The 472,500-nt window shown below is 49.9% G+C and overlaps 9 protein-coding genes, 1 long non-coding RNA gene, 1 other non-coding gene and 1 pseudogene across 17 annotated transcripts; 5 read left to right on the plus strand and 7 right to left on the minus strand.

Annotated features, from left to right (window-relative positions):
* Window positions 1-4,214: 4,214 nt before the first annotated feature.
* MANEAL (mannosidase endo-alpha like) lies at window positions 4,215-9,673 on the plus strand. Of its 2 annotated transcripts, XM_041738310.1 has the most exons (4): window positions 4,215-4,852; window positions 6,020-6,129; window positions 6,990-7,066; window positions 8,142-9,673. In XM_041738310.1, exons 1-4 carry the CDS (start codon window positions 4,330-4,332, stop codon window positions 8,776-8,778), a joined length of 1,347 nt encoding a protein of 448 aa, XP_041594244.1. In that variant the 5' UTR covers window positions 4,215-4,329; the 3' UTR covers window positions 8,779-9,673. The 2 variants fall into 2 exon arrangements, with proteins under 2 accessions (XP_041594244.1, XP_041594245.1); XM_041738311.1 differs by lacking the exons at window positions 4,215-4,852; window positions 6,990-7,066 and having other exon boundaries at window positions 6,059-6,129.
* An 821-nt stretch (window positions 9,674-10,494) lies between these two features.
* YRDC (yrdC N6-threonylcarbamoyltransferase domain containing) lies at window positions 10,495-14,903 on the minus strand. Its single transcript, XM_041738312.1, has 5 exons — window positions 14,536-14,903; window positions 13,910-14,024; window positions 13,624-13,743; window positions 11,588-11,730; window positions 10,495-11,265 (listed from the first exon to the last, which is right to left on the minus strand). The coding sequence occupies exons 1-5, from the start codon at window positions 14,901-14,903 to the stop codon at window positions 11,193-11,195; spliced, it is 819 nt and encodes a 272-aa protein (XP_041594246.1). The 3' UTR covers window positions 10,495-11,192.
* Window positions 14,897-16,142, plus strand: C23H1orf122 (chromosome 23 C1orf122 homolog). Of its 2 annotated transcripts, none has more exons than XM_041738314.1 (3): window positions 14,897-15,029; window positions 15,260-15,461; window positions 15,674-16,142. In XM_041738314.1, exons 2-3 carry the CDS (start codon window positions 15,414-15,416, stop codon window positions 15,767-15,769), a joined length of 144 nt encoding a protein of 47 aa, XP_041594248.1. In that variant the 5' UTR covers window positions 14,897-15,029; window positions 15,260-15,413; the 3' UTR covers window positions 15,770-16,142. The 2 variants fall into 2 exon arrangements, with proteins under 2 accessions (XP_041594248.1, XP_041594247.1); XM_041738313.1 differs by having other exon boundaries at window positions 15,029-15,162.
* Window positions 16,143-16,259: 117 nt separating this feature from the next.
* MTF1 (metal regulatory transcription factor 1) lies at window positions 16,260-58,678 on the minus strand. Of its 2 annotated transcripts, none has more exons than XM_041738309.1 (11): window positions 58,570-58,678; window positions 56,157-56,615; window positions 42,047-42,285; window positions 40,840-40,971; window positions 38,563-38,636; window positions 37,765-37,901; window positions 34,056-34,130; window positions 27,504-27,600; window positions 26,203-26,786; window positions 23,475-23,535; window positions 16,260-22,216 (listed from the first exon to the last, which is right to left on the minus strand). In XM_041738309.1, exons 2-11 carry the CDS (start codon window positions 56,562-56,564, stop codon window positions 21,789-21,791), a joined length of 2,235 nt encoding a protein of 744 aa, XP_041594243.1. In that variant the 5' UTR covers window positions 56,565-56,615; window positions 58,570-58,678; the 3' UTR covers window positions 16,260-21,788. The 2 variants fall into 2 exon arrangements, with proteins under 2 accessions (XP_041594243.1, XP_041594242.1); XM_041738308.1 differs by having other exon boundaries at window positions 23,475-23,538.
* Window positions 58,679-60,577: 1,899 nt separating this feature from the next.
* INPP5B (inositol polyphosphate-5-phosphatase B) lies at window positions 60,578-112,105 on the minus strand. The gene is given in 26 exon segments (XM_041738507.1): window positions 60,578-61,428; window positions 61,699-61,810; window positions 62,874-63,001; window positions 63,373-63,457; window positions 64,883-64,996; window positions 66,124-66,359; window positions 67,193-67,355; window positions 68,286-68,396; window positions 70,301-70,436; window positions 71,450-71,559; window positions 73,779-73,890; window positions 75,409-75,596; window positions 76,405-76,521; window positions 76,877-76,991; window positions 78,579-78,680; window positions 79,773-79,940; window positions 81,537-81,636; window positions 101,976-102,075; window positions 102,078-102,151; window positions 102,154-102,366; window positions 107,390-107,500; window positions 108,778-108,807; window positions 108,922-109,019; window positions 110,848-110,942; window positions 111,308-111,384; window positions 111,998-112,105. Coding segments are annotated over 25 exon segments (2,991 nt in total). The 5' UTR covers window positions 111,365-111,384; window positions 111,998-112,105; the 3' UTR covers window positions 60,578-61,312.
* LOC121481745 lies at window positions 64,028-64,135 on the plus strand. Its single transcript, XR_005985402.1, has one exon. It is a non-coding gene; the product is annotated as a U6 spliceosomal RNA (small nuclear RNA).
* Window positions 112,106-119,156: 7,051 nt separating the features above from the next.
* SF3A3 (splicing factor 3a subunit 3) lies at window positions 119,157-144,195 on the minus strand. Its single transcript, XM_041739175.1, has 17 exons — window positions 144,020-144,195; window positions 143,785-143,832; window positions 141,721-141,773; window positions 141,510-141,615; window positions 138,657-138,729; window positions 138,223-138,314; window positions 136,274-136,356; window positions 135,526-135,664; window positions 134,935-135,003; window positions 134,472-134,539; window positions 134,207-134,314; window positions 132,630-132,699; window positions 129,876-130,040; window positions 129,669-129,779; window positions 128,407-128,497; window positions 120,425-120,480; window positions 119,157-119,446 (listed from the first exon to the last, which is right to left on the minus strand). The coding sequence occupies exons 1-17, from the start codon at window positions 144,113-144,115 to the stop codon at window positions 119,369-119,371; spliced, it is 1,506 nt and encodes a 501-aa protein (XP_041595109.1). The 5' UTR covers window positions 144,116-144,195; the 3' UTR covers window positions 119,157-119,368.
* A 4,572-nt stretch (window positions 144,196-148,767) lies between these two features.
* On the minus strand, window positions 148,768-156,397 carry FHL3 (four and a half LIM domains 3). 3 transcript variants are annotated; one of them, XM_041739124.1, is made up of 6 exons: window positions 156,242-156,397; window positions 151,411-151,584; window positions 151,150-151,324; window positions 149,981-150,150; window positions 149,700-149,886; window positions 148,768-149,573 (listed from the first exon to the last, which is right to left on the minus strand). In XM_041739124.1, the coding sequence occupies exons 2-6, from the start codon at window positions 151,564-151,566 to the stop codon at window positions 149,419-149,421; spliced, it is 843 nt and encodes a 280-aa protein (XP_041595058.1). In that variant the 5' UTR covers window positions 151,567-151,584; window positions 156,242-156,397; the 3' UTR covers window positions 148,768-149,418. The 3 variants fall into 3 exon arrangements, with proteins under 3 accessions (XP_041595058.1, XP_041595059.1, XP_041595060.1); XM_041739125.1 differs by having other exon boundaries at window positions 151,411-151,651; window positions 156,242-156,395; XM_041739126.1 differs by having other exon boundaries at window positions 156,300-156,385.
* Window positions 156,398-160,684: 4,287 nt separating this feature from the next.
* Window positions 160,685-170,449, plus strand: UTP11 (UTP11 small subunit processome component). Its single transcript, XM_041739137.1, has 8 exons — window positions 160,685-160,839; window positions 164,262-164,323; window positions 165,595-165,697; window positions 166,097-166,210; window positions 166,691-166,784; window positions 166,876-167,006; window positions 169,009-169,119; window positions 169,808-170,449. The coding sequence occupies exons 1-8, from the start codon at window positions 160,777-160,779 to the stop codon at window positions 169,889-169,891; spliced, it is 762 nt and encodes a 253-aa protein (XP_041595071.1). The 5' UTR covers window positions 160,685-160,776; the 3' UTR covers window positions 169,892-170,449.
* A 19,376-nt stretch (window positions 170,450-189,825) lies between these two features.
* Window positions 189,826-191,241, minus strand: POU3F1 (POU class 3 homeobox 1). The gene has a single exon (XM_041739069.1). The coding sequence runs from the start codon at window positions 191,239-191,241 to the stop codon at window positions 189,826-189,828; it is 1,416 nt and encodes a 471-aa protein (XP_041595003.1).
* A 724-nt stretch (window positions 191,242-191,965) lies between these two features.
* Window positions 191,966-256,744, plus strand: LOC121481371. 2 transcript variants are annotated; one of them, XR_005985267.1, is made up of 6 exons: window positions 191,966-192,038; window positions 248,902-249,057; window positions 250,730-250,969; window positions 254,381-254,710; window positions 255,849-256,012; window positions 256,118-256,744. It is a non-coding gene; the product is annotated as an uncharacterized LOC121481371 (long non-coding RNA). The 2 variants fall into 2 exon arrangements; XR_005985266.1 differs by lacking the exon at window positions 191,966-192,038 and adding an exon at window positions 239,856-239,980.
* A 163,340-nt stretch (window positions 256,745-420,084) lies between these two features.
* LOC121481055 lies at window positions 420,085-424,142 on the minus strand (annotated as a pseudogene).
* Between the last annotated feature and the right edge of the window lie 48,358 nt (window positions 424,143-472,500).

The raw sequence follows: 472,500 nt of genomic DNA on the forward strand, positions 1-472,500 counted from the left end.
GCATGGCTTTTAGCCATATTTAACTACACCCCGGGCAGCCCCGGGGGCGCAGCGGTTTAGCGCCGCCTGCAGCCCAGGGCGTGATCCTGGAGACCCGGGACCCACGTCGGGCTCCCTGCATGGAGCCTGCTTCTCCCTCTGCCTGTGTCTCTGCCTCTCTCTCTCTCTCTCTCTCTCTGTCTCTATGAATAAAAAAATTAAAAAAACTTTTAAAATAAATAAATAATAAATAAATAAAATCTTTAAAAAATAATAACTACCTCCCTTCTTATTTACAGCCGAACACGTTGTAACTGATGGAGTGGGTGCAGCCGACAACTTGGAAGCCGCAAGTCACAACCCCTTGGCTCACTTTGATTCCAGCAATGGTCTCCAAGGTAAGAATTCTGAAGATGCTTCTGCCTCTGAAATTCTTGTCCTTGGGCTATTCCTCCAAATATTAATATAGTTCCTGCTTTGAAGGGACTTGGCATTTGGGATTAAGGTTACTAATCAGTTGGCCTTAAAACAGAGAAATTATCCCGGCACATCCAATGGGGGCCTAATGTAGCACATGAGCTTTTAAGAGTAGAAGAGGAAGGCAGAGAGATTCACTGTGTGAGGGCTGGGCCTGACGTCGCTGGCTTTGAAAATGGAGGAAGGGAGCCACAAACTAAGAAATGCAGGCAGCCTCTGGAAGGTGAGAAAGACCCTGACCTGACAGCCAGCAAGGAAGTAGGAGCTTCAGTTCTACAATGACATAGAACTGAGGTTCTACGCCAACCATCTGGGACGTGGGTCCATTCCTAAAGCCTCCACAAAGGAGCAGAGTCCTGCCAACACTTTGATTTTGGTCTTGTGGGACTAGGCAAAAAAAACAGCTGAGTCACACCGTGCCTGGACTTCTGACTTACAGAAATTGTGAGATAGTACACTTCCCTGCCGCCTTAAGCTGCTAAGTCTGTAGTAAGTTTTCAGACTTACCTCTCATTGGCAGCATCCCGCTTCAAACATCCGATGTGTCCTTCTGTCTGTAGGTCGGCCTCGGGATCTTCTCTGATACCAGGGGAGCTTACTTGGCACAAAGGAGACCAGAAGGGTGAGGAAGTGAACAGCCCTAGGAAAACACTCAACCAGTGGATGATGGGGGCCAGGAGAGAATTGCCTTGTCTTTTAGCCTTTTAATTCTGGGAGGCATTTGTACACTTCTTAGAAGGTGGACTCGAAGCCCCATTAGCTATAGCAGCAACCTCCGTAATGTTACCTTTCATTAGTTTGGCTCTTCTTCCTTTTTTTTGTCCCATACTCCTCGATTCCTTGCTCTAGCTTCCTAGGTTACCTTCCAAATGGCCTCCCTGTTCCCAAGTCCCTTTATGAGTCTCTGCTTGACATTGATAGGCAACCAGTAAAGTCTACTCCATGAACTCATCTTGCTTGGAATGAACGGTTCATTTACTGGAAGAGTATTTCAGTGTTTCACACCAAAACCAGGCCTCAAGGAAAACTGAAACCAGGGATCCAATACCACTAAGCTCCCTCCTGTTCCTTGTAACTTCTCTAATTACTTTTAGAGAGAAAGATGGCATCTACTACCCTCAGCACCAGAGAGAAAAATCCCAGGGAAGGATTGTAATCGATGACCTTGGGTTGGTGTCCGTGACGGGTACGATGGGAAACAGGGCACTCTCATGGGTTCCTCGTGGATCCGGGTTCTAGACCTGGATCAAACCATTATGGGTGTGTGGTAGTGTCAGGGACTCCAGGCGTGGCTAGGGAAAGCCACCGTTAGATTGCAGGGCATTCCTAGGAATAGGGGAATGACGGAGGGGTGGCAGGAAGCATCCACTAGTTTTCTAAAACCATTACCGTCCACTCTCACTTCTCCTACTGATGTGGGAAACAAAGGCAGAAGAAAATGTGGATAAAATTAAATCTCCTTCTAACCTGAAGCCCATTGACAAATACTTGAGATAGACAGATTATAGAATTCCTCCAGGATCCTGAGTCCTTAGCATACGAAAGTCCTTCTGAACTTTCCCTTATCTTCACTTCCCCCCAACCCCAAGGTATGTAATCAGCTGCTCCTCACAATCCTGGGGAGGCAGGCAGGAGCTCAGCAGCTCTTTCTGCCCACAGGTCCTGTCCCCATCCTTTAATAAAACCACCATTTGGCATCAAAGACATCTCAAGCAGTCTTTCTTGGCCACTGGCTCTGGACCCCACCAACACACACACAACATTCCAAAACAAAACAAAACAAACTACATCATTACTTCCTCTTTCATGATTCTTTCTCAGCTTCCCTCACATGCTCTCTTTCCCCTGCCCAATGCATAAATGTTGGTGTTCCTGAAAAGTACATCCTTTTTTTTTCCCCCCTCTTCCCATTCTTACTCATTTCCAGAGTTATCTAATTCCATGGTAGACATCATGGTCTTCCCCTCAACATTTAATCCTCTCTAAACATTTAATCTAATCTAGTTGTGGTAGTTCCATCCCCCTTGGTAGCAATTTGTTTGGGATGAACAGGCCTTAATCAGATTAGACTTATGAGATTTAAGGAGAAGCTTGCTTAGGACTTCTAGGAAAGAGAAATCAGTCTTACTGTTGCCTGTTGGATGGGAAAAGGGAGTGGGCTGGCTCCGTTACCCCCGGTAGTCATTCTGTGATAGGAGGGGAGCCAGCTTTGGGGTGAAGTCAATGGTGGGCCCAGCAGAGTGGTGAGACGGAAACATCTCAGGTCCCTAAGGATGTCGTTGAACCAGGGAATCTACTCACTCAGCCCTACCATTGGATTTCCTGCATTGTGGGATGATACATTTCCATATTGCATAAGCCAGTCTGAATCAGGTGTCTGCTACTTCGAGCCGAAGGCATCCTACTTAATTCACACTTACTACTATGAATTCTCTCAAACTCACTTTCCTGGGCTCCAGACCTACCCACATTTGTCAACTTTGCTCCTCCTCTTCCTGGGTTTCCTACAATTCTTTCACTTAAGAAAGAAGAGTCAGGTGCCGACAATGATGCCAAGCTCTGTCTTAGACACTGCAGTTCAAGCAGTTAGTGACACAAGACTGCTGTCCTCGGGGACCATTGAAGGAGGCAGACGATAAATAAAACTATTTTCTGAATAAATGAAATAATACATATGCAGAGTAGGAACTTGGTCAGTGCTGAGTAAAAAAATCTAGCATTGCCTATAGAATATCAGACCAGAGACCGGAGACTGGCATTCATGAGGCAGACAGCCCTGGAACGGGGTGTCGGAGGAGCTGTCACAGCCCACCTGGGAATCTAGAAGGGTGACCAGGACCCAGGGCCTGCCCTCTGGAGCGGAGTCCAGAAAGAATGTACACGTGGACTGAGTGCTAACTTTGTTAGACCCTGTATCAAGTGCCTTTTGTTAACTATCTCATCCAGTCCGCAGTGATTCTGGGAGTTTGTCCGAGGACAAACAGCTCTGGACAACAGGCCCAATACCCAGCGGTCTGGCCAGTGACAGGGGCCTCTGTGGAGCAGGTCCTGACCCTGTGGTTTGGGCGGGGTCCATGTGACTTTGTGCAAGTCACGGTCTCCCTCGTCCTTCCACGCTCTAGGCCGCAGCCGTAGTGGTGGCGGATTCCCAGGGTTTTCCCAGGCTGCCTGGCATGTGGAGAGGGAGGGGGCCCAGGGACCCAGGTGGGGGGCCCCTGAGATCAGTATGGAGGGTGCAAAGAAGTGAAAAAGGGGGCCCCTGAGATCAGTACAGAGGGTGCAAAGAAGGCCCCCCCCCGAGATCAGTATGGAGGGTGCAAAGAAGTGCAAAGAAGGGGGTCCCCCAGATCAGTACGGAGGGTGCAAAGAAGTGCAAAGAAGGGGGTCCCCCAGATCAGTACGGAGGGTGCAAAGAAGTGCAAAGAAGGGGGTCCCCCAGATCAGTACGGAGGGTGCAAAGAAGTGCAAAGAAGGGGGTCCCCCAGATCAGTACGGAGGGTGACACTGAAGTCAGCGGAGGGGGGGAGGTAAGGGGATCCTTGGACACCTTGGCGCTCGTCCCCACCCTGCCCCCTGCGGCCCTCCCACTCCCCCTGGGCTCCGGAAGGGGGGCATGCCCTGCGGCCGCCCCAGGCCCTGCGCCGCGGCCCGGGAACGCGCGCCCCGCCCCCGCCCCCGCCCCCGCCTCCCCGCCGCCGCGCGTTCTGCGCCGCCCGCGCCCCGTGTGCCGAGCCCGCCCGCACTGCGGGGGAGAGGCCGGGAGCCGCCCACGCCGCGCTCTGCGCGCTCGGCGCCGCCGTCTCCCTGGGACGCGGGCGGCCATGGCGCGGCGCGCGGGGCGGTAGGGCGGGCGCGGGGAGCGCAGGGGCCGCCATGGCCCGGCGGCGGCGCCGCGCCTGCATCGCGCTGTTCCTGGTGCTGCTGTTCGCCTTCGGCACCCTCATGGGCCTGCGCACGCTCAAGGCCCCGGACGGGCTCCCGGCGCTGGGCCCCGGCCTGGAGCTGGCGCCCTTCGAGCGGCGCCCGGAGGGGGCCCCCGCCGCGCCCCCGCCGCCGCCGCCGCCGCCGCCCCGCACGGCCGGCCCCGCCAGCGCCCCCGGCCCGGCCCCCGCGGAGGCCGCGCCCGCCCCCGGGCCGGGCCCGCGCGTCTACTCGGACCTGCACGCCTTCTACTACTCGTGGTACGGGAGCCCGCGGCGCGAGGGCCGCTACGTGCACTGGGACCACGTCATGGTGCCGCACTGGGACCCCAAGATCTCGGCCAGCTACCCCCGCGGCCGCCACAGCCCTCCCGACGACCTGGGCTCCAGCTTCTACCCGGAGCTGGGGCCCTACAGCTCCCGGGACCCCGACGTGCTGCGGGAGCACATGACCCAGCTCCGGGAAGCCGCCATCGGTGAGTCCCTCCCGCCCGGGGTCCTGGCCCCGGCCCCCGCGCCCCCCCGCCCCCCCGCGCCCCCGCGCCCCCGCGCCCCGCGCCGCCCCCGCGCCCGGCTTCCTGCGCCCTCCGCTCCGCGGCCGTGCAGCTTCCCACGCGGCGCCGCCCCGCCCCGCCCCGCCCCCGCCCCGGGGGCCCGGCCTCCGCGAGGCCCGGGGAAGAAGGCGTTTGTCCCGAGCTGTCCCGAGTGGGGACAGCAGGGGGAGGAGCAAGAGCAAGTCTTCATGGTCTCTCGGCCTGGCCTTCGGGCCGGCCGGTGAGGACTGGGCGTCCTGGTCCTGCAGCCGCGGGGCCAGAGCAGCCCCGCTCCAGGCCCGGGGCAGGGCACAGCCCTTGCTGCCTTTGCTGGCTGCGGAAAGGAAAGTTGGCCCCCGCTGCCCGGCGGACCTGCACGGCGGCCGGGCTGCTGGCATGGGGGGGCGGGGGGGCAGGAGCTTTTCGTCAAGTTCTCTGCTGGAAAAGAAGTCCCTGGGAGCCTCTGTGTGCAGGCAGGCCCCGGGGAGGGGAGGGGGGAGGCTCACTCCTTTCCGACTGTGCCCCTGGACTCTGCTGGGTGTCAGAACACATTTCCAGGTATCTAGAGTTGGCTACTGAAGGGGGGGGGCGAATGGCAGGGACAATGGTGGGAGGTGTTCACAGATGAATAGCACGGAGGCTACCTGTCCCTCCCGGCTTTACAGTCCAAAGAGGCCGATGGTTGAGACGAAGGTTATTTCCGAAAGGAAGCAAAACATGACCTGTGCTTGGCGCTCTTCTCCCTGCGGGACCTCAGCGGGGCGCCTCTTCTCTAGAGCTAGGACTGTGGCGGCCAGATGGGTGTGGCATCATCCACTCGTTTCCTTTTGTTCTACTTCTTGCGGAGGCAAGCGGAAGCCCCATCCTGCCGGCCCCCCTCGGGCTCCCTGCCGGCCCGGGGCGCTTCAGCACCGCGGGCGTGGACAGCTCCGGGACGCGGGGCTCTGATCCTACCTGCGGGGGAGGGGGGGCGCCGGGGGGACCCGGCAGGAGCCTCGCCCAAGGTTTCACTCAGAAACCATTTTGCAGGTGCAGACGGTTTGTGAGGAAACACAGCTCTGTTGCGGGGGTACTGTGCGTCTCTGAAGTAGCCTCTGTGTTGTGTCTCAGGCGTCCTGGTCCTGTCCTGGTACCCGCCTGGCATGGCTGATGATAACGGGGAGCCCTCAGACGACCTGGTACCCGCCATCCTCGACACCGCCCATCAGTACAACATCCAGGTGAGTCCCCAACAGCATACGTGCTCTTTGGCCCGTTCTGGAGATTTCTCCTCCTCTGCCCACAAGGTTGGCTCTCCACGGTAGCCCAGGTACGGCGCAAATACGCAGCAGGTATGGTGTTGCGGGTGGGGTTCTAACCAGTCGCACCTGTCACTCTTCTTTTCTTGAATTCTGGGGGGTAGGGGGGAAGAATTGGGGAAACTAAATAGAGGAGAAATGGGAGACTGCATAAATACCACTGTGATAGAGGTTAGGTTGGAGACTCTCAGTCCAGATAGAGGGCAGGCAAGGGCCAAATGGGCCCAGAAACTGAACTCCAGCCTCAGATCCCCAGTGGGAGGCCGCCCTGGGCCTCCAGGAGTAGAGTACAGGCCACATTCAAGAGGAATGATGGAGCTGAGCTAAGCATGTCCAGTTAATTTCCCCAAATGAACCAAATAACTCATTCCCCTCTCATGTGGAGATGAGAAACAGCAGAGAGGAGCCCCACTGGTGTTCCTGAGCCCATCACCGACACGTTTAACAGATCAGGGCACCTTTGCCCATCAACACAGACAGCTTCAGCACACCTCTTCCCATCGTTTCAGACAGCTAGTGCCAATCATGTGGGACCAGCACCTAAGCTTAAACATATTCACCACCCAGGGACATCCCAGAAGGACTCCCAGATGCCCTCCTGTGGGAAGTGGCCAGGCTTCTTGCCCATTTTTTTTGGCCCTGAGGGCAGTGGCTGCTTCTATCTCTGTTATGCCCACCGTTGCCAGTCCTTCTCCCCAAAACCCTAGTGGAGCATGAGCCTTAATAAGTTGTGGCCCCTCGGCAGGGACTCACCTGACCAGTCCCTCCTCTGTTTGTGGCAGGTGGCCTTCCATATCCAACCCTACAAGGGCCGGGATGACATCACGCTGCATGACAACATCAAGTACATCATTGACACGTAAGGCTGCTGTGGGACCTGGATTTTGATAGGGATCAAAAAGGGGGCGGGGATAGATTTCGAGGGGTAGGTCAAGAGACACTGGGGCAGAATGCCTGTGTCCCCAGCAGCTGCTTCATAGTAACAGAGCGTGAGGCTTGGAGGCGGCAACCTGGGTGTGAATGCCAGGTCTGCTGTCTCCAACCTGTCACGTGATGCCAGCCTGTTAACCTGAGTCTTGTGAGAGTTCCACGGGTTAATATATGTGAAAGGGGCTGGGACAGTGCTCGCAGGTCTCATCCGTTCATTCAAAAAATATCTGAGGGCCCTCGGGTGCCCAGGCACTGTCCTAAGCCCCAGTCGTTCAGGATTGGGGAGGGCTAGCAAAAATTTGCGTTCTAGGGTGTGGATGCAGTGAAGCAGTCGTTCCACGTGAAAAATCAAATAGTTGGCCCACACTGTGAGAAAGTAATAATAAAGAGTAGAGCAGGGTATTGTTAGAGCATGCCTGAGAATGGGGGCTAGACATCTCTGAGATGACCTGTGAGCTAACACCTGAAGGAAGGCTCAGCTCTGCCTCATCTGGGGCAGGCAGAAAATTCCAGACCAAGGGCTGTCGATCCAAAGGCCCATGATGGGGCAGGTTTGGCAGCAGAACAAAAGGCGAGTGTAGCTGGTGTGGGGAGACGGGGAGCTAGGAGGGATGGAGGTGGGCTGGGCCAGACCAAGTAGGAGGGGCCTTGCAGGCCTCGGTAGGGAGCCTTCGGACCTGGTTCAGGACCCGGTTCATGCCTTAGAAAGAGTGGATTATAGGGAATCAGAAACGGGAGCCTGGAGACCGATTAGGTGGCTGCTGCGTCCCAGTGGAAGGGGGAGGTGGCGTGCTGCGGCTCGCTCGAGTGAAGGCAGCTGTGAGAGGAGGGTGGGCGCTAGCTTCTAGCTCAGAGGCAGGAGTCGTCCAACGCGGGGACTGGCTGGATCCACAATCACCTTGGGCGTTGGGAAAGATCTGATTGGGGGCTCGTCCTGCACCTGTGCCCGCTGCCCCCACCCCCACCAGGCCTTGGCTCATGTTCTCCTCCCTCCCGCTCCTCAGGTATGGCTCCCACAGTGCATTTTACCGCTATAAGAACAGCATGGGTAAGAGCCTCCCACTCTTTTATATCTACGACTCATACCTGACATCCCCGGAGGCCTGGGCCCACCTCCTGACACCCAACGGGCCCCACTCCATCCGCAACACCCCCTACGACGGGGTCTTCATCGCGCTGCTGGTGGAGGAGGGCCACACTCACGACATCCTGGCTGCCGGGTTTGACGGCATGTACACCTACTTCGCCTCCAACGGTTTCTCCTTCGGCTCCTCCCACCAGAACTGGAAAGCCGTGAAGAACTTCTGCGATGCCAACAACCTCCTGTTCATCCCCAGCGTGGGACCTGGCTACATTGACACCAGCATCCGGCCTTGGAACAACCACAACACTCGGAACAGGGTCAACGGCAAATACTATGAGACGGCCCTGCAGGCGGCTCTGATGGTGAGGCCCGAGATCGTCTCCATCACCTCGTTCAACGAATGGCACGAGGGCACCCAGATCGAGAAGGCCGTTCCCAAGAAGACACCAACGCGTCTGTATCTGGACTACCTGCCTCACCAGCCCAGCCTATACCTGGAGCTGACCCGCCGCTGGGCAGAGCACTTCATCAAAGAGAAAGAGCAATGGCTAATGTGAGGAGCCAACGTCCTGGCCTCGCCGGAGGGGGTCACCGCGTGGGGCTCGGCCGAGGTTGTAGGCACTCGCCTGTCTCCAGGTCAGCGGCAGGGCACCTCTGGGTGGGCCATCAGGCCCGGGCCCGTGTGGAACGGAGCTGGTTTCTCGGCAAGCGGGTGCTGGGATGCTCTGCAGTGATGGGAAATGAGGTGGGGTCCCAGAGGCTGGCAGGTGACTGGCCCCAGCCCAGGGCAGCTCCACATCCTGTCCTTAACACTTTAAGATAATCCCTTGGAGCTTGGACCTCAGCAGGTGGGCGTTGGGTAGCCGTCACCAGGTCACTGCTCTCGGGAGGTCGGGGCTCTGAGGTCGGGGCTCTGGGCTCACGCGCGCCCTGCTCCCTCGTCAGCCTTCTTCCCCTGGCGTCCGTCTTCTCCAAGTGACAGAACCCTTATCTGAGACTTCCAAGAGGGAAACTGAGCCCTTCCCAGTAGCCTCCTGAACACAATGATCAGGAAATAATCCTGAGCGCTCGTACATTCATTAAACACATACTAACGGAGCACCTTACTATGTGCTAGGCACTAGGGAGAAACTTGACCTGGGAAGGTTCCTTTCTTCCAGAAGCTTACAGGATCCAGCTTTCCTTATTTGGCGTGGCCTTGTAGCTAGTACCTGAGCACAGTCTTTCCTCTTCGCAGTTATGCCCAGTGCTGGGAGTTCAGTTCTTGTTCCTCTGAGAAAATACCTCTGTGCCCCAGAGCCCACATTTCCCCAGATGACCATTTAGCTCCAGGGAGAGGACTAGGACATCCTCCCTCCCTTTAGCTGCCTAAACTGAATGAGGCCCACTAAGTAGAGCCATTTTCAGTGCTACTGTGATTTGTATTAATTAAATATGATGTGGTATTCTCAAGTAAGCATTCCTTTTGCTCTCTTCAATCCTTCCTCTCCCTCAAATGCTGTGACAAACTGACACGTGAGATGAGCTGGCCAGGGGCAGCACACAAAGAGTGAGTTCGCTTAAGAAATGAGAAGCGTAAGCAAGATTTTTAGAGGGGAGGCTTAACAAACCAGTGCTTATTTACAAATACACTAATATACTCATTGCAGGGGCCCTTGAAACAGGCCCTGGGATACCTTCTTGGCAAGATTTAGGAGCTACTTGGAAAAAAAAAAAAAGGAGCTACTTGGAAATATGTGCATTACTTTAAGGGCTCCAGCCTGAATCCTAGTTGTGGGACCAGGGTGCCAGGCAGGAGGGGAGGAAGTGGGGCCTACGGATTACCACGGGACCCCCAGCTCCAGTTAGGTAATGGGCACTGAATGCCACGGATGACAGGGCAGATCGGGGCAGGAGCACAGTGCTGGACCGTGGCCTGCAGAACCTTCCAGGATGGAGAAACACTGGGGCTTCAGTTCACACATACATGGTTTGGAAAATACTAAACTTATGGCAAGTTCAGAGCCAGGAACAGCAATTCTCATTCACTGCAGCTTGATCAGTTCTTTCCAAAGCTAATCTGTAGCAAGAGCCATAGAGACATTCTTACACTTTGACCCTGTAATCCTGCCCTAGAGAAATAATTCAAAAGAAGAAAAATAGACTATTTACAGAACATTTTCTATCAAGGAGAAATAAGGCTCAAATAGCCAAGAATCATTATGTTTAACACTTGGTACACATGTGAATGGAGATACAGGCTTCTGAGTACATACCGGATTCAAATAAAGGTGTTGCAGGCATAACTCATTAATTTATTTTATGAATAAATAAGAAAAAAAGCCACTGGCTGGAAAGAATAGTAGAGATTTGTTTTCTAGCATTCTTTGATTTGGACTTCCCCACCCCCACACCGTTATAACTGAGCTCACTTCCCACCCATAGTCCGAAGTGATGACTCTTTCCACCAGGCCTTACCGCTGCCTTTCCAGTTCAGAGGAAATCGTGTCGGGCCTGCGGCTCAACAGTCTTTATCCTACTCTGGTTCCAGCTTCAGGTACCCAAACATATGCCTTTGGTCACTGGAGGCTCTTACACAGCACCAGCTGGTGCTCTGGCGGATTTGGACCTTAAAAGCCACCACCACCCCTGAGGGGGGGCTCTGACTGGACTTTGAATCTGTGCCTCAAATTATCCTTCAAAAAGTTTCCAAAAAAAGAAACTTATTAAAACAAGGCCATCCTAGGAATGTTCTCAAATACAGTCTCTAGTAAGCTTGTGGCTGATACAAGAAATTACAGATAATAAATATGACCTCCCCCACCAGGCGTGAAAGCCTGGTCTACAGCGTTCAGAAAGATAAGTTGCTTTTAAGAGTCAGACTAGTAACATTGTAGCCCCAGTGGCCTCTGTCAATGAGACCTTGCCAGTCCCCAGTGGACAGACACATAGTGTCCAGCACCAGTCCTCCGGCCCTCCCTCTTCCTGAGGTTCACGAGCAGGATCCGTGTGAAGGGAGCAGCCCGTACTTCTGTCGGAGGATGGCTGTAGTACTTTCTAAGGCACTGAGGAAGAAACGGAGGGCAGTTAAAATCTGACTTCCCAAAGCCCTGAGCCCACCAGAGTCTGGCGATCAGCGACCTCTAAATCCTCTGGTCTTGACTATGCTCTCTTCCCCAAACCCTTGATGAATCCTTTGAATCCTCAAAAAGCCAGCAAACAGCAGCAAACTTAGTCCCCTCCATCCACCACTTCTCCAAACCTGCCCACCCCGCTCCAGACAAGGCAGGAGTGCCAACCTTTATTTTGTTAAGTTTTCCTCCCCACTCCACCCCCCACGCCCCAACCTTCCTGAAATTCTATCCCCATGCCACAGCAGAGACTTACCAGCCTGGACGAATAATGCCAAACTTTCCAGGTACGGACAAGTCAACCACAGTTGAGCCCAGACGATACTCAGGGCTCTGACCATCACCAATGGGTCCCCCGTCAATGACCAGGGATAACTGAGGCCAGAGGTCCTGGAACTCCTGAGAAGAGGAAGAGGAAGAACATGGACACTACCCCTGGTGTCTGTAGTGATGTAATAGGACACACAGTGTTCATAGGAAGATGGAGGCCGCACACTTCTAAATGAGGAGGCATTTCCCTCTAAGCAGGGGAAGGAACCTCATTCAGTTAAGGTCAGCTGTGCCAAGGACACAGCCTGAGCACCGAGGACACGGCATCCTATGAGGTTTGGAGCCCTCCCAGGTTACTACCTCAAGTAACACCTATCTAGAGTTTAACAAAAATTCTGTTGTGCCAAGAGTAAACTCCACATGGCGCTCCTGTCAGAGACGTAGAAGTACAGTGACCGGAGTCCTGGGCAGGTGTCCAAAGATGGAGGCTCTACCCTGAACTTTCACCCAAATTTCTGTGTCATTGCATGCAAGTTACTTCATCCAGGACACTATGATCCTAGATCTCACAAGAACCCTGGATAAGGGTAGGGAGAGGAAGACACGGAGGACGGACTCTTCCACGTGCATGGCACCAGCACTCAATCTTTAGGCTACAGGAAGGATACCCTCCCCAAAAACCATGGACTGAATTGTTAACTGTGTGAGAGCATCGCCCACTCTCCCCAGCACCACCACTCATGGAAACCTGCAGCCGCGGCTGGGCCTGGGCATTTGGAATGAAAGATCATAACCACCAGTTCCTGCGTTGGGACAGGTCAACTGTTTGCTGACAAGCGAAGAACACCCCCACCCCAACCCCACTGCCTCGGGCATAACCACGGGGCCCAGGTAAAGCCTGTGGGCCCAGGACAGGATAGGGTGCTGGGCTCTCACTTTCTAAGGCCCCTGAAGCTGCTCTCTAGGTCCAGGCATGGAGAACCCCATCACTGTGCTATATTTTACATTCAAGTTCAGGAAGAAGAAAAATGCGTGGTGGGTGACATTTCTTTGTGTTCTCATTTTTGTTTTTTTTTTCCCTCCCCACAAGCTATGAGTTCAAGACTGAATTAGGATGATCCTTTCTCCGACTAGACTGGTAGCCAGGGAAGAGAACGGGGTCGGGAGTCCCTGGGTCAAGCGATTTAACATTTCAGAGCCGGAACTTTCTTTACAGCACTGTTGTCAAGACTTCTTGCCTAACTATTTTTTCAAACAGCTATCACCACAAAAGGGGGGGGGGGGGGGGCGGTGGTGGAAAAAATTACACTTACCATGATGTTTTGTTTTTTTTTTTTTTTTAATTATTAAAAAGACAGTAGGGGGCAGCCTGGGTGGTTCAGCGGTTTAGCGCTGCCTTCCGCTCAGGGCATGATCCTGGAGTCCCGGGATCGAGTCCTGCATGGGGCTCCCTGCACGGAGCCTGCTTCTCCCTCTGCCTGTGTCTCTGCCTCTCTCTCTGCGTCTCTCATGAATAAATAAATAAAATCTTAAAAAAAAAAAAAGACAGTAGGAAAAAAAAAATTCTCCCTGTCACCTCTCAAACACTTTCTTTTTTTTTTTTTTTTTTTTAAAGGTTTATTTATTTATTTTTGATAGACATAGAGAGAGAGAGAGAGAGGCAGAGACACAGGCAGAGGGAGAAGCAGGCTCCATGCACCGGGAGCCTGACGTGGGATTCGATCCCGGGTCTCCAGGATCACGCCCTGGGCCAAAGGCAGGCGCCAAACCGCTGCGCCACCCAGGGATCCCAACCTCTCAAACACTTTAATGAAACCTTTCCAAGTTCAATTTGGATTCCCCCACCCTGTGCCAACCGTACAGACTTCCCACCATCGGACCAAATGGGTAGAGCCTCCTGCGAGGCACCCCAGTGAACCATCAACCCGGCTGGTTCAGAGGAAACTGTGTGTGTGCGTGTGTGTGTGTGTGTGTGTGGCCTGGTGATGCTTTGGCGGAGGCAGGGAGGACCGGGTGACTCACCTCCACGGTCAGAGAACTGGCCTGGGAGCTAAGGTTGGCGCTGGTGAGAGCGAGTGGTTCCCCGAACATCTGGGCCAGATCCTGGATGAAGGCGTGGTCCGGGATGCGGACGCCGACAAGCTGGGACACACAAGAGCGGCCCAGAGGGTCAGGAGGGTCAGGAGAGGCGGTAAGGGGTGGGGAAACGGCTCTGGCAGGCGCGTGTGGATGCATGTGGACGTTGGCAGGCGTCTCAAGGCGGGGGGGGGGGGGGGGGGGGGGTGCAAGAGCTCAAGATGCGACTCACAGGAGTGCAGGGGTTCAGGTCCCGATTGAGCTCCTGCGAGCGCTCCAACACCAGGGTCACGGGGCCCGGCAGCAGGTCTCTCAGGAGTCCATCGGGGACGCTCACGCGGCAGTACCTGGAAACACAGATCGGGGGATGAAGGGTCAGTGCCGGTCCTCGTCCAGGGCCATGCGGGACCCGTCTCCGCTCTCCAGCTCCCCGGAGGGTTTGACACGCAGGGCTCCCAGGGTCAGCGAGCCCACGCCTCCGTGTCCTGGCTCCCACCGCGGCCGGGTCGCACGCTGCGAGGGTCCTGCACGGCGCCGCGGCGCCCCGGGGCGTGCTCTGCATCCTCGGCCGAGCGTGTGCGTGCGCGTGCGCGTGCGCGTGTCTAAGGCCGTGGGAGCCCCGCCCCGCCGAGCCCCGCCCCGCCGCGCGCGCGGTGGCAGAGGCGCCCAGGGAGGGGCTGGAGGGGCTGGAGGGGCTGGAGGGCGCGCATCTCCGGTTCCGGGTCCCGCCCCCCTCCGCCCCCCCGGGGGAGCCCGGCCGAGCCCCTCCCGCTCCCCGCGCCTCGGTCTCCCGGGCCTGTCACCGGAAGCCCCTCCCGCGGGGCCGCCCCCAGCGGGGCCGGGTCGGGGCGGCCTCACCTGTAGACGTCGGCCACGCGGCCCAGGCAGACGGCCAGCGGCTTGGCGTGGCTGCGGCCCTTGAGGCGGTACACGGCGTCCAGCGCCGCCGAGCAGCTCGCCGCGCAGGCCAGGCCGTACAGCGTGTCGGTGGGCACGGCCACCACGGCGCCGGCGCGCAGCTCGGCCACGGCGGCCCGCAGCGCCTCGGTCCAGCCGGCGCGCTCCGGGCTTGCGGCCCGCACGGCCCCGCCCCCCGGGAGCCGCAGCAGCCGGCTCGGCGCGCGCAGGAGGCGGCCCCTCCGCGCGGAGCCCGCCGGCCCCTCGCTCAGCCCCGCGCCGGCAGCCACCGCGGCCCTCAGCGCCCCGCACCGGCGCGCCGGAGACATCCGCCCGGGCCCGCTTCCGGGAGGAAGTGACGCGCCCAGCCAGCTTCCGGCCGCGGCGGCCCGGCCCCACCCCCGCGCCGGGCCGCTTAAAGGGACCGCGACCCCCAGGAGGCTTGAAGGAGACCGGTGGGGACGGGGCGGGGCGCGGCTGTGCGGAGCCCGAGCGCGGCGCTGGGGAGGGGGGCGGCCGAGAGGGGGGCGGTGGTCGGGCCGCGCAGGCGGAGATGGAATGGGGCGCGGGCTCAGACTGGTCGCGGGGGTGAGAGCGGGCCCGTCGGGGCGGGGGGACGGGGCCCGGGCCCCGCGCGAGCGCGAGCGCGGCGCTGACCGTGCGTGTGTCGCTCTCTCCCGGGCAGGGAGGCTGCCGGCGTGGACCGCGCGAAGGCGGGGCTGGGGCTCGGCGGGAGGCCGCCCCCGCAGCCGCCCCGGGATGAGCGCGCGCAGCAGCTGCTGGACGCCGTGGAGCAGCGGCAGCGGCAGCTCCTGGACACCATCGCCGCCTGCGAGGAGATGCTGCGGCAGCTGGGCCGCCGGCGCCCGGAGCCGGCTGGCGGCGGGGTCAGTGCCCACCCGGGCCGGGCCTGGGAGGCGGGGGCCGCGGCGGGGCTGGGCCGCCCGGGGTGGGTGTGGAAGGGCGCCCCCCGCGGCCCCCCCCCGCCGCCTCCCTTCGTCTGCGCGACCGCCTTTGGAGAAGTTCAGTCCTGCGTCCTGGCGGGGCCTAAGCCAAGGCCTTGCCTCCCAGCCTCACTTTTCCTTTCTGCTCCCACCAGAACGTGTCGGCCAAGCCCGGAGCGCCTCCGCAGCCCGCCGTCTCCGCCCGCGGCGGCTTTCCAAAGGATGCAGGCGACGGAGCTGCGGAGCCCTGACCGTCCCTGACGGGCGTCCTGACCTCTCTCTCCCTCCCGGGGCTGGCGGCTGGACTCCGGACAACCCCCCCCATGAAGGGGCCAGTCTTCACTGGCAGCGGCTGGTACTTGGCGCTCGGCCTGGGGTGGCAGCTCTGCTGGCGGCTGGGTTCACTCCCACTTCATCCTGGCTGAAGGCAGTGCTGAGCTTTGGATGTAGCCAGCGAACACCCAGGCTGGTCACCCGGGTTTGGGCAGACCAGCAGCGCTCTCCAGAGTGGCCTGGCCTGCTTTGGGGGATCCAAGTGGTGTTACATGTCCATTTCATGCTTTGGGGGCTCCCGGCCCCACAAAACACTTTTAGCAGAGCCTTGATTAAAAGGAAACCTGCAGACTCTCCTGGTCATGGGCCTTTCCTTTCTGTCCCCTAAGACTCACCTGGGGGGGGGGGGGGGGTTGAAATTGTCAACCATGGGAGGGTTTGGGAAGAAATGCCACAGATACTACCAGATTTAAATAAGCATTTAATTAGGATTTCATTAGTATTTAATATTGCTTTTTCAATTCCAAAAAGTTAAATTTTCACTTCTTAGCAGATATTTTAAAGTACAATATTAAGTTTATACAAAATGAGCAATTAAGCAAACACCATTATTTCACATTCTTCAAAAATACAAATTCATATTTACTCTTTTTTTGGGTTTGGAGGTTTCTTCCTTTGGAAGTACTGAACCTGTAACGTTTTCATATCGCTCAGTGGAAGTCCGTTGTTCCCATGTTTCACACTTAAATAAACTTGATAGGCTTTTACATAATCCAACTAAAACAATTTGAGATTTTAAAACACTGTCACCAAGACCTCCGGCCAATGACTACTAGTGTGTGTCAAAAAAAAAAAAAAAAGAAGAAGGCTGTCTGTGGGTCTTGCCTTTCCTGGCCAGAAGATGTGAGCCAGAAATTCAGCAAAAACCTGTTTCCAGCCACCTTCCCCCAAAAGGGTCTAGGAGGAGTTGACAGGGAAAGGTAACAGCCACCTTGAACTCTGACCCCCCCCTCCACCCTCACATTCTCCAAAACACAACAAAGGCTGTAGACTGTTGAATCAAAGGCGCCCTGGGGAGGCCTAAGGACATGGGAGAAGGGCAAGAGAGGCCTCTGACTTGGCACCACTACGAGGATAACAAGGATATTACAAAAAACACCCCTGGGTTTTGGTGAAAAAAAGTTCTATGAAAAATTTTCCCATAAGAAAAAGAGTAGAAACTGCATTGAGCTGAGAAAGTGACACTACATTATCACCCAATTTTTGGCCCAGCAGGAACACCACCAAAAGGGCAGTGTGTGGTTTTAAACTTTGCTTCCAGTAAAAAAAGCTTGTACTATGTACACATTGACATGAGATCCAGTTTAATTTGCATTTTTCAGTGCAGACTGAGAAGCCCTCCGGAACAGGGTAACAGTGAGAAACGCCCCAACAGTGATCATCAGCTTCCCCCAAGGGCGTGAGAGGAGACACAGGACCCTCTCCCTGTCCCCCAAAAACATGCAAGAGGAAACAGGCTAAACTGACTACCAACCAGAGCTAGGCAAAATTCAGTTTTGTCGCCTCCCCCCACCCCCAACCCCAATATTAGGGAATGGACAATTTCCCATCGATATCACAGCAGGACCGTTTGCATATTGATCTGTGGAAATCTTTTCTGCTTTGGCTGAAGTGTTATTTCAAAACTTCTCTATTCTATAGTAGCCTGAGAATTGAAGATAGAATGGGGAGAGGGGGCCCCCCACCCCAGACAAAAGAGGAGTACGGGGGAAGGAAGAAAGTCGATAAAGCAGATTACTAACAGCTTTGTTTACTGGATTTAATGAAGGCTGGAGACCTTTTTGCTTAAAGAGCCAACACGGGTGGTGAGGGGAGCAGTAGGGAAATGGCTCATGCTGCCCGCTCCCCTCCTACCACCACCATCTCCCAAACAGATTTCTGACTGGTGGTGGAGGAAAATGTAAACTCTGGCAATACTGTTGCAGTTCCACAAATCAATGGTTTCGGTGACTCTGGGGGAAGTCTCTAATGTTAAGGACAAAGAACGTGATTACAAATACAAAAGTCTAGAAGGTGCCAGGTTTCTACCTAGGAACAACCTGTTCCTTCCTTCCAGGCATCACTTTGTAATGGTGAGGGCGGGGCAAGATGGCAAGGGACCACGAAGTGATGGGAAAGGGCCTCAACAGTCCGCAGAAGAAAACAGGACCCGCAGCAGTTCTTCAGAGAGCCTGAGGGGCGCCCTCGGGCACACAGGGAAGGCTTGCATAGATTGAGCAGTTGCTGAGAATGCATAATAGTGTTTCCCTATAGACAGCCTCACAGCACGGGGCTCTGATTGAGCGTAAAAAACGTGGCCAGGCCAGGGCCACATGGGACAACGACCATCAAGCTACACATATTGCACCAAGGTAAGTGCTTTTCTTTTCACACCTCAATTTAACTTTTTATTCTGAGCAAAAAATAAAACTTTGTGGAAAGTATATATATGTACGTATATATATATATATATATATATATATACACACACACACACACAAAAGAAATTGCAGCAATTGGGTTAAAGATAAAATAACCTAAAGTGCTTTTTTATTTTATTATTTCTTTAATATACCAATATGAGGTTCTGCAAACTCATCCCTCTGGACACATTCAGCGTTATACAAAGTCTCTCAGGAAAACCCACCCACCCTCCACGATCCACATCAGTCCACTCACTGCCTTGACCCTGAAGGTAAAACTCTAATCAACTGACTTTCCCAGAGGTGGTGGAGAGAAGTCCCTGGCTTCTACCCAGAAAGGTCTTCACACCTTAAGGCCCCTCCTGGGCTTTGTACCATGATCTCCTTCTAAGGGGAAAGGGGTGGAATTTAATAAAGGACACCAACGCCTGTCACCAAACTGGTGATGCCCCCACGAGGCTGGCCAGACCTCCCCCAGGAGAGGCAGGGCCATCCTCCCTCCATGTCTCACCCGCCTGCTGGGAAGGGCCCAAATCGCTAAGGCAGTTGGTGCCAGCCCGTGCCCTACCCCTCCTGAGTCTGTGAACTCCAGTCCCTGGTGCTGACGACACCATGTAGAGGGGTGGTGTGGAACTGGAGATGCCAGTGGGAGCTGGAAGTAGACATCTACCGGGTGGAAATGGCTAAGGTTACCATGGGAAGAAAAAAGGCTTGGTTTCACCTTGCCCGAAGTCTGCAGCCCTTCCCTAACCTCACCACAGGTTCGTTCCTGGGCTTGGGAAAGCGCTCTCCGGGATGGCTCATTCCACTTTAGCCAGTGGCCCGCTCTTCCCCAGCGTCCCTGGCACCAGCGGCCAGGCTTTGCAGGAGCTGATGGGAGGGAAAGAGCACCGGAAGAGGAAGGAAAGACTGCCTGCACTGTGGAAAAAAACCTGCTCTTCACAACCACTCGCTAGCATTTTAAGCACATTCCTGATTTTTCAAAAGCTAATTGGCCCTGATAGTCCCCCTTATAATTTTGAGTCACCCTCAAGAGGCAGATACTTCAACTAGAAAAACCTGTCAGCCTAAATACTGTTTTAAGAGGCTTCTTCATCACTGCCAATCTTTGGAGAGCACAAAAGCCACTGACCTAGCAAGGCCCAGCAGGAGCACAGCCCTGGCTAACCGGAAAGAAGCGATAATGAAACCACCGCCACGTCCAATGGCCCTGGGTTTCTGTTCCCACCTCGGCTCCCAGGAAACTGAGTCCCAGGTACCCCTAAGATGGGTATGTGGGAGGTCATTCACGCCCTCCGCTACGAGCTACCTCTGGGACTCCAGCGTGTTGCTCTGCCCTTTCAAATTAATTTAGAAATTAAGCGAGGTTCCTGCCTCAGAGCTTCCCATGGGTGCAAGACCCAGAGACAGCCAAGGACAGCCCACGCTCAGCAACTGGTTGTGCAGGAAGACTAAGCCACCGTGGTAACAGAAGTTTCCTTCCGCCTTATAGACTTCTGCTGTGGTCAGGTGGGCACCAGAAGCCACCAGCCTTTCGGGGAGGGGAGTGCAGGAGGTCTAAAAAGAAAGGGACTCCCGACTAGACTCCCAGAAGGAGAAGCTCCCACCAGCTGCCTGCAGGGAAAGCCCTTTTCTCCTCGTGGCAGGCACAATGTTTACTACCTCTGCCCTCTGGTCCAACTCCGTCCCTGAAATTCTGTCCAAGGCAGGGCCTCTGGCTCCCAGATAAATGATCAGCTCTGGATACGGTCTTGGCTGGCCCTGAGTGATAGCTCAGAGAACAGAAGAGTGACACATGCAGATCTCTCTACATTAGGGAATGGAAAAAGAAGCCAAAATTATGGCTGCTTTCTGCCTGACCTTGCTGACTCAGAAGAGCAGTCCTGTCTGTGGACCCCTGTTCCTCGCTCAAGGCAGGGAAGGAAGGGGTTCTTGGAGGCAGAGGCCTAGTCTACACCCTGGGCCAGGCCTCAGGCCTCATTTCTGGGCTCCGTGAGCCTGCTGAGCACTCATGACTATGGTAATATAGCCGGTTGAGAGAAACTTTTCATTTTAGTGTGAACTGTATTTTAGGTTTTATTTTAAAGAGGCAATGACTTGGAGCCAAAGGCAGACAGATGGATATCATTCTACACACAAATTAAAAAAAAAAAATTTCCTATAACACAACTTAATGAAACATTCCAAATGAGATAACTTATTGCAACATTTCAGGCTTTTTGGTGGAAGGGGGATTTTTTTTGTTTTGTTTTGTTTTACCCTGAGTAGAAGATCATCGTTTTTGTGGTTTTTGTTTTTTGTGTTTTTTTTTTTGTTTTTGTTTTTTGTTTAGAAATCACATGACTAAGCTGAGCAAGTCACATCCTTCTTTGCACTGTACTAGACTGTATGCAAAATCCAGAGGGGTGGGAGGCGGGGATGGGAGGGGCAACCAAAAGCCTGGCTGGAACCTGGAACCTGGATACCTGGCCTGCCAATTACATGCCGCCTTAGAAAGAAAACAACAACAACAAAAAACCCCAAAAAACAAACAAACAAAAAACTCCCTTAAAGCTGCACCTTCTCCTGATAAGCAAAATGCAGCTCTTCTGCTCTGAAGAAGAAAATACCATTAAAGGCAGGCAGACCACCACCCAGCAACTGGCCATAAGCCACATGTCCACTCTAGAACAACACAGGGACATTCCCCCCAAAAATTCACTGCAATCTGCCGGCCCTGGCCAGACCAAAAGAGACAGAAAGAACTTAGGAAGGCAAAGACTGTGATAATGTTGCTAGAGCCTGCTCTGCACACACATGGATCAACAGCAGTCAACGGCTCGCCTAGGGCCCCCCACGCCCCCCCAGAACCTGATCGTCCACACAGCCTCAGGCCAGGCTTTCAGCTACCCACTGTGCTGCAGCTGGCTGCAGGATAACACCTGCCAGAGTCCCAGAGTCCCCCTGAGCTCCACCGACAGCAAAAGCAAACAAAACCACCAAAACCAATCCCTGTCCAGCTCACAGCTGTCTGGCCTGCCTTTGCCACAGCCCACTCTGGTGGAGTGAGGGTCTAGCCTCCGGTGCCCGCTTCCGCCTCAGCCTTAGACTCAAAAGTCGCACAGGGCAGAGGGACAGCCGACCCACTGAGCTCTGCTGCCCAAACCACAAAGACCCCAGTGCAAGTGATGGGCAGCATCAGACTGATGGAATCCACACCCTTTCGTTTCGAATGTTTATGCATACGAGTAACCTTAATTTCCAAGTTCACATGACAATAAGCAAAAGTGACATACAGTGCAGCCAAACAGTTCATTTATAACTTAGCTTTTTTGTTTTGTTTTTTTTTGTTGTTGGTTTTTTTTTTCTCCAAAGATCAGTTCCTTAAAATGGATGCTCCTGGGATATGACTAAAGAAAATACGTCTGAAAGGTGAGGATTTCAAACAGTAGATTTCTTCATCCTTCGAATTGCTGACCCCCCTTGATGGCAGGCACCACACTTTCTGCTTCCCGTTCGGCCGCCTCTGCTGGAGGTGAGTGCAGGCAGCCCCCTTTCACTTAGAGAAGCTGGTCAGGCCCATCTCCTCCTCCCCCTGCAGTAGTGCTTCAATGGGAATCAGATTGGACGGGGTGTCCAGGCTCTGGAGGGACAAAAACTCTGACACATCCATGGCACTTAACGTTTCTGTCTGAGGGTCTGAAGGAGTCTCTGCTTGTCTGCTTTGCTCACAGGAAGAGGGTACAGCAGAGGAGGACGACAGGGGGCCAGGGGGCGAGGAAAAAGTCTGCGGTGGTAGCTTCCGGCTGGACCTGTCAGGAGGCTGGGGGCCCGGCTCTGCAGGGGGTGGGGAAGAACAGCCCTTCCTCCTGCCTGCCGCCCGCTCCTTGGCAGAGTCCCGGCACGCGCACTGACACTGACACGCCTCCTCTTGTTTGATGATGATCACAGGAACACTGAGGCCAATCTGCTGTACAGAGCTCCCTGCGAGAGAGGCAAGAGACACTGCTCCTCAAGTAGCCGCAGGCAGGGGCATGAGGGACGGGGGTATGGACTAGGGGAGCGCCGAGTGCCTCAGGATGGAATGGTGGCAAGGAAGAATGCCATGCTCCAGGCTTTGTGTTGCCTGACACTCCCCATCCCCTCCACGCCAAGGTCCCTTGTCCTTAGAGAGCCAGGCACACCACCTAGATGACCCTGTATTTCCAGCTTCGTTTCCAGCCTTTCTGCCCTGTCCCCTCCATGCCAGCCACAGCATATGCCTCCCTTTCCCTGACATCTGTTCTTCATACCTCTGGGCCTATGAGCTCTTGCTTCTGCCTAAACTCCCCAGACAGGGCTGTTTCTCCGGAGAACTTCCTCTTCTTTTCTCTGAAGACCCAGCTCATCCCCTCCTCTCCTGATGCTGCTTCCAGCAGGCTAACACCTAGGGCTGCCCATGGGCCCATGAGCTTCCCAACCATATGCATGGAGCTACTGCCTCCCTTCGCACCTCTCTCCACACAGGGTAGGACTTGGGGCTTATGTCTCGCCTGCCTGAGACCAAGCTCCTCCAGAGCCTCATGCTCCCATCCCCAGGCTCAGACACATGGTTGGTGGGGGGAATCCCCCTGTACACGGTCAGCCTTGCGCTCATGCACATTCTCCTGCCCTTTTGTGCGTGTGTGTGTGCTCTGCATAGTCCCACTGTGAAATCAGACAGGCTTTGTGTGTCTCAAAAAAAGCTAGAGACCAGAGAACAGGAGAACAGAGTGGGAGTCAGGAGACCTGAGAACTAGTGCTTTGTCTCTGCCACAAACTCACTGACAATTTTGGACGAGTCATTTAAGTCTTCAGGGCCCCATTTCTTAATCTATAAAATAGTTTGAAAAAAAAGGCACATTTCACTCTATGAGTCTCTGACCCACATGCTATTTCTTCATTACTGTAATTAGAAAAGAGTCCAATGAATTAACAGCTGCCCTCTTTGGCATTAACTGCGAGTCAAACTTCCTTCTGGTTACATTTAAAAGCTATATCTGAGAAGAAAAGAACCATTGCTCCTTAAGGAATGTTAAATATAGCATTTATGCCATAGATATGCTAACTTCCAATAGTTGTGAATATGTGAAATACTCTAATAAATAAACAATACAATCTGACAAATTAGAGTTTTTTAAATCTGGGGCAAAGCAACCATTAACTGTGCCCTAAGGGGCCCAGAGAGTTCACTTTCTTTGAAGGCTAACACACAATTACATACCTGTGCTACTGGCTACTGGTACTGCAGTGGTAAAGAACACCTTCTCAACTTTAGATGCTTGCTGCTGGGGGAAAGAAAGAGGAATCACAATTTATAGCCACTCAAGTATGGCAGATCTCCAAGGACCTGAAGCCTGTCCGATTGTACTAGTCATCCAAGAGGACAGAAAACCCTCAGTGTTCAAGGATTTTTGCACTGAGTGATGTTTTGTTTGTGCTCTGACATGAGGTCACTGCACTGTTTGACATTCAGTGCTGACGATGCAGCCGGTTTTGTCTCCTACTACTTGGCTGTCTCCCAGCTGCCCATTCCAGTAGGTTCTGACTGCCCAAAGGCTCCGCCAAGGTTGCCTTGCTCAAGCTGTGGTCTTCTCCCAGGGATCCCCAGGGCTAGCTTCCCTAAAAGCCCTCCAGTGCTGCCACACCCCAATACTTCCACGAGGCTGGAAAGTTCTTCGGTCTCTTCAAGGATCCAGTGGCACACTAAGGACTGGCTAAGACTTCCTCTCACTGGCACAAGAGTCCCATGAAGGCCCCAGGCGGTGTGTTTTAAGCCACACAGGGTAGTGGCTGCAGGGTGGGCCCTGGACTCAAGTCCACACCCTGCCACCTCTTAGTTGTTAAGGCCAGGCAAATGATTTGACTTCTTCAGAGTTTCAGTGTCCTCATTGGTAAAATGGGGATGATAACCAAAGGACCTCCTAGAGGACCCTGTGAGGGTGGATGAGAGGATGCCTGTAGAACCTGCGGCATGCGGTGAGCCTCTTGCCCTATTTATGTTATTATGAGGTGGACCGTAGCGTCAGGCCCAGAGATCATCCCTTTTCACTGTGGTAACACCTCCTATTACACTGGCTACAGAATTTCTGCTTTCTTCAAGTATTTTCTTAAAAAGGCTTTGTCTTTTATCCCTTTAAGAGGGAGAAAAGTCATCTCTAGGCTGAGTGTAGAAAGAATATGAAAGCTTCTGGCTAAGTTACAGGAGCTGACACGACAAAATAATGGTGGAGAAATGAGACCCCTATTTAAATACACAAAATGAATTATATGGAAAAGGAAAGACACCTGCTCTATGCAGCTCCCCAGGGCAGGTCCAAGAAAAAAATTATTAAAATGGCACAGAGAAGTTTGGATTAGAACACCAAAAAGGCCTTTCCAGTGACTCTGGCTATCTAAACATGGAACCAGGTGGCCTCCAGAGGTGGCTGGCACCTGATCTATGGAACCTAAATGCTCTACTTAGCCCTAAACTACTTTCCAGTTTGACAGCGTCATACACTCACCCAGACATTCTCCTACTTAATATGTTCTTTTCTCTTCCTATATCGTCCTCATACCTCAAGGCTCACCTGACCTGTATGGCCACCCAACAAGCCTCGACTCTGCACCTCTCATCTGGTAATACGAGGTAGCAGTCAGTAGCCTAGGCTCTGGGACCAGTCTGTCTATGCTCAAATCCCAGCTCTGCCACCTATGAGCTGCATGACCTTGATCTAGTCACTTAACTTCTCTGGGCCTCACCTCTCCACTGGTAAAATCACACCCACCTCCTAGGATTCTTGTGATTAAATAAACAATGCACTTAAAAGTGCTTAGTTAGCACAGTAGTGGGTGACATTCACACATAAATGTAAAAGTAAAAATATCACTGGTTGCTAAGGGCAAGGGGGAGGGAGGAAGGGATGAATAAGTGAAGAACAGGGATTTTTAGGGTGGTGAATCTACTCTGAATACTGTAATGGGAGACACATGACATCACTCATTTGTCAAAACCCACAGAATGGTGCACACAAAGAGTAAGCCCTAATGTAAACTATGGGCTTTAGTTAGTAATAATATATCAATACTGATTCATCAGTTGTAACAAATTTGCCAGACTAATGCAAGATGTTACTAATAGGGCAAACTGACTGGGGGTGGGGTGGGGTGGGCGGTGGCCAGGAAGTGTATGGGAATTCTCTGTACTACCCCTTCAAAAAAAAAAATCTAAAAAAAAAAAAAGGTAATCTAAAAATAATGTATGAAAGGTAATGATTTTCAAAAAGTGCTTAATCAGCACAGTGAGCCCTTACACATACTAAGGGTTCAATAAATCACTGCTGTTATTTTTTTTATTACCATTTTTGTTATTTGGCACTTTCCCTACTGGTAATGTTAACTTTCTCTGAGGCATTTTAGTGTCTTTAACTAGAATGTAAGTTTTTATGAAAAAGATATCATTGTTTCCACTTTTTTGTATCCCCAAGAGTATATCATGCATGGCATCTGGTGAACACCAGACCCTCAAAATATATTTAATTAAATGACCAAGTCATTTCCTTCATCATCGAGACCAAACACTTGCATAGAAACTGACTCTAGAGGTGGCCCTGGGGGCAATGATTCTCTCTCTGTCATGGCCACTGCTGTGTCGGGTTCCACCATGCCCTCACAACGGTCTAGCCTTAGAGAAGAACCCTCTCTCTTAAACTGTTCTTGGACCTCCGCAGTCTAGTGACTGCTCTGCTGTCCTAGCTGGTGCTGGGCTGCTTTACTGCTTCCTTATATAAGTATGCAGCACACCATTCCCTGGATTTCTAGCACTCAATCACAGGGACAACGACAAGAGGCCAAATCACAGGTTTCAGGGCAGATACGGTAAACATTTTCCTTTACGAAACAAAGCTCGGGACGTGTCACCTACATAATTATACTTCACCCCGGTGGATCCATTTAGACAGAATACTTACAATTTGTTCCTGGTTTTGCGGTGAACTGGTGGCACCATTTAATATCCATTGTAGGTTCTGTTCTCCCATGACTAGGCTGGATTGCAGGATGGCCGTGCTGGGCGTCGGGGTGATGGTGATGGTGGGATTATGAGTCAGGACAGAGTTGGCGCCCAGGGGCAGAGTCTGGACCATGGCTGGCAGGGGCTCAGTAGTACTTTGTGATTGGGGCGCTGCTGCTGCGGCTGGGGCCGCCGCCGAAGCCCCGGTGACGACAGAAAGTCCTGGTACGATGGGCTGCGGGGCCTGGGGGTGCGGAAGAAACTCTTGATGATTAGCAGCAAACTGTGTGCTGTGGGGAACAGGCACTTCTGGAGGTTGTAAGAGAGCAGAGGGGTTGCCAAATGCAGCTTGCTGGGAACCAGGTCCTAGGGAGGGAGCTGGCGGAGGAGCAGACGGTGCTGAGGCTGGTAGTAGAGGCTGGGGTGGCTCGGAGATGCCAGGCTGCAGTACAAGTGGAAGAGATAAAGATGCTGAATTTCCTGTGGATGGCGGAACATCACTGACTGACTCTGCATCACCATTAAAACTTTCAATCAAGGCAGCTGGCAAGAAAAAGAAATAGAAATATATATACATATCCCAAGCCTTACATGAGCCACAAAACACAGTCATCATGGCTATAGCAAAGACAGCTGAAGACCGTTAAAGCCAATACCTTCATCCCAGAAGGCTGGCTCTCTGCTTTCCAACTAACGACCACTCTGGTTGAAGCACTCAGGCTTCATGAGTGACCCCACTTTACAAATGTGAAGAGCTACCATAGGTTTCACCATTTAAAAAAATGTATTCTAAGGCCTTTCTGGAAAAGAGACTAGACATCCTTTTTTGGCATGACCAGTGAACATACTTTCTGACTGCTGTGAAGCTTCAGGGACAGATTTTCATTCAAACACAGAAGGATCTATGCATCCAACGCCGTTCGCAGATCCTGCCCACTCACAAGCACGGTATCGCATTAGAAGAAGAGAGAGCTCACAGCTCCTCTCATTTTTGAAAGCCAACAAAAGCTCTTCAAGAAGGAGACCCTCTTCTTTTGAAGGGCTAGGGAAAACAGGCCCTCAAGCAGACTCTCGCTGAGGGAAGGAGAGGAAAAAAATAGAATCGAACAAGAGGCCCGCACTTGCCGGACCCCTCACCACGCATACTTCTTTCAAAGGAACTGAAATGCTACTTCACCGTGTCTGCATCGGTGTGTCAACAAAGGGAGCGCCCTTGCCCAGTGCAGAGATGTGAGCAGGAAGAGAGTCTGTGGCACAAACCTGTCTGTTGAGGATCTTCCGGAATTGCCGTATCATCGGCATTCTGGAACATTGATTCAAAGATGATTGCTGGTGAAATTGTGCTGAGGTCTTGGCCCTGTGATTGACAGACAAAGACGTGAGACTTGTCATCCTGAGGCAATGCTTCACTGGGAGAGAACACAAAGCAGCAGAACTAGAATGATCTTCTTTGATCATTTTGAAATGATAGCACAGTGGGTGACATTCACACATAAATGTAAAAATGCTTGTTTCTAATCTCTCCCTTTCCAAGGGGACATCTATTTCCTAAACCTTGGACACTTTAGATTTGGGTCCTCAGGGATCCCTGGATGGCGCAGCGGTTTAGTGCCTGCCTTTGGCCCAGGGCGCGATCCTGGAGACCCGGGATCGAATCCCACGTCGGGCTCCCAGTGCATGGAGCCTGCTTCTCCCTCTGCCTATGTCTCTGCCTCTCTCTCTCCCTCTCTCTGTGACTATCATAAATAAATAAAAATTAAAAAATTAAAAAAAAAACAAAGTGTTTAGATTTGGGTCCTCAGATACTCTAAAACAGGAGCCTGCAAACTATGACTTGTAGACGACCTGCCTGCTTTTGGAAGTAAAGTTCTACTGGAACAGATGCATGCTCGTTCATTTACTGTCTATGCTGCTTTTATGCTCTGACGACAGAGCTGAGTTGTGTCAGAGACTCTACCGTCTGCAAAGCCAAAAATATTTACTATCTGGCTCTTTCCAAAAAACAAACAAACAAACAAAAAACACAGCTTCCTGACCCCTGACCTAAAAGAAGACCAAATCCTTCCTAAAAATGGGATTGTATTATATCCATTACCTGAAACCTGCTTTTCTCCTGTAATAATAATATATTGTGAATACCCTTCAGGGTCATTACATAACATCTACAATAGTCTAACATAGATGCATGGTAGTGAATCAAACAATATAAAGAAACTTTTCATGAGAGGCAACAGTTATTGCCTTATACTCGCTATTGTTTGCCACTGCAAGTTTCTTTGTTATTAAGAATTAAAAAAATGTCAGAGGCATTTTAAATAAGATAAAATGTGGGGGGGGGACCCCTCAAAAATACAATGCCTAGGGTCTGACTCCTGACAGGCACCAAATAAAATGGCCATCTCCAGGCTTGTCTTTTTTTGTTTGTTTGTTGTTTTAAGATTTTACTTATTTATTCGTGAGAGACACAGAGAGAGGCAGAGACACAGGCAGAGGGAGAAGCAGGCTCCCTGTGGGAAGCCTGATGCAGGATCCGATTGCAGGACCCCAGGATCACGACCCGAGCCAAAGACACATGTTCACCACTGAGCCACCCAGGCACCCCGGGCTTGTCTTTGGTTTTGTTTTTGTTTTTGTTTTTCTTTGGTTGTTAAGGGGAAGGGACAGCAATTGTTTTTACCTCCAGTCTGCCTCCCCCCGCCATTTCATAGGGCAGGAGTGACAGAGGTGAGCACACCTCCAGGAGTACAGGCAGCTAACAGAAGTAAAGCAAGGGTGCAGGGACCCAGGCTGTGGCAAGCTGGAGGGCCTGAGCTCTAGTCACCTACAGTGCTTCTGAGGATTGTGGCCCTGTCATATGCACAGTGGGGACTTCAGAGCTCAAGAATGGTCTGAAATTTGGATTTTTATGTGAAATCTACTGATTTGTAATTAAAAGCAAATAACTGAAAACAAAGCACTGTATAGACCAACCAAAACCCATCTTCAGGCCGTATTCTGCATCAGTGCCAACTTGTGCTTACAGGTCATTTTCCAACAACTCTGCTGCTGGGAGGGGAAAGAATCACTCTGGGCCTGGGCAAGTGTGGTGAGTGCAACTGTGCAGCAACCTAGAGGTCTGAAATGAAACTGCCCCTTTGAATCAAAAGAGGCTAATTATTCTAAGCATGATTCCACTGACTGGAAGATGAGTGAATCTGATTGCCAGCATGACACATGCTGAAGACACAAATCTACACCAGGACTTCTGCTTCCAGTGCAGAGGGAGTTAAGAATCACAGGGCAAGGGGAGCCTGGGTGACTCAGTGGTTGAGAGTCTGCCTTTGGCTCAGATTGTGATCCCAGGGTCCTGGGATCGAGTCCTGCATCGGGCTCCCTGCAGGGAGTCTGCTTCTCCATCTGCCTATGTCACTGCCTCTCTTTCTGTCTCTCATGAATAAATAAAATATTAAAAAAAAAAAATCACAGGCCAACATAGCAGCCTTCAAACTTTTCATCACGATGCAAAGTAAGAATTACATTTTTCATATACCCACAAACAATTTATATGTGCACACATACATCCCTCACATTACATAACTATCCGTACTATAACTATAACAAAAGTCTATGAAACGAGGCTTCTCCTTACTACATGCCAGGTCTTCTGATACTCTCTATTGTGCTGATGTCCTTAAAACGTAGACCTTACCCCCTACTTTATAATTCAGTTTGAAAAGTAGTGAGCTAACGACCCCACTACACTGTCAGCTCAACAACTTCCTCATGGTAGTTATTTTTGTTTTACCGGTTTACAAATTATCAGCAATAACACTGTTAAAAAGGAATAAGCCTGTGTGACTCCAAGAGATCACCATGAGAATGTTCCCAGCAGCATTATCCTAAGAGCTCCACACTAGAAACTATCCACATACCCAAGGGAACATTCACTTAATGTACTACTACTCACCAAGGAGAACCAATGATCTACAGCTATGCAACAATATGGATTCATTTCTTTTTTTTTTAAAGACTTTATTTATTCATGAGAGGCAGAGAGAGAGAGAGAGAGAGAGAGAGAAAGAGAGAGAGAGAGAGAGAGAGAGAGAGAGAGAGAGGCAGAAACACAGGCAGAGGGAGAAGCAGGCTCCATGCAGGGAGCCCGATGTGGGACTTGATCCCAGGACTCCAGGATCCCAATGGATTCATTTCTTAAACATGACGTTGCAAGAAAGAAGCCAGCACAAACCAGTACAACTGGCACAATTCCAATTGCACAAAGCACAAGAACAGGCAAATCCATCTTACGTTGCTATAAGTTGGGAGAGTGGTTATCCCTAAGGAGAGGTAATAGATGTTAGTGGGCATGAAGGGTGGAGGGCTTCTGGGATACTGGGAATGTTCTATTTCTTGATTTGGGTGCTGGTTACATGGATGTGATGAATTGTGATCATTCATTAAGCTGTATATTTGTGATAGGTGTACTTTTCTGTATGTATATTATACTTCAATAAAAAGTATTTTACACACTAAAAAAAAATGTACTGAGGGGACTAGGACTCAGTCACTGCCAGGCTTCAGGGCACAAACCTGGAGGCAGAGCAAGTTCGAGCAGCTCCCCACAGTAAAGAAGACGAGAACAGGCTGAGCCTCTAGGGCCTGGAGCAGAGAGACCAAGAACCCTGGGAGTTGTCTAGGACCAGGATGGATCCTGAAGCTCAGGAGCCATGAGGCCCAGAGGCCTATTCCTAGCTGCTCCAACCCTCCATTAACGAAAGATCTGAACAAACTGAAGCTCACTTCCAGGACACACATACATATGCAGCTGCCCAGAAACCTAGAAAAAGATGATGTCCTCAAAATGTATTTGATATTAACAATTCATCTTTTTTTTTTATGTAGAACAAAGCAAAATTAATTCTATTACTTCAAGGAATTGTGGCCTTAAGAATGAAAGACTAAAAACTAGAGTATTGCCAATTCTGGAGTAACTGTTGGGTGGTGAGGGCACACTATGTAATTTGACCCCAAGGGACAGAGCCTCTCTCTTCCTGATGTACATTGTGGTTTTGTTTTTTTTTTTAAAAAAAGGCTTTCCTTCTTCTTCTTCTTTTCTTTTTTTTAAAGTACTTAATGTCCCTCCAAACCAGGATTCCTCATCTGATGACCCGAGGGCTCCAGAAAGCTCTTTAGTCCTAGGTCATGGCCCTGGCCAGGAGTGGACTCTTGAACCATTTAATACACCTCTGAGATTAAAGAGATATTACACTCAGAAATCTTAGGTTCCAGAACTCAGAGGGCATTGAGGCCATCCAGTATAGAAATTTCACTTTAAACTATGAGCTCTAAAACGTGAATAGGCATAAAAATCATATGAGGTGCTTATTTAATGTTTCTTTGTTCATTTGGTACATTTCTATTTCTCCGTCTTCAATTTTTTTTTTAAAAAGATTTTACTTATTTATTAATGAGAGACACAGAGAGAGAGAGAGAGAGAGGCAGAGACACAGGCAGAGGGAGAAGCAGGCTCCATGCAGGGAGCCAGATGCGGGACTCAATCTCTGGTCTTCAGGATCACACCCCGGGCTGAAGGCGGTGCTAAACTGCTGAGCCACCCGGGCTGCCCTCCGTCTTCAATTTAACTGGTTCTCTTGTCTGTCCTTTCCAATCTGCTGTTAAACCCATCCGGTACATTTTTTACTTCAGATACAGTTTTAGTTCCAGAATTTCCATGTGGTACACTTTTTATAGTTTCTATTTCTCTGATGAGATTTCATATTTATTCAATTACAAGCATATTCCTTTAGGTCCTTGAGCATAAAAGAGCTACTCCTTGTTTACTGCAGTGCCTGGCTGGCTCAGTCAGTGGTTCTTAATCTCAGGATCATGAGCTTAAGCCCCATGTTGGGGGCTTTTTTTTTTTTTTTAATTCTTATGTATTTATTCATGAGAGACACACAGAGAGAGGCAGAGACATAGGCAGAGGGAGAAGCAGGCTCCCTGCGGGGAGCCCAATTCAGAACTCGATCTCAGGACCCTGGGATCATGACCTGAGCTGAAGGCAGATGCTCAACCACTGAGCCACCCAAGTGCCCCAGGTATAAAGATTCCTTAAAAAAAATAAACTTAAAAAAAAAAAAAACCTTAAAAACAAAAATCCTTGTCTGCTAATTCTAACATCTCACTCATCTTGGGATTCATCTCCACAGATTACCATTGCTCTTGAGTAGGATTAATGTTTTCCTCTTTCTTCTTATGTTTACTAACTTTGGATCATCCTGGACATTGTAAATGATATGCTGTTGAGACTCCGGATTCTGTTATACTTCTGGAAGAGACAGTGTCCGTTTGTCTGCTTGAATAGTCTGTTGGTCTGGCTGTGTCCCAACTGCAAACTTGGTCTTCCCTGTGAGGGACAACAGCTGTCTCTTTGTTCAGTTCTTCAGCCTCAGCTGGGCTGCTAAGGGCCTGTCTCACACACATACAGTTCTAGGGCCAACTAGAGATGAGAACAGTTATACACAGAGCTTGGGGCTCCCACTATGTTGGCTCTTCACTTTCCAGGTGCTGCTGTGGTAGCTCTGAACTCTGTCCTCTGGTTATTCAAGCCGGTGTGCCTGAAAGTTTACTGAGTTTTAGCCTCTTATTTGGTGTCAACTGGGGCTTGCCCTGAGGCTGACAAGCTCTAATACTCGAAAGCCTATCTAGTGCCTTTGACATTGTCCACATGGCTCCTTCTTCCGAGCTTTACCTCTGCCTGTTTGGGGGTTGCTCTTTGGTGCCTTCAAGTAGTTGTTCTTGATCGTTTGCCTAGCATTGGTAGTTGTTTTCTACGGGAGGGTTGGTCTGATACCAGTAACTCTGCCATTACTGAAGAACCCAAGCCTTGGGGTGTTTATGTAAAAAGACAGTGTCAGAAGCCATTCCCAGGGGATACTGATGAAGCAGGCTTGTGATGAGGCCCAAGCAGCTACGTCACCAGAAGTGCTGCAGATGACTCCATTGATCACACTTTGAGAAACAGCACACATTTCATGGCATTTCCGAGTCTTTCCATCTCTGCTCAAATACTTCCTACCACGTTGATTCCTTTCTACTTATGCACATACTCATAGAAAATCTAACTCAAGCTATGTTTACTTACCACAGAAAAACTACAAACAATTTACAACAACCAGCGTTGGTGACACAGTAAAGCACGGATCCTCAGGAAGGAGTATAACCTCAGGCTTCATGCAGTGGCCTGCAAGGCACATCATAGAGCCACAGGAGTGGCAGGGAAATTCCAAAGACAGTGAACTGAAGCCATCCAATCAAGAGACAGTAGGATTGTCCTTAAGAAGGCGGCTTATAGAGAAGGTTCCATTTGGGATGCCAATGCAGTGAGCTCCAAGACAGACTCTAGTCAGATTGGCAGGGCTTGAGAAAGTCTGCAAACTGGAATTCTGGGTGAATTCTGGCTCCCCCTTATAGTAGACTAATTTTAAGCTCAAGGACAGACCACACCTACTTTTTTACCACTACAAGCTCAGTACCAACACACTGCCCAATGGACTAGGCACTCAATAAATATTTGCTAGGTGAACAAAAGAATGAAACTTCTGGGGCCAGAGGTTATCAGGTGAGTAAAGGCATCAGGCATTAGAGAGAACAAGCTCTCCCATGGAGGCTCTATGAGGAAGTAAAACCAAAACCAAAACAGCCCTAACGGGTCAGTAATTGGACACAACCAAGTCTGGAAGACTGCAAAGGCTGGCCTTCCTCAATTTTCCCACCAAAGGGAGTGCTCAATTCTTGAACTTATTTTTCTCACACTTGTATCAGAGGTACACTTACTGTAGAATTTTCTCGAAGTTCAGAATCTGTGGACAGAAGGCTCAAGTCACTCAGACAAAGTGAATGATTTGTATCCTGTGAAGGAGAAAAATTTCTAACTGAGTAACAAAAAAATCAGGATTTATAGTAGCATAGCAAGTAATAAAACAGTTGATCACAATGTCCCTACAGTTCCAAATGTCTAGATTTATTACTTGGAGAGGTAAAAACCATCCAAAGCAAGGGCTGTGTGAATTATTTTAATTTTTAAAATCCTGAGATTCTTAAAAGAATGTCTTATGTTTTTTTAAAGAATGTCATATTTCTTAAAGATGATTAATAAAGAGTTTAAGAATTATCTCATGACTCAGGCTCCAGATTAACAAAAGCTGTAATAATAGCAAATTAATAATATTTGTATAATCAGTCTTACCATTTACAAAGCAATTTCACATGATCTCATCTGCTATTCATATAAACCTGAAGTATTATTTTATATTCCCTTTTTAAATATGAGAAAGTTAATGCTAAGACTGGTAGTGAACTGTCCAAAATCACACAGCTAATTAGCAGAACACAAACCCAGTGCTTCTGATGAGAAGTCCATCTTCCATTGCATCACTGTGTCCCCAGCACCTCAGGGATCCTTACTCAGAGCAGAATTGAGGCTTTATACTTTCCCACTATGACTGCCTAGACTAACTCTGAACTTTGGATTCCTAGGATGCCAGCTGCAATTTACCACACACTTTAAGTGGTAACTCTGCTTACCTCATGGGTCAGATGTTCCCATTCATACATGCGTTCAACAAATATTCACTGAGCGTCTACTATGTATTAGGCACTGTTCTAGGCCCAAGGATACAATAATGAACAAAACAAGGTCCCTGCCACCACAGAGCTTACATGGGAGGGGTGAGGGGGGATGGAGAGGGTGACAAAATCCCCAAAGAATACAAGATGATGCTAAGTGCTATGGAGGGTAAAGGAAATAGAGATGGCTGGGGCAGGAGATGCCCTTTTATTAGACCAGGGAAGGCTTCTTAGATAAGCTGGCTTTTGGGCAGATACTGAAGAGAAGAGAGCATGGGTCATGCACATATCTGGGAAAAGTGTTCCAAGCAGGGGGCACAGCAAATACAAAGGCCCGGGGGCAGGGATTGGCTTCCCTTGTTCCAGGCACCACAAGGAGGACAGTACAGCTAAAGTGAGAGGAAGAGAAGTAAATGAGGCCAGAGACCAGAGTCTATAGGGCCTTGTGGGCCACTGTACAGATTCTGACTTTTGCTGTAAGTGATGGAAGAAGCTACCGGAGAGTTATGAACAGAGGACAGAAATTATTTGCCTTATGGTTTAGAAAGATTGCTCTGGGTGAAATATGTAGACCAGTCTGTGTCAGGGCAGGGTGGGAGTGAGGAGAAGGGGGAGGTTCGAGGAAGACCACCTAGTGGTTACTGCAGTAATCCAGACAAAAGCTGACACCAGCCTGAACAAAGTATCAGAAGTGATCAGATTCCACATCTATTCTCATGGTAGAGCTGAGACTTTGTTGACAGCCGTAGGGTATGAGGGGGAAAAAAGACGTATCAAGAATGACTCCAAGATTTTTGGCCTGTGCCACTGAAGACACAGAGGTGCCATTTACTAAGGTAGGGACCCACATCCAAGGTGGTTTCCACATATCACATTAGAAAAGACTGAGGATTTCTGGGTTGAAAAAGGAGGTTGAAAATATATCATCTTCCTCAACTTACAGTGCAGCTATGTCCTGATAAACCCATCCTAAGTCAAAAAATACATCGAACACCTCCTTTTCCAAACTTCACAGCTCAGCCCAACCTACCTGAAACGCGCTTAGAACACTTACATTAGCCTATAGTTGGGCAAAATGATTTAACACAAAGATGATTTTATAACAAAATGCTGACTAGCTCATGTAATTAATTGAACACTGTACTGAAAGGGGAAAAAACAGACCAACAGTTGAATGGGTCTGTTGTGTATCAGTTGTTTACCCTTGCTATTGCAGGGCTGATGGGGGGTTATGACTCGTTCCCACTGCCCAGCATCACAAGAGAGGATCATACATATCACATCTCAGCCTTTTGGCTAAGATCAAATGAAGAGAGGATCATACCACCTGCTGTTAGACCGGGAAAAGATTCAAATCAAAATTCAAAGTATGGTTTCTAGTGAATGCATATCATTTTCGCACCCATAAAATCAAATCATTCTAAGTGGGGACTGTCTGTACAAGTGTAGAGTTCAGGAAGAGATCCAGGCTGGAGATCTTTATTTAGGATTCAGAGGCAATCTAGATGGCACTGAAAGCCTGAGACAGGAGAAGCTTCCCACCACTGGGGACTGAGCTGTGAGCTGTGAGAAGACAAGACCTGAGCACCATGCACTGGGCATCCCAGTGCTTAAGGGGCTGTCACCAATTAAAGTGTCCTTGGCTTGTCACATGAATAAGAAGACTGATCATGACTTAATACATGCAGCTTAGTAAGCAAAGACTCTCAGATCTTAGTATTTTTATCTGGCTTTCCAGAAGAAGAAACCAAGGTGCAAAAAAAGCCATCTGCCTAAAGGCATCCATCTGATCGGCAGCGGAGCTCCAGAGGCCACAGCCTTCACAGCTCATGTTATTTTGCCTCTCACAACATAGGGGTCAAGAACCAGGCTCTGGAATCAGACTGCCCTGCCTAAATTAGACTAATTACAAACTCTGGATACTCAGGCAGGTAATTTAATTTCTCCCTATCTCAAAAGTTTCTTTATTGGTAATATGAGGCTAATAATAGCACTGACCTTACATAGCTCTTCTGAGTGAGACAGTCCATATAAAAGCACTTAACATCAAATTTGGCACAAGGTAAACACTCAGTAAGTGTTAGTTATTATTACTAATAATATACATGGGCAGAAATCTGTTGGAAGGGATCTTCTGCTGTTTAAAAATTGGAAACCACAGAATTTAAATACGCTGTCTCTCCCAAAATCGAAATCAGTATTACCTAATGATTCAAAAGGGGGACAGTGAGCTTCAGTTTCTTTATCTTTGAAATAGTAAGATAATAATACTCACTTCCTAGGTTTAAGAAACATACATAAGTGCCCACCACCACAATAGAAGTAAAACCAGTAAATTTCTCCCAGGACCTCTCCAGAACAGAGCTGCAGAGGAGAGGGAGATATGGTGGAGGGACTTGGCAAAGAACAAACTGTCCAAAACTCTGCAGAGGCATGTTCTGTGGTTCAGCACTTCCCACCAGTGCCTCTCAAACCTTCTGGCCTATGGATAATTCAAAAGGGCAAGAAACCTTCCAGACTCTACCTGGTTCTCCAATGACAGATTAAACAGACATGAGAGGCAAAACATTAATCTGTGTTCCAAATGCAACCACAGATGTACATTTCATAAACACAAATGAGAAAATGAGACCCATTTAGAGCATCTGGTTGACCCTCTGGAAACATGTGAGACCTTTGGTTTCAAGGCATACCTGATGGGAAGGAGGCAGAGCTGAATCAAAAGCTGAAGCACAGGGCACGGGCTGAAATTTCTGCTTGCACCACCCCATCACAAAGATACAGATCTTGACCCTGATTTCTTCCCTCTCACTGACAGACACATAGAGAAGACATTTTGCCCTTTTATTTTGATATACAAACAACTGTTGCTGTTCTGTGCTGCCTAGATCAAAACAAGAGACAAAACACTGCGCACCTCTGATCCATTGTGATTTGGAAGTGCATTGTATGAGTGTCCTTTGTTGTCATGACCTTTCATGTGACTTTTGAGACTGTATTGAGTGCTAAATGTTTTCTCACAGCCATTACTGGGGCAGAAGAAGGGTCTTTCACCTGCAAGAATGACAAGTAGTATTAGTATTTCCATAACATTATTTCACTGGATTTAGACACCTACTCTTCCCTAATAGGGGAAGTAAATATTCCTACGAGGGTTCAGGTAATAGTTGTTAAAAGTTGGAAAAATTACATGTTAACTATCTCCATCCTAAACCTTAATGTAGAGCAAAATGGCCTGCTCCTGGCAAGTTTAAAGACAAGAGTAGTTTTTTTTTCCCTCACAGGTTCTTTGAGAATCTCTGTACTGGTTTCATTTCTTTTTTTTTTCTTTCTTTCTTTCTTTCTTTCTTTTTTTTTTTTTTTAAGATTTTATTTATTTATTCATGAGAGACACACAGAGAGAGGCAGAGACATAGGCAGAGGGAGAAGCAGGCTCCCTGAGGAGAGTCTGATGTAGGACTCAATCCCGGGACTCCAGGATCACAACCTAAGCCAAAAGCAGACTCTCAACCACTGAGCCACCCAGGTGCCCCACTGGCTTCATTTCTTAAGGCTGGATTCCTGAGTCCAACTTTTACATCCTTTTACCTCTGAAAGAAACAAATATTATAGGTGAAGGCTACACTGATTTAGGCTTGCTCTCTCCATGAAGCTCTACAGTTCTCCAAAGAAACATAGCTTGATGAAGGTTAAAAAAAAATCAGCTTAAACTCACCAGTATGTGTACGGACGTGAGTTTTAAGGTGGTGGCTTGCTGCAAATGCTTTCCCACAGCCATCATGATCACACCTAAGTAAGTTGTTTAAGCAAAGAGAAACAGCAGTCATTAGGTAAATAGGCCTTTATCTTCAACATCTCTTATAAATACAAGCTCAAACTAAAACAAATGTTCAGAACACTGAGATCTGATTGAGGAAATTGGTTTTAGAGATGGAAAATGAAGACAGGTCATTGAAAAAAGTGACAAATCTGGGAACAGAGGGAACTGATGGTCCAGGATAAATATTTCTTCTCCTACAAGTAAGTCACATGTTGAGAGCTCTGACAATAAGAGCTTAAAAAAAATAAAAAGCTTTTTGATGAATTACTTAACAGAATTCTATTGACAATCAGAGCTGATACAGAAAATCTACTGCCAGTGGAAAACTAGGAATGTCAATAGTGGGTAGAGAAGCTCTCACAAATGCAGGAAGCCTAAATATAACACCAAAACAAAATCACTCCCAACTACATTGGCCATATGATATATAATATATAATGGTTGTAATGACTTATTTATAACCTTCAGTGTCAAGACCCACGTCTCTCTCTTTTACTTTCTTGATAACCAGAGCTGGAAGAAATCTTTCCCTCCTGAGAACTCCTGAGCCATTTATCTAAGTTCTTCTTTTATGGCACCTGTAATTTCCAATATTATTTTATCTCTATGTGTATACATTTGTTATCTGTTCTCCTAGATTATAAACTCTGAAGGGCAGGGTCCATGTAGTCCTTTATATCTGCCGTAGTTCTTGCACATAGCAGGCTTGTAGTTCTTGCATATAGCAGGCTTTCAATAACTATTTATATGAATGAATGCATTTTCTTGTAAACCAAAGTATTTTATTTCTTTAAGTAGAAAGCTTCTCTGGAGCATTTTACTTCTTAATAATACATAATCATTGTGTCTAAAGTCCCATCTAATATTTAAGAAAAATTAGCAGTTTTAATCATCACAAAAATGCATGTGACTGAATAGAAATTAGAGTCCCCTCGACAGCCTTATGGGGTAAAAAGTAACCCAAGCTTCACAGAATCTGGAGAGTAACTAACTAGAATCTAAATACTCTCGCTTTTAGGGATGCCTGGCTGGCTCAACCTGTAGAGCATGCAACTCTTAATCCAGGGTTGTGAATTCAAACCTCATGTTGGGCATACAGCTTACTCACTCATGTACTAATTAATCAAATAAGTAAATACTCTTGCTGTTAGAGGGATTACAATTCAGGAATGAAACTTTAATTTTAGAACACCATTCCATTTAATTGGTATTTAAGAGTGGACTGTCCCTGAAGACAGGGGCACCATCAAAGGATCCTGATAAGGAGATGAGAGACTTGAGAGGGGAAAGGTAGCCCATGTGATGCCATGTATGTAACAGCAGTCTCTTCTGCCACAATTTGGAGACAAGGTTTATGGGCAATTTTTAGTAATACATCTGTATTATATTTAGGGGGAATCCTTACAAACTGATAATCTTATTAAGAAAATGTCATATTAAAAAAGAAAAGAAAATGTCATATAATCATCCCAAACTTGTTTTTGAACCTCTACTGAATGCCCAGAACCATGCCACAAGCTATAAGCAGAGAAGAAGGTAGATTATACAAGTCCTTCCTTGAAAGTTACACATTTATGTGTGGGTACATTCAATATACATATGTGCACACATATGTAGAGACTGAAATATACAGACAAAAATGGATGCTCCTATATGTGTGTGTATACACACGTATTACAAGACAACAACAAGCAACAAAATACCTGCATTCTTATCCCCTCATTTCCCCTCTCATCTCCTCCACTCCCCACCTAGATTTTTAGATTGCTCTCCCTTTTGCTGTGCTCAAAGCTGTGTGGGCACCTCGGTCTCATATACTGTCTGGTTACTTGTGGTTCTTTCTCACTAGACGATGTTCCCGAGAGAAGAGCGTGTCTTAGTATTTCTCTAGCACTGATAAGTGCCTCCCACGTTGAGTTTCAACAAATGCTCATTGAAAAGGGGAAACCCTGCGGCAGAAAGGCCATCATCACAGTCCAAAAGAAGGATGCTCTTAGAATCCGTCATTACTCCTGTGTGGAGTAGTTGGTTGTAGCTATGTTGGGGAGAGCCAACGCTGCCAAAGAACTGACAGGGGCAGTTTTCTTTCTGCTCTGAAAAATGTCAGGGCACATGAAGAGACCCAGCCACACCTGGTCAGTGACAAAGGGAAGGGAAAATTGTGAGACTTACCGAAATGGCTTTTCTCCTGTATGGGTTCGAATGTGCTTCCTCAGATCACTGAGTGTGGTGAAGTACTTGCTGCAGCCTTCAGATTCACAGTTAAACGTTTTCCCTGTGTGAAGCCTCTGATGTGCTTTCAGCCTGCAAGATGTTACACAGAGAAAGTCCCTTTGTCATTTGCATAATGTACTACAGAGCCTCCCCACTCATGTCAGCTTAACGTGCTTCAGGATCCAGGGCATAAGAATTCCATATCCATTATACAGCAGCATCCAAAATTGTTTACTTGAAGAGAAATTCAGAAAAGTGTGTAGCTTAGCAGTAGGAGTGTGACTCTGCAGCCAGACTGCCTGGGACTCAAATCCCGGACCCATTTCCTACTGGATGGGGGGGCCCTGAGCCAGTTACAAAACCTCTCTGTGCTTCCACTTACTTGTCAGCTGCTGTGAGGATTAACACCCAGAATAGTGCTTCACACACAGTAAGAGCTTCTTAAGTGTTAGCTATTGCCGTGTTTGTTACTTTGGACCCAAAGCTGAAGAAGACATGGTTTCCTGATACAAATGGTGTAAAAGGGAACTGGCTAACAAGTGGTAGAAAAAAGTTATCTTCAAAGCGAGAAAGGACCAAAAGTTGACAGAAGCCTCAGTACAGGCCCTGAGCCAAGAGGAGTCAACAGGCCAAGTATTAAAATCCCCAGGCCCATAAAAGCGGTGGTTGCCGTCAAAAAAAAAATAATAATAAAAATAAAATAAAATAAAATAAAATAAAATAAAATAAAATAAAATAAAATAAAATAAAATAAAATAAAATAAATAAAATAAAATAAAATAAAATAAAATAAAATAAAATAAAATAAAATCCCCAGGCTGGTATTTGAACACAAATATATTATAATTTTTAATTAACCCCTTTTATGTCAATTTTTAAGTAATAAGTTCCTCCAGCGAATGTTAAACAGTTGAGCACCGCTGTGCTCTTCATTTATTTAATTATTTTTTATTATTTTTTTAGGTAGGCTCCATGCCCAGCATGGAACCCAGCAGGGGGCTTGAACTCATGGCTCTGAGACCAAGAGGCTCAAGCAACTGAGCCTCCCAGGCGCCCCCTTGCTGTGCCGTTTAAAACCCTGGCAGTACAAATCTGCACAGGGCTAGGGGAGGGCTCTGCAATCACAAGGCCAGGGTCAAAAGCTGGAGAAGAGGCCTGTACACACCTGTACAGAGTGTTGAATGCCTTCTCACAGCCCTGCACGTCGCACTCAAATGGCTTCTCCTTCGTGTGCACTCGCACATGGATCCTGAGGCTGTAGGAGGTGAGGAAGGCCTTGCCGCAGCCCTCCTGATTACAGACAAAGGTGTACTCTCCTCGGTGAGTCTTCTGGTGGGTGCGCAGGTTGCCTGCTGTGCTGTAGGTGCGGGGACAGCCCTCAAAGGTGCACTGGTACCGCTTTACCTGGCAGACAAAGAACACCTCATCAATAGGACAAAAGAGCTGCAGAGCCTGGCTCCCAGGAAATGTACACAACACACAGAGGTTTGTATCATAAACACAAAAAACCACCTCGAACACCAAAGCGGGGAAATCTTCCCATGGATCAAATCATGCCACAACAACAAATAATAAGTCATGGGGATGAGATAAGCTTGTACGCAGATGAATATTCTAAATTAATATAAAAAGGGGTTTTTCAGACTCTGGTATACATCTAGCCTCTAAAGGTGGGCCGCTCATAGTTACCTATACTGAAATAACATTTTGGCTTGTTTTGGGTTTCTTTCTTTTTTTAAAGATTTACTTATTTATTTAAGAAAGAGAGAGACAGACAGACAGTGTATGCGGGGTTGGGAGTGCAGAGTCTTTTTTTTTTTTTTTAATTTTTTTTTTATTATTTATTTATGATAGTCATAGAGAGAGAGAGAGAGGCAGAGACATAGGCAGAGGGAGAAGCAGGCTCCATGCACCGGGAGCCCGACGTGGGATTTGATCCCGGGTCTCCAGGATCGCGCCCTGGGCCAAAGGCAGGCGCCAAACCGCTGCGCCACCCAGGGATCCCAGGGAGTGCAGAGTCTTAAGCAGACTCTGTGATGACTAGAGCCCGATGAGAGGCTCGATCTCATGACCCTGAGATCACCACCTGAACTGAAACCAAGAGTCGGACGCTTAACCAACTACACCACCCAGGCATCCGTTGGCTTTATTTTTTTTTTAATTATTTATTTATTTATTTATTTATTTATTTATTTATTTATTTATGATAGAGAGAGAGAGAGAGAGAGAGGCAGAGACACAGGCAGAGGGAGAAGCAGGCTCCATGCACCGGGAGCCCGATGTGGGATTCGATCCCGGGTCTCCAGGATCGCGCCCTGGGCCAAAGGCAGGCACCAAACTGCTGCGCCACCCAGGGATCCCGGCATCCGTTGGCTTTAAAGCTTGATTAAACACCCTGCCTTGTGGCACCCCACCTTGACTGGAACTGGCCAATGTTAAACTGAGTCTAAAGCATCCTGACATTGATACGCTCGGTCATCATGCAGTATATCCCTAGCATAGTTTCAAGTCTATGAAATAAAAACACTGTATCATGAATTTCTTGGAGTATTTACTAGTATAACAGTTCCCAAAATGCCAGCCTCTTGGTTTCACTTTCACTGCCAAACTTCTTGAGAGGGTAGCATACATGTGTGCCTCCATCTCCTTTGATGCCCACATACTCCTTAACAACTTGGCAAGTGGGTTTCACTGCAGGAAATGATTCTCCTGCACTTCCTGGTGGCCAACCCTTCCATCCTTCTCCATTTGCCTTCACTTGCAAAACTCTCTCATCAGTGATGTACCCCGCCCCCACCGCCAAAAAAAAAAAAAACAAAAAAAAACTTGGCCTTCACAACACAGCAATTCCACAGGGCTCTCTTTATCTTCTTCTCCAAGCTACTCCTTTCCCTTCAATTGATATGTAGGTGTATCCTGGAACTTACCTCCCATCTCTCAACCCCTCCCCTACCTGCCCCAGTGCAGGGGAAGCAGCCTTAGACATAGCAGGAGGAGAATGAATTTCTGGCATTTATGTTCAAGACCTTCCATAAGTCATTTTGCTTCCTTGAACCTCAGTTCTTTACTTCTCAAAGGAGTATTAATAAAGCCTGCCCTGCCTGTCTCAGTGCTGCAGAGTGGAACAAAATGAGATCAAACATTCATGAAAATACGCTTGTAAATGATCTGATACTGTACACACCAGGGCGCTAGTACTGTCTACTCTTCAGCTTTCATGGAACATCTTCATCCTTTGACCCCGACCTTGCTCCAAAGCCTCAGTCCACAACTCCAACTACACTATTAGTGTTCATTCCACATTTACTGAACTATCGGGTCCCAGGCAACAAGCTAGATACCACATCAGATAAACAAGTGAACAAGACAAAAATCTCTGCTTTGGGGGCACCTGGGTGGCTCAGTGGTTGAGCATCTGCCTTCGGCTCAGATCGTGATCCCGGGATTCCGGGATCGAGTCCCACATCGGCTTCCTGCATGGAGCCTGCTTCTTCCTCTGCCTCTGTCTCTGCCTCTCTCTCTGTGCTCTCATGAATAAATTTTAAAAACCTTAAAAAAAAATCTCTGCTTTTAAAAAATGCCAATTTTAAGGAGGTGGATGTGCACAAATTATTATAAACTGTGCTGAGCCTGACAACACATACATGCCCCAGGAGCCTGGGGATATAAAAAAGGGAAATCTAACCCTCCTAGTGAAGGCTCAGAAGCCGAGGTGTTCTCTCTCTCTCTCTCTCTCTCTCTCTTGTTTTTTCACTTGCCTGTTGTTTTAGGGATAAACTGAAAATGTGTTCCTCAGATAAACCAGTGAACCACAAACATACCTGCAGCATGTAAGAGACTAGATGCAGAAGGATCTAGAAAAATAAGGTGAAGCCTCCTTACTCAAGCTATGGAGCAGAGGAATAAGACAACGGAGACTCACCCAATGGGTTTTAACCAAGAGAGCAACATATCAGATCAGCAGTTGAGGAGAGATCCTTCAGGTAGCCTACTAGAGAATGGACTGGAAAGGTAAGAGAACAGAAGAAGGGGTAGAGAGACTAAGAGAAGAGGAACAACAGTCCAGCAGGGACAGGAGAAGAACCTGAACAGGGAAGTGAGAGTGAACTATGAGAGATGAATTCCAGAGAGTGTGGGGATGGGCTAGGGAAACAGGAAGAGAAGCCAAAGAGAATGATGACATAGAAGCCTACAGAAAAAGGATCTCAAGGAAAATGAATGATCAGAATATGAAATGTACAAGAAAACAAGGAACTTGTTTCAGGAGACTCCTGGATTCCCAGCAGCTGGGAACTATTAATGGCTTAGCAAAGCTGGTTTTAATGAACTGCTGGGGCCTGAAGTCTGGATGAAGGTGAATAAACCAAAGGTGAAGTAGAGGCAAAAATGAGAGATGGACAGCAGGAGCAAGAGTGGGCTTCTGAGTTGATGCTTTTTTGAGTAGGGTTTGGCTGAGCATATTTGTAAAGAGAAAGGACCCAGAAAAAAGATTCATTCCAAGAGGAATATAAAGAAAAGGGTGGGCAGCCTGGGTGGCTCAGCGGTTTAGCGCCGCCTGCAGTCCAGGGCCTGATCCTGGGGACCAGGGATCGAGTCCCGTGTCGGGCCCCCTGCATGAAGCCTGCTTCTCCCTCTGCCTGTGTCTCTGCCTCTCTCTCTTTCTCTGTGTCTCTCATAAATAAGTAAATAAAATCTTAAAAAAAATAAAGGGTATTTAAAAAGCTGGTGGAGGGAAAAGCCTCAGGTGGGAAGGGGGACAGGCAGCCTGAGAGCAGAGAGGGACTGAGGTAAGAATGGGTCTACAAGGTTTCTATAACGGGCCAAATTGTGCATATTTAAGGCTTTGTGGGCCATGTAGACTGTTACAACCACTTGACCCTGAAAGTAGCCATCAACAAATATATAAACGGATAAGCCAGGCTGTGCTCCAGAAAAACTATTTATGGACAGGAGGATTTGAATGTCATATCATTTTCATCTATCACGAAATACTATTCTTCTGATTTAAAACAAATCATTTAAAAATGGAAAAACCATTCTACAAATACAGGTATTTGCATGGATTTGACCTGTGGGCCCCAATTTGCCAAACCCTAAAACCTGTGGGTGTGGGGAAGGGAGGAGCCCTAACTCCTCCCATCTCCCCTCCCACTCCTTGTCTCATCTGTCCAACCCCCAGCACAATCTTGCACAAGTGCTCTCTCACTGTTCATTCCGCAGCCTTCCCACTGCTACACAGGAGGTGCTCTGTAAACATCTGCTGCACTGAATTACTACCCATCACTCCAGGCGTTCTCATGTCTCAGGGCCTAGGTCTGAAGCCAATCATTGCCAGATTTGTTCTAAAACAGTATTCTAGGGGAACCTGGGTGGCTCAGTGGCTGCGTGTCTGCCTTTGGCTCAGGGCGTGATCCCAGGGTCCTGGGACTGAGTCTCGCCTCTGCCTATGTCTCTGCCTTTCTCATGAATAAACAAAATCTTTAAAAACAAACAAGCAAATAAATAAAACAGTGTTCTCCACATGCTACCTCTATGCTCAGATGCTAACATCCCTTCGCCTGATACTCAAGATCCCCCCGTAGGTCCTCTTCCACCTTCTACGCTGTTACTCCATCACCAGCCCAACAGCAGGCTCTGCTAAGCCTACAGGCAACAGGACTCCTTCCCTAATTGCCACACTGAATCCCTACTTGCCTGCCTCTGCTCTTTCCATTCTTTCTGCTGGAAATGCCTGATTCCTTCTCTGCTTTTCTGAGTCTCTCTCTCTTCCTTCCACTCAAGCCTCACTACCTCCCCAAGGCACTCCACAATCAACACACATCTAAGTGACAGTGCCCTTCTCTGAATTCCAATATTTAACTCTACCACTCATTTGGCACTTAGCCTATGTTGTTAATTATCCTCTCGTGCATATATCCTGGTTTCCTATCAAGACTAAAAACCTCTTTGGTTAGGGCAGGCAGAGATTTCAACACAGTCACTGACCAGGAAAGAGAAGCGGGACTGTGGCTGCTGCAATAGAGCAGCAGCATGTCTCAATCAGAGCGCTTCAACAATGGCAGCTGATAAGAGCAGACTCTCATTCTTAAGATGAGACAGCAGTTGATACCTTTATAAGGAACAGTGCAATCAATCATTAACTACCCCTTCCTGTCTCCTTGCCCGACCAACCTCTACCCCACCCCACCTCCCACCCCCCCACCCCCGCCCCATCCAGGTTTTTCACTTAGCCAACTCAAGCTTCCATTTAAAAGCTCCTTCCTTGAGGAACTGTTTTATATCATTACCTCTTTAGTTGGTAGGCACAGTGGTAGCCAGAAAACACAAAGCACTAAATGAATACTTGTTGAGCTAAATGAATGAATGGCTGCTCTCCTGGTAGACTGTAGGCTCCATAAGAACAGGGCCCATGTCTGTCTTGGTCACAGCTCAGAGGCTAGCCTCGTGGAAGAGTGGCAGCACATTCATATTTGCTGAAGGAATGATTGTACAAACAAAACCAAGCCAGCAGGACTTAATGCTGAGGAACACAGTGACAAGGGTGACAAGCGACAAAGGAAGGATGGTCAATTAGGTCAAATGTAGCAGAGATAACTACTGAAGCATTTCTTGGGTTTGGCTGATTCATCAGATCATAAGCCTCCCAGCAAGATTAGCTTCACTGGAAGGGTAAGAACAGAAGCCAGAATATAACAGGCTGAGAAGTTGGAGAAAAGCAAGGAACTGAAGACCACTCTTTCAAGGAACTTGGCTGAGAAGAGGGAGAGAGGAGAGAAAGTTAGGAGAGGATACAAACTGGGGAAGGTATTTGTGTTTAAAATGGGGGGAGAAAAATAATAACAAAATAAAGGTGGGGGAGACAGTGGGGGTGCCTAGATGGCTCAGTTGGTTGAGTGTCTGCCTTCAGCTTAGGTCATAATTCCAGGGTCCTAGGGTCCAGCAGATTCAGGCTCCCTGCTCAGCAGGGAGCCGGCTTCTCCCTCTCCCTCTGCCCATCCTCTCCACTTGTGAGGTCTCTCTCTCAAATAAATAAATAGATTTTTTTTTAATGTTTTAAAAAGGTGGAGGAGACAGGTTGACTGTCAGAGTCAATGCCTGCCCCCCAATAATGTACTGAATAGACAAGTAATCTCTCACCCCATCAAGAGGGAAGCAGTAAATGGAAGTCATCATTCTGAATCTTTCAGAATCGTTTTTAAATAGCACCAAATCTCACAAAAGGGAAAACTAAACCTCCTCAAACTGGATCCGAACAGGAAGTTGCAAAAAACACATAAGTTTTCATGGTTACAGAGAAGAGGTATTGCAACACGTGGTACATTTAAATACAAGTAAGGTTTATCATGCTTTCAAAAAATTATGTCGCAGGGATTATATTGTCCAAGGTGCTAGGCAGAGGGAAAAAATAGTCCCTGCTCTTTAGAAGCCCAACGTGAAGAGGAGAATCAAACAAAGAGACAGAAAAGACCCAAAATGAGAAGTTGTGCTGATAATGGAGGTGAGAATAGAAGTACAGGGAAAAAGCATCTAATTTAGATGTGGGGACCATTGAGAAAGACTTCTCAAAGGAGGTTATGCTCAAGCTGAATCTAAAGAACCTGTGAAAGAGGTGACACATAATTCGCCTCTCAAAATTAACTAACTAACGTTATGTATAATATGAACATAATTCACTGCCGATTCCACTGGATAATAAAGTATGCATTTCTCTAAAAGAGCTTCAGAATCGCATTCCTTTAACTTTCCTGTGCAGCAGATAGGTGGCCTCTAACACTTGTCGATTCCCAGGGTAAGGAGCACGGAGGGGGTGCAGGGTAGGCTCACTGAGGATGGAGTGTAATAATGGTCAAGAAGCATGAGCTTTCAGAGAACTGCTATTGGTTTGCAAGGTGTTCTGGGTAATTCTAGAGTAGAGAAATCGTTAACAAAGATGACTGCCTGGTTAAGCCAACAGAGTCAGAGAAGGAAAGGTAAACGAGACAAGCAAAAATGAGAAAACTAAACACTGGGCTGCAGGAGATAAAAGCTCAAAAAAATTTTCAGGGAAGAGAAAAGGCTGGGTTTCTGCTGGAGGAAAAAGACAATGAGAGACCAAGAGAACTAGATTTGACCCTCCTCACTGGCCCTATACTCAGTGAGGAAAGGAAGTCTCTGGTCCTGAGGATCCGGCACAGGAACGAACATTCTCACAAGTCAAGCACTGGCCAAGCCAAGAGAGCTGTGGGAGTTGCCCATTCCTGCCCAACACTGGGGACCTCCTCCCCGATCCCAGCTCTGTTCCCAGGCTTGCACGGATCTCACTTCTACTCTACAATGTGCAACCACAGGACTCAAAGTGGACGTTTAAGAGCTCTGCATGACTTCATTCCTTCATCGGGCCTCCCACTGCCCACCACCGGAGCTGGAGTCACACAGTGCTACCCACACCTCAGCCTTTTACCCTCGCAGAACTGACGCCGTCCTGCTGCCCCTCTCCACAGCTCACAGGCGTGCCGGGTGAGTCTCCCCTCTGTCTTTACAAAGGTGGCGTGTTACGTTAGAACAGCATAGGCTTTGGCATCCAGAACATCCTCGGTTCAAACCTCATTTCTACCACGTACTGATTGTATGTATGTTTCTAAGCCTGTTTTCTTCATCTGTAAAATGAGGGCTAAGAGTACCTGTTTCATGGATTGTTACGAAGATTAAACACACAGCTACATTGAAGCCCTTGACACAGTGACCAGTACGCAGCAGGCGCTCAGCAGATGCTACCGGCCTTGCCCTCTCACCACTCAGCATATCTGGAGTCCTCATTCTTTAGCTCTAAGGGCCCTCAAGCTCTTAAAATAAGTCATGGGGATGCAGCCTCAGCATGGTGACTACAGTTAACTGTGTCATACTACATATCTGGCAACTGCTAAGAGAGTAGGTCTTAAAACATCTCATCATAAGAAAAAAAAACTGCAACTATGTGTCTTGATTATGTTAACTAGACTTACTGTGGTGATGATTTCACAATGTACACAAATACTGAATCATTATGTTGTAAGTCTGAAACTAATATAATGCTACATGTTGATTATCTCTCAGTAAGAGAGGTGGTTTTTTTTTTAAACGCATCCTCAGCTTTGCTGGCTGTTCCAGCTGCCCACCCATGGAAGTAACTTTCAGTGGCCAGGTGCTAAGGAAGTCAAAGGGAGCAGATAACCCGTGGCAAGGGCTGGTGTTCACAGAACCCCACAGAAGGACTACAAACATGCTGTCCTGATTACAAAGGGTGGTTCACATTCCATAGTGATATGAATACAACAGCTCAGCTACCTAGGGGTTACTGGGGCTTCTGCAGGCTGTCCTGGAATCCAACCACAATTTAGAACCATGTTCTAAGGAGAAAATGCTTCCCAAAGAGTTCCTAACAAAGGCCATTTTAACCTCTTCTTAAACAAATTACCCCAAACCTCCTTCAAGAACCATGTGGGCCGAGGAGGTACAGAAAGGAAATGAGCATTCACTGAACCACCATGATGAACCAGACACTGTGCTAAATGTTTTATGCACATACTGTTGTATATTTATGTCTGAATAAATTTCATTTAATCTTCGCAAAATGCAATGGGATATTTTTATTTCAATTTCACAAAAGAGGAAACAGAGCAGCTTGCCCAAGGCCACACAGAACAAAGATGGAACCTAGGTCTAAATTATCCCTTTGCACATCACAGAAGAAACAATTTCAAGAATAGGCTTGATTTAAATAAGAGAAAAACATTAAAATTTTGGCTTTTTCTCCAATATCCCACACTACCAAAATGTTAACAATATCCAACAGGTACAGCTTATACAGAATGTAAATTTGAGACCTGTTATTCCTGCAATACCATGCTGTAAAACCAGTATGTTCACAAAACCACTCCGTCCTTTTTCCAGGCCAGGGAGCCTTCATGATGGAAGTGCTGACGGCTACGGAGAGGTACTAACACACATGCAGGCAGGCAGAGAAGTGCATAAATGGCTTCTCCCAGTGGTAAATGGAAAATGCTTCCTGCCCTGGGTTCCTACAGACCCTGCACATACAGCCTCTTGCAGTCTCCCTGCTGGAGTCCCAGCCCATCAGGGAAGAGACTATTTCTTTGTCCTTTCTGAGAGCTACAAAAGTAGATACTCGGTAAGTAAAAGCTTGTGGAAAAAGAGTGAATGGATCCTCAACACTAGAATTTCAAACAGCAACAGTCCTAGTTCTGAATGGCAATTCCGTGGGAGTTCAGAAGGGAGCCTGGGAAGAAATGTAATCACAGTATGCAAAGGCTAAAAGCAAGTAGTTCCCCTCTGGGAGACTCAGCAATATCCAGGTTTGTCGAGAGTGGATCATTCCACTGCCTGAGGGGCTGATAACGAGGAACGAAATTGGAACGAGGTCTCCCAAAGTAAAGGATGTACTGCAAAACACTAGAGTCAAATTTTTCCCTTTATTCTTATACTTCAAATTTGTTACACAAGGGGGAAAACCCCCCACAAAACTCCTCTTGGAGTGTCACTGACTAATATAGCAAGCTGCCTAATTCACAAAGCATCTCTATAACTGTGCTTCTTGGGTGAAAAAAAAAAGATTCTTTTCCAATCAACGCACCAGAATACTATGGCACATCATGAAGAACACATCTGGCATGGGGTTCCTGGCTTTCTTCATACTCCTTGGCCAACTACTGAGCGGAGAAGTGGCAGGGTCAGTTAGTCACAAGGGGTACATTACGTTCACCAGTGTGGTTCGTACAGAGGTGGATAGACAGGTAACTAGACAGACCCAGCAGGTTCTCAGGAAGGTATGGATGCAGGAAAGCTTGGGAAACCATGGACTACGTGAACTGACTAAAGGAAACACAGCTGCTCAGAAACCCAGAGTAGGACATTAAAGGAGCAACCCTCTTTAGACTGCTGATCTTGCAAAGAATGGCACATATTTTGACTGGCGATTTCTCAAAGCTACCAGCAGCTGGATGGTGGTAAGACAGCAAGTGTGAGAATCAGATACATGAAATTAGAGTCAGAATCACCAGTCGCTCTGTGGGAGGAGAAGACAGTATCTGTAGCAAGATTCTGGTTGGTTAATTTTTACGCAAGACAAGCAACAAAGGAAAAAAGTGAAGTAATAAGTAAGCCAACTACACGCTATAGGAAACAATAGAACGATCTAGGGTAAACAGGAAAATCAGGCTAAAATCTGACTCAGAAAATAAGCTGCTTGGGAAGCCAAGAAGACTAACTAGTTATCAAATGATTTAATTTCTCAAGAGTAACATCTGGACATGGAGATGGAGGAAAAAGACTAAGTCTTTTTTTTTTTTTTTAAGGGGAAAAAAGGGGGACACAGGAATCATGAAAGGTATTATCAAACAGTCATAAACATTGGCCTCTTCAGGCCAATTAAAGTGCTTCCCTCCACCCCAATCACTGTCAAAGCAAAAGCTAAGGTAAGATGGTGCCTCAGGAAGGCAAGTCTCCTGAATGCTTGGTCACTAAGCAACATGTTCAAAGATCTGAAGACATGAATAGTAAACCAGGCTTGCAAGTACAGTCCCCAACTTACGATGGTTCAACTGTATGGTGGTAAAGAAAAGAAGTAATACACATCCAGGAGAGACTAGACTTCAAATTTTGAATTTGGATCTCTCTCTGGACTGGCAACATGACGTAGGGTACTTTCTCATGATGCTGGGCAGTAGCAGCAAGCCACAGCTCCCAGGCATCCCCGTGTCACCACGAAGGTAAACAAGTGATACACTTCCAGCCATTCTGTACCAATACAGCCATTCTGTTTGTCACTTTCAGCACAATATCCAATCAATTACATAAGCTGGTCAACACTTTATTATAAAACTGGCTTTGTGTCAGATGATTTTGCCCAACTACTGGCTAATGTAAGAGTTCTGAGTATGTTTAAGGCAGGCTTGGCTAAGCTACGAGATCTGGAGGTTAGGGATCTTTGACGTACTTCCCATGTTTTCAACTTCTAATGGGTTTATCAGGACATAACCACATCATGAGTCAAGGAAGATCCGGAGCACAGAGTGGCAAAGTGACAGCTCATATAGGTGATTGCATAATCATTCCCTCCCTACCATCTCCTCCTTTCCTGCCTAGATCAGCATTTCCCAAAATGTGTTCCACAAAATACCAACCCTGGAAATGAGACCTGAAAATGGTTTCCCAAGTTCAAAATATTTGGAGAAGTCTGCATCTCCTTACTTCGAAGGTATCAGCACATCAAAAGCTCTGAGAAATTCTGTAATAAACCTCTATCTCCATTCAACTTAATGTTTCCCCAACATTTGCTTTCAAAACACTTTCACATAGTAATCATTAACTGAAGATGGCCTTAAGTTTAGGCTCTAAGCCATATTCACATTTTCTGTGCTAAAGAAATGATTCAACCCTCTTGAGCTGCTACTACATCATTACTCTTCTTCCTCCAAACACCATAGTAGAAACACACACACAACTTGACACTTCCTGCCTCTGGTTTCCTCACCACCCACTCACTTCTCCACCACTGGAAATCTGGCTTTGGCCCTCAGTGCTCTACAGAAAGTCTTCTCACAGTGTGATCAAAGGCACAGATAGTAAAACCAATGGCTTCCTTCGGGGTCCTCAATCCGTCTACAGGATCACAGAGGAACAGTCATGCTTTTGACACACTTCCCTTGCCTTCCACAACACCACATTCCACACATCTCTTTGACTATGTGATCTTTGGTTCTTCTTTCTCTTTTTAGCGTTTATATTCTCAGACCAACTCTGACCCCTTGAGTAAGCTGCCCATGGTTTGAACCTTTCAGGAATCCTGAACCATTTCCTTGACTGAATTCAGATCCACATTTCCAAATGGGTTTCTCAACCTGTTCACTTTACTTTCCCTCCAGGGCTACACATTCACTATTTTCCAAACAAGCTCACCAGTTGCCCCACCAAACTTTCTCCTCATCCTGATTCCTCCTATGGACTCACCGTTCCTAAATGGTGGGGTGGACAGCAGGCCGCCACTTTCTCCTCAGCTTGACAGGCACCCTGAACAGGCCTCTGTTAAAGTACCCATCACAGTGTACTCTAACTACTCAAAATGCTTCCTGGTCTTGAAGCTCTATCAATCATCTGTGTGGCCCCTGAGCTAAGAGAGAGAAGAAACCCGACATACTCGGAAAAATGGATGAATTCTTTGAATCATACTAAATCCATGGCTCATTCTTCAGATGCCAGTAATATACAAAGTTCTCTTATACCTTCACAAAAGCTCTGGATTCTATTTACAAGGCCATTATCCTTCTTCGGACTCAAATGAAACCCCAAATCTAAACTACAACTACCTCCTAACTGGGCAATCAAGCTACCACTGTTACCAGAGCAGTATTTCTAAAATGCTACTCGAACCACATCACTCCTTGGCTTAGACACTTTCAACGGTTTCCCACTATTTCCAGAAAATAGTCCAAACCCCTTAGCACATTATCACTGCCTTCCACATCTGGATCTCCTCTGCCTTTCCATCCTTATTTTCAACTACTCCTTAAGCTCCCTCTGTTCTAGTCTAGGGCTAGGCACACTCCGGCCAGTGGGTCAAATCTAGCCCATTGCCTGTTTTGTAAATAAAGTTTTACTGGAAAACGGCCAGTCAACATTTTGGGCCAGATAATTCTTTGTTGCAGGTGGCTGTCCTGTGCCTTGCTGAATGTTTAATAGGATCACTGGCCTCTACCCCCTGGATTCCAGTAGCATTTCCCCAGTGACAACCAAAAATGGCTCTATACATTACCGTCTTATGGGGAACAAAACTGCCCCCAGTTAAGAATCACTATTCTAGAGGTTTCCAAGTACAAGATCAGAGTAAGTATGATGTCATTGCTAACAAAATACAAACTATACGGCAATTGTAGTATAGTGTCTAGATTAAGAGATAAGATTTGCACAGTGTTCAGTGCTGGCTGCCTCACACTTGGGAGACTGTGCTCAACTGTAAATTTTAAGAAGACTTTGGATAACTGGAATTCATATAATCCAAGGTGGCCAGACAGATGAGAAACTGGTGAAGAAAAAAAAAAGGAAACCGGTGAAGAATGTCACAGAGAAACACTTATGTAAATCAAGGTGTTCAGCCTATACAAGAGAAGATAAAGAAAGCTGTGATCTTTAAATATCTGTTGGTCTATCCTCCTGTGAGAAGAAGGTTTAACTTGCTCAGGGAGGCAGAACTAGAGCCGATGGGCAGCAGCTACAGGAAAGCAGGTTTCTGGCTCTATACAAGTAAAAGCTTTCTAACAATCAGAGCGGGCCAACAAATGCACGAGGCTGAGCAGTGAAACCCTGTGCTCTCATCATTTTGCAAGCGTTCAAGCAGAGACCACATGACCTGATGTCAGAGATGCTGTAGAGAAATTCCTGCCTGAGGTGAGAGGTAGGACGAGATGGTTTCTCTCAGGTTGCTTCCAGCTCTGAGAGTCTATGGCTAGCAGTGGAAAAGCCATATGGTATGAATAATAAAAGTCTCCAATTCCAAGCCCTTAATTACAGCATAAGAGAAAAATATCTTGCTAAATGATTTACCCTATGTCTGTTTGGTAACGTTTTTACGTTTAGTTCCTGACACAGCAACTACCAGTGATCTGTCTTTTCTAATTGACCTATAATTGGTTCCTAGATAATGTCTATCACTACCTTTAAACCATATCTTTCATTCTGCTAACGATCATCACAAGTACAATTTGTACAATGCTTTACAGTGTTCCAACCATCGTGACATACATTACCTTCCTCACAGTAGCTAATATGAGCATGAAAACTTATTTTAGATAACCTACTCTCATTTACTGTCTCTTGCCTGAGTTTCTTACAAAAGCGAAGCCTTATTATCCATCAAATATTCACCACAAAAATAAAGCATATTCTAGCAGATACTCATCTCCAAAACAAATCATTTATACACACCCCAGAGATAAGCCAAATCTAGTTCTTTCAGCATCTGAAACATGGACTTACCTCAGTGACATTTCTATTTTATTTCTGATTTGGGGAGGAAAATTTGAAACCTTATCATTTATCTTTCCCAAATTTCAATGTGGCCATACAAACTAAAAGCTCCAGGAAGCAGTCACAACAAAACGTGAAGCATACATGTTGTTGACACACAAAGCCACTGCAGGTCCCCATTCCAGGGATCCTTCATCCCCCAGCTACAAGTGCCAACACGAGTTGTGCAAGGATTTTTCTCCAAAGCGAACTGGGCCCCCACCCATTGCTTTACTTACTTCTTTACGTTTTGTTTCTGGACATTCCGACTGCAGAGTGAGAGTTGCACCTTCAATATTTCTTGGCATCGGTGTGGAACCAGGGTTTATTGTTAAGTGAATCTGATCTGGTGAGATAATGTGTTGCACATAACCCTGGGACATTGCTTCATGATCTATTAGGTGAAAGGCCTCTTCACCCCCTACTAGAAAAGGCAAGTGTTCTCCACACTGTCCATCATCATCTTCATCCTCCAAAGTGCCGGGGTCCTGCTCAATGAGAACAGTGGTCCTATCATAAACAGTTCCAGATGAGGAAGGCACCAGTCCGTTTTTATCCACAAACCTGAGCATCTTGTCATCGGGGCTCAGCTCATCTTCCTCTGCCTCAAAGTAGATGATGTTGTTGTCTGGACTGTGTTCCCCCATGGTTCGATCGTGCTCAGCCCAATTGTGAGAAATGGAAAGGTAATGACCTGTCTGCAACAGGACAAAGCTAGAGTTAGAGCCAAACTCAGGGACGTCCTCGGTGACCACAGGGCTCATTTTCCCCCTTGCCTGAAGGACAAAATTAATGAAAATCCTCTTCCCTGGGAATAATTTCTTTTTTTTTAAGTTTAATTTTGAAACCATCAAGTCATTTTAAAATAAAAGCAATACCTTTTAAAAACAAAAAACAAAACTGGCACCGAAGAAATAAGTAGCAGTTCTTAAGACCTTCCAAATATGCCTTATTACCAAACAACACCTAAAGGGGATAAAAGGGCAAACTCCTTCAAGGTCATTTTAAAGTCTTAAAGCTTAAACATCAAAGTTGTTTTAAGTCATAAAAGTAAGAAAACCCCACTCAAATATCCCCCAAATCAGACCATGGGACAGAGTAATCTATTGTGCAAGCAGAATTTTGGAGGCAGGGTCACCTACCCACAGATCCCGGCTTTGCCACTGAATAGTTGGGTAACTTTCCTGTGCTCCGTTTTTGTTTTTGTTCTTGTTTTTTTATGGGTAAGGTGAGACTGGTAGTTCCTTCTCTCAAAAGTTGTTACAGAGTAAAAGAGATAATGTACATTAAAGCACAGTGTCTCATTATAATTGGGAAAACAAGAGTGAATTCATTCCCTCCTTCCTAAAACAAATGTTTCAGTTTGAAGGGGGGAGGGAGGGCGCTGATCCCCACTCAGAGGTATCCAATGAAGAACATTTCATCTATTTCTCTTATAAAGCAACGTGGTGCCCCCTAAGTACCTGTGCTTGGGGCAGCCCTGGCGGCTCAGAGATTGAGTGTCTGCCTTTGGCCCAGGGCGTGATCCTGGAGTCCCAGGATCGAGTCCCCCATCGGGGTCCCTGCATGGAGCCTGCTTCTCCCTCTGTCTGTGTCTCTGCGTCTCTCTCTCTCTGATGAATAAATAAATAAAATCTTTAAAAAAAAAAAAAAAAGAAAGAAAGAAAGAAAAAAAGAACCTGTGCTTGTATGGTGCGCTCTCTGCGGCGAGGGAACGGTGACTCTTGGGTTTGTTTCTCCTGCCCCCCTAGCACAGTACAATGACACCAAGAGTTCAGGAGATGTCAGCTAAATGAATGAAAAGACTGGCAAATACATCCTCTTGGGAAGATACACTCTCTGCCAAAGATACTTTCTCTTGGGGAAGAAGAAAAAAATAAAAATAAAATAAAAATAAAAAGCACCAAATTTTAAGCTTTCCTGTTCTGGATTAGTTCTTCTTCCCCTAGCTGCAAAACACACAGGTTCCAAAAAATCCGGGTCTGGCCGGCAGAAAAGCACTTAAAAAAATAATAATAACACATCACTTTTTAGCGTTCGGTCTGGCTTTTGCACTTTTCTTTCTCTTCTGCCCCTGGGTTAGGACGTAGTGGAGCGGCCACCCAGAGAGGCAGCCGCGGTGAGAGACAGGCCGAGGGATCAGATCCGGGAGGAACCGGCCCGACCCCTGGCTCTGGCTTACGCAACCCGGCAGATGCACATTTCGCTGCATCTGAGGAGCGATAAGAGCGCCGGGGGCCCCGCAGGGCTTCCCCGGCACCACCGGCGGCTAAGCGGAGACCAAGTGTCCGGAACAAACAAGACCAGGAGGCTTGAGGGTGGCACGGGAGGAGCACAAACGGAGCACCCTTGAGAGAAGGCTGGGAGAAGGAACCCGGCTGGGAGAGCGCCCAGCCCGGGGGGACACGGAAACCTCTGCGGACAGGCTGAGGGGGCTCCAAGCCGGGTGAAGAGGGGCAGGGTCCGGGTCTCCATGGAAACAGGGAAGGGGGGCTGGATACCCATCCCCATGGAAACGGAGGAGGGGTGGGGTCCCTATGGTGACCAGACTGGGGTCTCTCCTGGGAAATGCTTCAGGAGGGAGCCTAAGTCCCGCGCCCCGCCCCCCACGAAAAGCCCCCAGCCCAAGCCGCGTCTAGTTTCGCCTTTTACCTCCGCGGCTCCCGGCAACGGCGGCAGCGGCAGCTTCTCCCCTCCCCAGCGGCACCATGATTGCCCCCACCTTCCTCGAACGTCACTTCCGCTTCCGCTTTCCGGAGGAAGGAGGAGATACAGGCCCCGCCTTTCCCTGGCGCTCCTGGTTGGTCCAGGCGGCGAGGGGGCGGAGTTCGAGCCTCCAATCGGCGAGCAGGAGGGGCGGGGCGGGGCCGCGGGGCCGTCCCGCACGGAGGAGCGGCGGCCGGGGGTGCAGCCCGCGGGGCTCGGGGTGTCGGTTTGGGGCGGCCGGCGAGAGCCGCGGGTCCGAGCCCCCCTCCCCCCTCCCCCATCACCCATCACCCCCGTCAACGACTGGCGGGGGGGCGGCCGCAGCCGCAGCCGCAGCCGCAGCAGCCCGCTAGCCGTGCGCGGGCTCCGCGCTGCAGGGAGAGCCTGCGGGGCTGTGACCTTCCCCGCTCTGCTGCCGCGGCGGGCGGGGCGGGGCGGAGGCGGAGGGCGGGCTGCTCCCCGCGCCCGGGGCCGCCGCTTCCCGCGCTCGCTCGCCCGCTCTTCTGCCCGGGCCGTCGGCCCCAGCGGCCCCCTGCAGGGCTCCCGCGGGGCTCCCGCCGGCCGGTCGGCGCCACCTACTTGCCTTCCCCTGACCGTTCGCGCCGTCACCCTGCGGCCCCGCTTCCGAGTCCCGGTCCAGGCTGCCGGGGGCGCGGGGGGCGCGGGGGGCTCGGTGCCCCAGCGCCCGAGAAGCGACTTCGCGCGCGCTTTCCTTACTCTTTTTTTTTTTTTTTTAATGATTTGAGAGAATGCGACGGGGGGAGGGGCAGAGGGAAAGAATCTGGAGCCGACTCCGCGCCGACCCGACGGGAGCCCCTATAGGTCATGACCTGAGTGAGCCGAGACTCGGGGCCCAACCAACCGAGCCCCCCGGGCGCCCCCTCCTATCTTTTTAAAATACCTGTTATATCTGTTAGAACCTTCCAGCGGCTACCGCCTGACTTTCCCATAAGCTACTTAAAAAAAAAAAAAAAAAAAAGTTGGGGCAGCCCGGGTGGCTCAGGGGTTTATAGCATCTGTCTTCAGCCCAGGGCGTGACCCTGGAGACCTGGGATCGAGTCCCCCGTCGGGCTCCCTGCATGGAGCCTGCTTCTCCCTCTGCCTGTGTCTCTGTCTCTCTCTCTGTCTTTCATAAATGGATGAATAAAATCTTAAAAATAAATAAATTTTTAAATATTGCATTTATTTGGGAGAGGCACGAACAGGGGGAGGGGCAGGCTCCCCACTGAGCAGGGAGCCTGGTGTAGGGCTTGATCTCAGGACCCTGGGATCATGACCTGAGTTGCAGGCACAGGCCTAACCCACTGAGCCACCCCTCCCCCCCACCAAGAGCTCCACCATAAGCTACCTAAGAGTATCTATCCAGTGGGACAACTCCCAGAGACTACATCAGGGTCAGGCCTTTCAGGCCATGCCTATACATCTCTTGCTTGAAAACTCTGAATAGGGATGCCTGGGTGGCTCAGCGGTTAAGTATCTACCTTCCTGGCCCAGGAGGTGATGCTGGAGACCGGGGATCGAGTCCCATGTCTGGCTCCCTGCATGGAGCCTACTTCTCCCTCTGCCTGTGTCCCTGCCTCTCTCTCCCTCTGTCTCTCATGAATAAATAAATAAAATCTTTTAAAAGATTTAAAAGAAGGGCAGCCCAGGTGGCTCAGCAGTTTAGCACCTGCCTTCAGCCCGCAGTGTGATCCTGGAGATCCAGGATCGAGTTCCACGTCAGGCTCCCAGCATGGAGGCTGCTTCTCCCTCTGCCTTGTGTCTCTGACTCTCTCCCTCTCTCAAGAATAAATAAATAAAACCTTAAAAAAAAATAGAAAAGAAAAAGAAAACTGAATAGTGATTGTTACCCACCAAACTGCCAAGCAACTACCTCTACAGTCCCTGACCAGCTGCCCCAACACCACAAAAGGTCCAGCTGCCACCTCTTAAGACATAAAGACATGCAAATAACCAGTGTTAAAAATACATTTATCATTAAAATATATTACACATATGAGAGAGGGGATGCATCCTATACAGTTCGGAGGATTTGCTGATCCAGAAAAACCCACTTGTTTCACCAGAACACCACTTTCCTCAGTACCTTCGTTTTCAAGCCACAGTATTACTCTCTGAGGCTGAGTGGCCAGCTCCAGAGTTGTTGAGCCACCTCTGAGTAGGACGGGGGGTAGGGTTTGTATATACATATACATATGTCCTTAGAGCACTGGAAGCATCTAGGGTGGCTGTGACCTGTTTATCCAGCAGATTCTGCTTGCATCTTCTTGCTGTCCAGTTCATTCTCCCTTCAAGGCCCCAAAGTTTGTTCAAATATCTGGTCATGGGGAGCTCAGCCCAGGCTACAGGGAAGGCACTGACTATGCCCTGGAGGCAGGCTGAGTAAGCACAGGAAGTATTTATTTAAGCATCTTTAAAATTTAAAAAAATAGATCTGTGTTAAATAGCTAAAGTTGAACATTGACTGTCAGTTTTATTATGGTAGATTTCCCCCACGGCTTCCCAACTCAGAGTAGCAGGGATGTGACAGCCACAGTCAGGGGGTGGGGGATGTCTGGGCTCAGGAAACAGGCAGCTGCCACTTTTGCTTCCAAGGGGCCTCACGTCGTCTTATGGTAGTTCTTGATCTTAAACAGGTGGGGCTGGCAATTGGCTGCCTTGAGTAAAACAGGACAGGAGATAGAATGGCTCAGGGTGAGTTGCAGAGGAATAAGTGAATAAATTCTTGAGCCTTCTTCTTCTCTGCCATGTCAAGCTTTTGGTGACCAGCTGGGTTTCGAAGCAGTAAGCTGCCAAATATGCTGGCTGCAAGAAAAACACAGAAGACAAATGATTCAGCAAAAGCAGCACTACTTATTTTTGTGTTGAGTTGGGAGGAGTGCCCCAAAGCATTATTTTCTGCTTGAAAAAAACAAAAAAAACAAAACAAAACAAAAAAACATGTGAGGGTAAATTTGGCCCAGGACCGCAGATTTTAGTTCCACTTCAGTGGTCTTGGGACCTTCTTCAAGCACATTTCTCATAATGAGTCTCTCAGTTTGCAGAGATGCTTTCCACGGACGCTTGACTGCTTACCTAGAATATTCTCATCCAAATGATTTTTTGCTGATTTTTTCAGCAGTTCTCGCAAAAACGCCATCAAGTAATTGAAGACATTTTGGTGGAAAGTGGGGAGGGTAGAAATGACCTGAAAGAAGGAGAATCGGGATTTGTCTTTTCATTCATTCAGTCATTTGTCAGACATTTGCTATATTCCAGGAACTGAGTACATGATTCAAGGGTATGAGTAAGACTGTGCACAGGGAACCCTGAACACTCACCCCTTGGCACGAGTGTCAAAAGAGAAGCACAGATCAAGCACTATGTGAATTTAGATGGCAATATTCTAACCATGTGCTCTCAAAAGGTTTGTGGGAATAGAAGACACTTTAAGCCAGGTCTTGAATATAAGACAAGACTGGACTTGCCGAAGTAAGGACTAGGGTATTCAGAGCAAAAAGAAAGTATAAAAAAGGCAAGAGAAGGAAAACTGAGATAAGGGGAGAGATTGAGAAGTCAATTTTAGCAGAAGCACCACTGTTTGAACAGGTACTAAGCCTGGAGAGGTCGATCAGGCTAGAATTCAAGTACTCCAGCTCTCTGCATATCATCATTGCCACTTGGGAAACTTGTAGGAGATCTATTCCAAAAGAGATTCCGACTCAGTGGATGGGTGGTGAGGCTCTGGCACCTGTATTATTTACAAGCTTTCTAGATTATTCTGCTATATATGTGTGAACCACTAGACCAGACGGTTAAAAGTCTTGAATATTTGTTTAAGAAAATCATTAATTGGCAATAGAGAGCCGAGTGTGGCTTTTGACCAACAGTGACCGGACGAGAGCTTTAGAGCACGTGGTATGATGGCAGTATACAAAACAAATGAGCAGAGGGAGAGCCTGAGTGCGGGGCTTGGAACCAGGGTCAGTGGACGAGAGTGGAAAGAGAGTGAAAGATCAAGGGAACTGGGCATGCGGGAGGCAAGCAGAGGCCGACTCAGAAATGACTCAGGTTTCTGGGTTCAGTCACTGGAATTAAAGATGAAGCCATTAAAAGAAAAGAGGACATGAGAGGAAGAACAGGTTCGGGAAGGAAGGCTATGGAGTTGCTAGGACACTGTGTTTGAGGGACTGCGCCCACTTTGTTCCCTCAGGCCCCACAAGGCCCGAGGCTGCAACATGTGTAAATTAATGCTCAACGCTTCCCCTCACCTGTTTACTCGCTGTGTAGTTGCCAGAACACTCCAAGCAGTTATGGTAGGTGCTATAGCAGATGACAGGCTCTGGCAGGCTCTCCAGGAAAAGCAGCAAGGCTTCAGCTACGGAATGATTGCTGGCGGCTTTTGGCCCATCGTTAAGGAACTGGCGATGCCGAGCCATGGTTAGGAAAAGGCCCAGGAGCGAGCACATGCCAGAAGTGCCCTCTGCTCAGAGCCAGGATGCCAGCCTGACATGGTGAAGGGGCCAAGCTGTTTGTCAGCTTAGCTGGGCCCTCCTGAGTTCCTGCTACAGTGGCTGCTTAAAGTTGTAAAGTCTTCTCTATGCAAACTTTAAGTAAGAAAAATATGGTAGCTGAGGACACAAGATCTGATTTTGAGCCTTAAAATATTCTTTCTTTTCTCTCACCTCTTAATCATATTCACATGCATGCACATGCACACACACACACACACACACACACGTGCACATGCGCACAAACGTCTAAGGATACAGAGGGTTTCAATCATTCCAGTATCCAAACAGTCCCTGATATGCTCAAATTCCGACCTCAGGCCTGGCTGCTGAAACAGATCTTCCTGCAAAAAGAAAGAAAGTCACCAAATAGTTACATTCTCAGAAAATTAGCCATGATTTCCTGACCTAGAAATATGACCACCACCAAGGTGCAAATAGGGAGCAGCGTAGTGAGGCCTTGGAATCAACCTGGTAAACGATGTGATAGATGTAGGGCTGATGCAGCTAACTCACCTGGCAGGCCTTCCCAAGCATGCTCCCACGACAGGTCTTTCAAGTGATAAAACTGATTATAAAGCTACAGGTAGGGCCTACTGCTCATAACAATAAGGTAAACTTATAGCTATGTTTCCTGCAGTGTTATGGAGAGATTAACCAGGAAAAAAGCATGAGGAAAATACATCATTTATAAGATGGAGAAAGTTAAAAAGGCACCACCTTGCTTTGTGAAAACAAGGTTACAGCACTACAGGTATTTCCTTTGGTCCTAGCCTGCCTTATATTCGTTTGTTTTGTTAAATGACTTAACACCACATAACTGAATAATAATATTCTGTGTATTGCTCGTTACACTCGGGAGGAGCTCCACAGAGAAGGCTGATCATGGCATGGTACCTAAGAACGTGACCTCTGTGCTCACTTTGGTAGCACATGCATTAAAGTGAGAACGATACAGAGAAGATTAGCATGGCCCCTGAACAAGAATGTGACTTCTACAGCCAGACTCCCTGGGTTCTAATCCCCATCCTGCCCATTTATCAGCTTTGGGATCGTGACCAAGTTACTTGGCCTTCTGGACCTCGGGTTCTTCTTCATCTGAGGGCTATCGTGAGAACTAACTGAGGCAATGCTGCTAAACACTTAGAATAGTGTTTGATCCACTGTAGTAATACATGTAAGGGGGGGGGGGTTAGTAAAAAGAGACTGTCCTAAGAACGTACGTTGCTCCCAAGTGGTGGACTATAGTTTGTATTAGTCTCCCTACATGAATGAGTCAGTGAAGCAGACCAATCTGATCTCATGGAACTTGCCCAAATCACTCTAGAAATCAGGCCTCCTGACTCATGCCCTGGGGGCTCCATCTGGTCTCAGGCCTCAGTCTGGCTTATCAACAAGTTAGCCCCTCCCATTCCCAGAAACTGGCAAGAACTCCTCAAAAGGATAGCAGGCTGACATCCTGAGAGGAATCCGGATGTCTTTCTACTTGGGAGGACCCCAGGGGACAAGGGAGGGAACACGCTGTGCCACGAAGGCCATCCTCTGCAAGGCTGCTTCCCTTGCGGGTAATCAAGCACTGTATGTACCAGCAAGGTCTCATGGGGCTATGAAACTATGAACCTACCCCACACTCACTCCTTAGGGAAGAGATAGATTTCCATAGATTCCTTGAGGTTAAAGCTTCTTACTCCAAAAGTTCTTGAGGCTGATGCTCTTTCCCAAGGCAGCCTGGCATCAATCAAGTCTGACTGCTTTTAATCACCACCTACCTGCTGGACAGCATTCTGGTACAGGTAATCAACCATCATCCAGAGCTCTTTGGGGATTCCCAAGGGGTTCTCCAACTGGATCCCATCATCTTCAGTCTGTAGTGGCATCAGAGTCTGAAAAGCAATAAAAAGGATAGGAGCGCCTGGGTGGCTCAGCCGGTTAAGTGTCTGCCTTCCGCTCAGGTCATGGTCTCAGGGTCCTGGGATCGAGCTCTGAGCCTGCTGCTCCCTCTGCTCATGTTCATTCTCTCTCTATGTCAAGTAAATAAAATCTTAATTTAAAAAATAAAATTAAAAAATAAAAAGCATAACACAAAGGTCCACCGATGGAACTTCCAACAGGCTAGTTCCAGGAGAATACATGATAATGGGGGCAGCAAACCCATGGAGGAAGAGAAGCATTTCAAACCCCTAAGCAAACATTCCATAGGCAAAAAAATGAAATCAGGTGATTTCACAATCAAGGCACAAAAGGTGATTTTTGAGAATGAGGAATGGGTTATGGCAAGCAGTTTCAATAAATCAGATGAAATATGCATCATCTTCTTTGAAAAAATATCCTGCCAAGAGCAGAACCAGGGAGGGATGCCAAACTGGCTCAGCGGTTGAGCATCTGCCTTCAGCTCAGGGTATGATCCCAGGGTCCTGGGATCGAGTCCCAAATCGGGCTCCCCACAGGGAGCCTGCTTCTCCCTCTGCCTATGTCTCTGATGAATAAATAAATAAAATATTAAAAAAAAGAAAAGAGCAGAAACAGGGAGACAGTATGGACTAGTGGGGTAAGGACAGAGACTTGGGAGTCTTAGGAGTTCAAAAATCTGAATGCAGGCACCAGGTCCACTGTTAACTTACCATGTGACCTGTGACTAATCACACTCCTTACTGGGCCTCTGTTTTCATCTTATGTAATGGAGAGGGTAGAAATTAAGTCCCCAAATTAAAAAATGCATTGGAACGGGGAGAAATGCATGTTACGATAAATCTGCTCTAAAGTAGTCCTCTTGTATTCAAATTGTCTCTATAGGAGTCTTTTACATCTCAGAAAGTTTAGTTCAGGATGACAGATGCCCACGTGATGATTAAAACAAAAAAAGGAATAAAATCACGGGCCAGGGCAACTTCATATCTTAGTATCCATGGCTGAGTTTCTCTAATATACTATGTATGAAAGACTGAGAATATCTTGTTTCACTTGGTCGGCTGCTACCATTCTAGAAGCTTCCTTGTGGCATGTAACTCACCAGCTCTCTAATTGTTTCCAGGGGCAGGTCCAAGATCGGCTCCCTCATGTAGCACAATGTATGTATGGGAGATCCGAAACAGCTGGGCAGGTAATTCCCAGACACAGACAGAAAGTAATCCTTTCCCCTGTCCAGGTGCAAAACCAGAATGTCTTCAATTTTGTCTTCACCTGAGTTGAGCTTTGTAGCCGTGGTCTTATTTACAAATAGCTCCAATTCAATCTCAATGGCAGAGTCTGAAGAAAAACATTAAAAGTTAACATTGGCTGGTTGGAAGCCCAAGAGGAAAGAGGGAAAGAGGACAGCGGGAATGCGGAGCAGCCACGAAGGGCTGGGGAAGGGCATCAGAGGTGTCAGCCAACCAACACGTATGTATGTGCTCAGCACTCAGAGGACACACGAACAAGTTTCTAGTCCACGTGGAGATATGAAAACAACAAACAAAAACATGTGATGAGGCAACTGCTATGAAAATCAGGTACAAAGGAGCACAGCTCAAGTTACAATTATTAATACAATCAGAAGGCAGGGATCAAAGAGCTTGCCCTGGGCCAGGTCAGATAAAGACACCTGATCCAGGAGAAAATATAATGCAAGTGTCAGCCTATAAATTGTCCACAAAACAGGCTTCATCCCTCTGCCACACAGCACGACGCAGAGTGCAAAGGAGAAGTTAGGGGAAAGACATGAATGGTACATTCCAGGGCCGGATATAATCTCTGGATTACCACCCCGTTATCTTTCCCTATAAGAGCAGATGCGGGGACCTGATTATAGTGAGGCAGACAGTGAAAATGGGTCCTTCAAGAGCAGCACCTGCTTCCCAGTGGTCTTCCGTCTTCTCTTTCTGTGAAATTATGGAACATACACATGGCTGAGAAAGCTTTTCAAGCTGAACTCGTACCCTTTCCTGTTATATCTTAGTTGCGGACAGTTCGTCCAGAGGACTTTTAGAAGTTTCAATCAGACAACAAACAGTCAAACAAAAAAGCTTACTTTAGGAAAACAAGCAGTCAGGGTAGAGTGTTCCCCAAACCAGCAACCAGGGACCTGGAAACAGAGGCCTCACCTGGCAGGAGGAAGCCTCTGCTGGGGTTGGCATTCAGCCACTTCTTACAGTAAGACGCTTCATCAGGCTTGTTGATGAATTCAAACTGACAGGGTACTTGTCCATTATGGATAGTAAAGGACTGTACTTGCAACTGCATGTACTTCACATTCTGAAAACAGAACTGGGAACAAGCCCGGGACCAGTCAGACCAGTGCCCTCTTCTCGGCAACCCGCTCAGCCACCCCAACTGGGCAATCTTTGCCCTTTCCGGAAAGAAAATCAAGGACCACCTCTTTCAAATCATGATTCTGCTTTACGTATTTACCTGGGAGGCCACAGCTCCACTAAAGACCAGTGGTCTGTGTGGGTCTGTCTGGGTCTGTGTTTAACCCAGAAACCCAAAAACTTACATTGTTTTATAAATAAATTTCCTGAAGGATTCAAAATTCGAACCTTCTGTCTTCTATACACAAAGACCACTTCCAAAATACCCTTTACAAATTCCAGCCCCAAACATGAAGATGGAGCACATTAGGGCATTAAACAATACCCTCACCAGAAATCTCCGTTCTGACTTCTTGGAACTGTCCGTTCTAAGTGCTCCACGCTGTAGCTCTTCCACAAAAAGTCTTCAGCCCTAACTAGACTTCCCCCACCTGTGACCCATCCCTTTTCTACACCACCTTCCCTCCCACCAACACCTGTGTACCCACAAAATTCTAACTCAACTTCATCTTGGTCAAAGCAAAACATCCATAGGAAGACAAACCCCTGCAAGAATACATACCAGCTACACTGAAATCAAACAAAGCACTTTTTGGCTCATCTGTGCCATCATTTAAATCATGAATGGCCCACGTGTGGGTAAAACCTATGAGTCATACAGGTTAAAGGCTTCTGATTCAGACGATCAGAAGAACAGAATCCAAACCAGCCCCCTCCTGTCAGCTAACACAGCAGCCTCATTGTAACTAGAAGCGTCTGCCCGTCAAGAAGCCTGGAGTCCAGGGGTCAGACAGGTGGCTCCTGGATTTCTGAGGCCTCGCAGATGAGATCTGAGTTCTACAAATAGAAGAGCCTGTTGCTGATATCCTTAACATGTCCTTCCTACCTCTCGCTTAGAAAGGGACACAGAAGGAATGTTGGCATTTTCCATCTTGTCCAGGGAGCGAACAATCTCTTCCAGAGTCTTCCGGTAACGTTCTTCGTTGACCACCTTCACCTGGGAGGGAAACAGCAGAGCCTGAGTGCCTTCTGCCCATTTCCTCCTTTTCAGGAAAGAGGACATGCACAGGACGGGGCAAGAGCAGCTGATGGCAACACGGAAAGTGAAGACTAGATGGATTTAATTAGTCAACAAAGAACCCAGTTCACAACAGACCCAGAAGGGTCTCCAGAAGCAGAGTTTGTGATGAGGTTAACTGCAGAGAGAAGACGCAGGAGTGGAAGCCTGGCTGGCAGGTGTGGCAGGTCGCAGACCTAGGGCAGAATGATGCTCAGTGACAAGGTCTACTTTGCTTGCTGCTGTCAACGGGCCTGCAGCAAGAAACTTCTCTAGGGTTTGATTGAAAGTGGCATTTCTCAAGGTTTTGTAACCTGTGCTCCACTGGCCAAGATTTTTGTCAGGCTTTCCCTTATGTGTTGTGAATTATAAACACAATTTTTGTCACTTTCCAGTAATAAAACTCTGTAACACACATCAGGCTTTTGTCAAGCTATCCACAGCCTCACAGATTCTGATATGCCTTTACCTGAACCCTCGAGAATAGATAATATAAAGAAGCAGAAGTCACAGGGGAAGAGATAATAAAAAGATGTTCAACTTCACTAGCAAGCAGAGAAATGTTATCTAAAATAATGCAAGATCTCTTTCTTTTGGCTCACTGGGTTGGCAGAAATTTAAGACTAATAAAATCCAACATCAGCCAGGGTGTGGGAAATAAGCTCATATGGATTTGATAGAAGGAGGAAGAGGAGGGAGCTCTATCTTTACTGACATGGAAAGATCTCCTAAGACATAGTCAGTAGGGGGAAACAAAAGATGTTCTCTCAGAACACTATGCATAACATGATCTTTTACAAAAAGGGAAAATATCCTCTATGTTGTATACAGAATACGGACATGTTTATAAATGCAAAGAAAAAGTTGTGGAAAAGTTTTGGAAAGTTACAGTCCAAAAAGCAAAGGGGAACTTCCAAGGACACAGAAATATATCATAGAAGTACACCAAAATAATTATGAATTAAATTTAAGTTATAATGACTTTTTTGTTTTATCATTAAGAAACCTCCATGTCCAATGTGGGGCTCGAACTCACAACCTTAACATCAAGTCACATGCTCTACGGACTGAGCCAGCTGAGTGCCCCTAAAAACAATTTTTTTTAAAGATTGATGGACTGATTTGACAGAAAGAGAGAGAGAGCACAGGCAGGCGGAGCAGCAGACAGGAATGGAAGAGGCAGGCTCCCCACTAAGCAGACAGCCCAATGCAGGGCCCAATCCAGGACCTGAGCCAAAGCAGACACTTAACCAACTGAGCCACTCAAGCACCCCACCTAAAAACAATTTTTTTTAAGATTTTATTTATTTATTCATGACAGACATAGAGAGAGGCAGAGACAGAGGCAGAGGGAGAAGCAGGCTCCCTGCAGGTAGCCTGATGTGGGACTTGACCCTAGGACCCCGGGATCACACCCTGAGCGGAAGGTAGACACTCAACCGCTGAGCCACCCAGGCGTCCCTAAAAACAATTTTTAGGGCAGCCCGGATGGCTCAGTGGTTTAGCGCCGCCTTCGGCCCAGGGCCTGATCCTGGAGACCCAGGATCAAGTCCCACGTCGGGCTCCCTACATGGAGCCTGCCTCTCCCTCTGCCTGTGTCTCTGCCTCTCTTTCTCTCTCACTCTGTGTGTTTCATGAATAAATAATAAAATCCTTTAAGAAAATAAAAAAAAAACAATTTTTATTTATTTTTTTTTTATTTTTATTTTTTTTAAAAAAAACAATTTTTAAAAGCTTTCTCATATTCAGGTCAGAAGGAGGAGCTAAGAATGACAAGAGTGGTCTTGGTTATGAGAACCCTTTCTCCATAGAGTGCTCCTGATGGGTATCAGCTGCACACCTACCCCGATGTCAAACACTGAGCTGACAGGCTTGTGATCACTGGTCTTCAGGCCCATGTGGCTCTGGTAACTCAGCTGAGTGATGTTCTTCCCTTTCCAGAGAACCCGGTCACACCAGGCAGGAGCACGACACTTCTCGCTGAAATGCAAAGTCCACACTGGGGGCCTGCATAGGCATAGCAGAGCCCCCTGCCTGGCCAGCACCCTGGCTCAGCTGGAGAATGACAGGGGAGGGCCTTCAAGTCCATGCAGCCCCAGGGATCTGAGAAAGCACAGCAATTCGGGCCCACCAGGGGATAGCATGTGCTCTGTGGGTATCACCCAAAACAGCTGCATGGGCCCCAAGCCAAACACCGTTCAGAATGACTCTCTGCTCTTTACCCTCCTATGGGGATGAGACAAAAAAGGCAATCTGGGAGTAAGTACTCTGCAGTCCTTAAAAGATGGTGCTTGAAACAGGCTCTGAATTCCTACTGCTTCAGTTATAAGCTTGGTTTTATACTAGCCTGTTTGGGGGCCCTTTATCTTATTTTTTAATTTTATTTTTTAAGATTTTTTATTTTTAAATAATCTCTACCCTCAAATGTGGTGCTTGGAACTCACAACACCAAGGTCAAGAGTTGCATGGTCCACCTACTGAGCCAGCCAGGCACCCCTCGGAAGGCTCTTTAATTTTTGTGTGCCTTAGTTCCCCGATCTAAAAACTGAGGATAATAAATCATACCTCCAAAAATAAATTACAAAATAAATAAATAAATCATACCTCCTTCAGCTGGCTGCTGAGAAGATTTAGTGAGGTAACAGAAGTAAAGTGTATGAAATAACGTGAGGCCTACCACAAGCATTAATGAAACTGATAAACTCCTACGCGATGACCAAGTACAAGCTAAGCGGGTTGGAATCATCCTATCACCCTAAGCATAGCTGAAAAGTAAATTATTATAGAACAAAGGCTAAGGCAATAAAAAAAGAGACCACGTAGGAAGGCAGAGCTGATCAATGAGCAGATACTGACGGGAAATGTTTGACTAGAGTGCAAAACACGGGAAGTCACAGGAATCAAATCTCCTTCTTTAGGCCCGTGGGGACGAGTGCTTCCCTAAATTTCAGGGTTTCCATTTGCTCAGCTCCCTGAAGCAATCGCCTACCTACCTGGTATCCCAGTCATCGGAGCCAGTATCATACTTATAGGTTGGCTGGAACGTGAGCTCGCCTTCGGTGAAGCCTTCAAACACCGCCTTGGCAGCCACCTGGGTTTTCAGCTATACAAAAGGATGGAAGGAAGAGGGGGAAAAAAACTCACTTCAGAATAAAAAAGTCAAACCTGGAATTAGCAGAGGAAAGGAAATCAATCTGGAATCTGAACCCTAACCCAAAAAGAAAGGCCCATGAGAAAGCTATCCTGCAAGATCTTGAGAACTAAATCCTAGGAAGGGGAGCAAGTTGACCATCCTTTGGCCTGTTGTACAGTTTTTGGGGCTTTTATGAGGGCCTACCTACATCCAGGGGGCCTGAGTACCAACCTACTGAGATGTCCCTCAGAGGATCACGAACCGAAAGGCATAGACTTTTCCCTTCCAAGTATCAGATATTTCATCTGTGTAACACAGTTGTTCTCATTGTACGGAGAGAGAACTATACAGAAAAAGGTCTGGAAAGATACAGTCCAAAAAGCCAAGGGGAATTTCCGTGTATATAAAAATAAATACTAGAAGTGTACCCAAATGAGTATGAATTAAACAATTTTTTTACAAGATTTTATTTATTCATTCATGAGAGGCAGAGACACAGGCAGAAGGAGAAGCGGGCTGCCTGCGAGGAGCCAGATGCGGGACTTGATCCCAGGACCCGGAGATCACGACCTGAGCCGAAGGCAGATAGATGCTCGCCCACTGAGCCACCCGGTCATCCCTAAACAACTTTTCTAAAGGAGTTTGTCAAAAATAGGTAGATAGATAGATAGATAGATAGATAGATAGATAGATAGATAAATAAATAAATAAATAAGGAGTTTGTCAAATAAGTTATATGAACTATGGGAAGTTCTGTGCCTTGATTTCCCCCACTGGCAAATATTGTATTTGTAACAGAATCTGTCTCTCAAGACTGCTGGGAAGAACTGTCAACTTAGAATGGTGCCTGGCACATTCTGAGAATAGCCAGGATTCTTCCCACTGCACTCATTTGAGGAGTTCCTTTAAGATCACACTTGCGGCGAGATGAACAACCACAGGTGTTCCTGCCTCCTCCCTGGGGACCAAGCTTTGCCCTGCGTGGACTGATGAAGAACCATCAGCTAACCCCGGAGACAGGGAGTAGCCACTCAGGGCACAATAGTTGCCAAATTCCCCAAAATATGAATTCCTAAAGAAAAAAAACACTATTAAGGAAAAAGCCACAGAAATAGTAAAAATGTAGATGTTACTGTAGGATGATTCTTTTTTTTTTTTTTTTAATTTTTATTTATTTATGATAGTCACAGAGAGAGAGAGAGAGAGAGAGGCAGAGACACAGGCAGAGGGAGAAGCAGGCTCCATGCACCGGGAGCCTGATGTGGGATTCGATCCCGGGTCTCCAGGATCGCGCCCTGGGCCAAAGGCAGGCGCCAAACCACTGCGCCACCCAGGGATCCCCCCTGTAGGATGATTCTTAAATCGGTATAGGTAGACCTTAAAAGCATCTGAGAAGTAGAGAACACACGAAACCTCTACTGTTACTTGAAGACAGAGCAGAAAAGAAGGCAAGAGGAGGTGGGTATGACAGGGAAGGGGAGTTAGGTCGCCTTACTCTGGAATACCGATGCAATAAACAGATGGTTAGAGAGCAGCCTGGCTTAATCCTGAAATGGGGATCAAAGAGAAAAAAAAGGTAATTTACCAAGGGAAGGAACTAGGAAGAAAAATGAGTCACAAAAAGAGATTATTCCATAAGGAAAGACATAAGAAAGTTGATATTTGTTTTCCCCCTTTGATTGATGTGCACTGCAGGATAAAAAGGTTAGCAGGATCATTCAGACTGATGACAATAAGAAGGGGGCTACAGGGTAAAAAGAAAAGGGACTTTAAGGTGAGAGCAGGAGGGGGCGAGGCAGGCTCACTCAGAAAACAAGGAGCAAGGCATCTTAAACACACCAAGTGCCTTTATGAGAAGCTTCGTACCCTTTCAGCTCCGACTTGGATGAAATGAATGAATGAATGAGCACTGGGGATAAGGAGTGAGAGAGAGAGAGAGAGAGAGAGAGACTGAGACAGAGAACACGCACGCTCTTGTCCCCCAGGGGTACGAGGTGCCTCGAGGGAAGAGCCAGTGGCGGGGGGGACAGCCGTGGACGAGGGAAGGCAGCTGAGAGGAGGAACGGCTGGCCACCCGCTCCTCAGGGAAACCCACCCAGCCGAGGAGGAAGAGGCTGGGACGCCAGGCCTTCCTGTGCCCTCACAGTGTGGGGACAGCTGCCTTCGAACGCACAGGCGGCCATCTGTACCTGGTCGTATGCATACAGGGTCTGAAAGGCCTTCTCCTCGATGAGCTTTTTCACTGTCTCCACATCCAGTTCTTCTATCCTGTAGTTGAGGTCCCCCAGCCACAAGATCACACTGTGAGGAGAGAGCACAGAGGTCACAGGTTCAGGAGGCACTCCACCCACCCTCGCCAGCGCTCATCTGACAGAAGCCCCCCGAGGCTCAGCTTCTCGGGAGCTGAGAGGGAAGTGACTCTGCTGTTCGGGACATCTTTTCTCAGGCCGCCCCATTTCATGTCACGGCCAACATGCTGCTTACTCAGTGACCTTCTGCTCCAGGTTCATCAGAAACAGCCTTGAGTTGTCCTGGACTGTTTTACTCTTGTGTGGTTGGAAAGATAGTCTAATAAGATCTAAAAGCAAGACAACCATTTACCTCGTTCAAGGGAAGAGGCACAAAAGATTAAGTATCGGGAATCATGTCAATCACTTGGGGGCCCCAAACCAGATGATGCCATGATGTCGCCTCCATGCACATGACAGTCCATAGAACACACTCTCAGCCTTTGTTTCCGAGCTGAGTTCCTCCGAAACAAAGCTCAACCTGTACAGTGGAGTCTGGGCCTCACCCCCACTGTATCATCGGTTGGCTCTTTTCTGCAGAGTGTGATGGGTGTTTTATCACACCTGCTGCTTTCAGAGAAGGGCTACTGAGCATTCCCAGATGACAGCGCACAGCCCACAGACTCCAGCACTGCTCTGTCTGAAGCCAGCAGCCAGGTCTTTAGAGAACCCGCACAGCAGTACACACGCACCAAAATAAATGCATCCACAAGCTAAAAGCGGACAAGCTGACGTGCAAGCGGCAACCTCCCCAACTAGGATGCTGGAGGTTCAGAAGAACGGAGGACACACTCCCTGCTAAGTTCCCTGGAGAAGGAAAGCCATCCTGTCAGCTTCCAGAGCACCAGCGAGCTCAAGACAGTTCCACCACCACAGCAGGCGGGATGAGGGCTTGCATCTGTGTACTCCCTGGCAGACACCATGGCCTCAGGGGCTTCTTCCTTTTTCTAAAAGAGGTGGCACAAGCTTCAAGTGTTATCGTGAAGTCTGAAATTCTAATATGCCTTGAATTGAGACATACTGAACGTTTTAGAGATAAATGAAACAAAGAAAACAGATATTAGCACAAGATGCTCCAAGCAGCTGTAATTCCGGCTTTGTGACGCTGAATCAAGAGGTACAAAAGACTAAGTGAGGGGAGACTACTCTGTCCGGACCTCAGTGATATGTTTCTGGAAAGAACAGACATGTAATATCCTAAAACATAGTTCTAAAGCCTGGACTTGAGAAGCTCGCTCTTTGGTTGCTTTCCTTATGATGTTTTATCAAGATGGGCCCACATTAAAAATAAATGTTATACGTTTTCTGGAGGCAAATGATGTGTGAGAGAGACTCTAGAGGGCTGCCTGATGGTTAAGTTAGGAAACGGAACGTTTCCACAGGACGTCCTATCGGCGTGTAAGCGAGGGTGGGCTAGAGTTCCCACTCCGGCAGCGGGAGGCCTCCTCCAGTCACCTCCCTGACAAAGCAGAGAGGCCCCAATCTGCATGGCAAGAACAGCCAACTGCTCGGGCTCCAGGCCCAGACTCACTCATGCTTGCTGATGGTGAGAGGGGGAAGGCTTGGGTCAACCTGACAAAACTGCATTCGAGAACAAATGTCTTTATAGTCCTGGTTCCTCCTCTCATACTCCTCCGTGTGGGCTGCCAAGTGAGAGTTCACAACGCAGATGCTGGTGTTGTGGAACTGGAACCTGATGGCCACTCCTCCTTTGTTACCCTATGGAAAAGAGCCCAAGAGTATCCAATTCACCACTTCAATGGGTCAGTCATTTAAATCTGCACACTTTCAACATGTTTTCTCTTCAAAGTAATCCTGACTGCTAAGGGAGGCAGTGTTATTGTCTGTATTTTATTTTATTTTTGAATTTTTTTTTTTTTTAGAGAGGGAGAGAGACAAATTCTGGCAGATTCCCCACTGAGCGTGGAGCCCGACGCAGGGTTGGATCTCACCTCCCTGAGATCATAACCTGAGCCGAAATCAAGAGTGGGACGCTCAGCTGCTTAACGGACTGAGCCAGCCAGGCGCCCCTACTGTCTGTATTTTAACAGGTAAGAAAACAAATCCAAGAAAGCAGAGTGACTAGCCAGTCAGTGGCGAAGCCGAGTCCACTTTTCCCTAAATCACAGGCAAACCACATGCTTGCCCTTTTGCACAGGAGGCTAAGTTCTTGCAGTCAGACCCAAAAGCAGGACTGTAGGAGCCTCAAGAAGAGGAAATTACAAACCTATTATTGTCAGCATTCTTTCTTTATCTTGGTTTCCCAACAGTTTCTGCAACTGATTTCAGGGGTGAAATGGGCAGATCAACTAGAGGCTTTGGTGTGGAGTGGACACAGGGATATGTGCTATGTCAGCCAACAGCTCACTAAAACACGACTTCTAAGTAGTCCACTCAATCTGGCCTTGCTTGAGGGCACCATTCACCATGTCACACCAGCACCCTCACTCTGGGACTCACGCAATCACGGTATCCTGAGAGGCAGGGTCAAAACTGTAGGGATCAAGCATACCGACCAGAAACTCACCATCCTCCCCATGATTCCTGTCCCCACAGTCTCAGCTTCCACCTCGGAGATGTGCGCTGCATGCTCCTGTTTGACATACAACAGCAGCATAATCCCCACCAGTCGGATAAGCTTCACCTAGACAACAGAGCCATAACGTTCCAGTCACGGCATTAAATAGAAATCGAAAACAGGAATAAACACCCCAGAGGAAAAGTGGTCTTGAAGTGGTCTTGAAGCTGAGGATGCCAGTGTGTTTCCTTCTCCACAGTAGGACACAGGGTAGTCACCTGTGCAGCTCACCACGCGCACATGCAACGTGATAACCCCAACAGCCCACCAGGGCCCAGACCTGCATCTTTCTGATCCAGAGGCACCTCTTCTGGAGGACTTGAAATTGAAATAATTAGAACTGGCTTCTGATAAAGGTCACGGGTCTTAGAATTTCCCTGTGTGGCAGCATAAAATTAAGGGTCACTGACCCCGCTCTTACCTTTGCATACTTGGCGTCTGGATGAAGACCTTCTGATACAGCTTTAAACCACTCTTCCTCCTTGGGGGTATCATGGAAGAAGAAGGCTTCTTTGCTCAGATCGAGCTCCTGGAACCTGTAATAAGCAGCAAGCAGTCAGAAAGTAGAGAAGAGTAATGTGCAGAACATGTCTTCGGGTTGGGTTGGGTGCGTGTACAAGTCTAGCTTCCCAGTGAAACTGCAGGGCACTCAGGAGGGAGAAAAATAAATACGTGGAGCCGAGCGACTAAATGTTAAGGAACTACCAGCGCTCTCCTGAGCAGCCCCCACTTCCTCTCCATAACCAGCCTGCGAACCAGTTACAAGTGTCTCCGTTTTACACCCAGGACCGCTACTTCACACAAGGACCAATGGCAAACCAGGCACCAAGCCTAGGTCTATATAAATTCCAGATTCTAGGCCCTTCCCACTTTGCCACACAGGCTTCTTGGCTGCCTCCTCCCCATGGTGCCCAGCACAGTGGTAGAAAGATAACATGCACGGAAGAAAAAAACAGGGACGCCTGGGTGTCTCAGTGGTTGAGGAATAAATGACATCTTTTAAAAAAATAAATAAAATAAAAAATAAGAAAAGCCCCATTGGTCAGTTTTGTTTTTTTTAAAGATGTTATTTATTTATTCCTGAGAGACAGAGAGAGAGAGAGAGAAAGGCAGAGACACAGGTAGAGGGAGAAGCCGGCTCCATGCAGGGAGCCTGAGGCAGGACTTGATCCTGGGACTCCAGGATCACCCCCCGAGCCAAAGGCAGACGCTCAACCACTGAGCCACCCAGGCGCCACTTATTTTTTATTTACTTTTAATTTTTTAAAAAGATTTTATTTATTTATTCATGAGAGGCACAGAGAGACAGAGAGAGAGGCAGAGACACAGGCAGAGGGAGAAGCAGGATCCATGCAGGCAGCCCGATGTGGGACTCAATCCCGGGTGTCCAGGATCAGGCCCTGGGCTGAAGGCGGCGCTAAACGGCTGAGCCATCCAGGCTGCCCCTACCACTTATTTTTTAAATCTAGCCTTCCTGGGGCACCTAGGTGGCTCAGTCGATTAAGTGTACGACTCTTGTTTTCAGCTCAGATCGTGATCCTGAGATCAAGCCCCAAGTCAGGCTCCATGTTGGGAAAGGAGCCTGCTTGTGTCCTCTCTCTCCCTCTCCCTCTGCCCCTCCCTGCTCATGCATGTGCATGTTCTCTCCCTCTCTCTAAAAAAAAATAAAATATCAAAAAAAAATAAATAAATAAAAATAAAATAAAATAAATAGTTTTAAATTAAATAAATAAATAACTTTTAAAATCAATTACATAAATTTAAAAAAATAAAATAAAGCTAGCCTTCCTTCCCTGGCAAAAGATATTTTTGCTTTGTGACACAACAAATGTTGAATGTCTAAGTGATAAAAGTCAGTTCAAGGTGTAGTGATTTTAACAGAAGGTTGCACTAAAAATGAAATAATAGCATTTAAATGCCAGGCACATCACTTTAATGGTGCCAGAAATTTGTTTACTATGAGGAAGAGCATCAAACAGAGAAGCAGCTGTTATTAAGCACATGCTCAGTTTTCGCTTCCTTCACCTGCTGTGAAGACTCAGTGATACATTCATGTCCCTATCCTTCCCATGCCAGCTATACTTTCCTGAGATGCAGAGGCAACGGAGGAGAGAAGCACTCACCCTACGCAGTACACATCTGGGGCCTGGATGCCATGGCTTAACCAGGGCTGGAGGCCTTCTTTGGGGGATTGGCCGTTCACATTGTATGTTCCCACAAAAAACCTGTCAACAAAGAGAATTGATCAGTCACTTGGGAGGACTACAGGGATGACAGGGGAAAGAAAGCATCCTGTGCTGACTTTGCCCAGTTTCGGTCTCCCTGCAGCAGAATTTTAAGACGTAAGAAATGTCACACCTGGCCTCAACTGAGGACTGTGGCACCAAAGGGTGACTTGCAGTCTGCCATGATATCTGTTGCTTTTGTGATAACTTCAGACACCATATGCCTACTGTGAACATTCCCACTTAGCTTTGACAGCCATTACAGAGCCATCACCCAAAAATGATTCCTTACCCTGTGTGTGCTAGGGAAATGAAAGAAAAATATAGGAAGTACCTTAGTAATTATCTTCGGAAGCAAAGCAAAAGCAGTGTTCACCATAACTGACTATTTATATACCTGAAAGCAATGTCATTTTTTGTCACTGATTTAAAAAGACCTAGCCGGGGGTCCCAGGGTGGCTCAGTCAGTTAAGCGTCTGTCTTCGGCTCAGGTCAGGATCCCAGGGAGCGGGGAACCTGCTTCTCTCTCTCTCTCTCTCCCTCTGCCTGCAGCTCTCCCTGCTTGTTCTCACTCTCTCTGTGTCAAATAAACTCTTAAAAAAATTTTTTTAATTAAAAATTTAATTAAATAATTTAAAAAATAATTTAAAAATTGAAGGATTCTAGAAGAATCCTGTAGCATCTATTCATTTAACTTCCAGTAATCTTGTCTGGAAAGATTACCAAACACTAACTTCATTGCACTAGCTTCAGTTTAAATGACTTTCTTCAGAGACCCAGAATGACCAAGAGATACACAAATTCCAGGATATCATTCCTTCTCCTGTCCCATATATCTCTTCAGATGTTGCTGTAACTATTTGCAAGTTGTATGACTCTCACTATATCATGCCTACCCCTGTGCCTGGCCTGCAAACGCACAGAATAAATAGCTGCTCATGAAGAAGTGAAATGAAAGGATCATTTAGAGAATGACAGGAGAGATTCTATAGAAGGATTTGCTTCCAAATCCAGGGTATGCAGGGGGAGTGCTTATATTTCAGAGAGCTGAACAATCATTTTGCTTTGAAAACAGTCTGCCCAGTTAGCTACCTGAAGTTCTGGATATACGTATAATCCTCTTCTTCCTGCACTAGACGTGATTTCACGATTGTATCTCGCAGCCCGAACTTCTGCATGGATAAAATATGTGCCTTGTCTGTTACTGTGATAGTGGAGGAGCGAACCATGTCGGTGATTTCAGACTTGGATTTATTCTGTCTAGAAAAACAAACAGATACAAATTTATCATCTTCTGATGAGTCCCCCATGACAAAATACATGAGCATGAAGCTGGAAGTTTCCAAACAGAAGTGTCTGAGTCACAGAAGACTAACGGAGGCCAAAGTCAAATGTATTTACTAAAAAAAAACACTATTTCTTTGTGCAATTAAGTAAACTTCTGTGTTGTTGATTGTATAGCACATTGGTCCAGAGATTTTTCTGATAGAGATCTCAGATCAGAGGGGACCCTCACATTCTGACCTAATCCCTTCCTTTTCCAAATAAGAAAAATGAGACCAAACATCATCAATGATCCACCCAGTTGGATGGTGGCAGAGTATGGATTAGAATAGATTTGACAATACTCTTTTCAGACTCTACTGCCTCATGTATCGAGACTATAAACTACCCAGATCCTTTGAATTGACAACTCTACTATATCTCTATTCCATAGGAGTAATCTGAAATAAAAGAAGAGCAATGAAAATTTGTATTTCATTATTATTTGTGTAGTTTTAATCGTCAAATTAAAAATTATTCAAATGCCAACATTTAAATTTAAACAAAATTTAAAATTTCACACAGTTATATAACAGAATCTTAATAATAGTGCAAGAAACTTTTGTTGAAGGTTACTTAATGAATTAAGATATATAAAGCACTTGCAACAACTTCTGGCACTGAATAAAGACCACATAAGTATCTGATAGTATATCATCAAGCACATACTAATTACAACTATGTAAACATGTATCTAAGTCTACCAAGAAGGCTGAAGGGAACTGAGAGCCATAGATCTAGTTACATTTAAAGTTCAGGGCTTGTTCCTTGCTGCTTAAGTGCATAATTAAAATATTGACACAAACAAGCAAGTTTTTGTCTTGACCAGATGATTCTGGCTATGAGCAGTAGGGGGCACTGGTGTACAGACTAAATATAATAGCATGTGGGGGATGGGAGTAAATAAAAACAAAAAAGAAGTTATCTTCAGAGTTAGGAAGCTCCTAAAAGAATGGGAGGGAGAAATAAAAATGTTTCTAATCTACATTTCTAAGGTAGAGTCAGACTGCCAGTTTCAAATCCTAAATGGGCTACTTGTTAGTTCTGGATCTTGGGTAAATCATATAAAGTCTCTTCTTTATCTGTTTCTGTAGCTATAAACCAGAGAAGGTAATGGTACCCATCTCTTAGGTTAAAATAAGATAATTCTGGGGGATCCCTGGATGGCTCAGTGGTTTAGTGCCTGCCTTCAGCCCAGGGTGTGGTCCTGGGGTCCCGGGATCAAGTCCCACATCGAGCTCAAGTCCCACATCGGGCTCACTGCGTGGAGCCTGTTTCTCTCTCTGCCTGTGTCTCTGCCTCTGTGTGTGTGTCTCATGAATAAAAAAATAAAATATTAAAAAAAAAAAGAGAGAGAGATTATCCAGGTAAGATCATGGTACCTGGAACACACAGCAAATGCTCAGTAAGTGTCCAACATTTCTTGTACCACCTACCCTGGGGCAACTTACATCATGCACAGTAATGGTCTCAGCTCTATACTGAAGAAAACTTCAGCCCTAAGAAGTACAAATGAAGGGAGGGCTGCATTACCTTGTGAACAAACTGTCTGGTGTATCCTGACCCCAAGAGCTGGCAGGGTCCCCAAGCAGGCCTTTCTTATCCGATCTGGAATCATCAAAGTCAGAAACACCTAAGGGGAGGGGAAAGGAATGAAAACATGCTTACAAAGACTTTAACATACAGACCACAGCTTCTCCAGTTGTCTGGGAATCACTGGTTGTGCACATCGTGCTTGAAAGCATAGGAAAGGCTGATGGTGGTGTGTGGGTGAAGCTCCCAGAGCACTGAGAGAGGGCAGAAAAAAACAAGCATTTCATCCAGAGGTCTACACTTGATCTTAGCCAAAAGGCCGAGAAGCGATCATCCAGAGGTCTTTACTTCTGAAAACCCAACCATCCCAGCTGATCGATTCCCTTTCCTTAAAGACAGAGTGCACTGCAGAAAGAATAAAACTATGCAATCTGCAGACCTAAGTTCCATCACCAGCTCTACTATTTATTGACCTTCTGACGCCAGATGAGTCATCCAACCTCTCTCCATCTTGGTGACTTGCCCTATCTTGCCCTTCTCACAGGTTTATTGCAGGGATCAAATAGTTGATATGTGAGTAAAGCACTTTGGAAGCCACACAGCATATTATGAAATATAAGATAGGGATCTCATTCCCATTTACTCCAAGTGGCACTTCATGTTCAAGGAGGAAAGAAAGAGGCAGGGGTCAGAGATCTGACGCTGGAAAGGGTATAAGTGCTCTAGAGAATGGGAAGCGCTTGTCATGGTCAACAAATCGCCTCAAAAACCAAACAGCAGACCAAGGACTTTCAAATAAATAAATACTTCGGGACAGTTGTGAAACCAAGATAAACCTGGAAAGGAAAATTAATCTGCCAATAGCGTCTCTGCTGCTTGAAAGCCAAATCTCTTGTCCACGGAAAACAGCATGGAGAGGCCATGGAAAGGGGCTGCTTCAATGTACGCATTACGGGGAGCACTGGAGGCATGAGCCATCACGAAAGAATTCTGCCCTGAAGACTATTACTAAACATGGATTTTTCAACCATGCATTCACAGAAACCAGAAAACACACACACACGCTAATCTGATACATGAAAATAATTTCATTTCGATACCTCCAACCAATCACCCAAGGCCTTTCAATTTTGATTCCTGAATGCCTCTTAAGTCAGTATATCCCATCCAGTGTGACCCTACTAGCCCACGTTACCAACGTCTCCTTGGAATGACTTGGAAAACCTGAACTAATCACCTGGCCTCCTTTCAGAATTAATCTTCTGACCCGGGATCCCTGGGTGGCGCAGCGGTTTGGCGCCTGCCTTTGGCCCAGGGCGCGATCCTGGAGACCCGGGATCGAAACCCACGTCGGGCTCCCGGTGCATGGAGCCTGCTTCTCCCTCTGCCTATGTCTCTGCCTCTCTCTCTCTCTCGCTCTGTGACTATCATAAATAAATAAAAAATTTAAAAAAAAAATCTTCTGACCCCACCATCTCTGACCCAATTTCTACACTATGGCTGGAGGATTTTTTGAAAAAGGAACGCTAATCCCATCACTTAAAACCTTTCGAAAGCTTCCCATTGAATAAACCCAAACCTCCTGGTATGGCTGTCAAGTCTCCCTCCAGTCCACCCCACGTGTCCAACAGCAACTCTCACCACAGGCCTCTGTCTCCCCACTCCCTTAAATGCCATAGTAAGTATATTAAAGTTACTGAAGCTATACTGTGATCCCATCAGAAACTCACTTCCTCCTTTTTCATTTTGCTTTACAGGGCTAACTCCTCCCCATCCCAGGGCCAGGGGTCAGCAAACCTTTCTGCAAAGGGCCAAAGCAATAATGTCAGAGGCTGTGCAGGCCATACAGTCTCCATCACAGCAATTTGACTCCACTGTCATAGTGTCAAAGGAGCCATGAGTGTGGCTGTGTTCCAGTAAAACTTTATTTATGGACATTGAAATCTGAAGATTACAACATTTTTACATGTCACAAAATATGAATCTCTTTTAATTCTTTTCAAACATTTAAAACTATAAAAACTATTCTTAGCTCACAGGCTATAAAAGCAGGCAGTGAGCTGGATTTGGCCCATGGACTGACTGTACTTAGCCAAGCCCTGCTGTAGACCATCTCAGAGGTCACTTCTTCCAAAATGCCTTCTCTAACTCCCCCCAGATCAGGTTAGACGCCCTACCACTGGTGTTCCCACAGCTCCCTGTACGTCTCTTATTATAGTCTCAATTGCTGTGTATTGTAATGCTTGTCCCCCAGTTAGACTCTAAGCTTACTGAGGGCAAGACTATGTCTGATTTATTCATCACTGCACCCCCAACATCCAGCACACCAGCCAGCACATGATAAGCAGTTCAATCACTCAAAAATTCAGCAGAAAATACTGAATGAACACCGATTCCTTATGTGTCACATATAAATATGTAACATCTAAGCTCAAGCCTGTTAACATTCTTTTGAAATGTTGCAGGTCATCTTTCCATTGTCTTCAGCATACAACAGAAATAAGAAAGTCAGAACTAGGAACGCCTGGGTGGCTCAATGGTTGAGCGTCTGCCTTCAGTCCAGAGCATGATCTTGGGGTCTTGGGATTGAGTCCCACGTCGGGCTGCCTGCATGGAGCCTGCTTCTCTCTCTGCCTGTGTCTCCGCCTCTCTCTGTGTGTCTCTCATGAATAAATAAAATCTTGAAAAAGAAAGAAGAAAGAAAGAAAGAAAGAAAGAAAGAAAGAAAGAAAGAAAGAAAGAAAGAAAAGAAAGAAAGAAAGAAAGAAAGAAAGAAAGAAAGAAAGAAAGAAAGAAAGAAAGAAGGATCCCTGGGTGGCTCAGTGGTTTAGAGCCTGCCTTTGGCCCAGGGCATGATCCTGGAGTCCCAGGATTGAGTCCTGCATCGGGCTCCCTGCATGGAGCCTGTTTCTCCTTCTGCTTGTGTCTCTGCCTCTCTCTGTGTGTCTTGTGAATAAATAAATAAAATATTAAAGAAAGAAAGAAAGAAAGAAAGAAAGAAAGAAAGAAAGAAAGAAAGAAGAAAAGAAAAAAGAAAAAGAAAGAAAAGAAAGAAAAAAGAAAAGAAAAGAAGAAAAGAAAAGAAAGAAAAGAAAAGAAAAGAAAAGAAAAGAAAAGAAAAGAAAAGAAAAGAAAAGAAAAGAAAAGGGGGATCCCTGGGTGGCTCAGCAGTTTAGCGCCTGCCTTTGGGGCAGGGCGTGATCCTGGAGTCCCGGGATCAAGTCCCATGTCAGGCTCCCTGCATGGAGCCTGCTTCTCCCTCTGCCTGTGTCTCTGCCTCTCTCTCTCTCATGAATAAATAAATAAAATCTTTAAAAAAAAAAAAAAAAAGAAAGGCAGAACTAGAATAGGTTGTTTCTAGAATTCTACAACTCCGTGGTTAGCTAAATTCTTTCTAAGAACCAAATCCCCAATTGCTTGTTTACTCCCACTGAACTCTAAAGCTTTAGAGAACCAACATACCTGAGTTAGTGAATGGTATACGGGGACACCTGTTAGAATGGCTAAAATCCAAAAAGCCGACAATACCAATTGCTGGCAAGGATGTGGAGCAAAAGTTAACTCTCATTCATTGATTATAAGAATGGAAAATGGTACAGATACCAAACTGCAAACAGTTTGGTAGTTTCTTATGAAGCTTAAAGCATAAGCTTACCATATATGATCCAGCAATCACATTCCTAGATATTTATTGATTTGAAATTTTATATCCATATAAAAACCTGCACATAACTCTATTAATCTGAAGATTAATAAATCTTTTTATAAAAAGATTTATTCATTTGCGAGAAAAAGAAAAAGACAGAAAGACAGAGAGAGGGCAGCCCAGGTGGCTCAGCGGTTTAGTGCCGCCTTCAGCTCAGGGCGTGATCCTGGAGACCCGGGATTGAGTCCCACGTCGGGCTCCCTGCATGAGCCTGCTTCTCCCTCTGCTTGTGTCTCTGCCTCTCTCTCTCTCTCCCCTCTCTGTGTTTCTCATGAATAAATAAAATCTTAAAAAAAAAAAAAAAAAAAGCACAAGCAGGAGGAGAGGTAGAGGGACAAGCAGGTTCCCAACTGAGCACAGAGCCCGATGTGGGGCTTGATCCCAGGACCTGAGATCATGACCTGAGCTAAAGTCAGATGCTTAACAGACTCAGCTAACCTAGGCGCCCCTACAGCAGCTTTATTAATACTCATTAAAAACTGAAAGCAACAATACATATTGCTAAGTAAAAGAAGTCATTGTGAAAAGGCTCCATGCTGTAGGATTCGGAATATATAACATTATGGTTGAAGCAAAACTCTAGAGATGGTAAACGGACCAGTGGTTGCCAGGTGTCCAGTGGGTGGGTAAGGATTAAGTTAAGTGAAACACAGGGGACTTACTAGGGCAGTGAAACTATTCGGTGAGAAGCTGTAGTGGTGGATACATGACACTATCTATAGGCTTCAAAACCCATAGAACTTTATAGCCCAGAGCAAGGCATGCAAATAAAAAAAAAATCATTTTGGGGGTCAGGGGATCCTGCAGTGAAATCCAGAAAATGACAAAAGAATCTAACTATATTACAAATGTATGAAACAGCCTCACTGAGGGGGAATAGAAGAAAAAGGTGCTGACCTAAGGAAATTTGAAAATGCATGGAATCTGTAAGATTAAAGGCAAAATGAACTGTACGCAAGCACTATACTCTAGCTGATAATACTGCTTAGCACAGGGATGTGGATTAACAAATCTGAAGCTGCTATTCAGGGATCCTGGAATTTAACACTTCAAGAAAATGGATAGTGGATTGTAGGGGCCAGGTTTCTCATTGTTGGAATGGGAGATTCCAGATAAACAAGGGGAAGAGGCTAGGATGATCCATGTGGTAATGGATTAGAGTTGGAGATATCAGCATGAGTTCATGTTTACTTAATATGGATACATACAGTTACATAGAGAAATATAGAGATACACACATTTAAGTAGACACACTTACATCTCCTTGCTCCATAGGCTAACAGGGCCTAGAAGCAAGGACACACCAGTAGCAAGGACCACTCATTAATGCCCAATCTTGGTTTCCAATACCATTCTCCAATAAAAAGAACCAGGGCTCCTTGAGATATGGTTATTTTAGGACTGGGGTAGGAAATATAGAAGATAGAATATTTTCTAGTGCCAGAAAACAAGTACTAAAAAAAAAAAAATCTCCCAAAATAAAAATACAATGATGGGGTACATCATATGGACACAGGAGCCAACCAAAAAGGCTCCAATGGGTACAGCGGTAACAATTTCTGCAAAGAAATAAAGCAATAGTGGATTAGAATTCAAAATATAGGGATCCCTGGGTGGCGCAGCGGTTTGGCGCCTGCCTTTGGCCCAGGGCGCGATCCTGGAGACCCGGGATCGAATCCCACGTCGGGCTCCCGGTGCATGGAGCCTGCTTCTCCCTCTGCCTGTGTCTCTGCCTCTCTCTCTATCTCTCTGTGACTATCATAAATAAATAAAAAAAAATTAAAAAAAAAAAAAAAAAAAAGAATTCAAAATATAAAAGAGAAAAAAAAAAAAAAAGGAAAAAAAAAAAAGAAAGAAAGAAAATATATATAAAAGAAATATCCTTGAGGATCCCTGGGTGGCTCAGTGGTTTAGCGCCTGCCTTGGGCTCAGGTCGTGATCCCGGGGTCCTGGGATCAAGTCCCGCATTGGGCTCCCTGCATGGAACCTGCTTCTCCCTCTGCCTGTATCTCTGCCTCTTGCTCTCTCTGTGTCTCTCACGAACAAATAAATAAAATCTTTAAAAGAAAGAAAGAGGGATCCCTGGGTGGCGCAGCGGTTTGGCGCCTGCCTTTGGCCCAGGGCGCGATCCTGGAGACCCGGGATCGAATCCCACGTCGGGCTCCCGGTGCATGGAGCCTGCTTCTCCCTCTGCCTGTGTCTCTGTCTCTCTCTCTCTCTGTGACTATCATAAAAAAAAAAAAAAAAAAAAAATTAAAAAAATTAAAAAAAATAAATAAAAGAAAGAAAGAAATATCCATCCATACAGCTATAAATAACTGAATAAAAAAATGGAATAGACAAATTTCCAAATTTCAAATTTCCAAAGACAAGGAGCCTAACTCCCCATTATTCTACTCCAACTGCTGTGTGTTAAGGATACCGACCACCTTCATGTTGCCAAATGCAGCAGTCAGTTCCCAGTTTTCAGCTTAGTCCACTCCAACCTCTTCAGCAACACTTGATTTATAGACACCACGCTCTTCCCCTGTAAACGCTTCCCTTAGTTCTTGAAGGCTCCTTTTTATCTCCATGCACCCCATGCCCCACCCCCAGGAATGAGTCTGGGCCAAGGCCTGGCACTAGGCTGCTTCTCCACTACACTCTTTCCCAGCTAGGTGATCTCACTTGCTCTCACAGTTTTAAAAACCACCTACCCCATGCTGACTAATCCCAATCCCCATGCTCCAACCTTTCACCTGAGCTCCAGATTCCTATATGCTGCTTCCCCCGCTTAGGCTTCTTCAACTCAGTAAATAGCACCACCACTGGACCAGCTGCTCAGGATAGAAACCTGAGACTCACTTGTGACTCCTCTTTCTCCCGCTTACACCCACACCTAATTTATCAGCAATTCAGCCAAGGCCTACCTTCAGAAATACACCTGGAATTTCTCACCGGATCACAACACCAGCTTTCCAACTGTTCTGGACTTCCACACTTACATGCTCCTGTCAATCCTCTACCTCGGTCTGCTCTGGCCACACTTCCTTTTCTGCTCTTCCTGGAGCATGTCAAGCTCATTCCCAACTCAAGGACTTCACTCTTGCTGGCCCCTCTCCTGGAACACCCTTCCTTCAGGTCTCCACATTACTCACTCCACGTCATTCAGGCCTCGGCTCAGACATCAGAGGCTCTGACACCCTATCTAAACAGCTCCCCATCACCCCACATCAGTCTATCCCCTCACTCCATCAAGAGCTTTCTAAATTCCTCTGTTCACAGCATCCTTACTGTCTCAGTGACTTTTGTCAAAGAGCCTCTAGGCCCATGGAAATACCCACCAGTGCTGTCCACCTAGTTAGGACCAAAATAAATCTGAAGTAAATAAGTCCTACCGACTTAAGTAGCAGTTTGAAAAGGTATACACATAAACAGAAGGGGAAAATACTATTTCTATTTAATTTTAAATAACTATCATTACCGACTAAATGAGATGTGTGTGCCTGTTGGGTACTGCACACCCCCTCAAACCTTGGAATCCTACAGGACACCACGTAAAATGTGCCACACTCAGATAACCTGGGTGGCTCAGTCGGTTAAGCATCTGCCTCGGGTTTGGGTCATGATCCCAGGGTCCTGGGATCGAGCCCAGCATCAGGTTCCCTCATCAGTAGGGAGCCTGCTTCTCCCTCTCCCTCTGCCTGCAGCTCTGCCTATTTATGGGCTCTCTCTCTGTCAAATAAATACATAAAACCTTAAAAAAAAAAGTGCCACATTAGTTTTTGCATGGTACTTGTTTTTTGATCACAACCACCACCCAAAACCCAGAACTTATCTTCACAAAGATACCATGTCCTCAAAAGGAATGCAGCACCATCTAATGTGGAAACAGTGAACTACCTCGACTGAGAAGTTGGGTTCGGCAGGTGGCAAAGTGTTTCCGTATTTCAAGCTTTTAAATGTCCCAGAGTGCCCCTGTGAATTCCTTGCACGGCCCTGGGGAGCCACAGCACACAATCTGGGAACCATAATCTTGTTATATTTTTCCTCTTAGTACTGATATCATTTGATATCATAGCTTACAAGCATTCTTCAGCTCCCGGGTGCTATGTCCACTGAAACATAAGCCCTGGACAGCAGGGCCTGTGTCTTCATGCTCTTTCCCAGGGACCCAGAGCAGCACCTGGCTTACAGCAAGTACTCGACGTGCTAAATGCGTGCAAGTATCAGGAGACTTATACTGAAGCCTAGTGGCACCATTATCCTATATGACATGCTCCTCTTCCCTTTGGGTCTTAGTTTCTTCATCTTCAAAGTAGAGACTTCAGTATAAATATCTCATGGGCTTTACGACGAGCAAAGGCAAATTAAGGACTAAGGACCAGAGCTCCATCCCTGCATCAGTGCTAAGGATTTTGCTTGGTGGGGAGCGGGGCGGGGGGGGGGGGGCAGTTCCTACTAACAGCCAGACCAAAAGGATGTCTCCTGGGGACAGGTGTCTGTCCCTGTGGACTCAGCTTCTGTCCTCAAGTGGATGGGAAAACCGCCCTGCAGACCCACATTGCCACGTCTCTTCTGCCTCAGGACCCAGTCCAGCCGGGACTAGAACATCTTCATTCCTTGCTCTGGGCATGGAAACTTTAAGGTATGACGTAGGGGATTTCCAGCCACAGGGCAGTCTTCTCGGAATCTCTTCTCCCCTGAATGTAGCACGGAAGCTGGCTGCCAACAGCTCTTTACCAAATTTACCATCACCCCATGGTTTCGTCCTGACCACAGCTTCCTGTCCTTCCTCCTCTCCTGCTTCCCTGATCCCGCTCTCCCCTTTGCCAGCCTCAGACCCACATTCCTTCATCACCCAAGCTAACAGGTAACATCTGGGTTTTCCCTTTATTCCCATGTTCGTCCACTAAGTCCTATAAATCCTCTCTCCTACATGCTTTCACCCTAACCCTCTTCCCTGTCCCCACTGCCTTGCCTGAGGTTAGGCTCTATTTCTGGAAAGCACATTTCGTGATCTCCCTGCCTCCCTGATCTTCCCCTCCAGGCCCTTCTGCCACCATCTAGAAGGAAACACAAATCTGAGCACGTCATTCCTGAGCTTCAAATCCCACGATAGCTTCTATCAACCCATGAAAGAACCTGCCCCAAACCTGAGTATCACACACAAGGACCTGGATAATTAGCCCAGACTCCCTTCCCAGCCCCATCTCTCGCCTCCCCTCTGACCCACAGCAAAAACGATTTCTCTCTTTAGATGCGGCCTCCTCACCGCCCCACACACTCTGACCCTAAGCACCCCTCAATCCCACCTTCATGTGGTGAACTGCCGTCATCCCTGCAGACTCCGCTCAGGATTCACCTCCTTTAAAAGGTCTCCTGGGGCCCTCTTTTCAAAGCCCTCTTTGACAGGGCTTGCCTCTGTCAAGGCATTTATCATACGGGAACCGTAACTGTGTTTAACTCTTTTTTTGTCTTCCTTCTTTAGCTAGACTGCAAGCTTCTTGGGAGCAGGGGCTGATGCTTTTTTTTCTCTGTGGCCCTCCACTTACCGCAATTTACACAACACATCAGACAGCCAGTAGACACACACTGAACAAACAACCACAGGGCAGAGATCAGGCTCAGTGTCATTGCTGGGCGCTTTCTAGATGGCCTTTCACACCTGCAAGTGAAACTATGTCCCTGTAAGAGCCTACCTCGTAAGCTGGTCAACCATACAACAGCTTGGTCTGGATGTCTAGAACTGCACAAGTGTTTTGCGCTTCTTGCAAATTCTGTGCACTGCACTGTACAGCTTACAGAAGCAAAACCCCTGTCCCATGCCTGACTAAATAGACAACACTGCCCCAGGAGACTCCTTCCTTAGCCTAAGCAGCAGGAGAGCCTAAGACAGATCCAGCAATTCCTGATCTGAAACCTTGAGGCCAAGTGTACTTTGGAATTCAGAATTGGGGGGCAGGGGGGATTTCAGAAAGCTTACCTATGCTGTCTATAATACAACACCCCAGCAGAGTCTGAGGCGACACCAAGGAATCAAATACTTTAATATTTCCACAGGAGTAGTAATATGTGGTGGGATAAATAAAGCCTGTAAATAGCCTCATGTCAGTTCAAGTGAGTCTTACTGCCAAACTGAGCTTGGGCCAAATTTACAAAAAAAAATTTTTTTTCAGTCTTCAGAGCTTTTAGGACTTCAGAATTGCTGATGAGGAATTGAAGATGACAGTTGGGCAGCCCGGGAGGCTCAGCGGTTTAGCACCGCCTTCAGCCCAGAGCGTGACCCCAGAGACTCAGGATCGAGTCCCACATCGGGCTCCCTGCGAGGAGCCTACTTCTCCTTCTGCCTATGTATCTGCCTCTCTTTCTCTCTGTGTCTCTCATGAATAAATAAATAAAATCTTTAAAAAAAAAAAAAAAGATGATGACAGTTAAGGGCATGGCCTGACACAGTGACATATCAGAAAGGACTATAGCGCGTGTCTGGGTACATATATAGCATATTTATAAATACACCTACGTACTTTTTTAAAAAATATTTTTATTTATTGATTTATTCATGAGAGACAGAGAAAGAGGCAGAGACACACAGGCAGAGGGAGAAGCAGTTTCCCCATAGGGAGCCCGACAGGGGGCTCGATCCCAGGACCTCAGGATCACGCCCTGAGCCAAAGGCAGATGCTCAACCACTTAGCCACCCAGGCGCCCCACTTACGTCAATTTTATAGACACACTCATACACTCATTGCAAAGTCTGGAAGGGGAGAACCCAAAAGGTCAACAGTGGTCATTGCTCCATGGGAGGACTTCTTTTGCTTTTTGCTTATAGGCACTTTCAAAGTTAGCTACAACGTGTATTTTATTTGGATACATCTATCACAGGCTTCGAAATCAAAGACCCAGGTTCCATTTTTTACTCTGCTACTCACTAGTTCTATGACTTTGGGCAAGTTTCCTAACTTCTCTAAGCTTGGGCTCCTCCAGAGATAACAGTGTATCTGCCTTATATGGTTGCTATCTTCTTTTCCTATGGCGAGCTGGAGCCTCTCCCTCACTGCAAGGCCAAAAGGTGCTCTAGAAGCCAAACCAGACGCGCTAAAGGCCCAGATCTACAAAACAAAGACAGGAGGCTGGCTCTCATCTTGTAACCAGGCCTATCACTGACTTGGGATTGGGGCTTTTTTCTCAAACATGACCTCACACAAGGAAAAAAAAAAGTAAATTCAAATCCAAGTCCCCTACTTCTTTGAAGAATTGTCCGAGAGGCAGCAACATTCTTTCTTTCCTTTTTTTCCAGCAACATTATTTCTTAATTCAGTTGCTCCCTCTGTCCTCTCTTGCTCCATTTTCCCCTGCAGGTCCCCTAGTTGTCTGTAGGTACTCCCCAAGATCTAGACCAGTGCTGTCCAACAACTTTCTGTAGCCACTGGCCACGCTGAAATGCTTGAAGTGTTTCTTGAGCGCACCAGAACCTGGATTTTAAAATTTTTATTTACGTGAATTCAATGTAAACAGCCACGTGCAGTTACCACAGTGAGCAGTGCAGACCTAGGCCGTGCTCCCTCTCTCCTACGAGAATCATCGGTCATCACAGTCCGCTCCAAACGGAGCTGGCCATCCCTGCCTGGGCTCAGTCCTGCCACTGCCTATTACCTACATTTCCACCAGATATTCTGTGTTTATCCGTTTCCAGGTAAAGCTGTGCTTTGACTTCTGGGCCCTCTCCCTGAGCTCTCCCTTTGTCACCTGCACCCACCGTGCCCCTGCCAGCCTGGTGTGCAAACCTGCCATCTGCTCACCCCTCTCGCTGGGCCCCCAGAGCCGCAGGCCATCGTCTCCTCACTTGTCACCACAAGAATCTCGGGCTATGGGATCCTCCCACTTCTCCGTCCCCAACTCTGTCTCTGGACATGGTCAGACCGAGCTTTGATTTCCTCCTTCCCCTAAACCTCTCAGCACTGCACTGCTGCCTGCAGGTTAAGATGCAAACTGGTCAAACTGGCAGATGAGGCCCTTTGCAAACTGACCCTCCTCACCCAGTTCACACCTTCACCACCTAAAAACAGCCCGATCAAAACAGACAGCTTCACAGTGACACATGTGTGTGTGCCACCCTCACTAGTGCCTCGAGGGGAAGCCCCTCCTACTCACCGGCCTCCTCCTCGGCAAAGCCCAGGCTCTTCTCCTATGCCCTGGTGGCTCTTCTCCTATGGCTCTTCTCCATGCCCTCCTATGCCCTTCATGAAGCCCCACTACCACTGCCCCACTAGTCCTCGGTCGTCATTTCTCTGACTTCTGAAGGCCTTCTTGTCCTTATCACTTGTGCGGCACTTTAAGAGAAATCAGAATGTTTTGGGAAAGAAGCCTTGGGCTTTGGAATAAAATAGGTCTGGCTCTTTTACTGGCTCCATTCTTTACCTAGTATGAAACCTCAAGCAAATTACTTCATTTGTTTCCTCATTTGTAAAATGCGGACACCACCAAACTTACAGAGAAGCCAAAAGAATAACCAAATGAAATCTAAATGGGTCAAAAGCCCAGCACAATGCCTGGTACACAGGACATGTGGAAGGACCTATTAGTTCTTCGGCCTCCACTGCGTCTTCCCTCAGCTCTCACACTCCGAACCCCCACTGCTTGGATTATAAAGATCTGCCATTTATCAAGTACCCTCCAGTCACTAGGGATTCTCCTGTGTTATTGCTGAATATTGGCTTCATTTTCTAAATAAGGACACTGAGGCCCGCAGCAGAGAGCAGACCTAGAGAGGACAACGGAGCCACAGCCAGTACACGGCCCAAGTGACATTAAAACCCAAATCTGCTTGACTCCACAGTCTCTCCCTCTGAAGCTGGAGCAAATCTTCAATGAAGCTATCAACTCATCGTGGGTAAGTTCTCTATAAGCCTGGGTTTGGGTAACAAAGCAAAAGTACTGCCATGGTGTCCGCAGGGTGTGTGGCTGTGTGGCTGTCATTGCTGGGTGGAGAGCACGTCCTGCCCTGGCTGAGCATCTACTAGACAGGTCTAGGAGGACCTTCCCTACCTTCTTAGCCACTGGCTTTTGCATTCCATTTCCAGCACACTGGAAGAACCAGCAAAACCAAGCGAGCAAAATACCTGATGGTTCAAACTGGCAGCAGCAAGTGAATTGGTTCAATGCTTCTCAGTGACACTGTGCTGTGCACACAGAGGGGGCCACGCCATGGGCTTTTGCAGCCCAAGACAGGGCAACACACATACCAGCAAGGGATATACTCAATTCACGGGGAGATAAACAGACTCAGATCCAACTACCCAGAATCCAAGTCCCAGGCTGTGTAAATGACGGCATTGATACTACTACTACCACCATGAATCATATGAATAGCAAATACTGAAGGCTTACTACATGCCAGGCATGGTTTTAAACACTCCACATTTACTTAATCTCCACAACTACTCCATCAAGTAAGTGCTATTATCTGCACTTTACAGACCAGAAGATAAATACAAAGAGGTTAAGTAACTTGCCCCAGAACACGCAGATAATAAATGGCACAGCCAAGATTCAAACCCAAGGAATCTACGTCCAGAGTTTGTGCTCTTAACCAGCAAACTATATTAACTATCAGGAAAATGTGAAGCTCAGAAAGCATTTCTGGCAGAAGAAACAATTTCAGTGCAAAGACATGGCACTACGGTATCCTCAGAAAAAAAGAATAGTAAGTAGCATAAACAAGTAGAAAGGAAAACTTTTGTTTGCGAAGCATTAGGGGATGCGAAAGGATCAGGGCTCAAGCATTAGATTCAGACCACTTGGGTTGTATTCTCAACTGTCACTGACCAGTGAGTGATCACAGGCATGTGACCTATTCTGAGCCTCAATCTCTCCGTCTGAGAAATGGACATCCTCTTACAGAACTTTTATGGCACAGGGTGAGCCCCACAACCCATAGTTAATAAATGGTAACTGCTAATAATAGTAATAGTTTACAGTAACACATTTTTATTTTAAAAAATTTATTTTAGGGGCAGCCCTGGTGGCTCAGCAGTTTAGTGCCTCCTTCAGTCCAAGGCATGATCCTGGAGACCCGAGATCGAGTCCCATGTCAGGCTCCCTGCATGGAGCCCGCTCCTTCCTCTGCCTGTGTCTCTGCCTCTCTCTCTCTCTCTCTCTCATGAATGAATAAATAAAATCTTTAAAATTTTTTTATTTTAAAGGATTTGTTATGGGCCAGCCCAGGTGGCTCAGCAGTTTAGCGCTGCCTTCAGTCCAGGGCCTGATCCTGGAGACCTGGGATCGAGTCCCATGTCAGGCTCCCTGCATGGAGCCTGCTTCTCCCTCTGCCTGTGTCTCTGCCTCTCTCTCTCTCTTTCTGTGTCTCTCATGAATAAATGAATAAATTCTTTTAAAAATAAAAAATAAAAAAAATAAAGGATTTGTTATGGAACACCTGGGTGGCTCAGTGGTTGAGCATCTACCTTCTGCTCAGGTCGTGATCCAGGGGTCCTGGGATCAAGTCCTGCATCAGGCTCCCCACAGCCTGCTTCTCCCTCTGGCTCTCTCTCTCTGTGTCTCTCATGAATAAACAAATTTTTTTTTAAAAAAAGGATTTGTTAGTAATACATAAAGAGTGGTAATAATATGGCCAAAATGTAAGACTTTGAATGCCATATAGAGTTTGGATTTTACACTATGATAAAGGGGGGCTAGGGGCACCTGGCTGGGTCAGTTGGAAGAGCAGGCAACTCTTGATCTTAGGGTCATGAGTTTGAACCCCATGATGGGCGTGGAGTCTATTTAAAAAAAAAAAAAGGCAGGGGGAGCTAAGTAAATAGAGCACAATGCAGGCAACTCTGGAGAGAAGCCCAAAACACAGGGCACCTAGCATTATGAACAATGGAAAGAATCAATTTTTCCTACTTCAGCCTGGCCACCACCCAAATAGTTCTGTTCCTTTCTTAAAACCACTTCACAGCAACAGGTTGTAGTGGTGACAGGCTCTTGGATTGAGGACTTGGTTTCTTCCCTCCGAGCTCTCCCTTCACTAGACCTTCTGTGAACTGTCTGTGGTCTGGTGATAACGCTGAAAGAGAAGTGTGCAAGAGCAAACCAGGAAGGGAGGGGAGAGGAATTCACAGCATACTCAAAGAGGAAGGGGGCAGGAGCTGTTCACATGGCTGAGGTCTTCAGGGGATGAACTGCATGAGCCTCTACAGCTCAAAGCCACAGACATGTTTTCAGTACCTACTGATGTGCAAGGCATTCAGGCTGGCATTTGGGGGTTGGGGGGAGAGAGGATGCAAAAACGCTAACAGCAGCAAGTTCAAGCTTGTAAAAATGTAGCTGAATGAGGAGTCGACAAAGATGAAAAAGCAAAGGGCTTTATCCAAAAATTACAAGCAGTCAAGTGTGAAGTAAGAGGAAATGAAGGTGAGTTGGGGCAGATAAGACTAGAAAAGATAAAAGAGGGCTGAAGCCAGGCTGTGCAGCACTTGAACTGCCATGCAAAAGAATCGGGAACTTAATTCTGTGGACACCGGGAAGTGGTAGACATTCAAGTTCACATACAAAACAGCAGGGCGTGATAAAAGTTAGAGTCTAAGGAGATGCCTAGGGAGAGAGAGCTTTAAGGTTAGGAAGGCTTATAAGGAAGCCACTGGGTTCACTCTTAGCTAAGAGGCTACTTATATGAACTTTGGGACTTTAAAAAACTTTTTTTCATTGTCCAAAATTTTTTAAATTGCAGAAAATGGACAGAATGTGGTTATTAGGAGAGGAGAGGGAAGAGTCCGGGATAAGCAAGGTTTTCAGTGACTGTATTAACAGCAACTGGAGGGAGGGTGGAAGGAAGATGATGAACAGTTACCTAGAAGAAACCGGCCAGGGATAGGCCCCGAAGAGGAGGACCAGTTTCTAAGCCCTGGGGAGGGGGCACACACAATTCCGGAATGCATTTCCCACAAGAAAGCACCTCTAGGGATCCCTGAGTGGCTCAGAGGTTTAGCGCCTGCCTTCGGCCCAGGGCATGATCCTAGAGACCCAGGATTGAATCCCACATCGGGCTCCCTGCATGGAGCCTGCTTCTCCTTCTGCCTGTGTCTCTGCCTCTCTGTGTCTCTCATGAGTAAATAAATAAAATCTTTAAAAAAAAGAAGAAAAAAAAAGAAAGCACCTCTAAATAATTCTTCCCCTCCTCCCCTGCCCCTCCCCTCAAATAAAATGAATCTTTGAAAGCAAATAAATAAAGGGGCGCCTGAGCGGCTCAGTTGGTTAAGCATCTGACTTTGGCTCAGTCGCGATCTCGGGGTCCTGGAGATGGAGCTCAGTGAGAAGTCTGGTTCTCCCTCTCCCTCAAAAATCTTTAAATAGGGCAGCCCGGGTGGCTCAGTGGTTCAGCGCAGCCTTCAGCCCAAGGCTTCAGTCCAGGGCTTCAGCCCAGGGCGTGACCCTGGAGACCGGGGATCGAGTCCCACGTCGGGCTCCCTGCATGGAGCCTGCTTCTCCCTCTGCCTGTGTCTGCCTCTCTCTGCATGTGTCTCTCATGAATAAATAAATAAATAATCTTTAAAAAAAAAAACTTTAAATAAACACACAAACAAATAAATAATTCAGAGGTGACCTGTTAGGAGGCAAACATTCACTCCTGTTGTATACATGGAGAAGAGGAAAAAGGCACATCTCGTATTATACCAAGCTGCAATAAGGAAAATAAAAATAAAAACATTGAGGTCACTTAGCTACACACTATGCAAATCCTCATCATTCATCGGTGTCAGCTTGCCCAGGCATCATCAGTGGTAAAGTCTACAAATCTGTTACAGTATATTTTTTTAATTTTTTTTACAGTATATTTTAAGTAGCAAAGAAAACATGCAAGTCAGTGAGCTTCTATGTTCCAACACTGTCTTCCCTCTAATAAATATTGATGCCTCTCTTCCTGAACCTTCCGTCCCTAAGGATTTTTCTGTGCAGAGCTCTACTTCTAAATGAATGTTTGTAGGTCACCTCTCCTGCTCTGGACTCCTACTGTAGAATTCCAACACAAACTAGTCTTGGGGGGTGAGGGGGTGCTCTCCTGTTCTAGAAACAAACACAAGTTAAATGGGACAAAGAGGGAAAATGGAGAAGGGAACAACAAAAGGAGGAAGAAAAGGGAGCACAGTTCTCTTTTGTTTAAAGAAACAAAGTGATTCAAACTCATTTGCTTAGGAGCCTCCAGAGCTTCCCATAAAGGTAGAGAGAGGGAGAGGATGGGCCATATTCCTACCTGCAGGATAACCATCTAGAATTCCTTTTTCTCCATGCTACAAGACTATGTTGGTCACACAGATCTTACTTCTTGAAAGAGAGAGAGAGGTACTGACCATCCCAGGGGCTATTTTTCCTACATTCTCTCTGGCTTCTACCCTGGTGATCTAGGTTACCCTTTAGGCTGCCCTGAGATATAAATAGCATTCATTTCCTTTCTCAGGCCTGACAGACTTTAATGCTTTGTTTCCTGGGTCCAGGGGGAAAAAAAATACTCACAGCACATCTCATTTGAAATTTGAGTTACTACAAAGCTGCCTCACTTTGAATCAAGCATGGAAATAAGAAAGCCACTTCAAAAGACCAAAAATTTGTTTGTTATCACCACTTTGTTAAATCAGCCCCAAAGAGCCCCAATGGGACTTCTGAGTAGTTCTTTCCCTTTCTAGTGCATACCTCAGAATCTTCCAGAACACAGCTCTGGGCCTTTGCATGCGCCAAGGATGAAGTGCAGGTGAGTTATACACAAGCACAGGGGTGAGTAAGGAGGCCTATGCAGGATCCCCCGAGGGGCTTTCTGGATAAGATCACCTTCACTTGCTGGATAGGAATAAGGAGGCATTTGTCCTTATTTCTTTTCTTTTACTTTTCTTTTACGCTTTTCTTTTTTTTTTTTTAAACTTTTATTTATTTATGATAGTCACACAGAGAGAGAGAGAGAGAGAGAGAGAGAGGCACAGGCAAAGGCAGGCTCCAAGCACCGGGAGCCCGACGTGGGATTCGATACTGGGTCTCCAGGATCGCGCCCTGGGCCAAAGGCAGGCGCCAAACCGCTGCGCCACCCAGGGATCCCTGTCCTTATTTCATTTCAAAGAAATAAAAAGCTTCATAGAAAAGTACAAATAAGAAGCAGAAAAGCCGCCCACTTGCAATAGCTACTTGTCTGAGACCAGTGCAATGTCTTAGCGGGAGAACCCAAGAGAATCAGACAAACAGGCTGCCACTCCGCCAGCAGCCTGTCTCTTTTCTTTCTTTTCTTTTCTTTTCTTTTCTTTTCTTTTCTTTTCTTTTCTTTTCTTTTCTTTTCTTTCTTTTCTTTTCTTCTTTTCTTTTCTTTTCTTTTCTTTCTTTCCTTTCCTTTCCTCTTTTCTTTTCTTTTCTTTTCTTTTCTTTTCTTTTCTTTTCTTTTTTATGATAGTCACAGAGAGAGAGAGAGAGAGGCAGAGACACAGGCAGAGGGAGAAGCAGGCTCCATGCACCGGGAGCCCAACGTGGGATTCGATCCCGGGTCTCCAGGATCACGCCAAAAGGCAGGCCAAAGGCAGGCGCCAAACCGCTGCGCCACCCAGGGATCCCGCCTGTCTCTTTTCAACATCACAACGTAGCTCCAAGACACCAAGCTGGACCCAAACATGTGGACTCCAATCTACAGTCCCTACCAAACTTGGCCTGACAGCCCTGAATTCAGCAGAGGCAAATCAAAGCATTTGGGCATGCTTTGTTGGACATCTCAACAAAGTGAGATCTTTCCTTTCTCTACCAAGACAAAGGCAAGGAGTGAAGCCCAGATTCGCCTTGCCCCCAAAATACTAGGCTTTTGAGGTGCTCTTAGCCCCGAGACACCGTCCTGCTGGGCTAACCCTACACTCTCTGGCCTCTACTTGCAGACTGTCAGACCCCTCCTCTGTTAGATTGTCAGCTCCTTAAGGGAGCCTTGTTTCTCCTGAGTGGCATTTTAAAGCAGCCTTCTGCCTCTGGGTTGGTTCCTCAAGCTATCAGGAAGTGGGCATTGTGATCATAAACATATAGGAAGAACTAAATCCACTACCTGTTTCCCTTGGGGCCTGGACTATCCAACACACCCAGAGGAGGCCCAAAGAGTGATTCTCCTCAAAGGCCACAGTCACTTTGGAAACAGGTGAGAGGCAGCACTGGGGGCTCGGTGCCATCTCTTGGCAATTTTAACAAGAGCAACTTAGCAATTAATGGCATAACCCCACTTACCGTAGGTCCTATGATGGGGCCAAATGGGTTTAAACTAAAAATAAAACCAAAACCTTAACAACAATTCCTCACTAACATGTGACTAGGTTTTGGTTTTGGAAAGAAAAGGAAAGATTCGGAGATGCCCTGCGCACGTATCATCCAGGGGCAGATAACTAACTGGCTTCAGAGCTGTCCTGACTTCTCTGGAAGCCCTCGCTCCACTTAGGGATTGAAGCACTCCAGCACGCCGGCTCTGGCCTGCTGGCCCAGGAAACACAACCCATCTCTTTCATTGCCACTGGGCCTGTTCTCAGTCATGGGCTCTCACCTGTCCCAGCACCACAGCCCAGGACGTCATGGGGGCTGAAGCAACAGCTGTCTCAAGATCAGTACTTCAAGTTAGCTGAGATAAGCCCAAGAAAGATGCAAACTATCAGCACCGCCAGGCGCTTCATTGCATCTTGTGGCAGCTGCAACGAAGGAAAAGCATAAGCCCCAAGGAAGTCCTTCGCTCACCCAATTTCCTCTCATTTTACAAACTTTGTGCAACACGCTATCCCCCTCCCTTGCCCCAGCCCCTCATAGTTTCCAAGCCTTATAAGAGCAAGTGGAGGGCTGGGCCACACACTTACGCAGCTACTTGAGACTCTTCATCTCTCGCAGATGGCTGAGAAAAGGGGGCGCGCGTGGGTACCAGCAGTCATGCCAAAGCTCGCACGTAACTGGAGCCGCATGGGCACACCCAGGGGGAAAGCATACCAGAGAGTCCTTGCAGAAAATCCAGGAGCTGGACAGAAAATACAGGTCTGCAGGTCCTCTCAGAGCACCAGACTGACGCAAACTTCAGCCCTGGGCCTCTCGCTTTCCAAAAGACAAACCTCCTGGCTCAACAATTGGCCTTTTGTGCTACATGACATTACCCATTAAGGGCTCGGTAGTGTGTGTGTGTGTGGGGGGGGGGGGGGCAGGGAGTAGTCCTTTTCACCTGTAACAAAGTGGACAGGGATGTCCTTTTCACCTGTGACCTCACCCCGGCCTCCAGCCCCAAAGCGGACAGGGATCTTGCAGGCTCCAGCTCTGTGCACAGCCTCTCTAGCACGCGGGCCGAGGACCCGCAGGAGGGCGAGGCAGCGCCAACACACGCAGCACTCCTCGCCAAGGGAGGCTCTGTCGTGGCGAGCACCCCCGCCCCCAACACAAGCCAAGCACGGAGGGGCGGGATGGGGAAACTGAGGCTCAGAGAGGCGCCTCGACCGGCCCCGGGGCACACAGCGGTGGGGCAGGGACGCACGAGGCCCGGGCGCCGGATCCGCTGGGCCCTCCGCCTGCCCCCCACGCCGACCGAGAGCATCCCCACGGAACTTCAGCCCCAGGTCCCCGTCTCCGGAGGGCCAGGTCCTCGGTCTCTGCCCCGGGCATCGCCGGCCACACCGCAGCCCGCGCCCCCCGCCCGCTCCCCCGCTCCGCGGCCTGGGTCCGCCGCTGCCCCCGCCCCAGAGCCCCGGCCCAGCCGCCCACAGCCCGCCGCAGACCTGCACAGTCGCGCTCCCGAGAGCCGGCGGCGGCGGACATTTCCCTGCCTGCTTCTCGGAGCTCTTCATGCCGCCGCCCGCACCGCCCCGCATCGCCCCGCCCCGCCCCCAGGGCGCCCCGCCCCCCCGCGCCACCTCCGCCAATCGGAGGCCGAGCCTCTCCGTGGCCCCGCCCCTAAACAGACATGAGCCCGCCCCCGCGGCCGCGCCTCCTCCAATCGCCACCGCCCGCTTCGAGACGGATACCTGCCTCCGCCAATGCCGGAGCGCCGCGGCCCGGTCTCCGGGGCCGCGTCCCAACCGAGTGGCTGCGGCGGCTCGGGCTCCGGCCCGGTGCACCTGTACCGAGAGAGCCACAGGAACTCGGGATCCGGGGTCGCGGGGTCGAAACCTGCGGTGCGAGCAGAGAGGGAATGCTGAGCCGCGCCGTAAGGAGCCGGTTCCACCCTTGCCTGTCTGCAGGCGGGTGAGCACATCGCTCAGCCTCCCGGGAGAGCCTCAAAGCCTGTGGCCCTGCGCCCTGGGCGCGCTTGACATTCAAATGCAAAAATAAATGTGCAAATAATAAAATATTTAAAATAAAATAAAATAAATAAAATATAAAATAAATAAATAAAATATAAAATAAAATAAATAAATAAAATAATAAAATAAATAAAATAAAATAAAATAAAATTTAAAAATGTGCAAACAAGAGCTAGACCTGAGCCACTCCTCCGTGGTAACTATGTGCCAAGGTCTGTGCTTCATATTTGCACGACTCCTGAATGCTCACAACGAACTTTTTTTTTTATCCTTTTTTTAAAATTTATTTATTTATGATAGACAGAGAGAGAGAGAGAGAGGCAGAGAGAGAAGCAGGCTCCATGCCAGGACCCCGATGTGGGACTCAATCCCAGGTCTCCGGGATCACGCCCTGGGCCAAAGGCAGGCGCCAAACCGCTGAGCCACCCAGGGATCCCCCACAATGAACTTTAAGAGCTAGGGAGCTATCATCCTATGGCAGCAGGGTGAGAAGCAGGGTGCAAGCTCAGATAGCTGTCCGTACTAGGGAGTGCGCTGGGTGCTTTCATTGCCCATAATCTCCGTCAGCAACTTGTAAACCACTCCGAATAAACACACACTCTAAAAGCACTGTGCTTGCTATGAGATATGCCTTCAACACAAGTCCTCTGGTTAATCCTTAACCAGATTGCCACTCCTTCCTAGAAATTCTTTTTTCTTTTTTTAAGATTTATTGACTTATTCAGGAGAGAGACACAGGCAGAGGGAGAAGCAGGCTCCCTGCAAGGGGCCTGATGTGGAGACTCAATCCTGGAACTCCAGGATCACTCCCTGAGCTGAACGCAGACACTCAACCACTAAGCCACCCAGGCATCCCTCCTTCCTAGAAATTCTTGATTGGTTGTGCCTCTCCCTCAAATCCAGGTCTGTCTGAGCCCCAAATGATTTTGGTCTCCTATGCCATCTTGACCGAACTGAATTGGATTTGCAAGGGCATCCTAAATGAAGAAATTTGGGTTCCACGCCCCAGTGTGGCTTCACTGGACACAGCTTTTAAGTTCTTTCCAGCATTAACATACTGTTAACCCATCCTGGGCCTCATCTGATCCTCACAAAACTCTTGAAGGAGTAGGGAAGGTAGGTTCATATCCCCATGGTACAAATGATAAAGCCAAGGCCTAAAGAAATGAAATATATTGTTCACATTTACAACTAGGAAATGGTGGAGCTGGGATCTGAACTGAAGCCTCTGGGCCCCGTGGGCAAGAGTTAGAACATGGGGTTCAGGGGGATCCCTGGGTGGTTCAGCGGTTTGGAGCCTGCCTTCAGCCAAGGGCCTGATCCTGGAGACCCGGATCGAGTCCCGCATCGGACTGCTTCTCTCTCTGCCTCTCTCTGTCTCTCTCTCTCTCTCTGCATCTATCATGAATGAATAAATAAATCTTAAAAAAAAAAAAAAAAAAGAACCTGGGGTTCCAAACCTCCATATTACGTCAATTGATGAATGACCTTGGGTAAGTTACTCACCTTCTCTATGTCAGTTTGCTCATCTATAAAACAGGATATCTACTCTTTAGTATTGCTCAAGAGACAGAACAGGAGAACATGGTTGGTGTGCACTGTCTAGATGTCTAGAAAAATGTCTGGGACATAGTATGTGCTCATTTCGGGTTAGCTACTTCTTTTCTCTAACTGGGATCTCTTGACCAAGGTACTTCAACTATTACTTTTGTGCTGCACATTATCCACCAAGGACTGGGTGGAGAAAACCTATTTCCTTTCACCTTTCACCTCATCCTGGACTCCAGACCCTTTATCTGTAAAGTGCAAGGGTTGGGCTGGTAGACAGACACCAAGAGCCTGCAGCAGTGAGAGTCCCCTCTTATCCGGGCCCCTCCCTGAGGAAGTCCATATCATGACAACTGCTCACTGCAGGTCCCTGCAGGTCATCCCAAGTGTGGGCCCCAGAAGGCGGAGCAGGGAAGACGACCAATAGACACATACTTAAGCCTAAAAGAGGGAATTCACCTTGACTCCCCCGTCTCCATCCTCACAGCTGGGCACCAAGCTCTGTTCTTCCATTCAACACATATCCATAAAGTACCTACTAAGTGCCAGGCACTGTTCTAACCACTGGGGTTAAGTTCTGACACAACCCAGGCTCACTGCCACTGTGGCACCTTCATTCTCTTCAGTTGGATCACTCCAATATACTGTCTCCTCCCCATCCCCACCACCAGGCCCTAGCCTGAGCCTCAGGTTTTTATTTTATTTTATTTTAGGGATGTCTGGGTGGCTCAATGGTTGAGAATCTGACTTCAGCTCAAGGTGTGACCCTGGAGTCCCGGAATCGAGTCCCACGTCGGGCTCCCTGCATGGAGCCTGTTTCTCGCTCTGCCTGTGCCTCTGCCTCTCTCTCTCTCTCTGTGTGTGTCTTTCATGAATAAATAAATAACAGTAAAAAAAATCTTTAAAAAAAGATTCATTTATTTTAGAGAGGAGAGGAGGGACAGAGAAAAAGGGGGAATCTTTTTAAGATTTTGTTTATTTATCAGAGAGAGAGAGAGAGCAAGAACAGGGGGAGGGGCAGAGGAAGAAGCAAACCCTCCACCGAGAAGGGGGCCTGACACAGGGCTTGATCAAGGAGCCCAAGATCATGATCTGAGCTGAAGGCTGACACAACCTCCTGAGCCACCCAGACTCTGAACTGAGCATGGAGCCTGACCTGGGGCTCGATCCTATGACCCTGAGACCATGACCTGAGCCAAAATCAAGGGTCAGAGCTTAACTGACTGAGCCAACAGGCGCCCATCCAAGCCTGTTTTTAGGCCTGAACCCTTGCAATACACTTCCGTTGACTTCTTCCCTCTAGCCTCTCCCCTTTGGCACCAGTTGCCAGAGGAACTTTTCCTACATGCAAATCCTACCTTGTTATTCCTCTGTTTAAAACTCCTACAGCTCCCCACAAGCTGTAGGGCAAAGTCCAAGGTCTTGGTTGGTTGTTTAAAACCCTTCCTGAGCTGTCTGCTGGCCTCTCTGGCTCAGCTCTCTCCATACCCTCCTACCCCACGTTCAATACCACCTGACAACCTGCTCTTCCCTCCAACAGCCTTTTCCCCCTTGTTGCCTGCCCGGAAAAAACCTCATTCATCCTTCAGCTCTCCGCTTACATATCACCTCCTCCATGAAGTCTTAATTTGCTGAGCCGTCTATATGGGATAGGGTGGCATGAGCTTGGGAAGCCCTTGTAGAATATTCTAAAACACAAGAGCTCTGGGGGCCTGGGTGGCTCAGTGGGTTAAGCCTCTGACTTGGGCTCAGGTCCCAACCTCAGGGTCATGGGCTCGAGCCCCGCCATCAGGCTCCATGCTCATCAGGGAGTCGGCTCGACCCTCTCCCTCTGGCCCTCCCCTCCCTGCACCCCTGGCTCGTATTCTCTCTGAATCTCTCTCTCTCAAATAAATAAATAATGTAAAACAGACAAGCAAACAAAACCCACAAGAGCTCAAGCTCTGGAGGAAACTCTCCAGCCCTGTCTAATCCTGGCTCCATGGTTTACCAGCTGGGACCTCAGGCAAGACCCTTACCCTCTCTGAGCCTTAGGTTCCTCATGTTCTGGGAAATGGAGATGTTACGAATGCCTTAGCTTGTAAGGCTGTGGTAAGGAAAATGAGACAAGATGTGAAAAGTTCCTAGAACGTGGTCGAACACACCGATGAATGTTAGCTGAGTTATGCACCCTCTTGTACAGAAGGAGGAAACCGTTCCTGAGCTCTGACTGTGTGCTGGGCGTTCTCACACATGTTGTGTTATCCCATTTAATTCTCACAACTCCACTAGGAACATATTCTTTACATACACAAGCCTACAAACCAAGAATCAGCAAGGTAAGGGGTTTGGCCCAAGTCACACAGAGTTAGGGATGGGCCAAGATAGGGTTCAAAGGCAAGGGGCTATGTAGCTTCAAGGTCCATGCTCTTTGCTGGTTACTCTTACTACCCTTCCTACATCTACTACTAATAATCATAAAATGAGTTATCCTTATTCATTGAAGCTTTGGAGACAAATATCCCCCTGCATGTAGAGTAAACTTTGCGCACCTTAACCGGGCATTCAAGTCTCTGTAATCTTGTTTCTAATTCCTTCCCCAGGTTGCACCCAAAGCCAGTCTCCTTCCTGGCACACTGGGTAAACTAAGTTAGAGCCCCTGGACGTTCAGTCTCTATGGTGAGACCATGATGGAAGCGGAGCACCCTCACATCCCACCCCATTCCCATGGAGACAAGAGATTGGCTGGAAAAGATTTAACTAATAGTGTTGGGTAAACACCTAAAAGCCCCGCACCTGGTGGCTCGGATTTGCATGTCCTGTGGCTAATCCTCTGTTCTATGCAAACTCTCGCTTACCTGCCTGGCTGAAATCCTGATCTAAACAAATTCTGCCCCGGAAGCCCTGAACCTCTCATAGCTAAGCCAAAGCTAGACTCTTTCCTCGGCTGCAGTGAGAGACAGAGCGGGGTCCAAGGGCAGGAGAGCCCATGTGCCAGGCTTCTCCTGGTTCCACCTGTGGTTGCCAGAGAGAGGGAAGGTGGGCCTCTAGAAGCTGCTGACCCTGCTCACTTGTAAAACATTCTGTGGCAGAATCACAGCGTCCTGCCCTGTGCAGCTCGGCCCAGTAACCAGGAAGACAAAGAGGGCTCTGGGGGGACTTAAAACTCTGGTCTGGAAATGGGAAACCACAAATGCAAATACATGATTGGCTCGTGGCCTGAGGGCACTGTGGCCTCAAGCCAACCGCTGAGAGAGGGCACAGAAACCAGGAGCGTGAGGCCAAACGGTGGAAAGTCAGCAGTAGGTCAGTGCCCAGCCAACGCCCCCACCCCACCCCACAGAGCCTGGGGTCTCACCCACCTGGACAGGCCCTGGCAACTTCGTGGAGGAACATCCTGGTGTGTGAACCGAAGGGAAGCTGCAACACGAGGCTGAGCTCCGCTGTGTCCAGTTGGACGGTCACATCCGAGCCTGCATAGAGGAGGTGGGAATTGAGCCACTGGCCTCCAGAACCCCAGGGCTAAGGCTGGGAGCCCCAGAATGGACAGTCAGCAGCTCAAGATCCCAAAGCTCCCCGGGCCTTTTCGCAGTTTCACCAAAGGCAGCTCCTGGGCCGTAAGGAAATCTCTGCACCGGGAGCTCCAAATTCCCATCGTCCTGGCTCCACGGAGGGGGCGGCCCAGGGCTCTACTAGTCAGGAAGGCCCGCCACGGGAGCGCTAGACAGATGGGCTGGAAGAGGGGTTCTCTGACCTGCAGTGCCTCTCCCCGAGTGGAAGGAAATCACATGGAGGCAGACAAGAGGAGCTGTCTGTCCATCCATCTCCCCGATGGGGCCGGGCACGAGCTGGGGCCCTGGAATACCATGGGGCAAAGACAAGGGGCACAGCCTGTCCGCGGGGGGCCACACGGTGGATGGTGCTGCTCCCATAGCACAACCTCAGCATCCTGCAGGCTCATGGTGAGGACCCACAGATGTGCTGAGCTGGTGGGTGAAGTAGGAGCAATCTGGCACAGGGATCAAGAGCCTTAGCTCCAGAGGCCAGATTCTGGGTTCGAAGCCTGGTTCTGCTGCTTCCTAAGTTAACTTAATTTCTCTGGGCCTCAGTTGCCTCGACCATAAAATAGGGATGAGAACAGTGATCACCTCACCGAGCTGGGCCCAAAGCAGCCAGTGATGTATGTCTAGCTCTTCGGAAAGTAATTAAATATTCATTTCTGTTGTTACTACTACTACTACTACTACTACAACTACTACTACTACTATGGTCTAGCAGAGAACACAAGCATTAAATAGATCACCACAAATCATTAAGTCGACGTGAGTGACAGAGACCTGGCGAGGATGAGAAAAAGGAATGTGGATCAGTGAGAGGCTCAGACAATTGCAAGGAGTTGAACAAAAAACAAAAGCTTCCTGGAAGAAGTAAAGTGTGAACCGAAGCTCTGAAGGATGGGTTGGCTCAGGGAAAAGAGGTGTGGGGGCTTTCAGGAAGAGGGAAGAGCACGTGGAGGGGTTTGGTGGTGGGAACATGTCATGTTTGAGGTGAGGGAAGCAATCCAGAGGATTCCAAGCACAGCAAGAATGATGGAACCTGGGCCAGAGAGGTGGGCGGGCCTGGTCCCGTAGTATCATCGTTCCTTCCACAGTAAGGACATCAGAGAGCGCTCCTACTTCACACCATTCTTCTCTCTATGGGTCCCTAACCTCCTGCCCCAACTGGGACTGGCGCTGAAAGGACCACTCACCAAGAATGTACAGTTCACCGTCTGGGGACACTGTGGGGAGGGAAATGAAAAGGCCATTAGCCATTGAGCACCCTAGCCCCTGCAAAGGCAAAATGCCCTGGGGACCCAGAGGAGAGGGATTCATACCACCCAGCCCCGTGGCACCTTCTTCCAGCGTAAAATCCCGCGAGACAGGCACTATCTGGTCCAAAGAGACATCGTCCCCCGTAATGGCCATCCTCCGGTGCGTGTACAGGAAGAGACTGAGGGCAGGAAGCAGCAGTGAAGACGGGGCCCCCTGGCCCGTCGTGGAGTCCTTGGGTGCTCACGTTCCATCCTTGGTCCCTAGGGTCCTGCTGGTGGTACCTGGCTATGCACAATCGTCATGCCCTCTCTGTCCATGGTGCCCATCAGAGACTGCAAGTCTACAGATGGGTCATGGAAGCTGAACTTGTCCCATTTTGGGGTGTGCCTGCTTTGCTACTGAAACATGTGCATGATCAATCCCTTGTGTGTGACAGCAGCAGCACAACCTCAGCCACTCCCTTCCCTCTCTGACCACAGTTTTGCTATCTGTGAAGTGAGGGTGGTAGATTAGAAAATGTCTAATGACCCTCCCTCCCAGCTCCGAGATCATGAGGCCCAATTTCTGTCTCTGAGAACTTGGACAAGTAGTTTTCATCCTCACTCTGCTTCGGTGTAATACGTAGGCATTACTAGCAACATTTATCAGGTACTTTTTTTTTTTTTAAGATTTTATTTATTTATTTGATATATATATAGAGAGAGCACAAGCAGGGGGAGAGGCCGGCAGAGGGAGAGGGGGAAGCAGACTCCCCACTGATGAGGAAGCCCAATGTGGGGCTCAGTCCCAGGACCCCGGGATTATGACCTGAGCCGAAGGGAGACACTTAACCAACTGGGCCACCCAGGCGCCCCTACTGGGTACTTTCTATGTCCTTCACAGCGTTTGAAACATTTTACAAGTAATAACGCCCTCTAACCTTGAATCTGGACAAATTGAAGTACAGAGGAGTAAAACAGCTCGTTCAAGATCATGTGGCTAAGGGGGCGCCTGGGTGGCTCAGTCAGTGAAGCATTGGACTCTTGATTTTGTCTTAGGTCATGATCTCCACGCCGTGGAGCCTGCTTCAGATTCTCTCTCTCCCTCTGCCCCTTCCCCTTGCTTGCTCTCATGCTCTCTCCCTAAAAAAAAAAAAAAAAAAAAAAAAAAATCATGTGGCTCAGAAGTAATAAAACCTGGATTTGAACCCAGGCAGACAGGCTACCTAATTCAAGATCTAGACAAAGACATTGGGCAGCCCGAGTGGCTCAGCAGTTTAGTACCACCTTCAGCCCAGGGCCTGATCCTGGAGTCCCGGGATCGAGTCCTGCATTGGGCTCCCTGCGTGGAGCCTGCTTCTCCCTCTGCCTGTGTCTCTGCCTCTCTCTCTGTCTCTCTCTCTGTGTCTCTCATGAATAAATGAAATCTTAAAAAAAATAAATAAACAAAGACATTAAACCATCGGTGTGTAAGGAGCTTCTTTGTCAGATTTTGAGGATTATATGAGCTAATACACATGAAGGGCTTAGAATATAATGTTCAAAAGATATTAAGTATCTGGGACGCCTGGGTGGCTCAGTGGTTGAGCGTCTGCCTTGGACCCAGGGCGAGATCCCGGGGTCCTGGGATCTAGTCCCACGTCAGGCTCCCTGCATGGAGACTGCTTCTCCCTCTGTCTGGGTCTCTGCCTCTCTCTGTGTGCATCTCTCATGAATAAATAAAATCTTTTTCTAAGTTTATTTATTCATGAGAGACAGGCAGAGGGAGAAGCAGGCTCCATGCAGGGAGCCTGATATGGGACTAGATCCCGGGTCTCCAGGATCACACCTTGGGCCAAAGGCGATGCTAAACCACTGAGCCACCGGGGCTGCTCAATACAATCTTTTACAAAAAATATTAAGTATCATTATTATACTGAATCTAGAAGACTTAGACTCTGCCCTAGAGGGGTGGCTGACGCCCAGCTGGAGGGTGCAGTGAAGAATAACCCCATGGCCCGACAGGCAGGGACCAATGCCTTCACTCACGCGTGTTCCTGGCCACCGTGTCGGGGGCGGTGGCGCACGAGTCCCAGGAGGCGGCTCTGCCTGCTGTCTCCCTCACACAGCACACCTTGTACCGCCTGCTGCATATGGTCAAGGGAAACCAAAACGAAACCTGGGGCCAGGCCAGCCCAGCCCACCACCCTGCCCGTCGGCTGCTCGCCCGCATTCGCCATGTGACCTTGGGCCGGTCACTTCTCCCCTCTGACTCCCTCTCGTCTGCGAAGTGGGGATGGTAGTGTCCAGCTTCACAGGGGATCCGGAGGACGGTGGAGTGTTTAGAGCAGTGGGCAGAAGCCAGTACTGAGCCTGTAAACACGGATTTCCTTCTCCGCCACGGGCCCCAAGAGAGGGAGGGGAGCAGAGAGACACATAGACGCGTCCATTCCCCTTCCCAGGGCCCGGGCAGCCGCCAGGGCTGGGAGCTCAGTGCCAGGAAGGATATGAGGACGCAGTACTCCCCCTCAGCGAGGGTCTCCTGGATCGCCACGGACTGGTCCATGTGGGTGAAGCTGACGCACCCTGGGAAGACGGCAGGGAGGAGCCGCGTCGGTGAACGAGTTAGTTGGAGGGCAGGGGGCAGGACCCTAGTACCCCGAGAGGCTGCGGAGGCCTCCCAGCCCTCTTCCTCCTCTCTAGATGGGAGGGAGGGGGCCGTCCCTTTGCCCCTTGAGGGATGTACGATGTACCGATGTACCCTACCACCCTTTGGAAGAGCATCGGGCGCTTTCTGAGTGGGGTCCCGTCCATGTAGGGGCTCCCCTCCTGGAGAAGCAGACATGGTCCCGCTTTCCCTGGGATAGGGCTCTGCCTCCCTTGGTGGGGAGCAGTAGCAGTGCTGCTGGCTCCTCTCTGGGAGGTGTCAGTGCTCTGTCTGCACAGGTCTGGGGGGAGACGTCCTGTTCTCAGGGAGGGAGGTGTCTCATTCCGCACAAGGACCCCAGTTCTGTTCCTCTTTCCTTGGAGACAGGAGACAACACCCCATTGCTCCTTGCCCCCCGCCGCCCAGCAGGCCTTGTTGCATCAGCCATGGGCCAGGGGGTGCCCGGTCTTGCCAGCAGCAGGACAAGGCTCCCAGCCCTCCGCCCGCCCTCTCCCCCCACCCCAGCCCCACCCTGGCTTCCCGGCTGCGCACCTGCTGCAGCCCCTGCCGCCGCCGCCGACCTCCTGAGCTGTCACCGCTGGGTAGGGTACGGGACACCCTCGCCCTGGCTGGCTGGGGACTACATTTCCCAGCAGCCCCTGCACCACAGGCTGGCTAGCCAGCCTGCAAGTCCCAGCATGCCCGCATCGATCATACCAATCAGGGGGCGCTGGTGGAGGGTGGGGGGGCCCTTCCCCACCCCCATTAACTCTTTAGGTCCTGGGCGACCCTGGGCTCAGTTCCAGGAAGGGTTTCAGGACTGCTCCATCCTCCACCCCGGCCCCCCAGTCCTGGGGCCAGGACGCCCCGCCCAGCGCCCCAAGGTGGACGGCCACATCTGCCTTAAGGGGAAAAAGAATGCATTTTCGTTTTCTCCTCCATCCCATCCTCAACTCCTCCCGTCCCCGCTGGCCCACTCTGGCCTCTCCTGGAGCCCTTCCTCCCCCACAGGACTATCTTAAGGGAGAACAGCACCTTGAAGAACCACCGCCTGGGTTTCCCAGGTGGAGAAACTGAGGATCGGAGAGGTTAAACCCGGAGGCCGAGGCCCTGCAGCTAGCGGGTGGCAAAACGGGGCTCAGCTGCTCCAGCTTCCGTGCACTGACCCCTTGCCGCACACCTGCCGCCCTTCCTGCCTTCCCTGGGTGTGTGTGACGTGTGTGTGCACAGGACATGCACCTGATGGGGGCACCTGTCCTGCTCGCTCCTCTGGGAGGGGGGTGCCCCTTGGCTCTCAAGCCCCCTCCTCTGATTTACCCAGGCACATGCACTTTCTCCTTTGGGGCCTCCATTTCTGCATCTAAGATAAGGAGTTGGGTCCAGATGGACAAGAGGGGCCCGCTGGGATCTGGGAGTCCAGGACCCATCTCTTGCCCTATGGGCTACGTCGCTGTGAGCTGTAAGCTCCCTGAGGACAGCGCTGTGTCTCTTCCACATGGCCCAGCACAGCGTCTGGCACAGGCAACCCTCAGGATGTGTTTACTGAATTAGCGAAGTAATGAATTGACTTCATGAATACACCTTCTCTCAAGCTATGACCCAAACTAAAGTGTCAGGGCTGGGGAAGGAGTGGCCACTGTGACCTCAAACCTGTGCCACCTTCTGTTACACTAAGAGTTGGGAGTTGCTGTCCCAAGGGCCAGTCCAGCTCTACATGAGTGAACACCTTCCAGAAACAGGTGGCACCTTCTTCCCCATCTTCCAGAAATCTGCAGCTCAAAGGGAGCTCAAGTTTATTTGAGTTTGGTTTCAGAGTTATGTGGGGAGAGATAAAGGACGGTAGGGTCCCTAGGAAAGCAGGGGAACCCCAATTCCAGCCCCACTTTTAATGACAAAGCCTGGGGAGGAAGGTGTGGGAGAAGTAGACGGGGACAGACTTTGGAGTCCTCCCATTTGATGGGGGTCAGGAGGGAGGTTCTGTTTTTCCAGGCGAACTCCAGCCTCTCTTTGGGATTGGGGATGAGGCCCTGCCCCCCTTGGAGCACACCAAGCTCAGGCCCAGGAGGGAGAAGTGAGGATCCTGGAAGCTGGGCTGTGGACTTGGTAAATGCCTTTCACTAAAGATGCAGCTGCAGGAATCAGAGCTGGGGTGGGGACTGGGGGCTTGCAGGGCCTACAGGGTCTTCTTAGCTGCTGCTCCCCAGCTCTGGGTTGTACTGGGCCCAGCTAGGAGAGTGGGAAGGGAGCTGGGCAGAGTGGCTCCAGCCATAACCCAGCTCAGGGGGCTCCTAATGAAGATTCCCATCCAGCTGGAGGCAGTTGCCTGAGGCTGAGGCTTGGCAGCGCCCCTGATGGTGACACCTGGGGGTCCCTCCCATGCAGGTCTGGCTGCAGCCCACAGGATAGCCTGAGCTGGGCCAGTTCAGCTGCAGGAAGAGATGGGAACATTCATACTCTGCTTGTCCCTACCCCTTACTCACCGAGGCAGAAAGTGTTAAGTGGGCCATGGGCTGAGCTAAACCTCCCTGGACCCCCAGCTCCCTCCCCATGAGGTCAACTGGCCAGTCCCCAGAGAACACACAGGGGGACCAGAAACAAGGAAGCATGTCATGGAGACTTGGAAAATCCCAGCTGTTGCCCTGGGTTTGGTCTAGTGCAGAGCTGAGAGGGTCAAGCATGCTGGCCCCGGGCAGCCTGGCTCCCAGCAGGCCTAGCTCCAGCCAGATTTGGCCACTGACCTGCTTTGTACGGGCTGGCAGGAGGGAGGAGAACGGCGGGCGAGGAAGGACAGCATCTCAGTCTTTGGAGCACTCCAAGGGCTCACCTCACCCAAGCCCAAGCCCTCAGGGCACATGGTCACAGCTTTCTGCCCTTCGAAGCAGTCACCATGTGGGCAGGAGAAGATGACACAGATTTTCCCCTGCAAGAGAAAGTGGGGGGAAGGCTGAGGGTGGGGGGACTGAATGACTGAACAGGGAGTGAATGCTGGCCAGGAGTGAGCCTGGGGCCTCCTGTGTGGGTCCTGTTGGCCCTACCCTAGTCCCCGCGTGCACTTGATTCGTGTCTGCCTCCCAGAGCCCGTGCATGTGAAGGAGACGTGTTTCTCCTGAGGGCTGGCAGGGTGGCGGTCACCAAGAGGGTAGTGGGAAGCAGCTTGTCCTCTGGGATGGTCGGGGCCTAGGCCTGGGAACACAACAGGGCTGCCCAGGGGAGTGCTGCAGGGGGAGTGGGGTGGGATGGGGGGGGTGGGGAACCAAAAAACCAGGAGTAGGGTTCAGAGTTGGTGGTCAGTGGGTGAGCAGGGCTTAGGGCCTGGAGCGGTGGGGTGGGAGTCGGAGCTTCCTGGAGGAGGGCAGCCCCATGCGCGGGCAGGAGGGGGCCGGGCTGGCTGTCGGGCCCAGGCAAGGGCTGATGGGGCTTGCCTTTCTGCTGTCCTAACGGTGGGCCAAGCCCAGGCCCCCAGTCCCCCCAACGGGCTTGGCTCCCCCTGGCTCAGCCTCTCTCTGCCCCCCCCGCACCTGCACCTCACCTGGTGGAGGGGCTCCCGGTGCTCTGCCTCCTGGGAGCACATCTCCCCTTAGCAGGAGAAGCTGGGGCGTATCTGAGGGGCAGGTTTGGATGGGGTGGCTCCATTCCCTTAGGGCAGGAGCATCAAGAGACCCCTCCCTCCCCTGTTCCTGTGCTCTTTGCCTGGACAGGAACAAGGGCAGTGGACTCCTCACCAGGTTCTGGGGTACCCCAGCAGGAGAGGAGGTAGAGGAGAGAGGGGACCCCTGCTGGGAGCAACCAGGGTCAAGGAAAGGTCAGGTGAAAGAGGTCATGAGGTCAGGGAAAAGACGGGGTGGTCCCAGGGTCCAGCAAGAGTCAGGAGTTAGGGGTGGTGGCAGGGTCTAGGAGGGGCTGGCGTCCCTGGGCTGAGCGGACAGGGACCTCGGAGCAAAGCAGCCCCGTGGCTACCACTGGGCAGGCCACGGAGGTCTTCTGTTGAGGTGCTGCAGGGGCTAGGGAGGGAAGGACCCAGCGGAGGGCAGTAGGGGCCACTTCTGTCTCTACCTTCACCCCTTCTAATTTCATTTTCCTTTTGTAAATAATCTCTACTCCCGACATGGGGCTTGAACTCAGGACCTTGAGATCGAGAGCCACATGCTCTAGGTACTGAGCCAGCCAGGCACCCCTACCTCCACCTCTCCTTACTACCAGGTGTTTCAGCCCTTCTGTGGCTCCCTCCCCTCCAACACCCATCAGCACCTCTCCAAGGGGACCTGTTTCCAAGGGTAAGTAGGTCAAGAGAAGAGCCTAGAGGCTCTGCAGACATCTGTGGCCAAGAGAAAAGAAGGGCCTCCCCACCTAAGCCTCTTTTCCTCCTCCCTGGTTTGGGTAGATGAGGCCGGAGGGGCAGCTCAGGAGTGTGTGTGTGTGGGGGGGCCAGACAGTCGGCAGAATCAGAAAACCTGGCTGGTTACCTCCTAATTTGCATTACTTCCGGCTCCTTGCCCATTTCCTTTAGTGTGTGAGTCTCTCCATGGCTGGAGAGAACAATCCCAATAGTCCCGTGCCCCCCCTCTCCCAGCTGTAGACCGCCCTGCACACCTGAAGCCATGGAGGGTGTGCATGTGAGCATGTGTCGGGAGGCAGCCCCCAGAATCAGTCCGTCAGCTTGGGGAATTCCTGCTGACATTGCTCCTGCAGGGCCAAAGGATGTCGGGACTGTAGCCAGACGGAGAGATTAAAGCCAGTGGCAGTGTGGGCAGATTGAAGGACCTCCATCCTAAGGTCCCCCTGGGATGTGCCTGTTTGTGTAGGTCACACACCTGGCAGGTAGAAGGGCCTCTCAGGAGCGACAGGAGGGAGGGGGGCTGGGTCCTTCTAGAACCCACCTGGATTGGGAGAACTCTGGCTGGCTGGCAGGACAAAGGGTGGTGCACGGGGAGAGGCTACAGGTGCATTCCCACCTTGAGAACTCGGAGGTGAGTCTGCTGGCAGGACCTGAACAATGAGGGGTAGCCACTGTCCCAAGGAGAAGATAAATGATGCGGAGGGAGGAGAAAAATCCCCCATCTGCTCCTCACTCCCCCAACATACTGGTTCCATCGAGGGTACCTTCTACGCGAAGCCTTCCAGCTCAAGTTGACCCCAGGGAGGGGAACAGAAGGAAAGAGTTAGAAAGGGTTGGCCAGCTGGGGCTGGACACAAATCAATGGGCTCTCCTCTTACAGGTGGGACTGAGGAGACTCCCCGTTTCTGGGAGCTTCCTCCCCGGATCAGCCTCTGGGTTCCCCAGGACCAGTCTGGAGGCCAAGCCCAGGAGTGACTCCCTGGCAGCTTCCTGCCTGGCCTGCCTTCTCTGATGAGCAGCCTTCCTCCTGGGGAAGGCAGCGAGTCACCTGTTCTCAGCAGGAAGTGCCCGGGGCTCCACCAAGAGGTGGAGGTTCAGACTCCATGTCTAAGGGAGAGATTCTTAGAAGACTCATGAGCCAAGAATGGGCTTCTGGGCATTCACAAACCCTTAAAGTGGGGTGCAGATACATCTATGCACAGGTATTTTCCTGAGGACAAAGTCCACAATTTTTATCTTTTTATTTCCAAAGGAATTTAGGATCCTGGGAAGACTGAGTACTGCTGTAAGCAGAGATCTCAAGGAGTCACCTCTGGGGGAACCGGTCACCAGTCTGCCCCTACCGCCGCCGATGGTCCCTCACGGGTGGGGTTGGCCATAGGGGTTTCTCCCCATCTGGGTTGTTACTGAGCCTCTGTACCTCTGGTTCTGCTCCCACTCACCATCTCATCTCCACCCAATCCTCAAGGTTTATGAACCTAGCTGGGACATGGAGGGCACCAAAAAAAAAAAAAAAAAAAAAAAAAAAAAACCTATTTGGATGAATATAACAGAAGAAGAAAAGAATCCTTCGCTATGACAGGGAAGCCCCAGGATTCCTCCAAGGCTGCTGTGGTGCACGACTCCTCAGAACCTGAGAACCTGGTCCCACCTCCCCTCCACACAGTAAAATACACATTGTTGGGCTGAGCCTGGAATCCAGGTACCCGCTCCTACTAAAGAGGGGGTGCTGGGGGATGGGACAGTTGGAACGCAGCAGGTACATCCCTTCGGAGCCCCAGTGCTGCTACTGCTCCAACAGGAAGGCTGGAGGGACGCGCCCTCCCCACGTTTCCCACTTTCAAGGCTTTGTTCAACTCTCCTCCCAAGTGGCAGGGTCTCCTTGCACTCTGGGCCAGTTTCTGGTACTCAATGTTTCTAGTTGCTCAGTTAGATTGAATTATCTGCTCACTGGAGTAGATCTCATGTTAAATGTTCATAAATAAATTCGTAAACAAATGAGGTAATTAAATAAATGTACAATGTCCATCGATATACATACGTATGTGAAAATAGAAGTATCAACAGCAATGTGCATATATCTCTAGAAGGAAATTATATAAACTAAATATATAAACATATATATTTAGTGGTTTTTCGTGGTTTAAGTGTTTTTTTGTGTGTGGAGTAGGAATAAAAACAATTATTTTTTATTAAAAAAAAATTATTCGCTCACTGTTCTTCACAAGCTCAGTCCCTGGAGAGGGGACTTTAAGCAGCAGGAGTCGTCAAAGCACGTGTGAAGAGCTGGCCCAAGGGATGGTTAAACCAGGAAGGGAAACACCAATCCAGAGTGACGTGCCACAAGGGCAGGGGTGGCGAGATCTGACTGCCGTGGACATGACTGGGGCAAGAGAGGAGTGTGAGGGACAGTGCCAGTTCTGGAGTTGGGATTTTGACAAGAGGATGTATTATAGACAAACTGAGGGTCTGAGTGCTGCGGGCCAGAGGAGGCCTCCGGGAAAATCCTGTTCTGGAGCAGGCTCTGGCCTTCAGATGTTCCTGTGGGCAGATCACGGTCTCCTTGGCTCCCCTAGGTCTACTAGGCTCCCCTAGGCTACTCAACACCACCCAAATCTTGGCCACCTGAGTTTGGAGTGCGTAAGAATATTGATTAATCACTTCTTAGTCAAGTAGGGATCCTGAGGAAGAAGCAGACAGGTAGGATTACCAAGGACTTGTTCCGAAGGGGCAGGCAGGTGAGGTCACAGCTGGTCGCAGAGCCACTGTCTGTCAGGCTGCTGAGGCGTCGTGGGGCAGGAGCAGGGCTGCAGGCCCATTCCAGAACAGCCCAACTCCTTCCTTTACGCAAATGAAGAAGGCGAATCTTGGTGTCTCAGTCATGTCCGCAGCAGAGGCCCTGGCTCACCCTCCCCATCTTTGTCTCCCTACGTGTATACCTGGCCGACTCAAGTAAGGGCAGGGCTTATCCGGGGGTGCTGCACACTTGGGGTCACTGCTGCAAACAGGTCTGGGGAAAGGTGTCAGGTCAGATCTAACATAATAAATATAACATAACTAGTGCTCATCAAACCTTAACTGCTATTTAAGCTGATGAGAAAGAGATGGGGGGGCACCTGGGTGGCTGAGTGGTTGAGCACCTGCCTTCGGCTCAGGGTGTGACCCTGGGGTCCCGGGATCGATGGGGGAGCCTGCTTCTCCCTCTGCCTGTGTCTCTGCCTCTCTCTCTGTGTCTCTCATGAATAAATAAATATTAAAAAAAAAAAAAAAAAAAGAAAGAAAGAAAAGGAGGAGGTGGGTAAGTGTTAAGAACTAAAGGACTTGAGTCCATAATCCTGGGCTTTCGAACAAGACACATTCAGAAGAAGGACTGGGTTTATTTTCTGACAGAATCTTTTAATATAAAACAAAGATAAAACACATCTCAGCCCTGCAACCTGCCAGCATGCCTTGGTTTTCACAAGACGCACGCTAGACTTTAAGACTAAGTAGGAGAGTCTTTAAGGAGCATTTGGTTGGGAGAAATAGAAAAAGGAGACTTCAGGTAAGCCTGGGCAAGCCCAGAAGCTGAGGTACATCCCTGAACACTAGAGCAGTCCTTGTCTCTTCAGGTCCTCATAGGTCTTCTTATTCACCACGTTCCCGCTGGAGTCTTCATATTCTTCCTGAAAGGAGAGGGTTACATTATTAGCTATACCTCCTGGGAGAAATGTTTGGAACCAGCCTCTGGGTACCTGAGCTCACCCTGGCTTGATTTCATGGTATTCATCTCAGACAAGACAGCCTTTCTTTCTTTCTTTTTTTTTTTTAAAGACAGCCTTTCTTAACTAGGGTTCTGCAAGAGAATCAAACCCGACTGCTCTAAGGCACCCCTGTGTGTCACGAACAAACACATCCCAGGCATCTAGGATGATACTATTTATGACCTCTCCTTGGGATAACCTGAGAAAAGAGTCCATTCAAATCACTCTGTGTCTAAGATGATGAATGCTGGTTGAGAAAGTGTGACTGAAGACAATAGCTCTCAAATGATTCCCAAGAACCCTAGGTTCCTGCCCAAGAGGCCTCTCAGGGGTTGAAAGGGAGGTCAAGAAGGCTGAGCTTCCTCATTTCCAATGTAATTCCCCTTTATTTTATTTAATATACTGGAATTTTATATTACAGTTTGTAAACAGCTTTGCTGCTTAAAAAAAAAAAAAAAAAGGAACAGCTACCACCCCTCATATACATGTCATTCCTCATCTCTGAAGTCTGCCCTTTGAGATAGCTATCTCAAGATCAACAAGGATGCCTCCCTGCCTTGAGAGAGACAAGATCACCTCATTAGATGCTTTCCTCAACGGAGACCTAACCTATAACATGGATTCACAACTTCTTAGCCTATGAATCCTCACGGCAGGGTAAGACATTGGATAGTCCTGCTTGCCACTTCAAAATTTCAATACAACCTGTGTTAAGACACATTTAAAGTCTGACACATTTAATATCACAAATAATTCTGGCTTACACATCAAGAGCCAATTTATAGATGTTGGCACATAATACTCGCTACTACAGTGAACCGGGGACCACCTCTCACCTCCCTTCTACAGCGTGAGGGAGCAGTCACTTGACACTCTCCCCAACAGTATGTTAGCACCCACCTCGGTGTCAGGCTGCCATCGCTCTGATGCCTTCTGCAGTTTCAGCTTGGCCCACACTGCAGGACGAGAAATGAGCAGCAATCAAGATTGGCTTGGGTATCCATCAGGCAAACAAGTGTTACAACATCCCTGGTCCCCATTAAGATCCCCTGGATGACCCTGCCCTTGAGACTTTTGCCTGCCCCAGACTAGGATTTCAGTTCTACAGACTAAACGCTTTCCATGGCAAAACTTACCATAATCTTTGCTTTGCTGTAAAAGAAAAGTTGGACTAAATATAACCAAAGACTTCTTACAGAACTGATATACCCTCAAAGAAAGAAGTTAATTTGGTTCGACCTACGGGAATTATGGAAAAAAGTGACCTTAGGATTTTAAAGTTCAATACAGAAGAGAAGGGGAACATTAGGCATGGTCAAGTATGTTTATTTAAAGCCTGGTGTGCAGATTTCAAAAGCTTCAGAGGAAAAAAAAAAAAAGGTGAAATATCATGGCCAAAGAATCTGAAAGATAAGATGTTGAGCAAACACTGGAGATATTAAAACAAGAATTCTGAGAGTTCAGTAAAAGTATCCTGGGAAAGATGAAAAGGAGCAGATGCCTCCAGAAATGACCACAGCTTCAGAGGGGGCAAGCACACAAACACAAGGCAGGACAGGCACTAATCCAGAAAAGAGACCCAACTCTGTAACACTGGCATTGGAAGGTACACTCTTAGCACAGAGATCCACACAGAACAGCTAGGATAGGTCCACTGAGGGACAGAGGATAAAATACTACATTAGGAATACTGATTCCTATATGCATCTATATTTCCCACTAAATAGAGCAACTCTAAACTTGAGAAGATTATATTATGATGAGCACTAGGTGTTGTACATAAGAGATGAACCACTAAATTCTACTCCTAAAACTACTTTTACACTGTGTTAGTGAACTAAAATTTAAATAAAAACTTGATATATTAAAAAAAAAAATACTTGGCAGGAACAGAAGAAATTCCATAGAGAGCAAGTTGAATCCTAACAGGGACGAAATAGGGGAGACAACAATATGAGAAAATGCTTAGCTCTGTGCCTGGTGTACAGATGCTGGTCTCATCGGCTTTTCCTTCCTTGTTGATTGCTTCCAATTAGCTGATGCCTTCAGGCCCAGACAATATGCACATCACCAACGAACAGGAAATTTATCGTGTGCTACAAGGAGTCAGAGCAGAGTCTTGCCACTTTCTATGTCCAGTCACTCAGGAATCCAATCCAGAGTGGTATTGGAGATTAGAAACACTGTAGTGATTGTTTTTTTCTTTTTCTTTTGGATGTCTTGACTTTTTTTTTTAAGGAAAAAAAAAATGGTTATAGGCAACTATGGAGCACTAAGGGGGATATTATTCTTCAGAAGGATCTGAAAATAATTAGAAAAGAATGGGATCACCTCTGGGCACCAATGTGGATTCCTTAAGAGTAAGTGAAGTGAAGAATTGAATTTCCTGTTTTTGATGAGCTAGCTGACCCAATAAAAAGCCAGAGACACAGGATATCATATTTTAGCAAAGCCACTGCTCTCACAGGCAATGTCCACAGAGTTCGTTAAAATGTTTAAATTTCTTGGGGATCCATGGGTGGCTCAGAGGTTTAGCTCTTGCCTTCGGCACAGGGAGTGATCCTGGAGTCCCTGCATCGAGTCCCACGTCGGGCTTCCTGCATGGAGCCTGCTTCTCCCTCTGCCTGTGTCTCTGCCTCTCTCTCTCTCTGTGTGACTATCATAAATAAATAAAATTTTTAAAAAAAAATTATTTATTTATTCATGAGAGACACAGAAAGAGAGAGAGGCAGAGACACAGGCCGAGGGAGAAGCAGGCTCCATGCACCGGGAGCCCGACGTGGGATTCGATCCCGGGTCTCCAGGATCGCGCCCTGGGCCAAAGGCAGGTGCCAAACTGCTGCACCACCCAGGAATCCCAAATAAATAAAATCTTAAAAAAAAAAAAAAAAAAAAAGTTTAAATTTCTTATGCTATTATTCTAGACAACATGGTGGTAACTGAACTTGATGCTATTAGCTTATCAGTTAGCTAAATTTATACCTAGTGAACACTGGCTAATGGTGACCATCCACCTAAATCATGGAGTTCTCAGGTGGCAACTTCACAGGGCTCTTTCTTAGCTGTTTTCTCTTCAACTTAAGAAAAACAAAAATAGGGGTGTCCAGCTCTTGATTTCAGCTCAGGTCATGATCTCAGGATTTTGAGATCAAGCCCTGCATCAGGCTCCACATATGGAGCCTCCTTCAGATTCTTTCTCCCTCTTCCTCTGCCCCCACCGTGCCCACTTGCACGCACTCTCTAAAATAAATTAATTAATTAAATTTAAAAGTTAGGTTTAAAAAATTACTATAGTTTAAATGACAGCGCTGAATCCCTCCCTCCTGGCTAAAAACCCCAAAAGAAAAACTTCAACAGAATGATCTAAAACAGGGATGCCTGGGTGGCTCAGTGGTTGAGCATCTGCCTTCGGCCCAGGGCATGATCCCGGGGGTCCAGGGATCCAGTCCCACATCAGGCTCCCTGCACAAAGCCTGCTTTTCGCTCTGCCTATGTCTCTGCCTCTCTGTCTCTCTCAAGAATAAATAAATAAAATCTTAAAAAAAAAAAAAAAGAAAAAGATCTAAAACAAAGACCACTAAGTAAATCCAGCATAAAAGCTATGCCAATGGTTACTTCCGTATCCACCCCCTTATGAGGGAACACATCTTCTCCAGGTGTTCTGGAAGGAACAGTTGTATCTAACAAGCAACTCTTTATCCTGACACTACTGGAGACCCAGGTGACTAGACTACAGATGGCAGTGGACCCAGCTGCACCTACCTACCACCTCTCCTTAGTACTACATGCAGGGACACTAAGACACTGATGGAGCTGGATGACAGTCGGCTCTGAAGACTGAGGAGGGGCATCACAGCAGAGCTGGGGCTGCCCTCATGAGAACGCAGGTGAAAAGATACAAGAAAGTAGAGAAGGTGTATGTATGGAGAAAAGCACAACTGAATAAGCATATTCTTGGAATGAAGGTAGATGGCATGCACAGTTAATTTTAATAGGCTTTCTTCCTGGTAACCCAAAATTCCTAAGATGTCTACTCCTGAATCTTTTTTTTTTTTTTCAGATTTATTTATTCATGAGAGACACACAGAGAGAGGCAGAGATATAGGCAGAGGGAGAAGCAAGCTCCCTGCAGGGACTTGATCCTAGGACCCCAGGATCACAACCTGAGCCAAAGGCAGACACTCAACCACTGAGCCATCCAGGTGCCCCTACCTCAGAATCTTAAAAAAAAAAAAAAAAAAAAAAAAAAAAAAAGAGAGAGAGAGAAGAATCCAGGTTTATTTTATTTTATTCAAGATTTTATGTATTTGTTCATGAGAGACACACAGAGAGAGGCAGAGACACAGGTAGAGGGAGAAGCAGGCTCCGTGCAGGGAGCACGATGTGGGACTCAATCCCAGGGCCTCCAGGATTATGCCCTGGGCCAAAGGCAGGCACTAAACCGCTGAGCCACCCGGACTGCCCCGAGAATCCAGGTTTAATAAAAAAAATTATACCACCAACAGGAAATGAAAAATTACAAAAACTTGACACCGTAATAGAACTAACCTCCATTCAGTAATTAATTGCTTACTACTAGTGAGACACCTGGGATAAAGTCTGTCAAAATCTAGTGGGAGCCAGTTTGTATACAACCACTGATCTGCTATGAAAGTTTGAAAGGAAACCAGAGAGTTTCTTGGCTGAGGTCATGATCTCAGGGTTGGGAGATCAAACCCTGCATCAGGATGGACATAGTCTGATTAGGATTCTCTCTCCTTCTGCCCCTCTCCCAGCCCCCAGCTTGTACTCCGAGAAAAAGAAAAGAAAAAAAAAAGAGGGATCCCTGGGTGGCGCAGCGGTTTAGCGCCTGCCTTTGGCCCAGGGCGGGATCCTGGAGACCTGGGATCGAATCCCACGTCGGGCTCCCGGTGCATGGAGTCTGCTTCTCCCTCTGCATATGTCTCTGCTTCTCTCTCTCTCTCTGTGTGACTATCATAAATAAATAAATAAATAAAAAGAAAAAAAGAAAGAAAAGAAAGAAAAGAAAAAAGAGAGAGATTCTGAAAATAATTTGGTAATGAAAGAATGATGAACCTGCCAACAACGTTCTGGAAAAAAGTAAGTTTTTTTTTAAAGTCTCAGTACGGCCAAGGAGAGCCTCCATGACATCAACTTCCTGAAATCAACTTAATGATCAACTCTTTATTTCTATTTTTTTAAAAATTTATTTATTTAAGTAATCTCTACACCCAACATGGGGCTCAAACTCACAACCTCGAGATCAAGAGTCCACATGCTCTTTCAACTGAGCCAGTCAGGTGCCCCGATGAGAACTCTTTAAAAAAATCTATGTGGTGAGGGTGTTTGAAAGGCAGTAGAGAAAAGATGCTGATCACCTCCTATATATAATTCGACCAAATAATATATATTTATAACTAATAAAAATTAGTAACAGAAATAAACTATTAGTTAAACCCTCAAAGTTAGAAATTTTAGAAAAAACATCTACCAAAAAGGAACAGATACAAGTTTTCTCTTTAATCCATGTAAATGAGAAACCTAACAAAAAACAAGGTTACTTTTCCAGCAAAGGAGTTAGATACAAATAAATCAAATACAATGAAGTGTAAAAGGTTTAAGAGGCCTATACAATGGTGAATACTGATGACTAGGGCAAAAAGTGGCCCACAGTTGCTGCCAAAATTTTGATAATGGGGAAATGGTCTAAGTCCATCACAACAGAAAAGCTATCAGATAAAGGGAATTTTAAAAAGAAAATGGGAGTAGCCAATAAGACTATAATACAATATTGAGTTTATATGACTGAAACACCACAAAATAAATACAAACCTGGTAGAAATGCGATAGGTGCATTTAATTATAACCAAGAATGTCAACATATCCCTATCACAATGTGAAACAATGTAAGTATCAAGCTAAGGACCTGAACACTGTAAAAAGATTATATATATATACACATATATATATATATATTTTCATTCTTAGGTGTTAGAAAATCTTTGTCAATCAGGCTATATGCTTGGACACAAAGATACAATATACTGTAAAGGTAGAAAGTCTGTATTTAATGGGCCAAAAAACAAACCAGGAATAAATAAAATAGAGTTAAAAGGTGCTCAATCAGGGGCACCTGGGTGGCTCAGTGGTCAAGCGTCTGCCTTCAGCTCAGGGCAAGATCGCGGGGTTCTGGGATCAAGTCCCACCATCAGGCTCCTTGCAGGGAGCCCTCCCACCTCTCCCTTTGCCTATGTCTCTGCCTCACTCGGTCTTTCATGAATAAATAAAATCTTAAAAAAAAGTATGCTCAACCAACTATAATTAAAAGTACTCTTCAATCTCTTAAAAACCAGAAATAACATCTTTAATTAAGCTTTAGATATAACGTATCAATAATGGATATTCCTTTTTCCAAAAAAACATTTATTTGAGAGACAGAGGGGGAGAGAGCATAAGGAGGTGGGAGGAGCAGATGGAGAAGGAGACTCTGCTGAGCAGGGAGCCTGACATGGGGTTCGATCCCAGGATCATGACCTAAGCTGAAGGCAGCCACTTAACCGACTGAGCCACACAGGCATCCTGATAATGGATATTCTTTTTTTTTTTTTTTAAGGATTTATTTATTTATTCATGAGACACACAAAGAGAGGCAGAGACATAGGCAGAGGGAGGAGAAGGAGGTTCCATGCAAGGAGCCTGATGTGGGACTCGATCCTGGGAATCCGGGATCAGGCCCTGAGCCAAAGGCAGATGCTCAACCACTGAGCCACCCAGGCATCCCAATAATGGATATTCTTAATATATTTCTAAAAGAATACCTAGTTTTAAATGCCTGTATTAAAAATAATAAAGAAACAAAGAGAAGAATGTTTTCATCTAAACACTTAAGAAAGGATTAAAAAAAGATTATAGGAAGTATTAGCAGGAAAAAGTTTAATAAAACAGAAGAGAAATGAAGCACTTGGCTTCCACTTTGTCATAATAAATCAAGGAACTGTATGGGTTATTAACTGGAGAATCTTTTCAGCCTGGTCCCTTTGTATAAAGAAGTAATCTCTATTTAAATATAAACAGTTTCAAATGACAGAAAAGAATGTAGCATGTAATCCCATCTGTTTTATGTCATAAATACGGTTTTGATCCTTAAACCTGACAAGTGATTCAAAGGTAAACAAGAAGTGCAGCTTTTATTTACGAACATAAACCTAAGACTTCTGAATAGAATTCTAATAGGATAAATAACTGCATTAAAAGCATTATGTACCATCCGTATGAAAGAATCCAGGAATGCTGCTTAATCCAATGCTCAATTAAAAAAAAAAAAAAGGTGGTAAAAACGCAATCTTTCTCTGGTGGGATGTGAGAGTAAAACCATGAGCCAATCTTAAAATCAATGTAGATACACAAGCATCATTTCCTTTGAAAACAGCAACAAGGTTAAGGATGACCTATCGCCTACTTCTATTTACTTTAACATAAGACTTGGGGACAATACTTAGGATACTAACCATGAAACAAACATCGAACAAAAAAGTATCACTTTTCTTTTAGCAGTTGCCATGACTGTAAGCTTAAAATGATGTCAACATCAATCTAAGGTATCAGAAGTAATAAATTAACTCAGGTAAATTGCAGGATGTAAAATAATACACACAAAAACTGGACTATGACCTACTTACTGGTGGGACACATCTGGAAAAAATATTTTAAAATAAGACTACATTCAAAACACACTGTTATGGTTATAGACATTTCATTATCATCTTCTTTTCCCAACAAAGTGAAGGGCAAAAATGAAAAGTAAATTAGAAACTAACTGGATGAATCGATAATGAAACACTGTAATTCTGACTGGAGATACTAGACGATCCTGACTTGTAAGTGAGTAAGGAAAGAAGAAAGTGGGAAGTTCCCAAAGCTGACTACACACAAAAAACTCAATAAAAAAGTCCCCAGAATCCAAAGGCTAAATCAGGATCAGGGATCAGGGAGGCTTTTTTGGTACTACTGCAGTGTAACTGTATAATGACATACAGCATTCTATTAGTTTCAGGCATAAAATATACAGACTTGACGATTCTGTGTCACTCAATGCTCACCATGAGTAAACGCAGTCACCACCGTTTAGAAGCTCATTTCTAATTTGGCTCTGCAATGGACGTGAACAGCCCAGGAGAAGGGGCCTAAGGAACGGAGTCAGCTGGCCAAGCAGCTGAGTAGTGTGGTATGAACCCAAGGGGGGCTGCCTGAAATTTCACAAAGCAGAGGGGTAGGACTCCTTTCTTTTCAGTCTAGCCAGCTGGAATTGAAAACACGACAGAGAAAAGAAACTAGAGAGAACAGAAAGCCTTCGAAGGTGATGCGAATGGCCGGAAGAACTACCAGAGCCAGCCTGACAGGAGCGTGACTGAGGTCCCCAAGTGCTTTAACAATAAACACATTTCCCGACATGTGCTCCACACTCCGCTCTTCCTGCAAAAGGTATCCTGCTACCTCCATTTCTGTGTATCTGCCCTGTCACCTCAGAAGTAAGCTTATTGGGATCATTTCTATTTTTCCCTTTAATGGCCGCTGTTCTAAACCGTTAACGGCAATTCAGAAAAACATATATATCCATTCACTCAAAATCCTGCACACTGAGGAGTTCAAAGGCCCAGCTCAAAGGCCTGTTTTATACAGCACAGGGCTCTCCTCAATAGGGAAACAATCAGTAGAGTGACCAACCCATGCCCTGAAAAATGTAGTTCTTGTCTGACTAGACACTTTTATATATCCACAAGCTGCTACCCCTAGACCTGGGTACAGCAGGCATTGGGAGCAGTGAGTTGTAGGAGTGGCCACTTGATCTGGCGCCTAGGGCACGGTAAATAAAACATACTTACAGGAGACAGCATCTTCGATCTGTGTCACATTAGCAAAGTGGGCAGTGTTTGGGATGCCCAAACACCTCATGCCGTGGGCATGACGCCACTCCTGCGAGGAGAGAGAAGCAAAAAAAAAAAAACAGGTGAAATGGGAGCAACTGAATACAGGGCACAAACTCCATTCCATTCATAAACCTTAACCTGACCCTTCACAAAAGACTCCACCTAATGGCAGCATTCCTTCTGTGGCTCACGTTCGTAAACAGTTGGCCACGACTGATAGATAAGAGGCAGTTATTTCAAAGCAGCATGGACGGTTTTCCTCACTGGGCTAGTTTCTCAAACCAAGATTCTAGGTCCAGATCCAGTAATAGTCCAGACAAAACCTGCGTCTAGACCACAGAAAGACACCACAACTCTAATTAACCAGTGACTTCCCACGCAGCCCCCACCACCAGTGTGAGTAAGCGTTACTGATGGCAGGTTAGCATCACCTCTGGAAGTAAAGGAGACGAATGCGTACCAGGTATGAGCAAGGAGACTGACAGTTTGGGCTCGGGATGGCAAAGGGCATGGGCGTTAGCGTGGATGCCAATCCCAATGCACTGGAAGGAATCCTGAGAAAAATTCAGAGACTACTCAGGGGCTCAACAGAAGAGGCCCAGGATCAGTTACTGCTACGGATATCTGAGAAAGGACTTCATATACGATTTCTATCCTCGGTCTAGCAAATCTTTTCCATTTGTAAAATTCCCAATTTGTAAAAGTACTAAGAACTAAAGGCAGAAACAAAACAAGGGTGAATGCACTTACTGAAGTACCGCCCAGATAATGCCTGGTCTCAAGAACTGCTTGCGAAATGTTACCCTGTGAGTTCCTATTTTTCAAATAGGAAGAGGCAAAGGCCCCTTCAAGACACAAAGGAGGAGGCAGTCAGGGCTTTGTTAGGTCCTGCGTACTAGCAGCGGGCAGAGAGCGACCAGGGAGGCAGAGGATGGTCTAAGGAGCTGGCGGAAAGGTAAAATGGGAGCAGAACAAGCATGAGCAAACAGAAGCTAGCAGAGGGCAGCTAGCAGAGGGCAGAGTGCCTCCAGAAACCATCTCAGGCATCATTCGCTGCTAGCATGGTGCCAAAGGCCACATGCTTGACTTTAGATCCGCTCCTTCCTGCTTCTCTTAAGCTCTGGATGCCAGTGCTCCTCCTGGGTTGTCCCTATCCTCTCTGAAAGTTGCACGTTTCATACTTCAATTTCCAGGAGAAATGGGTCTGAATTCCTTACAGCAAAGTGCCGCTGGAAGGCCTTGGGACCTCGGTACGTGTAATTTCCACAAATCTCACAGTTATAGTTGATGTTTAGACCATGAAGCTTGTACAGCCAGTAGGGAATAGGCTAAAAGAAATCAGACAGGAAACAGCATTAGATTAGTGTCTGCATCTGCCCTCCAATATGGGCGGTGGGAAGGAAGGCAGTAGTGCTGGAACGTACTTTGCCATCCCAGCCGAGGGGCAGGTTTTTGGGGTTGTAAATGATCTCATTCTCCTCATCTTCACTTTCACTCTCACTGATCTGCTCTTCCTCTTCTTCTTCTCGTTCCTCCCCGGTCCTCGCCTGCTTGCGTTGTACATTTTCATGTGTGAGATGCCGCTGTTCCTAGGTCAGGTCCAGAAATGAAAAGGGAAGTCAGAGAAAAGTAGTGCAGAACAAGAAGGGCAATTTCCTACAAGCCCTGCTGCCCCTTCACTTCCAAGAACACGGTTCTCTTACTTGTACAATAAGGGAAAATCCTGTCTTCATATCAAAATTCCCTGATCAATAGGCTCTCCTTAATCATGGAGGAAAAACTCAAAGGTTTTATGTCACTTGCCTAAGATACTCATCTGAGGCCGTGGACTATCGCAGAACAGTGAACAAAGGCTTTTCTGTCTAAGTATGTCCTTACCTAGTCCTTTCTTCTCCTTCCTCACCAACATGACAACCTTCTAACTTGCCTGGAGTCCCTCCTCATTCCAGTCCAACTTTTTGTTCCCAGATTTAAGTGCTTAAGAAAAAACCCCAAACCCCAATCAAATGGTAAACTACGCTTAAAAAACTTTGTCTTTCTACTGTTTAAAGAACAAAGTGCAGAAACGCCTGGGTGGCTAAGAGGTTGAGCGTCTGCCTTTGGCTCAAGGCATGATCTGGGAGTCCTGGGATCGAGTCTCACATCGGGTTCCTTGGTGGAAGCCTGCTTCTCCCTCTGCCTGTGTCTCTGCCTCTCTGTGTCTATCATGAATAAATAAATAAAATGTTAAAAAAAAAAAAAAAGAACAAAGTGCAAATTTCCAACGTAATTCTCCAAATTATTCTCTAACCACTCCCTCCATTATAAGGCACACTACACACACACTGATTTTCTTCTCATTATTGCCTAATATCTAATTTCTCTCCATGATGTTTTACCTCCACACTTCCTTTTTTTTTTTTTTTTTTAAGATTTTATTTATTTATTCATAGAAACACAGAGAGAGAATGAGAGGCAGAGACACGGGCAGAGGGAGAAGCAGGCTCCATGCAGAGAGCCTGACGTGGGACTTGATCCAGGATCTCCAGGATCATGCCCTGGGCTGCAGGCGGCGCTAAACCGCTGTGCCACCAGGGCTGCCCTACCTCCACACTTCCTGTTTTCTCTCTTCCTAGGACATTCCTTCTCCTTCTTTCTACTTAGAAAACTCAGTCTCAATGTGTTGCAGCACGTATCATATTGTGCTGAGGTCATTTATCTCCCCCAACCACAAAGTGGCCTTTTCAAGGTCAAGAGGCAGGTCATATTCACTACTGTATCCAAGGACTTAGCACAATGTCTGGAAACCAACAGATACTGATAAATGATGAGGTAATAGTAAATATCCTATCAGTATATAATAAGAGCAACTTCTGAAAACCATTCTGGCCAGAATTCTAGAGTGGTGCCACCTCCTGGCAGGGATAGCAAAGTGCTCTCGAAGGAGGGAGAAAGTAGCGGGCCCATCTTATGTCACCTCTCAATCATCCTCAGAGGACTAGCAAATCAGATTGCTGCCATACTAGCAGAGCTGAGGTTCACTGTGGAGAGTATCAGTGCTCCCAAGGTCCAACATCTAGCAAGCCCTTTACTGAAAACAGTTGGGAACCAACAGGTGACTAGTTTTATAGCAATTTATAGCTATTATATGCATGGTTCTTAAACAAGGGCAGAATGCAAACATCCATGGCAACTGACAAAGACACTTAAACAAGCTATCTGAGCCAGAGCCATCTGCCCAAAATGCCATCTGAGCATCTGTAAAGGAAAAGGCTCTCAGCAGTTGAAAACTGTACAAAGCAGACACTCTCTGAAGGCTGGTCTTCTGTAGACCGTCTTCTCTGGCTGGTGCCCTCTCTTCTACCTTCTCTTCCCTGAAAGAGTGATTTCCCTTGTCCTCCTCCTCCTTTCTCTCTGAGATAAGCATCCTGTTCTGGTGAGGTCTTTTTCCACTCCCAACCCACCCTTTAGCTCTTTCTTGAAAGAATACTCACGAAGCAGCCATAGCCAGCTCTGTACCACTAACACTCTAGTCCTAGCAAATTCCTCATTATCTTCTAAATATGTAGGTAATGCCTTTTCTTTCTTTTTTTAAAAAACATTTTTATTTTATTATTTATTCATGAGAGAGAGACAGAGAGGCAGAGACACAGGCAGAGGGAGAAGCAGGCTCCATGCAGGGAGCCCGATGTGGGACTCGATCCCGGGACTCCAGGATCATGCCCTGGGCCAAAGGCAGACGCTCAACCACAGAGCCACCCAGGGATCCCCAAGTAGATCCCCAACTTTTCATAATTTATACCTGAAAAGCCTGCTGTGAGTAGACTCTTTCCTACTTGCCTTGAATGTCTGCTTCCTAGGTCATCTCCTAGGTATATTTGGGAACTTCTAGGTATATTCTGAATGCAGGCACAGAACCTGCATCATTCTGGATACTACAATGAGAGGGGAGTTTATTCTCTATGCTGGGCTTCATGGAAATTGGGCAACCTTGGGACAACAGGCATCTTTGAATAGAACGCAGCCTCACTGAACAGTCAAGTACCCTGAGACAACCTTATTTTCTTCTCACCTAGTTTAACACCTACCCTTCCACTTTTGATCCTGAAAAAAACAAACAAAAAAACCCCACAAGTTCACATTCGTCTGATTCCCGTACCTTGCAGCATTGACAGCTCTCAGCAAAGTCCATTACTTACCCCAAGAATCTCTACATATTCATAGATCTGGGCTTCTAGGAAGGCAATGTCTTTGTTCCTCTCAGTGTCTCTGGAAACAAGAAACAAGCTGTATCACTCAAGGATTCTTTTACCCGATACCTTATCTGTGTCTGGGAATGCTTATTCCAAGAGTCCATTAAAAACTATAAGCATGTGACAAATGACATGCTGTGAAAGCAAATGCTCTATTCAGCTCAGGATTCACTGATGGAATTATTAAGGCTATTTCTTGGAACGCATGGAAAATTCCTCTTTGACCTCATTCTAGAAGATATAAAATATATCAAGATGTTTACATTTCTAGCATCATAACCTACAAAAGAATTGTGGTATAGGAGACAAGCTCTGGGATAGGCAGACTTGGGCCCAAATCCTGACCCTGCTACTTAATTATGAGATAGTGGGCACATTTCATAACTTCTCTGAGTCTTGAACAACTACTTTTCAGAGTTGTTGCAAGAATTACAAAAGCACTCAGGGATCCCTGGGTGGCTCAGTGCTTTGGTGCCTGCTTTCGGCCCGGGGCGTGATCCTGGAGTCCTGTGTGGAGCCTGCTTCTCCCTTTGCCTGTGTCTCTGCCTCTCTCTCTCTCATGAATGAATAAATAAAATCTTAAAAAAAAAAAAAAAAAAAGAATTACAAAAGCATATGAAAAATATCTTGTACAAGCATGTGGCTCAACAACAGATTCAGCTGCAGGGATGAAAGGTACAGCACAGGCAATATAGTCAATGGTACTGTAATAGGTTTTATATGGTGATCTATAGTAGGTCTGCTTGTGGTGAGCACAGTATAATGTACAGAGTTGTCAAATCACTACATTGTACACTTCAAACTAATGTAGCATTGTGTGGCAACTATACTTCAATTAAAAAAAAAAGATTCGGGATCCCTGGGTGGCGCAGCAGTTTGGCACCTGCCTTTGGCCCAGGGCGTGATCCTGGAGACCCGGGATCGAATCCCACATCGGGCTCCCGGTGCATGGAGCCTGCTTCTCCCTCTGCCTGTGTCTCTGCCTCTCTCTCTCTCTGTGACTATCATAAAAAATAAATAAATAAATAAATAAAACCAAATTAAAAAAAAAAGATTCGGGATCCCTGGGTGGCGCAGTGGTTTGGCGCCTGCCTTTGGCCCAGGGCGCGATCCTGGAGACCCAGGATCGAATCCCACGTCGGGCTCCCGGTGCATGGAGCCTGCTTCTCCCTCTGTCTGTGTCTCTGCCTCTCTCTCTCTCTCTTTATCATAAAAAAGATTCAATTGTCATTAGTAAAAATAAACTTAGAAAAATATTTTTTTAATCTATTTAGCCCCCCTGACCTACTGAATAAGAACAAGTACCCAGAGCAGTTTCAACATTAGACTTCATCTGCTCTCAATCACTGGAGCACAGACTGTCCTTGGTTTCTAACAATGATGGCACACTCTAAATTTGCAGAGAAGAAGGACAAAGTGAATTGCTCTGAATCAGTAACAGCAATAAAACAGGCTATTGTAAGAATTCTGCATGGGAATAAAAACTTAAAACTGTCCACAAAGGTGGCACCCCAGTTACTCACCGCTTGGTGCCTTTTGACTTGGGATTTTTGGCAAACAGGGAGGTGTCAAGTGACTCCAGGGACTTTCCTTTGGTGCTGAAGAGCCTCTGGGCTCGCTCTTCTAGGGTCCTAAGGAGACAGGAGTGGCAAAGGATTTCAGTTACTCTACCATATAGGCCTGCATATTTCTGCACTGCGAAGCAATGGAAAGAATGGAATCAGGGTCGGTTATTGTGCGAACGCATCACAAAATGGGACAATTCTGATAGAAAAAGCAGTCTCTTACCCACCACACTTCAAGCCTAGAGCTAAGAGTGCAGATTTCAATCTGTCCAGACCCAGGGAGGCCAACTCCTATATAAAAAATAGCCAAGTTACAATTTCATCCATTTAAGATTTTGAGAAACAACAAATGCCTTAAGCTTAGGTCTTTGCAGGCTGGTGTGTGGGTGTTCTTGAAGCTGTGGCAAAACCATACATTCCAAAGCCAAAACCTAGCAATAAGCTTAAACTCTCCAAGAACTGACTCTGTGGTCAAGCTCATATGTAATCATACTGGTAGTCATTATCTCCACTATATTTTAAAATAGTTTGAATTACTTTACAGTTTTCAAAGTAGTGGGGTAAGTTTTTTTTGTTCTTGTTGTTTTTGTCTGTTTGTTTTTTAATCTTTCCACATTCTTTGTAGATGCTTAGTTCCTCTGAGGAATGAACAGGTGAGACCAGTACAGGTGCTAAAGAAAACATACCTCCCAAGAAGAGAATGCAGACAGGTCAAGATGGGCTCCAGCATGGGTCAGGGCACTGCTTGTCTCTTTCTGGCAAGAACAGTAAGACCCAGGTTTAGAATGAAGGCAAGAGAGCCATCTATCTACATTACCAGGTGGTGGCTAGCCTTTTTCTTATACACATATGTGACTATGAATCAAATTCCTGTTATGAGCAGAGCCAAAGACAAGATGGTTCATTCTCTCCCTGAGATTTCAGGAAAACTCAAATTTTATCACCAGGAGTGAAAACACATGGTAGAGATTTCTAGCATATAATCTTTTCAGTTTCTGATCAACAGAAACCACACAGCAGTAATGACACAGTTGGTGAAAATCCGGGGTCAGCCAATGGCAAGGAGGCCCTGAAAAATCTCATTCCAAAATCTCATTCCAAAGTATGCATGGGAAGAAAACCTGACATACTTGGCAGGGGACACCTCGTTGTCACAACTGATCCCAAGGGATCAGCATCTAATAACCCTAAGGTGGAGGCTCAATATCAAGGTAAGATACTTAATTCAATTCCCCTATTCCCCTGCGTGTCCTCTCCCTAACTCCACGGATGCTCACCGGCCATCCAGGAAAGGTACCATTCTCCCACTTCTTCTCAAATTCATTCTGAATCTTCCCAAAAAGTTCGTTCTGATCTTGGAGGGGCTTGACTCGATCTGTGTAATCTTGAAGGTACTCAAGCAGCATCTCCAGGTATCTACAGAGGAACAAGCAATATAGAGAAAGCAGAGTTTGTGTTTTTTATATATTGTTATGCCCTGTAAAACATAATCCCAGTGATATGTTTTTAAAATAATACTAATTTTTAGAATAAGCTTGCAATTGACTTTTTGCCTAATATGTCATTTTGCTTCTGAACTTTCTGATCTCGTTTTATTCTCATGATACAATTTCAAATACTAAAATCTTAATTATCTCACATACAAGATTTCAGGTAAAAAGAAAATGAGAAAAAAAGAAGTCAGGAGTACATACACATCACTCACTTCAAGCAAAATGAGAAATTCTAATCTTTTTCTTGTTAAACTCCAAAGACACAGACCCCTGAATGAGACTTCCTTATACAATGAGACAAGTTTAAGGACAGCATGGGCATAAGATCACAGATGCACCAACAGATGCACATTCTTCCAGAGCCAGAGTATTACAAATGTTTAAAACTATGGCATTCAAAATCCATATCCTTCAAAAAACGTGGAAGTCATTTGTGTCCTTTTAGGCAATAAAATTCAGAACTCTGACATCAAATCTTTACCTTAACCTTCTAAGCAAATCCAGTAGAGGCCCAGAAGCTAGCAATGCCTACCTCTTATATTCAGCATTTTTCCTCTCTTTAGGAATGTCAAATAACTGGTCGAAGATGGACAGATAGGTAATATAATCCAGTTTCTGAAAAGAGAAATGAAAAGAGATTCAGGGGATCCCTGGGTGGCGCAGCGGTTTGGCGCCTGCCTTTGGCCCAGGGCGCGATCCTGGAGACCCGGGATCGAATCCCACGTCGGGCTCCCGGTGCATGGAGCCTGCTTCTCCCTCTGCCTATGTCTCTGCCTCTCTCTCTCTCTCTCTCTCTCTCTCTGTGTGACTATCATAAATAAATAAAAAATAAAAAAAAAATTATTAAAAAAAAAAAAAAAAAAAGAAAAGAGATTCAGTTAGGGGTGTGCACCAAGTTAAACTACAGTATCCAATAAATGAGATAAAAATTGAGTATTGTTTTTAACAAAGTAACAAGACCTGGCTCATCTTAGTCTTTTTCTTGCCTGTCATTTAATTCCTACACTACCTGGAGTGTTAATTTCACTGCACTGAGTAGACTATTAGACTAATAATAAACTCTGCAAAATAAAAATCTATAAACAGTAAACTACAGAAACACCTGTCAAACACTAACTACATGTGAGGTACTTAGTTGAAGACTCTGACACCCACTATATCCTACACTAAGGTCCTGAAAGTGACATTTGTTCACTCATGTCCTCACTTACTGAGCATCTTTGGACTAAGTACATGGATACGGATGAGAACAGATACAGGACCTGCCCTCATAGAGCTTAAAGTACAATCACCGAACTTCTGGGAGATTTCCTCACAACTCTGTGAGGGACTTAATCATACACCTCCTGTGACCTTTCTGGGATTGTCACATTCAATTGCAACTCCTTTGATAAAAGACACTAAGTAGCCCATTGCTGGCAGATACTGTTTTCATATTTTTCACATACCTAGTACTATGTGTGCCCAACAAAGGGGTTCAATATGTATTTGTGAGTTTAAAAAAAAAATCCTGTTTACAAAAGCAAAATATGCTTGTACTAATAATCAATAAAATTCGCTAAAAACATATGCTTGGGGCACCTGGTTGGCTGAGTTGGTAGATCTCAGGGTTGTGTTTTCTGTTTTCTTTTTTTAAGACTCTTATTTATTCATGAGAGACACAGAGAAAGGCAGAGACACAGGCAGAGGGAGAAGCAGGCTGCATGCAGGGAGCCTGACGTGGGACTCGATCCCAGGACCCCGGGATCACACTCAGAGCCCAAGGCAGACGCTCAACCACTGAGCCACCCAGGCATCCCTCAGAGTTGTGAGTTTAAGGCCCATGTTGGGTATAGAGTTTACTTAAAAAAATATAAATAAATAGGGGTGCCTGGGTAGGTCAGTAGGTTGAGCGTTCAACTCTTGGTTTTGGCTTAGGTCATGATCTCAGGGCCGTAAAACTGAGCCCTGTAACAGGCTCTGCACTCAGCCGGAAGTCTGTTTGAGATTGTCTCCCTCTCCCTCTACCCCATGCATACACACGTGAGTTCACTGCTCTCTCTCTGAATAAATAAATCTTTAGAAATACTTAAAAATTAAAAATAGGACTGTTGTATTCACTATAAAAAACTTTTTTTTTTTTTTAAAGATTTTATTTATTCATGAGAAAGAGAGACAGAGAGAGACAAAGACACGGCTCCATGCAGGGAGCCCAATGTGGGAGTCAATCCCAGGTCTCCAGGATCACACCCTGGGCTGAAGGCAGCACTAAACCGTCGAGCCACCCGGGCTGTCCTTTTTTTTTTCTTTAACTTTCATTTTGTATACTGTTTCATTCCAAGAAAGCCCATTACGTCTTTTATATTTACAGAACAGTTACAAAACACAAGGAAGATAGTCTAATTGCTTTCTGTGCAGAAACCCCAGCCTGATGTCCTGACCTACCCTTAGAATCAGAACCACTCTCCCCACTCCCCCGCCACCTCCCCCAACCAGCCCTACCTCTGAGGCCTTGAGATTAATGTATTTGAGGTAACAGTCATGGAGGTCGAGGTAACGACCATATCCCTCTTCATCTGTGAACTCCACCAAGTCTGAAAGAATCAAAGATTTCAGTGATTCAGACATTAAAGACCACTTTCTTGGATGCGCTAATTCTTTGTTTCATGACATAGTCCTTCCCCCAAATGTCCTCCCTATGATGTGAAGTGAACAGACCTCAGTTTTCCAGGCCAGTGAATTTGAGCGAGGGTAGTACAAAACGAGTATTTTGTTCAAGGCCAATTTAGGATGTTAATCCACCCCAGAAATCAGCAACGAGAAAACCAGCAAGAGAACCTGGCTATGAATTTCTCTGGGGCTCTGTGGGAAAATCTGAGCTCTGTCATTAACCTGCACTTTGTAAGTATTAGAGAGAAATATTGAATGCTACTTACTTTGTGCCTCTTCACTTGGATTCTCTCTAGCTTTCAGAAGCTCCTCAAATTCCACTGACATTGGCACACAGATCTGAGAAAAAAAGAAAAATTCAGGTGGATTTTTATTTATTTATTTATTTTTTTATTTTTTTAAATTTTTTTTTAAATTTTTTATTTATTTATGATAGTCACAGAGAGAGAGAGAGGCAGAGACACAGGCAGAGGGAGAAGCAGGCTCCATGCACCGGGAGCCTGATGTGGGATTCGATCCCGGGTCTCCAGGATCGCGCCCTGGGCCAAAGGCAGGCGCTAAACTGCTGCGCCACCCAGGGATCCCTCAGGTGGATTTTTAACAAGAGTTGCAATGTTGCAAAAATGGACCGTATACTAAGTTAGATTTCTGACATTTTAGACTTGATTTTTCATTAGGAGCCTACTACTATTATCCAATTATTACCTTGCTTTTTTCTCCCTTTTCCTTTCTTTGTACTGTTTGATTAAAAACTCCTAAAGTAACACATGCTCACAAAAACTCAAAAACACAAAATGAAAAACCAAAGTCCCCCTTTATTAATTCTGCTGCAAATAGGTAAGTGCTGTTAAGAGACCTGTTTATACCAGCTTCTAAATTTTGTTCAACAGTAGGATCCTGGGAGCGTTTTAAAAAATCTCAATGATACCAATTAAATAAGGGGGGGGGGGGAGATAGCAAATACTTTTTAAAGATACCCAGAGGAGGGGCGCCGGGTGGCAGGATTGGTTGAACGGCCAGCTCTTGGTTTAGGCTCAGGTGGTGATTTCATGGGTTGTGGGATAGAGCCCATCTGCCTCAGAGTCTGCTGAGTTTCTCTTTCCCTCTGTTCCTACCACCTGCACACAGCACTCTCTCTCTGAAATAAATCTTTAAGAATTAAAAAAAGGAAAAAAAAAAAGATCCCCAGAGGATTCAAATATAATCAGCAAAATTTGCAAACCACTGTTCTATGTAAATACACGCACGTACAAGCACATACAGGCACATGCAAGGTGTTTGTTTTTCACATAACTAGACATCTTTTTTTTTTCTTAGTTTATCTTTGGCATCCTTCCAATCTTTTTTTAAAACCATCTATTCCTCCATCACCTTCCTACCAAGGCCAGAATAAGGTTAACACATCAGAATGGTACTCATGTCTTCTCTCTCGGTTGGTAAAAAGACTTCACACTCGATGCTTCAAAGCGGTGGGAAGACTCCTGCTTGCGTGAGAAAGCACTCTTATCTCCTTTTCCCTAACTTCAAGGTCTTCTTCCTGGTATTCCTAGTCTCCTTTCTCTACCTGTGTCCTTAAACATGTACATATTCCTTAGCTCCCTTATGATCCTCTTGTTTCTCCTTTTTTCCTGCCAGTGTTTTAAATGCCTATTCCCTCTTCTAGGTTTCTGCTTCCTCATGGCCCACTTTTGTCCCTGTGACCACATTTCCATTCCCACTACTGTGGTGAGGTAGGAATCCTGGCACTAATCAGTCAACCACAGCTGATGCCAGTGTTTTGCTTAGCTTCAGTAAGACATTACCTAGAGCTGTCGTTTGACCTCTGTGATAGAAGTATTCCCAGGCTCCTTGGCACTTAGTACCTTATCGTCATCAATACACCCGCCGTGGCATGTGGAGAAGCTCTGAGTCTACCTCTGCATTCTCTTTTCCAGAACTCCACTATTCATAGCTTCAACATCAAATCTATAATTCTTAGATCTAAATCCCAAGCTTTTTTATCTCTTGCCTGACCTGAGTCACCTAACTTCTACTACTCACAGGATACTACCACCTATATATAACAGCACCTGAAAAGCTACATGTATAAAAACTCATTCCCAGGGTGCCTGGGTGGCTCAGTCGGTTATGCATCTGCCTTCAGCTTGGGTCATGGTCTCAGGGTCCTGGGATCATGCCCCATGTTGGGCTCTCCGTTAGCAAGGTGTCTGCTTCTCCCTCTCACTTTCTCTCCTCTCTCTCTCTCTTCCAAATAAATAAAAAATAAATCTTAAAAAGAATAAAAATAAAAATTCATTCCCACTCCAAATGGATGACCTCTTTGTTTCTCCCAAGGGAACAAGTAACCTTCCAGTTACATAGTCATGAAAGTTCAGAATAATCTATGACCCATCCCTCTCCACATCTGCTACAGCCATAGCCTTGCTCCCTTTTCCCCCTAGAACTCCTCTGGTCAGCTATTCAAGATGTTCAAAGGCTTCTAGATAATTGAGATATAATCTCTGCTTCTTATACCATTACAATATAGTGAGGCACATATTCATTGTCATAAAAATATAATCAAATCATAAAGATTAATTGGAAGGGTAGACTAGGAAAGATATTTCATGAAAGAGTTGGCCTATTAGCTAAACCCTGACAGTGTAATGATCATTGCAAGTGAGTAAAGTGTCTTTGTGTTAGTTGGATCTCCTAGGTAGATTTCAAGGCAGCGTTAGGAGTGCAAGGGGTTCATAGGGGTAATGCTTGTGAAAGATAAAAACAGGAGAGAGCATGATTGGGTAGGGAGAGCCTACACTGTGATTTAGACAAAGTCTTTATCCTCCTAACAGGGAGCTGTGGAGCAAAGACTACTCATTACAAGAGTCTTGCACCGGATGGAAAAAGTCAGTCTACAGTACCCTCACTTGTGCTCAGTCACTGGCTGGGGCTACTCAGGAAGAGTATGGCCTTGGCCTAAAGATGAGGCAGAAACTGAAAGCACTTGAGTTGTAGGATGTCAGCTAAATGGCAGGTTCTTTTGAAGGGACATCTGAATGGTGTGTCTCCATTCTCCTTACACCTTTCCTTTAGTACGCTCTCCAGGCAGGTTTGGAAAAAATACTTTCTGAGTACCATACCTCATTTGGGTGTTTCCGATGGAATTCTTTTATTTGCTTGAGTCTATTATAAAATTCAGCAAATTCATTGGGTCCTGAAATGGCATTGAGTTCCTCCTTTCGTAACCTGCAGTTTCAGGAAAAATCCAAAGAACACAGTGCACAAAATCAGTCCTCTAATCGTGGCTCCTCAGGGGCACTAAGTCCTGGACTAGAAGTGACTATCACTTACCCATCCTTATCATCATACAAATCCCGCAGGTTCCCACTCACTTCCATATACCTCTGAAAGGCAAACACAAAACCCATCAGAACAAAGTAATCTCTACAACTATAGGCTAAGCAACCAACAGCTTTCACTAGTCAAAGCCCAGGGAAACCTTGAGAGATGTGGTATTAAAAGTCCTGTGCTTTTGGGCAGCCCGGGTGGCTCAGCAGTTTAGCGCTGCCTTCAGCTCGGCCTGATTCTGGAGACCTGGGATTGAGTCCCACATCAGGCTCCCTGCATGGAGCCTGCTTCTCCCTCTGCCTGTGTCTCTGCCTCTCTCTCTCTGTCATGAATGAATAAATAAATAAATAAATAAATAAATAAATAAATAAATATTTTAAAAGATTTTATTTATTCACTCATGAGAGACACACAGAGAGAGGCAGAAACATAGGCAGAGGGAGAAGCAGGCTCCAAGCAGGGAGCCTGACGTGGGACTCTGATTCGATCCTGGGACTCCAGGATCAACCCTGAGCCAAAGACAGAGGCTCAACCGCTGAGCCACCCAGGCACCCAATAAAAAAAAAAGTCCTGTGCTTTCTAGAGCACCTAGGTGGCTCAGTCAGTTAAGTGACCTCTTGATTCCAGCACAGGTCATGATTTCAGGGTCGTGAGACTGAACCCCATGTTGGGCTTCCTGCTCAGCGAGGAGCCTGCTCCCCACCCCCCTGGCTCCTTTTTTCTCTCTCTCTCTCTCAAATAAATAAAAATATTTTTTTTTAAAAAAAGGTCAAGATGAAGACTACCTAAGTGACGTGCTTTGATAGGTAGAGTGTTCCTATATTTACTACTGATCCTTACTTTCCCTGGAAGAGTCAGAGAGCCACCCTGCCAAATAGCAGTTCCCACCCGGGACTCTCAAAGAGGAGAGTAGCCCAAGATGACTTTCACTATTTGAAAATGCTTGACTGAGTGCAGAAGCGAAATAAAACCTCACAGCTTACCATGGATTCAAACTCAAGGTAGTACAGGTACTAGTCCCTTTTTGCAAGCTTTTGGGACCCGATTCGCTTCAGAATTCGGGATTTTTAGATTGGGGAAGGTATTGAATATTATGTATTGAACTCTGGAACGCAGATTAATAATTCTGCAATAAAAACTATGCCTTATTTATTAAGTGGGATGAAAACCATGAACAGCTCATCTGTTAAGATCAGGTTTTGCTGCCAAATGAGATCAAGTCAGATTTTGCCACCAAGTAATTACACCACCACCCCACCACCAGCCCCCTCAACCCACAAAGAAACTCTTTGTTTTCACAGTATTTTGGATTTGGGAATTTAAATAAGGAACTAGGGCCTAATAATAGTAATTATCTCCTACAAATCAGGAACTTTGGTCTTTCAATCCTTTCTAAGCAGATTTCAAACACATGCAGGAAGAGGGATGCTCAGCGGCGGCTCAGCAGTTGAGCATCTGCCTTGGGCTCAGGGCATGACCCCGGGGTCCTGGGATCCAGTCCTGCATCTGAGCGTCTGCCTTGGGCTCAGGGCGTGACCACCCGGTCCTGGAATCTAGTCCCGAATCAGGCTCTCCCTGCATGGAGCCTGCTTCTCCCTCTGCCTGTGTCTCTGCCTCCCTCTCTCTGTGTCTCTCATGAAAAAAAAAAAAAAATCTTAAAACAAAATATATAAGCAGGAACGGAGATCATCAGTCAGCAGCAAGAACCAACCTGTTGACGGATTCATTTCCTAAAAGTAAGAGGTGGAACTATTACGAAGCAAATGTAGTTTGGCAGTTTGGCGGATTAAACATACTTCAAAAAGGGCATTCTGGGGGAGGAAGAAAACACTCCAGTGGTGCATCAGAGGTGGAGGGGGGCGAAGGGATGGGGGCCTGGGTCCCCGTAACTGCGGTCTGCACGTCGCGGGGCGCAGGATGGAAGGAATGCGAGGTCCCCCGTTTGCAGAGCTGATGTAGGGGGGCTCCGCAGCCGCCAGGCCGTGTCCAATGCGGTGTCCACAGCGGCGGGTCAGCCCAGCCCCCCCGCCCCCCCCGCAGCTCCTCCCCACCCAACGGGACACTCACATCCTGCATGGCCCGTGTGCGGTGGTCGGAATTGATCTGGTCCCGGAGCTGGAGGAAAGCAAACGGGGACACGGGCGCCGTGAGTCGCAGTTCTGAAGGTTGCACGGGCCGCCCGAGGCCGGAGCCGACGGCCGGGGTCTCAGCCGAGGCCCTGGGCAGGGGGGGGGGGGGGGGGGGGGGGGGGGGGGGGAGGGGGGCCCGGCCCCGGCGCAGCCTTCGTCCAGGCCCCGCTCACCGTGGACTTCTTAGTGAGCATCTCTTTGGCCATGACGTCCATGAGCCGCTCCTTCTCCTCATGGTACCGCCGCTGCTGCTCCAGGATCGTCTCCATGTTTCCTCCGCCGCGGGTTCGGACCCCCGACGCGGCCGGAAGCGACTCCTGCCGCGTTGCGCGCCCGCGTCCCCCACGCTGAGCGTCCGGCGGCACCAAGGTTCCGCGGGCGCCGGAAGCGCCTCGGGGACCCGAAGCGCGGGGAGCCTCGCTGGGAGCGCGCGGACCGAGCTAGCGAGGTGGCAGCAGCGCGCCCCCTGCCGGCCGGAGGACGGCGGAGCGACGCCACGCGATTTGCAGTTGCCCCTAGGGGGCGCGCAGAAATACAGGAATCTGAGCTTGGGGGGCGGGGCAGGCACATCCTAGACCGAGGAGTAGATGAAGAACGTGAGTTGCGGGAGTCCTTAGCTTTCAGCGTGACTTTTTTTTTTTTTAATTTTATTTATTTATGAGACAGAGAGAGAGGGAGAAGCAGGCTCCATGCAGGAAGCCCGATGCGGGACTCGATCCCAGGTCTCTAGGGTCACAAGCTGCGCTAACCCGCTGAGCCACCAGGGCTGCCCAACTTTCAGTGTGACTTCTGACAACGTTATTTTCCCCCTTCCCTAGACCTTGGTGTCCTTGTCAGCCATCCTTTCTGTTTGTTTAAGAAATTCTTATGCAGAGAAAGCCTAGTTGTCCTTAAGCAGGGGGGACTGGTTGAATTAAAAAATGGCATATCCAAGCGGCAAAATGCTACACAGTCAATAAAAAAAAAAAAAAAAAAAAAAAGAATGCAAGTTTCTAGGTGCAGAAATGAAAACATGTGCATGCATTCATTTTTTTAAAATTTTATTTATTTGTTCATGAGAGACACAGAGAGAGAGGCAGAGATGTAGACAGGAGGAGAAACAGGCTCCATGCAGGGGGCCCAATGTGGGACTTGATCCCAGCACCCCAGGATCACGACCTGGGCTGAAGGCAGACGCTCAACCAGTGAGCTACCCAGGAGCCCCTATGTGCATGTATTTAAACAGTCATAGTGTTATTTGCAATCAACAAAAACAGGTCCCAGGCCCAACATCCATTAACAGATGAACAGTTAAATAAAATGTGGTGTATCCATACAGTGGGATATTGTTCAGCAATAAAGGAATGCTACAATATGGATGAACCATGAAAACATCCTGCTAAGCAAAAGAAGCTGTACGCAAAAAACCCCGACATATTGAGATGGTATATTGAGATGAAATGTCCAGAAAGGCAAATCTATGGAGGCAGAAAGTAGACGAGTGGTTTTCCGTGGCTGCATGTGAGATTGGAAGTGACAGCAAATTTGGTGGTGATAGAAACGTTCTAAAATTGGATTGTGCCGATACTTGTTCCACGAACTCTATTAAATTTGCTCAAAGTAATTGAGTTGTACGCTCAAAGTGGGTGCATTTTGGGGTATGTAACTTATTCCTCAATAAAGCTGTTGAAAAAAATCTATGTGAATTCAGTGAAAAGATGGTCACACAAAGTGAAAAGGATCTCGATGCATAATAATGTGTGTAAAAATAGATGCACAAGGAGATTATTTCTCTGAGGATATCCAAGTAACAGTAAACAGCAGTTGTTTAAGAGGAGAGAACTCCAAAGATCTGGTACAGGAGGGAAATTTTTCTTTGTGTACACCCGGCATGAAAGCTTTTTTTCTTAACATACACATAAATTAGCTTTTCATTTAAAAAAATAAACATAAAGGGCAGCCCGGGTGGCTCAGCGGTTTAGCGCTGCCTTCAGCCCAGGGCGTGATCCTGGAGACCCGGGATCAAGTCCCGTGTCGGGCTCCCTGCATGGAGCCTGCTTCTCCCTCTGCCTGTGTCTCTGTCTCTGTGTCTGTCATGAATAAGTAAATCAAATCTTTAAAAAATAAATAAATAAACTTAAAACTCAAAAATATGTATATGCACATGCATGCTTAACAAAAAAGAACCAGGAGGCTATGTCAAGAAATTATTAGTGATTTACCTATTCTTTTTACTTTTTGGTGAGTCTCCATTTTTTTCTACAGTAAGAATGCATTGCCTTTTTTTTTTTTAAGTTTGAAAATAACACAGGGATAATGACTCTTGTTGTGCCTGCTCATGGGGGTGTTGTGAGGGTTATATTTACGTCTACAAATTTAAGCAAGATCTCAACCTTTGGAAGAGTACCCCTGGCAAAACTCCTCACCAGAGGCTTTTCCTGCACCACTAGAAACAAGAAGGGAAATCTCCATTCAAGACTGGAGAGGCTTGGGGATCCCTGGGTGGCTCAGCGGTTTAGCACCTGCCTTCACCCTGGAGTCCCAGGATCGAGTCCCATATCAGGCTCCCTGCATGGAACCTGCTTCTCCCTCTGCCTGTGTATCTGCCTCTCTCTCTCTCTCTTTCTCTCTCTGTGTCTCTCATGAATGAATTTATTCATGAGAGACACAGAGAGAAAGATGGTGATACACAGGCAGAGGGAGAAGCAGGGCTCCATGCAGGAAGCTTGATGTGGGACTCGATCCCGGGACCAGGATCACACCCTGAGCCAAAGGCAGACACTCAACTGCTGAGCCACCCAGGCGTCCCGAATAAATAAAATCTTAAAAAAAAGTTATAGTTAAAAAAAAATTTAAAAAGATCAGAGAGACTCTGTGTGTGTACGTGTGTGTTTGGTAGAGTTTGGAATCTACCATATTTCATAAAATATGAGATGCCATCAAATATTAATCCCACCATTATATTATATTCCACTAAGAAGGAAACAAAAAATTATCAAACTATGTCACATCTTTGATTTTACAGTCGCATCTGAGTTTCTGAGATGTTAAATCTGAAAAATGTTTGCCTTGAAATCAAGGACATGGTACCTGTATGCCTCTTCCTCCTAGGTGGGTAGGCCACTTAAGCAGAACCATTTCCCTTCCTCCCTCTAAAACCTTCTCCTCCTCCAGTCTCCCAAACCAGTCACCAAATCCTGTCTTTTCCACCCCTGATGCCCCTGGCCTCTTTTTTCTCTCTCCTCCACCAGTGCACCAGCTTCCATCAGAGCCTGCTCCTCTTACCCCTGCAATCCATTATTCATGCTGTACCCAGAGTGATCATCTTATGCCCCTGCTTACACATTTCCACTGCAGCTTTACCCGCAGGGTGAGGTCTGTTTAACTTGGCATTTATTTTTTTCGTGACCTGGCCTCTGCCTGCCATTTCGGTCTCTTGGCATTTTCTCCAAATGAAATTACTCGCTGCTTCCCCAAAGCACCATATATTATTTTTTTCAGGCCTCCAGTTCTTTGCACCAGCTGTTCGCTGTGCTTGGACTACTCTTCCTCAACAAGTATTTATTGAACGAGTAGTAAGTGCCGGGAGCTGAGAATACAGGGGTGAGCAAGGCAGGCGCGAGCCCCATCCTCGTAGAAGCTCGTGGGAGAGAGAGACAAAAGTGTAAACGTGTGATTATGAACGATAAGCACACACGGTGGGTATCTGTAAAGCTTTGTTGAAAATGTCACCCGTTGGGGCAGCCTGGGTGGCTCAGCAGTTTAGTGCCACCTTCCGCCCAGGGCCTGGTCCTGGGGACCCGAGATCGAATCCCACATCAGGATCCCTGCGTGGAGCCTGTTTCTCCTTCTGCCTGTGTCTCTGCCTTTCTCTATGTGTGTCTCTCATGAATAAATAAATAAAATCTTTAAAAAAAGAAAAGAAAATGTCAACCATTGAACTCCAACATTAAAAAAATAAAAATAAAAAAAAATAAATAAAAATAAACAAATCCTATTAGTTAATCCTATAAAAGAAAAAAGAAAATGTCAACCAACCACAGCCTCAGAAAGTTTAGGATTGGGGGGGGTTAGGAATCCACCTGTGGTTACCTAGGGGACTTTGGGGAATGGACAAGTGGAGTCTCCACCTCTGAGAAATGGTAAAATGCCCTGCCCAGAGGATTTCTGGGAGGCTTTAGTAGGAGACACCGATCTGCTGGACCCGAGGGCCCCTCCCACAGGGGATGGGCGCGGGCCCCACCCCAGGGCGCGCCCCGGAGCGCCCCCGCCAGTGCGCACAGCCTGCCTCCGGCCATTGGGGCCGAGGGCGGGGCAGGGGCCGAGGGCGGGGCAGGGGCCGAGGGGAGCAGCGCTCCGCCCCATCTCCCCACTTTGGGGGACAACCCCCCTCGCTCATTCCCGCCTCCACCCCCTGAATCATGGGGGGGGGGCAGGGGGGCGGGGCTGTGACCCATTCATGCCGGGAATCGGATCCAGATGTTCCCGCGGCGCGTGCAGCTGCATCCTTGCCTTTTTTGGCAAAAAACGTGCGGCCGCAAGCGGATCCCGGGCCGCCTCCGCTAATCCTGGGGAAGAGGGGGAAGGGGGCCGAGGGTCTGGGCCCAGACTGGGGATCCGCCCCGGGTGCTCTGCGGGATGTTGGACGCGCTATGGGGAGCGCGGTTTGCATGGGCCAGGGGAACCCCTTGCCAGCTCCACTCCCCGATTGGGATCTCCCCTAAACCCCTCCCGCCCCCACCAGGGAGGAAACAACCCTTGGCCTGCAGGGGGGAGGCTGGCGGTGGTGGGGATCCCCGTTCTCCAGAGACTTCCCACCCCGAGGCCCAGGGGCTTCCTCCTTTGCCTTGCACAGAGGAGCTGCGAGGGCCTGAGGCTCCCGGTCAGCGAGGGCACCCTCCTCCCCCGCCACCCCCCAGACAAACACACGACTGACCTTCACTTCCTCACACTGCACACTGCTTTATTGCAGAATCTGGAAGGTGGGTGAGCCAATCCCACCCCTCTGCCCATCTCTGGGCAAAATGGAGCTCAGATGAAATGAGGAAACACTAGGCAGACCCGGACTGGGCGCAACCCTGTGCTCTGGGATCCCCTTAGACAGTGAATTCCCATTTTGCTGCTGCCCAGAGAGCCCCAGCCCTGGGGACAGGGTGGGATGGGGGTTAGGGAGGGTCAAGCCCGAGTAGAGTCCACTTTTGAGGACTTCTCAGGCACCCATTGAAGACCTAGAGTCTCTGGAAAGTCTAGATTGAAGGGGGCCTGGGTCCGGGAGTCCAGGTTTGGAGAATTGGGCCTAGAGCCCTGGTTTGGGGAGAGGGCTTGGTCTGGGAAGCAGACTGTGGGGAGAGGGCTGAAGTCTAGAGTCCAGGCTTGCGAAAGGGCTTTGAATCATGGAGGCTCCATAAGGGCCCAGGTGTGGGGGCCCTGGGCAAGGGAGTACCAGTTTGGGGATGTTGGAGCAGGGAGGCTGAATCCTGGAGCCCAGGAGGAGCCCCAATTTGGGGAGGGGCTGGGTCCCAAAGGTGGTTTGGAAAAGGAGCCTTAGTCCTGGAGCCCTGGTTTGGGAGGTCCTGGGCCCAGGAGTCCTGGCTCAGGGCCCTGCCTGGCTGCAACCCTGACACACCACTTGATCTCCGTCCGGCACAAAGCCTTGGCCCACCAGGGAGGTGGAGCAGCGGGCGCAGGAGAAGCAGCTGTGGTGCCAGTGGCGATCTTCAAAGGACACATACTTGCCTCCACCAAGTCCTGGAGGGAGGCTGGAGGTTAGCTCTGTGGATCTGGAGCGCAGTCCTGTCGCCCAGCCTCACCCAATACCAAATCCCATCCCCTTGCTTGCACCCTACCCGCAATGTTCTTTGACCCTTGTCCCACCTGTGATGGGGCGCTTGCAGCTGCTGCACTTGGGTGCAAAGAGTTCTCCAAAACAGGCCACACAGTAGGGATCGTCATCCCGGGAGGTGAACTGCTGCCCTGCCAGGGGCGTCTGGCACCCTGTGCAGACCAGGCATTCTCGATGCCAGGGCTGGTCGCGGTATGTCACGCCACCCTGTGTCAGCGTCTGTGGGGGGCAGCACCTGTCAGCAGGGGGACGTGGCGACTCCCACCCCACAACAGAGCCTCACTCACCCCCACCCCACTGGCCCAGCCCCCACCTTGCTGCAGCGGGCGCAGCGAGGAGCAAACTTGTTCTCATAGCAGGGCACGCAGTAGTGGGCACCCTTGTCGGGCACAAAGGAACGGGAGCCCAGCGGCTGTTCACAGCCGCTGCACAGGAAGCAGTGCTCATGCCACGTCTGGCCTCCGTATTCCAGCTTCCGGGACCCTGTGGGGAACAGGGGTCCCACTCAGAAGCTGTGTCCCAAGCTCCTGAGTGCCACTCTCTGCCATTTTCTGAGGACAGTCCCTGCTGTTCCCATAGCCTAAGCAGGGTGGCATCCATGCACATGCTGCAGGGACCCTCGCCGTGTAATATGGCACATGCTTCCCTCCCCCAAACACTGCACAGGCTAGCTGGGCACATGCTAGGTCCCCATAACACGAGGGCTTGGCATAGGTGAAGTCCCCACATGTACCAGATATGGCTGTGTCAGCACACACCAGGCCTCCAGGTCACAAGCATGATGACTCAGCACGCGCTCAGCCCTTATACGCGAGATCCACTGGTTTTAGCACACCCACAAAGACCCCACGTATACACTAGGCAAGCAAGTCTTTGCTCACGCAAAGCCCTAATGCCCTGGACATGATAGATTCAGTACGAGCAAAGCCTTTGTGTATCCTAATCCTGTCATTCTCCACGTGTCCTAAGCCCTCACCCATCTAGGAGGCATGCAGGTCACCATACCCCTGAAGCTCTGCTTCTCCATCTCTACCCACACCAAGCCCCGATGCACCAAGCGTGCCGGTCTCATTGTACTCCTCACTCCTCCATGTACCAAACATGCAGGTGTTCACACATGCGGAACCCCCAGGGGGGTCTCAAGCTTGTCAGTCTGCGCATCGCGGGAAGCCCACAGGTGCACACCAGGTCCGGCACACGCTAAACCCTCTGAAACATACCGGGCTTGTCCGTTCCTCTACGTGCTAAGCTTTCACGTGTACACCTGGGTGTGCCAGCCTGTGCGCACCCTAATCTCCCAGGAGCGTACAGGCGTGACCGATCCCCACATATGTCAGATTTCCAAAAAGATGCCACGCATGCAGGCCTTTGTAATACTAAGCCTTCCTGGATGTAGCGGGCACGTGCCAGTCCCCTGTTACGTGCACGAGGCCTGCGCAGAGGCCAGGGTGGCAGGCGGATGGTGGGCCCCCGGGGACGTACCGGGCATGACGGTCTCCCCGCAGGCAGAGCACTGCGACGAGAAGGCACTGCAGTAGCAGTCATTGCACAGCAGCTCGCTGTCCTGGCACGTGAAAGGCTCGTCGGCCAGGGAGCGCTGGCAGCGGCAGCAGCGGAAGCAGCCCTCATGGAAGTGGCGGTCCTCGTAGAACAGCTCCTGCGGGGAGCACGGCAGGGGCGATGGCACCTTTGCCCCTCTGCCAGCCTCCACCCACTCCTTGCCCGGTGTGCTCCAGCCCTTACCCTGGAGTCGTGCCCGATAAGCTGCTGGCACTCGGCACAGGTGTTGGCGAAGGTGCTGTCGTAGCAGGGCACACAGTAGGGGCCGTCGTCCGTCTGGATGTATTTGCGGCCATACAGGGACTCACTGCATTTTGCACAGTCAAAGGCCTCGCTCATGGTGGCTGTGAGTGAGCCCTGCCAGGGGCAAAAGGTAGGGTGCGGGTCACCCAGAAGGGCTGTGGCTTGGCCCCCTGCAAAAGTCCTTTGCGTTTAAAAAAAAAAAAAAAAAAGAAAGAAAGAAAGAGCAAGAGACCAGGTCTGAGAAATGCCAGGTCAGGACAGGGGGCGATGAGGACAGGGTGCTTCTGGAAACCCAGGAGTCCTGCATGTTTATTTCTGTATTTAACAGTGGGGTGGGGTGGGGTGGGGGGAGAAGGGGTCAGGAAAAAATCAGGAAGCAGAAGTTGTTTTCTTATCTGGGCCCTCACAGATCTGGGGGGAGGGGGCTTTTCCTGGGTCAGTGACTCATTTCCTGCCCCAGTCTGAGTTTAGCTTCCAGTGTCCCTACTGTCCCCATGGGGACGAGAGTAGGGGCAGGGAGCCACCCCACTCTGTATCCCTTAGGAACAGTACTCCCACCCTCTCCTGACTCCCAGGAAGGGGCCCTAGGTATATGCAAAGAGGAACCTCGAGGGATGTGAATGGGCTGTGCCCGCCCTCTCCTGGTCCAGGAGCCAGCGGACTGCTGGAGGGCTGCTGGGCCATGAATGGTGGAGGTGGATGTCACCTCATCACCTCGGGCCTCCCTCCAGGAGAATCAGCCAGAGCAAGCACTTCAGAGGCTCAGCCTGGGTTTAAGCAGGAAGGAAATCCTGCAAGCTAGACACAGCCAAGCTTCCCCAGCTGGACCCTCTGCCCTCAGCCCCCTCCAGCCCCTGCTGGGTCTCTGGTCACACCAGCCTGGGCAGCCTCGGCCTGCAACATCTGCAGCAGCTGTGGCAGCACAGATGGCCAGATGTCAGGTCTGGCCAGCAACAGGGGAGGAAAAAAAAGGGAACCTGAGACGCCTGGGGAGGGAGAGGGGAACTAAAAACATAGATGATGCAGCGTGCCCCCTGCCATCTCCAGGCAGCCATCACTCCTGGCAGAGCTTTGCAACCCCCTAGGTCATTATTTCCCTCCCCCTGCCTCTGGGAGAAACAGCCTCTCCCCAGCTTTTCTGGTTTCTGAGGGTTTGGGGTAGGGGGGGAATGGAGGGTGAGAGAGTGGGAGCCACGGAAGACATCTTCTCCCCAATCTGGCCCCCTCGAGTGGGTAGTCAGGCAGGGGGGAGCCCTGCAAGCTGCTGCTGCAGACACCCAGCCCCCACCAAACCTCAGACACTTTCCATTTTCTCAGGAACAAAGCATGTTTGCGGGATGAGGTCATCCACACAGCTGCCTCTGGAACAGGAGCATGGGGAGTGGGGGGGGGGGAGCAGGGAAGTGGGGTTCCCAGTCCCTTCTGCTGCCCCTGACTCCAGTTTCTGGCCCCAGATTCAGAACTCCCACCCCCAGCCTCCTTGTCATGAAACCTGCTCTCTAAGGGCTGGGATCCCAGGGAGGGTGGAGAGGAACCACCAAGACTCCTAGGAAGGGGATGTTCTCACAGCTGCAGAGGAGCCTGGAGAGGACAAAGGAACCCACCAGGCCACTACCTCCCCCCCACACACACCCCAGTAACTGGCAGTCCCCGGAGCCTGCCCAGGCTCGGGTTGATGGAAAAGTGCTCCTTTTCTCAGCCACCCCCAGTGGGAAATTCTGGCCAAGAAGCGTTGCTCTGGCTTGGAGTTCAGACTCCAGGCGCCAGCAAACGCCCCAAGCCTGGAGGGCCTGGCTCTTGAAGGGATGGTTTGTGAACTCCAAGCTGCCCTTCTGTACCACGGAGTGGGGGGAACACAGAGTTCGGATCCCAGGCCAGGCCACGAGGCCTCCAGGGGCTGGGGTCTTCAGAGAGGTGATTCTGGGGCAGGGCTATGCTGTGGGGTAGAGGGCAGCCCTCTTTCTCCATCTGCTCCCCGTCAATCAGGCCTGGGTTTCCTCTGGCCCAATATCTGAGGGTTGCCTGGGCTGTGGGCCACTGGGCAGCAGGGGGCCACAAGGGTGGAGTGTGTGGCCATGGTCCGTTGGGGAGTGCCCCAAATCTTTTCCTTCCTTTCTGGCTTGGCACACAGCAGCCATCACCTTCCCGGGCCCAGGGTAGCCCTGGGGCCACCCTCTGGGAGGCAGTCATCACTCTGAGACAGGGGCACCCCAAATAGGGTATGGGCATGGCTTCTGTTTTCTTCCCAGAATCCCCCAGTCCCCTAGTTTGTCCAGCTGGGCTCTAATGAGGACAGAGTGAAGGGCACTATCGAGACCCACCTGTCCCTGCCCATCCCCCTTCCTCCCCTCCCTCCCACTTTCCCTGGCACAGCAAGAGAACTGAAGAGAACCAGTCTTATATTCCCTCATGGCCTGGGGAGGGGGGGTTACAGAGGAGACTGCTCAGTCTGCCAGATGGCTCTCAACTCTTGTCCTCAACACACACACACACACACACACACACACACACACACACACCACCCCTACACCTGACACACACATCTGGCACCTTCCAGTGAGCCTCCCAGAGGTCAGAATGGCTAGATAAATGGCTGTGGCATAGTGTATAGTAGGCCCAAATGTGGCTTGGGGTGGGCATCCTGACTTCTTCCCTTACTAGCTGGGTGATCTTGGGCAAGTCACTTAAGGTTCCTGGGCCTGTTTTCCTCTACGCCTACCCCCTTCTCCCGGGGTTGTTGTCAGGCTGAAATGGTGGTGCTTGGAAAGCACCTGGCAGAAAGGGACTCCTCAGTGAATGGTAGCTGTGGGCGTTTTTATGATCAGCCCCTCACTCATACGGGGGTCAGACAAATTTCTGAGCCAGGCCTGGGTCAGGGAGCTGGCCTGGGTTTTGACCTGGACATTCTCAGGGTAGATCCAGGGACAGACCAAAGAGGGACCCCCACCCCAACTCCCCAGTTCCACTAGGGGAAGTGAAGAAGCCCAGGCCGGGGGGCTGCCTGAGGAGATCAGTGGGGCCAGCCTGGTGCCAATGAGCATAACTCCTGAGACCCCTCACACAGGTACACAGGTGTACACACCTGCATGCTGCTTGGCCTCCCATAAAGAGCAATCCCATCCACCATTTCACCAGATCTCCCAAAAGGCAGGCAGGAGAGGATGTCATTCCCATCTTACAGTCGAGCACAGGGACAAGCCAGGCCCAAGGTCACTCAGGCCTCGGAGAGCCCAGGTTCCCTGCTTCCCAGCCTGGAGCCCTTTCTTGTTTTTCTCTCTAAAAATGCTGCAGCGGTGGTAAAACGGGGTGGTCAACATTTTAAGAGCAGGGGTGTAGGAGATACTCGGTGACATCACTAGCACAGGAGTCTCACTCTTCTCCCCCAGCTGCTAACCCTGCCATTGGAAGGCACCCAGAAGCCTTTCCAACTGCCCATGCCAACCGCTCAACTCCTTTGCCCCCATCCACCCTGCACTGTCGGGGAGGACCCTGGCCAGGCCTCACAGCTGTGAGTCAGTATCAGATCAGACCCCTCCCCCCAGCTCCCAGGAACTGACAGGAGATTTAAGGGGAGAAACCTAACCTAACCCACCTAACCCCCCCAGCCCCCACCTCCCGGTATCAGGCACCAGCCCCAAACTCTCCCTCTCCCCACCCCTCCCCGCCATGGGGCCTGGGAGTCAGAGCAGTTTAGGGGAAGGAGGGCGGGAAGCGGGATCCAGCAGCTGCCTTGGGGACAGGAGAGGAACAGTTCATTCACCCCGGGTCCCCCAGGGCTGAAGCAGCATGTCCATGATTTGAGTTTAAAAATAAATTGGAGCTGTCTTGGTGTGTGCCTGGGACTCCTTTCCGACGTGCCTGTCTCAGGTCCTTGCCTCACGGGGGCCTGGCTGGCCCAGAGTCTCTGTTTCCCCGCACCCCTGCTTCCCAGTCTTTCTCAGGCCTCAGTGTCTCGGGGTCTGTCTGGGAAGCTGTCAGGGCGCCTCCAGCAAAGCCAGCTGCACCCCACGCAGCGCGACTGTGCCTCTGCACACCTCAGCTGTCTCCGTGTTTTGGGGACCCGTGTCCCGGGCTCGTGACCTCTGCTCATTTCTACCTCTGTACACCCAAATCTCCGTAACTGTGTGCCTCCAAGGGGTTCCCACCCCAACCGCTTCGCTTCCTCCTCGGAGCACCTCTGTTCCTGAGCGTCCCTGTCGGCAGTTTCTGGACGGCTCCATAGGCCTCACAGAGGCTGATCTGCCACAGGGCTAAGGAGGCTCGGGCTTCGGGGCCCCTCACGCGCCCGGGACCCTGCAAAGCCCTGGGAAGGGCGCTGCACCGTGTTCACCGGGGTCAGGGGACGCTTCTCCTTCGAGCGCTCCAACCCACAAAACCTAGGTCCGTCCAGACGCCTCCGGGCTCCCTCTCGGGGACCCTACGCCCCCAGAACCTGTCCCTGACTCCCTGACTCGGGTCCCCCTGCAGCCCCCTGTCCAAGCCTGCCGCGCGGGCCCGCGTCTTGGGCTGGCTCTGCCCGGCTTTCTGGGAGCCTCAGTTTCCCCAACCCTCCAGGTCCCGCGCTCGACTCTGGCTTCTCCGTTTCAAACTTGGCCCCTTCCCCCCCATCCCCAGGTGTCGAGCAGCTCCCCCCACCCCGCCGGGCGGCCGGGGTCCGGGCGGTCCCGGGGGTGGGGGGGCGCCCTCCGGGGCTCGGCGCCCCCCGCTCCAAGCGCGCCCCCGGGGCGTCGCGGGGGCCCCGGGCGAGGGGCCGGCCTGGGCGGGAGCTCACCTCGGAGCGGGCGGCGGGAGCGGGGAGGCCGGGCCGCGCGTCCCTCGGCGGCTCGTACCTGCGGGCCGGGCGAGCGGGGCCGGGCGGGGCGAGCGGGGCCGGGCGGGGCGAGCGGGGCGAGCGGGGCGAGCGGGCGGCCGGCGGCGCTGCCGGTGCGCACGGACCGAGCGGGCGAGTGGAGCGCGGCCCCAACCCCTCCCCGAGGAAGTGCGCGCCGGGCCCGCCCCGCCCGGACCCCGCCCCCGGCCGCCCCCGGCCGCCCCCGCCCCGCACCCCCAGGCCGGGGGCCAGACCCCGCCCACACCCCCCTCGGGCCCGCGGGTCTAACCTGGCTCGCCCGACCTTCCCGGGCGCCGGGACCCCGCCCCCGTCCCCTCCTCGCCTCCGCCGTCCTCTCCCCTGCTGCACCCCCTGCACCCCCCAGCAGCCCGCTGGAGACCGCCTGCTGCACTCGATCTCGAGCACGGGGCCCGGGACCCAGCCCACCCAAGTCCCCTGGGGTCCTCACTCATGGCCTCTTCGTGCGCCCCCACTCCCACCTTCCAGCTCACCCCCCCAGGGTCACACCTAGATCCAGCTTGTAAAGGGGCCTTAATCAAGCCTGGAGGCCGGGGAGTGTGTGTGTGTGTGTGGGGTGGTTTGACTCTGCTCTCACGGCCCTCCCTATCAATGAGAACCAAGGTGTTCTCTGGAAACAGGGAGTGAAGAAGGGACCCCCCCCCCCCCACCTCCGCCTCCACCTGACCCCAGACTGGGCCTTGACCTTCAATGATTTCACAACTTTTGAGTGGCAAAGACAGAAGTACCCCCCACCTCCTCACCTCCGGAGGCACCCTGGGACAGAGAAGTTCGGCCTTGGGTTTCCACAGTGCCCAGGAATAGTTATGACCTTTGAGGCCCAGGGGAGACCCTAATCCTTGGCCCCATGGTTTTTGGGTTTCTCAGGGAGGGGTGTGAAGAGTGTGCACGGATGGGGCACCGCAGGGTTGGTGGAGGGAAGTGGAGGGAACCCTTCCTCCCCCACTTCTACAGTTTCCAATCCTCTGGCTTTCTCCCTGCGCCCCGGGAGGGTGGACTGCTGCCTGCCAGGGACACAAGGCCCCTCCAGGTCCTTGGGCCAATCCCCCTGGGATCCTCAGGCTTGTCACTAGGCATAAATAGCCTCGATCTAGAAGGGTGGGGGAGGGAGGAGGAGGCTGTGCTGTACTGTTTGCAAAACAGGAGACAACAAACTGACTCTAGAAATAACCTCAGCATCTAGAGTAGAGACTCAGGTGCCACAGGGCTTCTCCCATCCCCCAGGCTGGGTCTAGCCAAGCTCTCAGAACAGAGACTCGTTTGCTCCCAGACCGGGCCTCCTGAATACCTTCCTCTCCCATCTCTAAATCATATTCCTGTCTTCCTGGATCCCAAGTCACCTCACCGTCGAGGCCAGGTTTCCTCCCCAAATTAAACTGTTTGCTTGGTTATTGTTCCTAATGCCTAGATTGTAAGTGCCATGAGGGCAGGGACTGGGTTCTTCTTGTTCACTACCACATTCCCAGTACCTACTCCTATGTCTGCCACATAATAAATATTGAATGAACGAATGAATGACAGATGCTGCTTCAGTTTCAACTCCCCCCCCCACCCCAGTTTGGACCTCAGGTACCTGCTACCTGGAGTCCAGGGAGTGACCAGCCAGCACATGGGTGAGCCCTTTCTCTGGCCTTTGTCATCTAGGTGTAGGAGGCTCCCTGCCTTGGGAAGGGCTCTGAGGTGAGGGGAGGGCAAAGATAAGCAGCTTTCAGAGAGGGAGGGGTATGACTAAGGAAGCTGCTGGATCAAAGGTAGAATTGGGGTTTCTAGTGTTTCCTCACGGCTTGTATCTCTGCTGAACAGCCTTAATAGGAGCCAGCATTTCCCAGGTTCTTTGCACCAGTCCCTGCCTAAGCACGTTGCATACACTAATGCACTTGACTATCCAACAACTGTATGAAATGTGTATTCTTATCCTTATTTTAAAGATGAAAAAAAGGAAATACAGAGAGAGTAAGTAACCTGCCAAGGGCGACACAGCTAATAACAGCAAAGCCTGGATTCAAATCCAGACAGTCAAATGTCAAAGCTCCTTATGCCAAAAAGAGCTTAACTGGCCAGACCTGCAGCCTCTTTAGTCACTCAACCTCTTTACCCCTCTGGCTGCTCATCGGTTAAGAGTGGTTGACTCCCTGACTCACAGCATTCTCGCAAATATTGGAGGAGAGTATACAGCAGGTATTGAATATGTGGGCTTTGCTTTGCCCCAATACATTCCCTTTCACGGTCAAGTGTTAAGGTTCTGCTGCTTGGATTGGAGGTTAGAGAAAATTAGATTTCTGGCTTGGCCTAGCCTAGGGGAGGGACACTGGTATAGGGCAGAGGCTATGTCCTTTCCCCTTCCCATTTGTAGCTCCCCAGTGGGTTCACATTTCCATTGGCCCAGGATGACTACGTGCCTTAGGGAGGTCTAGGGATCAGCCACATGGACTCCCTGTTCCTGTTTCCCATCAGGCCTCCCCCGCCCTCTGGGGAACAGGTGTGTCTGAGCTGGGGCTGGAAGAAGAGTCTGATCGCTGGATGACTAGCCTTGGGTGAGTGGGCTCTGGGTTCCCCTTCCACCACCCAGGAGGCCCCTATACACCTTTCCTTATCTTGTGGTGGAAGGGAGCTTGCTCAGGGTCTCCTGGCTATTCTTTCAACCTGGAAGCGTTTTTTAAAAGGAGGCCCTGGGTGACAACTGACAGGCCTCTTATGGTTTCCTCTGGGTGCTGAATCACTCCCTGATGCTTGTGATCACAAGCCTTCCTTTCCCCAGTGAGAAGACTTCCTTCCTTCTCTGGGCGTATTGCCTGCTCTTACCCATTGGGCTGCCTGGAGCCCCTGCCAGGACTCATGGCTTAGCAGACACCCTCTTTCAGATTGCCCAGGAACACTATTCTCGTGACCCCAAGCCTGGCAATGCTCCATGGGTGTAGAAGGTGAAGTAAGCGACTTCCATAGAGTATGCAGGGTCAGGTGGGGGTGGGAGGGGAGGCGAGCGGAAGAGCTAAATGCTGACTAAATGCTGGCCATTATGCCAAGTGCTAGCCCTGTTGGTTATATTATTACCACTATATAATAGAGTAGGATGTGGCGCTCAGGGAATTTGACAATGTGGCCCCAAATCCAAGCTGATAGTGGTGCATGTGCGGTTCAAATCCAAGGCTGATTCCTGGGTCCTGTTAACCGGGCTGGGGCTGGAGTGGTGGGCCAAATCAGGAAGGGCCTTGTCTTTCAGTGGTTACGTCACAAATGAAGTAGACGCTTGTTCATGTCTGGGACCCTTTGCACATGACACATCTCAGCTACTTTCAGCTTTGTCATGCCCACCCATCTACTGGAATGGCACCTCCTGGGACTGAGGAGAGGATTTCCTCAGAGTGCTTCAGCTGTAGGGCCGAGACCTGTCATGACAGATAGGTGCACAGAACCTGCTGAGGGTTAGCTTCATGTGATGGAAAAGAAAGCAGATGCCCCTGAATGCTCTGCTGTACGGGACCCTCTATCTTTACCGGTAGGTTTAGCAATGACAACCACAACCATTGCTCCCATTGATTGTGAACTTAAGGGCTGAGCACGGCATTATGCACTTTAAACATATTAGTTCCTTTAATCCCTTACAACAATTCTGTGGGTGTAGCATTATTACTACCATTTTATAGATGGGGAGACTGAGGTGCATTGGAGCTAATTTTGTCGTGGTGGGTGGCAGTTTAGGATCAGAACACACCTCTATGGTTTTTGGCCCTAATGATATTGTACTGCTTCTGACACTCGTTCTCCCAGCTAGCCATTTCCCTGAGTGTGTGAAGGGCTCCACTTTTATCACTACTGCTAGGACAGAACTCCTCCATTCTACTGTGAGCCTCTTGACAGTCCCTGTGATGCAAGCAGAGCACACTACCATTATCCTTGTTTTATGGCCGAGAAAAATGATGCTCATTAAAGAGACCTGTCTACAGTCACACGGCCAGTAAGTGGCAGAGCCAAACATGACTTTTAAGGCCTCCTGTCTCTAGGGTGCTCTTTCCGGTGCAGGGTAACATTCACACGACTCCACCTTTAACCGCACCGCGCAAGTGGAGCAAGGGGAGTAGGGCGGCAGGGGCCCGCGCATGCGCACACTCCACGCACAGCTCAGCCCGAGGGCAGTGCCAGCCACGTGTTCCCAGGTGCCTACGCGGAGCCGAGCGCGAAAACGAGATCTCGGTACACGTGCCCAAGTTCTGGCGAATGAGAACGGACTCTCGCAGAGTCACGGGACTAGACCTAGGAAACTACACTTCCCAGAGGCAGCTTCGGGGCTGGGCGCCTCTGCCGAAGGACGTAGTTCCGGAAAGGCAGGCGCCGGATAGGCTGCGCGGAGGAAGTGGGCGGTTCTAAGCAGCTGGCGCTCGGCCTACTTCCGGGAGGATCGGCGGACGCGGCGGCCGAGGCGGTGCGGGGCAGGCGTTGTCTCCGGAGCGCTAGGGGACATGGCGGCGGCGTTTCGGAAGGCGGCGAAGTCCCGGCAGCGGGAACACCGAGAGCGAAGCCAGGTGGGACCGCACGGGACCCAGGAGCGCCGGCCCGTGGCCGCGGGTGCTCCCTCCTCCTCCCCCTTCCCTCCCTCCTCCTCCCCCTTCCCTCCCTCCTCCTCCTCTCCACCTGCGGCCCCCTCCCCTCCCCTCCCCCCTCTCTCCCCTCCCCCTCTCCCTTACGGGCCCGGGTCCCTGCCGCGCATGGGGAGGGGGGGGGCGCCGGGTGCCCGGGGCGGAGCCTTGCGGCGGGCGAGCTGGGGGCGTCCAGCACCCCGGGAGGAGCACTGGCTGCTCCCCGTTCCCTGGGCACCACGGGGAGACGTCTTGCGAGGTTTCAGTGAGGGAGTTGGGCGAGACACTGTGTGCAAAGTGCTTGACCTTCGGGGGGGGGCGGGGACAGGTGAGATCAAAGCGCACACCTGCTGGAGCCATCCCGAGCGCTGGCCCAGCTCACTGCACAGGGGGGCTGTGACCCAAGAGATGGGCCATGGTAACGTTAGCACCGTCAGGCGTGGGCTTGGCGCAGAATCCGCGGAGACCTGCCGCGTACCCATTTTATGTGTCACGCCGTAACGTTGAGGTTTTCCGTCCCAGGTGAGGAAACGAAGGTCCAGGCAGCTTCTGTGACTCGCCCAGTCGCAACGATCAGATTCAGGTGGAGACACTCGTAGGACCTCGCGTGCACGGAGCATGTGTCTCTGTTGGGGAGGTGGAGTAGAAATTAGTTGCATGTTTGAAGAATCAGTGTATCCGCTCCGCTGTGCGTGGAAAGCCCATCGTAACCGATCCAGGAAGGCCCTTAATGGGGACCTGCGGTCCGATTTCATTATGCGGTTGGGGCGGAGAGGGAGAAGAACGTGGCCAAAGTGTTGGTATTGCTGATGGGTGGGATGGGGTTAGGGCCTCTTACAGATATTTTATGGTGCACTTACTGTGTGCTCAGCGGTGCGCTGGGAGCAGTAGTGTAATTTGCCGCCTGGTTTGAACCTAATTCATGGGTCTGTGTGAAAGTAATGATGGAAATGTTTCTTGTGTGCCACAAAGTGCAAAACATGCTTTCCGGTCATCTCATTGAACTCGCAACACTGCGTGGAAGGAGGTAGGACCATTTTCTCAACGCTTGCAGATGGGGACACTAAGGCTCAGAGAGGTTAGATTGCCTGCCCAAAGACACACAGCAGTAGCTGGCAAGCAGCAAAGTCAGGAATCAGGCCGCAGGTTTTGAACCCAGGGGCCGCTGAAAGATGCATAGAGAGGCACTTTCATAAGAGGTGGTGCACGAAAAATGCCAAATGAGGAATTTGTATCGGAAGAGCAGAGATGATGAGGGAAAGCATCACGATGGAACTTGCTGGACTTGGAAGGCAATGATAATAGCTTTTCGAGCACTGACTGTAATGTAGGCTAGGGTATAGCCCAACAGCTGTGCAAGATTATGTCATTTAAATCTACAGCGTGTCCGTGAGGTAGGAGTCTGATGCTTAAAGAGATTGAATGATGGGACGCCTGGGTGGCTCAGCGGTTGAGCACCTGCCTTCGGCCCCAGGAGTGACCCAGGAGACCTGGGATCAAGTCCCACATCGGGCTCCCTGCATGGTGCCTGCTTCTCCCTCTGCCCATGTGTCTGCCTCTCTCTGTGTCTCCTATGCATAAATAAATAAGATCATATATATACACACACACACACATATATAAAGAGAGATTGAATGATGCGTCCAAAGTCACAGTTGTAAATAGTTGGTTTGGATTAACAGAAGACAGGGGGCTTCTGTGGCTGGCCATAAGCATCCTGTTTGAGTAGGAATAAAGGGTCTTTGCAGGAGAGGTGCAAAGGCGGCCGTGCCGGGTAAACATGTTGACAAGAGCACTCCATGTTTGGGTCAAGTTTGGGCTTTATCCTTCAGGTCTTTCACTGAGGGGGTGGGCCAGCTACTGAAGATGTTTTGTATGGAGGGGGGGTAGGTGTGATTAGGTGAGCTATTTCAGATCTGCAATGCCAGGTCTTCTATAACGCAGATCCCTTTCAGTTAGTGTTTTTGTATTTTTTGAGCATATACCGAGTAATGCGATTCCTGGATCGTAGGGTAGCTCTATTTTTGACTTTTTGAGGAACCTCCATACTGTTTTCCGTAGTGACTGCCTCAGTTTGCGCTCCCAGCAACAGCTCAAGAGGGTTCCTTTTTCTCCGTATCCTCCCCAACACCTGTTTTTCGTGGTTTGTTGTTTTTTATTTTAGTTATTTTAATTATTGAGTTATTTGTCGTATCACTTTGAGGATAAGAGATGAGAAAGGTGCCTTAAAATCTCATCTTAATTATTGTACAAGTTTAAACGTAGAGAAGTGTCTGTGTTTCTTCAAAAATCGAGATGATTCAGAGCAGAAGAGGATGCGGTCTCATTTGGTGGGGGCAGAGCACAGACGGTGGCCCCACACGGAGGGGTTTCTAGTTTTAGCTTTGCCAGTTATTTTGTGTTCTTGGGCAGGCTATTCTCTAAACATACTCTCCTTTTGGAAAGTTGGGATAACAGTTGTGTTTTATCTACTTCCTGTGCTTGTTTTGTGGATTAAATGAGATTGTATGTAACAAGCATAGCAGATTGCTTTGCAACAGTAAGTGCTTAATAAACGTGGCCTGTTACGTTGATGTAGGCCGAATCATCTAGCACAGACACTGACATGTATTAATTGCTCAACAAATAGCTTGAGGAGATATAATACCAAGATAGAATCCTTGTGCCTCCTATGCTATCCAAGTACCGTGTCAGAGAAAGCATTTTGTGTCATACTTGGTTTTCTTTCATACTTCTTACCGAAGGTATAATCATAACAGGAAACATATGTGCCATGTGCCAGGCCATGTGCTGGCACTAGCACGTGCAGAGGCTCATTTAGTTCTCATGATAACCTTGAGAAGCAGGTAGTAGTATTCTCGTTTTGTAGTTAGGAAACAGCAGCTCAGAGAAGGTAAGTGACTTGCCCAAGGTCACAGGTTGTTAAGAAGTGAAGCTTGGATTTGAACCCAATTCTCCAGACTAAATTTAGTGCCCTTGCCACGGTTGCCTCCCTGTTATTATGTTTTCTCTTCATAGTATTTTATAAACCCTTGGATTAAGTCTGTAGTAATTTTAGTACAGCTGGCAACTGCTCGCTTAGTGCCGAGTCATTGTTGCCTCTCTCTGTCCTTAATAGGCCAGGAAACCTACTATGGCAGTGCTTGTGACCTCTCTGGCGCCTGTATGGTACCTCTCATCCTTGGGCAGAGCCCAAGGGGAGGGGAGGGGACAGGGTAGCAAGTTGGGGGAGGGGAGGGGACAGGGTAGCAAGTTGGCTCCAAGGACATGGATTTACTGAGCACTCCAGAGACTCTTGTTCCTGCCAGGTGTCCTGTTGTGTTTGCTGAGGGAACTAAGCACTTTTTTTTTCCTCTTTTGTCTTCTAGCCCGGCTTTCGAAAACATCTGGGCCTGTTGGAGAAAAAGAAAGATTACAAGCTTCGTGCCGAGTAAGTTCAGTTTTCTGCTGGGGTGCTGCCAAGAAAGCGGACAGCTTCCCTGCACTGCAGCTGAACATTGCCCAAGTGTCCGAGAGGGGATAGCTTCTTGCCATTGATAAAATGGCCAAAACTCTGGCAACCTGTCACATACTTGTCTGTGACCCTAAACTTTTCTCTTTGGACAGAGTGTAATTTATCTATCTGTAGTTGCGCTGTGGACTTTTTTTTTTTTTTTTTTTAATGTTGCTCCAGATAGTTTTCTCATAGTGGCTTTGGTTTGCCCCTGCCTTCCTTGGTCTTTGAGCCAAAAGCTGATTCTTTTTTTTTTTTTTTCTTCTCTCTTTTCTTGAAATGCAAGATATAATCTAAAATTCCAGTTGTTGAGTCTCTTACATCACTGCGTGTGTGGTGTGGAATGAAGAGATGTGAAAGATGGATTCATAAGACTGAGCGTGGGTGATAATGAACTCTGAAAACATTTTATAAAACAATTACCCCATTCTTTTTCTTTAGCACTTTATTTGGAGAATATAATTGTTTGTTAACCATGCATGTCAGCTGGAGTCCTTTGTGCTCGTGGTACAGATGGTGATGGATTAGGTGGATTGCTCTGGGTCCCAGAGTTTTTAAAGCTAATAATTAATAATGATAACTGAGTGCTATTATTGGCCCAGGCAGAGTTCTAGGAGACTTGCAGTTTTTGCACTTATGTATTCCTCCCAACAATGTTCTGGGACACTGTTATCATACCCGTTTTACAGATTAAATTGTTTTTTTTTTTTTTTTTTTTTTCAGATTAAATTGTAATACAGATTGGTTAACTAACTTACTCAGGATTACTTAGCCCAAAGTGGTGGAGTTGGGGTGTTCATGAAGATAGTCTGGCTCCAGAGTCCACAGTTCTAGTCAGTAGGCTATACTGTGCTGTATAGTTTCCGAATCTTACTTGGTCATCTGGTGCCCAAGCTTGCTTCAGAACCTTGCCTAATGAAGTTTAACGTGTGTTTTGTTTGGTGGTTCTCTGTAATGAGGTAAATGGCAGTAACACATGGGATATGGGGACAGTTAATTACAGGTGAATTTTGGGATAGGAGAGGAGCCTACCTAGACAGGAGCTCAACATCAGTGATGGTGGAGTCTGAATCACATGTAATCATTGCTTTGGCTTTTTGGGATTTCATTTTGTGTAAACTTTAGATGCTTTTAAGATTTGCTCATTGTGGGTGGTTGGTTTTTGTTTTTTTTGTTTTGCTGTGAACCTCACTTAACCTGCCTTTTAGTGACTACCGGAAAAAGCAAGACTACCTCAGAGCTCTCCGGAAGAAGGCTCTTGAAAAAAATCCAGATGAATTCTACTATAAAATGACTCGAGTTAAACTCCAGGTGGGTGCCTGATGGATCAGTTGCTATTCTGAGCTCCACCTCAATAAAGAAAAGAAGGATGGGGGTGGGGGAGGGAGAGATGGAAAGGAAAGATCTTCGGCTTTTATTTAGCCCTTCTCTAGTTGGTCCAGGTACTCTTGGTCAGTATCCAAGGCAAACTGCCCCTTCATGAATAGCATGCATTTCTGCTCCGGAATGTGAATTGTCTTATGCCTGGAGCTGTCCTTAGTGGATGAGAATGGATGCCTGGGTGCCAAATTGAACATGCATCTCAGGGGCTTAGGTGCATTGAACTGCTGTATGGCAATCCGTCGTCTTTGTTCCAGTCATGAGCTATGTGAATGGTTTAGTCATGATTTTAATCTAATAGGAAATATATGTTTTAAATTTGGGTTTTAGGATGGAGTTCACGTTATTAAGGAGACTAAGGAAGAAGTAACTCCAGAACAGCTGAAACTGATGAGAACCCAGGATGTCAAATACATAGAAATGAAAAGGGTTGCGGAAGTTAAGGTAACAATGAAACCCTTTGTTCTGTTGTGTTTTTGTTGTTTAAAGAAGGAAATATAAATTCATTGATCTTGAATTAGAAGTTACGTTTTTCTGGCATTTACAGCCTTAAAGCACTTTGTTGATGATGATGATGATTTAGAAGTATGGACAGTATGGTGGAATGGAAATGAGACAGACTTAGTTTTGAATTCTGGCTCTGCCATTTATTAGCCCCGTGATTATGGACACATTAATCTTCTTGAAAAATTGGTTCCTCATTTCTATTTCATAGGAATGTTAAATGAGTATTTGGAACGTGTAGCCCAGTACCTGACATGTGGTTGGTGCCTGGTAAATTGTAGTTGTCTTTTCCTTTAAAAGAAGGAAGCACAGTTTTTGATGGCTTGTGATTATGATGTGAAATGGTTTAAACTTATGCACATTCATGTCTGATCCCCTGGAAGAACCTAATATAAGATGAGATCATGTTCTGTATTCTAGAAAATTGAAAGACTAAAATCAGAGCTCCATCTGCTGGATTTCCAGGGGAAGCAAAAGAATAAGCATACGTTTTTTTTTGACACCAAAAAGGAAGGTATGAAACGTTTGAGGGTTTCTGAGACAGTTTAGCATATTGGCGTGTGTTTGGTGTCAGATGGTACCTTAAGAATTGTCTTGACTTTCAGTTGAGCAGTTTGATATTGCCACTCACCTGCGAACAGCCCCGGAACTAGTTGACAGAGTCTTTAACAGACCCACAATAGAGACCTTGCAGAAGGAGAAGGTGAAGGGGGTTACCCAGCAGATTCGACTGAAGGTAATTTTTTCCGTTGTTTTTTTGGGTCTGAACTTAGAATCTAGGAGTGTGTGTGTGTGTGTGTGTGTGTGTGTGTTTTAATATTTTATTTATTTATTCATGAGAGAGACAGGCAGAGACCCAGACAGAGGGAGAAGCAGGCTCCATGCAGGGAGCCTGATGTGGGACTCGATCCCAGGACCCTGGGATCCCGACCTGAGCCAAAAGCAGACACCCAACCACTGAGCCACCCAGGTGCCCCCTTCTCTTTTTTCCCCCATTATATTTACTACAATAATTTGAGGAAAACTCATGAAGTTCCATTAGAAGAGTGGAAGGAAGATTTGATGATGGCGATGGGAGCGGAGGAAGGTTCCTTGGTTTTTAACGTTGGGGGACTTGGAGCCGAGTGGCTGGCAACTTAGGTCTGGCTTTTAGTTTGGCACTTGAATCCCACCTCTCTGGGCTTTGAGCTTTTAAGGCTTGTGACTGATGCAGAGAGAGGATGGGACACTGAAGATTTAGGGATTTGATACACTCTGATACTGAACCTTTAGCGGCAAATATACATCTCAGAAAGCCTTTACATATTATGCATTTGTAACCAAAATTTTGTATTATTTTTCCTTATGGTGCTTTCCATTGCTGGAACTGGGTTTGTGCAGAAGACATGCTTTTTCTCAAAGCCTTCTGGAGTTGAACTCTCACTTCTGACTGATTCATTTAAAAAAATGCTGTCAATGTGTTTCAAGCAGACAGCTGTTCTGTTTTGATTTGAATCATTTACACCGCATCAGCTTTGCTTCCAATGTTTAATTTCACAGCAGTTTCTCTAGCTCAGAGGCAGCTAAACTTGCTGTAGTAATATAAATACCCCTAATTAGTTTGACTATGTTGGGTAATCCCATAAATTTGACAGTCTGTGTAATAAAGTGAAAACAAAAGCTGTCTGAAACCACTGCTGTGAGACTATGCTAGAATTGGTGAATTGTTTAAATCTGAAGCCCAGTAATAGTCCCCTCTTGTAGATAACACTTCCAGCTGAGGAGCCGGCTGACTAGTGTTCTCGTGATAACCCTGTTTGTCAATTAGTTGTATTTTCAATTAGCTGTGTCACTAACACGTCTCAAGTGTTGTGGTAGTCCCTAAAGAGATTAGTGCTCCAAACAGAATAGTTCACCAGCACGCCTCTTGAGAAGTTGGGAAGGTTCGGAGCTTGCCATTTTTGTTGAGTGGTATTGTTTCTTTTAGTTGTTTTGTTGAGAGCAAAAATATTTTCATTAAAACTACTGGTGGGTGGATTGCAAGGGAATTTTAAATCTGTAACTTGGAGGGATGGGCAGTCCGGGGATGGGCTTTTATAAAGGAAGTCTCTGAACACTCTTTCCGCACTCACATTTTGTGTAAATAGATGTATACGTTTGTGCAGATTTGTACAAACACATACATGTTTATGTCATGAAAATCCCCCCCCCCCCCAAAAAAAATCCAAAGCTTTCATCAGTTTCTCAGGGGTTTATATATGATTCCTCCAAATTCAAAGACCTTATAAGGGGTATTCAGCAGTGAGAATTCTCACGTCAACTTCTGCCAAAAAAGTCCTCTCTGGTTCTCAGGCACCAGTACACTGCCCAGTGGCCTTTCTGTCCTCTGTTCACTTTGTTTAGGGTTTCCAGGACTGGCTCATTCTTGCATTGCCTTAGGTAACCGGGACGCTCACACAGAGGTTGAACGGCTTAGTGTAGTAGTGGAAAGATTCCTGGGATCTGTGAGACTCGCAGGACAGTCCTGACTCTGTTCCAGGTGAAACATGTGTCCCTGGGCAAGTCTCCAGGGTTCTGTTTAGCCCTAGAATGTGGTGTTCTAAAATGGACAATTTTATAGTCCCTTGTCTTGATTCTGAGTAAAAAGGGAGTTGATGAAACCATTTATGCATCTGGTCTTAAAGTGGATTAAAAAGCAGTTTTTTATTCATTTTTATCTTGTTAATTTTATTGAAAATGTGTGTGTGTTTCTTCCGCAGCGAATAGCTAAAGAAAGGCAAAAGCAGTATAACTGCCTGACACAGCGGATTGAACGTGAGAAGAAATTGTTTGTTATTGCACAGAAAATTCAAACGCGCAAAGATCTTCTGGTGAGGAGAGCCTTAGGCCCTTCCCCCCCCCCAACCCCCCGCCCCTTGTAAAGGTCTTAGCTGAAACAATTTCAGCTGTGTGTAAATCAACCCCAGTGAAAATGTCTGCTCCTTAGGGGCAGTGGTTTGAGCCAGTGTCTGTTACTCTGACAGTGTTGAAATGTTCCTTGATTAAGAAGGGTAATAAGGGGCTTATTAGTCAGTGCTTTGGAACAGCAGAGGGTAGGATCGGGTTGCATATGAACTTTATAGCTTAGGAGCAGCTATGTGTAACGTTTAAACAGGTTAACAAAACAGCGCATGTCACTCATGGGTGTTTAAAAATAGACAACATTGTGTAGTTAAATAGCACAGCTAAGGATTATACGATGTCCCGTTCATATTCTTACGGTTCTTCTAAATGTCAGATCTTTCAGTTTTCCAGATCACTCAGCTCTGCCTTTCTCAACTAGGCTTCCGTGTGAGGATGTGCCCTACAAAAAAAAAAAAAAAGATTTGAGTACCTCTCAGTTTTTCCAAGAACTTCTACACACTGGTGGTAGCCTTATGGATTCCCAGGGGAGAAGATGATTCATTGCATCTGGGGATACTGTAGTGTCTCTCCTGCTCTTTGAGAAGGGCTGAATTAGGGCTAATAAGTATGACCCCTCTCCTACTATTTACCGGTAACCTTTTTACTCTTTTATAGGATAAAACTCAGAAGGTGAAGGTGAAGAACCAAACAGTGAACTCCCCAGCTATTTACAAATTTCAGAGTCGTCGAAAACGTTGAAGTGGTATAGATAAGCTCTGTCATTTCACACGGAAGAGACCCCCCCCCCCCCCCCCCCGTCACTTCACATTCCATTACTCTGAACAACATGGTTTTTCCCATTTGTAAACTTAATTTATTATAGATCTGACTTTTGATACCTTTTTGTGAACAACATTAAAGCCCCTTCCTCTGTTACTGTTTTTGGGGTGTGAAATCAGTCTTATTTTTGTATTTTTTTTTTTTTCCACAATGAAAGCTATATAATCTCATTATGGCGAATTTGGGGAAAAAATGAATTCATCTCTAATCCCAATACTTACTGAAGTACACCAAGTACTTATGAGTGCTAGGAGCTAGGGTGTTGGAGGTGAACAGTATTGTGAACATTGTCGTTTATTTCCTCCATTCTCTAAAGGTATGTGGTTTTTGCTTATGTTTTTGTTTTGTAGTTGTAATTATAGCAAACAATTTTATATCTTTTCTACTTAAATTAGCCCTTGGATTTTGCTGTGTCGCTAATTTTTAAAAAAGTAATGTATGTTCATAGTAAAAATTAAAATATTTTTATTGTTTGCATGTTTTATCTAGACTGATTTTACCATCCTTCCTTCTGTGTTCATTGGATATTCAGATGGCTTCATAAATTAGCTAAGGAGGAATTTTTTTCTCTTTTTATAGCTCAGATAGAAACTCTTGGAGCTAGGAACCCACAGTGGTGGTACTGCCTTATTGATGAAGCTGAAATCAGACAGATCTGGCTCTCTGTTCCTGCCCTCTGCTCTTCTGGCCAACTCATGATTCCAAGGCTATAAATGGCTTGGTACAGGCCTTTGCCCTGGAGATAGAGTCTCCAGGGCATGTGCAGCACCTTTCTTCCCAGAGTCTCACCCTTCCCTGCCCTTATAAGGGTGGGAGGCTGAGGCAGTCAAGACAGGACTGAGCATGCTTGGAGCAAATATGGGAGGAGCAGGGTTCTGGGAGGCTTGCTTACACCTCACCCCCTGGAGGGGGAACAGCTGTGCCTGGATTTTAAAAAGTTAAAAAAAAAAAAAAATCATCATTAAAACTTAAGTTCCTATGACTGCTAGGCTCCTGTACAAAGCCTAAAATGAAAGCCTGTTTCCTAGGGGTGTACCCAGTGGGATTTAGATCTGGGAGTCCTAGAAAATAGGAAGAAGGGACAAGTAATAGAAGTTAGCAGCTTTTGTCCTAAGAAGGGATGTGCTTCCCAGTCTGTGTGTGAACTTCCTCTTGGGGAGGTGGTGAGCTAAGTGAATGTTAATGGTCTTATGACACGGGGGTCTGGGGACTTGAGTCCTGAGCCAAGGAAGGGATTTATCCCATGGGTATTGGACAGAGGAGTGGGTACACTGAGCAGGAGTCTGTTCCTAGTACAGAGCAACTTGGTACTGCTGCTCTGACTCCGTCTCTTGTCCTTACTGGGTGGGAGGTGAGGAGTATATCTAATGCGTTCTCTTGAAGCTTAACGTTTACATAGAGGTACATGCACTTGATTGGATCTCAAATTAATAGATAATGCAAGATATGCACGGCTGAGGTCTCAAACACAGGTGCATGCACACCTGTAGACCTGGTACATGAACACGCCACCAGGGTTTCACGCCCAGAGGTTACACGCAAGGTCCTCACATGTTCTATAGGTACACAGCTGCGCGTGAAGAGGTGTGTGCATGGGCCAAATGGAGCAGGAAAGTCCATCCTCTTAGAGTACCGTAAGTGCCAGTTTGGAGGGAGAGAATTATACAGGGATAAAGCTAAGTGTCCTGAATTGCTGTTACACCGAGGGCTGTTTCTGAGGCCCAAGGAGAGCTTGGCTGCCCCTTGTGATTAACCCAAGACAGATGCTCCAGGCTCATGAGTCCTGAGAACAGGCCAGGACTTTATGCTTTGGTGCTCAGTGGGATGGCTGACTCCTGGCCCCTTGCTTGGGAAGGGGAGACACTGTTGTTTCCTTAGGATCCACGGCTCCAGGCCCAACCAGTGGTTTGGGCTCTTGGTGGCAGCCTGCTCTGGCTGTGCCGAGGGGAATGTGGGCAGCCTACGGAGGTGGAAAGCATTTCTGTGAGTCAGACCTTGTGTGGCTCAGGTCTCTTGTGCAAACGAGGTCTCCAAGGAGTATTTAGCTCCAGTAGCTGATGTGGAACACCCAGGTCTCCCCAGAAGAGAACCCCACTATCCTGCCTTGGTTCTATTCCATTGCCGCTTCTTAGAGCCCTTCTGACTCAAGCAGGAGAGTGTCAAGCCCTAGCTTTATTCTCGGATTAAACCTTTTTTTTTTTTGACTCCGGAGGGAACTGCTGCCTGGCAACTGGGTAGGAAAAGGCCCAGTAGGTGGAGCTGCTGCCCCTTCACTGGGGTTGTTTCTCTGGGTGCGGGTGTCTACTCTCTTAGCACTCTTGGCTTCTGCTGGAAGCATCCTATACTCCATAGGTGCTTAGTGCGTATTTATTTACTGGATTTAATGCCATAGGGGAGAGCTCTTGGGAAAAAGATTTTCTCTACCCCTGCTCCCTTACTTTGAGATTAATGTGTCCCCAAGATAAGGATGGGGCAGGAAAGGGCTTTCCCCTCGTATTTCTAGTGAGGCCTATGGAGGAAGCTTGTCATTGAGTCCCACATCGTTGAGTCCCACATCAAGGGGGGTTCCACTGGGGAAATGGGAGGGGTCTCCCCACGTGCGGTTGTGGGGGTTTGTGTGTAGCTCGCTGTCTCTCCCCTGCTGCTGGCTGTGGGGCGGTGAACAATTAGAGCTGCACGTCCTCCAGCAGGGAAGGCAGCCAGCAGACGCAGACTTGCTCTGCCTGCCTGTGGAGGCTGGTGAGGCCAGGGCCTGTTGGGACTTGAACCAGTGAGGCAAGTGGGTGTGCAGTGCTGGCCTCCTTCCTCAAGCTCTCCCAGCGCGTCCGTTCACAGCCTCGTGCACAGGGTGTTGGGCAAGGGTGGGCCGAAGCTTGGGTGGGAGTCTTGGCCCGAAGCCCCAGGTGAGTGGAGGAATTGGGGGTGGACCCGGAATACTGTCAGGGCTGAGCCTGCAGGTTTCTTGGGTTCCGGCGGCTGCCTCCTGGGGTCAGAGGGTGCATGCTGTCTTGGGGGCTGGTCATCGGGCCTCCCTGCTGGAGGGGCCCTCACCCAGCTCGGTGGGTCTGTCTCAGCAGAAAGTGCAGGGAAGGGTTGGAGAGAAGCTATGAAACCCCAAGAGGCAGAGCTGGTTTTCCCAAGTCCACCCCTTAGAGTTTGGAAGCTCAAGAGGCTGCCCGGGTCATGCTTCTGCTTGTTCTTTCCTAAACTGCTCTAGTCGGAGAGAGGAAAGGAAAAACTCTCTCCTGTCTCTGCAGACTCCCTGTATGGAATCTCCATGTTCTTCATCGCCGGACCCATCATCATTCCATGTGGAAGGTTCTGTATCTCTCATAACCAAAGTTCACCTAGTTGTCTCTGTCCAGTCTCGTCTGCTTCACTTGTTAACCCTGATAATGACAAGAGCCGTGTCCTCCCTCGTGTCAGGGAACAGGGTGCTTAGTGCTGGGACTGAGGTACAGTCCTGAGCCCCCTTTTTTTGGTGGGGGTAGACCTTGGGCGGGAAGAGAGCCCGGGACCTAGCTATTTCTAGGCAAGAGTAGTTTATCTGGGAGCTGCTGTGTTTGGGGTTAAGGGTGGGAAGGAAGCCCTTTCCTTTCCTTCTGCTGTCTGTCACCTGATGGCCGTGCTCAGATCATAAGTGTTAATGAAATTGTGGTGCCCCAGGAGGCAGCTGGGCAGGCTCCTCCCCCGCCCCCCTCCCCCAATCAGCCTGACTCATTTACAGCTTTCTCTTAGTTACCCCAAAGGCTTCTCTTTTGAGGTGACAAATGTGGGGGGTTGGTTTCAGGTTTCATGTTTTTACATTACTGAGTGGAAAAAAAAAAAAAACCTTTCCAAACCAAAAAAAAAACAAAAAACAAAAAAAAAAACCCAGCGTTTACAGCAGAAACACCATGTCCCGAGAGCACTGGAAATTTCCCCATCCTCTCTCCTCAGCTGCTCGGCCGCAGAGGCCGCAGAGACCAGTGACGGAAGGGTTAAGACGGGTCGTAGCTAGGGCAAGTGGAGGGTTGGGGACAGCCCCTTTGGAGGTAGCAGCATTTGCCTTCCTGCTCTAAGGCAGGGGAGAGCCTTTGCAGAGCCCTCTGGCTCTGGAGCTTGTGGTCTCCAGCAGCCAACGGTATCTCCAAGGGATTGGGCCTGTCAGCTTGGGATCCGCAGGGGCTGGGGAGGGACGCTGCCTCCCATCTCTAGCTAATTTGATCCCAGGAGGTCGAGGGCAAGTCCCTCCCTCAGAGAGGGCTCTTTAGGTGGAGTGGTAGGTGGGAAGCTGCAGGATCCATCTGGCACATGGAGACTAGGGGGCCGCGCCCCCGCCCCCCTTACTGGCTGGTAGCATTATGAACTGCTCCCCGCCTGCCCCCGACGGGGGCAGATGGCCTCCATGGCAGATGGAGACCAGGCCAGCAATGGCTGGGTGAGCTTTCCAGTCCCAGCCTGGCCTCTCTGGCTAATAAGACAATTGAGAGGGGCAGTGACAGGGCTGTGTGTGTGTGTGTGTGTGTGTGTGTGTGTGTGTGTTTAGGCGATGGAGTCCTGGCCTTGTCGGGCCATGCTGGGAGAGAGGTAGGGAGGGAACCTCAGATGAAATCAGTGGATCTTGGGGGGCACACCCGGTTTCCCGTGTGCAAGTGGCAGGTGCTCAGCGCCCCGACACTGCCCACATGCCTGGGCTCCCAAGCTGCCCCGGTTTAGTTCTCCAGTGAATGGGGTGGTCCCTGGGGTGGGAATCTGTGCTGCAGCTGGAGCCTGGTGGGCTTGATGCGGACCCCCTGCCAGGTCCCCAGAGCTGGGCCTGGGCAGCAGCTCCTCCCAGAGGACGCACCCGTTTATTATGCGCTCGGGCTCCCTCACTGCGCAGGCAGGCAGCGGCCTTCATTAGCAGAGGAGCTGGGGTCTGTTTTGGCTGCCTCATCAGCATCAGTGAACTGCGTCCCTGCGAGATTTGATACAATTTAATTAACCTAATTAAAAGCTCTGATTGCAGAGATGATTGGGGTAGCGCCAGCAGCGACTGCATATTTATAATGAGCTGCAAGGTGTGGGACCGCAGCCAAACGCCACGCATCCTAATGAGCGGGAGCTGAGAGCCAGGGAGCGGGAGAGGGAACGTTTATTTTTGGCAACAATGCCCAGTTCCTCCCTGCCAGGGAGTCAGAGACCCAGGGAGTGAAGATGGACCTGCCCACTGAGCTCTTCTGAGCAAGGTGGAAGCAGGAGCGTGTGCTCCCCACGCATCCTGGTGCCTTTGGACGCCCACGTGAACGCACTGTGCCGTGTTCGCTGCTTGCAGAGTCGGGGGCTGGGACCCCAGCAGTGCACTTTTCCTGCCTGTCTGCATCCCTGGGAATCAGGGCCGCATTCCGAACCACCAGCCCTGGTTTGAGGAAACGGCTCGGGAGCCACCCAGACTTGGAGACTTCGGGATCCCCGGGACTGTTCTCTCAGACTTGCCAAGGCAGATCTGGGCTGGCAGGATCCGGCCAGGAGGCCGGGTGGGCGTCGGAAAAGGGGGTCTGGGTGTCCAAGAGACCTGGGTGAGGGTCTTGGGCCTGGAGCGGACAGGAGAAATGGGGGAGATGAGCCCGCCCTCCCTGTCTCCTGAGGACGATGTCCAGAGGGGGCCGCCTGCCCTGGACTCTCCTCTGCCACTGCTTCTGTCTGGGGAGCCTTGGTTTGTCTGACTCAGCGTTTCCGCTGTAAATCACATCTAATAATAACGAGAGTGAGAGCTGTGGCAGAGATGCTGTGGGTGAAGGGGGCACCGGTGAGAAGGGGCATGCTGCCCAGATGTGCTGGGGGGGGCAGGTGGGGAGGGAGCTCCCGGGTGGCAGGAATGGGGGCTGGATTCTGGAAGCCACCCTCAGAAGCCTTGAGGGGAAGAGGTGGGAGCAGCCCCCCCACCCCCCATCCCTGCCCTGGGAGCTCCTGGAGGTCATGAGCTCATCCGGGCTGGCCCAGCCCCCTGGTGCTCTGAATACTGCCAGGACAAGATGAGATTTGTCCCCAGCCCACCTTGCAGAGCTGCAGCTGTTCAGCTCCCTTATCAATCTTCTCTGTGGGTTTAATCACCTCTCTGTCATCCTGCTGGGACAGCCCTCCCCTTCCTGGCCCCAGCTTTCCTCCAGTCCCCCTCCCCCAGACATACCATCTTTCCTCTCCCGGACTCCCCTTCTAGGAGACAGAGGGTGGGCCAGAGCAGCTTTGCCCCAGGTTTAGTCTCCATGGTGGGGCCTGGGGTTCCCCAGTTTTGCAAGGAATGAGGGGTGGGTACAGGTGCTGGTGAAGAACCTGCTCTAGCCAGGTCCCCAGTATCTTTGGCTCCACTCCAGGGTGGGTAGGATGGGGTCTGGACATTGGCCATGAGGGCCTTCAGCCCAGATCCAAGAGATTCTTGTGTCGTTCCCTTCCTTCTTCGGAAGGAGGCTGGCCCCTTGGGAGCTGCATCCACCCACGGCCAGCCAGCCCGCCAGCTCTGGCCTCTTTCCCTGGGTGGGTCCTGCGGGGCCAGGCTCCATGGAGCCTTGTGGGCCCAGGGGCCCGTGGGCAGGAACCACAAGCCCACAGCTTTGCGTGCATCTTGGGAAAAAGGGTGCCCAGGAGTCAATGGGGCCTGTGTTGTGGTCCAGGCCGGGAGCCAGGGCGCAAGGGGCTCTGGGGCCCCTCCTAGTGCTGACGTGCAAGATGACCTTCAGGGCAACTCTTCAGGCCTCTCTGCTTCACTCTCTTTCCCTTCCAGAGCATTTGGGGGAACGGGCAGGGAGGGGTGACATGGGATGGTGTATGTGCCCCTCGGAGGGAACTTGAGACGGCATGCCCTTGCTCCCCCCTACTCGTGGCTCCCACCCAGGCACTCTCAGTGCAAATGGAAAGCCAGCTTCTTCCTATTTCTCAGAAGGGGATGGAAAATCCCAAAGAGGGATAGGATCCTGGGGAGCATCACCCAGCTTGTCCTCAAGGTGGGGGCTGAAAGACCCTCCTCCGACGGTCCCTTCACGTAGAGACCTTAGGTTCTGGAAGGGCACTGACTAGTCTTGGGCTAGAGGGGGCTGGTCCGGTTCAGCCCAAGGCTGGGCTCTGTAGGACAATGGCATGTTGATGAAGACTTGGTCCTGGTCTCACATGACTCGATGGGGGTGGATGGACTGCACGTGGCTGAGCTGCCTGGGCTGACCTTTGGTCGCTGGCTAGGGAAGAGAGGAAGCCATGAAGCTCTCCTGCCCACTCAGTGCCCTGGGCACCCTGCCACCCCCGCCCCAGGCACTGCCCTCTGGGCACACACACTCTGTCTTCACTTACCTTCTTTGAGTCTCTCTCTTCCCGTTCTCTTTGCTCCACTCGTGTGTGAGTGGGTGTGTGTGTATTGTACGCGAGCATGTCCATCTGTGCGAGTGTGAGCAAGGAGGCACCCAGAGGATGAAGGACAGTGAGAGAAGAAGAAACACCCTTCGTGGGATCTTTCCAATCAAGGATGGACCTGGTTTCTTCTGTTGTGGGGACAACATCAGAGTAGGGCCAGAGTGTGCAAGCATGTGTGCCTATGCGCGTGTGTTCATGGGCAAGGTGGACAGGTGTGCCCATGGAAAGGACAATGCCTCCTACCCTGGCTTATCCTAATACTTATGTCGTCTGCTGGGAGAAGGGGTGACTTCTCAGGTCAGCATCTTCCACCTCCTGCTGGAGCCACATTCTCCTCTCCAGGGTGTCACTTTCAAAAGGAAAAAGGAAGACTTCTTTTGGGTTGTGTAATTTTAAAAAAATTTTTATTTATTATTATTTTTTATTCATGAGAGACACACAGAGAGAGGCAGAGACACAGGCAGAGGCTCCCTCCCCTGCAGGGAGCCTGACATGGGACTCGATCCCCTGATTGGGACCACACCCCAAGCCAAAGGCAGGTGCTCAACTGCTGAGCCACCCGGGTGTCCCACACCTCTGATTCTTTTTTTTTTTTTTTTTTAATATTTTTTCCCTTGTTTTTTCTTAAAGATTTTAGTTTATTTTTATTTATTTATGATAGTCACAGAGAGAGAGAGAGGCAGAGACACAGGCAGAGGGAGAAGCAGGCTCCATGCACCGGGAGCCCGACGTGGGATTCGATCCCAGGGCTCCAGGATCGCGCTCTGGGCCAAAGGCAGGCGCTAAACCGCTGCGCCACCCAGGGATCCCGACACACACCTCTGATTCTTAACTGGGGTTGTCTGTCACCCTTTTCCCTACCAAGATGCTCAGGTGGATGCAGCAGAGGGGGTATGTCAGGAGAATCTTTCCCTGAGATCTCCAAGGGGTTGAGGGCCCGGGCCTCTGAGCCGGGGCAAGCCAGTACAAATGCTTGCTTGATAGAACAGTTTGAAAGGGAGCCCATGGCCTGACTTTGGCAAAATAACATCACACACGTTGCTCAAAGATTTTTTAAACGTGCTCTCCTTTGTGGGGAGCCCCATAGACTGTATTCTCTAGGGCTAGTCTCCCGCCGCATGCCCTCGGTGGCCCTGGTGCTATGTGGAGGGAAGTGAGATTTCCAGACCTGGGATTAGATGGGGGTGGGTGCCCAGATACTGGCACGGGGAGGCTGTGGGTGAGGAGGGGACAGCATGTGTGCCCTCAGACTCATTCTCTAGGCATCCCTTAAATTAACAGCATTTTAAAAAGATTTTATTTAATTTTTAAAAAGATTTAATTTATTTATTCATGAGAGACACAAAGAGAGGCAGAGACACAGGCAGAGGGAGAAGCAGGCTCCATGTAGGGAGCCCGACGTGGGACTTGATCCCTGGTCTCCAGGATCACACCCCAGGCTGTGTGTGATTGCTAAACCGCTGAGCCACCCGGGCTGCCCTATTTATTTATTTGAGAGAGTGAACAAGAGAGAGAGACAGCACAAGCCCGGAGGCCGGGCAGAGGCAGAGGAAGACGCAGACTCCCCATGGAGCAGGGAGCCCAGAGGCAGAGGAAGACGCAGACTCCCCATGGAGCAGGGAGCCCGACGCGGGGCTCCATCCCAGGACCCCAGGATCATGACCTGAGCTGAAGGCACTTAACCGGCTGAGCCACCAGGTGCCCCAAATTGACAATTTTGAGTGGTCAGGCTGGGGAGCATTTCTGGACATCTCCACCTCCTTGTCCTCTGTTCCCTTTGATGCCCCCCTTCTCCACGTCCCCCCTCCCAATACAGTTCTGTGAACCCCATCGGGTGCTGAGGAGATAGTATGGGAGTAGCCCTTGGCGCTAAAGCAGAAAGGACAGAGCTTGGAAGGGCCGGGGTGGAGGCTGGGGCTACGGTTGGCATGGGGCACAGTGGGGCCGAGATTTGAGGCCCAAGCCAAGTAGAGCATGGATGAAGGTGGGGTTGTTGGAGGTTGGGTTGGCGGAGCATCTCTCTGTCTTGACAGGATTCTGAGGAGCCTATTTTTGGAGTCCAAGGCAGATGTTCTCCCCCAGTGAAGCCAATGTTTGGTGTCTGCGCTCCCCTTGGAGGGGCAGGATAGATCCCCTCCCCCTGCTCCCCTCAGCTAAGCAGAGTCATACATCACCAAGGGGCCGGGGCTCCCTAGATGTATTGCCCTAATACGTCGCTATAGCAACCCCACTCGAATCCCGCATTATTCTAATGTGGTCCCCCTCCCCACTGTGATGTATAGCTCGGGACTCAGAGCCGCGAGGCCCCTTCTCTGAGTCTGCTCCAAGTGCCCCCGGGTTGGGTGGGCTGGAGGCCAGCTTGACTTCTCGGGGTCCTGTCTTGCTTCTCTTTACCCTGTGCACGGGGTCCTTTGTGAAGCTGGGTGTGGAGATGGGGTCTGGCCCCTTGGCCCACCCACCCGCCTGCCCAGAGAGGGGAACCGGCAGGCCATGTGTCCTGACCCTGGCACAGGAGTGCCTGACGCACCGGCCCACGCCAGCCTGCCCGGCATGGGGACCTGAGGCCTTGGGGTTGGGGGCCAGGGCAGGACAATGGCTGCATTCCTGCTGTGAGCCACAGGCCCCCATTGTTCCTGTGGACACTGCCTACTTGAGGGCTGTGATTCTGGCCCTCACCCCATGGGGGGTGTAGGATGCTCCCTGGACCACTCCCCCGCAGGACCATAGAGGGGTGATTCATGGGGTGGCCAGGGCATAGCAAGCCCCAGCTGTGCCCAGATTCTGGGGAGCGGAGGGGGAGGCGACTAAGGGTTGTTTGTGCCTGGGGGGGTGGCGGGTGTTGAATAGTCAGAGGACTTCAGGCCGTGGACACCAACCACGTCATCTCCTACCCCTCCTCATGTGTGGGCCGGTCAGAGAGGCCCCATTGTCAGAGGGGCAGGCCCACCCAGGCTAGAAGGGAAGCAAGAATTGAGAGGGGCCACCTCCGAGCTGAGAGGACCCTTGGACCACCACTCACACTACACTGGTGGTGAAATTGAGGTCTGGGGAATGGCAGGGACTGACTTAAGGTCACACAGCTAGATGGTGACAGGCCTGGAACCAGAACATCTCTCCATGTTGCCTTGGTGCTGAGATGCTGCTGCCATTTCTGGTAGAAAAACTGAGTCCCAGTGGCGATCTTTGGCCTTGGCAGAGTTATGTTCCTAAGCGCCATCCTGTCCTCTACTTCTAGTTCAGGTCCGCACTTGGCACCCCTGGACTGAGAAATCAGAGCTAAGGGGAATCCCAGGGCCATGCCGAAGCCTTCCCGACTGCATCTTCTGTGGGTCCCTAAAGAAATGAATGGGGCATGGAGGCTCCCAGTGCTCTGACACACAAGATGCATAGATGTAACAATAGACTTCATTGTTTCCTCCCAAACAATGATCTCACTTGGGCCCTCACAAGCCCACCCTACATGACTGAGAGGTAGGGAGGGGAAGAAGCTAATCCAGGAGTGTTTTTAGCACGGGGGGACTGGTCTGATTTATCTCTGTGTTTCCAGTGCTCAACATAGGGCCTGATTGTTAAATTGGATGATTGGATGGATAGTGGGTGGTTGAAGAAGTGGTTGAGGGTTGCATGGATGAATGGATGAGTGGATGGGTGGGTTGATGAATGAATGAGTTACTGGATGGATGTAAGATGGATGAATGGATGGATGGATGGATGGATGGAAGGATAAATGAGGGAATGCCCATTTTTTTTTAAAAAAAGATTTTATTTATTTATTCATGAGACACACACACACACACAGGCAGAGGGAGAAGCAGGCTCCATGCAGGGAGCCCGACGCGGGACTTGATCCTGGGACTCCAGGACCATGCCCTGGGCTGAAGGCAGGCACCAAACCACTGAGGCACCCAGGGGTCCCTAAGGGAATGCCCACTTCTTATATTGAACTCCAGGGATGACCCAACTTGGGTCATACCAAAGACAGTGGAGTACCTGGACTCAGGTACCTAGGCCTCACCTTTGATGTTAGAATGCCCTGTAGCATAGTTTGGTGGTTAACCTCTGGATAGGTTCCAGGCACTGGAGCGGGAGTTGGGGTCTGAAGGAATCTATAGTCAGACTTAGTCTCATGGTCGGTGCTCCACAGGGTCTAGGGGCCTTAATCCTGAGTTAACTCTTCTGTGCTGGGATCAGAGAAGGATGTGGAAGCCCATTGGTAGAAGGGTCCTGGGCAGGGCAGCAAGAAGCATGAAGGTTTAGGAAGGGGGCAATGAGTGGGGTCTTGAGGGCACTGGGGCTGAGTGCTTTTGCCTCCTCGGGATCAAGCCCTGAGCAGGGAGGCCCAATATGAACCCCTATTCATTCTTCATGACCTAGCTTGATTAACAGTACCACCATCTATGAGGTTTTCTCTGGCAGTGTGGGTGCTATCCCCCCAGATCCTACACAGAGCCTTAGAAGAGGTTCAGTGCACATCCTTGGGGATGTGGGGTTGCCACAAAGCGGCAGAAGTTGGGGATAAGTTGGGAGACCGCACCTGCTACTATTTTTCTGGGTCTTTTTGGGCAGGTCCCGACATCCTTGGGTCTCCATTTCCTCATCTGTGAAGTGGGGATGGAGAGCTTGAACTTGTCTTTCCAGAGTGGTTTGAGACCAAAGAGCAATAATTCTGGGGGGTGAGGGGAAGGCACTAGGCATGATTTCTCTACACTGATTCAGCCCAGCAATCATAATATATATTGTATATATAAAATTAATTAAAAAATAAAATTAATTTTATAGCTGACATTTAATGTGTACTTACAACATGTCAGGCACTGTTTTAAGTGTTTACATATATAATTTCTCAGCAGTCCTGCCAGGCACGGGTACTATCATTTTCTTTCGATAGATGAGGAAACTGAGGTATGGAGAGCGTAAGTAACTTGCCTGAAGAGTCCCATGGGTAGCAGGTGGTGCAGCCAGAATGAAAGCCTGGGCAGACACCAGGGCTCACCTTCTTTGCTGCTCTGTGTGGTTGGTCAGTATGCAGCTCCCTGAATGCATGCATGGGGAGGACTTCCTGACCTCTTGGGTGATCCCAGGCGAGGCATCCAACTTCCTTGAACCTCATGGAATTTACCCGATGACAAGGTGGCAGAGGGGGGAGCAGGTCCTAGTCCATAAGCTCCAACAACCCTTCTTCCCCAAGCTTCTCTCTCTCTGGCCCAGTCTTGAGTTCTGGAACCTCTTCTGCTTTGGGCACATGCTCCAAGCACTGGATGCTGCTATTTGCCCGAGCAGGGAGTGTAAATATACAACATGGACCCAGGTGTCAGATGAAATAGGTTTTATTCCAGCCTTTATCATCAGCTAGTCATGCTACCTTGGACAGGTCACTAAAACTCTCCGGGTACCAGTTCGCTCCTCTGCAAAACAGGAGTGATTAATGTGAGACAGTGAAAGTAAGTACGAAGTGAGCGCCCGGTAAGTATTAGGTCAGAATGCCTTGGACAGGGTGGGGGTCAAAGTTCATTACATTTTGGTCTTCTTTCCCATTCACTTGTTTTCGTACAACACCCTGCAGAGGCCCCGCAATAAAACAGCTTTCATTCATTCATCACCAACTGATGCCAAGCGCTGTATGTACATCATCCCACTTAATTCTCAAAATAGCTCTATGATGTAGGAATTGCCCTTGTCAACATATCAGGGAACCGAGGCACGGAAAGGGTAAGTAGCTGGCCTGAAGTCACACGGCTGAAGAGGTGAAGGCAGGATCTGTACCCAGGTCTGTCTGGCCCCGTAAATCCTGTGCTTCACCATTCTGCTCTCTGTCTCCCTCCCGCAAGACTCGGAGGGCTTCCCTAGCGACTTTGATGACAATGGGAGAAGGCGGGTGACCCACAGTGGCTGGAGGGGGCCTGCCTGGAGAGCCGGGTCTGCCCACGAGCCGCAGGGGTCAACTCCAGCAGCTTCGGCACTGAGGGAGCACTCCCTCGTCTCAGGGTGGCCGGCCCCAGGGGACAGCCAAGGACGGTGACAGCTGCCCACCTAGGCAGGGAGAGCAGTAGCCGACTGGGTCCAGGTCTCCTCCTGTTCAGAGCTGAATAATCTGGAGCCTTTGAAGAAGGATTTCTGAAAAGCCATCAGGAGTGAATCATTGACTTAGGGAGGCGATGAATCAACGGGGAGTTCATAAAACGGCAAATGAATGGGGTGTGAGAACGAGGAGCCACTGCTATTCCCCAGAACCCTCCGGGGACAGAGAGCCGAGAGAGAAGAAATAAAAATAACACGGGGCCTCATGCCTGCTACCAGCCCCAGCCAGCCCCTCCTTCCGTGGGGAAAGAAGGAGGGGATGGGGGCCGAGGCCCGCTGGTGGGTGAAGCAGGGCCGGCGGGGCGCTCCCGGGGCGCTCCGGGCTCCCCGGGTCCGGGCTGCAGGTGCAATTAGCCGGCGTCTCTCCCCCTTCTCTTTGGGAGCCCTCCTCACAAGAAAGAACACTGATTTTGACGAACACCCAAAATAATGTGAGACCAGGCACCATGCATTATGCATGAGGTCTGATTTAACATGAACATTATTTCTTGTGTACGAGACCATATGCCTCCGTGCTGTCTCTGCAGCCTAATAATACCCAGGCCCACCCTGGTCAGGCTCCGCTCGAGACACGGCCCCTGGGGGTGTGCGTGGGGGGCGTGGAAGCCGAGCCTTCCTGTACCTCGCTCGGCTGAAGGGAGCCCGCTCAGACGCCCTGAAGGTGGGTGGGAGGTGGGTTGTGGCCCTGGAGAAGCACCAGGGAGCTGTGGGGTGGGTGGAAGTGTGAAAGTGCTGGTGTGCATGCGTGCGTGCGTGCGTGACATCCGGAGCCCATGGCCAGGCGATGGCTCATCGCGCGGCAACGTGGGGACATGTGCGTAGCGGAGGTTTCGCCGCGCAAGAGGGACGACGGCAGGAACGGATAGATCTAATTGCTGTGTGTGTTTGTATATATACACGCATATGTACGTGTGGGGGTGTGTGTTTAAAAAATAAGATCACACATACATACAAACACACAGCCTAACTTTAATTATCTGAAGGGAGCAGGAGAGATCTGGGAGGAGCCGGGAACAATGATGGGCAGGGATTGGAAAGCAGTTTGTGGGGTAAGTGCTTGCAAATTCTGAGACCCAGGGCCCTGATCCAGTGCTGCAAGGCACGGTTGTGTGTGTTAAGTCAGGTGTTTACAAGCGCCACGTAGCTCCAGAGAGCTCGGTGCCAGAGACCACAGGGTTGGTCCTGGGCCGCGTTACGGTGGTGCGGGTGTGACCTCGAGTGTGCGAGTACGTGTGTGGGGGGCAAGCTGGCAGGGCGAGCTCGGGGTTTTGGCTGGCCGAGGGGAGGAGGCCCGGGGATGCGTGTGAGTGGGAGAGGGACAGGAGGTAGTGTGACGGCGAATGGGTGGGGTGGTGGGTGCGGGAAGGGTGTGGGCAAGCCTGTGTGTGTTTGTGAAGCAGGATTGTCTTCTGGGAGGGGACAGTTGCCTCTGCTCGGCCTGGTGCCACTGCCCACCCCCCCCAAGAGTAGCCAGCTGGAAGCTGGATTTTGGGACAGTGTGTGGGGTGGTGGCGGGAATGCTCAGCTGCGAGGTCAGTCCTGAGGACTGCGGCCAGGTCCCAGCTCAGGGACCAATAGAGGGCAGTCCTCCCACGTGGAGCCCGGAAGGGCCGGCCAAACCGTGCCTTCTAATAGGCCAGGCAGGGCCCAGATCGCTGGCTCCTCTGGCTTCTGTCACTTAGCCGGAGGTCCCCGGGTGACTCCTGGTCACTTAGCATAGGGGGAGCAGCTGGGCCAGATGACCAACCTACTCTCACTCCTACTCCTGCTCAGGTGGGACTCCCTTCTGGAGCTTTCTGGAGCCTAAGCCCTGCTGGGAAAAGCCTGGGTCCGGGTCGTCGCTGGGAGCTTGACCCTCCCACACGCAGCTCCAGAGCCTCCCTCTGGAGGAGACTTGATTCCAAACAGCTCTAGGTGGGCAGCTAAGGTTGGGAGTCAGCTCGTCCTGTGCGCACCCAGTCGGGTCCTGGGGTCAAGGGATGATGGCACAGGATCCGAGCCGTACAACGTACAACCTAGCACAACTTCGAGGGGCAGGAGTGGGGGGACAATATAGATGTCCTCGAGGTTTAGGGTGAAGCACCTGCTGCGCTTGCCTTGGTGACTACAGGTGACCACAATGGCCACCCCCCACCGTGCTACTAGTGTAGCTTGGCCTTCCTTTGCCTACCTCTGGGAGGGGCTCTGGACTTGCAGGCACAGTGGCAGGCACACAACTTCATAACCAACCCCCAGAGGTTCCCACGGGGAGAGTGATGCTCTCCTAACGAGCACAATCTGTGGCCACATGATCACAGACAATGATTTTCTTCAAGTGAGGAGGGGAGAGAGTCGGGGACCCGACAATGACAACTGGGCACTCGGGCTTCCTTGCAGGCTGATGCTAGGGCCATCTGCTTCTCTTGAGCAAGGGGACGTGTGTGAGGCTCTCGGGAGTGAACAGGTAGCTGCACACCCACACGGGACGGAGACACCTGTCCTAAACTGTATTCTATCCAGGGACTCAGACTCCAGGGCACAATCTCCCTCTCCCTGTGGTTTCTCCTCACACAGTCGGATGAGAGGCGGTTCCTACTGTCCCCCCGGGCCTGGAGACTGGGGAGAGGAGCCCTGGGGACTTCCGTGACCAAGCACTTGGTCACTGAGTACCTGTCCCAGGCTGCTGTCTCATTAAGTAAAATCTTCACAAAGTGGAAGCTTTTCTTCCGTCCTCGTTTCCACTTTTTTTTTTCTTAATTTTTTTGTTTTGTTTTGTTTTGTTCTACTCCTCAGCTGCTGCAGGTTCTTGGGAGGCCACATTGTTTTGCTGTTTTTGAGTTGACTTGCTTAAATAATAAATCCACCCTCTTGTACCGGATTAAGCAGACAATTAGGAAATCAATCAATCAATTGGTGTCAGCTGCAGGCAGAGGCCAGGGAAAGGCCCCCTCTTCCCTGGTGCCTCTCCAACCTCCAAACCCGCTGCGGCTCAGGGCGGTGCGGGCGGCAGGGAGCTCTGAGCTTCGCTTGCTTCCATTTCAGGGCCCCGAGGCTGGGACAAATCCAGGAATGGAGAAATAAGGAGAGAGTGTGGGGGAGTGTGGGACTGATGTGAAGTTCTGTACTTAGTGGAGCAGGAAATGGAGGCCACGCTGTCAACTGGCCGTTGCATCCCCGGCCCCGTCCTTAAGCCTGGGGCCTGGCCTGGCCCGCCAGGATGTGCAATGGCTGGGACACGGGTGCCAGTCACAGGGCTCACTGCCCACTGGGCTGGACTGAAGGAGGGAGGAAAAAGAAAGCAGCGGTGAGTGAGAGGCTAAGCCTTGGGAAATCTTGGCGGCCTTTGTACTTGGAGAGACAATTCCTCCCGAGATTGAGGGTCAGAGCCCAGAAAGTCACCGGGAGCGCTCAGCATGGTACCATCATCCTAGAGCCTCAGCCTGGCCGGGGACCACCAAACGGACGGCCTGGGAACACCTCTCTGGGTGCCCAAGATGCCATCGGCTGGAGCCTAGGCCTCTCCCAGCCCTGGGCTTGGCCAGCACCCCCCCCCATCCTCCTTCACTAGGGACACAGCTTTCTCCACCGTCAAGTGGTTGTGCTGCTTCAGGCTTTGTGTCCATGAAAAGTGACAGAAACCTCAGGTGGTTTCTCCTGAGAAGGGAAAAGAACTGCATCTATGGAGGAAACAGCAAGAGCTATATTTTGTTAATACCTTTAAAAGTTGCTTTAAAGGCAATGAGGATCTTGACTGGGTCACGGGCAACCTTGGGCTTGGGCCCTGGAGCCCCGATCTGCCCCCACCATCATGACACTGGGGAGGGGGAGACGCCGCTGCTGAAAGCTTGAGTAGGCAGACGTCTGAGACCGTGTCTTCCCCACCCTGGTCATGGTTGCACAACCGCCGAATCTTCCCATGGGCATACGCATCACTCTCTGAGTTGGGGGGGGGCGGTAGTTCTTGGGCACCCATCCCTGGAGAGAGGGGAGGGCTTTCTGGTGGCTCATTCCTCCGCGAGGGAAGTTGGGCCCCGTGGCTTGTTTGCAGACGGGTGGGACTGGCTTTGCCTAAGCCAACAGGCAGGACTCCCTCCCCAGGCCCACTTAATACCTGCAGGGCCGCTGTCAAAGCTGTTGGGACTCCCAGCAGATCCAGGTAGGTTTGGGCACCATTTGTTTGAGGGTGGAGAGCCAGCGGGCTGGGCTGGTGTGTCCTGACCCTGCTTCCAACAGCCCCATGACCTGGAAGGTTAGAGCCGGCCTGGACCCTCACACGTGGAGTGCAGAGTGAAACCGAAGCTGGGGCTGGCGTCTTGGGTGGGGATACAAAGATGCCAGGCTGGTGGTCCCTCCCAGGTGAGGCAGGCTTCTTCCTTGGCTGAGAAGCAGTTGCGTTGTGCCCGAGGAACGGCTGTCCCCATTTCAGTATGGTGACTGCAGTGTCGGAGGCCCTGGTCTGGTCTCAGGATAGTCTGTGTACGGGAGGGGACACGAGGCAGTGTCTTCCCTAAGCTCACTCGCTGAGTCAGGGGCCCAACTGTCGCCCAAGTTAACAGGCTGGTCTGAAAGAAGGTCTGCGTGGTCACCCTCTTCCAAGATAGTGTGGCCAGAACTTTAGGGGAGGTTAGCCAGGGTATCCGCACATTTACCCACAAACCGACCCAACCCTGGTAGTAAAAAGGACAGGACACAGCCCTGGGGTACATGTTTATGTGAGTAATAAAATATTTACTATAACATAAATATAAAGGGAACTTCCCAGTCTACATTATTATTATTATTTTTGCAATAAAGATACAAAGAATGCACCAAAACATTGTTCCAAAAAATAATAAAAATAAAATAAAATAACAAAATTTAAATTCAAACTGTAACAAACAGAATGGAAGAAACGGAGAAGGGGGAAGCTCCAAACACATCCAGAAAATAAATAGAGATGGGTCAGAAATCTGGAAATCATATTAAAATATTTTTTTTTTTCCTTCGGATTATTCGGTGTACAAAATCCTTTCGGATGGGGATGGAGGGCAACCCGGAAAAACCAAAAATAAAAACCAAGCACAAAAATGTTTCTTCTCCCCGCCAAGTGTGTACATATCTCACATATTTACATGGTTCCCACCTCACCCCAAACTTGGTGAATTTCTCTCCTGGCCACCCCCCCCCCCCCCTGCATCCCGCATCTCAGGTGGGGCTGGAGAGGGAGCGGGCGAAGGCTGCAGGGAATCAGGGCAGAGGGTTCTCAGGGAACGGCTTATTTCTACAGCTGGTTAAAAAATACCTCCAACTTTTTCAAGTTTTCGTTTGTCGGTGGCCAGGAGGGCAGTGCCCCGCGGGGAGCAGGGGTGGGATGGGGGGGGCCCTGATGGGCCGCGGTCAGTTTGCATTGGGGCAGAAGCCTCTTCCCGGGGGGCGGGGGGGGGCGGGGTGTGCGTGGGGAGCGCAGACCCCTCCCGCGTGGCCGGGAACCGAATCGCAGCTCGGATAAAACGAAACGAAAAATGAACACTCGAATTTTTTTTTTTGTTAGTTTTTTTTTTGTTTGTTTTGCTTTTTTTTGGGGGGGGGGGTGGAGCGATGGTGGTGGTGGTGATGGTGGTGGTGGTGGTGGGGCGTAAGGGCGGGGGGAGGTAAGGGGGAAAATAAATTAGGCTAGATTAAAGCTTTGGCTATTTCCTGCTTTTATACACAGACGCGGCTCTCGCGGCCTCCCCTCCGGGGCCCCGATAAATACAGTATACAGCGATTTAAATTAAGGGCGCGGGCGGAGTTAGAAGGACCCCAGGAGCCGGGGAGAGGCTCCATGAATAAATAAAAACCGTAAAAAACAAAAAACAAAAAACCAACCAAAAACAACAAAACCAAGCCCGGAGGAAGGGTAAAAAGGGGGATGGGGCGCATCCTTGCGGGAGAGAAGAGGCGTGGGGCGGATTCAGCGACAGTCCCTCACCCTCGACCCGCAGGTGGGCAGGGGGCCCTCCCGTCTCCATCCTCTCTCCCGGGGGTCCCTAACCCCGGGGTCCCCGCGTTACCTGTCGCTGCGGGGAGGCCGCTGCCGGGATCCGGCCCCGAACAGCCCGGGGGTGGGAGGGGTGCAGGGGGAGGCGGGGGTCTCCGAGGGGATGGGGGCGGGGAGCAGGCGGCGGGGTGAGTTGGCGCGTCCCGGATCCTCGCTCCTCTCTCCGGGGGCTCGGGCGACGCAGCCTGTCGGGCCGTCTTCGCCGCTCGCCTCGCCGGAGAGGGTCGTCCGGGTGTTTGGTTTAGGTTCGAAAGTTTCTGGGCTTTTTTTTTTTTTCTTTTTTGTAAAATCCAAAGCAACCGAACAAAAAGAGAAAAAAAAAAAAAGAAAAGAAAAGAAAAGAAAGGAAAAGGGAAAAGAAGAGTCCCGGCCGCGCGGCGCCTCGCCACGCGCCCGCGGGGGCCCGGCCGCGGGGTCACTGCACCGAGCCGGGCAGTGTGTGGTGGTGGTGGTGGTGCAGCGCGGCCGGCGGGGGCGGCGGGGGCGGCGGGGGCGCCGAGGGCGGCGACGCGCCGCCCCCGCCCGGCCCCAGCTCGCCCGCCGCGTACACGTCGTCCATGGGCGGGTGGCCGGCGCCGGCCGCCGGGGTCATGCGCTTCTCCTTCTGCCGCCGGTTGCAGAACCAGACGCGCACCACCTCCTTCTCCAGCTGCAGGCTGTCGGCCAGGCCGGTGATCTCGTGCGCCGAGGGCTTGGGGCACTTGAGGAAGTGGCTCTCGAGCGCGCCTTTGACCCCCACCTCGATGGACGTGCGCTTCTTGCGCTTGCGGCCCTGCGCCGCGATCTTGTCCAGGTTGGTGGGGCTGCCGCTGGACGAGTCGGTCTCCTCCAGCCACTTGTTGAGCAGCGGCTTGAGCTTGCACATGTTCTTGAAGCTCAGCTGCAGGGCCTCGAAGCGGCAGATGGTGGTCTGCGAGAACACGTTGCCGTACAGCGTGCCCAGCGCCAGCCCCACGTCGGCCTGCGTGAAGCCCAGCTTGATGCGCCGCTGCTTGAACTGCTTGGCGAACTGCTCCAGGTCGTCCGAGCTGGGCGCGTCCTCGTCCGAGTGCTCGCCCACCGACGAGCCGCCGCCGCCCGCGCCCGCGCCCGCGCCCGCGCCCGCGTGCAGGTGCGCCGCCGCCGCGTGCAGGCCGCCCGCGTGTGCGTGTCCGTGTGCGTGTCCGTGTGCGTGTCCGTGTCCGTGCGCGCCCAGGTGCGGCGGGGGCGACGGCTCCAGCTGCGCCTCGTGGCCGTCCTCGTGCAGCGCGTGGTGCAGGCCGGGCCCCGCGCCGCCGCCCCCCGCGGCCAGCATCCCGGCCAGGCCGCCGCCGCCGCCCCCCGGGTAGGCCGCCTGCGCGTACAGCCCGAGCGGCTGGGGCTGGTGGCCCCCGCCGGCCCCCGGGGACGGCGACATGGCCGGGCCCAGGTGGTGCGCCGCGCCGCCCTGCGCCCAAGCCGCGCCCGCGTGGGCCGCCCCCTGGTGCACCAGGCGCGCGTGGAAGCCGCCGCCGCCGCCGCCGCCGCCGCCGCCGTCGTCGGCCCGGCCGGCGCCGCCGCCGCCCGCCTTGCCGTGCTCCAGGTGCGGGCCCCCGGCCCAGTCGCCGCCGCCGCCGCCGCCGCCCGCGGGCAGCCACTGGGGGTGCGCCAGGCCCACGGGGTGGCCCGCGCCCGCGCCCAGCCACTCGTGGTGCATCAGCTTCTGCACTTCGCGGTACGCGGCCCCCGCGTGCAGCCGCTCGGCCGCCGCCGCCGCCGCCGCCGCCGCCGCCGCGTCCGGGTGCATGAGCGGCCCCGTGGCCCCGGCTCCGCCGCCGGGGCCCCGCGGCAGGTACTGCGCGGTGGTGGCCATGCCGCCCGCGCCCCGCGCCCCGCGCCGCGCCGCGCCGCCGCTCCGCTCCGTCTGCGGGCCCCGCCGCCGCGCTCCGCCGGCTTAAAGCCCCGACCCGCTCGGCGCTCCGGAGCCCCACCCCGCCCGCCGCCCATTGGCTGCCCGCGGAGCCGCCTCCCGCCCCCCGGCCGCGGCCCCCGCCCCCCGCGCCCGCCCGCGCCCGCCCGCCGCCCGCCCGCCGCCCGCCCGCCGCCCGGCCCGGCCGCCCGGAGCTCGCCATTGGGCCTCGCTCCCGGGGTCCCGCGCGCCGCCGCCGCCGATTGGCCGCCGCCGCTTCATTCACGGCCCCGCCGCCGCGCGGACGCACGCCCCGGGGGCGCGGCCGCCACGTGGGGAGCGGCGCGGGGGCGGCCCGGGACCGCGCCCCCTCCCGTCCCGCCTGCGTGGGCCCCGCGCACCGCGGCGCAGGAGACTCCGCGCGGACCGAATTCCCGCCCGGGCGGCCGGCGGCGGCGGCGGGGACTGCGGCTCCGGGAGGCGCTCGGGCTCCGGGGAGCGGCCCAGCCCCGCGCGCCTCGCTGCGCAGCGCCGCTGCCGGCGGGCCGGGCTCCCCGCGGGGCCAGGCGGCTGCGAGCGGGAGGCGGCGCGGGGCGGGCGCGGGGCGGGCGCGGGGCGGGCGCGCCTTCGCCCCGGGGCTGCCCCCGGCGCCGAGCCGTGTCCCTCCTCCCCTTCCAGACCCGGCGTCGCGGCTCCGCCGACCCACGCGGCCCCGAGAGCGCGCCGGGCGCGGGCTCGCCTCCCCGGGCTCCGCGGACCAGGTGAGTGCGGCGCGGGCGGCGCGGGGCGGGCGCGCCGGGGACCCGGGAGCCTCCGGAGCCAGGCCGCGCTCCGGGCTTCCCGCCGCAGAGGACCTCGAGGTGCAGCGCGGGGCTCCGGGGCAGCGCCGCCGGCGGGGCTGGGGACATCCCGGGCCCCGGGGCGGGGGGGGGTCTGTCCCACGCTTTGCCGCCTTCTCGCTCCTCCTCCCTGCGTGACCGGCTCATTGGCCGGGGTCACGACGGGGTCACGCCCGGACGCGAAACTTGCTCCTGGTGAGGAGTGGCGGGGACCTGGGGGGACCTGGGGGGACCTGGGGGGACCTGGGGGGGACCTGGGGGGGGCGGCCGCGCTCCTGGAGTCCTGCGCGCGGCCGGGAGCTGTCCAGGCTGGAGTTGAGCGGGCTTGCCTTGGGGGGCTGCAGAGCAGGGAGCTGAGACGGAGGACGCCTTGTTAGAAACGTGCGGCGTGCAATTCGGGGATCTTCCTGTCCCCCCAGCTCTTTGAGGCCTCCTGGAGAGATCCCGAGTGGTCTCGGACCTCGGCACAGCTAGTCTGTGCCTCTAAGCCCCACGCTGGGTGGGAGGAGGCCTAGCATAGTGACCTGCGGCCTCCACCTCTTTCCTGCACAGAGGGCTTGGGTCCCAGGGAGTCTTCCAGCCGGCAGCTCACCTCCCCCCCTCCCCCACCCGGTCTGGTCTTAACCTCCAGTGGATCTGTCGATTCCAGGGCCCTGGGGTCTCAGATCACAGAACTGAGCTGGGGGCCCAGCTAGACCCTGCTGGACAAGTTAGGACCATAGGACAGAGCCTCAGTGAATAGAATAAGGGTGATTGGGGGCTCAGGTGCCAGCTGCAGTGGGAATGGTCCTGAGGCAGAGTCACGGGGTCAGCCTGGGTACAGACCGCTCATCCAGGCCCTTGAGCACCCCAGACCAGCCTCTGGCCAGCCCTCATAGGATGGAGTGACACAAGGCAGGGTCCTTGTCTGGCCGTTGGCCACTGTCCTGAGCAGCCTTCTTGGGTGCCACCCTTGCTGCAAGAGCTGTGATGGAGCTCTGTGTCCGAACCCAGCTGGGGATGCTTGGCTTTCCTGGACTCTGGCCCAAGAAGTGATCACCTTGAGTTCCTGTTCTTTCATGAGATCATAAAGCACTTGTCTCCCTGACCCGTCCCCAAGACCCAAGAGGTGGGGCCAAGGTGGGAATTCTGTAGTGAAAGTGCCTCTCACGCCAGCCCTCACCAGGCCAGCATGACACTCAAGCATGGGCTTCCTACCTGGACCTGCCACCAGCTTTCTGGGCAAGAATAACTCGGGTCAATCTCTGTAGCTCTTGGTTTTCTTCCCTGTGAATTGGGACTAACAGGACTGTAGGCAGCCCACCTGCCTCACTGAGGGCAGGCAGAGGGTGGGATGAGACAATGGGGGGAGCGGGGAGGGAAGGCTCTCAGGAAGGGCTTTTACTCTGGTGGTTTCTATCGTGAGTGCCCAGCAAACGGCACGTTAGTTCCCCTGTCTAAGCAAATCTGTTTCCTTATCCTTCGAGTGGGGTTGTGGAGGTTTGGACCAGCTGACCGCTCAGTCCCTTGTAGCTGCGGTGGTCTGATTCAATGAGTGTCTCAGTTGCTGTTGGAGGAATGGAAGTGTCTGGGCAGCGGTCAGGTGTAACGATGTCCAGCCTTTGAATCGCCACCGAGACTTGAAGGACAGTGCCCCACGGGTGCACTGCTTTCACATTCATTCCCATGTCTCCTGCACATCTCAGCCCTGTAGAAGGGCCCTGAGATTATTATCCCCAGGGCAGAGATGAAGAAGCGGAGCTTGTCCGACGCTGCAGAACTGATGAAGGTCCCACTCTTCCTCATGCTTGTTCCCGTTGCTGTGGGATGGGGGCGGGTGCCTGCGGGGGCAGTGGCTTTGGCTGTCGCAGCAGAGAGAGCCCACTGCCCCATCTCTGGTAGCTCTCCGGGGACAGGCGGGGGCCAGCTGGGGCTTCTGACGCCAAGTTCCCAGGTATGTGCGGAATTGAGGGGTGTCTGCAGCAAAGCCAGGCTCCTAGGTTACCAGCAAGGCTCCATCCCGATCCCTCCCCCCGCCTGCCCCCCCCCCCCCCAGTAGCAGCCCCGTGACTCTGTGCTAGCTGCTTTGCCTGTCGCAGCCTCAGTTTTGTCATCTTAAGACAGGGAGAGAGCAATGCGTGCTTCTCAGGACTGCTCGGAAGCTCTAGTGTTAGATACTGCCCCCCGGGGCAGGCAGTGTAGACCAGGGAAGGATAACGATAACATTCCTTTCTCTGTTTATGGAAGTTTGAGACCCTCTACCATGCCTGGATCTAGTCCGGAGTCAACATTTTCTTGCATTTGAGAGACAGATTTTCCCCAGAAGTCTTGACATCCTCCTTGCTTTCGTTCCTGGAGGGTCTGGGACATGCCTGGGGCTCTGACATGCCTGTTGGCAGAGATGCCTGCATGTAAACAGCCCCTGTCTCCAGGGGCCCCACCCTCACAGAGTAGGGGGTGGGGAACTGGGACCTGGCAGTTGATGCCCGCCTGCCCCGTGCAGACGCTGAATGGTTCAGGCATGCGAATGGATGTGCATTTACACACACAACGCGCAGACACACACACATGCAATTTGGCCTAGGGACAAACATAGGGATTCACAGTAGGGACACACGGAGGGATCCCATTGGGCTAGAACTCACAGTCACACAAACCAACGCACAGTTGTACATACAGACGTGTGTCCAAAAGGAAAATGGGCGCAGGACCCGCACACAGGCTGAAATAGGCTCAAGCCGGCATTCCTTCAGTGACACGGATGCAGGAGACCTGCAGGCCCTTGGGGTCACGAGCGTGGAGGCTCTTATCTGGCAGTTCACACAAATAATCACACCCTGCTGTCCATGCACATGGATCCGCACACACAGGCACACTCTCCCCACGAATGCACAAGGAGCCAACCCCGCACATCACAGACTGCGATGAATACACCCACACCCCGTGGCACGATTACACGCCCAGCTCCGAGTTTGGCCCGGGCCGTTCAGCAGCAGTGCTGGTCCCAAGGAAGCAGGGAAGCCCTTTCTTTTCCTATTCTTTCTTCTTCTTCACTTTCCTTGTCTGTGGAGGGCAGCTCCCAGCCAGGCCGCCGCCAGTCTCAGAGGCTCATGGGCCTCCGGTCCCCAGCGGGGCCCCTGCTCAGCCCGCCCCCGGGGCCAGGAGCTGCCCAGGCTTTCCCAGAGTGGTGTGGCCTCCTCCAGGCTCTGGAGTGTGACCGAGCGCTTGCTCATTTGACACAGGTCACCGAGCCTCCAGCAGATGGGGCCCTCACTGTGGGGGGTCTCGCAGCTGAGGCAGGGCGGCAGGGGAGGGTCTGCAGGGGTGAACTCCAGCCCCACGTGTTCTCTCTGCAAAGCCCCGAGTCACAGACACCAACTCTGTGATCTGCATTCACCCTCCGCCCGAGAGATTCAGACACGGCCACGCTCACCACCAGCACCTGTGCCGCCACATATGCCCTGGGACATTCCAGACGCACGTCCCAGACAGGCGAACCAGCACAATGGCACACCGAGCAAGATCGGGGAGGGAGGGGACGGGGCAGCTGGGTCTGGCCGCTTCCCCCTTTAGACTCTGGGTTCCTGCGCTGTGTCTTGCCGTCCGGTCACTGGGTACTTGGAGTCGAGGAAGCGCTGAGAGCAGATGCACCTGCAGACCCGAGGCCTTGCACTGCTGGGGGAAGACAGGCTCCAGGGCCGTCCCCCGAGATTTCTTACTGTAAGTCATGAGTGCCAAGAAAAGCTAAGGAGAGGTGGGTCCGGGCCCATGGGGAGGGCTACAGCAGGGAGCAGGTGTCTTAGGATACCGTCTGTGTGTGTGGGCTCTGAGGTTCTGGGGGTAGGGGACAGGCCTGACTGGCAGTGGGGGGACAGGATGCGGCCAGCACTCACAGGTCATCTCCTCACGCCCTGGATCCTGCATTTTCCGAGTGCCAAGGGTCCCAGGTTGGCTCAGGCTCGGGCCTGCCGGATGACATTGGGACCAGTACCCTCATCTGTAAACTGGGCAGGGCGGTCCCCGGTGGGTTGCTTGCGAAGGCGAGATGAGGTCACTCCCCCCACAGAAATTTGGAAAGCGTGGCTTGGTTTTTTTCCCCGGCTGCCCAGGGTGAGTAAGGCTGTGTGAGCAGGAGTGGAATGGCCTGCTCCCCAGCCAGTTCTTGCTCAGCAGCGGTGGCAGGAGCGACCCACCACGCCCGTGCTCCCCCCACCCCTCTTTCTGGGCTGGATTGTTTTTGACCAAAAGAGTCTGGCACGGTCCTGCTGTCACAGGTTCCCACCTGGGGCAGGGCAGGGGTCCCTGTGTCCGTCTGCTGCCTGCAGGCAGGTTGGTGCCAGCTAGGCATATTCACCGTGCTCCCCACCATCCAGGAAGCTCTCCCACATGGGCTATGTGATCCCTGTCCTGGGCTGTCTAGCCCCCACCTCTTCCCCTCCACGCTCGGCCCCTCCGGGTGTCCTAACCCCCTCTGTCCCGTCTGTACCGGCAAGAGCCTGGGGTAGAGGAGTGGAGGGGCGGGAGGGGTGCTACTGCCTGTGGCAGGGGAGGAAGCAGCAGCCTCTCCAGTTTAATCTAAGGTTCCCTGTTGCTCAGTCTGGGTGAAGGGAAGGAGGGATGGAAGGTGAAATCTGTCTTAGGGATGAACCTTCCCTTGCATGTTTTCCCCCCTGCCTCAGCCCCTAAGCCTGTGGGTGGGGGGGGGTGGGGGTCCTCCCAGGGCATCAGTAGAATATTGAAATTAGCGGTGGTCAATTGCTCTTAAAATTTACTTTCATTTTTGGCAGAAAAGCAGCCTCTGAGCTGGTGTTAATGCCCACAATCCGGTTATGCAGAACACGCTCTCTGCAAATCGGTAAATCATTAGCAGGGATTAATCACTCTGAAAGGCTGGGGCTGGGTCTGAGTTTCTTTATTTCTTTAAAAAAAATTTTTTTTTTTTTAAACACACTTTTCATCTGGATGGCTGCAAAATTCACCACCGCGGGGTTGGGGTGGGAGCAGCGAATGATAATTGAAGTCCTTGTCACCTTCATCAGAAGGGTGAGGTGTCCTCCCCGGGCCTGGTGTTGACTTTGTGCCCTGATTGAAGGTGGGGAGTGGGCAGCTTGGGTGGGGGTGCAGCGGTGGGGGGGGGGACGTGTTAGACTGTGGTGCGGTGTTGACAATCGCGTGTTGGGGGCGTGGTGTGCTTGTGTGAATTCGTGTGTTAGTACTCTGCAGATCTCCCTAAAGTGTTGTGTGCTTGTGTTAGGGTGCTTGTGCTTGGTCTGTGTGTGCATCAGGGTTCGTAATTGTGTCAGGAGGTGGGTCTGTTGGAGAGTGGTTTTCAAGACCACACCTCACCTTTCTCACCTTCCTGAGGGGCAGAGAACTGCGGGCTTGGCTCGAGGTTAATTTGCATATTCATGAAACCCCCGCGTCCCTAGCTCTGCCCAGAGAATGATGCACAGGTTGTGAGGGGGAAGGTCTCTTTCCTTTCTGATCTGGGGCATCCCTGTGAAGGCTCTCGGAGGAGGTGGAGGTGGAGGAGGAGGAGGAGGTGGAGGAGGAGGAGGAGGAGGAGGAGGTGGAGGAGGAGGAGGAGGAGGATCAGGATCGTCCTTCCAGCCAAGTTGATGATGAATGGTGGGCCGGTCTCCCTCTTTACATCCACCTGGGCCGGCCTCCTATCCGCCCCCCCCCCGCCCCCCCTCGCTCCCTAGCCCAGAGCTGCTCAGCTCTGGAGAAGTAGGCAATTACCCTCAAATGAGCGGGTAATGATGTTTTTAGGATGTTTAGGGCAGAGATATGAGTATGGGGATGAGGTCACGGGACCTTTTCCCGCTACCCAGCTCAAAGTGTGGGTTAGAAGTAAGACTTAGTGGGCCTGGCCTTCCTATCAACCCACTCCTTCCTTGACATTAACCGCCGCCCCCCCCCCGCCCCCTGCTGCCTGTAGTCAGCTCTGGGGAGAATGGGCATTCCCGGCTGCCATGGCCCAGATGCCCTGCAGTCCTACGCACGAGTCCCATTCCTTGCCCTGCTGTATGTGCCTCCCTCCGTCCGTGCAGCCGACCGGCCTGGGGTCCGAGGGAAGGACAGAACGATCGGGACAGACCAACTCCTTGGCTCCGTTGGGTAGGGGGCTCTGGAGAGAGTTGGCCAGGCTCAGGGCTGGCCTTCCTCAGCTTTCTTGAGGGAAGCAGGTGGAGGGTGGGAGTGGCGAAGGAGGATTTAGGAATTATATTTTCCCGGGGACCTCTTAGCATCTTTATGTGTGTCTGGTGGCAGACATCTGTGTGAGCTTAGGGTAGCATCTGCCTGGGTTAGAGACAACATCTGTTTGAGGCTGGGACACCTGGCTGAGCCCCGCACATTATCTGGCCCCGGGACAGCTTCCGTCTGGGCCCAGGACATGTGTCTGAACCTGGCACAGCATCTGCCCGGGCCTGGTGCAACATCTTCCTGGCCTGGGGGCAGTGTCTGTTTGAGTCCTGGACATCTGTCTGACTTGGGGATGTCTGCCGAGCCTGGAACAATACCTGTCTGAGCCCGGGGGTGGACTTGTCATCGCAGATAAAATCACCCTCGAGTCTCAACTTTGGTTTGCGGCTGAGAACAGAGTGCATGTCAGACTCACGTCCCTGCTCTCCTTTCTACCAGACAGAGACCCTTAGGTAGAGTGCCTCAGTTTACCCCTGTTTGTAGGCCCGTTGAGCCTTGGCTCTAGGAGCCTCCAGGGAGAGCCATAGCCTACACCTCAGTGGCTCCAGGAGAGTCACGAGTCTCCCTTCCCCCCCAGTGCCCGAGCTGAGCCGAGTCGGAGTGCTCCCCCCAGATGCAACTGAGACGTGTCACTCGCCTCCCGAGAAGCCTTCCACCGCTCCACACTGGGTTCAAGGGCCCAAGTCCCCCGGGGTCCTGCCTCTGCCGACCCTCTGAATCCAGCAGCATGGAATTTCTGCTCCGACGAACACACGGGGCCCTGGCAGCTCCTCGCTTTGCCCACGCAGTTCCCTCTCCTTGGACTGCCTCCCCCCTGCTGTTTGTCGCATCCTGGTTCAAGGCTCACGTGCTCTGGGAGATCTCCTTGCTCCTGCTCTAGACTGGATTGTGACCTCTCTCCTGCCTCCACCTGCTGTGGTGCAGACCACCTCCCCCTTAGCATTTGCAGGCCCGCACTGTCCCTCCCCTTCACGTGTCTGCCTCTCCAGCCTTGGGCTCCTGGGGGTGGGGGGGTGGGGGAGGCAACTGGCTCTCCAGCACCCAGCCCGGTTCCTGGTCTGGGGTGGATCCGGTGAAGAGTGTCTGCTGAATGAGCACCTGCTCGGGCCACTGTGACCCCGTTTCCTTCTTTTTATTAAATGGGTGGGTGGGTGGGTGTGGGGGCTTGGAGGGGTGAATACTGGCTTTTAGTATCAGAAGGAGGTAGACCCTGGCTTTCAGTCTTAGAAGACGTGGGCTTCAGAGAAGAGGACCTATCTTGTCATTCGTACCTGGTGAGCTGACGAAAGCCCAATCCTTGAGGGCAGGTGGGAGAAAGAACCAAGGCCTGGCTTGGCTGATGTTCAGAAAAGTTCCAGGGTTCCTAGGTTCGCTGGCCCTGCCAGACGGGGCGGGCGGGGAGGGGGGAATGTCACATAAGGCGTCATGAATATAAATGTGTCCAGAGCAAACCGAACCTACCTGGCACTTGCCAGGTCCAGAGGGACGTGGATTCCCAGGAGCATAGAGAGAGGTGCAGAACGGCGGGCAAGTAGCTGAGAAGTGGGTACTCCCACAGCGGGGTCTTTGCCTTGGCAGCTTTTCTTCTACCAAATAGGAATATCTTTATAGGTTTTGCCGATGATAAAAGCAACACAGGCTCATTTGTAAAAATCCTTTAGCTCAGGAATGCACGGAACAGAAAGCAGAAGTCCTCCATTAATCTCTCTGCCTCGCCCCTCGTAACTGCTCCTAGCGACTATGTCTTTCCAGAATGTGTTTGCGTAGACACACACTGTTTAATAAAAATAGCTGAGATTTATTGAGTGCTTACTATGCGCAGGAACTGTGCTAAGTACTTCTACCCGGGTTTATACATCGCAGCCTCACCAAAGCGCTCAGAAGAACCAGAGGCTTCAGGATGGTGTTAGTAATCATAGTCAAACGTAGCAGGTGCTTCCTGGGTGCCAGGGGCTGCTCTCAGCCTTTCACGGACTGTCTCGGTCAGTGTCTGCGGGAGCTAGCGTCTGGGAGAATGCATACAGTAGGCACTCAGTAAATGCTGCTCGATGCTCCCAGCTTGGAAGTTCGAGAATCTCAGCTGGTGAATCTGGGATTGCTCAGTGGACCCCTCCATGAGAGGGCTCTCATTCCAAAGCTCCCTGGTGCTGGGAGATGCTGACCCAGCAACGAGATGTAAATCCCCACCTGGGTTTGCATGTGATTTACACATATTTATTTATGAGTGTCTTTGATTAATGTCAAAGTGCGTCAGTGATTCTTCTGCCGGGCTTCGGGGTCCCGCGGAGGGCAGGGCTCATGGGGACCGGCTGTAGGCCTGGGGTGTACGCATGTGGGCTGTGGGGTGGCACGAAGGTGACAGCTGTGGATGGGATGGTGGATGGCAGCCGCAGGGTTGAGTTGTGGGCAGTCCGGGCTGAGTCTGGGCCCAGGGCTCCAGAGTGGGTGATTTGGGGTGCTGGTAGGAGTGTGGGTGTCTGTCAGCCTGTGGCAGGGCTTAGCCGAGGGGCTGGGGCAGGGTCAGAGCTCCAGGCACCGGGGTGAGTGACCGGTGAGCTCTTGGTGGGACTCTGTCTTGGAGAAGCCAGGGTGCCTGCCAAACTTTCTAGGCAGGAACTCAGACCCAAGGAACCAGGGTGGGATCTGGGGTTGAGGGTAGGACACCTGGTGGGTAGAGGGCTTCCAAACAGGGCAGACGATCAGAGGTAGGAAGGGGCCTCCCTTCCAGAACCTTCCCCTGGTGCTTGGCCAGGGCAGGCAGGAGTCCCCTGCTGGGGTGCTCTGGGAGAGGGAGTGCTCTCTGCAATCAAGGCCTTGGGCGAATCTGCCAACCAGCAAGAATATTCTGTGTGTGCTGGCTGTGCCCAGCCCTGTGCGTGGCACCAGGGGGAAGACCAGTCTCGGCCTGCAAACCTTGGCGGAGGAGCAGGCAAGATAAGGAGGGAAGGGCAGGCCCCGACCTTGATTGAACGCTGCATGCCTGGCACCTTGCGGCACTTTCATCTGTTAACCTCCTTTGATCCTCAGCAGGATCAAAGGCAGTGACTGTCTTATCTCCTCATTACCGAGGAGGAAGCAGAGACTCAGAGAGCTGCAGTGACTTGCCCAAGGCCACACAGCACTTGAGCGGAGGAGCATAGATTCGAACCCAGCTCTGTCTCTGTCCAGAGCCCTAGCACTTCACTAGTGTCTTCTGCCTCAGGCATGAGTAAAATACAGATAAACACCTACCTTGCTTCATGGTTGTGGGGCTTAACTGAGCTCAAGTGTGGGGGCACCTGGGTGGCTCAGCGGTGGAGTGTCTCCCTTTGGCTCAGGGTGTGACCCTGGGGTTCCGGGTTCGAGTCCTGCATCGGGCTCCCCGCAGGGAGCTTGCTTCTCCCTCTGCCTGTGTCTCTGCCTCTCTCTGTGTCTCTCATGAATAAATGAATAAAATCTTAAAAAAAAAAAAAGAGCTCAAGTGTAGGGAGGTTAGCATGGAGGCTGGCACACACACTATATATATATATATATATATATATATATATATATATATATATATATAATTTTTTTCCTTAAGTGGTAGAGCAAGAATTCTTAAATCCTGGGCCATTGGACTCTCCTGTTTGCATGCTACTGTGGTTTTTTTTTTTTTTGCCAGGGCTGATTGGGACGGACGGTGTGGTTGGGGACAGAGAGTGACCTCTTCTGTGGCCTGGGTGAGCCCTTGTCATGCATGGACGCAAATGGTCACCAGTGAAGGGGGAGAGATCATCCGTCAGGTCAGAGACCCTGTGACTCAAGTTCTAGCTCTGGATGGGTGGTGGTGGGCGCTGGAACTGTCTAGTTAGGATTGTCTTCGTGTGTGTGTACGTGTACTTGGTGAGAGTCCCAGACTGGAGAAGGAGAGACAACTTTGGGAAGACAGGGGAGCTCTCCAAGCAACCAGCGCTAAGAGCCCTTTCTCATTTCCAACAGCAGAGATTAGAATCAAGTGAGGGCGTGAACTGTGTGAAGAGGTGAGGGAAAAGACTCCTGGCGGATGGGACAATGCAAAGGCCCTGGGGTTGGAATGAGCTAACTGTGTACATCTTCCTTGGTAGCTAGAGAGATAATACTGATTTGTTCTTCCAGCGTTTGAAGTAGAGTAGCTAAGCGGGAGCAAGATTCACTCACTTGTTCATACTTTTTGGGGGGCAATGGAGTCTAGAAAATTCCCTTTACATATATGTGTGTGTGTGTGTATAGTGTATGCGTGTGTATATATATACAGATATATATAGTGCATATATTGAGACGTAATTGATGTATTAACATATTAGTGTTGGAGAGCAAAATGACTTAATATTTGCATATACTGGGCCATGATCACCATGATAAGTCTAGTTACCATTCATCACCCTACAAAGTTACAATTTTTTTTTTCTTGTGATGAGAACTTGTAGAATTTACCCTCTTGACAACGTTCAAACACGCACCACGATTTTATTGGCTGTGGTCACTGTGCTGTACGTTACATCCCGGTGACATTTATCTCATAGCTGGGAGCTCATACCTCTTGACCCCCTTTACCCATTTCATCAACCTCCCCAACACCCCTACAGCCTGGCAACTGCTGTTCTGTTCTCCGTATTTCTGAGTTTTGTGTGTTCATTTGCTTCGTGTTTTTAGGTTCCACATATGAGGGAAACCATATAGTTTTTGTTGTTTTCTGTGTGTCTTGTTTTACTTAGCATAATGCTCTCAAGGTCTGCTTTCTTTTTTTTTTTTTTTTTAAAGATTTTATTTATTTATTCATGATAGACATAGAGAGAGAGGCAGAGGCACAGGCAGAGGGAGAAGCAGGCTCCCCTCCAGGGGGCCCGATGTAGGACTCGATCCCAGGACCCCGGGATCACGACCTGGGCCGCAGGCAGATGTTCAACCACCGAGCCACCCGGGTGCCCCCCATATATTACTTTTAAAAATCTTTACAATGACACGAGGGTTGGGGAAGCCTGGGGAGACAGTTGGGCTCCCTTTGGTTCCTCTAGTCTCTTCGCATCTCCCAGCCATATTGGGGTACCTAGAGTCTACCACCCCAGAAAGACCAGGATCCCCGCCATGGGTGAGGCAGGGTGGTCCTGAGGACCTCTCTGCTCCAGAGTTTCTTGTGCTCTGGCTGGGCCTAGCTCAGGGTCAGGCCCTGGGCTTCCTGGAGGAGGCCCAGCAGATTGAAGCTAGAGAAGATGAGGTGCCTGGGTTAATCCCATCCAGCCAGGCTTGCCTCAGAACGTCTTCTCCCTAAGGCTCTCAGCCACATCTTCCCTGTCCCTCCTCCACCGCTTAGCTCCTGGCTCTCTCCAGCTCCCCGCACAGCTCAGGCCCTGTCCTCTGGGCTCTGCTCAGGGAACCTAGTCTCAGCTTAGGGCTGAGGTTCCTGGCGGGGAGAAAACAAGCTTCCACTCCTGCTGTCTGATGGCACCGTCCCCAAACACTCCCTGTGCTTTGCTAACTCTGCTGGAGGCAGCATGGGTGGTACTCGCCTGGCCCTAGCTGTCCTTTCTGTGAGACAGTCAGGGTCCAGGCCTCAGCCATAGTGGGCCTCTTAGTTCCCGACCACCCACCCGTGTCTGTGATCTGGGCTCCGCATTCTCATCCACAGGACAAGGGACAGACGGGGAAATAGAAAAGTTGCTTGATATTCAGAGGCCAAGGAGGGAGGCTGGTGCTTCAGTCAGTCTTTGGTGAATAAAGAAATCTGGCAAAGGGGGTTTTCTGGGTGGGATGAAGGTAAAGGGAGATCAGGTAACTGATGGGCTTGCTAACGTGCAAACCATGACTCCATTCTATCTACCCATCCACTCATCTACCCACCCATCTACCACCCATCCACCTACCCATGTACCTACCCATCCATCCATCCATCCATCCACCCACCCACCCACCTACCCCTCATCCATTCATCCACTCATCTACTCACCCATCCACCCAGCCACCTACTTATGCACCTACCCATCTATCCATCCATCCACCTGTTCCCCCACTTACCCATCTGTCTGTCTATCCATCCACCCATCCACTCACCCATCCATCCACCCACCCATCCACCCATCCACCCATCCACCCGCCTATCCACCCACCCATCTATCAAACACATTGCAGACTGAACAATGCACAGTCATTGGTTCAGTTATACTTATTGAGTGCATGTTGTTGGAGAGCTTTTCAGTGTTTATACATTTGTGACCCTTCTGTTTATGTTATTTCTTCTCCCCACCTGGTTCTTAGAGCAGCTCCTTGAGAAGTGGGGCTCCCATTTCTACTGAGCCAATAGGAAAAGCTCTGTCTTGGCTGTGGGGTTGTCAGCAGCTGCCAGGCTTGGGCACCCTGGGGCCCCGGGGAATGGGGATGTTGCATGCTGCTCCTATCCCTGCAGGGCCAGGCTTGTGACCCTCACCATGGCCCAGCCTAGAGGATGCTGTGCTGTTCCCCGGGGCGGGGCCTTGCTGCTTGGCGGCCTGCCTGCACTGCTGCAGGAGCTGCTTGGCCCCTTGCCAGCACCGAGCTTTTGGAGCGGTAAAGTGGTGTTGCTGCGGAGCCTCTCCACACCACTGTAGGTAAACAAACAGGCTGGGAACCGGGGTCAGGGGCTGGCTGCCCTGTTGGTGAGAGCAGGAGCCGGGTGAGGGAACAGGGAGTCAGGGAGGTGGCAGGGTGAGCTTGGAGCTGAGGAGCTGCCGTGGAAGCAAGAGTTCAGGCCAATCCCCCTCCTGCCTGACCCTCCCAGACCTGGCTTGGAGAGGTGGGCAGCGAACATCTGCGGGGTGGCTCGGAGCTGCCCTGGTTGGAGGTGAAACTGGCAGGAGGGGCCATAGTCAAAGACCCAAAGGAGGACAGGGTGACACAGAAAAGGCTATAGAGATTGAGGTTCAGAGAGACTCTCAGGTGGGAGAAGGGAGATTTGAAGGCTGGGATGAGAAGGGCCAGGGGAGGGAAGGGCGGGGCAAGGGAAGAAAGCGGGCCCAGGGGGGCAGCTCTTCCAATGGCGGGGCAGGGAGCGGGGAGCTTAATAACAGCCCCCTCCCATGTGGGTAGCCCCCACAGTGACCAAAACTTTCCACTTGCTTAAGCTCATTCAAACCTCACAATAGCCTGCTGAGAAGGACTTGGATGGGGGCAGGGATGTGTTCTGTTGTGGGGCACCGTGGGGGAGGGGAGCTGCCAAGCTGGGACGGGGCCTGGGGACCTGAGGACCAGCCAGAAGGGGCCCCACGGGGCAGGGGGTGGTGAGTGAGTTAGAGACACAGCCCCCAGCTGGGCCTGGGTTCCTCCAGTGCCTGAGCCCCCCCCCCCCCCCCCCCCCCCGCCTCAGCCCGGGCTCTTTATGGACTTGGCTGCCTAGTGCTTGGTGCTCCTGTCCCCGTGGCATGATTACTCCTCCTCCGGGAGGAAGGAAGAAGCTGTCCAGGTCAGGAGGCCTCTCTCTCTCTCTCTCTCTCCCTCTCTCTCTCCTTCTCTCCTTCTCCCCCCACCCCCCTCCTCTTTCTCCTGTCCCTTGACCGCCTGACTGTAGTCCTGTGGGCCCTTGGCGGCTGCTGGCTGAATCTGGCTCTGGGACTTGCCTTTGGTGATTTGGTGAAAGTAGGGGGCTCATTGCCCAAAGTCATGCCTCCTCCCCGGACGCAGCCTGCAGCCAGTGGCTGGTCAGTTGGTGAGGGGTGTGCAAAGCTCAGGTCCCCTTGCTTCGACTCGGGACACTGGTGAAGGGCCACCCCAGCTGCAGAGCTCCCCAGGAGCCTGGCTCCTTTGGTGTGAGTGTCCACCTTTGCCCACTGCTGCCTCCCCATCTTGCTGTTGTTGTTCCGAGTGTAGTGACAGTGACAGTAAACCTCCTTCATGCAGAGGTCATAATCTCAGAGCATTTCCAGGGAATCTGACCCATGGCGCTAATTCTAACCATGGGCCCCAGCCTGGGCTCGGCTCAGCAGCCCCCCACCCCCCCACCATCTTTGTTTTTTCTTAATCCTCTTCCTCAACAGACAGGGCTGGATTCCGTGAGGTCTGGGAGACGCAGGAGCCTAGGAGCTGGAGGGGACCAGCCCCCTCCGCAGCCCCCTCCCTCCTGGGCAGAAGCTCTCTCCCCCTCCCCAGGAGAAAGATCACAGGCGTCTGGGTTCCTGTGGGTAAGCTCGGAAGGTCCAGGGCCCTACGCGTGCCCCCTGGCACACGGGAGGTGCTGAGCGGTTTTGAAGAGGAGGATTTGGGTGCCCGTGTGCTCTGATCACAGGCAGGAGTGTGTGGTGGTTAAGGGTCTGGAGCCAGAAGGCAGCCCCGGCGGGGGGAAGCTGTGTGACCTTGGGTAATAAGGGTGACGCGAGCCAGCAGAGAGATGAAAGTACCTAGGACGCAAGGTGGCCTGTGGATGTTCGCCATGGTCAGTATTATGTTTGTCATTCGGAGACCAACACCTGAGCCTGCAGGTTGGGGAGTGATCAGATGAGAGGTCACTGAGGTTCTTTTAAAAATTTTTTAAAAAGATTTTATTTATTTATTCATGAGAGACACACAGAGAGAGGCAGAGACACAGGCAGAGGGAGAAGCAGGCTCTGTGCAGGGAGACTGACGTGGGACTCGATCCCGGGTCTCCAGGATCACGTCCTGGGCCGAAGGGAGATGCTCAACTGCTGAGCCACCCTGGCGTCCCCGTCACTGAGGTTCTAAGGACCAGCCCGTGGCACTGAGCCTGCTGCCCAGGAATCTAGCTCCTTCCACGGCTAGCGCTCAGTTCTAAGCCCCGCCTTTCCGTACCTGGCAGTTGCCTTTTACCTGGCCGCCCTGCTTTCTCTCCCGTCCCTCTAGAGCTCCGCTGTCCCTCACGGTGTCCCCATGTCCCTGGAGGGCATGTGGAACGTGACTTGTCCAAATTGAGATAGGCAGCGAATGTAGAGTATGCACTGGATGTCAGACATGTGGTATGAAAAAAAAAAAAAGAAAATATCTCTAATGATTTTTCAATATAGATGCTATGTTAAAATAATACTTTAGATGAAATAAAATATATTATTGAAATTAATTTCACCTGTTTAATTTTTTTTTTTTTTTTTTTTTTGGTAAATGGCAGTTAGAAAACTTTAAGTTACGTGTGTGCTTGCGTGATATTTCCATCGGACAGGGCTACCCCAGGGTCTGTTGTTGCCATAACAGCCAGAAGGATCTTTTAAAATCTTGGATGGGTCATGTCCCTCCTCTGCTTGCAACCTTTATTTTATTTTATTTTTTAAATTTTATTTAATTTTATTTAATTTTATTGTATTTCATTAATATTTTAAAAAGATTTTTATTTATTTGAGAGGAAGAAAGAGAGAGAGAACAAGCAGGGGGAGCCGCAGAGGGAGAGGGAGAAGCAGGCTCTCCGCTGAATGGGGAGCCCGATGTGGGGCTCAATCCCAGGATCCTGGGATCATGACCTGAGCTGAAGACAGATGCTTAACCGACAGAACCACCCAGGCGCCCCTGCTCGCAACCTTTAAATGCTCCCATCTCACACAGGGTGAAAACTAAGTGCTTAGCATGGCTTTCAGGGCCCTGGATGAACTATCCATCCTCTTGCTTCCCGGCAGGTCTTTTCTCCTGCTGTCCTCTCCCTTGTTCCCTTGCTCCAGTCACTCTGGCTACCCTGGAACTCCTTAAACTGGCTAAGCTCATTTCCCACCACAGGGCCTTTGCACTTGCAGTTCCCTCTGCCGAGAGTGATTTCCCCACCTCTTCACACGTACTCACTCCCCCCATTTGATTCAGATTTCTCCTCTCCTTCCCAGGGTGGCCTTTTCTGTCCACCTGGCTAAAACACACACCTCCCAGTTCCTCTCTAATCCCTTGGGTAGAGCATTTACCCTCCTGTAACATCATGTCACCTATTCAGTCTGTTACATTTTGATTGTTTGTTTTCCCAGTTAGAATGTTAAGCCTTATGGGGTGTCTGGGCGGCTCAGCCAGTTAGACCACTGCTTCAGCTCCGGTCGTGATTGTGGGGTCTTGGGATCCGGGCCTGCCTCGGGCTCTCTGCTCAGCGGGGGGGATGCCTGCTTCTACCTCTCCCTCTGCCCGTTTGTGCTCTGCTCCCTCTTTCTCTCTCTCTCAAATAAATAAATAAAATCTTTGGAAGAAAGAAAAAAAAGAATGCAAGCCGTGTGAAGCCAGGACTTGGTGTATCTTATTAACCAACATAGTCCCTGTTCTTAGGATTAGACCCAGAATCAAATAGACGGTCAGTGAATCTTGATTGAGTGATTGAAAGTTACCGAGGACAAAACTGGACCCAGGGAGATAAAAGTGTGCCCAAGGTCACGCAGCGAGGCAGGGACAGAGCTGGGACTAGCTGAGGACTGTCTGCAGCCTCTTTCTCCCCCCCTGGGTCCCTGTCGCTCAGGAAGTATGGTTGTCAGTTGTCGCGCTGGGGAGAGGGGGCCTGGCAGTACAGAGGCAGCAGACGGGTTTTTTCTGGCATCTCTGTTTTTTGAGTGCTGGAGACTTGCGTGCACAGGGACTCAGCCGTCCCCGCTGGTCGTTCCCCCTCCCCGAGCATCCAGACTTGCAGGCACAGAGAAGACCCTGGAGTGGGGGTGGAGGTTAAGGAGACCAGCACTGTGCCTGGCACTGGGTGCAGGGCACGGGGAGCTGGTCGTGGCCGTGAGTGAGGAGACCAAACCTCATGGACCTTGCATTTGGGGAGACAGCATAAGGGAGAGGGGATCCCTGGAGTCCTGAACCCTGGAGGGGGTTGCAGAGCCCTGTGCCCTGAGAGCCGCCCCATGAGGGTCTCCGCTGGCACCTGGGGCAGCTCTGACTGCAGGGAGTTTGCCTTTGACCCACGTGCCCACCCACCTGCTCCGCTCGGTGGGGGAAGAGGGCTCTCTGGGTCCTCAGGGGGTGGCGCCTCGCTCAGAAGGAGCAGGACTTCAGATCCTGGGATGCTGGTCTGTCTTTTCTCTGCTTGGGGAACTCCTCCCTATCCCTCCGGTCTCAGCTCAAATGCCCCATCCCTGTCCAGAGCCCCTGACTCTCAGGCACAGCGAGATCCGCCACCACCACCACCCCCGGGCCCCCAAGTGGCTCATTGTTCCTATGAGCATAAAAGCATTCATCGCTTGCTTTATAGTTATTTTATTTTTGCATGACAGCCTCTCCTGCTGGACTGCAAGCTCCTTGAAGACGAGGTCTGCCTTTATTTGTTTCTGTTTCTTGGGTGACCGAGTCACCAGCACCACCAGCACCACCGTGGTCGTCAGACTTGACATGTGTTGATGTGTTCTTGGCACCTGCTACATGCTTCCACCACAGCCGATCCTTTAATCCTCACGACGACCCTGTCCCACCAGGCAGGTGTTTTGTTGTCCCCATTTGAGGAAGTGGAGGCCCTGTGAGGTTCAGTGCAGAGCTGGGGCTTGAACCTTCATCTTCTGACTCCCAGGCTGGGGTTTTCTTTGCTTTATGGGACCAAGGGCTGAAACAACCTTTCCTTCTCTATGGGCTGTGATTTGGACGAGTCTGCAGGCAGCTGTGGGGGGAGCTGGGAGGCAGAGGAGGGAGCCCAGTGGCTCCTGAAGCTGTGGCACAGGGTAGGGTGTGTGTCGGGCTCAGAGGAGGGGTGCAGGTGAAATGGTCAGAGACACGGGATTGGGGGCAGATGGTGAGTTGGGCCCAGGCCTTGCTGAGTTTGAGATGCCCTGTGAGGCATGGACTTGGAGATGCCTGGTGGGCATTTGTGTCCACAGGTCTGGGGAAGGAGGTCTGGGGTTGTTGGCATCGGGACAGATGTGTCTGTGGGGCAGGCGAAGGTACCAGGAGAGTGAGTGGGAGAGAGGAAGGGGTCAAGGACAGAACCCTGGGGACCCCTTCATTTAAAGGGCTAGTTGAGGAAAAGGAGCTCCTGAAGGAGCCTCGGAGGGACAAACAAGGGAGAATCAGGACAGAGGGCTGCTGTCAAAACCTCAGGTATTTGTGCAACGGATGAGCAAGTGAGTGCAGGTAGGAAGGACCGGTGGCGCCCCAAGCCCTGAGCTCTGTGTGATTCTCTAATGATGACTCAGGATCAAGGCTGCTTCTGTCTCCTTGGGACACTGGCCCCCCCCCCCAGACCTGCCCTCTGCTCACCCCTTCCTTAGATGGCTAAGGCAGGGTGGCTGTCCCAGTGTCATAACCAGGAAGACTGAGGCCACAGTGGACCGGACAGCAGACCTCCTGGGTCTTGGAGCAGGAGCATTCTGGGGCAGGGATGGTATTTGCAGAGAGGGGGCTGCCAGGGGGCTGCCAGAGGGCTGCGGTGTCGGGGGGAGGGGTTGGGGAGCTTCTCAGACCCCATCTGTGGCCTGGGATCTCTCACCCTGTAGTCACGGAAATCCCGCCAGCACTTGGAGGGCTCTCGGAGAGCACCCGCTTCAGCCTCCTCATTTTATAGGTGTGAAGATCAAGGCTCAGGCAAGAAGGAAACTTGCCCAAGTTCAGAGTCCTAGGAACACTAGGAGGAACACTCCTAGTGCCCTGCTGCCATGTATTGAGCAACTACCACGTGCCCACGGTTTTGCATCTGTCCTTTTGTTTATTCTCACCATGTCCTTAGCAGTCTCCGATTTTGTAGATGAAGAATCAGGGGTTCAGAGAGGTAAAGCGGTTTTTCTGAAGTCACACAGTGGGTGGGCTTGGGCCAAGATTCAGATCCAGGTCGGTTTGAGGCCAGAGCTCGCGTTATTCCTCTGACCCCCCCTGCGGCCTTCCAGGTCCCAGAACCTGGGTCTTCTGTATCCCCGACCGGATTTCCTCCACTGGCCGCAGCTTCTGCAAGACTCAGACCCAGGCTGTGTTTCCAAGGAGGAGGGAGTTGACAGCCCGATGGAGGGAGCGCCCGCACCTGGCCTTGAGTGCTGGACACCACAAAGCAAACAACGGGAGAAGGAAGGGAGGCTCCCCCTACCCCTGCCCCTGCCCCCTGGCCCAGCCAGGCTGGCCCCCAGCAGCCTGGCGCTCTCCCTCCCTGGGGGCTGGAGCTGCCTCTCCGCCTCTGCCTGCCCGCCTGATCGGGGGCAGAGCTGGCTTCATGTATTATTAATAGCACTGCCAGCCTTCCTGTTTTCACGCTGATAACCTGCTGGGGAGGGTGGGTGGGAGGGAGGGAGCAAGGTGGCAAAGCCGGAGCTCCAGGGCCCCTCCCCACTCAGTAGAGCTGCTCTGCGGGGGCTGGCCCAGCCCCAAGCCTCTGAAGTTGGTTTCCAGAGCTTCCCCCACCTGAGCCCACAGGGGGAGACCAGGGCTCTCCACAGGGAATTTGTGTGGGAGGTGGACCTCTGGGAAGACCCCCTCCCTTACTCCTTTTAGGATTCCAAGGGTTCCAATCCCCTCGGCCTCCCCAGAGGCAGCTGTGCTGGTATCCAGGTGGCGTGGAGCTCAGGGCTGAGGATTCAGAGGTGTGTGTGTATGTGTGTGTGTGTGTGTGTGAGACACGGAGAGAGGACACGCAGACGCACACACACTGGTTCTCAAGATTCCCTGGAGCAGGGACCTCTCAGGTCCAGCCACACATGGCCCTCAGGCCACAGCTGAGCAGCCCTCTCCCTGCCCCCCACCCCGGAGTCCAATCCTTTCCCCTTCTAGAGCCTGACTTGAGGGCCAAGGGCAGGACAGCAGGTGGGGCCGTCGGGGTGGGATGGGGCAGGTGGAGGCCGACCTCCAGCCTGCAAGCTGAGGTTACCGCACGGCCTGCATCGCCTCCCAACTTCGTGTTCAGTGATGTCACTGGGTAGTTTGAAATCGGCCTTGGTGGGAGCTTCACCCCACAGAAAGGGACAAATGTTGCCAATCTGGCCCCCCGCCCGCCCCCCTGCCCCCGCCAGAGCCCATTGGTGGACTTTTACCAAACCAAGGCAGCCATGGGAGGCTCTTTAACCTTGAACGTGCCCGCAGCTCTGCCTTTAACCTCTGCCTGGCTTCTCCCCAGACTTCTTTTCTCTTGCACGTTGTCAGTTTTCATTAACAATAATAAAAGCAGTGACAATGATGGCTAGCATTTATTGTGCGCTTATTAATTGTGTTCTGGGTCTGTTCAAGGAGCTTTACTGCTTTGATTCATCTTCTGGGCCGTCCAACGGGTAGGCTCGATATCACCCCCATTTTACAGCCGAGCTACGGAAAGGTGGAGGGCATGTGAGGTCCCATGGCCGTGGGCGGCCCCGGAGCTGGCTAACCCTGTGCACCAGCTCCCCTGGTGCCTCCTGCAGGCGTCTTTGCAGCTGTCCTGACTGCCCCCATCCCCCCGCCCCAGCTGACCTCCTCTGTCATCACCTAGGAAGCTGGGCTTTGAATACACAGAAATGGCTCTTCCCAAGTCTGGGGTTCTCCTGCCCCCCCTCCTCAGACCGGGATCCCCTGGGAGCCCAGAGCCTGGATCTGATTCATCTGGTGCCCTCACAGAGGTGGTCACAGGGACCTCTGGCATCCTGCTTGGCACCCTGGACATACTCATGTGGACGCTCCCTCATGGGGCACTTACGGTTGTTAGGGGCGACACGCAACCACCCGGCAAAGTTAGTACCAGTGCCTTCCCTGTGCCTTGCTCTGTGTTAGGGGCTGCGGGCTTCAGGGCCAAGCGTCACAGACAAAAATCTTTGTCCTCTTGGAGCTTGTGTTCTCGTGGGGGAAGCATACAATGAACAAGATAAATATAATATAGAGCATTTAGTGATGCATGTTAAGGAGAGAAAAATAAAGCAGGGCAGCGGGATGGGGAGTGTTTAGGAGGAGGTTGAAAATTTTGATGAGTCAGGAACCTGTCAGCCTTCTCGGAGAGGGTGACGTTTAAGGGAGTGAGGGAGCGAGCTGTGCTGTTTCTTGGGGGAGAGGGAAGAGCGTTCTAGGCGGTGCAAAGGTCCTGCGGCAGGAACTGACTGGGCACGCGTAAGCAACAAGGAGGCCCCTGTGTGTGGAGTAAGGTGAATGGACGGGAAAATAGGTCAGAGTTACTGGAGCCAAGAGAGGCAGGTGGAGGAAAGAAAGAGGCTGGTGGGAGTTTTCGAGGAGGAGGCACAGAGAGGGTTGGGAGGGGCAGCAACCTTGCCCTCTGCTGAGGGGAGGGACAGCAAGAGAGGACTCCGCTTCTTGTAGCTAAAAACAGTCTTTTTTAAAAAAAATAAAATTATTTTTTATTGTGTTCAACTTGTCAACATATAGAATAACACCCAGTGCTCATCCTGTCAAGTGCCCCCCTCAGTGCCCATCACCCACTCACCCCCATCTCCCGCCCACCTCCCCTTCCACTACCCCTAGTTCGTTTCCCAAAGTTAGGAGTCTTTCAAAACAGTCTTTTTTTTTTTTTTTTTTAATTATTTATTTATTTATTCATGAGAGACCCAGAGAGAGAGAGAGAGAGGGGCAGAGACACAGGCAGAGGGAGAAGCAGGCTCCATGCAGGGAGCCCAACGTGGGACTCGATCCCGGGACTCCAGGATCACGCCCTGGACTGAAGGCAGATGCTAAACCTCTGAGCCACCCAGGGATCCACTAGAAACAGTCTTGAGTGGGGGTTTGGCTCCATGTAGACCCAAATGCAGCACAGGATCGCCGTGCCCCGACCCCCATGGGAAGGCCCCGCCGCCGGCCTGCAGGGGCACCATCCTTCTCCCGGGGGTGCTCTGCCCACAGCACCTGCTGCCGCAGGCCTCAGGGGACACTTGGTCCAGCATCAGGCTCACCAGGGGCCTCCTAGCCACTGCCCCCCGGGCCCCTGAGGTCCCGCCTCCGGGCACGGCCTGCCCCAGAGGGCACAGCTGTGCCCCCGCAATAGTGGGAGGCCGGGCGTCCGGAGAGGCTGGCAGGCCGCGGGAGGTGGGAAGCCGGGGGGTGACCCGGGCCCTCCGCTCGCACCGTAGGTAAAACCTACCCAACCAACCTCCCCTGTAGATCTGCTGCCTGGAATTTTCACTACTCCGTCTCATTTCCAGTCATTAGGTTTTAGTCCAACTTGGAGTTGTCCCGATGGCCGTGTAATCACGCCCACGCTCTGGGGAGCGTGCACCCCAGGGAGGACTCATGCCTGGGCCTGTCAGGGTGACAGCTCGAGCCTGACCATCTGGCCCCCGAATGGTCACCGGTGTTCCTGCTCGCCTCCTTGGCCTCGGAAAGTGGGGGGGGGGGGTGTGGGGGAAGGAGATCGCACTAACCGAGCACCTGCCGCGTGCGGGGAACTTGACACACGTTATCTTGAATCCTCACAGGAGTCCACAGAGTGGGGACTAGTGTCTCCGTCTTAGAGAATAGGACGGAGGCTCGGAGAGGGGAAGTTACTTGTCCAAGGCTCCGCAGCTCAACTGGTTTGTACCCGGATAGCCTGGCTCTGAGCCCGGGGTTACGGACTTCGGGTCTATGGCTTTCGCTGCCTCCCAGCTTCATGGGTGGAGGGCACCACACAGAAACTAGCACAGCGCAGCCTCTTCTGGGAAGCATCCCTTGGTTGCCAGCTGGAGTCAAATCCCTCTATCATCTGTTCCTTTGTATGAACTTTGAAAGACGTTGGGTGCTTTTATCGATATCCAGTGGCCCTTCCATGGCCCTCATGTGCTCTTTGGCCTTTTGGCTCACAGCCCTTGGCTCACCTATAATTATACGTCCAGTTCTGCGCTTGTCAGGTTATTGTCTTTCTTCCCTTTTATTTTTTTAAAAGATTTTATTTATTTATTCATGAGAGACACACAGAGAGAGGCAGAGACACAGGCAGAGGGAGAAGCAGACTCTGTGCAGGGAGCCTGATGTAGGACTCGATCCCCAGACTCCAGGATCATGCCCTGGGCCAAAGGCAGGTGCGAAACCCCTGAGCCACCCAGGGATCCCTTCCCTTTTAAAAATATAAGCTCCACGAGGGTAGAGCCGCACCTGCTCGGCTCACCACTGCATTTCCAGCATCGGGCTCAGTCTTCAGCAGGTAACAGGTGATCAGTAATGAATTTTTCATTGAATGGATGAATGAAATAATATAGGAGCAAAGCCCAGGGTGGGGAAGGAGATGTCATTCTACCATCGTGTCCACTATGCAGGTCAGTTAGAGCCCCAAAGCCCAGCAGAGGTCTGCATGGGCAGGGAAGTTTCTAGAGTCTCATGCCCAGGCCTCGACTCATATCAGTTGCAGCTCCTTGAGCCTCAGACCCAGCTCAACATCCAACCCCAGCCACAGCCTCTCACCCACCTCCGACTCTGATCTCAGCTCCAGTTAGAACGCACATCTAACCCCGACCTCAGCCTCACTCACCACACCTCAGCCCCGTCCTAAATCGGATCCCAGCCTGAATTTCAACCACAGCCTCACCCTGGCATTTCACCTTAGTCCAGCTCCAACCTCAACGTCAAGATCAGCAGCCTTTGGGGGAGCAGCGGCTCCTTCTTGCCCACGGGGCGGGGAGCAGCCACGGTCACCAGATGGTGGCCGTCCTGGAGGCTGCTGTCCTTTGCCCTCCTCAGAGAGGCTGCAGTGCTGTTGGCTCCTTGTGGGGACTCGGTAATAATTTTCCCATTGCTGTGTCGTGGTTAGAGTTTGCAAACCTCATCCACGTTTGTCAGCCCACCTGCTCTCCTAGCAGCTTGACAAGTGTGCGTTTCTTTATGTTCTATGGGAGGAGGTGGAGGTTATTAAATGCTTTAGCTGGTTTGTGGCAAAGGGGGTGCTATAACCCAGCTCTTCTGACTCTGAGTTCCAAGCTGTCCCTAGTTCTCGTTGACCCGCTGGGAAGGTGAGAAGGGGCTTTTGGTTCTGGGGGGCAGGGGGCGTGTGTGTGTGTGTGTGTGTGTGTAAGACCAGGAGCACCCTGGGGAGGCCTCCACTCAGGGATATGACGGAAGCAAAACAATCTTAGTCTTTCTCCCCCTGAGCTCAGGGGGAGACTTGAAAGGAGAGAAGGTGAAGAATGTTGAGGATGCCCAAGGGTGTGGATGGGGTTGAGGCGTGTTGGGTTAGGGTCCTGGCAGGGAGCGGAATTCAGTGCAAAGGGTTTAGGTGTAGCGGCTGTGACAGGCGGGTTACTTCCAAGGTACGGGTGGAGTTCAGGAAGCAACAGGGGATGGCGAGGCCCCAGAGGCTGGCAGTGGTCGGAAGCCCTCACCACCTTTAGGGCCGATGGCGCAAGGTGGGCGAGATGGCTTGTCGCAGCCTGGCAAGGGCCGGTGCTGGGGAGGACAGATGCCTGGTGCAGACTGTAGTCATGGAGAAACGTAGCTGCTGCTAAAAATGTTGCCCAGGAGAGAGGGAGCGGGGAAGGAATCCCTGCCCTCCTCTCCCGCTCCCTGTGATCTCTGGCAGTGCCTCCCGCCAGCTGAACCCCACCCAGGGGCGCCCAGGCTGCCGGGGTCAGCCTCCCAGGGGGCGAAGCGGGGCCAACAAGGGCAGGGATGGAATCCGGAGTAGGGGATCAAATGGAGAATAAACAGCACCAGGAGCGAGAGAGCCCAAGGAGCAGGTCGTCAAGGAGAGACAGACAGACAAAGAGAAACTGAGCGAGGTGGAATGTGTGTGAGAGAGGGAGTGAGAAAGGGCTCAGCCTGTTTGTCTGGGCAGGTCTGCTGAACCCAAATCCGGCTCATCTGCGTCTCCTCAAATAAACTTCTGGGAAGTGAATGCCTGAAGCTGGCAGAGTGCAGAGAAGTCAGCAAATATGTGTGCAGAGAATTCTAAGCCTTCTGTTCCCAGCTCTTGGGAAGAGCAGCAGAGCCTCGGGTGGGCCCCCCCCCGCACCCCCCTGCCCCCCCCCGCTCCCCGGTGCCCTGCCCTGGTGCTCTGATCCTGGGAATGGCTTCCACCCCGGACGCACGAAAACAAGGAGAGAAATCTCCTGCCCAGTGGGTCTGGGGTCCAGAGAAATACAAGTAACACCGAGCGGTGAAGCTAATTTGTGGGGTTTACGCGAGCCCTCCTCACACGCGAGATTGGATGGCATGCACCCTCCTCACACCTCCGTGAGGCACGCTCGGCTGGGGTTGTTGTTGCATTTTTATGGGCAAGGGAACTGAGGCCAATAGGAAAGGTGCTTTCGCAAGGCTGTGTTATGAGTCAGCGGTGGGCGACTGATGAGACCCCGAATGAGCCTGGACTCTGACCTCACACTGGCCCTGAACCTGGCTCAGCGCTCACCCCTGAGCATAGCCTTTGACTGAGCCTCACGCTGTCTGGCCCAGGAGGTCCCAGGGGCCCAGAGTCCCCTTGACTGTTTTCATACTAATTTTGCTATGGACGGACTCCTGGGATTTTCCAAGGCTTGGAGTTTTTCCAAGAGAAACTTTTACAAAACAAAACAAAACAAAAAAACAAACCACTATTATTTATGAAACACAGATTCTGTTACTGGGTACCACGCTAAGCACTTTGCATGAGTTATCTCATTTAATGCCCTCAACAATGGATGATTTCGGTACTGTTGTTATCCTCACTCTTTACGTGAAGAATCTGGGGCTCTGAGAGGTTCAGCGGCTTTTCAGCATCCCACAGCTAGTACGTGGTACGGCTAGGATCCAAACACAAGGATAGCTCGGGTTAGAGAGATTGGAGAAGGTCATCCTTGCACCCCTGGGGAAGGACAGGGGTTCCGGAGGGCCTGTGGGTCACAGAAGGAACATTTGCAGCCTTGCCCAGGACAAAATATCTGTAGTCATTACACAACTGGGCACAGTCCACAAGGTATGGACATGCGTACCCGCTAGGGTTCTCCAGAGAAGGAGAACAATATGATATATATACATAGGTGTACAGAAAAAAAGATTTATTAGGAGGCTGGGCTCATGCAGTTAGGGGAGCTGAGAAGACCTGCAGACTGGAAGCCCAGGAAACCTGTGGAGTCATTCCAGTCCAGTCCCAGAAGCCTGAGAAGCAACAGAGCCGATGATGCAAGTCCCAGTCCAAGTCTGAAGGCCCGAGCATCAGAAGCACAGATGTCTGAGGGCAGGAGAAGATGGGTGTCTCAGCTCACCAGAGCAAATTTGCCCTTCCCCTGCCTTTTTGTTCCTTTCAGACCCTCCTTGGGGCTAGGTGGTGCCCCCCCAAACCCACTGCCCCCAGTAGTGATCTTCTTTTCTCTGCCAATTCAAATGCTGGTCTCTTCTGGGAATGCCCTCAGAGACACATCTAGAAATACTGTTTCGCTGGCTCTCTGGGCATCCCTTAGCCCAGTCAAGCTGACACAGAAGACTGACCATCCCAACGTGCTACACACGTATGAGAAATAGATGTCCGCCTTCCAAGAGGAGGTGCTGGATGTGTGTCAGGAGCCTTTCTACCCGCCTTTGCAGTGTGGTGCACAGTGCTAGGCAGGGCAATGGCCCCATTAAAGGCCTGGCTCACAACTGTGGGGAGAAGAGAGAAGCAAAGAGACACTTTTGGGGGGATTCCAGACCAGGCCTGAACCCCCCAGGGAGAGCCCGGGTCTTCTGCAGCCATCTGTTCCTCCAGGCTACCCTTTCCTGGGTCTCCCTGTACATCAGTAACTCCCCTCCTGTGTCCTACCCTCTAGGGATTCCCAGAAAGGAGGAGAAGGGGACTCAGAATTCTGACCTTTTACAGCACGAGAGGTAGAGACGCTGAACCAGGAGATGCGGCATCTTTATGGTCATGGGCGGGTTCCTCAGCCTCTCTGGCCTGTTTTCTCCTATGCAGAGGGAAACATTGTGCCTCAGTGATGCCCAGGATCCCGTCACACTGGTTTCCCCATGGTCCTCCAGCCCAGAGCCCTGCAACATCTCCTCCTCCTCCTCCTCCTCCTCCTCCTCGTCCCCCTCTCCCTCCTCCCCTCCTCCCCCTCCTCCTCCTCCTGCCCCCCTCCTCGTCGTCCCCCTCCTCCCCCTCCTCCTCCTCCTGCCCCCCCCTCGTCCCCCTCCTCCTCCCCCCTCCCTTCTCTAGCCTCTGGGCAGAGACTCTGGCCATGGTGCTGAAGGCGGCCATGGCATCTACAGGGGCCCGGAGGTATGCAGGTGAGCCACGCACTCACCCCGAGATTGGTGAGGGCAGAGGAGAACTGCCCTAATTGAGCACCTGCTATGGACCAGCCTCTCTCTACTCTTTCCTTTACCTGCGCTGTTGCGCTGACTGATCACAGTATCTCTCGGAGGAAGAGATTATCCCGGGGAAACTGAGTTTCAGGAGCCGTGGGGCCCCACACCTTCCAGGAAGCAGAGAGCTGCTCTCCTGACTTCGGATTTCAAGCAGTCCTGGTTCCCAGAGATGGTCCCGGGACAATTAAGGGCAGCTGAAAAAACAGTGACACGCAGAAATGGTTGATAAAACTGTGAAGGAACGTCTGTTGGCATTGGTTCTGAGCCCGCGGCCAGAGATGAATGATTGAAACACCAGGCTTGTTAAAGCGAGAGCACGTTTGATTTCTCTCCCCTGCACTGCATGCGATTTCGCTGGAGGGAAGTTAGCAATCAGCTAATTGACATTGAATTAACCATGAAACTCAGCCCGTGCCTTCCCTCTGAAGCGCTCTCCAGCAAGACTTTATCAAGGCTTTGAATTATTGATTATTACTTATAGCTCTGATGGGGTGATTTACTTTTATTTGTTTTCACGTTGGGTGTCCTTCATAAGTGTCCCTGAGAGCAAGAGGCACCCAGACGGCCTGGCTTCTCACCAGAAGAGCAGTGGGGAAGAGTCTGGGGACAACAGGTCTGGACAGTCCGTCCTCTGCCCCCGAGAAATGAGCTGGTATTCGTTAAGCCCTGGGAATTTTGGGCTTTGATTTTGGTGCTGTTCTTGTAGCAAAGCCTCACCTAACCGAACAGGGACTCAGAGGGCTGGCGTCCTTCCTGATTCCTTGTGAGACTAAGCTTAGAGTCTGAATGAGCTGTGCTCCCTACCCCTGCCATCTAACCTCCATCTGTAGGGACGTCTGGGTGGCTCAGCGGTTGAGGGTCTGCCTTTGGCTCAGGATGTGACCCGGGGGTCCTGGGATCGAGTCCCGCATTGGACTCCCAGTGGGTAGCCCGTGTCTCTGCCTCTCTCTCTCTCTGTGTCTCTAATGAATAAATAAATAAAATCTTAAAAAAAAAAAAAGAATGGGAAACTAGATAGCTGAGGCCTCTTCTCTTCCAGGCCAAACATCTTTTCTTTTTTTTTTTTTTTTTTTTTTTTTTTTTTAATTTTTATTTATTTATGATAGTCATAGAGGGAGAGAGAGAGAGGCAGAGACACAGGCGGAGGGAGAAGCAGGCTCCATGCACCGGGAGCCCGACGTGGGATTCGATCCCGGGTCTCCAGGATCGCGCCCTGGGCCAAAGGCAGGCGCCAAACCGCTGCGCCACCCAGGGATCCCCCAAACATCTTTTCAACTCTTCCTCACAAGACTAGATTTCAAGCCCCTGACTTTGATTTGGTAAACCTTCCTCCCCCCTCTCTTCGCCCCACCCTGTGTCTGGAGTTGGGGGTGTCTCTGAACATACAACACCCAGAACCGGAAGTAGCACCCTAGATACGGCTTGACCGAGGTAGCGTCCTCAGAGCCGTCAGCTGCTTCGGGTTGACGCGGCCCAACTGGGATGGATAGCCTCATCTCACGGCACAGATATGTATTCTTATTGAATTTGTGTGATCCTCCTGTTTCCCAATTTTCTTGTGGCCGGACAGAACCATGTGCCCAATCTGGCCAGTGGTCTGTGAGCTGTATGTGACATTCTGGGGTGAGACATTTGAGAGCCGGCGAGTGACATTCCAGCTCTTTCTCCTTGCCATGGTGACCTGGAAGCCATGCGTTCCAGATGGTATTGCTGTAAGATGCAGGCCAGCTTGGATCAGACGCCGTGTTAGAGAGGGACACCACACGCGGGCAGATGCCATGTGAAGATGGTACGCTATACGGGGGTCACCCCTGACAAATGTCACTGAGAAAACGCGCACCATGTTGAATGGCTAACGTTGCTGTGGGAGGAAAGAGGAGAGGGAGCTTCCGTTTTTGAGCACCTACGATGTGCAAGCTGTAGATGGCATCTAATTTGATTCTCGCAGGTCTCTGACATAAGGGTTATTATTCCCACCTGAGAGATGAGGACACTGAGGCCCAGAAACTTCTTGAGCTGGGGACGTGACCTCAAAGCCCGCCTACTTTTTATTTTTTTTATTTATTTAATTATTTAAAAAGGCGATTTATTTATTTTTTGAAAGATTATTTATTTATTCATGAGAGACACAGAAGGAGAGAGAGGCAGAGACACAGGCAGAGGGAGAAGCAGGCTCCATGCAGGGAGCCGCCCAACGCGGGACTCGATCCCGGGTCTCCAGGATCACGCCCCGAGCTGAAGGCAGTGCTAAACCGCTGAGCCACCGGGGCTGCCCCCCGCCTGCTTTTTAATCGCCATCTGACTCCCAAGACCTGTCCTCTGCTCAGTCTCCCACTGCCCTCTGCTTTGACACACAATTTCCTTTCCTTCCTACAATGTTTCAGAATCACAAGGCACGGTGGTAAGTGTAGAGCCTCAGTTTCTTCTGCTGAAATTGGGGATGATACTAGTACCTGCTTCTTAGGGTTGTTCTAAGGATTACTTGAGTTAACATACGTGGAACACTTAGCACAGAATTAACATTATTTACGTGTTGGTCGTTAATAGAGTAATAGCCAATATAGATGTTTCCTGTGTCCCAAATATGGTGCTAAGTGCTTGGTTCATTTTATTTGATCCTCAAAATGATCCTTGAGGCAGGTGTTAGTGTTCCCATTTTCAACTAGGGGAACTGAGGCTCCAGAGAACTCGGGTGAATTTTCCAAGTTCACACGTATGGAGGCGGTGGCAGTGTAGGAACTCTGAACCTTGGTCATCTGAGGCTGCGCTGTGTGAGGTCAGAGCCAAGGAATAATAATAAGATATGAATAAGTTCTGTGTATTGAGTGGTTATTACATGCCAGGCACAGCAGCCCTATATATTATCTTAATTTTCAGAACTGTCCTCTCTGAGGCAAGTCCTCTAATGAGCTGAATTTTTTACACAAGAGACAGGGGAAGCAGGAGTCGATAACTTGCTCAAGATCTTACAACCGGCAAACTGCAGTGGGGACTTGAACCCAAGTTGTTGACAGCTCCTGCGCTTACCCAAGTAATCACTTTAATAGCAGGGGAGATGTACGTGTTACATCCTCCGACTGTGATGTGATGCTTGGATTAAAACATTCATTATAACGCTGTATGTTAACTATCCTGGAATTAAAATAAAAACAAATCATCCGGAACACAAAAGGATCTGAGCAGTTTTCAGAGGAGGGGACACGTAAAGCTCCACCCCGCAAAGGGCCGCACAAAAGAAGTAGGTGTTGAATTGCTGGCCTTCCCATGGCTCTGGGTGGTGTGAGCAGGTCACAACTGGTTTGATTCAACCTCGTTGAGTCTTGGCCAGCTCCTCGCATTTCGAATTGGCCCCGACAGGTCTGGTTTGAGTCGAGCCAGCTTGGATCAGTTAGATCTAGTTGCAGCCAGTTGGGACCAGCCTGAACTGGATTGACCTAGTTTACGTCTGTATGTCTCTTCAGCCTCAGGGTTTTGGCTCCCTGTGGAGGTTCTTCTCCATGACTCCCTGGTCCAGGGGCTTTGGTTGGGACACCACTGAGAGGGCAAGTGTAAGTAGATTGTTCTTAACCTTACCCCTGGGGGGTCTGCAGCTGGAAAACCTCAGACGGTGCACCCTGGGGTGGCCAGCTCCATCAGAGCACCTCGTCATCCATCTCCCTTCTCTGTCCCCGGCGAATCCTCTTGCTGCAGGCACTTCCCTCACCCTTTCCTGTTCTGGAAGGTGGCTCTGCCCTCAGTTTCTTGCTAAGGGTACGAACCCAGGGAACCCGAGTGCACTGATCTAGAATGGTCTCCGAACACGGGCTTGTCTGGGATGGCGAGGCTCAGCGTGTGGGTGGTGCCCCCTGTAAGGGGTGACCCTCGAGTGTTGCTCGCTTCATTCCCGGAATGAAGACCCGGAATGAAGACCCGGAAACAGATGGGACTTGCACCACTACACTGGCAATTCAATTAAACATTGATGTACGTGGGGGCTGGGGGAGGAAGGTGGGCAGAAAGGGCAGGTGCTGGCTAATGGGATGCCAGGTCATATTATCATCCTGCAGAAACCAGGCCCCCTTCAGAGAATAACGTGGGCTGGAGGGAATGAGTCTTGAATGGGCCTGGGGTCACGGCGTCCATGGGGGCTGGAGCCCCACCCTGGGGCTTGCTGCTCTGTTCCCAGCTGGACTGGGTAGTGATGGAGCTGCGGGACCCAGGGAGAGTCAGAAAACCAGCACCCGGGTTGCCCAGAGCTGGCAATACCCTGGATTGGCCACCTCCCCCTTCCCGGTCAGTCCCATGCCCAAGGCTGTGAGTATACTGGTTGGTGAACAGGGACGGCCACCCGGCTGGGAACAGCTTCCTCAGAGCTTGAAGGGATGTCCATGGTCATATGGACATTCAGTAGCAGGCCAGCCCATGCTCCTTCCACAGGCCCGTGGCATCCGTTCTGTGTATCTAGAGGATACAGAGAGCAGGGGAGAGAGAGGAGGGTCTCCGGCTCCAGGCCAATGCCTTTTCTACCATGTGTTCTCCCCCACCTCCCCTGCACTGAGGCAAACTACTGGAGAGAGCTGGTTCTCTGCTTTTCCAGGCCTACTTCTCTCCTCACCATCCTCCCATCCTGCCTCATCCACCTGCCACGAAGCAGGCCATGCTGGGGCTCTCGGACCCCCAGAGGATCCTTCCCCCTCCTTTTTAAAAGACTTTATTTATTTATTCATGAGAGACACAGAGTGAGACAGAGGCAGAGACACAGGCAGAGGGAGAAGCAGGCTCCATGCGGGGAGCCCGACGTGGGACTCGATCCTGGGTCTCTGGGATCACAACCTGGGCCGAAGGTGGCTAAACTGCTGAGCCACCCAGGCTGCCCCAGAGGATCCTTCCTACCCCTCTGTGGGTCCCAGATCTTCAGGCCCAAGAGGAGGGATGGGGCCACAAAGCAGAGGGGCGACGGGTCTATGCATGTCAATCAAATGGGGGATCTCAAGGACTGGTCGGGGTCCAGTTTGTCATAAGGTCAAAGACTGACTGTCTCCAAGGGACCAACTGAATCCAGAAACATCTATGTCCAGAGACAGACGGCTGTCCAAGCCTCGGGGTTGCTGTGGCCAGGGGTGGGGCAGGGCGGTGGGGGCGACTGTGCCCTGGAAGCAGCCATATCCGGGGGCAGACCCTGCCACGGAATGACAATGCCAAGGGACCCACAGTGCCCGAGGACCAGCTGAGCCCAGAAACAACTGATCTCAGGGGAACAACTGCTCTCTGAGACCCTTCGAGGACTTTCTCTGTCTGGGCCTCATCTTTGCCTTGGGATGGACTTGCTCGACCATGACTGCCCGAGGGCTGACTGGCCCCACGGGCTACTCTTGCCCAGGGACCGATGACGCCAGAGAATCTCTGTGCCCAGGGACTGACTGTGTGTGGTCTCACTGTGCTCAAAGACCGTGTCCAGGGACCATCTATGTCCAGAGACTAACATTGCCCTGTGACTGACTGTGTTCAGGACAACACTGCCGGGCAAACCAGCTGAGCCCAGGGACTGGCCCTGCCTAGGGCTGGACTGGGCATGAGGATGGTCTGCATCTGGACGTCCAGGGCCCGCGGTGCCCAGAGACCATGAAGGGGAGCAGAAACCTTTCTACCTGGAAAGACTCCTATGCCTGGCATACAGGCTGCCCAGCTGCATGGCACCATGCCTGGTGTGGGGGCCTCTGGCAGCAGCTTTTCTTCTGGGACCGTGGGAGGAAGGAGCCCACACCCTCAGCACAGGCAACCTCAGATCCCTCATTTTGGAGCCCAGTGAATAGACAAGGAGAACACAGAGCCAGTGAGGACCTATTATGCATCAGCACATGCTCCGTCCTTCCTTCCTATTATGTCATTTCATCCCCAGGACAACCCAGGAGGCAGTAGGTATGACCCTCATTTGCAGATGAGAAGCTGAGGTCTGCAGATGTGAAAATTCTTTGCTGGTCTTCCTGACTCCGGAGCTCTTAGCCACGCATCCCGACCCCTGCCCCGAGTGGAGGGAGAGATTGGGGCCTCCCCTGGCTTCCATAGGAGGAAACTGAGGAAGGACCAGGACCCGGGTATTTAGTCTGCACTTGGCAAACTAAACGCACTCCTGGCAGTGGCCCTGACCTCTCAGGCAGGAGAAGGGCACTTGGCAGGCCCTGTAGGAAGGGCTTCCTGCGGGCTGCATTCCTGCTCGCTGTCCTGGAGGCAGGCAGGCTGGGGCGCGGAGGCCGTCTGCCTCACACAAGCCCCCTTTCATGATGCCCAACAAGGCTCCTTCTGAGCCCAGACTCGGCTGTGCAAACACGCACATCTGGGCTGCCGGCCGGAGCAGGGCAGCGGAACTCCCCCGCAGCTGGCCAGCTGCTCCTGACCTCTGCACAAAGGGAGCTGCGGCCCCGTGGGGGCTCCCAGGGAACTTGGGGCTCTGGAGGGTGCAGCCCGTCCACACCCTCCACGGGCAGCCGTCCTCTCTGGCTGCTGCCTGCCATGTCCATCGGGGCTGGAACTCGAGGCTGACCGCATCTCCTGCTGAGGGCATCCTCTTCTCCCCCGCCCCTGCCCAGGGCCCGCACCCTGGGGCCCACACTCAGCCAGGACGGGGAAAAGAGCACGGAGGCTGCAGGCAGCCAGGGCCTTGGGTGGCTTCAGCGAAGCCTCTGCAGAGCCACCCCATCCTCACGGAGCAACACAAATCAAATCACCACCAAACCCCATCGTTAATGAGAACCGGCTCTGACATCTGTGCCTTTCAGATTCTAGGCACTGTTTTGGGGTGCCTTATACATCTCCACTCATTTCATCCTTACAGCGACCCGTGGGGGTGCGACATGGTGATTATGCCGCTTGCATAGATTAGGCGGGTTGAGGCACAGAGAGATTAGGTGACTTGCTCAAGGCCACACAGCTAGGAAGCGGCAGGGCCAGGGTTTGGACTCGGTGCGCGTTCTTACCAGCGACACCCGTTTACTGACTACTTTAAGGGCAGTGACAGAGGGTTCAAGTGGGGAGCAGGGAAGTCGCTGGAGAGGGATATAGGATCTGAGTTTGGGGAAGATCGCTTTGGGCAGAGGGCAGATCTGAGGGTCTGGCCTGGAGGCTGTCACAAGAGCATAAATGAGAGACGGTGGAGGTGGCGGCCTGGATTAGGTGCGAGGAGAAGAGGGCTCGGGAGAGATGGGGGCACCTGGAATGGTGGCACCTGGGGTGTGGGTGTGGGCATGAGGATGCCACCTGTGTTTGGAGGCGAGCCACCTCGGGCCTGGTACCTTCTTCACCTGCCTGGAGGGACCCCCTAGGCTCTCCTGCCTCCTTGGGGTGGGGGGAGGAGTGGTCTGTGAGGTGTGCATGGGCCTTCCGTCGCTGGCGGGCTCTGGCTGCCGGGAGCACCCCCGAGGGGGCAGGGGGAGAGCTCAGTGGCCCCGTGGAGGAAGCACCGAGGTGGGCGTCAAATGTGGACTTCAATCCTGGCCTCCTTTGGCAGAGCTGTGGTTCTCTGGGTGCATCGCCCATGTCTCGGAACCTTAATTTCTTCCGAAATTGGGGGAATGGTGCCTCCCGGGCAGGGCTCGCGTGAGACGGGATGTGAAAGTAGCTGCAAACGGAGAGGCTGCGGAGCTACTTGTTGCAGCTGCTGAAGGCATCACTTGAGGCTCCCTTCACGTGACGGGGGACAGGGAGGGCTCGGGGGGCCTAGACGCCGGGCACCAAGACGTCACGGATGCTGGACGTGCCCGCTGCTCGGGGACACGCAAGCCCGCGGCGGGAGGAAGAAGGGCCAGGCCCAGCCCGCCGGGCAGGTGCAGAGACGGCTCCTGAGTCCGCCTGTGCAGCGGGGCTGGCTGCAAAGGGCATCCCTACTCATTCCAGCTCATTCTTTCATTAGCCAACCATCAACGGCACATCCACTAAGTGGCAACTGTGTCCGAGGGGTGGCCCCGTGGGGCTGGAGCAGCCAAGTCCTGGCTCCCCTGGTTCCCTTGACGGCGGGGGCGGTGGGCAGCACGGAGCGAAGAAAATCAGCGAAGAGGGGCCGATGTAAAGAGGGTGATGTAAAGAGGGTGACGGGAGAGAGGGGGCTGCTCCAGGTGGTGTGGTCCCGGGGGATCCCCAGGATGGCGGCAGAAGAGGGGGCCTGGCTAGCTGAGGTGTCTGGGGGGAATGCAACGGCCTCAAGAGGTAGAGAGAAGTGGGCACCGCAGGCCCTCCCGGGGAGTGTGACCTTGACTCCAAGAGCCACTGGAAGCCTTTGAAAGGATTAGAGCAAGGCCAGGACGTAGTCTGATGCACTGGTTTAAAAGGTTACTCCAGGTGTCTTGCAGAGAACCAGCTGAAAGGAGGAAAGAATCCTGATGGGCTCCGACTCCTGCCCCCAGAGGACCGCACCCCTGTCAGCTTAGGTGCTCCCTGCCCTCCACACCCCCTCCCTCTTCCCGACTGTGGGCTCCAGAGGCCCCCCTCTTCCCCGGGAGCACCAAGCCCCCCGAGGCCGGGGACTGGCAGGCCGGGCTGGAAGCCCACAGGCGGGGACCCAAGTACAGGGACAGTGGGCGCGGGCACGGCGGCCCCGCGTGTTTCCACCCACCATGTGGGGCAGGCCCCCCGCCCCCACCCCGCATGGGGCTTTTGAATTAAAAAGTCTTAACTTTTTCTTTTAAATGGCAGCTCTGTGTACTGTACATGGTAATTAATACATTAGCATTTATGCAAAATACCATCACAGCCGGGCTGGTATGTCAGCTGCCTTCCTGAGCTGCAAAAATGTGAGCGCCCCAAGGTACCTCCGACAGGCCCCCCACCCCTAGCAGACAGCTCCATTTGACCCGTGCCGGTTCCCGAACGTTCCCTAGCGTGTCTCTGTGATCGCCAGCCAGTGTGCGCGCCGCTTACGAGGGCCTGCGGGTGTGCATGTCCGCCCTCGTGTGGGCGCATCCCCGTGCCCGCGCTCCTGTGAATGCACATGTGTGGCCCCCGAGGGCGTCTCTGTGTCTGAGTGTGCCTGCGTGCTGGTCGCACATGCGCGGTCTTATATGTGTGCGCCTCTCTGGGCGCCGCGTCTGTGGGTGTTTTTGTGACCGGGTATGGGCGCGTGAATGCATGTATCTGTGCACGTCTGTCTGTCCGGTGTCTGGGTACATGTCAGTGAGTGTCTGTGTGCACCCGTGTGGGTTATGCACGCATGGGCTTGTGTGTGTGTGTGTTCGTGTTCGTGCGTATGCACCAGTGGGAACTGGTGTGTAGGTGCCTGTGCATGGGTCATAGGCATGCCTGGGGGTCCGGGTATGTGCATCTATGTGTCAGTAGGGCTGTGTGTGTGCCTCTGAGTGTGTTTGGATCTACCCATGTGCATTCCTAACCATGTAGAAGTGTGTGCATGTGCGTGTGCATGTGAGATGCCTGCTGGGAAGAGCAGCCCACTGCCAACAGCTGGGGTCAAGCTGAGGCCCCACCGCTGGCTGGCTCTGAGGCCTTGGCAAAGTCACGCCACCTGCCTGCCCCTCACTTTCCTCGTCTGCCGGCTGGGACTAAGGAAACCCACCCTGCCCCAAATAACAATAACAAATATTCCCCGCAGACAGGAGCTCACAGTGCCGGGGGTGGGGGGTTGGGGGGTGAGCCCCTGAATAGGTGATGGCACAGGGTGATGCAGGTAGCCTTGAGCAGGAGCTGGGGTGGGACGGGAGGTCGGGGGGGGGGAAAGGGTCTCCGAGGAGGTGATTGTTTAGTGAATCTTGAAGGATGAGGAGGGGTTCCCTGATGAAGAAGCCCAGAGGGTGAGCTAGCCTGAGGGAGTGCAGACGCGGAGCCCCTTCTGACCCAGTGGAGACCCTGGAGACCAGCAGGTGCGAGCTGGCAGGGGCTGGGGGCCTGGAGTAGACCATCCAGGGCTGCACCTGCCAGGGCACCAGGGAGCCAAGGAGGGCCTTTCAGGAGAGGGTGGGAGCAGAGCATCTCTCTGGCTTCTGCAGGGAGAAAGGGCTAGAGCGAGAGGCGGTTCTGGAGGGAAGCCATGGGTGCCTGGCTGCGAGGGAGGACCCTGAGCCCAAGCAGTGGGAAAGACGGAGAGGGGAAGGGTCAGAGGCAGTTGCTGAGTCAGAATCAATAGTAGGCGGAAACTGAGCGGATGATGAATGAGGGGACGGAGGGGAGGAGCTGAGGTGCCACCGGGTCTGTGGCCCCCGTGATGGGATGGTTGGTGAGGGTGTCCCCCGGGACGGTGGTCACAGAAGGAGGAGGGACGGGGTTCTCTCTGGAGGGAGGGTGGTGAGTTTTGGACGTCTTGAGGCTGCACCGGCTGTGAGATAGCATTCATTAATTCATTTGTTCATATGCTCATGAGGTATCAGGTGTTTGAGAGACCAAGATGAACAGGACAGAAGAGGGTTGTAGGCAGAGGTAAAATCACGTGCGCAGGCCCAGCAGGAGGACAGGTGGAGTCTGGGAAGAATGATAAAAGGCTTAGGAAGGCAGGAGAAGGCAGCAGAGGGGAGAGAGCGGGCCTGTCCTTGCAGGGGCCTGTAGGTGGGTAAGTGGGGTGGGCAGGTGAGATGTTTGGGGCCGGCGGAGGGGGGGGCTGGGGGGGTGGGGAGGCACTGACAGTTGGGGGGTTTGCATTTTAGGAAACTTTCTTTTCTCCTCCCGCCCCCGCCCATGGCCTGCCGAGGGCCCCCTCATCTTCGGATTTGTGAAGCGGGGCTGATGCTCTGAGCCTTTAGCATGCAGTTGAAAATAGGCTGAGGTCGGACTCTGGTAATATGTTCCTGCCTGTAAGGAACTTCCAGAAACAGGTGCTGGGACGTGTAGTAGATGCCACGAGAGGGGCCAGTATGCAGGAGGTAGTCAATAATGAATATTTGTTGAATTAAGTGTCAGTTGGATGAAATAGTAGTGCGGCAGCGGGGGTGGGGGGTGGGGGGTGTCTGGGGCACGGAGGGAGGCGTGGACCCAAGGGCTGTGCCTGGGAGCAGGGGCGGATTAGAGAAGACTTCCTGGGTGGGGTGACGCCCAAGTCCTGGAGGATGAGCAGGATTTATCCAGGGGAAGTGGGGAGGGAGCAGCAGGGGCCAAGGTGTGGAGGTCGGACAGCAGGTGCAGGGGCGGGTTGGGGAGGAACCTGAAGTCATTCAGTGTGGCTGGAGCACAGTGTGCAGGGGGAGGGCTGGCGGTGGCTGTGGTTGGAGTGCTACTGAGGCCATATCACAAAAGATCTTGGGCGTCAGGCTAAGGAGCTTAGATCCACCCCCCTCCCGTCCCCCAGTAGGCAGCGTGGAGCCATAGGGGCCTTATTAAGCAAAGGAATGGCTGGTCAGTAAATCTTGTAGAAATCATCCCGGGTACTGACTGAGGGAGGGCAGGGCTGAGGACAGGGAGCCAGTAATGGGTCTTCCGTGGCTTCGTTTGGGGGTAATGACCTCGCTAACCGTACCTCTCGGATCTATCTTAGGAACGGGGCACCAAGCCTTTTAAAAATGAAGGCAGGCACTGGGCGAGCAGCAGGAGCCCTGGTTTCCATCCTGCACCTGCCATTATCTTGCCCTGTGACCTTGACTTGGCCAAGTCAATTAGCTTCTGAGGGCTTTAGGTGGTTCTCAGGTCAGGGGACCCGCAGGAGGTGATCCAGGTAGGAAGGGAGGGGTGTTGGCAAGGGCTTTGTCTGGCTCACCTCCTGGAGGGAGAGTCCCCGCAGGCACCGGAGGGCAGGTGGGGGGGGGTCCACCTTCCGTCCTCCTTGCCGCTCCTCCCTGGCAGGAGGGTGAGGACGGAGACAAGGGCGAGCTCATGTATTTTCATGGCGTGGCCTCGACACTCAGCCCCACGGTCCCAGCTCCTGGAGGACAGGGGGGGGGGCGCTGCTCTGGGGTGGGCTCGCCCCGCCTGCAAGCAGACACTCTGCTATTGTTCAAAATGGAATTGGTCCCAGGAAGCTCGGAGCCTGTGAAAACCGCTATGAATTTTGCAAAACAGCTCTGAGGCGGTAAAGCATGTCAGAAGAATCAAATGTGGAGATCCCTATTTAGAAACCCCGCTCTGGACAGGCGTGGTGTCCCCCCACAGGGGGGCCTGCGGGGTGTGCCCAGCCCACGCCACCCCACCCCACGCCACCCAAGCGGGGGTGGGGGGAGGCGGCTCCTCGCCGGGGCCTCGGTCCAGTCCACCCAGCCTCGGATGGAGCCCTCCATCGCGAGGCCTCCCCACCCCCCCAACCTTGCCCCCCTGTACCTATACTCTCTTTTTCTTTCGAAAAAGCAGCATTATCAGTTTTGCAGAAAAGGATGCATATGCTCGTTGCAAAAAAAAAAAAATTCAGACAATATGGAAAAGTTCAAAGAAAAATGTAAAAATCACCTCAGATTTCACCATCCAGAGATAACCACATAACATTTTGGTGAACGTCCTTCCAGACTTCTCTCTGTGCATAAATATACACAAATAGATTCCACGTATGCAGTTCCACCCTGGGTGAGATCAGACGACACATGCTGTTCTGTCACCTGTTTCTTCCCCCCACTCAGCAATATGTCACGGACATTCTCGTATTGATACGCGTGGATGCACCTCTCGCTTTTAGGGCCTGCGTGATGGGTGTGGGGGTACCCCCCTTGACTGACCCAGGCCCCAGCTGGCGGTGATGTGTGTTTTTCCAACTGTTTTGCTCTTATAAATATCCTCGCAACGAGCTTCTACGGGCCTGTAGCTCTGTGATCATTCATTCATTCATTCACTCCTTCATTCCTTCATGCCACAGATGTTACCGAGGGTATGCTCCACGCCAACTCGGGCTAGGGATTCAGAGGGCGAGTAAAACAACGTGGTCAGTCCTTGCTTTTGCGGTTTTTACGAAGTAGCGCCAGGAGATGGGACATCCAGCCCCTGCCAGCCGGGGAAGACAGCAGTTTTTAATTTTTTTAAATTTTTTTTTTTTTTGCCATGCGCTTCTGTTTTCAGCACTTACACAAATAATGATCTGATCAGCACGTGATGCGGAGTACAAAGGAAAAAAAAAAGTGCTCGAAGCATGAATGAAAAGTTCCAGCTGTGAGAGAGTAAGCCAAGAGAGGGTAACCTAGACTTGGGAGTCAGGAAGGGCTTCTCTGAGGAGGTGCCAGGGAGGTTGAAAGATGAGTGGGCACGAGGCAGGGTCAGGGGAGGGAAGGGGGGAGGGCTAGGGGGGCGGCAAGAGGATTTCAGTGACGGGAAGCAGCAGTTCCAGCTATTAATGTGCAGGTATTAAAAATGGGATCGCGGGGACAGAGGGGAAGTGGGGTCTCCGTCTCCCGTTGCACCTCGCTGCCCCCAAAGGTGTTGGGGTGAGAGCAGGCTCAGGGGGCTGAGCAAGCCGATTGCTGCCGCCATTATTATTATAATTATCTTTGCCAATCTAATGGGTGAAAAATGATATCTCATCTTTGTTTTTAACCTTCGTGTCTTTTTTTTTTTTTTGACTCTGCAGGAAATGAGCCCTTGGGGGGGTGGGGATGGAAATGAACTATCTTTCCTCCTTAAAGCTGCCTTTGTCAGCACCTTCCTGTGCCCCTCTCTGTGCCATCCTCACAGCAGAGCCCCCGGGACTCTGAGATGACTCCAAACCCCGCGTGGCTCTGGGTTTCCAGAAGCAGGTGCCGATCGGGGAGAGGAGGGTGGTTTGGGGCCTGTGTCTGATGGGTGGTAGGCCCATGGGGAGGGCCAGGAAGAGAGGTGGGGGCCCTGCAGGAGAAGCCACATGCCATCAGAAGTGCTTAGAGATCCCAGGAGCTTCTGGGTGACGGTGATGCAGCTATGTGCATATTAACGGAGTGGCCATTAATATTGATGACAATAATAAACAAGAGTGAGGATTATTTTTTTTTTAATTTTTATTTATTTATGATAGTCACAGAGAGATAGAGAGAGAGGCAGAGACACAGGCAGAGGGAGAAGCAGGCTCCATGCACCGGGAGCCCGACGTGGGACTCAATCCCAGGTCTCCAGGATCGCGCCCTGGGCCAAAGGCAGGCGCCAAACCGCTGCGCCACCCAGGGATCCCGAGTGAGGATTATTTTTAAAGAGGGCCGCTGCTCCAGCTGTTGCCTCCCTTCATTAAGAGGCTTCTGAGGTTCTCGGCCTTCCTCTTCCCAGACCTCGTGCAAGACTCAGTGGCATGCCCACTGAGTGGCTTCAGGGACTGAGCCAAAAGGGCATCTCTACACACTTTGGATTGGACGAGAACCAATGCAGGAAACCTGAGCATCTGTCCCAGGTTCTCTGGGCCGTGAAGGGTGGGGGGGCAAGACCAGATGAATCAGCTTGTGTATGGCCGGCCAGCTGGGAAGACTCTGCTTCTGACCCTTGCAGGAGGCAGGCCGCCACCCACTACAACCCCAGAGGGGCACGGGCAGGGGGCTTGCAAGGGGCCAGTCTCCTGCAAAGGTGGCTGGAGGAATTACCCTGCTAAAGTGGTCATGAATTATAGAAAGGAAGAGGGGGGAGGAAGGCCCCAAATATCATATGTGTAAATAAACCAGAGTGGCGGCCAGACATGCAAAGCCAGCCAGCAGGCTCTTGTACCCACAGTGCCCCTTCTCTTCGCCGACCCACTCGTGCCAAGTACCACAGCGAGTCGCTTACCACCTCCTTCTTCAAAGGGTTTGTTAATAAGTCAATGACGGAACATCTAAAGGGGAAAAATATTTCTCTTTATAGTTAGAGATAATTGTCCCAGGAAAAAAAAAAACAACAAACCTTTAATTACAACTCACATGGAGAAAGCTTGATTTGTGGGCAGAGCCCAAATGCTGAGGAGCTGGATGTAAAATATTTGTAATATTTAGGGAACCTAGAGTTTTACATAAAAGTAAACAGCATTGCCTGAAGGCACAATTTCCAGCAACACAATAAAATGTGCAGTGAATTTATGGCGGCCATCCATTAGCTCTTACCAAGGCAACGTCGGCCCTATCTGTCGTCCATCATTATAATAGAGGGTTAATGCACCGAATTTACATAAAAAAGTCATATTGTCTGCATGAATTATTTACACTCGAAGCTGTTTTTACAGCTTGGTTTCAAGCTGGATTCTGGGAGAGATTTTGCCAGTAAATTACTCTGTGGAGACCTGGTTCTATAACTGTGCGCAGAGCCAGCAATGAAAAGAAAGGAAAATGGGCAGGCCCTGGCGGGTCGTTGGTGCTGACGCCCCTCGGGGGGGTGGGGGGGCCTGCAGGCGGCGGAGGCTTCGGGAGGCTGTTGGACCTTGCCGCGGATGGGGCTCGGTTTCTGGGCCCCGGGGTGTCATGGTGGCCGCCCAGCTGCCCACGTGGCCAGAGCCACTTTGGGGTTCCCCCCCGCCCCGGGGGAGCATGGTGATCCTTCAGAGGCGGCCCACCCAGGGCTCTTGGTGGATGAAGTCAGAGGGTCCCGGAGAGGAAGCGGAGCCGCTGTGTGTTAGGTGCAGGGGCCTGGTTCAGCAGTGTGAGCAAGACCCAGGGTCCCCATTGCACAGATGGGAAGACCGAGACCTCGCGAGGCACCGACTCAGGAAGCAGGAGGCCCATCCATTCCAGGTGGGCCCAGGGAACGTGGGGCTTGCAGACACTTCAGATGGGGTGGGGGGCAGAGGCGGGTGGTGATGGGGCATCCGTGGGATGACACGCAGCGGCCCCATGCCTCCCATCCCCACTCTTACATTTTCTACCACTTTTCATGAGTTCAAGGCAGTTTCAGTGCTTGGTCTGGGGATGAGCCGTCTTCGGCACTGAGTTCTTGAATCCTCTTCGCTTTAGGGTTTGGGGCACTGGGGAAGAGCCGCTCACGCTTCCAGGTGGTGTGGAGTTAGGGCAGGCCGGCCACACAATGGGAACACACCTGGAGTTTTCATTCTAGGCCTGCTGTGTGGTGTCGGGCGAGCCTCCCAGTTTCTGGGGGCTCAGTGTCCTCTTCTGTACAATGGGATTCCCAGTCCCGGCTCGCTCGGCCCATCCCCCAAGGGACGAGAGGCTCGAATGGGATGACACGTTCTGGGAGGCGTGTGATGTGTTGCAAGCACGGCCACGGGTGACAGCGCTCAGCAGAGGGAAGCCTTGATGTCAGAGCCGACATAGGGCCTGGAGGGGTGCAAGACGGGCCAGTGGAGGGGGAGGCCCGGGCGGTCAGACCCAAAGAGATGAGGAGAGACAAAGAGCAATCACCTAAAAAACAAAGAGCGAGGGGTCGAGATGGAGACGGGGAAGGGGTGCCGACACAGTTTGGAGAGAATGAGGCAAAATGCCTCCGGTCCGACTTCCCGGAGCCCCGACGGTGTTTTCCGGGCCAGTGGAGACATTGGCAGGGTGGGGGCTGCTCTGGGGCCAGTCCTACCCTTCGCCCGGACCCTCTGTCCACCCAAGGCCCAGAAGGGCCCGGGCTTCTCTCAGGCCTGGAGATTCCTGCCTGGTCTCTGCTTTTCTGTAGCCTGGAGAAGCCTGAGCCGGATGGATGCCAGCCCCCCACACCCCCACCCCCAACACCTGGGACAGGCAGGAGCTCCTGGCCGCTGCACTCCGGTCTCCCGCTCCTGGAGCAGCCACAGCAGGTCCCAAGGGCCTGGAGACAACAAATGACTCCCTGCTGATGGGTTGCTCGCCGCCTCCTGCCTGCCAGCCCGTTGCGCCGCACGCCGCACGCAGATAATCATGTAAGGCAGGGGAACCCCTCCTGCCCATGCTGGTGTGATTTAAACCTGAACTTTGCTTTGCTTTCATCCCCCGGAGGAGCGAGGTTTGGATGATGGATTTCTCTGTCTTCCTGGGAGCGTGCACACGCATGTGCATAGACGTGCACCTGCACATACATATAAAGGTGCTCGCACACGGCACCCCCCCAACCCCCACCTTGCGTGAAGAGTTACAAAGGCGCCCACCCCCGTTTGCAAACCACACATGTACAGCATTCGCATATGATGCATTTGTATGACACACATGCCACCCGGGGAAGCCATGGCCACAGGTAAGGGCGGGAGGAAAATGCGGTGGCGGCGGTGCAGGGTGGGTGGGGAGGGTGAGGATGAAGGCGACGAGCTGCAACTGCGAGAAGCTGTCCAGATCGCACCCCACCTTGCTGCCCGGGAGAGGGGCATGAGGTTCGCGTTTCTGTGGGAACGTGCGTGTCTGCACGTGTGTCCCCGTGCGCGAGTCCGTGGGCTTCTCTGTGGATATCGACAAAGGTGACGCCCCCCCCAGCCCATTGCGCGCTGAGGTTGGTGGCCTGCACCCAGGGGGAGCGTGGGGTCCTGGGAGGAGCCGGGGTCATACCTGGCCTGCTGCCCCTGGCCTGCTGGCCTAGGCCATGCCAGTGCCCCTCTCTGGTCCTCCGTCCCTTCTGGCCACGCAGGGAAACCTCCCCGTGTGACCTCGGGGTGTGCGTGGCCCTGGGGAGGGGGTGTGTGTGCCCAGCGCGTTTGTATGCATGTTCCTGTGGGGGTGCGTTGTGTGTCTGTGCATGCGTGTGGGGGTGTGTTTGTGTGAGTGGGTTTTTCACAGCGGAGGGGACGCCTGCGGGCCTTGGTCTGTCTGTGTGAGGCTAGTGTGAACATGTGTGGTGGGAATGTGCACGTGTGTGTGTGACTGTGAGTTTGAGAAATGATCTGTGGGTGTGTTTTGCTTAGTAAAAGTGTTTGTGAGAGTGGGGACATCCTTGTTTTGTTGTTTTTAAACTTTTTAGAAAAGATTTTATTTATTCATGAGAGAGAGAGAGAGAGAGGCAGAGACACAGGCAGAGGGAGAAGCAGGCTCCACGCGGGGAGCCCGAGGTGGGACTCGATCCCGGGACCCCGGGGTCATGCCCTGGGCCCAAGGCAGGTACCCAAGCGCAGAGCCCGAGGGCCCCCCGACATCCTTGCTGCAGGCTGCACCCCCTGCCAGCCCTCTTCCGCTTTGATCTCCTCTGTGACACCGATTGTGGCTGTGCTCACCGATTGATGCCGTGTCCTCCGTCTCCCGCCAGACACGTGGCCTTGTGAACGTTCCACATGCACTCCCCGAGTGAGCACACCAACGAACCAACTGTGTCACCTGCTTCTAGTGTCCTCTTGATGTGTCTCCCTTTCTTTCCTTTTTCCTGGAAACGCGGTTAATAATCCTCAAGCACCGCCCGCTGACCGGTAGCGGCTGCCGTCGGGGAGGTGCGCGGGGTGTGGACCGTGTGCAGGCGGGGTGCGGTCCGGGTGCGTACCAGGTGAGGACCGGGTGTGGATGGGGTGAACGGTGGGGTGCGGATGGGGTGCTGGTGGGGTATGGACCAGAGGTGGGCAGAGTGCGGACCAGGTGAGGACCGGTGTGGGCGGGGTATGTGTGGGGTGCGGGCGGGGTGTGGGCCAGGTGCAGATCGGGTGCTGGCGGGGTGCGGATGGGGTGCAGACAGAGTGCGGAGGGCCCGGCCGGAGGGAGACGGTGCTTCGGGGGAACCAGGTGTTGCTTCCGTTCAGGGAGCAGTTCCGGTGGAGCTCTGAGCATGGAGGGCCGGACTTCAGGGAATCGGGGAGGGGGGTGAGGAGCAGGTGAGGGGGGAGGAGGGAGACGAGTGGCTGGAAGGGGCTGCAAGGCCTGGGGTCATCCCCACTAACTTGGTGGCGTCTGTCCACCCTCCTGCTGGGAGGGCCCAGGTTTGTGGGGCTTGGTACCCTCACTAGGTCCTCTGGGATTCCCGGCAGGGAAGACCTACCTGACCGTCGGAGGGAACGTTAACAGAAATGTCTGGAATGTGCTGTCTGACCCGGGAGCCGCTGGCCTTGCCGCTGCGGCTATGGGGCACCCAGGTGTCACTTCTGCAAAGGAGGCCCTGACTGCCCTGCTTAAAGTTGCTGCTCCTCCTCCTCCTCCTAGGCACCTGATCCCCTTGTCTGGTTTTAATTTCTCTCTTGTCCTCATCACTCCGAATACAAGTGATTTACTTGTTTAAGTTTATTTATTATTTATTTATTTATTTATTTATTTATTTATTTATTTATTTATTACTGTTGGTGTCCCCATGAGAACGAGGGACCTCTCAGGGGGCGGGACCTTTGGGTTGGCTACTGAGGTATCCCTGGTGCCTGGGAGAGTGCCTGGCAGGTGGCAGGTGCTTGGTCGGTGCTTCCTGAGTGATTGGATGGGCTCCTGTGCCAGGGGATTCACCAAGAGTGTTTTGTGAATGGGAGTGTTTGCAGGATGTGAGTGTCGAGGGGCTAGTGTTTTTGATTGTGGAGTGACTATGTTTGTGGGTTTGCTCCAAAGCGCCATCCTCTGAGGCCTGAGGGGCAGTTCTCTGATAGAGCCTTCGGGTTCTGGCATCGTCAGGGGTCTGCCAACACTCCATGATGGCTCCCCTGGAACCTCCAGGGGCTTTTCCTGACTGGCTGCCCCCTCGGTGGCCATGGGCCTCAGCCCCAGCCCTGCCAGCTTCCTGGGTCCGTTTCCTCTTTTTCCGTGGGCAGACAGGGCCCCAAACTTAGGGAATGCCCTCACCTTGCAGCCAGTCTGCCCCCGGGGCTGGGGGTCGGCAGAGTGGGGAGCAGGTAGTGAAGGCCGGAGGATAGCTGTGCTGGGTGGTTGGTCTCGGCATCTGGACACGCAGCTGTGAGGAGGGGCCTTCGGGTACCCCTTGGGCAGGTGGGGATCCTGGCCATTGGGAGTTCAGGAGGCAGTGGTCAGTTCAGAGGTGTCAGGGCCAGGCAGTAGGTGGCTGGGTCCTGTGAAAGGCTGGGGAAGGGGGACCAGGGGGGTCCCATGCTTAGGCTGTGGGCGAGTCTGGAGCTTAGGATGCACAGGTGGAGATTAGCCCCGGGGGGCCAAGATGAGGACCCCACTGGTCCCAGTCTTCAGGGAGCAATGGGCTTGGTGCCTCAGTCCTTTTTTTTATGTGACGGTGGTGGGCACAGAGCTGCCGGGAGGTGGGGGTGAGGCGCGGCCACCGCTGTGCAGACACCATCAGGACCCAAAGGTGCTCAACCAAGTGAACGCAGGGCCGAGGCCAGAAAAGACTAGTGGGAGAGGGCCAGGGACAAAGTCTCCCCCCTTTAGGCTGGCATTTAGGAACTATTGTGTAGTATTGAGAGCGCGGTGTTCGGAGTCCGAGCTGTGCTTCGCTCACACTCTCCAGCTGTGTGACCTTGGAAAGGTCACTTAGCCTCTCTGCACCTTAGTTTCCTCGGAGGTAAGACGGAGATACTTTTTATTTCATAGTGGGATTGGAAGGATTAAGCGGTTATTAATACTGTTACTGTTTTATGGAAACAGTTGCACAGGGGTACCTGGGTGGCTCCGTCAGGTGAGCACCTGACTCTTGATTTCGGCTCAGGTCATGATCTCAGGGTCGTGGGATCGAGCCCCGCACTGGGCTCCGTGCTCAGCAGGGAGTGTGCTGGAGATTTTTTTTTTTTTCTCTCTCTCTCTTTTTCTCAAATTAATAAATAAATCTTTAAAAAGAAACCCTAATAAACTCCACAAACAAGTGCACAGATCTGGGAAGGGAAGACTGCCTTGACAGGAGTTCACATCAAAGAGACCCAGGGCTTCGGCTGACCTCGGTTTTGGGTTCGGGCCTGGTTTGGAGGGTGACGCCGGTGATACCTACGGAGGAGAAGGCAGCGGTCCTTAGAGCCAGCATGGGTTCACCAGGAGCCGGCAAATCTTTCGGATTCTCGACAGCCCCATGAGGTGGGTGAGGAAAATGGGCTCGGGTGTTATTCTTCAAGCACTGTCGTGAGCCGGGTTATGTCACACACGATCCTGCTCTTCACCTGTTGGGCCCTGGAGGTGACCGTCCCCGTGTTACAGACGAGGCATGGAGGGCCCGGGAGGTCAGATGACTTTCCCAAAACTGATGGGGCTGGGATTCAAGCCTGGAAATTCCTGTCATTTCACACCGCCTCCTGAGACACCAGCTGGGGTCTCTACGGCTCTCGAGGACCTGACGGATGGCCGTGGGGGGCCTGGAGGGGGCTCCCCTCTGGCTGAATGGCAGCCTCCGAATGTTCCTGTGTGTCTTTAGAGGCAGCTGTGGGGCTCTGCTTTCTACCCTTTTCTGACCAGTATATGCCAGGGACCCAAAAGGAGATATAAAGGGTGTTGGCCTGTAACACCCGGAGGTGATGGAACAGAGAAGGACAGAGCAAAGCTGGATAGCAAAATCAGGATCCTGAAAGATCTCAACAGTGTGGAGTGATAAGGTGGATGCTGGGGCCCATCCTGACTACTAGACAATATGAGAAAGGGATTTATTTAAGAGTTCAAGGGACATGGGATCCCTGGGTGGTGCAGCGGTTTGGCGCCTGCCTTTGGCCCAGGGCGCGATCCTGGAGACCCGGGATCGAATCCCACATCGGGCTTCCGGTGCATGGAGCCTGCTTCTCCCTCTGCCTGTGTCTCTGGCTCTGTCTCTGCCTGTGTCTTTGGCTCTGTCTCTCCTTCTATCTCTCAAGAATAAATAAATAAAATCTTTAAAAAAAAAAAAGAGTTCAAGGGACAGTAAGCTCAGTATGAGTCACGAGGCTACATTAATAAAGGTATGGGTTTGGGGCAAGGGAGGGAGACCACCATCTGGGCCCAGCCAGCTTTTGCCCCCTGGGCAGTCTCTGCTGTACGTACTTGAAGGTCAGGTTCTTCATCTTTTAGGGGAGTGTTGGGGAGGGGCAGTGCCCTCTGGGGTTGGACCCTTGCACTCCATCTGGAGTAGCCCTCCAAAATGACAACCCTGAAGATGGGAAGATAGCAGCAGATTTTCTGAACTTTCATTTGAGCAGCAAGTCCTGGATCTGATCTTTCTGCTCAACTAGCCTCATCTGGGGAGAGGAAAGCACTGGTCCCTGGATGTTCAGGCCCTGGGTGGCTGGGTGGGTGGGTGGGAGTCCGGGTTCCCTTGGCCACCGGCCAGGTGTAGTCACTGCCCCTCCAGCTCTCTCCTTCCCCTCTCAGAGTCTTATCCTGCAGGTCAGTGCTTTGCCCGGGCCTGGTGGGCCGGGTCCTTCCACGCTGGAAGGTGGGCAGGAGCAGAGAGCCTTGCAAGTTGCTCATGTCGGGGCTGGATCCCTGCTCGAGCTGGGGTGTCACCTGCCAAGCTGAATTCGGCACAGGAAGCGCCTGGCTGGGAGACATACTGTTTAATTTGGAGGTTCTGTTCCACTCTGAAATGCACTTCTTCTGGCAGCTGCAGTGAAGTGAAGCTGTTGAGCTTCCCTCTCTCATGCCAGAATCACAGCCACTTTTTCCTGAGAAAGAAACAGGGCTGCAGACAGTTTTACTCATTAAATACTTCTTTTCCCTTTTAAATCTGTTTTTATAAAAAAAAATTTTTTTTTGCATGAACAGAAAAGTGAAACGGGTGATATTAAAATAAACAAGGCATTTGAGATAGGAAGGTTAAAGCAGATTGTTGGGGGTGGGGAAGGGGGTTGGATACGTCCTGCGTTTCTGCACACAGGCTGCTCATAGCCTGTTGCAAATGGGAGCGAGAGAAAATGTCCACGAGTCTGCCCACCTCCCAGCCCAGGGGAGCTTTTTTCTTCTTTTTTCCTCCGAGTGTCTTGGGGAGTCCGCGAGAAAGGCGGTGGGGAAGGGCGCTGTCATGTATCTAGGGCCCACTGAGTTCGGGGCCTCCACCATGGGTGACATCATTCAGTTTCAGGGTGACCCCGGGAGGTAGGACCCATTTTATAGATAAGGAAGGTGGAGGGACAGATGGATTCAGAGCAGCGGTCAGGCAGGTACAGAACTGGGATCTGACCCTGCATGCGATTTCCGAGACCCCAGATACCATGTTGTTACCCCGAGCAGTTAGGCAGGGAGCTGGAGGTTGGAGGAGGAGGAGGAGGAGGAGGAGAAAGACGAGGCACTGGCCAGCCCCGAGGAGTGGGGGTCCTACCTGGTGAGACAGAGGAGCACACTGACCGCTGGGAGCGAACCAAACCCTCGCTGCTGGGTTCTGGCCAATGCAGGGGGTTTGGGGGAGGGTGTGGGGCGTGGGTGGGTTTGACGTGCTAACCAGGATGGGCTGCCTGGAGGTGCGACACCCTGGGAGCTGAATGGAGGTGATGGAATGGCCTCGTTGTCACGTGAGCAAAGACAGGGACGGTGCTAACGTAGCTTGGGTGTGAGGAGGTGAGTCGGGGTGGGGTAGTCAGGGAGGTTGGGTTGGAATCAGGGGATCAGGGTGGGGAGTGTGATGCCGAGAGAGAGCCCTGGGCTGCGATGCAGGTGCCTGGTTCTTGTCCTGGCTCTGCCTCTGCTGGCCTCCTGGGTGATCTGGGGCAAATCCCTTTCCCTCTCTGGGCCTTCGATTTTCTTTCCATAAAATGATGCACTGGAGCTGGAAAGCCCCTAAGCACCCTTTTAGGGTCCCATGAAGGGAGAGGGGGACTGTAAAATCCAGAAGGCGTAAACTGTGAGGACTTGGCATTAGAACCGTCACGAGATATTAGTCTCAAAGGCCCCCAGGAATCACCTTGTGGATCATCTTAGTTCAGTCTTAAGAAGTTTTCGGGGTGAAGGGAAGGGAGGTGGGAGCGGGTTGGGGTGTGGGGTGAGCAAGGCCTGGACGCCGTGTAGAGGACACCGAGAAATCTGGTGGTGTTCCAGAATCAGCACCAACATGCAGCAAAGAGGTGAGGGATCAAACGGGAGAGGGAGGTGAGGCCAGACCTTGGAGGACCAAGCGCTCCCCGTCCATCCTCTGGGTAGTGGGGAGCCCTGGAAGGGAGGCGAGGGACGTGAGCTCAGAGGGGCAGCTTTGACAGGTCAGGTGGGCAGCGTGGATGACGCGTTTGGCAGAAGGGGTTGGAGTGGGTATGAGCCTGGGAGTGAGGCGGAGGGGCAGTAGGGTGCGGCGGGTCCGCGCGGGGGGAGAGGGTGACGGTAGGTGGCTGGTGCCTCTGGTCAGGAGGCACCAGGACGGGAAGGGGATGCGCTTTGTTGATTGCTTGCCTGTGAGGAGCAGGGAAGGAGGGTCAGGGCCCCGGGCGTCTGGGCTGGCGGGTCTCACCGAGATGAGAAACCCTGGGGTGGGATGGGTTTCTGGGGAAAGAAGGTGAATTCCGTCTTGGATTTGGAGAGTTCGAAGTCAGCCTAATGGCTCCATCATTCATTCGATCACTCAATCACTCTCGTTCCTTCATTCATTCTTTACTGAGCGTTCACTGCGTGCCCTGCGCGGACGCTGCCTTCGAGGTGCACGGCCCAGAAAGTTCTCCCTTGTGCGGATCCTCGGCCTGCTGGACTGGGGCTCCCTGGTCTTCTTCTGCCCTTCGAGACCTTGCGGGGGTCTGTCCACCTGCGGGGAGTAGAGACCGGTGGTCCTGGCTCCCCGTGTTGTCTCTGCCTGGGGGAACTTGGGGCTGTGGGCAGAACGTGGATTTAGAAAGTTGTAAGGCAGTGGATATGGGTTCCGAGTGCCTTTTCGTGGGGTCTCATCTGTTGAGTGTTTTTTTTTTTTTAAAGATTTTATTTATTTATTCATAAGAGACAGAGAGAGAGAGAGACAGAGACAAAGGCAGAAGGAGAAGCAGGCTCCATGCAGGTTGCCCAATGTGGGACTTGATCCCAGGACCCTGGGACCATGACCTGAGCCAAAGACAGATGCTCAACCACTGAGCCACCCAGGTACCCTGTTGAGTGGGTTTAATAAACCCTGTCTTATAGCAGCAGGAGTGGGAGTGGGTTCCTGTCGGCCCCAGAACCCACGAGGGCCTTGCTTCCCGAGCCTGTGGCCTGTAACATCCCCCAGGCGGCTTGAGGGTGACCGCGGTGGGGACCTGTACACCCCAGGGATGGGCCAATGCTACAAATCCAGCCTCTTCCTTCCTTCCAGTCTGCTCCTTGTAAACATTTACCAACATCCCGCTGCTTACGGACTCACGGCAAGGATGCTGGATGTTAAGCACCTGGCACATGGCACCTGCTCGGCATACAGTAGGAGCCCCATAAGTGCGACTTTCTCCTTAGACATCCTCCTGTATGGGAAAAACTATTGCTTCATTCCCTCCGAGCAATACCTCCCCTTCAGCCAGGGACTCTTTCCTCTCTTTTCTCAAGTGACACGGCTCGGGCGGAAGCTGCCCCTGGCCCCCATGGAGGGGTGGGCTCAACAGGATGGGAATTTTGGAGCCTTCTGAGTCTGGATTTGAATCTTGGCTCTGCCCCCCGCTGCTCGCTGTGTAATAACCCTGGGCGAGTTATTTAATCGCTCTGAACCTCAATTAAGTCACCTGTAAACTGAGGACGGACATGCCTCCTTCATTAAGTTGTTGTGGAGATGAAATGAGGTAATGGGTGTGTGTGGGTGCGTAGGGACCTGGCAGCGAGGCGGCAGTTTCAGTGGGAGCCCGACGGACGCCAGTCTCCTTCCCTGAGAAGTCCAGTGCGGACTGGGGGTGGGGTGGGGGTGCTGCTCTGACACTGGGGGTGGGGGTGGGAGGGGGAATCAGGGTTGCAGCCTTGGGAGAGCTCTCTTCCCATGGAACATGCAGGCGGGAGAGGCCGTGGGCTGTAGACCCTCCAAATGTATTCTGAGTGCAGCGGAGGGGAACTCCCCGGGCCACGGTTCAGCTTCCAGGGCCCTCACCTGCAGATCTGCAGATAAACGCCTACCAGCAGCTCGGCTCGTGGGTTTCTGGGGCGGCTGTGGCAGCCCGGGCCGCACTGATTTACCACCCCAGCCCCAAGCAGATTAAATCACCCAGAGTCATTTGAATTGTACCCGGCCTTGTCACACAAATCTTAGAAACTGCTGTCTGGCAAGAAAACTTTCTCTGTACTTTTTTGGAGCAAGTCTGAGAGCTCTAGAGATTGAAGTGAAGTGGGAAGAAGGAGGTGATGCCACGGGGGTTTCTGCACCTTGGGGTCAGGCCTGGGATGGCGGTTGGAGGAGGGAGCGTGGGGTGTGTGTACGTGTACGAGAGAGAGAGCGAGCTCATGAGCTTACTGCAGTGGCATTTGGGGCAACATCATCTCTGGCTGTGTGACATAGGGCAAGTCACTTAACCTCTCTGAGGCTCAGAGGATTGTTGTGGAGATCAAAGGGCCTACCTTGTATAGAGTGTTTTGTACAGTTTATTAACCAATTCTGTGATTACTAATTAAGAAGAATAGACAGATGATTATATAAATAAGTTCTACACGGCGGTGCTAACCATGTGTTGAGCTGAGAGTTGGGACTCTGGGAGCTAAAAGGGAGCGGGCACATTATCAGAACTCTGGGGGCTTGACTTAGGCCTTCAAGGAAGCCTGAATGCCAGGAGAGTGACTCAGAAGGGGTTGTAGTGCAATTGAGGTTGTCAGCACCTGACCCATCTCCAGTGGTGTGTACGGCTCTGGAGAGGAGTCCTGATTGGCATTCAAGATAACTTTTCTCCCCCAGACCCATTTTTGGTTCTAAAGCAATCAACACACACATTTCCCCAGTCACAGGGATTGGTTTAGATTGGCCCAGTGAGGTGAAGGCCAGAATTTTTGTTAGATGACTAGAGAAAGACATCCAATCTCTCTATCTGGGTTTGGATGAGGTAGCTTGTGGATTTAATTTCTGGCAGGCATCTGGTGACTGGGAACACAACCGGAGACGACTGTAAACATATGGAGGTGGGAAGAGCCTGAAACATCACAGAAAAATGTTGTCCCAGCCCTGATCAAACTGTGCCTGACGCCTGTTGCATCTCTACTATTCTATTAAGTGAGCTGCCAACTCCACTTTATTAAACCCATTGAGATTTTAATTTTGCATTCCTTGTGACTAAAATCTGTATTAGGGATCTGGGTGGAAAGTGAGGACCTACCTGGTATGAGGCAGCCACCAGTGAGGAGGACTTCTAGGCTGGAGCAAAGGGATGGGAGTGTGTGTTGGGAGGGGGTGGCAGGGGGCTATGGGAAGTAAGGCTGGGAGAAAGTTTGGAGTTGAAGAGTGGAAGATCTCAGACACAGGTTTAGAATTTGGGCCTTCATTCTGTAGGCAGTGGGGGATAATTGAAGACTTGTGAGCAGGGGAGGGCTTGGTAGAGTGCTGTGAGCCCAGTGGTATTGGGGACGGTCAACCTAAGAGTCAACCTAAGAGTGGGTATCGATGGGACTGGAAGGAGGAGTTGAGGGGGCTAAGACCTAAAAATCATCATTTACGATACTGCCCATAGTGTGTGGATTACCTCGCCTAGTCCTTACAAGACTCGCCCCCCCACCCCACCTTTTTTGAGTTTCAATAATCTTGAATAACTTGACAAAATTGTATGGTTGCTAAATGACAGTCGGAACCAGAACACAGGGTCATCTGACTTCAAAGCCTGTACCCTGGTTCATCCTGTTTGTGATGACACAGATGACAATTTAATAGGGGCTGGACCAGAACAGTGGTCACAGGAGTAGACAAGATACTCAGGAGACATTAGGTTGATGAAACCCTAGATATATTCTTATTAAAGTTAGAAGCTAGACCATGGCAGCTGTTGTTATCAGTATTTTTAAAAACACTTTTCCTAAAGTGCTAGGCATTATAATTAGACAAGAAATAAAAAGGATACATTTTGGAAGAGGAGAGCAAATAATCATAGTTTGCAGATGAGATGGTTATTTATCTGGAAGACCCAAGACCATTTCTTGAAAACAGTCGGAAAACATAAATTTTAGTAAAACGGCCAGTAACAAAACGATATACAAAAATGAATAGTTTTTCTATTTATAAAATGACTACCTAGAAGGTAAAATAAAAGGCCTCATCCACACCATCAAGAAGAAAATAATAACACAAAATGCCTGGAAATAAACTTTTTGGGAAACATGTAGAATTTGCATGAAGAAAACCGGAAAACCCTCCTGAGGGATAGAAAAGAGACTTGGATAAATATCCCTAGTTCTTGGGTGAAAAGATTTAATGCTGTAAATCTGTCTGTGCTCCTTAAGGGAATGTACAAAATTAAGATAATCCAATCGATACCTCAATAAGAGTTTTTTAATTTGACAAAAATTACTATAAAGCTAACCCAGAAGAGTAAAAAAGTAGAGTAGTTAGGGAAATTCTTGAAAAAGAAAAATGATGAATATGTATTCTCTCAGATATGAAAATGTTTTACAAAGGGACAATAATTTTTTTCAAAGATTTATTTATTCATTCATGAGAGATGCAGAGAGAGAGAGAGAGAGAGAGAGAGAGAGAGGTAGAGCCACAGGCAAAGGGAGAAGCAGGCTCCATGCAGGAAGCCCGATGTGGGACTCGATCCCAGATCCTGGGATCATGACCTGAGCCAAAGGCAACTGCCCAACTGCTGAGCCACCCAGGCATCCCAAGGGACAATAATTAAAACTTCTTATGTAAGAATAGATCATTGGGACAGAATAGAGAGTCTGGAAAGGATCCAAATATTTAAGGGAATTTTGTGTATGACAAAATGGCATTTCTATCATTTTGGGAGAATATGGCTGTTTTATCAATGGTGTTGGCATGGGCCAGCCATTACAGCGCAAGCTGGTTTTCTATTTTACTCCAATAAGACCAACCATGAAGACGATGGAGTCTTTATGAATATGAATGAATACATATGAATGACTATTTTGGTCATCTTAAGGTGGGGATGTTCCTTCTAAGCATGATGGGATATCCAGAAATCATAAGAAAAGATTGATACATTTGAATATATGGAGATTAAAAATTTAAGTACCTGAAAGACCATTAAAAGAAAAGGAAGAAAGGGAAAGTGTATACGAAAGATAATTATTTAATGTGGTCTCAAATGTGCAAAGAACCCTTACCACTCATTGAGAAAAAGATAAATAGTGTGTTAGAAAAATGGGCAAAAGACACGAACAGGCAATTCACAAAGAAAATCATGACAAATGACCAGAAAGAAACCATGAACAGATACTCATTTACGTTCACTAATAATTTAAACAATGACAGTAAAAATATGTGTCTTTTGCTGTCTGTTGATTTGAGATGACAAACAGCAAACATTGAAACCCGGGGCTGGAGAGGGTGTGGGCAGACGTGCTGGGGCACTGTGGATGGGAAGTGCATTGTTGTACGTTTGCAAAAGGGCAGAGCAGCACAATTGGAAATAGCATCCTCTTACTGCAGCAATTTCGTCTGTAGGATTTTCATCCTAAGGAGATAATTGCAGAAAATTAAGCAAAGAGATATGCACATGGATATTTACCACAGTATTGTTTATGAGAGTAAAATCTTGACAACATTCTAAAGGATCAATAGAGACCCAGCTAAATAAAATATGATACATACATACAATGGAATACTATGAAGTAATTAAAATAATTTTGTAGAACTCTATTTATTGACATAGAAAGATGTCTATGACATATTGTTGAGAGAGAAAAGCAGGTGTCAGTGAGAACAGTATGTATAATACAATCCCTCGTCTATAAATTATATACATAGATCTCTGTGTGTATATATGCATAGAGATATGTCTGGAAGGCTGTTCACCAAAATGCTGGAATGGTTATATCTGGGTGGTAGGATTTTGAGTGATTTTCACTTTCTTTTCATACTTTTAAGTATTGGTTTGATTTTTTTTTTATCTACTGACGATATATGAGGTGCTTCAGTCAGAAAAAAATAATACAGCTATTTTTATTTTGGAAATTAGGTAAATATTAAATAAGAGGACTCGGCACATGGTGGTTTAATGGATGCAGATCAAGAGTCAAGACGCCAAGCCAAGAAAGAATTTGATCCTGGAGCCTGGGAGGATTATGCATTGTGGAAAACCCAGAATGAGAGCTGATTCTGGAGGAGAGAGGAGGTACTGGGTTTTTAGAGCTTTGGCTTGTGGCGGCCGCCTGTAGGCCACAGGGCTGCCTCTTAGGAGGCTGATCCTAGGGGCGCACGTGAGGGGCACAGAGGGCTTCTCCCAAAGACCAAGCTGTGGATGAGATCTCACAGGGAGGGAATGCATGGGCAGGAGGAGCAGGAGAAGGCTGGAGATTGGGCCCTGGAATGTGGCCACATTTATGAGATGGAAGAAGAACAGCATGAATGGTCAGGAAGGCGAAGAGCCACCAGGGGCATAGATGGTCTCGGAATTCCATGGGGTGGGGGTGAATTTCCAGAGAAAGGTCAACCATATCTAATGCTGCAAAGGCATTGACACCAGGGAGAGGGTACAGGACTTGACAAATGAGAGTCTGTTGGTGACCTTGGAGGGAGCAGTTTGGGTGGGGGAATGAGGCCACGCATGGGCATGTGTGGGAGTTGGGGTGTTTGTTCTGGGAGAAAGGAGTGTTGTAGCTTGGGGGAGTAGTTTGGAGGAAAAGGGACTGAGCTTGGTTGGGGATGGTATTAACAGGCCTGGGTGCCACGCTGCCCACTCTCCAACACTAGTTGGCATCGCTAACCATTCTACAGAACCCAGGGAAGCTTCGATGCCTTTTTCTCAATAGCCACTCCAGGGAACCCCTCGAATCTACTGGACAGGGCCAGGGAGATGAGCCTCTTTTCCATGCCTGGGCTTGACCACATACTTGAAGGATGATGAGAAGGCAGGCATGGAGGGAGTGATTAAAGGTAGAGCCAGGGCTCCCTCATACAGGTATGGACTATGGCCTTGGCCCCAAAAGACTCCCAGGTCTGGAGCTCAGGATGATTGGAGTGCTCCCTCTGTGACTCTGCGGGGACTGGATGCTAGAACAAATGTATGCTTTGCATGATGCTGTGCAACAGCCTCGACTGTGTGTGAATCCCTGGTTGGTGCTCTGATACTTTGGGGGCTCGCCATGGCCCACCATCTTGTTGTGCAGGGAAGGCATAGCAGGGACCCATTGTCTGGAACACCTGGTTGGGCATCTACCTGTGGGCTCCAAAACACCTCTGGGCGTCTACCTGTGGGCTCCAAAAGCAGGGTCTGAGAGCAGAATGAGGAGCTGAGGCTCAGTTGTGGCTTGTTGGGGGGACTTTCAGAGGAGATGCTCAGTGGGATTCAGCTGCCCATCCTCCTGATGGTGTTTTGACCACATCAAAAATGGAGGAAATGGGGTCTTGGACAGTGAAGGTAAAGACTCTTCTGGACAGACAATTGGTGGTCAGACCTTGTCTGGAGCAATGGAGAAACAGAGGCATACGGCAGAGCTTCACTTACAGCAGAGGACCAGAGAGGGGACAGGCCCAGGCATCAGGACCAATGGAGGAGAAATGTTGAAGGAGCTCAGGCCAAGGAATTAGATATTTGCTTTTAACATGCTGGAAGCAGTGTTTCCTAAAATGTGCTCTTTAGGACCCTGGTTTCTTGAGGTCGCTCTACAGAAAAGGCTTCTGTGAGCAAATAGATGCCTGAAATGAAGCACCTTCTCAGCTCAGTTTAAGTGTGAGCACAGGAAAGGCTCAGAGAAGTCCTGCAGCAAAGAAACTGATATAGAATCTTCCCAAACTTATTTGACCACAGCAACATTTTAAATTCAGCACCCATTTCCCTTCCGCAGGACTGGTGGCTGACCTGGGACAGAGAGGGCGACATGTCCACGCGGTCCCAGGGACGACGCCTGGGCCCGTTCAGGGATGTCGCCAAGAGGCAGAGTCTGGCTCCGTTCGAGGGAGAACTGTGCACCGATTGCTGATATTCTAACCATGAAGGAGGCAATAAAGGAGTTTCTGTCCCCGGAGGAGGCCTCGAGCAGAGGGTGGACTTGCTGAAGATGCTGCAGAAGGGAGCCAGGCTCCAGGTGGGTGTCATCCTTGATTTCTGGGGCGGAGAGAGGGTCCATGAATCCTGAGAGAGGGGCTGTGCGGCTACCCAGAGGTGGTGCTGCTCCCTTGGAGCCTGTCCCCCGGCTTGTATTGCTACGTCCTCGGCCCAAGAGTACTTGGGATGCTTGAAATGAGCAGTCTGGGAAGGTAAGATGTGAACACATAAATATCCTCATTAAGTCCCAACTACACATCCCAAACTTTACATAACCAGAGCAGCAGCTGGAGACGCCCACAGCCCTAATTGGGTTTCTGTACTAAGAGAACGTCTTCTCCCTGGCTCTGCTTATCCCATTCACGTAGGTAATTACCAGAGGGAGCCAGCTGTGGGGGACCGGTGGGCAGGTGGGCACCCACCCTCGTGGGTGCACCATGAGGATGGGGTGCCGGGGGGGCGCTGAAACCCTCTGCTCTCTTCGTGGGGGGCAGGGCCTGGGGACGGGAGGCCCAGACTGAGCTGCTGGGACAGGACGCCTGACCCCCTGGGGACCTGACAAGCACATTCAAGGCCATGGAGAAGGCCTGGCGACGGGAGTGGATGGAAGGAGATGCTTCTGTTTGCCCAACGGCTCAAGGTGCCCTGTCTGAGTCCGTTGGCCAATCAGCCAACCGCGGCCCCTGCCCCCAGAGCTCAGAGCCGGGCGGAGGAAAGAGCTATGGGCAGGACAGGCTGGCATCAAGGCAGGCTGTCAGGACTGGGAGGGTGGGTGGCACGGGGAGCCCGACTCTGTCGCAGAGAAAGAGGTCAGAGCAGACCTCCTGGATGAGAGCCAGTGGGATTGACCCAGAGAGAGGAGTCACCTGCATGTGGGGTAGGGGGTGTCCCCTTCTGCTAAATGGGGGCCAAGGTGACCGTGGACCTCTGGGCCCCTGCATCACCCCCGCCCCCCGCATGCCCTCCCCCAGCCTCTGGTCTCTGGTCACCGCCTAGGAGTCGCAAAGCCCCTCTCGAGACTCCTCCAAGGCAGTGCGAAGCATGGGAGCAGGGCGGGGCGGGGGCGGGGTGAGCCCCTCTTCGGAGGGGAGGGGTGCTGGGGGGGGCTGGGGCCCCGGCGCGCTGCCCACCAGGCTTCCCGTGGGTGGCGGGTGTGACTTCTCTTCTCTCCGAGCAGCCAGCTCCGTTCCCCCAGCCCCGAGTGGCAGCTCCTCGGGCCGGAAACAATGTGCTTTCTCCACGCCTGGGAGTGGAAGTCAGCAGTTTGGCACCGTCTGGCTGGCAGCCTCCACCGGCTTCCTTTGGCACTTTATTGGCAAAGGCGGTGACATTTCTTTCAGTTGGGTGGGTGGAGCTGTTATGCAGACTCCCGCTCTCCTCATTCGCCAGATGAATATTCATGACTCAGGCAATCTGTACCAGCCAGACTTTCCTGAGGGCGGCAGCTTTTCTTCTCTTCCTCTCTCTCTTTTTCTTTCTCCTTCTCTCCTTCCCAGCTCTTTGGAAAGCTGGAGTACAGCTATATTTAATTTACAAATACGGAGCTATTTAGCTTGCCTTTTGGGGTGCAAGCCCTGGGGAGGAAGGAGATGCCGGTGGGGGGGTTGGGGAGAAAGGTGGTGGAAGCACTGGGTCCCTGACCTCGGGCTTCTAGGTCCCCGGGGCCCAGATCATGGGAAGCCTTATGGGCCTGGGAAGCTCCCTTTGAGCTTGGCATCTTGGTGCCCACACGCCTGAAGATGCAGCAGCTTGTGGCACCTCGGTCCACACCGGCCGCTGAGGTCGATGTGGAAGTCGGAGGAAGCGTGCTGCTTTCCCGCTCAATGCATGGCAGGCCCCAATGAGGTATCATGGGTCCCCCGACCCCCCTACCATGCTCTCCTGCTTGCTCAGCTCCACCCAGACCCCCTTCCAGCCCCAGACAAAAACCCAGAAGGCACCGGGGCATTTGCTAGTCCTTGCTTTTCGGAGAACCAGTCCCTGCTTGGGGTCCAGTTCCCTGCGACACACCTGCTCCCTTTCTAGGAAGGATGGCTACCTAGCTCCTTTTCTGTCCTCCCGCGGAGGCACCAGAAACTCTGGCAAAGGGCTCAGGATTTCCAGAATTTGCCAGGGAATTTGGTCCTTAGCGAGGATGTTCTCGTGTATGTCTTGTGTGTGTGTGTGTGTATGTAAATATTTACACACAGCTTAAGTGAGTCTGTATGCCTACATCTATGTTCAAGTGTTTGAGTGTGTGTCTGTATGTGTAAGGGCGTGAATGTGTATGTGGCGGGAAGTCTGGGAATGTCTGCATGTGTGAATGTGCCTCTCCCGTTAGAGTTGCGCGTGTATCTCTGTGGGTCTGGGGTGTTGTGTGTAGGGGTACTCCTGGGGGGTAGAGACTTGCGTGCGTGGTGTGTGTGTGTGTGTGTACGTGCAAGTGAATTGTCGATGTGTGTACAAGTGTACGTGTGCATGTGAGCGTCTGGGAGAGCGTGTGTGTGCATGCACGTGCGCGCGCACACGCGTGTGTATGTGTGTGTGTGTGTGTGTGTGTGTGTTGGAGAGAGGGTGTCATTCCCCCTGACCTCCGTTCCCTCCTGAACCTCATCCTCTCTAGCGAGGTGGAGGGAGACGTCCCCCCGCCCCTTGCAAGTGTTACAGATTCTATCCAAGGACGGGAACAGAAGGCTTCCCAGCACAGAGCGTCCTGAAATTACTTTATATTCCCCCCTCCTTGTTTCATCTAATCAAAATAGCAGTGTTAGGCTCACCCATTCCCTCTGCCCACCGCGTAGCCCCAGGGCGGGAGCGAGGCGGGCCATCCTGTCTGACCTCCTCTGAGAGCACCTTGCAGCCCCAAGCCAAGGAGCTGTCTTCCAAATCTCCTCGTTCCACGGCCCATGCTTAGTGGCAAGAGCCAGCTGCCTCCCTGCCTGCCAGCAACCGCCAAGCGCTTCCAGAACCCACATCCAGGCTCAGCCTCATTTACAAATATGCAAATTTGCATCTTTTCTGGTATGCAAATGGAGACATGACAAATAGCTAATTAGGGTCAAAAGAAGCACTCTGAACCAATTAGTTGTAGGGTCGATTCCTTTCTGCTGGGAGGAGACTGGCCCCTCTTGCCGCCCTCCATCCCTGCCCGCCCCCACTCTGGCCTGGCCTGTCTGACCAGGATGGTCAAAGCACCGAGATGGGAGTTGATGCTCGAACCCCAGGCCCACGGCGGCTCTTCGCTGTGTGACCCTGGATGACCTTGCCGGAACTTCAGCGTCCCCCCTCTGTGAAATAGAGCAACGGCAGTGACCTGTCCCTAAACCTCCGGCCCAGTGTAGTAAGACCCCGGGGGCAGGGAGGGGGTGGCTGAGAACAGGAGCCTTTGGAAACAGTAGGGAAATTCCTCTGATAGGCACATTGCCTGTGTTCTCCTGAAGCATCCAGTCACCCCTTCTGCTCCCCGAATTAGATGAATCAGAGGTGGCGACGGCATGGCAGCGAGTCTCCTCCCGGCTGCCAGCTCTGGCCAGTTTTGAATGTCGGCCTGCAGCGGCGCATCGAAAGGGATTTCCAAGCCAAGTCTGGATTCCCCAGAAGAGACTGATCGATTACTGATGTCTGTTGTGGGCAAGCGATGGGAGCCTGGCCGCTCCCCAGGTGCAGCCTTACCGACCGGCCCCTGGGTTCTCGTCCTGGCTGCTCCCTGGAGGAATCGACTTCCCCTTTTGAGCTCGCCACCCGGTTGGGATGACACAGGCGCCATCCGACCCGGGTCATCGTAGGGAAGAGGCGAGAGAAGGTGAGGCGAAACCTGCCCTTTGTCCAGGGGGGTGATAGGTACACTTAGGTGACACAGTTGGTGGGACAGATACGTTGCCCCATTTCGGGGGTGGGGAGCAAGGGTGGATGACTTGTAGTAGGGGCATTGGCCTCGCCAGGCAGGCCTGCATGGCGGCTGGGTTGCTCTTCTCTCTGCCCCTGCAGCATCTTGGCTCCCTCCCGCCACCCCCGCGTCGATGCCCCATGCACGCTGCAACAAGCCCCACTGGCCTGGCTCCACAGCTGGGTGTGAAATTTGGCTGAGTCGGCACCTGGGAGAATTGGAGCAATTGCAATCCTGGAGCCCGGGGCCTGGCCCGGGGCCAAAGGGCAGACTAGAGGTGGTGGGAGGGAGGGCCCGAGTGCCAGGGAGCCAAGCAGGGCTGGGCGGCTGGCAGGGTTGCGTCAGGAGAGCACCTGGCTTGAAGCTGGCTGGCCTGAGGGTGCTGAGAGCCCCAGGCCTGAGCTCGGAACAGCGCCCAGCTGTGTATGTGTGCCTGGCCATTGGCCGTGCCCGAGCACGTCCTCGAGCGTGCCCTTGCGCGTGTGCATTCACCTCCTCTGGGAACGTGTGTTCTGGTAAATGTGCGGCTGTGCATCAATATCGGTATAAGAACAGGCATGTCTGTGTAGTCGTGCACACCTGTCCGTGTGCGCGTAGCCGGGTGTGTGCCTGCACATCTGCGTGGGGGTGAACTCCTTGCATGCATACATCTGTCAGTATCCAGGTACGTGTGTCTAGGCATTTCTTTTTTTTTTTTTTTTAAGATTTTATTTATTTATTCATGAAAGACACACAGAGAGGCAGAGACACAGGCAGAGGGAGAAGCAGGCTTTTGTGGGACTCGATCCTGGGACCCCGAGATCATGTCCTGAGCCAAAGCCAGATGCTCACCTACTGAGCCATCCAGGTGCCCCGCGTGTGTCTAGGCATTTCTGCCTGTATGCACAGGTGTCCTTTCAATCTCTGTCCCGGTGTGTGCCTCCTGGTGTGTCCACACGGGTGCGTCCACACGGGTGCATCCCTGCCCACCTCTGTCGGTATCCGTGGATGTGGCTCCACGCCCTTCTGTTGGCACCAAGGTGCGCATCACTGTCAGCATGTCTATCCTCTCCAGGGCCTCTGGGCGTCTCTGGATGTTGTATCTGTTAAGTCTGCCCCGTACGTGCATTAGCGAGTGCTTCTGGGGCTGTGCCCATCGCCTGGTGCATTTCTGGGGGTGCACCTCTACCTGCGAGGGTGTTGGGATCTACCTCCGCCTGCAGGCGTGGCTGTATCAAGGTGAGCATGATGGACTCTTGGATGTGGCTGCCATAGCTCCCTTTTTCTGTCTCCATCCTTCTTTCCTTTCCTCCTTCCTTCCCTTCTTGCAACTCCCTCTTGCAGAGCTGGCCCAGGCTGCGGTGGCGGTGACAGATGAGCCTCGGAAGCCCGCTTCAGCCTCTGAAGGGGGGCTCCCTACGTTCCTCTCCCACGTGGACTCGGCCCCAGAGCCCCAGAGGCTCCCGGCTTTCTAAACGCGAGCTGTCGCCTTGCCCGCTGCACGTGAGTCCTCACCCCAGCGGCTGCGAGAACCCGGGCCGCCTCCTCCTTCCCCTCGTGGCGCCCCTCCCAGCCCTCCTACCTGCTGGCGGGCAGCCTCGCCACCTGCTGGGACAGCTGCCGGCTTGGACTTCAGGGCACGTGTGCCCCCGCTCAGTGGTCTGTGTCTCGACGGTCCCTCTGCCATCTCTGGAACGTTCCTGGGATTTGACTGGGGGCTACTCTGCTCTTGCCCTGGTGAGACCGCCCTGCCCAGGTCCCCGGCTCAGTCCTGGGCCACCTCACTGGGATGTGGATCCCCGCATGGGCCGGTGGCTGTGCAGGGACGGGGTTCGGGGTCGGGGGTGGGGTTGGGGGCTTCCCTGTCTGCCCTGGGCTCCTGGGCCCTGGACCAGGACTGTGGTGCATGGATCATTCCAGGGCCTCCGCTCTTCTCTTGCCATCATCAAATGCCTCCCCCTCCCCTTGCCATCTCTTCCCTTCCCTGATGGTTTTGAATGGAATGTCAAATAAAATAAAAAAACTGATTAAAAGTTGCAAACGGTGTGAGTGAAAATAAAAGCACGTAAGACCAACAGGTATCACGTGAGCTTGACCGCACAGCGAAAGCAGGGTGAGCTGGCGTTTGAGGGCTGCGTCCTCCTGGCTGCAAGTGGACAGGGAGGAGCCCGGGCGTGGGTGGGATAAGGCCGCCTTGACGCCCTCCCCGGCTGCGTGGCCTTTCGGGACCCGAGCTTCCTTTTCTGTCCTTTTCTCCCAGGGGGACGAAGGACCTGCTTCCCAGGTGCGCTGTGCGGAAAGTGTGCCAGGGCCAGAAGCAGCGCCAGGTGGGCCATTTTCCCCGTGCAGAACGCACCCAGCACCCACTGTCACAGCACAGGGCAGCGCACTGGCATCCTCCCCGCTCCCCGGTGGCCTGGTCCCCGTGTGGCAGCCACACTGATCCTGTTAACAGACACTCAAGTCCTAGCCCGTCGCTTGCATGCTCAGGACCTTTGCTGCTTCCCATCTCCTGGGGAGGAGAGCCGAGGTCATCACCGCAGCCTCAGGGCCCCAATGCTCCATCTCCGTACCTGTGAGGGTCTGTTTCTTCCCTTTCACTTTCCTCCAACCACACCACCCTCCTTGCTCCCCAAATCTGCCAGCCTTGTTCCTGCCTCAGGACCTTTGCGTGTGCTATGTCCTTTGCTGCAATGCTCTCGCCCCAGACCTCCTCACGGCTCCCTTCGCCATCCCCTTCAGGTCTGTACTCAAATGTTACCTCCTCTGCGAGCAACGCCCTGCTCTTTCTTTAGTTTTATCTACGGCACTTAGGACACCCAGGAATACTAGACTTTTTACCTATTCGTTTCCTCTGTTGTGTGCCTTCCCGAGAGAATGTAAGCTCTTTTTTTTTTTTTAAAGATTTATTTATTTGAGAGCAAGCAATCGAGTGTGCGCACACACATGAGTGTGTGTTGGGGGGAAGGGCAGAGGGAGAGAGAGAGAGAGAGAAAGAATCCCCAAGCAGATTCCCTGCTGAGCATGGAGCCTGATGCAGGGCTTGATCCCAGGACCCTGAGATCATGTCCTGATCCGAAATCAAGAGCTGGTGGCCCAAGTGACCAGCCACCCAGGCGCCCTGAGAATGTCAGCTCTTTGAGAGCGGGGATTTTTGCCTTTGTTTCCATCACCTGGCAAATAACGGGCACTCAACACGTTTTTGCTGAATGAACTCATCGTTGGGCAGTGTCGAGTGGCTGTCCACCAGCGCGGGCAACCAAGAGTCATCATTGTCCTGCGGCTCCGGAGGGGCCGTGGCTTCAGAATGACTCTTTAACAAGGCAGTGGGGGCTCCCCAGCCCCCCCCAGCCCCGTGGTCCTCTTGCTTTGGGGGGAAGCGCCCACTGGTTCCTGATGCAGCCTGAGAGCCAAGGCTGCGTCCCCTTGGGCCAGCCAGGGGACAGGGCTCCCAGCCAGTCGCTGTCTTGTCTCCCTGCGCCACCGCCCCGAGTGCATCCAGGCCCACGGTGGCGCCTCTGGGAGGCTCATGCTCAGCTGCGGCCGAGCCTGAAGCGGGGGGGCCAGCCAGGCACTGGAAGGCTGGGGGCGGGGGTTGGCTACTAGAAGGGCGCGGGGTGGGCCGTCAGGCTCAGGGGGCAGTGCCTAGGAAGCTCTTGGGGTGCTCAGGAAGGCTGGTGCCGGGGTGTGGCTGGAGCGAGCCTGCTCCCCTGCTGAGAACTTTCTGAAGCCAGGGTTGAGTCCGGGCTCTCTATGCTCAGCCCTCGGCAATGCCATCAAGGTCGGCTTGTCCCGGAGTCACGAGTCTGGCCGTGTAGTCACCTTAGGGCACAGAAAACACACAACGGTGGAGGTCAGACCTGGGTGTGGGTCTTGGTCTAGCTCATCTTTAGAGCAGTTTCTTCAAAGAGGGCCGGTGATGGGGGTGGGGGCTCCTCCAGGGGTGGGAGACACACCCAGGCCAGCAGATCGCTCCAAACAGCGCGTTCACGGCTAATTGTCTGGAGTCTGCAACAGACTTTTTAAACTTTTTTTTTCCTCCCCCAAATGCCATGGACTTCTTTAGCTGGTGAAGCCTGTGGAACCTTCTCAAACCGTATTTTATTTTATTTTAATTTAATTTAATTAATTAATTTTATTTTATTTTATTTTATTTTATTTATTTTATTATTTTTCGAACAGTGTTTTAAACGCACGAGATACACAGGATTACAGAGGAAACTCATTCTCCTGAACTGCAGTTCTAACCACGGACCCCAGGTTAAATGGCCAGTCTCTTTGGAGATTCTCCAGTTCTTTGAGAAGAGCACAAACCCTGGCTTCTCCCCCTGCACCCTGGGAGGGTGTGTGCATATCGTGCTCAGCAGGGCTGTCCCACTGTCCTGGGGCTGAGGGAGCAGCCCTCTCCCCCCAGGCCCACAAGGCAGAGTCTGGACCCTTGGGGGGTGGGGGAGGGAGGCCACAGGGAAGGAGACGGTGGGGCTGCCTGGGGGAAGGAATGAGCTTCCCGCCTCTGGGGCGGTCCGCTGGAGGCCCATCTGCCAGGGACTCTGGGGTCAGGGTATGGTGGGTGGGTGCTGCTCGGGTGGGAGAGGATTTTTTGGTTGATCTAGCCCGAGGTCCTTTTGCAGGTGGACCTAGGAGGAGTGCCGGGGGCTGGTGGGTCTTTCTCCTTTGCGGAGCCCTGACCACGCGTGCCACCCTTGGGTGAGAGGATGGGCACGGCCTGCTGGCTTCTGCTCACTGGGCCCAGGCAAGCAATCTGTACCCGGGCCGCCCCAGCCTCTCCTTAGGGTCAGCAGCTGGCCTTGGTCTTTTGAAGAGCTGGGATTCGGGCTAAGGAAACCTCTTGCTATTCTGAGTCTGCGCCCCGGGGCCGTTCGTGGGAGTGGGGGGCTCCGAAACCATACTCTCCAGCCTCCCTGCAGCTGCCTAGAGTTTCAGGTCAGAGCCTAGGGTGGGGTCCCTCCTTCTTGCCTGTGTGACACTTTTGCCCTCCCCAGAGCCTCAGACAGTGTGAAGTTGCCTGGGCCAACCCCCTGTGGTGTGGAAGGAGTAACTGAGGGTGGGCCTTGGCCCGAATCACATAGCCTCCGGGTAGCAGAGTGGGTTGTGGAACCTTGGTGCCGGACTGCCTCCTCCCGCTGCTGAGCAGGCCAGGCCGGGGCAGGAGGGGTGCAGCAGGGAGGCAGCCCTGGGTTCCTCTTGACAACCACATCATGCTTCCCACCTGAACCACTCCGCGGGGGAGGGGGGGCTGGAGGGGAGCCGGGGACCGGTCTATTAGCTTTCTCCCGCTGTCCCCCGAGGGTGCATTTGTCTGTTTTGCATTTTTTTTCCAGGCTGTAGTTAGACAACTCCAGGTCCTGGGGGGCAGCGCTGCAAAGAGAAAATGTCAGGGCGACACGCCGCCAAGATAACATTAGCGAAATATCAAGTCCTTTATGATGTCAGGAGGGATTCCTGCCTGCGGCCGGAGCTGCCTAATGACATCATAAAATAGGCCTGCGGCAGCCACAGCCCCCCTGAGTCATCAATCAGGCCTGTCTGCCCAGAGCCCCAGCACATGGGGCGGTGAGGGGGGTGCAGGGTTTGAAACTCAGAGGGGCCCCCCACGCAGCCGCGCGGGGCTGAGCTGAGGGGCTGAAGGCACCCACAGCCCCTAGGATGCATCAGCCCCCTGGGGGCAGGCGCGTCCCCTACGCCCCCGGGATATCCTGGGGCTGAGCCACCCATGGGCTCCCCGGGAGGCCTCTGTCCAGGCCACAGTACTGCAGTGGTGCTGAGCGGAAGGTACTGAGGGAGAGGAGGGGGCCTAAGCCGGGGCTTCCCATTCGCTGGTAGCATTAGGGACAGACAGGGGCCCTCTCGTCTGGAGCAGTGATGGGACCACGGATGGAGACAGACGGATGGAGGAGGTCTGGGACCCTCCTGCGGCTGCTGCATGTGTCCGTCCCTCTCTCCATACCTGCGGGTGTTTACAACACATATACCGTGCAAATGGATTATCCACGTCTGCGTTTGCCTGGGGGTGCCAGCCGACTCCCGCCTGCTTCCTCTGCGTCAGAGTCTCTATCTGTCCTTACACCTCTCCGTGTGTCCACGTGCTCATGCTCATGTGTGTCAGATGTCTGCGGGATGTGGGCAAGGAGATGCGGAAGGGGATCCAGGAGACCGAAGAGAGGAGGACCCCAGAGGGTGAGGGTGTGTGTGTGTGTGTGTGTGTGTGTGTGTGTGTGTGAAGCACTTCTTACCACCCTTGGCTGAGAACTTCCGATTGTACTAGAATCGCCTGGGGAGATTTAAAGACCTACCCATGCCCCAGTCTCACTTCAGAGCAATTAAGCCAGGATCTCTGGAGACAAAGCTCGGGTAGTGGTATTTTTAAAGGCTCCCCAGGTGGTTCTAAAGTGCAACCTGGGTTGAGAATTGGGGTGTCGAGAGCCTTGCTATTCCAAGGAGAGGGGGAGGTGTCCATGGACTAGCACCTGCCTCACCTGAGAGCTTCTAAAAAATGCAGACTGTCAGGCCCCTCCCAGACCTTCTGAGTCCTACCCTGCCTCCCCTCCACTATCTCTGTTTAGTGGCATCCCCAGGTGATCTGCACATGAAAGGTTGGGGAGGGTAGAGCCGGGCTTCTCAACTAATGCAGATCTAAGAGTTTCTGATTTAGTAGGTCTGGAGTGGGGCCTGAGAATCTGCTGTTCTAGGGAGCTCCCAGGTGATGCCAATGCAGCACCCTTGAACCATTGGCTTTGCAGTCGTGTGTGAGGGAGGCAGACAGAAGGAGAGCGAGTGGGAGGTGTGTTGGGGGTATGAGGATGGGAAGGAAGGGGAAGTCACCAGTCATCCAGGAAGATCATGTCCGCCCCCCCAAAAGTGAGGCCTGCCATCATCTTGGGTCCTGGATTTCCCTGGCTCAGGGACTAGTCCAGGGATGAGGACAGTAAGGAGGAGAACAGGGCACATAAGCAAGTCTCCTGGTCTCCTGAGAGCTGCTGGCGTTTGTCCTTTCTGTTTCCTAAGGAGCCCCCTCCCTACCTCACCAGTCTGTCAAGGAAAAGGGTCCAGGGCTGAAGTAAAAATTATTAAAAAGGGGTGCCTGGGGATCCCTGGGTGGCTCAGCGGTTTAGCGCCTGCCTTTGGCCCAGGGCGTGATCCTGGAGTCCCGGGATCGAGTCCCACGTCGGGCTCCCAGCATGGAGCCTGCTTCTCCCTCCTCCTGTGTCTCTGCCTCTCTCTCTCTATGTCTATCATAAATAAATAAATAAATCTTAAAAAAAATAAGCCTTTAAAAAAAAAGGGGTGCCTGGCTGGCTCATTAGTAGAACATGTGACTCTTGATCTCGGGGTTGTGAGTTCGAGCTCTGTATTGAGTGTAGAGATTAATTAAAAAATTAAAAAAAAGAAAAAAGCATCCAGAGTGGGACACTTCTTTGTTCCCGAAAATCCCAGGCCAAAGAACCAGGTTTTCTCAGAGCCAAGGCTCATCAAATGCCCTTTCTTGGGACTCCAGCAGGCCGCGGGGACGCACCGTCACCAGAACAGTCGCATCCAGTTTGCCTGGGACGAGCCCCGAGCCTGATCTCAGCCGTGGGATTCTCATCCTTTCGTTCTCAAAAGTTTACCCTATGGTTTCCCGTGGGTAGAGGCGGCTCGCATGACTTAAGTTTGGTTGAGGTCGAGGTGAGCCGGCCTGGAGGGCCTGGCGGGAGGTGACTGCGTGTGTCCCCTAGGGGCAACCCTCTGGAACCTGCCCCCCAGGCTCCCGCCACTGCCAGGTCTGGCTCCCTGGGCTGGGGGAGCAGTGGGAGGGCGGGCAGCCAGCCGGGGACAGGGTTTACCCTGGTGCAGGTGGGTGCTGGGGAGCAGACCTCGCTCCCACGGGGCAGCCGGCCCTGTCCATCGGTCTGCGGACGCAGGAGCAAAGGGGGGGCGGTGAGGCCCGCAGGCCAGGCCCCCCTCCCTCTGGCCCACGGCAGGCTCTGCACTTTCCGCCCCTCTTTGGGCCGCAGCTAGGCGGAGGCCGTGGAGTAACCCCAGGGCTGGGGGAGGAGATAGCGATCGGCGGGAATACCAGAGGTGTGAGGCAGGCATGACCTCACCCAGGGTGTGCCCGGCTCTCCGAGCCCTGTCAGGCCGCCCTCCCCAGCGCCCCCAGGCTGGCTTAGACAACAAGCTTCAGCCAGCCACAGCAGGGGCGTCCCTACGTGCTGGGCTGGGTTCCAGCCAGGGCTCAGGCCGCATGCCTCTCTGGGAGCCTCCTGTAGGCTGCCTGGGCGAGGGTACGCTGTGGTCTCTAAGGGGAGGGGGCATCGCGGTGGCCTCTGAGGGGATTGGGGGTCCTTACACTGTGGTCTCTGAGGGGATTGGGGGGGCCGATGCTGTGGTCTCTAAGATGATTGGGGGGCCTACACTGTGGGCTCTAAGGGGATTGAGGGTCCTTACACTATGGTCTCTAAGGGGTTTGGGTGTCCTACACTGTGGTTTCTAAGGGGACGGGGGCGGGGGGCATCACTGTGGTCTCTAAGGGGATGGGGCGCGTTGCTGTTGTCTCTTGAGGAGATGGGGGGCATCACTGTGGTCTCTAAGGGGATTGGGGAGCCTACACTGTGGGCTCTAAGGGGATTGTGGCAGGGGTGGGGGACCCTTCTCCCGCTCCCTGGGGATGCAACATTTGCAGAGGAGAGGCAGGGAGGGAGGCCTGAGGCTAGGGAGCGCTGTTCGGGGCTGAGCTGTGGTCAAGAAATAAGGGAAGGTGTTACTGCCTGGTGGCCAAGGGAGCTTAGAGACCTGCCTCAGCTCGGGGCAGGAGGTGAAAATCAGGAAGAGACCCGTCCCGCAGCAGGACAGCGGGGGCGCCCACTGCTGGGGCAGGCAGCTGGCGAGAGCTGACTCGGAATTCAAAGCCGCGAAAGCCCGGAAGAGACCGTGGGAGGTATTCACGGAGCCAGATGTATCCAGCACCTCGCGGGGACTTGGGACTGGGCCCATGTGAAGCGGGCGGCTCACGTCAAGTCGTCAAGTCGTCAAGGGCTTGCAAAAGAGGGCCCCTCCCCTCCGGGCGGCGGGGCCCTGCCACATCCTCGGTCAAGGTCTCCAGGAGGAAATGCCCCCCCACCTCTGGGCTAACGCACAGCAGCCGTGGAGTCCGCCCTGAGGCTCGGCGTTGGGGGCTCCTACCCCGGTCCAGCCTCTGTCCAGGCCCTTGGCTGTTCCCACTTAGGCCTGCAAGCACGGCCAGGTCCTTCCCACACACGCGCATCGTCCCACTCGGGCTACGGCCGCACCCCTCCCCATCGACCTGCACGTGTGCCCACCAGCTCTACGCACACCCCACACCACACCCTCACCCACACTCAGGGAGGCGAGTGGACCTCACCAGGAGCACCGCACAAACAGCCACCCTGAGGTACCCGGGCACAACGAGTCAATGCACCCGCCTGTGAGCTGCTGCCTTTTCCGGGCAGGCCAGGTGTCTGGGCCCAGAGTCGCAACCCGGGCAGGGCCCACCGCATCGGTTCCGGTGCCCAAGGCCCTGCCGGGCTTCCCACAGTGCCTCCTGGTGGCTGCCCTCCTCTGGCCTCGAGGATGGGAGCTGCCGTCCCGTCCCGAGCGCCCCTGCTGCACGTGCTGAGAAGGGCCTGAGAAGGGACGCGGCTGTATCGGGCACGTTGTTCTCTTACTGATTCAGCTCAGCAAATGTTTCCCGGGCTTTCCATGGGCCTGGCCCTCTGGCGAAGCTCTGGGGCCCAGAGACAAGGAGAACAACTCCCCACTTTCGAAGAACATCTGGAGCTTAGCAAGACCCCTGTCCGTCCCAGGGTTACGTCCTCCCTGGGCCCTCCCCGACCTGTTGGCTCCCATCTGCACCCCTCCCTTTTGTCTGCCGCCTGACAGCCACCCTCTTCCTCCCTCTACTCTCTTGCACCTTCTTGTTCTCCTCCTTCACACTGGCATGACATCACTTGCTCGTGCCCTTCCGGTTGTGGGGCAGCGCGAGGAGAGTGGTGGAGAGGCTCCCATTCCTCCCTAGCATCTCCCCTCCCTCACTTGCCAGCTCTGGAAAGTGCTCCGGGCAATGCAGAGCCGGGCATGAAACCGAGAGGGTCGCAGGGGTGGTGGTGGGGGGTGATGGTGGGGTGTCCTCACTGTGTTCTGGGGAAGGCTCTTGGGATGGACGCAGGGAAGAATGAGAAGGAGGAGAGGAGAGAGAGAAGAGAGGAGGGAAGGGAGGCAGGACAGAGAGACAAACAGGAAAATGTCACAGGGACCGGGAAATGCAAAAGAGGGACAAACAGACCAACACTGAAAGACATTCTGACCTGGTCACCAGGCCCTTCTAACAAAATCACCCTCTTCAGGGTGGACGTGGGTCTCTCTGGGTGCATGCTGGGACGTTGCACACACGGGGTAGCCCTGCAACGGGGCTCAGAGGTGGCTGGGGTCAGCCCTGGACACCTGCCGGCCCCAGCTCCCATGCCGCTGGGAAGGGCTGAGGCTCCGGGACAGCGGTGGTGAGGTTGGCTGCAGGACAGTCCGGCCCGGGATCCTCCCGTCTCCCCTCCACGGGCCCCTGGCTTGCTGTGGTGGTCTCGACACCCTTAGCTCAGAGCCTTCAGGGAGCTATGTCGAGCCGGGAAGTCAGCTTTTGCGGGGGTGGGGGGATTTTGCAAATCCCCAGCAGCCTCAGCCCCACTTCGCGTGGGCGGTCTTCAGCCTTTTCTTAGAAGCTGGATCCCCAGGTCCCCCTTCTTTTGGCCCTTGGTGCTAGCTGGGACCCCATCAGCTCCCTTCTTCTTGCCCCTGTGAGGCAGCCTGGCCTGGGAATGGGGGCCCCGAGATTACAAACCTGACCTCTCCTCCTTCCCAGCCCAACTGCCAGGAAGCTCCTCGGCAGGTTCTGATCTGACCCAACCTGCTCTGCAGGGCCCCTGGGCCCCTCCCCTTTGCCCTTGGCCTGGGGGACCCCTCCGCAGCCCTGGCCTGGGCTGAGAAGCCTAGTCAAGAGCCACCAGCGGTCGCAGGAACCCAACAAGGGATCGTGTCAAGGAGCTGCGAGTCCCGTTTTGTCCCCGCAGGCACGCAACCGCCCCAGGACAGAGGGGCCTTGGCAACCTCCAGGCTGGTTATCTGATTTGGGGGCTGATGGGGTTTCTAATGGAAAACAATATGGTAATTTCAGAATGTTCCTGATTAGATGAAAATGATATTGCATCAAAGTTACTTCCTTAATTTATTCAGAAAATAACAAGAGAGAATTCTCTCCTAAGATCCTTAATTAAACCAGAGCTTCCACTGCACAGGCAAGCAGGCGCTGAGCTCCAGGTGTGGACGGGTCTCCCAGGGGCTGTCCTTCAGGGGCAGGGACTGGGCAGGTCTTCCCCCAGATAGGCTGCCCGTTGTGCCTGGAGGGAGCACTGGCAGCATGGGGAGGGCAGGAGGCTCCTTCCCCCTGCAGGGGATGGTGGGGCGGCCATCCTAGAATGATTCCAGGCCCTTCCTTCCTTCTCTGACTTTATCCTGCGAGTCCTCGGTGACCCAAAGCCACAAGAGGCCCAGCAAGTGGGGAGCAGGGAGAGAGCTGTGGGCCCAGGGTGTCTTTAAGACACAGAACAGCTGGAGCGAGCAGGGAAGGTGCTGGCAGGTCCAGTTATGATGGGCACTGGGATCAGCATGGGGACACTGGCAACACCCCAGTGGCTTGGCTGAGGGTAGTTTGATTTGAGAGGGAGACGCAGGTAGAAGGGAAATGACAGGGACAGTGAACCCTCTGCACGTTAGTAATTGGGAGGGCAAGCCGTGGTGACCCTTAGGCCTGAGCAAGAGGAGGAGGGACAGAGAGTGGGGCCACTCGACAGAGCTGGGGCAGGTGCCCGGCAGCAGCGAGCCTGGGAAGAAATGGGGACGCATCCCCAGTCTCTCTCTTCTCCGGCCTTCCCATCTCCTGCTGCTGCTGAACATTAGCTGGACTGGACTGGAAGCCAGTGGGTGGGGCTCCTGGGTGACACCCGTTGTGCCGGTGAGGCTCCAGGGTGACAGAGCAGGGCAGAGGATGGGGCTGGGCGCTGGGAGCAAAGGGAGGATGACGAGCGCAGTCCCCAAGGTGATGGTGAACAACCTTCCATGGTCTGGTGCTTCAGAACTCTCTAGCACATTCTTATTTATTTTCCGTGTCACTCCCCACAACAGACCTAAGTACAGATTCTTGTCTCCAGGAGGGAATAGGCTCAGAGAGATGGAGCGACGTCCAGGAGGTCACACAGCAGGCAGGCTATGTATCTGAACTCACTTCTGTCCCCCTCCAAGTCCTCCCTCTCCGTCCCCTGCCTCCGACCCTGACACAGAGGCGTGAGTGAATAAAAGTGAGCCTCGGCTGGGTATTAGGCAAGGTTCCTGATGTGAAAGGGCCCTGTCTGGAAGCTTCTGCGAGGTCAAGAAGGGCGTCGGTGAATGAGGAGCCTCGGTGCCCTCAACACTGTGTAGAGGAGACCCCAACGGACCGCCCAGGGAACAGATGTTTCTAAATCTGAGGGCATCTGCCACCCCCGGGTCTGATGCAGAGGGCTGGTGGGACACACCGGAGCAGGAGCTGGAAAAGGAGGCAATACTGCAGAGTTGGGATAATTCTGGAAGGCACTCCCCGTCGCTCCGGGGACCATCCCCACATGCCCATGTGTCCGCTGATCACGCTGTACCAGTGTCACTCTCCCGTCCACCAGGCACCAGCACCCCGGGCACGGAGCGGCGCCGCTGGCCAGGTCCTGGCTGGGGACAGGCTGTGCCCAGTTCCCTGGGCCCCGCAGGAGCCTGCGCAGGGCTGTTGGGAGCTCCTGATTTAGGATTCCGATGTTAGGATTAGACCAAGGCATAGATCGAGAGGTGGCCCTGGGGCCACAAGGGGCCTCAGTGTGCAAGAAGAGTTCTGCGGGTGGGGAAGCTGGTGTGTGAGCTTGTGGCTGCTTCCACACATGCGTGCGTGTGCGTGTATGTGTACGTGTGCCTGTGTGCATCTGAATATATGGACCTGGGTCCATACGCGTGTGAGGATGTGCATATGACAGAAAAAGAGGGAGAGACAGGGAAAGGAGGGGGGAGAGAGAGAATTTGTTAGGAAATCATCAGAGAACAAAATCAAAGGAAGTGGGGCTTGGATGGGCCATGTGAGATGACGAGGATGATGGCGAGAATGGGGATAATAATAATAATAATAATAATAATAATGACAGCTCACATTTATATGATGCTTACTGTATGCTAAGCCTGCTCCAAGTCATATATATATAAATATATTTATATATATATTTATTACTTATTTTAATTCTAAATATAAACATATTATATTTATAAATAAATAAATAAATAAATAAATAAATATTTATCACTTATTTTAATCCTCACAACCAGTTTAGGAGTTAGGTATTATTATCATCCCATTTTACAGATGGGGAAACTGAGGCACGGTTTTTTTTTTTTTAATGGTGTGCCCAAATACTAGAGCCGGGAATTAGGCCCAAATCTTAACAACCGCCCTCCCTGCTTGGCCCCGAGAGGTCCTGCTTGCTGGACTGGGAGGGTGTGGCACTGGTCTCTGATTCACTCCGGAAGCCTCGGAACTACTATTTTGATTCTCTGTCTCTGGGTCATATTCTTTGTTCTCAGCAGGACTTTTTGTGGGGTGGGGTGGGGGGGTATGAAGTTAACCCTATAAAGCTTGAGTATCAGGCAAGTGGTCCTGACTGAGCCAAAGCAGGGAGGTGTCCAAGGAGCTTGGGTTTGGGAGGGCCAGTTATTCTGCATGGTTGGTGTGGGGAACGCACCGGGGTGAAGCAGAGAGGTGGGTAGGGTGGCTCGTGAAGGGTCTTTGCAGGCCAGGGGAAGGTGGAAGTCCTCCAGCCTCCAGCGTGGGTGGTGGGAGCCCCCCAAGAGGGTTGTCCGCGGGAGGGTGGCATGGTTACGTGGCGCACTCTGGCCACCGCGTGGAGCAGAGAGAGACTGGAGCCAGGGAGGCCGATGAGCTGAGTGGGGCAACCCTCCAGGTAAAAGGGTGGTGAGGCCCAGGCCAGGATGGGGTGGGCGAGCAGGGAGACGAGGGGGGAGCCCATGAGGAGTGGCCAGGGCATCGCTTGGCCCTGGGAGCTACGGACTGGCCCTGTGTTCTCTCCTGGTGGACACTACAGGCTGGGGGGGCAGGAGGCCAGAGGCACGGCCAGTGGACACGTTGGGAAATGGGGAATGCGGACTTCACCTCACATCCTTTCCATTTTCTTTAGGTGCCTCCATTTCTAAACATGCCACATGGGAGTATACAAGAAATAGAGCTGTGCACGACTCACTCTGGAGTCTCGAGTGCTGGATGACTGGGGTACGGTGTGGTTAGAGCTCTCCTTCGGTGGTGATTTGGGGTTCAAGTTCCAACGTCACCGCTCTGTAGCTGTGTGTTCTTGGGCAAACCACTCCGCCTCTCTGAGCCTTAGTTTCCTCTTCTGATCATTAGGGATCATTACAGCACGTATCTCAGGGGCTCGTTGTACAGATTGCATCGGTTGGGTGCTACAGGGCAGCCCTAGCTGTGATTGCCCAGATCCTGGCAGGATGACATATGGCAAGGCTGTTTTGGCATTTTGTGTAGGACCCGTTTCCCCCTTATTTCAACCCTCCCCACAGGTAGGGGACTCAGCCTTCTTTGGGGTCTGGGAGGGGGTACGAGAAAGGGGAGGTGTTCCTGGCCAGGGAAGGTTGCCGATGAGCCTTTCCTGCTTGGCACCCTCCCCCGGTCAAGCCTCTTCCCCTTTGCAGTGTCCAGGCCCTGCCTCTCTCCTGCAGTCCTGGAACCCGACGGAGGCTGAAACTCAGGGGCACATCACCCCGCCTAGACGGAGCCTCCCCATGTAGGGTCTGGGCCTGCCATTCCTCAGTCCACCTTCTCTTGCCCCAGCACCGCGTCTCAGCCCCCAGAGGCCCCCTCTGTGCCAACAGGCCCCCATCTTCATGCTCTCTCAGATGTCCCAGAGGGGTTCTGGAGGGGGCCCGCAGAACTCCCAAAGAAGGCCTCGGGAGGAGATGGTGACCCCCTTTCTCCTGGCCTCTGCACCCTCTGCTTTGCCCAACTAGGTGGCGGGGGCCTGAGCCCCGGGCTGAGCTCAGCTCTTACCCCAACCCCAACTCCTAGAGTTTGCTGGCAGCAGCGTAGATGACTTTGGTGTAGTTTCTGTGGTTTAATAAGCTACAAAAACGGCATTATTTTAAGCCAATCTGGATATAGCACAAAAACTCTCACCCCGTCTGTTCTGTGAAACTCAGATACCCTGACGAGAACACAGCTCACAACCAACTAATACAATATTCCACCGGGCTGGCTGTCAGCGGGCCCCACGCGGGAGCCCGCTCCCCGAGGACTGCCCAGGCGCGCTCCCCGTGGCCGGCAGGGAGGCGGTGGCCCAGGTGGGGGGCAGGAGGGCCGGCTGGGGAGGGGGCCGCCTCTCCCCTCATCCCCTCCCCGGGAGCTGGGCCGGCCGCAGCCCCCACCGCGGGGACGGGAGAGGAGAGGAGTGTTTCTGGCCTGCTGACAGCAGTTTTACTCCCACCACGGGCATATGTCTGATTCCGAAGCAGGGAAGTGTGTCCAACACACCCAATGCAAAGACAGGTTGTTGAATATTTTTTCTCTCATCACTAAAAAGGATTCCCTGCTGGGTGCAATCAAGATCCATAAACTCACGGCTCGAGTCGGTGTGAAAGCAGCGCTCCAGCCCAGACTCCCTCGCTGGCGCTAAATGCAGGCTCCGGGCGGAGATGCACAGACATCCGCTAGCAGTCTGGCCTTGCGACCGCCAGTTCCCGGCACATTAGGCAGCGCGCTTATTTTGGGCTACGCTTCAGCGGATTAACTTTCAGTGTAAAGTTTCGGAGCTCGGGCACCGGCCCTGTGGCGCCGCCCCCCTCCTCCTTGTGTGTGGGGGGGCCAAAGTTTGCAGAGCCAGAGGCGAGGGGCTGGCTCACGCGGGTCCTCGGCAGCCTCGCGATCCGACCCTGGGTAAGGAGGGCAGATGGGCACGGCCCCCCCCACCCGGGGGCACCTGGCAGGCCCCCCCACATCCCCCCCGCAGAGCCCAGATTGCTGACCCGGGGTGCCTCGGGGTCCACCAGGTGCCAGTGCCTCACTTCCCCAGAGGCTTTGAAGAGCTTGTTTGCTGGGAGGGTTGGTGCCGGTGAGGGCTTCCCCTGTTCTGGTTGAGTGTGCCATCCCCCCACCCTTGGTGCTGGGGGCTCTGTCCCCTCCCCCAGAGAGGATCCCAGGTCACATACTGGAGGTTAGGACCCTGTTGCTTAGGTTTCTTTCTCAGTGCCCCCCCGCACTCCATCCCATCCCTCAAGCAAGTGGACTGAGGCAGAATGGGAAGCGGCAGGGTCCTCACCAGGCCACAGGGGCACCTGCTGGGAGTTGAGAGGACACAAGAGAGGAAAGGGAACACCACCAGCCCCCAGACTCCCTCTGATGGCTCGGCCAGGAAGACCTCAGTGCTCCTGTGGACACAGAGAAACCCCCCCCACCTCTGCTCCCCCACTAGAGCCCCCCCCCCCACTGGCAGGTGCTTTTCAGATCCAATGACTTAAGATTCTCATTCCTGTGGATTTTTAAGAGACGCAAGAGCACCAAGAACCCCCCTTCTCGCCCCAATATCCCCGTTTTTCTGGGGGGCATATGAGGTATCACTTAAAACCGGAATGAACTTCAGGAACAGCGTGCAGGGCTAAGGGCAGCTTCGCCGGCACGCGGAAGCCAGCAGGGTGTGGAAGCTGGCACTGGCTTCTCCATTTCTCCAGAACATATAATCTGGGCTGATTTCGTGCAAGGTCCTGGCCGGGGCTGTCGGGGGGCGGAGCACGGGAGGTCTCAGCCCGGGGAGGGAGGACAGACACGGAGCCCTTCTCGCATTCGTTTGTGTCTTAGGGTCACTGTGAGCTGGGCATTGTACTTGGGCACCGAGGAGTACAAAGCCGGTGGCGGGAAGGCTGTGCAGGGGAGAGAGGGGCTCCGGGAGCGCTCGGGTCCCCGTCCTTCTAAGGTTTCCACCTGCTTCCGGAAGCCCGGAGGGGTCCTTCTGCTTCAAAGTTACACGAAGGCAAAAACAAATGATGGGGAGGGAGGGCATGTTGAGGCGTTTTTGGGGAACCCTGGATTAAAAAAAAAACCCAAACCCCTCTCTCATATTGCATAAATCCCTCTCTCTCTGCACCCCTCCCCCACCCCTCCCGCTCTCCCGCTCTCCCTCTCTCCAAGAGATCAGCACATTGCAAAGACAGGTTGTGGAATATTTTCTCCTCATCACTAAGAAGGCCTCCCTGCTGGGTGTAATCAAGAACCATAAACTCGCCTACGGCTCCAGTCGGTGTGAATCGAGTCCCGCTCTTCCAGCCTTGATTCAGACACGCTCGGGCCGGCTGATGGCGGCCAGGCTGCTCCCCAGGGCGCGTGCACCCCATCCCGGAGGGGCACTGGCCAAGGCGAGGGGGCCAGGCTCTGCCCTGGCAGGGAACGGGGCCCCTGTCCTGAGAGGTCATGAAGGGGGGCGAGCGGTGCCTGCAGACCGGGAATCAGGCTGTGGGCAAGGCCACTGGCGCTCCTTGGCCTTCACCCCCTGTCCCCAGGTCCCTAGGAAGAGGGGTCCGGCGGCCGGGTGGCCTCTCAGGCCCAGCTGATATCTCCAAGGGGCTCCCTGGCCAGGTGGAGCGGCTTCTGTCTGGCTTTCAGGATTGTCCTTTTTATGTGGAAGAGGGCGGGGACCTGGTATTGCTCCAGAGGGCTGGGAACAAGTGGGGGTGCAGGGGGGACCAGAAGGAGACAGGAGAGGGAAGGAGAAGCCCCAGGGAAGCTGGGCTGCTGACTGCTTGGCTGCTAAGTGCGCCATCCCGCTCTTTGTCTGAAAATCCATTAGCCGGATTGGGAGCTTCCCTCGGATGCAAAGCTGGGGAGGAGCCTCTCCCACCTTTCCTGGACTTTCTACCTCTGACGTGACTCTGTCCAATGTCACTGCCACTGGCTGAATGCCTGGGCCGGGTCACCCCTCCGCCCTGAACTCCCTGCATCCACCGTGACCTTTCCAAAACAGGAATCTGACCGGAACATTTGCCTCCTCCCCACAAAGTGCTTCCAGGTGGCTCTGTTTCCCCCAGAAAACGAGCCATGGTGAACAATCTAGATCCAGCCTCAATAGTCCTTCCAAACACCCCCCGCGCCCCACCCCGGGCCCCCAGCTGGCCATCCTTCTGGACACGGGATCCGGCTCCTGAACTGGTCTGTACTTTCTCACCTCCACCCCAGCCATTCCCCTGGCAGGCTCGCCCTTCCTTCTCCCCCTAGTGACTTCCTTGCCCTTCCAGGCTCCACGGAGACCCCCCACCCCTGTGCCCCCACCCCAGCCAGAGGTGTTCCCCGTCCTCTGGGCAGTCTGTGCAATTCAACCCTTAGCATCTGTGATGTACCTGCCCCCTTCAGTGTCCCTCTGCCCACTGGGCGTGGGGCTCCCCTCGGGGCCACAGCGCTGGGTGTCCAGGGCCCAGCACCCCACTCGCTGGGCTGAGCAAAAGCAGAAGTTGCACGGCCGAGCTTCAGCCCTGCTCTCCGTACCTGCACACCCGTGTACCCGCATACCTGTGTGTGGTCTGTGGGCCTGTGCCCCCGCCTACGCGCCCCTTCACCACTCACCCCCGCCCCCCCAACCAGAGAGGTTGCTCCTTGAGGGTAGGACAAAGTCTTGTTCGCCCCCTGAAGGACCAATGAGAAATGAGCGCTGGCACAACTTTGTGGACGTGGCTTTGAATTCTGCTGCAGAGGAGCAGGCCGGGCTGGGCCTGGGAGCTGCGGGGGCTCGTACTGCAGGGTGGGGGACGGGGTGATGCTGTGACTTTTCATGAGGGGTCTCCCCCAACGGGGGCCGCCAAGCACGACTTACACGCGTCGCCTGCCTCAGTCGGAAGGGGGGTGGTCTCTCCATTCGGGCTCAGAGGGGGCTGCGCATGCAGGTCCCGCAGGGTTCACGGACGCCGTCTCTGCTGCAGAAGAGCAGGTGGCGCTGGTCCCGTGGGGAGGCCAGTGGGGAGGCCAGTGGGGAGGCCAGTGGGAGGCCAGGAGCCGGTGCTCCGAGAGCTCGGCCCTCCTCTCCGGCAGGCAGAGGCCCGCTCGCCCTCCCGCCTTTGCAGAGGCCACGGGGATATTGCCCACCCGCTTCAGGGCTCTCGTAACTCTTTCAAGACAATCACTTTATTTATATGAGTTTGTTTTAAAAAACCCACAGACGACCCACCGTGGGGACCTCTCCTGCCGCCTCGGCTTGCTTCTCCCCTACCCTCCGGGTCCATAACTCTTAGTTTTTTGATTCTCTCAGTCCACAAACTATAAAAATCTTATTTCTATAAGGTCTTTTATGGTTACCAAGATAGTCAATAGTGTCATTTTCATTCATATCATTCTGCGGGGAAGTTGGAGGAAACGAACCAGACAGAGGAGAGCTATAAATAAGGCTCAGCTACACAGGGCCCCGAGCGGATCCCGCTGCGTTCTTTTAAAACGACTCATGCACGGAACACACACACACACATACACACGCGAGAGCACGCAAGCACACAATATACACACATACACACAAATATGTACACGTATGCCCACTCATGCACAGACAGGTGCACCCATGCACGCAGATGCTTCTGTGCATGGTGCGCTCTCTCTCTCTCTCTCTCTCTCACACACACACACACACACACACACACACACACACGCATGCATGTATGTGCTTACACAATTTGGCAGGCTTAGAAAAGAGCTCTTTTGGAATTTGCCTGGCTTTGAAGGGCCAAGAGCAGGCAAGAGCACTTGCTATGGCGAGATGGGGGGACCGAAGCAGGCCAGCCCAGAGAACACATTCCAAAGCCATGAACTGCAGGGTTGGGCGCCCCGCCACTCATGAGCTCATGTGAGGGAGCTTTCGAATTCCCACCAACACACGAGTCTGTGCTCCTGGCCGAGCGGCAGGGGCAGCCACTCAGCCAGCACTGGGAAGGCCCAGCCGGCTCTCAAGGCTCTCTCTGATTGACTGGGGGTGTTGTCTGGGGACCCAAACCCTTGTTCCCGGAGGACGGCCAGTCAGCTTCATGCTTCTGGAGAACGGCCAGTCAGCTTCATGCCCACAGCCCTACTGTCCCTTAGGGCAGGACCCCAGAGGAAGAGCCCAGGGCCTGACATGGGAGCAGAAAGCAGGAAGTCTTGGGCAGAGGGAAACCTGGCAAGTTAGTGTGCTGGGGTGAAAGGGGAGAGCCCAGACCAGGGCTGGCGAAGGTGGAGGGCCAGGCCCAGGTCTGAGCAGGGGGGACTGCTAACCTCCCTCAGGTTGGTACAGTCGGGGCTCAATCTGTACGTCTCCAGACCAGGTGGGGGAAGGAAGGGGCCGCATGGCTGGTGCAGAGAACCATACTCTCCTCAGAAAACCCTAGACTCACTGGGCAGGGGTGCACAGGAGGGGATGTCCCCTGGAGTCAGGAGGCCTGGGTTCAAGCGCTAGTTCCATTTGGTTGCCCTGAGTGATGTGGGGCAAATACCTTCCCATTTGTGGGTCCCCGTGTCCCAGAGAACCATAAGGAGGGATGAGCTCTCGACCCCTCCTGGTTGTGGAGATGCAGGTGAACCAGCTGTACCCCAGAGCCCGAGTACAGACATGTCTCCAGGGTTGCCCCATCTGTGGAATGGGGACGATAATATTTGCCATTGGCAACATCCAAGGGCAGTGTGAGGGGGGCGGGGGGCAGACAAAGGTCCAGGGGTCTGGATGAGCTTGTTTGGGAATCGGCAAGTGTGGGGCTTATAAAGGACGCAACCCATCGGGGGCCCCCCAGACACTGAAAAACCTCCTGTTTCTCCTCCCTCCTTACCTCCCAGAACCCCCCAAACACTCAAGAGCGAGGATGGAGCCCAGGGCTCTGAGCTCACAGCCTTGGAATTCTCTGTTTCCCCTCCTGCCTTCTTCCAGGGAACTATTAATTGTAATTTAAACCTCCTAAGTTAAAAGCAGCATGCAGATTTAAGGGTTCTTTCATCCCAATTACACATCGTTTCTGGCTGCACTTTAGTGCCAGGCTTTTATCTGTTGTTCCGGGGAATCACTTCTGGGCCAGAGCAGTGGGCTCCACACAGACTTTTTCCTGATTATGTTTAATGGCAAATGGAGAGTTAACCACCCTCCCTCCCCTGAGCTGCGTCGGCAGTTTTCCCAGCCCCAGCCTGATTGCCGCCCAGGGGAGCAGGAGGGCCCAGAACAGGGGGGACCTGCAGGGCTTCGAGGGGACCCGTGGGGTGCAGGGCGGCCAAGGGGGCACTCCACCCCCGCCCCCTGGGTGACCCACGGGCTCTGTTCTGAACACCGATGGAGGCTGTACCACAACTATAGGTGTCGTTGGTGTGCCAGGCCCCGAGCTGGCATCTTCTGCTCGCCTGTATCAGCCTGTGCCCAGCCGCCACAGCCACTGTGACGTTCACATACACACGTGCGCACTCCAGGGTGTGCGGAGGCCCCTGGGCTGCACTGTCACATGTACACACACTCATAGGAGCACACACATACACGCACATGCACATACTCGTAGAAGCATGTATGTACGTGCACACACTCCAAGAAGCATGCACGCATGCACACACACGGGAGCATGCATGCACACTTACAAAAGCACACACAAGCGCTCGCACACACTCACAAACACCTCCATACCCAGGGACACACTATTTGCACAGATCCCCTCTCTTACCCCCAAGGACACTCTCAGCCCCACACACGCACGCAGTTTGACTCTTCGTTGTCACGCGGAGACTCCTCTGTCAGGAGCTGTGTCTGGCGTGCCCAGGTCAGGCTGCAGTCGTAGCTTGGAGTGGATGTGCCACCCATTTCCACTCTGTCCCTGGACCGTGTCGTGAGCCTGGCTGGCCCGGGGTTGGCTCTCTGCAGCTCTCAGAGTGGGCGAGTCCAGGGTGGGCCTCCCGCTCTCCCCAGAGAGGCCTCACCTGCCTTCTTTCCCCCTTCAGTGCTTGGCGAGTCTTTCCTCCCACTGCTCAGGATGGAAACACTGTGACTCTCACGCCCACTGCGACTCATGTTTTCCCCACCCAACCAAGCAATTCTCTGACACTAGCTGGTGTCCTGTGGCTCAGCGCGGTGCTGACACTGTCACCCTGGAGATAGCGCCAGACCCTACGGGCTGAGGGCTCAGTCCTGCCTCCACGACGGGTGCCCAGCACTCGTCCGGGTGTCACCCATGCTTCTGAGCAATCAGCTACAAATCAGAGGTTCCCACTCGCCCCCCTTTGATTAATTTGCTAGAGCAGCTCACAGAATTCAGGAAACCAATTTACTTACCAGATCACCAGTTTATTATAAAAGGTTATAACTCAGCAACAGCCAGATGGAAGAGATGCGTAGGGCAACGGAGGGGGAAAGGATGAGGGGCTCCCACACCCCCTGCTCACGCCCCACAGGTTCACCAACAGAAGCTTTCTGAACCTCATCTCCCCGCCCCCCCCATGGAGGCTTCATTACGTAGGCAGGATTGATTGATTAAATCATTGGCCATTGGTGATTGAATTCAGGCCCTAGCCTCTCTCCCCGCCCTGGGGGTGGGATTCAAAGTTCCTATGGCTTAATCCTGGGGTTGGTTCCCCTGGCAACCAGCCCCAAACCTGGGGTTACCCCGGGGTTTTCCAAAAGTCACCTCATTGATATAATAAAGGACAGCTTAATGGCTGTCAACACTTAGGAGATTCCAAGGGTTTTAGGAGCTCTGTGCCAGGAATGCGTAAGAAGACCTAACACATATATTTCTTATTATAAATCACAATATCACAAACCCCTTGGCATTGTTCGTGACTCCTCCCTGTGTGTCACTTCCTACCTGCAGTCTATGGGCAGGTTAAGCTGGCTGGATTTGAGAGGCGTGTCCCTACTCTGACCACTTCTCACTACCTTCCCGGCCACCACCCTCTCTAAGTCCACTAAGCCCTCTACCTATTTCACTGAAAGGACCTCCAAACCGGCCTGCCTGCTGCTTCTGCCCTTCTCTACGTGGAGCTGGAGGAGGTTTCAAGTCAGGTCATGTCAGCAATCTGCTCCTTTCAGGGAAAGAGTTGAGGACCTCGCTCCCTTTCCTTATTCAAGTCTTTGCCCCATTATTGCTTCTTCATGCCAGCACCGTAACTGTTGTATGGAATTAAACAAAATGCTGCACTTTCAGCTCCCACCCTCCCTATGTCCCTTGCTCAGCTCTGTTTTTTTTCTTTTTTTCTTTCCTCCCACAGAGCAGAGGCCTTCCTCCATGGGTTGGGTGCACAGGAAACAGACGCTGCCATAGCCTCGCTTGCAGGAAGTCTGCTGGGGAGGCTCTCAGACCAAGACCTGTTGGGAATGCAGGAGACAGAGCCAGGCAGAGGGAAGGGTTAGGGCTGGGATGACTTTCTCCAAGTTGCTCTGTGTGGAGGATGGAGCCCTGGTGCCTTTAGGACCCTCTATGGACTGGACATTGGTTGTGGGCTCCCCAGGGAGGGGAAGGATCTTGGGAGGGGCAGCTCTCTTCTCAGAGGGCACTCTGGAGGAGAGGCACCCAAGCGACTGCTGTGGGCCACCCGCACCCCCAGCAGCCGGGGTGCCACAGTGGGGACCCTGGGAGGCACACGCAGCGTGCACAGAACCTTTTAACATACGTGAATGAGTAAACGTTAACTGTGTTGTGTTTATAGCTGTCTCTCTGCTAGAAAATGAGCCCCAGGAGGGAAGGGCTCTTGGTGGGCATAGCTCCCTGATAGGTGTCTACAACATTTTGGGCCCTAAATATTTACTGAATGAGTGAATGAGCCTGTCCATTCTCAGTGTCCTGCTTGTCTCAAGGTCATCAGTCTCTCTGGAATCAAATCCCCTGTTCTGCTGCTAACCAGTTGTGCAACCGTGGGTTGCAAGTTGTCTAACTTCTGGGAGCCTCTGCTTCTTCATCTATAAAATGGAATAGTAGAAATACCCACCTCAAAGGGTTAGGAGAGGATGAAATGGGCTAATGCTTCTAAAGTATTTAGCAGGTACCGAACAAAGCTGGTCATCAATAAACATTACTGTTGTTGGTGCTGCTCGTGTCTTAGAATCTCCCTGCTTTGGGTTACTGCCAGGATTCTGATCAGGCTTCATGACAAAGCTAGGACCCTTGACCTTCCAGGTGCACAGGACGAGGTGAGCTCTGCTTCTGCAAGTCTGATGGGCAGAGCTCAGTTTTGGGCTAACGAAGATAGAGACCTGCTCAAGCTGATGGCTGAAATTCCTGCCTCAGGAAGCCTCAGCATGTACCTGAGTGTGGACACGTATCTGTATACATGTCTGTATGGAGATAGTGCAGGCCATACTCAGAGCCATGCTTCCTAAATGATAACTTGTTCTAGGCATTAGGCCCTACGTGGAAAGGTAGTCACTAGTGGGATCTGAAGAGGTCAAGAGTCATCTCCCCTTCCCTACCTTCTGTTCACTCTTTGGCTCCTGATGGGCTTCTCCCGCCTTGTTCCACTGAATGAGCTTGCTTCCTGGTCCCCAGAGACCACCTCAGGGTCAAATACAGTGGACACCTACTCAACCTCAGTGACAACTGACGCTGACCACCACTGTCCATCTTGTGTTGCCTAAGATCACTCTCTGGGTAGAGCAGATGCTGTGGTATGCTTTCAGGTTCCTCCCTGAGATTGCCATACTCATTGTCCCAGCCAATGGGAGCACTGGTGGCCAACAGCATTCAGCTGATCTCTCCCTAAGAATTGTCTTTGGCCAAAGGGAACGGCCCCTCCCAAGTTTAATGCCCCTCTCTGGAGGCAGTTCAAATTCAATGACTGAAAGAATTTTTCTCCCTTCATTTCGGGACATCTCTAAAGGGCCATACCTGTCCTAGAGAGTTCCATGGGACAGACACATTTCTGTTGCAAATGCATCAGAGTTCAACTTCTCCCTCTGTCCAGTCCTACTGTCCTCCCTGTTTCACAGGTGTTGTTACCGAGATCCCAATAAGCCCTCTGCGTGCCAATCCCCATCTTCCATCTGTTTTTAGAGAACCCAACTTACTACAGTTAGAGCTAGGAGTGGTTCCTAGGAAACAGACTCTCAAATGGGATTTTGGAGTTGTATCACCCAATGGCCAGTTGGTAGTGGGAACCCTCTCACTGGAGGTGGGAGGAAGTACTAACGGCCCCTGACATGCACTAGCAGAGCAATTGTTAAAACATTTTTCCAGTGGTGAACTGGATGGGAACATATGGGTGGGAGTATTATCACAGGCATTTGAGAGTCTCAGAGGAAGCAGCAATTATGAAGACTAGGGAATCAGACGATTGTTTCTGGAGGCTATTGGTGCATTGGAAAAAGACAACTAAAGTCTGAGGGTGATTAATCACCAATTTAAGGTGCAGTGTGAGAGCCAGAGGGCCTCCTTGTCATCAGATAAAAAGACTTACTTCTGCAACTGGAGGACAGAAAAAAACCTAAGGTTTGACCCAGGAATTAATTATAAGGTTTACAGATTTCCAGAGAGAAATGAATTCTCAACATAGCAAGTTGGGCTATGTCTTGATTGGTCAGGGCCTTGTTTGGGAAGGAGTAGGGTTGGGTTGGGTTGATGTACTTGAATGCCTTGAAATCCCAGGTTACACTGAGCCCTCTCAGGCAACAGAGTGTCCCATGCCTTCCCCGGGCTTGAAGGTAATGCAGAAGCTTCTACCTCACAAGGTGCCCTGCGTCACATGATGGCCATGCCACCCCCAAGCGCCTCTCCAGGATCTACTCTCCTCAGTTTCTGGCAACCGAATATAACCTGCCCCTGGGCAAAGTCTACAATTTTTGGGCTTGGTGTTGCTTCATCTCTTCCTCCCTATTCTACACATTACTTGCTTTGTATTTGCCATGTATATCCCCACATATGAGTCTTGGGTTTTGCTGTTTCCTTTGCTTACAAACTTGCTCCCCTCCCTCGTTTCACCAGGTACTTCCCTGTCCCCTTTCAACTGCCACCGAATCACTTCCTGTGGTAAATACCGTGTTCTCCTCCTAGTTCTCCTCCTAGCTAGTGCCTCTATCCTCAGCTACTGAGAAAACTGGCTCTGAGGGCTCACAGCTGCATCCCTCTGAGGGGAATGTCCTCAGCTGCAGAGAGATGTCTTGATTAAGGTTATGCTTCTCAGCCTGGGCCAGCCTATAGTGGATGCTGGCTGAGGAGAGGATACAAGACCTAGCCCTTTTTGTCTGAATTTGGGACAACTCTGATTTTTCCCACTTCTAGGACATCTCATAGGATTGGCTGGGGCTTCAGATGCAACCACATTGCTGGTCCAATCCTGGTTTCCTCGCTTCTATAGGTATATTTCTCCAGGGGGACTCCAGTGACCCAATAAATCTTATTCAACTCTATTTCAACATCTGTTTCCAAAGAACCCAATCTAAAATATCTCTCAAAATCCTCTTTCTCTGGGCTCCTGCCAGAACTGTGCATATACACCTGATAATTGTGTGTTTTTCACTTATCTGTTGCTGTGAAACAAACCACCACAAAACTTCGGTGGCTATAAGTAATGATTGACTTTTGCTCATGCTTTTAGGGATTGGCCAGCCTCAACTGGGCAGTTCTGCTCCATCTGCTGTAGTTAGGTCACCTGTATGGCTGCACTCAGCTGGGAGCCCCACTGTGACTGGATTGTCCAAATGGATGCTCTCCTCTGGCCTCCAATTGTTCAGCAGTCTAGCTTTGGCCTCCTTACAGTATGGTGGCTGAGTTTCAAAGGGAAAAGACCTGGAAATGGCCATTCCTCTTAAGTCTTGGGTTTATAAAGTTTAGAACCTCATTTCTCTTGCTGTCTATTGATCAAAGCAAGTCACAAGGCCTGCCTGATTCAAGGAGAGGGGGAAATACGTTCCACCTGTTGAAGGGAAGAGCATCATTTGTGTCTGGAATGAAAGGAAATGGTTGATGGCCATATTTGGACACTATCTACCATGGCACATAAGAGTTATGTTGGGAGCTCCTTAAGGGCAGGGATTCAACTGTATAACCATTGCCCCTAAGCCCAGGCACTTCCAAAAGCTGTCAGAGATTTTTTGGTGACAGTGAGCTCCAGCCCCAATAAATCTCATGCTGTGTTGGTCCTTATAGAGCCTGAGGAGGGGATAGGGAGGTAGTCGAGCCAAGACCCAGGCTGTCAGCTGCCTCTATTGGAACATCTCTTTAATTTCCAAGATAGATGATTCAAATGCTGTTTGGGAGTCTATTTCTGGGAATAGACTCCACCCCCTGGGGCATGAGTGGGGCACATTTTATTCAGCCACATGGTTGCACAGGGCCTGGGATCCAAACACAGACTTAATAATTAAAGCTCGTATTTCCTCTCTCTTGTTATTGTACATTTAGAGCATGTGGAAGTCATTAGTGTTGTTTGTCAAATATTTCTGGCTATGCACCTGCTGAACACATGGAAGAATTGTACTTCTTGGCCCTCTTGTGGTTGGGTGAAGCCTGGTGATTAATTCTGACCAATGAGTTGTAAGTGGAAGTGACTCGTGCCATGTCTAGGCATTTAATTGCTGTGTTAAGCCCTCTCCAGAGCTCCTTCTCTTTGCCTTGGTGACTGGAAATGTTGGAAATGATGCCTGCTCCATTAGTTGAGTGAGGAGACATAGAAGAGAGCCCAACTAACCCATAATATGCAAATGGTTTGTAAAAGAAACAATCTTTGTTGTTTGAAGCTACTAAGGCTGGGGGGTTGTTCGTCACAGTAGCATGACCTTCTATCCTGACTTTTACCAGAGTCCTGGCTTGATCAAGCTGAGTTCATCTTAGCAGTCAGGTAGGTCTGGAGTGGAATGGGAGCAGGTCTCTTGGAAAAGAACTCACTTTCAGGGGAGGAGTATAGGTTGGAGTAGATTGATGTGTGAGTCCTACACACAGGCCAACTAATATAAGACACTAATATGTTAGTATGTGTTAGAGTTATAAAGCCTTGCTATTAAAACTGAATGAAATAAATTGAGGGAAGTGGGAGTGTTTTAAAGATTCCTACCCTTTCTTCCTATATATTAATTTCTCCCCCATACCCCCAACCAACCCCCCACCCATTCACTGCTAGGGATTTGAATAGTTGTCTTAAGCACAGAGAGAAATGAATACACAGACATTTGCATATGGGCTTTCCTTCTGTAGCTTTCTTTATTCTAGTTCAATGCCTCTCTACCTTTAGCATGCCTAAAAATTCCTCTTCGTGGCTGTGTAAATGAACCCATGGATATTGGACTTTGTGAGTGGTTTCAGAGTTTTTCAATGATACTTTTGACTATATGCAATTCTTGTCTTACGTGCAGACTTAAAAATCTCACCCCTATGTAAAATGAGATTCCATTGTTCAAAACCAAAAGAACCTTGCAAATTTCATGAGACTCTGAGAGCACAAGATGTCAGCAGCAGCTGCTCTTAGCCCATTATCCACCCACCACCCAGGTCCTGTTGATTTTACACCCATGGTCTAAGCCTTCATCATCTCCTGCCTGGATTACTATGAAGAGCTCCTCACTTACCTCTGTTTCCATTCCTGCTGCTTCCAATCCATTGTCTACACCATAGCCAAAGTGATCCTTTCCCAACACCAACTTGGTCGTGTTACTTCCTCCTGTCTAAATCCTCCACTGGCCTCTTATTGGTTTTACCAGGAAGACCAAACTCTTTAACAATGGGTTTGAAGGCCCACAGGACCTGGCCATACCTGCGTTCCAGCCTCACTTCATGGCTGTCCTCCCCTTGGCCTCTATGATCCCTCCATGCTGGCCTTTTATGTCCCCCAATCTTTTCATGTCCCTGTCCCCTCACTGCAGAGCCTGAGCACCTGTTATACCATCTGCTTGGAATGTTCTTCCTCCACCCTCTCTCTTTTGCCTGGTTAACTCCTACTCATGCTTCAGATATCAGTTCAAGTGTTATGTCCTTAGAGAAGCATTTAAACCAACTTATTCTTTACTTGCTCTCATAGAATGGTTTGCTTTCCTTCAGAATATTTACATCAGTTTGTAATTATACACTAATTTATTTGATTATCTGACGAGAACTTGTTTCTTCCACTAGAGCAGGGGCTGTGACTTCCTTGTTATACTTGTATCCCTGCACATGCAATATATATTTGCTGCATGAATGATTGAATAGTGCTGATAGGGGTTCAATGACAGCAACAGTGGCAGTGACATTGGCATAGGTGATGGCACATCCATTTCTGTCTCTTTTGGATTAGTATTTGATCTAATTTTTACCTCTGGCTGGTGTAGCCTGGAAAATAAGAATTACCTCCAGATGCAAAACCCCAAACCAGTGAGTAGACAAGACGAAGGGCCAGTGAACAGCTGATTCAGGTCCAGAATTTGTCCTCCAGACCCCAGATATCACATCCCTTCTCAACCATGATACTACCTCTTGGGCCTGACTGTGACAAAACAGGAGATGCTTCTGAAGTGTCTAGTATAGGTAATTTGTGGGATGGAGAGCGTGCAGTAGCATCCTTTACAAACAGTACTCTTGGCTCTCCTTCTTTTTCTCCTTTTCATCTTTTTCTTCTTCCTTCCTTCCCTTTTGATTAAAAATGTTTTTTTTTTTAATATGAGCACAGGTAAAACCTTTTGAACTGATGCAAGAATAAAAAGAAACCAGGCTGAGTACAGCCTAGCCCATCTTGTGGGCCAGTGAGGACCCATAGTAACACTGAAAGCTCAGATGTTGAGGAATGTATAATATTAGATTATTTTTTATTTTTTTTAAAAATATTTTATTTATTTATTCATGAGAGACACACACACAGAGGCAGAGACACAGGCAGAGGGAGAAGCAGGCTCCATGCAGGAAGCCCAATGTGGGACTTGATCCTGGGACTCCAGGATCACTCCCTGGGCTGAAGGCAGGTGCCAAACCACTGAGCCACCCAAGGATCCCCCAGATTATTGTTTAATCATATAATTGGGGCTTTAGGCTTGATCATATCTCTGTGGGTGTCTTAGAGGGGTGATATTTCTTTTGGGAGGGACTGACATTCCCAGTTTCAATCATCCTGGGAGGAGGTTAATCCTGGAGCAAAAAATGAAGAGGTCTGAAATAGAATTTAGCTTTGAGGAAAAATTTCCTCTTCTCTCTTGAGTCTTGAATTGGTTTGTTCTGGGCTTTAAGGCATGGGGGTAACTAGAGCATTATATATTTTTTTAAATTTTTATTTATTTATGATAGTCACAGAGAGAGAGAGAGAGAGAGAGGCAGAGACATAGGCAGAGGAAGAAGCAGGCTCCATGCACTGGGAGCCTGATGTGGGATTCGATCCCGGGTCTCCAGGATCGTGCCCTGGGCCAAAGGCAAGCGCCAAACCACTGCGCCACCCAGGGATCCCCACTAGAGCATTATATTAGTTAAGGTTATATAAGTCAAGATAACTAATATTATGTTAGTTATAGCCAGCTGCTGTAACAGATAAACCTTAACGCCTCAGTATCTTAACAGAATAAAAGATTATTTCTTGCTTCCAAAATAGGTGTTCTTGATCACTGGTGACTTTCTACCAAGTGGCACGTAGGGGCCCAGGCTCCTTCCATCTTGTGGCTCCCCCATCTTTAACATGTGACTCCCAAGGTCGCCATGGAAGAAGAAAAACTAACTGAGGTCAGTTCTCAGTGTAGCCTGAGCAGGGGAGTACAGATTCTGAGCCAGTATGAAACAGCTTATTTAGCAGAAGAGCTGTATAAACTGTCACTATGTATACCAGTATGTACCAGGGGAATACACATAGAGGTGGATCCTGAAGATTTTGAAACAGGATGGGGGAGGGTGGGAATATATCTGGATCAAGGAGTGTTTATTAATATAGGAATGTTTTCCTGGGAATTGGAACTTAATGTCTGGCAAGGACATTAGAAACAGTGCTAATATACTGACAGAATGGCTTTGTGAAGCTTGGACATAACGGTTGCCCAGAGTAAGTTAGGTGGAGATGCTCTAATGTCCTGGTAGAGTATTGAAGGAATGGTTAGAGGGTCGAGAGATGTGGTATGAGACTGAGGCCAACTGACTGAGTTCTCTGAAAGGGGTCAGAGGATACTTCCTTCACTAAAGCAATAAGGAATGTGTTAGTTAAGAGCATACAGCTTGGCTGAGGAGCTCAGCAGTGGCTATCTTCTCAAGGTGAGGGTTGATGGTAAGAGGTGCTACCACAGAACTGGGCTCCCTGATTACAATGAGGAGGATAGAATTTTGAAATTGCAGAGGTCAGGTGCCAGTATGTAACTGACAGAGGAAAGTATCAATATCACAATCAGCCAGCAAAGGCTGGAGTGGCAGCCCTTTGACCCAAAGGGATCTTGCTGATAGTTGATAGATAATGTTCCTAGAGGCTAGCTATATGGGCAGCCAACAAGGGTATTGCTTGGCTTTGTAACCAAAAAAAGAACAGATGAGTAAAAAGCTTATGGCAGCTTCTGCAATAGAAAATAATGAATCTTTACCCATTTTTTATATTTTTATTTTTATTTATTTTTTTCTTTACCCATTTTTTAGATCAGAGTCACTTTTCAGACTAATTCTATTGATTGGAGAAGAGGCCAAGTCCTCCTTAGGAAGGACATTGCAATATCACTTCAAGTATATACAGTAAACATTTCCCCAATCTTCCTCCAAAGGGATGTATAACTATTCTTTAGAGTAACATTTTGGGGAAAGGAAGAACATGAAGTTCTTTTGAGGGCCTTTGGTTTCAGGATCTGAGCTGGGAGCCCAAATGGCTCCCATTTTTGAGGTAGGGCATATTGAGAGTCCTAGCTTAGATTCTTAAACCCACATAGACTCTGTTCATTTTCTGGCTTCCGAGTGTGTAATTAGAATAGATATACTTAGTAGTTGCCAAAACCTTTACATTGGTTCCCTGAACATTATGGTAAGAAGCCCAAGTGGAGGCCTTTAAAAATGCTCTCACTTCTTGGCCAAGATGTTAAATCTGAAGAAATTCCATATCTTAGATGGCATTGTAGAAATTAGGGCCACTAACAAAGACTTAAATGATTCAGGGTTGATTTTTCCCATTACAGTCCCACTCAATTCATTGGTATGGCCTCTGAAAAATCCAGATTGGTCATAGATGGTGACAGTGGACTACCAAAACAAGTGGGACCCCCAGTTGCAGCTGCTATGCTAAATATGGTATCTTTACTAGAACAGATCAACATAGCCTCCAGCATTTAATATGCAGCATTTGATCTTTTCAATTCACATCAGGAAGAAGGATTAGAAGCAGTTTGTATTCACATGGGAAGGACAACAATATATATTCACTGTCTTGCCCCAGGGCGATGTTCCTTTTCTTGCTTTCTGTCATAATATAATCTAAGGGCACCTTGATTGTCTTGATAGTCCAAACCACCATTCTGATCCACTATGTTGGTGGCATTATTCTCATCAAACAGAATGAATAGAAAGTGCCAAGCACTCAGGATGCTCTAGTAAGAGGCAAGCATGTCAGGTGGTAGGAGATAAATCCTAAAAGGATTGACACATTGGTAAATCTTTTAGAGGTGTTGCTCCTTGAATCTCTTATCACTAAGAAAGAGGCACAGTGCTTGGTGGGACTCTGGAGTTTTGAGGCAGTGTATGTGACACTTGGAAATAGCATTCTAATCCATTTGTTCAGGGGCTCAGCAGGTTGCCAGTTTTGAATGGGTCCTAGATCAAAAAAAGGTTCAACAAGTTAGGGCTGTAGAGTAAACCACCCTACTGCTTGGGCCATTTGACCTGGTAACTGCAATAGTGTTAGAGATATCTATGGTGGATTCTGGAAAGCCCTATTAGGAGGAACACTGGGTTAAAGTTATGGAACAAGGCTATGCCTTCTGTTGCAGAAAACTACTTCAACTCCTGGGGTGTTACTAGGTCCTAGCAGAGACAGAGCAGCTGATCATGGACTATCAAGTAACTATATGGCCAGAGCTCCCCATCATGAGCTAGGTATTATCAGATCTGAGTCATAAAGTAGGGTAAATGCATCAGCAACCCATTGTATGTAGAAATGGCTCATTTGAGTCAGATCTGAATAGGTCAAGAGGGCACAACTAAGTAGAGGTCAGGTGGCTTAGGCTCCCATGTCATCCATGTTTGTTGAACCAACGCTCTCAGCTGTGTCTATCATCTTGTGCGAGTATTCCCATCACCAGCTGATGGAGAAGGGAAAAATCCTGGGTTGGTTCACAGGTGAGTCAGCTCAATATGTTGGTGGTCCTAGAGGAAAGAGGCTTCAGGTAATGTATATTGGTTGTCAACTTTTTATGGAAGGTCATGTGGTCTCAGGTGACCATACACATAGCTGATTGTGCAAGGATGAATTGCTTGGCTAATTGGACAAAGGCCTAGAGGAACCAAGATTGGATATTAAGAGATTAGAAGTCTGGAAATAAGAGGTGTGGATGGCTCTGTTGAAATGGACACAAGATTTTCAGATTTTTGGGGTGCCTGGGTGGCTCAGGAGTTGGGCATCTGCCTTTGGCTCAGGTCATGATCTCAGGGCCCTGGGATCAAGTCCCATGTCAGGCTCCCTGTGGGGAGTCTGCTCCTCCCTCTGCCTATGTCTCTGCCTCTTGCTCTGTGTCTCACATGAATAAATAAATAAAATCTTTAAAAATTTTTTCAGATTTTCGTATCTCACATTATTGCTCATCAGATAGTATCCAGTGTAGAAAAGACATTAAACAACTGGGGGACAAGAAGACTTATTCATTGAGTGTCAGTGTCTGTCTCAAGCCATTCCACACATACCCTATGGGCCCACGTCAAAAGTAGCACTGTGGTGGGGATGGAGCCTGGGCATAAGCCCAATAGCCTGGGCTCTCTCTCACCAAGGCTGATTTAGCTAATGTGGCTGCTATAGTATGACCCATCAGCAGCAGAGACCAACACTGCACTCTCAGGATAATACTGATCCTTGTGGAGAATGACTGCCTACTGGGTGGCAAGTGCCCCTACAAGGGGCAGCAATTTGTCCTTACTGAGAATGATGTTCTAGACATGGGTTTGTCTTCTCTGCCTGAACTATCTATTCCAACATCGCTATCCAAAGTTTTACAGAATGTTTGACTTATGACATGGGATTCCACACCATCTCAGATCAAGGAACACACTTTCAACAAAGGAGGTATGACAAAGGACACATAACGTTGGGATTCATTGGTCCTATTATATATTATATCACTAGGAAGCTGTCAGCCTGATAGAAAGATGTAATGGCCTCTTAAAAACTCAGTAGGGTGGCAGCTTGAGAAGTGGTACCCTGTAAGTTTGGGATTGTTTTCTAGGATGCAGCATATACATTACACCAATGGCTATTAAGAGGAGTTGTGTTGTAATAGAATATATGGATGAAAACCATAGGGGTGAAAGTGGGATTGGGCCCTTTCACCAGGGACCAACTTGGGGAAACCTGTGCTTCCTGTCCTAGGATCTTGAGGCTCTGTGGGACTAGAGGTCCTGGTCTCTAGAGGTGAATTACTTCCACCAGGGAAAATGACAAAGATTTCACTGAACTGGGAACAAAGATTTCTAGCTAGTTATTTTGGATTTTTCATGCTGTGATAGACCAGCATACGAGGAAAAGAGCTAGGGTTGCTGCCACATAATGGGGACAACAGGGAATAAGTCTAAAACTTCTACTTCCTATGAATTGTTCCTATTCGCTACTTTACTTGTGCTCCTTGAGACTATCTCCTGCACCCAAGTCTATGTCTCAGGATCTGCTTTTGTGGAGACAGTAGGATTTTAAATTTTGTCCTAAGTGCAATGAAACCCACTGAAGGGTTTTAAGCAAGGATAGGACATGATTAGATTTGCATTTTACAAAGATGACTCTGGTGGCTGCATGGAGAATGGATTGGAGGGGCCAGAGTGGACTGGAGAATCTAGTTAGGAGGCAATTATAAGAGTCTTAAAGAGATGGTGGTGGCTTGAACTCATATGATAGTGGCAGTAGAGATGGAGAAATGGGTGTATGGACTTGAGATATTTAGGGAAAAGAATCAATAGGACAGTAAGTGTTCTCTTATCTGGTTCATATCACTTTGTTAGTCTTAGTGCGTGCACTTTGTTAGTCTCTGTGCACTCCTTGTTCTTTCCACAATTGGTCAGTGGCTCCAGGATAAGCCCTGCTGAGATCTCTTGTTGGCAGTTATCCTCTGGGAGGAAAGGGCTGTATATGTGAGTCAAAGACATTTATCATCGAATATTAGCGACATGATGCTCAAGAACTCTGTGGTGGGACCTTTCTAGCTCAACATAACACAGTGAGACTGTTCTCTTTAGTAGAGAAAAGCCTCCGAGTTCTAGTTCTGTTCGAGTGGCTCTACAAAACGCTTGAGTCCCAAGGCTGTGTGGTATTTAGCTGATTATCACTGCAATAAGGAGGAGACAGGACAGATTTGTGGGAAGATGGTGGCAGCCCTTAAGATCCCCAGAAACACTTGGTAGGGGAGGTGCAAGGAAGTAGAGTGGAAGATAACTCCTCAAAAGACCAGATTTCTTGCCATCAGCCAGCTGAGAGATTCAAGTTAGCAAAGTAATGCGACTGTATTTGTACCAGGGGCAGGAAATGTATGCTGGACCAGGTAAGAGGTGGGGCACAGTCTGATGATTTCCCAGGTTTCTGGCTCTGGTGACTATTTGGTGGGATATAGATTTTAGTTTTAGATATGGGGAAGAACACCAAACTAGTAATGTTAATTTGTTGGATATATTTGTATTTCCGTTGTCTAAGATAATGCCTGGCATGTCAGGAACTCAATAAATATATGTTCAACAACATTAAATTCTTCTCCCCAAATTCATCCAGCAACTCCCAACCTCAGCAATAATCAGGACTGTCGTTGTTACTCTCTATTTGAGATAATTTAGTCTCTAGGTGAGAGACTTGTTAGCTATAATGCAAGGTCTCCAACTGAAGGGGTGTGGTTTTGGGTAATGTCCACAAAGTAACTGAATTACTGAAGACTTATTGGATGTTCAAGGATATGGAGACCTAGAGGTGGGAGATGAAGACCCACATGTACCCAGGGCCCAGCTTTTCTGAATGAGGTGGCGACTGAGGCCTGGGGGAAGGCTGAAGAAGGCAACTTGCTCCTCTGGATCAGGACCTACTATAATCTTGATTATAGTGGTTACAGGACAGGCTTTGGAGTTGGTTACCTTGGGTTCACATCACCACCGTTTCCTAGCTTTGTGACCTTGGGAAAGTTACTTAGCTTCCAAGCCTTATTTCCCATACTTGTAACATGGAGATATTCATGTCATCCTCTTTGTAGGTTGTTGTGAAAACTCAATGTGATAAAACACGTATCAGCTCAATGTGTGGCACGCAGAAAGCATTCAGTGTATGCTATTAATAATAAACAATGAAGCATACACATAATTATTTTAATCTGCCCAGCAATATCATATATTCCTTGTACTCCTTCTATCTTATGAGTAAGATGTCATCATTGTTATTCCCATTTTACATATCAGAGAATCTTGGAGAGGTGAAATGACTTCACCTAGCAAAGAATATGGTGCAGGTGAGCCACCTTGTCAAGTCTTCCCTTCCCAAATCCCAGGTCCCCCATGACTCATTTCATGCAAGGTTTAGGTATAGTTGGGTGAGTTCATCCAGCCCATTCCTGAATCAATGCCTAAAGATGAGACTCAAGTTCTAGGAGAGAGGACACACTCCCCAACCCAACCTGGGATGCATATGTGTGTGTGTGTGTGTGTGTGTGTGTGTGTGTGTGTGTGTATGCATGTGCATTCGCATTGGAGAGTGAGGGTAAAATGGTGAAATATCTCCCTTAAATATCCACATCTCCAGGAATCCCCAAATCACAGAAGGTATACATATTTCTCCTCTGTCCTTTCCTTTCCTTAATTAATTAATTAATTAATTTGAGAGAGAGCAAGAGCTAGCATGAGCACTGGGGGAGAGGAGCAGAGGGAGAAGGAGAGAGAGCTTTAAGCAGACTCCACACTGAGTGAAGAGCCCCACTTGGGGCTCGGTCCCATGACCCTGAGATCATGAGCTAAGCTGAAACCAAGAATTGGACATTTAATCAACTGCGCCGCCTGGGCGCCCCTCCTCTGTCCTTTCAATACTCTTCTCAGACCTCCTACCTTTACCGTGTTTTGGAAAGTTCTATTCAATGAAGCTGAATTCAAATGAAAGAGAAAAACATTCTTTCTCCTTGGGTCTCTGTATTCCACTGTTCAACCTGAGTCAACTGAACAACTCAAGACCTGGGAGAAATCTGAGATCAGAATATCTGGATTTTAGATCAGATTGTGTTACTCAGTGACTCTGAGTAATTCTTTTTATCTCTCTGGGCCTCAGTTTTTTTTTTTTTTTATCAGTGCCAAATGGGGACTGCTTCAGCCTGACACTCCATAACTCAATGTTGCACCCACATCTCCTACTTCTGGTGGAAGGAGGGAGGGATTATGGGGCAGTGGCATCAATCTCCTTTCTGGGATGGCTCCTCTGAGCTCTATATTTCTTGCCTATAGTGACCAGGGAATTTTCCCCTATTGATTGCTTTCTGTAATCGAGCTTAACAAATAGAACTTCCCTCAAATGATTCTTCCAACTAAACTGATAGAAAGCTAACCTTGTTATATTTATTGACAGAACATTGAAATAAATATTATAGGTCTAGAGGGAATGTTTCAGCCCATTGATTTTTTTAAGGAAATAATAAATGGAGCCTATTCCCTTTGGCATATTATGCTGGGAATAATCTGAAAAAATGCTTAGCTTGTTCAACACAGAGCTTAGAAACCCTCCTTCCACTCCCCATGGAGCAGGGGCCCTTTGCATAAATCTGTTCTGGCCCAGACAATCAATTTTCAATTTTAATTATTTTCAAAACTCGTTTATTATTTGCTTGTTCTGTGAGTTGGAAGCTTTACTTTCTTGGTGAGTTTGTAGCCAGGAGTGGTCAGACCTCTGGTCTGGGTCTGGAGGCATGAAATTTCTTAGTTTTACCCACCAGAGAGGAAAACTCGCCATCCCTTTCCCCAGGGTCCCTTGTTTGAGAATAGGGGTCTGCAAATTGGGCTCACTGCCTATTTTAGTAGATAAAGTTTTATTGGAAAGCAGTCACATCTATTCGTTAACATGTCTGTGGCTGTTTTCTACCACATAGTAGAGTTGAGTTGTAAAGCAATAGAGACCAGATAGCCCACAGAACCTGAAATATTTACCATCTGGTCCTTTACAGAAAAAAAATTTGTCCGCCTCTGTTCTAGATTCTCCTTTTTCCTGCACCTCCCTCCCTTTTGAGAGTTTTTATTTTCATCATCCTGTGCTCATCACAACAAGTGCACTCCTTAATCTCTATCACCTGTTTCACGCCCCCCCCACTTCCCTCTGGTAATCATCAGTTTGCTTTCTATAGTTAAGAGTATGTTCATTGGTTTCTCTCTCTCTCTTTCTCTCTTTTCCTTTGCTCATTTGTTTTGTTTCTTAAATTCCACCTATGAATGAGATCATACAGTATTTGTCTTTCTCTGACTCACTTATTTCACTTAACATTATACTCTCTAGCTCCATCCATATCATTGCAAATCCTCCTGCCCTTTTTAATGAGACCAGAATGTTTCATTCACTCATTGGGGGTCTCTCTTGGGCCATGTGGCTACCATAATGATAACATTAGTCAATGCCTGTATGGTGCTCTTCTAGGTCCTGGGCACTCTCCTAAAGATGTTGTATATATTAATCTTCATTTCATCTTCACAACAACCCCAGGAGGTAGAACAATTATTAGCTCTGTTTTAATAATGAGCAAGTAAGGCACAGAAAAATTAAGTAATTCACCCAAGTCACACAAGTAGAACATAGCAGAGCTGGGGTTTAAATCCAGGCAGACTGACTTCAGAATGAGTGTCAAAGATGGTGGGTTCTCAGAAAAGATCTAGGTCAATGTCCTTAATGGGACAATGGGGAAATTGAGGCCTGAAGAGGGATCACATAATTGGTGATAAAACTGGAAGTAGAATCCAGATAACTGTTGCAGTGTCTTTTTATTATTATTACATTGTTAGGCTCAGCTTCTGCTTATCTGAGCCAGGGATGGAAATTCAAAGACCATTAGAGCAGAGTCCTGCAGCACACACCCTCTACCCATCTAAGAGATTGGTGGTTATATTATCCACAACATCACTCAGTACCTCTTTCTCACAGTCATTTGCTCCTTTTACTTTCTCATGTTGATGGAGGAACTTGGTACGTGGAATTTGGAAAAGAACTTAAACCACGTTATAGAGTCATATACGATCAAAGATTGGGCCACATATATGCCAGTCTTCCAATTAAAAGTCTTTTTTTTTTTTTTTTAAGTAGGCTCCATACCCAAGCATGGAGCCCAACATGGGGCTTGAGCTCATGACCTTGAGATCTGAGCTGAGACCAAGAGTTGGATGCTCAACCTACTGAGCTACCCAGGTGCCCTCCAATTAAAAATCATTCTGTGACCCTTTGTCTTCCCTGGCTACTACTGTATCTTTGACCTTCTTTGTGAAGCCAGATTGATGGGAGGATTTCTGCTCCATCATTGTCTCTGCATATTTCCCTTTTATTCACTCCTCAACCCATTCTGGTCTGGTGTGATCCAGAGCCCACCACTACTCTAAGGAGGCTCCCAATGATCCTCAAATTACAAGGGTAGTATTTCCACTCCGTATCTTAAGGATCTCTCTTGCCTTTGAAACTGTTGACAACTCCCTTCTCCTTGACCTGTTTCTTCCGAGCAACACTCTCCCAGCTTTTCTCCTACCTCCCCAGACACTCCTTCTCAGGATCCTTTACTGCTTCTGCTCTGTCTGCTCTGTTAGATTTTGAGTGGCATGGAGTTGCATCCTAGGTCCTCCTCCTATTGTACTCAGGGTCAGGCCAGGCCAGAGTTCTGACTATCTACACCTCCCCTTCCTGGCTCTGACAATGCTAGCTCAGAGAGGGGCTAAGGATCAAACTTGTTTTGTGTGGAGGCAGCCTGGCCTAGTTCTGAGCTGAGTGAACCCTGATCATGACTGAGCCATGAGGAGGGGTTGGACCCAGCTAGGCTTATTTCCATCTTTCCACCATACCCTCAATGGCCCTTTTGTTGAGAGCAATCAGGCTGGAGAGCCATCAGCCCTCACCCCTATTGCCCTGTCTTATCCAGGAAAGTGGTGGGAGGTGTTCCTTATGTGGCCTTGAAGGCTGAGGAGTCCAGTGGTGCCCACGGGGCTGTGAGTTACATCACAATGTGGCAGAATGGGAAGGCCTGTCCTCAACTAGTTCTATTTGGACTTTGGAGACTCTGGGTGTCCGAATTCCCTCCCTGGCCTATTGGGAAGGACAGACTTGTGTCTCTGCAGGTTAACAGAGAAGAGAAGAGAAGAGCTTGGTTTTATTTTTTAAAGATTTTATTTATTTGAAAGAGAGAGAGAGAGAGAGCGAGCACAGTGGGGGAGAGGGAGATGGAGAGAGAGAGAATCTTAAGCAGACTCCATGCTGAGTGCAGAGCTCAAAATGGGGGGTCAATTTCATGACTCTGAGATCATGACCTGAGCCAAAATAAAAAGTCAGATGCTTAACTGACTGAGCCACCCAGGTGCCTCTTGGTTTTAGCTTCACAGAAGCAGATGAGTCCCCCAGGGTGGAAGGTAGAGATGGAAAGGAGAAAATCTACTTTTCCTATGACTGACTAGGATACTCTTGAATGATACTCTTGAAACTTCTACTCAACAGCAGGACACTGCCCTTCTGTAATACCCCTACCCAGCCATCTTTCCACCTGTAATGACCAACCACAGTGAACAGAGACCAAGAGTAGTAATGTCTTCAGGGGCCAAGAAGGTGATGAACAAAGCCGGCTTTGTGGGGACTGCAGAGAGTTTATGTTCCATAAAAGGCTTGAGTCACAGTTTGGGGTGGGTAGCTGGGCTTAGTTCCAGCAGTTGGTTGACATGTAAGGAATGGAAACTTGTGTTGCCAGATCCTCTAGGTTTTTAAGAAAAGTCTGAAATCTGGAATTTTTTTTGTGTAATCTGATTTTTAAATGTTGGCAACTACTAAATTAAAAAAATACCAGTGTGGACCAAACAAATCTGCAGGCAGCTTATGAAGGCTTTTGGGAGGCATTTGGCCTGCGGGTGGCCAGTTCATGATGCTTGATATAGAAGCACAGAGGGATCCAAGGCATGCTTGGATCTAATAATAGCCAGATACACCAACTAAGGCTGAATGCACTAGGAAATACCTACAATTCAACATCCATGTTTTCCCTACTGACCAGGACTACTTCACTGTTCACAGCTGCAGAAGATGGAAACACTGTGACTTTTCATTTGAACTAAATACTGAACAATAACCAGTGTCTCTGTTAACATTGGTTAACTAGTTGATGGTTGAACACAAAATATGTTATTCCTAGTCTCACAGATATGCATGTTTGTTTATTCATTCAACAAGCAGCCATGATTATGGTGTAAGACACGACTCTGGCTCTGTGTCATGTTAAAACTTACCTACCGTACCAGGCCGTAAGAAGTATAAGCTGTGAGTGTGACAATGAAGCAGAAAGATACTATCTATTATGTTTAGGGTACCTGGGAAAGCTTCAGGGAGGAGATAACATTTGACCTGACCCTGGAAGGATGGGTGAGTGGGGATGAAGTAGCTTTCAGTTAGGATTCTTGTGTGCAAGCAACAGAATTAACTCAGTATAACTAACCAAGAGGGAGCTGGGAGACCAGGCCGGAGGAAGGTAGGAACTGAGTTAGCTCTGGAAGCTTGGGATTCTGGAAGCCTGGGATTCTGGAAGCCAGGAGCTGAGAAACTGGTTCTCAGCAAGAGCAGATGGGAAAGGGAAGGGCTGCTGGTGACATGTTTTTTTAAATTTTTTTTTCCTGACACTGTTGGAATTCACCCCCAAAGTGCCCTGTGATCCTTGTGGCACTCAAGAGTGAGTGTCCTGGATGACAGTGACTACTGGCAGACTTTAGGTAATGTCTCCCCCCTCAGGTCCCTCATACAGATGAAGGGTATGATGGTCTTTATGTGCATAGTTGGTGAAGAGCAGTGGGCAGGGGACACAGGCATTTCCTTCCTATCATGACTGTATGCAGTAATGATTATCTCCAACCCATGCTCACTGGAAGGAAGACAGCCCCAAATTCTTCAGGCTGAGCAGTTCTCTGATGGCACATTGCAGGGCCTCCAGAGGACTCCAGGTTCCGTGGGAGAGGAGATGTGTGGCAGAGACTGATGGGGAAACCTTACGGATGTCAGTGTCCACTGGTGCCAGTTACTGAGTGCTTCTACCTCTGCTCCAAGCTACAAGCAGGAGCATAGTGACTTCCTGTGTTCTGCGGGACACAGCACTTTGTTCTTGCCTCAGGCTTCATTCCTCTTAGTCAACTGGAAAAATAAAGGCTTATTTTCTCAAGTTAGGACTTTTTAGTTCAACTTGTAAACAAATGAACAAAACTGAAAAGTAATTTAATTAGCATTGGAAACAATCTAAATATACGGTAATAAGGGACTGAGTAAATAAATTTCAGTACACACAATAGAATATAATCTGCCGCCATTGCAAAATAGCCTACATATTCCTACCCTATTAAAAAATGTAGACACACACACACACACACACACACACACGCAGAGAAAAATGACTGGAAAGATATATACCGAAATGCTAACAGTGATTATCTCAGGATAGTAAGATTCTGGGTGGATTTTAATATCTTCTTTTTGCTTATCTTGCCTTTTCTATGGCTTCTGTAATTAACAAGAAATACTATTTAAATCAGAAAAATGCCTTTCTTAGAAAAATAAAGTTGGTAAGTACAATTGTCAATTATTGTGAACAAGCTACCCTTTTAATACCAGTCATGAGAATTGGCTGAGCAAATACTGAGTAACACGTAGCAAGGTCTGAACAAAGTTAAGAATGTGGCTGAAAAATGGATTGGAGGATGTCACCATTGTCCCATATTTTGACTTCCCTTGCCCCCATTAAAGATAGCCGTCTGCTTGACAGCCCCTTTTAGGGAACCGGGGAATGGGGTCATGGTTCCATCAGTCCAAGGCCTATGTCTCAATGGTTTTGCCCATGAGATTTAGGACACTTTTATCATAATATTTATTCAGTTTTATGGCCTTAAATATAACACTAACTCCTAATAATCAATATTGATTTAACTATAATATCTTATTTATAGACACAGCCCTCTGGTTTGCATGTGGACTCAAACTGTAATGCAACAAAAATGAGCCACTCACTCTCCTGGCCCTGGGCCAACAACGAAGGAAGTATCAGCTTCTGATGAATGGCTTTGAAGCCAATAGAGGATTTTGGGTTTCCAATGCCTATTTCTCCTCACTCCCTCTAGGCTGGCTACTTCCCACACCAGCCAGAGCCATCCTGGGGCTGTTTATTTCATGCAACATAATTGTCAGTCTTATGAAGTCAGGTCTTCCAACTGATCTCATTAGTGGGGGGGTGGGGCAGTTACAACAAGTTCTCAATGGGAATGTCAAATAGAAAGGGGGGACCTTGAGGGGAAGAGAAACAGCCAGAAGTACCCAGGATAAGGTAGGTATTGGGGAAGTAGAGGCTTGCCCTCCCCCACCCTCCTACCTAATCCAATGACTCTGACAGGACAGTGTGGATTTCTAGGGAAGTTTTTATTGTCGCTGTAATTTGTACTGAAGAGGCATCTGGGCAGTACAGCTGGTGGCTGCCCCTTGTAGGAGCAGGACACTGGTCTGGCAATCATGCTGTGGTATGATAGAGATCCATGAAGTAGGGTAGAAGCAGCCAGAGTTTAGAGTCTGGAGAAGACAAGACTGAGACTGGTGAAAACTGCCTAAGACCAAGAGGCGAAAGAGGTGACCAGCTCTTGCTTACAAAGGGGCTATGCCTTCCAGTGACCAGCACACACCACCCATTGCTGAGAACAGTCCCCTCATCCTCTTGAGGTTCCTGGAATATTCAAATCTGGTATTTGGTGAGTATAGAGTTATTATTTATCCCCTTGAAGCCCCAACACACACACACACACACACACACACACACACACACACACACACATCAATATCCATTTACCTTTCTTTTGGAAACAGTTTAAGTTTCTATGATCCAGGCCTATCCAATCAGATCATGTCTTGTCCTTGATTGCAGACCGGCTTAGGACTTTTGGAGGAGCTATCAGAGTCTGGTTCTCTTTCACTGCACTTGAATTCAAGAGGATGTAGTGGCTGGAGCTGCTGCAGTTATCTTAGCACCATGTGGAGCTTGAGGGAAAAAGCAACATAGAAGAAGTGAGCTGAGAGATACCTTGCAAGAGATGCCAATTATTTCCTCCGTACCCACAACCTTTCTTAGGGAATTCTGCACCCCACTCCCAACAGTATTATGCAGCATGTGACCGTTATTCTTCATTAGAAATAGTTTTTAACAGGGGTGAACACCTAACTTAATATGACCAATCAGATTCTTTCTCCTAGGCATTTGGAACCAAGACACAGACACAGAGACTAGAATTAGTAAGATGGCACTACTTGGGCACTAGGACCAAAAAGCCATGTGGAGTTGGGGCCAAAGATGGATGTCCCAGCTTGTCCATTTGCTCTTGGATACACTCCTTTCACATGCAAGTTGGAGTTAAAGAGAAGTACATAGAAAGAGAGAATAATAATTATATTATAATTATATTAATAATGTCTTAGTTACTTAATGTAACAGGACAGCCCAAAACTTAGTGCCTTAAAACAGTTTATTATTATCTATCATGGTTTTGTGGGTTGACTAGACTTGGCTAGGTGATTCTCATTGGGGGTTTCTTGGTATCTCAAGATGTTCTAATCTTGGCTAGGGCTGTTTTTTTTGTTTTTGTTTTTGTTTTTAAGGACTGGTCTTATTTCAAAACTCAGCTGAGCTGGATGTCCAACATGATGCACATATTGGCCAGCCATTGATGCTGAGCAGCAATTAACATCTCCTCTAGTGTTGGAGAGGTGGCTATGGCAGCTAACCCACCTCTGCTCACTGATGATTGGATCAGGGGTAAACACCTGACCAATCTAGACCAATCACATGGCAACAACCTCACATGGCTCCATCTAAGTTAGGAAGGAAAGGATTAGCTTATCCTTGTGGGTTTTTTTTTTTTTTTTTCATTGAGCTCCCTGCTGACTTTTCCTTCCTTATCATTCCCAGAACTGGAATAAACCAACCACTGGCAAAGGGGAATACGATTATTCAGACTGGTTAAACAACATGAAAAACAGAAAAAGACTCATAAACATAGAGAACACACTGGTGTTTGCCAAAGGGTTGGGGAGCAGGTGAATGGGTAAGGGGAATTAAGAGGTACAAACTTCTAGCCATAAAATAAATCACAGGGATTAAAAAGTACAGCTTACAGAATTTAGTCCATAATGTAATATATTTAGGGTGGCGAGCATTTTACAATGTATATAATTGCCGAATCACTGTGTTGTATACCTGGAACGAATTGAATATTATATATCAATGACAATTCATTTAAAAAGTAAAAATTAAAAATAAACAAAATAAGTAACCAAGATGAAAAATACAGCGTAGGAAATAGAGTCAATAATATTGTGATAACATTGTATGGTGACAGATGGTGACCACACTTCTCACAGTGAGAGTTGAGAAATGTATAGGATTGTTGAACCATTCTGCTGTACACCTGAAACTAAGATAATATTGTATGCCACCTATACCTCAATAATAAAAATAAATTTAAAAAAGACTGTTTTAGATGAGTCGTGATACATTCCTTGGGCAGGACTCAATACAACCTAATTTTGGGGACAAAGTCTGTGTTCTGCTGGCAAGGAAGAAGGTGGGGGCTTAGCTATTGGATAGGGCAGCCAATAGTTACCATATGTATTTTTAAGAAGCAAAGAGAATGGCCTCTGTCCCTGAGGTTATGGTTCTACCTCTGGGGCTCTGGTGGGCTGGATGCACTGTTTCCTGTCCTGGAGGGTCTATGAGATCTCCTGTTATATCCTGACAACCAATTCTCCTGCACTTAAGCTAACCTGAGAACGTTTCCAGCTTTGCCAGCCAAAAGTGTTAGGCCTAAGACAACCACTGAGACATTTTGAGACACCTTGTTTCACAGTTTTCTAGACTATTTCCTAATGGACTAGTATGCTTGTGCCTGATGGGTGTTGCCCTCGCAATCAGGAGACCTGAGACTTAATCACGGCTTTCACGCAGGGCTGATGTTACCTGACAGGCTTGCTACCACAACTTCTTCCTGAAACTGTGGAGGTCACTGACAGTTAACTAGAACACCCGTTCCCACTGAACCTAGATGTGGCTTCAGAATTCTTGGCACAATGCTCAAAGCCAGTCACCTGGTAAGAGCTGGTGTATGAGATGAAACCCATCACCACTGTTCCTCTAAGTGGCTTGGTGGACCTGAAGAGCCTCCTTTCTAAGTCTAGGTTTCCCCGTGTGTAATAAGGGGAGGTTGGATCAGGTGATTTCTTTCCCTGTTGACCTTCTTCTCATCTTACTACTCAAATTCTGTTTTTAGACTTGGTGTGGCCATGGTTTCTGGTCACACCCTAGGGAGCCCAGTGATGTTCAAACGGTCCAATGACATGACCTTGGGTTTAGGCACTAGGTGTAGATCAATCCTGTTCCTATACGTGGAGATGCTTTGTCTCTTCCCAGGATTTCAGAGAAGCCCTAGTCTCCAACTGGAGGCCTGAAACTCCTATCCCCACAGTGTCACTTAGAGGAGTCCCCATAGGCAACTGATTGTTGCTTTAGGAGGATTCTATGGGCTGTATAGAATTGTGGTTGAGGGAAAGATCTGGATTCAAAGCCCATTTTTACTTCTTGCCAGCAGGGTAACCCTAGGATAGTTATCCAACCACTCTGGGCCTCAGTTTCCTCATCTGCAAAATGCTAACAATGCTACCTTTGTTATAGTAAAGATTAAATAAGATCATGCATGTAAAGCAATCAGCTGAATACCTGGTGCACAGGGAGTATTAAACCAACGGCAGCTGTTATTGCTATGCAAGGAGGAGGGGACATTTTTTCCTGTTGTAACAGTGTTACAATCCCTTCCCAAATACAGAGTCCAAGAAGATCTCTTTGCCTGAGTCCTGGGCAGGCAGGAGGGAGGGAGGACACTCTCCTAAAATGGCTGGAGCCGACCATGACCTGCTCTTCTGGCTGGACACTGAGCAGATCCCACTGTGTCTCATATTTTAGGTGACAGTGGCATGTGGGCTCACTTGGAGGACACTGTCGGGGGACTGGAGTCATTGGGACGACGGGAAATACTGTCCCATTAGGCAGGGCCAAGGCAGCTCGGTTGGGAGAGGATCCATGCTGGGGACTCCTTGTCTCTTTAGACCACTGAAAGGCTGTCACAGGCAGAGAGCAGACACTTTGCTGTAATCCTGGAGAGGAGGGAGGGAACCACAGAAGGCTTTCTGCCACAATGCAGATTCGAATGCTCGCAGCCATCCAAAGCTTGACGAGTGGGGCTCTGCCCTCCGTTTTCTTCTCACTTCACACCAGTGGCTTTCAACTCTGGCTGAACACCAGAATCACATGAGAGATTTCTAAAAATACCACTTCCCAAATCCCACCCACGAAAACACTACTGATTCAGGAGATCTCAGGGGGTGAGCATAGAATCCCCATATGCTTCCTTCAAATCCCCTTTCCCTTGAATTATTGGAGTAGATTTTGCTTTCTTAAAATCTAATGACCCACACATTGGAGGTGCCTGGACTTCTTCTGCCCTGACGTGGGGGCCTTAGTCCCTTCTAAGGGGTGACATTGTGCCAGCTGAGGGTTGGCACATGTAGGCCTTGGCTCTGCCCCTAATTCCTTTTTGACCCTGGCCATGTTGGCTAGGCACTGCTGGTGAGGAAGAAATCCCTGACAAGCTCTGTGTGTGATGCTACTTGGTGGCTCAGACTTTCACCACATAGGGGACATTCACGCGCCTCCTCTCTACCTAGGGGAGCATTAAGAAGCCCATAGGGTGTCCTGCTGCCTCTGGCCACCCTATAGACTGGGTGATGGGGGGGGGCAGCCCAGGGAAGAAAACAACTTAAGAAGACCCCAGACTCTCACTATAGCCCTTCTGATACCCATGAGTTTTCAGAAGGCACTGACAGTTGTTGGTGGGGGCTGGGGGGCAGGTAGAGGGAGAGGGAAATACATTTTTAAAGATAACCTGGAGGCAAATATAATATTTATACTTATTTATCCTCAGAGCTCACTCGCAAGGCCCCAGACATGTCTAATGAGCAGGAATTGCAAAATGGCCACGAATTCTACTTGTTTGCCTTTGCAGAGTCTCTGAGCAGGCTCACGGACTCCGATTTTTCAACTGTGTGACTGCTGCAGGCAAAACGGCTGTAAGGAACACCAGGACGTGCAGTGAGCGCCCGACCCCCAGAGGCACTGAGCCATGGAACTGCCGACCCACGAAAATGAGGTGCTCCCCTCCACCCCCTCCTTGGCAGAACACAAAGCATTCACACACACACACACACACACACACACACACACACACGAGCCCACATGACGTAAATATGCACATGTATGTGTGCGCGCACATACATACACACACCCTCACAGAGTGAGGCATGCAGAGATCCTTGCATGTCTTTCTTATGCCTCCCTTACAGGCTGGTAGGCACATCCCTGTCCAAATTCATACACACTCCCCAAAGTGGGTATAACATATGGTGTCTCTGGACAGGATGCTCCTTGGCTAAAGTCCTGTTCTGGGTGAAGGCCCTTACCTGCTGTGCTCACTCTGGACACCGATGATGGGAAACAATATCTGAAGGGGGTTGTCATATATAGAGTCAACCACAGGATTAATTGAGACCAGCACAGTCTGTTCTGGAATAAGAGCAACGCACAGGTTACTAAATGCTTAACTCCCGCATCTATGCATAGTGTACGTTGCGGTATTCACATGAATACATACGGAAACATATATGATGCATGTCAACAGGAAGATATATGGGAGACCCCTTAGCTAAGTGGAGTGTGTCTCCCCTGGGCTCTGACTCCCCAGGCTGGGCCAGGCTGCTGCTGCTGGTTCTGAGCCCCTGGTGTGCCTTCCCAGAGCGCTTACTACAGTTGCCTTTCTACTCTTGTTTGGTATGTTAGTTTTCCAGTCTATGTTACCCGAGCTGTGTGCTCCAGGAGAGAAGGGCCACGTCGCTGCTCACCATTGCATTCTGAGCGCTCAGCACACTGGTAGGTTCTCAGTAACTAGATGGTTGAATTAGGCCCAGTCCTTTCCTTCTGTGGTGTCTCTCTCTGTGTTGCTGACAATCAAGTCTCACACCCTGCCACCAGGAGGGTCACTTCTTTTAAATGCTAACGGCAGAGAATTCCCGGACTTGATCCAAAAAGTTCAAATTTCAAAAATAGCACTGAGGCCAACTATTTCTAATGAGGTGATTTTCCTCCTCCATGTGACCAGCGGCCTGTTTACCTGGGGGTGGGGGGGAGCAATCTCTGTTTCCCTGGGGGTCTAGTTTATATACAAATGCCTTTCTCATGGTTGAATTGTGGAGAGTGTGGCTTGCAGAACCACGACCTGCTCAGGTTTTCACAGGACAGTGTCATTTCCAGATACCATCTGGCCTGAAAAACATCCTTTTGGGAAGAACTGCATGTTCTTAAGGCCATGGTCTGAAGTCTTCATATACAACCATTGTGCTGGGTCAAGCCTGACCAGTTTTTGCTACACGTGAAGAGGGGAGGGTGGAAGGGATCAGTCTCTTGACTGATCAGGGCTCGAGCAGTAAGTTCTGACCCACTCCACTCATTATGCTAATTTCTATCAAAATGCTTGCTCCAGCTTCTAGGTGGCAGGGTGCCTGTCCTCTCACCTCCAAAGGAAAAGAGCAGCAGTTTCCTAGATGCCACTGACATGACTTTATTTTAACAAACCAGGAGCATCTTTGATAAAGAGCTGGCTTTGATGGCTAATTACTGTTTAAAAGCAGGGTTTCTGGCTGGCAGCTGTAAAACCCACATCCCCCTTTAGGGGTAGAATACTTCCGATACATTACTGGCTTATAAATCCCAGTATCAGGACACCTTGTTTCCTTACATAACAAGATGAATTTCCAGGTATCACTAACTTAGTGGGAGGAGGGGGAAGTCCTTGATGAGGATGCTTAAGTGGGGTCACTCAGGCTCTCCTGACCACTTCTATGGGTTGTGGTTTGGGGGAGGCCATGTCCTGGTTCGAATTCTGCTTCTGCTCAGTTCTACTCTCCTCACTCCCGATAAGTGCTAGATTCCTCATAGACTCCCCATCCTAGAGTCTTTTTCTGGGGAACCCGACTTATATCAGCCACCTTGGCCCTTTTCAGCATTTTGCTGTTTGGATGATTTTGGTGCACATTTGGGACTATTTCATACTGAAGAAAGTTTGCCATGGCCTGGCTGGTGCTCGCTAGCTAAGAGGTAGGGATTGAGGGTGGTTCAGGGGCCCTCTGCCTGGGCCTTGCTGGGTTTTAAACCCAACCCACAACTTTCACTAAGCTCAGAGCTCTGGATTGCAAGCAGGTAAGGCTTTGCAAGTGGCGTGGTGACTCGTGCAGGTACACTTTGGTGTTTCGGCCTGTGCTCAGAGGAGGGACCTGTCTGCACCAGGGGTAGTCAAGTTGGGGCTGAAGGATCCCCAACATCCACTTCCTTGTGGGGGCCTTTGGGATGAAAAAATGAAGCTCAAGAGTTCATGTGGAATATTGATTGCGTCCTGGGATCCCAAGGTGTCTAGGGTCTGTGTGCTGGGGAGCTGACCCCCTGCCGGCTACATTTATTTCCCAGAACCTCTGGATTGGACCAGTAAGAGGCATTGGCAAAAGACTGGATGGTGGAGAATCCAGGATGCCCGTCTTCCCTTTCTGCTTCGGTGGCTTCTCTGGCAGAGGTCACTTCTCTTCCATGGCTCCAACTCCTCCACATTTTGTGGTTCCAGTTCTGCTGGTGGCCCTGACCTCTGAGCTCCAGAGACACCACTCCTCCTTCTTTGTCTTTCCAGTCCAGAGGTGACGGAGGTGACGGTGGCTTCCTGTTAACCTCTCATCACCTCCCTGCCACCTGGTTGTGTTTCAGCTTTTCTATCATCCATGTAAACCAATTCTTGGCATTAAATTCCTATAAATTCTTTTTTTAAAAAAGACTTTATTTATCTATTTGGGAAAGAGAGATAGTAAAAGAGAGAGAGAGAGAGAGAGAGAGAGAGAGAGAGCAGGGGGAGGAACAAAGGGAGAGGAACATGTAGACTCCCCAGTGAGTGTGGAGCCCAATGCTCATCCCACCTCATGACCCTGAGATCGTGACCCGAGCCAAAATCAAGAGTGGGTACTTAACCTATTGAGTCGCCCAGGTGCCCCTCCTGATTTTCCTTATTAGTCTCTGGCTTATACAATCATTTTTATTGTTCCAGATGGGTTGTGATTTAAAAAGGGGAGAATGGTCTCAGGACTGACTAATTTCCCTGGACCACCCTTCTTCCTCTCCCTTATCCCCAACTCAGGATCTAGCTCAGAAGGGCTCTTTTCCCTTTATCTGCCCTTCCCAGGGGCTGGGGTGAGTTCATGTCTCCATCTGACTGAGTTTTAGTCTGTCCCATGTGTTGGGAGGACTTTCAGTGCGTAGGGTGCTCCACAAGCTAGATTTGCCCCACAGGCTACAATGATGACTCCGTAGCAGGACTCTCTGAAGGTGTTCCAATACATTATGGCTGGAGCTTTAAAAAGTGTTATATAAGGAAAAGGATTTGGAGGGCAAATGGTTTTGGGAAGCATTGGGTTGAACGGGATTGGGAGGCTTCTTTACTCTAGGACTTTCTAGAGCCTACAAGGTGCTAAGGTCCCTTGTGACTCTCCAAGAGAGGGAAATGGTCTGTGGTGTTTCTAAGCCCATTTGACCCCAGAATCCCCTTTTTAGGGAAACACATCCAATCAGACCCACTCTGGAAAACTTCCCCTATGGCCTGTACTTGAATTTTTGATGGCCCATTTGTCCATGGGCGAGGTTGGAGCTGGTGCTATTTTCAGAGGAACAGAAGTGACCATCCATTTGGGTCAAGTCCTGGTTCACTGTGCTTCATAAGCTAGACACCATTTCTGTTTTACTTAGTATTTCCCTGATATTTATTTGTCCATACCCAGCCAAAGGAGAAGGATGGTCCATATCCTCTGATTATAGTTAAAGAGCACAAGCAGGACTTCTAGTAGAACTGAAAGGGTTAATGCATGGAAACCATGCTTAGCACAGTGCTTGGCACTTGGGAAGGGCTCAATAAATATTCATCTGCCATGTGCTCACAGCTGCACTGGTCTCATCTTTTTATTGTGTCTGCACTCAGGTTGATGAGGGTGCTAGACCCTACCGAAGACTCAGTGGGTCCCACAGCTCCCTCCTCTGGATTCTGAGATATGGCTAATATTAGCCTCAGGGATCCAGGCTGTATGGGAGCCTCCAGGAGCCGCTTGGGTGGGTGAAAGCCCATGACGATCCCTGCCCTCCTCAGAGCTTATCTAGGCCCCATCTGCCCTCTTGCTAGGGTCCTAAACCACTCTTCAGTCTTGTCTTCTGGAAGCCCCCGAGTTGAGCATCCCCCAAGTTGTTAGCTTTGTTCTTCCTGGCCCAGCCCATGCAGTCTAGGAACCCCTGTGATCCCCAAACATCCCTCTGAATCCCTCAAATACCTCATGGCCCAGAGAGCGGCTCCCCCATCATCCAGCAGAAGTAAGGAGGTGGGGGAGAAGTTGCTACAGGAGCATTTGGAAATGGGAACCAATAGCAGTTCTTGCACCAGGGACCAAAAGCTCAAAGTGACGAAAACAAAAGCATGTTTGTCCCAAGGGGCTGGTGACCATGGTCACCTCCCGGCCAGGGAGCCTTGAACTTCACAGAATGCTCCTTGCTCCGGCCTCCCCAGGGACAGGGCCCTCCTTGATGCTAGAAAGCTGACCTTTCCAAAATGGGTGGTGGTGGAGGATGTAGGGCTGCAGCTGGTCCCCCAACCCCTTGCCCTCTTGCCCTTCCCAGCTTGAGCCAGAGCCGGAAGGATCATTTCCAACAGTGACTCAGACATTGTCCTCTGATGGCCTGGCCACACAGTGCCAGGAGGGCCTCTGCAGCTGGCTGAGTTTGCTTGCCCAGCTCTGGATCCACTGTCTGATTTTCTTCCCCTACCTCCAACATTTTATTTTGGAAGTTTCCAAACTTACAGACAAGTTTAAAGAATAGTCTAATTATTATCATATATGCTCCTGATTTAGCATCTGTTAATGTTTTGCCATATTTGCTATATCTCTCTTTTTGATATGCTATTGGACAATGTTCTGTAGACATAGCACCTCATCCTTAAATACTCTTCATGCTTTACCTAAGAATAAGGATATTCTTCTTCATATCCACAGTGCCATTATTGCTCATGAGAAAATTAACAGTAATTTCAGAACATCAGGCAATTTCTCGTTCATATTCATGTTTCCCCGTTGTCCTAAAATGCTCTATATAGCTATTTAAAAAATTTTTTTTGAACTAGAATCCAATCAAAGTATGTTTTACATTTGGTCTTTCAAAATTTACAGTAATCTCTTAGCTTTTTTTTTTTTTATCACATTAACTTTTTGAAGAATGGAGGCCAGTTTTTCTTATAGAAGATTCTAGATGCCAAATTTACCTGATTGTTTCTGTTTGGTGTCATTTAACTTGTTCTTCCTCCCCTGGTTTATCCTGGAAACAGAAACTTAGTTCTAGATGCTTAATTAGATTCAAATTAAACATTGCTCACAAGTATACGTACCGGGTACACTTGATATTGCCATACGAAAGCAATGCATCCTAGTTTCTTTGGGCTTTTCTTGAAGTTCACCTTAAAAGAATGAAGTGTGCCTTAATGATTGTGTATTATATGCCAAGAACTTTGCAAGGTTATTTTATCTGGACTCATAAAATAATTTTGAGGCAAGGATATTGACATCCTTATTTTATTGTAGAAGAACTGAGGCTCAGAGGTGACAGTGGTGGGGGAAAGAAACACATATTTGCTAAATAACTTTTGGGTGCCAGGCATGGAGCTGGGTATTTCCACGTATGCTATGATGCCCACTTTATGCAGGAAGCAGTTCTGGAAGTTAAGTGGGCTTGTCTATGGTCATAAATTCAATGGAATTGCAGAGTTAACACCACACTTACATGTTCTTGTTCCTAGAAAGTCCTGAGCTCTGTCTCCCCAACCATGCTGCCCCCCCCCCCCATCTTGGGTCCCTCACCTTCAGGATTCCATTCCTCCAATGGATGAACTAGTCTGCTGCCCAGATTCAATTGTACTGGGTGTGTACAGTGAGCTCATGTTCCCAGAAGGCCTTGAACAATGACTCTGAGGGGCTGGATGCTGGGATGGGCCTTGGAGGAAGGAGGATGTTTTGGTCAGTGGGGAAGAGTGGGTAAGTGGCACGTCTTCTGCCTCTCCTAAAAATTCAAGTACGGATGGAATAAGGTGGGAGTGAGGCCTGAGGAGGCCTCATAATCCTGGGAATCCAGAGTACCAGGTCACAAACCTAGAGTCTAAGCAGAAGGCATTTGGGGAAACCAAGGCTCAAAGAGGAGCAAAAGCTTGCTTCAGGTCAGACAGCCGGTAGGAGGCACAGCTGAGAATGGAGTAGAGGTGAGATTCTGGACTCCTTGTACAGTGCTCTTTGCAGCTTCCACTCTGTTGCCTCCATTATGTATGTGATCCTGTCTTGGGGTGGATAAGGGTCTGGTGTGGAAGAGTAAGTAGAGGGGTGAGGAGGTGGGATGATGGAGGTAGAGGTAGGCAGAGAGAAAACACCATCAGGAGGTTGGATGTGGGGCCTCTCTCTGGGTGTGGGACCCCCAAGGTAGCCAAGGATGTTGGGTGTGTGTGCCTGTATCTGTGTCTGTAGGGAGTAGCCTCAAAGAATGCTCTTCTGACATCATCGTGTCTCCCTGGGAGACAGTGGGACGAGTCTCGTTCTGTTTATCCCCATGCCTTGATGGGACCATCTTCTCAGTCAGACTCTGATGTCAGCCTCCTGGAGGGTCTCCAGCTTCCTGTTTTACCACTTCTAACCTGTCCTCCACATTGTGGCTACACTTACCTTCATGAAACAACTTCTGGTTGGCGCGTCCCTGTTGGAACTCTTGTGTCTGTTAGCCGTCGCTGCCTGACAAACTACCCTAACACATAGGGGCTTAAAGCCACCACCATTTTATTTAGCTTATGATTGTCTTGGTCCACTGGGTGGTTGTCCTGGTCTGGGTTGGCCCGCTGACCTGGGCTCTCTCACGGGTCTGCTGGCAGTTGGCTGCCGTGGTTCTACGATTCAGGATGGTCTCCTATGTCAGCCTGTTGGCAGGCTCTCAGCAGCTTGGGCTGGGCTCTTCTGGGACACCTCACTTCTTCCGCATGTGACCCCTCGGGTTTGTTTCCATGGTGGCTTCTGGGGTTCCAAGAATAGCAGGAGGGTGAGCCCCGATATGTGAGCATTTTACAAAGCTCTACTTGGGTCACCTTTGCTGAAGTCCTGCTCATCAAAGCAAGTTCTGTGGCTGAGCTCAGAGGTACCTGGGGGCTGGGGTAGAGCAACTGATTCCTCTATGGGAAAGGACAGTTAATGTCCATTGTCATAGTCTGCATAACCTTATGTGATCCACAGTGTTCTCAGAATAGAGCCTAGACTCCTTACCTCGCCTTCTGTGCCCTCTGTCATCTGCTCCCACATTGCCTTCCCATTACGTGTCCCGTGCAATCTTGCCTTGTGCTTATTCCAGAATCTCGCTAGTTTCCAGGCCTTTGCATGTGCTGATCCCTTTGGGATGCCTTCTCTCCAGTCCCTGCCTCACCCCCAGCCCCAGGCCTATCCATTCATCCAGATCCAGCTCCAGGGAAGCCTGGGTGGCCCAGTGGTTGAGCGTTTGCCTTCGGCTCAGGGCATGATCCTGGAGCCTGGGATCAAGTCCCACACTGGGCTCCCTGCATGGAGCCTGCTTCTCCCTCTGCCTGTGTCTCCACCTCCCTCTCTGTGTCTGTCATGAATAAATAAATGAAATCTTTTTTTTTTAAAGATTTATTTATTTATTTATGATAGACATAGTGAGAGAGAGAGAGAGGCAGAGACACAGGAGGAGGGAGAAGCAGGCTCCATGCAGGGAGCCCGATGTGGGACTCGATCCCGGGACTCCAGGATCGCGCTCTGTGCCAAAGGCAGGCGCCAAACCGCTGGGCCACCCAGGGATCCCCTAAATGAAATCTTTTAAAAAGAAAAAAAGATCCATCTCTAGTGCCACCTTTCTCTAGAAGCCTTTCCACTTTATCTGCACCTGAAATTCAACCTCACTTCCAGATCGCAGAACCTTTTGCTTGTGCGTCTGTCAGACGTCCTTCCTGTTTTCTGGGGATGGAGCTTGGCTGCTGACTGGCAGCGTGAGGGCCCTGGAGTGAGCTGCCCAGCTTTGTACCCTGGCTCCATCACCGGCTCTCGGACCTCACTCATGCCACCCTAGGCATCTTAGCTTTGGTTTTCCATTTATAAGTCCTGGCTCCATAAGGTTGTTCTACGAATTCACCGATGCTCGTGTCTGGTGCGTGGCAGGGTGACCGTGAATTCCCACAGGCTGTAGGCACTTTGTGAAGAGACTACGTTGGGTAAATCTCTTCCCTGAGACCCAGCACATGACTTGACATGGAGCAGGTCGGGGAGATCCTGGCAGTGATTTTTGTGAATGGACACCTCCGCCAAACGATAACAGGCCCCTGCAGATGCAGCGGACACGGGGCTCGCCTGGGTTTTGACTTTTCCCCGACTCCCGTTAGTGTGGGACAAGGCTAAGCTGGGCCCACAGCCAGCAATGAAGTGGATGCTAATAATATCATTATATGCTGAATAATTAACTGTCATTTAAATATTCATATGTTGTTGGGGGCAAGGCCTTTTATCAGCATCTGGGGATGCGTTGGCGGAGGAAGGAGATGGATGTTAGCAAGGCTGACTTTGCCTGTGAAGGGCGACCCGGGGTCCAGGGAGAGCTGTTGGAGTGGCCACCAGACAGTCAGCTAATATATAACTGCAATATCCCCACGTGATAAACTGCAATTTCATAAACGCTTGATGCATATGAGAAAGCCTAAAACAATATTGAAAGCATTAATTTCATTTGACTAATGCTTATCTATATTTTATTCTGTTCCATCTTTAAAGAAGTCCCTCTCTCTCTTCTGCCAAGGGAGGTGGGGCGGGGGACCCGCAGATGGGCTGGAGCAGAGGGGCACTGGCCTGTCCCGCACCCAGAGTCACAGGCCTGGGCTGGGGGCGTGTGGGGTGGGCTGTCCCTGGGCCTTGGAGCCCCGCCTCGGGGAGGCCTGCCTCTGGCTCTTTGGAAGAAGAGCTCAGGCTCTCTGCAGAGGTCAGGGGAGAGTGGGGTGGGGATCTGGGTCCTGGTCAGGAGAGGCTGCCCTAGATGGCCCACTGTTTCTGTTAGGATGTACCTGAGGGCTCTCTGCAGGGAGGGGTTTGGGAGGGCAGAGAGCGCTCCCCCAATGGGGAAGGTGAGGGAGAAAGATGAGATTGGGGGAGGATGGAGGAGAGAAGGGAGAACAGGAAAGGTAGGGAGCGGAGGGAGGAGCCCATGCCCAGCCAGTGGCCACCCCAGAGGCAGGGAGGCAGCCTGGAGTGACGATGGAAGGCAAGGGTTCTGGATGTAGAGCGTCCCGGCCTTGAGCCCTGGCTGTGTCTCAGCTGCTTTGTGACTTTGAGCAAGATCCTCACCTCCCTGGTCCTCACCTTACAAGGGGGAAAACAGTAACACTTAACCCAGGTCGGCTTCTGCACAAATGCTAACAAATTGCCACAAACTTAGTGGCTTTAAACGACATGCGTTTCTTATAGTTTCAGTGGGTCGGGAGTCTGAGCACGGTCGGGAGTATGATGCAGTGCGGCTCGTGCAGTGCGTGAGATGGCATCGCCTAAGCCACGTCCTGTTGGTTAGAAGCAGGTCCCAGGGGCAGCCCCGGTGGCTCAGCGGTTTGGTGCCGTCTTCAGCCCAGGGCGTGATCCTGGAGACCCAGGATCGAATCCCACATCGGGCTCCCTGCGTGGAGCCTGCTTCTCCCTCTGCCTGTGTCTCTGCCTCTCTCTCTCTCTCCCTCTCTGTGTCTCTCATGAATAAATAAATAAAATATTAAAAAAAAAAAAAAGAAGCAGGTCCCAGGCACAGCCCGCCCTCGTGGGAGGGGGCTGCCTGCAGCGTGAACACCAGGAGATGGGGGTCACCTTCCACTGAGAAGGACCTTCACCGTCTGGAAACACTTAGCGCCAGACACTGTTGCAAGTCCTTTGCAGGGACCATCTCATTTGACCTCCCACAACTCCATGACGTCGTGTCAGGACCACCCCTGTACTAACTAGGGGACGGTGGCACAGAGGTTAAGTGCCAACTCTCCGGTGAGTGGCGGATAGAGTTTGCATGGGAATCGGTCCCAGGCCCCAGGCTCCCAGTCACCCAGCGTTGCTTGTGCAGATAATCCACGTAAGATGTCCTAGTACAGGGGATCCCTGGGTGGCGCAGCGGTTTGGCGCCTGCCTTTGGCCCAGGGTGCGATCCTGGAGACCTGGGATCGAGTCCCACGTCAGGCTCCCGGTGCATGGAGCCTGCTTCTCCCTCTGCCTGTGTCTCTGCCTCTCTCTCTTTCTCTCTCTCTCTCTGTGACTATCATAAATAAATAAAAATAAATAAATAAATAAAAAGATGTCCTAGTGCGAGGCCTAAAAAGTGTTACCCCCGAATGGCTGACTTGTTGGCTGACTTGTCCGTGGCTTGTCCTCCCTTGGCAGGCTCTGCTGGCACCCTTCCCCCAGTGGAGGCCACATCCACCAATGCCTCACGTGCGCAGGAGAAGCAGGCCCAACCCCAGAGCCCTGGAGAGCAAGACCGGGAGACGCAGGAATGACAGGGTGGCTGTGTTTCCTTCAGCAGAAATGCTCCCAGGCCAAATCTATTGATCTCTTAGGCCTCGGCTTAAAAGTCACTTGTTTCCTATGGCTGCTGTAACAAATCACCATAAACTCAGTGGTAATAAGCACAGATTTATTTTTTCACAGCCCTGGGGGTGAGAAGTCCCGGGTGGGTCTCATTGGGCCAAAGTCATGGTGTTGGCAGGTCTGTGTTTCCTTCTAAAGGGTCTGGGGGAGAATATGTTTTGTTTCGGTTTGGTTTTGGGTTTGCTTTGTTTTATCTCACCTATGCCAGGTTCTAGAGGCACCTGCACTCCTTGGCTCACGGCCCCTTCCGTCACCGTCAAAGCCTGGAATGGCCAGTGGAGACTTCCTCACATTGCATCCTTCTCGCTGGACTCTTCCTCTGCCTCTTGTTGATACTGGGCCCACCCACCCAGGTAATCCAGGATAATCTCCCTGCCTCAGAGTCAGCTGACTGGCAACCTTATTTCTACCTGCGACCTTGGTTTCCTACTTGCCACATGACATCACATGTGGACAGAGCTTCAGGTGTTAGGACATTGTTATCCACAGGATGTTTATGTCCCTCCTAGAGTCACCTTTTGAGACCCTGCCTCCCCTCTCAGTGTGATGGTGTTAGGAGGTAGGACCTTTGGGGGCCGGTTAGGATTAGATGAGGTCATGAGGGTGGGGCACTCATGAATGAGATTAGTGCCTTCCTAAGAGACCCCGTCCACCACGTGAAGACACAGCGAGAAGACGGCCATCCACGAGCTGGGAGGTGCGCTCTCACCAGACACCCAAAGCTGCCGGCACCCTCGTCTTGGATTTCCAGCCTCTAGAAGACCTGAGAAATAAATTTCTGTTGTTTAAGCCCCTCCACCTCGGATGTCCTGTTACAGCAACCCAAACAGGAGAAGACAGACACGGTTACCTCCGGGGCCATTCTCCCGCCCACCACACCTCCACAGGGGGTCTGGGCTGTGCCTGGTGCTCCTGTGGCTTCCTTTACTTCTCCATTGTCACCCACTTCCCGGGGTGTCATGGAACTCATGCCCTGAGGGTCCCAGAGCTAATGTAGGGGAGTCCTCTGGGGGTAAGAGAAGAAGTGGTGGCGCTGTGGCCAAAGAAAACTCATTTCAAATTCAAGACTTTTAAAACCCCGCGCTGGCCAAGCAGCACCTTCGGTGGCACGTTCAGCCTGCAGACTGCCGGGCGCTCCCTGGGGTCCTGTTCGCCTCTGAGCACGTCCTGATCAGATCCAGGCTGTGGGGGTGGGAGGCAATGCCTCTAAGCTGGGGGGCAGAGGACGGCCCCCCCTCGGGTCTCTTGACAGGTCCCTGGGCCGCGCTAGAGCCAGCACAGTGTCTGTGATCCTGTCCCCAGCGCCTCCTACGGTGCATGACCCACAGCACAGGTGTGAACTAAGTATCAGAACAAAATCCAGCGCCGTCTCCCATTCTGGGATATACGAGCCCCTTCCAAAGAGCTCAGCTTCCCTTGACAGGCACCAGCCACGGCCACAGGCTCGGTGCGTGTGTTAGAAGTGTGTGTGTGTGTGTGTGTGCACGCACAGGCATCAATCAGGGCCTTCGGTGACTTGGAACCCAAGGTCTTGGAACCTTTGCAGGAAATTGCCATGGCCTGGGACCCCTGGGCCGGGGTCAGGGGCTGGCACCCGGAGGGGGCTCTAGTTGCCCTCGCCGCTGACCCGCCCTGCCCCCCACCCCGGCAGCTGCCTCCCTGCTCTGCCCCCCGCCCCCCACCCCCTCGCACTCGAGATTCCCCGGAGGTCGGGCCTGGTGTAATTACAGGGTATCTGCTGCCTCCCTATAAATCGAATAGACTTTTTGGCCTTGTCAGATTAAAACTTACCTATCAACCCGCCGCAGGCCTCTAGATCTCCCTAAATCTGTACTTGGGAGAGAATTTATGGCCAGGAATTGCATTTTGCAAAATGATTAAAGTTGCCAAACAGCCATAAAAAGTTGCAGGAGGAGATATGGTTTTTTTGAAAGTCTGCTTAATTTATAAGGGGTGGAAGGTTTATTGTCATTTAGAGTCCACGGCGAGGCAGCCATGGAGCGTTCGGCGGCAGCTGTGCACAGCTGCACTCGCTTTATGCCTTTTACATGTTTTTAAATTGCCCTGTTTGACGCCGGCCTTCTGCACTAGCAGAAACGCCCTGGCGGCCCGGCCCGGCTTGCAGGAGAGAGGCTGGCACCCCCACCCTGTGCCCCCCTCTCTGAGGCTCAGGCCTCCGTCACCCCCCACCCCACCCCACTCCACACCCACCCCAGGCTCACCTTCCCGCAGCTGACCTCACCTCCCACCAGCCACCCCGTCCCATCTCGCGTCCTCTGCTGGCTCCCCCTGAACTGGTAACGGACACTCACCGGTGCAAAGGCTTTTAAGTTTATAGGCGATTTCATGTGTTGTATGATGGTACTTATCACCCCAGATTAAATGATTAAATGGGGCAAAACATGGAAAGCTCTGAACCTAAGGCTGCTACCTAGTGAGCTACTAAATAGAATCACGGCTCCCATTTACTGACCACTTGGGAGCTACCGGGACCTCTGCTCCGAGCTTCACGTGCATTAATTCATACACCCCTCCCTGCCGGCCTACGAGGTAGCTGTGAGTTATTTCTGTGCTTTAGAAGAGCTTAAAGAGCTTACACATCAGGTCACACACTAAATGCTCCATGCATAGTAGCTATTACTTTTAATCCTATTAGGGCAGGAGCCTTATCTGATAGCTTTGTTCCCGGTTTGTATGTAGTAGGTGCTCAATAAATACCGCTGGATGTAAGCGTGCTTGAGCTCTAGCCTTGTCATTGCGTAATGGTCCCAGTGCCTCCACGAGTACGAGGGTCAGGCTCTGTTCACCTTGCATCTAACCCTAGTACTGAGCCCCGTGCCAGGCACACAATAGGTGCTCTCTACATATTTGAAAAAAATGACCCCATAAGCCTAAACCTTACAATGATCCCATGAGGAAGGCATTAGAAATTCTCTTGCAGAGGAGGAATGAGAAGCTGCAAGGGAGTTCCACACCTACTCGGCTCACACTGATGGTGGCAGAGCCAGGGTTTGTTTATTTTATTTTATTTAATTAATTAATTAATTAATTAATTAATTTATAGAGCCAGGGTTTTGGATTCCAAGTCCTGTGGATGTTTGTTTTCTTGGTTTTGTTTTGTTTTATTTATTTATTTATTTATTTATTTATTTACTTATTTTTTACCACAACCCATTGGGTACTTGGGATAGATTTGGAAAATTTTCTTTCTCATTATTATCATGTCTAATATTTATTAAACACCTATCATTTGCTGGCTACAGATATCATGCCAAGCGATCCTCCCCACACACTTGCAAAATACATATTATGGCTCCCATTTTATAAACATGGAAACTGAGGCACAAAGAGATTGAGCAGCAATCGGCTGAGCTGAAGTGTGAGCCCGGATGTGTGTGACCCCGGAGGCGGGCAATGGCAATCCAGGGTGACAGCTGCTCTGATGGGGAAGATCTCCAAACCCAGCCTGACAGGGGGCAGAGGAGAGTCAGGGAAGGCTTCCTGGAGGAGCTGACTTCTCAGCTGACATCCGGAAGATGAGTAGGGATTTGCCAGGAAACACGGTCCTGGAAGCAGGGACAGCACGGTGGCAGGAAAAGGCAAGGCCCGTCGGAGGACGTGGATGTTTCAGTCCAGCCAGGGGCAGGCCTGGACTGTCTCTGGCATCAGAGGCACTCAGTCCTGACTCCACCTCCCTGGGCTGCAGGGATGTTCAAGGTCAGGAAGGAGCCCCAGGTCCCCATCGCCTTTGCCCACATTCTCTCTCTCTCTTGGGGTCACGCTCCCTCCCTCCCGGGAAGTGGCTGCTACCTGCTGGTCTGGGGGGGGGGCGTGCATCGGGCCCACTGGGGTCTGGCCCAGTGCTCTCAAACCTGCCTCTGTCTTTGGGGACTTTCCCTTCCTCTGTCTTTGGGGACTTTACCTTCCCTCTATCTTTGGGGACTTTCTCCTTCCTTCCCACAGCCAGGCATGGAGATGAAGGAGCTGCCTCTTCCACTTTTCGGACCTCTCAGATGACCTGAGAGTTAGAGCACAAGCCTCCTCCAGGAAGACTTCCCTGGGCTTCCCTTCTTTACTCATTCATTCATTTATTCATTCAACAAATACATTTTGAGACCCTAATATGTTCCAGGTTCTGTTCCAGGGACTGGAAACAAAGCAGTGAACAGAGACCAGGCTGTTGTCCTAGGCCGAGGGGTGACCATGAACAAACGGATAAACCAGATGACCTTAGATAGTGACATGTGCCTTGATGTCAGGAAGGCGAGCTGGTGCAGTGGGAAATGATCAAGGTCACGGGGTCGGTGTGTGTGTGCGTGTGCACGTGCGGGCACATGTGTGCTCCGCTCTGGGTGGCACATAAGGACTTTTGAACCAAGATTGGAATGAGAAGAAGCCGACTGAAGGAAGCGCTCGAGGAAGAACAGCCCATATGGATGCAGGGAGTAAGGTGTGCAAAGGCCCAGAGGTCGGAATGAACCACACTAACTCAAGGAACAGAAATGGGGCTGGAGCTCGGGGAGTGAGGTGCAGGGTGGTGAGCAACCAGGGGAAAAAATGGGCAGGGGTCAGATTGTGCAGAAGCTTGGCGGCCATGGTCAGAATTCAGATTATGATTATTATTTTTCTCTCCTAAGTGCAATGGGAAGCCCAAGGAGGGCTGGTTCAGGGGAGAAACATCATCCAGTGTTTGGCTGGCCATAGGGGCTCTCTCTCCCTTCTGCGCTGACCACAGGACATGGGTTATCAGCCCAAATCCTGTCCCACGCCACACTCTTTTCCAGATGGACTGCACACCGTTGGACCTAGTCTAGGCCTTTGCACCCACAAATCCTTCTGCCAAGGACGCCTTTCCCCGTGCTTCCCAGAGCACCCGGACTCATTCATCGGGACTCAGCTCCCAGACACCCTCCCCGTGACTCCTGCCCCTGCTCCCATAGGCTGTAAGTTCATGTCCTCCCTGTACTTCCTGAGGCCCGTTCCCCTCTCTCTGCACTGGCGCAGGCCGCCCCGAGCCCCAGGACAGCGGCTGTCTTAGCACCGAGAGCCGGGGCCCCATGCACAGCCCAGCCCGGGTGGGTGCCTGACAAACGCTTTCTGGTTGGCAAGAGCTCTTTGGGCACCCAAGTCGTTGACAAAAGTGCTAGATGAGCGAGCACCCCCCGTTTAACTAGATAACAAGGTTACAAGTGTGGTCGTTGGCTGTCCGCCGTAACGTTTACATTAAATCTGTACTTACGAGGATTTTTGGCACTTGTAGGTTAAGTTTCTGAATATTTACTAAAAGCAGGAATCGTCTACTGTAGTCACATGTGAATAGCTCTCTCTCAAGGACTGCTCCCTTGCTACCTCGGGCCCATGAATGTTGGTTAAAGAATACATTTGTTAAAATACTTCTTGTAAATACTTGGGTTCGAAAGAACACATTTATTTGGATGCTTTGGTGTAAATACTTGGTTGTAAACCCGAGTTTGTCACCGAATGTCACATAGGCCCCCACCTTGGTTCTAATTAACCTACCGACATAGAGGGTCTCTACGTTTCCTTACTAAGCTAGGAACGTAATTTAAAAGCTGTCTCCCGGGAACCCTGGGTGGCGCAGCGGTTTAGCGCCTGCCTTTGGCCCAGGGCGCGATCCTGGAGTCCCGGGATCGAGTCCCACGTCGGGCTCCCGGCATGGAGCCTGCTTCTCCCTCTGCCTGTGTCTCTGCCTCTCTCCCTTTCTCTCTCTCTCTCTGTGTGACTGTCATAAATAAATAAAAATTTAAAAAATAAAAAAATAAAAAAGCTGTCTCCCTTGTTTGAGGTTCATGCAAATAAAAGCTAGAGAATTTTGAAACAACGCAGTGTCTCATTCTCCTCCAACCATGAGCTGGGCGAGAGGGCGAAGGCATGGGAGCCTCATTTGCTGAAGTGACCCTAGGGCAGCGCAGGATTCGGGTGCTTGCTGGGGGGTGAGGGGTGAGCCTTCGGTGCTCCCAGGCCAGAGGCCCCACCCCCCACCCCTGCCACACTCAGCTGCCTCTCCCGCCAGTGCACAGAGAGCGTGGCCTACACTGGGGCCCGTGGATTTCCCTGGAAGCGGCCCTTAGCTCACCCCAGGCACCCTGCTGCCTGCGCACCCGCAGTCTCCAGGAAGTGCCCGCCAAGGGCAGCGCTGTGGGTGAGGCATGACCGGGCCACGTGTGCCACACTTGGCAGCCTCCGGGGCAAAGCTGAAGGCCGTGTCCCAGGATTTGTATTCTCTACACTTGTGATGCTCAGCTTCGAGACGTGGGGAAACAATTTGAAAATTGAAATTGCAGGGCAGCCCGGGTGGCTCAGCAGTTTAGCACCGCCTTCAGCCCAGGGCCTGATCCTGGAGACCTGGGATCGAGTCCCACGTCGGGCTCCCTGCGTGGAGCCTGCTTCTCCCTCTGCCTGTGTCTCTGCCTCTCTCTCTGTGTGTCGGTCTTGAATAAATAAATAAAGTCTTAAAAAAAAAAAGAGGAAAATTGAAATGTGCAGTCCTCACTCGACTACAGGGTGGAGGTGCCAAGTCCCTGAACAAGGTAGGCAGCTTTCTTGAGCCTCGTTTTCCTTTGGTGTGAAATGGGGATCATTATACGTGGAAGGTGCTCCCCAAAGCCCAGGGATGCTGACTGCCACCTTCAGCCTGTCTTGGCCTCTGACATCTGAGTGTAGGGAAACAAGCAAAGGGACCTGTCCCGACTCAGGTTAGATCCCATGACAGCTTCGCTCAGACATCTCAGAGCCCAGTGAGGAGAGGTTTCCAGCCAGACCAGAGTCTGTAGGTCTTAACCGGAGTGTATATCTGGCTTGAGCGCCGCTGCTACCTGACTTGGTCCTCCCTTCACTCCTCCAAGATGAAGGCAGCCTGGCAGGCGGCTCTATGGGACTGGGTGCCAGACGGTGACCTGTCCCTCTCCAATGATGATGCTCAACTTTACCTCTTACTGCCTCTCTTGGCACATTGATTTGGTTCACACGAGGCACCTGCCATGAGCAAGCTCCGCACTGTCCCTGGGAACAGAGCAGAAGGGGACAGACATGTACCCACCCTCATGGAGCCTGCCTCCCAGTGGAGAAGGGTAGAGGTTTTGGGGTGGAGACACACAGGCAGCTGAGGTCGGTGAGGTCTGTAGGTGCTCAATCCTGAGGCCCAGAGTTTTGGGATGCCCACTCCTGAAAGTGAATGTCCACCTTTAAGTCTGACCCCACAATGCCAACCTTTCAAGTCTCTGGGAGTCGGTGAACACAGCTCTGCGCGTTGTCTGGTATGGCCCCGGGTGCATCCGGGGTGCTCTGTAAGTTGGACATCCCCCCTCTTTGTCCAGACACAGCTCTTCTGGTGTCCCTCTCCCTGTGTCTCCCCATCACTGCCCTGATTTTCAGGTAGGACAAGACATAAGAGAGGCTTTTTTGTGTTCAGGGCCGAAGGTGAGACATTTCTTCTTTTGTAAAAGACCTATTTTTTTTTGGGGGGGGGGAGCAATTTTAGGTTCAGAGCAAAATTAAGAGGAAGGCAGAGAGATTTCCCAACACCCCCTGCCCTACACATGCACAGCCTCGCTCAGGGCTGGTACATTTGTTACCACTGATGAACCTACACCGAAGCATCCTTGTCCGTGGTTTACCGTGGGGTTCACCCTTGCTGGTGCACGCCCTATGGGTTTGGACAAATGTGTATGTATCCGTCATTATAATATCATTATGGAAACTTTTTGCTGCCTTGAAAATCCCTGGTAGGTGAGCCACTTCTTTGGGTTCAGGGACAGCCTGCCGGGCAGTGTGAGAGGAGGACAGGAAATGCCTGGGGCTGTCGGGGGGGGGGGGCGGGGGGGGGAATGTCTGCCTGGTGCATCCTAGGCCGAGGGGGCAGGGCCCAGCCTGGGGGCGACTTGGAGCAAGCCACAGAAGGGTGACCCGCGTAGACCTGAGCGAGGGAACACAAGCCAGACGAAGCAAGAAGCAGCGACAGCATTTATACCCGACGTCCCACCCCAGGGCCATAGCATCCCTTCCTTGCTGGGTAGCCCAGCCAAGTGGCTCTTAGGGAACCGACGGGACCCCAGCTCGAGACCCTCAACCGGCAAAGTGGAGCATGGCATTGTTGTCCATCATAAAAATCAATGGTTCTTTTGCTAAGTGGTCAATATTTATTTGGCTTTAGCATTGTTTAATTCAATGCATCAATTAAAGATAGTGTAATGTCTGCTCTGGTCTGCAGCCCCGGCTTCTGTGTGTCGTTACCTCATCTGCTTGAGATCACTCACGTCCTTACGTCTCTGCTCCTTTGTCCCCTTGCATAACTCAAGGACAGGAGTAATTGACGTGAAACTTTTAAAAATTAATTTCGCTGCATATGCCACTGAGGGGGAGCGCAAGTCCTCCCAGCCATTTATAACGTCACGGTGATTGGTCCTGACAAAACAATACCTTAAAAACTCACCAAAGTAAATTATGGCCCGAGCAAATGGCTGCTCCGCGGCAGGGCCGGAGGCTTGGAGGGGAGCCAGGCAAAAACAAAGTAATGTGCTTTTGATATTAATAACAGAGATGATATTGATCTGCAAGCTAGTGTCACTTTTCCACTCTGGCGAGGAGATTGCTCCCGGCATTTAGTCCACTGAAAGCCACTTTCCATGCAGGCCATTTAATTTTGTGAGTCTTTAATTATGTGAAATGGAGTCTAGTTAAAGGGCCAGGTCCCAGTTTTGCCGGGCGGGGACGTGGGCTGTGATTCAGGAAGCTGTCAGAAATGAATATAACTCAATTCTTAGATCTGCAAATGCAGTTGTCTTTCCAAATGTTTATTTCATGCCTGCACTCCTCTGGCCCGGTGCCACTGTGCATCAGGACAGACACAGCCTCTGATTACAGGACCACATTTTTCAAAGGACCTGAAGTTAATGTGCCTGTTTTCTGCATAATAAAAGTCATAACTCACGGGGGCCGTCGATGCCTCTCTCCCGAAAGGGGGCCTGGACGGGCTGCGGGAGGACTGCGCCTCCCAGCCCCGCCACCCGCATGTCCCGCGGCAGGCCCGATTTTGGACAGTCGATGTCGTGGTGCAGGTGCGACAGGCCGTGGCGGCAGACCACAAGTCAGACCACAGGCCGGTCCGGGGGTCCGATTATGTATCAGATCGTGAGTAGGATTGCAAGACAGACCGGGGAGAAAGCCACATGTCAGACCACAGAGAGGGCCACGGCTCCTGATTGGGGATTCAGGAAACACCAGCACTGTGGCTATACGCCTTGGGTTTATCGGCGTGCCCTTCCTCCAGGCAGGCTGGGCCAAGTCTCTTTCTGCCTCTCTTACATGCACACAGACCTCCCCCTATGTGCCCATGTGCTCCTCCAAAGGCACCTTTCCTGTGTGCACATACATGCTTGTGTAGTTGCGCACACCACACACACACAGAGCTCCAGGATCTCTCTTGGCCTCTGCCTTACAATTGTTCCTCCTGTTGATTGCTCTGTCCCTTTTCCAGTTAAATCTCTCCTGAAACTGGGCTTGCTATTGCATTTTCAGCATTTCGAGGTCAGCCTGCCTGGGGATCCTGTTCTGTTCTGGCCACCAGCTGCGTGTTCCATGGTAGGTGTTCAGGTTGCCCTGCTGTCTCCCCGCCCTGCAACATTCTCCTGGCTTGGGTCCTGCCACTGTATTACAAAGAGTGGCCAGTGTAGAATAGCGGTCTTGGATCTAGAACTCAGCTCCGAGGCAGCCCATCTTCCCCGAACATAGTCAAAACTCAGTGGTTAAAATAATGAGGACCACAAAGACAAAACGCACGTTATCCACAGGAAGATGTACCAGAACCTTGTTTGGAGCTCCTTTCTCTTACTTTACCAGTAGTCTTGATGGTGCCTCTTATTGTTTGTTCAGCCCGTAAAGGATTTAGAAGCAGAATGAACAGGTGCAGAGTGGATTCTAGAAGCAAAAGTGCCAAAAGCAGCAGGCAATCACAGCTGAAAGTGAGGGAATAGAGAAAAACTCTAAGAGCAGACAAAGGAACTCAATGCAGTGAGGTTTTTCGAAGTTAATTTCATAGTATAGTGTGGGGGAAAGAGGTGCGCACCCAAATATATTTCGGAAAGTCTGGGTAAAGGAAAGCCAGAGTGGTTCCTTGGCTGTAGGAGATTTCCGTACCCTTAATATGCTAACGTGCACAGTGCATCTCTAAAGCCAGCAGGGATAGAATTCAATTTTTCCCAACCTTATTTACCCATGAATATCTTTTCTCCCCTAGCCCTTATCCCAGAGGATTTTGAGAAGTTAATATTCAACTGAACACACTCTGGGAAATACTGATACACCACGACTGATGTTTGTACTGGTTACTACAGCAGACACCATCTGTTACTGCAGCCATTGGTTCTGCCCATAGAAATAGCCATTTGGAGAGCCCCTCTTCCTCAACTTCTTAAAGCACGTGTGGTTTATTTGGGGGCCTATTCCTCAACTCCAAGAGTGGGCACATAACCCACGATAAGCCACTCACGACGTTGCATCCTCCCTGGATAGCATAGTTGGGTTTCAGGATAGGAACGTGGTCAGATTAGAGCTATTGAGATGCTATGGAGCTTTGCAAGGAGTTCTGGATAAGAGACAAGTGAACTGAAAGGCAGAGGATGTGCGGCTTGGAGCTGTGGCAGCCACTCTGTTACCACCTGGTGCCCAAGAAAAAGTCAACATGGAAGATATCAGGGCTCAGAGGTGGAGAGAAATAAGATTTGTCTTTTGAGAAGACCACTCTCTGTGCTGTATGAAGATTGGAGTTGGTAGAGGGGTCCAGTGTGGAGACCAGTTGATAAGCAAGTACTGAAAAACCGCCAGGGTTGCTTGGATTAGAGAGAAGGCAGTGGAGGTGGTGACAGCTGTTTAGGAGGTGATATGCACGTGGAGAGTGATTGGTGAGGATGGAGAAGAGAGGAGGAGGAAGGATGGCTGCCAAGTTTCTGGCTTGCAAAGCTGCATAGATGGTGGTGACATTTGAAAGAGGACCGGGTTGGCTGTGGTGGAATGGGGTGAGCAGAGGACCACAAGTTTATTTTGCTTATTTATTGGATTTCAGGGTGGTTGAGAAATCTAAGTGGAAATGTGGAATAATTCATGGACTAGAAGGTCAGGGGAGAGCCTTGGATTGGAGGTATAAACTGGGGAAACACAGGTTCATGGGGGTAATGAGTGACCCATGGCAATGTCATCCAAGCCTGCATCTGGGACAGGAAGAAGAAACTTCAAAGGAAACGGGAAAAGAATTCTCTGAGAGGTAGAATAAAAAGAAGGTTTCAAGTAGGAAAGGATGCCAGCTTATTGAGAGGTCAAGGAAGGCGAAGGCTGGAAGGTGCCCTTTGGATTTAGGGACAAAGAGGTCATTAGTTTCTTTGGACAGAACTGTTGGGGGTGGAGTGAAGGAGCAGAGACATCAGACCATCAGGTGGAGGGATGAGCAGGAGGTGAGGAAACAGCAAATACTAATAGTGAATGGTGGTGAACAGGAAGTGAATACCTACTATGGGTATCCACTACGGGTAGGTATTCTTCTGAGCACTCTGTGTGTATGAACACATTTCGTCCTCACCAACACTTTGAAGTGGGTACATTCATTTCGATGTTACAGATGAGGAAATTGGGGTTAGGGAGGTTAGGCGATTTGCCTGAGGTCACACAGCAGGTAAGGGATGGAGCTGGAATTCCAACCCATACTCCTAACCATTAACTTATATCAAAGGAATTACTTAAAGAAAACTCTTTTAAGCAGTTTCTGTGAAGGAGAGGAGAGGGGAGGGGAGAGAGAGAGAGAGAGAGAGAGAGAGAGAGAGAGAGAGAGAGATCTGTAACCAGAGGGGGACGTGTAGCCAATAGAGAGTTCATGTTTAGATGGGGAGATTTAAATTTTAAATGTGTGGAGAACATACTCTTAAACAGAAGTGATGGGTACAGAAGAGAGAGCAGAAATCATGGATAAGGGAGGCTCCTGAGAAGGTGGGAGATAATGGGTTCCAGAACACAGGGAGAGCTAGGAGGAAGGCCCCTTCTAGCACAGGACTGGGGAGAAGGGGGACTGATGGAGATAGGTTTGTTGGTGGAATTCCTTGGGGAGGGTCTCCATTTTCTCTGTAAAGAGGGAGGGGAGGGAGGGAGGTGTAAAGCATCTCAGAGGTTTGAGGAGATCAGGGAAAGTTTGATACAGTCATGAAGAGCAGAAGAGGAAGCTGATGGAGATAAGCTAAAGAGTCGCGGAAAGCTGGTGATCATGCCTTTGTAGGTTCGTGGGCAGCCCAGTGAGAGCAGTGGTTTGCGGTCCACCTGAAACTTGGCATTTTGATTGACAGGTAGAGAAAAGACAGTGGGGAAGCGAGTTTGGGGTACTGGGAGAGTCAGTCAAAGGGTGGTATCCCTGATGGAGCATGGGGGAAGTGAAGAAAGAGAGGGATGGCAGACTGGGAGAAAGCTAAAGAGGTCGGAGGCTGGATGAAGCTAGAGAAGGATCGTGATGAAGGGCGGCAAAGGAGAGGGGAGGGTCTAGTCAGAGAATGGGATGCTTGAGTTAGTGGTGCTGGTGGGAGAACCGTTGAGGTAATGGCAAGGCCGGTGGGAAGGCATGGGAATGAGCGGCTGGGGGAAGTGGGAGGAAATGTCATTGGAAAGGAGATCAAGGCCCTGAGCAAGCCTGGGTGTTGGGTGGGTATTTCCTGCGGCTGTTGAATTCACCCAAGATAAAGGCACAGCTTAGAGTAGGGAGACTTGAGCTAGGTATCAAAGTCTCCGGTGCCTGTGGAGGCTGGTCAGGACGTCGGCGGCGATGCATCAGTCAATATAAGGCAAAGGGAGAAGGTGGTCCTCCAAGAGGCGTGTTTTTTAATTTAATTTAATTTTTATTTATTTCTTGATGAGAGACACAGAGAGAGAGGCAGAGACACAGGCAGAGGAGAGCTCCAGCACTGAGCCACCCAGGTGCCCCAAGATGTCGTTTTTAAATACGAGAAGAGGAGCAGTAGCCTTGACTAGCATCGGAGAGCAGGGTGGACACACGAGGATAGGACCCAGAGCAGGATAGGACCCCGTCCTAGCCCCGGGGTATGAGAGTGCAACCGGCAACCTTTGGAGGGAGTCAGTCGCGAGGGAAGAAGAGGTGTCCTCGAGAGACAGCCTGGTTTCCTTTCAGGCAGGAGGAGGAGGATGCCTGGAGAAGCTTCTCTGGTTGGTCAACACCACCAGGGTCTGGGGCCCGGGTGGGATAGCAGAGCAGGAGCAAGGACGAGCAGCATTATGAGGTGTCAGGTGTCACGAAGACTAGTGGTGGCCTGGGGGCTCACGCTGTGACCCTGGCCACAGGTCCTGGGCACGGAAAGTGGGCCTCTCTGGTCTCCCTGAGGTGGGTTGGCTCCAGGCTTGTTGCCAGGGGACTTGGGGCAAGGCTGCCACTCTAGCCTTTGAGTCCCTGAGGGGAGCTGAGTGGGCCACTCCCTCTAGATGGGGCATGAGAGCTGCACCTCACCACCCCATCCCCTGTGGGTGCCCTGTATCCACCCAGTCTGATTCCTCGTTCTCTGGGTGGTCCCATTAGTGCTTTTGACCCCCCTGAGTGGGAGTTTCAACCATGGGATTCCTCCCAGAATTCCTGCTCAGCCCCTTAGGAGCCATGGGAATTCAGGCAAAATTGCTTGTGCTGTGCCTCAGTCCTCTCATTAGCAAAATGAGGCTATTAAAGCACCTGCCTCCTAGGTTGTTGTGAGGATTAAGGTACGTGATGCAAATGACGTGCTGAGTGCAGCAGCCGGTTGTAGCAAGCGCTCAACCATCAGTAACACACCTTTGTGGAGCACCGTCCACGGGCCAGGTGCCGTCCCAGGACTTTCCACGTAATAACTCCAGTAATTCTCTGCATTCCAGGGGGTGGGAGCTATTACTTCATCATTTTCCTTTTACTGATGAGGAAACTGAGGCACACAGGCCTAATGCTTTATTCAAGATGGAACCCACACCTGCCTAGTGGACCTGAGGTCAAGCCAGGTGGTTGGAGCTCAGAGCCCTCACCCTTCAGCATCATGCCCTATGGCCTCTCCCTACACCACAAACGTCAGCCGTCAGTGACTGTTATCACCACAAAGCCACGTGGCAAAGGTGAATTAACCAAAAGTGGGGACCGGTGCCCATTTTGAGTTGGCGGAGTGCACAGACCCTGACGCTTCCAGGGTGTCCTCAACCTGCCAGCCCAATCTGTCCGCATCCCCCGGGCTGAGCCCAGCTGTCTCCTGGATGGCTTAGGCTGGGACGTCTGGGCTCTCCAGAAAGGCCCTGGCTGCCTGACCCCGGTCTCCTGTCCACCCAGCCACATCTCCATCAGTCCCCTCTCTTGACACAGCCTCGGTTGGGGTGCTTGATCGCAGGCACTCAAGATTCTTATTAGTTTCCCTCCTTCCTCCTCTCTTTCTGATACCATCTTGGTGACAATGTCATTTTCTGTCTTTGGGGTCCACCCAAGATTCTTCTACCACTTATCCCCGCGGCCCACCTGCCCTATCCCCCTAGGTCTTGGCGTTACCTCTTTGACACGTTCACAGACCTGTGTTTTCTAGAGTCCTGGGTGAGAGCTGGGGATGTCAGGTTCAGGGGCGACGGGTGGGTTCTTAGAGCCTGAGCAGCAGGCCACCCGCCCTCACTGGGTGTGAGCCCCCGGGGACAGAGCACAGCAGGTGCATTCCCCAGTGCGTCGCAGAGTAGAACACAGAGTAGAGACTCAATATTTGTTGAGTATTTGACTCTATCCTCCGGATTGGGGAAGAGAAGGGCAGGGCAGGGCATTAATGACATCCTAGCAAGTACTTACAGTGTTTGCCACGTGCCAGGAATTGTTCTAAGTTTTTTATGTCATTGGGCTAATTGAATTGTCACACCAGCCCCGAGGTGGGTACCCGTATCATCCCCATTTTAGGGATGAGAACACGGATGTGCCATAGGGTAGGGGAGCAACCTGAGGTGTAGGTACCACTGAGATGCAACCGAGCTGGGATTTGAACCCCAGGAGTTTGGCTTCAGGTCAAGGCTCTTGACCGCAACATGCACTTACTCTATTTCTGAACCTTGTATCCAGGGACAGAAGCCCAAGACCAGCAGCTTCAGCTAAAGGGCATTTGCTGGCTCAGGGTGAGGTCTGGCGCAGGGATGCCAGAGGTTCTGTGATGTCAGTAGGGTTGCCATTCACTCATTCTCTTGGCTTCTCTTTGCTTTTACCTGTGAGACAGCTTGTGCCCACTCTCTGGCCATGGGGGTCAGGTGTTGGGAAGGGCGCCCCACCAGACAAGGACTGGCTCAACATAGGAAGGGGGTGCTCTGGCTAGGAGAGGCCAGGGGGCTGTGCGGGCCCATATGGCAGGTGTCCTCATGGGCTCCTTTCCTATGCCAGGGGCTTTACACCTTTTATTAACCCTCATGCAGCCTATAAGCTAGGGGTTATTATGCCCATTTATGAGCAAGGAAACCAAGGCACAGACTAACTTCTTTAAGTTTGTACGTCTTGGGATGGCACTGCTGAGATTCCAACTCTGGTCTATTAATTCTGCAACTCCATGTTTCCTGGAGCTTCTCAGATTCCCTGGGGGAGCATATCAACCATGACTCGCCTGGGGTCCCCCAAGTCCCCTGGGCAGGTCCGTGGTCAAAGGATGAAGGCTAATGGGCACCTGGTGGGAGAAAAAGCCAGGTCTCAGCAGGCCAGGGTCGGAACTGGAGGAGATCCCTGGTTGGTTGATGCTCAGGGCCCTGGAGCTGGAGCTGGTGGGTTCCCTGCCCTTCCCCGGCCCTGCCTGGCCCCCAGGGCTGTGCGTCTGGGGAGTGGGCACCCCCCTTGGGCCCCTGGCAGGGAGCGAGCAGTGCCTGAGGCAGGAGGCAGGCAGGCATGGTGCGGTCCCTGCCCATCTGGGGAGTGCTTGGTGGCTGGCTGGAACTGAGCAGTGGACGGCGTTTGGACTCGGCAGCGTGCGCCCAGCTCGGAGGCTGCGAGGCAGAGCCGTGAACGCCAACAGTCTGGAGGCAGGCTCCGGAGGGAGACAGGCTCGGGCCCATTTGCTGAGCTCGGTTCCCACGACAGCTCAGCAGACAGATGGACCTGGGGATCCTCGCCGCCTGGGCAGGAGGGTGTACACATGAAGAGGAATGCAGGCGCCCCAGTGGGGAGGGATGGGCTGGTGGCCCCTGGAGGTGGCCAGGATGCTGGTGCTAAGTCAGGGCGGCAGGTACCGAGGCCTGGGCTGGATTGTGAGATAAGCCACATGGCTATGCTGGGCCCCACGGTGACACAGACCCCCGGACCTCGGCCCTGCGCCGCTGACCCCAGGATTTGCTTGACTGAATCCTGAACCCAAATCCGGGCTAGGCCCTGATCCCCCACCCAGTGCTGACCCCAAACCCAGACCTGAGGGTAGAGTCCAAGGGCCTGGCCTCTGGGGAGTCTGAGGAGGGGGGAGGCACAGGGGACCTCGGGGAAGAAGCAGCAAAGGCAGTTTCCTGAGTCAGAGCTGGCAAGGGCTCAGCGCAGGTGGAGCTTTGACCGGACGGTCAGAATTCTCCCCACAGGACCAGCATGACCGTGGGCTCAGAGACTAGCAGCGCCCTAGCAAGAGAGGCGGGCAAAGGCCCAGGGAGCAGGAAAAGGCTGATCCTTTTGGGATGAGCCAGGAAAGGCTTTGGTTGGGGACTGGTAGTGATGATCAAAGTCGCCTAATATCCCGGGACGTTCCCTGTTCTTGGTGCTCCAAGTGTCCTTGAGCCTAGTTCCGGTCACAGCTCAGTGAGATGTTGGGGTCAGATGCTCTAGGTGCTCGGCCTTGGTCGCCCCTCAGCCTGGGCTCTGCTGGAGGGGTCCCTGTGGCTGCAGGAACGTGCTGCCCCAGAACTGTGTGCGTGTGTCGGACGGGACCGGGGACGGAGTGGCTTTTGAGGATCCCAGGAGCAGTCACAAGGGGCTGCTCTCTGTGGATAAAGAACCCACCTTCCTCTCCTTCAAGAAGGTGGCCATGAGGCAAGCTCTGTACTATGTCCTGGCCCAGGGGTTGGCAAACCTTTTCTGCAAAGGACCAGAGAGTAATTATTTAGGGTTTTGAGGGCCACACGGTCTCTGGACAACTAGTCAACTGTCATGGCCAAAAAGCAGTTGCCGACAACACGTAAACGAATGGGCCAGGCTCTGAGGCTTCAACTAGAAGTTCTAGTTATGAAAACAGCAGGCGGCCTCCAGTTTGCTGACACCCGAGAAGTCTCCAGCAGGACCGAGCCCTTGGTGGCCCCCAGGGGTCGCCTGCTTGCTGACTGATCTCTGATGGCCACCTCCCCTTCTCTGCATCATCCCTGGACCCCCTGCTCGAGCTTCTGGATCTCTTCTGGAATAAATAGCTTGCTCTCGAACTCCTGCCTCGGGATCTGCTTGTGGGCACCTCAAACTCCGGACAGGGTGCCCGTTTTGCAAAAGAACACACTGATGCGCTTGGAGGGTGAATGGCATGTGTAGAGTCCCGCAAGGAGAGGCAGCACTGCCTTCGTGCACGGCCATGGTCTTTTCCAGAGCTACCAGACTGCTGTCACCCTGGGGAAGGATGTGTCAGCCCGTACGGGTCGAACAACCCCCAGAATGGGTCCCTGGGGTGAGCAGAACACTTGGTTTATTCATTCATTCTTGGGGGGGATCGGGCACGAAGGACGAGGGTGTCCTTGTTCTGCTGCCAGGACCAGCAGGCTGGGCGGGGAGTGGGGGCTAAACCCAGGGCCGAATGGGGTCAGTCATCTGGTCCCACCCTCCTGTGGATCTGCCCCGGGAGGCCGGTGGGACGTGGATGATCACCACCCAACTACCACATTGCACCTGGGTAAACTCAGAGACGGGGAGGGATTTGGGCTGGACTACACGGCTCGTGCCCGTTCCCGGGCTCTGTGGGCAGCTCGGGGGTGCGGAGGAGGGACAGCACACCTGTGTCTGAGGGAACCAGAGAGAGCTCCACGGCTCTCACGGACTCTCAAGCTTACTCTTTTAACGGCTTCTATATTTGCTGCCTTGTTGGATCATAGCGTCTTGAATGAAAGGAATCAGCTGATCTAATTCTCATTTTACAGATGGAAAAATCCAGGAAGACCGGAGAGGAGAAGGAAGGCATTTCCCAGAAGGTTAGCCAGGAAGGCAGGCCAGACAGGAGCAGGAGCCTCTGATTCTCAGGAAAGCAACGTGGGTCCCCGAGTTCCTCCCGAAGCCAGGGGGCATCTTTGACACCCCGATGCTCAGAGGCCAGCTCTCGAGTGGACGACGGGCTCTGAGCCAGCCTGTCCCTCTCCCCTCTGCCGAGGCTCCACTCTCTGGGCTCCGGCATGGTCGGAAGACTCCTCCTCCAGTCTGCTCTCGGCAGAGTGCAGATTATCACTCTTGTGCTAATTATTTTTATGATTAAAAGATGATAAATTATTAAACAAAGTCTGAAAAATGTGCCAAGATCTGCTCCGAGGCTGGGCCTGAGAAGTTGCCCCCTTGGCGTCCACGTTAATTAATAAAGGAGGCTCTCCATGGAGAGAAGCCACAGCTGGCACATCTGGCAGCCAGGCAGGGGCTGGCAGAGGGCAGATGCTGGGCAGGCGGGGAGGAAGGAGACTTCCTGGGAGCACCCAGGCTGGGTTCTGGTCACGAAGGCCCCTCCCTCCCTGCACCCAGCCAAGGACTCAGCAGAGGGCCCTGTGGCACCAGCCTGACATCTGGTCCCTGGAAGGAGCCTAAGACTCTAAGCTGAGAAGCCAAAGTTAACCCCTCAACCCATTTCCGTTTTCCAAATGCAGACTTGGGGGAGGGGGATCCCAAATGTCTAGAGGAAGGCAGGAGATCAGGATCCAAATCCCCAGCAGCCATTTCTTCTGTGGGTAGTTCTGCGTAGGTCACTGAATGAGGCTCTAAGCCTCCGTCTCCACATCTGTAAAATAAGTGGAAATCACCTCGACTTTGCAGCACATGGATGTTAGGGGTATTCAATAAAATAATGTCTATAAAGGCACCTAAGCTTGGTTGATGGTCCATAAACAATAGTTGTAAGCCAAAGCTTGGGATTTTTCCTGCTGTGCCATCGCTAGCCATGAAGTCCTGTTCAGCTTAAACTTTTCCGTCTTCAGTTTCTTCTTGCACAAAACGGGGGGTGAGATTTCCTAAATCTCAGGATCACGGGAGAAACCATACGTGCAAGTTTAACACAGAGTACGTGCTCAGTTAATGGTAGATATTTTATTATAATTGCTTGGACAACTCCAATACGCTGACATTTCAACACAAGACTTTTCCTGCTAGCCCACAGGTCGTTCCTCTGCCTCCTTCATTGGCTCTGCTTCCCTCTCTGCCTCTGTTCACCGCTGCACCCATTATGCAGGTGCATTATGCAGGTGCATTAGGTGCAGGTGAGAAGCCAACGACCCCTCTCTCCACCTCCTCTGCTCTGACCCTAGGGCAATGTGCCCTCTTGTCTTGCCTCAATGTTCCCAACAAGGTCCGAATAGGTGTCCAAGCTCTGGAAGTTGCCCCCCTGTGTTCTATGCTCCACACGGCAGCCAGAACGATTCCCTTCAAACAAAGTCTAAGAGGCACAACTATTTATTAAGAAACACTGTCCAATTAAGGTACACTGTGGCGTTTAAGACCCACGTGAAAAACATATGCATCTACAAATTGCTGCTCTAGAACCATAAGGCAGTAGTGGGGCCTTGCTGTGGGCTGGGCGCTGTACAAGCCCCCTTCAGATACGCTGTCTCATCGGATTCTTACAGCAAAACCAACAAGTACCTTTGAGATAAGTCCGTTACTTCCCCATTTTACAGAGGTGACAGCCGGAGCATGGGAAGATTGAGTAGCTCTCTGTCCAGCCGGTGGACACAGACTCCAGGCTGAAGCCCCAGCAAGCCCTGAAGCCTTGTCTCCCGACAGGAAGTGGAGTGTGAAGCTGTGTGAGAAACCAGCAGTCAGCCTCGTGAAACAGGAAGCACCAGACCTATTTGTTCAGTGGGGAGACTCCCACCGCTGCATTCCCGCAACCTGAGCCTGTCCCCGCTACGTCCCTGTCGTGCCACTTGTCTTCCTGACCCCAAGCAGGTCTCCCAGGGCGAAGCAGACCTACTCTTCTATCTTGGGTCTTGCAAAGCCCAACCATGCTTGAGGCCACAGACTTCTTGTGACCGAGGGAACAGCTAGGGAACTTTCCAGCTTTTCTAAAAGGGGTCTGGCTCATCATCTCCTGCCGGGGGTCCCCTAGCTGCCCTCACAGCCTTTAATGCCAAAGCTCTGGAAGTGGCTGAAACCAAGGGGTTAACTTGCTTTCCCTATTAAATATTTACATAAACACGCTCGGGAAGGTGTGTGTAAGTTATCAATAATGCAAGGCCAGCCTAGGCTCGGTGAGAGCTAAGAGACCCAAATTGTATCATCATAATCCATTATTCACATATAATGCGTCTATTCTCTTCCATTAGCGCAGGCAGGAAATGCCCCTGAGTGCTGGGCAGGGCTTTGGAAAGCGCAATAAATGGTGGAGAGACACATGGCAGGAGGGCGGCAGCTGTAGTTAAACAAGTGTAAATTAGCGCCCGGCCGCCTCCCCGCCCGCATCCGGAGCAGTGGGCACACGCCTGGCAGGGAGGGGGTGACATCAATCCTGATGCCCAGCCTGGCCCCCCAGCCCGGAGCCTCCCTGCCCACCACGAAGGATGCCACACCTTGCAGGGCAGGTGCTCCTGCCCTCCCGGCCTGGGCCATGCTCTTTGCTGTGCCACCGAATGGTGACCCCCGGCCAGCAGGTTCATCTAACTGCTGGACAGCTGCATGGTCTGAGGGCCCTGCACCTTCACACAAACTTTCCTCCTGGTCCTCCCTCCTTCAGTCTAGCTCATCACTTCTCACACTTGAGCGCGTGTAGCTGGGATGTACCAGGATGTACGAAAGGGAAGGTATGTGGACAATCGAAGAGATCGCAAGGGCAGCTCAGGTCTGCCACCTTTGCCTTTGCACCTGTTTTTTAAAAAAACATTTAAAGAGATTTTATTTATTTATTCAGGAGGGACACACACACAGAGAGGCAGAGACACAGGCAGAGGGAGAAGCAGGCTCCCTGCGGGGATCTCGATGCGGGACTCGATCCCGGGACCCCAGGATCATGACCTGAGCCAAAGGCAGACGCTCAACCACCCGGGTGCCCCACGCACCCGTTTTAGAACCTGACGCCCATAGGAGATGTGAGTTCCTATACTAGCTGGCTCTGCGGCTCTGGGCAAGTTATTAGCCCCCTGCGAGCCTCAGCCTCCTTATCGGAATGTGGGGATGTTACTATCTGCCCTGCAGAGCACAGGGGAGGCACGAGGGGAGTTTGAATTTTGAATTCTCTTTTCAGCATTTTCTGGCCATGGGATGTTGGGCAGCTTACTCACTTCCTTTTTTTTTTTTTTTTTTTTTAGATTTTATTTATTTATTCATTCATGAGAGATAGAGAGGCAGAGAGGCAGAGGGAGAAGCAGGCTCCACGCAGGGAGCCCAACGCGGGACTTAATCCGGGGACCCCAGGATCACGCCCTGAGCCAAAGGCAGGCGCTCAACTACTCAGCCACCCAGGCGTCCCAGGTTACTCACTTCCTTCTGTGCCTCAGTTTCCTCATCTGTGAAGTCGAAGCTCGTAATAGGATCGGTTTTTTAGTTGGCCTGGCCCCTGCCTGCTTTCCGCTGTGAAGTTGAGCTGGGTGGTGGCTCCCAAGTGCCCTAACTGTGGGTTAGGGTCCGTGCCCTGGCCTGCGTGGAAGTCCTTACCCCCGGGGAAGGTTCTGAGGCAGGCTTCCTGTGGGTCAGCAGCCAGCAGGCGGTCCAAGAAAAACCTCAAAGAGGACGCAGGTGGCTAAACTTGATGGAAGCAGTTCTAGGAGAACCTTACCTGGCGGAGCCTCCAAGCGTCCTGTCGCCCGAGGAGCTTTGTCCATGACAGGCCCCTGCGCCAAACCAACGCATGTGCATTTATTCATTTGTCCAACCGATCGGTGTTGAGTGCTCAGTTGGGCTCGGCACTTCCAGGTGGTGGAGAGAACAAGTCAGACACAGTTCCCATCCTTCTGGAGTGTTTAGCACCTGCGAGGGTAAAAGCAATAGCGATAGTTGTAATAATAATGACTCACACCTACGGAGTACATGGTAATGTGCCGGTCAGGACTACGTGCCTTCCGTACGGCACCTCATTTAATCCTCACGGTTCCATGAGGTTGATATCCTGATTTTATGGGCCAGGCACCTAAAGCTCAGAGAAGTTACGTGACTTTCCCTAGGTCACACGGCCAGCAAGCGGCAGTGGAGACCCTTGAATCCAGGTCTCTCCGTCTCCATCACTTTATTGAGAGAGAGAGAGCGTGTGTGTGAGCTGGTGCACGAGCAGGCGAGGGGTAGAGGGAGAAGCAGACTCCCTGCTGAGCAGGGAGCCCGATGCGGGGCTCCATCCCAGGACCCCCGGATCATGACCAGAGCCGAAGGCTGATGCTTAACCCACTGAGCCACCCAGCTGCCCTCATTATGACTTTTCCCTCTCAAAATTAGCTGCCGGGAAAGGAGAGTCCCCTGGGCTACCTGGGACCTTCTAGAGGAAGGAAGGGGCTGAAGAGGCTAGGACAGGGTGAGTGATCCTGAAGTCCCTTGTTTGGTGCCACAGCGAGGAGAAATCCTGTCCCGACACAGATGGCGGGAGTCCTGGACACGGTGAGCGGTAATAAGTCCTAGCTCAGTGTGCAGGAGGCAGGGCCGGCCCAGGGCTTGCTTGGGCAATGGCCCAAGTCGGTAGTGTGACATCTTTACTGTCTGATTAATAGAGCCTTGGGGACAGGACGCATCTGAAGCAGCTCTGAGGTTATGGGTCTGGGGACTAGGAGAAATAAATAGTCTTCAAAGGGCCAGGCCTGCTGGAGGGAGGATGTGGGGCCAAGGCAAGACGTCTGTCCCTGTATCCTCTGAGGGCTCCGTGAGGACACTAGGGAGGAGTACATGTCCCTGGAGCCTGGCAGCGACGATATTGATGGTCTGGGGGACGGGTTACACTCAGGATTTTCCCTCGGCCAGCAGCCTGGGGAAACAGCTCTAAGTTTCCTGCCTGCGTGGATGGAGGCAGTGATCTCAGGGCCTGCGGCCGAGGCTCAGGCGGTCTCTCTGGCTTCTGAGAGTGGCAAGGAGTCAGGAGCAGGGCCCAGGACCTGGGGTGCTCAGCCCTGCAGTGAGCTCAGAGTATCATATGGAGCCCTAGAGGAGGGACCCACCAGGCGCCGTCTGAGGGCTGCGTGCTGGGGATGAGGCCTCTGTGATCATGGGAGCCGGCGGGCCGTGATCCCAGGCTGTGCCCATGGGTCCGCTCCAGGCCTGGGGTCAGGGGGCCTGGCACATGAAGATCAAGGACGGAGTCAGACCTGGACGGGTGGCTTGGGACCCGCAGGGGCGACACGCTGAGATATACATGCACCTCTTCCTGGGACCCGGCTGGTGTCCTGCTGCCCCCAAGCCCCCCGGCTGATGCCATGGGTGATCTGCAGAAGAACTGGCCTGCTTCCCAGGGTGCTGCTCACAGCCGGGCCCAGAGTCAGGGAACCCGAGGGGGGAAGCCCCGTGGGGCCTGGAGTTGACACGGGCCTGGTGTTGTTCAACAAGGTGGACAGCAAATGTGTGAGCTGGGCCACTGCCTCATCCTGCGTGGACCTGAGTACCAGGGCCTACCTTCCCCGGTGGCCTCGCCTCACCCAGAACCACGTGGGGAAAGGAATTCTGGGAAGTGTAGTTCCCGCTTCGCTGGGTGGCTGCAGCACACAGGCCTTACCTGCCCTGGGACTTGGACCCGGTACTTGTCTCTCTCTCTGAGTTTCAAGTCTTCACCTGTTGGAGGATGGACTCTACCGCTTCTTCTAACACAAACACACACGTAGGCACATACAAACAAAAAACAAAAAGCAAACAAGAAAAGCAGCAAGGAGGCATGGATTCCCTTCTATCTTTGTGTGCACATGGACCTGAGGTCTCCTTGAAACCAGTCTGCAGATCCTGGGGCTCCGAGGCCCCAGGGGGAGGCACCTGCACAGATCAGCTTGCAGAGGCCTCTCCGCCTGGCAGTGTGAATGAGTATAAGGGTGGCCGGGGGTGCAGTCAGAAGACCTGAGGCCTTGCTTCACTGGGAACCAGAGCAAGGTTAGTTTCTCCGCTTGCACCATGGGGACAATTCTTTTTTTTACCTTGTGGGTGACTGTCACATTGTCAGAGGCTGGAGCAGGGCACAGAGTGTCTGCTGGGCTTCTTATGTGGTGACCCAGGGCTCCCACTGGAGGACCCCTGTGCTGTGCTGAGGACCAGGAGATGGTTAAGGTTAAGTCCTAGCCTCCTCCTCCTCCGGGGAGCCCACCAGCCTGTGGAGAGACCAGGGGGTTCGTGCTATGGAAGCAATTTACATAAGGGGTTGTGGGGCTCTGGGGAAGGAGGAGATACATCCCTCCTGTGAAGGCTTGTAGTGGGGCAAGTGTGCGAATCGGGCCTTGAGGGATGGATATGGCTGTGATGAGCCTGGGTGGGAGGGACGAGTCCGGGGTGCAGCATGCGTGGGGCTGGGGAAGGAGCGTGGGACAGTGGAACAGAGGCTGTGGGGCAAGGAGGGGGGTAACGGTGGACAAGAGTGAGGAGCGGTGTGCAGAGCCTCCGACACCACACCCGCCGAAGATGTTCACACGGTGTTAGCTGAGGCAGCGGGTGTCACCCCAGGGAGGCACCAGCAGGCGCCACGCCCTCAGCCTCCTGGGGTCACTCCTGCACAGCGAATCCGGGGAACTCCCCGCCTTCCCACAGCCAAGTCCCCGAAGGATTCCCACGGTTTCTGCGGAGGGGTGCTTCACAACCTTCCTTTCAGTCTACTGCAGGTGGTTTCCCAGGCCACCCATGGACCCGGTGCCACCCTCCTCACCTGGTGGCTTCACAGTGCATGACTCTGTCCGCTTGCTTCTATCCCCAGAGTTCCACTGGCCCAAGGCTGTTGGGGGATCGGGGCGCAGACTTTTGCCATCAGTTTACGGGCTAATTGTGGTGCTCCGGAACCAGCTCACACCAACGTAGGAATATTTACACCCAGGAAATCAGAAAACAAATCAGCTGGTAGTTGAACCTCCTTGGCCTGCGTACCACTGACTACGAGGTCCTCCGTAAGTGAGGGGACCCTAAGTCCGCTGCTGTACCGCTGGCATTCCTCTCCTCCGTGAACCCCCCATACCGTCCCTTCTCTCCCAGATCCTCCGGGCAACTCTAAATCCCACGCACAATTCCGCTCTGTCTTGGCTTTACCAGCTCTTCCCAGATGGTGCCCCGGGGTGCCCCGGGCCTTTTTTCCTCCCCCAAGTTCTTTTTCATTTCTCTGCGTGAAGACAGTTGCAGACAGGATAGCTTTAAACAGATTTTTTATTTTTTTAATTGTTTTATTTTTATTTTTAAAGATTTTGTTTATTTATTCATAGAGACACACAGAGAGAGAGAGAGAGAGAGGCAGAGACACAGGCAGAGGGAGAAATGGGCCCCATACAGGAAGCTGGACATGGGACTCGATCCTGGGTCTCCAGGATCACACCCCAGGCTACAGGCGGCGCTAAACCGCTGCGCCAACGGAGCTGCCCAATTTTAAATTTTTTAATTATTTATTTTATTTTATTTATTTTTTTTGCTGCCGTGTGAGTTGGCTAAGTTGGATTTGAAAGGTTGTCGCACGGGACGCCTGGGTGGCTCAGTGGTTAAGCATCTGCCTTCGGCTCAGGGTGTGATCCTGGAGTCCTGGGATCGAGTCCCACGTCGGGCTCCCCGCATGGAGCCTGTTTCTCCCTCTGCCTGTGTCTCTGCCTCTCTCTCTCTCATGAATAAATAAATAATATCTTTTAAAAAAAAGGTGGTTGCGCAGATATTAAAAGTGCTGATGGAGATGCCTGGAGCAACATGGAGAACGTTCTAGGTCACATGCTAAGATCCCGCACGCTAGCTTCCGCGAATCAATTCTGCAGGAACATTTGCACAGATGTATGAATATATATGTACGATGGCACTGTAGCACGACTCACAGTAAACATTGGGAATACCCTAATTGCCTGGCAATGGAGGGATGAGTAAAATAAGCAATGGGATGGATATAGTTGTGAAAAAGATAGAAGCGGGTCTCTGTATGTACTGACGTGGAAATATGGACACAACATTGTTAAGCGAAAGAGTTGCAAAACAGGATATATATATATATATATATATATATATATCTTGTAAAGAAGTCTTAAAGTGTACATGTATATGTGTGCGTGCGTGTGTTTATAGATCTAGAAAGATAGCTAGAAGGACGTGCCGCAAGGGGTTAATAGTGTCAATCTCAGAGGATGATGGGTGTCTATGCGTGGGGGACAATGTTCTGTTTTTACATCATGTATTCCTGAATTGTTCTCCTTTCTTACCATGGGCATGCATTGCTTATATAATTTGTAAAAACCCAATAATTTCTACAAAGAGAAAATGTTTACAGCACAACGCCGTACACGATTGGTAGGGTATCAGTCAGTGGCCGTGACTCCACAGAAATCTGCATCTGGGGGAGCAGGGGGGATGGGAATGGAATGAGAATGAACATTCCAGAAGTCACTGGTGGTTAAGGGCGGGGTCTGGGGAGAGTTCCTCCTCTTCCAGAAGGCTGGGGAGGGCTGAAGTATGGGACCTCTCAAAATCTGCCCGGGACCTCCCCTTGGCTGCCCCCCAGCTCCCCAGCCCATGTTCCTATCACTTGCAAGTGGCAGTGGGTATCAACTATTCAATTATTTTCAAACAGTTGAGCTTGGGTCTGGATTGAATAAATCACACTGATGCCAATTTCCAGGGAAGTCCTTTCATATTTTATGATTCGCCCCCCCTTCCCCCTCCTTCCTTCCTTGTGCTGCTGTTAATGAACCTGGAGACTGTGAATGCTGCTTGGCCCGTCCCCACTGCTAAGCCCCAAATGGAAATGCTGCTGCCGAAAGCATCGTGGCTCTGGGTTTTTTCCTTTCCCTCCTCACAGTCCTGGGGAAATTGATATGCAGGCAGGATTATGCTTTGTTTAAATCTCAGCCCTGGCTTCTGAAAGAATACATTATCCAAATCGGTGCATGTGGTTGAAATTCTGCAAAACTCAGTTATGACACACGTGGGTTGCCAATGAGTTGTCCGGCCGGGTCTCAGGCAGCAGAAGATGCCCAGACTCAGGGAGTGAAAACTGCAGAAAAGCATCCGCTAGGGAATAGTCCTGGAGTCAATAATTTATCCTGTGGCTGGTGGAAGGTAGGCCTCTCACGTACCTCTGCCACCAGCGTGGCCACCCCAAGTGCCACCCAGCTCCCACTCCCGGGGACAAGCCACTCTCCCTTCTCTCCAGCTCCTTTAGAATTAAGATTTGTTCGAAGAAGAACCCATTGAATGTGAACATGGAAACCAGAGGACTGTTGTTTTTTTTTTTTTCCTTCTTCTTCTTCTTCCTCTTTTCTCTTTTTATTTTGCAAACAGATTTTTCAAGAAAGCCCATCGGATTTGGAGTTTGGCATCGTGGAACTGGGTTGGCCACGTGCGGGCCAGCATCTCTCCGCCCGCGCTCGAATCTTGTCCGTCGTGACTTGGGCACAGAGGGAACAACTCCTCGGTGATAATTTGGGAGCCACTGTGGACCCACTTGCTCTTTAAATGTTAGACTTTTAATGATTTAGGAACCAAAAGAATAACTAAGGAGCCCAGCAGTCATTATCTCAAATAATGAGACTTTTTAATGCAAAATCAATGTTTGTTATAATGAAAATAGATTCCTCAGCTCCTGCAGGGCCAAATGTACAAATCTTTTCTGCTGTTAAATAAAATGTGACGGCTCATTTTCAGGAGGATGGTGAGCATTTTTATTCAAGAGTAAAAATAAAATGTCAGAACTTATTTACTTTTATTAAGTGCTCATTCTCAATCAGATACTCTAATCAATATCTAATTGGAGGCAAGGAAACGGAAAATAATTTTTATGCCAACTTGGGGACGGGAAGAAAAGCAGAAGGGAAAGAAGGGGAGAGAGGGCTGGAGAGTACATCTTCGGTTATCCTAACAGCAAATACTGAGCAGATGCGTAGCATCCGGACTGCACTCAATTCTTTAACCGGCTAAGGAGGGCACCTCGTGGGCTGAGCACTGGGTGTTATACTTTATGTTGGCAAACTGAATTCAAATATTTTTCATAATATTTGAAAATATTTGAAAAATTCAAATTGTTTTTTAAAAAGAAAAAAAAATTCCTTAACTGACATTAATCCTGTGAGATGGGCACTCTGCGGTCCCCAAGTACTGATGACAACGCAAGATAATTACCCACAGGCTCCTGATTATTGTGTGATGGAGCCAGGGTTGAAAGCCACGTCCGTCTGACCCCTCAGCCTTAGCTCTTAATCACTCCATTTATCTGTCCTCTCTACCTTTTTAGAAAATGTCTTTTATTTTGTTTTTAAAATTTTTTTAATTTATTTTTTAAAAGATTTTATTTATTCATTTATTCATGAGAGACACACAGAGAGAGGCAGAGACACAGGCAGAGGGAGAAGCAGGCTCCATGCAGGGAGCCCGACGTGGGACTCGATCCCAGGACCCCGGGATCATGACCTGGGGCAGATGCTGGATCGCTGAGCCACCCAGGCGTCCCCATTTTTCTTTTCTTTGTTTAAATGAGTCATTCTTGAGAGGTTAGTTTTACCAATAGACGTTTTACTCCTATGACCGGGGAAACTATAAAAGTAAAATAGTTTGGAGGGTGAAAGTTTTCCTAAAATATATTGCATACCTCTCTGTCTTGGGAATCGGGGTAATTTGATTTTTTTTTTCTTTTAGTGACCTCAGACTGAGGTTTCCAGACTCAGCTCTGATGTGAGGAATCTCTAGTGTAACAGGAGAGACAAAACACGCGAAGAAGTGAGCTGAAATCCTCACTCTACTGCCTGGTCCTGGGTACTCTGGGCGAGCCTCTGCTCTCCCTGTGAGAGACTGGACCTTGTAATGCTCTATGATTTTAAGTTATAGGGAGACCGGCTATAGCAACTTGAGGAAGAACCTTCCAAACATTTGAGTTATCTGAAAAATGCCTGGGCTGCCTCAGGAGGAAGAGAACGCCCCATTCCTGGAGGTGGTCCATCACCTCCAAGATTTCCAGGATAAGGAATTAGACTAGCTATCTTCTGGGTGGGTCAGCAAATGTTTTCTAGGAAGGATCAGAAAGGAATGACTTTAGGCTTCGCAGGCCAGATGGTCTCTGTGCCATCCACTCACCTGTACTATGAGGAGCAAAACCAGCCAGAGGCAGTATGTAAAGGAATGAGTGTGGCTGTGTTCCAATAAAACTTTATCCACCAAAGCAGGTGGAGGGCCGGTGCAGGTCATGATTTGCCAACCCCTGTTTCAGACCCTTCTAATTACAAACCTTATGATTCTCTTCTTGCTCCTTTTGTCAGTGTGCTGGGCTGATCACAGGCACCAGGGCTGGCCAAAGTCAATAATACTGAGTTCACTCGTATCTAGTCCCTCCTGCGTGCTGGGCACCTTTCCAAATTCTTTATAGATATCAATTCCTCCACTGCTCACAACAATCTTTTAGTGTTGGTACCGATATTATTATTATTATTCCCATTTTACACATGAGGCTACTGAGGCACAGGGAGGTTAAGTAGCTCCTGCAGGTGCATGCAGCTGGTAGGAGGTGGAGCCGGCTGTAAACACAGGCAATGCGACTTCAGAGTCTGTGCCCCCAACCATTGTACCACCTGCTTTTTACTACATCACCTGGGATAAGTTACTATTCCTTATAAAATGGCAAATCTTGGGATCCCTGGGTGGCTCAGTGGTTGAGCATCTGCCTTTGGCCCGGGGTGTGATCCTGGAGACCTGGGATCGAGTTCCACATCGGGCTTCCTGCGTGGAGCCTGCTTCTCCCTCTGTGTCTCTGCTTCTCTCTCTCTCATGAATAAATAAATAAAATCTTTAAAACATAAAAAATAAATTTAAAAAAATCTTTAAAAAATAAAATGGGAAATCTCATACAGGGCATGTGAGGCCCTGTGTGCTGGTAAAGCCCCTTGTTTCAGGCCTGGAACATAGCAGGTGCTGAGAATGTTAACTGCTGCTGTTTCTGGAAAATCTAGGGATTGCTGAGAAACAAAGAAGGTCTTGTCCTGGTACTTGACGTGACACATTCCCTGTCTCCTATAGGATCTGTTAAAAAATATATATATATATTTTAAGTTTTGGTAAAATTTTATTTTTATTATATATATATTTATATATATATAAATATATATATATGTTTTTAAGTTTTGGTAAAATTTTACTTGTCCTATAAGGAAGTGCTCTGACTCTCGTTGCTGGGTGGTTGGTCTGGATTATGCCCTCATCATGGAGTCTGAATCTCTGGGGTCTGCTTTGGGAACTCTGGCCCTAGGTTCCAGCCATGCCAGCCAAACACGGGGACCAGCCCTTTGGCTATCGCACTACCCGATAAGGACTATAAAGCATTATCTATTACCTGGTGAGCACCCAATCCAGGGGTGGCTACTGTCTCTATTGAAATGTACCCAGTGCTCCCTTTATGCCAGGCCCTACACTTAGGAATTTCCAAATATCCTCATTTTAGCCAATTAAACCTCTGTTGTCATTTCTATGATTATTACTCCCATTTTGCAGACTGAGAGACTAAGGTTAAGAGATAATTAAGATACTTGTCCAAGATCACCATCAGGTAGCCAAGCCACCATGTGGCCCTAAGAAGCCTGAGTCTAAAGCCTGCTTCTTAATCCCCTTTGCTTTATCTGTTATGGCAACAAATCCTGTTGTTTCTGCCTAAAAACCACTCCCCAAACCCAACTTCTTGTCGTTCCACAGCTACTTCCCTGGGCCAGGACTACTGCAGTAGCTTGCCAGCTGGTCTTGCGGATTTTATTCTTGCATCTCCCACCATACTTTAGTCTCAAAATACTAGTCAGTCCATATGATCCTTTTCTTAAAACTCAAGTATAATTTACATACAATAAAACTCATTAATCTGAAGCATACAATCCAATGAGTTTTTGACAAATTTAAAGTTCACCGCCACTACAATCGGGACATGGAACATCTCCGTGAGTGTGTGTTTTTATTTTTTTAATTTTTAATTTATATGATTTATTTATTTAATGTTTGTGAGTGTGTGTTTTTAAAAAAATTTTCAGTTAGGGGAGCCTGGGGTGGCTTAGGCCATCGAGTGTCCGACTCTTGGCTTTGGCTCATGTGGTGATCTCAGGGTCGTGAGACCGAACCCTGCATCGGCTCCGCACTCAGGGCAGAGTCTGCTTGGGTTTCTCTCTCCCTCCCTACCCCGCTCTTCCCCTCTCTAAAATGAATAAATAAATCTTAAAAAGAAATTACAGTTGGACCATGCCACTTAACATTTTCTAAGGGTTCCTATCCCCCTTAAGTCAAAGTCAAAATTCTTAAAACACCTGAGAGTGCGTGAGCAAAGGCTGTGTGTTTACCAGAACTTTCATTCTCTCCCTGGGCACCAAGAAGGCCATGGTTTCTTACTGTCTGTGTGAAAAGATGGGGCCCTAGGACTAGTGTGGCCACTGGAGAATGGGAAGAAGCGACATCTGCCACTGCTTGTCTTGGGGGCCTCAACTCTTCAGAAAGATTTCCACTGTTTCTCTCCTCCCATTGCCAGCAGGATGTAGAAGACCTTATTCTGAGCACTCCGAGTCCTGGAGGATCTGAAATCACTAGAAAGATGAATTGAGTCTACGTCAGGCTGGGACCTGAGAAGAGGGACATCTTACGTCTGGTAACCTTTGAGATTCTGGAGCAGCTAGTGTTGACTCTGACACATATCAAGGCTCTAATTATTCTGATTTACTGATTATTCTGATTATTTTGTCCTGTGCTAAACCTCTGACCTCATCACCTGCTGCCTTCCCCTGAATTCTCTCCGTCCTAGCCACACTTGCTCCTGCCTCGGGGCCTTTGCACTTGCTGTTTGTGAGACGCTGGATAACGGTCCCTTAAAGGACATCCATGGAGCCTGTGAGTGTCCCCTTACACAGCAGACGGGACTTTGCAGATATGATTAAGTCGAAACAGAGAGATTATCCTGGATCATCCCAAGTGGGTCCAGTGTCGTCACATGTGTTCTTACAAGAGGGACATAGAGGGGGCACCTGAGCGGCTCAGTGGCTTAAGCGTCTGCCTTCAGCTCAGGTCGTGATCCTGGAGTCTTGGGATGGAGCTGGGAGTCTGCTCCTCCCTCTGCTCCCCCCAGCCCCATTCTCTCTTTCTCTCTCAAATAAGTAAATAGATAAATAAAACCTTTTATAAAAAAGACGGAAGTAGAGGGAGATTTCACTAGAGGAGAGGAGAGGGCGCTTGGTGATGGAAGCAGAGCCTGCAACGATGTGGCCACGAGCCAAGGGACGCCAAGGTCTGCTGGCAGCTACCAGGAGCTGGAAGAGAAAATGCTGGAGCTGCCAGAAGGAACCTGTCTTTTGACACCTTGATTTTAGCTCTGAAAGACCCATGTCAGACTTCTGGTCTCCAGACCTACAAAAGAATGAATTTCTGTTGTTTAAAGCCACTGTGTTTGTGGCTTTTTTTTCCTTCTTTTTTACAGCAGCAACGGGGAACTCCTACCTTGTACTTCTGTCTGAGATACTCCTCCTCCGTAGAGCTGAATGGCTGCCCTCTTTATTTCCTTTATGACTTTGCTCAAATATTTGTCACCTCCTCAACGAGGCATTCCCTAACTACCCCATTTAAGATAGCACTCTCTCTCCCTTCTCCATTTTTCTGTCCCCAGAGAGTTTAATAACACCTGACCTCCCGTACTCTACTGATTTATTTTGCTTATTTGTTTCCTCTTCTCATTAGAATATAAGGCTTTATTCCAGGGAGCACACAGTGAATGGGTATTGAATGAATGAATAAGTGGATAGTTGGGGGCCCATGGGATGGGGAAGTATCTTCCCTCGCAGGGTCAGCCAGGTACCCAGCGTTCAGGGTCCTTTGGAGAGGTCTCAGGCTCAGTGGCCCCGTCATTCCTCCTTTCCTGAGTAAAGGCCCAAAAAGGGTCACATGTGTTGGGACATCCTAGCAATTTCTTTTCATAGAATATATATAGAAAGAGGGCATCTGCCCTTGGCTCAGGGCGTGACCCCGGGGTCCTGGGATCGAGTCCCACATTGGGCTCCCCACAGGGACCCTGCTTCTCCCTCTGCCTGTGTCTCTGCCTCTCTCTCTCTCTCTGTGTCTCTTGTGAATAAACAAATCAAATCTTAAAAAAAAAACAACACCTCATTCTGAGACTGTGTGTTCAGCTCTCCGCCTGTCCCATTTCAAAGAATCCTCACAACAACCCCACGAGGGAAGTGTTGCATGTCCACATCATAGATGAGGAAACAGTCTCATAGAGGTTTGGGGACTTGTCCGGATCACCCAGCTAAGGCAGAGTGAGGATTTGAACCCAGGTTCCACCAGGTCCTAACCACCCAACTTCCTTTAGGATCTGTCTCCTCTTCCTTCTTATTCTCAGGCTTGGGCCCCAGCATCCAGGTCAGTGTGTATTTGACGAGAGTAAAGAAGAGATCCCAGGGCCCCATGTTCCTGATGGTCCTCTTCCCCTCCTTCCCCCACATCCCACCTTCACCACATCATCTGCCCGGGAACCTACCCAGACTCATCGACATGATCCTTTTATCCTTTCCCCATGTTTTTTTTATATTAGTCACCACAAAAATCCCCAATTAGCCTGTATCATCTAATCTCCATACCACCAAACCATCTGCCTCTGATAGTCCTCCTTGTGGCGGCCACCAGTGGGCCCCTGGTCACCCCCACTCCCATCCTTATAAATTCTGACCTACTTTTCTCCAACACAGCCCCATCACAGTTCTTGGCGGTTTCAAACTCCATAGAGAGGATCCTACTAACAGCCTTTCTTCTCACATCCCTCACCCCCTTTCTCCATCTTATCTCTTTCAGCCTCATGGTCATATCTTAGTACTGACTTTATTTATTTATTTATTTATTTATTTATTTATTTATTTATTATTTATTTATTTATTTTTATTTTTAGTACTGATTTTAATAACACTGTGTTTCCCTCCAAAAATCTCAGTGAAATCTCAGCCTCCTTTTTTTAGCCTCCTTTTTTTTTTTTAAAAAAAAAATTTTTTTTATTTAAATTCAATTTGCCAACATAGAGAATAACACCCAGTGCTCATCCCATCATGTGCCCTCCTAAGTGCCCGTCACCCAGTCCCCCCGTTCCCCCACCCACCTCCTCTTCCACAACCCTTTGTTGGTTTCCTAGGGTCAGGAGTCTCTCATGGTTTGTCTTCCTGTCTGATTCTTCCCCACTCACTTTCCCTCCTTCCCTCATGGTCCCTTTCACTATTTCTTATATTCCCTGAATGAATGAAACCATATGATGTTTGTCCTTCTCCAACTGACTTACTTCACTCAGCATAATACCTTCCAATTCCATCCACGTCAAAGCAAATGGGGGATATTTGTCTCTTCTGATGGCTGAGCCATATCCCACTGTACACATAGACCGCAACTTCTTTATCCATCATCTGTCGAAGAACATCGTGGCTTCTCCCACAGGTTGGCTCTTGTGGACATTGCTGCTGTGAACATCAGGGTGCAGGTGCCCCGGCGTTTCACTACATCAGTATCTTTGGGGTAAATTCCCAGCAGTGCAATGGCTGGGTCGTACGGTAGCTCTATTTTTAACTCTTTGACTCTTTTAACTCTTTTAACTCCACACCTTTTTCCAGAGTGGCTGCACCAGTTCACATTCCCACCAACAGTGCAAGAGGGTCCCCCTTTCTTCACATCCTCTCCAACATTTGTCCTTTCCTGTCTTGTTCATTTCCGCCATTCTCACGGGTGTGAGGTGGGATCTCATTCTGGTTTTGATGTGCATTCCCCTGACGTTGGGTGATGTGGAGCATTTTCTCACGTGCTTGTTGGCCATGTGGAGGTCTTCTTTGGAGAAATGTCTGTTCACGACTCTGCCCATTTCATGACTGGATTGTTTGTTTCTTGAGTGTTGAGTTTGGTAAGTTCTTTATAGATCTTGGATTCTCAGCCTTCTTTTTGAACACCATCTTACCTCTGGAGCTCCCTGGGCTTTGGGTGGTGTCACCGCGTGATCCAAGGTGAGAGGAGGCTGCCCTCCGCTGGCAAAAGGTGGTGGGGTGGGGAGGGGGCTCCTGCTTCGGCACAGAAGGTGCAGGGGGAGTTTGAGGTTCTAGGCTTTTAGGCTTGTCTCCACGAATGTCCTCATCCCATATCCTCATCCCGCATGTCACAGTCCTCCTCTTTATCTGTCACAGACTTTAAGGACATCTGTGAAACTCTGCTTTGGCATGTGTCCTTCTTAATGACCAATCAAAGCTACTCGATCAAATCCTGGGTCCAGTTTCCATCCTGGTGGCAGCGGGAGAGGAGTGTCCTTTGAGGATGCCATGGGACCCTGTGGCTTTCAAAGCATACCTTAAGTTGTCACTTAGCTTCCCTGGGTCTGCCATTGTATTTTTTTGCAAGGCTTTCAAGCCATCCTCACCACAACCCCGATGATTGTCATTTCCTCCAGACTGATCAAGCCCCAAAGCCACCCAGTGCCTCACTTTCCCTGTAACCACAGGTATTTGAGAAGCCCGGCCTACCAGAGTTCTCCACTCCACTTCACATTAGCACTTGGGTCCCCGCTGTCTTCAGATGGACAGGCGGTCCAACTGCTCAACCCCACTTGAAGGTCTGCTTTCTAGGACCACACCTGGTACCAACTGCCTGAACTCTGGGGCCCAGGAAACAGAGCCCAAGATGAAAGCTTTTCTGACCTCACTAATGGCAAGTGCAGTCCCAGGGTAGCAAGGGTGAAGGAAGGGGAGGGTAAGGCCGGGAGAGAGGCAGAGCGACACAAAGAAGTGCAGGAGCGAGCCCTGCACACCTCGGTGGCCAGGTCACCCCGGTGTGTGCAGGACTGCACGCATGCTCTCCAAATGGACCGCTCATGGCAGAGCTGAGAGAGGGAACTTCTTGGGCTTCCGCCCACCTCAGAGATTACCCCATGGGATGGCAGGTCTCTTGCACTGCTGGATGGTGTCACCCACCCCTTCAGTGACCCTGAGGAAATTAGAAGCCATGCCTTTTGGTGTGGTTCTTCTCTGGATGCAGAAGTGGCAGGAGGACCCAGAGAATCCTGGCGCCCTACCGTGTATTGAGCACCGCCATATACATTGGGTGCTGCGCCAAGCCTCATCAAGCTCTGTGGGACCAGAGGCCCTGGAGGACGCCTCTGGCTGCAGAACTACCCGGTCCCTGGGATGCACTGGGGCGCTGCCCACCGGGAGAAGCAGGCCATGCGGTGGCCTTGGGGCAAAGCCAGAAGTCGAGGACGCTAGAGACGGCCAGGCCAAGAGGATCTGAGGCCACTCACAGGAGGTCTGAGGCACCCTGAAAGACAAAGTCAGGTCATGCCATTCCCTGGCTCAGAACCAGCACCACTCCCCACCTCCCAGTGGCCCCAGAACCTACCAACCCGACCTCCACCCACTCCTTCTACTCCCCGAGTAGCTTATTTGCTGCAGCAGCACTGGGCTCCCTGTTTGTCCTCAAGCCCACCAGGCCCTCCCTCCTTGGTCGCTGCTTTTCTCTGCTTTAAAAGCTCTTCCCTCACCTACCTGACATCCTGTCTCCTCGATCCCCGCCTTGCGTCTCTCAACAGATGTCACTTGGACTGTGAAGTGTCCGACCACCTTCTAGGAAAGAGGACTTTGTTCTCTGACCTCACCCCAGTGCCCTTTCCTTTCACCCTGGGTTGTCCTGATGTCTTACACATTTAGTGGGCTGGTTCTGGTCTGTCTTCCCTGAACTAGAGGCTACACCCCATGAGGGCAAGGCTTTTTCTGTTGCCCCCCACACCTGCCACGGAGCTTGGCACGGGGTGGGTACACCATAAATCCTTTGTTGATTGAATAAGTAAGCCAACGACGGCTATGTGATCTCCGTTCCCCAACCATGACTGATAGACCATAAGAAACCCCGGACTCCAGCTGGCCCTATCAGCTTTCCTCTCCAGATAATTTGAAATTGGGCTTGAGAGCTGGTGAGGTCCTATAAGGGGCAGGAATTCAAGGGCTGGGGCGGGGAGTAGGGTGGGGGGACACCTTCCACCAAGCACCAAACAAGAGCCGGTGCGCAGAGAGGGGGCTCCAGGAGCTCTATAGAGAATGGAGAGAGGCTGGTGCTGAGTCTGTCTCACCTTGGGGTCCGGAGACACCCCCAGGACCTTATAATACATCCCTCCTTTCTGCTTAACAGGAGTGGATTTTATTTTTATTTGCAATTAAAGCCTTAAATATCAGTGCTGCCATTTATTGAGCATTCCTCTGTGCATCTGGAGCTGTGCTGAACCTTAAGGTGCCTCGTGGGACCCAAGCAGGCCACTTGCTGCCACGGGGCCCGCGCAGCACCCTGGTTAGCACACAGCCCTCCGTGGGGAGAGTCTTCCCTGCCAATCTCCAATGAAGCTGCTCTGAGGCTGCCCTGAGGTCTTTTTCTGGCACCCAGGGGGTGCCCCACCTGCCCCAGAGCCGGGGGCCTCTCCTCCTCACCCTGGCGTATCCCACCCCCACCCCCCCAGCTGTCACCACAGGCTCCCTGCTCCCTGTCACTTCCGTGCCTGAGGCTCCAGGTCTCAGCAAGGCTCTGGCTTGGGCCTCCTTACCCCCTCTGCCCACCCAGCGTCTGGCTCCTTCCCCGCCCCCCTCCGGCCTTCTGCTCGTCCCGGTCCCCTCCCCGCAGGCCTGACCCCGGAGCCCGGAATCTATTGTCCTCCTCCATCCCAGCCAATCCCCAGCCCCACCTGACAGCTCCCCCATTACGGATGCACATTCACAAACAGCTCATTTACATAGAACACAAGGGGACTGCCTCTGTCTTCAGAAAAAAGGAGAGTCCCGGTCACCTAGACGGGGTGGATCCTGAGATTAGCGCGCCTCCTACCCTCCCTCTGGCTTTCTAGGTGATTCGGGCGGGCGGGCCCGTGTGGGGGCGGGGAGGGTGATATCAGCTTGACCGGAAAAGAAATGGGATGTTGGACAGGCAGGTGCGACTTCGTCTGCATTTATTCATTTGTTCCTTTTTTTAGAACCATTTCGTTTCTTATCTCCATACGTCCTTGTGCAACTGTAGGGCCTGCGTTTTCATCCCGCCTCACCCCCCAGCACCATCCAGTTTGTATTTCAAAGACTAGCACTCAGGGATCAGAAAGGCAGGGTGTGCTGTGAGGAAGAGGAGAGGCTTTGGACTCCAGAAATCCCCATATGTTTTTTTTTTAAATTTTATTCATTTAATAAAATCCCTGATGTGAGACTCCATCCCAGGACCTTGGGATCACGCCTTGAGCCGAAGGCAGACACTCAACCACTGAGCCACCCGGGTGCCCCTGGAAGTCCCCAGAGCTGAATCTCAGTGCCATGTTTGACAAAGGACTCTTTCGGGGCCTCAGTTTCCCCACTGGTGTGATGGGGGCTCATAACATCAATTCCTTGGAGAGCGTTTGAGGAAAGGGAGGGTCAGGCACAGAAGCACCTGGCACCGTGCTGGGTAGGGGGTAAAGATCTGTGAGCGGTGGCAACATTGCCGAGGTTTTGGGAACAGAAATACTCAACCGCACGCCCCCTGGGGGGGGGGTGCTCCTACCCTCCCACGTCCACGTCTTGCTCTGACCCCGCAGAGTGGCCGCCAGGACGTATGGTCCATTTGTTCCCCTGCATTTACCAGCTCGCATTCTTCTCTAGAAATGGTCCCTGTCTTCTTGTTCTGTCCTGCACCTGTTAGTTCCTCCTCCCCCCCTCCCCCACACCCTGAGAAGGTGACAGGGCTGGGCCTGCGGGGTTGGGGCCATGATAATGCAACAGTGTTGAATGTGCTACTAGGAGCCAGATATTAGGCTGAGCTCTGCACATCCATGATCCACACTCTTTAATCACCAACACTGTGCCCTCGTGGCGGGCACTTCCCACTGAGCCCGGGGAAGGTCTCAACGGTGTCGTGATCCGTTAGTGATGTCTGTCATGGGCAAAGCCACACAGATGCCAAAACTCCTTTTGCCTCCTCAGGTGGGTGCATTTGGGAATGTGTAGGAGGAACCATGGGCTTGGGCTGGGGCTGGGGCTCCTTTGGGCGTCCTGGGGAGATGACCCTGACCTGATAGGGCTGGGGCTCCTTTGGGCGTCCTGGGGAGATGCCCTTGACCTGACATCCATAGGATATGGAGAGGGTGGTCAGCCACAGAGGGCTGGCTGAGGGAGCAGCATGAGATATGAAACAAGATGCAGGCTGGTAGGTATGACTGGAGATTAAAACAGGAAGCAGGGAGAGATGGGGGATGGGGCTGGCCAGAAAGACCATGAATTAGAACATGCAAAGCATTTAGACCACGTAGTAAGTGCTCAGTAAATCGTCTCTGCCATTATGATTATTTTTTATTTTTATTATTAGGATTGCTGGAGAGTTTCAATAAATGTTTCTTGGCTGACTGGCAGAGGGTGAGGTCCATTAAACTCCTAGTGGATACTGCTTGGTAAATCCCTAGTTGACTTATTGGCAGCTTGATCAATAATCAATTGACTCTGGGGGAGTCAAGCCATGGCAGGTGACAATGTGTCAGGATGAAGACATAAGTGGCAGGTCAGGTAAACTTTGCTTTTTGTTTAACCCATCCTCCGGGGATGTCCCCCTGGCCCACCTACAGCCTACCCCTGGTAGCTGCTGATTCTGGTGGCCTCTCTTTGTGGCACAGCCCTGTCCTCCCCTTGTCCACGTCCTGGAGGGAAGGGCTACCCCTCAAGAGGAGCAAGAAGGGTTGTGGAGAGAAGGAGAGAAAGAAAGTGTTTGCTCAGTCCTGCTGACTCTATAGGGGCGGGTAAGGGGAACAGATTTGGGGGCAGGTGCTCTGAGTCCGGACTGACTTCCTGCATGTGTAGGAACTGTGAGGATCAAGGCTTCTCCTGCAGGTCTGTGTGCTGAGGAGAGAACCACAGAGGGGCCAGGGGTCCTTGGAAGCCGTTGAACCCTGGTGCCTTCATCCACTGGCCCCCAATCCAGGGTCCAATCAGCAAGGTATCCCCTTGGCAGAGACTCTGAGCTGTCCCTCTAGAGCTCTTCCCTGGCACTAGGGACAACTCTGAGGGACAAGGGCAGGGGCCAGTGGCTTTCCTCCCCATCAACTTCCAGTGGGGAAGGGGTGCCGGTGACCTCTGGGTGCTTTGAAGACAGACACTTTTCCCCACTGTCACCATTTCTTGTCTCCTCTATTCTGAAGACAGAGCTGGGCCAGACCCCACCCTTGTTTTCCATATTGTGCTTCCTTCTTTTACAGGATGGAGAGGCTGGGCCACTGTCCTAATATCCAGGCTCTCCTCTTGGGAGGGATTTGCATCTTCTTCCTTCCCTTCCCTCCCCGCTCAGGGCACCGGCCCTCCTCCCGCCCTCTCCTGCATCCCTCCCTGCCTAATTGAAGAGGCTCCGCCTGGCAGAGGAGATGAAAGCTTTATCTTCCCAGTCCATCCCAAAGCGCGTTAAGATGATGGATGAGTTTCCAGACCTTCAAGCTCCTCCCAGTAGCATTAACAAAATTGCCTTTCAGGATCCCAACTCCCATGTCAAGATGGGCTGCAGTGGAGACGGGGGGGGGGGGGGGGGGGGGGGGGGGGGGGGCACAGGCTTTGGCGCTCAATGGTGAGCATTAAAATCATTTTAATGCTGCATTTAGGGTTTGTGTTCCTCATGTGTGAGCCAGTCCCATTGCTGGCATTGGAAAAGGATGAATGATGTTTCCTAAAAAGCTCTTTGGTGCAGCCTGATTGACCATTAGGAACAAGTAGCTTGGAGCTGGGAAGTGTGGGCCCAGCTTCTGGGTCTGGATGGGACCTGTTGGAGATGTTGTCACTGTCAGTCCTATTGGGTCATGGCCAAGTCTTTTCCTTTGCACCTCTCAAACCTCCCCTGGGCTGATGCTGTCAATGGGTGAGAGATAGAGTCTGGAGTTGGAATGTCATCCCTGACACCCAGCCGCTGACTCTGCTTGGCCAATCCTTTCCTCTTGGCTGTCAGCATCCACATTTATGAAATAAGGTGTGTGTGTGTGGGGGGGGGTGGCTGGCTGTCATAGGTTGAATTATGTTCCCCTAAATTTGCATATTGACATCCTAGACCTACCAGTATTTCAGAACGTGATCTCATTTGGAAGTAGCGACTTTATAGAGGGAATCAAGTTAAAATAAGGTCATCAGAGTGAGTCCTCATGTATTGTCCTGGTCACCTGGTGTCCTGGTGTCCTTATAATAAGGAGAACTTTGGACACAGACATGCACACAGGGAGGACACCATGTGATGACGAAGGCAGAGATTGGGGTGCGGTATCAAAGGGGCACCAAGTATTGCCAGCAGACCACCAGAAGCCAGGAGAGGGGCATGGACCAGATCCTTCCTCAGCGGCCCTCAGAAGGCACCAACAGAGCTGGCACCTCTATCTTGGACTTCAGACTCTAGAACTGTGACAAGAAATTTCTGTTGTGTGAGCCACTCAGTTTGTGATACTTTGCTATAGCGGTTCTAGAAAACGAACACCTTAGCGAAAGCCTCTCTCGTTCTGATGTTCTCTGAGTCTACAGTACTAGGATTCAGCCTTGGGTAGCAGCGAGGACAGGGACACCTGCCTTGGGGCTGACGCCACTGGCTCTCTTTGTCCCTGAAACCAAAATGATTAGAAAGGCTCAGGAGCCCAGGAAATGCAGCTTGTCCTTCGGAAAGCGTGGGGAGAAGGAAGGGCTACTTTCCTTGCAAGTGTAGGAGCCCAAGCAGAGGTCTGATGCTGAGTTTAGGGTCCTCTATGTCTCTGGATGAGGGGCCTGGAATCCCCACCTGGAAACATGAAACAGGGAGTAGGGGTGTCTCTGCTCTGGACATTTGGGACAAAGTGGGTGCGACGGTTCAAATTCAGGTCCCCCCCGGGGTCAATTTGTTTTTCTCCCAAATGATAAGTCAAAAAAAATTTACACGGTAATTCAAGCCCACTTGAGGTAGATAATCGGGTGCATTATAGAAAAATAAAGTTAAAATTCCTGCACAGCTGAGTGTGTGGTCTGGAATACAGACCCGTGAGTATTCACGGAGCACCCAGCACTACCAGACGGTTTGTTAACCGAGTTCCATCGGTCCTGTCGACGACTCTGTTCCTCTGCGTTCCAGGTGAGGACAACTGAGACACAAGGAAGGGACATGACTTACCCAAGTCACACAGACAGTAAGTGGTACTGTTTGGATTGACCTTGCAGGGCACTGACCCCACAGTGCCCAAGGGTGGGTCCCTCAGAGGACTGGCCCCCCAGTGGCAATCTCCTCATGAGAGGGCTAGGAGCTGGCGATCACACAGCGACCCAGGAAGAGTGGGGGCCAATCATGATGTCATCGAAGGTTTGACAAGCTCATCTTGGCTGTACGGTGTCGGTTCTACAGAAGTACCTGGTGATCCGCGGGCTATGTTTATTGCAGGCCCACCCTATTTACCCAACTCAAGTTTTGGGGGCCGAGCCAGGACCCTATGCTCTCTGGTTCCTGGGAGGTGGCTGGGTGGGGGGCAGCGTCTGCTCTCGGGTGATGGGTGATCTGGCTGGTGCGTGACTCCGTCCCGGCCCCTCTCCTACGTGGCAGGTAGCGCCAGGTGTACTGGCAAAGCCGCTGGGGCAGGCCAATCAGCGAGAGTGAGCCGGGCTGTACAGGGGCGCGGGATTGCTGGGGATTGCACTTGCAATCAGGGCATTTCACACAGCAAATTGTGGTCATTTAGGCTTCTCTACAGCGAGCTTAATTTCGGGTCCAAGCACGGAGGATATTCAGAGACACAATGAGGTAATTTCACATTTTAAAGCAGAGAATGCAGCGTAAATTAGTAGAAAAATCATGACACTTATAAACCCGTTCTAAAGATGTATTGTTCCTTTTTCTTCTGGGAGAAAAAAATCAGCTTCTATTAAGATTGAATTAACCACTGGAGGAGAATTCCTCAGACGGCCAATTCATAAGGAGAAATCTATTTTAAACTTGGTCAAAGGCTTTTGTAGAAAGTAGTAGGAAGAGAGTTCCTAAGGAAATGCAGGTGCTCTGGTAGTCATCCCCGCATCTGGGCATGGAGGGCGACCGGGCATGCCCGCTGTGGGTTGACCCCTGGGTACTGCCTTGAGCAGTCCAGTTGCTGAGCTCAGATGCCACCCCCTCCCCCCCGGCAATGGGGTCCACCGCCTTCAAGTGCTATGACTCTGGACTTAAAATGTTCAGTGAAATGGTTGGATACACAGATTTGGGAGTCCCTGACTCTAGTTGGCTCTGTGACCCTGAACAAGGACTTGATCTTCCATCCTCTGGTCACGTCATTGGCAATGGAGTAATAAAAGCACTTGTTTTGAGGCTCATTTGAGAGGAGAGATGCATACAAAGAGCCTGACACACAGGAAGCCTTCAGATAGGGTGACTGTCTTAGTTTTGGGATCCCAGCAGAAGAGGACCCTGTGCCAAGAACTTGAACATAAGGTTAAGGCAGGGGAGAGGGGACATGAGGTGCCAAAGGTAGACACCACCAAAGGTACAGCAGCAAGGCAGCTACCTCTGGGTTCCCTGGGTTCCCTCCTCCTCATGTAGGAGATACACCCTAGAGTTAGCCGACATGAATTGCGAGGGAGCTGGGGTGTGTATACACCAAATCCCCAAGTTGGTCCTGGAGGGCTGCTCCAGGGATTTAATTTCGTGGTGTTTCCCGCCTCTCCCTTGAGGTGTCAACGTGAGCTCCAGGAGCCAGAGAAGGGCCCTGGCAAGGACTGGCGGGTCATGGAGAGAGTCAGGGAAAAGGGACACAGGCATCTATCGGCTACCCCGCTGCTGGCACTGTTATTCCAAGCGCCACCCAAGGGCTCTTCCTTGGCTTTAGCATTTCTTTTACTCCAGACAGACATGTGCCATGCTAGCTGTCGGTGTCTCCTGTGCCCATGCCTGGGAGATAAGTTCTGGGTCCCAGTCCCAGCTTTTCCCTGAACTGCACACATCAGCTCCTTCTATCTTTTTCTCTAGGTTATGACATTCTGGGATGCCCTTGGAAGCCCTTTCTTGCTCCGAAGTCATAGCCTCGATGGAGAAGGGTGGAGAGGTGATGGGCACCCAGCTCTGGCTCGTGGGGCCTGGCAGGCTAGTCTGGCTTTGCTTCACGGGGCTGAAAAGTAGAGCTTGGCCAGATGCACAGGCTCCTAATTTCCTGAGCCAGAGAGAAGCCAGGGGACCAGCCCCACGGAATGGCCCTGCTGCCTCTGAGCATGCCCAGGGTGGGGGCCAGAGAGTGCTGGGGAGAGGTGGCTCCAGGCCAGAAGCCTGAGCTCCAGGCCCAAGATACCAGGATGCTTTTTACCCTTAAAATGACACCCAATTCAAGGCGAATCCGTCAGCAAACGGGTGAATTTGTCTGCACGTGGCACACACAGGAGCAGGAGACCGAACCTCGCTGGGTGTCCTGCTCTTCTGCGCATGCTCCCGCCTCGACCCGTGTCACGCAGGTTCCAAGCACACTCTGCCTATAGCCCTCACAAGCCTTTTTAACCCACCAAACTTTTCATGAGAAAAACCCCCCAAGTACCAGAATATCCCTTGGCTTCCTCCCACCCCCATCCTTTTCCAGCGAGTTTCCAGTTCATTTTTTCAGAAAAATCCATTTTGATCTTGATCAAAAGGCTTTCTCCGAGAGTGGGTGACAGATCCCAAGAAGTCAGTTCTCAGGGCAGTGGGAGCTCCCGGAGCTGGTCCCCAGAGCTGGAAGTAGGGTGCAGGGGTGGCGGGCGGCCCAGGCCACAGGGCCCTCCCTACTGCCACCTGAGCCTTCCTTCCCCCACCCCCCCCCAGGCTGGTGGCCTCTCGGGGCCTCATCCCGCCCGGGCCTGCCGAGTCCCCAGCCCCCGTGACAGCCCATGGCAGTGAGATGGCTGCTCTGAGAGTCAGCTTTCTACAAAGACAGAAATAATCAGGTTGACCAAAGGGGAAAACAGGGGAAATTGAGCATTATGAGGGTGATAATTCAGAAAGTGTCAGCCTCAGAATAATTGAATCGGATGACATTTCGTGCTACGGGAAACAATAGCAACTAGCCCGCTGCCCGTCTGATTCATGTCTGGTTCATGTTTAACAAAACAAGGGCAAGGGTCACGCAGCCACGAGCCCCATAAATAACCCGTTAATGGGATTTCCAAACAAGCTGTCCTCAAAGTGGCTTTCCGTCTCACTGAGAGAATATTAAAATGCAAATGGATTCGGGCTGTGTCTTCATAAACAACCGTGTTCATTTAACCTCCGACCTCCCCGCTTAACTGCCCATTCCAGCAATTTGTACGGGCTCCTCGGCCGGCTCCTCGCGGTAATTCAGGGAAAGTGCATTAACGGAAAGGGTTACAGTTGGCGATGCTCAGTTAATCACGCTATTGAGATGTTTATGGACAGAACCACGCTCCTCCTCACACTTGTCTCAGGTCCTGGGCCCCTACCAGCCGGGGGTGGCCTGGCCACCAGTTCCCTTTGTTGTCTTGAGTCTGGGGAGGTGGGTGCGGGCCCGGGCCTGCCTTCCCCGCAGAGGGGGCCCCTCCTCAGGCCTCCAGTCACCAGCCCGGTCGCCTTCTTTGGTGGCTTTCCCCCCTTGAGGGCTGGCCAGAGACCCCCAGTTAAATGTGCCTCCTCTCAGACCGTCTCAAGGCCCATCCTCCTCAGTGGAAGGGCCCAGATCCTCCTGAGGCAAGCGTCTGTCCCCAGTGTTCTTGCACGGAGCCCCCCGTGTGTGTGTGGTTTCCCGCAAGCCTGCCCAGACTCCAGCCCTGGCATCAGCCTGATAGAGGGCCCTGCCTTGACCAGCTCTTCGAGGGGCAGCTGGAGTGTGTACACTTTCTCTGCAGCCTCCGGGCTTTCTCCTCGAGCCCTGACCCTCCATCCATCTAGCCGTGCAGAAGGACAGGACATGCATGAAGAGAATAAGTGGGGATGTGAGCCAGGGGCCAGGGTGTGAGGTCTGACACCCTGGGCATACATTTCAGGGAATGAGACAGGCGCTCTGCTGCAGGAGGGCCTCGTTATCTCCTCAAATGCCCACGCGGATCACATGCCCACTGCACGCTGGTGTACAGAGGACTTTTCGCAGAGAGGATTTCAGCAGATGTGTTTGGCATTTAGGGGCTCAGGCCTGAGGTTATGCTCCACTCTCAGAGAGGAAGAAAATGAAACTCAGAGGGGCCAGGCGACTTGCCTGTGGGTGCCCAGTGAGTGGAAGGCGCAGCGATTCTGCAGACCTGGCCTGAGTCCAGGTGCAGATTTACCGCTTGCCTGGAGGAGGTTCCCTCCAGGACCCGACGGCCCATGTCCTGCTGAATGTCGGTGCCGTTCTCCGGGGTCAGCCCCTCTGTCCTTCAGCTTTCCCTGCTAGCCCTTTACGAGGATGAATCCCTGAGAATTTTTGCAGTTCACTAAAGGAAACTCCGTCCTCCGGAGCTGGTCAACAGAGGAATATCCAACTGGGCCTTCCTCCCTTGCTTGATCAACTCAAAAATGCTCCCAGTTGCAGATCTGTACGTAAGGCTGGAAGGGCACGTGAAGGCTGGAAGGGCAGGTGGCAGCCGGCTAAGGAGCTGGGCTGAGGCCACGGCCGCTGGCTGCACAGGCCTGCCGAGGTGACCCCCTGCCCCCCGCCCAGGCCTCCCCACCCTGCCCTGGGCCTCATCTCCACCCCAGGCCCAGCACCTGAGACCGAGCACAGAGGGTGGTGGGAAGGCTCCGCTAGACTCCTGCCCCCTACATTTCCTGCCAGGCTTCTCCCACTTTCTATGCCTGGATAGAATTTCTGTCTTTCTCTTCCTCCTCCCATTTGCCTGTCTCTGGTTCTCTCTCTCTTCTCTAAGTCTCCTGGACTCTCTCTCTCATTCCCTGTACCTTTGTCTGTCCCCTTGTCCCTTCTTGCATGTCTTTCCTCTGCCTTTCTGTCTCTGCTCTCTCATGCCCTTGTATCTCCCTAAGCCTCCCTCTGGCCCCACCCTGCACCCCCCCACCCCTCTGGTTTAGCTCCCTCATGTCCTGCTGGGTTCCCCAGGACATCCCACACTTGTTTGTTTGTCTCCAGGCGCATCCTGTTCCCTGCTGTGTCCACATAGCGATTACCTGAAGTCTACACTGGACTGTGTCCTTCCCTGACTTAAACTCCTATAAGGCTCCCTATTACCCTCAGGATCCATCCCAGACTCCTTACTGAGACATGCTGGGCCCTGATCAGATCAGTCTCTGCCTCTCCAGACCCATCTCTCCCTTCCCTCTCTTCCCACCCATTCTGCAGAGAGTGTGTATGGAGGCAGAAAGAGAGAGAGACAGAGAGAAAGAGAGAGAGAGAGAGATGCATATGAACAATGGCACTCTAGAGGAGAAAGACACTCACCTAGAGAAATAGACACAAGAGAGATGGGGGAGAGAGGGGAGAGATGGAGACAGAGAGGCAGAGGAGCCGCTCTGTTGGAAGAGGAGTGGGCCATTTTTGTCAACTTCAGGGCCAGGCCATAGGTGCAGGGACTTTCCACCCACCCAGACCATCTAACCCCAGAACCTGCGCTCCTGACTACCTTGACACATTCACTCTCCTGGAGTCACCATAGGTGGGGGAAGGAGGACTTTCCGACTGTGGAAGGTAAGAGGAAGACAGGGGCCTAGGCAGGCAGGCAAGTTTGCAGGTGGCTGCAGGATGTTGGTGGCCCCGTTTCTTGGTGAAATGGGAGGTGACTTCACTGCCTGTGGAGTGTTACAAGGCATTAGTAGGAGAGGAGAAGAGTGAAGGCTTGGACGGCCCTGTGGGCCACGGGACAGGAATCCAACCAGGCAAACACAGAGGCCTGGCGGGCAGCAGTGGGACCTCAGATGACAGCTATGGGTCTGCAGGAGGGCCACCCCTGAGGCTGGACTATCGGCAGTGGCAGTGATGGGCAGCACAGAAGGGGGTGGTGGCTTGATCCAGGAACGAGGTTTCTCCAAAGGTGTGATGGAAAGACAAGGGCCAAAGGAACTGAAGGCTTTGGCAGAAGAGTAGATGGTGTAACGGGCATGCGATCTGGAGGGTGGGGGGTGGAGGTGGGAGGGAACAAAAGACAGGATGGGCAGATGGGGAAAGATCAGAGGGAAGAAGGAGTTGGTGATGGCCCTGATGAAACGGAAGAACTGGAGTGAAGATAGGAGGGTGAGGAGCTGCAAGGGAGTCAGGCTCAGGTCAGAGAGTGGGGGACAGATTGCCCACGTCAGAGGCACGGGGTCTCGGGTCACAAAACGGTGGCTGAGGCACAGTTCAGGGTGTTTGCTGCCGCGTAACAAACTACTCAGAGACCTGGTGGCTCATTACTCCTTCCAGGTCCAGAGTCAGCGGGGAGGCTCTGCTGGTCTCGGCCAGGCTTGGCTGGTCTTGGTGAGCTCACTCCTGTGTCTGAGGCCGGCTGGCAGGTGCTTGGCACTGGCTGCTCTAGGATGGCCTCACTCACAGGTCTGGGGTTGGGCTGGCTGTTGGCTAAGGTGTTGGGAAGGACCAGACGTGGTGTCTATCTGTCATCACCTAGCTCAGGCCGGCACTGAGAATGTGCGCAACCTCCGTTCTCCTGCATTGTATTGGCCAAAATGAGTCCTAAGCCCTGCCCCAAATCAAGGAGCAGAGAAATAGGCTCCTCATCCTGCAGAGGGGAGCTGAAGAGAAGTGTGGCCATTTTCTAGTGTAGCACAGTTAAGACCCTGAGAGTCCGGGGGGTGGGATGGATCATCAGTCCAGACACAGGGGTCCTCCAGGACAGAGACTAAGATCTGGGTGCTAAGGTGCCAGAGAGTGAGGGGGAGCGACACGGAGTGTCAGGAAGGACAGAGGTGGTTCAGGTCCTCAGGTGAGTGGCCGTGTGTGTGTGTGTGGGTGTGTGTGTGCACCTGCACGCGCGCATGTGGGTGGTGGTGGTGCGGTTGAGCCATGGGGGTGTTGAGAAGATGCCAACCTCTGACAAGGGGTGGGGGGCGGCAGTGACAACCCTGGGAAATAGTTCCTGATACTTTGGGGAATCGCAGCATTAGCAATTCTATCCCTTTCTTTGCCCTGCTCCACCCCCACTGCTGCTAACTGACAGAAGGTCACGGCCCATCAAGGCGCTGCCCAGGGGAAGGTTGCTACATCAGCTCTTTCTTATTGACCGGACTGTCTTCACTTTCTTTCACTCAACAAGTAATTATTGAGCATCAGTCATGTGCCAGGCTCTGTGTGGGGGACAGGAAAGAAGACACAGTCCCTGCCCTTGGGGAACTCAACATTGAGGCATTATAGCCAAGGTGTGTCTGCACGCACTGCTCCCCTGGCACCCACACGTGTTTTGTGAATGAAAACACATGCACTTGTTAATTAGAAAAAACAAAACTTCAAAATCATTCCGATCATTTGTCTTTCTCCCTGACTCTCTGATGAGTCTGAGATTTTTCTAGAATAAAAACCAATATTTTAAAAAGTAATCACGGAATCTATTCTGTGGCTTATCTGAAATCTCTCGCATGCAGGCTGATTCTTGCATCTTTTTCTACGAACAAAGGGAACGCCAGGAACCCTCCTTCAAAAATCAAAACGACACGAACAACAGTCACAATAATTGTGATGACCTTCCTATCTGTGACACTCTGATTCCAGAAGCTCAGCCATGAATGTTATGTAGCTTGTCCCATAAATAACAACTTGAGGTTGGTCTTAAGGCCCCTGGGAGGCTTATGGAACAGAGTGTGGCTTGCAATCCCTGCCCTACCCGAAGGGCAGGCTAACCGGGTCGCTAGATGCAAACCAGCTTTGGAGGGTCATGGTGGGCCCTTCTAAGGGGAAGAGATGCCTCCTCGGTCCGCCAGGCTTGCTGCCTCTTTTCCAGTAGGACCTGGGCTCCCAGCAGAAGACTCAAGAGCCAGGGTGAGTATTAGGCTCTACGGCCAGAGTCATGGCTGGTCCCCGTGCATCAGGTTCAGGAAGAGCCATTGTATCAAGGAAACGTTGGAGCTGGAAGGGGTGCAGGAGACCCCTGGGTCTCAGTTACCATCTGTCAGACAGGGCCACCATTCACCTGGACTTCAGGGTTGTGGTGAAGTAGAAATACTACAGGTTGGGATGACGTTGGGACAGATGCTCTAGAGACACTGACTATGAAGTAGTGTTGGGACGGTTGATCCCACCTCCTCCATGTGAGGTCTTCGTGGAACTTTGTCGCTTTGACCTCCCAGTCCATGCTACTTTCTCCTTTCCTCATCTCTGGAGATTTTGCTCAGGCCCCTAACTCCATGCTTTCCAGAGCTACCTGGGTGCTAAACTTTCAACCCATGTCCCAGGGAGCAGAAGATCTTGCCCACACGCATGTGTGAACCAGCTCAGATGCAGAGAAATGTCTCTCCCCCCGCAGCCAGTAGTGCGTGAGCTTCCATACTGGATTAGGTCAAGTGCTGTACTTGGGATAGAGATGAATCTGCAGGGAGCTCACAGTTGGCGTGAGGAGACAGACAATAGATGATCCCGAGGCAAAGGGGTGCAAGAGGAATCAGAGGGGAAAAGGACATGGACCAAGTGCCTTGGTCCTCCTGGGGAAATCCGGGAGGAACTTGCACTGAATAGGAGTTCCCTGAACTGCGAAAGTGGGGAAGGGCCATGCAGGCAGGAGGATAGGGACCAGGTGTGCTGGAGGCGGGGCCAGAGTAGACCTTTGAGGAAGGCACGGCAAGAAATGGGTGAGGGTCAGGCGAGGGACCACCCGATGGGACTTGCCAAGCAGTCTAGGCTGTTCCCACTGGATAAAGTTCATAGGAGCCATTGAACAGGTCTTAGGGCATGCCCAGCCCGTGCCAGGCTGGAGCACAGGTATAATTCACCACCCACGTGGCTCTATCAAAGTGTGAACAGTGGGGTGTTTCCCATTACGAGCTGGGGGGCTGACAGCAATGCCCACCAAACATCATCTCTTCTTGGTCCCTACACTGTGCCTACCCTGTCCCATCTCTTCTCATGTCTCGAGTCTTGTCTACCTCCCCCAAGGCTCCCTCATCGCTCAGGCTCAGGGAAGGAATGGCATTCTGGGATGTCCATGTTACCTGTTATTTGGTACTAACCCAGAATGGAATGTTCAGTGATTTCTTTTATAAGCCACATCAAAAATACCTGCTTGAAATGGCTGCATAAAGGCTCCTGAGTCTGCCCACCCGGGGGCTACTCCTGGCAGCAACCCAGATGCTACAGAGACAGAGGCCAACAAGTAGCTTCCGCTCCGTGGGAGACGGACCAGGACCTGTAATTTTATCCCATATCTTAGAGGCTTTGGTAGAAGGGCTCAGAGGGGTTTGGGGGACTCCAAGAAAACAAACCTAACCCAGCCTGGGGTGGAGGGGCATTCTGGGAGGTGTCTCAGGTCAGCTTCCCTGGAGGTGGAGTCTGAGGAGGAGACGACGTGGGGAAATCTTGCAGGGAGTTGTTTCTGGGAGCCATGTCTGCAAGGAAGTGAAGGGAGCAGTCGAGGCAGAGAGAGAGGCTTGACTACTGGGCACAGGTTGCTGCGGAGCTGGGAAGGGCAGGGTTGTCCAGAAGTAGTCAGGGGACCTGGGTCTGGATCCCTCACAGTCGCAGTCTGTGTTCCTGCTCCGGGTATTGGACACCGAGAGCCTTGTCCCGGAGGGTGATGCCCAGGCCCAGACTGGAAGAAAGGGCAGGAGGGATTCAGACGATGTGGGCGGCATAGTGGGAATACCTCGTGCAAGGCCAGGGGCCTTACATTTTGGGACAAGAACAAGTAATTTAATGTGGCTCAAGCCCAGAGCTCGGAAGGTCGTGGAAAAGAAGAGGCGGGGTAGGTAAGCAGGGGGCAAACCCCTGGAGGGCGTCGTCTGGCAAAACCACGTTCGGAAACTTGAACTTGTCTCAATGGCAATGAGGAGGCCAGAGGGCTGCAATGTACTCTGTCCTCTGGAGTCACTCTGGGGATATAATGAAGGGGACAAATCAATGGAAGCAGAATAGTTAGGAGGTTTTTGGAATAAGTCCTGAACTTACAAGTATTGACAGTGTGGGATGAAAAGAAGGTTCGGGCAGCATTTAGGGGACAGAACTGATCCAGTTAGTGACGAATTGGATGAAGAGGTTATTCTTCTAACTTTATGTGGATTAACTCATTTGCGGTTCACAACAACTCACCAGGTGAGAACTATTGTCCCCTTTGCAGATGGGGAAGCTGAGGCTCAGAGAAATAAGCAGTTTGCTAAGCTCACACAGCTGTTAAGTGTTGGAGCCTGGATCGAAACCCAGATTTTCTGGCTTCCCGATTTCTGTCTCTGCCAGATGGATGGATGTTGGTATTGTTCGGTGAGACGGGGGGGGGGGGGGGGGGGCGCACGATGCAGGAAGACAGCTGGCTGGTGACATTTGCTTTGACGTTGACACCGGGTTTCCCGGAAAGTCACCTGAACCGGGATGTTCAAAGGGTGGTTGACAAGCCCTGGCTAGAGTGGGCGATTTGGTGGTGGTGGTGATGGTGGGGTGGGGGCAGTCGCCTCGAGGTGACACGCGGAGCCAGAGGGCTGGGCGATCTCATCCAGGGAGAAGGCCAGGGTGAGAACATAGGGTGGAAGCCAGTGGAACACGAACTGTTAAGAGGAAGGCAGAGCAAGAAATCCCTGGGATCTAAGACACCAGGGGTGCTGGGCCAGAGATTTTGGAGGAAACTCAGAAGCCAGAGGAAGGGAACATTTTCAAATTAGAAGCGTCCAAGGCTGCAGAGGTCCACCGAGATGAGGACTAAAGGTTGTCGTCGACTGACTGAGGGACAGACTGGACTGCCCAAGCGCCCACGGCCTGGAGGACATGGAGGCCCCGGGCACAGCTTAACACCAACTTTCTCACTCTTGGCAGGAGTAGCAGCGAGGGGCTTTCAGAACAGAATCTCTCTTTGGAGACAGATTGGAACAAACACCCCGTTTATCATCCCCACCCCCCCTGGGATTTCCCTAGCACCTCTCTGCTGAGATAGAAATCTGAGGCTTGTCATCAAAAAGGGGGAGACAGATCGTGACAGCGCGTCCTCTGAAACCTGCCCGCTGCCTCCCGCACCTGGAGAGCCCCCGGAGGCTCGGGCGCCGGCAGGCGGGGGAGCTGCCCCCCCAAATCTGCTCCCCTCGGCTCCTGCAGGCAAACACCTGCAGCTCTCCTAGCAGGCCCGGGCTGTCCTGGGACAAAGGCCTGCATCTGACGGTGCTACGCGGCTGCACCGTCCCACCTGCAAGCTCGCGTATGCAGGCGCACACACGTGCACACACACATGCACGTGCACACGCACGCCCCCCTGCTGTTGTGTACAATCACCCAGTGTGCTGGGGAGACGGAGAGGAAATGATGCCGGTTTGGGATCCAGGATCTCACACTTCATACTATCTAAGTATGCCAGTTACGTTACCTTTCCACATTTTTGTTTCCTCATTGGATAAAATGAGGGTCCATTTTAATTTATTTTATATTTTATATTTTTATTTTATTTTATTTTATTTTATTTTATTTTATTATTTTATTTTATAGTGTCCGATATGCAGCAACTATAGCAATAGTCAAAAGTGCCAGGGATCACGTGAAATGTTTTACAGGCATTTCTCTCGTAATCCTCACCACAACCTCATGAGGTGGTTTCGCTAGTCTTCCCATCTCACCCAGGTGGAAAGTGATGCCACAGAAGGTAGTTTGATCCAAATCTCACAGGTTGTAAGGTCCAGGGTTGGGGTGCGAACCCAGGCAGTGGGGTTTTGGGCTTTTGGTCACTTTCTTTCCCTTTTGCTTATTTCTTTCCATACCCACTCCTTGCATGTGGCTGGAGGCACCTGCTAATATTACGTCTGCCCAGGCCACCCTTGAGCTTAAAGTCACCTGCTGGCTTTCCTACAGCTGCATATTAAAACCCAGATGCCCTAGCTGGGCCTTCAAGACCTCATATATCATCCTCCCTCACACAGGCCTTGGACCCTAGCACCCAGCAAGATGTGCTGTTTGAGAAACCTATTGTGTGCATCGCTGTCCAGGAGGCAGGTGAGGAGTCCTGAGGGGCCGGGCTCACGTCTTATCTCTAAGCACCTCCAACTCTGGTATCTTCTCTGTCATGCCCATGACTCCCCCCCATCCTTCTCCTATCCTAATGTTTGTGCAGTAAAAGCTAACCATGGGAATAACAGCAGCAGTGGGAATGCTGGGAAGATGCAAATAGAACGGTTAACAAGCCCTGGGTAAGTGCCATCTATATGCTCAAATCTGTGGTTGGGCCAAGGAAGGATGAAGACACTCTGTCTCTATTCTTTTTTTTTTTTTTTTTTTTTTACTCTGTCTCTATTCTTAAGGAGACGGGTGTCTATATAACATGCAGGAAACAAGGAGATGCTAACAAGTGCAGCCCTGATGCTAGCTGGTGGTTGTAGCCTGCCAGGAAAGTAAGGAAGAATCAGGGCAGACTTCCTGGGAGAGACAGCATTGGCACTGAGACCTTAAGGACTGGGGACAGAGAGGGCATTCTGAGACTGGGGAGAGACTTGCATTACTCAAATGCTTCCATCCCTCTGGTCTGCCTTCTCCCATACCCCAAGTCCCCCACCTCTCGCTCTCAGGGCCTCTACCAATCCCTGCAGCTTCATCTCTCACCATCTGCACACAGTAGGTGCTCAATAAATTTATATAGAATCAATGACGGAGCACTTGACTCATAGTAACTAGTCGTCTTCTTAGCATCACCTTGAACGCTCTTCCTGGTCAACACCTCCTCCTCTGCCACTGACCCCTGCCTTGGTCTTCTGGGCGCCGGCTCCAACCCCAGCCCCGGAGTGCAGAGTTGTGTCCAGGCCCCAGGGATGCTGGTGATGTCTTGAGAACAGGGCTGTGAAAGCCACAGTGGGCCTGATCCAGAGCACTTGTCCCTGCTAATTATTACGGACAAGCCTCCTTATTGAACCTCGTCCTCTTATTGACATTCGGATGCATGAGCTGAGGCTGTTGTTTTAAACGCACTCATTAGCCACACAAATCAGTCCTGTTGACAGAGCGCCTTTGAATTAAGCATCTCGCTGTAGTCATTGGACAAGGAGCAATTTATAATGCCATTAGCAACGCTTTCGAAGGTTACAGGCATCAAAAATTGTTCAGCCGTAATTATTCTTAATGGATACAAGAAATAAACTGACGCAGGACAGCTTTTTCATTAGCCTTCAATCAAGGCTGATGGCTTTGAGAAATGTACAGTAAGTGCGTTTTGGGGAGAAATAATGATGTTACAGCACCTTTCCCAGGAAAATGCTCTCGGTACACAGCTTAACTTTTAATGGCCTTAATTTGACATAATTAAAAAAAATTTGAATTTGTTTTTGAAGATCTTGAAATAAATTATTTTGTTCCCATTTTTAACCCTTGGGAGAACTCAATAGCAGTCAGGGAGTGAGGGAGCCAGCCTCTGGGAATGGAAAGGCCATACAGGGAGCTGGGTTTGTAGGGTGCAGGACCCCAGAAAGCCCACGTACCCTGCAGTTGTGAGGTCTGTACTCCCACCCTAGGGTTCTTGAACGACCTTGGAGAAGGGATTGGTTTCCTGAATCCCAAAGGGATTCGAAGGCAAGTCTATACATGCAGAACCCATTTGCATAGTCCAGGAAGTAGGGCCCATATCGGGAGGGAGAAAGGAATCCCACCCCCGGGGCAGGGCAGACTAAGAAAATGCAGAACTAGGAATAAACCCAGGTCCCGAGCTATGGGACCTCAGACAAGTGACAGCATCTCTCTAAGCCTTGGTTTCTTCATCTGTGAAATGAGGATGACAATACCTATATCTTGGGGCCATTGGAAGTTTAAAGGAACAACTGATATGGAAGCTGCAGGCCAGTGCCCGGCACATAGTAGGTAGTAAATTAAATGTTCATTTCTGAGGTCAGGGTTTGATCCACCTTGCTATGGTAGTTCCTACTGGCCAAGCCTAGGGCACCCAAAACACTGGAAATGCACCAAGATGGGGACAATTGTGTTTGTCACAACTTGTCTCAGGGAGGACCCTGGATATGGCTGAACAGAAGCTGCTTAGTGTGGGAATACGATGTCTCCTTGCAGCCTCCCCACTGAAGGCCAGAGGGAAAATGGGCGGCTTCTAACCTGCCTTCTAAGGACAGTGGGTCAGTTGAGTGCTAAAGACATTTGCTTTGCTAAGTGGAAGCGTGCAAGTTTGGGGTAGAACGGAATTGCTTGGACAGTGAGGACATGACAGAAAGCAGAAGAGGCCAAGCGTCTGTCCCATCCTTCCCTCATCAGGCAGGACTCAATTTCTCCCCCAAATAAACACTAAATAAACCCTTTAAAATCTATCAGATTGGAGAGGGATCAATCCTGACTTGCCTGGAGAGCTGATGAGTGTGGGTGAGGCCCGGTTGTGCTAAGACCGTATGCACCCAAGGCTCACTGCACACTGTGCTGAGCAAACAAAGCGAGACATATTTACTGTCATCATTGCTGGCATTGCATAGGCTTCCTCAGTGCCTCCTCAGACTTGGCAGTTGCAGACACCTTGCAGCACCCTGGGCAGGCCCACAGACCTGGCGTCCGGGCTTGGCTCCATGCTGCCCACTGCGGGACCTAGACTATGATGCCCCTTCCCCCTGGGTCTCAGATTCCTCATCTAAAAATGAGAGAGGAGCTGGGAGTCATTCTTCCAGACACCAGGACAGCTGAGCCCACTGCTCATCAGGATGCCATCTTCACCAGGCCCACCTCAGAGCAGAGGCATGCCCAGACAAAGACTTCAGACTCTTTCATGGCAGAAATGTTGCAAGTGGGAAGCATTTTGTCCAATGGCTTAGTGCCTTCTGGGACTTGGGAGGGGCGGCCCCTGTTGCATCCATTGGGCCGTGGGGCACTCAGGCTAGCAGAAGCCGATCTTGGGGTTCCACTGGTGTGCAGCCTCAAGGCCAAATGGAGAAACAGTGTCTGGAAGCTGGCAGACTGGGATTCTGCTCCCGGCTTGGCCATAAATTCCCTATATGACCCCATGGTTGTCTGTTAACCTCTTAGGGCTCAGACTCCTTATTGTTACATCCTATGGAGTTTGGACCTAATGCTATTTGTTCCTCTCTCTCCCATCCTCTGTCCTTTCCTTTCTTTCTTCTCTCATCTTCCCTTCCTTCTTTTCACCTGTCAAATCCCATTTTCAAGTGGACTCTTATGCAGATATCCAATATAGGAAAGAAAGAAAGATGGAGCTCATCCTGCTGGAATGTGGGTGGGGGCCCCGAAACCTACCCTCTACAGCTCCTCTGCAGACCTATTTGGCTCCTCAGAGCAGGGATGACCGTTCACTAGATGGCTCTAGCCTCCCGGCGAAGCTTTATCTCCACCCCTGCCCCAGCATTGGCCAACTTACTGGTGTCCCCAAAAATGTTCTGCACGGTCATGCTTCCCTATCTTGCTTCAAGTTGTTCCTCTTCCTGGAATGCTCTTGCCTTGTTTGTCTGGCAAACTCCAACTCCTCCTTTGAGGCCTGCCTCAAAGGCAGCCTTTCTCAGGAGGCCACCCCCACCCCTGACCCCATGCAGAGTGATCTCTCACCTGTCTAGGTCCCTATAGGACTTTGTAAGGCAACCCGTAAGAGCTGGCCCAGAGGGCATTTTAGCAACTGGGTCATACATATGTCTTTTTACCCCAAGCTGCAAATGCCCTATAGACAGGGATGATCCCAGATTGAGCTTTAAGGCCCAGCACTTGGCACTGATGGCATGGGAACGTGGGACACCATGGAAGCCTAGCCATCCCATGGTCTGCGACCCACCAGGTGCCCACCTGGCATAGGTCCCAGTGTGTGCTGGTGACTCCCCCCTCCGAGGCATGGCACAAAGCAGGCATTCACAGAGCTTAGCTCCCAGTAGGGATGCAGGGCCTGGCTCTCAGGTGTTCTATAAGTATTGCTGAGTGGAATTGCAATGGGATAGAAGGCCCATTTCTGGGAAATCTGTTGGCTTTTCCCTAGTCAACGAAAATGTATTTTCTCTTCCTTTGCCACTGGTCAAAAGCGCGAATGTAATCAGCCCCTAAAGCCAGGAGCAGGCAGGGCTGTGGGTTTGAGGTGGTGGGAGAGGTCCCCAGGGTAATGAGCAGATACTGTTTCCTTATCACCATCGGCATGTTCTCAAGCTATTACTCCCCGTCACCCTCGCGGCTCAGCCTCCATTTGGACTTCTTCTGATAAACACCAATATCTGTGCAAATTCTTGAGGCCGACTGCCTCCCCAGCCCAGGGGCTGCTCTGCTGGAACTCCAGATGTGTGATAAGGCAGGGAAATACATTTTCAGTCCACTAAGTCATCACATTTTCTGACAAGGATTCTCCGACACGCACCGATCTCTGATGACTAATATTGCCTTCACTCAGCAGAGGGCTTCAGAAACCATCCAAACCATCACTAGGCTGTCAGGTGTCAGCTCATCCCCTGCCTTCACATTTTGAGAGGCCCTCTGAGGAGCTCTGAGGCCTGATATGGAAAAGCAGCAGGCTCTCTGCAGGGGAAAAGGGACTGGCCAGCGGTCCGCCGTCGTGGGCCCCAAACTGCTCAGCATGGGTGACTTTGGTAGGTCCGTTAACTTCTCTGGGCCTCAACTTCCCCACCTGGCCAGTGAGGGAGGGATGGATCCCACAGTCTGAGGGACTTTTCAGCTCCGAGACTTGGATTCTCGTACTTTTCTGCCCAGAACGCAGAATCTCAGTGCTGGGAAATGTAACGGAGGGGCTCAGGTCTTGGGGAAAAAGTAGCAGGAATGGCTGCATTCATAGGAGTGGTAATAATAATCATAGAGCTGCCATTTGCATGAGTTATTTCACCTGTTTTTGGCTCTGGACTCAGGCAGCCCTAGATTCAAAGCCCTGTGCATCACCAGCTAGCTGTGCGACTTTGGGCAAGTTACTTAACCCCTCCGAGCCTCAGTTTCCCCCCCGTGAAATAAGGAGATAATAAGAATTTAATGAGACGACATAAGGTACTTGAAGCACAGGGCCTAGGACACTGGGGACACCCCTAAAGGTTGCCTTTTTCAAGATCAACGTTACTAACCATCCTTATAATCCCAATGTTGTGACTCCTAATAATCCTTACGAAGTAATGATCTACTAATCTTGATTCTACCAACGAGGGACGTGAAATGTAGAGAGTTTAAATAACCTTCCAGAAGGTCGGAGCCTGGGTTGTCCCAGGTCTGTCTGGCCCCAGGCTTGTGCACTTAACCCCTGCACTGTGTGCCGTTGCAAGGACCCCTCAGCCCGCCGGCGCTGCACCCCTTGGCCAGCCAGCGCGGGTGCCTGTGGAAGTGGAGGCGACTGGCCGAGAGCCGGTGAGTTGGACAGGATTGTGGGTGAGCTGCCAGCCTTTGGGGGCTCTGGACCCCTAGAGGGGTGGGCCGGGACTGAGGTACGGGAATCACCTGGTCACTGCAATTTGGGCTTTTCTCTGGGGAAGAAAAAAGTTGGGAAGAAAATAGATTGCAGTCTGTTACAGACCCAGTGGCTGCAAATCATTCTGAAAATTAGCTTTCTATGGGAAAATCTATATACTAATTAACTCCATGGCCTCTCTAACGAGTTTAAGCACAATAAGGCCGCTGAAAATATCGAGGCATTTTGCAGCTGCCTTAAATTCTACCTTGGGAGACATGCTCACAGCTCATGAGGCTGTTTGAGAAGCTCCAGAATGAAAGACGAATCTTAAATGATTCATTTCCAAGGGCAGAAGGTGGGGAGTTGGGAGTCTGGTTTATTGCAAAGGGAAGCACAGAGCTCCAGGCTCGTCGGGATGGGATAGAGTCCTTGCTTGGTGGCCTCGGTTGGCATCTGGGTGTGGCCCAGGGTTTCCCACTCCTCGGAACTCTGTCCTCAGTGTGAAGACTGAGAAGTCACCACCAGGTCGAGGCAGAGACGGGCTTCCTGGGACTTGGGCCCAGAAACCAGGTTGGGAGCCTCCTGCCAATGGCTGTGCAGGGGCGACGTGACGTCAGGCCAGGGAAGGTGGCAGCCCCATTCCTGTGTGTGACGTAGGAGAGAGCGTGGCCGTGGAGCCCTCGAGCACTTCTCCTAGGACATCGCTTGGCTCCCGGGCTGGCTGCTGCCCCCAGACCTCTAGCCTCTGCCCGTCACTTCTTTTACTTGTGCAAGGAGCGGCTGATACGGTGCAGCAGAGCGCACAGGCGGGCTCGCCCGAGGGCACGTGCACACCCGGGAGTGCCCATGAACAGTCACATGTGTGAGCTACCATGCTCTGTACGCCCCACACTTGTAAAAGCACACATGCAAGAATACCACTCGCACGCACATCTTCATCCATCCCTATACACAGCACTGGGGCAGGATAGATGCCCTTACTGTTGCTCCCTGGAGACCGGCCACCAACTCACAGCCCCAGATAACCCAGCGGGGGAGGGGGGGGTGAGGCTCAGCGTGTTTCTGGGGGGCAAGACCCCAAGCCCTGCTCTGCCTCTGACCCTTCCAGGGAATGCACACTCGTGCCACCAGTGCCCCCTCCATAAAGCGACAGTCCAGCCGGGGTTCTGAACAGAAATCCCAGCAGGGCCTGTCCACGGTCTAGACATCCCTCCAGACATCCCTCTGGGTCTGGCCTGCTACTGCCCTCCAGCCTCTGCACTGTAGGCCTTGCTCCCAACAGGCCCCCAAGGAACACCTCATGGCGAGCCCACTCCCCGCCAGTGAGGCCTCCTCGTTTCTCAAAGGGAGGATGCCCCAGCCTCCGCCAGCCATTCCTGTTGACTGTGAGTCTGTCCCACCCACTCTCGAGAGGTGGGGACGGTTGTCCCTGCTTCCCGAGGAAGAGATCAAGTCTCAGAGAGTTGGAGTGACCTGCCCGAGGTCCCACCTCTGATCCCCAAGTCTGCTCTTTATGTTAAACTGCCCCCTGGGGGTCTGGCTAAACTGCCCCCTGGGGGTCTGGCTAAAATGTCCCCTCTCCAGCCATGAGGACGAAGGTCTACGAGACCAACACACGCTGTAGTCAGATTGTGGGGCAAAGGAGGGTGGCCCGGCTGGATGACCCTGAGCACCTGGTTCAACCCTGCAGGCACTTTCTGGTCCCCCCTCACTGGGCCTCACAGCACAGGACAGAGCCGACCACTGCCTCCTCCTTGAACCCCTCCCTGCCACTTGGCTTCCTGGACAGCACAGTGCTCACAACCACTCCTTCCTCACTGGCCACCCGCCTGGGGCTTTCGGCTGCCTCACTCTCACCTGTCCAGCCTTTGAACGTGTAGTGCCACGGCCCTGGCTCCTCCTGGTGCTTCTGTTTACCCCAACCCCCCATGACCTCATCCAGCCTCGTGGTATTAAATGCCGTCTTGGGCTCATGCCCTGCAAATGCACCCCTCCGTCCCAGAGCCCCCTCCAACCTCAGGCCCGTCAAATCTCTTGGGCCTAATGATGCCTAATGACGTCTCAAATGAACGCCAAATGCTTTGGTTGCTTGGGTCACAGAGACCCGGAGGACTCCTTACCCCCCTCTTTCCCTCACCTGCCATATCTGCTCAATTGGGAAGCTTCACGGCCTCTTCCTTCCACAAACATCCAGGATCTGACCGCTTCCCACCACGTCTACTGCCTGGAACAGTCCTCTTCCCTGCCTCGAGGTATCGGCGGGGGGCACCCTGGTCCAAGCCGCCGTCCTATCTCACTTGGATTATTCCAACTGCCTTCTTAATGAAGCACACTTCTTCCATTTTTGCCCTCTGGAGTGTCGTTCAGCAGCCAGAGAGATCCTGTAAAATACAACTCACGTCATTTTCCTGGGCTCAGAGGCTTGCAGGGGCTCCCCTGTTTTGCTCAGAGCAAAAGCCAAGGTCTATGATGGCTCGAAGGCCCCTACGATCCGGCATCCTCATGATGGGTATATCCCCTTGGCCTTGTGACCCCCTTTCTAGAGGCTTTTCCCTTCACTCACCACGTCAACCACAGGGCATTTGCCCTTCGTGCCCCATTGTCTCCAACACTTCCTGAGATAGCCACGGGGCTGACACACTTACCTATGCCGTGTCACCTTTAGGGTGAGGTCTACCCTGGCCATCCTATCTTAAGCACCCTCTCCCCTGACCCCATGGCAGGTGTTCCCATCCCTTCTTACCTTGCGTATGCCTTATCTCCCTTCTGACTTGCTCTTTGTTCTACGTACTCTTGTGTTTATTATTCTATTGCCCCTCCAGGCAGAACATCCGCTCTGTCCAAACGGAAGTCTGTCTGCCTGCTTTGCTCCCTGAACATCCCCAGTGTCCGTTCACTGTGGGCATCCAAATCTATTTATTGAATGATGATTATTGTTTCTCAACCTCTACGAGTCTTGGCTCCTTCATCTGTAGAAGTGGGTGACTTTGGGGATTAATTACTGTGCTTAGACCCCACACTGGTGCAGGCACAACATCCCTCCTTGGCTCTCGTGAGTGTGCTTCTCTCTCAAGTCTCTGCCTCATTTCAGACACCACTGTTTTGGTGCCTTTGGCTTTCTTGGGGGGGCAGGGACAGTGGTGTTGGGAGGGAAGGCAGTGTTGGGGCCTTGAAGCCCTTCCCCTGGAACCTCATCCCTGTTCCATCACAGGCTCGGGGAGGGGGGACTCCCCCAGGAGGTTTCTGGGTCCCTCTGGCCATAAGCATAGCATTTGACCAGGATGTGGGGGGAGCCCAGGCCCATGCCTGCCCTGTAGATTCCAGGAGCAGGGAAAAAAAAATCTATAAGGGTGGGAAAAGCAACAGAATGAAAGAAGAAATTTGCTTCATAAATAGTGAAACAGGTGATTTTAACGCTTAGGAAGGAAGGACTAGGAAAGAGCAGTAAGATATATTTGAGAACAATCTACTCTTATCAGGAAGCTCGCGACTGTGGTGCTGACGGCTTCCTAATGAAGGTGTGCATAATGAAGGCACTGTTTTTCTTGGAGCGTACATTATTGTGGTAACATGGCAAGTTTAAATAAACTTTTTCCTTCTAAATTGCAATGCATGCAACACACTAGCGAAGCAGAAGCCATAACCACTCTTCTTCTTCCATCAGGATGGAGAGTAAAATCAAAGAAAAAAAACCTAGGCAAAACCGTGAATGGCTGAACAGGAGTCACCCGTGAACTAGAGCCAGAGCCATGAATAGTGACGGGTGTGTCTGGCTCTTCCTTCTCTCTCCGAAAATAAAGAATTTAGTCGGGTTATTACTGTATCTTGAGTGAGTGGCAGGTAGACGTCCACAGCGGGAGATGGCTACAACTGGCTGCTTATGTTTCTCATAAGGGAAGCTTCTCATCTCTCCCCTCCCCTTCCCTCTTTCTCCTTTTTTCCCTCCTTCCCTTCCATCCATCCTTCCTCCCTCCTCCTTCTCTAAATCTTTTTGAACACTTGCGATGCCCTACTTCGTGCTTGGTGCTTGGGATGCAAAAACGAAAGGGGTGTAAGAGCTCCGACCTCAAAGAGCTTTGGTTTTGTGGGAGGGGCATGCTTGGGAGCCAGTGGCCACATCCTACAGCAGATGTTGGTGCAAAGTCCTATGAAAACCCAGAGGAGGGAGGAGCTGGGAAGGCTTCACGGAGGAAGCACCACTGAGTTGTGGCTGGAGGTTCTGGATGAGTGGTTTGAGGGGTGGTGAAACCCTGTGGGAGGAAAGAGAAGACAGACAGAGGCCTGGAGGTTGGGCTTGTGCATTTGGTCTCGTTTGTATGTGTGCGTGTCTGTGTGTGTGTGTGTGTGTGTGTCTGCAGGTGTACATCTGTGTCTGTTGGTGTGTATGTGTGTGTGCATGTGTGTATCTGCGTGTGCATGTCTCTGTGTGGTTATGTGCACGTGTGTATATGTGCATTTGTCTCTGTGTGGCTATGTGTGTGTCTATGTGTGTGTGTGTGCATATGTGTATCTGCGTGTGCCTGTGTCGGTGTGTGCATGTGCGTGTGTGTCTATGTGGCTATATGTGAGTGTGCATGTGTGTATCTGCACGTGCGTGTCTCTGTGTGGTTATATGCACGTGTGTATATGTGCGTATGTCTCTGTGTGGCTATGTGTGTGTGCATATACATGTGTGTATCTGCGTGTGTACATGTGTGTATCTGCATGTGCATGTCTCTGTGTGGTTATGTGCACGTGTGTATATGTGCATATGTCTCTGTGTGGCTATGTGTGTCTCTGTGTGTATCTGTGTGTGCGTGTGCATGTGTGTATCTGCGTGTGTGCATGTGTGTATCTGCATGTGTGTGTCTCTGTGTGGTTATGTGCACGTGTGTATATGTGCATATGTCTCTGTGTGGCTATGTGTGTGCATATACATGTGTGTATCTGCGTGTGTACATGTGTGTATCTGCATGTGCATGTCTCTGTGTGGTTATGTGCACGTGTGTATATGTGCATATGTCTCTGTGTGGCTATGTGTGTCTCTGTGTGTATCTGTGTGTGCGTGTGCATGTGTGTATCTGTGTGTGTGCATGTGTGTATCTGTGCGTGCATGTCTCTGTGTGGTTATATGCACGTGTGTATATGTCCGTATGTCTCTGTGCATGTGTCTGTGTGCGTGTGTGCACGTGTGTGTGTATCACGGAACAGCGTGCCTGAAGAGGTGACAGTACTGATGGGAACAGCCCTGCCTGTTGCCTCAGGAAGCCCCCCTTCCTGTTGGGGGTCCCCATAGTCATTTTCGGTCACCGGGGGATGCTCTTCCTTGGAAGTCCCGGCGCGGGGAGCACGGGTCATGGCCCTGGGACCTTCTCTGCCCCTGCACCGCATGGGGGGCGCCATACTCTCCCTGTCACTGGGTTGCCCTCTGGTGGGGCTGCTGTGTGGGGGGCTTTGGAGCCGCACCAGGACACGGGCCATGACTCTCTCAATAGGAGGTTTCGTTTTGAGACGCGGGGAGAGCTCAGCCGGACTCACCAAGGACAGGCTGAGCCATCGTTGGGCTGGCGGCTTGCACGGCGGGGCGCTGGGCCGCGACCCCCGGTGGGCCCCGGTCCTCAGTGGATGGGGCTTGCCCACCTCTGGGTCGCCTCCCCAGAACAGCTCAGGGCAGCTAAGGCACAAGCCACCTGAGTGGCCTGCTTCCTTTGGCCTTGGGCTGGGCGGGGAGCCCTGCTGGAGGAGAGGCGCCCCCTCCCTTTGTGGGAGAGGCCGGGGGCCCCTGAGCAGTGAAATCCGTGGGCACCGCGACAAGATCCCAGGCCTCTGGCAGGCTGAGGACGAGGCTGAAGAGAGCTGAGGCGGAGTTTGGCACTTGGTAGGCACCGGGCGATGGTGGCTGTGAGCTCCGGGAGCGTGGGGACATCTGTCTCTCTACGGTTGCCCAGTGCACAGCCACATGCTGAGGAGGCGCTCGGGTGAATATTTATTGAATGCACGCATGCATACATGAAGGATTTAATGAACCTTTCCACCAGTCCTGCGACTGCCGCTCCAGGCCTCCATCCCACTCCAGTCTGCTTCTCTGAGCTTGAGTCTGGCACGTTCTTTCCAAGGAGCCAGGCTCAGGCCCATTCCTCGTTCCCACCTCTTCGTCCCAGGCTGAAGTTAAGCTCGCTCTGGCCCACGAGGCACCCCGTACCTATTTCCAGCTGCCCATTTGCTAAGATCTCTTCTGTGATTCCCCAAATTTCTTCCTAATGAACAGAAGGGCTTGAGGGACCTTAGATTGCTCGTCTCCATCAGAGAAGAAGCGCAGCTCATGGTGTGATCATGGCCCCAAAGTGTAGACAAATGAAGTGGCTTGCCCAGAGCCCCTAAGCCAGGAAGCAGTGACTGGCTATACCAATAATGTGCTGGCTGAGATCGGGGGAGTCAGGGGCCTACATTTGGATTCCAGCTCCAGGACTTCAGCTCTTGGGACCTCAGTTTCTCATCCACAAAGAGAACACACTACTTCCCACCTCTGAGAGCTGGTGGGTGGAGTCAACCAGTTAATGCCTACGAAGTTCTTAGAAGGGACTTGGGAGCCAGCAGGCACCCACTGAGGGTTGGCTATTGCTGTCACCTGCTGTGTACGTCCTGGCCCAGATCTAGAGCCCAGCGTTTTACTGGAGTGACCCCCTGAAGCCTGACGACAAATCTAAGGAGTCCTACAGGGGAGGCCACCGAGGCCTTGGGAGACGCCGCCGCTTGCCCCAAACCCCAGAGCTGGCCCCCGCACAGCCTGGGCAAGTGTGGCCTCAGCCCCTGCTCACTCCAGGGCCCTTCTTCTGATGGGGTGCTTAATCTTCCAATTACTTTGCCAGGCTGAGGGTGCGGGTCGGGGTGGGGAGGACGGGGGAGGGAAAGAGGGGGAGAGGTGTGGGGCTCGGAGAGGGGGCTGAGAAACAACTGCCAGTGTAGACGGTGTGCAGGGCAGGACGGAGAGCCGTGGGGAGAGGAAGCTGTCAGCGCTGCACCTGCGGCCGCCCCACCTGAGCTCCGCAGGTAAGCAGACCGGGCTGGAACGGGGAGCCAGGCCCGCAGCCGAGCCCCCGCCCGGCCCCTCCCGGCAGCAGCAAGCTTCTTCTTCAAGTCAAATGTTGCCTGGAAGTCATTGCTTCAGCAATTACCTCTGAAACCCATTGTTTCCTCAGCCCCATTAACATGTCAGATCCTGGCAGCCGCTGTCGGGGCAAACACCCCTCCGAGGGCTGCAATTCAATTTAAGATCGCCTCCCCTGCACAGCCAGCCTCGGAGCCGGCCCATCTCCAGATTTCACCAAATCGAGGAGAGGGTCTCAGGGCGCAGTTTGATCATGCTGCTTCCTAAATTAAAAACAAAATTGTAAGTGTTAAACATCTTTAACAAGTCATTAAGCCCCAGCCATAATCCAGAAAAAGTCCCTTAATGAGTAATGACATATGTTGTGAGCGCAGTTATCTCCTAATGCCGGGAGCCGAGATGGCGTGATGAAATGGCACAGCGCTCAGAAGGGATGGATCACCACTAATGGCAGGGTAATTCCAGGCTGTTGGGCGGAGGGCCCTGGAGGGCCCAGGAGGCAGCCCGAGCCCGGAGGCCGGGCACTGTCCCCGGACGGGGCCGTCCTCATGAGGGGCTGCCCTGGCCCCGCTCACAGGCAGCCCGGCTCTGGGTTCGGCTCCGGGAGAGGGCCTGTTGGGGACCCAGAGGTCGGGCTCTAGCCCTCGTGCTCTGTCCCCTGGTCCTCCCGTGCAACCCTCGTGTCCCAGCCCGAGTCCCCTGGCTCTTGGACAAGCCATGCACTTTCTCCCAGTCCTACTGATGTGAAAACATTGGGGTTTGGAGCAAAGAAAGAATTCTTGGTTGCCAGTCCTCCTGAGCAACCCTTGTGTCCCAGCCCTAGTCCCCTGGCTCTTGGACAAGCCATGCACTTGTGTCCCAGCCCGAGTCCCCTGGCTCTTGGACAAGCCATGTACTTTCTCCCAGTCCTACTGATGTGAACCCCTACTGTGTTGGGGTTTAGAGCAAAGAAAGAATTCTTGAGGTGTTCTTCGGTGCCAGAAAAGGGAGATTTTATTAAAGCCCCGGGACGGAACCGGTGATTGTGAGGCGTGGCTGGTTATGTCCTTTGAAGCTGGGAGGGGGTTGGGGACAGCATTCGTCCCTAAGGAATTTGGAAGCAAGGTTTCCAGGACCTTGAGGGGCTGGCTGCTGTTAGGAAAAGGTCATTTACTCCCGTCTAGTAAAACCTGAGTCATGAGACCCTTCAGATGTATATCGGGGGGCCGTGTGCTTGAGCGGGATTGCTAACATATATCTTGCCGGGCAGAGATAAAGGAAGTTTCCAAAGGAATTTTTATATGTTAGAGGAGGCTTACAGGCTCCTGGAGGTCAGGGTAATGTTAAGCCAAGATTGCCTTTTGCCCTTAGCAAAGTCTCGACGTCGGGGCAGCTGAGCTCCTAGAGGAAGGTCACCCCGCCTGTCTGTCCGAGGACTTGTCAATGAGCTACATGCTGCAGGAAATTTAATTTTTTCCTTTTGCTTTTGTTCTCCTCAGCGTCTTTACAGACACTTGGCCCTGTCCCTGTGTCCCTGCCGGCCTCTTTCTCTGCTGCTCTTCCCTCCCTCCTGGGCTCGGGGTCCTGCCCTGGGTCCACTCTTCGTGGGTTAAGGCTGTGTGACTTGTTGCCTGGGCCTCCGCTTACTCTGTGCCCCGGCCCTGGCCGCTCACCCCTCTGGGCCCCTATCTGATGTCTCTTTTCTCCTGATACAGTGCCAGACACGTGAAGAAACAACTGGCTGGCCCCCACCCCCAGGTCCGAATTCTCAAAGGAGTGACCGTGTTTGCCCAGCCTGGGTCAGGTGGCCGCCCCCGGGGGTCATGGGATGTGGCCCACCCACGGGGTGATAAACAGCCCTCAGATAGAAGGGCTTCCTTTTTTCTCATTGGACTTCTGTGCCTTTGGCCCCACACAGTCCACCCACCCACCTCCTCCCTGCTGGGCCCTGCTTCTGGGACGCTCCCTGCATGCGCTGCCCTGGATCCGCACCCAGAGGGTGCCCCTCGAGCCCCTGAGTCCTGGGAAGGAAAATCCAAACCAGGCCCGAGCATTGGGTAAGGGACAGGGGAAGCAGGGCGAGGAAAGGGAGGAGGCCGGCTGAGGGGCTGGGGGTTGTGACTGCAGGCAAAACCCGCAGAGGGTAGCTTCAGTCCAGAGATCTCTGGAAGGGGAGTTAGACCCCCAACGCTCCCCTCCAAGCCCTCCCCCCCGAGCTGCAGGTGCAGGTGCTGGGGGTTAGAAGCCAAGCAACCCCACCCCATCCCGCTCCCTCCCTCTCTAATTATTCAACATGTTGTCGAGTGTTTGCTACCCGCCAAACATTGTGCTAAGGACTTTATATACCGAATTGAAAACACGATCGCCCCATGACATAGGTGCTATTATCAGCTGCGTTCTAGGAGACAAGGAAACTGAGGCCCAGAAAGGTTCAGAAAGTGAACCCATGCTCAGGCGCTCCAGAAATCTTGGAATTGGGATATGAACTCAGACTTCACAGCCAGTGCACCGGTGTCTCCTACAGAAGAGCCCTGGAGAATATATATAGTGGAATATACATATACATATATATATATATATTTTTTTTTTCTCTCTCTCTCTTCTGTCCTAAATCTCAGGCCTCTAACGGTTATTCAAGACGGCCCAGCTAAATGCCACCACACCGGTCCCCAAACAAACTCAAATCATTTAAATTTTAACGGCCAATAAAATAGAATTGCAGAGTCGGGAAGTAGTTAAGGGCTCTCCTGGCTTCACCCTTGCGTTGAACAGATGAGTCAAGTGAGGCTGGGAGAGGAATTGTCTTGTCCAGAGTCACTAAGCGAGCGTGCGACGGCTGCCGGGACCCCAGCCTGCACAAGATGCGACGGGAACCAGGCTCCCCTGTTTCGCAGCGGTCGGCAGCTTTCACGAGAGTGTGGGAGAGCTCCTCACTGTGCAGTTTACTTAGAAACAACAGAGCAACATCACAGAAGAGGATCAATTCCTGGCCATGCATTCAAGATTCGACTCTTACAGGGGTTCCCTGCAGAGCGCTCTCGCCTGGTGCCAAAAGGAAGGCGAGCTGCTCATGGGAGGGGGGGGGGGGCTGGAGGTGGGGTGGGGTGGGGTGCAGCCAGGTAAGGACAGAAGCAGGGGCAGGAGCCAGCCTCAGACCCGGGAGGCTCTCAGCTCAGGCTGGCTGACTCCTGCCAGGCCTGTGGACCTTCCACCCTCGCTTCTGGATCTTACACTAAGCTTGACTTATGTCTTTGATCCCTCTGCCTCAGTGGTTCTTTTGTACCTAAGAACTTCTTGGCTATCCTGCCCTCGGGAGTCGCTGCTTTCTAACTTCGATGACCTTCCAAAGCTGGGCCTTTGCTTGATGCTCAGAGATCATCGCTTGGCTACAAATCTAGCAGCGTCAGCCTCTTGGGGACCTTTGGTGTCAGAACAGTGCCTAGGGACCAACTGGTTGCTCTGGCACTTGAAGGGAGGACACTGAGGCTGAGTCACAGGCGTTGGTGCCCAGCAGGAGATGGTGGTGGTGCTTGATTTGGGGGGTGGGGGGAACTGGACTGAATCTGAAATAATTGCCACTTCCAGGCTGATAAAAGTCGGCTGTGTGACTTTGGGCGAGTCCCTGCCCCTCTGAATGTTGAGTGTGGAACAGGCCAGGTTCAAGCACACACATGTCCAGTCCCCTGGAGTGGAGGAAGAGGCTGCACATTCTACAACCTCTGCATGCTCTTTCACATATCGACCTCAGGGGACCTCCCCAGGCTCCAGATGGAAAATGCTACTTGGAGGTCCGCCTCCGGAGAAGGCTGCTGACCAGATACTTCTCTTTCCCAGCCTCGGAGCCTCCAAAGTGGCTGGGAGGGAACGGGCTCTTCTCAGCCATCCCATGCTCGCAGCGTGCTGGGCCAGGGGCTAGTGGGACACCATGGAGCCTTCCCCCAGCGTCTGCCCCATAGCAGTCACTCTCCCATCCTGGGACCCCAGGAGGGACAAGAAAACCCTCTTTGTTCTGGCCAGACAGTACAGAGCCCCGTTGCCATGGCAGCAACAGCCATTTCCTCCAGCTCTGAGTTGGGGCAGCAGCTCAGCTGGGCCGGGGCTCAGGCCTTGAGAAGCCGGGAGCAGAGGTCAGCCTTGCATGTGGGGGGTCTGAGTCCCTGAGACCCCAGCTGAGCACTGGCCGAGGAACAAGAACTTGGCAGGCACCAACCAAGGCTGCCTTCCTGTCATCCAAAGCTGGGCTGGGGAGCGGCCAGGGGCAGGGGCGGGGGCCAGAACTGTAGGAACGGGGTTGCCTGGGTGCCTAAACCCAGCACAGCCGGGAGGCCATGGGGGGCTTCCCTCACAGGGGCTACAGACTGGAGGAAGTGGTGGAGACAACCCGGAAGGTGGTGTGGGGAGTGGAAGGACGAGACAACAGTCCTGGCCCTCTTGGACCCTGAACCAGAGTCAGGGACAAATCAGGGACAAAGAATTCAGAAATGTCCTGCTCACTCGTCTCTCTTTTTTATCTGTCCAGGCCTGTGGGGTTTGGGGCCTGGGCAGGAAGGTTGGAAGGACTAAGGGAAGATCCTAGGGCTGCCAGCGGGTGCAATGGGCTGAATGGGAAGTGAGCACCTGGCTCAGCATCTGGCTCTTCCTCAGCAGGGAACAGACGTGCTCTGTGCTCTGAAATCACAGAGGGAATTCAGCTCAGTTCTGCCGGTTACTGGTGGACCGTGTACGGGAGGCTCGCCTCTCAAGGCCTCAGTCTCCTCACCTGCAAGTCGGGAATATCCATATACTCAGAGCATTCCTTGAGAACATTAAGTAAGATAATACAGGCAAAGTGCTAGGGGTACTGTTTGCTCACAGGACGTACTCACGAAGTAGGGGTAACTAATAGCACTATTGTTAGGTTGAAGCCGGATCCAAATGCCCCTTTCGTAAGTCAGAAGAGGCTAAATACCAGCAGTTTCATCTGATTCAACCCAGAATCAGTGAGTGTAGTGACCCCCGTGTCTGGGTGAGTCTGGGGGAGAGAGTCGAGAGCCCTGCCGCTTGCTCCCTGGGTAACCTTGGCAAGCCACCTCTGTCCCTCCTCTGGGAAACGGGGATGTGAAAGTGTCACGTGTGCTACATGGATGGATCTGGGGAAAGCACTTAGCAGGGCACCTGGCTCAGAGCTGGGACTGAACGAATGCTTGTCAAGTGAACAAGTGCGGTCAGATGGGAGAGCATGGTTGTTCTTCCCATTTGCACGTGAGTGAGAGAGGGATTGGTGCAGGTTGCATGCCTGGGCTGGAAGCCAAACGGTAAGACTCTGGGTCCAGGAGGGTGCTCTTGCCATTGCACCCACTGCTTGTCCTCTGTAGCCTCCTGTCCTCTACACTCCGGGGATGGTCCGTCTGTCTGTCCAGCTGCTCAGTGAGCTAGTCTGCCAGCCGCCACTCATCCATGGATCCTTCCATGTGTTTATCCAGCCCCTCCCTCCTTTCCTTCCTTCCTTCTTTCCTTCCTTCCTTCCTTCCTTCCTTCCTTCCTTCCTTCCTTCCTTCCTTCCTTGAATTTGATTGAGATGATCTAGAAACCTAGACATCAAACCTAGACAAGTTAGGCCTATAATTTCAATGCAGGAAAGTTCACTCTTCCAAGGGTACAACTTGATGGGTTGTGGCAATCCCTTATAATCACGTGGCTATCACCACAACCAAGATCCAGAACATTTCCATCATCTTGCCTCCCATTCCCCGCCACCAATTTTCTGAAGCTCCTTTATCAAGCACTTCCCTTATCCTCAGCTCCTGGGATGTTACTGATATGTTTTCTTTCCTTACAGCTTTGTCTTTTCTAGAAAGTAGTATAAATGGATTCAAACATTATGGAGCCTTTTACGTCTGGCTTCCTTACCTTGATGCATGTGAGATTTATCCTTGTGGGTATATGCATCAGTAAGATGTTTGTTTTTATTGCAGAGTAGTATTCCTTTGTGTGGATATACCATAGTTTGTTTATCCATTCACCTCATCGGAGGACGTCTGGGTGGTTTTCATTTTTTTTTTTTTTTGGACAATTATAAATAAAGCTGCTGCGAACATTCGCCAATAGGTTTTGTTGTGAACCTGACTTTTCATTGTTCCTGGGGGAAATGCTTAGGAGTGAGAGGACTGGTACATCAGATATGCTATGTTTAACTTGATGAGAAAGTGCCAAACTGTTTTCCAAAGTCACTATATCATTTTGCATTCCCATCAGCAATCTTTGAGAGTTGCAGTTGCTCTGCAAACTTCTTAGCCAGAGGTATTGCCTTTTAAAAATAGTTTTTAGCCATTCCAATAGGTTCGTGATGCTATCTTGTAGTTTTAATTTACATTTCCCTGATGACTAATAATAATATCCGACACCTTTCAGTGTTGTGCGTGTGTGTGTGTGTGTGTGTGTGTGTGTGCATGCTTCCATCCACGGATCGTCTTTGATGGAGTGAACGTTTAAAATTTCTATCCGCTTTAAAATTGGGTCATTTGTTTTCTAATTTCTGAGTTTTGAGAGTCCTCTAGTTTTTTTTATATGTTCTTTAGCAGATTTGTGCTTTATGAATATTTTTCTCCCAACCTGCGGCTGGCCCTTTTATTTCTTAACAGTGTCTTTCAAAGAGCAGAAGGTTTTAATCTTGTGGAAGTACAATTTATCAGTTTTTTCTTTTATGGATGATGCTTTTGGTGTCACATCTGTGAAGTCTTTTCCTAACCTAAGATTCACCCTTTGTTTTTTCTAGCCGTCTTAGGAGATCATGATCTATTTTGTGTTCATTTTTATATTTATGGCACAAGGTATGGATCAATTTTCTTTTTTTCTTGGCTTATGGGTGTACAATTGGTCCAGCACTATTTATCAAGTTATCCTTTCTTCATTGGATTGCCTTTGCACTCTTGTCAAAAATCAATTGACCATGTATGTAGGAGTCTATTGCTGGACACAATTCTGTTCTGTTGATCTCTGTGTTTATCCTTTTGCCAATAACAAATGTCTTGATTACTCTAGCTTTATAGAAAGTCCTAACATGAGATACTGTGATTTATCCAACTCTACCTTTTTTCAAAATTGTTTTGGCTTTTCTCTTTTCTTTATTTTTCCATATAAAGTTTAGAACCAGATTGGTAGTTTCTATAAAATTTTGCTAGGATTTTGATAGGGATTTTGCTGAATCTATAGATCAATTTGGGGAAAATTTATATCTTAATATTCTTCCAATATATGAACACAGCACATCTCTCCATTGACTTAGGTTATATTTGATTTTTCCTTCAGTTTTTATAGTTTTTAGTATACAGATTTTGCAATGCTTTGCCAGATTTATGACATGTTGGTGCTATTATAAATGGCTTCTTTAACATTTTACTTAAAAAAAAATATTTTATTTATTTATTCATGACAGACACAGAGAGAGAGGCAGAGACACAGGCAGAGAGAGAAGCAGGCTCCATGCAGGGCGCCCGATGTGGGACTCGATCTCGAGAATCTAGGATCACTCCCTGGACTGAAGGGAGGCACTCAGCTGCTGAACCAACATTGTGATGGTCTCCCAACATTTTAATTTTCAATTGTTCATTTCTGGTATATAGACCAACAATTGATTCTTGTGTATTGATTTTGTATACTTTGACCCTTTTAGTAACTTTTGTGTAGATTCTTGGAATTTTCTATATAGATGATTGTGTCCCAGCACACAGAGACAGGTTTATTTCTTCCTTTCTATCTGCATGCTTTTATTTTCTTTTTCTTGCCTTATTGCCCTGGCTGTGATCTCCAGTACTGTGTTGAAGTACTGGATCTACTACTAGAAATCATTTTTGATTCCTCTTTTTTTCTTTTGCTCCCAACTCCATCTAATCTGTCTTTGTGATTAAGCTTCCAAAGTATATCCAGAATCTGAACAATTCTCACCATCTCTTCTGCTACAGGCTCTTTTGCCTAAATACAGTCACCATCTCCTCACTGCTGTCCCTGTCTCCCTCTTGTCCCCTTTGTCCCTTTTAAAAAAAAAATACACAGAGCAACTGATGTTATATTTCTGTTCCAATTAGAGCAAAATTCAAACATCTAACCACAGCCTGTAGGGTCCTATAGGATTTGGTTCCTGCTCTCCTCCCTGACTTCATTCCCCTTACTTTCTGCATCACAGCCATAGGAACCTTCTTGCTATTCCTCAAACATGCTGAACATATTCTCACCTTGGGGCCTTTCTACTTGCTGACTGTTCCTTTTCCTGTCAATGGTGGACTATTGTTTCCTTTTCCTTCTCCTTAAATATTAATGCTCCCTAGGGTTATGGTGTGGACCCAGTACCTGTTTAACTAATGTTTTGATTTTAACTGCCTTTTTACAAACCATGTGGTTCAATGACTCTTTAGGGAGCTCCCAGTAGGTATCAGGTACTGGGAAGACATAAGTGAGAAAGCCAAGCATGGTCCTTGCCCTCTTGGAGCTCATAGATCAGAATGTAAGCCTCATGGTCATTGCTGCCTCTCCAGCATCCTAATGCCAGACTCTCAGCACATATTCAGTGAATGAATGCATGCATGGGGCAAAGAGACAATCAGCGGGAACTACACAATATTTATATAATCATAGTGATTATAAGTGCTATAATGGAGAAATACAGGGTGCTACAAATATGTAAATCCAGGAAATCTGATCTGGTTGGAATTATGAGTCCTGGAAAATCCTCAGTAAGAGGACACATAAGGCTTAGCCATGAGGGATGAGCAGGTGTTGGTGAGTCAAGTGCGGATACTGGCAGATTAGAAGATCTGATCTGGTGGTGGGAAGCTGAGGAAATGCCCAATCTGATGGTTTCTGTGTTTCTATAACTGTAAGAGAAGTTTATCTACTGAGAATGGACGATGGGTACAGAGAAAGACTGGAGGTTTGCAGAGAGACATGAAGGTGTGAAAAGAGTACGGATGAGCATAAATATAGTAAGATTTCCAGGCATTGCCCTCTGAAGTAAGGGATCATTGATCTATGGTGATTTCTTTGATGCCCAGTGGTGTGATTTCTTTGATGCATTCAACCTCTTGGGTCAAGTCGTGAAGAAGGGACAGTTGGGCTCATTCAAGGTTGGGCTCTTATCATGTGAGTGTAATGGCCAGAAGGACAGGCAGGGGAAGTCAAGGACATTTGACAAGAAGGACTACCATGACAAATTATGGAATTTAAGCTAGATGAACGGGAAAGTAAAGTCAGGTACCCAAAGAATCTTGATTTAGCTTGGGACAGCAGTGTGCTGAGTTTAAAACACTCGCTTCCTACACACCCTTTCATCTAGACTGGCATGTGAAAGAGTTCTGGCCAATGACATATATGGAGAGGTTGCTGGGTGTGGCTTCTCTATGAGTTTCTTCAAGAGGAAAAACTCACGTAGGATGTGCCTTTTGCTCTTTGTCCTTCTTCATTCCTAGAATGAGATGGAGAGACCGGAGGTGAAGCTACTACCCAGGAGATCATGAGTGTATCTGGTAGTCATTGCCACACTAATGCTGCAAAAAACCCACCCCCAAACTTAATGTGCCATAAAATTACTGGTTGTCTGCAATTCCACTGATCTAGGCAGGGCAGGGTGGCCAGTTCTGCTTCAGACTGTGGCAGCTGGAGTGGCACTGTTCCAAGTGTCTCTTATCCTCCCTCTTTGGGCACATTCTTCTCATGGGCAATGGAAGAAGACCAAGAGGACAAGTGAAAATGCATAATGTCTTTTTTAAGGCCTAGGTTTAGAGCTGGCACATAGCCACTTTCCTCGTCATCCTATTGGCTAAAGTAGGGCTAAACCCAAAGCCAAAGGGTGGGGACATATTTCTCTCCTGTAGTAGGAAGACCTGCTAAGTCACATGATGCAAAGGAGGAACAAAGCATTGGGGTCAATAATGTAATTTACTACAGAGGAGGTGAAAGCTACCCTCCAAGTACGGCAGATCAGGAATCTGATGACGTCTTCAAGCCAGCCTCCATATTCTTAGGGAAGAACAAATCAATTCCCACTTGATTAAGTCACCATCGTTGGGTTTCCATTATGTGAATACAATTTCTGAGTTACATAGAGGGCTTAAGGATGGGAAGAAAGTGGGGGACCACTGGTTTGGAGCCTTGGTGAGATCAAAGAAGGGTACTCATGGAAAGAAATTCAAAAGGTAATATGTTTTGATTGGAGAGTGGGTACTTCTAGTTGGTGATTTCAGAAGTGGTACAGTTCCTGGTAGTGACAAGTCCTGAAGTGTGACACGTATGGAAGAGCAGACACCAGAGGTCAGGAGGTCAAGAATTGACAAGCAAGCATCCCATCTGGATACTCAAGGTATCGCACATGTGTTGGATAGGAAAAGCCTGGGATCCAGGGTGTGAAGCCTTCCCTGTATGAGGAGGAATGGTCAGTAGAGACCTGGAACAAGAGAGGGTGGGATAGCTAGACAGCGAGGGTCTCAAAGGGGCGGGGGGGCGGGGGGTTTATCAGAAGATGGGCGAGAAGTGAGGATGCCCAATTTCACATTTGCAGTGCAGGCTGCCCCTCTAGATCTTTGCCTTTCATGATACTCAGGTATTTCCAGCTCAACGTATCTGAGGCCAGGCTCACCATATTTCTCTGCAAATCCACCCTCTGCCTGATGCCGCCCCCATTCAGTGAATGACCTCCCACGCACTCACTCAAACCAGAAACCTGGAGATCCTTCCAGGGTCTCCCTCTCCCTTATCCTACCACTTCATCCTACTAATTTTAAATCACAAATATGCTCCAATCTGTCCCCTCTACTTTGTACCCTATTGCAGACCTCCATCATCTCCTACCAGCTCCTCTGCTTCATTCCCCTAACCATGCTCCCCGCCTCCAGTGTCTCCCCATGAAATCCATTATCTGACACCTCAGGGAACCACTCCAATGTTGGCTGAATCTGAAATCACACTCAGCGCAAGAGACGATCATGAAATACCTGCTTTGTCTCTCAGACTCATGAATATGAAAATGGATTCCTGAAGCTAGCAGGATGGGGGAGTAGGTATAGGGCATAAAGGTGGGTTGCCCTGAGAGGCTGGGGCTCACCCAGGGAAGCCCGGGCTTATCCGGTCCTGGGGCAAGAGGAGAGGTGAGTCCTCTCTGTACACCAATTGGATGGCCGTGGTTGTTCTGATGACCGGAATAGCCTGGCATTACTAGCTGCCCTGGAGGTCCCACAGATGTCTGAGTGTGGGACAGGGAGCGGATGTCTAGCAGAGAGGCCTGGGGGAGGGGAGGCCAGATGGCAAGATGTGAGGGGTGAGGATGGCGGGGAGGGGCCGGAGGCAGCTGGGAAGGATCAATGGCTTTTCCCTTTCTGTGTTTGCCTGTGTTGCTATCCCTGCTCAGATGAAAGAAATTCAAATAGTTATTGATTCGCACTGAGGGGAGAGCGTGGGGATGTGGTCTGGCTTCCTTACAGCTGCACCCAGCCCCAGCGTCCTCCCCTGGGCCCTGCTCCGGCTCCTGCCTCCAGCCTATTCCCAGCCCCTGTCCCCACACCTACCCTGATCTTTGGCTTGGGGAGGCCAGGTGCTCAGCTAAAAATCCTTCCCTACACGCTTGTTCATTCAGAGCAGCCATGTGAAGCAGTCTGGCCAAGGAGACGCCAGCAGAAGTTTCTGGGTCGTAAGACCAGGCTCCTCTCCACTCCCTCCCACCTCTGCTGCCATGCCTCCCACCCCTTAGCCCGAGGTGATGGCCTCAGATTGGACCAGGGGTCACAAACTGTGGGCACTGAGGGCCAATGCCAGCCTCCTTGACCCCGGAGCTCAGAATGGCTTTTACTCTCTTGAAGGGTGGTAAAGGAAAGCAAAGAGGAGCATGGGGCCTGTGGGCTGTTGCAAGGCCTGGAGCATTTGCTATCCAGCAAAAGCTTTACTTTACAGCAAATTTGTGCTGAGCCCTGGTTGACACTGTTGTCCTGCTCATGGCTTTGCAGACGAATTTCCCCCAAGTCTAAGCATTAGGAGCAGAGAGCCTTGGGCTCCCTCCCCAGGGACCTCAGCCCTCTGCAATGCCCCCTCACGCCCCCACCCCCACCCCAGGGACAGGGAAGGGGTCAGCCTCCTCAGGGAGGGCCTACAGCTGCTTTGCAAGGGCTGTTGTGGCCCTGCTTGCGCCCCACCTCCTCATCCTCTGGGCAGACACACAGGGGGATGCCTTGACCTGCTGAGGCCAGTCAAGGAGCAGTGGCCGTAGGGCAGACGAGGTCCAGATGTTGCGTGTCCCCGACACAGCTCCTGGCCCGGGGCTTGTCCCGACTTCTCAGCAGCCTTCAGCTCTGTGGGTGGGACCGCAGAACTCCGTGGCGGTGGGGGGGCTGGCGGTGAGGGACAATTCAAGGCCTTTAGTCCCCATGTCCCATGGTGTCGTCATCCTTGCTGGGTGACCAAGGGCAAGCCAGCATGCTCCTCTGAGTCTCAAAGTCCTCAGCTTTATAATGGGAACAACCATAATTACCTGCAAGGGCCGTTTTAAATAGTTAGGATAAAAGATTCTGGTTCTGTATCAGTGTTTAGGAGAGAGACCAGGAAAACTGCATGATAGGAACGCTTCTGGCCTTCTCTCTGCTGGCCCAAGGGCTCACGCACCAGCGTAGAAGGGGAGCCCTGGGCTGGGAAGAGGACTTTGTCACGCTGGCTCCTGGGGCCGGGCAGGGCTCCGCTGAAGTTCCCCAAGTGGGCTTGAGGCCGCGGGGCGGTGGGGGGGGGGGTCTGAATCCCAGGAGGGGTTTGGGGGCCTGGCTGCACCTGATGGCCTGAATGGCCCCTCCTCGGGCGGGTGCTGGGAGGGGAAAGGCCACAGCTCGTGGGAGGTGCTGAGCTCCCAGCTGACCCCACCCCGTGGGCTGCGCAGAAATCAGCAGGACTGGCATCGATTGCCATCGGCAGCTGGGCCACGTGGGCCGCCTATCGATTGCAGGCCTGTCTCCCCCCCACCCTCCTTCCCGGTGGTGGCAGTGGCAGCAAGGGTCCCTCCTCAGCCGCTTCTGACAGCACCTGGGGGGGGCGGGGCGGGGAGAGCAGGGCAGGGAGAGACCTCGAAATCCCCCCATCCCCCCGGACAAAGAGATCGAGCAGCTGCACGTAATTTGGGACTCCGATAATCCTTAATCCAGCCCCATTTGCACATAAATGCAGCGCCTGGCTTCTGACCCCGGGGGTCCTGGGAGCCCTTTGGGGGGTTTGCTCCCCTTTATTTACTCTGTGAGTTTTCATTGGCAGAAAGCCCCTCTGGCCTCCTGGCACTGAAAGGAAGAGCATTTCCCAAAGAAGTCCCTTTCTTGGGACGGGGAGAGAATCCCTGCAAACGGAGCTCCGCGACATCCAGGGCTCCACGAGGCCCCCAGAGGGGCTGGGAGGGGGTGCCCATGGGGCTGGCACGACAGGCTGCGCGTGGGGGGCACTGCCTCTTACCGGAGCCTCCAGGCTGGTGTGGGGCGGTGCTGAGATGGGCTGAGCAGGGCAGGAGGACAGGCATCTCAGCATTTGCAGCTGGAGCATTTGCAGCTGCGGGAAGCAGCCCCTTGGTGGTCTTCCTTGGGCGGGACACAGATAGAGATGCGGAGAGCTCCCCCGCAGCACCTCTCTCTCTGACATTTACTGAGAATTTACTATGTGCCCGGTACTGTCCTCAGTGTCTTACAAACATGATGTCATGTCATCTTATGCCCTAACAACGCTTAGCCAAGATGATCCCCGTTTTCCAAGTCGGGACCCTGAAGTTCGGATAGGATAGTCGAAGCGAGTGACTCGGCATCTTCCTGGTTGTAAGGTTTAGCTGTCCGTGTCGGACTCCGAAAGCCGAGCACCGAGCGCTCTCGGGCTGCAGGCTGTGTCACTGGAGGACGCCCGGTACAGGCCGGGCCGTCTTCCACGGTCTTCCAGGCACTGGCCAAGTGCTGGGGCTCTGAAGTCAGATCGTCTGGGTTCAGATTCCTGCTCTGCTGAACTCTTTCTCTTGCTTTCAATGGGGCCCTGCTCTGGCCCTCCTGTGGCCACTCCTCTCCTCCAGGGTGAGGAATCCAAGGCCAAGTGCCCCTCCCTGGAGCCCTACTCCCCCTCTAGATGAAGATCATGTTCCAGGTACCTGGGACACCAGGGCTCCCCACCCCAAATGGCCCCACGCCCACCCCCAGGGCCTGTGTGAGCCTCTTCCTTGGGTCTGTCCTCCTGGGGCCAGGCCTTGTTGGGGTATTATGTGTGGACAAAGGAGGACGCCAGGCTGTGGCGCGTGTGAGACTCTGCTGAGTCCAAGAATCTAAATGCAAATCTGCCTTTCTAGGTCCTTGTGGATGTTTGTGCGTGAAGGTATTTCATTAGAGATATTTATAAGCTTTAAAAATTCAAGCTTATGGTACGTGGGCCTCCCTTCGTGCTCTCTGGATGCTGGAGGGGGCCTGGCTCAGAGTCTAGAGCCACACAGAACCTGCCTGGGTTCAAATTCTGGGTTCCGTCTGTACCAGCCGTGTGGCCTTGGGAAAGTTACTAAGTCCCTTTGTGCCTCCTGTTTTTTTCATCTGGAAACCACAAGCACCTGCCCAGAAGGTTATTCCAAGAATTAAGAAAGATTCTACATATGAAGTACTTAGAAACACTGCCTGGAACATAGTTAATGCTGACTTGGGTTTTGCTTTTTTTTTTTTTTTTTCCATTTCAGAATGGCTGTTATTTAGAAGGATCTTATATCACTTTGTGCGGCCCCGGTTCGGGGCAAGGATGCGGGGTGGGGAGGAGTCGAGAGGGACGCACAGCACTGCAGTCGAGCTCCAGGACTCTGCTGTGTAACCTTTTACAAATTCATGTCTCTTTCTGCATCTTTCAGATGGGGACGATTTGACCCACATTGAGAGGGAGAGCAGATCGGGCTTGAATGAGAAAATATCTGGCGGTGCCTGACGCAGTACCCAGCACACGGTAGACAATTGGCAGGTTCCCAGTTTTTCTCGTACAACACCCCTGTCTCATCCTTTGGTCCTCCCTTCCTTCTCCATTCCTCGCTCAGATTCACAGGCACCTGCCTCAGTTCATCTGTGCGACCAGGTGAGGTGGGTGTTCCAGACGGGTGTGTCAATGCTCAGGGAGGGAAGTGACTTTCCCAAGGTCACACAGTGATCAGTGGAGGAGCCAGGGCTTGGGACACTGGCGGTGGAGCTAAGGACAGAGGGATGCTGCCCGTCCCTGCGCACTCACTCTTTGCTAGGTGCTCAGGTACCAGCATGCAGTGCTCATGGGCACCCCAGGAGGTGAGGAGCCTTACAGACCATCCCCCCCTTTTACAGTTGACAAGATGGAGCCTTAAGGATGTGAAGAGACCTTTCTATGGTAGACTTCTCCGCGCCACCAGTTTTCTGTTTTGGCAAGTGTGATAAGTAAGCATTCCTAAAACCTGCTCCAGCTTCCAGCAGGTTCATCTCCACAACCTGATTTCTCACTGTCTCCCAAAGGATGGGCATAACGACTGTGTGATGATTGGTACCTTCCCTCCCCGGGTTGGACACCGGTTTCAAGAATTCCCCAGGGGCTAACCTCTAATTTCAATATGTTAATGTGTGGAATCTAATGGCGTATTTATTGCTTATGTAGATGCTAGTTATTTACATGGGAAACTGATTTATCTATTAGATAATTAGTAAACTTCAATAATTGCAAAAACCTTTTAGCAATCAGTTGACATTTAATTAACATACAATAACTGTCTTATTAAATCTACATTAAATGCCTATTGGAGTTAATTAAAACTCATACCTATGACTGCACATTCTTTGGGACTCCTCATTAAAGCCCACCAGTAAGAATGCAGAGGGGAAAAAGTCCCAGGAAAGCCGTTTGTAATGGAGTTCCTTGAGGCCATGAATTGGACTCAAGCATTTATTTAGCGCCTATTGTGTACCTAAAACAAAGGCAAGCAAGATAGAAATGGGCCTTGCCTTCAAGGAGCATACAGTCTCGTGGGGGATATGGAGATTATTCAAATGGCCGCACTGACAAACGTTACTCTGGAACTCTGACAGATACAGGGAAGGGCAGGGGGGCAACAGGATGACCCAGAGTAGGAGGATTTGACCTGGTCTTGGGGAGCAAGGTGGCTGCTTGAGCTCTCCAGGGAAGGAGGGAGAAGCATCTGCCAAGGCTCTGGGGAGGGAGGGAGCATGGCCAGTAGGAGGGACAAAAGCCAGTGTTATACAGCAAGCAACAAAGAGGAATGTGGAGACAAGGAGTCTGGTCCTCTCCTACAGGTAACAGGAAGTGTGAGTTAGTGTGTGGGCGTGGGCGTGCACCCGCATGTGAACAGCATGATTGGATTTGTGTCTAGAGAAGGCATCCTGGATGCACCTAGTAAATTGGGTTGGAGAGGGTATGTGCAAACCAGTCAGGAGGCTGTGGCAGTGGTCCAGGCGAGAGACTCCGGTGGATGGATGACAGAAAGTGGTGAGGGGGCTGGAGGGATGTTGAAACGTTTGACCCTCAACAGGACCTGGATTGCAAGGGAGAGCTTCAGGAGGACCTCTATGTGTCCGGCTTTTGCAACTGGCTGGCTGGTGCCATTCACTGGAGGCAAGAGCACTGGAAGGGGTTCAGATCTGCGGTGAAGACCAGGATAGTCTTGGATATGTTGAGGATGAGAAGACCAAGAAAAGATGTGAGATAGGCCTTGAACTCAGAAGAAAGTTAGGGCTGAAGATTTAAAAGATCCTCATGCTCGGGTTCACTCCAGAGATCCTGACTTAATTGGTCTGAGCCGCAGGTGGTTCTAGCACGCAGCCCAGTTTGAGAACGGCGGGTCTAAGTGATTATCGACTGCCTTGATGTGAGCATCTCTGGTTCGATTCACCTCCACCAGAGCCCAATCTCAGCTGCCCATATATATGGGCTCACATTATTGTTGATGCTAGAAATAATAATCATGTCACCCTTGGTACAGGGGGCTGCTTCCTGTGCTCTAAGGCCACGGCGAATGCGCCTCCTCTTTCATTTGATCTTCACAACAAAATCATGAGCTAAATATTATCTCTATTTTACAGACAAGGAAATAGAAGCTCCGAGAGGTGCAGGGCCTTGCCCCCTGTCACGCAGGTGGTGCTACGTGGATTTGAACCCAAAGGCGTTAGACTCCAAGGTCTCCATGCTCCATCACTATGATCTACTGCCAGGCTCAGAGTGCAACCGGGGGGAGAGGTTCTTCAATGTGCCTGTCTCACAGGAGTAAGTCTGACGAGCAGGATGGAAGGATCCATGATTGCCATATATTTCTTTTTTTTTTTTTTTTTTTAAAGATTGATTTATTTATTTATTTATCATAGACAGAGAGAGAGAGAGGCAGAGACACAGGCAGAGGGAGAAGCAGGCTCCATGCCGGGAGCCCGACGTGGGACTCGATCCCGGGACTCCAGGATCGCGCCCTGGGCCAAAGGCAGGCGCTAAACCGCTGAGCCACCCAGGGATCCCCCTTTGCCATATATTTCTAAGGCAAGATCCTCATCCTCAGCAAGTAGCTCTTGCTTTTTGCTGGAAAAAGAAAAGAGGCAAGTTTGCCAGCGGCCTTCCCTCTTCCCTAGGAGAGGTCCTGGTTTGGAGGCATAAAAAGCTAGCAGAGTAGCACCTGGGGGGCTCACATGGTTAGGCGTCTGCCTTTGGCTCAGGTTACGATCTCTGGGTCCTGGGATTGAGCCCCCGCGTTGGGCTCCCGGCTCAGCGGGGAGCCTGCTTCTCCCTCTACCTGTCCCCCTGCTCATGCTTTCTCTCTCTCTCTCTCTCTCTCTCTCTCTCTCTCTGTCTCAGTTGAATAAAGAAAGTATTTTTTTTTTTTAAAGCTAACAAAGAAGAAAGAATTCTCATGTACTGAAGAGGTCAAGAAATTATTGTAATGGACCCCACTTCACCTGTGTAGTGTCAAACTTTGTTGAAAAGCCAACACTTCTTAAAATACATCCTAAAATTAAATGGTATTACTTGAGGGAACAAAGGGCTTTTGTGGCCAAATAAGTTTAGATAGCGCTGGCCTACTCAGATCCTTTATTATGCTCTCGTGAAGCTCCAAGAGAGGTAGAGAGTATGGGGTTTCCTGATTTTTTTTTTTCTAAAGATTTTTTATTTATTTATTCATGAGAGACACACACAGAGAGAGGCAGAGACACAGGCAGAGGGAGAAGCAGGCTCCCCGCGGGGAGCCACATGCAGGACTCCATCCTGGGACCCCAGGATCACGCCCTGAGCCAAAGGTAGCCGCTCAACCACGGAGCCACCCAGGTGCCCCCTCCTGATCTTATTTAAACCAAAGAATGCTTCTTTTCTTTTTTATCTTTTATTAAAATAGAGTATATAGCTCAGAGTTCCTCAAACAGTGGGTCCCCAAACCACCTGTGTGAGAACTACCTGAGGGGAGGGTTCTTAAAAATGCAGCCTTTGGTCCCCACCTAGACCCTCAGACCCTTCATGGAAAGCTCCCTAGTTGGGGCCCAAGAGACCTGCCGTTTGATCAAGCACCCAAGACGATCCTAGTTACCCACTAAGCTTTTATGACCGCTCTCCCGGAAGGCTAATGTTCTGAGAAGCCCACTTTGGGAAATGCTGCTCTGGACTGGATACATCTTTATTTTCCATGAATTGCTATTTCAAAGTGGTTATAGATGCTGTAATAAACAAAATGCAGATCTACTCGAATTGTTCCCCAAACCCAGAGTCCTTTCTGCTCAACACAGGGGTGGAGGCCGGAGGGCTGTGAGTGGTGGTGGCTAAAGGTGCAATCACCCTTCTGTGGGAGATCGCTGGGACATCTGGAAATTAGCAAGGGGTTCCCAAAACTTGGGGTGCAGCTGCAGACATCGCCCTGCCGCAGGGGCTGTCGGGCTGAGCTCTGCATGGCCTGGGATTTGGGACCGTTCGTAGGGGCCTCAGAAGCCACAGAGAGGGGAAGGGACAGGTAACCCTGCCCGTCCCATGTCAAGCAAGCAGAGCAGTTTTACTATGATGTGTTTAAATTTTGTTTGACATCAGGGTCTAGCTGCTTAAAAAAAAAAAAAAAAAGAAAAGAAAAGAAAAGAAAAGAAAAAGAAGTTTGCTGACTGCTGATAGGCTTCCTTCATCTGTCGGGGGAGGGATCCGTGACCAAGAGAGGGAAGGGGCTTGTCCGGAGCCACCCAGCGGCCTAGGGCAGGGCCTCGGAGCCCGGGGCCAGCAGGTGGCCGGAGCGTCTGGGTTGGGATGCAGTGGGCAGCCAAGGTCAGCTGTAAGTCAGAGCCGCCCCCACGTCCTCCTCGGGGCTGACCTCCCTCCCCGGCCTCCCCGCTCCTCTCCTTGCTGCCTTTCCTGAGCACCTAAGCATATGTATGAAGCGGAAATCAAACGCCTGCCTCGGTCTTGACAGAACTGCTGAACTAAGAGCCATCCGACGTCCTCCACTGAAGGACATCACCTTGTCAAGATAAAGCTTGGGAATGTTCCGCGGGAACCAGGCTTCCCGGGCGCGATCATGTATATTCATGGGGCCTCGGAGCTGCCCCCTGTGCCCCGCCGCTCCCTGCCAGCCCGCTGGCCAGCCCCGGAGGCTGGGGGCCTGGGGCCAGAGGCCGGGGCGCAGGGCCCTCCGTCCTCCCCGGCCGCACTCGTGCTGGGATGGGAGCTGGCAGAGCTCCTCTCCTGCCTTCCTGGATTTCAAGCCCCGGTTTCCCTTCACAGCTCTCCTGTTAGCTTTCTCCAACTTGGGGGGATGCAGCAAAGGAAACCAGCGAGCCCCAAGTGTGGCCTCCCTCTGCGGCCTCCCCACCGACTCTGTGCGAGACCCACATGGAGCGCTTTCTCTCCTTGGCCCTCCCCTCCAGACCCTCCTTACACAACTGCCCCTTGGCCCCCGTGTGGTCCCCAACCCCTCCCCACCCCCGGTCTATGACTCCTTTTCCCCTTTCTTCCCCGCTTTGGAAAAGGGGAAAGGCCTCTACACCCCTGTACGGTCCAGCTCAAAGGTCAGCCCTTCCTGAAGCATCTCCTGGCCCCTCCAGACTGACGGGTCACCCCCTCCTCCTGGCAACCAGACAGCACCTGGCATCCCTGTACACCCTCCCTTACACACTTTGAAGGCTGCTTTTGGGTCTCTTTCCCCATTTCTACCCAGAGCTCCTGACGTCAAGGCAGCACCCTGAGAACCCAGCCCAGGGCCCGGTCCCAAGCGGGGCCCAGAACGTGTGCACTGATGCTCCAGCTGCAGTGCTTCTGCGAAGCGGTGTGACCTACCACAGGCCTGAGGCTCTGGGGACTTTTATTGTCTCCATAGTCTGGGGCTGGAAGTCTGACATCAAAGGGTGGGCAGGGTTGGCGTCTTCTGAAGCTTCTGTCCTTGGTTTACAGATGACCGTCTTCTCCATGGATCTTCACATGGTCTGCCCTCTGTTCTTGTCTGTGTCCTAATCTCCTCTGCCTGTAAGGACAGCGAACCCGTTGGCGTGGGTCCACCCCATATGTAATCACTCCTTTAAAGATCCTATCTCTAAATGCAGCTATACTCTGAGGTGCTGGGGGTTAGGACTCCAACATACGAATTTTGAGGGACACAACTCTGTCTACAACACTGCGTAACCCGATTTCCTCCAAACTTAGCATCTGAAGACTGCGATGGCATTATGCTCGTAGATTCTGTGGGTCAGGACACCTTGGGAATGGCTTATCTCTGCTCCTCGATATCTGGGGTCTTGGCTATGACAACTCCAAGGCTGCAGGCTGGAATCCAGAAGTCTCATGTGCTCACGTGTCTAGCCCGTGGGCTGGGATGCCACAAAGATTGGGACTGGGACCCAAGTGCCTACATGTGTCTTTTCTTCCAAGGCGGCTTGGCTTTCTCCCAGCATGGTGGCCTCCGGGGACTTGGGCCTCTTACCTGGTGGCTCAGGGCTCCAACAGCAAGTGTTCTAGTGAACAAGGTGGGGTTGCATCGCTTACGTAGGACCCAGCTTTGGGGGTCATACGGCCTCATTTCCCCTCTATGGGGTTGAAGGAGTCCCACACCCACGCCGATTTAAGGGGAGGAAAATTAGGCTCCACCCACCTTTTGATGGGGCAGTGACAAGGCCGCCTGGAGAAGAGCGTGTTGCGAGTGGAGCATCATTGTGGCCCCGTCTTTAGAAAATGCAACCTGCACAACTGAGCTAAATACAAGTCAAAGGAACACCCTGCGGTCATTACAGGGCGTGTTGGAGTTGGGTGCAAGGCAGGGGAAAACAGTGCGGGTCCCTTTGTTTTCCTTGGAACATCATTTTGCACACACATATGTTTTGGGGTTCAGTGTCTTTAATCTTTGTGTTTCCCTGGGGTAATGACCACACTGATCACCTGTCCTCCGTCAGCTGCTAGCTGTGCGGCTTTGGAGGTCAATGAACAAGCGGAGCCTCCAACACGGGGCCTGGAGCACAGTCCGTACCCAGGGTTTTTGAGCTCCCCATGCATTGAACATTTAGACTCCTCGGTCTCACCTGCACACATCCCTCCAGTGCCCGACACAATGTTTAGGAACTTTTCTATCACTTGCACAGTCAACAGTGTGCAAGCTCTCTGTGTCATTCAGCAAACCCGGTCATTGTTCAGTCATTCAACAAACGCCAGGGCGGCATCCACGGCAGGGAAGCGAAGCGGCTGTTGGCAGAGGGGCCCGCTCTCCACCAACGCGATGCTCAAGATGCGTCGGGCGGGATTCTAACAGCATCCGTGTGTTTCATTTTGCCCATTACGACACCATTATATTTTAAAGCTTGTCTTTCTAACTCACTTATTTTTCTTCTAGACTGCGCGCCTGCTATCTGGCTCCAGTTCCTCTAACCATTAGGAGGGTATTATAGTTACTGGAGATTCATCTATCATTTTATGAGCCTCTTTCAAGAGAGGAAATAACAGGTTGTTTCAAGTGTGAAGTGGCGGCGCACAAAGCCCCGTGGAACGTGCGTCCTGCTCCCGGGGGACCAGCCAAGCGGTGTTTATCTTTGACACAATAAGCAAAAAGATCAGAAATGATTACGACAAATGGCAGAGTAAACACACCATCCGCAGCAAAGGGCACCTGCCCCAAAGCCGGAAATTGGATCCATGCACGGCTGCCAATTCCAGACTTGGCAGGTCCTTGGTGGTCCTGACGGCTCCTCCGGGCCTCTGAGGGAGGCAGGGGGTGGCGGGGCGCAGGCTCACCCCATTCCTGCCCTCAATGTCATGCCCTAAATGAGTCCCTTCAGGGGCTCGTGTCCCCTTAGACTGAAGTCCAGCCTCCTGGGCCCTCGCTCCTCATGATCTTGTCTCTGCGATCCTCTGCTTTGTCCCCGCTGCTTAGGACAATGTCTGGCACAGACCAGACATTCAGTAAATATTTGTTGGCAGAGGGAATGAAGGGTCCGGCCCCTGCCTACCCCTGCCCCACCCCCTAGCTCCATCTCTTGCTCCCCCCTCCCTACAGTCTCTACTGAATTTCTTTCCGTTCTTAGACCACAGTGTGCTCTTCTGATTTTCCCTTCTGTGCGTGTTTTGTCCCCTCCACTTGGAACGTGCTCTTTCCCTATTCCTGGCTGACCTCCTGCCTCTTGTAGATCTCTGCTTAGATCCCCCTTCTTCCAAAAAGCCCTGAGCCCAATGCCCCCAGGCCTTCCCACCCCAATAGCTCTGCCTCTAGCACTTTCCTTTTTGGGGCCTCTTGTCCGTCTCCCCACCAGGGTGCAAGCTCTCTGGGGGGCGGCAATAGGGTCTCGTTCACTGTCGACCACCAGAGACTCACGTCCCCCCTTCCACAATGTGGGGCAGCTGCAGGGAGGCAGCTGCTCAGCGCTTCTCCACGGGACTGCTTTTTGCAGTGGAAGGTGAGTGGAAACCATGTATGTCCCTTCTAGGCCAATGAGGTTAAGTAGGGGGCAGCCAGTCCTTCACAGCATCTCTCCCCTCATTCTCGAACTGGACGCCAAGGAGGAGCTCGTGAGGAGCTTGGAAGGAGCACTAGGGGAAACGCCGGGTTCCTGAGCTCCCTGGGGGAGGTGACCAGAGGCAACGTATGCATCGGACATTGTGTGAGTGTCAAATGAACCCTTAGTAGGTTAAGCCACTGATATTTTGGGGATGCTCGTTACAGCGGCTGGTGTCAGCCGACTGATTGATGGGCTGCTTTGCCCCAACAGGAATTTGTTAAGAGTTTCCCAGCGACACAGTCTCACACCATGTCTGCACAGCTCTTCCCTGGAAGCCTCGCTCTGGCTGTGGGGAGGAGTTTGGGAATCCATTCACATCATCATTAAAAGCATGAGTTTATTGGAGAAAATGGATTGAGCCTTGTACTGTTGAGCAACATAAAGATTCGTTGCTCCTGGACAGAAATGGCATCTTAATTAAAATAGACAAATAATAATGGTGCAAATAATGGTTAATAATAGCATATTAACTAGGGTGAGCATTACCCTTGTCCTCCACCCTGGTCCCGTTAAGTCCTGTAGATTCCAGGTTTTTCCTTTGTCCCCTCTCCAGCCCCCCGCCCCCCGCCCCCGCTATGGTTCAGTCCTTCTCATCCCTCCACAGAACCACCCAAGAGCCTCCAGACTGGTCTCTCCCTTGCCGTGGTCAGGTGTGGCCCCTGCGCTCACCTGTCTCGCATCACAGTCAAATTTGTTCCTCTAAAGCCCAGACCCGACCCCTTTGCCACCTGTTGCCTTCAGGAAAAGTCCACACTCCTTACTGAACATTCAAGACCCTTCAAGGTATGATTTCTGCCTCTCTTCCCCATCTTGTTTTCTATGAGTTTCCTTCATCTACACAGTTTCAGACAACCTAAGCCCTTCCTCTCCCATTCATGCCCTGGGGATTTCTGTATCCAAGACTTTGCTCAGGCCTTTCCTCCTATCAGTGCATGGCCAGGCTTCAAGGCTCCACCCAAATGCCACCTTTTCCTGGAAGCCTACCTAGATTGTCTTCTGAAATCCCATAGAGCCTCTTAGGTGTGTCTCTCTTAGGATCTCTCTTAGCCTATGTGTCCCTGAAAGCAGAGCCTGAAGAACAGGCTCTTGTGTGTTTAATTGATTTAGAAAAGGGTACCAGGGAGCAAAATGAGGAAGCACGGAGAGGTCGAACAGCTTGCTCAAGGTCCCATGGTTGTGTGCGGGAAGGCTGGGGTTTGGATCTGGGGGGTGGTCTGATTCCCGCATCTGGGTGCGGGCTCCCTGGGCACAGCAGGGAGTACACAGGGCAGGATGGGGTAGCAGCCAGGGATGTCCTTACCACTCAGACCCTGCAAGCTGGCAGGGGCATGGGTTTGTTGGGGTTTATGTTTTGCGAAAGCTTCGATAAAAGTCTGCAAATGTAACATTTGTATTAGCTCCTGCCTCTGCCCATAGGGGAGGAATGAAATGCTTGATTTTATCTTCTGTTTTGCTCTCTCTCCCTTTCTCTCTGTTCCTGCAAACTGATAAGAAATAAAAATATGGATTTCAATAATAGGCAAAGGATATAGTCACAAAAGAAGAAATGCAAATAATCAATAAGGAAGTCAAAAACTTTACTTGGAATAAAAAAAAAAAATCAGTTAAAACAATAAGGTGCCTCCCAACAGCCCACCACCACCAAAGGCTGACTTCTTATTTCCTTAAGGCACAGTTGTAGGCTGGGTTGGCCAAGACCATGGGGAACAGGTGCTTCCATTCACTACTTGCAAGTCTTTCCCGGGGTAATTTGGCAATATGATCAGAAGTCTTAAAGGTTTGTACGTGCTTTGATCTAGTGGGTCCTCCTGGAACAGATGGTAAAGAAACAGCCAAGGATGTGCGCAGAGATTTAATTATAAGCGTATTTCCCGAAACATTGTAGATGGCAGTGAAAATGGGAAAGTAACTTAAATGTCCAACAGTCGAGCTGGTTTCATATCACAGTGGATCATGAGGCTGTCAGTAAAGATGATGTTGTGGAATAATATTTAATGGCATGGAAAGATGTACAGTGAGAAAAAGCAGCTTATAAAGCAGATGAACTAGGGGAGGTGATAAGGCATGTGTATAAACAACTCAAACAGGAGTGCTTGGAAGGACTCCGATCAGCCCAGCACTGTAAGAGAGAAAGAGAGAGAGAGAAAAAAAAGTAGGCTCCAGAGACCCAGGTTGTCCAGATTCGAACCTCAATTCTGCTAAAAACTCGCTCCATGAACTCAGGCCAGCGCCTCAATCTCTCTGTGCCTTAGTTTCCCCGTGTGTAAAATGGAGATCCTTGTGAGATTACCTACCTAAATAAGTCAGCAAGTGTGCCTGGGACCTAAGAAGTTGAGAATTTGTGAAGCAAAAAATTGGGGCGGGGGGGGTGGTGGTTATGTCAGAAATATAAGGAAAGGCCTGCGGAAGGGGAAGTTCATCCTCTTGCAGGAGATGAAGGCCAACCTCAGAGAGGCAGCCACACTTGTTTGGATTCTAAATAATGAGAGGGGCTTCCATAGGTGGAGACGGATCAGATCGAAGACTCTCCTTCCCCAGTTTTCTCTGGGAGGCCAGCTATGAGGCTCCCCCTGAGGGGAGGCCTGGAGGTTCCTCTCCACTGAGCCACACAGGGGGAGCTGCTGTCTCGAGGAGCCCCACTACCCTGGCCCACCTTTTTGTCTGTGCACTGCGTCTCCAGGATTGTGGAATGCAGCAGGCTCACTGAGCAAGTCGTAGGAAAAAAACGTTAAGCCTTTTTTTCTAAAGAAATATGTACACTTTCAAAAGAGGCACATTTTATGAAATAAAATAGGTATGTTTCACCAAAAGGTTCTGCTGAGCCCAAGTGTCAGAAATACATTTATCTTACAGGATTCTTGGATATCAGAGCCCACAGTGACTATTCGAAACACGCAATTCGGGACACTTGGGTGGCTCAGGAGGTGAGCATCTGCCTTTGGCTCGGGGTGTGATCCCGGGGGTCCTGGGATCGAGTCCCACATTGGGCTCCCCGCATGGAGCCTGCTTCTCCCTCCGCCTGTGTCTCTGCCTCTCTCATGAATAAATAAATAAAATCTTAAAAAAGAAACCCCAAAACAGGCAATTCATAGATGGAGAGATGATAGTGAGAGCCTGGGAAGTCCTGCTTAGGACCTCATACCCGAGCTGGGACTAGGGTCCAAGGGTTGGGTTTGGACTCCCGGCCGAGTACGTGAGGGCAAAGCTACAACTGGGCACTGGAACCCTGGGCCGTAAAAGGAGGCAGGTTTTTGGCACAGGATGAGGATGACTATTTTACTGGGCAAGCCTGTCCAGATCTGAAGCGGGTTGTCTGGAGGTAATGAGCTCTCCATCACCAGGGGCATGAAAGCCAAGACCAGAGGCCTCTTGGGAAATAGTGTAGCTGGATTAATATACTTCTGAGTTTTCTTTCAAGTCTGAGGTTCCACTGTGCCATAATCTTTCATCATCTTTTTAAAAAAACACACCATTTTAAGATTTTATTTATTTATTCATGAGAGACACAGAGAGAGAGGCAGAGACACAAGCAGAGGGAGAAGCAGGCTCCATGTGGGGAGCCCAATGCAGGACTCGACCCCGGGACCCCAAGACCACGCCCTGTGGCCAAAGGCAGGGGCTAAGCCACTGAGCCACCCAGGGATCCCCCAAAACACACCATTTTAACAATGAAATACTTGAAATATGCACAAATGAAGGTAACAAATAATATGAGAGACACTCCCATCTCACCACCCAGATTTCAGAGGTTAACATTTTGCTGTATTGTAACCCATTCTTCTTTTTCTAAGGAAGAAAAATCACAGATCTGGCTAAAGTCCCCACCTTTTCTGTTCTCCCTAGAGGTAACAATTAGTTTAAAGTTGTTTCATTTTTTTTTAATCACTCCATACCAGTTTTTGTGCATTTAATGCATCTATCTGTAACCATAAACCATATGCAGTAGTATCGCTTTTTAAAATCAACACCAATTGGATCCTACTGTGTCCTTTTGCAAACGATGTTTTCCATTTAATGTGGTGTTTTGGAGACTTTTGAGGCATGTACTTTTGCTTCACTTAATGTAACAGCTGTATAGTAGTTTGCTCTATGAATGAACTGCCCTGGATTGATTTATGCTCCATTTACTGACATCGAGGTTGCTTCCTACTATTTTTTTCTATCAAAAATCTCTAAAGGTGTAATTGCTGGATCATATTATGTACACATCTTCAACTTTACCAGATGGGAACAATTTATTCTTCAAATGCCCACTTAGGGTCTTGCACCAACAATGAGAGTTCCTCATTCGCCCATCCTCCAAAGCATGAGGTGTTAGCAGCCATCCTTATTTCTGCCAATCTGATAAGCATGAGAAATTATCTCAGTAACACTTACATTTACTCCCCCCTCCCCTACGTTACACTTACTAGGACCTCCAGACATCTTTACTCTTGACTGGAAAAAAAAAACCTCAAAAAACAACTGCCAAGATTTCATCATTACGTATGATATTTGCTATTGGTTTTTGGTAGAGAGTTCTTACCAGGTTAAGATTTTCTTCCCAATTTAAGAGGGGTTTGTTTTTGTTTTTTGTTTTTTTTAAAAATCATGAATTAGTGTTGCTGAATTTTATTGAATGCTTTTTTCTGAATCTATTGAGATGATCACATGGTTCTTCTACTGTAACTTGTTAATCTGGTGAATTAAAATGATAGATTTTTCTTTTCTTTTTGTTTCGGTATTTTTTAAATAAGTAAAATATTTCAGATATAATTGAAGCTCTCTGTATACTCCGCATGGATCTCATTTTCCCCCTCCCTCCCCCGAGGCAAATACCACCCTAAATTCAGTGTTTATCATTCTCCTGCATATTTTTATACTATTGCTACATATGTATGCATCATAAACAATATGTGGTGTTGTTTTGCATGCTTTCAAAGTTTATACAAATGGTATGTTACTATGCATATTCTACAACTTGCTTTCCATTTTGATACTTGAATCTCTAGTTCATTCTAGTTGCTATATGACATCCCATTGTGTTGCAATGTAATTGCCTTACTACAGTTTATTTATCCCTTCTTTTGTTTAGGAACAGTAAAATTGTTTCTAATTTTGCTATTGCAAACAATGGCAAGGATAAATATTCTCATAAAAGGCTCCTTCTGCATCATGCAAAACTGGTTTGTTGGCCCACAGGATATACTCTTTTTAAAAGTTGTCAAATATGGCCAAATTGCTCCCCAAAGCACACTCCCCAAAGTGTAGGCGGAGATCTGGTTTTCCATATCCTCACCAATACTTGGTGTCATCAGGCTTTTAATGTTTGCTGGTCTGATGGCTATAAAATGACATCTCATCCTTGCTTTGTTTTGACTTTTCCCAATTTACTATTGGCCAAGAAGTGGACATAAAGTAACCGTGGGGGATTGGCAATCTGGGAGACACCGCCCAGACCAAAATTGAAAGTGTGCTCCAAATTGCAAGGGCAAGTGGGGAGTACGGGCTTCTAAAGACAAGACCCAGAAGATTATAGGACTTTTTTTTTGAAGGAATTATGATTGGTATTGACAGAGTTAAATTGAGTACCTAATACATGATTGGCTCTTTGACTAGTAGATGTTCCATTATTTCTGTTTCAATCCAAAGTAAAAAAAAAAAAAAAAAAAAAAATGGGTTTGAGAAGGTGGTTAAAGCGCCATTGACAAGTTGCAATTTCCAAAAGTCCAGTTCCTGGTGTTCTACGAATTGAAACCTAAGAGGTGTATAGGTTCTGCTTCCCCAATTCTCCTCCCCACTCTATTTTCGATGAGTCTCTTAGCAATGTTTACTATCTCTTTTTAAATTTTGGAATCTTCTTTCACATGATCATGAGACTGAGAATTTTAAATATATATTAAATTAACTATTTAATAGTTAACATATATTAATTTATGGTTTGTATATTTAATACATATATTAATTTATAGCTTTTATATATAAATATATGCTTATATATGTTTATAAATATAATATATATAAGTATAATATATAATTACCACATTGCTGTTCATCTTTTGCCCTCTTTTTCTTACTGATTTGAAGACCTTATATATATATATATATAAGAATATATATGAATATATATATGACAATTCTGAATGTTAATCATTTGTTAGTCATATGTATTACAAAGATAGTCTCCTAGTCTGTAGTTTCAGCTTAAGACATAAGTGTTCCATATAATTACAAAGCGAATACTCACAGAAATTACCAATTTAAAAAGTAGAAAGTTACCAGCTCCAGAAATCCATCATATGTTCCTTCCTAATATTTATTTCCCCTTCTCCTAAATGTACCACTGTCTTGATTTTTATTCATCACGTTCTTGCTTTTTTTGTACAGGTTGGCTACCCACGCAGAAACCCCTAAACACACGATCGGTTTGTCTTGTCCACTTTGGAGCTTTATAGAAGTGAAATCATTTTGCAGTTTTTCTTCTACTTCGTGTTTCTTTGACTCGACACGGGTTTATTTGATTCATTCTTGCGGTGTGCAGCCAATGTTACTCATTTTCCCTGTTGACGCAATTTTATCCAACAAGCATTCCACAGTTTATCCATCCTGCTGTTGGTTTGTGTTTTTCCATCTAGTTTTTAAATATTTCAAACAATATCACCCGGAACGTTCTTGTATGTGTCTCCCTGTGCACACGTACCTGAGTTTCTCCAGGGACTCTACCTAGGAGACGAATTTCTCAATCATCAGGTATGCATATCTTCAGTTTTATTAGAGACTGCCAAACTATTTTCACAGTGGCTGTTGTAGCTTGTCTTCCACTTTGCTTGTGGTAGCTATTGAACAAAGGTTTTAATTTAAGATTTTATTTTTTATTTATTCATGAGACACAGAGAGAGGCAGAGACGTAGGCAGAGCGAGAAGCAGGCTCCCTGCAGGGAGCCCGACAGACTGGATCCCAAGACCCCGGGATCACGACCTGAGCAGAAGGCAGAGGCTCAACCATGGAGCCACCCAGGTGCCCCCAAAGTTTTTAATTAAAAGACAGTCACATTTATCCGTCTTTCTCTTCTCTTATAATGCCTTGTCTAAGAAGTCTTTCTTAGCCCTGAAGGTGTTTTCCTCACTTTTGTTTAAATGTCTAAAAATTTTGTCTCTTTCATTTGGGAAATACTTCCTGTATATGACGAAAATTGTAAGAACCTAGATTTTTCAGTGGGGATGACCAATTGTCTCGGTGCTGTTGAGCGAAGAATTCATTCTTCCCCTATCAACTGGTGACATTCCCTTTGTCACATATCAAGTCTCTATTTAAGGACAGATCTTTTTCTTGAGGAGGGGTTACTTTTGTTTACCACCTTATTTCTTTTTTTTTTTTTTTTTTTTTTTAAATTTTTATTTATTTATGATAGTCACAGAGAGATAGAGAGAGGCAGAGACACAGGCAGAGGGAGAAGCAGGCTCCATGCACCGGGAGCCCGACGTGGGATTCGATCCCGGGTCTCCAGGATCGCGCCCTGGGCCAAAGGCAGGCGCCAAACCGCTGCGCCACCCAGGGATCCCTACCACCTTATTTCTTTAATGACTTGACTTATAGGAATAGTTTCCTGTTCCTTCTTAAGCTAATTTTGGCAATTTTTATTTTTATTTAAGGACAGATCTTTTTCTTGAGGAGGGGTTACTTTTGTTTACCACCTTATTTCTTTAATGGCTTGACTTATAGGAATAGTTTCCTGTTCCTTCTTAAGCTAATTTTGGCAATTTTTATTTTTGAGAAATTTCTTTAGGTTTTCCCACTTAAAAACTGAAAGCCGGTCATCATTTATTGTGATCTTTAAAAGTCTCTATTTTAGTGATAGCTCCTCTTTATTCCTAAGTTTGGATGCTTATGCCTCGTCTCTTTGTTCCTTTGTTCCACCTTGTTGGAAGCCAGTTTTATTAGTTTTTTGAAAAGAGAAATAGCTTTTGTCTTTGTTGATCTTTTCTATTGTTTTCTTGTTTTTTTATTTCATTAATTTCTGCTCTTAAATTATAATATTTTCTTTTTTCAGTTCTTGTTTCTGCTTCTGGTCTTTTTATTGGTCCTTGACTTGAACAACGCTGCTTTATTTTATATCTTTTATTTAAATCAGTGCATTTGCAGTTACAAATTCTAAGTACTCTTCTACCTACATGGGTTTAATATGCAACTTTCAATGAAAGGCCATGCTAAATATTTTGTAATTTCTATGGTTATGCCTTTGTCTACAATGAGTTGCTTAGTAATGCAGTCTGAAGTTTCTAACATGCTTGCTTGTTTTGTTTTGTTTGGAATTAACTTTTATGGGTGCTTTCTGATTTGGTTTTATTGTTACAAGAGGAAATGGTCTATAGATATTGATTTCTTTTTGGTGTTGAGATTTCTTCTGTGTCTTAGTATTTATTATATGTGGTTATTTTTTGGTAAGTGTTCCACGTATACTAGAAAAGAATACATTTTCTCTATTTGCTGGCTGAAAATTCTATATACATTTGTTAGAAGATATGTGTTGATTCAATCGTTCACACTTTCCACACTTTAATAACATTTTGTCTGTTCATATATAATTTCTAAAATGGCTTGTTAAAAATCTCCCATTGTGTTTCTCTATGTCATTTTTTTTTCTTCGTAATTTGCTCTATTTCTGTACTATATACTTTTTTTAAAAAAAGATTTTATTGATTTATTCATGAGAGACACACAGAGAGAGAGAGAGGCAGAGACACAGGCAGAGGGAGAAGCAGGCTCCATGCAGGGAGCCCAATGTGGGACTCGATCCCGGGACTCCAGGATCACGCCCTGGGCATGAAGGTGTATTATATACTTTGAGGTAATTTTGTGAGGCAAATATAAATTCATTATTGTTATATTTCCTTGGTAGATCGATTTTCTTATGTACTCTATAAGTATATAATCCATAATAAGTTCCATAATATATTGTACCATAAATTTTCTTTTGTCTGATGCTTGTATCGCGACAGCAGTTTGTTGTTATTGGTGGTGGCAATGGTGATGGTGTATGTTTCTTATGCTTTCAACATTTCTAACTGATTTTATTTCAAGTGGGTTTCTTGTAAGTGTTTCACTGGATTTAAATGTAATTTTGTAATCTCTGTATTTTAGTGGGTGGAGGGTTTTTTTTGGGGGGGCGGCGGTTAACAGTTGTCTTAAAGACAGAACCTGAAGCAATCCCAGGGCATGAGGAGAGAGAGAGAGAAGAGAGAACCAAGGTAGGAAATGCAGAAAGCGCATGTAAGGACCTCACAACAAGCCATGAGACGGTGCTAACACTTGACAGGTGCACTTGCTTGGCCTCTCGGTACATCTCCACACATGCTGTATGGACATATTTGTGCCTTGGAAAAATCCATGGAAGAGAGGACAAGAGAAGGGATTTATCCATTGGCTTCTTCCTAACCCGGTCTCTAATTAATCAGTTTGCTTCTTAGCGATTTACCTCACCTGAACTGCAGGTTGAATTACCTAACCCACGTAGTGTGGCGTAAGATGTCAACCAAGAAGGTAGAGAATGTGGGCCGTGGTCTTTGCTACAGACCCATGCAGAGCTGGCTGTTGCTCGGCCGTGGCTGTAGCAGAGCCAAAGGCCAGATCTGGAAGACAGATGAAGCCAAGAGAATTTGAAGGTGTGCACAAGACACATCTCCTGCAACATTCATTGTAGTTACTTATATATTTGTGCTTTTTTTTTTTTTTGCCACCTTATTTTGGGTTTTATGTTTTCTGTTCTTGGCTCCATTTCCCCCTCACCCCTTTTCCTGCCTTCTGTGGAACTGAGCAAGGTTTTTCTTTTTCTTTTCTTTTTTTTAACATCTTCTTCCACCCCCAAACCTTTTCTTCCCCTGTAGCAGTTTGGAAAATAGGCTGTATTTTTATTTTTATAGCGTGTATCCTGGAGTTTATACATACTTAATTACAAAAATATACGTAACCATACATTTTTTCTATCAGACTTAAAAGTCATTCAGATTTCTATCCTCTTCCAAAACATGACACAGACTTTAACCCTCTTTAACTAACTGAACACCATTCCCAGCTAGTTACTGTTGTTTCTAATGTTAGTTGTGCTATTAGTAACAAAACCATCTCTTTTTCAGTTAAAATTTAATTAAGTTGATTGATATATTTTTTCTTATCTCATTAGCTCCTCCCCAAACTCACTTGTCTTTCTGTTGAGGTATATCCTTCAATGGTTTAAGTCCTATTTTATTCTTATTTTCTTAGTTTTTACCTAATGTCCTTTTCTTGTTCCGGGACCCCATTTAGGACACCACATTACCTTTAGTCCTCATGTCTCCTTAGGCTCTTCTTCGCTGCCACATTTTCTCAGATTTTCCTTATTTTTGATGACCTTGACAGTTTTGAGGAATACTGGTCAAGTATTTTTGCAGAATTCCCCACTATTGGCATTTGTCTGTTTTTTTTTTTTTTTTCCTCCTAAGACTAAGGTCATGGGTTGATGGGAGGAAGATCACAGAGGTAAAGTGACATTTTCATTACATCATATCAAGGATACATAACCTACTATCAACATGATTTATGACTGTCGATGTTGGCCTTGATCACCTGGCTGAGCTGGTGTTTGTCTGGTTTCTCCACTGTGAAATGTATTCTTCCCCTGGTCACACCCCTTCCCTGTTATATACTTTGGAAAGAAGTCACTATGCACAGCCCACACTTACGAGTTCCTTGAGGGCAGAGTATGTATACAAACTATTTGGAATTCTTCTGCGTGGGAGATTTATCTTTTCTCAATCATTTATTAATTTATTCAATCATTTATTTATATTGACATAGGTTCAACTGACTCTCAAAGTGACTTCGGTCCACACCTTGTTCCCTTAGCCTTTGCTGCGAGGTGACTTCATATATTTGTAATAACTAGTAGTTTCTCTTGTCATAGTATGTATTCCTTTCTGGGATCCCTGACCTAAAAATTGAGAGCTTTTTGGCATGGGAGGCACAGAGAGAGAGCTCAGAGAGAGAATCTCAAGGAGGCTCCTTGCCGTAGTGTGGAGCCTGATGCAGGACTCAATCTCATGACCCTGAGATCATGACCAGAGTCAAAATCAAGAGTCTAATGCTTAACTGACTGAGACACCCAGGAGCCCTTTAATAATTGGATTTTTAAAATTGCATGCACTAGGTTTCATTAATTGTGCTGTAAAGGTTTGACAAATACATGTTGTTGTGTATCCACCATTACAGTATAACATTGTAATTTCACTGCTCTGAAATATCCCCTGTGCTTTATTGATTCATTGCTTGCCCCTACTCCCAAACCTCTGGTAACCACTGATCATTTTATTATGTCAATATTTTGCCTTTTCCAGATTGTCATAGAATTGAAATCACACAATATGTAGCCTTTTCATATTGTCTGCTTTCATTCAGCAATGTGTATATAAGTTTCCTCCCAATCTTTCTGTGGCTAGACAGCCCATTTTGTTTTTATTATAAATACTATTCTATTATATGGATGTGCCAGTTTGTTTATCCATTTACCCATTGAAGGACATCTTGGTTGCCTTCAGTTTTTGAAGGTTTTGAATAAAACTGCTGTAAACATTCACATGCAGGTCTTGGTGTGAACATGAATTTTCAAATCAGTTGGGTAAATAACTAGGAGTGTGCTTGCTGGATTGTATAGGAAGTCTATGTTTAGCTTTGCAAGAGATTGCCAAACTGTCTTCCAAAGTGACTGTACCATTGGACATTTCTACCAACGCATGAGAGTTTCTGTTGCCCCACATTCTCTCCAGCATTTAATATTTCAGGTTTGACTTTTTTTCCCTCTAAAAAGTGAATAGTGGTATCTCATTGTTTTAATTTGCAATTCTCTGATGATGAAAGATGCTAAATATATTTTTACATGCTTACTTGCCATTTGTATATCATCTTGAGTGAGGTGTCTGTTCAAATCTGTTGCCCATTTTTAAACTAGGTTGTTGAATTCTTTGCATATTTTGGATCTATAGATACATATGTGGCAAATATTTTCTCCAAGTCTGTGACTTGTTTTTTGATTTTATCTTCTCTGTCTTTCGCAAAGCAGAGCACTTTAATAAAGTTCAATAGATTAATTTTTTCTTCTTTGGATCATACTTTTGGTGTGGTATCTAAAATCCCATCGTCAAACCCAATGTCATGTAGATATGTTTTATCACATAGATTTATGTTTTCCTCTAGAAATTTTATAGAATTACATTTTATGTTTAGGTCCATGATTCACTTTGAGTAAATTTTTCTGAAAAATGTAAGATCTGAATCAAGATATATATATATATATATTTTTAATTTGGAAATCCATTTGTTCTAGCACTGTTTATTGAAAAGACTATCCTTTCTCCATTGAAATGCCTTTGCTCCCTTTTTCAAAGATTAGTTGGCTATATTTGTGTGGTTTTATTTTTGGGCTCCCTATTCCCTTGATCTCTGTGTCAATTCTTTTCTTTTTAAAAAATACTACCCTGTCTTGATTAGTGTAGATTTATAGTAAGTTTTGAAATCAGATAGTGTCAGTCCCACAGTTTTGTTCTTTTTCATGCCTTGACAGTTCTGGGTCTTTTGCTTTTCCATATAAACTTTAGACTCAGTTTGTTGATATCCATAAACTAGCTTTTTGAATTTTGATTGAAATTGTGTTGCATCCATACATCAAGTTGGGAAGAATTGACATCTTAATGATTTGGAGTCTTGCTATCCATGAACATGGAATATCTCTCCATTTGTTTAGATCTTCTTTGATTTCTTTCATCAGGATTTTGTAGTTTTTCTTATATAGATCCTGTACATTTTTGTTAGGCTTTTTCATACTATTATAAATGATTTTATGTTTTAAGTTTCAAATTCCAATTATTAATTATTAGTATACATAGAAGCCATCAATTTTTGTATATTAGCCTATATCTTACAAACTTCTTGTAATTACTTATTAGTTCTAAGCATTTTCTGGTTGATTCTTTGGAATTTTCCACCTAGACAATCATGTCATCTGAAAAAGCAGATAGTTTTCTTTATTCTTTCCAAATTTGTACACCTTTTGTTTCCTTTTTTTTTTTTTTTGTCTTATTGTGTATGTGAGGACTTCCAGTACAAATAGTGAGAGGGAACATATTTGCTTTGTTCCCAAAGTTAGGGGAAAATGTTCAATTTTTTACCACTAAGTTAAGTTAGTTTGTATTTCTTAGTCATATGTGAGCATACATTAATATACTTATAAGCTGCTCATATTTCAATTTTTCTGAAAACACTAAGCTTTTAAGCTAAAAAATATTTCCATCTCCATTGAGATATGGTTGACAAGTAAAAATTACATATATTTAAGAGTCACAACATGATGTTTTGATATATGTATACATTATGAAATGATTAGCACAATGAAGCTGATTAATAGAAGCATCACCTCACATAATTACCTTTGTGTGGTGATGGTGCGATCACTTGTGATCCACTCTCTTAGCAAATCTCGAGTATATAGTACATTATTATTAACTGTGGTCACCATGCTGTATGTTGGGTCTCCAGCACTTATTCATCTCATAACTGAATGTTTTTTGACCCTTTAACAATATCTCCCCTTTGCCCCATCCCTCAGCCTGTGGTAATCACCATTCTATTCTCTGTTATTATGAGTTAAAAATTTTTTTTAAAGGTTCCACATATAAGTGGGATCATGCAGTATTTGTCTTTCTGTGTCTGGCTTATTTCACTTAGCATGATGTCTTTTGGCTTCATCCATGTTGTTGCAAATGGCAGTATTTCCTTCTTTTTAAAGGGTAAATAATATTCCTTTATTATATATATATATTTATATATATATAAATAATATTCCTTTATTATATATATAAATATATATGCCACACTTTCGTTATCCATTCATCTGTTGTGAACACTTAGGTTGTTTTCATATCTTGGCTACTGTGAATAATGCTGCAATGAACACAATAGTGTAGATATCTCTCTGAGATAGTCATTTTATTTCTTTTGGATTTGTACCCAGAAATGGGATTTCTGGATCATATGGTAGTTCTATTTTTAATTTTTTGAGGAACTTCCATACTCTTTTCCATAATGGCTGTACTAATTTACATTTCTACCAACAGAGCATGAGGGTTTCCTTTTCTCTGCTTCCTCACCAACACCTGTTATCTTCCGATTTTTTGATAATAGACATCCTAACAGATGTAAGGTGATAACTCATTGTGGTTTTGATTTCCATTTCCCTGATGATTAGTGATGTTGAGCATCTTTTCATATACCCTTTGGCCATTTGTATGTCTTCTCTGGGAAAAATGTCTATTCAGGTCCTTTGTCCATTTTTTTTTCCTTTGTCCATTTTTTAAATTTAGTAATTTATTTTTTAATGTTAAGTTTTATGTGTCCCTCGTATATTTTGGATGTTAACCCCTTATCAGATACATGGTCTGTGAATATTTTCTCCAATTCCATAGGTTGCCTTTTCATTTTGTTAACTGTTTCCTTTACTATGGAGAAAATTTTTAGTTTGATATAGTCCTACTTATTTAATTTTGTTGTATGTGCTTTGGTGTCAAATCCAAAAAATCATTGCCAAGACCAGTGTCTATATATTTCCCTCTATGTTTTGTTCTAGGAATTTTATGATTTTGGGTCTTGTATTTAAAACTTTAATCCTTTCTGAGTTGATTTTGGGCATGGTGTAAAAATAAAGGTTCTATTATGTTCTTTCTCAGGTGGATATCCACTTTTCCCAATGCCTTATTACCCTTCCCCCATTGCATATTCTTGGTGACTTTGTTGAAAACCAGTTGGAAAAAAAAAAAAAAAAAAGAAAGAAAGAAAGAAAAGAAAAGAAAATTAGTTGGTCATATATGCCTGGGTTTATTTCAGGTCTTTCTATTCTGTTCCACTGGTCTGTGTGTCTGTGTTCATGCTGGTACCATACTGTTTTGATTACTATCACTTTGTAATGTAATTTGAAATCAGGAAGAGTGATATATCCAATATTTTGTTCATCTTACTCAAGATTGCTTTAGCTATTCAGGGTCTTTTGTGGTTTCATAATTTTAGGATTTTTTTCTATTTCTGTGAAAAATACCTTTTGAATTTTGGTAGGAATTGCATTAAATCTGTAGCTTTCTTTGGTTAGAATGGATATTTTAAGAAATAATTATTTAAATCTATGAACATGGATTTTAAAATTTTGTTTCAGTTTCTTTCATCAATGTTTTATAGTTTTCAGTGTATGTATCTTTCACCTCCTTGGTTAAATTTTTTCCTAAGTATTCTATTCTCTTTGATGCTATTTTGTAAAAAGGGAATGTTTTCTTCATTTTTTGGATAGCTTGTTGTCTGTGTATAGAAATGCAACTGGTTATTGTTTGCTGATTTTCTATCCTGCAAATCTACTAAATTTTTCCATTAGTTTTAATAGTTTATTTTGGTGGTGTACTTAGTGTTATGTATATATAAGACCGTGTTATCTGCAAAAGCAGCAATTTTATTTCTTCCTGTCCGATTTGTATGTCAAGCGTTATCAATTTCAAAGAACCAGGTTTTGTTTTGGCTGATTTTCTCTATTTTCCTGCTTTCAATTTCACTGATTTTTGCTCTAATTTTACTTCTTTCGTTATGCTTGCTTTAGGCTTCAGTTTTTTTCTTTCTCTAATTTTCTAAGGTGGAAGCTTAGATTGTTGATGTTTAGATCTTTCTTCTTTTCTAATATATGTATTCAATGCTATAAATTTCCCTCTAAGCGCTACTCTTACAGCATATCACAATTTTTGATAATTTATTTCTTCATTTAACTCAAAATATTTTAAAATTTCTCTTGGGATTTCTGTTTTTTAAACTCACATGCTATGCAGAAGTGTATTGTTTAATTTCCAAGTATTTTGAGATTTTCTACCTATCTTTCTGTTATTGATTTTTTTTGTTTAATTCTATTGTTGTATTGAAAGCAGACATTGTGTAATTTCTATTCTTTTGAATTTGTTAAGTTGTGTTTTATGGCCCAGCATGTGGTCTGTCTTGGTGAATGTCCCATGTGAGGCTGTGTGTGTTCTATTGTTGTCAGATGAAGTAGTTAATAGATGTCAATTATTCCCAGTTGACTGATAATGCTGTTGAGTTCCACAGTGTCCTTACTGATATCCTGCCTGCTTGATCTGTCAGTTACTAAAAGAGGGATGTTGAAGCCTCAAGCTATAATAATGGATTTGTCTATTGTTCTTGAACTTCTATTGGTTTTTGTCTCACATATTTTGATGTGCTATTATTAGGTACATACACATCAAGGACTGCTAACATCCTTGTTTTAATTGAGCATTTTATATGATCCCATTTTGTCTCTTAGCATATCAACCATATTTTTTTCTTTTCTTGTCCTTCAAACTTTTATGTAATGGCATTGATCTATGATGGATTCTAGATCTTGTGAAAAGCAGCCACATCCATGGACTATATACATAGTCCCAAAAGCAGTGATCCACTCCTCCAGCATATCTGTTCCAACTTTATGGCCTTCCACTACCCACCGTACTTAGAGTTTTTTAAATTCCATATTCCATTGGAACTAGCTTAGATGAGCCCCAGACCAAGTTGTCTGCTTGAATGCTCCTGATGCACTTTTCTAGTTTTGCCCTACCTGTCTCATCTCAGGATTTCACATCTAGTAAGATGGAAGACCTGGCAACAAGTGCAGGTTTTTTGGCTTTCTTTGACTCATAGTGCACAAGGCATTCCTCTCTTAGCCTCTTTGCTTCTTCACTTTCTTCTTCCTCCACAGATCCAAAGGGATCAATGTCATTATCATCTTTACTATCTGTAGCTCCACTTCCTGTGGTGTCTTCCACATTAGCAGGGCCATACTTGCCCAAAGCTTTCTTCACTCCTGGAAGCCTGGCCTCTTTTTCATAAGAGCTGATGTGATTATATCAATGTAGGGCATGATAAGAGTCAGCAGGCGTGGACTAGAAACTGCTTCAAATGCTGCTGGGTGGCTTATGACAGCATACACCCTTTGATGTAGCTCTTGTCTGCTAGGTAATTGTTGAACACCTGGAGGCTGGGGATGCTTTTCAAGTCTCCAAAACCCCTGGCATCTGCGGATCCAGGAACTGGGGGACAGCGAAGGAAAAGAGGAGTGCAGGTGGTCTGCCAAACACTAAGGGGAAAAAAAGCTCAATTATATTCCTTTAAAAAAATTGTTAGTGTTTTCTCTAGAGTTTGTGATATATGTTTATAACTAGCCTACATCCACTCTCAAATAACACTATATTGCCTCATGGGTAGTAAAGATACATTTATAATAGAGTATTGCCAATTCCTTCCTCCTGTCTTTTGTTACATGGCTGTTATTTACTTCACTTAGCCATATACTATAATCTTCTAATATATTGTTACTATTATAACTGGGAGCAAACGATGACCTATTGGCTCAATTAACAAAAAGAAAAACAAAATATTTTATTTTAACTTCATTTATTCCTTCTTGATGATCTTTCTTTTTCTGTATAGATCAAATTTCTGACCTACATAATTTTTCCTTTCCCCAAAGACCTTCTTTATTTTTTTTATTTTTATTTATTTATTTATTTTTCAAAGACCTTCTTTAAACATCTCTTGCAGAGCAGGTGTATTGGTGATAAATTCTCTGAGTTTTTTGTTTGTTTGTTTTGTTTTGTTTTTGTCTGAGAAACTCTATTTCTTCTTCACTTTTGAAGGATAATTTCACTGGATATAGATTTCTAAGCCATTTTTTTCTTTCAACAGTTTATTTTTGTTTATTTTAGAGAGAGTGTGTGTGTGTGCAAGTGAGGGTGAGGACGGATAGAGAGAGAGAGAAAGAGAATCCTAAGCAAACTCCATGCTGAGGGCAGAGCCCAATGAGGGGCTCAATGTCACAACCCTGAGATCATGACTTGAGCCAAAACGAAGAGTCAAGATGCTCAATTGAATGAGCCACTTTCAACAGTTTAAATATTTCCCTCCACTGTTTTTTAACTTACATGGTTTCTTGTGTGTGTGTGTGTGTGTGTGTGTGTGTGTGTGTTTAAGATTTTATTTTTTAAAGTAATCTCTACATCTAACGTGGGGGCTCAGACTCACAACCCCAAGATCAAGAGTTGCATGCTTCACTGACTGAGCCAGCCAGGTACCCAAGCTTACACGGTTTCTGATGAGAAGTCTGATTTAGGTCTTATCCTTGTTCTTCTATATGTAAAGTTTTTTTCCTGTGTTGCTTTAAAGATTTTCTCTTTGTCTTTGGTTTTCTACAGTTTGAATATGATATGTTTAGGAATAAAGTTCTTTTTTAGTATTTATCCTGCTTGGTGTTCTCCAAGCTTCTTGAATCTATGTTTTGGTGTCATCAATTTTGGAAAATTCCTGGCCATTACTCCTTCAAATATTTCTTTTGCTCTGTCCCTTCTTTCTTCTCCTTCTCTTCTGGTATTCCAGTTATACATTTGTCATACCTTTAAACTTGTTTCACAGTTATTGGATATCTTGTTTTTTGTTTTTTTTTTCTCATTCTTTTTTTTCTCCTTTCATTTCAGTTTGGGAAATGTCTACTGACATATTTTCAGTCTCAATGATTTTTAGCTTGGCCATGTCCTTTCTATTGATGAGCTGCTGTAAAGCATTATTTATTTCTGCTACAATATTTTTTAAGATGATTTTTTTAAGGGGCACCCAGGTGGTTCAGTCAGTTGAATGTCTGGCTCTTGGTTTTGGCCCAGGTCATGATCTTGTGCGACATGGGATTGAGCCCCACTAGGGCTCCATGCTCTGTATGAAGTCTGCTGGAAATTTTCTCTTCTTCCCCCTCCCCACTCACTTGCTCACATGCTCTCTCTATATATATTAGAAAATTATATATATATATATATATATATATATATATATATATAAATTTTTTTAAAATGCGATTTTTTAAGAGAAATTTTATGTTCACAGCAAAATTAAGAGGAAGATACAGAGATTTCTCATAGACCTACTGCTTCACAACCTTTCCTATTATGAACATCCTCCACCAGAGTGGTACATTTGTTACAACTGATGAACCTACACTGACGCATCATAATCACCCAAAGTCTAGACTCTACATTAAAGTTCACTCTTGGTGTTGTATATTCTGTGGGTTTAGACAAATGTCTAATGACATGTGTCCATCATTATCATATCATACAGACTATTTTTTACTGCCCTAAAAATCCTTTGTGTTCCCCTTATTCACCACTCCTCAACAATCCCTAGCAATCGCTGATCTTCTTCCTGTCTCCATAGTTTTGCTTATTCGAGAATGTCATGTAGTTGGAATCATATAGTATACAGCCTTTTCAGTTGGATTCTTTCACTTAGTAAAGTGATTTTAAGATTCCTTTGTGTCTATTTTTTGCCTTGATCACTTTAAAAAAATACTGAATAATATTCCATTGTCTAAAGGAACCACAGTTTATTTATCCAGGTGTCTACTGAAGGACACCTTGGTTGCTTTCAAGTTTTGGCAATTATGAAGTTAGAACTTTCTTTCTTTCATTTTAAAAATTCTTTCATACATTTTCTGTCTCTATGCCCATCTGCTTTTGCATACTGTATACTTCTACTAGTGCATCTTTAACATATTAATCACAGTTATTTTAAATTCTCAGTCTGATAATTCTAAAATTTCTGCTGTATCTGAATCTAGTTCTGATAATTGCTTTGTCTATTTAGATCATATATCTTGTCTTGCTTTTTTAATCATGTCTTGTAATTTTTTGTTGAAAACAGAACATGTTGTATTAGATAATATGAGCTGAAGTAAATAGCCTTTAGCATGAAGTTTTATGTTAACTTAGCTAGGAATTGTGTCTAATGTTTATTGTGGCTGTAGGTTTCAAAGGCTTTAATTTCCTCCAAGATACTTGTTTTTTAATTTATCTTTTATCTTTGGGTTTCTCTGAAAACTCTCTTAAATACAGTCAGAGCCATATAGCTGCTTCAGCTGCAACCCACTGTTAACATACTGGAGCCCTATTGATGAGGTGGTAAGGGGGAGGGGAGGAGAGGACATCTATAATCTTGTGAATAAGTCTTAGTCTTTAGTGAGCTTGTATCCCTGAGCTGTGACCTTCACAAATGATCCTTATGTTGTTCTCTTCCTTTAGGTGAGACAGAAAGACTAAAGGAGGCTTGAGTTGGATAAATTCCCTTCCTCCACATCAGATAAAGCTCTTTGCCATTAACAGATAGGCATTTGTTAAGGAGAATGCTCTGGACATTATTTCAAAACTATTACTATTCCCTTTCCCTTGCCAGAGACATGGGATTGTTGTTTTGACTCTTTATCATGACAACTTTGTGGGATTCCTGAGGGTAAGACCTACAAAAAATGCAAGGCGGCCTATGACTACAGCTCTGAGGTTTCTTATTTACAATAATTTATACTCCAATCTCCAGCAATTCATTAAAAGTACTGTTTGAGTTTACCTACCATCCATGGCTCAAGCAGCTTTTACTCAGGGTAAGTTGATCTGCACTGTGATTCTTTGTATTAACCTGTTCCTCCAGATTTCAAGGTAATGGTTTGCACTTTCCCTTAATTCCTTAATGGAGCTAAGAAAAGTCACAATTTTCCATTTGTTCAGCTTTTATTGTTGTTGTAAGGATGAGAACTATGACTTATGTGTTGGAGATGAAACTTCAAATCTCTAGGAGTTCTTTTAATGAAATGGGAAACTCATAGTCTTTGTATGGCTGAAGAAGTCTTTTCCTCTTTCACTTTGAATGATAATTTATCTGGGTATAAAATTCAAGATTTCCAGCTATTTTCCTTCAGCACTTTACAACTGCTACTTTACTGTCTTTTTGCTGTATATTATTGCTGCTAAGAATTTTGTTGTCACTCCAGGTATCATTTCTTTGTAAATTATCTGTCTTTTGGTATTTTAAAGATATACTTTTTTTCCTTGACACTTTATACACTTTCTGTAATGTGTCTCTGTGTGTAGAATTATTTTCAGTTGATCTATTTTTTAGTCTCATGAATTATATATTCTTTAATTCTGAAAAATTTTCAGTTCTGATATTTTCAAATGCTCCATTTCTATCATTTTCTTCATTCTCCTTTTTAGTAATTGTCAATAGACTAATATTAGCTTGTCAATCCCTTCTCCATGTCTCTACAAATCTATTCAAATCATATGTTTATTCTATGTTCTTGGGATATTCTTAGGCATTATTCCCACTAATTTTCTCTTTGTCTCTTTGTCTATTCTAGAGTTTACCCCATTATACTCTTTTTTGTCCATGAGAAAGATGCTCTGTTGAGCCACAATCTTCCTCTAGTCCTAATGTGTCCCCTGAAGATCCTTGTTCAAGTCTGCCTTCAAAAATCCCTTGAAATATTTGAAAACAGAGATGCCAGTCTCCCCCTTTTCCTTAGGTTAAACACCACAGTTAAAGGTCACTGTGAATGTAAGCAGGTCACAGTGAATACTACCTTTCACAATATGGTGATGGGAAATGTGAGAAGCAGATCAATATCTAAATTTTAATCAATAATTATGGAAATGTTCACTAGGAACCTGGAGAACAGCTTGGAAAATTCCCCTGTGGTACCTAAATTAATCCTATGTGTCTCATCTGGGTTTAATTCATTTATTAAACAATAACTTATTATATGTTCAGTTGTATTAATTACCTTTCTAAATGCAGGAGCTATGCTGGGGATCAAGACATGGTCCTCAGTTGGGTCAGTGCAGGAGAAAAGAGGTTGAGATGATGAGCAGGGTGGAACGGGGTGTGATTATCCAGGAAGAGAGTACCAAGTGGAAGAATGCTCAGAGAGCACTCTGAAGACCCTTCCATTTTCAGATTCCCATGCAACATTTAGTAGCACTCCAATCATATTAAGTGGGGCCAGGTGTAGTCTCAGGGACCATCCAGCAGAAGAGGTTATTATCCCTTCATTGTGGAGCTACAGAGGGCCAGGCTCAGCTCTTATAACATTTAGTCCAGTCCTGATCAAGGATAGGAAGAATAAGTGACCTCACCCCACTAGCAAGTGGGTTTGGATTTAGTTTTCTCCCATTGACTTTTGCTTCAAATGCTTGTTGATTCATTCACTGTAGTGGATTAATGACACCAATGGCCCCTCATAATGGTCCTTCTGTATCCAAACTTTTGTCCTATAACTTTGTAGTCACCTCCTACCCTGATTCCAGGCTTGGCCGCATAACTTTCTAGGACTAATGTGATGTTTGCAAATATGATACAGGCAGAAGCTGGAAAAGTGCTTGTAGATTTCCATGTCTTCTCTTCTATCTCTGACTTCCCTGTGATAACTAGACTAGTTTTCCTTTGGAACCTTGTCCAAGGCTAGCTCTCTCTTATCTTGGTTTCTCTTGTATCTTGCCTTGATTCCTGCTGCTGATGTGATAAGATGCTTGGGCTATCCTGATGGAGGGCTGTGAGAGACATATGGAGGAAAGCTGGGCTGTTCCAGATGAGGTCATCCTAGACTATCCAGCCCCCAACTCACTTCCAGTTCACAGAAAATACACAAGCAAGCCCAGCTGAGATCAGTTAAGCCTGGCCCCAAATGGTGGAAAGCAGATTTAAATCAAAAGAGAGCTGGGACGCCTTGGTGGCTCAGCAGTCGAGCATCTGCCTTCAGCTCGGGGCATGATCCTGGGATCTGGGATCAGGTCCTGCATTGGGCTCTTTGCAGGGAGCCTGCTTCTCTCTCTGCCTATGTCTCTGCCTCTCTGGGTATCTCTCATGAATAAATAAATAAAATCTTAAAAAAAAAAATGAAACAGAGAGCCTAACAACCTATGGGCTTATGAATAATATTAAATGGCTGTTATTTTAGACTACTAAGTTTTAGGATGCTTTGTTACAGAGCATAGCTAACTAATATAGAAATGGTAGTTATCTGATGCTCAATAATTCCATGAATCTTTGTGGAATATCTACTTTGCTCCTGTGGGCTTGTGGGAAACTTTGCAAGGTCTTTTTCTATCTGCTGCCACACTGATTCTGTTGGCATGACCAAGATTGTAACTCTGCGTCCTTGTCCAGAACTTTGTATCGCTGCTGGGACTGTGATGCCCTGACACCCCACTAGCTTGGCTGGGTCCCTGGCCCCTAAATTCTTTTCAGCACGCTTCTCTTCCTTACTGGGTTCATTCTTTGAATGGATGAATTATTTGGAATCCTTATACCTCATGTAGAGCATTTCTTATCACCTAGCTATCTGCTACTTTGCTTCCCTGGTCAGGTTGGACCTGTTTGGCTATGGATAGCACCCTGAAGTATGCGCTTGTTTATTGCCCTCCTTTGGACTGCACTCACAGCTGGATGAAGAATTATCCTCTGCGAGAGTTAGTTCCCTGTATTAGTTTGCTAGGGCTGCCATATGAAGTACTATAAACTGTATGGCTTATACAACAGAAATTAATTTTCTTACAATTCAGGAGGTCAGAAGTCTGAGACCAAAGTGTTGGCAGGGTTGGTTTCTTCTGAGGCTTCTCTTCTCAGCTTGTAGATGGCCACCTTCTCACTGTGTCCTCACATGGTCTTCTCTTACTCTGTGTCAATGTCCAAATTTCCTCTTCCTATATGGACGCCAATCATAGTGGATTCAGGCCCATCCTATGACTTCATTTTAACTTAGTTACCTCTTTACAGACCCTCTTTCCAAAAAAGTCACTCTCTGAAGTGCTTGCTGGGCCTTCAAGCCACCTGAGTTGTGACAGTTAATCTCTCATGCATGTTGTCCCCAAAGTAGAGTCTCTTGGTCATTGCCGTTTTGAGGTTATAATGCCCAGTCTTCTTCTCTTTACGTTGTTTGTAGCTAATTGGCTGTCATGCATGTTAGCAATAGTAGCTTTGACCAAATGATACCAGCTTGCTGGCTGAAAAGAAAAAGCATTAAGAGAATATTAGCTGCTGAGGCCAAGTCCATGGAGGCACTTTCTGGGGGGTGTTTTATCCTGCATGCAGGAGCTGCTCTTCCCTCATTCAGTCTATCAGAAGGTTACAGCCAAGGTGGTGTGTGCCTGGAGGTGGTGCTGCAGGGAGAGCAGTGCCCTTGTCAGCTCCGGAGGAATGATGAGATCTCCGATAAGGGGAAGACAACACCCAGGAGGCAGCATGGTGTTGCAGAAAAGGCTTTGGAATGAGGCAAGATTGTTTGATCCTGAGTGCACCATTTGCCATTGATGACCTTGGGCAAGCCATTTAACCTCTCTGGACCTCAGTTTCCTTATCTGTAAATCAGGGAAAGTTACCCCCTACCTCACAGGGCTGCTGTAGAGCTGGTAGGGCCAAGCGCTGTGCCCGACCCTATCAGGGATCCATATATGTGCTGAGTGAAAAGGGAATGACCCCAAACTGGGAAGCTAGGAGGGGGTCCATCTGAAACTTTTGGGGGATACTGAAATGTCACAGAGTGGCTGAATAATGTCAGTTGGAAATCCTGTCCAGGATTCCTCTTGCCTTAAGCTCCCCTCTATGTGCATGTACTTGTGTGCACACAGGCACACACCCCCACACACAGACACACAAGATGCATACTGAATAAGTAAACACCAGGCCATAGACAAACACTCATGACGACACACAGCACCCCCCGCCCCATGCACATAGGAACTTGTACAGCGCCAGTTGGTCCCTCTCTTACAGATAGACACACATACACAAGTGTGCACACAAAAATACACTCCCAGGCCCTGTGCACCGCGGCTATGTTCCCTCCATGAAATGGGACCTTGAATTCCTCTGACTGGAGACCATAATATATACCTAAATATTGAGGACCATATACTGAGTCGTCCCCCTCAATGTATCTAAAATGAGATATGAAGAGGGGGAAAACCCCAGTGGAGAAGAGGAAGCCATACATACAGATTGCAATCACCACCCAATGTTGCTGGTAGAGAGAAATGGATGTTGAGCATTGAATGTTAAAAATTGTGTTGAATTAGATAAGAAAATCCCGTGTAGACTTTGTTAATGATTCATAATCAGCTAATAAGCTCATCTTGAGGAGAATAATGATCCGCGGACCTGTTGGCTCGTTTATCACTGTGTTTTACAACATTGGCAAAGAAACTAATTAAATCCCTGCATCATTACAGAGAATCCCTTTTAATAGAGATACAATGATGCACTAGAGGCTACAGATTACACTGCAAATTGTACCAAGAGATTTTGGACAGCGGGTTTTAATTAACATGTGAGCCAGAAGCAGCTCGCTTAAATAATAACCAGCGCTGGAACCATCTGCACGGAGGAGTCAGGCCGTAGGAGGAGGTGAGGACAGGCCCTGGAGGCCAGGAGAGCATGGGCTCAGGCTGGAAGGTGTCTCAGAGTCGGGGTTCTGGGGAAAGGGGACAAACTGAGACGGGGCTTGAGTCCCGAAGGGGAGGGGAAGCAAAAGCCGGTGCATGTCAAGGTCCAGAATCAGACCAGGTGAAGGAATGCAGCTGTTTCTGGGGAAGCTGGAGGTGTGGATCCACATTGATGAGAGCAGTGAAGTCATATGAGCTCTAGACAAGTCCCCTGACCCCCCTCCCACCCCTATTTCTCCATTTGGACAAACCAAACCAAGAGAGACCACTTGCAAATGGGCATTACACACCACTGTCCGGACTCTGGCACTTGGCAGATGGAGCAGCAGGTTGCTGGGAGCCACTGTGAGGCAGACAGGGCAGGTGCGTCCAGCGGGACCCAGCAGGGGAACCAGGGGTGCCCTAAGCGGCACAGCCAACGAGCCTCTAACAGCTGAGTCCCATGCTCCTCCCATGCTCTTCTGTAGTCGGCTTCCAAGGAGAAACTTCAGCCAGTAGGCCAGGAGACAGACAGAAGGACAAGTGGGCCAGAAGGCAGGCGAGGGAAGAGTAAAGCCGGGAACTCTGCTTAGTCATGAGTTGCATGTGTGTTCTTGGAAACGAGTTCATGGCCAACCTGGGGAGAACTTTATTCCCTCGAGGGCGAACTTGGGGGAGGCCTAAACAGTGCTGGGCCCGACTTCCTGAGGGCACAGGTCACACGGCCGCAGCTTTGCGGCACCTTGAGCAGCTTGTCACCCATTTTCCTTGGCGGTCTCCCAGGCAGGGTGCTTCCCTGTTCCCTCCTTCCTCAGCACCAGGCTTTCCTTCCCAGGCTGAGGCTCAACACTGAGGTGGCCTGTGCCACAGGCGGCATCACAGACTTCAAAGAGGCTTCTCTGACAGTTGTGGGAAGATCAAGAGTCTGTGTAGGCAAGACGCGGGAAAGAATTCTCCCCAAGTTCATGTCCCTCTCTCTGAGAAAATAAGCTGAAGGCTTCCTCCTCTGAGGCCTGTATATTATTATTTTTTTTAAAAAAGATCGGCAGCAAAATGATTCATAAAACCTTGGAAACAGAGTTCTTGTAAAGCCTCAAAGAACAATGGCTCATTGTGTACCGAGACTCCCACCTGATAATCTGCCAAAGGCGTGATGCGGGCTCCTTCGAGATGGAGCTGCACCCAGCAGTCACTTCCCAGCCTGCTCTTCTCCTGGGGTTCCATGGCAACCCTGCAAAGATGCCAGTACCTTCTAGCATTCCCCAGGCAGCAGTCACCTTTGTGCCCGGGGCCGCAGGACTGCCTCCCGGCTGGGGGGCAACTCTTCTCGCCGAGGTGCTGCCAACACCGTGCATGCAGGCTTCCAAAGCCAACCTCACCCCCCACCCCCGTGTGCACACGCATGCACACCTGGGCACGAGTGTGCCCCCACACACGCATACACACATCCGGGCACACTCTTGCCCTCTCCCCAACCCCGAAGCTGGCGGCGCTGAGCCCCTGGTGCTCCCCCGCTCCTCTGGGGCCTGCCGGGGCTGCCGTCATCCAGCCCTCATACCTCGCCCCTTCCCCACCGCCTCCCCCTCCACCGGGTCTCCATCTGGGGTCATGGAGCAAAGTGCGGGTCAGACACCTGCGGTTCAGCCTCCCCCTTTATGGACAAGGAGAGGGAGGGGCCTGCCAGCGAGGGAGGTGACTGTAGTCCTGAATGTCTCGAGTGCGCTCAGTCCCAGGCGGTCATCCTTGTGCTGTGCAGAAGGGTGGCCACGTGTCACCCTTTCAGCTGCTTCTTGGGGACTCCTCAAAGGAGCCAGCAAGATTCCTCCCTCCCTGGTCTCTGCCCCCCGTCCAACACCCTCGGGCTCCCGCCGTGGGCCTGCCACCCTTGACTCTGAAGCTGTCCAAGCCCCCGGCTGCGTTTATGAATGGTGCCAGTTCCAGGGACTTGGAGTCTGGAAGGGACTTTCAGGGTCAGCTGGTCCAACCTACTCATTTTGATGGATGAGTAGTAAATGGAGGCTCTGGGAGGTTGAGTGAGGCTGAACCAAGGGACCAGTGGTCTGGCACTTGGGAAACCCCAGAAGTGCTGGGGCTCCCATCCTGGCTTTATTGTGCTTTTATTACAAAACCTCTGGGCAGCAGAGACAAAGCTTGCTGCGACCTAGACTGAACCCAAGCCTTGTGTCACCGCGGGACAGAGGCCTTGCCAGTGTTCTTCCTTGGGGTGTCTGCCGATCGGCATCCCTCCCTCCTCCCTCCTAAGGCCCTCGGCTGCCCGCCGGGCAGTTCCAGGCAACCAGGTCCCTACCTTGCCGTGCAGGCAGGCAGCAGGTGACAGTGCGGACGCTGCAGTCAGGCACCTTTGGGTTCGAGTCCCAGCCTCGCCCCTCCCCTCAGCACCGGCCCGAGCCGCTGTGAGCAGTGGCGGCTGCTGCAGCTGCCGGTTGGGCTTTAGGACTTCTGTGAACCTGTGGGTTAGATGCAGCCATTATTAAAAGTTAAATGACAGAAACTCCTAATTAAATAAATTATGCTTAAAACAAAGGCAATAAGCCCTAAGACAAAAATCATTTTCTAGTTATTTTAATATCATCTCTACTCTAAAGCTGATATTCCGGGGGCCATTCAAGTCCTCTGTGTCTGGGTGGAGGAAACACCGCACGCAGTACCACCCAAGACAAGGGTGCCCCCCACCCCCTCCCACTCCAAGTTTCGTGATGTCGAATTAGTAGCCTGCTCCTGGCTGTGGGGTAGGGATGGGGGGTCGATCACGCCATGGAAGTGAGCAGACACCACAAGGCTGGTCCTCCTCCTCTTTTTCCTCCCCCCTCCTCTTCTTCCCCCCCTTCCTTCTCCTCTTTCTTCTTTTCTTTTTATTATTATTATTTTTTTTGGAGAGCCAGCCTCTGAACCCCTACCAGCAGGCCCCTAATTGTGTTTGACCCTTCCAACGACCCTGTGGCATGGGGTTTCCAGCTTTAGAGAGGAGGGAGCTGGGACTTAGGGGGTGCAGTGACATCTCCTAGGCAGAGCTGGTGGGGCTCTCGGCCCGCAGTGAACAGAACTCACCCCTGCCTTGCGGCTCCAGGTCCAGTGCTCTCTGGCAACATGTTGAGCTTGTCTACTTAGCAGTAGGTGGTGGCGGCGCCGTCTCCTTCCAGGCCCCAGCGGCCAGGAGGCCTCGTCCGGGTGAGCAGGATGCAGGGTCCGCGGTCCTAGTGGTTGAGGAGTGGCAGAGGCAAAATTGCCCAGGGAGCAGAATGTTCGGGGCAGGGGTGCCCACATGGAGGGAAGAGGGCCCTGGACCACACGCCCAGTGGTTGTCCCCACCACCCCAGCCACAGGGGCGACACCGCCTCCCACGGCCACCTCAACAGTACACTAAGCACCTGTGTGCCCGGGCTGCACACACTGGGTGTGAAGGAGTAAACGCTGCTTTCCTTTCTCGCCCCTTCTCTCCTCCTGCCTCTTTCCTGCCCCTGCCCCCTTCCTAGCAGTGAAGACCCTCCATGGTCGTCCAGGCTGATGACAGCCCAGGCACAGCGATGTGGCACAGGCCGCTCCCCTGGAGCCCCTTTCTTGGCTTCTGTGCCAACCCTGGGCCTGGTCCTCCCCCCCCGTCGGACCTTCCTGCAGGCGCTGGGGCTTCAGGAGGCCTCAGAGGCAAAGGGGAGAGAAGGTCAGAGAAGGGACGGGAAGCTGAGCATAGGAAGCCCGAAGCCCCCCCCACCCTGCCCTCTGTCCCTCACTTCACAGAGGCCACCAGGGCCTCCCCCATCTGACTGCATCCACCTGGAGGCATCCCCGAGGCTGCCGCCCACCCCTGCCCTATGTGAGGCATCCCCGACCTTCTGGCCCGTCGGGTCCGGGTAGGCCGCTGGGGCGTCACTCCCTGTGTTGTGGCTCAAGGCCTCTGTCCCCATCTCCCCTCCCTCCAGCTTCCAACCAGAAACCACCCGGGGCTGTTCCCATGCCTGCCTCCCACACCCCCATCGTCCCCCCCGCCCCCAGTCTAGGAGGCCGGGCTGGCCCTCCTGCCCCGGTGCCCTCCGCCAGCCCCTCAGCCTCCCGGTCCATCTTGCTCCACCAGCCACCTCCTCCCCGTCTCACACTTCCTCTCCCTTTCGCCCGGATGTTTCTTCTCAGAATCATGAACAAACTGAACATTTTTCATCTAAAAATAAAACCTCCCTCCCTCAACCCAATGATTATTTATCCTCCCTCATCTGTTTTTTTTTTTTTCTCTTCTGTTCAGAGCCAGATTCTTGGAAGCGGGGGGCCTGTTTCCACTTGCTCACCTCCACGGGTGCTCTCCCACCATCCTTGACTTCACTCCCATGGGAACCCGTCCCACGAAGACTGCCACGTTGCTTTATCGGAATCTAACGGCTATCTTCAGCCTCTCCAGGACCTCTCTGAGCCATCTGACACCTGGCCACCTTCTCTTTTACTGAAACCCTCTTCTCTTCATGTCCAGTGTTCCTGGATCTCCTCTGGTCTTTCCAGTTGGTCCTTCCCAGGCTCCTCGGCCTCAGCCCTTCCTACCCCTTCAATGTTGAGGGTCCTGTCCTCAGCTCTCTCTGTGCATGATAACCACTCTCCCTGAGCATACTCATTGTCCCCCAACGTCCCATGACCCCAGCCCCCATGAATGCTCTGATGACACGACAGCTCAGGTTAATCTCTGAAGCTTCAGACCGGTAGACGCAACCATCCCAGGGCGCCCCTTGCTGACCCTCAGCACCTCAGACCCACTATCTCTGACAGGTGATCGTTTTCCCCAGGAATCTCCACTCCTCCTCTCTTCTGCTCAGCACTGGTATCCCCCCAGGTACCTACCTGAGAACCCTTTCTTTTTCCCTCCTACAGATCATCCACTTCTATTGACTCTACCTCTTATAGATTCCTCAAGTTTATCTGCTTCTTCCTATCCCCACTATAGCTACTCTTGTTTCTCATTTAGAATATTCCAGAAGTCTCTTCACTACAGTCTCTCAGTGTCAAGTCTTACTCTACCTTCAACCTGACTACTGCCTAATTAAAATGCAGACTGTAGCTGTGTGAAGTTGTTCAGTGGCCTTTCTACTGCATTCAGGGTAAGCTCCAGACTCCCTGTCCTAGAACAGAAGACCGTTAGGACTTCAGCCCTGCACATCTCCTTGCCCTTTTCTCTTGTTTTTAACCCTTTCAGACCTTTGGTTCTAATCATGCTGAAAAACATGCAGTCCCCTGCACACAGCATGGTTATCCTTCCTCTAGAATGTATGCAGGATGCAGATAGGGACTTGGGGTGGTTTCATTCGCAGTTGTAGCCCCAGCCCCTACAACAGTGCCTCACAGAGACAGCCAGGGAATAAATGATTGAATATCTTCTTGTCTTTTCTGGGCATGCCTCTCCCACTTAATTCTACTTGTTCTGTAGGACTCAGCTCAGACTTTCCTTCTCTTTGGAAAGCCTTCCCTGACCTCTTTGGGCTGGATCCTCTCACAACTTTTCCTTCCATTGCCACAATTGTCAAATCACGTTGCTTCCTTCTTTTCTTTGGAGCTGTGTCTTGTCTGTCTAGGTACCGCCTGCCAAGCACAGAACTTGACACCCAGTAGTACTTGCTCGATAGATGCTCGTTGAGTGAATGAAGCACTGGATGGGCATAACCAACCCCAAGCCTGCTTCCCCTTGTGCCCACCATCCTCCCCTTCCCCCACTGGCCACAACTTCCATCTCAGACATCTTTTCCGATGCCTCCAACATGGTCCCTTGTGGCTTCATCATCCCTATGGAAGCTTTTCAGAGCCAAAGGGCTGTGACCTCTGGCTGGCTGCAGCTAAAGACATCACTATCCAAATGTTCCTCCCCAGGGGGCTAGGATAGTTCCCAAGACTTGATCAATGGTGTTGGGTCTCACTGGTGTCTGCCTCGGAGGATCCGGTATAGGACCCCAACTCCCTGGGGAAGAGGCCCACAAGATCCAAATAAAGAAAGGGTCAAGATGAGTCTATGCTTACAGGCTGAGATTTGGGGATGCTTCTGTTCTAACAAGGACTCAGGACACTGGCCATGGAAACTGGTGGGAACTCTGACATACCTTGGAGGAATGCTGTGACTTGGGGGAACAAGGAAGTCAAGACTTTGCCCCAGGAATGCCTGATAGTAAGGTTCATGAGGCAGCACAACTAACTCTGACCCTTGTCTGCTATGAGAAGAGAGGCTGCTTCTGGCTTCCTTTCCTGATCAGACTAGTCTCAGGGAGTGAGAGGAACCCAGTGCTAGAGCAGGACTCTGTTGTTAGTCACCAAGCCTGCCTAAGGTCAATCCTCTAATTCACTGACCCCCAAATTCCCTTGCCTTCCTGTCTCTGTTCCATTCCTCTGAACTTTCCCTTCATCCTCAGAGGCTCTTCATTCCGCTGCTTCTCTTGATCTCTTCATCTGTCCTCCTCCTCTATGCTCCCAATCCTTACTCTCTGTAGTCAGCTTTTCCATCAAATGTCTCGCCACCTCTGAGCAACCTTTATTATGCCCTTGAATGCCCACGGCTAACCCTGAACTCTGGGGAAACCATTCTGTTGGTTCTTTTCCTTCCTGAGCAGAGCCTGGCAGCCTTGCTGATAGACTCTCCTGAAGACAGTCATTGGGATGCCTGAGTGGACTCTCTTTAATCCTGTTAGGCCGAGTGATCTGAAGTTGAGAGCTCTAGTGTGGCTGCTCCAAATCTTTTCCGCTCTCCTCCAGGCTGAGACCAGCGAGGTCTCCTGGTCTTCTCAGAGAACAGGACAAGGAGAAACTGAAGCTCCCTCTTTCCTCTCTTTTCCACTTCAAAAATGCTGGGCGTCTTCATTGTTCCCTCCTGCCTATTGGAGGTAAGGTCTTGCTCTCGTTCTGAGGATTCCCTCCTCTTCCTCCTGTTACTCTGTTCTTACCCCTCTCCTGAGACATCTGAGACCTCACTCCATCAGTCATCTTCCCTTTCTTGCATTTCCAATCTTTCCCTTTCAGTTGACATCTTCCTAGAAACTTATAAACGTGCTCAAGTCCTCCTGACCCCCCTGAGTGACTGCTCTATCTCTCTCCATCATTCAACTTGTCACTGCTGCCACTTCCTCACCACCCACTCCTTCCTTCATCCTTGTGCAATCTGGCTTCCGCCCCCACTTCTCTATGGAAACTGCTCTTCTAATTTCTCGAGCAGCATCCTCATCACCAAATTGAATGTGTTCCTGGCCCACAGGAAGCACTGAGAAGGTGGAGCCTCCCTCCCAGGACTGGCTTAGGCACTGGGAAAAGTCCTGCCTGGTGGGAGACAATATCCAGCAGTGGAGTCACTTACAGGTAGGTTGGTCTTCAAATAGCTGCCCTCTTGTACTTTATACCCAGTGATCGTTGTGTGACCCTATTGGGTCAGCAAACAAATGGCCTCTCTCAGGGCCATCATGCCGGTTCACTTTTCTCCTGGCTTAACATCTCCAGTGCCTTAACATCTCCATAGCCCACTCCTGTTATGGAACGATGCACAGGCTCCTCCCTATTCTCACTAGCCTCGTAGCGAAGATTTGATTGACCAGCCAAACTGACCCCTGCCCTTTCTGTGAGGAAGTGGTCAACAGCATCTTCATCTACTAAAAAGAAAGAGGTGTTCTTACACTGCCTGCCAGACTGACTGATCAGAAGCATATAACAGTATGTCCGACAAGTATGGTGTCTTGGTATAGAAAGATTATCTTTGCAAGGAGTCTATATGTGATTGGAAGTAATCTACCTCTTTAAAAACATCCTGTAAATTTAGGTTCTCTTTTCCTTCATTCACCTACTTGATGAGATATTACTATAGTTCTACTTTTTGGTGCATTTAATCTTCAATGGGTATTTGATAAATGCTGAATAAATGGATAAATGCATGAATGAGCGAATAAATATTGCAAATATCAGGTCTTTTTTTCTAAGTTTATCCTTAGCCAACTCTCCCTTGATGATGCTAAAAATATGTTTAATATTAGCCTTAGCCAGGGCCAATCTTTGGAAGTACCACTATGAAGATTTGTCCTTGATGAATAGAAACATTTGACTAAATCCAACAGTGCCTGGAAGGGTCATCACTTTGTGGACGACACTCCCCTGGGAGGACAACGACTTCTAACCTTGTTCTACAAGTTAAGGAAGGGAGCTGGGAGACAGATCTGTAGAGACATGTCCTGCCTGAACATTCTTCAGCCTCTAAAGGGTATCGTTGGGAAGTCACAGCGCTGCCTGGAGCCCTGGGCTGGTGCCCATTGGAGTGACCAGCCTCCCGTGGAATCCTGCTGCCTTCCTCTCATTGATTTGGCCGGGATCTTTATTGTCTGCTCAAATGTAATTAAAGAGTCCTCTGATGGTGCCAATTAAAGACTCGGAGGGACGGGAGCGGGTGCTCACGGCATCACATGGTGCGGCGCGGTGAAGCTGTAAACATCCATTAGCCATTACAGTTCTCATTAGTCCTTGAAAAACAACTCATTAGTGTCCATAGAACTGACAGGTAAATACAGCTAATGGGCTAAATCTATCAATAAATTCATTGTGTGCAAAATCAGGGTTTCTGTCATTGTGCTGCTTGCGGTGACTAATCAGAAGGTTAAATACTCCTCCTGCAAAAATATATATAAGTTGCAAAGCACTTAGCCTGATAGACTGTGAAAAAATGGCATGTGAGAAACTAATGAAGACATCAAAGGCTTTATTTATACGTAGGGTGGGTTCATTTCAAGTTCAGGTTGCTATGAACTGTCACAGCTGTTTAGCTGAGACTAAATTTTAGAAAGCATATTGATTTGTTTTAATTTAAACGGGGCAGTTTACAAAAGCTGCTTGAATCTGAAGTTATTCCAGAAATGATTGCTTAGTGCATGGTTGGGGGGGGGTGTCTCACCATGCTTCTGCTGCCCCTTCCATAGGGCATCTTTGGAGACGCTGCTCATCCTGTAGATGTTGGCGTGGAGGAGCTCAGCGAGTATGATGGAAGAGTTGGATACACTCTTAGGGCTCATCTAGCCCCAGCTCCTTACGGGGCGGAGGGGAAACTGAGGCCAAGGAGAGCTGGCAATAGGCGCAGGGTCATTCGGTACATTGGTGGCACAGCCCAGGTCTCTGAGGCTTCCTCTTGCCTGATGCTGCCTGTTTCTCTCCAGAGGAACCGTGATGCTCCTGGTTGGGTGGCAGGGCCACCCAAAGGTCAGGGCTGTCTCCCTGGGCATGTGCTCTGCCTCCACACCCTTGGCCTTCTCCAGCTATGCTAATTTAATCCAGAGGTGTCCCATCTTCCTCTTTTCTGGATTCAGCTCAGCCTCTGCCCTTGGGCTTCTGTACTTTGGGAAGCAATAGGAGCTCAGCTGCTTCCTCTAGCCCAGAAACTTCTATCTCTAGATGTCTGTTTCCTGGGCCTCTGCTAAAAATATCCCCTTTCACCTTGTTAGATGGAAGGGAACACTTCCTGACCTCAAAAGGATAAAACAGTAGGAGAGGTTATAAACTGGCCCTTGGAAAGTTGTGTCTGACCTCTCTGCCCCGACCTGCAGGCTTTTTAAATTTTTCATTTATAATCAGCATAAAAACCAGGACATTTACATAAAATTTTGGCTTTCTAGCTTCTTCTGGGAAATCGGAAGATTTGGCCACACTGGGCTTGATTTCCAGCCTGATCCAGGTTCGCTGGGGCAGATTAGTGGTTGCCCCTTTAGATGGGGCTGTGCTTTATTAAACACCCTGGTGTCCTCTGGCCCACAGCCTGCACTAGGACAGAAGAGCATCTCTTCTGATGGTCACAGTGACAGTCATGCTGCTGTATGCCACCACCTTTACAGTGGAATGACTTCTGTTTGGCCCTGGTTGCTCTGTGTCACTAGCTCCAGACTCAACCCCAGGCAGGAGCAGCTAGGTGACTGTCCTGGTTTGTCCTCTCTCTAGCTGTAGAGGTCAAGGAGAGTAAGTCCCTGCCCGTTTAGCTCCTGGGGTGTGAAAGTGGCCCTGCCTCCCCATAGGACTCTCAGAATGATGGGTCCCCAAATCTGACTGGGATCTTCAGAGGTTCATAGAAATTACAGGTATCTATTCCAGCCTCCTCACCTATTTCTTTCAACCTGCTTTGTCCCCTGCAGTTCATATGTTACATGGCTTCTTTTAAAGAAGCAAATCTGAGCACATGGCTCCCCTCCATAAAAACCTTCATCATCCTTCTGTTGTTTTAGGATAAAATCCAGAACCCTCACGAAGTGGCACAGGACTCTGCAGCTCTGGCTCTGCATCCTCCCTCACTCTGTGCATGCCTCTCCCTTTCTTCTGCCTCCCTCCAGCCCCAGTGTCCCCTCGGTCCCTCCAAACAGACTTATTGGCTTCTCCTTCCTGATAACATGGGCGCCTGCAGTTCCTTCCAACTGGAATGTTATTCTCCAGATATTTGCCTGTCCAGCTCCTTCATCTTAAATTCCCAGCCTCCCCCGTCTCCCTCAAAATTGCAAAACTTATCTTAGGACCTCTATGCTTTCTGTTCCCTCTGCTTGGAACGTATTTCCCTTGATTTTTCCATCACTGGCTTTATCTCATCCATCAGGTGCCAGCTTAATTATCATCTCAGAAAGGCTTTTCGCACCAGCCCCTCCTACCTGTTACTGTGCTTCAGGGCATGGAGCATGGTCTGAATTTACATCATTTACTTGTTGTGTCCTTGTCTGCCTCATCTTCATAAAATACAAGCTTCATGAGAGCAAGACTCCATCTCTATTGTTTTTGGACATAGTTTCAGCGCCTGCACAGGTGCCTGGCCCATAGAGCTCTCCATGAATGGCTGTCACCTGAATTGCATCAGAGAACATCTCTCAGCTTGGAGACCACCTTGTCTTCTCAGAAGGGCCCTGGGGCCCAGAGAGACCAACCCGATGTGACAATGAGCAAAGGTGAAGCCAAGGCAAAGGGAATGTGGAAGGAAACTGGAGCTTCCTAATAATCAGGGATATACAAACTAGAACAGCAGGATACCACTTTTGCCCCTTGGTCCGGCAAAAATTCTAAGTGTAGGAGAGGATCTGGGAAAATGGGAAGGGTCGATGCCAGCCACCTTGGACAGCAACTCAGCTGTCTCTAGGAAAATGGAAAATGCCCCCACTCCGTCAGTGAGCAGTTCTGTTCCTGAATCTGACCCTGAGAAACCCAGATGTGCACAAAGATGCTACAGATGTTCATTCACTCCACGAATGTTTACTACGCACCTACTATGTGTGTTCTACACACCAGGGATAAATAGTAAACGAAATGCAACTAACCCCTTCCTTCATACAGCTTCCATTCTACTTGGGGAGAGATGGGCAATAATCAATAAATGAATAAATAAGTTAAAGGGTACGTCACATGGTGGTAAGTTCTGTAGAGGAGAGTGAAGCCAAGTAAGATGCAAAGGGAGCCCTGGGGAACAGGGCTGCTGTTCTTTGGAGGATCTTTCTGATTGGGGGCGGATATCTAGGCAGAATAAAGCATGTGGATATGTCTGTGTGGGGAGAGGAAGTATTTTGGCCTAAAGACTAGCCAGGGCAAAGGCCTTGAGGCAGGAGTGGGTGTGGTGAGTTTGAGGAACAGAAAGTAGGTGGGTGTGGCAGCAGCAAGGAAGGTGGGGGAGAGAAGGAAGAGTGGTTAGAGATAAAGTCTGCGGGGCAGCCAGAGCCCCGCTCATGCAACACCTGTCAGCCAATGTAAGGATTTCAGCTCTTACTCTGAGTGAGATGGGAAGCCATTGGAGGGTTTTGAACAGGGCAACAGCCTGATCTCACAGTGTTTTATAAAGATCCCTCTGGCTGCTGTGGCTGTGTTGAAAGGAGACTGGGGAGAGGGGCAGAGTGAGGGATGATGAGGTTTGGACAAAGTGGAGATGGTGAAGAAGTATCCAGAATTAATACTGGAGATGACAGGATGGGCTGAAAATTGGATATATCATGGGAGAAAATGAGAAGTCCAGCCTGACTCCATGGTTTTTGGCATGAGCACCTGGAAGAATTGTACTGCCATTTATGAGGTAGGGGTGAGGAGGTGGGGAGAGGAGGACTGGAAGCACCAGGATTTGCTGTACATGTGGGGGTGTGTGCATGTTACACTCAATAAGCCTGCGAGACATTCGGGTGAAGGTGTGAGGAGGCAGCTGGACAACTGAGACCACCCTTGAGGGCCGAGGTCAGGTGGGTGGTGGATATCTGGGAGTCTGGAGCGTGAGACAGTATTCAGAGCCGTGGGTACAAACAAATTGCCCAAGGAATGAGTGTGGGCAGTGAAGAGAAGAAGTCCAAAGACCGAGTCCCAGGATCGGCCATTGTTTGGAGCACAGGGTTATCAGGCGAAATCAGAAAAGTGGGCTGAGAAGAAATGGCCCTTCTTAGAACAAGGACCAAGAAAGAGGGAAGTGAAGAGAGTTTCTAAGAATGAGGTCACCATCTGATGTGCTAAATGACACCAATGGTGAAGGAGGACAGACGAACTGGCCTGATTAAAGACAGCTGGATCCAGCCTCATGAGGTTGCTGGCCACCTGGCCAGGTGTTGTTTTGGCAGGCAAGAGCCGGATGTCAGTGGGCTCAAGAGAAAGCCAGAAAATGTGGAGATGCTGAGTAAGAGCAGCTCCTGGAGGAGTTTTGCTGTGAAGAGTGGCAGGGAAGTGGGGTGGTCGTGGAACAAGATGTATAGGGATGGAATTTTTATTACTATTTTTTTTTTAAGGTGGGAGAAATTACAATGTGTTTGTTTGCTGGGACGAACAATCCAGTAGAGAGGAAAAGATCTGATGGTGCAGGAGTGAAGGGATGACTGTTGAATTATTTGTCCAGCAAAAAATTAGAAATAGCCTAAAACATCCATCAAGAAAAAAATAGAAAAAATGTTACATGCAAAATGATGAGATACTCTACAGTTGACTCATTGCCTGGAGGAATAAATTTCAATGGCAAGAAGGGACCTCTGTGATGTATTTGCTTGAGAATCCTTATGCCAAGATCCCTTGTACTGTAGACAGACCTTAATTCAGATTATGCGGGTCCCTCCTCCTGTTGTCCCCAAATACCTTCATATGTCCCAGTAAGAACATGGTGGCGCCAGGCTATCTTGGAAGGTCTGCCTTCTGTTTGCCTTGGTCAGATGAATCCTGTGTGACAGTGATGATGCTGGTGGTGATGTTGATAAAAATACAATTAAAATAGCAGGTACTAAGTATGGAGTGTTTCATACACTCCTTGCCCTCACAGAGCTTGCATTGTAGATGGACAGTAACCAATTCCAACAATTTTTTAAAAAGATTTATGTATTTATTCATGATAGACATAGAGAGAGAGAGACAGAGAGAGAAGCAGGCTCCATGCCGGGAGCCCGACGCGGGACTCAATCCCGGGACTCCAGGATTGTGCTCTGGGCCAAAGGCAAGCGCCAAACCACTGAGCAACCCAGGGATCCCCCAATTCTAACAATTTTTAATTTCAGTTATGGCGAATGCTACAGAGTATCCAAGAGGGGCCTGGCCCAATCTAGAAGGGCCAAGAAGTGTTATGTTGAAACCAGAAGAATGAGCATGAGTATGCTCATGGTAGAGGTGGGGAGAGAAGAGAAGAGGAAAGGAGGGGAAGAGCATGGTAAGCAGAAGGGATAGCGTCCCTCCCTCCACTGATTCAACAGTTGCTGAGCACTAGGGGTATCCTAGGTGGATCCTAGGTGGATCCCTAGGTGGAAAGCTCGGATCCCTGCTTTCTTGGGGCTGTTGTTCTAGTGGAGGGAGACAGAGAGCGAACATGTACATGATGCCTGATTTCAGTTAGTGGAGTGCTGTGGAGATAATAAATCAGGGTAATGGTGGAGGTGGGGAGAGATTGGTAGAGTGCTTTGAGATGATCTCAAGAGAGAGCTGATCTCTCACCTCAGACCAGCCAGGAGAGTGTCCCAAGCAGAGGAAACAGATGCAAATGCCTAAAAGAGTGGGAAGGAGTTTGTCATGTTGTGGGAGCAGCCAGGCCAGTGTGGTTGGGCCTATGAACAAGGTGGGGCTTGGTGAGATTGGGGTTACAGAGACCAGACCACACAGGGCTTTGCAGCAGTATTTTAAGCTTCAGTAACCTTAGGTCTTAGCGGTGGCTGCAAATGGAATATTTCTTGGAAACAGTCCAGGAGCCCCAGGTCCTTGGTGAATAGGTGGGCTGTGGCTGTTTTGGCTCACCTCAGCTGCAGAGGCAGAGTTTCCCAGTGCAACCCCCCCCCCCACCCTCTTCCAGCCATATATCTTACCTTATCACTCCCGTCCGTTTAGCGTGAGCCATATACTCCACTCCAGAGGAGAACTCTCACTTAATTAATTTTAGATTTAAAGCAACAAGAAGTCCTTATATTAAAAACGGAGTGGGGGGAGAACAGCTTGTTAATTAAAATGTCAGTTAGGGTGTTCCTGGCGAAAACTATGATTAGTGGGTGTTTCCTTTGGTTACAAGCCCTTGTGCTTTGATATTTCATGTGTGAGCATAAAGAACCTCGCACATGTGCCCAACACCCAAAGATGGGCTACATTTCATGGCAGTTGCAGTGGGTCATTCTCTTCTGTGGACTCCAGTGTCCCCCATGGCAGTCTTTCCACCTCAGACCCCAGACCTCTGGCCTCAGAAGGATTCTCTCTCTTTCTTTCTCTCTCTCTCTCACTGCATGCCATTCCCACCCAGAGGCTCCAGCTCTCTGTCTCTGGAAAATCTATGCATCCTTCAGGGATCAGTGCCACCTTTTGCAACTCCTTACTAGGTCTCCCGAGCAGAGATATGTCTTCCTCCCCTTTGCACCTTCATAGCACCTTGCTTACATCTTTGTTAAGAAAAAACAAAATCTGAGAAAGGAGTTATTTATGATTTATCCTATCCAGCTACCTTCCAAGAAGGGTGTGTCCTTTGTTGTCATGGGTGATGGGCATGGGGAGGCTGGACGGGCAAAACTGGTGGAAGCTGGTGCCAATTTCTCTGCTTGAGCAAAGGAATCACGACAGGAAGACACAGGGGTGGACATGGCAATCTGGGAGGCTGATTTGAGGGGTGGTTTGGGGAGGAGCCTATAGGGAGAAGAGGCAGCTGATGGCTGATGAAGCATGGTGGGCTGTGTAGAGGAAATGAATGTCTCCTGGGGAATTTTTGTTAAGTTTCATGCGTGGTGTGCTATGTAAACCTTTCTTTTGTCTCCCTATGATATCTTCGGTGAAACATGTGATTCACTAAGCCTCTGTGGAACTGGATTAAATAGTTTCCGGGAGAGTATCAAGAACTGTGAAGGGTCTGAGATTCACCCTACTTGCCAGCTAACAAGCCAGCTTGCCACAGCATCACGGACACTAGCAGCACGACACAGGGGACTTTTGAATAAGACTCGCAACGATAGTCGTAGCCAGAGTGTCAGCATTTGTGCTGGTTCTTGAAGCTCCAACTCCCACAGGTTGACACAGGGACAGCTAACACCTGCAGCACATGCAATAGTTTCTGTACAAGTGAGGGACCCCTAGCTTGGGGAACCCACATCTTTTATAATGAGCAGTAAGCCTGTTTGAAATTTGCCCCAGAAAGAGACATATCTTTATTATTTTGGGCAACAAGCAGGTCTTCCCTGCACTTGAAGAGAGACTGTTTCTTCACTAAAAAAAAACAACAACAACAACAGCAACAACAAAAAAACTTTAAAGGATAGTCCCAAACAAAGGCAGTTAGAACCTTTGCTTGCAAAGTGTACAGAAATGCAAGAGACCCACGGAGAATTGTCTCCCTGGGGTAAGGTGAAGTGCTGATCCCTGCCTCTAGGTGGGAGGAGGATGAGATGAGAAGGTGTGTATGACCCTTAGTGACATCTGGGTCATGAGCTTTTATAGTATGCTTTTGAAAAGAAGTAGTTTATTATATGCTGAATCAGTTAACATAATAAACCACCCAGAACTTGTGGCTTCATATAAAAATTGCTTATTATTGCTCATGAATATGAGTCATTTGGGAGGTACTGCTGGTTTGGCCTGGGCTGGGCTGATCTTGCTGCACTTTCTTACATCTCCTCAGGCCCAGCTGGGACACGGAGCGTGTGGTCTTTCATTTCATGGCTTGAAAAGGTTCCAAGAGACCAAGGGCCTGGGCCCTGATCCTATTGAGGCTTTGGCATGGAACAACCACATTCTCTTTGTCAAGGCAAATCATAAGACAGCCCAGATTTATGGCATGAGAAACAGATTCCACCTCACATAAGAGGAACTATTCATGCCTTCGCAAAGTCACTTTGCGAAGGCTTGTATATACAGAGAAAGGAATAATTGGGACCATTTTACAGTCAATCTATCATTTACCTTCCCTACTGGACTCTGAGTGCCTAGATGACAGGGATTATGTCCCATTCGTGTCTGTGTTTTGGTGACTGTCCGAGGCTGAGAATAGAGAAGGCATCCATAACGTCTCTCGAGGCAGTGATATGTAATAGGATGAATGAATAATACATAATAAGGAGTTGTTCTCTCTGTGAACTAGATGGTCTGCCAGAGAGATCCACAGGGGGAGTGCCCTGGCATCTGCCCCAGACCATTGCTGCCCCTGCCACTAGGGTGGGCCTTGTTCTCTTGGTGTCTCCTCATCCCCATTGCTGTTACTTCCCCTGGGACTTCATCGTATCCGGCCTGGTCTGCTCTGCAGCCTGGCTACTGTTCTGTCTGCCGTCCAAACTGTCCACCGCCTCATCTGTTTTACAATGCACACTTAACTGTCACGCTTCCATATAAATCCGTTGCTGACATCCCAAAGCCCAGAACCCTAGTTTCAGCTCTTTTGCATGACATTCAAGGCTTTTCACCTTGAGACTTGGATCCTGCTCTTCCTTGCCACCCGTCATACATTCTTGCCACCCCAGATCACCTGGAGATCTCGAATGTGGGGCAGACATCCCCCTCAAACTTGGTCCCATCCATGACGTCTGCTGTACCTACCTACCTTCTCCCTCTTTGCTCAAGTGTCACCTTGACCTTCCCGGGAGAGATAGTGACCTGCACTTTGTTCTCCCGTTTGCCATGTCAGGGAACTTTCCTTGTCACTCAGATCTGGCGTCCTGGGGTGGGGCCTCTCTCTCCTCTGGATCAGGAGCTCTTTAAAGATAAATGTGCCTCTCCCATCTTCCTTGGGAACCCCCACCCCACCATTGCAACTCACCCTGAGGGCACAGTGGAGTCTGGTGTAGAACTGATCCCCATAGCATTTGCTGAACTGAGATTTCAGAGAGGGGGAAAAAAGATGGCAGGGGAGGGAAAGGAGGGGAGCATGGAGGAGGGAAGAGGAAGAGAGAGAGAGAGAGAGAGAGAGAGAGATTGCAGCTCAGGCTCAGACACAACCCTCCAAAGCATCTGGTTCTGCCCAGCCTGGAAATCTGCCCTGGGGCTCCTCGGGACTTTCTGGAACAGGTCATAGCCTGTGGACTAAAGTCTTTCCACCCTGAGGCTCCTTCCGGGAGTGGAACGGACACTGCTGGGAGGTGGGGGGAAGGCTCTCCCATTGTTTTGGGTTTTTATCATTTTTGTCTCTGTTACTAGCTTTACCTACTTTGTCACTTAATTATTGTTTACTAAGTGTGCTTGTAGCTAACATGTATTTATTTACTGTGCACTTTGTCTGACTTTAGCAGATTTTCCCCTTTTCTCTATATCTGTATTATTTGTTCTAATAATGCATGACCAGGTTAAAAATTTTTTTTTAAATAAATACAGAAGAAATAAAATCCCTTGGTATTTCATCCTTCAGAGATAACCACTGTTGACAGTTTGGTGTATATCCTTTCAGACTTTTAAAAAATGCTTATATAAATATATATGGATGTGACCCAAATATACCTAAGAAAGCTTTAAGGCTGGTCTCTGCCCAACAGTGCATCCAAAATAACCCAAGTCGGACTCCAGAAGCCTGAAGAGTAATATGAATGTGAATCTTACAGTTCAGGGGCTTTGCACAGTTTTGCAAGAGCCAGCATTAGACATCTCTCCTCCTCCCCACGTGTCTCCCTCGCCGCTGCTACCAAGATGCTTCTTGCTTCCTCCTACTCATCTCTTCCTTCTTTGGGCTGTGCCCTCCTGAACTCGAAGGCCTCTCATCACGTACAGCCCCAGAAAGCGCTGCTCTTCTGTGACTGCTGTTCTTGCAAGAGTCAGTTCTCCTGGAATTAAAAAAAAAAAAATAGTGAATTTTTTTTACTCTTTCATCTCTTTATCCACATAAATAGGATCATGTTAAACACATTGTTGAGTTAGTGAAAGGGGCGCCTGGGTGACTCAGTCAGTTAAGTATCCGACTCTTGATTTGGGCTCAGATCAAGCCTCGAGTTGGGCTCCATGCTCACCAGGGAGTCTGCTTGGGATCCTCTCTCTCGCCTCTCCCTCTGCCCCTCCCAGTGCTCCTGGGCTCATCTGTGCACATGCATGCACCCGCTCTCTCTCTCAAATAAATAAAAAAAATCTTAAAAGAAAACCAAAACCAAAACACATTATTGAGTTAACCCCACTCTCTCACGATACTTTTCCAGGCCTACCGTTTTCTTTTAAAGTCTAGGATACAGCTCCATTGAATGGCTGGCCCATAATTTATTTATCAGGTCTCTTGCTCCTGGACACTCCAGTGCCGGCCAGTTTTTTTTTTTTTTTCGGCCAGTTTTTTACTACTAAAAACAATGCTGTCATGAACACCTCTGGGACTTTGAGCTTTTATGTTTTTTCTTTCTCTTCCACATGCTCCAATCCTACCCCCAATTTTACTGTTCTAGAGAAATGTCTGACAAATTACAGTTTATGTTTGGTTTTTTCCAGCTCACACTTCCATTGTCTTCCTTCTGGTTCCTTTGGGAAACTCCCCTTCACTCCATATAATCCAGGGGACTGCCATGATGCCCCAATCCCTGGTACTAAGGATTTAGGGAAGGGAGGAGAGGTAACATGACCAGCTGACCAATCAGAGTACCCCTTCCTTCTGGCCTAGTTATAACCTCCTCAGTTTACGCTGTCCATCTCCACTGTACCCTCCTAGCCTCAGGTTCATCACCTCTGCACCCAGCACTGCCATGGCCTTCTCTCTACTGTCTCTGACTCCAGGGCTATGCAGTCATCCTCCATCCTCAATGACCACTGATCATCCCTGACTCTGTCCTGCTCATGCCTAAAAACCATCAGGGGTATAAACAAAGTTCTATCTTCTCAATCTGCCAGGGAGGGCCTGTAGGATCTGGCTTCTTCTTGCCTTTCCAGCTGGGGGGCTCCTCACTCTCTTTCAGACATACTAGAATTCCCACCAGATTGTACCACTTCCCAGTTTTTGAATATGCCCTGCACTTTCCAGATTCTTTCCTTTGACCATGCACTTTATTCCACAGAAATCTCACCCCTAGGGCAGCCTGGGTGGCTCAGCGGTTTAGCGCTGCCTTCAGTCCAGGGCATAGTCCTGGAGACCTGGGATCAAGTCCCACATCGGGCTCCCTGCATGGAGCCTGCTTCTCCCTCTGCCTGTGTCTCTGCCTCTCTCTCTCTCTCTCTCTCTATGTCTCTCTGTGAATAAATAAATAAAATCTAAGAAAGAAAGAGAAAGAAAGAAAGAAAGAAAGAAAGAAAGAAAGAAAGAAAGCAAGAAAGCAAGCTCACCCCTAAACAATGTAGCTTTAAGGTCCTAGTCCCTAACCTCCCCCAGGACCAACAGGAAATAATATCACCTTCCTGAATGGATCCTTAAACATGTAGATGACCTTCTAACATTTCTGCATTCCTCAGGGATCACTGCTTTAAAAGGAGCAGAACCTTACTCAACCAGCTGAGATAAGGATGGATGGTGACTATTGTAAGGACACGGAGGTCTCAGAGGAACCATCCCAGCCAGACCTCATGGGTTTCAGAAATGAGACCTGGGAAGCCATCAGGGGTTGAGAGTGACTCTCCCCATCTCTCAGTGGGTACCTGCCTTCCTGCATCTACCCTCTCACTGACTTAAACAAGCATGATGGCAGCTGATGTACAGTACTTGTCCCCTCCTTGCCACTCCTCTGGAAATAGTGTCATATTTGTACCCACCCCCACCCCAGGGTATAACCCAGGGCTTGACACATTGTGAACAGGAAAAAGCACGCTAATATTTGAACACTTACATGTGGGACATACAGAATTTGTGTTTTTTTTTAAATATTTATTTATTCATGAGAGACAGAGAAAAAGAGAGAGAGAGGCAGAGACACAGGCAGAGGGAGAAGCAGGTTACATGCTGGGAGCCTGATGTGGGACTCGATCCCAGGTCTCCAGGATCACACCCCGGGCTGAAGACGGCACTAAACCGCTGGGCCAACAGGGCTGCCCTGTGTTTTTATTTTATTCTTGTTTAGCCTCCCAAGCCCTCCCTCCCATAGCTACTATTATTTCCCCTATTATATAGATGAAGAAACTGAGACAGTACTCTGCCCAGGCTGACAGCCTAGCATGTGAGAGAACTGGGACCTGATTCTGGGCCTCACTGAATGAATACACTACCTTAATAATCAACAGAAGGGATCTTGAGGTCATCTGCTCCAGATTTTGGCCTCCAGAGTGAGAATACAGAACCCCTTCCAGAGAGGCAGCCAGCTATTTTCATCTTAAACATCTCCAGGGTGACCCCACCTTCCATCACTCCAGAGATTTCATCACCTCCCTCAAATATCAAGCACTTCTTCCTTATACCCATTCAGAACCTCTCCCTTTAATTTAAAACCCTTTCTGGTTCTCAGGTGGCCTTGGACTTGAAACTAACCCTTAAGAGTCACTTGTTCTTTTTCAACAACCCTGTGAAATAACATTTAAAATTTTCATTTGATAAATAAAAATCACAAGGCCCAAGTAAGTAAAGCAAGCCACCTAAGGTCATACAGGCCAGACAGAGGGGATCTTGGAGTCTAAATGTCCACTTTAACCACTCACTCCATACCTCCCATGGGGTTTAAGGCCATCTGGTCTGCCTGGGACCATTGAAGAAACAGGCCTGGCTGCTTCCAAAGTGGGTAAGGAAAAGGGGAGTAAATAGCAAGGTTGGAAGAGTGATGCATGAGAGGGAAAGAGCTGTCTCTTAGGTACAGGGAAGAGTAGGGGAGAGGTGAGGTGGAGGAGGAATCAGCCGAGACCAAGACTGGGGAGAATGAAGTAAAAACATGGTGGTGAATGCCCATGCTCTTTACCATGGCTGGAGGCTGGGTGGGTCATACTACTACCCCGGAACAATAAGCTGAAGCCAGGAGCATCACAGGCAAATGGGGATGTAGTGTTGCCTGCCTAGAAGGTTCTTCATGACCTGCCTCTTTCCCACTCCTCTGAACCTTTCCCCTTCCACTCTCTCTCTCACTTACTCCCAGTCCTACTGGCCTTCTTGGTCCTCTGTGAACTTCCCAGATGTTACTACCCCAGAACCTGTGCACTTTCCTCTGTCTGCAATGCTTATCCCTCAGATCTTTTCATGGCTGCTCCTTTTGTCATTCAGGCCCCAGCTTGCCTATAATCTCCCAGGAGATGCTTTCCTAACTTCCTAATATAGGGTAGTCCCTTACGTTCAGAGACTATCCTAATCATCGATTGCTGTGTAATAAATAAACCCAACATTTAGTGGCTCACAATAATAGTAATCATTTTTTAAAAAATCTCTTATGGTTTCTGTGGATCAGGAACTTGGGAGGGGCTTGGGAGGGCAGGCTGGCTCAGAATGTCTCATGCAGTTGCAGTAATGGTGCTTGAAGCTGGAAAAGCAGAAGCCTAGGGCAGCTGGAGTGTGGCTGGGCATCTCCCTCTCTCTGTTTATGTAATCTGAAGGTGTTTTCATATGGTTGCTTGAAGAAGGCTAATTTGGGCTTCCTTACAATATGGCACGTCAGGACAGTTGGTCTACTCTCTCCGCACTAGGGGCTTCAGAACGAATGTTTAGTCACACAAGGTAGATGCAGCATCATCTTTTACGACTAGCCTTGGAAGTCACATGGCTTCCCTTCCATTATATCCTGTTGGTTTCTAGTGAGTCACAAGCCTTCCCAGATTCAAGGGGAGGGGAATTAGACTCTATTTCCTTATGAGCTGTGGCAAGGTTCTAGAAAGACACATGAGATCAGAGACATTATTGTGACCATCTTTGGAAAATACAGCCCGCCATACTGTTGTAGCACCCTGTGAGATTTAGTGCCCCAAATTGCCTTAATTGTGTATTTTTGACCTATTATCTGCCCTTTCTCCCCTGCTCCCAATCCACTAGAATATAAGATCCATAGAGAAAGAGACCTTTTCTGCCTGGTTCACCTCTTGCCTTCCTAGTGTCTACCTTATAAAAGGCACATACAAGTTTCATTGAAGCAAATGAGTGAAATGCTACAGGGTATACCAGAAACCAGAGATGGCCTCCCAGGGTGCCTGAAGCTATAGTTTGTGAGCAGTTACTCAAAAAAACATCATTAGAAACTCTGAAACATATTTTCAGAATTGTCTTGTGAACGTAGGTCCCTGGGCTTCAGTAGATTGGGAGTCCCAGACGCCAGGCTCATCTGCCCCTCAGTGGCCCAGTGGCCCTGGTGCCAGGGCACATACACAACAAGGAGTCCTCTTCACTTTTGAGGGCCCCCTCCCTCCAAGAGGGACCAGCATCCCCACGTATCTGCCTCCAGCCTCACCCTCAATTGCAGACACTTTCTGTGAAATCATTCCTGCTGACCCGTGTTTGTCTACCTTTTTTTTTTCTTTTGTTTGTCTACTTTTTTGAGGCCAGAAAGAAAAAAAACCTATTTTACTAAAGCTTTTCTACAAAGCCCGTCTATGAACCCCACCCTGAACCCATCTGACAAACAGTTACTAATGAGTGTATTAGTCAGGGTTCCCTAGAAAAACAAAACCAACAGAGTGCTAATGTGTGTGTATATCTATCTATATATCTCTCTATAAATCTGTATATAAATATATAGATAGAGATCTATATATAAGTGTATAGATAGATATCTATATATAAGTATATAGATAGATATAAATATATAGATACTATATATAAATATATAGATAGATATAAATATATAGATAGATTTCTATATACAAATAGATATCTATATATATAAATAGATAGATATAGATACAGAGATATAAAGCTATACAGAGAGAGCTTTATTTTAAGGAATTGGCTCACATGATTTTGGAGGCTTAGCAAGTCCAAAATCTGCAGGTGAACCATCAAACTGGAGACCCAGGGGAGTTCTAGTCTGGATTCAAAGGCATCTGTTGGCAAAATTCTTTCTAACTCAGGGAAGTCAGTCTTTGTTCTATGAAGGCCTTCAGCTAATTGGATGAACTCCACTTATGTTATGGAGGGTGATCTGCTTTACTCCAAATCTACCAACTTAACTGTTAATCTTATCCAAATATATCCAAATGCATATTTCATGGAAATATATCCCGAATAATGTTTGACCAAATATCTGGGCACCCAGCCGAGCTGACAGATAAAATCAACTATCACAATGGACCAAAGGAGATAATAGAACTGGAAAAGACCCAGTCCTTATGAAACTAATACCTAACAGGGAGACGAAATTACCACCTTAACGGTTCTTTTTTTTTTTTTTTTAATTTTTATTTATTTATGATAGTCACACAGAGAGAGAGAGAGGGGCAGAGACACAGGCAGAGGGAGAAGCAGGCTCCATGCACCGGGAGCCTGACGTGGGATTCGATCCCAGGTCTCCAGGATCGCGCCCTGGGCCAAAGGCAGGCGCCAAACCGCTGCGCCACCCAGGGATCCCAACGGTTCTTAAATGTACATTCTATTGCATGAAAATGCAGATTTCCGAGTCCTGTCCTGGGGAACTCTGATTTGGAGGCAGGTAGTCAATAGTTCCTCTCACCTTGTCCTGATATTAGCCTAACCTGGGCTCTGATGAAGCAGGGGTAGGAGAGAAGCATGTGGTTCATTGCAAAGGGGAGAGAAGCTCTTCAGCATGGCCGGTTGTAGTCTGGCACCAAGATGCCAACATGCAAAGGTGAGGTGGGGAAGGATGTTCCAGGCAGAAGGAATGGAGGGAGCAAAAGCATGAGCATGTTAGGAGTGTAGAGGGTAGAGGAAGATGTAGCAGGAGATGTGGGTGATAATGAGGTTGGAGCCCATCGAAGCAGTGTGGTTGAATGTTAAGGCCATGGGTTTTAGAACTGGACAGATTTAGAGCTCATTGCAGAGCTGGATACTTAGGGGCGTCACAACTCTGGGCTAAGTCAGATAACCTCACTGAGACCTGGGCTCTGCATCTGGGGTAAGAGGGGTGGGGAGATAGCTGTACTGTCTTAGCCTCCTATTGCTGCTATAACAACTTATCACAAACATAGTGGCTTAAAACAGCATAGATTTATTATGATGCAGTTTAGAAGTCCAAAATAGGTCTCATGAGGCTAAAATCAAGGTTTTGACAGAGCTGCATTCCTTCTGGAGGCTCTAGAGAATTTTTCCTTGCCCTTTTCAGCTGTCTACACTTTTTTGGTTTGTGGAGGCCTCCCTCCAACCTCTGCTTCTATCATCCCATCTCCTTCCCTGACTCTGGCCCTCCTTCCTGCCTCCTCTTCCTTCTTTTTTTTTTTTTTTTTTTTTAAAGATTTTATTTATTTATTCATGATAGACAGAGAGAGAGAGGCAGAGACACAGGCAGAGGGAGAAGCAGGCTCCATGCCAGGAGCCTGACGCGGGACTCGATCCCAGATCCCAGGGCCATGGCCTGGACCAAAGGCAGGTGCTAAACCTGCTGAGCCACCCAGGGATCCCCTTCCTGCCTCCTTCTTAAAAGGGGGATTACACTGGGCACACCCAGACAGTGAGGATAACCTCCCCATCTCTAGATCCTTGACTTAAACACTCCTGCAAAGTCCCTTTTGTCACGTGAGGCAGCACATACACAAATTTGGGGGATTAGGACAAGGACATCTTTGTGGGGCTATTACTCTGCCTACCACACCTACTTCACATTATAAAGATTAAAAGAAGTGATGAATGTGAATGTCTGGCACATGGTACCTGCTGGATATGACAGATGTTGCTATTTTTATAAAGGGTTCTGAATCCACAACAAGAAACTTGGGCCTCATCCTGAGAGGTATGGGGGTAAATGGAGAGCCACTGCTTTTAAAAACCTCCTGGGTTTTAAGCCTGGCAACAAATAGTACAGAGGAGTTAGGCTAGGATGGGAAACAAGGAAGGGAAAGATACTAAATTTTAGTCTTTTTTTTTTTCTTTTACGATGAGGCTCAGTCCCTTTAGGAATGACTTACCATCTCTTCCTAATAAGTGCCAGACCACGCTGAAGAGGGAGAGCTGCTGAGAAGGTGTTCGCAGAGTTTGTTCTTAACGTTGTCTTTCAGTAAGTGACACAGAAACTGGACATTCTCTGACCCACCCAGCCTCTTCTCTGGTTTCCCACCATTGCTTTGATTTTCAGTATAGCCAAATTTCCAGTCTTCCCTCTTCCCTATGGACTGCTTGGTGCTGTCCTACCTGCCCAGAGTCTCCATGGCCTAAGAATCAGTGGACATCTGTAGATCTGGCCTTCCCCCTGGTTACACACACAGGTGCCCCCAACCAAGGGCACTTGTTCAACAGTTAGCCTCCTACATACAGACTTTGTCCCTGTCGCCTGCCCCCAGACCAGCATCCAACATTAGAGAGTCACGAGACTGCTTCAGATCACCAGTTACCTTCACATGGAGCAGGTGAGATCTCAATGTGACCCCGAGAGAGAGCAGTTTCCCCTGGAATTGTACACAGGATTTGAGGAAGGGATGTGCATTTTTTTTTTCTAGGAAGAAAAGCCATAGTTTTTCATCAGATTCGCAATTGGATCTGTGAACCCCAACTCTTCATAACCACAGAAATACACGTCATCACTTAAATCTGCGACCTTCATGGATTTTGCTTTTTTAGTTGCTTCTACAAAAGGTTCAGACAATCCTATGAGCCAGTGGTGTCGAGCTGAACCAAATGCTGCTTCATGTTAGTTGGGAGAGGCTCCTGCCTGCTGTGGTTTTTGAGGAATATAATTGCCCAGCAGACCCAGAGCTTTCTCTTTTCTGCTGAGCTCTGCCGCTCAGACCCACATTCATTATGTGGGGGCTTATACGCGGAGGCCCCGGGAGAGAGGGATGGCCTGACTCCACTCCAGATGCACACGGTCCCCCTGGTCATGCCCTCTATTAGAGCATGGCTGGGCGGACCCCTCGGCCTTTCTCCAGGAATTTGAAGGGATCAGGATGAAGGCTGAAGCTTAGATTTTTGAGTAGAGGTAATTTCAGAAGGTGGAATCATAGCTTAAGGAACCCTCTGGAGAATTTTCCTGATGCAAAGCTAACAAGACATTGTGATAATTTCTCTGGAGCTGGCCTCATTCCAAGTTGGATTTTAAACGCAGATTATAAAGCAAACACCATCCCCCACAAGTATTAAAGGAGGGGAAAATAACAGAATGGGGGCTGCAAAAATGGTCTCTATTGTGGGACCAAAAGCCGTCAATCATGCGGGCTGACAGGCGTCAGAGATTGACAGACAGGCCCTCGCTCCTGACTTCAGTTATCAAGGGGAATGGGAAAAGTGTCTGCAAGAACATGTTAAATTGCCAAAGTCATTACCAGTCACCAATTACCAAAGAAAAGATAACAAGGTGTATTTTAGAAAAATCGATGCAACAACATGCATTTCAATACAGTGAGTTTTTTAGAACTTTTGAAAACAAAACGAACTATTTAGGGAATACACAATGGTTTTCAGTGAATACCAAACACTGGGCTTTGTAAAGTCATCAATATTCACTTTAGATTTGGCTCTGCTGAAGAGGAGCAAAGATCAAGCAGTAAACTAATATACTTCATTTCTTTCCCCCTCTAGTTCCACCCAAAGGACAAAACGATGACTGGAGGGCCAGGTGGCTGTCCTGTAAATTTTCCCAAAGACAGGCGGGCTGGTCATCAAGGGTACCTCCTAAGGCCCTGGCATGGACAGGGCACAAGTCGAGTAGTCAAGTAGGTTCGCTGAGGGGATGTGGGAGCAGTCCCATGGGACCCTTCCACATGACCCAGCAGAACTTCCTAATCATCTGCTCTGAGCCCTACTGGGGGCTGGACCCTGGGGATGAAGAGATGAAGGACACCGTTCCTGCCCTATTGGATCTCTCAGTCTAAGAGGGTGGGGCACATGACCCAAGGGAATTTAGGGGACAAAGCAGTCTGATGAAGTCACCAAAGAGAGATGTGAATGGAGTGTAGCAAGGCAAAGGGAACAGGAGAGGCCACTGTAGCCTAGAAGAATCGGAGAAGGCTGTGGAAAGAAGGGAGCATTTGATCTGATTCTTGAAGAATGAGGACATCTTTCTTTGGATGCAAACACCTAGAAGGAGCACAGCGAGATGTAAGTGAAAAGCCTCTGAGTAGGAGGGGACAGTGAGATGACAATAGGAGGGAGGGGTGGGCTCCACTGTGGCAAGCCTTAAATGACAGGCTGAGGCGGTGGCTGCTCTGTAGGCAAGGGGAGCCATTGCAAGTTCTTGAACCCGGGAGGTGGAATGTGTTGAGGGAGACACACAGGGTCTCTGCAGTGGTGCAGTGGATGGCACCGTGGAGGACTGTGGGACGATATCCAATGGGAAGGGCTGAAGTTCTGACAAGAATGGAGGGGCAGCAGGGAAGACCCAAAGGACTACCATCCATCCCATGCATGAGCCCAAGGCCTCTCGCTGATCTCTGTTCCCAGCAAGACTTCTCAGCTCTCAGACTCTGCCCAGGGACCATGGCCTCCTGCTACCTTTCCCCATTCACTGGTAGACCATCTCCCTCCTTCTCCGAGCCTCAAGGGTCTTTGTTGAGCTGCCCTGTATGTATGAGTTACATATGTTGCCACAATAGTCCAAGTTAGCAGTTCTGCGAGGACAGAACTCATGTGCATCTCTGTGGTTCTTCCAGCAACAGCGAAGCCCCTCCCACCCCCTCACAGCAGAGGGAAAAGTGAAACAGCAGAGAATCTCATGGTAGTGCTCAAGAAAGATAGGGTCTGTTGTAAATTCATCCAGTGGGCCACTTGGATCCAATTTGCCAAAAAGACCTTTCATGACTGGTTAAAATTAGACCTTTAAAGCTTTCCCGAGCCTGCAGCATGAGCAGGACTTGGACCCAGTAGGTTGGGTGCCCAGGGAGAGAGAAAGAGCTGCTGGCCTGGAAACACAGAAAGTAACAGGTGAGAAACAGAGGCACTGACAGCATTGGAAGAAAGCAAATCCTTTCCATATGATTGGTAGGCGGCAGGACCGTATCATTAGTTGTCTCAACAGGGATATTTTGAGGGTGAAAGGGACACCATCTGTAGTTACTACATGACAGCAGGCTTAAATTGGGATTGTCCCTGAAAGAATAGAATGTGGGGTCACTCTAATGATAAGCACTGCTGTTAGCTTGTCTCCCTATTACCCCTACCTACCCCCACGCTCCTTGTATTTTATAGATGGTGAGAATTTCCTCTCTTTGCCTCTCCCCCACTTCCTCCCCAGGACTTACCTGAATCTGGGCAATTTGGAATAAGACAGAGTGGGGTTCAGCCCCTTCCAGGTGCTCTCTCTTTTGGAGCATCTGTGCTCTGTATTGAGGCACCCCCTCTTTCTCCATGTAATCAACTTGAGGGGCAGGTCTGCACTTGAGGAAGAGGCTGAGATTGTCTAGTAGGCCAGTGACTGGAGAGGGAGGGATAATAGGGAACGGCAGCTGACCTCTAACCTAAGCTTTTATTAGCCTTGGCAAAGCTCTAATCCCAGAATCTCTTTTTTGGTTGCTTCTATTCTCAGAATAGTGTGACTCTCACTCCCCCAAACCAAATAGCTGTCCTAAGCAGAGCCTGAGAATTTGCAGAATCTGATCTCCTACAAGGGTGTGGGGAGCCAGTGCAGACAAGGCCTGGACAGGACCCAGGCTCGAGAATTCCTAGAATGTGAACCACACAAGAAAAAGAAAAATCTGGGCAGAACTTGTGTTCAGGTCCATATCCGAGTGTGAGTTTTTACCAGTTTATTTGGGGGAGGATATAAAAATTAATGATCAGAACCCCACAATATGTATGTATTTTTAAAAACAAAATTTATTGAGGTAACAAATTACACAATATAAATGAACCCATTGGAGTTTTGACAAATGTACACCCCTGTGTAACCACCACACCAATCAACATATAGAACATTTCCCTCTCTCCAAAAAGTGCCCTTGTGTCCCTTCTCAGTCAATTCTCTCCCCCAAATTTCCCTCCCCAGGCAACTGATGGTGGGATTTCCATCATTATAGACTAATTTTGTCTGTTCTAGAACATCATATGAACATCATCTAGAACATCTAGAACATCAAATTTAGCATGCATAGGCAGTGCTAAATTTTCCATTGCTGAGTATAATTCTATTATATGGATGTACTAAGTTTATCCAGTCATCTGTTGATGGACATTGGGGTTGTTTTCAATTTTAGGTTATTTTGAATAAAGCCGCTATGAATATTTCCACATGAGCTTTCTGTGAACATGTATTTTCCTTGAGTAAATACCTAGGCATTTCTCTCTCTTTCTCCCTCTGCCCCTCCTCACTGTGCATGCATGCTTTCTTTCTCTCTCTTTCTAAAATTAATAAATAAATATTTAAAAAACGAAAAGAACATAGAGTTCTAGTTGCCCTACACTTACTGACACTTGGTATTGTCATTCTTTTTAGTTTGAGCCATCGTAGTGAGTATGAAGCAGTACTTTATTCAGGTTCCCATTTGCATTTCCTTAATGACTCATGATGTTGAACACCTTTTTATGTGTTTATTGACCATATAAATATCTTCTTTTGTGAAATATATGAAAAAATATTATACTCATTAAAAAATATATATACATAGTTGTTAATTTTGTCAACTTGACTGACCTAATGGGTACCCAGATGGCTGGTAAACATTATTTCTGGGTGTGTCTATGAGAATATTCCTGGAAGGGATTAACATTTGGGTCAGTAGACTGAGTAGGGAGATCTGCTTTCATCAATGTGGGCTGGCATTACCTAATAAATTGGGAGCCTGAATGGAACAGAAAGATGAAGGAAAGGAGAAGGCTGTCTATCTTCTTGAGCTGGGACATCCATTTTTTCCTGGTCTTGGACAACAGAGCTTTTAGTTCTTGGGCTTTTAGACTCCAGGATTTATACCAGTGGCCCCCTGGTTCTCAGGCCTTGGGAGTCAGACTGGATTATACCAATGGCTTTTCAGGTTCTCCAACTTGCAGATGGCAGATTGTGAAGCTTCTTGGTTTCCATAACTGAGCCAATTCCTATAATCACTCTCTCTCTCTCTCTGTCTCTCTCTCTCTCTCCCATTTGTTTTATTTCTCTGGAAAAACCTAATACTATGAAACAGGATACAAATATAATGCAAAGAACAAAATACTTTTTAAAAAAAGATTTTATTTATTTATTCATGAGACAGAGAGAGAGAGAGAGAAAGAGAGAGAGAGAGGCAGAGAGACACAGGCAGAGGGAGAAGCAGGCTCCATGCAGGGAGCCTGACGTGGGACTCTATTCTGGGTCTCCAGGATCCCACCCTGAGCTGAAGGCAGTGCTAAACCACTGAGCCACTGGGGCTGCCCAACAAAATACTTTTTTTGTGTTCTATTTTATAGTTTATAGTTTTAGGTTACATATTGATGACTATGATCTAGTCAAGTTAATTTTTTCTATGGTGTGATGTAGGAGCCAAGGTTATTTCTTTTTCCATAAACATACCCAGTTGTTCCATTATCATTTGTTGAAAAACCATCCTTTTCCCATTGAATCACCTTGGTTTCTTTGTCAAAAATCAACTGAACATATATAAGTTAGTTTCTTGACTCTATTTTCCCCATTGACTTCTCTGTATATCCCCATGTGAATATCACACTTTCTTGATTACTGTAGCTTTGTCATACATCTTGAAACCAAATATCAGTCCTCCAACTTTAGAACACCATGCTATGTATATATCATTTGTGATTGTTGAAATAAATGTTTGAATTAAATGTGTAATAAACTATTATCCTTTTTTAGTATGGGTTGTTCAAATCAACTCAGGCAATAGGTATGTGGTCTTCTGAGAATCATGAATTAAAGTGCTCATCTGGATTTTGCAACAAATAAAGATTTGGTCTGGTGAGTTCCACTACCATAGCAGTCATGGTTCTAGGTGTAAACTGGATAACTGGCATCCTTTATAGGAGCTTGCTTTTTAATGAAGTGGGTTTTTGGCTGGGTTTGTTCCCCTTCACACTAGCACTTATAAGAGTGTCAACACATCTGTTGTCTGGTTTCTTTGGCTATGGTGTGATGGAAAGAATGCTGGGCTAACTGGCTGAAGAGCTCCTCTCTCTGGCATTCACCACAATGTTGCCTGGGATTGTCACAAATGGTGTGAAAAGACATAAATCAAAGAGTCACCTCCGGACTCACAAAAGCCTTGCTTGCTGGGTGAGTCCAAGTCCCCAGAAGTTCTTCTGGTCTCCAAACAGGAGCTGCTCTTGAGTAATGTCTGTTGGCTGACTGGACAGCAGATACCCAGTAAATAACTCATCAGAACCTGAACCTGAGTCAGGCATTAGCTGGGGACCAAAGCACTATCATTCCATTCTGAAGGACTGCTTTCCCAAACACAGTTTGACTTCACCTGTCTGATAGTCCTTGCTTCCCTCCAGGTGCTTACACCACAGCCTTCAACTTGGGCTGCAGTGTAAATTTGAAATCAAAAGATCTGGGTTCAAGTTATGGATGTGACACCTACTACTAATAGTGACCTTGAGCAAATACTTCCCATTCCTAGAGTCTAGTTCTTCCCCTACAGAGTGCAGACTCTAACGTCTTCCTCACAGGGCTACCATATGCATATAAAAATGTTTTATCACTATAAACCACAGTGCCGGAATCCATCTAAAGGAATATCATTACTGTTATTTCTCCTTTTAGCCAAAGTATAACAAACAGAAGCATGAAGAACATCTGTGGTTCCTAAAGGAGGAAAAGTGTGTGTATTAGTTTCCTATGGCTGCTATAACAAATTACCATAAACTTGATTATCTAAAGCAACAAAAATTTATTCTCCTACCGTTCTGGAGGCTAAAAGTCCAAAATCAGTCTCACTAGGCTGAAATCAAGGTGTTGGCCAGGCTGTACTTCACTGAAGGCTCTAGGGAAGGAACTGCTACTTGCCTTTTCCAGCTCCTGGTGGCAGCTGGCGGCCCCTCAGCTTGTGACTGCATCACTCCACACTCTGTCTCCCTTCTCCATACCACCTCTCCTCTTCCCTGTCTCTTTTTTCCGTCACCTCTCTCTTATAAGCTTATGATGGTATTCAGGGCCCATCCAGTTAATCCAGTATAATTGTCTCATTTCAAGATACTTAATTTGCAAAAGCATCCCTGTACAGTGCCAGGGATATCTCATGAGGCCATCAAGTCACCCACTGCAGTGTGTGTTGGTGGGTGTGATCCAGAACAGGAAAGGACAGCACACCCTCTGTCACATTTCTACAACTCACCTGCCACAACAAAGCACCCTGTAGTGCAGTCTAAATGACCCTCACGAGAGCTTCCCCGAGGTTCTTCCCAAATCTGGCCCTTTAGAGAAAAAGCATGCTGGTTCTTGGCCTTGACCAAGGCCTCCATCATATAGTGGGGAGAAGGGAGGTCAGAAGAGCAAGTGACTTGCTCATAGTGATTCAAGAGCAGATTCAAGGTCTGTGAGTCTAGGATTCTTGCCCAAGATGACACTCCCCCAGGGACCCTGTCTGCCAGAACATTCTTGAGCATGTAGGGAGTGGAGCCCAGTGCCTCAGAAGTAGGGTCTGGACAGATCCTAGACCCTATAAGGAAAACCTTTCAGCAGGGTCTGCTCCTGCTCCTGGAGGGGTTCAAGCAGATGCTGGATGTCTTCTCAGTGAGTCTTTCCCACATTGTGCCTAGCAAACAAAGAATGGATTGTGGGGTGAACAAATGATGTGATCAGGGTGGTTAAGGGTCCTAAGCTGGCCTAATGCTTTCTAGGCCTGCAGAACACTGGTAGCTTCAAGCTGGGGCAGCAAGAAGTATCCTAGGGACCTGACCCAGTCTTCATACCTCTGCCTTGAGACCAATATGGGGTGTATCCCCCAACTGGTGACCCTTCTAGAAGGCCACAGGAAAACTTGAGCATTTTCAGAAGCGCTGAGCTGGTGAAGCCCACCGGTGACTCTCAGAGAGGTGGAGAGGGACCGTGGGGCCTTTAATGATGACTAATTTGCAGCTTATTAATGCGGTGGTAATTAAGAATATTCATTTTATTAAAAGCCGTTTATTGTAATAGTGCATGCAAATCTGGAGACTGGCATTGTGCTCACGTACCAATCGACATAGGTCTATTGTGGCTCTGTGGATGGCAGGTCGCTGCGTCACTAATTGTTAAGAGTTTAGGGTCTAATTTTAAACCCTTTTAATTCCATTTGAAATAATTGCCCTAATGAAATTCAAAGTACTCAGAGGCAGCCACGGAAAAGGTGGTTGATGCCCCTCCTCCTGCCCCCAGGGAGCCAGGCTTTGAAAGCTGCAGCAGGAGATGCACTTGTCCTGGGGCTATGCGGTGGCTGTTCTCCTTTTCCCCAGCAAGGGCTGCCAAAGTCCAGTGAAGGTCTGAACCTGTCCGGAGTGCTGAAGCTGGGGAGGGGCGGCCTGCGAGGAGAGGGACTGCAGGAGGAGGATGCCTTCTGAATAAGTCATTTTTGTAAGCCACACAGGGGTGGGATCTGCAGAGAACAAGGGGACCCCCCACCCACCCAGAGACAATGTCCTTTGCTCTCATGGCCTCATCCACTCACTGGGACGTACCTGAAAGCTGCTGAACCTAGAAGTCATCTTTGATATGACAAAACTCTTATGGAGGGCTTCCTGCATGACACACACTCCACGAGACATTTTACTTGTATCATCTCACCTAATCCTCACAGCCACTTCATGACATGGATGGCACCATTTTATCAATTGGGCAACTGAGCCCGAGAGAGAATCAGTATCTTTCCAAAAGTGAAACAGGTCAAGTGACAGAAGCAGACTTGAATCGCAGCAGCTTTCTCTGAATGTGTCTGTGGTTTACAACCTATAGATGGGGGTGGGTCTGGAGCCAGCATTGAGCCACTCAAGTGTAGTGCTTATGTCTCTACACCAGTGCCCAGAGATGGGGAAGGGCACATCAGAGACAGGGAACAGCATGAGCAAGGGTGTGAGAGCTCAACAAGTTTGTGGCATCGGGTCGACAGACTCAAGTATGACCTCTGTGATCCCTTCCTCTGGTGTTCATGTCCTGAGAGTGGTTGAGACCTGGGATTTGTTTCTAACCAACAGATTGTGGGAAAGGTGATAGGATGTCACACCTGTGATTACATTATGTTTATAAGACTCGATCTTGGGGCATCTGGGTGGCTCAGCTGATTAAGTGTCCGACTCTTGATTTTGGCTTAAGTCGTGATCTCAGGGTCATGAGATCAAATCCTGCGTTTAGCTCTGCACTGGGCATGGATCCTGTTTAAGATTCTCTCTCTCCTTCCCCCTCTGCCCTTTCCCCACCCCCATACTAACCTACATACTCTCTCTCTTAAAAAAAAAAGAGAGAGAGAAAGAGAAAGAGAGACTCCATCTTGCTAGCAGCCTTGCTCTCTCTCTCTCTCTTCTGCTGGCTTTAGGAAGCAGGCACCCATGTTATGAGCTACCTATGGAGGGACCCATGTGGCAAAAAGCTTTAGGTGGCTCATCAGAGCAGAAAGCCTCAGCCTCAAGGAACTGGAACCTATTAACATCCTTAGTGAGCCCCAAAGTAGACTCTTCCCCAGTCAAACTTCAGGATGAGAACATAGCCCAGCCAACACCTTGGTTGCAACCGCGTGAGACCCTGAAGAAGAGAAGCTAACTAAACCATGCCTGGACTCCAGACCCCAGAAACTGAATCTGTGGTAATGTGTTACTCACCAATTGGCATCAAGGCAACATCTAAAAAAGAATGGCAGGAAAAGCAGAAGGGCTAGGATAGTTTTCAATGTTTTTGCCCACCTGACATATCTCCCACCAGTAATGCACAAATTTAGGCTGCAACGGGCCACAACATGGAAGGTCTTTTGGATCATATTTGGGCATTTTCCTATAAGATCTAAGTGAGGTAGAGTTTTAGGGAGTACAACGGTCAAATCTATGTTAGAGAAAGATTGTTTTGGTGGCCAAAGCCTAGGATGGATTGGAGGCAGGGAGGCCTGGCAGGCTATTCCAGTAGCTTCGGCAAGAGAGAATAAGAGCTTGAACCAAGGGAGAAGCAGTGAAGATAGAAAAGATGGTAACCTGTGATTTGCAGACAGAGAGTAAAATATCCAATAAGATAATATTTCTTCTCCTCTTAAAGATCTTCAGGAAAGGAAATATTCCGGCTCACACTTTCCTTGCGTCCAATACTCTAACAAAAGCAACTTCACTAACTTGGTTTTAGCATCACCTTATTAGTGATGTTGTTACAAACGGGTTCTGTGTTTTGTGGTTTCCTTCCTTTCCCAAGCACAGTATATGGTCGTCTCACTTTCTTTCTTGGGAGCAGCTGGGGCTGCTTTCATTTTACAGAGCCCAGAGAATGACAGCGGTGAAATCACTCCCATAGTGTCATTCTGGTCAAATGCTACTGACTTATCATGTCATCTGTCACCCCCTAAAAGATTTAGCATTTCTCCTCTTCTGCAGAAAACTTATTGCGACTTTAATAAGATCTTGCAAAATGGATGGTGAGTGCAAAGACAGAAATCTCGGCCCCTCATCAGCTCTCCATCCTTTCAACTTACCAGGCCCAGAGAATACCAGAGGTAAATGAGAAATAACCGTACCTTCGAGACATTCACAATCTTTTGAGAAAGACAGATGTGTAAAAGCAAAACTCACAGCAAAAGATTCCCATACTAGAGGCATGCACTGAATGGTTTGGGATTCCCAAAGAACAGATTGATACATTACTTAAGTTGAGGGATTTTCCAAGCAAACAGTTCAGTTAGTACGAATGCATGGGAGCATGAAAAGACACAACAACCTCTGGAAACGAATGTAGCACAGGATTCAAGCTGGGAGGGAAAGAGAGTTAGGGACTTGAGGTTGGAGAAGTCAGCAGAGTTCAGATCATATATGACCTCATGTGTCTAAGAGGCTTGGGCTGTATTTTATAGGCAAGAGAGGAAGCAGGGAAGGGACATAGTCAGAGCTTTGTCCTGGCACGTTTACTTTGTGCGCTGTGATCTGATCTTACAAACTGTGTGCTCCTTAGGGTTCTCCATCTTATTGAATGATGCCAAAAGGCTAACAGTAACCCAAGACACACCATCTTCCTCCAATCACCAAGCCCCAACCACATTACCTCCTCAATATCTCCCAACATTGTTTACTTCTCCTCAACTCCACTGCCACCGCTGTGTCCCAAGCACCATGATTTCCCACCTGGTGTCCTGAATAGCCTATTGATTATTCTCCCAGAATCCACTCAACATTTCTTCAAATCCATTGTCCATAAGCATATCTTCCTCTTTTCTTTTTTTTTTAAATTGGTAAAATGTATCTACAGTAGACCGCAGATTCTAACTATATAATTTGATGAGTTTCGACAAATACGTGTACCCATGTACCCGTGTACCCATCACCCCAATCAAGATACAGTATACATTCATCACTAAAAGGCTCCCATGATTTTCCTGTCCAATCTCTACCTCCAGGTAGACACACTGCTCTGGTTTTCTTTACCAGAGATTAATTTTTTAAAAGATTTTTTAAAATTTCTTTATTTATGAGAAACAGAGAGAGAGAGAGAGAGAGAGGCACAGACAGAGGGAGAAGCAGGCTCCATGCAGGGAGCCCGACATGGGACTTGATTCTGGGTCTCCAGGATCATGCCCTGGGCTAAAGGCGGCGCTAAACCGCTGAGCCACCCGGGCTGCCCAGATTAAGTTTTTTTTTTTATTTTTATTTTTTTTTATTTTTTTTATTTTTTTTATTTTTTTTTTTTAATTTTTTTTTGATTTTTTTTGTTTTTTTATTTTTTTGATTAAGTTTTTTTTAATCAGGATTAAAAAAATGTCCTCAGCACATCTTTGAGATTCATCTATGCTGTAATATGTATTAGTAGTCCAAGCTTATTGCTGCGTAGTATTCAGTTGTGTGAATATACTACAATTTATTTATCCGTTTACCTGTTAATGGATGTTTGGGTTGTTTATAGTTTGGAGCTCTCATGAATAAGGACATTCACATATGGGCCTCTTAGAAGATGCATGTGTTCATTTCTCTAGGGTAACTCCCTAGGAGTATAGTATCTGGATCATAGGATAGGTGTATATTTACTACTGAGCAGTTCCCTGTCTTACATTCCCACCAGCAATGTGGAGAATTCCAGCATCTCTACATCTCTGTCAACACTTAGTATTTTCTGCCTTCTTAATGTTAGCCATTTAGAGGGTGTAAAGTGGCATCACATTGTGGCTTAAATGCATTTCCGTAATGGCTAGTAGTATTGATCAGCTTTTCATGTGATTATACCCATTCCCATATGTTACTCTATGAGGCGTATATTCAAGCACCGTGTTCATTTTTAGGAGTTGTCTTTTTCTTATTGATTTCTAGGACTTCTTTATATAGCTAGACAGACATATGTATGTTTTCTCCCAGTCTGTGGCTTAGTTTTCATTTTAGAAACAGCAGAGCAGAAGTTCAAAGTGTTGATGAAGTCTAACATCAATTTCCTTTATGATTAGTGCTTTTTATATGCTAAGAAACGTTTGCCTCCTCCGGTGTTACAAAGATTGTTCCCTATGTTTTCTTCTAGATGCTTCAGTGTTTAACTATTGCACTTAGGTCTATTATCCATTCAAACTAATCTCTGTGTATGGTGTGAGATAGGAGTTGGAATTCTGTGTCTTTTTTCATGTTTTTTCCCCACTTGTTTTTAGCACCATTTGTTGATAGACTTTTATTTCCAAATTGAATTGCCTTGATGTTTTTGTTAAAATTCAAATAACTGTATGTTGGAGGGATCTATTTTGGCCCTCTCTATTCTGTTCCATTGACCTGTCTGTCTCTATCTCCACTCTACACCATCTTGAGTACTGTAACTTTATAAGTTTTTGTTGTCTCGAAATTAGGGAAAGTCCCCCAACCATGCTCTTTATTTCAAGATTCTAGATCCTTTGCAATTTATATATTTTAGAATCAACTTGTCAATTTCATTTTTTTAAATGACCATTGCATTTATGATTGGGATTGAATTCTATCTATAGATATTTGGAGGATAGATGCCTTACTAATATTGAGACTTCCAATCCATAAATGAGATAGATTTCTTAATTTATTTAGGTCTTCCATAGCCTCTTCATTTAATATTTGGTGTTTTCTTTTTCCTTTTTTTTTTTTAAGAGAAGGAGAGAGAGAATGGGGGACAGGCAGAGGGAGAGGGACAATGAGAGTCTCCAGCCCAGTGTGGAGCCTGATATGGGCTCCTTAGGGTTCACCATCAATATCATGACCCTGATATCATGACTTCATCCAAAATCAAGAATCAGATATTTAATTGTCTGAGCCACTCAGGGCCCCAATATTTTGTGTTTTCAATGTAAAGGGCTTATAGAACCTTCGTTAAATGTACTCCTAAGTATTTGGTGTGTTTGTGCTATTATAAATGAAATTTTTTAGTTCTTTGCTATTAGTATATGGCAATACAAATGATTTCTGTATATTAACCTTATATAATAGCAATCTTGCTAAATTAATCTATTAGTTTGAGTAGTTTTAAAATTTTTATTACTTAGAGTTTATATGTAAATAGTCATACCATTGGTGAATAAAGACAGTGTTACTTCCTTTACAATATTTACTTCTTTTTCTTCCTAATTGTATGGGCTAGAACCCATATGCAGTACAATGTTGCATAGAAATAGTGAGAGCAGACATCTTTACCTTATTGCCAGTATTATGTGGAAATTGTTCAGTATTTCATGCACTGAATGTCGTGTTCGGTATAGGGTTTTGTTGTTGTCATTATTTTTGCTGTTGTTTATGATGCTCCTTACCAGACTGAGGAAGTTTTCTATGAGCTGAATGGGTGCTGAATTTCTCAAGTGATTTTCTGCATATATTATTTTACTCCTTTATTTTTGTAATGTGATAAATTACATTGATTTTCAAATGTTATATCAATCTTGGATTCCTGGCCAATCATGCAGAATCCTTTTTATATATTTCCAGATTGTATTTGTTATTTTTTTATTCAGGATTTTTGCACCCATGTTCATAAAAAATATTGGTATATGGCTTTCCTTTCTTATAATAGTCTGGTTTGGTAGCAGGGTTAGGCTGGCATTATAACATGAGTTGAGGATTGCCCCATCCTCTATTTTCTGAAAGAATTTGTGTAGAATTGCTGTTATTTTATCCTTAAATGTTTACTAGAACTCACCAGGGAAATCAACTGGGTCTAGGGTTTTCTTTATAAGAAGGCTTTTTATTATAAATTCAAGTTATTTAATAAATAAAGACTTATTCCAATTATCTACTTATTCTTGTGTCAATGTTGATAAGTTTGGTTTGTGTATGTGTTTAAGGAATTTGTCCATTTGATCCAAGCTGTCTAATTATTGACAAAATGTTGCTTCATTTTTCTTTGAATATTTATAGATTTGTAGTGATAACTCTTTTAATCCTGATGTGGGTTCTCTCTCTCTCTGAATTTTTCTTTCTGATCAGTTTTGCTAGGGGGTTGTTCAATTTTATTAATCTTTCCAAAGAATGAATTTTGACTTTGTTAATATTTCTCACTTCTTTGCTTTTTTGCTCTTATCTTATTATTTCCTTCCTTTTTAAAAAATTTCTCTTTTTTTCTAGCTTCTTAGGCAGAAACTTGGATCATTTATTTAAAAACTTTCTTCTTTTCTAATATAAGAATTTAAATATACATATACACACACATACATATACACACAAATGTCACTCTGAGCACTGATGAGATTACATCCCACAGGTTTTGATATGTATATTTTTATTGGCACTCAGTTCAAAGTATTTTACAATTTCCTCTGTGATTTCTTTGATGTATTGGTTATTTAGAAGCGCATTGCTTAATTTCTAATTATTCAAAGGTTTTCCAAATACTTCAGTGTTACTGATTTTTTAAGTCCACTATTTTTTTTTATTTTTTTATTTTTTATTTTTTGTATTTTTTATTTTTATTTTTTAAGATTTTATTTATTTATTCACGAGAGACACACAGAGAGAGCGAGAGAGGGAGAGAGAGAGAGAGAGAGAGAGAGAGAGGCAGAGACACAGGCAGAGGGAGAAGCAGGCTCCATGCAGGGAACCCGATGTGGGACTCGATTCCAGGTCTCCAGGATCACACTCTGGACTGAAGGCGGCGCTAAACCGCTAAGCCACCGGGGCTGCCCTTTAAGTCCACTATTATCAGAAAACACACTTCTGTAGGTTTTCAATCTTTTGAAATTTATAAAAACATATTTTATAGTCTAGTACACGGCCTATCTATCTCTGAGCATTCCGTGTGCACTTAAAAAGAATGTAAATTCTTCAGGTGTTGGGTATAACATTCTATAAATGTGAATGAGGTAAAATTGGTTGATAGTGTTTTTCAAATCTCCTATATGCTTATTTATTTTTTGTCTAGTTGTTCTATTAATTACAGAGAGGAAGAATGCTAACCAATGTTTGCTTCATTTCTTTTGAGAATCCATTAATAGATAGATAGACATTTGGGATACTTGTGTATTTCTAATGATTTAACTCTTTTATCATTATGAAATATGTCTCTGTATCTCTCATAATATTCCTTATCTTGAAGTCTAATTAGTCTGATATTAATATAGCTACACAGCTTTACATAGCTTGCTGTTTCCGTAAGAAAGAAGATACTATATCTTTCCCCCTGTCCTTTTCCTGTCAACCTATCTGGGTCTTTACATTTAAAATACAGCTTTTTGTTTATGAACAAAAGAATAGTTGGATCTTGCATTTTTATCCAGTCTGATAATCTCTAGACTTCAGGTTTTTAAATGTTGTAAAAAGAGGGGTTTAGCCAACTGATTGGAGAGATGCCTTTCAGCTCCTGTCTCTATGACTCCAATCCCCTGGGGAAAGAACCCTGGGACCTTCTTTAGTTAAGGCACCTGCTTGTCATCTGGCTAGCCCTGAAGGAGCCAGGACTCAGGGTGGAACCATCGTGAGTGAGTGAGGCAGGGTGTGTGATGTTGACTGGTGCAAGTGTGTAAAACACCCAATCCACCTTTGACCACCTTCTCCATGTGTCTCATATCCTGCTTTAACAAGGCTTCTCTTCATAGCCATCTTTCCCTAACTGCTGTTTCCTTCTGGTAGAGAAGGTGCCAGTTGGGAAAATGTCTTCAGGGAAAAGATTTCTCTTCTCTCTCTCCTCCTTTGCTCTTAGTCCTTCCAAAGCCCACACGGAGTTGCTTTGAATAACCTGCTGAGGATTTCTTTCAAGGATTTCAAGGAAAGAGAAGTGAAAGCAGGAAGAAGAAACTAGAAGGTATGGAAGGCCTATCATGCTTTAGATCTGTGTTATGAATCCTCTCAACAACCTTGGGAGGTGGTGCTTTTATTGTCCACATTTTGTAAACAAGGAAACTGAGCTCAGAGGGGATAAATAACTCGCCAAAGTCGCTGTAGTTAGCACTACAGTGTAATGCACCTACTGGGTAGTACACACGATTTAAGGGAAACAGTCCCCATCCCACCTGTATGGATGCAGATCCTGATTAGTCTAACAATCCATGGGTCGCCTTCTCCTGGAGTCAACGATTGCTCCAGGGATGGACAGCTAAACTAATTGGCTCTGTCAGACTGAAGGGAACGATTCATGTCTAGGGGGAGAGGCTCACTCCCCCTTCTGCTGGGTGTGAACCAGGAAACTTGTATTCCTTGCCAGGGGAGGGGGGCACCAGCATTGGGATAAAGCAGAGTGAAGAGAGAAAGAAGACTTAGGTCTTTGGTGATACTCATCCATCAACAGTACCATGCCTGCAGCCTGCATTAGCGCTAGTGTTCCCATGTGAGGTCATACACTTTCCTGTTGTTTAAGCCGCTTTCAACAGCATTTTATGTTTCTCGAATTAAGGCGTCCTAACTGGAAAAGTCACAGGACACAGGATCCGAAGCTGGGTATGTCCAGCTCCAGAGCCAAAGCTCTTAACTGCTCAGCTCTAGATGTCCTCTCTTCCAGTGGGGTTGCTGGCCCCTGTCTTCTAGATGAGAAAGCTGAAGTGTAGAAAGGGGAAGTGATTTGTCCAGGGTCACAGAGCTAGCAAGCTACTCACCCCAGCTCAGAACTCATGTTTATCTGACTGCAAAGCCCACGCTCTCTGCATGCCTCTGGTGGCTTCCTACTCTTCTGGCTGCCACCCTTCTGTACCTTTGACTCCAAACAGAGGCCTCTCCGTCACCAAATAATGTGATCAAATCAAACCTTCTTTCCATACAATTAGAAAACATAACAGGTTACAGCAAAAAATGCAAAAACCTCCAAAGCCGCTCAAAGCTAATTAATTTCTATTACTAGTGAGAGAAGAACCACTTAACATGTCTTTTCTTATTCAAATTACCATTGACGGCACCTGCTTTTTTATTCTTGGGAAATCCTGCTACAATGCGGGTAAATTATGTAAGACTGTAGAATTTATGAAGATAAGGCAATTAGCATTACAAAACCAAGTCCGGGTTACAATTTCTGGGGAACAGAAAGAGTTATGATGCTCCCTTAAATGGCCCAGTGAAGTCTCACAGATTGAGTTAATCCTTGTGGTAGTCAGGAAAATTGAAGGCTAAACGGCGCCATGATGGTGGGTAATTAATTGTCTGGGCCCTTTGGTGATGGGGCTGTCTGCACCGAGGAGGAGGCAGCCAAGGCTCTGCCTATTTCTTCTAGAAAGAAAAGGGACAGAACAGGGATCCTGGGGTCGGGAGGCAAGGAGAAGAACTTCCTTCTGAGGTCTCTGGTCACTTGGGTCAAGTAGGGTCCAGCCCTGCAGGACCACCCTCTCATATGTTTTCTGGAAATCTCCCTCCTTTCCTGCAGCCCCAGCCCCCAGCACAGCTGCCAGGCTGTGGAGGCAGCTGCCACTGAGCAGGTGCTTCCTTGGAGTGTTTAGATGCTGCTTCAATTTTGCATCTGAGCTGGGAGGACTCTTGGAGACATGCTGGATTACCAAGGGTACTTGACTTAATAGCCACAGATAGGGCGTGGGGGTAAGTGGATGGTGTGGGTCCTTGGAAATCATGTGCAAAATTTAAGGCATGTGTGTGTGTGTGTGTGTGTGTGTGTGTGTCCTTTTCTGCAGAAAGTTCTGTAGCTTCCATTAATTCTGAGCAAGTTTTAGGCTTCCCTACACCCAGTCTAGTTGGAACCTGGGCTATATA

Source organism: Vulpes lagopus, chromosome 23, assembly GCF_018345385.1.
Source record: "Vulpes lagopus strain Blue_001 chromosome 23, ASM1834538v1, whole genome shotgun sequence".
NCBI classification, from domain to species: domain Eukaryota; kingdom Metazoa; phylum Chordata; class Mammalia; order Carnivora; family Canidae; genus Vulpes; species Vulpes lagopus.

Coding starts and splice junctions, on each gene's coding strand:
- FHL3 (XM_041739124.1), bottom strand. CDS start 151,566: ATGAGCGAGGCCTTTGACTGTGCAAAATGCAGTGAGTCCCTGTATGGC. Junction 150,151..151,149: donor CGGGGAGACCGTCATGCCCG/GTACGTCCCCGG, acceptor TGTTCCCCACAG/GGTCCCGGAAGCTGGAATAC. Junction 149,574..149,699: donor CTGCAAGCGCCCCATCACAG/GTGGGACAAGGG, acceptor GCCTCCCTCCAG/GACTTGGTGGAGGCAAGTAT.
- SF3A3 (XM_041739175.1), bottom strand. CDS start 144,115: ATGGAGACGATCCTGGAGCAGCAGCGGCGGTACCATGAGGAGAAGGAG. Junction 136,357..138,222: donor TTAATCTCAAGGCCTCAGAG/GTAGGGCTGGTT, acceptor TTCTCTTTTCAG/AAACTGGATTATATTACCTA. Junction 128,498..129,668: donor CCTTCCAGCGGCACTTTGCT/GTAAGGAATTCA, acceptor CTCTCCTCGCAG/GAGTGGCGTCATGCCCACGG.
- POU3F1 (XM_041739069.1), bottom strand. CDS start 191,241: ATGGCCACCACCGCGCAGTACCTGCCGCGGGGCCCCGGCGGCGGAGCC.
- MTF1 (XM_041738308.1), bottom strand. CDS start 56,564: ATGGGGGAACACAGTCCAGACAACAACATCATCTACTTTGAGGCAGAG. Junction 42,286..56,156: donor CAGAAACAAAACGTAAAGAA/GTAAGTAAAGCA, acceptor TTTGTCTGCCAG/GTAAAGCGGTACCAGTGCAC. Junction 26,787..27,503: donor GGAAGATCCTCAACAGACAG/GTTTGTGCCACA, acceptor TTTTCTTGCCAG/CTGCCTTGATTGAAAGTTTT.
- YRDC (XM_041738312.1), bottom strand. CDS start 14,903: ATGTCTCCGGCGCGCCGGTGCGGGGCGCTGAGGGCCGCGGTGGCTGCC. Junction 11,731..13,623: donor CCAGTTCTCTGACCGTGGAG/GTGAGTCACCCG, acceptor TCCTCTTCTCAG/GAGTTCCAGGACCTCTGGCC. Junction 11,266..11,587: donor GGCATTATTCGTCCAGGCTG/GTAAGTCTCTGC, acceptor TTTCTTCCTCAG/TGCCTTAGAAAGTACTACAG.
- C23H1orf122 (XM_041738313.1), top strand. CDS start 15,128: ATGGAATGGGGCGCGGGCTCAGACTGGTCGCGGGG. Junction 15,163..15,259: donor GGCTCAGACTGGTCGCGGGG/GTGAGAGCGGGC, acceptor TCTCCCGGGCAG/GGAGGCTGCCGGCGTGGACC. Junction 15,462..15,673: donor CGGAGCCGGCTGGCGGCGGG/GTCAGTGCCCAC, acceptor TGCTCCCACCAG/AACGTGTCGGCCAAGCCCGG.
- UTP11 (XM_041739137.1), top strand. CDS start 160,777: ATGGCGGCGGCGTTTCGGAAGGCGGCGAAGTCCCGGCAGCGGGAACAC. Junction 165,698..166,096: donor TGACTCGAGTTAAACTCCAG/GTGGGTGCCTGA, acceptor TTTGGGTTTTAG/GATGGAGTTCACGTTATTAA. Junction 166,785..166,875: donor TTTTGACACCAAAAAGGAAG/GTATGAAACGTT, acceptor CTTGACTTTCAG/TTGAGCAGTTTGATATTGCC.
- MANEAL (XM_041738310.1), top strand. CDS start 4,330: ATGGCCCGGCGGCGGCGCCGCGCCTGCATCGCGCTGTTCCTGGTGCTG. Junction 4,853..6,019: donor GCTCCGGGAAGCCGCCATCG/GTGAGTCCCTCC, acceptor GTTGTGTCTCAG/GCGTCCTGGTCCTGTCCTGG. Junction 6,130..6,989: donor CCCATCAGTACAACATCCAG/GTGAGTCCCCAA, acceptor TGTTTGTGGCAG/GTGGCCTTCCATATCCAACC.